The following is a 488,963-nucleotide window of genomic DNA, read 5'->3' on the forward strand; positions in this document are numbered from 1 at the left end:
CTTCTTTTTCAGAGTATGTATTGCCTTTTTTTTGGCTCTTTATATCCTATTTTTTCTTATTCTGTATTTTCCTCTACAGATTTCAAATTTATACATTTTATTTCTATTCTTTAGTTACTATGTTTGAAAATTTTATTTTTCATGCTTGATAAAGTCTAAAGTTATTTGGTATTTTAACCACACCCCCATCCCCCACCCTACAACCTCAAAAGATGCATGGACTTTAGCACAGTTTAATTCCAGTCACTCACTCCTGGATTCATAATGATTCCTCTTGGCTCTCTTGTGATGCTTCTTGGCTCTCTTAACGATTCTGTGTTTTCCACCGCAGATATATGGGAATTTCTGTATCTCTGTTAATGCACACACCAGCATGGGGGATTAGGTTGTTCTATCTGGACCCCCTCTCTGCTAAAATATTTCCTAGCTACATTACTCCATGTTGAGCAAGAGTTCCCTATGGTATGGTGTCCTCTAAATATTCCAAATGGGAATTAATATATGAGGCTTTTCTGTATTCAGAATTCCTCTTAAGTGTCTAGGCTTTCTAATACACTGTCATCAATTTATCCATTCTCTACAGGGTATAATGAGAGTCTATGGGACTCAGAAGGTGGCAGATATTTTTTATTGTGGGAAAGATAACTGAGAATAAAGCTATCATGCAGATATTTGCAGAGATAAAAGTAATGCAGATATTGACTGGAGCCTTGATCAAACTATGCTTGAAAGCCACTCTACCACTAGTTACACGAGCCAATAATTTCCCTTCGCAGTGGAAGTCAGCTTGAGTTTTTTCAGGTGTTTCTGTGGGTTTCACCAGATCCAGCAAGGAAATTAGAATTACTGTTAATGGATGTTAAAACCAGTCAGAAGTATCCAAAGTTATATAATTTGTTAAACAACCATATAGATATATTTTGTATTATATTTATCCTTCCATTCTTCCTTTGGTAGGAAAATTATCTCATTAATTCTTATATGAAAGGACTTAAAATTAGCAAACTTTTTTTGCAAACACATGGATTCCATTCTTGGACTTGAGGAGCATTTGACGAACAGGCTGGGGAGGCCTTGAGTAGTCTGGAGCCAGCTCGAAGCAGAGCAGAGTTAATGCCACTGCCACTTTACACCCAATTATGGCAAAATGCTGCCCAATGCAGTTCCTGGGGATACCCAGAAAGAAAAAATGGCATCTCATGAATTTATATATGGTTAGGAACATAAGCCAGTCTTTTTATATATGACAACTTTTGTAGGAAAACAAGATCCATTTTTTTTTCTGTCATCCATGCTGGATTACAGGGTCGTGCCATGATGCCCAGCTAATATTTTTGTATTTTTGGTAGAGACAGGGTTTTACCATGTTGGCCAGGCTGGTCTCGAACTCCTGATCTCAAGTAATCTGCCTACCTTGGCCTCCCAAAGTGCTGGGATTACAGGTAAGAGCCACCACTCCCAGCCAAGATCCATGTTTTAAACAAATTCCAATGTGGCAGAATCCAGCAAATGTCTTATTTTAAGTTAAGTAAGCCCCGATCAGAAAGTCCATTAATGTCAAGACCTGCAAACTGTGTCTCTATTATTTTTGGGCCCATCTTACAAGTAAGTGGTAGTGAGTTCTATCAACATTTGATTCTGCAGGGTCCACGTAACTTGAAAACCTTCCTTATATCATGATAAGGAAAAGCTACTTCTTACTATTATTTAGAGGCTGTGCAGTTGAAGCCTTAGGCATAAGAACAATAACCTGGCATACTCAGTGGATTGTGTTGTCATTTGGTAAATCGGGTGTCTCTCATACCAAACCAAAGGGAAACTTGGACTTCAGAACAACATTGCTCTCTGTAGGAACAAGAGCTGGAGGTGCCAATGTTGCCTTGTTCCTATAACAAGGTGGCATTCCCAACGCTTGTCCATTGCAAGTTTAAGTGTAGTCTTTGGGCCTGTCATGAGGATGGCCTTCATCAATTCACGCCCATATGCCAAGGACCAGAGTTGTTCTTTGTAACATTAACCAGTCCCTTTGGGGGCTCAAAAGGGTACCATCTGAGTGCACTGGTCACAAGAGAAGACAAGTCAGGTAAAATGATGGGGAGCAACAGCAGTGTCAGCTAACTGAAGGCCTGAAGGGAAGAAGCACTTGTCAGGTAAGCACTATTACACATTTCCATCAAGTTCACCAGCTTGAGTCTTTACCTTAATCCAGCTGAGAATGGTATGAAGGCATAGGGATGCATTTTTTCAGAACTTTCCCTGGAGAATCTCAAGGGGTTAAAGACCTGTAATGAGAGTGAAGATCCCAGTCCTAATCCCTCCAGCCCACCCCCACAAAAAGCAAAAACAAAAACAAAACCCTAGATATTGTTAACAGAATTCCAAAGCTAACTTTAGGAACTTACAATATCTGGATACTACAAGTCCTGCTTGATGTTCCCCAAAAGCCTACCACTGAAAATATATCCCAAGAAAGCAGAGGCTATATAACCTAGTGATAGATTAAACAGGCCCCGATAGTAAGAAGCAGCCCCAAATCATCCAGACAATCTGACTTGAGCAAATAGTGACTTCATTATTTTCCCTTCACAGTAAACACGTGCCTCTGTCATATAAAAACGGGCAAATAATCAAATTATTATCTTTTCTATTTGTCTTGGTTTCCAAATGGACTGAGCCAGTGACTTGGGCAAAGAAGAAAGGGGTGGCAATTCACAAGCTGAAGTCACAAGCTGAAGTTGTTCAGCTTCTGCCCGAGCGTCTCTGTGAGAGGCTGCCGATTAGTATCTCCTGGGCTGTGGGGTTGGTCTGAGCGCTGGTTTGCAGCCCAGGAGTGTGCTTGTTCTCTCCCAGGCCCCCTCTCCCTTTCACTCTCAGGTTAGTACTGAGTGTGAAGGAGAGTGATATTCCTAGAGACTAACTTCAAATATGCTCAAATCTTAAAAAAAGCAAAGAGTTCATAATCTTGCTACTTTAATTATGACCAGTAACAAGTGATTTGCAATACACTTCACAAGTCTGTGACTAGATTGACTACAGACATGAACAAAAGCAGAGAGCAAGGTGGTTAAACAGTGCAGTGTCAGTTGACTAATCACACCCCTCTACTTCCCAGGGGATGGTATGCTTCTCTTGACAAGGCATCGTCATGGAACACTGGTGATGATTATAAATGCAAATGTATTTTTCTCTTAAAAGCATAGGGATTTTGTTCTGTTTTGTTCTTTTCTAAATGACGGATGGTTATCCTAACTGCCCCCTCAACTGTGAAGATGCTTCTTTTCCCTCTTGGTGCTATCTTAGATGCCACTGGGTGCAGTTGGGACAATCATACCTGAGGGTTTTCCCAGAAATAGGGGTTGTGGTGAAGAGCCCAAATATTGATAAACACAGTTATTCCTGAGTAAACAGAATAAAAAGCAGATAAGTGCATGAGCAAAGATTCCTTCACATCTATTCATAGATTTCATAACCAAGGAAAGAATTCTACAATCATAATATCCTCAACCATTTAAGAAGCATCTATTATGATGACACTTAAATGGGTGCTGTGGAGATCAGTGAGATCTATTCTAGCCTTGAAGGAGCTCACAGTCCATTGGAAGAGACAAGCAATTGCAACACATGGTAATAAGTCAGAAGGAAGCCTGGGATGCTTGGGGAATTGAGTGGGGGGAACCTCATGTATAGAGCCTTTGGATGTATGCAGGAGAAAAGGCCCAGGAGAGGCATGCTGAGCTGAGTATCATGAAATCAGTTGGGGAAAACCAGGTAAAGAAAAGAAGATTTGAAGGAGACCCTGGGGGAGGTTCCAAGATGGCCAAATAGGAACAGCTCCAGTTACAGCTCCCAGCATGAGTGACGCAGAAGACCGGTGATTTCTGCATTTCCAACTGAGGTACCAGGTTCATCTCTCTGGGGGCTTGTCGGACAGTGGGTGCAGGACAGAGAGGGCAGCCCACGGAAGGTGAACTGAAGCAGGGCGAGGCATCGCCTCACCCGGGAAGTGCAAGGGGTCAGGGAATTCCCTTTCCTAGCCAAGGGAAGCCATGACAGACAGCACCTGGAAAATCGGGTCACTCCCACCCTAATACTGCACTTTTCTAACAGTCTTAGCAAACGGCACACGAGGAGATTATATCCCGCACCTGGCTCAGAGGGTCCCACGCCCACGAAGCCTCGCTCACTGCTAGCACAGCAGCCTGAGATTGAACTGCAAGGCAGCAGGCAGGCTGGGGGAGGGGTGTTCGCCATTGCTGAGGCTTCAGTAGGTAAACAAAGCATCCAGGAAGCTCAAACTGGGTGGAGCCCACCGCAGCTCAAGGAGGCCTGCCTGCCTCTGTAGACTCCACCTCTGGGGGCAGGGCATAGCTGAACAAAAGGTAGCAGAAACTTCTGCAGACTTAAATGTCCCTGTCTGACAGCTTTGAAGAGAGCAGTGGTTCTCCCAGCATGGAGTTTGAGATCTGAGAACGGACAGACTGCCTCCTCAAGTGGGTCTCTGACCCCCAAGTAGCCTAACTGGGAGGCACCTCCCAGTAGGGGCTGACTGACACCTCATATGGCCAGGTGCCCCTCTGAGATGAAGCTTCCAGAGGATTGATCAGACAGCATTTGTTGTACTGCAGTATTTGCTGTTCTGCAATATTTGCCCTTCTGCAATATTCGCTGTTCTGCAACCTCCGCTGTTGATAGCCAGGCAAACAGGGTCTGGAGTGGACCTCCAGCAAACACCAACAGACCTGCAGCTGAGGGTCCTGACTGTTAGAAGGAAAACTAACAAACAGAAAGGACATCCATACCAAAACCTCATCTGTACATCACCATCATCAAAGACCAAAGGTAGATAAAACCACAAAGATGGGGAGAAACCAGAGCAGAAAAGCTGAAAATTCTAAAAATCAGAATGCCTCTTCTCCTCCAAAGGAATGCAGCTCCTCGCCAGCAATGGAACAAAGCTGGACAGAGAATGACTTTGATGAGTTGAGAGAAGAAGGCTTCAGATGATTGGTAATAACAAACTTCTCCGAGCTAAAGGAGGATGTTCGAACCCATCGCAAAGAAGCTAAAAATCTTGAAAAAAGATTAGATGAATGGCTAACTAGAATAAACAGCATAGAGAAGACCTTAAATGACCTGATGGAGCTGAAAACCATAGCACGAGAACTACGTGATGCATGCACAAGTTTCAGTAGCTGATTTGATCAACTGGAAGAAAGGGTATCAGTGATTGAAGATCAAATGAATGAAATGAAGCAAGAAGAGAAGTTTAGAGAAAAATGAGTAAAAAGAAATGAACAAAGCCTCCAAGAAATATGGGACTATGTGAAAAGACCAAATCTACGTCTGATTGGTGTACCTGAAAGTGATGGGGAGAATGGAACCAAGTTGGAAAACACTCTGCAGGATATTATCCAGGAGAACTTCCCCAACCTAGCAAGGCAGGCCAACATTCAAATTCAAAAAATACAGAGAACGCAACAAAGATACTCATTGAGAAGAGCAACCCCAAGACAAATAATTGTCAGATTCACCAAAGTTGAAATGAAGGAAAAATTGTTAAAGGCAGCCAGAGAGAAAAGTCGGGTTACCCACAAAGGGAAGCCCATCAGACTAACAGTGGATCTCTTGGCAGAAACCCTACAAGCCAGGAGAGAGTGGGGACCCAATATTTAACATTCTTAAAGAAAATAATTTTCTTCTTTTTTTAATTATACTTTAATTTTTAGGGTACAGAATTTCATATCCAGCCAAACTAAGCTTCATAAGTGAAGGAGAAATAAAATCGTTTACAGACAAGCAAATAATGAGAGATTTTATCACCACCAGGCCTGCCTTACAAGAGCTCCTGAAGGAAGCACTAAACATGGAAAGGCCACTGCAAAAACATGCCACATTGTAAAAAACATTGATGCTAGGAAGAAACTGCATAAACTAACGAGCAAAATAACCAGCTAACATCATCATGACAGGATCAAATTCACACATAATAATATTAACCTTAGATGGAAATTGGCTAAATGCTCCAATTAAAAGACACAGACTGGCAAATTGGATAAAGAGTCAAGACTCATCACTGTGCTGTATTCAGGAGACCCATCTCATGTGCAGAGACACACATAGGCTCAAAATAAAGGGATGGAGAAAGATCTACCAAGCAAATGGAAAACGAAAAAAAGCAGGGGTTGCAATCCTAGTCTCTGAAAAAACAGACTTTAAACCAACAAAGATCAGAAGAGACAAAGAAGGTCATTACATAATGATAGAGGGATCAATGCAACAAGAAGAGGTAACTATCCTAAATATTTATGCACCCAATACAGGAGGACCCAGATTCATAAAGCAAGTCCTTAGAGACCTACAAAGAGACTTAGACTCCCACACAATAATAATGGGAGAGTTTAACATCCCACTGTCAACATTAGACAGATCGATGAAACAGAAAGTTAACAAGGATATCCAGGAATTGAACTCAGCTCTGCACCAAGCGGACCTAATAGATATCTACAGAACTCTCCACTCCAAATCAACAGAATATACATTCTTCTCAGCACCACATCGCACTTATTCCAAGATTGAACACATGGTTGGAAGTAAAGCACTACTCAGCAAATGTAAAAGAACAGAAATTATAACAAACTGTCTCTCAGACCACAGTGCAATCAAACTAGAACTCAGGATTAAGAAACTCACTCAAAACCACTCAACTGCATGGAAACTGAACAACCTGCTGCTGAACGACTACTGGGTACATAACAAAATGAAGGCAGAAATAAAGATGTTGTTTGAAACCAATGAGAACAAAGACACAACATACCAGAATCTCTGGTACACATTTAAAGCAGTGTGTAGAGGAAAATTTATAGCACTAAATGCCCACAAGAGAAAGCAGCAAAGATCTAAAATTGACACCGTAACATCACAATTAAAAGAACTAGAGAAGCAAGAGCAAACACATTCAAAAGCCAGCAGAAGGCAAGAAGTAACTAAGATCAGAGCAGAACTGAAGGAGACAGAGACACAAAAAACCCTTCAAAAAATCAATGAATCCCAGAGCTGGTTTTTTGAAAAGATCAACAAAACTGATAGACGACTAGCAAGACTAGCAAAGAAGAAAAGAGAGAATAATCAAATAGGTCCAATAAAAAATGATAAAGGGGTTATCACCACCGATCCCACAGAAATACAAACTACCATCAGAGAATACTATAAACACCTCTACGCAAATAAACTTGAAAATGTAGAAGAAATTGATAAATTCCTGGACACATACACCCTCCCAAGAATAAAAGAAGTTGAATCCCTGAATAGACCAATAACAGGCTCTGAAATTGAGACAATAATTAATAGCCGACCAACCAAAGAAAGTCCAGGACCAGACGGATTCACAGCCGAATGCTACCAGAGGTACAAAGAGGAGCTGGTACCATTCCTTCTGAAACTATTCCGATCAATAGAAAAAGAGAGAATCCTCCCTAACTCATTTTATGAGGCCAGCATCATCCTGATACCAAAGACTGGCAGAGACACAACAAAAAAGGAGAATTTTAGACCAATATCCCTGATGAATATCGATGCAAAAATCCTCAATAAAATACTGGCAAATGGAATCCAGCAGCACATCAAAAAGCTTATCCACCATGATCAAGTGGGCTTCATCCCTTGGATGCAAGGCTTGTTCAACATATGTAAATCAATAAATGTAATCCATCATATAAACAGAACCAAAGACAAAAACCACAGGATTATCTCAATAGATGCAGAAAAGGCCTTCAACAAATTTCAACAGCGCTTCATGCTAAAAACTCTCAATAAATTCGGTATTGATGGGATGTATCTCAAAATAATAAGAGCTATTTATGACAAACCCACAGCCAATATCATACTGAATGGGCAAAAACTGGAAGCATTCCCTTTGAAAACTGGCACAAGACAGAGGGATGCCCTCTCTTACCACCCCTATTCAACATAGTGTTGGAAGTTCTGGCCAGGGAAATCAGGCAGGAGAAAGAAATAAAGGGTATTCAATTAGGAAAAGAGGAAGTCAAATTGTCCCTGTTTGCAGATGACATGATTGTATATTTAGAAAACCCCATCATCTCCGCCCAAAATCTCCTTAAGCTAATAAGCAACTGCAGCAAAGTCTCAGGATAAAAAATCAATGTGCAAAAATCACAAGCATTCTTATACACCAATAACAGACAAACAGAGAGCCAAATCATGAGTGAACTCCCATTCAAAATTGCTTCAGAGAGAATAAAATACCTAGGAATCCAACTTACAAGGGATGTGAAGGACCTCTTCAAGGAGAACTACAAACCATTGCTCAACGAAATAAAAGAACACACAAACAAATGGAAGAACATTCCATGCTCATGAGTAGGAAGAATCAATATCGTGAAAATGGCCATACTGCCCAAGGTAATTTATAGATTCAATGCCATCCCCATCAAGCTACCAATGACTTTCTTCACAGAATTGGAAAGAACTACTTTAAATTTCATATGGAACCAAAAAAGAGCCTACATTGCCAAGACAATCCCAAGCAAAAAGAACAAAGCTGGCCAGGTGCAGTGGCTCATGCCTGTAATCCCAGCACTTTGGGAGGCTGAGGTGGGTGGATCACGACATCAGGAGATCGAGACCATCCTGGCTAACACAGAGAAGCCCTGTCTCTACTAAAAATACAAAAAATTAGCCAGGTGTGGTGGTGGGCACCTGTAGTCCCAGCTACTTGGGAGGCTGAGGCAGGAGAATGTGGTGAACCCAGGAGGAGGAGCTTGCAGTGAGCCAAGATCATGCCACTGCACTCCAGCCTGGGCGACAGTGCAAGAATGTGTCTCAAAAAAAAAAAAAAAAAAAAAAAGAACAAAGCTGGAGGCATCATGCTACCTGACTTCAAACTATACTACAAGGCTACAGTAACCAAAACAGCATGGTACTGGTACCAAAACAGAGATATAGACCAATGGAACAGAACAGAGCCCTCAGAAATAATACCATACATCTACAACCATCTGATCCTGACAAAAACAAGAAATAGGGAAAGCATTCCCTATTTAATAAATGGTGCTGGGAAAACTGGCTAGCCACATGTAGAAAGCTGAAACTGGATCCCTTCCTTACACCTTATACAAAAATTATTTCAAGATGGATTAAAGACTCAAATGTTAGACCTGAAACCATAAAAACCCTAGAAGAAAACCTAGGCAATACCATTCAAGACATAGGCATGGGCAAGGACTTCATGACTAAAACACCAAAAGCAATGGCAACACAAGCCAAAATTGACAAATGGGATCTAATTAAACTAAAGAGCTTCTGCACAGCAAAAGAAACTACCATCAGAGTGAACAGGCAACCTACAGAATGGGAGAAAATTTGTGCAATCTACTCATCTGACAAAGGGCTAGTATCCAGAATCTACAAAGAACTTAAACAAATTTATAATAAAAAATCAAACAACCCCATCAAAAAGTGGGTGAAGGATATGAACAGACACTTCTCAAAAGAAGACATTTATGCAGCCAACAGACACATGAAAAAATGCTCATCGTCACTGGCCATCAGAGAAATGCAAATCAAAACCACAATGAGATACCATCTCACACCAGTTAGAATGGCGATCATTAAAAAGTCAGGAAACAACAGGTGCTGGAGAGGAGGTGGAGAAATAGGAACACTTTTACACTGTTGGTGGGACTGTAAACTAGTTCAACCGTTGTGGAAGACAGTGTGGCGATTCCTCAAGGATCTAGAACTAGAAATACCATTTGACCCATCCATCCCCTTACTGGGTATATACCCAAAGGATTATAAATCATGCTGCTATAAAGACACATGCACATGCATGTTTACTGTGGCACTATTCACAATAGCAAAGACTTGGAACCAACCCAAATGTCCAACAATGATAGACTGGATTAAGAAAATGTGGCACATATACACCATAGAATACTATGCAGCCATAAAAAAGGATGAGTTCATGTCCTTTGTAGGGACATGGATGAAGCTGGAAGCCATCATTCTCAGCAAACTATCGCAAGGACAGAAAACCAGACACCGCATGTTCTCACTCGTTGTGGGAATTGAACAATGAGACCACTTGGACACAGGATGGGGAACATCACACCCTGGGGCCTGTTGTGGGGTGGGGGCAGCGGGGAGGGATAGCATTAGGAGATATACCTAATGTTAAATGACGAGTTAATGGGTGCAGCACAACATGGCACATGTATACATATGTAACTAACCTGCACGTTTTGCACATGTACTCTAGAACTTAAAGTTAATTTAAAAAAAGCAAAAAAAAAAAAAAAAAAAAAAAGGAAAACAAGATTCAGAAAGGAATTTGAGGCAGATAAAAAAGCATGAAGCCAAGCTTTAATACTTGAGAAAGCATTACAAATTTGGGTGACTGGGTGGTTGTATAACAGGATTCAGGGAGCAAAGTGTCCTTAGTTGAGCCTGGGGAGGTTGGCTGGGCTTGTACCCTAAAATGGCAAAGAGGTCATGCTAAGGATTTTAGGTTTAAACCAATATGGATCACCAAGAAATTTAAGCAGAGAGTGAGAGTATTATATTTTAGGTTTTGTTTTTGTTTTACCTTTTCTAGTCAGCTACTTGGGAGATTTTATTATACTTTGGAGCCATAGAACAATATGGGATATAGTGCCAATATGGCACTGAAGTAATAGTTTATCATGTTATGGAATATCCATTGATCAGGGTGGAGATGATATGGGTTTCTCATGAAATCTATACATATAATAAATTATATTAATGGATTCCTAATATTGAACAATCTTTGCAGTTTTGGAATATGACCTACTTACTTGGCCATGATACACTATTTTATTTTGTCTTTTTGTAGAGATGGGGTCTTGTTGTGTTGCCCAGACTCAAGCAATCCTCCCACCTTGGCCTCACAAAGTGTTTGGATTACAGGCATGAGTCACCTGCCCAGCCAATATATTTATTTTGATGAGCTATTGGATTATGTTTACTAATATTTTATTTAAAATTTTTGTATTTATATACATTAGTGATTTTTATCTAAAGATACTTTTGTGCAATTTTTAGTAGGTTTGTTATCAGTGTGATACTTCCTTAAATAACTTTCTAAGTTTTTATTTTTCTATGCTCTGGACAACTTATTACTGGGATTATTTGGTCTTTAAAGGTTTGAAAAAGTTTCTGAAAAACTGCATGGGCCTGGTTCCTTTTCAGGGGCTCTACAATTTTTCTCTAGTCCTGTGAAAATTGGCATGCTTAGACTATTTATCTCTACCAGTATCAATTTTAGTAAATTATGTATTATACAATTATCTAGTTTTTTTCCTGGTTTTTCAAGTCTCTGTGCATACACTTGTGTAATATTAGTTCGTGGTGTGTCTCTTTGTTGACCAGCCCCTCCCCCACTGGCTATTGTGTTTTTTGACTAGTTTTGCAACCGTTCTGCTTTCCATACCATTACCTTTTGCTTTCGCCTTTGTTAATTCACCTGTTTCCTTTTAGTTTACTCTTTTATTCTTTCCCCAACTGATTTATTTCCAGTTGTTTTCGACATCAGTGTTTAATTTAATTCTTTTATTAATAAAAATATTTCGCATTTACTATTATAGCTTCTCTTCTGAATGCTGCTTTAGTGGCAGACCATTAATTCTCATATGTAGAGTTTTCAGGGTCATGATTTGATTTTGTAATTTTGCTTTAGCCCAAGAGTTTTTAATGGATAAAACAAAAAACTCCAGATGAATGAAACTTTTTGAAAAATTTTTGTTGCTAATTTCCATTTTTATTGTCTTCATTTAAAGAATGCTATTTTGTAATGTTTCTCTTTTAGTAACTTTTTAAATTGTGGTCTAGTATACCGTCAACTTTAAGGAATGTTGCTGGTGTACTTAAAAGGAAAGTTCTCTATTAGTGGGGAAAAAGTTTAATATTGTACGCATAAAGTCTATCTTATTAATTATATTGTTTAGATAGTCTGTGTACTTTGATTTGTGTACGTCTTTGAAAGGCAGTTAAAATCTATTAGTAGGGTGCCTCTGTCTGTTTTCCTTTTCATTTCCTATAGTTTGCTTTAAAAAATTGCAGGGCCAGGTGTGGTGGCACGCCTGTAATCCCAGCACTTTGAAAGGCCAAGGCAGATGGATCATGAGGTCAGGAGATCAAGACCATCGTGGCTAACATGGTGAAACCCTGTCTCTACTAAAAATACAAAAAACTAGCCAGGCATGGTGGCACGCGCCTGTAGTCCCAGCTACTCGGGAGGTGGAGACAGGAGAATCGCTTGAACCTGGGAGGTGGAGTTTGCAGGGAGCAGAGATTGCACCATTGCACTCCAGCCTGGGTGACAGAGCGAGACTCCATCTAAAAAAAAAAAAAAATTACAGATGTGTAACTTGATATATAGGTATTCATAGCTGTCTTATGTTCATGATGAACTGTGGCTTTTAACATTATGAAGACTAATTTTGAAGTTCACCAATCCTGTTATGACCAGCTAGCTAACTGACTGAGGTAAAGACCTAATTTGGGTTAGAATGGCAACTGGGACACCATAACAGTGCTGCATCCACACAGCAAAGATCACTTTCAAAAAACAAATGGCCAGGTCACCGTTAACGAATTCTTCCTAAGTGATTAATCCACATATTGCTAGCTAATCAAGGACATTCAAGAAATTTGCTTTCTTAACATGGGTCAGAGATTTTGAAGTTTAGAGCTTCAAAAACCCAATGTTATTTAACTCTCCCAAGCCTCAATCATAGGGTCTAACTTCTATGGTTGGATTAGGTTTATATCCTGGCAGTACACATTCTTTCATTTTTCAATTTTTGGTTCCAGAAGCCTTGTTCTCTTTTAAACGGTTTCTGGAAGTCTCACCAAGATCATCAGAACAGACTGCCCACTGAAGTTCAGTAGTAGCTAATACCTAAGAAGTATGATTCACAGGCTCATCAATTATTAGCTCCTTTGGGTGAGTCTCAACTCATGGTCAATGAAAAAAATTTTTTTGAGATAAGGTCTCGCTATGTTGCCCAGGCTGGAGGGAAGTGGTGTGATTATAGTTTGCTGCAGCCTCAAACTCCTGGGCTAAAGTGATCCTCCCACCTCAGCCTCCTGAGTAGCTGGGATTACAGGCACATGCCAGTGTCCTCAGATGAGATATTTTTGATTTCCTAAGTCTGTTACTGTCTTTCTTAGGAGTTTCTGCTTGCTCTAGCTTACAGCCAGTGTCTAGTTGATTGCCATGGATCTCTCCCATGAGTGGCACAAAACCCATTGTGTTTTGCTCTATTTAGTGATTGTGAATTATTTAGGAGATTTCATAGAACACCCATTTTTTTGGGCCATGTCCCTCTCCACTGAGGCTTACTGGACCATCAGATTCATGGCACACACTAGGCCATTGATAGGTCTGTTATTGGCTATTGAGGGAATCTGTTTTGTTTTTGTTTTTGTTTTTCTGGCATGGGTTTTATTAATCCAGAGAATCACACTGACACCTTATGAGCATATTCATTATAATAAAAAAGCATGCACATTATCTAACAAAATTACATATTTAAACCAAGAATACGTCAGAAAAAGACACAATTTGAAAAACATCCTATTTTATTGAGGTTTTAAATCTCCATGGAGCCTTAGGGCAAAAAGAAAATAAAATTCATAACTTTTGGTGGTTTGTCATCTTTTTTCTTTTTGCCATGTAGAAAATCTGAAAACACCTCAATGACTCTAACTCAATGTCAGTGAAGATTCCCTGGAAAAAAACTTACGAAAGGCAGATTAATGACTGCCTGCAACTGATCTGATTTTATCTTCTTCCTCTCCCTAAATCTGTCTTCCTAACTCCAGTTTCTTTGTTCCACAAATCTAGGTAATTCTGAGCAAGGCTCAAAATATCTCTTAAGATTAGTGAAAAGGGATCTGCATTGTCCAGAAAAAAATGACTGCTCTCCCAGGAATCTGTGTTATCATTTGGGTCACAATCTGTTAGCAGAGTGGACATCCCCTTTTCTCTGCCAGAATAAAGAGTCTTTAATTGTACCCTAGGCTCTAAATTAAAAGTTAACTTTTAAAAGATAAAATATAATTTTTAGGATTGACTATTTCTTTTAGGTGATTAATATACACTTTTCCTGAAGTAGCTCAGCCTTACTGAGCTTATTAAGACCACAATTTCTAAACCTTTTCTATGGGATTAAAAAGTAGAGCCACCCTCTACTCTCTGCAAGTCTTTCTGCAGCCACCCCCTCATTGCCTTTTAAAACTGGGAATTTCTCTTCTTGTTTAATTTGGCAGCCCAATCCTACCTTCTTTTTTAATTTCATAAATTCATTAAAATCTCTCTCTCTCTTTTTGTTTGTTAAATACTTTCCTTCCATTCTTTTCACTTTTATGGGATTATTTCTTTTTGCATTTCAGTGTATGTGTATAAGTAGGATCTTAGGAGGGACAAGTGGCAACAGAATCACCCAAGTGGCTTTCTTGAGTTGGAACTTAGAATTTACCTAGACTTATGATTTATCTTTTATAAGTAGATTGGTTTGTAGATAGCTAAGTATGGAAATATAAAAACTAGGGGACTCTGGCAGATGAAGATTGACAAAGGCAATAGCTGAGACCATGGAAGCAAGGTTGTTGAGAAGGAAATAGCTGATATTCTAGGACTTGGATACTGTCTGGGTAAGGAAGATGGTGGAGGTGTGAGGATGACTTCTATCTTTCTCACTTAAAATTACTCACAGACAGTGGTGCCATTCATTAATGTAGCAATCCAGGAGGAGGAATAGGTTTAGGGGAAGGAGGTAGATGACATGCTTTCTTTTGGACATTTTGCACATCATAGTACGCTCAGAACAAAGCAAAGTGCCTAGAGCAGATGTTTACTAGGCAATTGTTGGGCCAACAAATGAAGAGAAGGGCACACATAATGTAGTAGGTCTTTTGCCAAGAGTGAATGGGGCCATGGCACAGGCACAGGTAGAGAGTGATGAAAATGTGTAAGTGATATTGTGAGGTGTGGGAGAGAAAGCAGGCATCATAAACATGTTTCTTTTTAGAAATAAACAGGATTTTTGGGTAATACAGGGGAAGAGGTGGGTCTGGCGGATATGAGGCATCCATTTGCACATGCTTTGTTGTGCTATAGCTGTATTCAAGGGCCCATTAGCAGGGCAGAGAAAGCGTATAGAGGAATTTAATGCTGGTTGAATTACTGATGAGTGACAGTAGAGAAAGGGAAAATATTCAAGGAAGTTGATGGCATTGCCAAAGGGGAAGTTGGAGTGATGAATCCAGGCATCCAAGCCTGGGGTGAAGAAAGTGAAGTTGTGGAGTGCCTGTGTGTATGAGAGGGGCAGGAAGGAAAGCAGGGTAACAGGAAATGAGACAGATGAGCACGTGAGGTCCAGTGAAGGCCTGAAAGCTCTGTGTGTGGCAAGAAGGTGTGGCGGAAAGGAATGTAAAGTGAGGTGAAGGCAACTCTGCGTGTGCACTTCCTGTCCCTTCATTGTAGCTTGAGGGAGATTAAGGTGCAGCCCTTGAAGGCACTTGGAGGAAAGGGCAGAGACTGCAGGAGACCAGAGATGACGTATAAGTCGCCTAAAACTGAGTCAGCCGGGTGGAGCCAGCTCTTCCACCAACATCCATGCAGATCTCAACAGAATTGTCTGAAGCCCAGAAAGTTACCCGCAGCAGCCGCAAAAGCCACAAGATCAGGAAAGTGAAAGGAACATGAAACAGAAAGGACCTGAATGGGAAAAATTAGAAGGCATGCTGATTCTCACATTTTCAACATGTAGCTTTTGTATGGGTCGGGGGATTTTAAGACTCTGGATTACAGGGCTTAGGTGATCTAGAATGGAAGCAGAGAAAATAATTTTCTTGTGTTGGAAGGCAGCAATAAATCATCATTTTATTGATATTGAAAAAAACCAGAGATTATTGACAGGATTTAAGTATTATTGAAATGCAAGGTTAAGGGAAAAGGTAGTAAAAGTTGACTCTGAGCTGTCTTGTTTGAACAACTAGGTGCGTGGAACATTATGTGCATAGATGCAATATTATGTAGGTAATAAATATTACAATAAATACTATGTGAAAAATAACACTGAATTAAAAAGAGGAAACTTCTTTAGATACTAGATGATTGCAAAGATCCCCATGATAGCAAAGATCTTTCTCTGGAGAGATCCCAGAGAAAGCTTAAGTTGTTGCTGTAGTGTAGTAGTTAAGAGCACACTCTAGAGTCCCATTTCTTGGGTTCAAGTCCTAGTTCTACCATTTACCAGAGATGAAGTTTTACCTTTTTGTCCCTGTTTGCTAAAATGTGCATAACACTAGTATTTCCACAGCAGAACTGGGGGGCAGGAGGATGGGTGGATAAAATGAGTTAACACATGCAAAACATATGGAACAATTCTCAGCTCCTAGTAAGTGCTAAATAATTTTTTCCTTTTGTTGTTACAATAGTAAAGTTGATTTTGTAGGAAACAAATATTTAATTGCTATTGGGCAACTATGGTAGCACAGTAGCAATTAAATATTGCTACATTTAATTAGACTACTACAAATGCCCAATCAAATCCAGTATTTGAAAGATGGTTAAATTGGAGGAAGGTGTAGAAACACACCTCAACATAGGTCAAAGATAAATTCTGGCTCATTCCTTTATATCTCTAATGTCATCTTTCAATCCATCTTGCATCCCACCAATGTATTAATCTTTCTAAAAAATAACTATAATCGTGCTACCCAGCTTAGATGTCTTAAATCTGCTGCTTGATTGAGAAAGGCTGAACACAAAGGTTGGCCTTCAGAAAACTATGATCTGGCTACATCATGGCTCCAGGTATAGTCCCACAACTTCCCTCTGTGAATCCTGGAGTCTGGTGGATTACAGCAATTGCTCCAGTGACATGCCCTGCTGGTGTGCCTGAGGGAAGGGAGAAGGCAGGCTGCCTGCTGCTTTGTGTCTGCTCTTCTCTCTGCCAACAATGCGCCTCTCTCATCTTTGCTGATATAAATCTAGTCCTTTAAGGTTCAGCATTAAAGCCATGATGCTTCATGAAGGCCTCCTCACCCACTCCTCAGTCCATATGGCAGGATTCTGTACCTTTGCACCTGCATAATCCTGTGCCTGTTTAGATAGTCCTGAGAGCTCTCTCCTCTTTCTCCCTCTCTGGGAAATAAGAATGGCCCTAGGTTCCACAGAGTCTAAGGATAAATAACTGTTAAAGACATGAGTGTGTTAAGACATTTCAATCCAAACATAGCTGCATTGTTAAAAAAAAAAAAAGTTGTTTTAAGACCTGCAGGTAAGGAGCGTCCATCTGGAAAGGTAATGGGTTTGTCGAGTAACCGGGATATGTTTACTACCGGTGCGTAGAGGCGGAGGCATTCCTTGATGCACATTGTGGCGTAAGGCATCTGGCTCAGGTGTTCCCTGGGTACAAGCACAGGAGGAAAGGAAAAGGAGGAGTAGTCACTTTGGCATTGCACTGAAAGCCCAGCTTTTCCCCATTTTTGTAACTGAGAATGATTTTGTTCTTTACCCAAAGGAGGACTTCAGATGTATCAAGTATGTCTTAGGAAAAGCTAAATTTTAACATGAACCACTTTTCACATGTAACTGTAAGCTTTTTTTTCGCCGAAGATATAGGGCTCTTATCCTGAGACATACCTATTCCAGGGCTCCTGTGACCAATATCACACATCTGTGAAAATTTGGATAGACATGTGGGCTGTATTTATATCTAGAGTGCTTCTTTTATGAAAATATAAGTATTTCTGATAGTACTGTAGTAGGAATACAGACTACCTTCTTCACTAAGAGAGTTGAAAAAACTCAGGGAACTTTAAAAAATATTCTTAAAAGCATCAATGAGATAACTCATTTGTTAGGAGACCATAAAGAGGATTGGAGGATTGGAGATCACAGAAGTGGGCAGATAATGGCTGATGCTTCTGTTGCGAACCAGAAGTGGAGCAGTGGGCAAGGAGACATGAGTCAGAATCAAGGGCTCAACACATGTGGGGACTGTGGGAAGCCACCTTCAGCTCTGGGCTGGGCCTGCAAAGGAATGCACCTGGAAACAGGTATAGGAAAGGCAAAATAAATGCAAAGAAGTAGAGGAAAAAATAGTTTAGGGAAGAGTAGGAATCAATGAGATAGGCAAAAGCAAAAAGTCAACAAGGTCAGCAATGCTAGATATTGGTTCATTGAAAAGATGAATAAAATTGGTCATTTTTGGGTGAGAATGTTAGAGAAAAAAGACACAACTATCCAAATTGAACAAAAAGGTAACAAGTTTTGTTTCTAGTGATGGTGGACTAAGTAATTCAGTTCATATCTCCTGCTATGACAACCAGAAAATTTGGACCACACACACACAAAAACACACATAGTGTACTTGAACACATCAGAAAGCTAGTAATATAATATAGAGATGTTGGTTCAGGAGAGAATGAAGATTGAAGATTCATGGATTTGATCCTGAGATTTAGAAATGCTTTTCTGCTGGGGGCTTGCCGATTGCAGAAGAGTGAGCTAAGAGACTCAGAAGTGTTTTGGGTAGCCTCCTGTGGCTATGTGGACAAAGATCAGATTGCAGGCCCTCTGGGGGAAGGTGCCTGAAGAATCTAGCTGCTTTGAGTTGGGAGTTCAAAGTTGGCATTCTAGTTAAAAGAGTAAACTGGAGCTACGAAAAGTCACCGTATCAATGGCACAGCTTTTAACGGTCCAAATATTTGAATTAAGAGGATTCTGAATTGCATGATTACAGACACCTGGCATAAAGAAATGTAAATCCTCTCTGGAAGAAGCTTACATCAGCCTTAGTTTACAAGGAATTTGGTAAAAAACTTGTCTGGTACAAAGTAAAAATTTTCCAGGTAAAAAATGAGCCTGGATGACTTGAAAAACAAAACAAACAAAACAACAATCCAGCAGATACAACATAATAAAATAATATCCACAGGAGTTTCAAATATTGGAATCATGAGAATTTTAAAATAGTTTTTCTTACTCAGTACAAGGAGATAAAATTTCAGCAGGTAAAATTTAAAAATTGTAAAAAAATAAAATAAATAAAATAGGGAGGGGGCTCTAAGATGGCTGACTAGAGGCATCTGGTACTCACCTCTTCCACAGACAGGAAGCAACATAGCAAGTAGATAATGACACTTTGAATAGATGATCTAAGGGAGAACACTGGAATTCAACAGAGAAGCGATGGAAAGCACCAAAAGCAAGGAAGGAGAGGAAAGTGAGGCAGCCTGTTTGGCGGGGATCAACTGGGAGTCTGGAGAAGCTCCTTAATATGGGAAAAGAATAAGTGAGAGCCCTCCAGTGATCCACATTCCCACCACGGACTCCTACAATACTAGCTATGGAAGAGCCCACTAACCTTTGCAGGCCCTGAGACTGACATAAGGAGCTGCCTAGAGATTGCATGAAGACATTACTCCAGAGAGAGAGCTCACACTGGGTCCCACAAACCCCTGAGTCCTCAGCAGCTGCAGTGTGGCATCATCTGGAGAGTTCAGCCCCCATCAGACTGTGTCTTGCCTTGGGGTTCAACAGCCTCTACATCTCCACATCCCTGAAGCCCCAGTGACATTCCCCAACAGCTGCTGCTGCTGTTGCTGCTGGGGCCAAGGTGGGAGCCACTGCCAGTGACCCTATCACCCCCAGCAGAGGGGTGGGCACACATTTTCATGCACCCTGCGGACAAATTCCACTGCCTGTAACTGTAGCTGCTGTGGGCTGCTGCAAGGGCCAAGGTGCTAGCAAAGCATGAGTCACCCCACCCCCAGCCCCCAAAAGCCTTTTGCTTATGGCTGCTCCAAATAAAAGCAGCCCCTCCCTCTCCAGTAGCAGGGCCATAGCACAGCTGCTGCCATTCTCATCTGAGCATTCTGCTAGCAGCCTGGGGACCACCCTCTCCCTGCCTACCATAGCCAGCACCTGCATATACTACTGGGGGGTCTGAGGGCAGATCTGCTCAGGCTGGCTCCACTCCTCCCAGTACCTGAGCATGCTGTCTAGGGTCCTAGAGACTGCCCTGCCCAGTCCATCACTGGCACCTGAGACCTTCTCTTGGGGTCTGAGGTTGGGCTCACTCAATCTGCTGCTACCACCACAGCTGGCACCCACCCGCATGTGCCAACTGCAGGCCTGGGGACTGGCCTACTCAGCCCATCACAGCCACCACCAATACCAGTGTGGACTGCTTAGGACCCAGAGGGTTGTCCCACATGCCTGATGCCCAGGGGCTCAAGAACTCACCCATCCACCTGGCCCACCACTGCTATTTCCAACGCTCAGGCAAGCCACCTGGAAACCAAAGAATTGGCCTGCCTGGAGCAGCCAACACTGGTGCTAGTATACATCACCCTGGTGCCCAAGAACAGGCATACTCAGCCCACTGCAGCCACTGCTGGGACCCGAAGACTGGCCCATGTAGTATCCCAGTTCCTAGCAAAGCTTCACCACACTTTTCACTAAGCACATCCTAAGCCACTGAGAAAATCACAGACAACAATGATGCTGTTTACAGTTGAAGAAATCATACAGTGATTACACTACTGCACACACCCAGAATCAAAGCCAAAGCATCCTACCCAATGAACACTACACATACATTTTCAGGAAGAGTCCTCCCCTATGAAAGCAAATTCAAAAAATTAGAAGAAGCAACTGTTACACAAGATGCACAAATACCAATGTAAGAACAGAGGAAACATGAAAAGCAAGGAAAGAACACAGTAATTCTCTAGCAACAGATCCCAATCAAAAATAAATTTACAAAATACTGGAAAAAGAATTCAAAATATTGACCCTAAAGAAGCATGGTGAGGCCGGGCGTGGTGCCTCACGCCTGTAATCCCAGCATTTTGGGAGGCAGAGGCAGGCATATCACCTGAGGTCAGGAGTTCGAGACCAGCCTGGCCAACATGGTGAAACCCTGTCTCTACTAAAAATAAAAAAATTAGCCGGATGTGGTGGCATGTGGCTGTATTCCCAGCTACTCGAAAGTCTGAAGAAGGAGAATCGCTTGAACCCGGGAAGTGAGAATGCAATGAGCGGAGATCACACCATTGCCACCATTGCATTCCAGCATGGGCAACAAGGGCAAAACTCCATCTAATAAATAAATACAGCAAGCATGGTAAGATATAAGAGAATGCTGAAAAACACTACAAAGAAGTCAGACAAGAAATTCAGGATATGAGTGAGAAATCCATCAAAGAGACAGATATAAAAAAAGATGGCTCACACCTGTAACCTCAGCACTTTGAGAGGCTGAGGCAGAAAGATTGTTTGAGGCCAGGAGTTCAAGACCAGCTTGGACAACATTGTGAGATCCTATCTGTATTTAAAAAAATTAACCAGGCATGGTGGCACATGCCTGTAATCCCAGATACTTGGAAGGCTGAAACAGAAAGATTGCTTGAGCCCAGGAGTTTGAGGCTGCAGTGAGCTATGATCATGCCACTACACTCCAGCCTGGGTAACAGAGTGAGACTCTGTCTCTTAAAAAACAAGCAAACAAACAAAAACAAACAGAGATTCTGAAACTGAAAAATTCATTGAATGAAATAAAAAATACATTTGGAAGCTCCAACAATCAGACTAGATCAAGCAGACTCAGACCTTGATGATGGGTCTTTTGAAATAACTCAGAAAAATTAAATAAAAAAGGATAAAAAAGAATGAGCAGAGCCTATGTGACATATAAGACACCATAAAATCATCAAATATTCAAATTTTTTGTGTCCCAGAAGGTGAAGAGAAAACAAAAAGGTTAGAAAACCCTTTAATAAAATAATAGGTGACAACTTCATAAGTCTAGCAAGAGATTTACACATCCGCATACTGGAGGCTTAAAAATTCCCAAATAGATACAATTCAAAAGGTCTTCTCTATAGCATATTATGGTCAAACTGTCAAAAGACAAAGATGAAGAGAAAATGCTAAAAACAGCAAGAGAACAGTGTCAAGTCACCAGTCATTTATAAAGGAACCTCCATTAGGCTAACAGCAGATTTCTCAGCAGAAACCTTATAGGCCAGGATAGAATGGGATGATACATTCAAAGTGCTGAAACAAAACAATGGTTAGTCAAGGATACTATTCCCAGCAAAGTTATCCTTCATAAATGAAGGAGAAACAAGCAAAAGCTGAGGGAATTCATCACCACTGGGCTCAACCTACGAAAAATGCTCAAGGGCGTCCTACACCCAGAAGTAAAAGAGTGATAATTGCCATAGTGAAAATACTAGAAAATATAAAGATCACTGGTAAAACTAACACACAAACAAGACAGAGAAAAAGCTCAAATGTTACCACTACAGAATACAACCTAACCACAATGATAAACAATGAAAGAAAAGAACAAAGTATATACAAAACAACCAGAAATCAATTAATAAAATGGCAGCAATATGCCATCACATATCAGTAATAACTTGGAATGTAATTAAATTTTCCACTTAAAAGATATATACTGGCTGAATGGATTAAAAAACATGACCCAACTATATGCTGTATACAAGAAGCTCATCTCACCTGTAAAGACACATATAGACTGAAAGTAAAGGAATGGGAAAAGATAGTCCATGCAAACAGAAACCAAAAATGAGTAGGAGGAGCTATGTTTATATCAGAGAAAAAGTAAAAAATTATAAAAAAAGACATAGAAAGTCATTATATAATGATAAAAGGATCAGTTTAGCAAGAGGTTATAACAATCTAAACATGTATGCATCCAACATTGGAGGACCCAGATATATAAAGCAAATATTGTTAGAACTAAAGAGATACACTTTAATACAATAACAGTTGGAGACTTCAGCACCCAACTCTCAGCTTTAGACAGGCCATCTAGACAAATTTGGATGGTCTAGATGGATTTAAATTGCACATTGGACTAAATGGACCTCCCAGACATTTACAGAATATTTTGTCCAAAAGCTACAGATTACATATTTTTCTTATCAGCACATGGAATATTTTCCAGGATAGACTATATGTGAGGACACTAAACAAGTCTGAAAACATTTTTTAAAAATTAAAATCATATGAAGTGTCTTCCCAGACCACAAAGGACTAAAATTAGAAATCAATAATAAGAGGAACTTTGGAAACTGTACAAATACATGGAAATTAAACAGCATTCTCCTGAACAGCAAATGAGTCAAGAAAGAAATTATGAAGGAAATAAAAAAAAGTCTCGAATCAAATGAAAGTTGAAACACAACTTACCAAAACCTATGACATACAGCAAAAGCAGTGCTAAGATGGAAATTATAGTAATAAGTGCCTACAGCAAAAACCTAGAAAGATTTCAAATAAGCAATCTAATGAGGCACCTCTAGGAACTAGAAAAACAAGAACAAACTAAACCCCAAATCAGTAGAAGGAAAGAAATATAAAGATCAGAGCAGAACTAAATGAAGTAGAGGCTAAAAGAACAATGCAAGGATCAACAAAATGAAAGTTGGTTTTTGAAAAGATAAGTAAAATCAACAAACCACTGTTAGACTAACAAAGAGAAAAAGAGAGAAGATCCAAATAAAATCAAATGAAAAAGAAGACGTTCAACTGATACCACAGAAATACAAAAGGTCACTAGAGACTGTTATGAACAACTATACACTAACAAACTAGAAAACCTAGAAGAAATGGGTAAATTCCTGGAAACATTCAACCTACCCAGATTGAACTGGAAAGAAATAGAAAATCTGAACAGACCAATATGAGTAGTGAGATTGAATCAGTAACAAAAAGTCTTCCAACAAAGAAAATTCCAGAACTGGATGGTTGTTCTTAAAAGCATTATTTATACAGTAGTCCCCACTTATCCGTGAGGGATACGTTCCAAAACCCCCAGTGGATGCCTGAAACCATGGATAGTACTGAACTTTGTATATACTGTTTTTTCATATACTTTGAGGCCATTATTAAGTAAAATAAGAGTTACTTGAACACAAGCACTGTGATACCAAGACAACTGATTTGATAACCAACACCAACCGTGACCAACTGGCAGGTAGCATATACAGTGTGGATACGCTGGACAAAGAAATGCTTCACATCCTTGATGGGACAGAGGGAGATGGCAGGAGATTTCATCATGTTACTCAGAATGGCATCAATTTAAAACTTATAAATTGTTTGTTTATGACATTTTTCATTTAATATTTTTGGACCACGGTTGACAGTGGATACTGAAATCATGGAAAGTGAAACCACAGATAAGAAGGAGCCATTGTAATAGCAAAACCAAAACAAAACCTGAGAATAGCCTAAATGTTCATCAACACTAGAATGGATATAGGATTCATGATTTATACATAATGGAATTCCATAGTGGAATGAAAATGACCGAAAAGAAGCTCCTCTAAAAAATGAGTGAATCCTGTGCAAAAGAAGTCAAACAAAAGAATGTATGATTTTATTCATATGTACTTCAAACAGAAGATAAACTAGACTCTAGTATTTAAAGTTGCATGCTTAGGCAACAAACTATAAACAAAAACAAAGAATGAATGTTATTAAAGTCAGGAAAACATTTACATCTTGGAGAAATAGAAGGGGTTTGTGATGGGAAGGCAGGCACGAGGTTTTTAGCAGTGCTGGTAACGTGCAATTTTTCTTTTAAACCAGGATTGCAACTATATGGCGTTTGTTAGACAACATTTTAAGCTGTACATCTGTTCTTTGTACTTTTTGAATGTGTTCTATGTTTCACCACTTTAAAAGTTTTTAAGACATGATCAGTTTGGTTTTATTAACACCATGAAATACCCAGCAGCTCAAGGTTAATCATCATTGTGGGGTGGCAGTGTTTAAGGTTCAGAGATGGTGATAAGGAAGAGGGGTGTGAATTCTCTTTCATGTCAAGTGACTGAACATCTTACTTGGGCAATCTAAGGTGGTAAAAGCTGGAGTCCTAAGAAGTCCATTTACATCTTGGAGAAAGAGGGGTTTGTTATATTCCTGCCTTCCGTGACATAAAAAAGGTAGGCAGACTATTCCTTCCGCAATTGTACCAGTGCCTGAAGTGAGGAAAGTTATAAAATAGGGCATACTGGCCGGCGCGGTGGCTCACGCCTGTAATCCTGGCACTTTGGGAGGCCGAGACGGGCGGATCACGAGGTCAGGAGATCGAGACCATCCTGGCTAACACGGTGAAACCCCATCTCTACTAAAAATACAAAAAATTAGCTGGGCATGGTGGCGGGCGCCTGTAGTGCCAGCTACTCCGGAGGCTGAGGCAGGAGAATGGCGTGAACCCGGGAGGCGGAGCTTGCAGTGAGCCGAGATCACACCACTGCACTCCAGCCTGGGCGACAGAGCGAGACTCCGTCTCAAAAAAAAAAAAAAAGGGCATACTGAATACTGTGTGATTGACACAATGTTTTTCCACATAAAAACTAGTGATAATCTTTAAATAACATAGGACTCTAGCCTGTATCTTTACCCTTCCAAATGCATACAGACTATCCCAATGCACAGTAACTCACTGATACCGGAAGAGAGAAATAATCAAATGTATAAGGGGAAAATTCAGGATGAAATAGGAATACAGATCTTACCAGGTAATAGAAGACCCATCCCCTAGGAGTTCCCTGATTTCATCTCAGCATCTCTGCTGATGCTCAGGGTACTTTGCCAAGCAGTAAAAGATCCAGGAGATAGCAGTAGTTGTGGTGTCATGTCCTGCAAACATGAACGTTTTCACTTCAGCTTGGAGATCTGCTTCAGAGAAGTCTTTGGTGTTTTCACTCTAAAAAATACAGTGATGATATTTATGCAAAGCTGGCTATGGATTGTTATATTTTTCAATTGTAGCAATGATAATACAAAAATATTAATGTTTCAAAATTCAAAATTAATACAACTAATTTGGCATATATTTTTCTATTTTACTTTTTTTCAAACCTTAACAGAACACCAGGTGATGTAAAAAGAAATGACTCAACAGAATTCAACTGGGCAGAATAAATCGAGAGTCCTATGGACATTCATATTTTTTGATTTATTAATTCTACTTAAAGGAATAAACTCTAAGAAAATGTTTAACAATTGCACAAGAGATTTATGTACGAGAATGTTTAATACCATAGTCAAAAGAAGGAAAGACCATAAGTGGCCAAAAATAGGGAAAGGTAAAAATAAGTTATGGACCATCCATAAAATGGGACATTATGTAGTAACTAAAATTATGTCTTTGAATAACTTCTTAATGATAAGGGGGAAGCTCATGATTTAATATTAGGTGAAAAGAGCGGCATTAGAAATGTATTACATATGTATATGTGAGATAATAGTAATTTAAAAATATACAAGTTGAATAGACAAAATATTGAAGGAAAATGATAGTATTACCAAATGGGATTGCAGGCAGTTTTAATTTCCTTTACTGTCTATTTAATTTTGTTTAACAATTAATGTGTACTATTTTTCCACCAACAACAGGCAAGCTAAGAGCCAAATCATGAATGAACTACCATTCACAACTGCCACAAAAGAATAGAATATCTAGGAATACATCTAACAATGGAAGTGAAGGACCTTTTTGAGAAGAACTACAAACCACTGCTCAGAGAAATCTGAGAGGACACAAACAAGTGGGAAAGCATTCCATGCTCATGGATAGGAAGAATCAATATCATGAAAATGGCCATGTTGCTCAAAGCAATTTATGGATTCAATGCTGTTCCCATTAAACTACTATTGAGATTCTTCATAGAATTAGAAAAAACTTTTAAAATTCATATGGGGCTGGGTGCAGTGGCTCATGCCTGTAATCCCAACACTTTGGAAGGCCAAGGTGGGAGGATCACTTGAGTTCAGGGGTTCAAGACCAGCATGGCCAACATGGTGATACCTCATCTCTACTGAAAATACAAAAATTAGCTGGGCATGATGGCTGGCATCTGTAATCCCAGCTACTCAGGAGGCTGAGACATGAGAATCGCTTGAACCCGGGAGGTGGAGGTTGCAGTGAGCCAGGAGCACACCACTGCACTCCAGCCTGGGTGACAGAGTGAGAGTCAGACTCTCAGACTCAAAAAAAAAAAAAAAAAACAAAACACTCACATGGAACCCAAAAAGAGCCTGAGTAGCCAAGACAATCCTAAGAAAACAAACAAACAAACAAACCAAAGCTGGAGGCCTCTTCAAATTATTCCACAAGACTACAGTAACTAAAAAAGCATGGTACTGGTACAAGAACAGACACAGAGACCAATGGAACAGAATAGGGAACCCACAAATAAGACTGCACACCTACAATCATCTGATCTTCAGCCAAGTCAACAATAACAAGCAATGGAAAAAGGATTCCCTATTTAATAAACCATGCTGGGAGAACTGGGTAGTCATATGGAAAAAATGGAAACTTCCTTACATTATGTGCAAAAATCAACTCAAGATGGATTAAAGAACCCAAAACTATGAAAACTCCAGACAAAAATCTAGGCAATACCATTCAGGACATAGGACACCGGGGCCTGTTGTGAGGTGGGGGGAGTGGGGAGGGATAGCATTAGGAGATATACCTAATGTTAAATGACGAGTTACTGGGTGCAGCACACCAACATGGCACATGTATACATATGTAACTAACCTGCACGTTGTGCACATGTACCCTAAAACTTAAAGTATAATAATAAAAAAATTAAAAAAAAAAGACGCCAAAAGCAATTGCAACAAAAGCAGAAATTGACAAATGGGATCTAATTAAACTAAAGAGCTTCTCTGCACAACAAAAGAAACTATTATCAGCATGAATAGACAACCTACAGAATAGGAGAAAATTTTTGCAATCTATCCATTTGACAAAGGCCTAATATCCAGCATCTACAAGGAATTTAAATTTACAAGAAAAACAACTCCATTAAAAAGGAGGCAAAGGACATGGATAAATATTTCTCAAAGGAAGACATACATGTGGCCAAAAAACACATGAAAAAGCTCAACATCAGTAATCATTAGAGAAATGCAAATCAATACCACAGTGAGATACCATCTCATGCCAGTCAGAATGGCTGCTATTAAAAATTCAAAAAACAACAGATGCTGGGGAAATTGTGGAGAAGAAGGAACACTTTTACACTGCTGATGGGAGTGTAAATTAGTTCAACTCTTGTGGAAGACAGTGTGGTGATTCCTCAAAGACCTAGAGGCAGGAATACCATTTGATCCAATGATCCCATTACTGGGTATATACCCAAAGGAATACAAATCATTTTATTATAAAGATACATGCACACGTATGTTCACTGCAGCACTATTCACAATAGCAAAGACATGGAATCAACTTAAATGCCCATCAATAATAGATGGGATAAAGAAAATGTGGTACATATACACCATGGAATACTATGCAGACATAAAAAGGAATGAGATCGTGTCGTTTGCAGGGACATGGATGGAGCTAGAAGCCATTATCCTCAGAAAACTAACACAGGAACAGAAAACCAAATACCACATATTCTCACTTACAAGTGGGAGCTGAATGATGAGAACACATGGACACGTGGTGCGGGAACAGCACACCTGGAGCCTGTTGGGGGATGGGGGCTGGGAGGAGGGAGAGCATCAAGAATAGGTAATGAGGCCATGCATGGTGGCTCACGCCTGTAATCCCAGCACTTTGGGATGCTGAGGTGGGCAGATCATTTGAGATCAGGAGTTCTAGACCAGCCTGGCCAACATGGCAAAACCCGTCTCTATTAAAAAAAAAGAAAAAATCAGCCAGGCGTGGTGGCACATGTCTGTAGTCCCTGCTACTAGGGAGGCTGAGGCAGGAGAATCGCTTGAACCCGGAAGGCGGAGTTTGCAGTGAGCCAAGATTGCACCACTGTACTTCAGCCTCAGCGACAGAGTGAGGCTCTGTTAAAATACAAAAAAAAAAAAGAATAGCGAATGAGTGCTGGGCTTAATATCTAGATGATGGGATGATCTGTGCAGCAAACCACTATGGCACACGTTTACCTATGTAACAAACCTGCACATCCTGCACATGTACCCCTGAACTTAAGAGTTGGAAATCAAAAAGAAAAAAGATATTAACTCAAAATGAAAACAATGAGTACTATTTTTCTAATCAGAAAATGTTATTTTATTTTTTACTATTATTTTTAGAGTCGATGTCATCCCCTGTCACACAGACTGGAGTGCAGTGGCATGATTAGCTTTGAATTCCTGTTCAAGTGATCCTCCCACCTCAGCCTCCAGAGTAGCTAGGGCTACAGGCAGTGCTGCCACACCTGGATAATTTTTAAATTTTTGTAGAGATGGGGTCTTACTATGTTGCCCAGGCTTGTCTCAAACTCCTGGCCTCAAGTGATCCTCCTGCCTCTGTCTCCTGAGTCGCTGGATTACAGGTATGAGCCACCAGGCTCAGCAGAAAATTAAATGTGTGTGTGTGTGTGTGTTTTTAACAAGTCATTAGTTCCTGGCAATTCTATTTCACTTCCAAATCCACCTCATTTTGCAGTGCCCTGTTCTTAGTAGTCCTGGTTTAGGAAGAGTCGTGTTTCACATGATCAAGGTAGCCAACACAATGAAAGTTGAGTTCACAGAGTATTTATTTATTTTGGTCCCTCACAGAGTATCTATTTATTTTTGGTCCCTCACAGAGTATTTATTTATTTTTCTTCCCTCAAATAATTCAGCACAATTAAATTCAGCAAATATTTATTGAACACTTGGAGATGATGATGGAAAATTATGTTCACGTAGTGCCATCTAGTACAATGGAAATGGCATGGGATTTGGACTGAACCAGAATTGTCTTAAATCCTGGCTTTGTTAGTTTTAGGTATGTCATCTTGAGCAGTTCACTTCACTTTTTGAGCCACAATTTCTCTTCCTTACATAAAGATATTTATAAATACCCCACAGGTTGTTATAATAAAGGTTGAAGGTGCTTGGCACATAAGCAAAAATTATGAATAAATATGTATTAAAATATATAATAACTACAAAATAAAATAAAAATATTGTTTTTCTCACCACATGTCAGGATCTTTACACATATAATCTAATTTTATCCTTACAGGATTGCTAGCCTGGTGTGCAACAATAGTTGTCATATATTGAGTGACTGTCAATTGCCAAGTCCTTCACTTTTCTCATGAACATCACATGGACACCTCATGAGCCAGTCACCAAGCACTGTGCTAATCACTAGGGAAACAGGAATAAAATATGATCCTAGTCTTCTAGGATGGGGTTTTTCAAACTTTAATTGCAAATGAAACACCGAGGGATATGTTGAAATGAAGATTCTAACCCACTAGGTCTGAGGTAGGGCCTAAGATTCTGCATTTCTAACAAGCTCCCAGGTTTTACCAATGCTGCTGGTCTATAGACCACATGTTGAGGAAGAAGGTTTCAGCAGCTTGTGGGCTTGGAAAAAGACAGACAAGTGCCCAGATAATTAAAATGTGACACTGGAGGCATGAGGGAAAGCCCTGGGAGGACAAGGAGGCAAATCTTCACAAGGGAAGTTCAATATGCATCAGTTATCATATAAGTAAGTTTTTCTAATTTATTTATTTGATATTTTAATTTTACTTATTTATTTTTTGAGACAGAGTCTTGCTCTACCACCTCCCAGGTTCAAATGACTCTCCCACCTCAGCCTCCCGAGTAGCTGGGACTACAGGCATGCACCACCATGCCCAGCTAATTTTTGTGTTTTTTGTAGAGACCAGGTTTCACTATGTTGGCCAGGCTTGTCTCAAACTCCTGACCTCAAGTGATCTGCCCGCCTTGGCCTCCCAAAATGCTGGATTACAGGTGCTAGTCACTGTGCCCGGCCTATTTCTTTATTATTTAATTATTGAGTTGCATGTGTTCAGAAGTTTAGAAGACTTACTTTGGCACTCAAAAGTATGTCCAGAAAATCCTGGCGTCTTTTCTGAGTAGTATCTTGTTTTAGCTTATCCTTAAGAGACTCCTTCCGGTCCTGGATTACTTTCTCTAGATGGAAAAATTATGATCTTTGTTATTATCAAGGTTACTGGAAAGTCAATCAAAGCCAAATGTAGTTCTGAGAAGCTGGTGCTTTATGGGGACCCCCTGGCACCCCCCCCATGTTTCTGAGTTGGTAAGGGACAGTACCACCAGCTGTCTTTTTTTTTTAAATGGTCCCATCCCTGACCTACAGGTACTTCACCCTTTAGCCACAATTTCTCTTCCTTCAAGTAAGAATGTTGAAATGTATCACACCGAGTTGTTGTAAAGGTTGGAGGTGTTTGACATATATGCTTAGAGGTGCTTGGTACATAAATTTAATTCAAAGGTTGTAAAATTTGTTTGTGATGTAGGGTACTGTTACCAATCGCTGAGCTTAATTTGTACAACCTAGGCTTTGGTTTTAAAGAAAAAGATGAGATGTCATATCTCATGGTAGAGACTGGTGCTCAAAATGAGTGGTGGAGGAATACTGAAAATATTCCCTTTGAGAACTGGAACAAGACAAGGAAGCCTACTCTCACCACTCCTATTTAACATAATACTGGGAATGCTAGCCACAGCAATCAGGCAAGAGAAAGAAATAAAAAGCATCCAAATAGGAAAATAAGAAATCAAACTATCTCTCCTTGCGGATGATAAATTCTATGCCTGGAAAACCCTGAAGACTCTGCCAAAAGGCTCCTGGAACTGATAAATGACTAGTGGAAATAGAAATTCTCTCCATAACACACATTGTTAGTTCTCTACAGTACATTGCAGCTTTCCAACTTTTCCTTTTTGTGCCTTTTCTACTGGAAACTAGGCTCTAAGCTACTTCTGTGAACAGGAAAGTTCTGCCTTTAGCAGTTAGGAGTAAAATGTCTTCCATAGCCAAATTTTAGTCTCCATATTGTCCCATCAGCATGAAAATAGCCCCTCAGTTCCTATGTTCTTTTAAGACATCCAATCTGTTTCCTACTAAAATGGTACTTAGTAAGGGGATTCTAAGTTTGGAAGTTAACTGGAACCATTTTTCTAAGGTAAATGCTTTAGCATGGGCCATAATAGCAGGCAATTTGGCACATTGCCTCCATTAAAGGAGGCTTGCCCAAAAATGACACAGTCTCTCATATTTTGGGGAGCCGGGCAGATCACACAGGTTTAGGAAGTGAAAAGAGGAATGACACAAGGTGGATAAGCTAAGGTTGTGTGGGTAAAGCATCACTTAGTTCATCTGGTTCCATAGCTTGGAGGACCACGCCTTCGACCATAGGTGGCATAGTTAACAGGGTGCTGGGACCCAAGAACCAGGGAGAGAAAACAGCCAGAAGGATGCTCCCCTGTCTTGTCCTTCACCCTGGGTCATATGGAAAGGAAGGAGACTAAAAGAACTCTCACATCTTTTTCTAGATGGGTAACAGATTATCTTCAGCTTGCACCCCTCTGGAGTGCACTCTGAAACACTGGAACTTCTTTAACCTCAGGACTTCAAAAAGAAAAGCAACTCATTTTCTTTTGCACAAGTGCATGGCATTTTTACTAAACCCTTGCAAACATCGTAAGATCAACCCAACTCTTTTAACAATCATATCAGGCAGGCCCAAAAAAGAATAGTTCCCCCAAATTAGAGAAGTAACCTCCAGGGAAACCATCTGAGGATTCCCCTTATTTGGGGCCCCTTCAAGTTCCCTTCTCATTATAGGACCTTAGGCAAATAAATGGAGACTTAGGCCAGTTTTCTAATGACCCTGATAGGTATTTAGAGGCTTTCCAAAATTTAACTCAGGTATTTCACCTGCCATGGAGGGATGTTATGCTGTTCCTAAACCAGACCCTCACAGCAGCTAAAAAGCAGGCAGCTCTGCAAGCAACAGAAAATGTTGGAGATGAGCAATATATCTCCTATAATACACCAAAAGGGAAGAAAGCAGATAGGGAAAGTAAAGAAATAGCAAAAACACCATTCCCAATTGGGAGAGAGGCAATTCTGGTAAAGACCCCTAATTGCAACCCCAATAACTCAGAAGATAAATGGAAAAGGAAGCACTTTTTAATATGCATTTTAGAAGGCCTATGGAAAACCAGGACCAACCCTCTCAATTACTCTAAACTGTCTATAATAGACCAGAAGCCAGATAAGAATTCCGTAGCCTTTACAGAAAGGCTGAGAGAGGCTGTACTAGAACCCCAATATTAGAAGGAAAGTACAGAAGCAAGCTATAGGACCAGATAGCACCTTAGAGAACCTCCTGAAGGTGGCCACTTTGGTCTTTTATAATAGGGACCAGGGGGAGGCCCAAAAGAAAGAGAAAAAGCTCAGGAGAAGGAGAGAGACGGTAGCACCAACTTTGCAGGCTTGCAAAGTCCAGGATCCCCAAGTTGCATCCGCTAGTTTCTATCGGTGTGGCATTTTAAGAAGGAGTGCCCAGGCAGCAAGACAAAGCCAGCGTGACCCTGTCCAGCCTGTGGCACAGATCACTGGACATGGAAGTGCCCCCAGAGGTGGAGGTCACTGGGTTCAGGACCACTCTCACAGATGGTCCAGCAGGACTGATGGGTCCTGGGACTCAAATGCCGACTCCAGTGGCTCAAACTGCTAGTACAGCACGGGAGCCCTGGGTGATTCTGGAAATTAAAGGAAGGAAAGCGGACCTCCTTCTGAACATTAGAGCCAGTCTCCTTTCTCCCCTTTAACTCCAGGCCTCCCCTCTTCCCATAGCACGACCAGAAGGGGCATATCAGGAAAAACTCTGATCCAATATTTTTCTCAACCTTAGTTGCAGTTAGAACTTATTGTTTACACGTGTTTCCAAACCATCGTCATAACAGCTCTACTAGCAAAAAAAGCCTCCAGGTTAACCCTAGGAAATAATTTAACTGTTTACACTCCACATGATGTGGCATTATCACTGTCCTGTAGGGGGAGCTCTTAGTTAACAAACAGCCAGTAAAGCAAGAAGTACATAAGGCAGGATAAGCAGTAGTCACTCTAAATAATGTCTCTCCCCAGGCACAAGCACTTAATTGACTGAGCTAATAGCACTTACAAGAGCACTTGAATTAAGCAAGGAAAGGTAGCTAACATTTATACCTACTCCAAGTACGCTCTCTTAGCTCTCCATGCTCATGCTGCCATTTAAAAGGAAAACCGCCAATGGACCTCCTATAAAATATCACCACAAAATTAGCAGGTTATTATCCTCAGTTTTTCTTCCATGAGCAATAGGAGGGATGCATTGCAGGGGACATCAAAAGGGAACAAATAAGATAGCCGAAGAAAATAGGTTAGCTGATCAGGCAGCTAAATCAAAGGCAAGGAAGCCTCAGGGCATCAACATGCTTCAAGCCCCTTCTAATTTAGGAAGGCTTCATAAGAGAAATTAAACCCCAGTATTCCCCTGCAGAAATAAAATAGGCCACTTCTCAAGGGCATACTTTTCAGTTCTCAGGATGGTTACAGTCAGGATGGCAAACTCTATTTGCCAGCCTCCAGCCAATGGAAAGTCCTTAAAATCCTTTGCCAAGCTTTTCACTTGGAAAAGGACAAAAACTTATCAATGTGCTCAGAGATTGTTTCAGGCAGGAAACCTCTAAATTGGTTAAGCATGTAAACTCTCTAGCTCACTTCCAATAGACGATAACACAACTAACAAGAACCCAATCCCAAGAAATAGAAACACCTTTATTTAACCCAGGAAATTTGGTATTGGTGAAAACTCTCAGCTCTTTCTCCTTCCCTAAGTCAAGCTGGAAAAGGCCCTACACTGTTCTTCTTTCAACCCCCTCAGCAGTAAAAGTTACAGGAATCAACTCCTGGATACATCACACTCAAGTCAAAGCCTGAAGAGCTGAGGGAGCAACCCCTGACAGCTCAGAGGAATGTCTCCATATCAATGTGAAGAAACAGAGGATCTTAAGCTGAAAATCATAAAAGATAAGTAACTGAGTGACGGCTACTTATCTTACTCAGTCCCTCTCCTACCTCACCAGATACTTTTCACTATTTCTAACCTTTCCTCTCAAAGATCATCACCAGATACTAAAACTTCTTTTTAACACATATTTGCAGGGAGATTTTAATTATTCATAGAATCGCATTTGTAATTTTGTAAATCCCCAAAGGGAAATGTTATGTAAACTTTTCAAAGGAAATTATTTACTATGCCACTCTTGTGGGAATTGTTATAGTCATGCTACTATTTGCAAAAGAAGTATACACTGTAGCACCCACAATGTGGAACTCTGGTTGTAAAATTCTAATTGCTGTAATATCTTGCCTAATTATTATCCTTATAACAGGATTAATAATTGCAGGAAAGATTTAGTCAAGGTTGTTTTGCTTATGGCAGGAGTAATAGTTATGGACAAGAAACAAGTATGAAAATTTTACTATCATTAAGTTTAATAGGACTTTTTACTGAAGGTTCATAATATAATCCATTTTAAGCTATGAAGAGAAGGTTATAAAGAAGAAGATTTTATAAAAGAAAGGATTTTGTATGGTAAATACTTGTCCTAAAAAAGATGACTGGTTGTTTAAAGGAAGAATGTTTAGGACATGTCAGAAAGTTTAAGTGTGTTGTAAGAGGGTCTATGAAAGTCAGAAAAAATTAATAATTAAAGAAAAGGAATTGTGAGATTAACGCTAAAGTTGTTTTAGCATCAATATCATATTTCTCCCAATCATATTGCAAGTTATAAAAATGGCCTAAGCCTGAACTTATTCTCTAAGCAAACCTAACTGCTGTGAAGGGGCATTGGACGACAATTCCTTCTTGCTACTGCCTGCTGAAAAGGGGCGTTGTGTGGGAGAAAGGCAGTTGGGCCTCCTCCTGAGGTTGATCTAAGGGTTCTCAAAAAAATAGCTTGTTCATGTGTGGTTCTGCCTGCAGCACTGTTTGGAGTTTGATTGCTTCTAGGTGAAAAGAGATAAATTTTACAAGAAGGTTTAAAATATAGGGTTAGAATATATGAGTATTAAGAGTATCACTGTTAATGGGGATCCTATAGGCCATAACAGAGTTTGATACCTGTTACACCAATGGATTGCAATATTGGTTTGCCTCCATTAGGTGTCGCTGTGCATTACCAGAAACATTAACATAAAAGTAACATTTTTCTTAAGAAAAGCATACATTTCCCCCTTGACTTGTCATTAGAGAATAACTTCCACAATGTGGAATTCTGGTTGTAAAATTCTAATTGCTGTAATATTTTGCCTAATTATTATCCGTATCCTGCACATCCTGCACATATACCTCGGAACTTAAAAAAAATTATTAAAAAAACCCATCACAACAATATTTAAAAATATGAGAAGTAGTAAATAGAGGTTCAAATGGTGTAAGATCCTTGCATTTTCAGGGAAGTATAATGTAATTACATATGTTAGATTCTAATAAATAAAGACTACATGTTGTAATTTCTAGCATACCCATGAAAACTAAACTTATGATCTAAAACAGAAAAAATAATAATATAAAATGATCCAGCAATTAATAAAAGAAGGGATAAAAATCGGTTAAATAGAAAACAAATAGTTACACGGCATGTTGAAATCCAAATATTCTAGTGATTACATTAAATATAAGTGGTTTAAATGCTCTAACCAAAGCACAAAGATTTTCAGACTACATAAACAAAATCTAAATAAATGCTGCATATGAGAAATAAACCTTGGCTGAGCACAGTGGCTCACGCCTGTAATCCTAGCACTTTGGGAGGCTGACGCAGGCAAATTGCTTGAGCTCAGGAGTTCGAAACCAGCCTGCACAAAATGGTGAAACCCTGCCTCTAGTAAAAAAAAAATACAATATTTAGCCGGGTGTGGTGGCACACACCTGTAGTCCCAGCTGCTTGGGGGGCTGAGGCAGGAGGATCACTTGAACCCAGGAGGTTGAATCTGCAGTGAGCTGAGATAGTGCCACCACACTGCAGCCTGGGTGATAAGGTGAGACCCTGTCTCAAAACAAAACAAAAACAAAAAACAAAAAAAAATTGGAGAATCAAATAGACACATTTGAAGAATCAAATAGACGAAAAAAAAATGATAAAGGGATGTCACCACCAATCCCACAGAAATACAAACTACCATCAGAGAATACTATAAACACCTCTAAGCAAATAAACTAGTAAATCTAGAAGAAATGGATAAATTACTGGACGCATACACCCTCCCAAGACTAAACCAGGAAGAAGTTGAATCTCTGAATAGACCAATGACAGGCTCTGAAATTGAGGCAATAATTAATAGCCTACCAACCAAAAAAAGTACAGGACCAGATGGATTCACAGCCAAATTCTACCAGAGGGACAAGGAGGAGCTGGTACCATTCCTTCTGAAACTATTCCAATCGATAGAAAAAGAGGGAATCCTCCCTAACTCATTTTATGAGGCCAGCATCATCCTGATACCAAAGCCTGGCAGAGACACAACAAAAAAAGAGAATTTTAGACCAATATTCCTGATGAACATTGATGCAAAATTCCTTAATAAAATACTGGCAAACCAAATCCAGCAGCACATCAAAAAGCTTATCCACCATGATCAAGTGGGCTTCATCCCTGGGATGCAAGGCTGGTTCAACATATGCAAATCAATCAACGTAATCCAGCATATAAACAGAACCAAAGACAAAAACCACATGATTTTCTCAATAGATGTAGAAAAGGCCTTTGACAAAATTCAACAGCCCTTCATGCTAAAAACTCTCAATAAATTAGGTATTGATGGGATGTATCTCAGAATAATAAGAGCTATTTATGACAAACCCACAGCCAATATCATACTGAATGGGCAAAACCTGGAAGCATTCCACTTGAAAACTGGCACAAGACAGGGATGCCCTCTCTCACCACTCCTATTCAATGTAGTGTTGGAAGTTCTGGCCAGGGCAATCAGGCAGGAGAAAGAAATAAAGGGCATTCAATTAGGAAAAGAGGATGTCACACTGTCCCAGTTTGCAGACGACGTTATTGTATATTTAGAAAACCCCATTGTGTCAGCCCAAAATCTCCTTAAGCTGATAAGCAACTTCAGCAAAGTCTCAGGATACAAAATCAATGTGCAAAAATCACAAGCATTCTTATACACCAATAACAGACAAACAGAGAGCAAATCATGAGTGAACTCCCATTCACAATTGCTTCAAAGAGAATAAAATACCTAGGAATCCAACTTACAAGGGATGTGAAGGACCTCTTAAAGGGGAACTATAAACCACTGCTCAATGAAATAAGAGGACACAAACAAATGGAAGAATATTCCATGCTCATGGGTAGGAAGAATCAATATCGTGAAAATGGCCATACTGCCCAAGGTAATTTATAGATTCAATGCCATCCCCATCAAGCTACCAATGACTTTCTTCACAGAATTGGAAAAAACTACTTTAAAGTTCATATAGAGCCAAAAAAGAGCCCTCATTGCCAAGTCAATCGTAAGCCAAAAGAACAAAGCTGGAAGCATCACGCTACCTGACTTCAAACTATACTACAAGGCTACAGTAACCAAAACAGCATGGTACTGGTACCAAAACAGAGATATAGACCAATGGAACAGAACAGAGCCCTCAGAAATAATACCACACATGTACACCCATCTGATATTTGACAAACCTGACAAAAAAATAAATGGGGAAAGGATTCCCTATTTAATAAATGGTGCTGGGAAAACTGGCTAGCCATATGTATAAAGCTGAAACTGGATCCCTTCCTTACACCTTATACAAAAATTAATTCAAGATGGATTAAAGACTTAAATGTTAGACATAAAACCATAAAAACCCTAGAAGAAAACCTAGGCAATACCATTCAGGACATAGGCACGGGCAAGGACTTCATGTCTAAAACACCAAAAGCAATGGCAACAAAAGCCAAAATTGACAAATGGGATCTTATTAAACTAAAGAGCTTCTGCACAGCAAAAGAAACTACCATCAGAGTGAACAGACAACCTACAGAATGGGAGAAAATTTTTGCAATCTCCTCATCTGACAAAGGGCTAATATCCAGAATCTACAATGAACTCAAACAAATTTACCAGAAAAAAACAAACAGCCCCATCAAACAGTGGGTGAAGGATATGAACAGACACTTCTCAAAAGAAGACATTTATGCAGCCAACAGACACATGAAAAAATGCTCATCATCACTGGCCATCAGAGAAATGCAAATCAAAACCACAATGAGATACCATCTCACACCAGTTAGAATGGCAATCATTAAAAAGTCAGGAAACAACAGGTGCTGGAGAGGATGTGGAGAAATAGGAACACTTTTACACTGTTGTTGGGACTGCAAACTAGTTCATCCATTGTGGAAGACAGTGTGGCGATTCCTCAAGGATCTAGAACTAGAAATACCATTTGACCCAGCCATCCCATTACTGGGTATATACCCAAAGGATTATAAATCATGCTGCTGTAAAGATATATGCACACGTGTGTTTACTGTGGCACTTTTCACAGTAGCAAAGACTTGGAACCAAGCCAAATGTTCAACAATGATAGACTGGATTAAGAAAATGTGGCACGTCTACACCATGGAATACTATGCAGCCATAAAAAAGGATGAGTTCATGTCCTTTGTAGTGACATGGATGAAGCTGGAAGCCATCATTCTCAGCAAACTATCACAAGGACAAAAAACCAGACACCACATGGTCTCACTCATAGGTGGGAATTGAACAATGAGAACACTTGGACACAGGAAGGGGAACATCACACACTGGGGCCTGTTGTGGGGTGGGGGGAGGGGTGTGGGATAGCATTAGGAGATATACCTAACGTAAATGACAAGTTAATGGGTGCAACACATCAATATGGCACATGTATACATATGTAACCTGCACGTTGTGCACATGTATCCTAGAACTTAAAGTATAATAATAAAAAAAAGGAAAAGAAAAAGAAAAAAATACATAAACCGCAAATATAAGGGCACAGAAATGGAAATAAAAGAGTATGGAATAATATACTATCAAAATACTAACCAATGGAAAGCAGAGGTTATCATACTAGTATCAGATAGAGTAGATCTTAAGACTAGAAGCATTATTAGAGAAAAAGAGGCCAATTTTATCAAGATAAAATGATAAATCAGAAATATATTCCAATTGTAAATGGCTATTGTCATAGGTAGACCTATGGTCCCTCAAAGTTATCTATGTCCTAAGTCCCCAAAAACCCATGCAAAAGGAATCCTCAGTGGTGTGCTGTGTTGTTTGATGAACTGTGCATAGTAGGCAGTACCCACTCATGTTCAGTACTTGCTCAGATGTCCTGCTCTGTCTTCCTACAGAAATGTACTTCCTTTCACTTTTACTTTTCTTCACATCTGAAGCTGCTCCATAAGAAATGAAGCAAAATAGACAGATGTTTTGCTTATTGTATTAGTTCTAACTCCAAACATTAAAATGCAGCTATATATAGTCAATAATATAATACCCTCTACATAGCATTTATGTAGCACATTCATTTAAGAGGTACAAATTAGCATTTCTGAATGATGACCATGCCATATGTCCATAGTAGAAGCAGCCATAACCAGAGTCAATGTCTCAGACAATGAGATGTCTCATAGTGGACTCTGGCCATGTAAATCCCAGGACTAACCTGTGAACTGATGAAGTTCTTGGTTAAATTTAGAAAAGATTTGGCCTTGAGAGCTGAATTTGAAAACCAGGTCGTTGTGATGTAGAAAATTGTTCATGCGCTGGTTGGAGATTTTGCTAAGGTTGAACACTGCTTTCAGGTATGAGTCCAGGGTACTGGAATAGGGAAGATGGAACAACATGTTAGTGGGTGACACAGTTATTGGCAAACAATTACCTTCCTTTTACCACTGACCTGTCCAACTGGATGCTGCCCTGGTGGCTGAAGGCACACTTCATGATGCTGTCCAGGGTCATCAGGGAGACATGTTGAAAGAGCTCCAGACGTGAGTTTTGGGCAATGTGTTCCTCCCATTTGTTCTGGGGCAGGGGATGAATATCATGATCATACACATGCCCATCTTTTCCCAATTTCTAAGTTATTTTATGTCCCTTTTAGAGTTTGCTGGGGTTTGAAAATATAAAGTGTACAAAATGAATTTGCCTTATTATGACAACCATATAAAATAAAACACCTTGTCAGTACTGAAAATGATACTGTGCCTTAGATGCTATTTGTGACTTTGTAAGGGTGGGGAAATAGCTATTTTTCCCTCTTTTTCAAGTTTCATTAGTACAATTTATATGACTTTTATCATGGAAAAACTAAGCTGACAAAACATGGAATAAAAAATAAATAAGAATTCAAAAACATCTGTAGAGAGCATAAATAAACAGAGGTTTTTGATTCTAGGAAAAGATCCCTAAAAATATTTAGTACTTGACAAGTTTTTTCCCAGATCCATTGAGAATTTAGAAAGGAATTAGAGATAGTTCTTGTTCTCAAAGAGTTTGCAGTTAAGAGTCAAGACAGAAAACCCTCAACTATATATTAGAATTCAGATGTATTTACCCCCTTGGACATACCTGCCAATATCCCAGAAAATTTCACTTTGTCAAAAGCCAAATGTTTATTGAGACGAAGTTCTCCATTTCAATATAAATATTTATACACTGTTAAGCTGTTATTAACTCTGTAATGTGAATTAATTAATTAATTCAATTTGAAAGCTTTTTTCCAAACATGTTACTAAAATCAGATGTTCTGAAAGATTGCAACTGTCATGGAGCCAAGAAGAGTAGAGAAAGAGCATGAGGTAGGTGATAATGGGGGTGGTGTCTGTTTGGATGTGGGTAAGGGCATTGCAAGGAGAGGCAGTGGTTGGAGCAGGCTGAAGGGGGCATCATCAGGAAGGAGCCTTAGACTCGAAGAGAGGTGCATCAGTTCAGGGTGTGCTCTTCCAACTCAAGGAGGCTTGAGTTTGAACTCAACTCTTCCCCTAATCTGCCTTATGATCATGTATTTTTAGTAGAGATGGGGTTTGGCCATGTTGGCCAGGCTGGTCTTGAACTCCTGGGCTCAAGCCATCCGCCCACCTTGGCCTCCCAAAGTGCTGGGATTACAGGCATGAGCCACTGCACCTGGCCTGCCTTGTGACTTTAAACAAACTGCTTAATCTCTGCATCTCAATATCCTTACTAGCAAAATGGAGATAATACAGCAAAATTGTAAGACTGTAGTAGTATAAAAGGATATAATAAGCTTGATGCATAGTAAGTGCTTAAAAAGTATTTGCAGTCGCTATATTTATATGTTTTGCTTTGATTTTTATTTTGGAATGGGACATGGGCATGGTGACGAGGGTCATAAAGGATAACAACATGGCACACTGGAAAATATGGGGCCAGTATGAATCCAAGCTGACGTGTTCAGGGGAACCCATGTCTCTGAGCCCCTGTATCATTAAGAAGTCTTTGTGACTAGGATTGAGATCCTGTGTATAGAATTGCTTTACTCCATGCCTGGGATCTTAGAAACTTAGTCTTTGAGTTGTCGCAATCACCTCATTCAGGACCCCTGAAACAGACCTTAGGTGTGCTCAAAACCACCTCGCATGTCTTTGCCATCCAAACTCCAAGAGGACAGGTGTGGATACATACAACTGTGTCTTCTCTATGGGTTCTAGATTGTCTTGTGACATCTCTGCACCCTCTTCTGCCTCAGCCAAAGCTAAAGCTCCCTTTTCTCCTTGACCACAAGGCCATCTTTTCTCTGAGTCCCCATCTCTAGAAATCCTCCCCATTCTCCAAGACTCAGCTCGTGTCACCTTTCTTAGGAAGTCTTTCCTGACTCGACCTCCTGAACATGATACATTTCTCTATGTTGGCATGGCTACTCCTGTGGGTGTCTTTGCTCTTCTGCCTTGTGTTCTCCAAATGTAGTGAGTCTACTGGACTCACTCACTCATTCATTCAGCTACTTCTCATTGAGCACCTACCCTGAGTCCATCCCTGTGAGAAGTGTTGGGTATACAAGACAGGGTCCTTGCCCTGATGATGATGGTCATGGTCTAAACATCAAATAACCCCATATAAACTGCTGTGATCATGGTTCTGAGGGAACACAGAGTCTCCCACACCATACGGCTGGCAGCACCTCACTTCAGAGGCCAGGTACGAATGCTCTCTTCTCCTCTTACCAGCATCATCCGAACACTCTTAGACATCATGGTGATGAATATTTTCAGAATGCTGATGTTGAAGCCAGGTTTCACAATCTGGCGGTGCTTTTTCCATTTAGAACCATCCAGGGTCACAAGTCCTCGACCTTATGAAATGAGAGGGGCAACTGTTTCTATCACAGGCCAGGTAAGTGAAGAAAGACTAGGTAGGCAGCGAGCAATTCCCTATCTATGACACTGGAGAAAAGCTAGAGTGGACAGAGCTTTGAAAGAGTGAATGAGCAGGAGTAGACCTAACCCTTTGGGAATTAAGTCCAAATCAGAAAATTTGTTTATACAATGAACTCAAAAAAAGGTCCATCCTATCCTATTTGATGGTCAGATTCATCAGCCTCTTGATAAGAGTTCAAATTTAGGGTGGGTGAGAATTGCCCGAGGTGCTTGCTAGAGGCAGATTCCTTAGCTTAATCCTTCAGAGCCAATAATTCCTAGATGTTGAAGTAGAATCAAGGACTTTTGAGTTATGACAAGGGTCCCAGCTAGTTCAGGTCCACACTTTGAGAAATACTGCCTTAGACTGGCACAAAGTTCCAGACTGAAGCAGAGGTGCTGCTTTCTTTCCATCACTTTTGTGCTTCTCTTCAGGCTGAGGATCAATGATGGAGGACTAAAGGGGCTTTTCTTTATCATTCCTGCTGGACAAGTGGGTTTGAGGTCTCCACTGAGTTCATAAAAGACTTAGTTTATGAGAGTGGATTCTTTCAAAGGGATCCTCAAGAGCAAGATTTTCCAGGGGCAATTAGATTGTGGAAAACTGATAATGAAATTTGTGGTGAATAATATTTTAAATTCTCTGTAAGGTGGGAAATCTAAGGAGAGGGAGAGAAGGTGCCCATGCACGTTTGATCCAGGGATCTGGGGCTACTACCCAGATCCTGAATCTTCTGGTGTGAACTTGCTTAGCTGCACAGGCAGGTTGCCCAGAAAAGGGAGGGGAAGTGTGGAGGGAAAAGGAGAGAGAATGATCTTAAGCAACTTTCACAATGGCAACCTCTTCCAGGGCACCATTCTCAGTAAGGTCCATGTTAGCAGGCTGAGGGACTCTCCTTCTCTTTCCATGATCCTCAAGTGGGGACTACCTGGGATAGTGACATCAGTTGGTGTGAGGAGGAGAGCATACAACCCCCCGGGCCCCTTCTTATTCCTCCACCCCTACCCCTAGTTACACCAGAAATAAAGGACCAGTCCCAAACAGGTAGAATAAGAGGAGAAGCTATGAAAGACAAGGCAAGATTGAGCTCAGGTTTCTGAAGCAAAAGCGAGTGTAGGTTGTGGTAAGGTGAGGGAGACAGGAGCATTTCGTGTCTATCAGGAAAGTAATTTCTCCCCCGACCTCCACCTCCACCAGGCTCAGATGAGAAAGGATCAGACACACATACTGATATGGTTTGGCTCTGTGCCTCCACCTGAATCTTATGTCAAATTGTAATCCTCAGTGTTGGAGGAGAGGCCTGGTGGAAGGTGACTGAGTCATGGGGGTGGATTTTCCCCTTACTGTTCTTGTGATAGAATTCTCCCTAGATCTGCTTGTTTAAAAATGTGTAACACTCCACCCCTACTCCTGGTGGCCACGTGAAGGTGTGCCTGCTTTTCCTTTTCCTTCCACCACAACTGTAAGTTTCCTGCAGCCTCCCAAGAAGCAGAACCCTGTACAGCCAATAGAACCATGAGTTGGTTAAACCTCTTTTCATTATAAGTTACCCAGTCTCAGGTATGTCTTTATAGCAGAATGAGAATGGACTAATACACATACCAACCCAGGATTCAAGGATTTTGTGGCTAACAGCACTTTTGGGATCTGTAAAACAGAACAAAGGAGGCAAAAGATGGCATTAAGTGAAAATCACGAGTTAAAATGAGAGGAAATTTTTGTATGTTTCCATATTCCTTGTGGGTAACACAAATAGCTAGTGTGCAAGGTGGTTGGAGGCTAGTTCTTCAGTACCGAGAGTCCCAGGGAAGCCACAGAATTAGAATGAGAACTTGTTTATTCTTTCTCCACAGCACTTGGTGCTACGAGGTCAATAGCAGTGGAAAACAGAGCATAATTTCCTTTGTATAATTTTCAGAGTATAATTTTCTTTCAACATAAGTTGAAAAAATACATTTGTTTTTGTTGGGGAACTCTGACAACATTTTAAAGCTCCAGTTCCTTTTCACATAGACATGTACAGCTAGACACAGGAACATGACTTTGAGATAAATTGTAGATTTTACCCTTGTTGGATTTGTTTGAGAAAGATGTATATAAATGAATCAGAAGAAAAGATAAGGGACATAACCTAGGTTTTACAGTTTTGGGAAAACAAGAATTAGTGTCCTTTATTCATTCCATCAACATCTTTATGTGGGATAAAGACAGGGAAATAAAAATGGGGGAGAAAACATATGAACATCTAGGAAAAGAGAGGATTGTTAACATGAGATTCACTTTCTGCAGAAGTCCAGGTGAAATGAACCTATAAAATACCTTGAGTTCTGAGGGTAAGAAGATATCTTATGGCATTCACTCTCTCAGTCCCTAGTGTATTCTCTCTCTCTCTCTCTCTCCCTCTGTCCATAGACTTCAATATAAAACCACTGCCCTCTAGACATTTCCCTTTGTGTACCACACAGACACCTCAGGACCCCAGCAAATCCAAACCTGATCTATCCCTTCACTACCAGATAGCCTCCTCTTCCTCTATCCACTTAAAGGCACAAGTGTATTCCCTATTTTCCCTACCAAAAGTTGGGACTCCTTCTTAACTAATTCCACTTTCTCATCCTCCTAATCTACTTGTTGGAAGATAATTCTGGCATTTCTTCAGAAATGGGTAAAAGAGATTGATAGAATTGTTAAGGATGTTTCCAAAACTATTTTGGAAAGAATGTATGTATGTCTACATTTAAGCCTAATAAGCGTGAGCCTTTCTACTCTAGACATTCCAGGGTCCTAAAAAATAATGTCTAAGAGTGACATCAGCAAAAATGGTGGATTAGGAACTGTCCAGGGCCATCCCTTCCCAAAGCAAAAACAAAAATTATCTGGCAAAAACTGTTATAGTCAACTTTAGCAGATTTCTGGAAGACAGTTAATTGTTTACAGCAACCAGGTGCACACTTAATCAGAAGAAAGGCCACTGAAAAAGGATAGAAAAGATTGGTGGCATTGCAATTTAGCTTTGCCCCACATCCCTCTCCAGTACCATGGCAATCTTGAAGATGGCAGCCTGCATTCTCAGTGGGTTCTGATTCCTGGATCCTAGAGAAAGCAGAGTGGTCCTTGTTCTCAAGGAATTTTGTTTGTTTTGACTTCTGTGTGGGTTTTCTGAAGGAGAGGGGCTTTCCTATGTTTTACCTAACTCAGAATTCTCTCAGGGCAGGGAAGTGTTCCTCAAAAACATTGAGAGGCAAAAGAACTAGCACTGATTCCTGGGACAAAAAAGAACAATTGAGGCAATAATAAACACACCAAAATCTAGAAGGAAAAGCTGGGAATGAGAATTTTGTTTTGGAATCAATGCTTTAAAAAGTTCTCACATATAACAGGGAACCTACACATACCCAGGGTAGGATGCATGGTTGGAAAAGACCTGATAAGACCACAGGCTTTCAACTTTGACTAGTCCTTACACAAAGTGCAAGAAGAAAGAGAAAGCTAAGGCAAACTTGTAAATGCCCTGATTAAATATTAGAGGTGTGCCCCAACCCAGAACCAACCAGGAAAGACCTGGAGAGTATTTTTATTTTCTTTCCTACCTTTTTTTCTTTTATTCCTTTTTTTCTTACATAACATTTAAAATGTTCAGTTTTAAACAAAAAAATTACAAATCATGTAAAAGAAACAAGGAAGTATGGCCTATGCACAGGAAAAAGAAATGAAAAGAAAATGTTATTGAGGAAGCATAGACGTTGGACTTACTAGACAACTTTAAATCAACTGTCTTCAATATGCTCAAAGACCTACAATAAACCATGGCCAAAGATGAAACAAAACCAAAATACTCATGTATGAACAAATAGAGAATATTAACAAAGACATATAAGTTGTAAACAGAAACAAATAAAGTTCTAGAACTGGAGTATACAGTAACTGAAATAAAAAGTTCCTAAGGTTTCAACAGTTGATTTGAGCAGGCAGAGAAAAAATTATCAAAGTTGGAGTTAGGTCAATTGAGATTCTTGAATCTGAGGAGCAGAAATAGGAAACAGAATGAAAAAATGAATGGTCCTAAGAGACCTGTGAGACACCATCAAGCATACTAACATATGCATAATTGGAGTCCCAGAAGAGCAAAGAGAGAAAACTAAGTTGAAGAAATAATGGTTAAAAATTTCCAATAGGTTTAAGGTATTAATTTTAATCCCATGTTAATCACTATGAAAATAACTGAAAATATACAGAAAAGGAAATGAGAAGAGTAACATAAAAATGTTACCATACCAAAAACCAAAAATCAATTAAACACCAAAGTAGGCAGTAATGGAGGAAGTGAGGAACATAAAATATATATGACAGGCTGAGCACAGTGGGTCACACCTGTAGTCTCAGCACTTTGGGAGACTGAGGGGGAAGCATTGTTCGAAGCCAGGAGTTTGAGACCAGCCTGGACAACATAGTGAGACCCTTGTCTATACAAAAGAAAAAATTAGCCAGGCATAGTGGTGCAGGCCTATAGTTACAACTGCTCAGGAGGCTGAAGTGGGAGGATTACTTGGGCCCAGGAGCTAGAGGATGCAGTGAGCTATGATGACACCACTGGACCCTACCCTAGGTGACAGAGCAAGACCCTGTCTCTAAAAAAAAAAAAAAAAAAGACATATAAAAAACAAACAGTGAAATGTTAGAAATAAGTCCTTCCTTATCAGTAATTATTTTAAATGTAAATGGATTAAACTTCAATTAAAAGGCAGAGACTGGCAGAATGGACTAAAAAAATGGGATCCATTAATATGCTGCTTACAAGAGACTCACTTTAGATCTGAAGAAACAAAGAGGTTAAAAGTAAAAGGGTAGAAAAGGTATTCTATGCAAACAGTAAGGAAAAGAGAGCTGGGTGATTATCAGTTAACTATACTTTAAAATATTGTGACACAAAGAAAGACATTATATATTGTTAAGGGGTCAATCCATCAAGAAGATATAACAGTTATAATATATAAATATATACCTAACAATAGAACCCCACAGTATATGAGGCAAAAGCTGACAGCTTTGAAGGGAGAAATAGACAGTTCTAAAATTATAATTGGAGAATTCACTACATCCCTTTCAATAATGGACAGAACAATGATACAAAAAATTAATAAGGAAATAGAGAACTTGAACAACACTATAATTATGCCAAACAGACATGTTCTAAAAGCTCCACCTAACAACAGCAGATTACATGTTCTTCTCAAGTACACATGGGTCATTCTTTAGCATAGATCATATGGTAAGTCACAAAAAGAGTCTCAATAAATTTAAAAAGATTGAAATCATACAAAAATACCTCTCCATAGAATAAAACTAGAAATCAATATCAGAAGTAAAACGGGAAAATTCACAAAACATGAATATTAAACAAGACATTCTTAAACAACCAAAGGGACAAGGAATAAATCATAAAAGACATTAGAAAATATTTTGAGGCAAATGAAAATGAAAACAACTTACCCAATGTTATGGGATTCAGCAAAAGCAGTGCTTAATGAGATTTTTATAGCTTAAATGTCTTCATTAAAAAATAAATTCCTTAAATCAATAACCTAACTGTACACTTTAATGAACTGGAAAAAGAAGGGCAAATGAAACCCAAAGCTACTGAAGGAAGGAAATGATAAAGATTAGAGCTGAGGTAAATAAAATAAAAACAGGAAAAACAATAGAAAAAAATTAACAAACAAAAAGTTATTTCTTTGAGAAGATTAACAAAATTGACAAAACTTTAATTAGATGAACTATGAAGAAAAGTGAGAAGAATCAAGTTACTACAATCAGAAGTGAAAGTGGGAACGTTACTATCAACTTATTATTACAGATAATAAAAGGATTATAAGAGGACACTATGGACTACTCCCTTGGACTCCGTGGTGGTCTGTTAGTGGGAGATCCTTGTTGCTGTCCCTTCACCTCCTTCAGCCTTGCAGAACCTTACAGGTCCCTGTCATAGGTGAGTGCATCTCCATGTTGGCTAGGCTGATGTCCAGATTGGCAGTTCCTGCTAGGATCTCTACTGCCTGGAACATGGCCTCTAGCCTGATGGCAAGGCCAAGAGACAAGACTAGTGTGGGAGGAAATAACTCCTTCAATACCTTCTTCAGTGAGACAGGTGCTGCCAACCATGTGACTAGGTCAGTATTTGTAGATGTTGAACCCAGGGTCATTGACAAAGTTCACACTGGCACCTACTTCCAGCTCTTCCACCCTGGGCAGCTCATCACAAGCAAGGAAGATGCTGCCTATAACTATACTTGAGGGCACTTTTGCATAGGAAAGGGGATTATATTGACCTCATCTTGGACTGAATTTGCAAGCTGGTTGACTAGTGCACAGGTCTTCAGAACTTCTTGGTTTTTTACTGCTTTGGTGAGGGGACTTGTTCTGGGTTCACTTCTCTGCTGGTGGAATGTTCTTTCTGTTGATTATGGCAAGAAGTCCAAGTTGGAGTTCTCCGCATACCCAACCCCCCATATTTCCACAGCTATAGTTGTATAGCTCTATCTTCATCTCCCATACCACCCTGTAGCACTCTGATTGTGCCTTCATGGTAGACAATGAGGCCATCTATGACATCTGTGGAGAAACCTCAATATTGAATGCCCAACCTATACTAGCCTTAACTGCCTTATTAGCCAGATTGTGTCCTCCATCATTGCTTCCCTCAGATTTGATGGAGCCCTGAAAGTTAATCTGACAGAAGTCTAGACCAAAATGGTGCCCTGTCTCTGCATCCACTTCCCTCTGGCCACATATTCCCCCACCATCTCTGCTGAGAAAGCCTATCACGAACAGCTTGTTGTAGCAGAGATCACCAGTGCTTGCTTTTAGCCAGCCAACCAGATAGTGAAATGTGACTCTTGCCATGGTAAATACATGGCTTGCTGCCTGTTGTACCATGGGGACATGGTCCCCAAAGATGTCAATGCTGCCATCACCACCATCAAGACCAAGCCTACCATCCAGTTTGTGGATTGGCATCCCATTGGCTTTAAGGTTGGTATTAATTACCAGCCCCCCAGTGAGGTACCTGGTGGAGACCTGGTCAAGGTATAGAGACCTGTGTACATGCTGAGCAACACCACAGCAGTTGCTGAGGCCTGGGCTTGCCTGGACCACAAGTTTGACCTGATGTATGATAAGCCTGCCAAAGCTGGAGAACTCATACACCTTGATTTGAAACTTACTGCAAAGCTATAGTCACCAAAACAATGTGGTACTGCCATTAAGTGTAGATATCAGAGTCCAAAAATAAACCCATACATCTGTTGTCAATTCATTTTCAACAAGGATGCAAATACCATTCAATGGGGAGAATGGTCTCTTCAAGAAATGGTGCTGGGAAAACTAAATACCTGTGGGCACAATAATTAAGTGTACCTTTATCTCACTCTATATACAAAAATTAACTAAAAATGTACCAAAGGGGGAAAAAAAACAATGAAATCACATCATTGCAGCAACATGGATGCAGGTGCAGGACATTATCCTAAGTGAATTAATGTAGGAACAGAAAACCAGATACTTCATGATCTCACTTTTAAGTAGGAGTTAAACATTCAGTACTCATGGACATAAAGATGGCAACAATAGACACTCTGGACTACTGGGGTGGGGGAGGAAGGAAAGGGGGCAAGGATTGAAAAACTAATTGTTGGGTACTGTGCTCAGCACCTGGGTGATGGCATCATTTATACCCCAAACTTCACAGTATCATGCAGTATACCCAGGTAAGAAGCCTGCACATGTACCTCTTAATCTAAAATAAAAGATAAATAAATAAATAAACAAATGCCCCTACTTTAGGCTTCTTTTACCCAAAAAAAGGACTAAAGACCTATGTATAAGAGTCAAAACTATAAAACTCTTAGAAGAAAAAATAGGGGAGGGTCTTCATGAATTTGGACTGGGCAATGGTTTCTTAAAAATGATAGTAAAAGCACAGGCCACAAAAGGAAAAATAAATAAGTTAGATTTCATAAAAATGAAAAGCTTTTGTGTATCAAGGGCCACTAAAAGGGTTAAAAGACAAACCACAAAATAATAGAAAATGTTCGCAGATCATATATCTGATAAAAAAACTTGTGTACTATATATATTTAAAAACTATTACAACTGAACAATAAAAAGACAGCCCAATTAATCACGGGCAAAGGACTTGAATAGACATCTCCAAAGATAAACAATGGGCCAGCAAACAAATAAGATGATATTCAGCATCAATGGGCAAACAATAAGATGATATTCAGTCATTAGGGAAATGCAAATTAAAATAAAATTTGTCTTGGCCTGGTGCGTTGGCTCATGCCTGTAATCTCAGCACTTTGGGAGGCTGAGGCGGGTGGATTACTTGTCAGTAGTTTGAGACCAGCCTGGCCAACATGGTGAAACCCCATCTCTACTAAAAATACAAAATTAGTCAGGTTTGGTAGTGCACGCCTGTAGTCCCAGCTACCTGGGAGACTGAGGCAGGAGAATCACTTGAACCCAGGAGGCACAGGTTGCTTTTAGTGGCCCTTGACACACAAAAGCTTTTCATTTTTATGAAATCAGCATTATGCATAATGGCCAAAAGTTGAAACAATTCAAAGGTCTATTAACAGATGAATGCATAAACAAAATGTGGTATATTCATACAGTAGAATATAATTCATGAAAAGAAACAATGCTACAAAATGTATGAATCTTGAAAACATTATGCTAAGTGAAAAAAGCAAAATGCAAAGGGTCACATATTGTGTGATTCCATTTATATGAAAAATCCAGAATAAGTAAATTCATAGAGACAAAAATGCAGATTAGTAGTTGCCAGTGACTGGGGCAAGGGAGGAATGGGGAATAACTGCTTAAAATGGGTATGAGGTTTCTGTCTGGACTGATGAAAAATTCTGGAACTAGACAGAGATGATAGGTGGATAGCACTGTGAATATACTTAGTGTCCCTGAATTGGATCTTTAAAACGGTTAAATGGCAAACCTTATGTGTATTTTGTCACACACATAAAAGTCAATGCCTATTTCTAGGGGTGAGGAAGAGCATTTTTGGCAATAGCCCCTATATATGGTCAGGATCTTGTCGTGTCTGAATTCCTCAAATGTAACACAGACCCTGGTGTGCACAGTACTAACCTGAGTTCCTCTGCATTGCCCCTATAGGACTTAGGGAGATAGTGGGGCCGATGTTAATGTGAAGCTCATGATACCTATTATGCCATGAGTAATAAACAGTCTAAATCCATTCAGGCCTGCTGGCTTTTTGCTGACTGAATTTATGAATGTGCAGTGAACCAGCTAAGTAGCTTAGGGACTGCTTGACAGCTTGATACCCCCATGTCAAAAATATTGGTACATTCATTAGTATCTCTTGAATTCATACAATTATTTCCACCTCCACCCCTCTACCTTTGTCCAGGCCTCCATCATCTGTCCTTTGGACAGTGCAGCAGGATAAGGTGGATTCCTGGTCTCCAGCCTTGATTCCCTCCAGCCATTCATCATACAGCTGTCTGAGTGATGTTTCAAAACACACAGATATTCACAGTACTTCTCTCCTTTGATGCTCACCATTACTCAGCCTACAAAGTTCTGAATGACTGGGCCCATGTCTACCAGCCTCTTCTCTTGCTTTGTCTCCTTCTCCATATCTGGGACAATTTGGCCATCAAAAAAGATGATGATAATGAAATTCAATACACTGATTTCTTAACAATCCATGAATCCTTACTGGTATGCAGAAAGAGAAACAGAGGGACAGAAAGTGAGACAGTGAGAGAAAGGCAGATGGGGGTGGGGAGAGGAGGAAAGTTCCTCATTATAGATAGGGAAAGCTGAAAAATGGAGAAGAAATAGAAAATCCCTATTTTTTTAACCTCTATTAACTCAGATAAAACTTATGCATAAAAAGTTGTTTGGCTCTGGCTATCTATCTATCTATCTATCTATCATCCATCCATCTATGAGCAAATGCAGACTTTATACCATATAAAAAATTAACACTAAATGAATCAAAGAACTGAATGTGAGAGCTACAACTTAAAACTCTTAGAAGAAAACATAAGGAAAACTTCATGACATAGGAGTTGGCAATAATTTTTTGGATATGATGCCAAAAGCACAGGCAGTGAAAGAAAAAATAGATAAACTGGACTTGATAAAATAAAAAACTTTTGCTCACCAAAGAACACTATCAACAGAGTAAAAAAGACACCAACAGAATGGGAGAAGATATTTACAAATCATATATCTGATAAGGATTAATATCCAGAAGATATAAAGAACTACTGCAACTCAACAACAAAAGAAACCAAAGAACCAATTGAAAAAGGTGCAGCAAACTTGAATAGACATTTCCCCGAAGTTGATATATAAGTGGCCAGTAAGCATATGAAAAGATGTTCAACATAATTAATCATTAGAGAAATGCAAATAAAAACCACCATAAGATACCATTTCACATCCATTAGGATAGCTATTATTAGTATTAGTTTAAATAATACAACATATTTTTTATTATTTTTTTTTCTTGAGACGAAGTCTTGCTCTGTCACCCAGGCTGGAGTGCAGTGGTACTATCTCAGCTCATTGCAACCTCTGCCTCTCAGGTTCAAGCAATTCTCCTCCCTCAGCCTCCCAAGTAGTTGGGACTACAGGCATGTGTCACCACGCCTGGCTAATTTTTGTATTTTTTTTAGTAGAGACGGGGTTTCACCATGTTGGCCAGGCTGGTCTTGAATTCCTGACCTCAAGTAATCTGCCTGACTTGGCCTCCCAAAGTACTAGGATTACAGGCTTGAGCCACTGCATCTGGTCTATTTTTTTTTAAATAGAGATGGGATTTTTTCATGTTGCTCAGGTCTTAAACTCCAGGGCTCAAGTGATCTGCCTGCCTTGGCCTCCCAAAGTGCTGGGATTACAGGTGTGAGCCATTGTAGCTATTATTATTATTTTTTAAATCCCCAGAAAATAACAAATGTTGGTGAGAACGTGAAGAAATTGGAACCCTTGTGCATTGCTGGTGGGTATGTGAAATGGTGCAGCCACTGTGGAAAATGCTATCACAGTTCTTCAAAAAATTATATATAGAATTATCATGTGACTCAGTAATTCCACTTTTTGGTATCAACTTGAAATAATTGAAAGGACCCAAACAGATATTTGTACATGCATGTTCATGACAGCATTATTCACAAAAGCCAACTGATAGAAGTTATCCAAGTGTCCATTGTCAGAGGAATGGATAAACAAAATGTGGTACATACATACAATGGAAATTCAGCCTTAAAAAGAAAGGACGTTTTGATATATACTACAACATGGATGAACCTTGAGGACATTATGCTACATGAAATAAGCCAGTTACAAAAGGACAATATTGTATGGTTCTACTTATGGAGGTACCTAGAATAGGGAAATTTAAAAAGACAGAAAGTAGAATGGTTGTTGCCTGAGGCTGGGGGGAGGGGAAAATGGGGAGTTAGAGTTTAATGTGTACAGAGTTCCAGTTTGGGAAGATGAAAAAGTTCTGAAGATGGATGGCGGTGATAGTTGCACAACAATGTAAATGTATTTAATGCCATTAAACTGTATACTTAAAAGTGATTTAAAATGGTAAATTTTTAGGTTATGTATATTTTACCACAATAAAATGAATGTAATTAAAAGAAAAGCACATATGGGAATATGATATCAATTAATGACACTAGAGAAGGGTACAATGGGTGTTCAAAATTTCTCTTGTAGGGTTGAAAATTTTCAAAATAAAAAGCTGGGGATAAGATGATTTGGGTGGGTCTGGCCAGAAATAATAAGAGCAGGATTCTCAGCTCTCCTTTTTTGGCCACTGTGCTTCTGCAGTGGGACTCAAAAAGAAGTACTAATGTGTGGCAGATAAATAACTTAACATCCCATACTCTGTATATTATTCTGCTCTTTTCTCATGTAACTGTACAGTTATCACACTTCAAGGCATAAAATTATCCTTTTCTCTGAGGAGGAGACAATTTTAGGCACCAGCAGGGAATACAAACCAAAGGAAAAGAAAACAAAACAGTAAGAGAAAAAAAGCAAGAGAGGGAGAGAAATTCTTGGCTTCTCTGGGAAGGAGCTAAGGTTGTGAGTTGAAGACAATGGGGACTGAAGAAAATATGAACAGGAAGGATGGCTTTCCCTGTATGGCCTGCCCAGATGCCCTTACAACCAACCACAAAAAAAGAAAAACAGCCAAAAACTAAGGCTCCCTCCTCAAGGGAGTGAACACACTGAAGAGAGAATTTGTAGATAAAGAAGAGAAAATAACTCCAAAGGAGAAACAATCACTTTCCTCTTTCATCCCTTTTGGGCAAAGGTCCAAAGGTGAGAGCAGAGCATAAAGGGGAGCAGAGTAAAGTTTGAAACTGGATAGCCAGACATTTCTTGCACCATTACCAGGAAGAAAGCTGAGATGGTGATTCTGGCAGAGTGCCCTGTGAAATGAGAGAGCCACAGGCTGCTTGAAATTTTGCAGAAGCACCAAGAGTGGTATGGAGGCATTTTATAACTGAGTAACTCATGTAGGTAGCTGGGAGAGTGAGGCGAAGGCCAGCCTTATATGCCAACAGGCAGTTGAGGAAAGCCCAGTGGGGGAATCCTACACACATCTTGCCACAGCCAAGAAGCAGCTCTGCAATTCCACGGAATTCCGACACTAGGGACCAGATGGAGAACTGGTGTCCACTTGCCAGAGCCTCCACCTGGCACTGGCCATTCCCAGAGGACAGGCATGATTAGTAGGCAAAGCATCTATGGGGAACACTCATCTCTGTGCAGCACTGGCGTTAAGCCAATTGTAAGCAAACCACCACTGCATGCCCAACCCACTGTATGTTCACAGTGGTGGTAAGTGGTAGTCCTGGGGGTCTGAGGTAAGTAAATGTGATGGAAGCATCAGAAAAAATTTGTCATGTAGGGAGAGAAGATTGCTTGGAAATGGATCAGAGAATCCTCTACAACAACCCTCAATAGAGTCCTGACTATGATGTTGAGGAGGACATGGAATCTTCCCTTCAACCTATCAAATGTTGGATTTCCCTTAAAAATGCTTCAACCTGTCCTTCCCTAGTGCCACAGACACCCTGAGACCCTCTTTTTTGCTGCTGTGTACTGTGAGCCCCTCTTGGTTTTTACCTTGTCTTTTCAGGAGAATCTTGACATAGTCTGGGTCATGGATATTGAAGAACATCGTAAAGGGTCCAACCCACAAGGGAACGGCACATGGGTATTTTTCCATCAGCTCAGGATACACCTCAAACTCTTTTACTGGGTAAGACTGTCATAAGATAAGTCATGACTGGTTAGTAAAGGTTGTCATCCCAGGAGGATCCCTTTCCCTCAGATGGACCATGTGCTAAATTGAGGGTCTGTGGACACCACCCCATCAGACAGGTTCACATCTGCTGACGGCAAGTTTTCTTCTCCATGTGACTCCGGCACCTCCACGGAATCTTCCTGGCCCAGGGCAAGTGCTCAGGACCTGTTGCTGAGCGATTGGTCTTCTCACTCCAGCGTCAACTTTGGACATTTAAGTTCAAATCCCAGTTCTGACACTTTTAAATTATCTACGTCATTAGGGCCATGATTTCCTCACAGAAATATATATTAGGAAAACCAAATATATTTCACAAAGCTGCCATGAAAATTAAGTGAGATTATAAACATAAAATTCCTGGCACAAGGTAAACCGTTAGTAACCACTGATTCCCTACCTCATCTTTGCTCTGGATATACCCGCTCATGCTTTATCTGTCTCCAAAGCAGCGAAGTCTCACATGCCTTTTTTTTTTTTTTTTTTTTTTTTGAGGTGGAGTCTTGCTCTGTCTCCCAGGCTGGAGTGCAGTGGTGCTATCTTGGCTCACTGCAAGCTCCACCTCCTGGGTTCACACCATTCTCCTGTCTCAGCCTCCCGAGTAGCTGGGACTACAGGTGCCCGCCACCACACCCGACTAATTTTTTGTATTTTTAGTAGAGACGGGGTTTCACCATGTTAGCCAGGATGGTGTTGATCTCCTGACCTCATGATCTGCCTGTTTCAGCCTCCCAAAGTGCTGGGATTACAGGCGTGAGCCACCATGCCTGGCCTCTCACATGCCTTTTACTCCTTTGTGGTTGCTGCTCATCTTTCAACTTTCCTTTCTAATTTGTCAAATGTTTTCCTATTTCCAGCTTCATTAGAAGCTGTAGCATCTTTGCATATTTCCTGTTAACAATTGGCTTGGTCTATTTCTCTGTAGAACACCCAGAGTCCTGAAAGTAGTAAAGACCTTGGCCTTGAAGCAGGAGACCAGGGTTCAAGTTTCATTTCTGTCATTTATGAGATGGGTAGCACAGGAAAGTTGCATCTCTATTTTAGGCTTCAGTTTTCTTACCTGTAAAATAGGAATAACAATATGTTTCCTCCCCTATCATAGAATTTTTGTAAATATCAAATGAGATTGGTGTGAAAGCATTTTGCATATTACATAATGCCCCACCAATATGTGCTGTTTTTTTTAATACCTCATCTTTCTGTTCCTTAACCTCCCCAACTAATTTTCCCCTCTTACCTCCTTGTGGCCATAGAACCAGTGCGCAGGGGGTGCAGGAAACAGGTGCATGGCTCTGATCGTCCATCTCCTCCTCTGGTACAACCTGATTACCTGAAACAGCAGCAGAGACATGCAGAGGAGGATCAGCAGCAAGAAGGGGTGAGCCATGAGTTCCTGAAGCCAGGAGGGCTCCATTCTTCTCAGAGGTCCTGAGCTCTGGAAAGCCTGAGAGAACTGGGCCAGGGAGAATGCAGGTCTCTCATAAACCCAAAGGAGATGCCCCCTGGGCAACACTGGGCTTTCAAAATACCATATTAAGAGAGGGTACATAAGGAAGAGGAAGCTAATTAAGTCTGCAGGGTGAAAACTGCTGAGATGTTGCCCAGCAGTTCCAGATTCCAGAAGAACTAGATTTTCAGATAGGAGCCATGTGCATGACAGCTCATACCTGTTGCGGGAAGTCAGGGACCCTGAACAGAGGGACTGGCTGGAGCTGAGGCAGAAGAACATAAATTGTGGAGATTTCATGGATATTTATCAGTTCCCAAAATTAATACTTTTATAATTTCTTATGCCTGTCTTTACTGCAGTCTCTGAACATAAATTGTGAAGATTTCATGGACATTTATCACTTCCCCAATTAATACTCTTATAATTTCTTATGCTTGTCTTTAACCTCTTAATCCTGTTATCTTCATAAGCTGAGAATGTACATCACCTCAGGACCCTCTGATGATTGTGTTAACTGTACAAATTGTACAACATGTGTGTTTGAACAATATGAAATCAGTGCATCCTGAAAAAGAACAGAATAATGGCGATTTTCAGGGAACAAGGGAAGATAGCCCTAAGGTCTGACTGCCTGTGGGGTTGGGCAGAATAGAGCCATATTTTTCTTCTTGCAGAGAGCCTATAGATGGACATGTGAGTAGGAGAAATATCACTGAATTCTTTTCCCAGCAAGGAATATTAATAATTGATAACCCTGGGGAAGGAATGCATTCCTGGGGGTAGGTCTATAAACGACCACTCTGGGAGGGTCTGCCTTATGCAGTTGAGATAAGGACTGAAATATGCCCTGGTCTCCTGCAGTACCCTCAGGCTTATAGGATTGGGGAATTCCAGCCTGGTAAATTCTAGTCAGACTGGTTGTCTGCTCTCGAATCTTGTTTCTTGTTAAGATGTTTATCAAGACAATGTGTGCACAGTGGGACATAGGCCCTCATCAGTAATTCTAATTTTGCCTTGCCTTGTGACCTTTATTGCCCTTTGAAGCATGTGATCTTTGTGACTTACTCCCTGTTGGTACACCCCCTCCCCTTTTAAAATCCCTAATGAAAACTTGCTGGTTTTGTGGCTTGGGGTCACCATCATGGTCCTACCAATATGTGATGACGCTGCCGGAGGCCCAGCTGTAAAATTTCTCTCTTTGTACTCTTTCTCTTTATTTCTCAGACTGGCCAACACTTAGGGAAAATAGAAAGAACCTACATTGAAATACTGGGGGCTGGTTCCCCTGATATCTAGTGTGCCAACATGGTTTTTCTTTTTCCTAAGTGCATGTGGGAACCCGATTCCCTTTGGTAGGTGCAGAGAAACGTTCGTTGGTTCAGTCCACAGAAACACTTGTTCGGCTCCGTGATGATTGATGAGTCTGTCTGTGTATTGTCTGGGTTAACTATGGGTCACACGGAGTCTAAACATTATGCTTATCTCTGCTATATTAAACTCCTGTTAAAACAGGAGGGGGTTCAAGTGTCCATGGAAAATATGGTCACTCCATTCAGGGCAGTGGAAGAACACTGTCCTTGGTTTCCTGAAAAAGGAATCTTAGATGTACAACTATGGGATCATGTTGGTGCAACATTCCAGGAACTGATCCCCACAGGGGGTTATGTTCTCATCCCTGTGTGGGGTGAATGGGCCTTGGCATGTGCTGTCCTAATGACATACCTATCCCATTACCCCCTGCAGTTACCACAATTTTCTGAATCTTGTGACTCTCTATCTGTTCCTCAGCCTTCCTCTCCTGCATGGCCTTCGTTATCTGATCAGCCTCTCCCTTTGCCTACTCCTTCCCCACCTGATGATGTTGAGAATTCAATATCTAACTCCAGTGACTTTGGCTTAAGGTCACTCCCTGATGATCTTATTTTTTTTCATGAAGAGCTGGTACTTGTAGCTCCCGTGGCCCCAACTCAGACAGCCTGGGACCATATATATGCTAATTCTTCCCTCTTCAAAACTTTGCAGCCTTTGTCTCCAGAGCAACCTAATGGCTCTGGAACCAAACTAAAGTTTACCTATAATTCTGCAGGCCCTCCCCCATATGCTTCAGCCCCTCACCCTCCTGTTGTTTTGGTTTCTCAACTGGTCACTTTGCCATCCACTCAGCCTACTTCTCTGTACCCTTCTTCACACATGGATGCCAGTAATCACCAGTGTACTTCTGCTTCTTCTGCTCCCCCAATGCTCCTTTCTCATGCTCTCATTCCAGCCCGACCTCCTCAACCTTAGTTTCCCTTATCTACACATGCTTTTCCTGTCACTTCTATGCCAACCCCATCTCAGGTGCCTACTCTTGAAACTTCCATGCAATGCTTATTATGCCAAAACAAAGAAACAAGTGGATTAGATGTGTGGGCTTATCCAGTCACGCTAGATCCTCCTAATGCTCAAGGCATCCAAATGCATCATGCACTGCTCAATCTTACCTTTTTAAAAGAATTCAAGGATGCTTGTACTCAGTATGGTCCTACTTCTCCATATGTTAAATTGGTATTTTGTACTGAGGTCGTTTTGCTTCCTTTAGACTGGTACCTTTTGGCAAAAGCCATTCTAACCCCATCTCAGCATTTACAATTCCATACCTGGTGGTCAGAGGAGGCCTGTCTGGAGGCTCAGCTAAATCAGGCTGATGTCATTCTAATTACTCAGGCTCAGCTCACAGGCTCCCATAATTTCTCTGATACTTATGCCCAATTAGGCTTTGATTCTCTTACCATGGAACAAATAACAAAGGTGTATATGAGCGCTTGGGATAAATTACACTCCCCAGGCCAAGTTCCTGTTTCTTTTACTACTGTTAAACAAGATCACAGTGAATTATACCCTGATTTTTTAGCTAAATTACAAGATGCTGTTGAAAAATCTGTCTCTGATGAGTATGCTCAAGGTATTCTCCTTCCTATGTTAGCTTTTGAGAATATAAATCATGAGTGTAAAATGGCCATGTGTTCCATCCAATGACAAAATTTACCTGATCATGAGGTGTTGCCTGCATATATTAAAGCTTATGAAAGCACTGGATCAGAGACCCACAAAGCTATTCTGTGGGCACGGGCCGTGAAGGACAGCAATCAAATTGGCTCCACTGATTCTTTTCTTGGAGCCTGCTATAATTGCAGTCAACTTGGTCATACTTGAAAAAATTGCACTGTTAAAAACTTAAAAGTGGCCAAGCCAGTTCAACAAACAAGGCCAAATGCTGCTGCTACTGTTTGCCCACGTTGTCACAAAGGTAAACATTGGGCAAGTACTTGCCACTCTAAGTATGATATAGATGGAAACCCCGTGCCACAGAACCAAGGAAATGGGAAGTGGGGCCAGTCCCAGGCCCCAATATCAAATGGGACACCTCAGACTCAGACCAGCATTGAGTTTCCACTTCAAGTGGTCCTAACGCAGCCCCCAGCACAAACAAATTTACCTACAACCAACCCAAATGGGTCCCAGCCTCTTCTTCTGTCTCAGTACAATGTTTGCCCACCTCCACAATAGGGGGCAGGGTGGTTGATCTCTGTAGTACCATTCCTCTAAATTTACTACTGAATTCTTTGCCTTTAATTGTCCCCATGGGGGATCACTGGCCCTTTACCTCAAGGTTCAGTGGGCTTGGTGTTAGGTAGGGCATCCACCTCTGCTAAAGGAATCATCATTCATACTGGTCTCATTAATTCTGATTCCCTTGATGAGATTAAACTCATCATGTCCACCAAAGTTCCTGTTTCCATTCTGGCTGGTGAGTCAATTGCTCAATTCCTTTTACTACTTAATATATTTTTAAACAAAGGAGATAAGACACATGGCCCTGGGATGGGCTCTGGTGGTGAAAAAGCCGCTTATTGGATTAATGTAATTTCTAAACAATGGCCCACCTGCACCATACACATTCAAGGAAAAAAGTTTGAGGGCCTCGTAGATACTGGGGCTGATGTTTCTATTATTTCCTCTAATTTATGGCCTTCCTCCTGGCTTAAACATCCCACTAACATAGACTAGTAGGTGTTGGAAAAGCTGATGAAGTTTACCAGAGCACATTTATCTTGCCTTGCACTGGCCCTGATGGTCAGAAGGGTAAAATTCAGTCTTATATCATGCCAATCCCCATTAATCTTTGGGGTAGAGATTTGCTGGCACAATGGGGGGCTGAAATTAATACTCCACATAACTCTTAGAGTGCTCCAAGTCAACATATTCTACCTAATTCTTTGCCTTAAACTCCCAAATCAATACCTGGGAACTTGAAACATTCATAACGTGGAGAAGAGGATATGCTTGTGTTTCACCAGGAGATATCAATCCCTTGTCTGGGTGCCCACTAGGAAACTTAAACTTCGTGTGAATACTGACAACGAAAATCACAGGGAAAAGACATCCACAACAGAGACCGCCCTCAGACGTGGTGAGATCTGTGCCAACTCCTCAGAAGCTGATACACCAAATCATAATGGGTCTGGTTCAATCCTCCCTGATGGCAACAGAGACCCCTCTAACTAATCCCACTTCTCCTAATTACCTTTCTTTTTCTCCTCACAAACCTAAAAATCTCACCATTTCTATTAGCCTGAAAATAACATCCCTCTGTTCTTCTCTTCCTCCTTCAGCACTGCATCTTGCTTACAATAGGTTTTATTTAATAATTCTCCTCCTTATATGTTCTGTCTCACCAGTTTCCCCTCACGCTGATTTACCTGCTACACAAAATTATTCTTATTGGGCTTATGTGCCTTCTCCTCCACTTATTCGACCTCTCACCTGGATGGATGCTCCTGTGGAAATCTATACTAACGATAGTGTGTGGATGCCTGGAGCTACAGATGACCACTGCCCCGCTCAACCAGGAGAAGAAGGCACTGCCTTTAATGTTACTATGGGTTATAAATACCCCCTTCTGTGCTTCAGACATGCACCTGGTTGTATCCATCTAGAAACTCAAGTCTGGGCTGCTTATCTTCTGGAGAGATCAGGTACAGAGGAACTGGGACATTTGGTCTCCAGCCTCTCCCTTTCTCCTTTAAGACAAATGAAAGGGGGAGGAGTAATGGGAGATACCCCATACTTTCAATATAAACCTGCATTAAAACCATGCCCTAAAAATTTTGAGGGCCCATCTAAAACTTTAATTTGGGATGATTGTGTTAACTCACAATGCAGTAATATTAAAAAATGACTCATATGGTTTAATAATAGACTGGGCACCAAAGGGCTATTTACAAAACAATTGCTCCTGTGGTGGAAGGGAATGACTGGAGGCTAGTTACTTTATTTCTTATTGGGAGAATGAGAATCAACATTCTACTTTGCATAGGAGGTTCAGCTCATTCTTTCCCTTAAAATGGGAAGATAAAGGGATTACCCTCCCCGCCGCCCGAGGCCTCATATGATATTCCCCATTCTGAGCCCAGAACACCCAGAACTTTGGAAATTGGCTATTGCCATGTCCAGACTGTGAGTATGGGAAGGGGAAACTTTTCTGTCTGTTGTCCCTGCTACTGTCCCTTTCCCTCAGTATCAACATAAATTCAGACATTCTGCTTTGCTTACCTCCAACCTGATTATTCCCATACAGAGTTGTGTTAAGCCTCCTTACATGCTGTTAGTGGGAAATATCAAATTTTGGATGAACAATCAAACTGTCCAATGCACCAATTGTCATTTATACACTTGTGTTAACTCCTGTTTTGACTCCAGGAAAAGTGTAATGTTGGTTTAAGCTCAAGAAGAAATCTGGATTCTGGTAACTTTGTCCAGACCTTAGGAATCCTCCCCCTCAGTACATTTAATTAATGAAGTGTTACAGCTAATTCTAAAAAGATCCAAGAGATTTGTTTTCACTTTAATTGCTGTGATCATGGGCCTATTTACAGTCACTGCACTGGCCACCACTGCTGGAATGGCATTACATCAATCTGTTCAAATGGCTCATTATGTTAATGATTGGCAAGCCAATTCCACCTAAATTCTAAACAAGGCATTGATCAAAAATTGGCTAATCAAGTTAATGATTTAAGACAGTCTGTTATTTGGCTTGGAGATCAGGTAGTGAGTCTTGAACATTGCATGCAAATGCAGTGTGATTGGAATACTTCCGATTTCTGTTATCACCCCATATTCCTACAATGAGGCTCATCATTCATGGGAAATGTTCAAAGGACACCTTCTGGGTGGGGAAGATAATTTATCTTTGGACATAACTAAATTAAAGAAACAAATTTTTGAAGCCTCTCAAGCTCATTTATCCATTGTGTTTGGAGCTGAGGCATTAGATCAGGTGGCAGAAAGTCTTTCTAGACTAAACCCCATGACTTGGATTAAGTCTACTGGGGGCTCCACTGTAGTAAATTTTGGAATTATGTTTCTCTGCTTAATTGGCTTGTTTTTAGTGTGCCAGACCAGTCAAAGAATCCTGCATCAAAATTGAGAGAACAAACAAGACTTCACCATCATGGCACATTTATATAAAAAGAAAGGGAGAGATGTTGTGGGAAGTCAGGGAACCCGAATGGAGGGACTGGCTGGAGCCAAGGCAGAAGAACATAAATTGTGAAGACTTCATGGACATTAATCAGTTCCCAAAATTAATACTTTTATAATTTCTTACGCCTGTCTTTACTGCAATCTCTGAACATAAATTGTGAAGATTTCATGGACATTTATCACTTCCCCAATCAATACTCTTATAATTTCTTATGCCTGTCTTTACTTTAATCTCTTAACCCCATTATCTTCATAAGCTAAGAATATACATCATCTCAGGACCCTGTGATGATTGCATTAACTGTACAAATTGTAAAACGTGTGTTTGAAAAATATGAAATCAGTGCACCCTGAAAAAGAACAGAATAATGGTGATTTTCAGGGAACAAGGAAGATAACCACAAGGTCTGACTGCCTGCAGGGTCAGGCAGAATAGAGCCATATTCTTCTTCTTGCAGAGAGCCTATAGACAGATGTGTGAGTAGGAGAAATATCACTGAATTCTTTTCCCAGCAAGGAATATTAATAATTGATAACCCTGGGGAAGGAATGCATTCCTGGGGGTAGGTCTATAAACGACCACTCTGGGAGGGTCTGCCTTATGCAGTTGAGATAAGGACTGAAATATGCCCTGGTCTCCTGCAGTACCCTCAGGCTTATAGGATTGGGGAATTCCAGCCTGGTAAATTCTAGTCAGACTGGTTGTCTGCTCTCGAACCCTGTTTCCTGTTAAGATGTTTATCAAGACAATGTGTGCACAGTGGGACATAGGCCCTCATCAGTAATTCTAATTTTGCCTTGCCTTGTGACCTTTATTGCCCTTTGAAGCATGTGATCTTTGTGACTTACTCCCTGTTCGTACACCCCCTCCCCTTTTAAAATCCCTAATGAAAACTTGCTGGTTTTGTGGCTTGGGGTCGCCATCACGTTCCTACCAATATGTGATGACACTGCTGGAGGCCCAGCTGTAAAATGTCCCTCTTTGTATTCTTTCTCTTTATTTCTCAGACCAGCTGACTCTTAGGGAAAATAGAAAGAACCTACATTGAAATATTGGGGGCTGGTGCCCTGATACCCATATGAAAGCTTTGCTGCACTGCTGTGCCCTTCCAGAGTCTAAAAGCTCCCATCTAGTCATCCTTTGTAGCACCTCTATATATTCTTGTAAAAAAATCTCCCTCTCTCATTCTCTGTTCTTTTTTGTTTACATTTCTGGTAGAATTTATCTGTTTAGAGAAGTTTCAGGTTCACAGAAAAATTAAGCAGAAAGTTCAGGGAGTTCCCATATATCACCCCTCCCTTCCAGCTTCCTGATTATCAACATCCTCCACCCGAGTATAACACTTGTTACATTTAATGAACCTGCAATGACACATCATTGTCACCCAAAATCTGTAGTTTACATTATGGATCACTCTTTGGTGTTTTACATTCTATGGGTTTTGTCAAATGTATAATGACATGTATCCACCATTGTGATACCATATTGTTTCCCTTTCCTAAGAAATCCTCCTGCTCTGACTATTAATGTCTTTCTTCCTCCATCCCCTGGCAACCGCTGATCTTTGTACTGTCTCCATAGTTTTGCCTTTTCTAGAATGTCATATAATTTGAATCATATAGTGTGCAGCTTTCTCACATTGGCTTCTAGAAATGTCTTTTGAGCAAGCATGAAGGGCCAGCTTGGGGGGGTTGAGAAAAGGGCATCTTAAGCTTAAAAGGTCTTTAAAAATTAAAAGGCTGGGGAAAATGTTTCTATTTATCTTGGGGAAAAAAATCTATCAAAAAACCATCAAAGAATTTCTATTGGCCACCACATGTGGTGGCTCACACCTGTAATCTTAGCACTTTGGGAGGGTGAGTCAGGAGGATTGCCTGAGCAACATGGCAAGACTTTGTCTCTACAAAAAAGAAAATATATTAGCTGGGCACGTTGGCACATACCTGTGGCCCCAGCTCATTCAGAGGCGGAGGTGGCAGGCTTACTTGAGCCTAGGAGATTGAGGCTTCAGTGAGCTATGTTTGTGCCACTGCACTCCAGCCAGGGCCACAGAGGGAGACCTTGTCTCAAAACAAAACAAAACAAAACAAAACAAAACAACAACAACAACAAAAATTTATATGAAAGAGAAGGCACATACAATTACTACATGTCAACTAAAAAGAAAAAACTAAAGAGGCCGGTCATGGTGTCTCACACCTGTAATCCCAGCACTTTGGGAGGCCGAGGCCAGCAGATCACCTGAGGTTGGGAGTTCAAGACCAGCCTGACTAACATGGAGAAACCCCTTCTCTACTAAAAATAAAATACAAAATTAGGTGGGCGTGGTGGCTTATGCCTGTAATCCCAGCTACTTGGGAGGCTGAGGCAGGAGAATTGCTTGAACCTGGGAGGTGGAGGTTGTGGTGAGCCGAGTTCACATCATTGCCCTCCAGCCTGGGCAACAAGAGCAAAATTCCATCTCAAAAAAAAAATGTAAAGAAAAAAAGAGAAAAGGTACAGTCCCAGGACAGAGTAATCCTGAGGAAAAGCCCTGGTCTTGAAGTCAGAAACTTCAGGCTCTTATGTTTATATTCAGAATGCAACAGAGTATTCTAATGTCTTCCTGAGGTTGTTGGAATGGGAGACTTTTACACCATCTTTAACAATGTACTTGCATGTGTGTCTGACCTGTGTCTTAAAGGGTAAGAACTGATCTTTTCAAACAAGACCAAAAGTGTCCTTTTTGTTTTTAAAAAGGAAATATTATTCTTTTTGGATTAGATAAATGTTACTTGGGAATTATAAACAATTGCTAAAAATATAGAAAAAGCATGAAAAATTAAAAATCACCTAGAACATCTATTACCTTATTCACACTTCCATGAACCTGAGTGGCAGTGCTTTGTTAAATTTTACACCCTAGGTGTTTTAGTGGCCCCTAATATGTAATGCTTAGAGTTTTTACCATTCAAAATAGAGGGAAAATATCCCCTAATTAGCATTTTTTGCAGATTGTCTGATATTCAGGAAGATTTCTGATATTAAGCAGAAAGTACTTGTGATATTTTGATGTGGGATAGAGCATAATATTTTTCTGTTGCTCCCGTTCAAGTGAAGGGGATTTTCCTGTACTTTTGGGAGGAATTTACTATGCAGGGGACTGGGATTTTGCCGGGATAGTTTTACCTAGCTTCAGGGCTCAAAGACTCTCTCTTCTTTTGTAACTCAGGACTTTTCAAAATTATGGCCTCGTAGTGATTTTTGAAATCACTTCCTGTCTCCTCCTTTCTCACTATTACAGGACTCATATACTTCCTTCACTCCTCTTCCTTTTTGGATTCTATTGCTCACAATTCTTCCCAATGTGGGACTCTGTCCTGGAAAGGAAATTTTACTGATTAGTTTTCAGGGTTCTTAGGCCCAAGAGAACCTTATAATCACTAATCTTTCCCCTCCCACTTGTCATCCACCTTTGTTGAGTTGTCCGTAGCTCTTTTTTCTTTCTATCCTAGTTGCTCTGCTTGCTTTTGTGAAGGGATCAGGATTTTAAAAAAGTATACTTTAAATGCATCATCCCATGTGTTTTTGTCCTCTATGGTTTCTGATGAGAAACTAGTTATTAATCTCAACGAGGATTCCTTGTGATGCAGGGCAGGTGAGCTTCAAAGTGGAGCTTAGCTTACTAGGGTTCCTGGCTTTGCCCAGGAAATAATTCAAATGCAGGCCAGAGGCAGAAGAAAACAGTTTTACTGAAGAGGCAGTGTTATAATTCTGGCAGTGTTACAGCTCTATGACTGCTCCTGCAGAGCAGGGCTATACCATACTACACCATACGCAGAGAGTAGCAGCTCAGGGCAGTTTTGCAGTCATATTTATACCCACTTTTAATTGCATGCAGATTAAGGAGTGGTTATGCAGAAATTTCTAGGGAAAGAGTAGTAACTTTTGGGTCATTGGGTTATTACTATAGAATTGGGCAGTAGTTCCTGGGTGTTGCCATGGCAATGGTAAATTGTTGTGGCACACTGGTGGGTGTGTCTGATTGAAAGCTGTTTTCTTCCCAGCCCTGATTTAGCTAGTCCTCAATCTGGTCTGGTGTCTGATCCTCACCTCCTACCTCGCTTGTATGTGACAAATCACTTCTTTCTTGTTGCTTGCAAGATTGTATGTGACAAATCACTTCTTTCTTGTTGCTTGCAAGATTATTTCTTTTAACAGTTTAATTGTAATATGTCTTGCTGTAGGTATCTGAGTTCATCCTCCTTGGATGTCATTGAGCTTCTTGGACACTGAATTTCTTAGATCTGTAGATTTGTGTCTTTCCTCAAATTTGGGAAGTTTTCATTCATTATTTCTTTAAATATTTTTCCATCCTTCCCCCTAACCCTCTTCTCATACTGGGACTTCTGTAATGCATATATTGCTATGCTTGGTGGCATCCAATGAGACAAGTATTCCTTACATATGTGATCACTGATGTGTCTGTTTCTTTATCTCTGTAGTAAGCCAGTGACTTGAAAAAAATTTCCTTAAATATCTGGATAAAAAAATTAAAAAAAAAGAGAAATAAAAGAAAAAGGATTATTTCTTTAAATTCTTTTAAAGGTGCCATCTTGGTGGCAGGTGCCACCAGGGAAGCCATTCCTGCCTGAGGGTGTTGAAACAATATGAAGCTTCTGTGCCAGTCCTTCAGTGAGCTACTAGACAGATCAAAACACACAATTCCAGTTTTTGGCAGACAACGTCCTTATTGCCAAGCCTGCACAAGTAAGCCATAACAGAAATGTGGATCATCATCCTCATGACTACCATGGGACATGGGAATAAGAGATGACAGATGCTATGCAAAATGCCAAAATTTACCAGCCTAATTTTTCATTAAACATTCCCCTGTTTGCTATAAGTGTTTGGTTAGATTCCAGAGTTATAAAATAATTGATTTTGATGGTTTTTTGGTAGGTGAATAGTTGCTTTGATGGAAGGAGTGATTCTTGGAAATTCCTACTCTACCATTTTCCATGAGGTCATGAAAACTTTATGCTAAGGAGAACAAAATTGGACAATATTGTATCATTTCATTTATATGAAAAAAATCCAGAAGGTAAATCCATACACACTGTAAAAAAATTTGTGGTTGCTGGAATTTGGGGGAGGAGGGAATGGGAAGACAGGAATAGAGGGTGTTTTTTGAGGGTGATGAAAAAAATTAAAACTACAGAGGTGGTGGTCGCACAACATTGTGAATGCATGAAGTGCCACTGAAATGTACACTTAAAAATGTAATTGTATATTATGATAATTTCATTTCACTTAAAAAAAACGATGTTGCTATCTTGCAAAATAGAACCTAGTTGGCAGTTACTTGTTTCCAGCATTTTGGTGACATCATTCCATTGTCTTCTAGCTAATACTGTTTCTATTGACATGTCTGTTAGTCCTTTATTGGTCTTTTAAAATAAATTTCTTATTTTTTCTTTGGATACTCTCATTCTGTAGATTGTCTGTTTACTCTGTTGTTAGCTTCTTTTGCTGTGCAGAAGGTCTTTAGTTTAATTAGGTCCTATTTGTCAAGTTTTACTTTTGTTGAGATTGCTTTTGGCATCTTCATCATAAAATATTTGCCTGTTTCTATGTCCAGGATGGTATTGCCTAGGTTGTCTTCCAGGGTTTTTGTAGTTTTGGGTTTTTACATTTCAGTCTTTAATCCATTTTGAGTTGATTTTTGTATATGATATAAGGATCTTATGCATGTTTTATGTGATATATGCAATCTTCCACATATGGCTAGCCAGTTATCCCAGCACTATTTATTGACTGGGAAGTCTTTTTCCAATTGCTGTTTTTTGTCAGCTTTGTGGAATATTAGGTGATTTTAGGTGTGCAGCCTTATTTCTGGGTTCTCTATTCTGTTCCATTCATCTATGTGTCTGTTTTTGTACCAGCACCATGCTGTTTTGGTTTTTGTAGCCTTGTAGCATAGTTTGAAATTGGGTAACATGATGTTTTTAGCTTTGCTCTTTTTACTTAGAATTGTGTTGGCTATTCAGGCTCTTTTTTGGTTCCATTTGAATTTTAAAATAGTTTTTTCTAGTTTTGTGAAGAATGTCTTTGGTTGTTTGATAGGAAAAGCATTAAATCTGCAGATTGCTTTGGACAGTATGGGTGTTATAATGATATTGATTCTTCCTATCCATGAGCGATGAATGTTATTCCATTTGTTTGTGTCATCTCTGATTTCTTTGAGCAGTATGTTATAATTCTCATTGTAGATATCTTTCACTTCCCTGGTTAACTGTATTCCTAGGTATTTTATTCTTTTTGCGGTAATTGTAAATGGACTGGGTTCCTGATTTGGCTTTTGGCTTGGCACTTGTTGGTGTATAGGAACACTAGTGATTTTTGTATGTTTATTTTGTATTCTGAAACTTTACTGACATTGTTTATCAGCTGAAGGAATTTTTGGCAGAAACTATGGGAATTTCTAGACATGGAATCATGTTGTATGCAAACAGGAATAGTTTGACTTCCTCTCTTCTTATTTGGATGCTGTATTAGTCAGGGTTCTCTAGAGGGACAGAATTAATAGGATAGATGTATACATAAAGGGGAGTTTATTAAGGAGTATTGACCCACATGATCACAGGATGAGGTCTCACAATATGCCGTCTGCAAGTAGAGGCACAAGGAAGCTAGTCTGAGTACCAAAGCTGAAGAACTTGGAGTCCAGTGTTTGAGGGCAGGAAGTGTCCCACCCAGAAGAAAGATGTAGGCTGGGAGGCTAAGCCAATCAAGTCTTTTTCACATTCTTCTGCCTGCTTTTATTCTGACCATGCTTGCAGCTGATTAGATTCTGCCCACCCAGATTGAGAATGGGTCTGCCTTTCCCAGTCCACTGACTCAAATTTTAATCTTCTTTGGCAACGCCCTCACAGACACACCCAGGAACAATACTTTGCATCCTTCAATCCAATCAAGTTGACACTCAGTGTTAATCATCACAGATGCCTTTTATTTCTTAAAAAACCTTTTTTTTATTTCAATAGGTTTTTTGGGGGAATAGGTGGTGTTTGGTTATGTGAATAAATTCTTTAGTGGTGATTTCTGAGATTTTGGTGCACCCACGACCCAGGTACTGTGCACTGTACTCAATGTGTAGTCTTTTATCCTTTCACCCCCCATCCTTTCCCCCAAGTCCCCAAAGTCCAATGTATCATTATTGTGCCTTTTTGCATCCTCATAGCTCAGCTCCCAACATAAGTGAGAACATATGATGTTTGATTTTCCATTCCTGAGTTCCTTCACTTAGAATAATAGTCTCCAATTCCATCCAGGTTGCTGCAAGTGCCATTATTTTGTTCCTTCTATGGCTGAATAGTATTCCATAGTGTGTGTGTGTGTGTGTGTGTGTGTGTGTGTGTGTGTGTGTGTATATAATCTATCCTATTAATATATGTGTGTGTGTATATATATATATCACATGGTATATATACACACACATACACTATATATACACATATATATGTATATATCACATGGTATATGCATACACACACACACAAACACCACATTTTCTTTATCCACTTGTTGACTGATGGGCATTTGGCTGATTCCATATTTTTGCAATTGCAAATTATACTGCTATAAACAGACATGTGCAAGTATCTTTTTTGTATCATGACTTCTTTTCCTCTGGGTAGATACTTAGTAGCAGTATTGTGGGATCAAACAGTAGATCTACTGTTAGTTCTTTAAGGAATCTCCACATTGTTTTCCATAGTGGTTGCGCTAGCTTACATTCCTGCCAACAGTGCAAAAGTGTTCCCTTTTCACCACATCCACACCAACATTTATTATTTTTGATTTTTTTGATTATGTTCATTCTTGCAGGAGTGAGATTGTATGGCATTGTGCACTTGATTTGCATTTCCCTGATAATTAGTGATGTTGAGTATTTTTCCATATGCTTGTTGACCATTTGTATATCTTCTTTTGAGAACTGTCTATTCATTCCTTATATCCCTTTTTGATGGGATTTTTTTTCCTGCTGGTTTGTTTTAGTTATTTGTAGATTCTGGATATTAGTCCTTTGTTGGATATATATAGATTGTGAAGATATTCTCTCACTTTGTGGATTGTCTGTTAACTCTGTTGATTATTTCTTTTGCTGTGCAGAATCTTTTTAGTTTAATTAAATCCCACCTATTTGTCTTTTTGTTGCATTTGCTTTTGGGTTCTTGGTCATAAAGTCGTTGCCTAAGCCAATGTCTGGAAGGGTTTTTCTGATGTTATCTTCTAGAATCTTTACGGTTTCAGGTCTTGGATTTAAGTCTTTGATCCATCTTGAGTTGATTTTTGTTTAAGGTGAGAGATGAGGATCCAGTTTCATTCTTTTACATGTGGCTTGCCGATTATCCCAGCATCATTTGTAGAATAGGGTATCCTTTTCCCACTTTATGTTTTTGTTTGCTTTGTTGAAGATCAGTTGGCTGTAAGCATTTGGGTTTTTTTCTGGGTTCTTTATTCTATTCCATTAGTCTATGTGCCTATTTTTATACCAGTACCTGGTGTTTTGGTGACTACACCCTTATAGTATAGTATAGTTTGAAGTTGGTAATGTGATGCCTCTAGATTTGTTCTTTTTGCTTAGTCTTGCTTTGGCTATGTGGGGCCTTTTTTGGTTCCATATGAATTTTAGGGTTATTTTTCTAGTTCTGTGAAGAATGGTGGTGGTATTTTGATGGGAATCACATTGAATTTGTAGGTTGCTTTTGGCAGTATGGTCACTTTTGCAACATTGATTCTACCCATCCATGAACATGGGATGTGTTTCCATTTATTGTGTCATCTATTATTTCATTCAGTAGTCTTTTGTAATTTTCCTTATAGTTGTCTTTCACATCCTTGGATAGGTGTATTTCTAAGGTTTTTTTTTTTTCTATTTTGAAAGGGGTTGAGTTCTTGATTTGATTCTCAGCTTGGTTGCTGCTGGTGTACAGCAGAGCTACTTATTTGTGTATATTAATTTTGCATCCTGAAACTTTGCTGAATTTAATTACCAGTTCTAGGAGCTTTTTGGATGAGTCTTTAGGGCTTTCTAGGTATACGATCATATCATCAGCAAACAGTGACAGTTTGACCTCCTTTTTACGGATCTGAATGCCCTTTATTTCTTCCTCTTGTCTGATTGCTCTGGCTAGGACTTCCAGTACTATGTTGAATACAAGAGGTGAAAGTGGGCATCCTTCTCTTGTTCCAGTTCTCAAGGAGAATGCTTTCTACTTTTTCCCTTTCAGTATAATGTTGGCTGTGGGTTTGTTGTATGTGGCTTTTATTACCTTAAGGTATGCCAATTTTGTTGATGAGAGTTTTAATCATAAAGGGATGCTGGATTTTGTCAAATGCTTTTTCTGCAGCTGTTGAGATGATCATGTGATTTTGTTTTTAATTCTGTTTATGTGGTGTATCACATTTATTGACTTGGGTATGTTAAGCCACCCCTGCATCCCACTTGATTATGGTGGATTATCTTTTTGATATGCTGTTGGATTCAGTTCACTAGTATTTGATTGAGGATTTTTGCATCTATGTTCATCAAAAATGTTGGTCTGTAGTTTTCTTTTTTCTTATGTCATTCCCTGGTTTTGGTATTAGGATGATATTGGCTTCACAGAGTGATTTAGGGAGGATGCTCTCTTTCTCTATCTTATGGAATAATGTATATAGAATTGGTACCACTTCTGTGAATGTGTGATAGAATTCAACTGTGAATCCATCTGGTCCTGGACTTTTTTTTTTGTTGGCATTAAAAAGACTTAGAATTTCAATCTCGCTGCTTGTTATTGGTCTGTTCAGAGATTCTATATCTTCCTGGTTTAACCTAGGAGGGTGGCATATTTTCAGAAATTTATCCATCTCCTCTAGGTTTTCTAGTTTATACCTGTAAAGGCGTTCATGGAAGTCTTGAATAATCTTTTGTATTTCACTGGTATCAGCTGTAATAGCTTCCGTTTCATTTCTAATTGAGCTTATTTGGATCTTCTCTCTTGTTTTCTTGGTTAATCTCGCTAATAGTTCATCAATTTTATTTATCTCTTCAAAGAACTAGGTTTTTCATTTCATTTATTTTTTGTATTTTTTTTGTTTCAATTTCATTTAGTTCTGCGCTGATCTTTGTTATTTCTTTTCTTCTGCTGGGTTTGAGTTTTGATTATTCTTTCTCCAGTTGTGTGAAGTGTGACCTTAGATTGTCCATTTTTGCTCTTCCGACTTTTTGATGTAGACATTTAATACTATAAACTTTCCTCTTAGCACTGCTTTTGCTGTATCTTAGGGGTTTGATAGGTTGTGTCACTATTATTGTTCAGTTTAAAGAGATTTTAAATTTCCCACTTGATTTCATTGTTGACCCCAAAATTATTCAGGAGTAGGTAGTGATTATTTTTGCTCTTCTAGGTCTAGCCACCCAGCGGAGCTACGAGGCTCTAGGCTGCTACTGGAGAGTGTCTGTAAAGAATCTTATGACATGATCCATCTTCAGGTTTCTTAGCTGTGGATACCAGTGCCTGCTCCAGTGGAGGTGGCAGGGGGGTGAAGTGGACTCTGTGAGGGTCCTTGGTTGTGTTTTTGTTTAGTGCACTGGTTTTGTTTTGGTTGGCCTTCAGCCATGAAATGGAACTTTCAAGAGTGCATAAGCTGTGGTCCTATAGGGAGGAAGCAAACTTGCCTTAGAGACACCTGGTTATCTATTCAGATTTTTCAGGTGGTGGGCAGGGCCATAGTGCTCCCAAGTGATTATGACCTTTGTCTTTGGCTACCAGGGTGGGTAGAGAAAGACCACAAGGTGGGGTCAGGGTAGGCATGTTTAAGCTCAGCCTTTCCTTGGGTGGGGCTTGCTGCAGCTGTTGTGGGGGATGAGGGTGTAGTTCCCAGTCCAGTGGAGCTATATTCCCAGAGGTATTATGGCTGTCTCTGGTAAGTCATACAGGTCACCAGGGAAGTGGGGGAAAGCTGGTAGTCAGAGGGCTCATCCTGTTTCCACACAGCCTGTAGTCCTAAAGGCCAGTCTCACTCCTACTGTGCCCTCCCCAACTGCAGTGAGTCTATTTCCAGGCAGCCAGTGACCAGGGCTGAGAACTTGCTCCAGACCACGAGCCTCCTCATTGAGAAAGGAAGCAGAATCACAGTTTTTGGCTTCTCAGGGAGCCTGCAGCAGTAATCCAGTTACTTCAAAGGTCTGTAGATTCTCTTAGCTTTCCCGGTATGTTCATGCAGTGGTTCTTGGAGTAAAAGTTCACGATGTGAGTCTTCACACACTGTTCTGTCCAAGTGGGAGCTGCAAGCTAGTTCTGCCTGCTATCTGTCATCTTCAAACTATGTCTTCCTCTTGCCTGATTGCTTTGGCCAGGACTTCCAATACTATGTTGAATAGGAGTGGTGACAGAGGGCATCCTTGTCTTGTGCTGGTTTTCAAGGGGAATGCTTCCATCTTTTCCTCATTCATTATGATGTTAATATGGGTTTGTCATAGATGGCTCTTATTATTTTGAGGTGTGTTCCTCAATACATAGTTTATTTAGAGTTTTTAACATGAAGTGATGTCCAATTTTATCAAAATCCTTTTCTGCATCTATTGAGATAATCAAGTGACTTTTATACTTAGTTCTCCTTATGTGATGATCCGCATTTATTGATTTGTGTATGTTGAACCAACCTTGCACCCTAGGGATGAAGCCTACTTGAGCATCATGGATTAGGTTTTCGATGTGCTGCTGAATTTGGTTTGCAAGTATTTTGTTGAGGATTTTTGCATCAATGTTCATCAAGAATATTGGTCTGAAGTTTTCTTTTTTTGTTGTGTCTCTGCCAGGTTTTGGCATCAGGATGATGCTGGTCTCATAGAATGAGCTAGAGCAGAGTCCCTCCTCCTCAATTATTTGGAATAGTTTCAGTAGGAATGCTACCAGTTCTTCTTTGTACATCTGGTAGAATATGGCTATGAATTAATCTGGTTCTGGGCTTTCTTGCGTTGGTAGGCTATTTATTACTGATTTAATTTTGAAGCTTATTATTGGTCTGTTTAGGGATTTGACTTCTTCTTCGTTCAGTCTAGGGAGGGTGTATGTGTTCAGAAATTTATTCTGCTCTTCCATATTTTCTAGTTTTTGTACATAGAGGTGTTCATCCTACTTTCTGATGGTTATTTTTATTTCTGTGGGGTCAGTGGTAGCATCCTCTTTGTTATTTCTAATTGTGTCTATTTGGATCTTCTCCCTTTTCTTCTCTATTAGTGTAGCTAATGCCCTATCTATATTATTAATTTTTTCAGAAAGCAAACATTGAATAGTTTTCCACTAAAAAAAAATTAACTGAGTCCTAGGATCCTATGGGACAATATCAAATAATCTGATATACATGTAATTGAAGTCTCCAAAAGAGAAGAGAGTAATACTGAAGCAGAATATATATATATATATATATATACACACACACACACGTGTAGTTTTTTTCTTAAGAAGTAATGGCTAAATGTTTCACAAAAATGTGATAAAAATATAACAATGAGTTATAGTTCAAGAAACTCAGTAAATATAAATACAACCACACTCAGTAACTATATAGTCAAAGTGCAGAAAACAAAAGATTAAAAATTTTTAAAGTAGAAAAATGAAAACACATGAAATTTAAGAGAATAAATGTAAAAATATTACTGACTTTTTTTTAGTATACTTTAAGTTCTGGGATAAATATGCAGAACTTGCAGGTTTGTTACGTAGGTATTGCTGGTTTGCTGCACCCATCAACCCGTCATCTACATTCGGTATTTCTCCTAATGCTATCCCTCCCCTAGCCACCCACTTCCAGTTCCAGTGTGTGATGTTTCCCTCCTGTGTTTATGTATTCTCATTGTTAAACTCCCACTTATTAATGAGAATGTGCGGCGTTTGGTTTTCTCTTCTTGTGTTAGTTTGCTGAGAATGATGGTTTCCAGCTTCATCCATGTCCCTGCAAAGGACATAAACTCTTCCTTTTTTATGGCTGGATAGTATTCCAGGTGTATATGTGCCACATTTTCTTTATCCAGTCTATCATTGATGGGCATGTGGGTTGGTTCCAAGTTTTTGCTATTGTGAACAGTGCCACAATAAACATATGTGTGCATGTGTCTTTATAGTAGAATGATTTATAATCCTTTGGGTATATGCCCAGTAATGGGATTGCTGGGTCAAATTTTATTTCTGGTTCTAGATAATTGAGGAATCGCCACACTGTCTTCCACAATGGTTGAACTAATTTACAGTCCCACCAACAGTGTAAAAGCATTCCTATTTCTCCACATCCTCTCCAGCATCTGTTGTTTCCTGACTTTTTAATGATCGCCATTCTAACTGGCATGAGATGGTATCTCGTTTTGGTTTTGATTTGCATTTATCTAATGATCAGTGATAGTGAGCTTTTTTTCCTATGTTTGTTGGCTGCATAATGTCTTCTTTTGAGAAGTGTCTGTTCATATCCTTCACCAACTTTTTGATGGGGTTTTTTTTTTCTTGTGAATTTAAGTCCCTCGTAGATTCTGGATATTAGACCTTTGTTAGATGGATAGATTGCAAAAATTTTCTCCCATTCTGTAGGTTGCCTGTTCTTTCTGATGATAGTTTCTTTTGCTGAGCAGAAGATCTTTAGTTTAATTAGATCCCATTTATCAATTTTGGCTTTTGTTGAAATTGCTTTTGGTGTTTTAGTCATGAAGACTTTGTCCATGCTGATGTCTTGAATGATATTGCCTAGGTTTTCTTCTAGGGTTTTTATAGTTTTAGGTTTTATGTTTAAGTCTTTAATCCATCTCGAGTTAATTTTTGTATACAGTGTAAGGGAGGGGTCCAGTTTCAGTTTTCTGCATATGGCTAGCCAGTTTTCCCAGCATCATTTATTAAATAGGGAATCCCTTCCCCCTTGCTTGTTTTTGTCAAGTTTGTCAAAGATCAGGTGGTTGTAGATGTGTGGTGTTATTTCTGAGGTCTCTGTTCTGTTTCCTTGGTCTATCTCTCTGTTTTGGTACCAGTACCATGTTGTTTTGTTTACTGTAGCCTTGTAGTATAGTTTGAAGTAAGGTAGCATGATGTCTCCAGCTTTGTTCTTTTTGCTTATGATTTTATTGGCTATACATGAACTTTTTTGGTTCCATATGAAATTTAATGTAGGTTTTTCTAATTCTGTGAAGAAAGTCAATGGTAGCTTGATGGGAATAGCATTGAATCTATAAATTACTTTGGGCAGTATGGCCATTTTTACTATATTGATTCTTCCTATCTATGAGCATGGAATTTTTTTCCAATTGTTTGTGTCCTCTTTTATTTCGTTAAGCAGTGGTTTGTAGTTCTCCTTGAAGAGGTCCTTCACGTCCCTCGTAAATTGTATTCCTAGGTATTTTATTTTCTTTGTAGGAATTATGAATGGGAGTTTATTTATGATTTGGCTCTCTGCTTGTCTATTATTGGTGTATAGGAATACTTGTGACTTTTGCACATTGATTTTGTGTCCTGGGACTTTGCTGAAGTTGTTTATCAGCTTAAGGAGTTTTTGGGCTGAGACAATGGAATTTTCTAAATATACAATGATGTCATCTGCAAACAGAGACAATTTGACTTCCTCTCTTCCTAATTGAATACACTTTATTTCTTTCTCGTGCCTGATTGCCCTGGCCAGAACTTCCAATACTATGTTGAATAGGAGTGGTGAGAGAGGGCATCTTTGTCTTGTACTAGTTTTCAAAGGGAATGCTTCCAGCTTTTGCCCATTCAGTATGATATTTGCTATGGGTTTGTCATAAATAGCTCATATTATTTTGAGATATGTTCCATCAATGCCTAGTTTATTGAGATGTTTTAGCATGAAGGGGTGTTGAATTTTACCAAAGGCCTTTTCTGCATCTATTGAGATAATCATATGGTTTTTGTCATTGGTTCTGTTTGTGTGATGGATTACATTTATTCATTTGCATATGTTGAACTAGCCCCTCATCCCAGGGATGAAGCCGACTTGATTGTGGTGGATAAGCTTTTTGATGTACTGCTGGATTCAGTTTGTCAGTATTTTATTGAGGATTTTTACATAAATGTTCATCAGGAATAATTGTTCTGAAATTTTTTTTGTTATTGTTGTGTCTCTGCCAGGTTTTGGAATCAGGATGATGCTGGCCTCATAAAATGAGATAAGTATGAGTCCCTGTTTTTCTGTTGTTTGGGATAGTTTCATAAGGAGTGGTAGCAGCTCTGCTTTGTACCTCTGGTAGAATTTGGCTGTGAATCCATCTGGTCCTGGGCTTTTTTTAGTCTGGCTATGTTCTATCTATTTAGTTGATCTTTTCAAAAAACCAGCTCCTGGATTCATTGATTTTTTTGAAGGGTTTTTCATGTCTCTATCCCCTTCAGGTCTACTCTGATCTTAGTTATTTCTTGTCTTCTGCTAGCTTTTGAATTTGTTTGCTCTTGCTTCTCTAGGTCTTTTAATTGTGCTGTTAGGGTGTTGATTTTAGATCTTTCTTGCTTTATCTAGTGGGCATTTAGTGCTATCCATTTCCCTCTAGATACTGCTTTAGCTGTGTACCAGAGATTCTGGTACATTGTCTCTTTGTTCTTATTGGTTTTAAAGAACTTAGTTACTTCTGCCTTAATTTCATTATTTACCCAGTAAATTTTTCTCCAATCATTCAGGAGCAGGTTGTTCACTTTCCATATAGTTGTGTGGTTTTGAGTGAGTTTCTTAACCCTGAGTTCTAATTTGATTGCACTGTGGTCTGAGAGGCTGTTTGTTATTATTTCCATTCTTTTGCATTTGCTGAGGAATGTTTTACTTCCAATTATGTGGTCAATTTTAGAATAAGTGCTATGTGGTGCTGAGCAGAAAGTATATTCTATTGATTTGGGGTGGAGAGTTTTGTAGATATCTATTAGGTCCACTTGGTCCAGAGCTGAGTTCAAGTCCTGAATATCCTTGTTAATTTTCTGTCTCATTGATATGTCTAATATTGACAGTGGGGTGTTAAAATCTCTCACTATTATTGTGTGGGGGTCTAAGTCTCTTTGTAGGTCTCCAAGAATTTGTTTTATGAATCTGGGTGCTCCTGTATTGGGTGCATGTATATTTAGGATAGTTAGCTCTTTTCATTGCATTGATCCCTTTGCCATTATGTAATGTCCTTCTTTGTCTTTTTTTTAATCTTTGTCGGCTTAAAGTCTGTTTTATGAGAGACTAGGATTGCAACCCCTGCTTTTTTTTTGCTTTCCATTTATTTAGTAAATATTCCTCCATCCCTTTATTTTGAGCCTTTATGTTTCTTTGGACGTGAGATGGGTCTCCTGAATACAGCATACTGATGGGTCTTGACTCTTTATCCAATTTGCCAGTCTGTGTCCTTTAATTGGGGCATTTCGTCCATTTTCATTTAAGGTTAATATTGTTATGTGTCAATTTGATCCTGTCATTATGATACTAGCTGGTTATTCTGCACTTTAGTTGATGCATTATTTTCATAGTGTCATTGGTCTTTATATTTTGGTGTATTTTTGCAGTGGCTGGTACCGGTTTTCTCCTTTCCATAGTTAGTGCTTCCTTCAGGAGCTCTTGTAAGGTAGGCCTGGTGGTGACAAAATCCCTCAGCATTTGCTTGTTTGTAAAGGATTTGATTTCTCCTTCACTTATGAAGCTTAGTTTGGCTGGATATAAAATTCTGGGTTGAAAATTCTTTTCTTTAAGAATGTTGAATATTGGTCCCCACTCTCTTCTGGCTTGTAGGGTTTCTGTAGAGAGATCCACTGTTAGTCTGATGGGCTTTCCTTTGTAGGTAACCTGGCTTTTCTCTCTGGCTGTCCTTAACATTTTTTCCTTCATTTCAACTTTGGAAATCTGATGATTATATGTCTTGGGGTAGCTCTTCTCGAGGAGTATCTTTGTGGTGTTCTCTGTATTTCCTGAATTTGAATGTTGGCCTGTCTTGCTAGGTTGGGGAAGTTCTCCTGGATAATATCCTGAAGTGCATTTTCCAGCTTGGGTCTATTCTCCCCAACAGTTTCAGGGACCCTAATCAATCATAGGTTTGTTCTTTTCACATAGTCCCATATTTCTTGGAGGCTTTGTTTTTTCCTTTCCATCTTTTTTCTCCAATCTTGTCTTCATACTTTATTTCATTAAGATGATCTTCAATCTCTGCTATCCTTCCTTTCGATTGATTCATTCAGCTACTGATACTTGTATATGCTTCACAAAGTGATTTTGGTGTGTTTTTCAACTCCATCAGGTCATTTTTATTCTTCTCTAAACTGGTTATTCTAGTTAGCAGTTCTTGTAACCCTTTTTCAAGATTCTTAGCCTCCTTGCATTGGGTTAGAACATGCTCTGTTAGTTCAGAGGAGTTTGCTATTACCCACCTTCTGAAGCCTACTTCTGTCAATCCATCAAATTCATTCGCTGTCCAGTTTTGTGTTCTTGCTGGAGAGGAGTTGTGATCATTTGGGGGAGAAGAGGCATTCTGGTTTTTTGAATTTTTGGCATTTTTGCACTGGTTTTTCCTCATCTTCGTGGATTTATCTAACTTTGATCTTTGAGTCTGATGACCTTTGGATGGGGTTTCCGTGTGAAGGTTGTTTTTGTTGATGTTGATGTTATTGCTTTCTGTTTGTTAGTTTTTCTTCTAACAGGCCCCTTTTCTGTAGGTCTGCTGCAGTTTGTTAGCAGTCCACTCTGGACTCTATCTGCCTGAGTATCACCAGTGGAGGCTGCAGAACAGCAAAGATTGCTGCCTGCTTCTTCCTCTGGAAGCTTCATCCCAGAGGATGAAGCTGGCATCTACCAGATGCCAGTCGGAGCTCTCCTGTATGAGGTGTCAGTCAACCCCTGTTGGGAGGTCTCTGGCAGTCAGGAGGCATGGGGATCAGGGACCCACTTGAGGAGGCAGTCCCTTAGCAGAGCTCAAGCACTGTGTTGGTAGAACCCTGCTTGTCAGGATCCACCGCTGTCTTCAGAGCCAGCAGGCAGGAAAGTTTAAGTCTGCTGAAGCTATGCCCACAGTGAGATGGGAATTTTATCTATAAGCCCCTGGCTGGGGTTGCTTCCTTTCTTTCAGAGATGTCCTGCCCAGTGAGGAGGACTCTAGAGAGGCAGACTGGCCACAGCCGCTTTGTCTCACTGTGTTGAGTTTTGCCCAGTCCAAACTTTCAGGTCATTTTAGCACTGTCAGGGGAAAACTGCCTACTCAAGCCTCAGTAATGGCAGACGCCCCTCCCCCAACCAAGCTCAATCGTCCCAGGTTGACTTCAGACTGCTGCGCTATCAGTGAAAATTTCAAGCCAGTTGTTCTTAGCTTGCTGGGCCTTGTGGGAATGGAACCCACTGAGCGAGACCACTTCGTTCCCTGGCTTCAGCCCCCTTTCCAGGGGAGTGAATGATTCTGTCTCACTGGGGTTCCAGGCACCACTAGGGTATGAAAAAAAAACCTCCTGCAGCTAGCATAGTGTCTGCCTGAACAGCTGCACAGTTTTGTGCTTGAAACCCAGGGGCCTGGTGGTGTAGGCACATGAGGGGATCTCCTGGTCTGCAGATTGCAAAGCCATGAGAAAAGTGTAGTATTTGGGCTGGATAGCACAGTCCCTCATGGCTTCCCTTGGTTGGGAAATGGAGGCCCCCCACTCCTTGCATTTCCCCGGTGAGGTTGTGCCCCACCCTGCTTCTGCTCACCCTCTGTGGCCTGCACTGACTGCCTAACCAGTCCCAAAGAGATGAACAGTCTACCTCAATTGGAAATGCAGAAATCACCCACCTTCTGTGTCGGTCTTGCTGGGAGCTGCAGACCAGAGCTGTTCCTATTTGGCCACCTTGGCAGTAGATCCTACAGTGTTTTACAACCATCATCACTACCTATTTCCAAAAGGTTTTCATCACTCTAAAGAAACTCTGTAATCATTATATGATAACTCTGCCTTCTCCCAGTCCTTGTTATTCTCTACTACTTTGTCTAATCTATGGATTTGCCTAATCTACTACTTAAGAGTGGAATCACATGATATTTTTCCTTTTATGTCTGTCAAATTTTATTTAGCATGCTGTTATCACTATCATTCCTGCTGTAGTGTGTATCAGAACTTCATTCTTTTTACGACTGAATAATATTCCATTGTCTGTATACCACATTTTGTGAACCCATTCATCTGTTGATGGACACTTGGGCTCTTCAACCTGGTAACTACTATGAATAATGTTGCTGTGAACATTGGTTTACAAGGATCTGTTCAAATCCCTGCTTTCAAATCCATTGGGTATATATACATCCAAAAGTGGAATTACTGGGTCCCATGGAAATTGTGATTTTATTTTTCTGAGGAACCACAAATTGTTTTGCAAATTGACCACGCCAATTTACATTCACCAGTAATTCATAAGAGTTTCAATTTCTCCATATTCTGTCCAATATTTCATATTTTCCATTAAAAAATAATTATAGCCTTTCTAAAGGATATGAAGTGGTATCTCACTGTGGTTTTGATTTGCATTTCCCCAATGACTAATGAAGTTGAGCATCTTTCCAGGTGCACTTATGGATCACTTGCATATCTTCTTTGCAGAAGTTTCTATTGAAGTCCTTTGAATTTTTGAATGGGATTGTAGTATTTTGTTGTTGTGTGTTGGAGTCCTTTACATGTTCTCATTTGATTTGTGAATATATTCTGCCATTCTGTGGGCTATCTTTCAATCCTTCTATCCATTTTTTTTTTAGTTTGTATATCATGTATGTAAAACTTCAACATCATTCTTTTACATAGAGATATTCAGGTTCTCCCTCCTTGTGCACCTTCCCTATCTCTTTGATCACTCTGAGGTCTCCACCTCTCCAATTGCAATGAGACTTTCACTTATATGATTCCCTTCCCCTCATCTTTTCAACCAGGTATTAGGGGTAGTAATGGGAGTGAGTGCACACTGTCCTGTGGTCTTTGAGTATGGCCAACATGAGCCCTTGTAAATCCCCTGATGCCAGGTGACTGGCTGGCCATCCTGTCCATGAGGTTCCCAGGTCACTCTCCTTTCCCAGTGTTTCCATCTCCCTCCACTCCTGGCTGATTACCGACTGTCCAGCCCTCCCCTTTCCTGCCTGTTCTCAGAGCAGGGCTGAATTAATCCAATGACCGGGGAACTCAGGGGACTTGGAGGGAGGTCCTAGTTGCAGGCACAAACTAGAAGAGAAGCTCTTTCAGGGTAACAGAATGAGCTTTCAGACCTCAGGCAGAGGAATTCCTCTCTATGGCATCCAAGGTCCTGGGCTAGGAATGGGCAACAGGTGAGAGGAACACCTGGGTTCAGATTTAGGAAGAGAAGCAAGGTCTGCATTGAGAGAGGCTGGGACAATCAGTGACACTATCCCAGGGGTAGTACATGGGGCCTGGGTGCTGGAACAGGGCCCAGGGTCAGCACTACCAGCACCCAGGCAGTCACCAAGTGTGGACAGGGTTGAGGATGCCCCTACCCCATCAGGGTGGCCAGCCAGAGAGGCAGACGACAACCAAGAAGTTGTGCTGTTGGGAAGGAGCTGCTTGGGGTCTGACAGCCTCTTCCACCAGCCAGACCCATTTGCCTACCTGGGCTCCTCCCACCCCTGACTGGACAGCTGCCCACTCCATGAGCTTCCAGAGAAGCCTGCAGGTTCCGTATGTGAGGAAGGTTGACAGGTACCTGGTGACGTTGCTAGGCTGGGGTCTCTTTCTACACCTCACTGGGGCTGTGGATAGCTGAATTTACAAGATCCTCATGACAGACCAGGCCTTTGAGGCTTTCTTGCTCAGCTCAGTGCAGCCTCACTATAGCTGGGATGTGGGATGTTCCCAACCAAACTCCTGAAGCCTTGATCCCCAACACAGTAGTGTTGGGAGGTGGGTCCTAGTGGGAGATATTTAGATCGTGGAGACAGATCCTTTATGAAGAGATTAGTGCCCCCTTCCACCTCACAGGCTTGAGTTTTAGCTGTATCTGGAATGGACAGGTTTCCAAGACATCGGGATCAAAACAGAGTCTTGCTTCCTTGGTCTCTCTCCTGCTTCCTCTGTCACCATGCAATCTCAGCATATGCCACTCCCCTTTTGCTTTCTGCCATGTGTGGAAGCTGCATGAGGCCTTCATCTGATTTAGCTGCCAAAACTTAAACTTTTCAGCCACCAGATCATGAGCAAAATAAACTTCTTTTCTAGATCAATTACCCAGCCTTGGGTATTCAGTTACAGTAACACAAAACACAGCAAGGCAGGCCCTTAGCTCAGCCTTGCTGTGATTCATCTTGAATCTAAATCTTGAATGGAATGGAGGCCTGGAGTCTTTTCCCTACAGGTGTGAGCTTCTCCCTCTGATCTCCTAGATAAATATCGTTTGTCTAAACTCAGCTACCATGGGAGCCTCAGGAGCTGGAGAGGGTGTGGGCACCAGGGGAGACATGGTATGAGGCTGTGTGCAGGGGGATGGATCAAACCAGGCCCTGCTAGGGTTCTGGCACAATTGGGCACACCTCATCTCCATTTTCCCTCTTCAGTAGGGATTTATCTCCCTGCCTTAGTGTCTCCTCTTCTAACCCTATCACCTTCCATGTGAAGCTGGACAAAGCATGCAAGCTTGTGAACCTTATTCTAGAGAAGAGGGAAGATAGAGGGATTGTCTGGCTGACAATCACGTATGTAGGTAGGTAGCATACAGGAGAGATTTAGATGGACACATTGGATGACAATCCGGTAGGGGCTGTGCTAGGATGAACAATGGGTCTCCATGTTGTCCACATCCTAATTCATGAAACCTGTGATTGTGGGACTGCATATGTCACAATGGACTTTTGAGTAAGTAACGGATCTTGAGGTGGTGACATTATCCTTGATTATCTTAATAAGCTTGATGTAACTAACCACAAGGGTCCTTATAAGAGGGAAAGAGATGTGAAGACAGTCACAGAGAGAGAGATTTGAAGATGCCATTGGCTTTAAAGAGGAAGGAGGGGACCGTACCAAGGAATGCAAAAAAGGCAGCTCTGGAGCTGAAAAGCCAAGGGGCAGGGCTCTCCCTGAAACCTTCTGGGGGTGGGGGTCTGGCCCTCTCCAGAACTTGTTTTAATTCAGTGAAACCCATATATCTGACTTTGACCTCCATAACTGTAAGAGAATAAAAGTCGTTATTTAAAATCACTGAGATTGTGATAGTTTATTACAGCAGTAATAGGAAACTAATATAGGAACAGACAAGCAGGCAGGAAGAAGGAGACAGGTGTATGGGCAGACAGTCTGGAGGGCAGGCAGGAGTTTGGGAGGTGGGTGGAGATTCAGGGATGTTGGGGTGTTCAGACCCAACACCAGGTCGTGGGGGTGACAAAGTCCGGCAGAGTCAAAGCAGTGAGAAAAGACAGTTTGAGAGAGAAAGTGGGTCCAGGGCGCCAAAGCTAAGGATGGAGGCTGTGAAGGCCCCGAGCTCTGGAAGTGCAGATTATTTATTGGTGATCAAACAAAGAAACAGGTGGTGAGAATGTGGGGGTCGAAAGGGCATGTTGCATTAAGCACATGATTTACAGCTGTGACGGTTTAGCATCTGCTCTGCTACTTGAGATAATGGAGAGCAGGTTCTTTTAACTCAAGATACAATTGATCCTGGGAGAGCAAGGAGCGAGGAGGCAGCAAGTTCAGACACATTCCAGAGCCACGAGCCCTGGATTCTATCCAAGCCACGAGGGGTTTTATGCCCCGGGCTTAGATTATGGTGCGTCAGGGTAGCCTTCCACCCTTCAGCACAGAGCTTGGTGTTCCAAAGGCCACAAGGGGTTTTAGACCCTGGATCCTGGACATGATCCAAGACTCTTTTACATTATGTCAGACATGCAAGCTCGGCCTCAGCTTCTCCCAACACTCAGCTTTTCTCCCAACAAGAGATACAGGTGGGTAGGAGACAGGTAGACAAGCAGGTAGGGAGCCTGGAGAAAGGTGAGAGAGAGAAGGGCAGGCAGACTGGGGGACAGCAGGCAGGTGGGAAGAAGGGAAGGTGGGCAGACAGAAAACAGGATATGGGCAGACAGGAAGGGGACAGAAGCGGGGGTCAGGAAGACAGGACGGCAGGTGGAGGCCCTCAAAGCTGGTCCTTGTCTTCACAAGGGTTAGGGAGCCTCCTGAGACGCAGGTGGATTCCATTTTTGGATTTCAACACAAGTCGTGCAATGGGGATGGGGATCCTGGTGGGATCAGGCAGCAGCTCAAAGCGGAGCAGGGTCAGGGCCGTGGCCACCTTCAGCTCGTTCATGGCAAATTGTTTCCCGATGCAGTTCCTGGGCCAGGTGGAGATAATGAATTGAGAAGTGTCCTCAGGCCCCATTCTGATCTGAGCAGGTTTTGGCCCCTGACCCCAGCCCTGAGCTGGACATTCAGTGCCCAACCTCATGTGTCCAGCCCCTGCACACATACAGCCCATGGACACTTCTACCCCGTCCTGGCTTCACACTATCCCAATCCTTGGACAGAGCCGTCTTCCTGGGCTAGCTCCTAACTCCTACCCTCTACCTCTGCTCTCAGCAGCCTGAAACCCTCTATCAAGACAAGGCCAGGGCTCTAAGGCACAGAGTCTAATCACATGAATAGATAAAGAGTTAATCAATGGTTTGTTCACTCCTCCACAAACATTTCTTGTTCTCCAGTGTGGAGGTCAGTTCAGGTCCTGTAGGGTGAGGGTGGGCCACACTCTCAGGTGCTTCCCATGTAGTGGGACACACAGGGACCTGAATCCTCATAGGGGCCCCGATGGGTGTATTAAGGGAGTCAGAAGGGCAGTGGGAGGCTTCCTGGAGGAGAACTGGGTGGGTGATCCTCAGTGTTGCCCCACCTGCCTCCCACCCCAGGGTCCGGGCTCCTGTCTAACCTCACTCCTCCATCCACCAGCCCCTGTAGCCTTCTAATTCTACTCCAGAAACATCCTTCCTTGCCCTTCCTCAGTATTCTTGCCTGGACTTTATGGTTTTCTGCTTCCCCTCCCAGCACACTGAAGCCACAGCCCAGCTCAGACCCTCCCACGCTCTTCATCACAGGTGGGACAGCATCCCAATGCCTCAGCTGGCAGATAAGCCCTCCATGGGCTCTTGCCTCACCCACATTTTACCTGTCCAGCCCACGTCCTGGCCCTGTTCATGTGGAGATGGCTCAGAATGTCCTCCCTCCACCTCTGCCTGCCACATCCTCAAGGCTAAAGTCAGATCCCAGCTGCCTCTCACTCCCTGCCAGCTGGGCCTCTCCCTCCCAGGCCCCCAGGTAGCATTCACGATTTATCCATGAACACTCACAGTCCAGTGCCAAGGACAGCACCAGGGACAGGGACACTCAACACGCCACTCAGTGAGTGAATGAGTGAAAGGATGGTTGATGGAACGATGTGTGTCTGGAGCACAGGATATATTTCTGTACAACACATTTTTGTACTTTTTATCTCTGTTTTCTCATCATGCTGCATAGGACTTGACCCAGAGAGGTAGCTTAAGAAATACTTCTATATTTGAATGATGTTAAGTTTTAAAATGAATAAAATATAATGAAATACACTGAGAGTAAATATTAATTCTGAGCTAGAAATGGACCTTAGGAATGCTCTCCAGTTCTCTAGTGGCAGCGACATGATTTGCAGGCAATGTTTAGGAGGACTTTCTCATGCTGGGATAGACAGACCAGTGCTGGAGAAGGAGTTTCAGGAGGAAGCTTTTTCTTAAAGCCTGTTCTGTGTAAGTGGACTCACCGTTTCAAAAAGTCACATAATTATTTCTTTGAACAAACTTTGTTTCTACTAAGAATTTATATCGTTTTTGCCTGTGTGTATGTCACAGGACGATTCCTGATGCCACAATGATCTCCACCGCAACCATTCTGGAGTTTTCCTCTCCAGCTCAAAAGCAATTTCAAGTGTGTTTTATATTTCACATACCAGGAGGCTTCAAATGTTGTGCGTTATATGATAATTATTGGGCTTTTCTCTCCAAGACAGTGTACTGTTCACATTTTTATGTTTTTGGCCAATATTGTGCTAAGTGGATTACAGGACTATGGTATAAAGATCTCAAGGCATGTACAGAATTTGTCAAACGGGAAAATAGATGTAAATATGTGAACACTATATAATGCAGTAAAAATTTCATTGGGCAAGACAGAAGAATGTATGATATGACACACACTGTTGTAAAACTTTCTTCAAAGGGCTACCTTAACCTCTCCCTTATATGACTTGAAAGGTAGGACTTGCAGGTCATCTGTATTATAAACAGATGCAAAGACTTCAATGATTCATCTCTACGACAGACTAGTGAATTAAATAGGGAAGGTAGTGTGCTGCATTGAGGATGTGTGGGGGGAGAGAAATCTACAGTTTACTATTCCTGACAACTGAGAAAAGCAAACAGCTGAAGTTGAATTTACTGGAGAATATCTAATTTTGAGAATTCATATCCTTAAAGTGAGGAAAATACATGAATATACTGAAGTTTGGAACATGCACTGACAGTGAATTCAGGCTGCCCATTTGAAGAAGCAGAGGGAGCAAAGTCTCCATGGGGTGCTCTGAATGCCACCTTCCTTTTGTACACAGAGACGCCCACACCAGGTGCCTGACTTTCCCACAAATACCAACATTTAAGAGCACACCTGAAGATGCCACATATGAACATCAGGCTCACAAAGATCAGAGGGTTGACCAGAGACTTCCCTCATTCCTCTATTCGAATTACCACACAGGACGTCTCACCTTGATCCTCCTGAGAAGGGCAGGAAAGCGTGGCTGTGTTGAGCAGAACCCGGTGCAAAACGGAAAGGGTCAAACACCTGCAGAGAGAGCACCAGAGCCAGGATAGTTAAGGATCCAGCACCTACTTGCCACCCATGGGGGACAGGACTCCCAGAGGTGGAAGCAGGAGAAGGTATTGGTCTTGAGGGATCACCTCATTTCCTCCTCTCAAGGACCACATACCTCTGGGTTGGGCCACACTTTTGGGTTGTGGTGAAGGCCATAAATGGAGAGGAGGACCATGATACCTGTGGTGCAGGTTGGAAACAGAGAGAAGACCAATCATTTGCATGGGGTGGCCTGGTACTTCAGCCAGCAGGCACAAAAGAAGGCCCAAAAAGCCTACTTTCCACAAATTTTCACTTTGACTGGGATGATTCTGCCATTATGCAGGTGGGTTAGGCTTAACAAAGCATGTGAGTTCAGATGATGAATAGACAACCATTTATGCAGGAATGAGAAGCAAGAAAGAATCAGAGCATTACTCTTTAGAGTAAGTCCAGTGACATTTCACATTCATCAAATATCCTCCAAGGGTCATTGGAGAATATACATGAACTCACTCAGTACAACAACGCTCCAAGTAAGACATTCTTTTGCTCTCAGTTTTCAGGGGAGATACCTGAATCTCAGAGAGACCAATTGTCTTGTCTATGTTCACACAACTAGGTTATGGCAGGACTGGGACCAGAACCCAGGGAGTTGCACCTTGGTGTCCCCAGATCTGGTCATCACTTTCTCTCTGCCATCAACCTGAGGGTTCCTCAGAGACTGGACAACAGCTGACCCAGGAAATGAAATTCCTGATAAGCCTCTTTTGCACTGACCCCATGAGGAAAGAAACACATCCCTCTCTGCCCTTGTCTGATTCTCTTTCCAGCCCTGCACATCTCAGGGAATAGAATTTTACAGTTACTGACCCAAGGCCACATTCAGAGATTAACATTTATTTCTTGAACTTTTGGTGGGTTCAAGCTCTCAGCCAGACTTTTCAAATTCTTTATCCCAAGTACAAAGTATGTTTTTGATTTTTTTAGAACAAAAGGGAGACCCAGAGATGTGCAGAATTCTGATGCACACATGGATTTCTCACCCTCCACACGTCCCTGTGGAGAGTTTAGGTGAGAGGGTGGGGGAACTTCATACCTTTGGGCAAGGAGCGCCCATCAGGGAAGGTGACGGGAGTGCTGAGCTCTCTGCCAATGCCTGGCACCGGTGGGTAGAGCCTCAGTGCCTCCTTAATGCACATGGTGGTGTAGGGCATCTGGTCCAGGTGGTTCCTGAAACAATTCCATCCTGAACACCAGCAAGGCCTGGGCAGACCAGGGGCCCCTGTGGAGAAGGCAGGGAACCCCATCTTTTGAGCCCTCACTCACCAGGTGATGGAGGCTCCATCACCCAGGAGGCTGTGGATCTCCTCCCGGCACCTCTCCTGATGCTTGGGGTGTGTGGCCAGAGCATAGAGGATCCAGGAGATCCCACTGGCTGTGGTGTCGTGGCCCTCAAACATGAACGTGTCCACCTCAGCACGGAGGTCCTTGTCTGACAAGATGCTCCCATTCTCCATCTGGGAAGACCGTGGTGAAAATGCAGGGCTTGTCTCTTGCTATGTACTTCTGGGCAAAGACTCAGGCCTCTCCTACACATACTCACTTTGGCCAAGAGGAGGATATCCAGAAAATCCAAATGCCTCTTCCTCTTGATCTTCTCCAGCTCCCCCTCCTTCTGTAGTTGAGCCTTCCTCAGTTGGATCACTTGGTCTGTACCAGAACAATGGTTACCAGGCAGAGCTGAGACCGTCAGCAGCCCCCAGGAGGCCTAGCTGCCCAACTGCCCCAGTGTGGGTGCCTGGTAGATCTCAGCATGAATGTGAGTGTGGGTGCAGGGTCAGGGGTGGAAGCTCTAGTACTGTGTGAGGCAGGGCACCCCTCCCGCCAGTGGCACAGTTCATGGAGGCTCCTCTTGAATGCTGTTTGGACAGGGTCTCATTCAGTTATCTCCATGTGGGGACATTGATAAACCAAGGCACAGAATCTGGCCCCTCACATCTCAGCTCCCAGCCCCTGAGCAAGGGAATTCCCCAGGCTGAGTGTGTTCTGCGTTCTGCAGGGTTACTAGGGGCCTTCTCTGGCTGAGGAGTCAGGGCAAGTTCTTTCGCTGTGCCTGGGAAAGGCTGGGAGACAAGAGGAAAAGACAGAACCTGTGTGCTGATGGGCCAGCTGGCAGGCGCGGTGTGTCCAGCGGCCAGCAGAGGTCAGGCTGTAGATGGTGTCATTCTGGTGAAAGGCATTCCTCACACGGGAAAAAACCAGGTTGTTCAGGTCACTAATGGCCTGTATGTAGGACTGAGAATTCCTGAGGGAGAGTATGAAGAAGGGACTGCAGTAGGGGTGGGCCCATTACCCGGAAGTAGAATGGGGTCTGAGAGGAGGCAGCCTCGGATAATGGGGACAAGCAGCCTTGAGGCAATGTTTCTTCTATCTTACAGCCCTATTATCCTTTGGCCTTTATCAGATGGTATGAACATCCAGGGTCCACCTGTGCTAGGAATTAGGCATCTGTTCCTGAGACTTTGTTTGGTCTGGACTGGAATTAGAGTTTGGTCAGGGACTGACTCTTCCTTTGTGTGGCGGTGAGCCTTCACGCTGCCCCACCTGCCCCTCAGGTATGTGCACTCCACTTGATAAGAACAAGGGCCCTGCAGCTGGAGGGTTGTCACTGACCTGTCCACCTGGATGCTGCCCTGATGGCTGAAGGCACACTTCATGATGGTGTCCAGGGTCATCAAGGAGACGTGCTGAAAGACCTCCAGAGGGGAATCCTGGCCAAGGAGCTCTTCCCATTTGTCCTGTGGTGGGAGGGGGCATGGACCTTCTTAATCTCCAAGAAGTGCTTTGCTAATAAGGCCTGGCTTTTTCATGTACCTGCAGATATCCTGTTTTTTCCTGTAGCATGCAGATATCTTGGTTGGGATTCCTCACTTTACAGAGCAGATGCATTGTAGAAACTGAGACTGTAAAGCCAGTGTTGGTAAACTGACGCCTAATTCTCACACACTTTTAATACAACATTCAACAGATCCTCTCACAATAGCATGGATTAAGTATTGAATTTTGAGATTCAGTTAGGACATATGGTTGTGAAAATTGTATTGCTATTGTTGTTCTGGGATAAATAATGGGGGACTCTTCAGTGTTCTGAGAGCTGAGCTAGTTCTGAGGGACTAGTAGGAAAGTTTCAGTGCCAAAGATAGCTTGAGGGGCCGGAATGGGCACTCTGTTGTAGAGAAAACAGGGACTTCAATTCTTTTCCATTCATCAAAATGTGCTGGGCACAGTTGGGTGAGAAATCAGAGTCCTGACTGGAGATGATGCTATCTATGGAAGGTATTGCTCTGAGAACATAGACCTGGTGTTCATTTCCTTCCCAGGGTGGCTTAAATCCATGCAGAAACCCGGGGCCCCAGGCCAGAGCCTGGGTGGGTGACATCTTGGCCTGTCCATGCTGCCACTGAAGCTGCCATTGCCCAGGCCAGCCAGCATAGGAAGTCCTACTGTCCAGCAAGATTGCATACTCCTCCAGTCCCTTGTGCTGAAGGTTCCAAAGTGGGAGGAGAAGGGCCTTGCATTCACCATGAATCTCTATTCCTATGGTGGGGAACAAAGCGTGGATATGACCTGATGCCTGGGTGTTCTCCTACCTTATACAACTCTGGGGAACCCTCTACTCTCACAGCAATGACCTGAGAGTGTTGTTCCATGTGTCTATGTCTATGTCTGCCTGTGGGACACAGGGTTGAGAGTGGAGTTGGTGAGAGTGTGTGCTGTGAGTGGGTGTGGGGAGAGGAGAGAGACATGGACTCACCAGCATCACTCGTACAGAGTCTGCCATGAGCCCCACATAGGGCTTCAGGATGTCATAGTGGAAGGCTGGGGTCAGCATCCGTCGATGCTGGAACCATGTCTGCCCATTCAACAGGAGCAAGCCGTACCCTAAGAGAGACATGAATGTGTGTTTGTGTGTGTGTGTGTGTGTGTGTGTGTGTCAGGGGCTGCAAGGAGCTAGGGATGACTGGTGACAATTTGGGAGGGAGAAAGGTGGCTTCTCAAGGGGAGAACTATCCAGAAGAAGCCACGTCATGGGCAAATGCAGGAAAAGGAGGTATATTTCAGGCATGTGAATATTCTGATTGAGCTGCTACATGCATGTGATTATGACAGCTGTGAGATAAAAGTTGAAAAGGGTTGTGGGCAGATGTAAAATAAATGTGAGGCCAAGGATGTCTGGAGAGAACTGAGACATGAAATAGAAGAAGCTGAGCCTCAGGAAGGTTTGTACCAGCATTAGGAAGGGGTGAGGGTCTTGTTAGAAGAAGGAAGTGAGGCTTGATTTGGGGATAAGGTCATGATAGTGGTGGCCTCTAATCTGTTGTTCTCTGTGAGCCAAATAAATAACTCAAACCTGACTAGGGAGTGGGCTGCAGTCCTAGTTTGCACACATACCAATCCATGGAGCCAGGAATCTGTAGGAACCATGGGATTTCGGGTCTGAAAGGCAAGAAAGGGCTTTATAGGAAACTAGGAGTTACTAAGAAGGCAGTCTTAGAGGCTGCATCAATTCTTGGTGTCTGTCAGTTGGCAGTTTGACCCATGTCACCTCCCACTTGACTCCCATCCACTTCTATTTCTGTCCTGAAGGTCAGTGTGGGCTCAGGAAGACAGACTCAGTGTTCCAGCAGGAAAACATCCAGAGGGTTAGGAAGGTGAATTGGTGAGAAACATAGGCTAGGTCTTCAATGACAATGAATAACATAGAGCCATGGGTTTTTCTACATTGATGATTTCCTAGTCACCTCCTGACCAAGACAGGCAACAATTAGAGCTTTGAAACCCAGGTCAATGTGGGTATGAAATTTGTTTTACAGATCTGGGACAATTTACATTTCAGAAAACCTCAATTTTCTTAATAGAGAAATAGAAAAAAGAATAGAAAATTCAGCCCCACATATTGTTTTAAACATTCGGAGTTCAGTAACTATTTTTGACTATAGCCTGGGCATGGTGGGCTTGGTGGATGCGTGGGAGAGGTTTCAGATATTGATGTTTGAACAGCCACTCTCTTCTGGAATTTTACAGACCCAGGAGCATGTGTCAAGAGGGAAGACACATTGCAGTTGGGATGGGGGTTCGATCTCACCTGATCTCCCCAGAATCACCTTCATATAGTCAGGGTCATAGAGCTGGACACGAACTTTGCCTCCCCATAGCCAATGAGGACAGGCACTTGGGAATGTCTCCACCCATTTCTGAATCCGTTGTAGCTCCTGGTCCTGTTGGAGCTGTCAACAAGGGTAGACAGATGAACACTTTCATTTACTTCTAGTCTTTGCAGCAGGAGTGAAGGGCAGGACAACTACAGGAGCCATGTAGCGCAGGTTAGGGATTTAGATCTGTTTCTGATGACCTGAGCTGTGATCCAGATTCTTGCTCTCTCCCCAGGACTTGACCTTAGGCCAAGCGCTATGAGCCCTCGCTCAATGCTGCCAGCAGAAATTTAAGTCAGCCATTGTCTTCATGTTGTGTAACATCTCTGGAAGTCATAAATACAACAATTTCCATGGGCAATGTGTATAACTCATATTAGTTGATAAGTAGATTTGTAAAATCATTTAGTATATCTAGAGAATAAAATGAATTAATGTAAACATTTTAAATTACACAATGCCTTTATATAATCATACTTGTTATATTTTCAATATTATCCCAGCATATACGGTAAATATTTGTTAAGATAAAATAGCATTTGGGATGTGTATTGGTAAGCAAAAAAAGATTAACTATAAAATTGTGTGCATAATAGTATTCTACATGTTGAATATGTACAGATTTATGGGATGGAGTCTGAGTATATGCATATGGTGCTGGTGTTGGACAATAATTTTGAGATTTGGGTTTCTTATTCTCATTTTCACTTATCAACGAATTATGAGCTCCCTGCTGCCTGCAGTCATCTTTCTAAACTCTTCGATGTGGATCACAAAGCCCTTGGCTTTCTGGCTTCAACTTCTCTTTTCTTGCCTCCAGCCCTGCTGGCAATTCCACCATCACCCGTTTGTTTCAGCTCCAATGCCGATGCCACCACTGCTGCTGAATCGCACACCAGCTACACCTGCTCACTCTTCTGGGCCCTGGCACTTGCTCTTTTCTCTACCTTGAATGCCCTTCCCCTCTGCCACAGAGCAGCCACCTCTCCTCAGCTTTCAAGACTCAGCTTTGCTTTAATCTCATCTGGAACCCTCAAAGACATTGGGTCCTAGTGATGTTCCATGTAGCCAACTCTTCTTTATTTCAACTGCTTCTAGTAAATCAAAGCAACTGTCTACCACATAGGTATCGAATATCTGCCCATCTCCTTCTGATAATCATATTGTCCAGCTCTGAGGCAGCTTGCCCTACTGTGGGGTAGGCTCCTTCATTCAGCCCATGCTTACTGCACACATACTATGTGCCCAGTGTGGCTCAGGCACTGCGTTAGGATACAGCTGTGGTCCTTATCTGTGTGGAATTTTCAGTCTAGTTGGGGGGTAAGAAAGATTAGAGGCTGTGCAGTAGGGGATAATGGACATGATATGGAATGAAGGACAAGCATCTGGGGAAGCTTTGAAGAGGGACCTAACTCAGAACTGAACATTAGAAAGCTCTTCCTCACTCACTGAGTCATCATTTACTGAGGGACTATTGGGTTACAAACATAAATCAGAGATGGTCTCTCCCAGAAGAATCCCACACTTATGACACTGCAGAACAATAACTGAGTCAAGTTAACACTGCTCTGGCCTCTTGAGAAGGATAGCTCATGGAAAAAAGAGTCAGCCCTTCACTACTGGGAGACCCAGGAGGCCTTCTTGAAGGAGGTAGCTTGGTGCTGGGCCTTGACAGATAGATATGCGTGAGAAGATAATTCCAGGTAGCAAGCATAGTGTGATCAGAGACCTAAAGGTTGAAATGCAGAGGCAGGTAGTGAGGTAGTGAGTAACATATGGTAAAAGAGGAGAATGGGAAAGAAGGCAGAGTGGTATTGGGACCAGTCCATATAGGGTTAGAACTTTGGCAGGTCCCCACATTTGTTCTGCTCTGCTGAGAACTATGTTGCCTCCTTTGCTGAGAAACAATAGGCCTCAGTTCCCTGCAACCCCTATCTCTACTTAAGTGTGTTCAATTCATAGCACCTTGGTGAGTCCCTCTCCATGCAGCCGTTTACCTGCTCTGTTCCTACCCGCCCCCCTCCCCTTGTAGGGATAGCAGTGCACAGGGGATGGGCTGTGTCCCTCCTCAGCCCTCTTGCTGCTCCTTTCTCTTCTTCCTCTGTTCCTCTACACCTGGTGTGTCCAATCTTTTGGCTTTCCTAGGCCACATTGGAAGAAAAATAATTGTCTTGAGCCATGCATAAAATACACTAACACTAATGATAGCTGATGAACTCAAAAAAATTGCAAAATAATCTCATAACGTTTTAAGAAAGTTTACGAATTTGTGTTGGGCCACATTCAAAGCCATCCTGAGCTACATGCAGCCCCATGGGGCGTGGGTTGGACAAGCTTGCTCTACACACCTGAGCTGATCATCAAGCTGTGCCAGGATTTTGCTGATTGCCGGGGCACAGGAAGGGGATGACATGCTCACCGCCAGGGAGCTCACAGTCCGGGTGTGTGGGAGGAGAGCCAGGAGGTCAACACACCCTGTTCAATGTGCAACTCAAACACCAGTCTCCTCACCTGGAGAACATTGTGCAGGCTGCCCCCCTCATGTGTACCCATAATTGTCAGGTTTTCAGATCCTAAATCACCTGTTGTGGAAATTCCGTGAGTCTTGGGGAAACTTACTTAGCCAGTTGGTCCCCTATACCAGCAGATCTCTGCCTCAGATATCCACCCCAGCAGAGTGAGCTCCTTTCCTGCAGTCTGACACCTTCTCAAATTCCTGCCTGTATTCTTCACAGACCATAAACTCCTCATGGCATGGATTCCTCAGATGGGTGTCTGTGCTCCCTGGCAAACACAGGGCCAGGCAGAGTGATGGCATTGAGTGACTGGGCAGAGAGCATCTAGAAGCCTTGTTCTTTGATGAAAGCCAAGGCTTATGGGGTAATCAGTCTGGAGACAATCAGGCATTGCCCTCCACATGCAGGACTGCCAAGACACACTTGATATCTGCAGAAGGAGGGCACGGGTGATAGAGCTGAGGACCAGCAGGATGGGCTTCATGGGAGAAGTGAGCTCCTCATGACTGGGAAAAGCTGAGACCAGAGAGGTAGGCTGGGTGTTCCTTTGAGTCCTCACATTTGTTACAAAACAAGGCTTTGCTCTATGGATTTTGTGACCAGGGTCTCAGAGCCCCATCCCTCTTTGCCCTCCCACTCCCCCATTGAGTTCCTCCCTACCTCCTGGATGTGCCCGAAGAGCCAGTGGGAGGGAGGGCACGGGAACTGCTGGAGGGCTTTGAGCAGCCACTGCCTGTGCAGGTAGAGCTGAACTGCCTTGATCAGCAGCAGAAGCAGAATGAGCAGGGAGGCCGCTTGGAGGATTCCAGAGACATCACCCAGGAGTCTGCTGGGGCTCAGCACAGAGACACTCATGGTGCAGCACCTGCTGGATCTCTGAGTGCCCCTACCTCTCTCTGACCACCCCCGTCCCCCTGTGCTCAAATCCAGGGAGGATTGTCCCGCCCACTTGTGGGGAGAGTGAAGGAGGAGGGCAGAACTTGGACCTCAGAGTTCAGAATCAATTGACTATGGATGATCCACCTAGGGCAACAGTGGGAGAAAAGCTTCATCAGCTGTCTACCACATTCCCCTGTCCATGTACCTCACAAATATTTAATGAGCATTTACTGTGTGCCAGGCAGTATGCTAGGTGTGTGGGCACCGCTGCGAGGAAAACAGACTTGAATGCTGACCTCAAGGAATTTGCATTCTGCTTTACTACATTGCAATAATGTTCATTCAGTAGCACTTTTTTTTTGTTATGTGTTCAAAGAAAATTCTCAACATGATATGTACATTTAAACTTAACATTAACCAAGCCCTGAATCATTACTTTTGTCTTATTGCAAATCTAATTTTATTTACCATAAAAACCACTTCCATCTATATATTGAGTGAAGAGTGGGAATTATGTCTTTCTAGTAACTGGATGATGATATGGACAAACAGATGCTAATATAGCAGCTGTTCAAGTACTTTATTTTATTCCATTGGGGAAACTGGTCTCATAATATGCATAGCATGATTTTTTTTCTCAATTCATATACATGACAATTTAAAAAAATTCTACATCATGTTAGGTATGACTTTTTCCCCTATTGATAGGTCTACCTTTTCTACCAGAGTAAGTCCTAGAGCAATTTTAGTCCTACTTCAGTCTAGTACTATAGTCACAGCAGGAGCCTGTTTACCAATTCTCTTTCACCCTACAATAGTATGTAATTACACAATCAGAACTTTGCACTCTGTTTAGGAGTCCTGACCAAGGACAATCTGTACTAAACAGAAATTAATATTTAAAAAATGATTGCTTTGCCAACCTCAAGTAAAGTAGGTTAAATAGCAACTGTTGCTATGAATTAACCCTCCCTGGCATTTTTACATGCATATCTGTGCATGAGCATTCTTTTTTTCCTCTTTTTATAATTTCAACTTTTATTTTAGATTCAGGTACGTATGCAGGTTTTTTACACTGGTGTATTGTGTGATGCTGAGGGTTTGGATACAAATGATTCTGCCACTCAGGTAGTGAGTATGGTATATATTAGTCAAATTTCCAATGCTTACTCATATCTGTACCTACCCCTTTAGTAGTCCCCAGTGTCTATTGTTCCCATATTTATGTCCATAAGTATCCAAAATGTAGTTCCCACTTATAAGTGAGAACATGCGGTATTTGGTTTTCTGTTGCTGTGTTAATTTGCTTAGGATTATTGCCTCCCAATTCATCCATGTTGCTGCAAAGAACATGATTTCTTTATTTTTTTATAGCTGTCTAGTATTCCACTGTGTATATGTATCACATTTTCTTTATCCAGTCCACCATTGATGGGCACCAAGGTTGATGCCATGTCTTTGCTATTGCGAATAGTGCTGTGATGAATGTATGAGTAGAGGTGTCTTTTTGGTAGAGCAACTTATTTTCTTTTTGATATATAGCTAATATTGGGATTGCTGGGTCAAATAGTAGTTCTATTTTAAGTTCTTTGAGAAATCTCCAAACTGCTTTCCACAGTGGCGGAACTAATTTACATTTCCACAAACAATGTATACACATTATGTTTTTTTTCTGCAGCTTAGCCAGCATATGTTGCTTTGAAACTTTTTAATAATAGCCATTCTGACTTGTGTGAGATGTGGTTTTGATTCACATTTCTCATTAGTGATGTTGAGCATTTTTAAAAATATTTTTTGGCTGCTCATATGTCTTCTTTAGAGAAGTGTCTGTGTCTTTAATGGGGTTGTTTGTTTTTCGCTTGTATTGGAAGTTCTGGCCAGGTAAGAGAAAGAAGTAAAGGGTATTCAAATAGGAAGAGAGGAAGTCAAATTGTCTCTGTTTGCAGATGACATGACTGTATATTTAGAAAACCCCATCATCTCAGTCCAAAATCTCCCTAAGCTGATAAGCAACTTCAGCAAAGTCTCAGGATACAAAATCAATGTGCAAAAATCACAAGCATTCCTACACACCAATAATAGAGAAACAGAAAGCCAAATCATGAGTGAACTCCCATTCACAATTGCTACAAAGAAAATAAAATACCTAGGAATACTGCTTACAAGGGATGTGAAGGACCTCTACAAGGAGAACTACAAGCCACTGCTCAACAAAATGAAAGAGGACACAAAGAAATGGAAAAAAATTCCATGCTCATGGATAGGAAGAAACAATATAGTAAAAATGGCCGTACTGCCCAAAGTAATTTATAGATTCAATGCTATTCCCATCAAGCTACCATTGACTTTCTTCACAGAATTAGAAAAAACTACTTTAAATTTCATATGGAATAAAAAAAGAGCCCCCATTGCCAAGGCAATCCTAAGCAGAAAGAACAAAGCTGGAGGCATCATGCTACCTGACTTCAAACTACACTACAAGGCTACAGTACCCAAAACAGCATGGTGCTGGTACCAAAACAGATATACAGACCAATGGAACAGAACAGAGGCCTCAGAAATAACACCACTTATCTACAATTATCTGATCTTTGATAAACCTGACAAAAACAAGCAATGGGGAAAGGGTTCCCTATTTAATATATGGTGTTGGGAAAACTGGCTAGCCATATGCAGAAAACTGAAACTGGACCCTTCCTTAAACCTTACACAAAAATTATTTCAAGATGGATTAAAAACTTAAACTTAAGATGTAAAACCATAAAAAGCCTGGAAGAAAACCTAGGCAATACCATTCAGGACATAGGCAGGGGCAAGGACTTCATGTCCAAAACGTCAAAAGCAATGGCAACAAAAGCCAAAGTTGACAAATGGAATCTGATTAAGCTAAAGAGTTTCTGCAGAGCAAAAGAAACTATCATCAGAGTGAAAAGGCAACCTACAGAATGGGAGAAAATTTTTGCGATCTATCCATCTGACAAAGGGCTAATATCGAGAATCTACAAAGAACCTAAACAAATTCACAAGAAAAAAACAACCCCATCAAAAAGTGGGCAAAGGATATGCACAGACACTTCTCAAAAGAAGACATTTATGCAGCCAAAAAAACAGCAAAAAAAGCTCATCATCACTGGTCATTAGAGAAATGCAAACCAAAACCGCAATGAGATACCATCTCATGCCAGTTAGAATGGCAATCATTAAAAAGTCAGGAAACCACAGATGCTGGAGAGGATGTGGAGAAATAGGAATGCTTTTACACTGTTGGTGGGAGTGCAAATTAATTCAACCATTGTGGAAGGCAGTGTGGCAATTCCTCGAAGGTCTAGAACCAGAAATACCATTTGACCCAGCAATCCCATTACTGGGTATATACCCAAAGGATTATAAATCATTCTACTATAAAGACACATGCACATGTATGTTCATTGCAGCACTGTTCACAATAGAAGACTTGGAGCCAACCCAAATGCCCATCAATGATAGATTAGATAAAGAAACTGTGGCACGTATACACCATGGAACACTATACAGCCATAAAAGAGGATGAGGTCATGTCCTTTGCAGGGACATGGATGAAGCTGGAAACCATCATTCTCAGCAAACTAACACAAGAACAGAAAACCAAACACCACTTGTTCTCACTCATAAGTGGGAGTGGAACAATGAGAACACATGGACACAGGGAGGGGAACATCACACACAGGGACCTATCTGGCATGGGGGGTTAGGGGAGGGATAGCATTAGGAGAAATACCTAATGTAGATGACGGGTTGATGGGTGCAGCAAACCACCATGGCACATGTATACCAATGTAACAAACCTGCACTTTCTGCACATGTATCTCCGAACTTGAAGTATAATAAAAAAATGAATTGTTTAATTTCTTTAGGGATTCTGGATATTAGACCTTTGTCAGATGCATAGTTTATGAATATTTTCTTCCATTCTGTAGGTTGTCTGTTTACTTTGCTCAAGTTTCTTTTGCTGTACAGAAGCAGTTTAATTAAGTCCCACTTGTGAATTTTTACTTTTTTGCAATTGCTTTTGAGGACTTAGTTATAAATTCTTTCTCAAGGCTGATGTAAATCATCATGTTTCCTAGGTTTTCATCTAGGATTCTTATAGTTTCAGGTCTTACATTTAAACCTTTAATCGATCTTGTCTTTTTTTTTTTTTTTTTTTGATGTTGGCTCACTGCAAGCTCAGCCTCCCAGGTTCATGCCATTCTCCTGCCTCACCCTCCTGAGTAGCTGGGACTACAGGTGCCCACCACCACGCCCAGCTAATTTTTTGTATTTTTAGTAGAGATGGGGTTTCACCATATTAGCCAGGATGGTCTCGACCTTCTAACCTCGTGATCTGCCCACCTCGGCCTCCCAAAGTGCTGGGATTACAAGCGTGAGCCACCGTGCCCGGCCCCTTTAATCCATCTTAACTTAATTGTTATATGGTGAAAAGTCAGGGTCCAGTTGCATTCTTTTGCATATGGTCACCCAGTTTTCCCAGTACTATTTATTGTATAGGGAGTCCTTTTCCCATTGCTTATTTTTGTCAACATTGTTGAGGATCAGATGGCTGTAGGTGCATGGCTTTATTTCTTTTTTTCTCTTTTTGTAAAATATTATTTGTTAAATTTTTGATTCAGAGGGTACATGTGCAGGTTTGTTACATGAGTATATCGCATGATGCTGAAGTTTGGGCTCCTAGCCCAGGTAGTGAACACAGTACCTAATAGGTAGCTTTTCCATCCTTTCCCCCTCCCTCCATCACATCCCTTTTTGGAGTCCTCAGTGTCTGCCATTCCCATCTTTGTGTCTATGTGTATCCAATGTTTAGGTCCCAGTTATAAGTGATAACATGCAGTATTTGGCTTTCTGTTACTGTGTTAATCGGCTTAGGGTAATGGCTTCCAGCTGTATCCATGTTGCTGAAGAGGACATGATTTCATTCTTTTTTTTTTATATTATACGTTAAGTTCTAGGATACATGTGCACAACTCGCAGGTGTGTTACATATGTATACATGTGCCATGTTGGAGTGCTTCACCCATTAACTCATCATTTACATTAAGTATATCTCCTAATGCTATCCCACCACCCTCCCCCCACCCCACAACAGGCCGATGCGTGTGCCCCTACCTTTCCTACTGATCCATACCTCCTGGGTCCTGACTACGACTTTCCTGAAAGTGTAGCCCCAAAATCCTCCTTACTTCTGAATCGACTTCCTCTGATCCCTGCCTCCTAGATACTAATGCTTCAGGCTTTCACTTCCTCTCCCAAGTATTAGAGCAGGTTGTATCTCCAAAGGGATCTAAGGAAGCTCTATGCTGCATCCTCAGGCCCCTAGGCTATGAACCCAGGGAGTCTTATACCTGGTGTCCCTCCCAATTTAGGCATACAGCTCTCCACATGGGCAGTTATGTGGGACCCGTTCCCCACCACCCTTGCCAGGGCCTTAGAACTGATAACCTAGTACTTTAACAACTGGAATTGGGTCTACAACAACATACTAGATCAGGATGAAAGCAAATTGAGTAAATAAAAGGGAGGCACATATTCCTATAGTGGCAAATGGGGGCAACCAGCGAACATCCTTCCACTGTGTTTCCAAAATCCATCTACAAAGACAGAAAGGAGAAAGAGAAGGAGAAAGATAGAAGTAGTAAAGAAAAAACAGTGTACCCTATTTCTTTAAAAGCCACGGTAAATTTAAAACCTATAATTGATAATTTAAGGTTTTCTCTGTGACCCTGTAACACTCCAATACCACTTTGTTGTCAGTGTAAACAAGGGAATAGCCCAAAAGCACTGAGGCCACTGACAACCAGTGGCCTTCCTATCAAAAATCCTTAACCCAGAAACCTGCAGATGGCCCACATGCATTCAATATTTTGTGGCAACTGCTTTCCTAACAGAAGGAAGTAGAAAATTAGCCTTTAGAGGAAACCTCATTGTGACCACCTCACCAGTTCAGAACTATCCTAAGTCAAAAAAGCAAAAAGGGTAGGTTGCTAACTCAAAAATCTTAAAGTATGGGGCTATTCTGTTAGAAAAAATAGTTTCACATTAACCACTGAAAATTCCCTTCCCCCAGCAGATTTCCTGACGGGGGATTTAAATCTTAATTACCATACGAAGGTCCAACCAGACCTAGGAGGAACTCCCTTCAGGACAGGACAATAGATGGTTCCTCCCAGGTGATTGAGAAAAAAACACAATGGGTATTCAGTAATTGAAGGAAACTCCTGTAGAAGCAGAGTTAAGAAAATTGCCTAATAACTGGTCTGCTCAAACATGTGAGCTGTTTGCACTCAGCCAAGCCTTAAAGTACTTACAAAATCAAAAAACTCTATCTCAATCCGACTCAAAAGGTTACCCACACCCTCTCTGAAATGAATTTGCATAAGAGAGAACTGTTGCTTGTAGGAATGCATCTTGATGGGGCATCTGGGTTATTAGGAAATACTCAGGAACCCAGCCCAGCTCTAGAACTCATGCCTGAGCACAATGGCAATGTCGGGCACACTGGTAAAGGACCACTAGAATCCAGCAGCCTGGACCCCTTTCTTTGTGGTCAAGAAAGGTGGGAAAACAGGTGCAGGACTGCTACATCCACCAACTTTCTGGTATTTTTTTTTTTCACAATAGCCCTAGAAAACTAAAATGGGTGGGATAACAATCACTTCTCTCAATATCTTGATCTCCTGACCTCGTGATCCACCCACCTTGGCCTCCCAAAGTGCTGGGATTACAGGCACTTCTCTGAATATCTCATAGAATTATACACTTATTCACTCATTTATTTATTCAAAAACAAAGGTTTTTTTTTAACCTCACCTTTTAGTAGCTAAAGAAAGAAAAATAAATTATTGTGTTAAAACATTATAGAGGGTGTACTGAAGCAATAAATCATGGGCTTGGGCCATTCAGAGACAGAGAAAATAAATAAGTAAAGAGGTCTTTAAGGACGAAGAGGAGTTTACCAGTTGGTAAATACTAGAAAAAGGAAAAAGCACTGGCAGATTCATGGAGATCATACATGAAAGAGCAGAAATGGGATGAGCTCCTCTTCAAATTACCACTCCTCTCACTTTTTTCATAATTATCTCCACAAGGTCATACCAAAGGTCATCAATTCAGAACATAAATCAAAGTAGATTTCAGAAAGAATTCCTTGGAAGTCAGCTCTCCCGGGGGCCCGATTTCCTCCTGCTCCCTAATCCATCTAAACTCTTATGCCCAACACCTTCCTCCTTAGCCCCACTCATGGCAGGTGACTCATTCCAGAACCCAGAGAATCAGAGTTCTTTTCTTTCTGCCTCAAATCCTGGGCTCCTATCCAAACCAAAGAGTAGGGACATGTAACTATTTACACTTCAATCCACCCAACCTCCCCTAGTTCTGTGACTACTTTCCACCATCCATCACTCCCTCCCTAACCCCGACTGGGGACTCTTGGACCCTGACTCTTTCCCTACTTGGATCAGCACCTGTTTTTCTCCCATAGCATGAGCAACAGTAGCTCTGAAGTCAGAGATTTTAGCTTTGAATTCTCGTTGTGCTTTTTTTTTTTCCCCTCCCTAGATTCTCAATTTCTTTAGAATTGGGCTCAAAATGTGGTAATGGCCAACATTTAGTGAGCATTTGTTATGTTCTGGCCATGCAGCCAAAACTTTACATGCTTTCTTTGCAAAAACTCTGCAAAAGAGATTTTTAAAAAAATCTTCATATTATAGGTGGGAAAGCTAAGGTGCAATCAGGGTAGCTCCCTGTCCAGAATCCCCAGTTGGTAAGAGGTACAGCCAGGATTGTAACCCAGGCAGTCAGGCTCCAGAGACTTTCCTGTTAACCATTCATTTAAATGAGGTCATGATTAAGTTGAGCCTCCAGTCCAGATGGCACCCCGTAAACTTTCCAGGGAGCATTTCATGTTTGCTATGTTTTATTCAGTATTTTCAAATAGCAAGAAGATGTGTCAGATTATGAACTCCCCATATTGGCATAAATGCAAGTCTCATTATCCAGGGCAGCTCCTGTGAGAAACTGAATGGCAACCATGGGGCTAGGTGTAGCATAGTCATTGAAAGCGATGTTTATGGAGAATGTTTAATGATATGAGTAAAGCATATGGGAAAGTGATAAAAGCAGAATATAGAGCCATCTGTAGAGTATGAATGTAACTCTTAGAAAAGTGTGCTTGTGATTGTCAAGACTTATTAACAAGTATATATCTATCCCACTTATTTATTTATTTATGTATTTATTTATTTATTTATTGAGACAGAGCCTTGCTCTGTCACCCCAACTGGAGTGCAGTGGCACGATCTCAGCTCACTGAAACCTCAGCCTCCTTGGTTAGAGTGATTCTCCTGCATCAGGCTCCTGAGTAGCTGGGATTACAGGCACCCACCACCATGCCTGGCTAATTTTTATACTTTTAGTAGTGACAGGGTTTCATCATGTTGGCCAGGCTGTTCTCAAACTCCTGACCTCAGGCGATCCACCCACCTTGGCCTCCCAAAGTGCTGGGATTACAGGTGTGAGACACTAAGCCTGGCCTATCCCATTTATTTACTACTCAGATGCCTCCACAAAAACTCCTGAAAGGTGGTAACTCAGCTGCTGTGTCCTTTGCTTCCCATTGCATGAAGCAGATGACTGTGTCTGTTGATGATGCCCAAGAAATACCTACTGATTGAATCAATGAGGGACAGCTGGAATAAGCAAAACTTTGAACTGGTTATATCACCATCCTGAAGAGACTCAGTTCAGTTTTGAATGCCACATTGTAAAAATGAAACTGACATTTTTGTTGCTGAATATTTCCTGATTCAGTGTTTAGGCAAGCCAAGGCAGAGGAGGGAACACCAAGATGTCCCTTGGTGGCTTCTTTTTTTTTTTTTTTTGAGACGGAGTCTCGCTCTGTCGCCCAGGCTGGAGTGCAGTGGCGGGATCTCGGCTCACTGCAAGCTCCACCTCCCGGGTTCACGCCATTCTCCTGCCTCAGCCTCCCAAGTAGCTGGGACTACAGGTGCCCGCCACTACGCCCGGCTAATTTTTTGTATTTTTTAGTAGAGACGGGGTTTCACCGTTTTAGCCGAATGGTCTCGATCTCCTGACCTCGTGATCCGCCCGCCTCGGCCTCCCAAAGTGCTGGGATTACAGGCGTGAGCCACCGCGCCCGGCCCCTTGGTGGCTTCTTGAAGCAGTTACTCCTGTGGGTAGATCAGCCCAGGGACTTGATTTCTGGGTTTTGATAAAGGTGAGTTTGATGCTGATGTAACTTTACATTTCTTGTACAGAAATATGTTTAGTTTTAGCTGAGGACCTTCGGTATCATCACTTCCTTCCTGGAATGAGAGGCAGAGGTGATTCTGAGAAAGGGAGGTTTTCTTACCTCAGTACCTTGCACAGTGCCAGCATGCCATTAAGCCTCAAAATGTCTCTTCTGTATTTGCTGAGTGCTTAACCTTTGCTAAGCAAAATCACAGCTACTCCTTAATTTACTAGGTGTCATTAACATTAACCTTATTTTACAGACAGGTGAACCAAGGCCCAGAGATGTTAAGTGACTTTCAGATTACAAAGCATGTGAGTGTGAGTGTCAGGATCATCATTTCAAATTCCTAACTTCAGTTTTGCTAATATCTGAGTATCCTTAGGATAATACTTCCTAGGTGCTGGGCATGGAGCAAAGTGTTTTTAGCCATTATCCTTCTTCATTCTTATCATACCCTGATATAGGGCACATGTCACCCTCTGTGTGATCTCCTCAACCTCTTCTCAGGTGACTGTCTCACCATGGGGCAGCTCCTAAAATACATCATGATCTTTCCCACCCCAGAGCCTTTGTGCTTGCTGTCCCTCCCACATTGAATGTTCCTCCCTTGTGCTTCACACAGCCAGAGTCTCACCATCCTTCAAGTTTCACCTTAAGTCTTGTCTATAACAAGAGGCCTTCCAAGATCACCTGTTTAAGCATGTCCTTCCCTTTAGTGTCTCTCATAGCACTGTCTTTATTCTCAGCACTCATTGCTGTCTGTGATTATTTTACTAAATTGTCTGTCTATTATCTGTACTTCCCATAGAATGAAAGGGCAGAATGATTTCGGTCTCTGTTCTCTGAGATGTCTGGAAGAGAGCCCTGCACATGTAGGTCCTCAATGAAAATGTTTTAAACAGAATAAAGGCCATTTATGAAAAACCTGTGGCTAGCAAACTGATTGGGGGAAAAGCTGAAAGTGTGTCCTTTAAGAACCACAACAAGACAAGGATGCTGTATCTCACCATTCATATTCAACATAGTATTGGAAGCACTTGCTAGAGCAATTATGCAAAAGTAGAAATAAGGGACAGCTAAATTAGAAAGGAAGAAGTGAAATTGTCCTTGTTTACAGAGGACATAATATTATATACTGAAAAAACCTGGCAACCCCCTTTGGGTCCCCTCCCATTTTATGGGAGCTCTGTTTTCACTCTATTAAATCTTGCAACTGCACACTCTTCTGGTCTATGTTTGTTATGGCTTGAGCTGAGCTATCGCTTGCCATTCACCACGTCTGTTTTCCCGCAGACCTGCCACTGACTTCCATCCCTCCAGATCCAGCAGGGTGTCAGTGGCACTCCTGATCCAGCAAGGCACCCATTGCCACTCCCAAGTGGGCTAAAGGCTGGCCATTGTTCCTGCACAGTTAAGGGCCCAGGTTCATCCTAATCAAGCTGAATACTAGTCGCTGGGTTCCTCGGTTCTCTTCCATGTCCCATGGCTTCTGATAGAGCTATAACACTCACTACATGGCCCAATATTCCATTCCTTGGAATCTGTGAAGCCAAGAACCCCAGGTCAGAGAAAAAGAGGCTTGTCACCATCTTGGAAGTGGCCCACCATCATCTTGGGAGCTCTAAGAACAAGGACCACCCCCCAATAACATTTTGGCCACCACGAAGGCACGTCCAAAGTGGTGAGTAATATTGGACCACTTTCTCTTGCTACTCTGTCCTATCCTTCCTTAGAATTGGAGGAAAATACCAGGTGCCTGTCAGCTGGTTAAAAACGATTAGTGTGGCCACTGGACTTAAGACTCAGGTGTGAGGCTGTCTGGGAAAGGGCTTTCTAACAACCCCAGCCTTTTATGGGTTGGGAGTGTTGGTCTGCCTGGAACCAGCTTCTGCTTTCAATATTCCTGGGGAAGTCAAGGGTGGACTAGAGGCAGAAAGCTGACGTCCCAAACTGCTGGCATTAGCCAGTTGAGATCATGGCACAGCCAGAAGTCTCTACTCAGCATTCACTCATGCATACGCCCCTACCTTTCCTTCTGACCCATACCTCCTGGGTCCTGACCATGACTTTCTTGAAAGTGTAGCCCCAAAATTCTCCTTACTTCTGAATTGACTTCCTTTGATCCCTGCCTCCTAGATACTAATGCTTCAGGCTTTCACTTCCTCTCCCAAGTATTAGAACAGGTTGTATCTCCAAAGGGATCTAAGGAAGCTCTATGCTGCATCCTCAGGCCCCTAGGCTATGAACCCAGGGAGTCTTGTCCCCGGTGTCCCTCCCAATTTAGGCATACAGCTCTCCACATGGGCAGTTATGTGGGACCCGTTCCCCACCACCCTTGCCAGGGCCTTAGAACTGATAACCTAGTACTCTAACAACTGGAATTGGGTCTACAACAACATACTAGATCAAGATGAAAGCAAATTGAGTAAATAAAAGGGAGGCACATATTCCTATAGTGGCAAATGGGGGCAACCAGCGAACATCCTTCCATTCTGTTTCCAAAATGCATCTACAAAGACAGAAAGGAGAAAGAAAGAGAGAAAGAGAAAGATAGAAGTAGTAAAGAAAAAACAGTGTACCCTGTTTCTTTAAAAGCCAGGGTTAATTTAAAACCTATAATTGATGATTTAAGGTTTTCTCCATGACCCTATAACACTCCAATACCACTTTGTTGTCATTGTAAACAAGGGCATAGCCCAAAAGCACTGAGGCCACTGACAACCAGTGGCCTTCCTATCAAAAATCCTTAACCCAGGAACCTGCCAATGGCCCAGATGCATTCAATCTTTTGCGGCAACTACTTTCCTAACAGAAGAAAGTAGAAAATTAGCCTTTAGAGGAAACCTCATTGTGAGCCCACCTCACCAGTTCAGAACTATCCTAAGTTAAAAAAGCAAAAAGGGTAGGTTACTAACTCAAAAATCTGAAAGTATGGAGCTATTCTGTTAAAAAATGATAATTTAACATTAACCACTGAAAATTCCCTTCCCCCAGCAGATTTTCTGACAGGGGATTTAAATCTTAATTACCATACAAAGGTTCAACCACACCTAGGAGGAACTCCCTTCAGGACAGGACAACAGATGGTTCCTCCCAGGTGATTGAGAAAAAAACACAATGGGTATTCAATAATTGAAGGAAACTCCTGTAGATGCAGAGTTAAGAAAATTGCCTAATAACTGGTCTCCTCAAACGTGTGAGCTGTTTGCACTCAGCCAAGCCTTAAAGTACTTACAGAATCAAAAAGCTCTATCTCAATCCTGACTCAAAGTTTACCCGCATCCTCTCTGAAATGAATTTGCATAAGAGAGAACTGTTGCTTGTAGGAATGCATCTTGATGGGGCATCTGGGTTATTAGGAAATACTCAGGAACCCAGTGCAACTCTAGAACTCACCCCTGAGTGCAATGGCAATGTCAGGCATGCTGGTAAAGGACCACTAGAATCCAGCAGCCTGGACCCCTTTCTTTGTGGTCAAGAAAGGTGGGAAAACTGGTTCAGGACTGCCCCATTGGTGAACGTAACTAATCCAATAAGCAGAGGTCCACTGGTGGCTATGCACCCTAGAAAGGAACTCATCTCTGAGTGCAACAGCAGTGTTGGATATGCTGGTAAAGGACCTCTAGAACCCAGCAGCCCCATCCCCTTTCTTAGTGGTCAGGAAAGGCAGGAAAATAGGTGGAGGACTGCTACATCATTGAAAGTAACTAATCTGAAAAGCAGAGGTCCTTGAGTGGTTACGCACCTGAAAGGAATAAGCATTAGCTCCATAGAGGATGCTCTAGGTCTAATGCTCATCAGAAAATGACTAAGAGTGCTGGCATCCCTATGTTTTATTTTCAAATGGGAAACATTTCCCCCAAGGCAAAAATGCCCCTAAGATGTATTCTGGACAATTATGCCCAGTCAGAGTGTACATACCTTTTTCCCTGTCAGACTTGAAGCAAATTAAAATAGACCTAGGTAAATTCTCAGCTAAGACTGATAGATATTTTGATGTTTTACAAGTGTTAGGACGATCCTTTCATCTGACATGGAGAGATATAATGTTACTGCTAGATCAGACACTAACCCCAAATAAGAGAATTGCCGCCATAACTGCAGCCTGAGAGTTTGGTCATCTCTTGTATCTCAGTCAGGTCAATGATAGGATGACAACAGAGGAAAGAGAACAATTCCCCACAGGCCTGCATGCAGTTCCCCGTGTAGACACTCACTGGGACACAGAATCGGATCATGGAGATTGGTGCCACAGATATTTGCTAACTTGGGTGATACAAGGACTAAGGAAAAGTAGGAGATAGCCCATAAATTATTCAATTATGTCCACTGTAACACAGAGAAAGGAAGAAAATCCTACTGCCTTTCTGCAGAAACTAAGGGAGGCATTGAGGAAGCATACCTCTCTGTCACCTGACTCTATTGAAGGCTAACTAATCTTAAAGGATAAGTTTATCACTCAGTCAGCTGCAGACATTAGAAAAAAACTTCAAAAGTCCGCCTTAGGCCCAGAGCAAAACTTAGTTACTGGGTTCATAGCCCCATGACCCATGGCTTCTAATAGAGCTATTAGAACTATTGAACTTGGCAACCTTGTTTTTTTTATAATAGAGATCAGGAGGAGCAGGCACAATGGGAGAAACAAGAGAAGAAAAAGGCCACGGCTTTAGTCATGGCCCTCAGGCAAGCAGACTTTGGAGGCTCTGGAACACAGAAAGCTGGGCAAATTGAATGCCTAATAGGGCTTGCTTCCAGTGTGGTCTACAAGGACACTTTAAAAAAGATTGCCTGAATAGAAATAAGCCACCACCTCGTCCATGCCCCTTATGTCAAGGGAATCACTGGAAGGCCCACTGTCCCAGGAGATGAAGGTCCTCTGAGTCAGAAGCCACTAACCAGGTGATCCAGCAGAAGGACTGAGGATGCCCAGGGTAAGCACCAGCCCATGCCATCACCCTCACAGTGCCTCGGGTATGCTTGATCATTGAGGGCCAGGGGGTTAACTGTCTCCTGGACACTGGTGCAGCCTTCTCAGTCTTACTCTCCTGTCCTAGACAACTGTCCTCCAGATCTGTCACTATCCAAGGGGTCCTAGGACAGCCAATCACTAGATACTTCTCCCAGCCACTAAGTTGTGACTGGAGACATTTACTCTTTTGACATGCTTTTCTAGTTATGCCTGAAAGCCCCACTTCCTTGTTAGGAGGAGACATTCTAGCAAAAGCAGGGGCCATTATACACCTGAACATAGGAGAAGGAACACTCATTTGTTGTCCCCTGCTTGAGGAAGGAATTAATCCTGAAGTCTGGGCAACAGAAGGACAATATGGATGAGCAAAGAATGCCTGCCCTGTTCAAGTTAAACTAAAGGATTCCACCTCCTTTCCCTACCAAAGGCAGTACCCCCTTAGACCCGAGGCCTAGCAAGGGCTCCAAAGGATTGTTAAGGACCTAAAAGCCCAAGGCCTAGTAAAAACATGCAATAGCCACTGCAGTACTCCAATTTTAGGAGTACAGAAACCCAACGGGCAGTGGAGGCTAGTGCAAGATCTCAGGATTATCAATGAGGCCGTTGTCCCTCTACACCCAGCTGTACCTAACCCTTATACTCTGCTTTCCCAAATACCAGAGGAAGCAGAGTGGTTTACAGTCCTGGACCTTAAGGATGTCTTTTTCTGCATCCCTGTACATCCTGACTCTCAATTCTTGTTTGCCTTTGAAGATCCTTCAAACCCAACATCTCAACTCACCTGGATTGTTTTACCCCAAGGGTTCAGGGATAGCCCCCATCTATTTGGCCAGGCACTAGCTCAAGACTTGAGCCAGTTCTCATACCTGGACACTCCTCTCCTTCAGCACATGGATGATTTACTTTTAGCTGCCCTTTCAGAAACCTTGTGCCATCAAGCCACCCAAGCATTCTTTAATTTCCTCTCCACCTGTGCTATAAGGTTTCCAAACAAAAGGATCAGCTCTGCTCACAGTAGGTTAAATACTTAGTGCTAAAATTATCCAAAGGCACCAGGGCCCTCAGTGAGGAACATATCCAGCCTATCCTGGCTTTTCCTCATCCCAAAACCGTAAAGCAACTAAGAGCGTTCCTTGGCATAACAGGCTTCTGCTGAATATAGATTCCCTGGTACAGCAAAATAGCCAGATCATTATATACACTAATTAAGGAAACTCAGAAAGGCAATACCCATTTAGTAAGATGGACACCTGAAGCAGAAGTGACTTTCCAGGCCCTAAAGAAGGCCCTAACCTAAGCTCCAGTGTTAAGCTTGCCAACGTGGCAAGACTTTTCTTTATATGTCACAGAAAAAACAGGAATAGCTCTAGGAGTCCTTACACAGGTCTGACGGACCAGCTTGCAACCTGTGACATACCTGAGTAAGGAAATTGATGTAGTGGCAAAGGGTTGGCCTCATCGTTTATGGGTAGTGGCAGCAGTAGCAGTATTAGTATCTGAAGCAGTTAAAATGATACAGGGAAGAGATCTTACTGTGTGAACATCTCAAGATGTGAATGGCATACTCACTGCTAAAGGAGACTTGTGGATGTCAGACAACCATTTGCTTAAATATCAGCATCTATTACTTGAAGGGCCAGTGCTGCGACTGCGCCCTTGTGCAACTCTTAATCCAGCCACATTTCTTCCAGACAATGAAGAAAAAATAAAACATAACTGTCAACAAGTAACTGCTCAAACCTACACCACTCAAGGGGACCTTCTAGAGGTTCCCTTGACTGATCATGATCTCAACTTGTATGCTGATGGAAATTCCTTTGTAGAAAAAGGACTTTGAAAAGTGGGGTATGCAGTGGTCAGTGATAATGGAATACTTGAAAATAATCCCCTCACTCCAGGAAGAAGCGCTTAGCTGGAAGAACGAATAGCTCTCACTCAGGCAATAGAATTAGGAGAAGGAAAAAGGGTAAATATATATACAGACTCTAAGTATGCTTAGCTAGTCCTCCATGCCCACACAGCAATATGGAGAGAAAGGAAATTCCTGACTTCCAAAGGAACACCCATCAAACATCAGGAAGCCATCAGGAGATTATTATCGGCTGTACAGAAACCTAAAGAGGTGGCAATCTTATGCTGCCGGGGTCATCAGAAAGGAAAAGAAAGGGAAATAGAAGGGAACTGCCAAACGGATATCAAAGCCAAAATAGCTGCAAGGTAGGACCCTCCATTAGAAATACTTATAGAAGGACCCCTAGTATGGGGTAATCCCCTCTGGGAAACCAAGCCCCAGTACTCAGCAGGAGAAATAGAATGGGGAAACTCATGAGGACATAGTTTCCTCTCCTCAGGATGGCTAGGCACCAAAGAAGGAAAAATACTTTTGCCTGCAGCTAACCAATGGAAATGACTTAAAACCCTTCACCAAACCTTTCATTTAGGCATTGATAGTACCCATCAGCAGGCCAAATTATTATCTACTGGACCAGACCTTTTCAAAACTTTCGAGCAGATAGTCAGGGCCTGTAAAATGTGCCAAAGAAATAATCCCCTGCACTGCAGGCCATACATTTCAATCCCTGTATCTTTAACCTCCTTGTTAAGTTTATCTCTTCCAGAATCAAAGCTGTAAAACTACAAATCATTCTTCAAATGGAGCCCCAGATGCAGTCCATGACTAAGATCTACTGTGGACCCCTGGACTGGCCTGCTAGCTCATGCTAGCACCCCTACTGACATTGACAGCACCCCTCCTGAGGAAATCTCAACTGCATGACCCCTACTATGCCCCAGTTCAGCAGGAAGCAGTTAGAATGGTCATCGGCCAACCTCCCCAACAGCACTTGGGTTTTCCTGTTGAGAAAGGGGACTGAGAGACAGGACTAGCTGGATTTCCTAGGCTGACTAAGAATCCCTAAGCCTAGCTGGGAAGGTGACCACATCCACCTTTAAACACGGGGCTTGCAACTTAGCTCACACCCAACCAATTGGGCAGTAAAGAGAGCTCACTAAAATGCTAATTAGGCTAAAACAGGAGGCAAAGAAGTAGCCAATCATCTATTGCCTGAGAGCACAGCAGGAGGGACAATGATCAGGATATAAACCCAGTATTCGAGCTGGCAATGGCAATCCCCTTTGGGTCCCCTCCCATTTTATGGGAGCTCTGTTTTCACTCTATTAAATCTTGCAACTGCAAAAAGAAAAAAAAAAAGAGAGAAAAAGAAAAAAAAGAGAAAAAACCCAAATGCTCTACCAAAAAACAAAAAACCTGTTACAACCAATAAACAAATTCAGTGAAGTTGCACAATACAAATCAAAATACAAAACCTGTAGCATTTATATACACGAATCATAAACTAGTTGAAAATAAAACTAAGAAAGGAATCCCGTTTAAAATAGTTACAAAATATACCTAAAAATAAATTTAACCAAGGAGGTGAAAAATATGTATACTGAGAACTATAGAACATTGATAAAAGAAATTAAAGAAGACACATATAAAAATGGAAAGGCACCCCATGTTCATGAACTTGAACAATTAATATTGTTAAAATAAGCATACTGCACAAAGCAATATACAGGGTCAATACAATCCTTATCAAAATACCAGCGACATTCTTCACAGAAATAGAAAAAAATTCAAACATTCATAGAGAACCACAAAAGACCCCAATAGTCAAAGCAATGCTGAGAAAAAGAATAAAACTGGAGGCATCACGCTACCAGACTTCAAAATATATACAAAGCTATAATAACCAAAACAGAATAGTCCTGGGATAAAAAAGACGTAGAACAATGCAAGAGAATAGAGAACACAGAAATTAATTTACATATCCATTGTCAGCTGATTTTTGACAAAGGTGCCAAGAATAGTCATTGGGAAAGTACAGTCTCTTTAATAAACAGTGCTGGGAAAACTGGATATCCATAAGTAGCTGAATGAAACTAGACCCCTATTTCTCACCCCTATTTCTCATGCAAGAACCAACTCAAAATGGATTAATGACATAAATTTAAGACCCTGAAACCATAAAACTACTAGAATAAAATGGGGGGAAAATGCTTCAGGACATTGGTCTGGGAAAAAATTTTATGAATAACACCTCAAAAGCAATGGCAACCAAAGGAAAAATGAACAAATGAGATTATATCAAACTAAGAAGTTTCTGCATATCAAGGAAAATAATCAATAAAGTGAAAAGATAGCCAGGAGAAAAGATTTGCAAACTACTAATCAGACAGCAGATTAATATCCACAGTATACAAGAAACTCAAACATCTCAACTCAGAAAAAAATCTGATTAAAAATGAGCAAATGATCTGAACAGATATTTCTCAAAAGAGGACATACAAATGGTCAACAGGTGTATGAACATAATGCTCAACATCACTAATCATCAAGGAAATGTAAATCAAAAGCACAATGATATATCATATCCCAGTTAGGATGATTGTTATCAAAAAGACAAAATGGCAACAACAACAAAAACAACACTAGGAAGAATGCCAAAAAAGGAAACTCATATACACTGTTGGTGGGAATGTACAGTAGTACAACCACTGGAGAATGACATGGAGGTTTCTCAAAAACCTACAAAGAGAACTCACACGTGATCCAGCAATTTTCCTGCTGGGTATTTATCAAAAGGAAAGAAAAGGAAGGAACATCAGTGTACTGAAAGGATATCTGTACCTTCATGTTTATTGCAGCATGATTCACAAGAATCAACATGTGAAATCAACCCAGTGTTCAACAACAGATGACTGGATGAAGAAAATGTAATATATACACACAATGGACTACTGTTTAGCCATAAAAAAATAAAATGCTGTCATTGATGGCAACATGGAAAGAACTGGATGACATTATATTAATTGAAATAAGTCAGGAAAAGAAACTGCATGTTGTCACCCTTATGCAGAGGCTAAAAATAGTTGATGTCATAGTTGTAAAAGGTTAGTAGAGTCTGCAGAGGTTAGTAGAGTCTGGGAAGGGAGGTGTAGTGAGAGATTTTTTTAAAGGACACAAAATTATAGCTAGATAGGAGGAATAAGTTTTCATGGGTATAGCACTGTAGGATGACTATAGCTAACAACAATATATGTTTTCAAATAGAAGAGAGCATATTGAGTGTTCCTAACACAAAGAAATGACAAATGTTTGAGATGATGGCTATGCTAATTGCCAATGGTCGCTATACACTGTATGTATGAAAACATCAAAAAATACCTCTAAATATGTACAATGATTATGTGTCAATTTGAAAAATATTTTTTAAATGTGTTGAATGATACAAGGGTGGAATAGAGATAATTTCTCTATTGCACAACAAGCAACTATTACTTTTATAAAGAAAATGCTTTAATGTGGACAAGAAAGTGCTTTCTGGCTGCAGTGCAGTAGAGAGTTGGTGGCAGGTGTGAGGTGGAAGCAAGTTGGCTAGTTTGGAGGTTGTTGAGCTAACCCCAGTGTAAGAAGAGGGTGGCTTGGACTTAGAACAGTGGGTGTGAGGCTGGAGTGGGCACTGAAACCAGAGATGTTTAGGAGAGGGAGGTACAGGAGTGGGAGGGAAGCTCCCACAGACTGCCTGGGCAGTCTCCTCCCCTGCCCTCCCAGAGACTTCGGGCTTTAGTGGTGATACTGGATTCCTAAGTGGCCTTGGCCTTCTGTTATTTCAGATCCAGCAGATGGGGAGACTGAACAAAGTGGTATCCTGGGCCCACCAGTTTTTCTACACTCACCCACTCTGGTTTGAACCGTTCACTGGCTTCCAGAACATTTGAGCCCAACTATGTCAAAGCTGTGTGTAGCCACAGGGGTGAGGTGTTCTTGGGAGAGCTGCTCTTCCTGAGAACAAAGGGCTCAGGCTATGATGTGGGGAGGAGGCCTGGACCTGTGTCCTATGCCTGGGCAGCTGAAGTTCCCACCCTGCTTATCAAGGTGCCTCCTCTGGGAACCCCCTAGTCTCTATTTGACCCAACCAACTTCTTCACTTGCAGAACCTCAAGCCCTAATATGTATGACTTCTTCCTCCAGTGGATTGGTGAGTAAGCACCTGCCTTTCTTGCCTTGCCCACCCCAGACCCTTGGTGCTGGATGACCTCTGCCCTGCCCTACTTAGTTGGTTATCCCATCAAACAGACAACCTGGCCTCTTTGTGCCTGTCTTAGGTTCAGTTGCTTTTTGGGGAGTCAGAGAAGGGGAGAGGAGAGCTTCTGGCTGGCTGGCAGGGGACATGGACCCAGGCACTTTCTCTTGCCAGGTTGTCTTCTACCCTGGATAGGCATCTTTCCCACTGGTCATGTTTCTCTGCTAAATCCCTGATTAAGACACATTTTGGTCCAAAGACTGGTACTAAAGAGACTGAATCTGAAGTATGAGCTTTCTTTTTTCTGTCTTTCTTTCTTTCTTTTTTGTTTTTCAAGATGGAGTTTCACTCTTTTTTTCTCAGGCTGGAGTGCAATGGCCTGATAGCTCACTGCAGCCTCCGCCTCCCGGGTTCGAGTGATTCTCCTGCCTCAGCCTCCCAAGTAGCTGGGATTACAGGTGCACACTGCCACGCCTGGCTAATTTTTCATATTTTTAGTAGAGAAGGGGTTTCACCATGTTGGTCAGGCTGGTCTCAAACTCCTGACCTCAAGGGATCTGCCCACCTCGGTCTCCCAAAGTGTTGGGATTACAGGAGTGAGCCACCTTGCCTGGCCAAGTATGAGTTTTCTGAATTGATTCTGGGTTTCCTGGAATTTGTTCCCTAATCTGACTAGTTAAAAAGTAACCAATTACTGTTTTCAGTGGTAAAGAGAACACTGGTAGTCCATGGCAAAGAAGTTAAAAACGTTGAAAAAAGATTAGACGAATGGCTAACTAGAATAACCAATTTGATTGCACTGTGGTCTGAGAGATAGTTTGTTATAATTTCTGTTCTTCTACATTTGCTGAGGAGTGCTTTACTTCCAACTATGTGGTCAATTTTGGAATAAGTGCAGTGTCGTTCTGAGAAGAATGTATATTCTGTTGATTTGGGGTGGAGAGTTCTGTAGATATGTATTAGGTCTGCTTGGTGCAGAGATGAATTCAATTCTTGGATATCGGTTGTTAACTTTCTGTCTCATTGATCTGTCTAATGTTGACAGTGGGGTGTTAAAGTCTCCCATTATTATTGTGTGGGAGTCTAAGTCTCTTTGTAGGTCTCTAAGGACTTACTTTATGAATCTGGGTGCTCCTATATTGGGTGCATATATATTTAGGATAGTTAGCTCTTCTTGTTGAATTGATCCCTTTACCATTATATAATGGCCTTCTTTGTCTCTTTTGATCTTTGTTGGTTTAAAGTCTGTTTTATTAGAGACTAGAATTGCAACCCCTGCCTTTTTTTTGTTTTCCATTTGTTTGGTAGATCTTCCTCCATCCCTTTATTTTGAGCCTATGTGTGTCTCCACATGTGGGATGGGTTTCCTGAATACAGCACACTGATGGGTCTTGACTCTTTATCCAATTTGCCAGTCTGTGTCTTTTAGTTGGAGCATTTAGCCCATTTACATTTAAGGTTAATATTGTTATGTGTGAATTTGATCCTGTCATTATGATGTTAGCTGGTTATTTTGCTCATTAGTTGATGCAGTTTCTTCCTAGCATTGATGGTCTTTACAATCTGGCATGTTTTTGCGGTGGCTGGTACTGGTTGTTCCTTTCCATCTTTAGTGCTTCCTTCAGGAGCTCTTGTAAGGCAGGCCTGGTGGTGACAAAATCTCTCAGCATTTGCTTGTCTGTAAAGTATTTTATTTCTCCTTCACTTAGTTTGGCTGGATATGAAATTCTGGGTGGAAAATTCTTTTCTTTAAAAATGTTGAATATTGGCCTCCACTCTCTTCTGGCTTGTAGAGTTTGTGCCGAGAGATCAGCTGTTAGTCTGATGGGCTTCCCTTTGTGGGTGACCTGACCTTTCTCTCTGGCTGTCCTTAACATTTTTTCCTTCATTTCAACTTCAGTGAATCTGACAATTATGTGTCTTGGAGTTGCTCTTCTTGACGAGTATCTTTGTGGCATTCTTTTTATTTCCTGAATCTGAATGTTGGCCTGCCTTGCTAGATTGGGAAGTTCTCCTGGATAATATCCTGAAGAGTGTTTTCCAACTTGGTTCCATTCTCCCCGTCACTTTCAGGTACACCAATCAGACATAGATTTGGTCTCTTCACATAGTCCCATATTTCTTGGAGGCTTTGTTCATTTCTTTTTATTCTTTTTTCTCTAAACTTCTCTTCTCACTTCATTTCATTCATTTGATCTTCCATCACTGATACCCTTTCTTCCAGTTGATTGAATCGGCTACTGAGGCTTATGCATTCATCACGTAGTTCTCGTGCCATGGTTTTCAGCTCCATCAGGTCCTTTAAGGACTTCTCTACATTGGTTATTCTAGTTATCCATTCGTCTAATCTTTTTTCAAGGTTTTTTACTTCTTTGCCATGGGTTCAAACTTCCTCCTTTAGCTCAGATAAGTTTGATCGTCTGAAGCCTTCTCTCAATGCATCAAAGTCATTCTCCGTCCATCTTTGTTCTGTTGCTGGTGAGAAGCTGCGTTCCTTTGGAGGAAGAGAGGCGCTCGATTTTTAGAGTTTCCAGTTTTTCTGCTCTGTTTTATCCCCTTCTTTGTGGTTTTATCTACCTTTGGACTTTGATGATGGTGACGTACAGGTGGGGTTTTGGTGTGGATGTCCTTTCTGTTTGTTAGTTTTCCTTCTAACAGTCAGGACCCTCAGCTGCAGGTCTGCTGGTGTTTGCTGGAGGTCCACTCCAGACCCTGTTTGCCTGGGTATCAGCAGTGGAGGCTGCAGAACAGTGAATATTGGTGAACAGCAGATGTTGCTGCCTGATCATTCCTCTGGAAATTTTGTCTCAGAGGGGTACCTGACCATGTGAGGTGTCAGTCTGCCCCTACTGGGGGTGCCTCCCAGTTAGGCTACTTGGGGGTCAGGGACCCACTTGAGGTGGCAGTCTGTCTGTTCTCAGATCTCCAGCTGCATGCTGGGAGAACCACTACTCTCTTCAAAGATGCCAGACAGGGACATTTAAGTCTGCAGAGGTTTCTGCTGCCTTTTGTTTGGCTATGCCCTGCCCCCAGTGGTGGAGTCTACAGAGGTAGGCAGGACTCCTTGAGCTGCAGTGGGCTTCACCCAGTTCGAGCTTCCCGGCCGCTTTGTTTACCTACTCAAGCCTCGGCAATGGTGGGCGCTCCTCCCCTAGCCTCACTGCCGCCTTGCAGTTTGATCTCAGACTGCTGTGCTAGCAATGAGTGAGGCACCTTGGGTGTAGGACCCTCCAAGCCAGGCACAGGATATAGTCTCCTGGTGTGCCATTTGCTAAGACCATCAGAAAAGTGCAGTATTAGGGTGGGAGTGACCCAATTTTCCAGGTGCCATCTGTCACCCCTTTCCTTGGCTAGGAAAGGGAATTCCCTGACCCCTTGCACTTCCCGGGTGAGGCGATGCCTCGCCCTGAATTGGCTCATGCTCGGTGTGCTGCACCCACTGTGCTGCACCTACTTTCCTGCACCCACTGTCTGACAATACCCAGTGAGATGAACCCAGTACCTCAGTTGGAAATGCAGAAATTATCCATCTTCTGCATTGCTCACGCTGGGAGCTGTAGACTGGAGCTGATCCTATTCAGCCATCTTGGAACTGCCCCCACTCTTTTTTGTTGATGTTGTTGTTGTTTCCTGTTTTTTGTTTTTCTTTTAACTCTCAGGCCACTCTACTGTAGGGCTGCTGCAGTTTGCTGGCAGTGCACTGCAGACCTTTGTTGCTTCGGTGGGATACCTGGAGGTATCACATGTGAAGGCTGTGAAACAGCAAAGATGGAGGCCAGCTCCTTCCTCTGGAAGCTCTGTCCCAGCGGGGTACTGAGTTGTTGCTGGCCTGAATGCACCTGGAAACCCCTGTTGGGAGGTCTCACTCAGTCAGAAGAGCAGGATCAGGGACCAGCTTAAAGAAGCAGTCTGGCTTCTTTTTAGTACAGCAGGTGTGCTGCATTGCAGCAGGGGTCCTTCCTCATCTGGACCATTTGTATTCTCTATAGCTGGCAGGCTGGAATGTCTGAGTTGGCCAAACCATGGAGATGATGGCCACGCCTCCCCTCAGGAGCTCCATCCTGGGAGAGACCAGAGCCCTATCCATAGAACCCTGGCTGGAGTGATGGAAGCCCCCACAGGGAGATCTCACTCAGTGAGAAGGAATGGATCAGGGTCCTGCTTAAAGAAGCAGTCTGACCACAATCTGGCAAGGCAGCTGTGCTGCTTTGTGGGAGATCCTTCCTTGTCTGGACCATTTGTATTCTCCAAAGCCGGCAGACTGGAACAGCTGAGTCTACCAAACTGCAAAAATGGCTGCCACTCCTCCCACTAAAAACTCAACACTTTTCAGGCAGATTCCAGGCTGCTGCTGTTGGTTGGCTAGAATTCCAAACCAGTGGGTTTTAACCTGTGAGATGCCATGGAAATGGGGCCCACAGAATGACAGTGCTTGGCTCGCCGGATTCAGCCCTCTTCCTAGGGATATGTATGGTTGGATTTTCTGCCTTGCCAAGGATCCCAGGGCTGGATTATGTAAAACTCCTGGGTTGCTGTGTGGGCCTGAGTTGCTGCTCTGCTGAGACTCCACACAGCTCTGTGTATCTGACCCAAGGCCCTAGTGGCTTGGGCTCACTAGAGGATCTCCTGGTCCATGGGTTTTAAAGATCCATGGGAGAAGTGTGGTTTCCTGGGTGGGGTCGTACAATCAGTCACTGCTTCTCTTGGCTGGGGGTTGGGGTTTCTTTGGCTCTGTGCCACTTCTGGGTGGGCCATTGCCTTCCTCTTTCTTTTCTTCATTCTCCATGGGCTGAATTGTTTGCCTAGTCAGTCCCAAGGCAAGAACCTGGATATTTCAGTTGTAGGCACTGAATTCACTCGCCCCTTTTCATTTCTCTTCATGAGTGCCATGGACTGCAGCTGCTTATAATCAGCCATCTTGGACAAAATCCCATTCACAATTAACATTAGATATATTAATAATAGTTAACTTTAATATTCTCTTTAGAGAATCACTGTATTTAAGTTACAGAATATTAAAGAGAAGGGTGAATGTCATTCAATGACTTTGCATTGCCTTTGTGAGGGAAAGGTTAATGTACTTCCAATTGTGTATAGGAGAGTTAGCAAAAGTATGACTTTGTCATAGTTTTTACTGGCAGATTAAGTAGACCCTAAGGGGATGTGTATAGATGCCAAATTGACAAGGTATGAAATGTGTTGTTTAATTTTACATGTTAACTTGGACAGGCTGTAATACCCAGTTATTCAATTAAATGCTATTCCAGATGTTGTGAAGAGATTTTGTGGTTGTAGTTAACATCTACAATCAGTTGACTTCAAGAAAAAGAGATAACTCTTGATAATTTATGTAGACTTAATTCAATCACTAATAGGCCTGTAGAGCAAAGCTCTAGGAGCTGAAAAAGTGGAAGAAAAGAGATTCTCCCTAGAGCCCCTCAACACCTTGGATTTGGAGCAAGAAAATCCAATTCAAATGTGAGACCTCCAGACATTTAAGACTATAAATTTCTGCTGTTTTAAGGCACTGACGTTGTGGTAGTTAATTACAGCACCAATAGGAAACTCATACAAAAGCAGAAAAGCAGGCAGAAGGAATAAGAAAGAAATGGGGGCAGACAGGCTGGAGGGCAGGCAGGAGATTGGTTGCTGGATGGACAGTCTGTGATGCAGGTAGGCAGGAGAGAGGTAGAGCAGCAGATACAGAGCCTAGGGAAAGGTGAGAGAAAGAAGGGCAGACAACATGGAGTACAGAAGGGAGGATAGCAGGTAGATGGGAAGAAGGCAGGTGGGCCGATAGAAAGCAGGATGTGGGCAGACAGGCAGGAGACAGGAGCAGGGGTGAGGAAGACAGGGTGGCAGGTGGAGGCCCTCAGAGCTGGTCCTTGTCCCCACAATGGTTAGGGACCCTCCTGAGATGCAGGTGGATTCCACTTTTGAACTTCAGCAAAATTCATGGTATGCCGACCGGGATCCTGGTGGGATCAGGCAGCAGCTCAAAGCGGAGCAGGGTCAGGGCCATGGCCACCTTTAGCTCATTCATGGCAAATTTTTTCCCAATGCAGGTCCTGAGCCAGGCAGACAGTGAATTGATAAGAGGCCTCAGTCCCCATTATGAGCTGGAAATTCATGAATGGTTAAAGGGTTAATCAATGGTTTGTTCACTCTTCCACAGTGTGTGGTTCTGCAGTGTGGAAGCCAAGTTCAGGTCACTGTAGGGTGAGGGTGGGCCACACTCTCAGGTTTTCCCCATGTAGAGGGATGCCCAGGGACTAGGATCCTTAGGAAGGGGCCCAGATGGGTGGGCAGGGGAGTCAGAAGGGCACTAGAAATTTTTCTGAAGGGGCACTTTGTGGATGGATGGTCCTCAGCTGCTGCCTCACTTGCTTCCCAGTCTAGGGGCCAGGCTTCTGCCTCCCCTTACTCCTTCATTACCCATGCCTGTAGCCTTATAATTCTACTCCAGAAATGTCCCTCCTTGTTGTCCAACAATCTTCTTGCCTGGACTCTCTGGCGTCCCTGCTTCCCCTTTCTCCACACTGAAGCCACATCCCAGCTTAGACCCTCCCATGCTCTTCATCACAGCTGGGCAGCATCCTAATGCCCCAGCTGTCAGCCAGCCCTCCATGGACTGTTGCCTCGCCCACCTCTTACCTGTGCAGCCCATGTCCTTGTCCCATACATGTAGAGATGGCTGAGAACATTCTCCTTCCACCACTGCCTGTAACATCCTCAAGGCTATGGCCAGGGACCTGCCTCTCACCTTCTGCTGGCTGTGCCTCTCCCTCCCCAGTACCCCAAGGCAGCTTTTTCCCTTATCCATGAACAGTCACAGTCCAGTGCCTAGGATAGCACCATGAACACTCAACGAGGCACTCAGTGATTGAGTGAGTGAGTGAGTGAGTGAGTGAAAGGATGGATGAGGGAGCAATGTTTGTCTGAAGCACAGGATGTGTTTCTATATAACACGTTTTGTCCTTGACTGTACTTAGAGGCAAGAGCAGTGCCTTGTATCTTTGTTTTCCCATCATGGTGTATGGGACTTTACCCTCAGACACAGGCTTAATAGATACTGTTATATTTAAATGACATTACTTGGGTTTTGAAAATGAATGAAATAGAATGGAATACAGTGAGAGTCAGTATTAGTTCTGAGCTCGAATTTGTGCTGCTGAATACTCTTGGTATGGTTTCGCTGTTGGTCCCCTCCAAATCTCATGTTGAAATGTGATTCCATTTTGGAGATGGGTTGGGTGGGAGTTGATTGGATCATGGGGGCAGATCCCTCATTATGGTTTAGCACTATACCACTGGTGATCAGTGAGTGAGTGCTCAGTTTGTTCACAGGAGATCTGGTTCTTTAAAAGAGTCTGGGACTTCCCTGCACCCGCTCTCTTGCTCCTGTTCCCACCACGTGACATGCTGGCTCCCCTTCGCCTTTGCCGTGAGTGAAAACTTACTGAGGCCCTCACCAGAAGCAAATGCTGGCACTTCATGTCTTGTACATCCTGATGAACCATGAGTAAAATAAATATCTTTTCTTTATAAATTACCCTGTCTCAGATAATCCTTTATAGCAATGCAAGAGTGGTCTAATGGAACTCGTCCTGTCCTCTAGTGGCAGCAAACCAATTGGCAGCCAATATTTTGGAGGAAGTACTCATCCTGGGATAAACCAATGCTGAGAAAGGACTTTCTGGAAGAACAATTTGCTTAAAACCTGTTCTGGGAAAGTGAATTCATCATTGGAAGGATTCTCATAAATTACTTTTTCTAAAAAACTTATTTCTACTATTTACATTGTTTTTGGCATTCATATTTCTCAGGACGATTCCTGCAGTCTTTGAAGATTTCCACAGAAGCAATTATAGAGTGTACCTGTCCAGTTCAACAGCTATATTATGTGTCTTCTGTATTTCACATACGAGGAGCATTTAAAGGCTATGTAGCATATCCTAAAAAGGCCTTTCCCCACAGTCAGTTTATTGTCATTTTTATGTTTTTGCTAATGATGTGCTAAGTGAAATATAGGACTATGGTACAGAGATTCTACTGGGTGTACAGAACTTGCCAAATGGAAATGGAGATGTAATTATATGAACATTACTATGTAGTGAAAATTTTGTTGGGCAAGATAACCAAGTGTGTGAGACAACACACATCGGTTAAAACTTTTTGCAAAGGACTTTGTTAACCTTTCATTTGTATGACTCCAAAAGTAAGACTAGCAAGGTGTCTGAATTCTAAACATAGGCAAAGACTTCAATGATTCAACTCTATGTAGACTGGTGAATTAAGTCAAAAGGTGGTGTGCTGCATTGGGAGTATGTGAGGAGAGAGAGAAATCAACTCCTTAATATTTTTGAAAATTGAGAAAAACAAACACCTGAAGTTGAATTTATTATGTACTATCTAATTCTGACAAGTCATATTTCTAAAGTGAAGAAAACACTAGGATACAGTGAAATTTGGAAGACCCACTGACAGTAAATGCTGGCTGGCCATTGGGAAACAGGAGAAGGAGCAATGACTCCATGGTGTTCTCTGAAATGCCACCTTTCTTTAGTGCAAGAGACATTTACACAAGGTCGTTTTCTTACAAACACCAACATTCAAGGACAAAACTGAAGATGCCACGTATGAACATAGGGGCCCAGAGACTCTGCCTCCTTCCCTACTCCCATTACCATACAGGAAGACTCACCTTGATCCTATTGAGAATGTTACAATATTGAGTCTATGTTAAAGAAAAATTTTGCTTGCTTGAGGATAATTGCTGCTTTAAGTTTATAGACTAATCATTAAAAACAGCCTCAGAAAAGCCAGACCTGCAACAGTGGTAAAAGAGAAATGTGCTGTGCAGGAATTCTGGGAACAAGTTGACCAGCTGTTTTAACCACCAGATAATAGTCTTGTGGCACCTGCAGAAGGTCATAAGATGCTAACCAAGACAGCAACAATTAAGTGCCTCCCTGAGATTGCACACGCAGCTGCTGCACAAGAATGCTTTGACTATTACTTACAGTTTTCCTAATTTTCCTTAAAAACCCCTGGTGTGAAGGCACAACTCAGAGAGGTGGTTTTTTAATTCTTTCTTTTTTGAAATTTTGTTGTCCATTATATGTTTTTTAAAAATTCTTATTTTAGGTTCAGGGGTACATGTGCAGGTTTGTTAGATAGGTAAATTGCATGTCACAGGGGTTTGCTGTACAGATTATTTTGTCACCCAGATAAAAAGCATTGTATTCAATAGGTAATTTTTGATCCTTAACCCCCTCCCACTCTCCACCCTCAAGTAGGCCATGGTATCCATTCCCTTCTTTGTGTCCATGTGTACTCGATGTTTAGCTCCCACTTATAAGTGAGAACACGTGGTGTTTGGTTTTCTGTTCCTGTGTTCTCTTAGGATAACGGCCTCCTGCTCCATCCATGTTGCTGCAAGGGAAATGATCTCATTCTTTTTATGGCTGCACAGTATTCCATGGTGTATGTGTACCACATTTTCTTTATTGAGTCCACTGTTGATGGGCATTTAGTTTGATTGTATGCCTTTGCCATTGTTAACAGTGCTGTGATGAACATATGCGTGCATGTGTCTTTATGATAGAATGGTTTATATTTCTTTGGGTATATACCAGTAATGGGATAGCTGGGTCAAATGGCAGTTCTATTTTAAGTTCTTTGAGAAGTCTCCAGATTGCTTTCCACAGTGGTTTAACTAATGTACATTCCCACCAGCACCATATAAGCATTGCCTTTTCTCTGCAAACTTGCCACCATCTGTTGTTTTTTTGATATTTTTGAAAATAGCCATTCTGACTTGTGTGAGATGATCTCTCATTGAGGTTTTGATTTGCATTTCTCTAATAGTTAGTGATATTGAGTATTTTTTCATTTTCTTGGCCACATGTATATCTTCTTTTGAGAAGTGTCTGTTCAAATCCTTTGCTGATTTTTTAATGGGGTTGGTTTTTTTGTTTTGTTTTGTTTTTTGGCTTGTTAATTTAAGCTTGCTATAGATTCTGGATATTAGACCTCTGTCAAATGCATACCTTGCAAATATTTTCTCCTATTCTGTAGACTGTCCATGTACTCTGTTGATAATTTCTTTTGCTGTGCAGAAGCTTTTTAGTTTAATTAGATCCCATTTGTCAATTTTTGTTTTTGTTGCAATTGCTTTTAGAGTCTTCATCATAAATTATTTGCCAGGGCCTATGGCCAAAATGGTATTATATTCTAGGTTTTCTTCCAGAGTTTTTATAGTTTCATATCTTACATTTATATATTTAATCCACCTTGAGTTGAGTTTTGTATATGATGAAAAACAGGGGTCCAGTTTAAATCTTCTACACATGGCTAGCCAGTTGTCTCAGCACTATCTATTGAATAGAGGGTCCTTTTCCCCATTGCTTGTTTTGGTTGGCTTTGTCGAAGATCACATGGTTGTAGGTGTGAGGCTTTATTACTCACTTATCTATTCTGTTCCATTGGTCTATGTTTCTGCTTTTGTGTCAGTACAATGCTGTTTTAGTTACTGTAGCTTTGCAGTATATTTTAAAGTCAGGTAGTGTGATGCCTCCAGCTTGTTCTTTTTGCTTAGGATATCTTTGGCTACTGGGCTCTTTTGTGGTTCCAAATGAATTTTAGAGTGGTTGTTTCTAATTGTGAAAAAATGTTGTTAGTAGTTTGATAGGAATAGCATTGAATCTGTAAATTGCTTTGGGCAGTATGACCATTTTAACGATATTGATTCTCCATATCCATGAGCTTGGAATGTTTTCCTATTTGTTTGAGTCATCTGTGATTCTTTCAGTAGTGTTTTATAATTCTTCTTGTACAGACCTTTTACCTCCCTGATTAGCTGTATTCCTAGGTATTTTATTCTTTTTGTGGCTATTGTGAATGGGATTGCATTTCTGAGTTGGCTCTCAGCTTGGATGCTGCTGGTGTGTAGAAATGCTAGTGATTTTTATAGAATGATTTTGTATCCTGAAACTTTGCTGAAGTTTCTGAGATCTAGGAGCCTTTGGACAGAGAGTATGGAATTTTCTAGGTATAGAATCATATAATCTGTGAAGAGAGATAGCTTGACTTCTTTTCCAATTTGGATGCCTTTTTATTTTTATTATTTTGTCTGGTTGTTCTGGCTAGGATTTCCAGTATTATGTTGAATAGGTGTGTTGAGAGTGGGCATCCTTGTTTGGTTCTGATTCTCAAGGGAAATGCTTCCAGCTTTTCCCCATTTAGTATGATGCTGACTGTGGGTTTGTCCATATATAGCTCTTATTTTTTTAGGTATGTACCTTTGATATCTAGTCTGTTGAGGGTTTAACATGAAGGAATGTTGAGTTTTATTGACAACCTTTTCTACATCTATTGAGATGATCATGTGTTTTTAAAAATTTCTGTGTATGTGATGAATCACATTTAATGGTTTGTATGTATTGAACCACTCTTGCAGCCCAGGACCAAAGCCTACTCGATAGTGATATATTAGCTTTTGGATGTGCTGCTGGATTCAGTTTGCTAATATTTTTTTGAGAATTTTTGCTTCTGTGTTCCTCAGGGGTATTGGCCTGATGTTTTCTTTTTTCAAAGTTTCTCTTCCAGATTTTGGTATCAGAATGATGCTGGCCTCGTAGAATGAGTTAGGGAGGAGTCCCTCCCTTTTCTATTTTTTGGAATAGCTTCAATAGGATTGGTACCAGCTCTTCTTTATACCTCTGGTAGAATTCAGCTGTGAATATGTCTGGTCTAGAGCTTTTTCTGGTTGGTAGATATTTTATTACTGATTCAATTTAATACCTTGATATTATTTTGTTCAGTGTAAATTTGTTCATGGTTCAATCTTGGGAGGTGGTGTGTTTCCAGGAATTTATCCATTTATTCTAGGTTTTCTAGTTTGTGTGCATAGATGTGTTCATAGTAGTCTCAGGGTTTTTGTTATTTCTGTGGGGTTGGTGGTAACGTCCTCTGTCATTTCTGATTGTGTTTATTTGGATCATCTTCCTTTTTTCTATATTAATCTAGCTGGTGGTCAGTCAATCTTATAAATTCTTTCAGAGAACTAAATTTTGTTTTCATTGATCTTTTCTGTGTTTTTTTCTCACCTCCATTTCATTTGGCTCTCTGATTTTTGTTATTATTTTTTTCTGCTAGCTTTCAAATTGGTTTGCTTTTGTTTTTCAAGTTTCTCTAGGTGTTATGTTAGGTTGGTAATTTCAGATCTTTTAACTTTTTCATGTGAGTGATTAGTGCCATAAACTTTTCTCTCAACAGTGCTTTAGCTGTGTCCCAGAGATTCTCATATGTTGTATTTTTGTTTTCATTAGCTTCAAACAATTTTTTGATTTCTGTCTTAATTCATTGTTTACCCAAATGTTATTCAGAAGCAGAGTGTTTAATTTCCATGTAATTGTATGGTTTTGAGAGTTTTTTTGGTATTCACTTCTATTTTTCTTGCATTGTGGTCTGAGAATGTGCTTGGTATCACTTTGGTGTGTATGTTTTTTCTTTAATTTGTTGAGAATTGCTTTATGACCAAGCGTAGGGTCCATTTTAGAGTATGTGCTGTGTGCAGAGGAGAAGAATGTATGTTCTGTTTTTGTTAGGTGGAGTGTTCTGTAGATGTCTGTAAAGCTCATTTGGTCAAGTGTCAAGTTTAAGAGCTAAATACCTTTGTTAGTATTCTGCCTCAATGATCTGTCCAATATCGGCAGTGGGGTGTTGAAGTATCCCACCATTACTGTGTGTTTATTTAAGTCTCTTCATAAGTCTCTAAGGTCTTATTTTATTTATATATATAGGTGCTCTAGTGTTGGGTGCATGTATATTGAGGATAGTTAAATCTTCTTGTTGAATTGAACATTTTATCATTGTGTAATGCCTTTCTTTGTCTTTTTTAATCATTGTTGGTTTAATATCTGTTTCATTTGAAATAAGAATAGCAACTCCTGTTCTTTTTTGTTTTCTATTTTCTTGGTAGATCTTTCTCCATCCCTTTTCTTTGAGCCTATGGATGTCCTTGCATGTGAGATGGGTCTCTTGAAGATGACATACAGTTGAGTCTTGCTTTTTAAATTTTTTTAAATAAAAATTGCCACTCTGTGCTTTTTAAAATTTTTAATATTTATGGGTAGATAGTAAGGGTATATATATATGAGGTATACAAGATGTTTTGATCTAAGCATGTAGTGCATAATAAGTACATCATGGAGAATGAGGTATTTATCCCCTCAAGCATTTATCCTTTGTATCATAAAAATCCAGTTACATCATTTTAGGTATTTTTAAGTGTATGATTGAGTTATTATTGCCTGCAGTCATCCTCTTATGCTCTCACTTTTAAGTGGGGTATTTAGCCTGTTTACGTTCAAGGTTAATATTGATATGTGCCTTTGATCCTGTCATCATGTTGTTAGCTGGTTGTTATGTACACTTGTTATGTATTTTATAGTGTTGTGGTCTATGTATTGAAGTGTGTTTCTGTAGTGGCTGGCAATGGTCTTTCATTTCCATGTTTAGCACCCCCCTGGGACCTTTTGTAAGGCAGTTCTGGTGGTAATGAATTCCCTAAGTGCTTACTTTCCTGAGAAGGATTTTATTTCTCTTTTGCTTATGAAGCTTAGTTTGGCTGGATATGAAATTCTTGGTTGGGATTTCTTTTCTTTAAGGGTGCTAAATATACACCCCAATCTCCTCTGGTTTGTAGATTTTCTCCTGAAATGTCTACTCTTAGCCTGATTAGGTTCCCTTGGAGGATGACCTGCCCCTTCTTTCTAGCTGCATTTCATATGTTTTCTTTTGTGTTGACCGTGGACAACCTGATGACTTATGTGTCTTGGGGATGGCCATCTTATATAGTATCTTGCAGGGATTCTCTGAATTTCTTGTATTTGCATGGCAACCTCTCTAGTGAGGCTTGGGAAATTTTTGTGAACAATATTCTCAAATAAGTTTTCCAAGTTGCTGTTCTCTCTCCCTGTCTTTCATGCATGTTGGTGAGTCATGGACTTGGGCTCTTTACATAATCCTATATCTCTCTAATTTTGTTCATCAAAAAAATTTTTTTTCTTTATTTTTATTTGAGTTAATTCTAAGAACTGGTCTTTGAGCTCTGAGATTCTTTCCTCAGCTTGGTCTATTCTGCTGTTGATAATTCCAATTGTGGGATCCATTCCAAGATGGCTAAATAGTAACAGCTCTGGTCTGCAGCTTCTCGTGTGATCGATGCAGAAGATGGGTGATTTCTGCATTTCCAGCTGAGGTACCTGGTTCATCTCATTGGGACTGGTTGGACAGTGGATGCAGCCCATGGAGGGCAAGCCAAAGAAGGGTGGGGCATCACCTCACCTGGGAAGTGCAAGGGGTCTGGGGATTTCCTTTTCCTAGCCAAGGGAAGCCGTGACAGGCTGTACCAGGAAAATTGGGACACTGCCACCTAAATACTGCACTTTTCCAAAGATCTTAGCAAAAGGCATATCAGGAGATTATATCCCACGCCTGGATCCGTGGGTCCCATGCCCATGGAGCCTTGCTCACTGCTAGCACAGCAGTCCGAGATTGAAGTGCTAGGTGGCAGCCTGGCTGAGGGAGGGGCATCCACCATTGCTGAGGCTTGAGTAGGTAAACAAAGCAGCAGGGAATCTCGAACTAGGTGGAGCCCACCGCAGCTCAATGAGGCCTGCCTGCCTCTGTAGACTCCACCTCTGTAGGCATGGCATCGCTGAACAAAAGGTAGCAGAAACTTCTGCAGACTTAAACATCCCTGTCTGACAGCTCTGAAGAGAGCAATGGTTCTCCCAGCATGGTGTTTGAGCTCTGAGAATGAACAGACTGCCTCCTCAAGTGGGTCCCTGACCCCACTGTAGCCTAACTGGGAGACATCTCCCACTAGGGGCCAACACACACCTCATACAGCTGGGTGCCCCTCTGAGATGAAGCTTTCAGAGGAAGGATCAGGCAGCAATATTTGCTGTTCTGCAATATTTGCTGCTCTGCAGCCTCTGCTGGTGATACCCAGGCAAACAGTGTTGGGAGTGGACCTCCAGCAAACTCCAACAGACCAGCAGCTGAGGGACCTGACTGTTAGAAGGAAAACTGACAGACAGAAAAGAATTGCATCAACATCAACAAAAAGGACACCCACACCAAAACCCCATCTGTAGGTCACCATCATCAAAGGCCAAAGGTAGATAAAACCACAAAGATGGGGAGAAACCAGAGCAGGAAAGCTAAAAATTCTAAAAACCAGGGCACCTCTTCTCCTCCAAAGGATCACAGCTCCTCACTAGTAATGGAACAAAGCTGGACAGAGAATGACTTTGATGAGTTGGCAGAAGTAGGTTTCAGAAGGTCAGTAATAACAAACTTCTCTGAGCTAAAGGAGGATGTTCAAACCCATCACAAGGAAGCAAAAAGCCTTGAAAAGAGATTAGATGAATGGCTAACTAGAATAAACAGTGTAGAGCAGACTTTAAATCACCCAATGGAGCTGAAAACCATGGCACGAGAACTATGTGATACATGCACAAGCTTCAGTAGACAATTCGATCAAGTGGAGGAAAGGGTATCAGTGATTGAAGATCAAATTATTGAAATGAAGTAAGAAGAGAAGTTTAGAGAAAAAGGAGTAAAAAGAAATGAACAAAGCCTCCAAGAAATATGGGACTATGTGAAAAGATCAAATCTACATCAGATTGGTGTACTCGAAAGTGACCGAGAGAATGGAGCCAAGTTGGAAAACACTCTTCAGGATATTATGTAGGAGAACTTCCCCAACCTAGCAAGGTAGGCCAACATCCAAATTCAGGAAATACAGAGACCAACAAAAAGATACTCCACGACAAGAGCACCCCCAAGACACATAATTGTCAGATTCACCAAGGTTGAAATGAGGGAAAAAATGTTAAGACAGCCAGAGAGAACGGTCGGGTTACCAATAAAGGGAAGCCCATCAGACTAACAGCTGATCTCTCGGCACAAACTCTACAAGCCAGGAAAGAGTGGGGGTCAATATTCAACATTCTTAAAAAAAAGAATTTTCAACCCAGAATTTCATATCCAGCCAAACTAAGCTTCATAAGAGAAGGAGAAATAAAATACTTTACAGACAAGCAAATGCTGAGAGATTTTGTCACCACCAGGACTGCCTTACAAGAGCTCCTGAAGGAAGCACTAAAGATGGAAAGGAACAACCAGTACCAGCCACTGCAAAAACATGCCAGATTGTAAAGACCATCAATGCTAGGAAGAAACTGCATCAACTAATGAGCAAAATAACCAGCTAACATCATAATGACAGGATCAAATTCATGCATAACAATATTAACCTTAAATGTAAATGGGCTAAATGCTCCAATTAAAAGACACAGACTGGCAAATTGGATAAAGAGTCAAGACCCATCAGTGTGCTGTATTGAGGAGACCCATCTCATGTGCAGCAACACACAAAGGCTCAAAATAAAGGGATGGAGGAAGTTCTGCCAAGCAAATGGAAAGCAAAAAAAAGGCAGGGGTTGCAATCCTAGTCTCTGAAAAAACAGACTTCAAACCAACAAAGATCAAAAGATACAAAGAAGACCATTACAACAATGGTAAAGGGATCAATTCAACAAGAAGAGCTAACTATTCTAAACATATATGCACCCAATACAGGAGCACCCAGATTCATAAAGCAAGTCCTTAGAGACCTACAAAGAGACTTAGACTCCCACACAATAATGGGAGACTTTAACACCCCACTGTCAATATTAGATGTATCAATGAGACAGAAGGTTAACAAGGATATCCAGGACTTAAACTCAGCTCTGCACCACGCAGACCTAATAGACATCTACAGAACTCTCCACCCCAAATCAATAGAATATACATTCTTCTCAGGACCACATCATATTTATTCCAAAATTGACCACATAGTTGGAAGTGAAGCACCCCTTAGCAAATGTAAAAGAACAGAAATTACCACAAATTGTCTCTCAGACCACAGTGCAATCAAATTAGAGCTCAGGATTAAGAAACTCACTCAAAACTGCACAACTACATGGAAATTGAACAACCTGTTCCTGAATGACTACTGGGTACATAACGAAATGAAGGCAGAAATAAAGATGTTCTTTGAAACCAGTGAGAACAAAGACACAACATACCAGAATCTCTGGGACACATTTAAAGGAGGGTGTAGAGGGAAATTTATAGCACTAAATGCCCACAAGAGAAACCAGGAAAGATCTAAAATCAATCTCCTAACATCACAATTAAAAGAACTAGAGAAGCAAGAGCAAACACATTCAAAAGCTAGCAGAAGGCAAGAAATAACTAAGATCAGAGCAGAACTGAAGGAGATAGAGACACAAAAACCCCTTCAAAAAATCAAGGAATCCAGGAGCTGGTTTTTTGAAAAGATCAACAAAATTGATAGACCACTAGCAAGACTAATAAAGAAGAAAAGAGAGAAGAATCAAATAGACGCAATAAAAAATGATAAAGGGGATATCACCGCTGATCCCACAGAAATACAAACTACCGTCAGAGAATACTATACACATCTCTATGCAAATAAATTACAAAACCTAGAAGACATGGATAAATTCCTGGAGACATACACCCTCCCACGACTAAACCAGAAAGAAGTTGAATCACTGAATAGACCCATAACAGGTTCTGAAATTGAGGCAATAATTACTGGCCTACCAACCAAAAAGAGTCCACAACCAGACAGATTCACAGCCGAATTCTACCAGAGGTACAAAGAGGAGCTGGTACTGTTCCTTCTGAAACTATTCCAATCAATACAAAAAAGAGGGAATCCTCCCTAACTGATTTTATGAGGCCAGCATCATCCTGATACCAAAGCCTGGCAGAGACACAATAAAAAAAGAGAATTTTAGACCAACATCCCTGATGAACATCGATGCGAAAATCCTCAATAATATACTGGCAAACCGAATCCAGCAGCACATCAAAAAGCTTATCCACCAAGATGAAGTTGGCTTCATTCCTGGAATGCAAGGCTGGTTGAACATATGCAAATCAATAAACTTAATCCATCACATAAACAGAACCAATGACAAAAACCACATGATTATCTCAATAGATGCAGAAAAGGCCTTCAACAAAATTCAAGAACTCTTCATGCTAAAAACTCTCAATAAATTAGGTATTGATGGAACATATCTCAAAATAATAAGAGCTATTTATGACAAACCCACAGCCAATATCATACTGAATGGGCAAAACTGGAAGCATTCCCTTTGAAAACTGGCACAAGACAGGGGTGCCCTCTCTCACCACCCCTATTCAACATAGTGTTGGAAGTTCTGGCCAGGACCATCAGGCAAGAGAAAAAAAGAAAGTGTATTCAGTTAGGAAAAGATGAAGTCAAATTGTCCCTGTTTGCAGTTGACATGATTTTATATTTAGAAAACACCATCATCTCAGCCCAAAATTTCCTTAAGCTGATAAGTAACTTCAGCAAAGTCTCAGGATACAAAATCAATGTGCAAAAATCACAAGCATTCTTATACACCAATAACAGACAAACAGAGAGGCAAATCATGAATGAACTCCCATTCACAATTGCTACAAAGAGAATAAAATACCTAGGAATCCAACTTACAAGGGATGTGAAGGACCTCTTCAAGGAGAACTACAAACCACTGCTCAATGAAATAAAAGAGGACACAAACAAATGGAAGAGCATTCCATGCTCATGGATAGGAAAAATCAATATCGTGAAAATGGCCATACTGCCCAAGGTGTAATTTATAGATTCAATGCCATCCCCATCAAGCTACCAATGACTTTCTTCACAGAATTAGAAAAAGCTACTTTAAAGTTCATATGGAACCAAAAAAGAGCCCATATTGCCAAGACAATACTTAGCAAAAAGAACAAAGCTGGAGACATCATACTACCTGACTTCAAACTATACTACAAGGCTACAGTAAACAAAACAGCATGGTACTGGTACCAAAACAGAGATATAGATCAATGGAACAGAACAGAGGCCTCAGAAATAACACCACACATCTACACCATCTGATCTTTGCCAAACCTGACAAAAGCAAGAAATGGGGAAAGGATTCCCTATTTAAAAATAAATGGTGCTGGGAAAACTGCCTAGCCATATGTAGAAAGCTGAAACTGGATCCCTTCCTTGCACCTTATACAAAATTTAATTCAAGATGGATTAAAGACTTAAATATTAGACCTAAAACCATAAAAACCTTAGAAGAAAACCTAGGCAATACCATTCAGAACATAGGCACGGGTAAGGACTTCATGACTAAAACACCAAAAGCAATGGCAACAGAAGCCAAAATTGACAAATGGGATCTAATTAAACTAAAGAGCTTCTGCACAGCAAAAGAAACTACCATCAGAGTGAACAGGCCACCTACAGAATGGGAGAAAATTTTTGCAATCTACCCATCTAACAAGGGCTAATATCCAGAATCTACAAAGAACATAAACAAATTTACAAGAAAAAAATCAGACACTCCATCAAAAAGTGGGCAAAGGATATGAACAGACACTTCTCAAAAGAAGACATTTATGCAGCCAAAAGACACATGAAAAAAAGCTCATCATCACTGGTCATCAGAGAAATGCAAATCAAAACCACAATGAGATACCATCTCACACCAGTTAGAATGGCGATCATTAAAAAGTCAGGAAACAACAGGTGCTGGAGAGGATGTGGAGAAATAGGAACACTTTTACACTGTTGGTGGGAGTGTAAACTAGTTCAACCATTGTGAAAGACAGTGTGGTGATTCCTCAAGGATCTAGAACTAGAAATACCATTTGACCCAGCCATCTCATTACTGGGTATATACCCAAAGGATTATAAATCATGCTACTATAAAGACACATGCACATGTATGTTTATTGCGGCACTATTCACAGTAGCAAAGACTTGGAACCAACACAAATGTCCATCAGTGATAGACTGGATTAAGAAAATGTGGCATATATACACCATGGAATACTATGCAGCTTTAAACAAGGATAAGTTAATGTCCTTTGTATGGACATAGATGAAGCTGGCAACCATCATTCTGCGCAAACTATCACAAGGACAGAAAACCAAACACCACTTGTTCTCACTCATAGGTGGGAATTGAACTATGAGAACACTTGGACACAGGGTGGGGAACATCACACACCAGGGCCTGTCATAGATGGGGAGATGGGGGAGGGATAGCATTAGGAGAAATACCTAATGTAAATGACAAGTTACTGGGTGCAGCAAATCAACATGGCACATGTATACATATGTAACAAACCTGAACTTTGTGCACATGTACCCTAGAACTTAAAATATAATAAAAAAAGAAAAAAATCCATTTGTGTAATAATAAAATTATTGTACTATGTTTTTTCAGCTCTATTAGCTCAGTTTGGTTCTTTCTTAAAATGCCTATTTTATCTTTCATCTCTTGAATCATTTTACTGAATTCCTTTGATTCCTTGGAATGAGTTTCAACTTTCTCCTGAATCTCGATATTTGATAACATCCAGGTTTTGAATTCCGTGTCTGTCATCTCAGCCATTTCTTTCTGTCATCTCAGCCATTTCTTTCTAGTTAAGAACCATTGCTGGGGAGTTAGCATGGTCATTTGGATGTAGCGAGACACTCTGGCTTCTAGAATTGCCAGAGTTCTTGCGTTGGTTCTTTCTCATCTTGTGTGGGCTGATGTTCTTTTAACTGTGGAGTAGTGTAGTCAATTGGCTTTGTTTCTGGATGTTTTCAGAGGGCTGAGGCTTTGGGCAGGCTTTTTATTTGTGGCAGGATTCTTGTCCTTGATTTCACAGGGAGTTATATTAAGAAAGTATATTTGGTGTTGAAGTTAGGGCTGCGTTCCAGTAATGACACTTAAGCATAATGGCCAGTAGGTAGGCTCTTGCTCAGCCATGTGGCTCCTATATATTTCCTCACATCTGCAGCTGTGCTCCTTCTCAGTGCTCTGAGCATGTGGGCTTCTGTCCCACTCAGGTGCTGGCTGTAGATCTCAGCTTGGCACTCCTGGGCTGCACACTACAATCCTGGAGTGAGCTCAGGCTTTTTGTTACCTCCCCATCTTGGGGACAGCAGTGATGGGGACGTTGGCAGTGGCAATGGCAAAGGACTTTTAACTGGTCTCTGGGGCTTCATCCTACAGAATTGCATAGCTGCTGCCAATCAGAATGATCAGCCCAAGGTGGGGTGGTTGTGTTGCAGGTCCAAGCCTGGGGGCCCTGCCTGGGGACACGTGGTGGGGTGGGGAGCTTGTGGGAAAGGCCGTCTGGCCTTTTCTCTATAGGGTGGCTATGGTGTGCTGGAAGTGCAAGTAAAGCACTCAGGCTCTTTGTTCCTTCCCCAGCCTGGTGGCAGCAAGGGTGGGTATTGCTGCAGTGGCAGAGGGCATGTCTGTTGCCTCTGGCAACTCCACCACAGAGAGACATAGAGCCGGTGCCTATGGAAGCATTCAGCAGGGGATGGGGTGGCTGCATTGTGGATGCTAGCCAAGGCCATATCTGGTGAAGAGCAGGGAATTGGGAGCTCACAGGGAAGAGAGACTGGGCTCCTTTTCATCTAGCCATTGTGCCATGTTAGAGTTGCCAGCAAAATGATCAGGGTCTTTGTTTCTTTCCCAGCCAGAGGACAGCAAGGGCAGTTCCACTGCAGCTGCAATGGCAGAGAGCCTGTGGATTGTCTCTGGGATTTCCTCCCTACAGAAATGCAGAGCCGCCACTGACTGAAGTGCTCAGGTGGGGGCAGGGCGGCTGTGCTGGAGACCCAGGTCGGGAAAACCTGCCCAGTGATGAGTAGCAGAGGCAGGGACGTGCATGGAAAACAGTCTGGGCACATTTCTGTAAGGCAGTTGCAGTGTTCTCAAGGCCCGTGATAGTCCTTAGGCTTCTTGCTTCCTCCCAGCCTGAGGGCAGTAGAGGTGGGAGCTACAGCAGTGGCAAAAATGGTGGGCATGTCCATTACCTCTGGGAGCTCCAGCCCAGATAATACAGAGCTGCCACTGGTCCGAGTGCTGTGGTGGGGAGTGGGGTGGCTTCACTGGGGTCCCAGGTCAGTGGGCTTTATTTGGCAAGGTATAGTGGATGCTATGCCTGCAGTCTGTTCACCCCTCAGCATCATTGGTACAGCCCCTATCCTGAGGGCATGCAAGAGAGCCAGGCCTCCCTTGTTGGCAGAGCTACAGCAGCTGGTGCAGGAGTGCTCAGGAGTACAAGGCCCTTGGGGCTCCATGTGGGCCTGAGCAGCAGCTCTGCCGAGCAGCTCTGGTGTCAGTCTGGAGGCCCAGGGGAGAGAAAGTTGGTGGGGGAGGGCGGGGAGGGTGTGTGGAATTTCCTGAGCCCAGGTTTGCAAACGTCTAAGGCAGAAATGTGAGTCCTGGGGGCTCTTGCTCACTCACTGTTTCCCCAGTGGGGAGTCTCCCTTGCACCAATCCCCAGTGAGCAGTTGTCTTGTCTCACTCTTCTCTCTGTGGGTTGCATTTCTTCTTGATGAATCCCAATGTGTCCTCTGGGATGATCCCACTGAAGAACTAGTGTTTAACTCCTCCCTGCTCTGCCTTTAAAAAAAAAAAAAAAAAAAAAAAAACCAGGAGAGGCTGGCAAGATGACTGAATAGGAAGAGCTCTGTCCTGCAGCTCCCTGGGAGATCAATGCAGAATGTGGGTGGTTTCTGCATTTCCAACTGAGATACCTGGCTCATCTCACTGGGACTAGTTAGACAGTGGGTGCAGCCCACAGAAGGCAAGCTGAAGCAGGATGGGGTGTCATCTCACCTGGGAAGCGCAAGGGGTCAGGGAACTCCCTCCCCTAGCCAAGGGAAGCCATGGGGGGCTGTGCCTTGAGGAACAGTGCATTCCAGCCCAGATACTACGCTTTTCCCACGGTCTTCGCAACCTACAGACCAGGAGATTCCCTGGGGTGCCTATGCCACCAGGACCCTGGGTTTCAAGCACAAAAGTGGGTGGACATTTGGACAGACATGAAGATAGCTGCAGGAGTTTTTTTCATACCCCAGTGATGCCTGAAATGCCAGTGAGACAGAATTGTTCACTCCCCTGGAAAGGGGGCTAAAGCCAGAGAGCCAAGTGGTCTAGGTCAGTGGATCCCACCCCCACGGAGCCCAGCAAGCTGAGATCCACTGACTTGAAATTCTCGCTGCCAGCACAGGAGTCTGAGGTCAACCTGGGATGCTCAAGCTTGGTGGGGAGAGGCGTATCTGCCATTACTAAGGCTTGAGTAGGTGGTTTTCCCCTCACAGTGTAAACTAAGCAGCAGGGAAGTTCCAACTGGGCAGAGCCCTCCACAGCTCAGCAAAGCCACTGTAGCCAGACTGCCTCTCTAGATTCCTCCTCTTTGGCCAGGGCATCTCTGAAAAAAAGGCAGCAGCCTGTAGTCCCAGCTACTCGGGAAGCTGAGGCAGGAGAATGGCATAAACCTGGGAGGCAGAGCTTGCAGTGAGCCGAGATCATGCCACTGCACTCCAGCCTGGGTGACAGAGCAAGAGTCTATCTCAAAAAAAATAAATAGATAAAAAAGGCAGCAGCCCCAGTAAGGGGCTTATAGGTAAAACCCCCATCTCCCTGGGAGAAAGCACCTGGGGGAAGGGGTGGCTGTGGGCACAGCTTCAGCAGACATAAACGTCCCTGCCTCCTGGCTCTGAAGAGAGCAGTGGATCTCCCAGCACAGCGTTCGAGCTCTGCTAAGGGTTAGACTGCCTCCTCAACTGGGTCCCTGATCCCCATGTCTCCTGATTGGGAGACATCTCCCAGCAGAGGCTGACAGACACTTCATACAGGAGAGCTCCGGCTGGCATCTGGTGGGTGCCCCTCTGGGATGAAGCTTCCAGAGGAAGAAACAGGGCCATCAATCTTTGCTGTTCTGCAGCCCCCACTGGTGATACCCAGGCAAACAGGGTCTGGAGTGGACCCCCAGCAAACTCCAGCAGACCTGCAGCAGAGACGCTTTACTGTTAGAAGGAAAACAAATAAACAGAAAGGAAGAGCATCAACATCAAAAAGGATGTTGTCCACACAGAAACTCCATCCGAAGATCACCAACATCAAAGACTAAAGGTAGATAAGTCCATGAAGATAGGGAGAAACCAGCACAAAAAGGCTGGAAATTCCAAAAATCAGAATGCCTCTTCCCCTCCAAATGATCACAACTCCTCACCAGCAAGGGAACAAAACTGGATGGAGAATGAGCTTGATGAATTGAGAGAAGCAGGCTTCAGGAGGTGGGTAATAACAAACTCCTCCGAGCTAAAGGAGCTTGTTCTAACCCAATGCAAGAAAGTCAAGAACCTTGAAAAAAGGTTAGATGAATTGCTAACTAGAATAACCAGTTTAGAGAAGAATGTAAATGACCTGATGGAGCTGAAAAACAGCAAAAGAACTTCATGAAGCATATACAAGTATCAATAGTTGAATCAATCAAATGAAAGAAAAGATATCAGAGACTGAAGATCAATCTCTTAAAAATCTCTTAATGAAATAAAGCGTGAAGACAAGATTAGAGAAAAAAGAATGAAAAGAAATGAGCAAAGTGTCCAAGAGATATCAGACTATGTGAAAAGACCAAACCTATGTTTGATTGGTGTACCTGAAAGTGACAGAGAGAATGGAACCCAGCTGGAAAACACTCTTCAGGATATTATCCAGGAGAACTTCCCCAACCTAGCAAGACAGGCTAACATTAAAATTCAGAAAAAACAGAGAACACCACAAAGATACTCCTCGAGAAGAGCACCCCCAAGACATATAATTGTCAGACTCACCAAGGTTGAAATGAAGGAAAAAATGTTAAGGGCAGCTAGAGAGAAAGGTCGGGTTACCCACAAAGGGAAACCCAACAGACTAACAGTGGATCTCTCTGCAGAAATCCTACAAGCTAGAAGAAAGTGGGGGCCAATATTCAACATTCTTAAAGAAAAGAATTTCTTTTCTTTCATCTCCAACCAAGCTAAGCTTCATAAGTGAAGGAGAAATAAAATTATTTACAGACAAGCAAATGCTGAGAGATTTTGTCACCACCAGGCCTGCCTGACAAGAGCTCCTAAAGGAAGCACTAAACATGGAAAAAAAAACCAGTACCAGCCACTGCAAAAATATACCAAATTGTAAAGACAATTGATACTATGAAGAAACTGCATCAACTAATGAGCAAAATAACCAGCTAGCATCATAATGAAAAGATCAAATTCACACTAACAATATTAATCTTAAATGTAAATGGGCTAAATGCCCAATCAAAAGACACAGACTGGCAAATTGGATAAAGAGTCAAGATCCATTGGTGTGCTGTATTCAGGAGACCCATCATACATGCAAAGACACACGTAGGCTCAAAATAAATAAAGGGATGGAGGAATATTTACCAAGCAAATGGAAAGAAAAAATAAAAAGCAGGGGTCACAATCCTAGTCTCTGATAAAACAGACTTTAAACCAACAAAGATCAAAAGATACAAAGAAAGGCATTACATAATGGCAAAGGGATCAATGCATTAAGAAGAGTTAACTATCCTAAATATATATGCACCCAATACAGGAGCACCCAGATTCATAAAGCAAGTTCTTAGAGACCTATAAAGAGACTTAGACTCCCATACAATAATAGTGAGAGACTTTAACACCCCACCATCAATATTAGACAGATCAACTAGACAGAAAATTAGCAAGGATATTCAGGACTTGAACTCAGCTCTGCACCAAGCAGACCTAATAGACATCGACAGAACTCTCCACTCCAAATCAGCAGAATATACATTCTTCTCAGCACCACATTGCACTTATTCTAAAATTGACCACATAATTGGAAATAAAACACTCCTCAGCAAATGCAAAAGAACAGAAATCATAACAAACAGTCTCTCAGACCACAGTGCAATCAAATTAGACCTCAGGATTAAGAATCTCACTCAAAACCACATAACTACATGGAAATTGAAAAAACTGCTCCTGAATGACTACTGGGTACATAACAAAATTGAGGCAGAAACAAAAAAGCTCTTTCAAACCAAGGAGAACAAACACAAAACATACCAGAATCACTGGGACACAGCTAAAGCAATGTTCAGAGGGAAATTTATAGCACTAAATGCCCACAAGAGAAAGTAGAAAAGATCTAAAATTGACACTCTAACTTCACAATTAAAAGAACTAGAGAAGCAAGAGCAAACATACTCAAAAGCTAGCAGAAGGCAAGAAATAACTAAGATCAGAGCAGAACTGAAGGAGATAAGAGACATAAAAAACCCCTTCAAAAATTGATGAATCCAGGAGCTGGGTTTTTGAAAAGATCAACAAAATATGTAGACCACTAGCCAGACTAATAAAGAAGAAAAGAGAGAAGAATCAAATAGATGCAATAAAAAATGATAAAGGAGATATCACCACTGATCCCACAGAAATACAAACTACCATCAGAAAGTACTATAAACACCTCTACACAAATAAACTAGAAAATATAGAAAAAATAGATAAATTCCTGGACACATACCCCCTCCCAAGTCTAAACCAGGAAGAAGTCAAATACCTGAATGGACCAATAACAGGTTCTGAAATTGAGGCAGTAATTAATAGCCTACCAATAAAAAAAGTCCAGGACAAGATGGATTCACAGCCAAATTCTACCAGAGGTACAAACAGGAATGGTACCATTCCTTCTGAAACTATTGCAAGCAATAGAAAAAGAGAGACTCCTTGCTAAGTCTTTTTATGAGGCCAGTATCATCGTAATACCAAAACCTGGCAGAGACATAACAAAAAAAGAAAATTTCAGGCCAATATCCCTGAGGAACATCGATGGGAAAATCCTCAATAAAATACTGGCAAACCGAATCCAGCAGCACATCAAAAAGCTTATCCACCATGATCAATTTGGCTTCCTCCCTGAGATGCAAGGTTGGTTTAACATATGCAAATCAATAAATATAATGCATCACATAAACAGAACCAATGACAGAAACCGCATGATTATTTATCTCAATAGATTATCTCAACAGATGCAGAAAAAGGCCTTCAATAAAATTTGACACCCCTTCATGCTAAAAACTCTCAGTAAACTAGGTATTAATGGAACATATCTCAAAATAAGAGCTGTTTATGACAAATCCACGCCAATATCATACTAAACGGGCAAAAGCTGGAAGCATTCCCTTGGAAAACAGGCACAAGACAAGGATGCCCTCTCTCACCACTCCTATTCAACATAGTATTGGCAGTTCTGGCCAGAGCAATCATGCAAAAGAAAGAAATAAAAGGTATTCAAGCAGGAAGAGAGGAAGTCAAATTGTCTCTGTTTGCAGATGACATGATTGTATATTTAGAAAACCCCATCATCTCAGTCCAAAATCTCCTTAAGCTGATAAGAAACTTCAGCAAAGTCTCAGGATACAAAATCAAAGTGCAAAAATCACAAGCATTCCTACACAACAATAATCGACAAACAGAGAGCCAAATCATGAGTGAACACACATTCACAATTGCCACAGAGAGAATAAAATACCTAGGAATACCAATTTACAAGGGATGTGAAGGACCTCTTCAAGGAGAACTACAAACCACTGCTCAACAAAATAAGAGACAACACAAACAAATGGAAGAACATTCCATACTCATGGATAGGAAGAATCAATATCATGAAAATGGACATACTGCCCAAAGTAATTTATAGATTCAATACTATCCCCATCAAGCTACCATTGACTTTCTTCACAGAATTAGAAAAAGCTACTTTAAATTTCATATGGAACCAAAAAAGAGCCCACATAGACAAGACAATCATAAGCAAAAAGAGCAAAGCTGGAGGCATCACACTATTTGACTTCAAACTGTACTACAAGGCTACAGTAACCAAAACAGCATAGTACTGGTACCAAAACAGATATATAGACCAATGGAACAGAATAGAGACCTCAGAAATAACACCACATATCTACAACCCATCTGATCTTTGACAAACCTGACAAAAACAAGAAATGGGGAAAGGATTCCCTTAATAAATGGTGCTGGGAAAACTGGCTAGCCATATGCAGAAAGCTGAAACTGGATCCCTTCCTTACACTTTATACAAAAATTAATGCAAGATGGATTAAAGACTTAAATGTAAAACCCCAAACCATAAAAACTCTAGAAGAAAACCTAGGCAATAGCTTTCAGGATATAGGCATGGGCAAAGGCCTCATGACTAAAACACCAAAAGCAATGGCAACAAAAGCCAAAAGTGACAAATGGAATCTAGTTAAACTAAAGAGCTTCTGCACAGCAAAAGAAACTATCATCAGAGTGAACAAGCATCCTACAGAATGGGAGAAAATTTTTGCAATCTGTCCATCTGACAAAGGGCCAATATCCAGAATCTACAAAGAACATAAACAAATTTACAAGAAAAAAACAAACAACCCCACCAAAAAGTGGGTGAAGGATATGAACAGACATTTGTCAAAAGAAGACATTTATGCAGCCAACAAACATATGAAAAAAAGCTCATCATCAGTGGCCCTTAGAGAAATGCAAATCAAAACCACAATGAGATACCATCTCAAGCCAGTTAGAATGGCGATCATTAAAAAGGCAGGAAGCAACAGATACTGGAGACGATGCAGAGAAATAGGAACGCTTTTACATTGTTGATGGGACTGTAAATTAGTTCAACCATTGTGGAAGACAATGTGGTGATTCCTCAGGGATCTAGAACTAGAAATACCATTTGACCCAGCAATCCGATTACTGGGTATATACCCAAAGGATTATAAATCATTCTACTATAAAGACACATGCACATGTATGTTTATTGTGGCACTGTTCACAATAGCAAAGACTTAGGACCAACCCAAATGCCCATCAATGATAGACTGGATAAAGAAGATGTGGCACATATATACCATGGAATACTATGCAGCCATAAAAAAGGATGAGTTCATGTCCTTCCCAGGGACATGGATGAAGCTGGAAACCATCTTCCTCAGCAAACTAACACAAGAACAGAAAACCAAACATCGCATGTTCTCACTCATAAGTGGGAGTTGAACAATGAGAACACATGGACACAGGGAGGGGAACATCACACACTGGGGCCTGTTGGGGGCGGGGGGTTAGGAGAGGGATAGCATTAGGAGAAATACCTAATGTAGATGATGGGTTGATGGGTGCAGCAAACCACCACGGCACATGTATACCTATGTAACAAACCTGCACGTTCTGCACATGTATCCCAGAACTTAAAAAAAAAAAAAAAGAGTCAGGAGAGGCATCCCGTTAGTGGATCTGCTAATTGCACCTCAATCAGCACTGGATTCACAGAAATGTTCCCCCTCTTGCTCCCAGAAGCAACCTTCCAGACTGCTTTTAATGCGTTCTCTCAAGGTTCAAAGAAGCCCTACACTTCAAAGAAGGCCTCATTTCTGTTAACTTATTGCCACCTACTGGCCTACGTTAAATTTTATCAAGAAACGAGAGCCTGGATTTTAATGACCAGTTGACATCATGGATTTGTAGTTTTCCAGGGAGGCTTAGCAGGGCTGTCACAAGGGGCCTCATTAATTCTCCACAGTAAGCCCCAGACGGCTGAATATTTAGCTTGTTCTTACAGGCTTTTCAAAGGGAATTCCACGCTTACCTCCCCTAGCTCATTCCTACAACTTAGCATCTCTCACTGGGCAGAAGTCCTATCCCAGAGCTAATCCCAGTTCCTCCTGCTGCAGTTAAAGCACCCTTGTTTGATTATCATCCATGGAGCTGTATACACTTAGTGGCCATCATCTGACCTCTGTATTTTCTACCTCAGAAGCCTCCACTGGGAGGGGTAGGTGAAAATCCACTTAAGGCAGAGGACACAGATGCGTTCCAAGAGGCTTGGGCTTCCCCCATGTGAGGGCCAAAGCAAGCGCAGAGCAAACTTAAAGCAGCCTCGGGAGTGACAGGAGGACAAGCCTGTTGGAAAGGAATACGCTGGCCGGCGACTCGGAGGGCACACCTCTCAGCACATTAGAGGCATTGTGATGCGTGGGAAGGAGGAGGCTTTGGAGTCTTATAGATCTGATTCTCCTCTGCAAAATAGAGACAATAATCTTAATCTTAATAAAGAGTTGGGAAAATGAAATGAGCTGGCTTTACAAAGTGCCTGGTATGAAACAGATCCCACTCAACAGACGTTATCATCCGCTCCTCTCCCCACTCCCAGGACTGTCATTAAGAAAACTCAATTCAGGCCAGGCATGGTGGCTAACGCTTGTAGTCCCAGCACTTTGGGAAGCCATGGTGGGCAGATCACCTGAGATCAGAAGTTCAAGATCAGCCTGGTCAACATGGTGAAACCCTGTCTCTACTAAAAATTTTTTAAAAAATTAAATTAGCTGAGTGCGAAGGCACACGCCTGTAATCTCAGCTACTTGGGAGGCTGAGGCACGAGAATCACTTGAACCCGGGAGGCAGAGGTTGAAGAATATAAAAATAGACACTTTAACCAATTTAAATTGTACAGTTCAATGGCTTTAATGAAATTCATGATGATTTAGAAACCTCATTACTACCTATTTCCAAAACATTTTCTTCACTCCAACAGAAACTCTGTAACCATTAAGCAATACTTCCCCAGTCTGACTTCCCCCAGTCCCTGGTTATTTCTAATCAACTTTCTGGATCTATGAATTTGCCTATTCCTCTACCTATAAGCGGACTTATTACAGTATTTGTCTTTTTATGTCTGGCTATTTTCACTTAGCATACTGTTCTCAAGGTCATTCCTGCTGTTGTATGAATCAGAACTTCACTCCTGTTTGTGATGAAATAATATTGTATGTATATAGGACATTCTGTGTACCCATTTGTCTGTTAATGGACACTTGAGTTCTTTCAATCTTACATCTGTTGTGAATAATGGTGCCATGAACATTGGCTCACAAGTATCTGTTCAAATCCCTGTTTTCAATTCTTTTGGTTATATAGCCAGGTGTGAATTTCTGGATCCTATGGCACTTGTGATTTTCTTTTTCAGGAACCACAGATCTGTTTTCCAAATTGATATGCCAATTTATATTCACCAGCAATTTGTAAGAGTTCCAATTTTCCCACATTCTGTTAAATATTTGTGATTTTCCACTAAAAATAATTATAGACTTCCTTTTTTTATTACACTTTAAGTTTTAGGGTACATGTGCACAACGTGCAGGTTAGTTACATATGCATACATGTGCCATGTTGGTGTGCTGCACCCATTAACTCGTCATTTAACATTGGGTATATCTCCAAATGCTATCCCTCCCCCCTCCCCCCACCCCACAACAGGTCCCGGTGTGTGATGTTCCCCTTCCTGTGTCCATGTGTTCTCATTGTTCAATTCCCACCTATGAGTGAGAACATGCGGTGTTTGGTTTTTTGTCCTTGTGATAGTTTGCTGAGAATGATGGTTTCCAGCTTCATCCATGTCCCTACAAAGGACATGAACTCATCCTTTTTTATGGCTGCATAGTATTCCATGGTGTAGATGTGCCACATTTTCTTAATCCAGTCTATCATTGTTGGACATTTAGGTTGGTTCCAAGTCTTTGCTATTATGAATAGTGCCACAATAAACATACATATGCATGTGTCTTTATAGCAGCATGATTTATAATCCTTTGGGTATATACCCAGTAATGGGATGGCTGCGTCAAATGGTATTTCTAGTTCTAGATCCCTGAGGAATCACCACACTGACTTACACAATGGTTGAAATAGTTTACAGTCCCACCAACAGTGTAAAAGTGTTCCTAGTTCTCCACATCCTTTCCAGCACCTGTTGTTTCCTGACTTTTTAATGATTGCCATTCTAACTGGTGTGAGATGGTATCTCATTGCGGTTTTGATTTGCATTTCTCTGATGGCCAGTGATGAGCATTTTTTCGTGTGTCTTTTGGCTGCATAAATGTCTTCTTTTGAGAAGTGTCTGTTCATATCCTTTGCCCACTTTTTGATGGGGTTGTTTGTTTTTTTCTTGTAAATTTGTTTGAGTTCTTTGTAGATTCTGGATATTAGCCCTTTGTCAGATGAGTAGATTGCAAAAATTTTCTCCCATTCTCTAGGTGGCCTATTCACTCTGATGGTAGTTTCTTTTGCTGTGCAGAAGCTCTTTAGTTTAATTAGATCCCATTTGTCAATTTTGGCTTTTGTTGCCATTGCTTTTCGTGTTTTAGACATGAAGTCCTTGCCCATGCCTATGTCCTGAATGGTATTGCCTAGGTTTTCTTCTGGGGTTTTTATGGTTTCAGGTCTAACATTTAAGTCTTTAATCCACCTTGAATTAATTTTTGTATCAGGTGTAAGGAAGGGATCCAGTTTCAGCTTTCTACATATGGCTAGCCAGTTTTCCCAGCACCATTTATTAAATAGGGAATCCTTTCCCCATTTCTTGTTTTTGTCAGGTTTGTCAAAGATCAGATGGTTGTAGATGTATGGTATTATTTCTGAGGGCTCTATTCTGTTCCATTGGTCTATATATCTGTTTTGGTACCAGTACCATGCTGTTTTGATTACTGTAGCCTTGTAGTATACTTTATGCCCACCATTCCCTTAGTGCTGGCAGTGCCTGTGCAGTTAGGGCTGGGCTGCCTTCAATAGTAACAGAAGCAGGCTCAGCAGTGAGGCTCCTTGGAGGAGCCCTGAGACACCATCTGGGAGTCTGTTGGGGTTCAGCACAGAGACACTCATGCCGCAGCACCTGCTGGATCACTGAGTGCCCCTGTCAGTCCCTGACTGCCCCTGACTATCCCTGACCACCTCTGACAAGTCCTGTGAGATCCCCTGTCTACTTGTGGGGAAGGTAAAGTGGGAAGGAAGATCTTGGACCCCAGTGTCCAGAATTGATTGATTGTGCAGGATCCACCTGGGGAAATAGCAAGAGGAAAGCTTCGTGAGCTGTCCATAGTAATGGCCATGCACACACCCACATTCCCCTGTCCATATCACTCAAAAATATTCAACAAACACCTACTATGTGCCAGGCAGTATGCCAGATGGGGGGCACAGCTGTATAGAAACAGAAATGAACTGTGACTTTAGGAATTTATAGTCTAATTTACTGAATGTTCAAAACATGTGGCTGCTTTTATTATTACCTGGATTTCAGTAATGAGAAAATGATTACAGAGGAGTAGAAACTTCTGTTAAAAATAAAACACCCACTGAGAGTCAAAGATGGATTAGACTCTTTCTCTACTCCAATACTCCCTGTCCCAGGTGCCTCTGAAATATTACCTGGGGCTGGCCCTGTCCACCCTTCAGTCATCGCCCAAGGTGATGGTGCTGGTGGATGGAGCACTGGACTTGGACTCAGGAGCCTCAAGCCTCAGGCTCACTATATATGTTGATAGAAACTTAAAGTCTCTGAGCCTCAATTTTTTCTGTTGTAAGGTGGGAGCATAATCTTTATGCTACGTACCTAATAGATTTAAGTCATTCTTTCATTCAGCAAATGTTTCTTGAGCTCATAATTTAGAGGCTAAAGGCAGAAAACTAAAACTGTTCAATAAAATATCATAAGGCTTTACTAGGGAAGTGAAATATCCATCCAGGAAAGGAAAAATCTAAAAAGGAAGAATGAGGTCTTGAAGAGTAATAGGAGTTAACCGGGTAGAGAGTCCTAGGTAGAGGGACAAGCACCGAGAAAATCATGGAGATCACAGATAGAGGAGCAAGGGATGGGACATTTTATCTTCAAGTTCTGCACTCTCACTTTTTTCATGATTTATTTTCTCTAAGATCAAATTCAATGTCCAGAGTTCAGAGAGTAAGACACAACAGATATTTCTTGAAAAATTCCTCGGAAGTTTTAGAAGCCAGCTCTCACTGGGATCACAAGTTTCCTCCTGACCTGCTCTTTCACCCACCTTAAGTCTTACTCCCATCACTTTCCCCTTTGTGCCCCTGCCTTGTGACAAGAAATTCATTATAAAACTCATAGGGCCAGAGTTCTTTTCATTCTCCTCTAAGTCCTGGATGCCATCCAAAACCAACGGCAGAAGGCCATGCAACAACGTACACCCCATTTCAGCTGCCTTTCGTTTAGTTCTGTTGCTCCTTTTCCTCACTACATCATCCGGACACTGACACTTTTCATGCTGGGCTCAGCACCTGGTTTTTATTCACCCCCTGAGATACAGCAGCAGAAAGAGGTGTAGAGTCATAGTGCCTGTCTGTGAAACCTGGTTTTGGCTGTTTCTGTCTTTGGGTACTCATTTCTTAAAACAGTTGAGTTCATAATGTGGTAATATACAACATGTAGCGGGCACTGGCTATGTTCTAGGCATTGAACAAACAACTTTACATACTTTCTATCACAACAACTCTACGAAACTGTTTCTTAAAAAGAAATCTGATATTGTACATATAGAAACTAAGGCATGAAGAGGGTAGCTGCAACACTAGTGTCCCCCTGTTGGTAAGAGGTACAGCCAGGATTCTAACCCAGGCAGTCTGGCTCAGGAGACTTTGCTGTTCACCATCCATGTAAAGGAGATAATGATTAGGTTGAGCATCCAGGCCAGGTGGCAGCTCCTAAACATTCCAGGTGACATTTCATGTTTGCCATGTTTCTTCCAGTGTTTCCAAGTAGCAGGATGAGGTGTCAGGTTATCAACTACACATATTGACATAAATGCAAGCAAGCCTCTCTATTCGGGGTGGTTTCTGTGTGAAAGTGAATGGCAAAACTTGGGGCTAGGAGTAACATAGTCATTGAAAATGATGTTTATGGAGAATGTTTAATGATATGAATAAGAGTATAACAAAGTAATAAAAGCAGAATATAGAACTGTATGTAGAGTATGAGCTTCCATCTTAGAAAATTGTCCTTGTGATTGTCAAGGTTTATCAACAACTAAATATCTTTCCAATTCATTTGTTACCCAGACACTTCCACCAGAAACTCTTGGAAGGTGGTAACTCAGCATCTATGTCTTTTGCTTCCCATGGTATGAAGCAGAGGCCTGTGCCTGTTTATGATGCCCAAGGAATACCTGCTGATTGGACAAACGAGGGAGAGTAGGAATGAGTCAGATTTTGGATGGGTTACATCACCATCCTGAAGAGACTCAGATCAGTTTTGGGTGCCACACTGTAAAAAGGAACTTGGTATTTTTGTTGCTGAAAGCTTCCTTGTTCAGCGTTTAGGCAAAACAAAGGCTGAGGGAGGCAGTTGATCCCCGTGGTGGCACTTTGAAGCAGTTTCTCCTGTGGGTAGATGAGCCCAGGCACTTGTTTTCTGGGGTTTGATAAAGTTGAGTTTGATGCTGATGCAATCTTACATATCTTGTTTATGTCTACTCCTTTACAAAAACTGAATAGCCCATGCAGAAGTATTTTTTTTGTAAATGTTAAAGTGATTTATTTACTAAGGAATTCATCTTTTTCCTGTGGAGTTTATTCAAAAGATATTTTAAAATTATAGATTCAGGAGGTACATGTACATGTTTGTTACATGGATATATTGTGTAACACCGGGGTTTGGACTTCTACTGAACCTATCACCAAGATAGTGAACATAGTACCCAATAGGTAGCTTTTCAACCCTTGCCCTCCTTGCTTTATCCCACTTTTGGAGCCTCCAGTGTCTATTGTTTCCATCTTTATGTTCATGTGTATCCACTGTTTAGCTCCCACTTACAAGTAATAACATGCATGCAGTATTTGATTTTCTGTCTGGGGAATTATTTCATTTAGGATAATGGCCTCCAGCTGCATCCATTTTGCTGTGAAGAACATGATTTCATTCTTTTTATGGCGTATATATACTGCATTTTCTTTATCCAGTCCACTGTTGATGGACTCTTAGGTTGATTCAATGCCTTTACTATTGTGAAGAGTGCTGCCGTAAACATACATGTGTCTTTTCGAGAAAATGATTTCTTTTCCTTTGGATAGATACCTAGCAGCGGGATTGTTGCGTTTAATGGTAGTTCTATTTCTAGTTCTTTGAGAAATTTCTATAATGTTTCCCATAGGGTTGGACTAATTTACATTACCTCTAACAGTGGATAAGTGTTCCCTTTTCTACGTATCTTTGCCAACATTTGATATTTTTAGACTCTGTGATATGGCCATTCTGACCAGCTTGAGATAGTATCTCTGTGGTTTTAATTTGCATTCCTCTGGTGATTATTGATGTTGAGCATTTTTTCATATTTTTGCTGGCCACTTTTATGTCCTTTTGAGAAGGGTCTGTTCATGTTCTTTGTCCATTTATCATTTTTTTTATTTTTGAAAGGAGGTGTTTTTTATTAAAAATAAGGAGCTAATACAGTTTTGATTTAGTATTATGCATAAAGTGAAGATTAGTGGTTTATTAGGTTTTTTTGTTTGTTTTTTGTAGGTTTTTCTGTTTGTTTGTTTTTTAGAAACCTAGTCTTGTTCTGTCATCCAGGTCACCCAGACTGGAGTGCAATGGTGTGATCATAGCTCACTGCAGCCTCGACATCCTGGACTCGAGTGATCCTCCTGCTCTAGCTTCCCAAGTAGCTGGAACTACAGGCGTGCACCATCACACCTGCTTAATTTTTTACTTTTTGTAGAGACAGGGTCTCCCTGTGTTGCCTAGGCTGGTCTCAAATTCCTGATTTGCCCATTTGTAAATAGAGTTATTAGTTTTTTCTTTTTGAGCTTTTTAAGTTTCCTATAGATTCTAAAAATTAGTCCTTTTTCACATGCATAGTTTGCAAATATTTTCTCCCCTCCTGTAGGTTGTCTGTTTACTCTGTTGATTTTTTCTTTTGCTGTGGAGAAGATCTTTAGTTTTATTAAGTCCAGTTTGTTTATTTCTGTTTTGGTTGCATTTGCTTATGAGATCTTAGTCATAAATTCTTTGTATTGGCCAGAAGAGTATTTCCTAAGTTTTCTTCTAGGATTTTTATACTTTCATGTCTCATATTTAAATCTTTAATCCATCTTGAGTGAATTTTTGTATATGGTGAGAAGTAGGAGTCCAGTTTTATTTTGTATATAGCTAGCCAGTTTTCCCAGTATCATTTATTGAATTGGGTATTCTTTCCCCATTATTTATTTTTGGTGCCTTTCTTGAAGATCTGGTTTGTATAGGTATGTGGCTTTATTTCTAGGCTCTCTATTCTGTCCCATTGATCTATGTGTCTATTTTTGTACAAGTACCATGTTGATTTGGTTACTATAGCCTTGTAGTAGAATTTTAAATTAGGTAATTTGATGCCTTGGGCTTGCTTTCTTTGTGTGTGTGTGTGTGTGTGTGTGTGTGTGTGTGTGTGTGTTTTGGTGCTGAGAACACTTTAGCTATTTGGCTTCTTTTTTCAGCTCCATATGAATTTTGGAGATTGTTTCAGTAAATTCAATACCAGCTCTTCTCTGTTCACCTGGTAGTATTTGGCTGTAACCCATCTGGCCCCAGACTTTTCTTGATAGGTAGACTTTTTATTACTGATTCAATTTTGTAACTTATAATTGACATATTCAAAATTTCAATGTCTTCCTGGTTCAATCTTGGGATTTTGTGTTTCCAGGAGTTTTCCCACTTCCACTAGGCTTTCTAGTTTGTGTGTATTGAGATGTTTATAGTAGTCGCTGAGGATCTTTTTTATTTCTGTGTTATCAGTTGTAATGTTACCTTTGTTATTTCTGATTGTTCTTATTTCAATCTCCTCTCTTTTTTTCTTTGTTCATCTACCTAGTGGTCTATCAACTTTGTTTATGGTTTCAAATAACCAACTTTTCACATTGGTCCTTTGTATGATTTTTTGGTCTCGATTTTATTTAGTTCTGCTCTGATCTTTGTTATTTCTTTTCTTCTAGTTGCTTTGGGTTTGTTATTGTTTTTATAGTTCCTTAGGTGTGGCATTAGGTTGTTAATTTGAGATCTTTTTATATTTTTGATGTAGGCATTTAGAGCTGAATACTATGAATACATTCTGCAATTTGTGGGCTGTCTTTTAACTCTTTTTCTTTTTTTTTTTTAACTTGTACATGGTATAGGAAAGGGTCCATCTTCAATCACATATGGATATCCAGTTTTACCCCCTCCTTGTCCACCATCCCTATCTCTTTGGTGACAAGGGACTTGCCTTGTCTCAGATGAGAATTTGGAGCTGGACTTTTGAGTTAATGCTAGAATGAGTTAAGACTTTGTGGGATGATTGGGAAGGCATGATTGGTTTTGAAATGTGAGAAGGACATGAGATTTGAGAGGGGCCGGGGTGGAATGATGTGGTTTGGCTCTGTACCCCTACTCAAATCTCATCTTGAATTGTAATCCCCATGTGTCAAGGAGGGACCTGGTGGGAGGTGATCGGATCATGGAGGTGGTTTCCTCCATGCTGTTCTCATGATAATGAGGGGAGTTCTCACAAGATCTGATGATTTTAGAGGTGTTTGGCAATTCCCTTTCATGCTCTGTCCCTCACCTACTACCATGTAAGGTGCGCTTTGACTCTCCTTTGCCTTCCACCATGATTTTATGTTTCCTGAGGCCTCCCTAGTCATGCAGAACTGTGAGTCAATGAAACCTTCTTTTGTTATAAACAACTCAGTGTCAGGTAGTATCTTTTTAGCAGTGTGAAAACAGATAAATACAAGCGGCCAGTAATGCAAGAAAGGCAGCTCTAGAGGTGAAAGGCCTATGGGATGGACTCTCCTCTATGCTTTCTGGGGGGTTTGGCCCGGCCCACAACTTGTTTTCACTCATAGAAACCCATTTCCAACTTTGACCTCCAGAACTATAAGAGAATAAAAAGATATTATTTTAAATCACTGAGGTTGTGGTAGTTTATTATAGTGGCAATAAGAAACCTCTACGGATACAGACAAGCAGGCAGAAGAAAGAAGACAGATATAGGGGCAGACAAGCTGGAGGGCAGGCAGAAATTGGGAGTTGGGTGGGGATTCAGGGATGCAGTTGGGTAGGAGACAGGTAGAGAAGCAGGTAGGGAGCCTGGAGAAAGGTGAGGGAGAGAATTGCAGACAGACTGGGGTACAGAAGGCAGGACAACATACAGGTGGGAAGAAGGCAGGTGGGTGGATAGAAAGAAGGATATAGGCAAACAAGCAGGGAACAGAAAGAAAGGATGGCATGTAGAGGACTTCAGATCTGGTTCTTGTCCTCACAAGTATTAGGGAGCCTCTTAACATGCAGGTGTATCCCATTGTTGAATTTCAACACCATTTGTGGTAAGAGGATAGGGATACTGGCAGGATCAGAAAACAGCTTAAAGTTGAGTAGGGTCAGGGCCACCTTAAGCTCGTTCATGGCAAATTGTTTCCCGATGCAGTTCCTGAGCCAGGCAGAGACAATGAATTGAGATGTGGTTTCAGGCCCCATTTTGTACTGGACAGGCTCTGGCCTGTAAGCTCCAGTCTGAAGCTGAGTATTCAGGGTCCACCTTCATTTATCCAAGCCTTGGTTCACACTTTCCCCTGACCTTGGACAGAACCTACCAGTCTTGCTCTTAATTCCTACCTCTGCTCTCAGCAGGCCTGAACCACTCTGTCAGGACAGGGCCTGGGCTCTAAGGCACAGAGTCTAATCACATGGATGGATAAAGAGTTAATCAATGGTTTGTTCACTCTTCCACAAACATTTCTGGTTCCCTAGTGTGGAGGCCAGTTCAGGTCACTGTAGGGTGAGGATGGGCCATAATCAGGCGTTCCCTTTATAGGGAGACCGACAGGCACCCAGATCCTCAGAGCTGGGCCAAGGCGGGTATGGGCAGCGGAGTCAGAAGGGCTTTGGGGAGGCTTCCTAGAGGGGCAGTGGGTGGGTGGTCCTCAGCTGTTGCCCCACCTGCCTCCCACTCCAGGGTCTAAGCTCCTGCCTTGCCCTTACGCCTCGGTCCAATAGCACCTGTAGCTTTCTAATTCTACTTCAGAAGTTTTTCTTCTTTGTCATCCCTCAGTCTTCTTGCCTGGACTTTCTGGATCCCTGCTTCTCCTTCCTCCACACTGAAGCCACAGTCCAGCTCAGACCCTCCCACGCTCTTCATCACAGCGGGGACAGCGTCCCAATACCTCATCTGGCAGCCAAACCCTCCATGGCCTGTTGCCTCACCCACTTCTTACCTGTCCAACCCATGTCCTAACCCTCTTCATGTGGAGATGGCTGAGAACATCCTCCCTCCACCTCTGCCTTCTGCATCGTCAAGGCTAAGGCCAGGGCCCAGCTTCCTCTCGCCCTCTATTGGCTGTGCCTCTCCCTCTCTAAACATCCAGGCAGCGTTCGTGATTTATCCACTGACAGTTATAATTGAGTGCCTAGGACAGTGCCAGGGACAGGGACACTCAATGAGCCATTCATTTAGTGACCGAGTGAGTGAAAGAACGGATAAGGGAGCAATGTGTCTGGAGCATAGGATGTATTTCTGTACAACACATTTTTGTCCTTGACTATGAACTCTTCAAGGCAGGGTCAGTACCTGTTATCTCTCTTTTCCCATCACACTGCACAGGACTTGACCCACAGAGGTAGGCTTAATAAACACTTTTATATTTGAATGAAGTTGCTTAGGTTTTGAAAAATGAATAAAATCGAATGGAATACAGTGAGAATAATTCTTAGTTCTGAGCTAGAAATTGAGCTTAGGGATGCTCTCCTGTCCTCTAGTGGCAGTGACATGATTGGCAGCCAATGCTTAGGAGGAAGTTCTCATCCTGGGATAAACCAATGCCTAAAAATTACTGTCTGTAAGAACAATTTGCTTGAAGCCTGTCCTGTGAAATTGGAGTCATCATTAGGGAATTTACAGAATTACTTATTTAGAAAAACCTTGTTTCTACTGTTTACATCCTTTTTTGCATTTGTACTTCAAAGGACCATTCCTGCAGCCTTTGAGAATTTCTAAAGCATCCATTTTGGAGTGTATGTGTCCAGCTGAATAGCTCATTCAAATGTGTTTTATGTTTTACACAACAGGATCCTTCAAATGCTATGTGTTATATGCTAAAAAGGGAGTTTTCCTCAAACACGGTTTATTGTCCTCATTTTGGTGTTTCTGCCAATATTGTGATATGTGGACTATTGGACTATGCTATAGAGATCCCACTGCATCTAAACAATTTTGTCAAATTAAAAAGTAGTTATAAATATGTGAATATTATAATGCAGTGGACATTTGTTTGGCAAGACAGATCCAGAGGCATGTACACAAGAGGGAAGAGCTGCTACAGCTGGAGTGTGGTTTCTCTCTCACTTGATCTCCCTAGAATCACCTCCATCTTGTCAGGGTCATATAATAGGAAGTGAACTTTGCGCCCCCCACAGCAAGTGAGAACAGGATCACAGAAATCTCTCTTTGGGTAGATTCAGAAATCTACCCATTTCTGAAATTGTTTTAGCTCCTGGTCTGTTGGTTTCTCTGTCACCAAGAGAAACACAGATCAATGAAAACTTTCATTTAGTTCTCATCATTGGATTGGAGTAAAGGGCAATTGATCACAGGGAGATCATTCTGAATCAATCAGCAGAAGTTAGAAATTTGGAACTGTTTCTGTGGACCTGGAAAGTGATCCAGGCTCCTGCTGTCTCCCGGCACTTAACTTGAGCCAGAAATTGTCCCCATATTGGGTGAACTGTATGGCTCAGAGGAGCTACCGGTGTCAGAAACCACAGGTCCCTGCAATTTCCATCTCCTCTTAATTGTTGGATTAGGCCATTCTTGAATTACCATAAATACCTGAGGCTAAGAGTAATTTATTTTTAAAAAATATTTAATTGGCTCATGATTCTGCAGGCTGTACAAGCATGATGCCGGCAACTGCTCAGCTTCTGGAAAGACCTAAGGGGGTTTTTACTCATGTCATAAGGCAAAGTGGGAGCAGGCACATCACAGGGCAAAGCCAGGAGCAAGAGAGAGAGTAGGGTGGGGAGGTGCCACACTTTACAACAACCAGGTCTCACAAGAACTTACTCACTATTGTGAGGACAGCACCAAGCCGTGAAGGATCTGCCCCCATAACCCAAACACCTCCCGCCAGGACCCACCTCCAACAATAGGATATTTCAACATGAGATTTGAGCAGAGATAAATATCCAAACTATATCATTCTACCCTTCCCTCTCCACCGTCCCCGCCAAAAAATCTCAGATCCTTCTCACGTTACAAAATACAATCATGCCTTCACAACAGGTAGCTAACAGTCTCAACTTGAGCCAAGAAAATGGGGTCTGGAGACAGAGAACATAAGGCTAATTCATGCTGGCTTCCTAGAACTAAATCAAATGGAAACACTTCAGCTATGCTAGGAAATATCTTCTCCATTTACATAGGGTGTACACCTAGTAAATGTCTTTGTAACTTTATCCTCTTCATTTACATAGGGTGTATACCAAGCAACCAATGGAAACCTGTAAAGGGTATTTAAACCCCAGAAAATTCTGTAACGGGGCTCTTGAGCCCCTGTGCTCGGGGCCGCTCCCATCTTGTGGAGCGTACTTTCATTTTCAATAGAGCTTTGCTTTTGTTGCTTCATTCTTTCCTTGCTTTGTGTGTTTTGTCCAATTCTTTGTTCAAGACACCAAGAACCTAGACACCCTCCACCAGTAACATATTCTAGTGAGCCAGCCAGGAGGTAAGCCCAAAGTTTGGGATTTATTTTTCACCTTTTCCTTTCTGCTTCATACAAAGGAATCTCTCCCTCTCTCTCTCTTTTCCTTTCCAACTCAGGACCCTTGGTGGGCAGCACCTAAACCCAGAGGCAACTGCAGATGTCTGGCCATGGCCAGTGAAATTAAGAGGTTTCCATGTGGAGGTGCCTAGCTGCAACTGCCTGTTAGCTTAAAGGACCTGAGTCTTTTTGCCTTTTTTTTTTAATTTATTTATTTCTTTTTCTGTCTTTCAGCTGCTGTTTCTAGTAGCTCCTTGGAAATTGAGGCCACCTGGCTGCAGCCACTCTTTTGTGTTGCCTGAAAGCCAAGGAGTAAAGGCAGATAATTGCCCTGGCTGGAAGGAGGAAGGACTCTTTTCTATCTTTTCCAGTTGTGGTCCCTTATCCCTACATGTGGTGCAGCTCAGCGCAAATGTGCACATGTTTCAGATTATTTAAACTTTGTTTTCTTATGCTAAATTCTTCCCTTACCCTACTTGACTGGCTAAGGACAAAAGAAACCCACCCAGCCTCCAGTTCCTATATCACTAGTGGAATGGGAAGCCACAAATTATAAGGTGGCTAGAAGTTGAGGCCTTCATCCAGGGACAAAAGGAAAGCTCATGGTAGGCCATCACCTCTGGAGGGAAAACATGTAATTGGCACCAGTGTCCACCTAAGGTCAGAGACATCTGATACTCTAAGATTGGACCTCAAAGGGGGATGCCCTGAGGAATCCTCTGGACCTCAACCTCTCCAAAGGGGATGCACTCAGAAGAGGTTCTGAGGTCTAGTACTAAGCAGTCCTTAGAATTTTCTCTTGGAGTTGCAATACTGTTTGGCCTCAATATTGCTTGGAATCTAGAGTTTACCATTGAATGGGAAAGTGGGATGGTGTTGCATGTATCCAGACTTAGGTGCTGCTGTCCCAAGCAGGGGGCTTGGTTAATGTGTGATGCTCTCCTTTGGTGATGTTTGGCCCCAGTGCTCTTTGGAGTCTGGGGGTTTGGCCTTTAAAAATCAAACTGCCATGGAGACTGCTTTACCCAAAATTTTGGATCACAGTCTTTATTGGATTATCTATTGGGGCAAAGTAAAGCCGGTGAGCTTTATTGCTATCTCATGGCTAGCATTCCAAGCTATTGGATCTTCATTTATATGTGTGTATACAAGTCTAGATGTGTTTATTTGTATGTACACTTATTGTTATATGTTGTGACTAGCAAATTGGCTTATAAGTAAAAGAGTGGTCATATATTAAATGATTAAGTGTAAGCAATTTTCAAGTTCAGGTAACTTAAGTATAACTTTACTAAAAAAGCTGGCTTTAAAATTATCGGTGGAACAAAACCAGAAATGCCTTCAGAATTGTCAGCATACATTTTGTCTGAATTTTATATTTGTCTTTGCTAGACATTTTGAGATGTCAGTGTTTGGCATAGAAAGTTATAAAACTATAAGCCCAGTCAAAACAAAATGATTTGACTTGTGTGCCTTTTTTGACAAATGAGAGTAATTTAATGTTAGCTAAATCTCCTGAGTTATTGGCAAAAATACCTATGTATTTAACTTTGAGACATGTACTTAGGTTTAGGTGAGCACCTGATGTTCACTGGCTATTAGAAACATGGTTAACAAGGGAATCACTAACTTTAAAATGATAGTGTCTAATATCTCAGTTTACAGAAGTAATCTAGATAAACTGTTAAAAGTGAAAGAATCGAGTCCAGTGAATGGGGTAAATGTTTTACATAAACTTTTTGTGTAAATTAAAATCTTAAAATTATTTTTGATCCTCATTTAATATCTGGGTCATTTCCAATGAAGAAAGGTTTGTGATATAAGGAAATATGGTTCTAAAAACTGTGGAATTGTTCTTATCTATAAGTGCCCACATCTGATAGTTCAGGATTTCTTGCTTTTTGGGATTTCACTAAAGTTTTAGGTTACCAAGCATAAGAATTCTAGTAGACACATAATTCTGTATACAAAATGTCCCAGAAAGCGTTATGTTATTAGTGAGAAAAAGAATAACTTTGTCTGATTCAGAAGTTATCTAAGAGAGGTGGAGCCAAGATGGCCGAATAGGAACAGCTCCAGTCTACAGCTCCCAGTGTGAGTGATGCAGAAGATGGGTGATTTCTGCATTTTCAACTGAGGTACCGGGTTCATCTCACTGGGGAGTGTCAGAGAGTGGGTTCAGGACAGTGGATGCAACACACTGAGCATGAGCCAAAGCAGGGTGAGTCATCGCGTCACCCAGGAAGTGCAAGGGGTCAGGGAATTCCCTTTCATAGTCAAAGAAAGGGGTGACAGACGGCACCTGGAAAATTGGGTCACACACACCCTAATACTGTGCTTTTCCAATGGTCTTAGCAAACGGCACACCAGGAGATTATATCCTGCGACTGGCTTGGAGGGTCCTATGCTCACGGAGCCTCGCTCATTGCTAGCACAGCAGTCAGATCAAACTGCAAGGCGGCAGCGAGGCTGGGGGAGGGCACCCAAAACTGCCGAGGCTTGAGTAGGTAAACAAAGCGGCTGGGAAGCTCAAACTGGGTGGAGCCCACCACAGCTCAAGGAGACCTGCCTGCCTCTGTAGACTCCACCACTGGGGCAGGGCATAGCCAAACAAAAGGCAGCAGAAACCTCTGCAGACTTAAATGTCCCTGTCTGACAGCTTTGAAGAGAGTAGTAGTTCTCCCAGCACGCAGCTGGAGATCTGAGAACAGACAGACTGCCTCCTCAGGTGGGTCCCTAAACCCCGAGTAGCCTAACTGGGAGGCACCCTCCAGTAGGGGCAGACTGACACCTCACACGGCCAGGTACTCCTCTGAGACAAAATTTCCAGGCAAACGATCCGGCAGCAACATTTGCTGTTCACCAACATCCGCTGTTCTGCAGCCACCGCTGCTGATACCCAGGCAAACAGGGTCTGGAGTGGACCTCCAGCAAACACCAACAGACCTGCAGCTGAGGGTCCTGACTGTTAGAAGGAAAACCAACAAACAGAAAGGACATCCACATCAAAACCCCATCTGTACGTCACCATGATCAAAGACCAAAGGTAGATAAAACCACAAAGATGGGGAAAAAACAAAGCAGCAAAACTGGAAACTCTAAAAATCAGAGTGCCTCTCCTCTTCCAAAGGAACACAGCTCCTCACCAGCAATGGAACAAAGCTGGACGGAGAATGACTTTGACGAGTTGAGAGAAGAAGGCTTCAGATGATCAAACTACTCCAAGCTAAAGGAGGAAGTTCAAACCCATGGCAAAGAAGTTAAAAACCTTGAAAAAAAATTAGACGAATGGCTAACTAGAATAACCCAATGCAGGGAAGTCCTTAAAGGACCTGACGGAGCCGAAAACCATGGCACGAGAACTACGTGATGAATGCACAAGCCTCAGTAGCCAATTCGATCAACTGGAAGAAAGGGTATCAGTGATGGAACATCAAATGAATGAAATGAAGTGAGAAGTTTAGAGAAAAAAGAATAAAAAGAAATGAACAAAGCCTCCAAGAAATATGGGACTATGTGAAAAGACTGAATCTATGTATGATTGGTGTACCTGAAAGTGATGGGGAGAAGGGAACCAAGTTGGAAAACACTCTTCAGGATATTATCCAGGAGAACTTCCCCAATCTAGCAAGGCAGGCCAACATTCAGATTCAGGAAATACAGAGAATGCCACAAAGATACTCCTCGAGAAGAGCAACTCCAAGACACATAATTGTCAGATTCACCAAAGTTGCAATGAAGGAAAAAAGGTTAAGGGCAGCCAGAGAGAAAGGTCGGGTTACCCACAAAGGGAAGCCCATCAGACTAACAGCTGATCTCTCGGCACAAACTCTACAAGCCAGAAGAGAGTGGGGGCCAATATTCAACATTCTTAAAGAAAAGAATTTTCAACCCAGAATTTCATATCCAGCCAAACTAAACTTCATAAGTGAAGGAGAAATAAAATACTTTACAGACAAGCAAATGCTGAGAGATTTTGTCACCAGCAGGCCTGCCTTACAAGAGCTCCTGAAGGAAGCACTAAACATGGAAAGGAACAACCAGTACCAGCCACTGCAAAAACATGCCACATTGTAAAGACCATCAAGGGCAGGAAAAAACTGCATCAACTAATGAGCAAAATAAACAGCTAACATCATAATGACAGGATCAAATTCACACATAACAATATTAACCTTAAATGTAAATGGGCTAAATGCTCCAATTAAAAGACACAGACTGGCAAATTGGATAAAGAGTCAAGACCCATCAGTGTGCTGTATTCAGGAAACCCATCTCATGTGCAGAGACACACATAGGCTCAAAATAAAGGGATGGAGGAAGATCTACCAAACAAATGGAAACAAAAAGGCAGGGGTTGCAATCCTAGTCTCTGATAAAACAGACTTTAAACCAACAAAAATCAAAAGACACAAAGAAGGCCATTACATAATGGTAAAGGGATCAATACAACAAGAAGAGCTAACTATCCTAAATATATATGCACTCAATACAGGAGCACCCAGATTCATAAAGCAAGTCCTTAGAGACCTACAAAGAGACTTAGACTCCCACACAATAATGGGAGACTTTAACACCCCACTGTGAACATTAGACAGATCAACGAAACAGAAAGTTAACAAGGATATCCAGGAATTGAACTCAGCTCTGCACCAAGTGGATCTAATAGACATCTACAGAACTCTCCACCCAAGATCAACAGAATATACATTCTTTTCAGCACCACACCACACCTATTCCAAAATTGACCACATAGTTGGCAGTAAAGCACTCCTCAAAAAGAACAGAAATTATAACAAACTGTCTCTCAGACCACAGTGCAATCAAACTAGAACTCAGGATTAAGAAACTCACTCAAAACCGCTCAACTACATGGAAACTGAACAACCTGCTCCTGAATGACTACCTGGTACATAAAGAAATGAAGGCAGAAATAAAGATGTTCTTTGAAACCAACGAGACCAAAGACACAACATACCAGAATTTATGGGACACATTCAAAGCAGTGTGTAGAGGGAAATTTATAGCAATAAATGCTCACAAAAGAAAGCAGGAAAGATCTAAAATTGACACCCTAACATCACAATTAAAAGAACTAGAGAAGCAAGAACAAACACGTTCAAAAGCTAGCAGAAGGCAAGAAATAACTAAGATCAGAGCAGAACTGAAGGAAATAGAGACACAAAAAACCCTTCAAAAAATCAATGAATCCCAGAGCTGGTTTTTTGAAAAGATCAACAAAATTGATAGACCACTAGCAAGACTAATAAAGAAGAAAAGAGAGAAGAATCAAATAGATGCAATAAAAAGTGATAAAGGGGATATCACCACCTATCCCACAGAAATACAAACTACCATCAGGGAATACTATAAACACTTCTATGCAAATAAACTAGAAGATCTAGAAGCAATGGATAAATTCCTCGACACATACACCTTCCCAAGAATAAACCAGGAAGAAGGTGAATGTCTGAATAGACCAATAACAGGCTCTGAAATTGAGGCAATAATTAATAACTTACCAAACAAAAAAAGTCCAGCACCAGATGGATTCACAGCCGAATTCTAGCAGAGGTACAAGGAGGAGCTGGTACCATTCCTTCTGAAACTCTTCCAATCAATAGAGAAAGAGGGAATCCTCCCTAACTCATTTTATGAGGCCAGCATCATCCTGATACCAAAGCCTGGCAGAGACACAACAAAAAAAGAGAATTTTAGACCAATATCCCTGATGAACATCGATGCAAAAATCCTCAATAAAATACTAGCAAACCGAATCCAGCAGCACATCAAAAAGCTTATCCACAGTGATCAAGTGGGCTTCAACCCTGGTATGCAAGGCTGGTTCAACATACGCAAATCAATAAATGTAATCCAGCATATAAACAGAACCAACAACAAAAACCACATAATTATCTCAATAAATGCAGAAAAGGCCTTTGACAAAATTCAACAACCTTCATGCTAAAAACTCTCAATAAATTAGGTATGGATAAGACATATCTCAAAATAATAAGAGCTATCTATGACAAACCCACAGCCAATATCATACTGAATGGGCAAAAACTGGAAGCACTCCCTTTGAAAACTGGCACAAGACAGGGATGCCCTCTCTCACCACTCCTATTCAACATAGTGTTGGAAGTTCTGGCCAGGGCAATCAGGCAGGAGAAGGAAATAAAGGGCATTCAATTAGGAAAAGAGAAAGTCAAATTGTCCCTGTTTGCAGATGACATGATTGTATATCTAGAAAACCCCATCGTCTCAGCCCAAAATCTCCTTAAGCTGATAGGCAACTTCAGCAAAGTCTCAGGATACAAAATCAATGTGCAAAAATCACAAGCATTCTTATACACCAATAACAGACAGAGAGCCAAATCATCAGTGATCTCCCATTCACAATTGCTTCAAAGAGAATGAAATACCTAGGAATCCAACTTACAAGGGACGTGAAGGACCTCTTCAAGGAGAACTACAAACCACTGTTCAATGAAATAAAAGAGGATACAAACAAATGGACTAACATTCCATGCTCACGGGTAGGAAGAATCAATATCGTGAAAATGGCTATACTGCCCATGGTAATTTATAGATTCAATGCCATCCCCATCAAGCTACCAATGACTTTCTTCACAGAATTAGAAAATACTACTTTAAAGTTCATAGAGAACCAAAAAACAGCCCGCATTGCCAAGACAACCCTAAGCCAAAAGAACAAAGCTGGAGGCATAATGCTATCTGACTTCAAGCTATACTACAAGGCTACAGTAACCAAAACAGCATGGTACTGGTACCAAAACAGAGATATAGACCAATGGAACAGAACAGAGCCCTCAGAAATAATACCACACATCTACATCCATCTGATCTTTGACAAACCTGACAAAAACAAGAAATGGGGAAAGGATTCCCTATTTAATAAATGGTGCTGGGAAAACTGGCTAGCCATATGTAGAAAGCTGAAACTGGATCTCTTCCTTACACTTTATACAAAAATTAATTCAAGATGGATTAAAGACTTAAATGTTAGACCTAAAACCATAAAAACCCTAGAAGAAAACCTAGGCAATACCATTCAGAACATAGGTATGGGCAAGGACTTTATGACTAAAACACCAAAAGCAATGGCAACAAAAGCCAAAATTGACAAATGTGATCTAATTAAACTAAAGAGTTTCTGCACAGCAAAAGAAACTACCATCAGACTGAACAGGCAACCTACAGAATGGGAAAAAATTTTTACAATCTACCCATCTGGCAAATGGCTAATATCCAGAATCTACAAAGAACTTAAATAAATTTACAAGAAAAAATCAAACAACCCCATCAAAAAGTGGACAAAGGATACGAACAGACACTTCTCAAAAGAAGACATTTATGCAGCCAAAAGACACATGAAAAGATGCTCATCATCACTGGCCATCGGAGAAATGCAAATCAAAACCACAATGAGATACCATCTCACACCAGTTAGAATGGCGATCATTAAAAAGTCAGGAAACAACAGGTGCTGGAGAGGAGGTGGAGAAATAGGAACACTTTTACACTGTTGGTGGGACTGTAAACTAGTTCAATCATTGTGGAAGACAGTGTGGCGATTCCTCAAGGATCTAGAACTAGAAATACCATTTGACCCTGCTATCCCATTACTGGGTATATACCCAAAGGATTATAAATCACGCTGCTATAAAGACACATGCACATGTATGCTTATTGTGGCACTATTCACAATAGCAAAGACTTGGAACCAACACAAATGTCCAACAATGATAGACTGGATTAAGAAAATGTGGCACATATACACCATTGAATACTAAGCAGCCATAAAAAAGATGAGTTCATGTCCTTTGTAGGGACACGGATGAAGCTGGAAACCAGTATTCTCAGCAAACTATCACAAGGACAGAAAACCAAACACTGTATGTTCTCGCTTATAGGTGGGAATTGAACAATGAGAACACTTGGACACAGGGTGGGGAACATCGCACACCAGGGCCTGTCATGGGGTGAGGGGAGTGGGGAGGGATAGTATTAGGAGAAATACCTAAGGTAAATGACGAGTTAATGGGTGCAGCACACCAACATGGCACATGTATACGTACGTAACAAACCTGCACGTTGTGCACATGTACACTAGAACTTAAAGTATAATAATAAAAAAAACTATCGATATTCAAAGAAAGAAAAAACCAGACTGAAAAAAAAAAGGTCTGGCATAGATGTGAAGTAATACACATGCCAGTCCCTTTGCAACAGCTCCCAAGAGCCCACTGATCCAGGGACCAAGGTTTTTTAGCTTATTTGTCCTTATTTGTGAAATGAGGCTTATACTGCCCTGTATTTCACAGAGTGGTCTGGAGGACTGAAAGATAAAAGATATGTAAAAGTGACATATTAGGTAAGCTCTTATAGTTTCCACTTCCTGGTACTTGGGAGTGAGTTTTTAAAAAATTACAAGTCTAAGAGTCAGTTTGCCCAAAGTTGCATTGTCTCTAACAAAAAATAAAGTCCTTTACTTAGTCTTCCTACTTATTTCTATACATTTAAACATTTTTTTTCCTACGTTTTGTTGTTGTTGTTTTTCTGTATCAGCACATAAATAAGTAGTTACCAGCTTTCAGCTTCACTCTAGGGGAAAGGTCACCATACCGTTTTCTCGATGGTAGGCTGTTGTGGCTGGTTCATTCCGAGTTTGTTGGTGGTGGTGTTTGCTTTTAAAGTGAAAGCAAGTTTATTGGGAAGGTAAAGGAATAAAGAATGGCTACTCAATAGGCAAAGCAGCCCCAAGAGCTGCTGGTTGCCATAAATTTTGGCAAATTTATGACTCACTATATATGTCTGCGTAATGTCAAAAAGTGGTAGGGGAGAGGTCTTAGGATGCATTGGAGGCACAGTGTGATACAGAAGACAGACTTTGGGAGCCACATATGACCAAGGTCAAGTTATTTCGTTTCTCAGGCTTCAACTTGCTCATTTGTAAAGCGGAAATAGTGAGGCCTACTTGGGACAACAGAGATAGCACATGTAAGATTCCTGGCACATAGTAAGAGTTCAGTGTTATTTGATATTATTATTATTCCAGATAAGAGTCTAACTTGGCAGAAGCTGATGTGTCAGTTACACCATAAGTTACATTACTTATGTGATGTTCAAACAATATTATTATTTTTGAAATACACCCAAGTTGGACAAATATGAGAATTGCTTAAGGCATTTGACTTACTATTGAGTAAGTTAATTGTTTAACTTATTATCCAAAATAGCAATTTATTTAATTTGATGTTAAGCAAATAAACTCTTTCATCAGATGGGGAAGGTGAAGTTTAAATGACTTTAGTTGACCTCAATATACTCTTTTTTTTTTTTTTTTTTTTTGAGATGGAGTCTTGCTCTGTCACCCAGGCTGGAATGCAGTGGCATGATCTCAGTTCACTGCAATCTATGCCTCCTGGGTTCAAGCAATTCTCCTGCCTCAGCCTCCCAAGTAGCTGGGATTACAGCTGGGATTACAGGTATCCACCACCATGTCTGGCTAATTTTTTTATTTTTAGTAGAGATAGTGTTTCGCCAAGTTGGCCAGGCTGGTCTCAAACTCCTGACCTCAGGTGATCTGCCCACCTCGGCCTCCGAAAGTGCTGGGATTACAGGTGTGAGCCACCCCACCTGGCCCTCAATGTACTTTTAAATTTAATAATTTTGAGTTGGCCCATTTATATTTAATAAGGAAAACAGATACTGGATATTGACATTGTAAAATTAAATAATAGTAGTATTCAAAACTGTCTATGACTGGAAATATTTAATGGGATTTTATACAATTTGCATTTTGTGTTATACTGTGTTGTGGTTTAAAGTACTATAAAATGTGAAACTCTACATCTGCCCCAACCTTTTCTTCCTCCTACCTTCAAGGCCAGTGACTGCACTAGGAATCCCAACCTCACTTACTAGGAATTGGGGGTGAGGTTGGGGTAGGAAATAGAGAGAGGAGGAGAAACCTTAACCTTCTTTCACTCTCAAATCCCTGAGATCCCCATCCAGAAACATTCCAACTCTCCTTTCACAGTCAAACTCTTCAAAGTGGTTGACACTTCTCCATACCTCCTTACTGCCCTCCTAATTTCTTCTCAACCCACTTTATTTTGATTTCTGTTTCTATCATTTCAACATCTCTTCCCAAGTTTACAACTGACTTCCATGATATGAATTCCAATAAACACATTTTAAACTTTGTTTTGTAACTCATCATTCATCTTTCATTTCAAGTGTCTCAGCCTCTTTCTTTGTATCTCACACTGGATGATCCTGGTTTCCTTCACACTTCTCTGCTTGCCTCTTTTCCATCTCCTCTGGAGGTTCTCACATCTCCACCAAACATTTTAAAAACTGGGTGGAGAAGTATGAGCCTTCACAGGAGATGAAACAGAGTAACACTGTTGGATACATTTAAGATTTCACTGCCCTGTCCTTCAAAGGAACTGGAAACATCAGCACAGGTCGTATAGCCCACAGGTCACATGGAGAAAGGAAAAGTGACCTTGGAATTCTCAGTCTGGAGAGAAGGAGGTTAGGGGTAGTCTTTTTTGTTTTTTGGTTTTTCTTTTGGACTTCATTTCCCTATCTGTAAGATAGGACTAGATCCAGATAACCCATATGGGTCTGTGCAGTTGTAGCATGAATCCGTTTTACCATAACACTGCTTTCCATATCTATCTGTCTTCTCCACCAGATTGTGTGTTGGCCTACCTTTGATACAGTTTTGTATCCTGGTATTTCCCAGCATTGGCAGAGGGACAGTGCAGAACAGTGAGAGTAGGAACTGGTTCTATGCTTCCTTACTGAAACTTTCCATTGTCTTACCTCCAGGATGTTGACTGGAGAAAATGATGGAACCATGTGCTAGTGGCCTTTTGCATGGAACTTACTATGTAAATTCTACTGGTTCCTAAGTCTTTTAACAGCTTGCTCGTCAATGCCCCCAGCAATAACCATAGCAGCTGCTCCGAATCCCTGCCCCTGCCGTGGCAGAAGATGCCTCAGGATTCTCTAAAAAAAACTCAGGTTATCCAGCATTAGAGATACAATCTGCCTGTTTCCTCCTCCCATTCTTTCTCTTATGCTTATGTGCTTGTCTTCCCAGTTTAACCCCTTCAAAACCAAAACTACTGTGTTAATTAGGGACAGAATGAAGTGATCACTTCCCAACCTTGATGCATCCATAAAAATATCTAGGACTACTCAGGAGGCTGAGGTGGGAGGATCACTTGAGCCCAAGAGGTTGAGGCTTCAATAAACTGTGGTAGCACCACTGTACTCCAGCCTGGGTGACACAACAAGACTGTCTAAAAAAATGGCTAGGACTGGCTATCTATGAAGTTTCTGTACCTCGCCCCTTCTGGCTCATCCATTCTATTCAATGCCCCATTCATCCCCTTCAGCCTCCCCGGCCACGTGTTTTCTCTCTTACTGCCCCTCTCTTAGAATCTTCTATCCTTCCTATTAGTGCCACCTCCGTGAGGAAAAACCAACAGACTCCCTGTCTTGAGAATAATCATCATTTTATTTTACTCATCTTCTATTTATCTACCTTCCCACCCTCTAGCTTCTACTTATTCTCTTAATAGAAAAAATTCTTGACCTGGGATATCTCCATTTCTTCATTGTCCACTTGCTTTGTAGGTCATTGCTCTAAATTTCTCACCCTGCTGTTTCTTAAAACTCCCTGACCCCTGGTATGTCTCCTTAGTTCAAGTGAAATAAATGTTTATAAAACATTTATTGTGTGCCCAGCTCAAAGACGGGCTCCAGGCAGAATTCAAGAAATTAAAAAAAAAAAGTTTAAACCATCATGGTGTTTTAAAGCCTAATTAGGAAGATAAGCTGAACATGCAAAGAGATACAGAAGGAAGCTGTACAGGATTTTTTTTAATTCTTTTTTTTTTAATTTTTTTTTTGAGATGGAGTCTTGCTCTGTTGCCCAGGCTGCAGTGCAGTGGCGCTATCTTGGCTCCCCACAAGCTCCACCTCCCAGGTTCACGCCATTCTCCTGTCTCAGCCTCCCAAGTAGCTGGGACTACAGGGGCCCACCACCACGCCCAGTTGATTTTTTGTATTTTTAGTAGAGACGGGGTTTCACCATGTTAGCCAGGATGGTCTCGATCTCCTGACCTCGTGATCCACCTGCCTCAGCCTCCCAAAGTGCTGGGATTACAGGTGTGAACCTCTGGCCACATAGTATGTGTATATATCTATGGGGTACATGAGATGTTTTGACACAAGGCATGCAATGCATAATAATCACATTGGATAAATTGGATTTATTATTTGTGTTACAAATAATCCAATTATACCCTTTTGTTATTTTTTAAAGTACAATTAAATTGTTATTGACTACAATCACCCTGTTATGCTATTAAATACTAGGTCTTATTCGTTCTTCCTATTTTTTTGTTCCTCCACACCCCCAACTGGTAATTATCCTTCTATTCTCTATCTCCATGAGTTCCATTGTTTTGATTGTTGGATCCCACAAGTGAGAACATGTGATGTTTGTCTTTCTGTGCCTGATTTATTTCACTTAACATAATGACCTCCAGTTCTATCCATATTGTTGCAAATGACAGGATCTCATTCTTTTTTATGGCTGAATAGTACTCCATTGTGTATTTACACCACATTTTCTTTATCCATTCATCTGTTGATGGACACTTAGGTTGCTTCCAAATTCTGGCTATTGCAAACAGTGCTGCAACAAACATGGGAGTGCAGATATCTCTTTGATATACTGATTTCCTTTCTTTGTGGTATATATCCTGCAGTGGGATTGCTGGATCATATGGTAGCTCTATTTTTAGTTTTTTGAGGAATCTCCAAACCATTCTCCTAGAATTTCTGATTGTGGAATGAATGACAAATGAAAACAGGGATGAAATATCAAATGAGAGGCATAAAAACCAAGGCTTTAATTGTTCATGAAATAGATTCCTGTAGGCTGGTGGTTAAAGAAATATTTGAGAAACAAATTTTTTTTGAGGAACACTTTGACAAGAGCAAAAGACACATAGGGCAGGGGGTGGAGATGGGGGTGGGATTGGGGAAGATAGATTCTTCTTGCCTTTTCTATCTCAGTGAAGAGAAACTATGAAAGGAAAATATGCTGGGCCCCCAAATCACTAAGCTAAAGGGAAAATTCAAGCTGTGAACTGTTTAGGGCAAACCTGCCTCCCATTCTATTCAATGTCGTCCCTCTGCTCAGTGAGATAAATGCATATCTAATTGCCCCCTTTGGAGAGGCTAATCAGAAACTCAAAAGAATGCAACCATTTGTTTCTCACCTACCTGTGACCTAGAAGCCCCCTCCCTCTGGCAAGTTGTCCCACCTTTCCAGAGTGAACCAATGTTCATTTTTAGATACGTTGATTGATGTCTCTCTCATGTCTCACTAAAATGTATAAAACCAAGCTGTGCTCTGACAACCTTGGGCACATGTCATCAGTGCCTCCTGAGGCTGTGTCATGGGTGCGCATCCTCAACCTTGGCAAAATAAACTTTCTAAATTAACTGAGAGCTGTCTCAAATTTTGGGGGTTCACATAACATAGGGATTGTCCTAGACTTTCCCACTATGCCTACATCCAGTCACCAACTCCCATCAAAAACACACCCCAATATCTCCCCCATTCATTCTTGCTTGCCTGTACCACTGTTCCTGGACCAAACTGAGGGTCAGGCTGCTTATTCTTGTGACCCAATAATGAGATGAAGATGAACTGGGGAGGAAGAGAGTTTTTATTTCTGTAACTGGTTACAGGGAGAAGGCCTAGGAAATATCACCAGACAAACTCAGAATTACAAAGATTTTTCAGAGCTTATGGACCTTCTATAAAACTCTTGGTGGGCTTTTGTTACGTTCCAGCCTTTGTTTAAGAGTACTGGCTCTATCAGTTTTTAATATGTAACTTAACCATTCAGTCAGTGCTGAAACAGTTGTTACAGAAGCCTATGTTAGTGAGACCTGACCTGCCACAATCTCCACTGTCAATTTCTGCATGATTTCTGTCATGCTTGTATATTTAGTCATCATGAGAATTTTAGTGAGATGGGGTGTAGTGATCTTTCTGGCTACATCCTGATGAGAGGGAGTCACCATTATGGGGCACCGAATGCAGCGCTGGAGTGGAAGAGGTTGACCTGTTCCCAGTAGTACTCTCTGTTTCAGGGGCTTAGAGGCAACACCTGCTGAAACATAACAATATGTAACAGCAGCACATATAAATAGGTTGCTGCTGTTTTCTTCTGAAGTTTAAGTTGTCTAGTCTTCAGTTTGCAGGGCTTTAATAAAGCATGGTTTAGGTTTCAGTGAGTTCCAATTAGGAAAAACGGGGAAAAAAGAAAAAAATTGAAAACATTATCTTGGAGACTTGTAGCCAGAAAAATCAGAATTCAATCCAAACTGTAGAAAATACAAGCCGCTGACCATTGAAAACAGCTCCATCCCAGTGGCTCCTGGCTGCCTCACCAAATTTGTTCAGACCAAACCGAGGGTCAGGCTGCTTATTCTTGCAGCCCAATAATGAGATGCAGATGAACTGGGGAGGAAGAGAGCTTTTATTTCTGTAACTGGTTACAGGAAGAAAGCCTGGAGAATATCACCAAACTCAAAATTACAAAGTTTTTTCAGAGATTATATACCTTCTAAGCTATATGTCTATGTGTAAGTGTGCACTCATCTAAAGACATATGTGATTAACTTCTTTTAATCTATAACTAAGAGCTGAGTCCTGAAGACCTTCCTCTGGAGCCTCAGTAAATTTACTTAATCTAAATGGGCCCAGGTGCTGCGGTGATTACCCTTATCTTGTCTCCTGCTAAATCATGGAGGTTTGTGGAGTTCCTTCAGACCCCCAATAAACTTGTTTGTGGAGGTCTGGGGAGTTTCTTCAGATTCCCAATAAAACTTGTTTAATCCTAAACGGGTCCTGATAAGAATTCCTTCATTATCTTGTCATGCTTCAAAGCCCAGGAAAGGCCTAGGCAAAACTCTTGCTGGACTTTTGTTACATTCCAGCCTTTGTATAAGGGCACTGGCTCTATCAATTTCTAATATTTAACTTAACCATTCAGCCAATGCTGAAACAGTTGTTATGGAGGCCTGTATTAGTGAGACCTGGCCTGCCACACCACTGCAACACCCCAGTCTGGGCCACCATCATATCTTATCTGAATATTGCAATAGCATCAGAACTGATCTCCCTAGTTCTAGTCTTACCACTACCTTCCCCATCCCAATTTATTCTCATAAATGTTAAGGTCTCAGGACCTAGAGTTAGACTGTCTGACACCATTTTTTACTCTCTGATGTCCTTGGACAAATTGCATAATCTGTGCCTCAGTTTTCATACAGGTATGAAATAATGGTAACATCTACCTTGATTATTATGAGGAAGAAATAACTGAGTACATATAAATCACTTTAGAATTGTACTTGGCACTTAGTGAGGATACAAAAACTATTTAGCTGTCCTTATTATATTTCAAGTAGCTTTCAGAATAATCTACTACTTAACTATGTCATTTTCCACCTTAAATCTTTTCAGTGGATTCCCATGGCCTTAAGTAAAGCCTGAATTTCTTAACTGGGCCTACCAAGCTCTCATGGTCTGACTTTCACCCTATAGGTGGTCTTAGCACCCATCCTTCTCTCTGAGACTTGAAGCTCTAGCCATGCTAAAGAGCTCCCACAGTCCAGTTAGCTCAGGCCATTTTATGCTCTGTTCATGCACTTTTCCACCATGTAGAATGCCCTTTCCTACTTCGTCCACATAGAAGACACATTCTGACATTTTAAGACACAGCTCCACTACACCCTAAGCCACATGAAGGCAGGGCCATGTTGATTTTGTTCAAGGCCACATCTCCAGTGCTCAGGGCAATACATGGCACATGATCACTTCTCAATAAATATTCACTCAGTAAGTGAATGAATGGATAAAAGCATCTCCTCAGCTACAAAACTTTTTTCACATTTTCTTCTCACCTGCATCCCCACTAGCCTGGACGGATTTCATTACTGGCTCCTTTGTCTGGCAAGGATATCAGCATCACTTTCTGTGATAGCTACCTTAAAAGTACTTAAGCGACCCTTGTCTCCCCAGTGCATTGAGCTCCCAGCATGTGCCCAGCACAGGGGCCTGGGACACAGTAAATGTTCAACCCATGTTTACTAACTGAGCACATGAGCAAATCAGAGAGCAGTGAATCTCTGGAATCCCACATTGGTGGGCTGCAATGCTATCCTGGGATACAGCTCCACAAAATTCTAGACTTTTATCCCCATGGTTCCATGTTCTTAAAATTCATTTATTATTAAGTAATAATAGACTTCCACATCTTAATGGATCAAAAATATAGATTGCCATACTGAATTATTATAATTTCGGTCAAAGGTTAGTTACCTTGCACTGCCCTGTTTGTAGACAAATGTATGCTTTTCTTTGGGCTGTGTGTAGGATTGAAGCAGCTACTCATTGGCCTTCATTTCTTGTCTCTTGTGTCTGAGATGGAAGGAGCCATCAGATGAGCATTGGGAGAGGCACAGGCCTCCTTCTGGGAGTCTCATGGGGCTTATTTCCATCTAGAGGCACCACTATCCAGGTTGATGGGATTTTTTTTGGTATCTCCAATTCCCTGTACTGTAGCCAAGAAAATTCAATTCAGTAGATATTTGTGCAGGAATGCCAAAAAAAAAAAAAAAAAAAAAAAAAAGGAAGGAGGCGCTGCTCTGTTTTTGGCCTCCAGAATCATATTTTTGAGTTGTAGCAAGTATCAAAAGCCAGTCTTTGGCCAGAATAAATAATTTTCTAAATTCCTTTCTCTCCCATTAGCCTGCCCTGTTGGAGTAGATTACAGAACTTTATTCTCCACCAGGGATAGCAAAAACACAAGCAATAACATAAGGATATTTTCTACCACATGAAATGGAGGTTGTGGGGAAAACCCACCTCTTGCAGCCTGGTGGACTGAGGCAAAAAGTGGCAGAGGTCGGGTGGTCAAGAGAGTATCTAATTATCCCCCTCTAGGCTAAAATCCTGGGATTGGGGTTTAGATAGAGTGAAAGGAAAGTTGAGAGCACAGGGGATTTTACCTTGCATCTTTTTTTGGAGAAACCAGAGTGAAAATGGCAGTGAAGCAGAGAAGGCCTGAACTTCAAGCCTCTTCAACACCTTCCAGCCTCTCTTAGGCTCCTAAATATAGTGCAAAAAGTTCCAGAGTTCCTTTGTTACCCATGAAAGCACATGGAACGGTGCTGGACAGGGGCAACTGGCCCTGGAGCAGAGGAGTAACTGCATAGAACTGTCCAAGCCTCAGAGGGAGTCACACCACCAGCAAGAACCTGGGTGGGAGTAGGTGAGCCAAGGGGTTCCCAGGCTCTGACCCTGCCAAGAGAACTCATTAGAAGGTCACCAACCACACATACTATTCCTCGGTCTCATGAAGAACCCAGGGACCGGACCAGGCAAGATATCACAAAGCTGAAGTTTCAGCTCTGGGGCAGAGCATGGATCTGAGGTCTTTGGCCCTACCACCATGCGATCATATGAGGGCCATCATACAACCATCATGATTTGGGGGAGGAATAGGGCATAGAGGAATCATATGAAAAGCTGAAATGCCATGAGTTACCCAGAAGAAGCTGTGTAAGCCAGAGGATTCTGAGACCCTGTCAAATAACAACATCTAGTTGAAGGTTGGAGTTAGGTAGGAGGTAGGGAAGTCTGGGAAAGAAGGAGCTGAAACACTTGCTGTGTGTGGCTTAATGGAACATGCAAGGGGCCAGGACGAACTTGGTCCAGATGAAGTCACCACCCCTGGGGCCTGTCTTTTTTTTTTTTTTTTTTTTTTTTTTGAGACGGAGTCTCACTCTGTCACCAGGCTGGAGTGCAGTGGCGCGATCTCGGCTCACTGCAATCTTTGCCTCTCGGGTTCAAGCGATTCTCCTGCCTCAGCCTCCTGAGTAGCTGGGATTACAGGCGCGCGCCACCACGCCCAGCTAATTTTAGTACTGTTAGTAGAGATGGGGTTTCACCATCTTGGCCAGGATGGTCTTGATCCCTTGACCTCGTGATCCGCCCGCCTCGGCCTCCCAAATTGCTGGGATTACAGGCGTGAGCCACCGCGCCCGGCCCCCTGGAGCCTGTCTTAATCACTTACCCGCCAAATAAAATCTGGCTCCAGAGAGTGGAGCGTAGGCTTAAGGAATTGGGGGCGGAAGGGCGGGGAAGGTGGGGGAGGGACAGTGATAGGGAGAACAGGGAATTGTAGCAGAAATTGGGTTTATTGTTCAGAGCTGTCAATGAACACTTAACATATGCCTGTCTTAGCCTAAATCAATGAATAAATGAATGAATAAATAAATGAATGAAATGTGGGCAATGCCTATAAAGATTGCTGGGACAGGGAGGTGGGGGGAGACACCAGCTTGGGAAGTCAGGCTTGTTAGATCCTAGTTCACCACCTGATACGTTACAAATACTAAAACCATCACTTTCAAATTATTTTTACTACATTTTCCTGTTATCTGTACTCGAGTTTATTTATGTTTCTGGCATCTAGAGTCAGCCCTTCATGGGCATGAGACCCAAGCAGCCACACGAGGCTCTGAACCCAGAAGAGCATATGCTCGGTTTAATGGTCTGTCATCTTAGAATTGTTAATAAAGTTTTTATCCCGCATTTTCATTTTGCACTGAGATTCATAAATTATATAGCAGGCCCTGACTGTACCTGTATAGTGGAATTACTATATGATGGTACGCTACTGTGCATATCTTCCCCGTTCAGTGTTCAGTGCCCTCGTATCGGCAGCTTGAACTAGCTCATGGTACACGCTGGGAATCAGGGTGGGAATCAGTTGTAAACCATTTACCGGAACACCACTAGGCAGGCCACAGGATAAAGGAATAATGATGGTACACCTCCCCCTACCTCTACCACCTGGGAATTTTGGTAGAATGCCAGAATGGAAAAGAAAATCTCTTGCATAGCCATTTATAATTTGTGATAAGGAAGAAAAACAATGACCTCAGCTTTAGCATTATTTTACAATATAAATTCAGATCCCGTGACTGAAAACTGTTGGACTTAAAAGAGGACGCTCCAGGAGCGCAAAAGCAGTTGGGCCGAACGAAGCGTGCGCGCTTTGGTAACCGGCTAGAAATCCCGCACGCGCGCCTGCCTCCTCTCCCCAGGCCTGAGCTGCCCCTCCCACTGCCTTTCCTTCTTCCCGCGAGTCAGAAGCTTCGCGAGGGCCCAGAGAGGCGGTGGGGTGGGCGACCCTACGCCAGCTCCGGGCGGGAGAAAGCCCACCCTCTCCCGCGCCCCAGGAAACCGCCGGCGTTCGGCGCTGCGCAGAGCCATGGAATTCTCCTGGCTGGAGACGCGCTGGGCGCGGCCCTTTTACCTGGCGTTCGTGTTCTGCCTGGCCCTGGGGCTGCTGCAGGCCATTAAGCTGTACCTGCGGAGGCAGCGGCTGCTGCGGGACCTGCGCCCCTTCCCAGCGCCCCCCACCCACTGGTTCCTTGGGCACCAGAAGGTAGATGGGAGGGAGGAGGGAGGAAGGAGGAGGGAGGGGCGGAGGAGGATGCGGCAGAGGAGCCCAGCCGGCAGAGAGACGCAGCTTTCTTCCATCCCTGGGGACCCTCCGGCTTGCACTGGCCTTTCCAGCCCGGCCTGTGGCTCTTAGCATCATTTTTCCTTGCTCTGGAGAATTGCTTTCCCGCAGCCCCACAGGGAAAGGTCACAAAAGAGGAAGCTTTGGGGGCTGGGAGAGAGCTATTTAAAGAACCTGAATATGGAAAAAGAAAGCGAGCTGTAACTCAAGTCTGTCTCTCATTGCTTCACCAAGCCTTCCACATGTGTTGCTTTAAAAATAGCATGTTATTCTAAATAACTTATTAGTTGCAGAAAATATGCAAAATCTATCCCAATCGTTGGCACCCTTAGTCCATTTTAACAAGAGAAAATTTTCTTTTCCTAAGATTCTTGTGAAGTAAGGAGCAGCCCCAGCCAGCCACTCGAGAAATACTGATTGATGGAAATTTGTAAAGGGAGACTGTTAGCTTTTGGTCTCTCCCGTTTTTTAAATCCACTCCCACCCCTAATTAAGGTTTTTATTCATTCAACCGACTCTGAGTGGCAATTGTGTGATAGGTACTAAGATTACAAAGAGAAGCTAAGTCCCTCCCCTGCACCACCCAAGTCAGGTGCAGACTTAGGCCACAGAGAGAAAATGAAAATTTAAGGCAATGGGTGCTTTACTAGAGGCCTAGAGACAAGGGAATATCTGTCGGAGGAAAGTATACATCTCCGCCTAGAGAAGGAAGGAAAGTCTGTGAAGGGCTGAGCAGAGTCTTAAAGGATGGTTGGGTGGTGTGGGGAAGGCATTCCAGCAGAGCTACTACACGATCCTTTGGTTTCCCCACTTTCTAGTCTTTCTTATATAAAGCAACCACTTTCAACTCTTTTATCGGTTTCTTCTGGTATTTAAATACTTATTTGTAAAATAGTATTACCATATTGCATCTATTAATTTAATAAGTTTAGACATCTGCTGTGGTTTAGATATGGTTTGTTCGTCCCCACCAAGCCTCATGTTGAAATTTGATTCCCAATGTTGGAGGTGGGATCTGATGGGAGATCTTTGGGTCATTGGGATGGATCCCTCATGAATGTCTTGGTGCAGCTGTCTCCTTCATAAGTTCTCACTCTCTTAGTCCCTCTTCAACCCCCAGAACTGATTGTTGAAAAGAGCCTGCCACCTCCTCCCCTCTCTCTTCCTGTCTCTCACCATGTGGTCTCTGCACACAACTGCTCCTGTTCACTTCCACTATGAGTGGAAGCCGTCTGAGATCCTCCGCAGATGCAGATGCCAATGCCATGCTTCTTGTACAGCCTGCAGAATTGTAACCCAAATAATCCTCTTTGTGAATGACCCAGCCTCAGGTATTCCTTTACAGCAACACAAATGTACTAAGACAACATCCACCTATGAACTTCTTTATGACAGGCAATCACTTACACTTCATATTCCACTGTCCCAGTAACTATATAGTATTGTATTTTTTAAATAGAAAAACTTCTATTTGTATTATTTTTATTATGCAAATGTTATTTACTGCTGATCTAAATGGTCCTCTTTCATTTTATTTCTTTTCTCATAGAACTTTTCCCCACCCCCACAGTATTGTTAACTTCTTCCTTTTCTAATCTGCTTCATTTTTCAATATTTGTCACTATTTTTTTCCAAATCCTCTAATAGATCTGTCAAACACATCTAAATAATATTTCCAAATATGCAAACATGCCAAATCTGTTCGTTTTTTTGGAGATATTTTTGCCACAGACCTCTCCTCCTGTTCCAGTCTGGACTGGTTGTTCTTTAAGCTTGGTATGCAGATATTGTTCTAGGACTCCCCATTGATGCTATCCTGTGTTATGTATCTCTACTGTCTCATGAATACTATGTCGTCTGTTGTTTTAATTGAATTGTTTTGGCATCCTTGTCAAAAATCAATTGACCATAAATGTCAAGGTCTATTTCTGAGTCTTCAATTCTAATCCATTGATCTATATGTCTATCCTAACTCATGGACACAGAGAGTAGAAGGATGGTTACCAAAGGCTGGGAAGGATAGAGGGGAGCTGGGGGAGGAGGTAGGGAAGGTTAATGGGTACAAAAAAAATAGAAAGAATGAATAACACCTACTATTTGATAGCATAGCAGGGTGGCTATAGTCAATAATAACTGTACACTTTTAAATAAAGAGTGTAATAGGATTGTTTGCAACTCAATGGATAAATGCTTGAGGGGATGGGTACCCCATTCTTCATGATGTGCCTATTTCACATTGCATGCCTGTATCAAAAACATCTCATTTACTCCATAAATATATACACCTACTATGTATCCACAAATATTAAAAATTATAAATAAATAAATTATATAGCTATCCTTATGCTAGTACCACACTGCCTTACTGTTGCTTTGTAGTAAGCTTTGAAATCAGGAAGTATGAGTCCCCCGCACTTTGGTATTTTCCAAGATTATTTTGGCTGTTTGGAATCCTTGAGTTTCTATACAAATTTTAGACTCAGCCTATCAATTTCTACAAGGAAACCAGCTAGGGTTCTGCTTGGGATTGCACTGAATCTGTAGATCAGTTTGGGGATTATTGCCATCTTAAGAATATTAGGTCTTCTGATCCATGAACACAGAAAGCCTTTCCGTTTAGTTAGGTCATCTTTAATTTTTTTTGTTGTTTTTTTTTGTTTTTTGAGACAGAGTCCTGCTCTGTCGCCCAGGCTGGAGTGCAGTGACGCAATCTCGGCTCACTGCAACCTCCGCCTCTCGGATTCAAGCGATTCTCCTGCCTCAGCCTCCCAAGCAGCTGGGACTACAGGCACATGCCACCACACCAACTAATTTTTGTATTTTCAGTAGAGACGGGGTTTCACCATATTGGCCAGGCTAGTCTCGAACTCCTGACCTCGTGATCCACCCGCCTCACCCTCCCAAAGTGCTGGGATTACAGGCGTGAGCCACCACTCCCGGCTTTCTTTAATTTTTTTTAACGATGTTTTTGTATTTTTCAAAGTATACATCTTGCATTTCTTTTGTTAAATTTATTTGTTTTGTTCTTTTTAATTTCATTTCAGACTATTTATTGCATTCATAGTGTTTTAGAGTCCACATTCCCTCTTGACTGTCACTAAGTTTTTTTTTTTCTGTTTTTGAGAGGTTTCTATCAGAATTTTGCAGATCAGAGATGACGGACATGTCAAACTGTCTAATATTACCAACCCTCCCCATTTATCAGATCAGGATCCTTTTGGTGATTCACCATGCAGGGAAATCTAGTATCTAAGGCTCAAAAGGTGATACTGTTTTACATAGGCAGTAACATTTTATTGCTACATAATAACTACATATTTATGGAGTACCTGTGATATTTTGATACGTGCATACAATGTGCAGTGATCAAATCAGGGTGTTTAGGGTATTCATCACTTCTAACATTTATTATTTATTTGTGTTTGGAACATTTCAAGTCTCTTCAAGCTCTTCAGAAATATTCAATACATTATTGTTAACAGTGCTATTGAACACTGGAACTTATTCCTTCTATCTAAAGACAGTAACATTTTAAGTATAGTCATAAGGTTACAGAAGGATAAAGTGTGTATAGGGAAAATTCCCTACAAGATAAGAATTTCATTCCTTACTCTTAGTAATACAGGTCTTCAAACATGCCAAGGATATTCCTCCCTTGGAGCTTTGAACATGCACGTCTGTGGTTATATTGCTCTCCCTGCAAATTATTCCTAAAAGAGGCTTGCCCTGACCATTCAGACTAAAATAGCACCTCTAGTACTCTCTATCTCCAACCCTATTATTATTATCTTGGCCCTTATCACTCTCTGACACTATACTGTATACTCTTTTGCTTGTTCATTTATTATCCACCACTAACTACAATATAAAATCTGTGAGAGGTAGGATCTTTGTTTGCCACTATAAACCTAGTGCATGGTACAGTTCCTGGTGCATAATAGGTGCTCAATAAATCCTTTGTTGAATGCATAAATATATTAGGTGCTGAGAAAATTTATTTATTCAAAGATCAATTTACTGCATAGAATAGGCCAGGTGGTTTGACATTTATTCAATAGCCAACATATGGGACCTAGGATGTACATATGCAAGTGTGTGTGTGTATGTGTGTGTGCATCTGCATGTGTACTTGGATGTACTGCAGAGAACATCTATGTAGCTAAGTAGTATAAAGCACTTGGGCTCCAGAGTTAAACTGGAGTTTGAATCCTCATTAGTGGTTGCCAGCTGTACACACTTGGGCAGATCATTTAACCTAGTCTGTAGGGCTCAATTTCCTCATCTCTAAAGTAGGGATTGTAATCATATCTACTTCATAGGGTTCTTGATGTAAATATTAAATAACATAGAACATGGAAAGCATTTAGCAGCACCTAGTTCATAGCAGTGCTTGATAAATGTTCGCTGTTGCTATTTGGGGGCACTATGCATTTTCTGAACATTTCTGAACAATGTTTACTAAATATATGTAGTACCCGTTTTCAAGTGTATTTAGATGCTTCTCTGGGGATGAAGAAATATAAATTAAATATAGTACAGTATTCACAACAGTTTTCTGTCCTTTTTGTCTAGTCAGGAGTTACAAAAAGTATAATGAAATACTTTCATATGGCTGGGGTGTTTATGAAAATTTTTTACCTAAACAAACAATTGTCATATTAGTTTACAATATTCATGAGGGCAAAGGCCTTGTCTTCCTTATATTTCTCTGTATCTCTACCACCTGGTACGTGTGATAGACAATAAATACTTGTGTGTTTATTGTTTGTAAATGAATAAATGAAAAAATATTCACATTGTTGAAAACCACTACTCTGGATAGTCAGTGGGTGCTTATCACTGGCTTGATTATGGCAACATTAACAAAAAAGTGCAGTATTTTAGAAACTAGGTTTCAAGACTCTCAACCTTTCAGTGGCCTTGAACTATCCAGAGAACACTTTATGGGTTAAAATTGCTAAATGATAACAGAGAAAAATGGGAGCCAGAGTTGTCCACCTCTCCAGAGGATGAGAGCAAACAATCCTGCAGCAGATACCGTGTGATTGGTCACACGAGGAAAAATCTGGCAGCCTTAAGATTACTTTGCAGCGGGGGACTCCCACCATCATGCTCAAGTGTGTAGATGGGCACACCAAAACACACACATGCAGGTGCCCTCCACTTTACACAAGAAGCAAATGTAAATGAATCTTGTTTTCAGTGATTTAGAGAAACAATTTAAGTGAGCCATTACTCATCTGCTTCTAAAAGCAAAAACTCCTTCTCTGGTGGTAGTATTTGCACTCTCATTTGTAAATGTTGGAAGCTGAAAGTTTTGTATTTGAGTTTGCTTTAAGATTCACACATCTGTGTAAATGGACCTTCTGTTGTTGGGGGGAGAATTTGGATTTTCTTTATAGATAGAGTTGGCAATTTTTTAGAGAGAAGCATTTACTGCTAAGTCATGAGAAATAATCACTGGTGCATAATTAGAGAGAGGAACAGGAAGAAGAAATGGTGAGCTGGATGTAGGGTCATGCCCCATTTAGTAACTGTTAGTTTCCCACATAGGAAATACTTCTTTTTAGCTTCCAGATCCCACTCCAATCTGAGTGTGTGATGTTGGCAAGTGAGGCAGAGAGTGTGACTCGGCTCACCCTCTATTGGGACAAGAGTTCACAGTAAATGTCATTCAACAGTGACTTGGTCTGGGGGTACAGGATATATTAATATTGAGAAGATAAATACACTAACTTTGTTTAGAGAATTATCCCCCAAGCTTAGAAGTCCCAAAGAAAGCATGTTATGTCACTTCCAGAAAAGTCTCAGGCTCCTCTGCTTGTGTGACCTTATCAGGTCCTGAACTCAGCTTGTGTCTATAAGAGGGGACAGGTCCAGCTTGGCTGGCTAATTACTTTTACTTTTTTCACTGCAGTTTATTCAGGATGATAACATGGAGAAGCTTGAGGAAATTATTGAAAAATACCCTCGTGCCTTCCCTTTCTGGATTGGGCCCTTTCAGGCATTTTTCTGTATCTATGACCCAGACTATGCAAAGACACTTCTGAGCAGAACAGGTAAGAAGAGGGGGAAAGCTCTGGGACCTATTCCTCCTAGAAGTGAAATGCATAAAACCCATAGGCAAGATTCCAAAGCAAAGATTGGTTTGGGGCCTTTAAGAGACACAGCAGCAAGTATGGGGAGGTGACAGGTTTCCTACCAATACTGAAGGGGATTCCCATATCCTCCCCAGTCCCTTGTCTTGTTCAGGTATGCATGGGCACGTTGAAGTCGGTATAACTTAAAGCCTAGCTGGCATTACCAGACTTGCCAGGCAAGGCTTCCCTTGGCCTCTGTGGGTTTTATGACTTCAGTGTCAGCAACACTTCCCACTCCTACCCCTGGTCTCGAGCATAAGTCTCAAGAGGGTGGGAAATCAGCAGTAACTCTACCTCTGCTGGTTCAGTATGAAAGCCTGAATGCTAGATCATTAATTTACCCATCAGACCTCTTGATAGTGATCCAAATTTTAGCTTTCCTCTCCACATATTTCTCAACTATGTCCCCTTTTCAGGTATGAGTCATCTACTTCCCCACCCAATCCTTTTTTAAGGCTTTCATTGTGGATTATTTCATAGCATAATACTAAAATGTCCAGTTTTTGCCCTGTCAACTTTGTAAAAGGAAGGTTTTTATATTCCAGTCTTCCCTGTGCATTGTATCCACCACTCCTAATAAAACCTAATGAAAGAAAGAGCCTTGCCCTGACTATCTCCATGTTTCCAGTCCCCCTGCTCTGATTTGTGTCATGAGACTTATGCTCGAGACCAGGGGTAGGAGTGGGAAGTGTTGCTGACACTGAAGTCATAAAACCCACAGAGGCCAAGGGAAGCCTTGCCTGGCAAGTCTGGTAATGCCAGCTAGTCATGTTCACCTGTTAAGGACAAGAACAGTAGAACACCTCCACTTTGGGGTTCACAAAAACACCAAGAGGCATTGACACCTCAATACATGGTGTCTACTGACCTCTGCTCTGATCGTTAATTTTCCTTCTGTAAAGGATATATGTTGTCCCAACTACGGTTATGGAAACTTTGCAACCCTCAGGCAAACTCTGTTCTTGTTGGAGGAAGTGTAAACAAGGGAATAATCAGGGTTTCTGTACTTGTCTGCCTCATAGGGCTTGCTGTTCTCTGAAACTGAGCCAAGACTAACACAAGTCTTTCCCCAGGCTGCCAAAGGCAGCAGGAAGTAAGCCCTGGGCTCTCTTTTTCTCACTTTTTGTGGTTGGTGCAGAAATGCAGAAAACCGTCACCAACTTGAACTGATAATGAATGCTCCCTCTAATGATGTCTTTTGTTTCCTCTGCTTGACTCTGCAGATCCCAAGTCCCAGTACCTGCAGAAATTCTCACCTCCACTTCTTGGTATGTATGTGCAAATGAGAGGTATAACCCACTCTCATTCAAAGTCCCCTTTCCATAGTAGAGCATGCCAAAGAAACTGAAATCTGAATTCAAAAGCACAAAGAGTGCAAGGTAGAGCTATACTGAACGTTATCTAGGGGAAAGATTGAAGGGGAGCTCTAAGGTCAACACACCACCACTTCCCAGAAAGCTTCTTCATCCGTTTCTCTCCCACAAAGTCTTATTCTCAAGGCAGCAGATACATGAATCTGTCCCCTCTCTCTTTAAAACTACAGCCTTGGCCAGGCACAGTGACTCATGCATGTAATCCCAGCACTTTGGGAGGCCAAGGTGGGAGGATCACTTGAGGTCAAGATTTCAAGACCAGCTGGGCCAACATGGTGAAATCCCATCTCTACTAAAAATACAAAAATTAGCCAGGCATGGTAGCATGTAGGCCTGTAGTCCCACTACTTGGGAGGCTGAGACATGAGAATCGCTTGAACCTAGGAGGTGGAGGTTGCCGTGAGCTCAGATTGTGCCACTGCACTCCAGACTAGGTGACAGAGCAAAACTCTGTCCGCAGCCCCCAACAACAAAAAAAAAACTACCCAAACTGCAGTCTCACCATCCCTATTCTTGTTTTCTTTATCCTTCTCTCGTTTTCTTGGATGTTTTCCTTTCTTTTTGGAGTTCCTTTATTTCCACATGCGAGTCAGTAAAATTTTGCTCTAGAGTTTGGCAATATTCTGTCAGCAGATAAACTAAGCTCTTTAATTACATAATTGGTATTTATGTTAAACAAGACATGAATGAAAGAAAAGAATATAGGCTTGTATTAGGAACCACTTAAATTTGAATCTTGCCCCCTCCTGCATTGACTAGTTAAATATGATCTTGGGGAAGTCATTTAATCTCTCCCTATCTCAGTTTCCTCATCTTTGACAATAAGGATGAGACTCACATTGCTGGGCTGTTATGAGGATTAAATGAAATACATATTTTTAGCACTACATGTAATGGCCACCATTGTATGAGTGACAGATCATGCATCATGAGCCTGGAATGTTGTAAGCATTCAATGAATGGTATCAATTATGTATTAATAAACTTTAAAGTCCTTTTAAAGCCAAATCCTAATGACCAGTCTGGCAATAGAAGATTGTGAAGCATTAGCCTTGGTAAGTATTTCCACATAGTATCATTCATAGACCTGGGCTCAAGGAGGAAATATCAGGGGACAGAGTGGACACTCTTGTCTCTTTCCTTGTGAATTTATGTTCATCATATAGTTTATGGATTGGTTTGGAGTGGAAAGGAATTCACTTGCTCTGTTACTAGTGTGAGCTAGGGAGTAGGTTGGCTACCTTATGTATTCACTTTCAGTTAACCTCCACAGCAACACAGGGAAAAAGGTATTTAGTATCATAGTTCATTATTGAGAAAAGTAAACCTCAGGAAGATTGAGTCACTTATTCAGTTACTACATAGGTAGTAACTGGTGATTTCAGGATTAGCGTGCTAATCTTATAAGGCTTTGAAATTTATTAGACTTTGAAACTGTTTCTCACAATATTAAATACATCCATCCCAGAGGTAAGCTTCTAAATTCACCTTCATCTATTAAATTGCATTGCACATTAATACGAGTACTACTTTGATACTCCACTGTTGCATGACTGCCTGTGGGTCATGGTTACTCCACGCTGCCTGTGTTCCTCATCTATCCTTCATCTCATCTAATTAAATGGCATAAGGTTTTCTGCCTTTTATTTCTCAAGGAAAAGGACTAGCGGCTCTAGACGGACCCAAGTGGTTCCAGCATCGTCGCCTACTAACTCCTGGATTCCATTTTAACATCCTGAAAGCATACATTGAGGTGATGGCTCATTCTGTGAAAATGATGCTGGTAAGTAAAGGGGGAAAGTGCTCTGTGCATTGCGAAATGCTCCCAGCAATGGACAGTATTAGGTATGTGTTTTGTGGGCCATGAAAATAAAAAATCAGTTTCTAAAAATTTAACCAATGTACACGTACTTATTGAACAATAGGTGTCTGTAAAAAATTTGTTATGTTCTTTGAGTGATAATATTAATAAAAAGATCTGGTCCTCTGTCTTAGATATATTTTGAGATTTTATGGCAGCAAACCAAGTACCAAATGGTGATAGTTAGATAGTAAGTGCTGTAGATGTGTTTCATGGAGGGCGGGTCTGTACAAACCTACCCCAAAGTCTGAGGAAACTGAGAGGCTGAAGAAAAAGGCTGACAGTTTCTTAAAAAGAAACATTCAATAGAGGCTTTCAAACAAAAACCATGGCTGTTTCACACAGTTGTGAGACAAGATGGTGGATCCCTGTGCCATTACCCTCCAGACCCAGGAATTATAGACCATGGGGAGGGGCATACATGCTTCAGAGGAAATTATTAATAGTAAGAACTTGCCCTAAGGGCAAGATTTATGGTAAGTACATGCTCTTACACAAGGAACAATAGATAAACTGGAAATCTCAGAGCATTCCTGGAACTAGAGTTAATTGGAAGTCAAGATGGCAGATTAGCTTCCAGTATGGAGTTGCGTTAACTTCACAAGGTGACAGGTAAGGATGGCAGGAGCAGCTATAACAGCTTCAGATTCAGAGGAAACTCAAATTTGCCATGAAACATAAGCTGGACTTGAATATGTAGGTAATATGGATGAGAGTATTCGAGGCAGAGTGAGGGAGCATGAACAAAGGTTTGGAGATTGGCATGGACTTGCCCAGTGGCTATAAAGGACCAAGCAAAAGAGAATGTGTGTATTAAAGTTGCAGATGTGAATTTCCTCTTGTAGATAGTGGAGGATCATTAGGCCCTGACCTACACCTTTCAAAGGGGCTGAAGAACATTCCTGTGAGTGGTCTCTGATTTATAAACGAGTTCTATTCCAAAACTCTATTTGTACAATGGCTTCAATTTTTAAATCATATTTATTTTGAAATAAGACAAGTAATTCACTAATACACTTTCATCATAGACACCTCAAACACCACAAACAAAGACAAAGTTTTCCTCTCACTTCATGTGCAAACCCATCCCTGTTCCCATACAAACCTCTGTTACCAGCTCAATGATTGGGTTCTCAGCCAAACTCACAGAAGCAGTTTGAACCCGAAGTCAGCCAGGACTGTGGTAAAAACATCAGTGTGAGTTCTCAAGGCAGAGACCCAGAGACTGTGCAGTGCAAGCTAGTGAGAGAGAAGAGCATCCTTTTGTGACTCTAGTGCTGTTCAGGTGCAGCACAGTTTCAGATCCTCCAGTGACTGCACTGGAGTTGCATTAGAGTTTTCTCTCTATTTCTCGGAGCGCTTCCTCCCCTCCTCATTTCTCAGCCACATATTTCTCCGGGATTTTTCTCACACTTCCTTCCTCTGCTGCATCATTCCAGAGTTTTTCAAGCTTGGAAGCCTCCCTCCTGTTCTCATTTCTTCTACATTCACCATTTGTTCTTAGTAAAACTTACGTAATTGAGAAAAAGGCTCTTTGACTAAACAATTTGCACTTAGGAAAAAGTTTTTAAAATTCTCTTTGCCTTTGTGGTTGCCAAGTCTCTGAAATTTTAAAAGTTCAGGTTGACCGATAGGTCTTAAGCTAGGGGCTAGGTGCTTAAGACCTATCGGTCGACCTGAACTTTTAAAATTTCAATTTATTTTAATTTTTACACAAAGTATGCTTATTATACAAATACATTTTCAACCAGGGACCTTGTGACAGTTTAAAAATGTCAGGCAAAGCATTTCAAGCAGTATAAGTAGGTCTCTTTGTGGGGAAGTTAAGCCAGGTCAGGCTTTGCTGGGGGCAGCTCCCTGCAGCAGCTCCTCTCCACACTTGCTCTGTTTCTCACTTTTGAATCCAAACGTTTTTGAAAATGTTCTGAGTTTATTTTAAATGTGGCTATGGTGGTTGAGAGCAGTGGCAGGGTACCTAGCAAGTTTGGAATTGAAGTTGGAGGAAGCCCTGGGGTAAACCCCTTGTAATTATGGGTCTTGTGTCAATGATTGCTTTAATGGAACTCTGGTCTGTTTGAAAGCAGAGTTATGGTAATAATTGAAAAGCCGCAGATCTTTAACTCAGCCATTTACCATATATGCAGTTTTCTCCATGCTCCTTCTCACTCCGCTGGGTGTATTTTTCCCTTCCTCGTGCCCTGTGTAAGCACATGGCTTATTTACTCATGTGATCTTTGGTTCCTGCTGGGTCAGGGTTGTCTCCATTAGATCATAAAAACAGGGCCAGGCAGGAGCCTTCAAATGAAGGCAATTTGGTCATGGTGGTGGTGATGATGTTGGTCTTGACCTCCTGTGCCAGGATAAGTGGGAGAAGATTTGCAGCACTCAGGACACAAGCGTGGAGGTCTATGAGCACATCAACTCGATGTCTCTGGATATAATCATGAAATGCGCTTTCAGCAAGGAGACCAACTGCCAGACAAACAGGTCAGTGGTGGGAGAGCAAAAAAGATATTTCTTCACATTTTCTAAGTTGTTTATTAACACATTATCCCAACTTTCTCTTCTAGCACCCATGATCCTTATGCAAAAGCCATATTTGAACTCAGCAAAATCATATTTCACCGCTTGTACAGTTTGTTGTATCACAGTGACATAATTTTCAAACTCAGCCCTCAGGGCTACCGCTTCCAGAAGTTAAGCCGAGTGTTGAATCAGTACACAGGTATTTGTTGGGTTTGGGTTGCCCACGTCCATACGCTGCCATGATTGTACTGTGTCTGTCTAGAGGGATAAACCTTAATATGACAAGAGAAAGAATCTTTGTTATTAATGGAGCTTTTATATAGACACTGCTCCAAAGAAATTTGACTTGAGTCCTTTATAAGACTTTGCTTCAACCATAGCAGTATTATCAGAATTTTTATATATATATATATACACTATTTTTATTATGGACAATTATTATTAATACAAATATAAGTAGGCACTTAAGAGTTCCAGACATACATGGAATATGGCTTTTTGCACAGCGATTGCAGTAATAATAATGACAAGCTAAAAACATTCATGCAACATAGGAATGGAGAGTGGAACAGAGTAAACATGGACATGCACCCGAAAGAATATTGATTCAAAAACAGTTTTAGCAAGCATAAACACAAAAGTTGAAATAGATTAAGCTTTTTAAGCAATTCAACATTACTTGTCATGAATGCCATAATGGAGAATACTTATCAAGCAGTGAATTAATCCTTCATCAGCTTCACCACTTACTAGCAGTTACTAGTAAGTTACTTACTGCTTTGTTTCAGTGTCATCTATAAAATGGAGATTAAAAAAGAACCTATCTCATACATTTGTTGTTACGATGAGTGGGTTAATATATATAAAGCATTTAGGACAGTGCCTGGCACTGAATAGATGTTAAATGTAAAGTATAGTTATGTCAAATGTCTTTGCTTCCAGGAATTTTGCAAGACACACCAACATATGCACACTTACACATACATATATGCATACATGCACATAGATATTATAAAGAGGACACTCAGAGAAGCAGGTTATAAACAATTTAAGGCATAAATGGGCATTATAAATAGCAGCAGTTCCCAAGTCTTTCTGCATCATTGCACACACAGAAAATGTTAATGTTTTTGTGCTTCATTGGAGTAAACAGGAATGGATTTGGGGGAAGCTATACAGAACTTTGTAAAAAAAAATCTTTACTTTTTAAATATTATACAATTATGATGAAAAAGCAAAATGCAAAGTGTTAGGGAAAATATTAAATGTTAAATTTATTCAAAACTTAAAACCTTTTCAATTTTTTTTTTTTTTTTTTTTTGAGATGGAGTCTCTATCACTCAGGCTGGAGCGCAGTGGTGTGATCTCAGCTCACTACAACCTCCACCTCCCAGGTTCAGGCAATTCTCCTACCTCAGCCTTCTGAGTAGCTGGGATTACAGGCACTGCCACCACACCTGGCTAATTTTTTTAAATTGTTTATTTTTATTTAGTCAAATATATCAATATTTTATTTTATTGCATCTGGATTTTTAGTAATCACAAAAAGCCATTCTCTATTCCAGGGTTTCTCAACCCTCAGCACTAATGGCTTCTTAGATTAGATAAGTCCTTGTTGTCAAGATGTGTGCATTGTAGGATGTTTAGCTACATCCCTGACATCTACCCACTCGATGTAGTAGAGCTCTGATAGTTATAGCAACCATAAATAACTCCAGACATTATTGAATGTTCCCAGGGCCCCCAGTTGAGAACCACTGCCCTGTACCCAGGTTGTAGAGAAAATTATTTATGTTTTCTTGTAGTACTTGTATAATTTCATTATTTTCATATTTAAATCAGAGATCTAAACTCCATTTAGAATTTATTCCTATATATGGTGTGAGGTATTGATCTAATTTTTCCAAATGTTTATCCAGTTGTCCCATCACCATTATTTAAAAGTTTATCTTTTCAAGTGATTTGAGATAACCATCACATTCTAAACGGATACATGTACTGGTATCTGTTTTGGATAAGAGTATATTTGGATGTTCTCGTGTATTCCATTGATCTATCTACCAATGTACCAGAATCACACTGTTTTAATTAAGGAGATTTTGTGGCTTTTTTCAACATTAATAGACCTTATTTTTAGAAAAGTTTTAGGTTTGCAGAAAAATTCAGCAGAAAGTACAGAGAGTTCTCATATTACCCATGTAACAAACCTGTACATGTACCCCTGTATCTAAAATAAAAGTTGAAATTTTTTAAATAGTAAATAAATATTACCTCTGTTCCATATTTTTGTTTTGTTTTTTTTCTCTCAGCTCCTTCAATTATAAATATATTGGCATTTCTTTGCCTGTCTTCTATTTCATTCCATTTTATTTAATAACTTTTCCGTGAAGATAAAATATTAGACTGAGGAAGAAAAGAATAATTGGTCACTTGCATCTAAACTTGAAATCATCTTAATTTTATTGCCCACATACTGATGGAAACTATGTTTTTTATTTGTGTTGTTTATCTTTGGAGCTTTAATCAAAAGTCCCTTTGATGAGAAAATAAACCATCTGTGAAAATTAGATCTATTTAAACGTCTGGAAATCAGGCAAGATTTGAAGCTATTCACTAACCATGGCTTGCTTTATAATTTATTTGACTTTGCCATCACTTTGGTAATTGGAAACTATTTTTCTACCCAGATACAATAATCCAGGAAAGAAAGAAATCCCTCCAGGCTGGGGTAAAGCAGGATAACACTCCGAAGAGGAAGTACCAGGATTTTCTGGATATTGTCCTTTCTGCCAAGGTAAATCTTCTAAATTTCTAAGCCTGCTCAAGTGACCAGTTAATTATGTAAGTAGGTGGGTAAGTGGGAATGGGATGGGGAGACAAGAATAAAACCGATTGACTAAATTTAACTGTACTTTGAATTGATGAGCAGCTTCATGCAATTTGAGACAAAGAGAGAATTCTGCAACTGTGTCGCTAGAGGAGGGTTAGTAAAGACTAAACGAACGATTTGACAAGATTTGAGGATTGTCATATGGATACATGGATTTTAGGGCATCATGAAAAAATGGTCACATGGATAAACGTAAAAATTATGATGATAAGGTCCTGGGAAATCTGGGAGTTTGAAGAGAATTTCTAGGGCCTGTTGATTGAGGGCCCTTTGTGCAAGGCCTGCTTTTCTTATCTAACCTTGGTTCTCCTTTATGCTTTGGGCAGAATATGGTTTATACCACATATTTGTTGAACTGAATTAAAATTTAAACCCCTATTTAAAGCTCTGATTTTTCCCCTCAAATCATTATTGTGGTTGTATCTCCAAACATTTATAAACTGGCATTTTATTTAAAATATTTGTATTGTACTTTCTAGGATGAAAGTGGTAGCAGCTTCTCAGATATTGATGTACACTCTGAAGTGAGCACATTCCTGTTGGCAGGACATGACACCTTGGCAGCAAGCATCTCCTGGATCCTTTACTGCCTGGCTCTGAACCCTGAGCATCAAGAGAGATGCCGGGAGGAGGTCAGGGGCATCCTGGGGGATGGGTCTTCTATCACTTGGTAAGATCTGCACCCCTAAATTTTCCTGCTAGTTTTCCCCCTGAGATTTTGCTTTATTTTTTGCGCTGGTACCTTAGTGACCCTAGTGCCTCAGGATATGTGTAGGTGAAACAGAAGAAGTAGGCTACTTTTCTGTTCTTTCTAAAGAGAGCTCCAAATTATTCTCTTGTCTTTCAGGAAAAAAAAAAAAAGTTTATTTATCCATAAATTGTCTGTCATTGGTTTTCTAATCAATGGTGTGTGAAATGTCTTATTTCTTTATTTCACCTTGGCTCTGATGCATTGGAAATGAGGACTTGATCCCTGGGCTGGCACTTAGAACTTAAACAATAGGGTCCAAGTGGAGCTCCTCTTCTGAGAGAGCTGAATGATTAGCTGCATTATTTAAGGCTCATTTTAGACATCTCCCAGCCGCTTGTCACCAATTTTATTCCTCAGGATTGATTTTAGACTTCAGACATAATATTCGATGATATATACTATAGTTAAGTTTAGCAAATATGGACTGAGGACATTTTAAATACTGAGACTTTTTTTATGACTACAATTTATTGTGGGCCCTGTCTTCGGTGAGCTAATGGTCTAATACAGGAGACAGGAGACAGACCTCCAAATTGCAGTGTAGCATAATGAGGGCAATGATAGAGATATGTGCTGGCTAACACAAAGACATAGAAGACAGGTACCTACCCTGGCATGGGAGCTCAAGGAGACTTCCTTGACATTTACGCTGACTGCAGGATAAGTAGGAGTTAGCCAGGTGGAAACTGTCATCTCTATCTTGCTAGACTTTAAGCATATACTGCTGTTAATAAAGCCCAGGTTATGCTGTTTGCAAAGATAAAATGTGTTCCTGACATAATCTGGTCAAAGGGACAGAAAGACAGAAATGCTAAGGACAATTCAGCAGCATGACCAGATAAAAAACACCATATTTCATATGCAAAAGTCAACTCAATTGAAACATTTGTAAAACCAAATTTGACATTATAAAAGTATATCAGAGATCTCATTTTATAAGGAAATAGAAGCCCTTTCCTACCATAAACTAAAGATTTAATCTATATAGCACAAAATACAATGTTGAGTAATCATTTTTAATTTATTTTTTAACTGACAAAAATTGTGCATATACATGTTATATATATATGTATGTGTGTATATATATATGATGTACAACATGATATTTTGATATATGTATACACTGTGGAATGACTAAATCTATCAATGGACATGTTCATTAACTCATACTTATCATTTTTTTGTGGTAAGGACATTTAAAATCTACCCTCTTAGCAATTTTCAAGTATACAAATTGTTAGTAACTCCAATCACATATTGTACAATGCATCTCCTAAACTTATGCCTCCTGTCTGACTGAAATTTTGTATCCTTTGACTAACATCCCTGTAATCCCCCATTCTCCCACAGCCCCTGGTAACCACTGTTCTACTCTCTGCTTCTTTGAGTTTAATGTTTTAGATTTCCACATGTGAGATCATGTGGAATTTGTCTTTCTGTGCCTGGCTTATTTCACTTAGCATAATGTCATCCAAATTCATCTCTGTTGTCATAAATGACAAGATATTTGTCTTTTCTATGGCTAATTGTTAGTCCATTGTTTATATATATACCATGTTTTCTTTATCCATTTATCCAGTGATGGACACTTAAGTTGATTTCTATATCTGGGCTATTGTGAATAATGCTGCAATGAACATGGGAATGTAGATGTCTCTTCAATGCACTGATTTCATTTCGTTTGGTTGTATATCCAGAAGTGGAATTGCTGCATCATATGGTAGTTCTATTTTTAATTTTTTGAGGAAACTCCGTACAATTTTCCATATGGCTGTACTAATTTACATTCCAACCAAAAGTGTATAAGGGTTCTGTTTTCTCCACATCCTCACCAACATTTGTCTTTTTGGTAATAACCATTCTAATGAGCATGAGGTGATGTCTCATTATGGTTTTAATTTACGTTTCCCTGATGATTAGTGATGTTGAGCATTGTTTTAAATACCTGCTGGCCATTCATGTCTTCTTTGTAGGAATGTTATTTTAGGTTTTTCTCATTTTTAAATCTAGTTATTTGTTTTCTTGCTTTTGAATTGTGTGAGTTCCTCATATATTTTGAATATTAACCCCTTATCAGATGTATCATTTGCAGACATGTTCTCCCATCCTTTAAGTTGTCTCTTCACTATGTTGATTGTTTCCTTTGTTGTGCAGAAGCTTTTTAGTTTGCTGCAAAACCATTTATCTATTTTTTCTTCTGTTGACTATACTTCCAGAGTTGTATCCAAAAAATCATTGCCAAGAATAATATCAAGAAGCTTTTCTCTATGTTTTTTTCTAGTAGTTTTATAGTTTCAGGTCATATGTTTAAATCTTTAATCCATTTTTAGTTGATTTTTGTATATGGAGTGAGATAAAGGTCCACTTTTATTCTTCTACTAGTGCATATCCAGTTTTCTCAACACCATTTATTGAAGATACTGCCCTTTCACCACTGTATGTTACTGGAACCTTTGTAGATCAGTTGACAATAAATGTGTGGGTGTATTTCTGGACTCTTTATCCTGTTTTATTAGTTTATATGTCTCTTTTTTTAGAAGCTCTATGCTGTTTTGGTGACTAGAGCTCTGTAGTCAATTTCAGATCAGGTAGTATGATGCCTCCAGCTTTGCTCTTTTTGCTCAAAATTGCTTTGGCTATTTGAGTTTTTTTATTCCATACGAATTTTAGGGCTTTTTTTTTTTTTCGATTACTGTGAATAATGCCATTGGAATTTTGATGGAGATTGCATTGAATCTTTGGGTAGTATGGATATTTTAACAGTATTAATGCTTCCAATTAATGAACACAGGGTATTTTGCAATTTGTGTTTTCTTCAATTTCTTTCACCAGTGTTTTTTTCTTAATTTAATTGTTTTATTTCCATAGGGTTTGGGTAACAGGTGGTGTTTGGTTATGAGTAAGTTCTTTAGTGGTGATTTGTGAGATTTTGATGCACCCATCACCTAAGCAGTATACACTGTACCCAATTTGTAGTCTTGTATCCCTCACCTCCCTCCCACCATTTCCCCCAAGTCCCCAAAGTCCATTGTATCATTCTTATGCCTTTGCATCCTCATAGCTTAGCTCCCACTTATGAGTGAGAACATATAATGTTTGGTTCTCCATTTCTGAGTTACTTCATTTAGAATATTGGTCTCCAATTCCATCCAGATTGCTGCGAATGCCTTTATTTTGTTCCTTTTCATGGCTGAGTAGTATTCCATAGTATATACATCCCACAATTTCTTTATCCATTCTTGATTGATGGGCATTTGGACTGGTTCCATGTCTTTACAATTGCGAATTGTGCTGCTACAAACATGCAGGTGCAAGTGTCTTTTTCATATAATGACTTCTCTTCCTCTGGGTAGATACCCTGTAGTGGGATTGCTGGATCAAATGGTAGTTCTACTTTTAGTTCTTTAAGGAATCTCCACACTGTTTTCCATAGTGGTTGTACTAGTTTACATTCCCACCAACAGTGTAGAAGTGTTCCCTGTTCACTGTATCCACACCATCATCTATTATTATTTGATTTTTTGATTATGGCCATTCTTGCAGGAGTAAGGTGGTATTGCACTGTGGTTTTGATTTGCATTTCCCTGATCATTAGTGATGTTGAGCATTTTTTCATATATTTGTTGGCCATTTGTACATCTTCTTTTGAGAATTGTCTATTCATGTCCTTTGTCCATTTTTTGATGGGATTATTTGTTTTTTTCTTGCTAATTTGAGTTCCCTGTAGATTCTGGATATTAGACCTTTGTTGGATGTGTAGGTTGTGAAGATTTTCTCCCACTCTTTGGGTTGTCTGTTTACTCTGCTGATTATTTCTTTTGCTGTGCAGAAACTTTTTAGTTTAATTAAGTCCCACCTATTTATCTTTTCGTTGTTGTTGTTTTTTGGGGTTGTTTTGTTTTGGCTTGGTTTTGCATCTGCTTTTGGGTTCTTGGTCATGAAGTCTTTGCCTAAGCCAATATCTAGAAGGGTTTTTCTGATGTTCTAGAATTTTTATGGTTCAGGTCTTAGATTTAAGTCCTTGATCCATCTTGAGTTGATTTTTGTATAAGGTGAGAGATGAGGATCCAGTTTCATGCTTCTACATGTGGCTTGCCAATTATCCCAGTACAATTTGTTGAATAGGGTTAATATTTAAAGCTTTATATATTTAGGTGTTCCTATTTTGGGTACATATTTATTTACAACTATCATATCCTCCTGATGGATTGACCCCTTTCTCATTATATAATGGTCTTCTTGTCTCTTTTTACAGTTTTTGTCTTAAAGCCTAATTTGTCTGATAAAAGTTCAGCTACCTTTGCTCTCTTTTGGTTTCTATTTGCATGGAATATTTTTTTCCAACCCTTCGCATTCACTCTATGTGTGTTCTTAAAGATGAAATGAGATGCTGTAGGGGCATATGCTTGGGTCTTGTTTTATTCATTCATTCAGCCACCCTTTTGATTAGAGAATTTAATTCATTTGTATTCAAGGTAATTATTGACAGACAAGGACTTACTACTGCCATTTTGTTAATTGTTTTCTTGATGTTTTATAGATCTTTTGTTCCTTTCATCCTCTCTTACTCTTTTCCTTTGTGATTAGGTGCTTTTCTCTAGTGGTGTACTTTGATTTTTACTTTTTATCTTTTGTTGCTCTACTATAGGTTTTTGCTTTGTGGTTACCATGAGGGTTACATAAAGCATAGTTATAAAAGGCTATTTTAAACTGATAACAGCTTAACTTTCAACACTTAAAAAAACTATACACTTTTACTCTACCAACTGCCCTCCATTTTATGTCTTTGATGTCATAATTTACCTAGTTTTGGAGATGTGTCCCCTTATTGTGTATCCCTTAACAAATTATTGTAGCAACAGTCATTTTTAATAGTTTTGGCTTTTAACTTTATACTAGAGATAGAATTAATTAACATACCACCACTACATTATTAGGGTATTCTAAATTGACTATGTATTTACCTTTATCAGTGAGATTTTTGTTTTCAATTTTCATGTTGTTAATTAGTATTCTTTCATTTCAACTTGGAGAATTCACATTAGCATTTTTTGTAAGATGGGTCTAGTAGTGGTGAACACCCTCAACTTTTGTTTATCTGGAGATGTCTTTACCTCTGCTTCATTTTGAAATATAACTTTTGTTCCATGATTGAAATGGACAAAATTGTTTTTTTAATTATGCAAAGTGCCAGGGTAAGCAGAATTACTCTTTTTTTTTTTTTCTGAGACCGAGTTTCACTCTTGTTGCCCAGGCTGGAGTGCAGTGGCGCAATCTCTCAGCTTACCGCAACCTCTGCCTCCCAGGTTCAAGCGATTCTTCTGCCTCAGCCTTCCTGAGTAGCTGGGATTACAGGCATGCACCACCATGCTCGGCTAATTTTGCATTTTTAGTAGAGACGGGGTTTCTCCATGTTGGTCAGGCTGGTCTTGAACACCCGACCTCAGATGATCCGCCCACCTAGGCCTCCCAAAGTGCTGGGATTGCAGGTGTGAGCCACTGCGCCTGGCCAGAATTACTCTTATTTATCCTGAGCTTGAGGAAGAAAGAATTCAAAATTAAAATTTCACATTACCTAATGGCCAAAGCCTGCATTCAAAATAAGTAATCAGAAAAACATATAAAAACACAATAAGATAAACAGACTAAATATATGCAGTCATTTTATGGAACCAATCTGACTAGATTGGATGCAGACTAGGTAGGATGCAAATTTAAAAAAAACTTTATTCTTCTTCCACTTATAAACTTTAAACCTGCTTTGTGGAGCAAGTTCTTTTTATCTCTGGGGAAAGATCCTGAGTAAGTCTCATAGAGTTCTCATTCATTTAAATCACAAGAACAATCTTAGGTCAGTAATTAAACTATCTGGCCCAGTGTAATACTGAAACTTTCAAATACTTATCCACTTGAGCTCTTCTTTCCATCCCAGCTTGGTACTTCTTTGGTCCTAGAAGCCAGCAGTGGTTTATCATCGACTTATTCTTACTGACTAGCTCCCCAATACCCAGTAGCTGCTGTTTCTGGGCCCTCCAGGAATGGTTTTAGGAGGAAAGGGGATAAGGAGTAAAGGGCTGGTACTATTGTGATCATGCCAAAGGGCTTGGTGGATATTCCATGCTTCCCTTTCTCTCAAGAGGAAACTCCCTTTCTTGGAGACTCTCTCACTAGAACTTTCCAGAGGTGATTCAGGGGACAAGAGAATAATTGTCCTTAGGCAGACTCTTTTTCAAGCTGGTCCCAGAGCTTTCCCTCTTGCCAGTTAATTGGTTTAAGGACACAGTTGCACATCCTTGCCTTGCCTCTGCTGCTGTCCTCTGCCTTTCTGTCTGTTCTGAGTTATAGCCTTTCACATCAGTCCTGTACTCCCCAAACTCCAAGGAGCACAAGTCAGATCATCTAAGTGATCCTCTTGAAGCCTCTTGTTTAAGATGGGGGAAGCACCCTTCCTTTTCCATGGCACTCTGGCATTCCAACAACACTTTAAATAATTTTTTCTCTCAAAATTCTTAAGCCTCTCCTCTTTAATCCTTCGCCATTTTTATGTATTATTACTTTATATGATGAGCTAAGAGTTACAAAACTGGTTTTTAGAAATCTCCTTAGCAAATGTTTTACTGCTAGTTTAGCAGCTCACTTTATAATAAGGATATATGATATATTTCTTTGGTTCCTCTGCCTCTGGGACCTCAGCTCATCCTGAGGCAGAGAGTCCCATTTTAACATTCTGTTACATAAACCAGTGGCAAAATGGCTTTAACCTGAGGGTAATAATTACCAGGAACAAACAGAAAACAGAAAAAAAGTAAACTGGTTATGATATCTGAGTCCCTTCCCTCCCTCATCCTCACAGGGACCAGCTGGGTGAGATGTCGTACACCACAATGTGCATCAAGGAGACGTGCCGATTGATTCCTGCAGTCCCGTCCATTTCCAGAGATCTCAGCAAGCCACTTACCTTCCCAGATGGATGCACATTGCCTGCAGGTCTTTACATTCTTTTCCTAAGCAGTTCTTAGAGGCTATGGGATCCTGGAGACCACAGTGACAAAGATTAGTGAGTCTCTTAGCACTTGGAGAAGTCAAAAGATAATGCTAACATGTGACTTAGGTTTTATCACCTATGAGGAGCTCAGAGGATAATGCTTTGGTCAGACATGAATTTCAATGACTTTCCCAAAGGCACATAGCCAGTTGCAGCAAAGCTAAGCCCAGAATCCATGTCTCTGGAATCCCAGCCCAGGGTCTCTTCCATTGTGGGACATCATTTCTAAGATAATCTTTGTTTGGCTGAGTTTGAGACCGAGCTGAAACTTCATGGAAAATAGCACCAGCATCTTTATCTGAAAGACCAAGGGGGATCTTTGGCCTCATCATCATAATATCACCCTTATAAATATACAACATTTAATAGTTAATATAGAGCCTTCAGACCCATTATCTCATTTTTCCCCTTGGAATCCAATGTTAACAGACGCTTATACAATGATTTACAGTTCACTGAACACTTTTAAGTACTTTCAATGTGGCCCAAAATCCAGAGGCAGCCCCAATGTGTAGATGACATTAACTGATGTGAGCAGAGCTAGAACTTGTGCGGAGACCCTGAGTCTGGAGCCTAGAGTTCTTCGGAACAACACAGGTTTCTGAGCAGGGCTTATAGGAAGCAGAGGGGTCATGTGAGACATATTATCTGATTCAATGTTCTATTAATTCATGTCTTAGGAAGCAAGCCAACAGGATTGCTTCTGGCAAACACCTACAGCCTGTTACTGTAACTTTGCTGACAGACCCAGAATTAATTTCTGGAAGCTAGAATTATTTCTGGAAACCAAATAACCCTCACATTCTCTCTCCTTTGTTTTGTACTCTGTTTCTCCCCAAACCACATGGATATTTGCCAAAATTCTCCACTTTCCATATGTGAATAGCACCAATGGAAATTTGTCATGGGATCTGCATGACAGAATCACAGTTCTGTGTGTGTGTGTGTGCGTTTTCCTCTCAAGACAGAGTCTTGCTATGTAGCCCAGGCTGGAGTACAGTGGCGTAATCTCGGCTCACTGCAACCTCTGCCTCCCAGGTTTAAGCAGTTCTCCTGCCTCAGCCTCCCGAGTAGCTGGGATTACAGGTGCACACCACGCCTGGCAAATTTTTGTATTTTTATTAGAGATGGGGTTTCACCATGTTGGCCAGGCTAGTCTCAAGCTCCTGATCTCGAGACCAGCCCTCCTCAGCCTCCCAAAGCGCTGGGACTACAGCCATGAGCCACTGCACCCAGCCAGTTCTGTGCTTTTATACCTAAATTGTCTCCAGGAGTGCTTAATAGTCCATTAATAGGTATTTAGGCCAGGCACAGTGGCTGACGCATATAATCCCAATATTTTGTGACACCAAGGTGGGAAGACTGCTTGAAGTTAGGAGTCTGAGACTAGCCTGGGCAACATAGGGAGACCCTGTCTTTACAAAAAAAAAAAAAGAGAGAGATAGCCAGGCATGGTGTTGCATGCTTGTATTCCTGCCTACTTGGGGGACTGAGGCAGGAGGATCACTTGAGCTCAGAAGTTCAAGGTTACCGTGAGCAATGTTCACGCCACTGCTCTCCAGCCTGATTGACAGGCCAGACCCTGACTCTAAACAAAAACAAAAAACAAATATTTAAGTAATTTCCAAACATAGCAGAAAATATAAGCATGGTTTATCACTTTGATATGACACCAACAGCTACTTAAGATAGAATCATGAATTCAGTAAATTGTTGTGTGGAAAGCTAAGGTGCCAACCCAAGCCGCATCTTCTTAGGTGCTCCTCACTGGTGTCATCAGCTACAGCAGGCAGAGCATTGCCAGGAGCTAGCTCTTCCCTTCAAGAACAAAAGTCTTGTTTAAGAGCACAGTAGCCCACAACTTGCTCTTTCTCCTGCAGTCTCTTTTATTTCCCTCCTTTCTTAGGGATCACCGTGGTTCTTAGTATTTGGGGTCTTCACCACAACCCTGCTGTCTGGAAAAACCCAAAGGTATGATTCTCTCTTGTACATAAATACTTCCAAGAACTAATGCTGTGCAAGTCACTTTTTGGTAGCTAAGCACAGAAGTGGCTATATAATTAAGGGAAATGACACAAATTAAACAAAAATAAACATAAAAGCCAAAAGAAATGTAAAACTATTCTATGTTCTTGAAACACTCTTGACGTGTATCAGTGATTTCTTTCATGTAAGCCACTAAGGTTTAAGATCTATTACTTGTAACAGGAAGCTGGAGTATATGTCTCTGTAATAATTGGCCACATCATCATTTTGACTTGATTTCTAAGTGGATGCACATCCATTTCTAAGTGGATGTATCTCCATAGTGAAAATAATACCACTTGCCATAGTATTTTTGTTTGCCTGGGTATCAGACAAATCAGCTGTGAAGCTGCAAGGTCTGCAGGTCTGAAGGTACACTGCCCAGTGTAGTAGCCACGGGCCACATACGGCTACTGAGCACATGACATGTGGCCAGTTGGAATTGAGTTGTGCTGTAAGTTTAAAATACGTGCTGGATTTTGAAGACATAGTACCCTAAAAAAATGTGAAACATTTCCTTTTAGTAATTATTTATATTGATTACAGGTTGGAATGGTAATTTTTGGTTAAATAAACTCTATTAAGATTAACTTCACCTTTTAAAAATGTGACCACCAGAACATTTTAAATTACACATGTAGATCACATTATATTTCTATTGATCGGTGCTAGGTGGTAGGTGAAGAAATGTGTTCATGTTGTTTGGGGGATGGTGTTGGGGTTGTCCTCTCATTTCAGGTCTTTGACCCCTTGAGGTTCTCTCAGGAGAATTCTGATCAGAGACACCCCTATGCCTACTTACCATTCTCAGCTGGATCAAGGTGAGAACAATTTGAAGTTGCTGAAAGTACCCAAAGATGTTTACTTGAGAGTAGTTTATTCCTTTCAGCTCCTCAGCTCTATACATTCTTCCAGGGAACCGTAGATCTTGGTGCCTATTTGAGCCCCAAAGGATCAGTTAGTTTTACAAAGGACAATCGTATTCTCTGTCACATCCTTTTTGGCCATGCCTCAAAAGCAGTCCCACAATGTAAGCTACTGCTCATAGGCTCAATGCAGTCCACCTTCAAAGCAAGAGAAATAATTTCATGAGTAACTCCAACTGCCGCCTTGTTATAGGGAAGGCATCATGTTGGAGCCTCCCAGCTCAAATTCTCACAGTGAACAATTTAAGTCTAAAGTTCAAAAGTTTCAATGGCATTTGGTGGAAAAATATCACTTTACTGTGTACTTCAGACTTATTGTACTAGTATTTTACTATAGTCAGAAGAAACATCATTTTTTCAAGTATCACTTTCTTTCCCTCTTGTCTTCAGGAACTGCATTGGGCAGGAGTTTGCCATGATTGAGTTAAAGGTAACCATTGCCTTGATTCTGCTCCACTTCAGAGTGACTCCAGACCCCACCAGGCCTCTTACTTTCCCCAACCATTTTATCCTCAAGCCCAAGAATGGGATGTATTTGCACCTGAAGAAACTCTCTGAATGTTAGATCTCAGGGTACAATGATTAAACGTACTTTGTTTTTCGAAGTTAAATTTACAGCTAATGATCCAAGCAGATAGAAAGGGATCAATGTATGGTGGGAGGATTGGAGGTTGGTGGGATAGGGGTCTCTGTGAAGAGATCCAAAATCATTTCTAGGTACACAGTGTGTCAGCTAGATCTGTTTCTATATAACTTTGGGAGATTTTCAGATCTTTTCTGTTAAACTTTCACTACTATTAATGCTGTATACACCAATAGACTTTCATATATTTTCTGTTGTTTTTAAAATAGTTTTCAGAATTATGCAAGTAATAAGTGCATGTATGCTCACTGTCAAAAATTCCCAACACTAGAAAATCATGTAGAATAAAAATTTTAAATCTCACTTCACTTAGCCGACATTCCATGCCCTGACCAATCCTACTGCTTTTCCTAAAAACAGAATAATTTGGTGTGCATTCTTTCAGACTTTTTCCTATACATTTTATATGTAGAAATGTAGCAATGTATTTGTATAGATGTGATCATTCCTATATTGTTATTGATTTTTTTCACTTAATAAAAATTCACCTTATTCCTTATCATTGCTTTATGGTATTCTGTAATATGAATGTACTATAATTTATTTAACTATTTTCCTTATTGGGCATTTAAGTTATTTCTAGTTTTAAAAACATGCTTGTCAATGGCAACAAAAGCCAAAATTGACAAATGGGATCTAATTAAACTAAAGAGCTTCTGCACAGCAAAACAAACTACCATCACACTGAATGGGCAGCCTACAGAATGGGAGAAAATTTTTGCAACCTACTCATCTGACAAAGGCCTAATATCCAGAATCTACAATGAACTCAAACAAATGTACAAGAAAAAAACAACCCCATCAAAAAGTGGGTGAAGGATATGAACAGACACTTCTCAAAAGAAGACATTTACGCAGCCAAAAGACACATGAAAAAATGCCTATCGTCACTGGCCATCAGAGAAATGCAAATCAAAACCACAATGAGATACCATCTCACACCAGTTAGAATGGCAATCATTAAAAAGTCAGGAAACAACAGGTGCTGGAGAGGATGTGGAGAAATAGGAAGACTTTTACACTGTTGGTGGCAGGAGAATCACTTGAACCCGGGAGGGGGAGGTTGCAGTGAGCCGAGGTGGCGCCACTGCACTCCAGCCTGGGCGACAGAGCGAGACTCCATCTCAAAAAAAAAAAAAAGGACACCAAACTTCTCAATCTTAATGTTGTCATCTATGTGGTATCTTCCATAATCTCTCTCAGACAGAGTCATCTTTTGCTGATATGATCTTACAGTATTTTTTGTTTATACCATTATAATCTCATTAATTGCAGCAACACAAATGACAAAAGACAACTGATTTCTCCCCTTGGATGACCTAATTTGCTTTCACTCTTCCATCATCACTTATAACATGATGATTCTCAAATTCATCTACCTAAAATCTATATATAAAAAAATCCCTCCCTTGAATTCCAGATCCTTGGAGACAAACACCCACGTCTAAAACCAAATTTGTTTAACACTGGACCAGTCGTCCTGTGTGACTTTCCATTTTGTCACTATTTTGTCAGCTGGTATACCAATATCCACCCAGTTAAACAATATTTCCTTGTTTTTTTCTGGTACAAACCCAAATAAATTACAAACATCAATAAAAGTAAAATTCTAAAATAACTCACTTTCTCTATATATCTCCTTCTTGCTGGAAAAATGGGTTAGGTTAGTTCTTTAAAAGCATGCATGATAAATTGTACTGAATACAATATTCAGGTCTGGACATACTAGGTATAATTTTCTGTGTCTCTGGGGTCTTACCTATTTGGGGTCAAAATAAACAAGTTTATTAAGCTTATTAATATTCAATTTCATTATCTTCTTTAACAATTATGTTCCCTGGTAGTTTCATTGCCAATAATTTATTTGTCAGGTTGCCAGGTGCTTCTAAACTTCTGTGTATTTTTTCATATCCAATTTTACTTTAAATATTTTTAGAAAAGAGGTCTGTTAAATTTCCTAATAATTATTATATTATTGTTTTTTCACTGACATTTTGTGAATTGAAAACCCTTAAAAATATGAAATCATTTTTTCGAAATATGTGCCACAGACAATTTTGTTAAATAAGAAGACAGAAACAGGGCATTATCAAGAGATAAATATTCAATATACCTTATATTTCTGTCACACATTTTTATACCAACTGTGCCAAAAATTGTATATCATATAAATGATAACAAGTTCACAAAGGCATTCCTTTATCCCTTAACTCTCAAATTAGAAACTTTCATAGGTAGGAAGTAGGGGAAGCATATATTCCCTTTGAAAGGTGCAAGAAAATGTCATTGGCATTCACCATGGTACTCTTCAAGCTTAAAAAAAATGGACTGCAAAACATTTACAAACATAGCATATTTATTGGGTACCTTTATGTTTACATAAATATTGAAGATATCTCACATACCTCTTTCAATCAGATTATCTCACTGACATTTATTGACCACTTTCTATGGGGAAAACAAATTGTGTTTGCCCTAGAAATCTTCTTTGGAACTCAGTTCTTGAATAAAAATGTTCTCCTAAATAAATAAACAAACAAATAAATAAATAAAAAATAAAATAAAAAAATGCCTGTTGGCCATTTATGTTTATCTTTGTTTTGTTTTCTGTGATTTGTCTGTACACTGTTTATGCTTGTTTTTCTATGGAATTCTCTATTTCTTTTTTTTATTTTATTATTACACTTTAAGTTTTAGGGTACATGTGCACAATGTGCAGGTTTGTTACATATGTATACATGTGCCATGTTGGTGTGCTGCACCCATTAACTCATCATTTAGCATTAGGTATATCTCCTAATGCTATCCCTCCCCCATCCCCCACCCCACAACAGTCCCCAGTGTGTGATGTTCCCCTTCCTGTGTCCACGTGTTCTCATTGTTCAATTCCCACCTATGAGTGAGAACATGCGGTGTTTGGTTTTTTGTCCTTGTGATAGTTTGCTGAGAATGATGGTTTCCAGCTTCATCCATGTCCCTACAAAGGACATGAACTCATCCTTTTTTATGGCTGCATAGTATTCCATGGTGTATATGTGCCACATTTTCTTAATCCAGTCTATCATTGTTGGACATTTGGATTGGTTCCAAGTCTTTGCTATTGTGAATAGTGCCATAATAAACATACGTGTGCATGTGTCTTTATAGCAGCATGATTTATAATCCTTTGGGTATATACCCAGTAATGGGATGGCTGTGTCAAATGGTATTTCTAGTTCTAGATCCCTGAGGAATCGCCACACTGACTTCCACAATGGTTGAACTAGTTTACCCTCCCACCAACAGTGTAAAAGTGTTCTTATTTCTCCACATCCTCTCCAGCACCTGTTGTTTCCTGACTTTTTAATGATCGCCATTCTAACTGGTATGAGATAGTATCTCATTGTGGTTTTGATTTGCATTTCTCTGATGGCCAGTGATGATGAGCATTTTTTCATGTGTCTTTTGGCTGCATAAATGTCCTCTTTTGAGAAGTCTCTGCTCATATCCTTCGCCCACTTTTTGATGGGGTTGTTTGTTTTTTTCTTGTAAATTTGTTTGAGTTCATTGTAGATTCTGGATATTAGGCCTTTGTCAGATGAGTAGGTTGCAAAAATTTTCTCCCATTCTGTAGGTTGCCCATTCAGTGTGATGGTAGTTTGTTTTGCTGTGCAGAAGCTCTTTCGTTTAATTAGATCCCATTTGTCAATTTTGGCTTTTGTTGCCATTGCTTTTGGTTTTTTAGACATGAAGTCCTTGCCCATGCTTATGTCCTGAATGGCATTGCCTAGGTTTTCTTCTAGGGTTTTTATGGTTTTAGGTCTAACATGTAAGTCTTTAATCCATCTTGAATTAATTTTTGTATAAGGTGTAAGGAAGGGATCCAGTTTCAGCTTTCTACATATGGCTAGCCAGTTTTCCCAGCACCGTTTATTAAATAGGGAATTGTTTCCCCATTTCTTGTTTTTGTCAGGTTTGTCAAAGATCAGATAGTTGTAGATATGCAGCATTATTTCTGAGGGCTCTGTTCTGTTCCATTGATCTATATCTCTGTTTTGGTACCAGTACCATGCTGTTTTGGTTACTGTAGCCTTGTAGTATAGTCTGAAGTCAGGTAGCATGATGCCTCCAGCTTTGTTCTTTTGGCTTAGGATTGACTTGGCAATGAGGGCTCTTTTTTGGTTCCATATGAACTTTAAAGTAGTTTTTTCCAATTCTGTGAAGAAAGTCATTGGTAGCTTGATGGGGATGGCATTGAATCTATAAATTACCTTGGGCAGTATGGCCATTTTCATGATATTGATTCTTCCTACCCATGAGCATGGAATGTTCTTCCATTTGTTTGTATCCTCTTTTATTTCATTGAGCAGCGGTTTGTAGTTCTCCTTGAAGAGGTCCTTCACATCCCTTGTAAGTTGGATTCCTAGGTATTTTATTCTCTTTGAAGCAATTGTGAATGGGAATTCACTCATGATTTGGCTCTCTGTTTGTCTGTTATTGGTGTATAAGAATGCTTGTGATTTTTGCACATTGATTTTGTATCCTGAGACTTTGCTGAAGTTGTTTATCAGCTTAAGGAGATTTTGGGCTGAGACGATGGGGTTTTCTCAATATACAGTCATGTCATCTGCAAACAGGGACAATTTGACTTCCTCTTTTCCTAATTGAATGCCCTTTATTTCCTTCTCCTGCCGGATTGCCCTGGCCAGAACTTCCAACACTATGTTGAATAGGAGTGGTGAGAGAGGGCATCCCTGTCTTGTGCCAGTTTTCAAAGGGAATGCTTCCAGTTTTTGTCCATTCTGTAGGATATTGGCTGTGGGTTTGTCATAGATAGCTCTTACTATTTTGAGATACATCCCATCAATACCTAATTTATTTAGAGTTTTTAGCATGAAGGTTGTTGAATTTTGTCAAAGGCCTTTTCTGCATCTGTTGACATAATCATGTGGTTTTTGTCTTTGGTTCTGTTTATATGCTGGATTATGTTTATTGATTTTCATATGTTGAACCAGCCTTTCATCCCAGTGATGAAGCCCACTTGATCATGGTGGATAAGCTTTTTGATATGTTGCTGGATTCGGCTTGCCAGTATTTTATTGAGAATTTTTGCATTGATGATCATTAAGGATATTGGTTTAAAATTCTCTTTTTTTGTTGTGTCTCTGCCAGGCTTTGATATCAGGATGATGCTGGCCTCATAAAATGAGTTAGGGAGGATTCCCTCTTTTTCTGTCGATTGGAATGATTTCAGAAGGAATGGTACCAGCTCCTCCTTATACCTCTGCTAGAATTCGGCTGTGAATCCATCTGGTCCTGGACTTTTTTTGGTTGGTAAGCTATTAATTATTGCCTCAATTTCAGAGCCTGTTACTGGTCTATTCAGAGATTCAACTTCTTCCTGGTTTAGTCTTGGGAGGGTGTATGTGTCGAGGAATTTATCCATTTCTTCTAGATTTTCTAGTTTATTTGTGTAGAGGTGTTTATAGTATTTTCTGATGGTAGTTTCTATTTCTGTGGGATCGGTGGTGATATCCCCTTTATCATTTTTTATTGCGTCTATTTGATTCTTCTCTCTTTTCTTCTTTATTAGTCTTGCTAGCGGTCTATCAATTTTGTTGATCTTTTCAGAAAGCCAGCTCCTGGATTCATTGATTTTTTGAAGGGTTTTTTATGTCTCTATTTCCTTCAGTTCTGCTCTGATCTTAGTTGTTTCTTGCCTTCTGCTAGCTTTTGAATGTGTTTGCTCTTGCTTCTCTAGTTCTTTTAATTGTGATGTTAGGGTGTCAATTTTATATCTTTCCTGCTTTCTCTTGTGGGCATTTATTGCTATAAATTTCCCTCTACACACTGCTTTGAATGTGTCCCATACATTCTGGTATGTTGTGTCTTTGTTCTCGTTGGTTTCAAAAAACATCTTTATTTCTGCCTTCATTTCTTTATGTACCCAGTAGTCATTCAGGAGCAGATTGTTCAGTTTCCATGTAGTTGAGTGGTTTTGAGTGAGTTTCTTGATCCTGAGTTCTAGTTTGATTGCAGTGTGGTCTGAGAGACAGTTTGTTATAATTTCTGTTCTTTTACATTTGCTGAGGAGTGCTTTACTTCCAACTATGTGGTCAATTTTGGAACAGGTGTGGTGTGGTGCTGAAAAGAATGTATATTCTGTTGATTTGGGGTGGAGAGTTCTGTAGATGTCTATTAGGTCCGCTTGGTGCAGAGCTGAGTTCAATTCCTGGATATCCTTGTTAACTTTCTGTCTCATTGATCTGTCTAATGTTGACAGTGGGGTGTTAAATTCTCCCATTATTATTGTGTGGGAGTCTAAGTCTCTTCGTAGGTCACTAAGGACTTGCTTTATGAATCTGGGTGCTCCTGTATTGGGTGCATGTATATTTCAGATAGTTAGCTCTTCTTGTTGAATTGATCCCTTTACCATTATGTAATGGCCTTCTTTGTCTCTTTTGATTTTTGTTGGTTTAAAGTCTGTTTTATCAGAGACTAGGATTGCAACTCCTGCCTTTTTTTTGTTTTCCATTTGCTTGGTAGATCTTCCTCCATCCCTTTATTTTGAGCCTATGTGTGTCTCTGCACATGAGATGGGACTCCTGAATACAGCACACTGATGTCTTGACTCTTTATCCAATTTGCCAGTCTGTGTCTTTTAATTGGAGCATTTAGCCCATTTACATTTAAGGTTAATATTGTTATGTGTGAATTTGATCCTGTCATTATGATGTTAGCTGATTATTTTGCTCATTAGTTGATGCAGTTTCTTCCTAGCTTCGATGGTCTTTACAATTTGGCATGTTTTTGCAGTAGCTGGTGCCAGTTGTTCCTTTCCATGTTTAGTGCTTCCTTCAGGAGCTCTTTTAGGGCAGGTCTGGTGGTGACAAAATTTCTCAGCATTTGCTTGTCTGTAAAGTATTTTATTTCTCCTTCTCTTATGAAGCTTAATTTGGCTGGATATGAAATTCTGGGTTGAAAATCCTTTTCTTTAAGAATGTTGAATATTGGCCCCCACTCTCTTCTGGCTTGTAGAGTTTCTGCCGAGGGATCAGCTGTTAGTCTGATGGGCTTCCCTTTGTTACTTCTTAAGAAAAAAAAATATATATATATATATATATATATATATATATATATATATATGTATATTCTGCTTCAATATTACTCTCTTCTCTTTTGGAGACTTCAACTACATGTATGTCAGATTATTTGATATTGTCCCACAGGATCCTAGGACTTGGTTAATTTTTTTTTTTTTTAGCTTTTTTCATTTTTTTTTTTTAGATTGCATATCTTCCAATTATATGCCTTTAAAGTCACTGAATTTTTCTTTTGCTCATCCAGTGAGTTTCTAAATTTCAGATATTGGACTTTTCATTACTATACTTCTAAGTTTTAGACTTTTCATTTGATTTTTTCTTGTAGTTTCTATTTAACTGCTGAGATTTCCTGTCTATTCACTCATTAAGATTATATTTTCCTTTAAGTCTTTTTAAAAATCATTTGTAAATATTTATAATCACTGAAAATCTTTGTCTGCTTAGCCTTATGCTTGGACCAGCTCCAGATTGGTTTATATTAACAACTTTATTTTTCTTGACTATGGGTCATTTTTTCCTGTTTCTTTGTATGGCTAGTGGGTTTTAATTGAATACTGGACATGGTGAATAATATAAAGACTTTGGATTCTAGTTTTCTGAAGAGTGTTAATTCTTATCTTAGGAGGCAGTTCAACTACTGGTTGATCACCATGAACTTCTGCAACTTTGGTTTTACATTTTGCTTGTGCAAATTCTTTTTTAAAAAAACTATTTATCAAAAAAAACTTTACTTGGTTCTGAATCAAATTAACTTACTGTGTGAGATCACATATCTGTGCCATCAAAAGCTTTTCATCTCCTGAATCAGGGCATCATATTTTCTCTCTATGAAATAAATTAGGTCAAAGCATTTCATTTCCTCTAAATATTTTGGCTTCTACTACAAAGTTGTTTTCACAGTTGAATAAAATTTTGTGAATTTGCAGATAATTATTTTTATTATAATTATAATTTTTCACTTTTAAAATGGTGTCCTTGCTCCAATAAAGACCTTCAGGCTGAGGTAGTTTGCTGGTATGATTCCAGGCTCAGAAACATTTTCTGGTTCCCCTACACTCTGGCTAAGCTGAGTGTTGCACTTAGGACATCCTCGATCACCACCTCACTTTGTGAGTGTTTTTCAATTAGTTCTTAGAATTGTATTTTATAAATTTGAGGTGCTAAGTATCCCCTGCATGGCATGCTTTCCTGCTTTTACTGCTTATTCAGTGCCATCCCAGAGGACCTACGGGCAATCCTTGACCCTAACACAATCCTCATTCTGTTTCCAGAGCACTGCAATGTGGACTCGCATTTCTTCTCTCTCCTTATCTTTCTCTCTTTCATACACCACACCTGTAAACACATGTATATTCCTGACTACTACCAATATTTTTGCCCTGCACCAGAACCACATAAGTGGTTCCAGTATGTAGTGCTCTTTCTTGTCCCTACTCTACTCAGACCTATGTAGAGTCCTTTCTATAGTAATAGACTAGCACTCTTTACCTCCACAACCCTGGCAGGGACAGGCAGAGACAGGGGCCTATGAATATTATTTAACTATTTTTTGGTAGCAATATCATTATTTATCTTTCATGACAAGTAGATTCACTGTGGTGTTCTAATTTTTGTAGTTATTTATTTGAATACAGATATACATCTTAATAGTATGTATTTGCCCAACTTATAAAAGCCAGTGAAGGATAAAGGCTAATATAATACAATATAAATTAAATCATGAGAAATATTTACAAATTAATCTAAACTTTAAATAGAACAATTTGCAAGTATACATTTTTGAAACATTGCCTGAGATTCATAAGAACAAAGTAATCAAAGATACTAGCATATTTTGGCCAATAAATTTTATTAACAATTTTATACTTACATAATATTTTTATATGTCCCAATGCCTTCATAATTAATTCTGAGACATTTTTGCCTAAACCCTGAGGTTAACATTTTACATAAAGCAAAATAAGTTGCAGCTATAGAAGGTTACCATACAAATAGCCAGATAATTAAATGAAAAACAAACTTCATTTTGTGTTCTGTGGTTGAATATATAATCAAGGTAAAATGAAACACAAAGTTACTTTCTTTGTATCCTGAAGTCACTTAGAGCCTATCCAAATTTGGAAGATAGTTTTATAAAATCTAAATGGGAGATCAGCCATTCATTTCCAGTTGGACCCATGTGAAAACAATAATTTGCAACAGGCTGGCCAATAATTTCCTGACTCTGCCCATGTAATCTCCTGGAATTTGGCTACGTAAATATCATGTCTGGTTTTGGCATACCTGCTGTACTTCTCAATTTTCATGTCTAAACATCACCTGCTTGCATGTAGGAAAACCCAAAAGGCTTTCTCATACTGTGTATGAGAAGAACCTGATGAAAGAACATTTAATTTCCCTAATTTAGGTAGCAAAGAAGGCTGGGCTGTTTCCTAAGCATCCCCTGGGACGGAGGCTGATGGTCCCCTATGGGGCACTTTGTTTTAAGCAAGCATTTATCTGATCATGCACCTTCAGCCTGACTGTGAGTTTTAGAAAATTCTGCTCCCACCCTTTTCTCCTCTCCCCAAGACTTTTACTTGCTCATTATGTGAAGTCCAGGGCACTCTGCAAACATAAATATGAAATCACTCTTTTCTCCTTGAAAATTTATTTCATGAACCAATATTAAGTATGGCCAAGTTATGCTTGCATCATGTATTGGGAAATATCCTAGTTTTGTCTTGGATTCATTTAATAGATTTATTTATCTGATAAGCAGAAATTCATTTACATTTTTAAATATTTGTTAGACAAATTCACTTCATTTCTATGATCCCTTTCCAATGTTTGCTCAAAACTTCTTGTAAAATACTTTTCATATACTTTTTAAAAAATTAATAGATTATTGAATGTAAATGGGCTAAATGTCCCACTTAAAAGGCAGAGTGGCAAGCTGGATAAAAGAGCAAGACCCAATGGTATGCTGTCTTCAAAACACCCATCTCAAACATAATGAGACTCATAGGTTCAAGATAAAGGGATGGAGGAAAATCTACCGAGCAAATGGACATTAAAATAAAAGCAGGGACTGCAATCCTAATTTCAGACAAAACAGACTTTAAACTAACAAAGATCAAAAAAGATAAAGAAGGGCATTACATCAAGGTAAAGGGTTCTATTTAAGACCTAGCTATCCTAAATATATATTCATCTAATACAGGAGCACCTGGATTCATAAAGCAAGTTCTTAGAGACTACAAAGAGACTTAGACTCACACACAATAATAGTGGCAGACTTCAACCCTCCACTGTCAGTATTAGACAGATTATCAAGGCAGAAAATTCACAAAAATATTCAGAACCTGAACTCAACAGGACTAAATAGATCTGATAGACCTCTACAGGACTCTCTATCCCAAAACAGCAGAATATATATTCTTCTCATTGCCACATGACACATACTTTTAAATCAGCCACATAATAGAACATAAAACAATTCTCAGCAAATGCAAAAGAACCAAAATCATACCAAACACACTGTCAGAGCACAGTGCAATAAAAATAGAAGTCAAGATTAAAGCAATCATTCAAAACCATATAATTACATAGAAATTAAACAACAGGCTCCTGAATGACTTCTGAGTAAACAATGAAGTTAAGGAAGAAATCAAGTTCTTTGAAACTAATAAGAACAAAGGTAGAACATACCAGAATCTCTGGGACAGAACTAACAGTGTTAAGAGGGAAGTTCATAGCATTAAATGCCCACATCAAAAAGGTAAAAAGATCTCAAATTACCAATCTAATACCACAACTGAAAGAATTACGGAAGGAAGAGCAAATCAACTCCAAAGCTAGCAGAAGACAAGAAATAACCAAAATCAGAGCTGAGCTGAAAGAAATCAAAACACAGAAAACTATTCAATGTTTGCTTTCTGAAAAACATAATAAGATATATAGGGCATTAGCCACACTAATAAAGAAGAAAAGAGAGAAGATCCAAATAGACACAATTAGAAATAACAAAGAGGATGCTACCACTGACCCCACAGAAATAAAAATAACCATCAGAAACTACTATGAACACCTCTATGCACACAAACTAGAAAATCTAGAAGAGCAGAATAAATTTCTGGACACATACACCTTCCCTAGACTGAACCAGGAAGAAATCAAATCCCTAAACCGACCGATAATGAGCTTCAAAATTGAATGAGTAATAAATAGTCTACCATCCCAAAGAAGCCCAGAACCAGATTAATTCATAGCCATATTCTACCAGATGTACAAAGAAGAACTGGTAGCATTCCTACTGAAACTATTCCAAATAATTGAGAAGGAGGGACTCTGCTCTAGCTCATTCTATAAGACCAGCATCATCCTGGTACCAAAACCTGGCAGAGACACAACAAAAAAAGAAAACTTCAGACCAATATTCTTGATGAACATTGATGCAAAAATCTTCAACAAAATACTTGCAAACCAATTTCAGCAGCACATCAAAAATCTAATCCATGATGCTCAAGTAGGCTTCATCCCTAGGGTGCAAGGTTTGTTCAACATACACAAATCAATAAATGCGGATCATCACATAAGGAGAACTAAGTATAAAAGTCACTTGATTATCTCAATAGATGCAGAAAAGGATTTTGATAAAATTGGACATCACTTCATGTTAAAAACTCTAAATAAACTATGTATTGAGGAACATTCCTCAAAATAATAAGAGCCATCTATGACAAACCCATATTAGCATCATAATGAATGGGGAAAAGATGGAAGCATTCCCCTTGAAAACCAGCACAAGACAAGGATGCCCTCTGTCACCACTCCTATTCAACATAGTATTGGAAGTCCTGGCCAAAGCAATCAGGCAAGAGGAAGACATAGTTTGAAGATGACAGATAGCAGGCAGAACTAGCTTGCAGCTCCCACTTGGACAGAACAGTGTGTGAAGACTCACATCATGAACTTTTACTCCAAGAACCACTGCAGGAACATACCGGGAAAGCTAAGAGAATCTACAGACCTTTGAAGTAACTGGATTACTGCTGCAGGCTCCCTGAGAAGCCAAAAACTGTGATTCTGCTTCCTTTCTCAATGAGGAGGCTCGTGGTCTGGAGCAAGTTCTCAGCCCTGGTCACTGGCTGCCTGGAAATAGACTCATTGCAGCTGGGGAGGGCACAGTAGGAGTGAGACTGGCCTTTAGGTCTCCAGGCTGTGTGGGAGCAGGGTGAGCCCTCTGACTACCGGCTTTCCCCCACTTCCCTGGTGACCTGTATGACTTATCAGAGACAGCCATAATACCCCTGGGAATATAGCTCCATTGGACTGGGAACTACACCCCCATCCCCCACAACAGCTGCAGCAAGCCCCGCCCAAGGAAAGGCTGAGTTTAAACATGCCTACCCTGACCCCACCTTGTGGTCTTTCTCTACCCACCCTGGTAGCCAAAGACGAAGGTCATAATCACTTGGGAGCACTATGGCCCTGCCCACCACCTGAGAAACCTGAATACATAACCAGGTGTCTCTACAGCAAGTTTGCATCTTTCCTATAGGACCACAGCTGATGCACTCTTGAAAGTTCCATTTCCTGGCTGGAGGCCAACCAACACAAAACCAGTGCACTAACAAAAACAAAACCAAGGACCCTCACAGAGTCCACCTCACCCCTCTGCTACCTCCACTGGAGCAGGCACTGGTATCCATGGCTAAGAGACCTGAAGATGGATCACATCATAGGACTCTTTACAGACACTCCCCAGTAGCAGCCTAGAGCCTCGTAGCTCTGCTGGGTGGCTAGACCCAGAAGAGCAAAAATAATCACTACAGTTTGGCTCTCAGGAAGCCCCACTCCTAGGGGAAGGGGGAGAACATCACATCAAGGGAGCACCCCTTGGGACAAAATAATCTGAACAGCAGCCCTTGAATCCCAGATCTTCCCTCTGACATAGTCTATCAAAATAAGAAGGAACCAGAAAAAAACAATTCTGGTAATATGACAAAACAAGGTTTTTTCACACCCCCAAGAGATCATATCAGCTTACCAGCAATGGATCCAAACTAAGACAAAATCTCTGAATTGCCAGAAAAAGTATTCAGAAGGTTGATTATTAAGCTAATCAAGGAGGCACCAGAGAAAGGTGAAGTCCAACTTAAAGAAATCAAAAACATGATACAGGATATGAAAGGAAAATTCTTCAGTGAAATAGATTGCACAAATAAAAAACAATCACAACTTCTGGAAACTGAACACACACTTACAGAAATGCAAAATACACTGGAAAGTCTCAGCAATAAAATCAAACAAGCAGAAGCAAGGCCTTAACAGCTCAAAGACAAGTCTTTCAAATTAACCCTACCCATCAAAGACAAAGCAAAATAATTTTTAAAAATAAACAAAGCCTCCAAAAATTTGGGACTACGTTATATGTCCAAAACTAAGAATAATTGGTGTTCCCAAGGAAAAAGAGAAATCTAAAATTTGGAAAACATATTTGAGGGAATAATCAAGAAAAACTTCCCTGGCCTTGCTGGAGATCTAGACATCCCAATAAAAGAAGCTCAAAGAACACCTGGGAAATTCATCACAAAAAGTTCATCACCTAGGCACATAGCCATCAGGTTATCTGAAGTCAAGATGAAGGAAAGAATCTTAAGAACTGTGAGGCAAAAGTGTCAGGTAACCTGTCAAGAAAAACCTATCAGATTAACAGCAGATTTCTCAGCAGAAACCCTACAAGTTAGAAGGGATTTGGGTCCTTTTTTTTTTTTTTTTTTTTGAGATAGAGTCTCACTCTGTTGCCCACACTGGAGTGCAGTGGCGCGATCCCAGCTCACTGCAACCTCTGCCTCCTGGGTTCAAGTGATTCTCCTGCCTCAGCCTCCTGAGTAGCTGGGACTACAGGGCACACCACCACACGCCTGGCTAATTTTTCTATTTTTAGTAGAGATGGGGTTTCACCATGTTGGCCAGGATGGTCTCGATCTCCTGACCTCGTGATCCACCCACCTCAGCTTCCCAAAGTGCTGGGATTACAGACGGAGCCACAGTGCCCAGCCTAGGGTCCTATTTTTAGCCTCCTTAAACAAAACAATGGTCAGCCAAGAATTTTGTATCCAGTGAAACTAACCTTCATCAATGAAGGAAAGATAGTCTTTTCCAGACAAACAAATGCTGAGAGAATTCACTACTACCAAGCCAGCACTAAAAGAACTGCTCAAAGCTCTAAATCTTGAAACAAATTCTCAAAATACACAAAAATAGAACCTCCTTAAAGCATAAATCTCACAGGATCTACATAACAAAAACTCAATTAAAAAAAAACAAGGTTATTCAGGCAACAAATAGCATGATGAGTAGACTAGTACCTCACATATCAATACTAATATTGAGTGTAAATGGCCCAAATGCTCTACTTAAAAGAAACAGAACAGCAGAATGGATAAGAAATTACCAACCAAATTTCTGCTGTCTTCAGGAGACTCACCTAACACATAAGGACTGACATGAACTTAAGGTAAGTGGAAAAAGATATTCTATGCAAATGGACACCAAAAGTGAGCAGGAGTAGCTGTTCTTATACCAGACATAACAACTTTAAAGCAACAGCAGTTTAAAAAGACAAAAAGGGACATTATATAATGATAAAAGGATTAGTCCAACAGAAAAATACTGCAATTCTAAATATATATGCACCTAACACTGAAACGCCCAAATTTATAAAACAATTACTATGCGATAAACAACAACACAATAATAGTGGGGGACTTTAATACTCCATGGACAGCACTAGACCGGTCATCAAGACAGAAAATCAACACAGAAACAATGGACCTAAACTATACCCTACAACAAATGGACTTAACAGATATTAACGAACATTCTACCCAACAATTGCAGAATATACATTCTATTCATCTGTACATAGAACATTCTCCAAGATAAACCATATGATAGGCCACAAAACAAGTCTCAGTAAATTTAAGAAAATCAAAATTATATCAAGTACTCTCTCAAACCACAATGGAAAAAAAATTGGAAGTCAACTCCAAAAGGAACCCTCAAAATCATGAAAATACATGGAAAATAAATAACCTACTCCTGAATAATTTTGGGGTCAACAATGAAATCAAGATGGAAATTTAAAAATTCTTTAAACTGAACAATAATAGTGACACAACCTATCAAAAACCCTAAGATACAGCAAAAGCAGTGCTAGGAGGAAAGTTTATAGCATCAAATGCCTATATCAAAAAGTCTGAAAGAGCAAAAATAGACAATCTAAGGTCACACCTCACAGAACTGGAGAAAGAACAATCAAAACTCAAACCCAGCAGAAGAAAAGAAATAACAAAGATCAGGGCAGAACTAAATGAAATTGAAACAAAAAAAATACAAAAAATAAATGAAATGAAAAACCTGGTTCTTTGAAGAGATAAATAAAATTGATGAACCATTAGTGAGATTAACGAAGTAAACAAGAGAGAAGATCCAAATAAACTCAATTAGAAATGAAACAGGAGCTATTACAAACTGATACCAGAGAAATACAAAAGATTATTCAAGACTTCCATGAATGCCTTTATATGCATAAACTAGAAAACCTAGAGGAGATGGATAAATTCCTGAAAATATACCACCCTCCTAGGTTAAACCAGGAAGATATAGAATCGCCGAACAGACCAATAACAAGCAGTGAGATTGAAATTGTAATTTTTTTTAATACCAACAAAAAAAAAGTCCAGGACCAGATGGATTTACAGTTGAATTCTATCACACATTCAAAGAAGAAGTGGTACCAATTCTATAGACACTATTCCACAAGATAGAGAAAGAGAGCATCCTCCCTAAATCACTCTGTGAAGCCAGTATCATCCTAATACCGAAACCAGGGAATGACATAACAAAAAAAGAAAACTACAGACCAACATCTTTGATGAACATAGATGCAAAAATCCTCAATCAAATACTAGTGAACTGAATCCAACAGCATATCAAAAAGATAATCCACCATAATCAAGTGGGATGCAGGGATGATTTAACATACCCAAGTCAATAAATGTGATACACCACATAAACAGAATTAAAAACAAAACCACATGATCATCTCAATAGCTGCAGAAAAAGCATTTAACAAAATCCAGCATCCCTTTATGATTAAAACTCTCATCAACAAAACTGGCACACCTTAAGGTAATAAAAGCCACATAACAATAAACCCACAGCCAACATTATACTGAAAGGGGAAAAGTAGAAAGCATTCTCCTTGAGAACTGGAACAAGAGAAGGATGCCCACTTTCACCACTTCTATTCAACATAGTACTGGAAGTCCTAGCCAGAGCAATCAGACAAAAGGAAGAAATAAAGGGCATTCAAATTGGTAAAAAGGAGGTCAAACTGTCACTGTTTGCTGATGATATGATCGTATACCTAGAAAAGCCTAAAGACTCATCCAAAAAGCTCCTACAGGATGCAAAATTAATATACACAAATAAGTAGCTCTGCTGTACACCAGCAGCAACCAAGCTGAGAATCAAATCAAGAACTCAACCCCTTTCAAAATAGAAAAAAAAAAAACTTAGGTATATACCTAAGATTTTGGGTGACGATAATGTGTCATTGTAGGTTCATTAAATGTAACAAGTGTTATACTCTGGTGGAGGATTTTGATAATCAGGGAAGCTGGAAGGGAGGGGTGATATATGGGAACTCCCTGAACTTTCTGCTTAATTTTTCTGTGAACTTGAAACTTCTCTAGAAAGATAAATTCTATCAGAAACATAAACAAAAAAGAACAGAGAATGAGAGTGGGGGAGATTTTTTACAAGAATGTATAGAGGTGTGACAAAGGATGACTAGATGGGAACTTTTAGATTCTGGAAGGGGACAGCAGTGCAGCAAAGCTTTCATATGGGTGTGAGCTGTCATGCACATGGCTCCTATCTGAAAATCTTGTTCTTCTAGAATCCAGGTCTGCTGGCCAACATCTCAGCAGTTTTCACCCTGCAGACTTAATTAGGCTTCCTCTTCCTTATGTCCCCTCCCTGAATATGGCATTTTGAAAGCCCAGTGTTGCCCAGGGGGCATCTCCTTTGTGTTTATGAGAGACCTGCATTCTCCCTGGCTCAGTTCTCTCAGGCTCTCCAGAGCTCAGGACCTCTGAGAAGAATGGAGCCCTCCTGGCTTCAGGAACTCATGGCTCACCCCTTCTTGCTGCTGATCCTCCTCTGCATGTCTCTGCTGCTGTTTCAGGTAATCAGGTTGTACCAGAGGAGGAGATGGATGATCAGAGCCCTGCACCTGTTTCCTGCACCCCCTGCCCACTGGTTCTATGGCCACAAGGAGGTAAGAGGAGAAAATTAGTTGGGGAGGTTAAGGGACAGAAAGATGAGGTATTAAAAAAAAACAGCACAGACTGGTGGGGCATTATGTAATATGCAAAATGCTTTCACACCAATCTCATTGTGATTTTTACAAAAATTCTATGATATGGGGAGGAAAGATATTGTTATTCCTGTTTTACAGATAAGAAAACTGAAGCCTAAAATAGAAATGCAACTTTCCTGTGCTACCCACCTCATAAATGACAGAAATGAAACTTGAACCCTGGTCTTCTGATTCAAGGCCAAGGTCTTTACTATTCTCAGGACTCTGGGTGTTCTAGAGAGAAATAGACCAAGCCAATTGTTAACAGGAACTATACCAAGATGCTACAGCTTCTAATGAAGCTGGAAATAGGAAAACATTTAGCAAATTAGAAAGGAAAGTTGAAAGATGAGCAGCAACCAAAAGGAGTAAAAGGCATGTGAGACTTCGCTGCTTTGGAGGCAGATAAAGCATGAGTGGGTATATCCAGAGCAAAGATGAGGTAGGGCATCAGTGGTTACTAACGGTTTACCTTGTGCCAGGAATTTTATGTTTATAATTTCACTTAATTTTCATGGCAGCTTTGTAAAATATATTTGGTCTTCCTATTATACACGTGAGGAAATCATGGCCCTGATGACCTAGATAATGAATAAGTGTCAGATTGGGATTTGAACTTAAATCTCCAAAGTTGACGCTGGAGTGAGAAGACCAATCGCTCAGCAACAGGTCCTGAGCACTTGCCCAGGGCCACGAAGATTCTGTGGAGGTGCTGGAGACACATGGAGAAGAAAACTTGCCTTCAACAGATGTGAACCTGTCTGATGGGGTGGTGTCCACAGATCCTCAACTTAGCACATGGTCCATCCGAGGGAAAGGGGTCCTCCTGGGGTGACAACCTTTACTAACCAGTCATGACTTATCTTATGACAGTTTTACCCAGTAAAGGAGTTTGAGGTGTATCATAAGCTGATGGAAAAATACCCATGTGCTGTTCCCTTGTGGGTTGGACCCTTTACGATGTTCTTCAGTGTCCATGACCCAGACTATGCCAAGATTCTCCTGAAAAGACAAGGTAAAAACCAAGAGGGGCTCACAGTACAGAGCAGCAACAAAGAGGGTCTCAGGGTGTCTGTGGCACTAGGGAAGGACAGGTTGAAGCATTTTTAAGGGAAATCCATCATTTGATATGTTGAAGGGAAGATTCCATGTCCTCCTCAACATCATAGTCAGGACTCTATTGAGGGCTGTTGTAGAGGATTCTCTGATCCATTTTCAAGCAATCTTCTCTCCCTACATGGCAAATTTTTTCTGATGCTTCCATCACATTTACTTACCTCAGACCCCCAGGACTACCACTTACCATCACTGTGAACATACAGTGGGTTGGGCATGCAGTGGTGGTTTGCTTACAATTGGCTTAACGCCAGTGCTGCACAGAGATGAGTGTTCCCCATAGATGCTTTGCCCACTAATGTTGCCTGTCCTCTGGGAATGGCCAGTGCCAGGTTGGAGGCTCTGGCAAGTGGACACCAGTTCTCCATCTGGTCCCTAGTGTGGGAATTCCGTGGAATTGCAGAGCTGCTTCTTGGCCGTGGCAAGATGTGTGTAGGATTCCCCCACTGGGCTTTCCTCAACTGCCTGTTGGCATATAAGGCTGGCCTTCGCCTCACTCTCCCAGCTACCTACATGAGTCATTCAGTTATAAAATGCCTCCATACCACTCTTGGTGCTTCTGCAAAATTTCAAGCAGCCTGTGGCTCTCTCATTTCACAGGGCACTCTGCCAGAATCACCATCTCAGCTTTCTTCCTGGTAATGGTGCAAGAAATGTCTGGCTATCCAGTTTCAAACTTTACTCTGCTCCCCTTTATGCTCTGCTCTCACCTTTGGACCTTTGCCCAAAAGGGATGAAAGAGGAAAGTGATTGTTTCTCCTTTGGAGTTATTTTCTCTTCTTTATCTACAAATTCTCTCTTCAGTGTGTTCACTCCCTTGAGAAGGGAGGCTTAGTTTCTGGCTGTTTTTCTTTTTTTGTGGTTGGTTGTAAGGGCATCTGGGCAGGCCATACAGGGAAAGCCATCCTTCCTGTTCATATTTTCTTCAGTCCCCATTGTCTTCAACTCACAACCTTAGCTCCTTCCCAGAGAAGCCAAGAATTTCTCTCCCTCTCTTGCTTTTTTTCTCTTACTGTTTTGTTTTCTTTTCCTTTGGTTTGTATTCCCTGCTGGTGCCTAAAATTGTCTCCTCCTCAGAGAAAAGGATAATTTTATGCCTTGAAGTGTGATAACTGTACAGTTACATGAGAAAAGAGCAGAATAATATACAGAGTATGGGATGTTAAGTTATTTATCTGCCACACATTAGTACTTCTTTTTGAGTCCCACTGCAGAAGCACGGTGGCCAAAAAAGGAGAGCTGAGAATCCTGCTCTTATTATTTCTGGCCAGACCCACCCAAATCATCTTATCCCCAGCTTTTTATTTTGAAAATTTTCAACCCTACAAGAGAAATTTTGAACACCCATTGTACCCTTCTCTAGTGTCATTAATTGATATCATATTCCCATATGTGCTTTTCTTTTAATTACATTCATTTTATTGTGGTAAAATATACATAAACTAAAAATTTACCATTTTAAATCACTTTTAAGTATACAATTTAATGGCATTAAATACATTTACATTGTTGTGCAACTATCACCGCCATCCATCTTCAGAACTTTTTCATCTTCCCAAACTGGAACTCTGTACACATTAAACTCTAACTCCCCATTTTCCCCTCCCCCCAGCCTCAGGCAACAACCATTCTACTTTCTGTCTTTTTAAATTTCCCTATTCTAGGTACCTCCATAAGTAGAACCATACAATATTGTCCTTTTGTAACTGGCTTATTTCATGTAGCATAATGTCCTCAAGGTTCATCCATGTTGTAGTATATATCAAAACGTCCTTTCTTTTTAAGGCTGAATTTCCATTGTATGTATGTACCACATTTTGTTTATCCATTCCTCTGACAATGGACACTTGGATAACTTCTATCAGTTGGCTTTTGTGAATAATGCTGTCATGAACATGCATGTACAAATATCTGTTTGGGTCCTTTCAATTATTTCAAGTTGATACCAAAAAGTGGAATTACTGAGTCACATGATAATTCTATATATAATTTTTTGAAGAACTGTGATAGCATTTTCCACAGTGGCTGCACCATTTCACATACCCACCAGCAATGCACAAGGGTTCCAATTTCTTCACGTTCTCACCAACATTTGTTATTTTCTGGGGATTTAAAAAATAATAATAATAGCTACAATGGCTCACACCTGTAATCCCAGCACTTTGGGAGGCCAAGGCAGGCAGATCACTTGAGCCCTGGAGTTTAAGACCTGAGCAACATGAAAAAATCCCATCTCTATTTAAAAAAAAATAGACCAGATGCAGTGGCTCAAGCCTATAATCCTAGTACTTTGGGAGGCCAAGTCAGGCAGATTACTTGAGGTCAGGAATTCAAGACCAGCCTGGCCAACATGGTGAAACCCCGTCTCTACTAAAAAAAATACAAAAATTAGCCAGGCGTGGTGACACATGCCTGTAGTCCCAACTACTTGGGAGGCTGAGGGAGGAGAATTGCTTGAACCTGAGAGGCAGAGGTTGCAATGAGCTGAGATAGTACCACTGCACTCCAGCCTGGGTGACAGAGCAAGACTTCGTCTCAAGAAAAAAAAATAATAAAAAATATGTTGTATTATTTAAACTAATACTAATAATAGCTATCCTAATGGATGTGAAATGGTATCTTATGGTGGTTTTTATTTGCATTTCTCTAATGATTAATTATGTTGAACATCTTTTCATATGCTTACTGGCCACTTATATATCAACTTCGGGGAAATGTCTATTCAAGTTTGCTGCACCTTTTTCAATTGGTTCTTTGGTTTCTTTTGTTGTTGAGTTGCAGTAGTTCTTTATATCTTCTGGATATTAATCCTTATCAGATATATGATTTGTAAATATCTTCTCCCATTCTGTTGGTGTCTTTTTTACTCTGTTGATAGTGTTCTTTGGTGAGCAAAAGTTTTTTATTTTATCAAGTCCAGTTTATCTATTTTTTCTTTCACTGCCTGTGCTTTTGGCATCATATCCAAAAAATTATTGCCAACTCCTATGTCATGAAGTTTTCCTTATGTTTTCTTCTAAGAGTTTTAAGTTGTAGCTCTCACATTCAGTTCTTTGATTCATTTAGTGTTAATTTTTTATATGGTATAAAGTCTGCATTTGCTCATAGATGGATGGATGATAGATAGATAGATAGATAGATAGCCAGAGCCAAACAACTTTTTATGCATAAGTTTTATCTGAGTTAATAGAGGTTAAAAAAATAGGGATTTTCTATTTCTTCTCCATTTTTCAGCTTTCCCTATCTATAATGAGGAACTTTCCTCCTCTCCCCACCCCCATCTGCCTTTCTCTCACTGTCTCACTTTCTGTCCCTCTGTTTCTCTTTCTGCATACCAGTAAGGATTCATGGATTGTTAAGAAATCAGTGTATTGAATTTCATTATCATCATCTTTTTTGATGGCCAAATTGTCCCAGATATGGAGAAGGAGACAAAGCAAGAGAAGAGGCTGGTAGACATGGGCCCAGTCATTCAGAACTTTGTAGGCTGAGTAATGGTGAGCATCAAAGGAGAGAAGTACTGTGAATATCTGTGTGTTTTGAAACATCACTCAGACAGCTGTATGATGAATGGCTGGAGGGAATCAAGGCTGGAGACCAGGAATCCACCTTATCCTGCTGCACTGTCCAAAGGACAGATGATGGAGGCCTGGACAAAGGTAGAGGGGTGGAGGTGGAAATAATTGTATGAATTCAAGAGATACTAATGAATGTACCAATATTTTTGACATGGGGGTATCAAGCTGTCAAGCAGTCCCTAAGCTACTTAGCTGGTTCACTGCACATTCATAAATTCAGTCAGCAAAAAGCCAGTGGGCCTGAATGGATTTAGACTGTTTATTACTCATGGCATAATAGGTATCATGAGCTTCACATTAACATCGGCCCCACTATCTCCCTAAGTCCTATAGGGGCAATGGAGAGGAACTCAGGTTAGTACTGTGCACACCAGGGTCTGTGTTACATTTGAGGAATTCAGACACTACAAGATCCTGACCATATATAGGGGCTATTGCCAAAAATGCTCTTCCTCACCCCTAGAAATAGGCATTGTCTTTTATGTGTGTGTGGCAAAATACACATAAGGTTTGCCATTTAACCGTTTTAAAGATCCAATTCAGGGACACTAAGTATATTCACAGTGCTATCCACCTATCATCTCTGTCTAGTTCCAGAATTTTTCATCAGTCCAGACAGAAACCTCATACCAATTTTAAGCAGTTATTCCCCATTCCTCCCTTGCCCCAGTCACTGGCAACTACTAATCTGCATTTTTGTCTCTATGAATTTACTTATTCTGGATTTTTCATATAAATGGAATCACACAATATGTGACCCTTTGCATTTTGCTTTTTTCACTTAGCATAATGTTTTCAAGATTCATACATTTTGTAGCATTGTTTCTTTTCATGAATTATATTCTACTGTATGAATATACCACATTTTGTTTATGCATTCATCTGTTAATAGACCTTTGAATTGTTTCAACTTTTGGCCATTATGCATAATGCTGATTTCATAAAAATGAAAAGCTTTTGTGTGTCAAGGGCCACTAAAAGCAACCTGTGCCTCCTGGGTTCAAGTGATTCTCCTGCCTCAGTCTCCCAGGTAGCTGGGACTACAGGCGTGCACTACCAAACCTGACTAATTTTGTATTTTTAGTAGAGATGGGGTTTCACCATGTTGGCCAGGCTGGTCTCAAACTACTGACAAGTAATCCACCCGCCTCAGCCTCCCAAAGTGCTGAGATTACAGGCATGAGCCAACGCACCAGGCCAAGACCAATTTTATTTTAATTTGCATTTCCCTAATGACTGAATATCATCTTATTGTTTGCCCATTGATGCTGAATATCATCTTATTTGTTTGCTGGCCCATTGTTTATCTTTGGAGATGTCTATTCAAGTCCTTTGCCCGTGATTAATTGGGCTGTCTTTTTATTGTTCAGTTGTAATAGTTTTTAAATATATATAGTACACAAGTTTTTTTATCAGATATATGATTTGCAAACATTTTCTATTATTTTGTGGTTTGTCTTTTAACCCTTTTAGTGGCCCTTGATACACAAAAGCTTTTCATTTTTATGAAATCTAACTTATTTATTTTTCCTTTTGTGGCCTGTGCTTTTACTATCATTTTTAAGAAACCATTGCCCAGTCCAAATTCATGAAGACCCTCCCCTATTTTTTCTTCTAAGAGTTTTATAGTTTTGACTCTTATACATAGGTCTTTAGTCCTTTTTTTGGGTGAAAGAAGCCTAAAGTAGGGGCATTTGTTTATTTATTTATTTATCTTTTATTTTAGATTAAGAGGTACATGTGCAGGCTTCTTACCTGGGTATACTGCATGATACTGTGAAGTTTGGGGTATAAATGATGCCATCACCCAGGTGCTGAGCACAGTACCCAACAATTAGTTTTTCAATCCTTGCCCCCTTTCCTTCCTCCCCCACCCCAGTAGTCCAGAGTGTCTATTGTTGCCATCTTTATGTCCATGAGTACTGAATGTTTAACTCCTACTTAAAAGTGAGATCATGAAGTATCTGGTTTTCTGTTCCTACATTAATTCACTTAGGATAATGTCCTGCACCTGCATCCATGTTGCTGCAATGATGTGATTTCATTGTTTTTTTCCCCCTTTGGTACATTTTTAGTTAATTTTTGTATATAGAGTGAGATAAAGGTACACTTAATTATTGTGCCCACAGGTATTTAGTTTTCCCAGCACCATTTCTTGAAGAGACCATTCTCCCCATTGAATGGTATTTGCATCCTTGTTGAAAATGAATTGACAACAGATGTATGGGTTTATTTTTGGACTCTGATATCTACACTTAATGGCAGTACCACATTGTTTTGGTGACTATAGCTTTGCAGTAAGTTTGAAATCAAGGTGTATGAGTTCTCCAGCTTTGGCAGGCTTATCATACATCAGGTCAAACTTGTGGTCCAGGCAAGCCCAGGCCTCAGCAACTGCTGTGGTGTTGCTCAGCATGCACACAGGTCTCTATACCTTGACCAGGTCTCCACCAGGTACCTCACTGGGGGGCTGGTAATTAATACCAACCTTAAAGCCAATGGGATGCCAATCCACAAACTGGATGGTAGGCTTGATCTTGATGGTGGTGATGGCAGCATTGACATCTTTGGGGACCATGTCCCCATGGTACAACAGGCAGCAAGCCATGTATTTACCATGGCAAGAGTCACATTTCACTATCTGGTTGGCTGGCTAAAAGCAAGCACTGGTGATCTCTGCTACAACAAGCTGTTCGTGATAGGCTTTCTCAGCAGAGATGGTGGGGGAATATGTGGCCAGAGGGAAGTGGATGCAGAGACAGGGCACCATTTTGGTCTAGACTTCTGTCAGATTAACTTTCAGGGCTCCATCAAATCTGAGGGAAGCAATGATGGAGGACACAATCTGGCTAATAAGGCAGTTAAGGCTAGTATAGGTTGGGCATTCAATATTGAGGTTTCTCCACAGATGTCATAGATGGCCTCATTGTCTACCATGAAGGCACAATCAGAGTGCTACAGGGTGGTATGGGAGATGAAGATAGAGCTATACAACTATAGCTGTGGAAATATGGGGGGTTGGGTATGCGGAGAACTCCAACTTGGACTTCTTGCCATAATCAACAGAAAGAACATTCCACCAGCAGAGAAGTGAACCCAGAACAAGTCCCCTCACCAAAGCAGTAAAAAACCAAGAAGTTCTGAAGACCTGTGCACTAGTCAACCAGCTTGCAAATTCAGTCCAAGATGAGGTCAATATAATCCCCTTTCCTATGCAAAAGTGCCCTCAAGTATAGTTATAGGCAGCATCTTCCTTGCTTGTGATGAGCTGCCCAGGGTGGAAGAGCTGGAAGTAGGTGCCAGTGTGAACTTTGTCAATGACCCTGGGTTCAACATCTACAAACACTGACCTAGTCACATGGTTGGCAGCACCTGTCTCACTGAAGAAGGTATTGAAGGAGTTATTTCCTCCCACACTAGTCTTGTCTCTTGGCCTTGCCATCAGGCTAGAGGCCATGTTCCAGGCAGTAGAGATCCTAGCAGGAACTGCCAATCTGGACATCAGCCTAGCCAACATGGAGATGCACTCACCTATGACAGGGACCTGTAAGGTTCTGCAAGGCTGAAGGAGGTGAAGGGACAGCAACAAGGATCTCCCACTAACAGACCACCATGGAGTCCAAGGGAGTAGTCCATAGTGTCCTCTTATAATCCTTTTATTATCTGTAATAATAAGTTGATAGTAACGTTCCCACTTTCACTTCTGATTGTAGTAACTTGATTCTTCTCACTTTTCTTCATAGTTCATCTAATTAAAGTTTTGTCAATTTTGTTAATCTTCTCAAAGAAATAACTTTTTGTTTGTTAATTTTTTTCTATTGTTTTTCCTGCTTTTATTTTATTTACCTCAGCTCTAATCTTTATCATTTCCTTCCTTCAGTAGCTTTGGGTTTCATTTGCCCTTCTTTTTCCAGTTCATTAAAGTGTACAGTTAGGTTATTGATTTAAGGAATTTATTTTTTAATGAAGACATTTAAGCTATAAAAATCTCATTAAGCACTGCTTTTGCTGAATCCCATAACATTGGGTAAGTTGTTTTCATTTTCATTTGCCTCAAAATATTTTCTAATGTCTTTTATGATTTATTCCTTGTCCCTTTGGTTGTTTAAGAATGTCTTGTTGGCCGGGCATGGTGGCTCACGCCTGTAATCCCAGCACTTTGGGAGGCCGAGGCGGGTGGATCATGAGGTCAGGAGATCGAGACCATCCTGGCTAACACAGTGAAACCCCGTCTCTACTAAAAATACAAAAAATTAGCCGGGAGCGGTGGCGGGCTCCTGTAGTCCCAGCTACTTGAGAGGCTGAGGCAGGAGAATGGCGTGAACCCAGGAGGCGGACCTTGCAGTGAGCCGAGATCGCGCCCCTGCACTCCAGCCTGGGCGACAGAGCCAGACGCTGTCTCAAAAAAAAAAAAAAAAAAGAATGTCTTGTTTAATATTCATGTTTTGTGAATTTTCCCGTTTTACTTCTGATATTGATTTCTAGTTTTATTCTATGGAGAGGTATTTTTGTATGATTTCAATCTTTTTAAATTTATTGAGACTTTTTTTGTGACTTACCATATGATCTATGCTAAAGAATGACCCATGTGTACTTGAGAAGAACATGTAATCTGCTGTTGTTAGGTGGAGCTTTTAGAACATGTCTGTTTGGCATAATTATAGTGTTGTTCAAGTTCTCTATTTCCTTATTAATTTTTTGTATCATTGTTCTGTCCATTATTGAAAGGGATGTAGTGAATTCTCCAATTATAATTTTAGAACTGTCTATTTCTCCCTTCAATGCTGTCAGCTTTTGCCTCATATACTGTGGGGTTCTATTGTTAGGTATATATTTATATATTATAACTGTTATATCTTCTTGATGGATTGACCCCTTAACAATATATAATGTCTTTCTTTGTGTCACAATATTTTAAGGTATAGTTAACTGATAATCACCCAGCTCTCTTTTCCTTACTGTTTGCATAGAATACCTTTTCTACCCTTTTACTTTTAACCTCTTTGTTTCTTCAGATCTAAAGTGAGTCTCTTGTAAGCAGCATATTAATGGGTCCCATTTTTTTACTCCATTCTGCCAGTCTCTGCCTTTTAATTGAAGTTTAATCCATTTACATTTAAAATAATTACTGATAAGGAAGGACTTATTTCTAACATTTCACTGTTTGTTTTTTATATGTCTTATTTTTTTTTTTTAGAGACAGGGTCTTGCTCTGTCACCTAGGGTAGGGTGCAGTGGTGTCATCATAGCTCACTGCATCCTCTAGCTCCTGGGCCCAAGTAATCCTCCCACTTCAGCCTCCTGAGCAGTTGGAACTACAGGCCTGCACCACTATGCCTGGCTAATTTTTTCTTTTGTATAGACAAGGGTCTCACTATGTTGTCCAGGCTGGTCTCAAACTGCTGGCTTCAAACAGTGCTTCCCCCTCAGTCTCCCAAAATGCTGAGACTACAGGTGTGACCCACTGTGCTCAGCCTGTCATATATATTTTATGTTCCTCACTTCCTCCATTACTGCCTACTTTGGTGTTTAATTGATTTTTGGTTTTTGGTATGGTAACATTTTTATGTTACTCTTCTCATTTCCTTTTCTGTATATTTTCAGTTATTTTCATAGTGATTAACGTGAGATTAAAATTAATATCTTAAAGCTATTGGAAATTTTCAACCATTATTTCTTCAACTTAGTTTTCCCTCTTTGCTCTTCTGGGACTCCAATTATGCATATGTTAGTATGCTTGATGGTGTCTCACAGGTCTCTTAGGACCATTTACTTTTTCATTCTGTTTTCTATTTCTGCCCCTCAGATTCAACAATCTCAATTGACCTATCTCCAACTTTGATAATTTTTTCTCTGCCTGCTCAAATCAACTGTTGAAACCTTATGAACTTTTTATTTCAGTTACTGTATACTCCAGTTCTAGAACTTTATTTGTTTCTGTTTACAACTTATATGTCTTTGTTAATATTCTCTATTTGTTCATACATGAGTATTTTGGTTTTGTTTCATCTTTGGCCATGGTTTATTGTAGGTCTTTGAGCATATTGAAGACAGTTGATTTAAAGTTGTCTAGTAAGTCCAACGTCTATGCTTCCTCAATAACATTTTCTTTTCATTTCTTTTTCCTGTGCATAGGCCATACTTCCTTGTTTCTTTTACATGATTTGTAATTTTTTTGTTTAAAACTGAACATTTTAAATGTTATGTAAGAAAAAAAGGAATAAAAGAAAAAAAGGTAGGAAAGAAAATAAAAATACTCTCCAGGTCTTTCCTGGTTGGTTCTGGGTTGGGGCACACCTCTAATATTTAATTGGGGCATTTACAAGTTTGCCTTAGCTTTCTCTTTCTTCTTGCACTTTGTGTAAGGACTAGTCAAAGTTGAAAGCCTGTGGTCTTATCAGGTCTTTTCCAACCATGCATCCTACCCTGGGTATGTGTAGGTTCCCTGTTATATGTGAGAACTTTTTAAAGCATTGATTCCAAAACAAAATTCTCATTCCCAGCTTTTCCTTCTAGTTTTTGGTGTGTTTATTATTGCCTCAATTGTTCTTTTTTGTCCCAGGAATCAGTGCTAGTTCTTTTGCCTCTCAATGTTTTTGAGGAACACTTCCCTGCCCTGAGAGAATTCTGAGTTAGGTAAAACATAGGAAAGCCCTTGTCCTTCAGAAAACCCACACAGAAGTCAAAACAAACAAAATTCCTTGAGAACAAGGACCATTCTGCTTTCTCTAGGATCCAGGAAACAGAACCCACTGAGAATGCAGGCTGCCATCTTCAAGATTGCCATGGTACTGGAGAGGGATGTGGGGCAAGGCTAAATTGCAATGCCACCAATCTTTTCTATCCTTTTTCAGTGGTCTTTTTTCTGATTAAGTGTGCACCTGGTTGCTGTAAACAATTAACTGTCTTCCAGAAATCTGCTAAAGTTGACTATAACAGTTTTTGCCAGATAATTTTTGTTTTTGCTTTGGGAAGGGATGGCCCTGGACAGTTCCTAATCCACCATTTTTCCTGATGTCACTCTTAGACATTATTTTTTAGGACCCTGGAATGTCTAGAGTAGAAAGGCTCACACTTATTAGCCTTAAATGTAGACATACATACATTCTTTCCAAAATAGTTTTGGAAACATCCTTAACAATTCTATCAATCTCTTTTACCCATTTCTGAAGAAATGCCAGAATTATCTTCCAACAAGTAGATTAGGAGGATGAGAAAGTGGAATTAGTTAAGAAGGGGTCCCAACTTTTGGTAGGGAAAATAGGGAATACACTTGTGCCTTTAAGTGGATAGAGGAAGAGGAGGCTATCTGGTAGTGAAGGGATAGATCAGGTTTGGATTTGCTGGGGTCCTGAGGTGTCTGTGTGGTACACAAAGGGAAATGTCTAGAGGGCAGTGGTTTTATATTGAAGTCTATGGACAGAGGGAGAGAGAGAGAGAGAGAGAGAATACACTAGGGACTGAGAGAGTGAATGCCATAAGATATCTTCTTACCCTTAGAACTCAAGGTATTTTATAGGTTCATTTCACCTGGACTTTTGCAGAAAGTGAATCTCATGTTAACAATCCTCTCTTTTCCTAGATGTTCATATGTTTTCTCCCCCATTTTTATTTCCCTGTCTTTATCCCACATAAAGATGTTGATGGAATGAATAAAGGACATTAATTCTTGTTTTCCCAAAACTGTAAAACCAAGGTTATGTCCCTTATCTTTTCTTCTGATTCATTTATATACATCTTTCTCAAACAAATCCAACAAGGGTAAAATCTACAATTTATCTCAAAGTCATGTTCCTGTGTCTAGCTGTACATGTCTATGTGAAAAGGAACTGGAGCTTTAAAATGTTGTCAGAGTTCCCCAACAAAAACAAATGTATTTTTTCAACTTATGTTGAAAGAAAATTATACTCTGAAAATTATACAAAGGAAATTATGCTCTGTTTTCCACTGCTATTGACCTCGTAGCACCAAGTGCTGTGGAGAAAGAATAAACAAGTTCTCATTCTAATTCTGTGGCTTCCCTGGGACTCTCGGTACTGAAGAACTAGCCTCCAACCACCTTGCACACTAGCTATTTGTGTTACCCACAAGGAATATGGAAACATACAAAAATTTCCTCTCATTTTAACTCGTGATTTTCACTTAATGCCATCTTTTGCCTCCTTTGTTCTGTTTTACAGATCCCAAAAGTGCTGTTAGCCACAAAATCCTTGAATCCTGGGTTGGTATGTGTATTAGTCCATTCTCATTCTGCTATAAAGACATACCTGAGACTGGGTAACTTATAATGAAAAGAGGTTTAACCAACTCATGGTTCTATTGGCTGTACAGGGTTCTGCTTCTTGGGAGGCTGCAGGAAACTTACAGTTGTGGTGGAAGGAAAAGGAAAAGCAGGCACACCTTCACGTGGCCACCAGGAGTAGGGGTGGAGTGTTACACATTTTTAAACAAGCAGATCTAGGGAGAATTCTATCACAAGAACAGTAAGGGGAAAATCCACCCCCATGACTCAGTCACCTTCCACCAGGCCTCTCCTCCAACACTGAGGATTACAATTTGACATAAGATTCAGGTGGAGGCACAGAGCCAAACCATATCAGTATGTGTGTCTGATCCTTTCTCATCTGAGCCTGGTGGAGGTGGAGGTCGGGGGAGAAATTACTTTCCTGATAGACACGAAATGCTCCTGTCTCCCTCACCTTACCACAACCTACACTCGCTTTTGCTTCAGAAACCTGAGCTCAATCTTGCCTTGTCTTTCATAGCTTCTCCTCTTATTCTACCTGTTTGGGACTGGTCCTTTATTTCTGGTGTAACTAGGGGTAGGGGTGGAGGAATAAGAAGGGGCCCGGGGGGTTGTATGCTCTCCTCCTCACACCAACTGATGTCACTATCCCAGGTAGTCCCCACTTGAGGATCATGGAAAGAGAAGGAGAGTCCCTCAGCCTGCTAACATGGACCTTACTGAGAATGGTGCCCTGGAAGAGGTTGCCATTGTGAAAGTTGCTTAAGATCATTCTCTCTCCTTTTCCCTCCACACTTCCCCTCCCTTTTCTGGGCAACCTGCCTGTGCAGCTAAGCAAGTTCACACCAGAAGATTCAGGATCTGGGTAGTAGCCCCAGATCCCTGGATCAAACGTGCATGGGCACCTTCTCTCCCTCTCCTTAGATTTCCCACCATACAGAGAATTTAAAATATTATTCACCACAAATTTCATTATCAGTTTTCCACAATCTAATTGCCCCTGGAAAATCTTGCTCTTGAGGATCCCTTTGAAAGAATCCACTCTCATAAACTAAGTCTTTTATGAACTCAGTGGAGACCTCAAACCCACTTACCAGCAGGAATGATAAAGAAAAGCCCCTTTAGTCCTCCATCATTGATCCTCAGCCTGAAGAGAAGCACAAAAGTGATGGAAAGAAAGCAGCACCTCTGCTTCAGTCTGGAACTTTGTGCCAGTCTAAGGCAGTATTTCTCAAAGTGTGGACCTGAACTAGCTGGGACCCTTGTCATAACTCAAAAGTCCTTGATTCTACTTCAACACCTAGGAATTATTGGCTCTGAAGGATTAAGCCAAGGAATCTGCCTCTAGCAAGCACCTCGGGCAATTCTCACCCACCCTAAATTTGAACTCTTATCAAGAGGCTGATGAATCTGACCATCAAATAGGATAGGATGGACCTTTTTTTGAGTTCATTGTATAAACAAATTTTCTGATTTGGACTTAATTCCCAAAGGATTAGGTCTACTCCTGCTCATTCACTCTTTCAAAGCTCTGTCCACTCTAACTTTTCTCCAGTGTCATAGATAGGGAATTGCTCACTGCGTGCCTAGTCTTTCTTCACTTACCTGGCCTCTGATAGAAACAGTTGCCCCTCTCATTTCATAAGGTCGAGGACTTGTGACCCTGGATGGTTCTAAATGGAAAAAGCACCGCCAGATTGTGAAACCTGGCTTCAACATCAGCATTCTGAAAATATTCATCACCATGATGTCTGAGAGTGTTCGGATGATGCTGGTAAGAGGAGAAGAGAGCATTCGTACCTGGCCTCTGAAGTGAGGTGCTGCCAGCCATATGGTGTGGGAGACTCTGAGTTCCCTCAGAACCATGTTCACAGCAGTTTATATGGGGTTATTTGATGTTTAGACCATGACCATCATCATCAGGGCAAGGACCCTGTCTTGTATACCCAACACTTCTCACAGGGATGGACTCAGGGTAGGTGCTCAATGAGAAGTAGCTGAATGAATGAGTGAGTGAGTCCAGTAGACTCACTACATTTGGAGAACACAAGGCAGAAGAGCAAAGACACCCATAGGAGTAGCCATGCCAACATAGAGAAATGTATCATGTTCAGGAGGTCGAGTCAGGAAACACTTCCTAAGAAAGGTGACACGAGCTGAGTCTTGGAGAATGGGGAGGATTTCTAGAGATGGGGACTCAGAGAAAAGATGGCCTTGTGGTCAAGGAGAAAAGGGAGCTTTAGCTTTGGCTGAGGCAGAAGAGGGTGCAGAGATGTCACAAGACAATCTAAAACCCATAGAGAAGACACAATTGTGTGTCTCCACACCTGTCCTCTTGGAGTTTGGATGGCAAAGACATGCGAGGTGGTTTTGAGCACACCTAAGGTCCGTTTCAGGGGTCCTGAATGAGGTGATTGCGACAACTCAAAGACTAAGTTTCTAAGATCCCAGGCATGGAGTAAAGCAATTCTATACACAGGATCTCAATCCTAGTCACAAAGACTTCTTAATGATACAGGGGCTCAGAGACATGGGTTCCCCTAAACACGTCAGCTTGGATTCATACTGGCCCCATATTTTCCAGTGTGCCATGTTGTTATCCTTTATGACCCTCGTCACCATGCCCACGTCCCACTCCAAAATAAAAATCAAAGCAAAACATATAAATATAGTGACTGCAAATACTTTTTAAGCACTTACTATGCATCAGGCTTATTATATCCTTTTATACTACTACAGTCTTACAATTTTGCTGTATTATCTCCATTTTGCTAGTAAGGATATTGAGATGCAGAGATTAAGCAGTTTGTTCAAGGTCACAAGGCAGGCCAGGTGCAGTGGCTCATGCCTGTAATCCCAGCACTTTGGGAGGCCAAGGTGGGTGGATGGCTTGAGCCCAGGAGTTCAAGACCAGCCTGGCCAACATGGCCAAACCCCATCTCTACTAAAAATACATGATCATAAGGCAGATTAGAGGAAGAGTTGAGTTCAAACTCAAGCTTCCTTGAGTTGGAAGAGCACACCCTGAACTGATGCACCTCTCTTCGAGTCTAAGGCTCCTTCCTGATGATGCCCCCTTCAGCCTGCTCCAACCACTGCCTCTCCTTGCAATGCCCTTACCCACATCCAAACAGACACCACCCCCATTATCACCTACCTATTGCTCTTTCTCTACTCTTCTTGGCTCCATGACAGTTGCAATCTTTCAGAACATCTGATTTTAGTAACGTGTTTGGAAAAAAGCTTTCAAATTGAATTAATTAATTAATTCACATTACAGAGTTAATAACAGCTTAACAGTGTATAAATATTTATATTGAAATGGAGAACTTCGTCTCAATAAACATTTGGCTTTTGACAAAGTGAAATTTTCTGGGATATTGGCAGGTATGTCCAAGGGGGTAAATAACATCTGAATTCTAATATATAGTTGAGGGTTTTCTGTCTTGACTCTTAACTGCAAACTCTTTGAGAATAAGAACTATCTCTAATTCCTCTCTAAATTCTCAATGGATCTGGGAAAAAACTTGTCAAGTACTAAATATTTTTAGGGATCTTTTCCTAGAATCAAAAACCTCTGTTTATTTATGCTCTCTACAGATGTTTTTGAATTCTTATTTATTTTTTATTCCATGTTTTGTCAGCTTAGTTTTTCCATGATAAAAGTCATATAAATTGTACTAATGAAACTTGAAAAAGAGGGAAAAATAGCTATTTCCCCACCCTTACAAAGTCACAAATAGCATCTAAGGCACAGTATCATTTTCAGTACTGACAAGGTGTTTCATTTTATATGGTTGTCATAATAAGGCAAATTCATTTTGTACGCTTTATATTTTCAAACCCAGCAAGCTCTAAAAGGGACATAAAATAACTTAGAAATTGGGAAAGATGGGCATGTGTATGATCATGATATTCATCCCCTGCCCCAGAACAAATGGGAGGAACACATTGCCCAAAACTCACGTCTGGAGCTCTTTCAACATGTCTCCCTGATGACCCTGGACAGCATCATGAAGTGTGCCTTCAGCCACCAGGGCAGCATCCAGTTGGACAGGTCAGTGACAAAAGGAAGGTAATTGTTTGCCAATAACTGTGTCACCCACTAACATGTTGTTCCATCTTCCCTATTCCAGTACCCTGGACTCATACCTGAAAGCAGTGTTCAACCTTAGCAAAATCTCCAACCAGCGCATGAACAATTTTCTACATCACAACGACCTGGTTTTCAAATTCAGCTCTCAAGGCCAAATCTTTTCTAAATTTAACCAAGAACTTCATCAGTTCACAGGTTAGTCCTGGGATTTACATGGCCAGAGTCCACTATGAGACATCTCATTGTCTGAGACATTGACTCTGGTTATGGCTGCTTCTACTATGGACATATGGCATGGTCATCATTCAGAAATGCTAATTTGTACCTCTTAAATGAATGTGCTACATAAATGCTATGTAGAGGGTATTATATTATTGACTATATATAGCTGTATTTTAATGTTTGGTGTTAGAACTAATACAATAAGCAAAACATCTGTCTATTTTGCTTCATTTCTTATGGAGCAGCTTCAGATGTGAAGAAAAGTAAAAGTGAAAGGAAGTACATTTCTGTAGGAAGACAGAGCAGGACATCTGAGCAAGTACTGAACATGAGTGGGTACTGCCTACTATGCACAGTTCATCAAACAACACAGCACACCACTGAGTATTCCTTTTGCATGGGTTTTTGGGGACTTAGGACATAGATAACTTTGAGGGACCATAAATCTACCTATGACAATAGCCATTTACAATTGGAATATATTTCTGATTTATCATTTTATCTTGATAAAATTGGCCTCTTTTTCTCTAATAATGCTTCTAGTCTTAAGATCTACTCTATCTGCTACTAGTATGATAACCTCTGCTTTCCTTTGGTTAGTATTTTGATAGTATATTATTCCATACTCTTTTTTTTCCATTTCTGTGCCCTTATATTTGCGGTTTATGTCTTTTTTTCTTTTTCTTTTCCTTTTTTTTATTATTATACTTTAAGTTCTAGGATACATGTGCACAACGTGCAGGTTTGTTACATATGTATACATGTGCCATATTGATGTGTTGCACCCATTAACTTGTCATTTACCTTAGGTATATCTCCTAATGCTATCCCACCCCCCTCCCCCCACCCCACAACAGGCCCCAGTGTGTGATGTTCCCCTTCCTGTGTCCAAGTGTTCTCATTGTTCAATTCCCACCTATGAGTGAGAACATGCGGTGTCTGGTTTTTTGTCCTTGTGATAGTTTGCTGAGAATGATGGCTTCCAGCTTCATCCATGTCCCTACAAAGGACATGAACTCATCCTTTTTTATGGCTGCATAGTATTCCATGGTGTATATGTGCCACATTTTCTTAATCCAGTCTATCATTGTTGGACATTTGGCTTGGTTCCAAGTCTTTGCTATTGTGAAAAGTGCCACAGTAAACACACGTGTGCATGTGTCTTTATAGCAGCATGATTTATAATCCTTTGGGTATATACCCAGTAATGGGATGGCTGGGTCAAATGGTATTTCTACTTCTAGATCCTTGAGGAATCGCCACACTGTCTTCCACAATGGATGAACTAGTTTACAGTCCCACCAACAGTGTAAAAGTGTTCCTATTTCTCCACATCCTCTCCAGCACCTGTTGTTTCCTGACTTTTTAATGATCGCCTTTCTAACTGGTGTGAGATGGTATCTCATTGTGGTTTTGATTTGCATTTCTCTGATGGCCAGTGATGATGAGCATTTTTTCATGTGTCTGTTGGCTGCACAAATGTCTTCTTTTGAGAAGTGTCTGTTCATATCCTTTGCCCACTTTTTGATGGGGTTGTTTGTTTTTTTCTTGTAAATTTGTTTGAGTTCTTTGTAGATTCTGGATATTAGCCCTTTGTCAGATGAGGAGATTGCAAAAATTTTCTCCCATCTGTAGGCTGTCTGTTCACTCTGATGGTAGTTTCTTTTGCTGTGCAGAAGCTCTTTAGTTTAATAAGATCCCATTTGTCAATTTTGGTTTCTGTTGCCATTGCTTTTGGTGTTTTAGACATGAAGTCCTTGCCCATGCCTATGTCCTGAATGGTATTGCCTAGGTTTTCTTCTAGGGTTTTTATGGTTTTATGTCTAACATTTAAATCTTTAATCCATCTTGAATTAATTTTTGTATAAGGTGTAAGGAAGGGATCCAGTTTCAGCTTTCTACATATGGCTAGCCAGTTTTCCCAGCACCATTTATTAAATAGGGAATCCTTTCCTCATTTCATGTTTTTGTCAGGTTTGTCAAATATCAGATGGGTGTACATGTGTGGTATTATTTCTGAGGGCTCTGTTCTGTTCCATTGGTCTATATCTCTGTTTTGGTACCAGTATCATGCTGTTTTGGTTACTGTAGCCTTGTAGTATAGTTTGAAGTCAGGTAGTGTGATGCTTCCAGGTTTGTTCTTTTGGCTTACAATTGACTTGGCAATGAGGGCTCTTTTTTGGTTCCATATGAACTTTAAAGTAGTTTTTTTCCAATTCTGTGAAGAAAGTCATTGGTAGCTTGATGGGGATGGCATTGAATGTATAAATTACCTTGGGCAGTATGGCCATTTTCACGATATTGATTCTTCCTACCCATGAGCATGGAATGTTCTTCCATTTGTTTGTATCCTCTTTTATTTCATTGAGCAGTAGTTTATAGTTCTCCTTGAAGAGGTCCTTCACATCCCTTGTAAGTTGGATTCCTAGGTATTTTATTCTCTTTGAAGCAATTGTAAATGGGAGTTCACTCATGATTTGCTCTCTGTTTGTCTGTTATTGGTGTATAAGAATGCTTGTGATTTTTGCACATTGATTTTGTATCCTGAGACTTTGCTGAAGTTGCTTATCAGCTTAAGGAGATTTTGGGCTGACACAATGGGGTTTTCTAAATATACAATAACGTCATCTGCAAACAGGGACAATGTGACATCCTCTTTCCCTAATTGAATGCCCTTTATTTCTTTCTCTTGCCTGATTGCCCTGGCCAGAACTTCCAACACTACATTGAATAGGAGTGGTGAGAGAGGGCATCCCTGTCTTGTGCCAGTTTTCAAATGTAATGCTTCCAGGTTTTGCCCATTCAGTATGATATTAGCTGTGGGTTTGTCATAAATAGCTCTTATTATTTTGAGATACATCCCATCAATACCTAATTTATTGAGAGATTTTAGCATGAAGGGCTGTTGAATTTTGTCAAAGGCCTTTTCTGCATCTATTGGGAAAATCATGTGGTTTTTGTCTTTGGTTCTCTTTATATGCTGGATTACGTTGATTGATTTGCGTATGTTGAACCAGCCTTGCATCCCAGGGATGAAGCCCACTTGATCATGGTGGATAAGCTTTTTGATGTGCTGCTGGATTCCGTTTGCCAGTATTTTATTAAGGATTTTTGCATCAATGTTCATCAGGGATATTGGTCTAAAATTCTCTTTTTTTGTTGTGTCTCTGCCAGGCTTTGGTATCAGGATGATGCTGGCCTCATAAAATGAGTTAGGGAGGATTCCCTCTTTTTCTATCGATTGGAATAGTTTCAGAAGGAATGGTACCAGCTCCTCCTTGTCCCTCTGGTAGAATTTGGCTGTGAATCCATCTGGTCCTGTACTTTTTTTGGTTGGTAGGCTATTAATTATTGCCTCAATTTCAGAGCCTGTTATTGGTCTATTCAGAGATTCAACTTCTTCCTGGTTTAGTCTTGGGAGGGTGTATGCGTCCAGTAATTTATCCATTTCTTCTAGATTTACTAGTTTATTTGCTTAGAGGCGTTTATAGTATTCTCTGATAGTAGTTTGTATTTCTGTGGGATTGGTGGTGACATCCCTTTATCATTTTTTTTTCGTCTATTTGATTCTTCAAATGTGTCTATTTGATTCTCCAATTTTTTTTTGTTTTTTGTTTTTGTTTTGTTTTGAGACAGGGTCTCACCTTATCACCCAGGCTGCAGTGTGGTGGCACTATCTCAGCTCACTGCAGATTCAACCTCCTGGGTTCAAGTGATCCTCCTGCCTCAGCCCCCCAAGCAGCTGGGACTACAGGTGTGTGCCACCACACCCGGCTAAATATTGTATTTTTTTTTTACTAGAGGCAGGGTTTCACCATTTTGTGCAGGCTGGTTTCGAACTCCTGAGCTCAAGCAATTTGCCTGCGTCAGCCTCCCAAAGTGCTAGGATTACAGGCGTGAGCCACTGTGCTCAGCCAAGGTTTATTTCTCATATGCAGCATTTATTTAGATTTTGCTTATGTAGTCTGAAAATATTTGTGCTTTGGTTAGAGCATTTAAACCACTTATATTTAATGTAATCACTAGAATATTTGGATTTCAACATGCCGTGTAACTATTTGTTTTCTATTTAACCGATTTTTATCCCTTCTTTTATTAATTGCTGGATCATTTTATATTATTATTTTTTCTGTTTTAGATCATAAGTTTAGTTTTCATGGGTATGCTAGAAATTACAACATGTAGTCTTTATTTATTAGAATCTAACATATGTAATTACATTAAATACTTCCCTGAAAATGCAAGGATCTTACACCATTTGAACCTCTATTTACTACTTCTCATATTTTTAAATATTGTTGTGATGGGTTTTTTTAATAATTTTTTTTTAAGTTCCGAGGTATATGTGCAGGATGTGCAGGATACGGATAATAATTAGGCAAAATATTACAGCAATTAGAATTTTACAACCAGAATTCCACATTGTGGAAGTTATTCTCTAATGACAAGTCAAGGGGGAAATGTATGCTTTTCTTAAGAAAAATGTTACTTTTATGTTAATGTTTCTGGTAATGCACAGCGACACCTAATGGACGCAAACCAATATTGCAATCCATTGGTGTAACAGGTATCAAACTCTGTTATGGCCTATAGTTATCCCCATTAACAGTGATACTCTTAATACTCATATTCTAACCCTATATTTTAAACCTTCTTGTAAAATTTATCTCTTTTCACCTAGAAGCAATCAAACTCCAAACAGTGCTGCAGGCAGAACCACACATGAACAAGCTATTTTTTTGAGAACCCTTAGATCAACCTCAGGAGGAGGCCCAACTGCCTTTCTCCCACACAACGCCCCTTTTCAGCAGGCAGTAGCAAGAAAGAATTGTCGTCCAATGCCCCTTCACAGCAGTTAGGTTTGCTTAGAGAATAAGTTCAGGCTTAGGCCATTTTTATAACTTGCAATATGATTGGGAGAAATATGATATTGGATGCTAAAACAACTTTAGTGTTAATCTCACAATTCCTTTCCTTTAATTATTAATTTTTTCTGACTTTCATAGACCCTCTTACAACATACTTAAAATTTCTGACATGTCCTAAACATTCTTCCTTTAAACAACCAGTCATCTTTTTTAGGACAAGTATTTACCATACAAAATCCTTTCTTTTATAAAATCTTCTTCTTTATAACCTTCTCTTCATAGCTTAAAGTGGATTATATTATGAACCTTCAGTAAAAAGTCCTATTAAACTTAATGATAGTAAAATTTTCATACTTGTTTCTTATCCATAACTATTACTCCTGCCATAAGCAAAACAACCTTGACTAAATCTTTCCTGCAATTATTAATCCTGTTATAAGGATAATAATTAGGCAAGATATTACAGCAATTAGAATTTTATAACCAGAGTTCCACATTGTGGGTGCTACAGTGTATACTTCTTTTGCAAATAGTAGCATGACTATAACAATTCCCACAAGAGTGGCATAGTAAATAATTTCCTTTGAAAAGTTTACATAACATTTCCCTTTGGGGATTTACAAAGTTACAAATGCGATTCTACGAATAATTAAAATCTCCCTGCAAATATGCGTTAAAAAGAGGTTTTAGTATCTGGTGATGATCTTTGAGAGGAAAGGTTAGAAATAGTGAAAAGTATCTGGTGAGGTAGGAGAGGGACTGAGTAAGATAAGTAGCCGTCACTCAGTTACTTATCTTTCATGATTTTCAGCTTAAGATCCTCTGTTTCTTCACATTGATATGGAGACATTCCTCTGAGCTGTCAGGGGTTGCTCCCTCAGCTCTTCAGGCTTTGACTTGAGTGTGATGTATCCAGGAGTTGATTCCTGTAACTTTTACTGCTGAGGGGGTTGAAAGAAGAACAGTGTAGGGCCTTTTCCAGCTTGACTTAGGGAAGGAGAAAGAGCTGAGAGTTTTCACCAATACCAAATTTCCTGGGTTAAATAAAGGTGTTTCTATTTCTTGGGATTGGGTTCTTGTTAGTTGTGTTATCGTCTATTGGAAGTGAGCTAGAGAGTTTACATGCTTAACCAATTTAGAGGTTTCCTGCCTGAAACAATCTCTGAGCACATTGATAAGTTTTTGTCCTTTTCCAAGTGAAAAGCTTGGCAAAGGATTTTAAGGACTTTCCATTGGCTGGAGGCTGGCAAATAGAGTTTGCCATCCTGACTGTAACCATCCTGAGAACTGAAAAGTATGCCCTTGAGAAGTGGCCTATTTTATTTCTGCAGGGGAATACTGGGATTTAATTTCTCTTATGACGCCTTCCTAAATTAGAAGGGGCTTGAAGCATGTTGATGCCCTGAGGCTTCCTTGCCTTTGATTTAGCTGCCTGATCAGCTAACCTATTTTCTTCGGCTATCTTATTTGTTCCCTTTTGATGTCCCCTACAATGCATCCCTCCTATTGCTCATGGAAGAAAAACTGAGGATAATAACCTGCTAATTTTGTGGTGATATTTTATAGGAGGTCCATTGGCGGTTTTCCTTTTAAATGGCAGCATGAGCATGGAGAGCTAAGAGAGCATACTTGGAGTAGGTATAAATGTTAGCTACCTTTCCTTGCTTAATTCAAGTGCTCTTGTAAGAGCTATTAGCTCCGTCAATTAAGTGCTTGTGCCTGGGGAGAGACATTATTTAGAGTGACTACTGCTTATCCTGCCTTATGTACTTCTTGCTTTACTGGCTGTTTGTTAACTAAGAGCTCCCCCTACAGGACAGTGATAATGCCACATCATGTGGAGTGTAAACAGTTAAATTATTTCCTAGGGTTAACCTGGAGGCTTTTTTTTGCTAGTAGAGCTGTTATGACGATGGTTTGGAAACACGTGTAAACAATAAGTTCTAACTGCAACTAAGGTTGAGAAAAATATTGGATCAGAGTTTTTCCTGATATGCCCCTTCCGGTCCTGCTGTGGGAAGAGGGGAGGCCTGGAGTTAAAGGGGAGAAAGGAGACTGGCTCTAATGTTCAGAAGGAGGTCCGCTTTCCTTCCTTTAATTTCCAGAATCACCCAGGGCTCCCGTGCTGTAATAGCAGTTTGAGCCACTGGAGTCGGCATTTGAGTCTCAGGACCCATCAGTCCTGCTGGACCATCTGTGAGAGTGGTCCTGAACCCAGTGACCTCCACCTCTGGGGGCACTTCCATCTCCAGTGATCTGTGCCACAGGCTGGACAGGGTCACGCTGGCTTTGTCTTGCTGCCTGGGCACTCCTTCTTAAAATGCCACACCGATAGAAACTAGCGGATGCAACTTGGGGATCCTGGACTTTGCAAGCCTGCAAAGTTGTTGCTACCGTCTCTCTCCTTCTCCTGAGCTTTTTCTCTTCTTTTGGGCCTCCCCCTGGTCCCTATTATAAAAGACCAAAGTGGCCACATTCAGGAGGTTCTCTAAGGTGCTATCTGGTCCTATAGCTTGCTTCTGTACTTTCCTTCTAATATTGGGGTTCTAGTACAGCCTCTCTCAGCCTTTCTGTAAAGGCTACGGAATTCTTATCTGGCTTCTGGTCTCTTACAGACAGTTTAGAGTAATTGAGAGGGTTGGTCCTGGTTTTCCATAGGCCTTCTAAAATGCATATTAAAAAGTGCTTCCTTTTCCATTTATCTTCTGAGTTATTGGGGTTGCAATTAGGGGTCTTTACCAGAATTGCCTCTCTCCCAATTGGGAATGGTGTTTTTGCTATTTCTTCACTTTCCCTATCTGCTTTCTTCCCTTTTGGTGTATTATAGGAGATATATTGCTCATCTCCAACATTTTCTGTTGCTTGCAGAGCTGCCTGATTTTTAGCTGCTGTGAGGGTCTGGTTTAGGAACAGCATAACATCCCTCCATGGCAGGTGAAATACCTGAGTTAAATTTTGGAAAGCCTCTAAATACCTATCAGGGTCATTAGAAAACTGGCCTAAGTCTCCATTTATTTGCCTAAGGTCCTATAATGAGAAGGGAACTTGAAGGGGCCCCAAATAAGGGGAATCCTCAGATGGTTTCCCTGGAGGTTACTTCTCTAATTTGGGGGAACTATTCTTTTTTGGGCCTGCCTGATATGATTGTTAAAAGAGTTGGGTTGATCTTACGATGTTTGCAAGGGTTTAGTAAAAATGCCATGCACTTGTGCAAAAGAAAATGAGTTGCTTTTCTTTTTGAAGTCCTGAGGTTAAAGAAGTTCCAGTGTTTCAGAGTGCACTCCAGAGGGGTGCAAGCTGAAGATAATCTGTTACCCATCTAGAAAAAGATGTGAGAGTTCTTTTAGTCTCCTTCCTTTCCATATGACCCAGGGTGAAGGACAAGACAGGGGAGCATCCTTCTGGCTGTTTTCTCTCCCTGGTTCTTGGGTCCCAGCACCCTGTTAAATATGCCACCTATGGTCGAAGGCGTGGTCCTCCAAGCTATGGAACCAGATGAACTAAGTGATGCTTTACCCACACAACCTTAGCTTATCCACCTTGTGTCATTCCTCTTTTCACTTCCTAAACCTGTGTAATCTGCCCGGCTCCCCAAAATATGAGAGACTGTGTCATTTTTGGGCAAGCCTCCTTTAATGGAGGCAATGTGCCAAATTGCCTGCTATTATGGCCCATGCTAAAGCATTTACCTTAGAAAAATGGTTCCGGTTAACTTCCAAACTTAGAATCCCCTTACTAAGTACCATTTTAGTAGGAAACAGATTGGATGTCTTAAAAGAACATAGGAACTGAGGGGCTATTTTCATGCTGATGGGACAATATGGAGACTAAAATTTGGCTATGGAAGACATTTTACTCCTAACTGCTAAAGGCAGAACTTTCCTGTTCACAGAAGTAGCTTAGAGCCTAGTTTCCAGTAGAAAAGGCACAAAAAGGAAACGTTGGAAAGCCACAACGTACTGCAGAGAACCAACAATGTGTGTTATGGAGAGAATTTCTGTTTCCACTAGTCATTTATCAGTTCCAGGAGCCTTTTGGCAGAGTCTTCAGGGTTTTCCAGGCATAGAACTTTGTCATCTACAAAGAGAGAAAGTTTGATTTCTTATTTTCCTATTTGGATGCTTTTTATTTCTTTCTCTTGCCTGATTGCTGTGGCTAGCATTCCCAGTACTATGTTAAATAGGAGTGGTGAGAGTAGGCTTCCTTGTCTTGTTCCAGTTCTCAAGGGGAATATTTTCAGTATTCCTCTGCCACTCAATTTGAGCACCAGTCTCTACCATGAGATATGACATCTCATCTTTTTCTTTAAAACCAAAGCCTAGGTTGTACAAATTAAGCTCAGCGATTGGTAACAGTACCCTACATCACAAACAAATTTTACAACCTTTGAATTAAATTTATGTACCAAGCACCTCTAAGCATATATGTCAAACACCTCCAACCTTTACAACAACCCTGTGTGATACATTTAAACATCCTTATTTGAAGGAAGAGAAATTGTGGCTAAAAGGTGGGATGGGACGATTTTTTTAAAAAGACAGCTAGTGGTACTGTCCCTTACCAACTCAGGAACATTGGGTGGGGGGCAGCCAGGGGCTACCGATAAAGCACCAGCTTCTCAGAACTACATTTGGCTTTGATTGACTTTCCAGTAACCTTGATAATAACAAAGATCATAATTTTTCCATCTAGAGAAAGTAATCCAGGACCGGAAGGAGTCTCTTAAGGATAAGCTAAAACAAGATACTACTCAGAAAAGGCGCTGGGATTTTCTGGACATACTTTTGAGTGCCAAAGTAAGTCTTCTAAACTTCTGAACACATTCGACTCAATAATTAAATAATAAAGAAATAGGCCGGGCACAGTGACTAGCACCTGTAATCCAGCATTTTGGGAGGCCAAGGCGGGCAGATCACTTGAGGTCAGGAGTTTGAGACAAGCCTGGCCAACATAGTGAAACCTGGTCTCTACAAAAAACACAAAAATTAGCTGGGCATGGTGGTGCATGCTTGTAGTCCCAGCTACTTGGGAGGCTGAGGTGGGAGAGTCGTTTGAACCCAGGAGGTGGTAGAGCATGACTCTGTCTCAAAAAATAAATAAATAAGTAAAATTAAAATAACAAATAAATAAATTAGAAAAACTTACTTATATGATAACTGATACATATTGAACTTCCCTTGTGAAGATTTTCCTGCTTGTCCTCCCAGGGCTTTCCCTCATGCCTCCAGTGTCACATTTTAATTATCTGGGCACTTGTCTGTCTTTTTCCAAGCCCACAAGCTGCTGAAACCTTCTTCCTCGACATGTGGTCTATAGACCAGCAGCATTGGTAAAACCTGGGAGCTTGTTAGAAATGCAGAATCTTAGGCCCTACCTCAGACCTAGTGGGTTAGAATCTTCATTTCAACATATCCCTCGGTGTTTCATTTGCAATTAAAGTTTGAAAAACCCCATCCTAGAAGACTAGGATCATATTTTATTCCTGTTTCCCTAGTGATTAGCACAGTGCTTGGTGACTGTCTCATGAGGTGTCCACGTGATGTTCATGAGAAAAGTGAAGGACTTGGCAATCAACAGTCACTCAATATATGACAACTATTGTTGCACACCAGGCTAGCAATCCTGTAAGGATAAAATTAGATTATATGTGTAAAGATACTGACATGTGGTGAGAAAAACAATATTTTTATTTTATTTTGTAGTTATTTTATATTTTAATACATATTTATTCATAATTTTTGCTTATGTGCCAAGCATCTTCAACCTTTATTATAACAACCTGTGGGGTATTTATAAATATCTTTATGTAAGGAAGAGAAATTGTGGCTCAAAAAGTGAAGTGAACTGCTCAAGATGACATACCTAAAACTAACAAAGCCAGGATTTAAGACAATTCTGGTTTGGTCCAAATCTCATGCCATTTCCGTTGTACCAAATGGCACCATGTGAACATAATTTTCCATCATCATCTCCAAGTGTTCAATAAATATTTGCTGAATTTAATTGTGCTGAATTATTTGAGGGAACAAAAATAAACAAATACTCTGTGAGGGACCAAAAATAAATAGATACTCTGTGAGGGACCAAAATAAATAAATACTCTGTGAACTCAACTTTCATTGTGTTGGCTACCTTGATCATGTGAAACACGACTCTTCCTAAACCAGGACTACTAAGAACAGGGCACTGCAAAATGAGGTGGATTTGGAAGTGAAATAGAATTCCCAGGAACTAATGACTTGTTAAAAAAAAATTTAATTTTCTGCTGAGCATGGTGGCTCATACCTGTAATCCAGCGACTCAGAAGACAGAGGCAGGAGGATCACTTAAGGCCAGGAGTCTGAGACAAGCCTGGGCAACATAGCAAGACCCCAACTCTATAAAAAATTTAAAAATTATCCAGGTGTGGCAGCACTGCCTGTAGCCCTAGCTACTCTGGAGACTGAGGTGGGAGGATCACTTGAACAGGAATTCAAAGCTAATCATGCCACTGCACTCCAGACTGTGTGACAGAGCAAGATATCGACTCTAAAAATAATAGTAAAAAATAAAATAACATTTGCTGATTAGAAAAATAGTACACACTGTTTTTATTTTGAGTTAATACCTTTTTTCTTTTTGATTTCCAACTCTTAAGTTCAGGGGTACATGTGGAGGATGTGCAGGTTTGTTACATAGGTAAACATGTGCCATAGTGGTTTGCTGCACAGATCATCCCATCATCTAGATATTATGCCCAGCATTCATTTGCTCTTCTTTTTTTTTTTTTTTTTTTAATGGAGCCTCACTCTGTCGCCCAGGCTGGAGTGCAGTGGCGCGATCTTGGCTCACTGCAAACTCCACCTCCCAGGTTCAAACGATTCTCCTGCCTCAGCCTCCCAAGTTGCAGGGACTACGGGCATTGCCACCATGCCTGGCTAATATTTTTGTATTTTTAATAGAGACGGGGTTTCACCATATTGGCCAGGCTGGTCTCAAACTCCTGACCTCAAATGATCTGCCCGCCTCAGCCTCCCAAAATGCTAGGATTACAGGCGTGAGCCACTGTGCCTGGCCTCATTAGCTATTCTTGATGCTCTCCCTCCTCCCAGCCCCCACCCTCCAACAGGCCCCAGGTGTATTGTTCCCGCACCACGTGTCCATGTGTTCTCATCATTCAGCTCCCACTTATAAGTGAGAACATGTGGTATTTGGTTTTCTGTTCCTGTGTTAGTTTTCTGAGGATAATGGCTTCTAGCTCCATCCATGTCCCTGCAAACGACATGATCTCATTCCTTTTTATGTCTGCATAGTATTCCATGGTGTATATGTACCACATTTTCTTTATCCCATCTATTATTGACGGGCATTTAAGTTGATTCCATGTCTTTGCTATTGTGAATAGTGCTGCAGTGAACATACATGTGCATGTATCTTTATAATAGAATGATTTGTATTCCTTTGGGTATATACCCAGTAATGGCATCGTTGGGTCAAATGCTATTGCTTTTGACATCTTTGTCATGAAGTCTTTGCCCATGCCTATGTCCTGAATGGTATTGCCTAGATTTTTGTCTGGGGTTTTTATAGTTTTGGGTTTTACATTTAAGTCTTTAATCCATCTTGAGGTGATTTTTGCACATAATGTAAAGAAGTTTCCATTTTTTCCATATGACTAGCCAGTTCTCCCAGCATGGTTTATTAAATAGGGAATCCTTTTTCCATTGCTTGTTATTGTTGACTTGGCTGAAGATCAGATGATTGTAGGTGTGCAGTTTTATTTCTGGGTTCCCTATTCTGTTCCATTGGTCTCTGTGTCTGTTCTTGTACCAGTACCATGCTTTTTTAGTTACTGTAGTCTTGTGGTATAATTTGGAGAGGCCTCCAGCTTTGGTTTGTTTGTTTGTTTGTTTGTTTGTTTTCTTAGGATTGTCTTGGCTATTCAGGCTCTTTTTCAGTTCCATATGATTTTTTTTTTTTTTTTTGAGACTGACTCTCTGTCACCCAGGCTGGAGTGCAGTGGTGTGCTCCTGGCTCACTGCAACCTCCACCTCCCAGGTTCAAGTGATTCTCATGTCTCAGTCTCCCGAGTAGCTGGGATTACAGATGCCAACCATCATGCCCAGCTAATTTTTGTATTTTCAGTGGAGATGGGGGTTTCACCATGTTGGCCAGGCTGGTCTTGAACCCCTGAACTCAAGTGATCCTCCCAACTCGGCCTTCCAAAGTGCTGGGATTACAAGCGTGAGCCGCTGCACCCAGCCCCATATGAATTTTAAAAGTTTTTTCTAATTCTATGAAGAATCTCAATAGTAGTTTAATGGGAACAGCATTGAATCTATAAATCGCTTTGGGCAATATGGCCATTTTCATGATATTGATTCTTCCTATCCATGAGCATGGAATGCTTTCCCACTTGTTTGTGTCATCCCAGATTTCTCTGAGCAGTGGTTTGTAGTTCTTCTCGAAAAGGTCCTTCACTTCCCCTGTTAGATGTATTCCTACATATTTTATTCTTTTGTGGCAGTTGTGAATGGTAGTTCATTCATGATTTGGCTCTTGGATTACCTGTTGTTGGTGGAAAAATAGTACATATTAATTGTTAAACAAAATTAAATAGACACTAAAGAAAACTAAAACTGCCTGCAATCCCATTTGGTAATACTACTATTTTCCTTCAATATTTTGTCTATTCAACTTGTATATTTTAAAATTACTATTAACTCACATATTCATATGTAATACATTTCTAATACTGCTCTTTTCACCTAATAATAAATCATGAGCTTTCCCTTTATCATTAAGAAGTTATTCAAAGACATAATTTTAGTTACTACATAGTGTCCCATTTTATGGATGGTCCATAATTTATTTTACCTTTCCCTATTTTTGGCCACTTGCGGTCTTTCCTTCTTTTGACTATGGTATTAAACATTCTTGTACATAATAAACATTTTCTTAGAGTTTATTCCCTTAAGTAAAATTAATAAATCATAAAATATGAACGTCCATAGGACTCTCAATTTATTCTGCCCAGTTGAATTCTGTTGAGTCATTTCTTTCTACATTGCCTGGTGTTCTGTTAAGGTTTGAAAAAAGTAAAATAGAAAAATATATGCCAAATTAGTTGTATTAATTTTGAATTTTACAACATTAATCTTTTTGTATTATCATTGCTACAATTGAAAAAGATAACAATCCATAGCCAGCTTTGGATAAAGATCATCACTGTATTTTTTAGAGCGAAAACACCAAAGATTTCTCTGAAGCAGATCTCCAGGCTGAAGTGAAAACGTTCATGTTTGCAGGACATGACACCACATCCAGTGCTATCTCCTGGATCCTTTACTGCTTGGCAAAGTACCCTGAGCATCAGCAGAGATGCCGAGATGAAATCAGGGAACTCCTAGGGGATGGGTCTTCTATTACCTGGTAAGACCTGTATTCCTATTTCATCCTGAATTTTCCCCTTATACATTTGATTATTTCTCTCTTCCGGTATCAGTAAGTTATTGTGCATTGAGATAGTCTGTATGCATTTGGAAAGGTAAGGGTGTAGGCTAGAGTCCTACGTTATTTAAAGATTATCACTAGTTTTTATATAGAAAAACACTGTGTCAATCAGACAGTATTCAGTACACCCTATTTTATTACTTTCCTCACTTCAGGCAATAGTACAACTGCGGAAAGAATAGTCTGCCTACCTTTTTTATGTCACGGAAGGCAGGAATATAACAAACCCCTCTTTCTCCAAGATGTAAATGGACTTCTTAGGACTCCAGCTTTTACCACCTTAGATTGCCCAAGTAAGATGTTCAATCACTTGACATGAAAGAGAATTCACACCCCTCTTCCTTATCACCATCTCTGAACCTTAAACACTGCCACCCCACAATGATGATTAACCTTGAGCTGCTGGGTATTTCATGGTGTTAATAAAACCAAACTGATCATGTTTTAAAAACTTTAAAATGGTGAAACATAGAACACATTCAAAAAGTACAGGGAACAGATGTATAGCTTAAAATGTTGTCTAACAAACAGCCATATAGTTGCAACCCTGGTTTAAAAGAAAAATTGCTCATTACCAGCACTGCTAAAAACCTCGTGCCTGCCTTCCCATCACAAACCCCTTCTATTTCTCCAAGATGTAAATGTTTTCCTGACTTTAATAACATTCATTCTTTGTTTTTGTTTATAGTTTGTTGCCTAAGCTTGCAACTTTAAATACTAGAGTCTAGTTTATCTTCTGTTTGAAGTACATATGAATAAAATCATACATTCTTTTGTTTGGCTTCTTTTGCACAGGATTCACTCATTTTTTAGAGGAGCTTCTTTTCGGTCATTTTCATTCCTCTATGGAATTCCGTTATGTATAAATCATGAATCCTATATCCATTCTAGTGTTGATGAACATTTAGGCTATTCTCAGGTTTTGTTTTGGTTTTGCTATTACAATAGCGCCCTCTTGTCTGTGATTTCACTTTCCATGATTTCACTATCCACAGTCAACAGCAGTCCAAAAATATTAAATGAAAAATGCCATAAACAACAATTTATAAGTTTTAAATTGATGCCATTCTGAGTAGCATGATGAAATCTCCTGCCATCTCCCTCTGTCCCATCCAGGATGTGAAGCATTTCTTTGTCCAGCATATCCACACTGTATATGCTACCTGCCAGTTGGTCACGGTTGGTGTTGGTTATCAAATCAGTTGTCATGGTATCACAGTGCTTGTGTTCAAGTAACTCTTATTTTACTTAATAACGGCCTCAAAGCACAAAAAGCATCTATGCTGGTGTAGTGTTATAAACTGTTCTATTTTATTATTAGTTATTGTTATTAATCTCTTACTGTGCCTAATTTATACATTAAACTTTATCATAAGAATTTATGTATATGAAAAAACAGTATATACAAAGTTCAGTACTATCCATGGTTTCAGGCATCCACTGGGGGTTTTGGAACGTATCCCTCACAGATAAGTGGGGACTACTGTATAAATAATGCTTTTAAGAACAACCATCCAGTCCTGGAATTTTCTTTTTTGGAAGACTTTTTGTTAGCGATTCAATCTCACTACTCATACTGGTCTGTTCAGGTTTTCTATTTCTTCCCAGTTCAGTCTGGGTAGGTTGAACGTTTCCAGGAATTTATCCATTTCTTCTAGGTTTTCTAGTTTGTTAGTGTGCAGTTGTTCATAATAGTCTCTAGTGACCTTTTGTACTTCTGTGGTATCAGTTGAATGTCTTCTTTTTCATTTCTGGTTTTATTTGGATCTTCTCTCTTTTTCTCTTCATTAGTCTAACAGTGGTTTATTGATTTTACTTATCTTTCAAAAACCAACTTTCATTTTATTGATCCTTGCATTGTTCTTTTAACCTCTGTTTCATTTAGTTCTGCTCTGATCTTTGTTATTTCTTTCCTTCTACTAATTTGGGGTTTGGCTTGTTCCTGTTTTTCTACTTCCTAGAGGTGCCTCATTAGATTGCTTATTTGAAATCTTTCTAGGTTTTTGCTGTAGGCACTTATTACTATAATTTCCATCTTAGCACTGCTTTTACTGTATGTCATAGGTTTTGGTATGTTGTGTTTCAACTTTCATTTGTTTCAAGAAATTTTTTTATTTCCTCTTTAATTTCTTTCTTGACCCAATTGTTGTTCAGGAGAATGTTGTTGAATTTCCATGTATTTGTACAGTTTCTAGAGTTCCTCTTATTATTGATTTCTAATTTTAGTCCTTTGTGGTCTAAGAAGACAATTCATATGATTTTAATTTTTTAAAAATGTGTTGAGACTTTTGTGTCCTAACATACAGTCTATACTGGAAAATATTCCATGTGCTGATAAGAAAAATATGTATTCTTCACCTATTGGACAAAATATTCTGTAAATGTCTGGGAGGTACATTTAGTCCAACGTGCAATTTAAATCCAATGTTTCTTTATAAATTAATAAATTTATAAAGAAATTTGTCTAGATGACTCGAATAAAGCTGAGAGTAGGGGGCTGACGTCTCCAACGATTATGGTATGAAAGTGTATCTCTTTAGATCTAACAATATTTGCTTTATATATCTGGGTCCTCCAATGTTGGATGCATACATGTTTAGACTGTTATAGCCTCTTGCTAAACTGATCCCTTTATCATTATATAATAACTTTCTATGTCTTTTTTACTACTTTTTACTTTTTCTCTGATATAAACATAGCTCCTCCTACTCATTTTTGGTTTCTGTTTGCATGGACTATCTTTTTCCATTGCTTTACTTTCAGTCTATATGTGTCTTTACAGGTGAGATGAGCTTCTTGTATACAGCATATAGTTGGGTCATGTTTTTCAATCCATTCAGCCAATGTATACCTTTTAAGTGGAAATTTTAATTCCATTACATTCAAGGTTATTACTGATATGTGATGGCATATTCCTGTCATTTTATTAATTGATTTCTGGTTGTTTTGTATATACTTTGTTCTTTTCTTTCTCCCATCATTTAGCATTGTGGTTAGGTTGTATTCTGTAGTGGTACCATTTGAGCTTTTTCTCTGTCTTGTTTGTGTGTTAGTTCTACCAGTGGTTTTTATATCTTCAAGTATTTTCATTATGGCAGTTATCATTCTGTTACTTCTGGGTATAGGACTCCCTTGAGCATTTCTCATAGGTTAAGGCCAGTGGTGATGAATTCCCTCAGCTTCTGCTTGTTTCTCCTTCATTTATGAAAGATAACTTTGCTGGGAATAGTATCCTTGACTAACCATTGTTTTCTTTCAGCACTTCAAATGTATCATCCCATTCTCTCCTGGCCTGAAAGGCTTCTGCTGAGAAATCTACTGTTAGCCTAATGGAGGTTTCTTTATAAGTGACTAGTGACTAGACACTGTTCTCTTGTTGTTTTTAGCATTTTCTCTTCATCTTTGACTTTTGACAGTTTGACTGTAATACGCTGTAGAGAAGACCTTTTGAATTGTATCTATTTGGGGATTTTTAAGCCTCCAGTATGTGGACGTGTAAATCTCTTATTAGACTTATGAAGTTGTTGTCTATTATTTTATTAAATGGGTTTTCTAACCCTTTTGTTTCCTCTTCACCTTCTGGGACACCAAAAATTTGAATATTTGATCATTTGATGGTGTCTTATATGTCACATAGGCTCTGCTCATTCTTTTTTATTCTTTTTTTAAAAAAATTGTATAACTGGGTTATTTCAAAAGACCTGTCATCAAGGTCTGAGATTCTTTCTTCTGCTTGATCTACTCTAATTGTTGAAGCTTTCAAATGTATTTTGTATTTCATTCAATAAATTTTTCAGCTCCAGAATCTCTGTTCAGTTCCTTTTTTTTTTAAGAGAGAGAGTCTCACTCTGTTACCCAGGCTGGAGTGTAGTGGCATGATCATAGCTCACTGCAGCCTCAAACTCCTGGGCTCAAGCAGTCTTCCTGTTTCAGCCTTCCAAGTAGCTGGGATTACAGGCATGTGCCACCATGCCTGGCTAATTTTTTTTTTTAATAGAGATAGGATCTCACAATGTTGTCCAAGCTGGTCTTGAACTCCTGGCCTCAAGCCATCTTACTGCCTCAGCCTCTCAAAGTGCTGAGGTTACAGGTGTGAGCCATCTTTTTCTATGATATCTATCTCTTTGGTGGATTTCTCACTCATATCCTGAATTTCTTGTCTGACTTCTTTTTAGTGTTTTTCTGCATTCTCTTGTATCTCACCTTCTTCTTTTTTTTTTCTTTTTTTTCTTTTTTTTTTTTTTTTTAGACAGAGTTTTGCTCTTGTTGCCCATGCTGGAGTGCAATGGCACGATCTTGGCTCACTGCATTCTCCACCTCCCGGGTTCAAGCAATTCTCCTGCCTCAGACATTTGAGTAGCTGGGATTACAGGCACATGCCACCACAACCAGCTAAGTTTTTTTATTTTTAGTAGAGATAGGGTTTCACCATGTTGGCCAGGCTGGCCTCAAACTCTTGACCTCAGGTTATCCTCCTGCCTCTGCCTCCCAAAGTGCTGGGATTACAGACATGAGGCACCACACCCAGCCTCAATATTTTGCTTCTTTAGTGTCAATATTTTGAATTCTTTTCCCAGGATTTTGTAAATTTCTTTTTGATTGGGATATGTTGCTGGAAAATTATTGTGTTGTTTTGGAGGTGTCATAGTTCCTTGCTTTTCATGTTTCCTGTGTTCTTACATTGGTATTTGTGCATCTTGTGTAACAGTTGCTTTTTCCAATTTTTTGAATTTGCTTTCATAGGGGAGGACTTTTCCTGAAAATGTATGCATAGTGTTCATTGGGTAGGATGCTTTGGCTTTGATTCTGGGCATGTGCAGTAGTGTAATCGCTGTATGATTTCTTCAACTATAAACAGCATCATTTTTGTCTGTGATTTACTCAGTGGCTTAGCATGTGGTTGTTAGTGGAAGCTGTGGTGAAGTTTTGTTGGGGAATGGGATACATGGGCCAGTCTTCGGGTCCCAGCAGTGGCTACAGTAGGCTGAGCATGCCCGTTCTTGGGCACCAAGGTGATGTATACTAGCACCAGTGTTAGCTACTCCAGGCAGACCAACTCTTTCCAGGTGGCTTGCCTGGGTTCTGGAAATGGCAGTGGTGGGTCAGGTAGGTGGGTGAGCTCTTGCGCACCTAGGCATCAGGCATGTCGGACAACCTGCTTGATACTAAGCAGTCCACGCTGGTATTGGTGGTGGCGGTGATGGGCTGAGCAGGCCAGTCCCCAGCCCGCAGTTGACACATGTGGGTGGATACCAGCTGTGGTGGTAGCAGCAGATTGAGTGAGCCCAACCTCAGACCCCAGGAGAAGTGCTCAGGTGCCAATGATAGACTGGGCAGGGCAGTCTCTAGGGCCCTAGACAGCATGCTCAGGTACTGGGAGGAGTGGAGCCAGCCTGAGCAGATCTGCCCTCAGACCCCCTAGTAGTGTATGCAGGTGCTGGCTATGGTAGGCAGGGACAGGGTGATCCCCAGGCTGCTACAAGAATGCTCAGATGAGAATGGCAGCAGCTGAGCTATGGCCCTGCTACTGGAGAGGGAGGGGCTGGGGCTGCTTTTTTTTTTGAGGCGGAGTTTTGCTCTTGTTGCCCAGGCTGGAGTGCAATGGCACGATCTAGGCTCACCACAAGGGAGGCGCTGCTTTCATTTGGAGCAGCCATAAGCAAAAGGCTTTTGTGGGATGAGGGTGACTCATGATTTGCTAGCACCTTGGCCCTTGCAGCTACAGTTACAGGCAGTGGAATTTGTCCTCAGGGTGCATGAAAATGTGTGCCCACCCCTCTGCTGGGGGTGATAGGGTCACTGGCAGTGGCTCCCACCTTGGCACCAGCAGCAGCAGCCACAGCAGCTGTGGTGGGGAATGTCACTGGGGCTTCAGGGATGTGGAGATGTAGAGGCTGTTGAACCCCAAGGCAAGACACAGTCTGATGGAGGCTGAGCTCTCCAGATGATGCCACACTGCAGCTGCTGAGGACTCAGGGGTTTGTGGGACCCAGTGTGAGCTCTCTCTCTGGAGTAATGTCTTCATGCAATCTCCAGCCGGCTCCTTATGTTAGTCTCAGGGCCTGCAAAGGTTAGTGGGCTCTTCCATAGCTAGTATTGTAGGAGTCCGTGGTGGGAACGTGGATCACTGGAGGGCTCTCACTTATTCTTTTCCCAAATTAAAGAGCTTCTCCAGACTCCCAGTTGATCCCCGCCAAACAGGCTGCCTCACTTCCCTCTCCTTCCTTGCTTTTGGTGCTTTCCATCACTTCTCTGTTGAATTCCAGCGTTCTCCCTTAGATGATCTATTTGAAGTGTAATTATCTACTTGCTATGTTGGTTCCTGTCTGTGGAAGAGGCGAGTACCAGATGCCGCTAGTCAGCCATCTTAGAGCCACATCCCTATTTTATATTTTTTTACAATTCTAAAGAGGCAGAAATACTTATTCATTCATAGAAGAGGCACTCTGGATATAAATACAGTCCATGTCTCTACCAAATTTTCACAGATGTGTGATACTGGTCACAGGAGCCCTGGAATAAGTATGTCTCAGGATAAGAGCCCTATATCTGCGGGGGGGGGAGAATCACTTACAGTTACATGTGAAAAGTGGTAAGTGTTAACATTTAGCTTTTCCTAAGACATACTTGATACATCTGAAGTCCTCCTTTGGGTAAAGAACAAAATCATTCTCAGTTACAAAAATGGAGAAAAGCTGGGCTTTCAGTGCAATGCCTAAGTGACTACTCCTCCTTTTCCTTTCCTCCTGTGCTTCTACCCAGGGAACACCTGAGCCAGATGCCTTACACCACGATGTGCATCAAGGAATGCCTCCGCCTCTACGCACCGGTAGTAAACATATCCCGGTTACTCGACAAACCCATCACCTTTCCAGATGGACGCTCCTTACCTGCAGGTCTTAAAACTTTTTTTTTTTTTTTTAACAATGCAGCTGTGCTGGATTGAAATGTCTTAACATACTCATGTCTTTAACAGTTATTTATCCTTAGACTCTGTGGAACCTAGGGCCATTCTTATTTCCCAGAGAGGGAGAAAGAGGATAGAGCTCTCAGGACTATCCAAACAGGCACAGGATTATCAAGGTGCAAAGGTACAGAATCCTGCCATATGGACTGAGGGTTGGGTGAGGGGGCCTTCGTGAAGCATCACGGCTTTAATGCTGAAACTTAAAGGACTAGATTTATATCAGCAAAGATGAGAGAGGCAGTACTGTGGGCAGAGAGAAGAGCAGACACAAAGCAGCAGGCAGCCTGCCTTCTCCCTTCCCTCACGCACACCGGCAGGGCATGTCACTGGAGCAATTGCTGTAATCCACAGACTCCAGGATTCACAGAGGGAAATTGTGGGACTATACCTGGAGCCATGATGTAGCCAGATCATAGAGTTTTCTGAAGGCCAACCTTTGTGTTCAGTCTTTCTCAATCAAGCAGCAGACAGATTTAAGACGTCTAAGCTGGGTGGCATGATTATAGTTATTTTTTAGAAAGATTAATACATTGGTGGAATGCAAGATGGATTGAAAGGCAACATTAGAGACATAAAGGAATGAGCCAGAATTTATCTTTGACCTATGTCGAGATGTGTTTCTACAACTTCCTCCAATTTAACCGTCTTTCAAATATTGGATTTGATTGGGCAATCTAATTAAATGTAGCAATATTTAATTGCTACTGTGCTACCATAGTTGCCCAATAGCAATTAAATATTTGTTTCCTACAAAATCAACTTTACTATTGTAATAACAAAAACAAAAACTATTTAGTACTTACTAGGGACTAAGCATTGTTCCATATGTTTTGCATGTGTTAACTCATTTTATCCACCCATCCTCCTGCCCCCCAGTTCTGCTGTGGAAATACTAGTGTTATGCACATTTTAGACAAACAGGAACAAAAAGGTAAAACTTCATCTCTGGTAAATGGTGGAACTAGGACTTGAACCCAAGTAGTGGGACTCTAGAGTCTGCGCTCGTAACTACTACACTAAAGCAACAACTTAAGCTTTCTCTGGGATCTCTCCAGAGAAAGATCTTTGCTATCATGGGGATCTTTGCAATCATCTAGTATCTAAAGAAGTTTCCTCTTTTTAATTCAGTGTTATTTTTCACATGGTATTTATTGTAATATTTATTACCTACATAATATTGCATCCATACACATAATATTCCGCCCACCTAGTTGCTCCAACAAAACAGCTCAGAGTCAACTTTTACTACCTTTTCCCTTAATCTTGCATTTCAATAATACCTAAATCCTGTCAATAAGCTCTGGTTTTTTTCAACATCAATAAAATGATGATTTATTGCTGCCTTCCAACACAAGAAAATTATTTTCTCTACTTCCATTCTAGATCACCTAAGCCCTGTAATCCACAGAATCTTAAAATCCCCCGACCCATACAAAAGCTACATGTTGAAAATGTGAGAATCAGCATGCCTTCTAATTTTTCCCATTCAGGTCCTTTCTGTTTCATGTTCCTTTCACTTTCCTGATCTTGTGGCTTTTGCAGCTGCTGCGGGTAACTTTCTGGGCTTCAGACAATGCTGTTGAGATCCGCATGGATGTTGGTGGAAGAGCTGGCTCCACCCGGCTGACTCAGTTTTAGGCTACTTATACGTCATCTCTGGTCTCCTGCAGTCTCTGCCCTTTCCTCCAAGTGCCTTCAAGGGCTGCACCTTAATCTCCCTCAAGCTACAATGAAGGGACAGGAAGTGCACACGCAGAGTTGCCTTCACCTCACTTTACATTCCTTTCCGCCACACCTTCTTGCCCTCCAGAGCTTTCAGGCCTTCACTGCACCTCACGTGCTCATCTGTCTCATTTCCTGTTACCCTGCTTTCCTTCCTGCCCCTCTCATACACACAGGCACTCCACAACTTCACTTTCTTCACCCCAGGCTTGGATGCCTGGATTCATCACTCCAACTTCCCCTTTGGCAATGCCGTCAACTTCCTTGAATATTTTCCCTTTCTCTACTGTCACTCATCAGTAATTCAACCAGCATTAAATTCCTCTATACGCTTTCTCTGCCCTGCTAATGGGCCCTTGAATGCAGCTATAGCACAACAAAGCATGTGCAAATGGATGCCTCATATCCGCCAGACCCACCTCTTCCCCTGTATTACCCAGAAATCCTGTTTATTTCTAAAAAGAAACATGTTTATGATGCCTGCTTTCTCTCCCACACCTCACAGTATCACTTACACATTGTCATCACTCTCTACCTGTGCCTGTGCCATGGTCCCATTCACTCTTGGCAAAAGACCTACTACATTATGTGTGCCCTTCTCTTCATTTGCTGGCCCAACAAGTGCATATTAAACATTTGCTCTAGGCACTTTGCTTTGTTCTGAGCATACTATGATGTGCAAAATGTCCAAAAGAAAGCATGTCATCTACCTCCTTCCCCTAAACCTATTCCTCCTCCTGGATTGCTACATTAATGAATGGCACCACTGTCTGTGAGTAATTTTAAGTGAGAAAGATAGAAGTCATCCTCACACCTCCACCATCTTCCTTACCCAGACAGTATCCAAGTCCTAGAATATCAGCTATTTCCTTCTCAACAACCTTGCTTCCATGGTCTCAGTTATTGCCTTTGTCAATCTTCAAATGCCAGAGTCCCCTAAGTTTTATATTTCCATACTTAGGTATCTACAAACCAATCTACTTATAAAAGATAAATCATAAGTCTAGGTAAATTCTAAGTTCCAACTCAAGAAAGCCACTTGGGTGATTCTGTTGCCACTTGTCCCTCCTAAGATCCTACTTATACACATACACTGAAATGCAAAAAGAAATAATCCCATAAAAGTGAAAAGAATGGAAGGAAGGTATTTAACAAACAAAAAGAGAGAGAGAGATTTTAATGAATTTATGAAATTAAAAAAGAAGGTAGGATTGGGCTGCCAAATTAAACAAGAAGAGAAATTCCCAGTTTTAAAAGGCAATGAGAGGGTGGCTGCAGAAAGACTTGCAGAGAGTAGAGGGTGGCTCTACTTTTTAATCCCATAGAAAAGGTTTAGAAATTGTGGTCTTAATAAGCTTAGTAAGGCTGAGCTACTTTAGGAAAAGTGTATATTAATCACCTAAAAGAAATAGTCAATCCTAAAAATTATATTTTATCTTTTAAAAGTTAACTTTTAATTTAGAGCCTAGGGTACAATTAAAGACTCTTTATTCTGGCAGAGAAAAGGGGATGTCCACTCTGCTGACAGATTGTGACTCAAATGATACACAGATTCCTGGGAGAGCAGTCATTTTTTCTGGACAATGCAGATCCCTTTTCACTAATCTTATTAAGAGATATTTTGAGCCTTGCTCAGAATTACCTAGATTTGTGGAACAAAGAAATTGGAGTTAGGAAGACAGATTTAGAGAGAGGATGAAGATAAAATCAGATCAGTTGCAGGCAGTCATTAATCTGCTTTTCATAAGTTTTTTTCCAGGGAATCTTCACTGACATTGAGTTAGAGTCATTGAGGTGTTTTCAGATTTTCTACATGGCCAAAAAAAAAAAAAAAGATGACAAACCACCAAAAGTTATGAATTCTATTTCCTTTTTGCCCTAAGGCTCCATGGAGATTTAAGACCTCAATAAAGTAGGAAATTTTCAAATTATGTCTTTTTCTGACGTATTCTTGGTTTAAATATGTAATTTTGTTAGATAATGTGCATGCTTTTTTATTATAATGAATATGCTCATAAGGTGTCAGTGTGATTCTCTGGATTAATAAAACCCATGCCAGAAAAACAAAAACAACAGATTCCCTCAATAGCCAATAACAGACCTATCAATGGCCTAGTATGTGCCATGAATCTGATGGTCCAGTAAGCCTCAGTGGAGAGGGACATGGCCCAAAAAAATGGGTGTTCCATGAAATCCCCTAAATAATTCACAATCACTAAATAGAACAAAACACAATGGGTTTTGTGCCACTCATGGGAGAGATCCATGGCAATCAACTAGACACTGGCTGTAAGCTAGAGCAAGCAGAAACTCCTAAGAAAGACAATAACAGACTTAGGAAATCAAAAATATCTCATCTGAGGACACTGGCATGTGCCTGTAATCCCAGCTACTCAGGAGGCTGAGGTGGGAGGATCACTTTAGCCTGGGAGTTTGAGGCTGCAGCAAACTATAATCACACCACTTCCCTCCAGCCTGGGCAACATAGTGAGACCTTGTCTCAAAAAAATTTTTTCATTGACCATGATTTGAGACTCACCCAAAGGAGCTAATAATTGATGAGCCTGTGAATCATACTTCTTAGGTATTAGCTACTACTGAACTTCAATGGGCAGTCTGTTCTGATGATCTTGGTGAGACTTCCAGAAACCATTTAAAAGAGAACAAGGCTTCTGGAACCAAAAATTGAAAAATGAAAGAATGTGTACTGCCAGGATATAAACCTAATCCAACCATAGAGGTTAGACCCTATGATTGAGGCTTGGGAGAGTTAAATAACATTGGGTTTTTGAAGCTCTAAACTTCAAAATCTCTGACCCATGTTAAGAAAGCAAATTTCTTGAATGTCCTTGATTAGCTAGCAATATGTGGATTAATCACTTAGGAAGAATTCGTTAACGGTGACCTGGCCATTTGTTTTTTGAAAGTGATCTTTGCTGTGTGGATGCAGCACTGTTATGGTGTTCCAGTTGCCATTCTAACCCAAATTAGGTCTTTACCTCAGTCAGTAAGCTAGCTGGCCATGTCAGGATTGGTGAAGTTCAAAAATTAGTCTTCATAATGTTAAAAGCCACAATTCATCATGAACATAAGACAGCTATTGATACCTACCTATGTATCAAGTTACACATCTGCAATTTTTTTTTTTTGATGGAGTCTTGCTCTGTTGCCCAGGCTGGAGTGCAATGGTGCAATCTCTGCTCCCTGCAAACTCTGCCTCCCAGATTCAAGCAATTCTCCTGCCTCCACCTCCCAAGTAGCTGGAACTACAGGCGCATGTCACCACGCCTGGCTAATTTTTTGTATTTTTAGTGGAGACGGGGTTTCACCGTGTTAGCCACGATGGTCTCAGTCTCCTGACCTTGTGATCCACCCGCCTGGGCCTTTCAAAGTGCTGGGACTACAGGGGTGAGCCACTGTGCCCAGCCCTGCAATTTTTTAAAGCAAACTATAGGAAATGAAAAGGAAAACAGTCAAAGGCACCCTACTAACAGATTTTAACTGCCTTTCAAAGACCTACGCAAACCAAACAAATAAAGTATACAGACGATCTAAACAATGTAATTAATAAGATAGACTTTATGCGTACAATATTAAACTTTTTCCCCACTAATAGAGGACAGACTTTCCTTTTAAGTACACCAGCAACATTGCTTAAAGTTGACTGTATACTAGACCACAATAAAAAAACTTAATTACTAAAAGAGAAACATTACAAAATAGTGTTCTTTAAATGAAGACAATAAAAATGGAAATTAGCAACAAAAATTTTTCAAAAAGTTTCATTCATCTGGAGTTTTTTGTTTAATCCATTAAAAACTCTTGGGCTAAAGCAAAATTACAAAATCAAATCATGACCCTGAAAACTCTACATATGAGAATTAATGGTTTGCCACTAAAGCAGCATTCATTCAGAAGAGAAGCTATAATAGTAAATGCGAAATATTTTTATTAATAAAAGAATTAAATTAAACATTGACGTCGAAAACAACTGGAAATAAATCAGTTGGGGAAAGAATAAAAGAGTAAACTAAAAGGAAACAGGTGAATTAACAAAGGCGAAAGCAAAAGGTAATGGTATGGAAAGCAGAACGGTTGCAAAACTAGTCAAAAAACACAATAGCCAGTGGGGGAGGGGCTGGTCAACAAAGAGACACACCACGAACTAATATTACACAAGTGTATGCACAGAGACTTGAAAAACCAGGAAAAAAACTAGATAATTGTATAATACATAATTTACTAAAACTGATGCTGGTAGAGATAAATAGTCTAAGCATGCCAATTTTCACAGGACTAGAGAAAAATTGTAGAGCCCCTGAAAAGGAACCAGACCTATGCAGTTTTTCACAAATTTTTTCAAACCTGTAAAGACCATATAATCCCAGTAATACTTAAAGTTGTCCAGAGCATAGAAAAATAAAAACTTAGAAAGTTATTTAAGGAAGTATCACATTGATAACAAACCTACTAAAAATTGAACAAAAATATATTTAGATAAAAATCACTTATGTATATAAGTACAAAAATTTTAAATAAAATATTAGTACACATAATCCAATAGCTCATTGAAATAAATGTATTGGCTGGGCAGGTGGCTCATGCCTGTAATCCGAACACTTTGTGAGGTCAAGGTGGGAGGATCGCTTGAGTCTGGGCAACACAAGACCCCATCTCTACAAAAAGATAAAATAAAATAAAACAGTGCATCATGGCCAAGTAAGTAGGTCATATTCCAAAACTGAAAAGATTGTTCAATATTAGGAATCCATTAATATAATTTATTACATTTATAGGTTTCAGGAGAAACCCATATCATCTCCACCCTGATCAATGGATATTCCATAACATGATAAAATATTACTTCAGTGCCATATTGGCACTATATCCCATATGGTTCTATGGCTCCAAAGTATAATACAATCTCCCAAGTAGCTGACTAGGAAAGGAAAAAAAAAAAAGACAATACTCTCACTCTCTGCTTAAACTTCTCAGTGATCCATAATGGTTTCAACCTAAAATCCTTAGCATGACCTCTTTCCCATTTTAAGGTACAAGCCCAGCCAACCTCCACAGGCTGATCTATGGACACTTTGCTCCCTGAATCCTGTTATACAACCTCCCAGTCACCCAAATTTCTCATGCTTTCTCAAGTATTAAAGCTTGGCTTCATGCTTTTTTATCTGCCTCAAATTCCTTTCTGAACATTCTTCTCTTTACCTGGTTTTCCCCTACCGATTTCATTATACTCAGCTCAGCATGCCTCGCCTGGGCCTTTTCTCTTGCATACATCCAAAGGCTCTATACATGAGGTTCCCCTCTCAATTCCCCAAGCATCCTAGGCTTCCTTCTGACTTATTACCATGTGTTGCAATTGCCTGTCTCTTCCAATGGACTGTGAGCTCCTTGAAGGCTAGAGTAGATCTCACTGATCTTCACAGCACCCATTTAAGTGTCATCATAACAGACGCTTCTTAAATGGTTAACGAAATTATGATTGTAGAATTCTTTCCTTGGTTATGAAATCTATGAATAGATGTGAAAGAATCTTTGCTCGTATTTTATTGAGGATCACAAGCATTCTTATACACCAATAACAGGCAAACAGAGAGCCAAATCATGAGCGAACTCCCATTCACAATTGCTTCAAGGAGAATAAAATATCTAGGAATCCAACTTACAAGGGATGTGAAGGACCTCTTCAAGGAGAACTACAAACCGCTGCTCAATGAAATAAAAGAGGATACAAACAAATGGAAGAACATTCCATGCTCCTGGGTAGGAAGAATCAATATCGTGAAAATGGCCATACTGCCCAAGGTAATTTATAGTTTCAATGCCATCCCTATCAAGCTACCAATGACTTTCTTCACAGAATTGGAAAAAACTACTTTAAAGTTCATATGGCACCAAAAAAGAGTCCGCATCGCCAAGTCAATCCTAAGCCAAAAGAACAAAGCTGGAGGCATCATGCTACCTGACTTCAAACTATACTACAAGGCTACAGTAACCAAAACAGCATGGTACTGGTACCAAAACAGAGATATAGATCAATGGAACAGAACAGAGCCCTCAGAAATAATGCCGCATATCTACAACTATCTGATCTTTGACAACCTGACAAAAACAAGAAATGGGGAAACGATTCCCTTTTTAATAAATGGTGCTAGGAAAGCTGGCTAGCCATATGCAGAAAGCTGAAACTGGATCCCTTCCTTACACCTTATACAAAAATTAATTCAAGATGGATTAAAGACTTAAATGTTAGACCTAAAACCATAAAAACCCTAGAAGAAAACCTAGGCAATACCATTCAGGACATAGGCATGGGCAAGGACTTCATGTCTAAAACACCAAAAGCAATGGCAACAAAAGCCAAAATTGACAAATGGGATCTTATTAAACTAAAGAGCTTCTGCACAGCAAAAGAAATTACCATCAGAGTGAACAGGCAACCTACAGAATGGGAGAAAATTTTTGCAATCTCCTCATCTGACAAAGGGCTAACATCCAGAATCTACAATGAACTCAAACAAATTTACAAGAAAAAAACAAACAACCCCATCAACAAGAAGGTGAAGGATATGAACAGACACTTCTCAAAAGAAGACATTTATGCAGCCAACAGACACATGAAAAAATGCTCATCATCACTGGCCATCAGAGAAATGCAAATCAAAACCACAATGAGATACCATCTCACACCAGTTAGAAAGGCGATCATTAAAAAGTCAGGAAACAACAGGTGCTGGAGAGGATGTGGAGAAATAGGGACACTTTTACACTGTTGGTGGGACTGTAAACTAGTTCAACCATTGTGGAAGTCAGTGTGGCGATTTCTCAGGGATCTAGAACTAGAAATACCATTTGACCCAGCCATCCCATTACTAGGTATATACCCAAAGGATTATAAATCGTGCCGCTATAAAGACACATGCACACGTATGTTTATTGTGGCACTATTCACAATAGCAAAGACTTGGAACCAACCCAAATGTCCAACAATGATAGACTGGATTAAGAAAATGTGGCTCATATACACTATGGAATACTATGCAGCCATAAAAAATGATGAGTTCATGTCCTTTGTAGGGACACGGATGAAGCTGGAAACCATCATTCTCAGCAAACTATCGCAAGGACAAAAAACCAAACGCCGCATGTTCTCACTCATAGGTGGGAATTGAGCAGTGAGAACACATTGACACAGGAAGGGGAACATCACACACCAGAGCCTGTTGTGGGGTGGAGGGAGGGGGGATGGATAGCATTAGGAGATATACCTAATGTTAAATGACGAGTTAATGGGTGCAGCACACCAACATGGCACATGTATACATATGTAACAAACCTTCATGTTGTGCATATGTACCCTAAAACTTAAAGTATAATTTTAAAAAAAAAGTAAAAGAGAAAAAAAAAAAGACAGAATCTTCGCTCATGCACTTACCTGCTTTTTCTTCTGTTTACTCAGGAATAACTGTGTTTATCAATATTTGGGCTCTTCACCACAACCCCTATTTCTGGGAAGACCCTCAGGTATGATTGTCCCAACTGCACCCAGTGGCATCTAAGATAGCACCAAGAGGGAAGAGAAGCATCTTCACAGTTGAGAGAGCAGTTAGGATAACGATCTGTCATTTAGAAAAGAACAAAACAGAACAAAAACCCTATGCTTTTAAGAGAAAACTACATTTGCATTTATAATCATCACCAGAGTTCCATGATGATGCCTTATCAACAGAAGCATATCATCCCCTGGGAAGTAGAGGGGTGTGATTAGTCAACTGACACTGCACTGTTTAACCACCTTGCTCTCTGCTTTCATTCATGTCTGTAGTCAATCTAGTCACAGACTTGTGAAGTGTATTGCAAATCTCTTGTTACTGGTCATAATTAAAGTAGCAAGATTATGGACTCTTTGCTTTTTTTAAGATTTGAGCATATTTGAAGTTAGTCTCTAGGAATATCACTCTCCTTCACACTCAGTGCTAACCTGAGAGTGAAAGGGAGAGGGGGCCTGGGAGAGAACAAGCACACTCCTGGGCTGCAAACCAGCGCTCAGACCAACCCCACAGCCCAGGAGATACTAATCGGCAGCCTCTCACAGAGACTTTCGGGCAGAAGCTGAACAACTTCAGCTTGTGACTTCAGCTTGTGAATTGCCACCCCTTTTTTCTTTGCCCAAGTCACTGGCTCAGTCCATTTGGAAACCAAGACAAATAGAAAAGATAATAATTTGATGCTTTGCCCATTTTTATATGACAGAGGCACGGGTTTACTGTGAAGGGAAAATAATGAAGTCACTATTTGCTCAAGTCAGATTGTCTGGATGATTTGCTGCTGCTTCTTACTATCGGGGCCTGTTTAATCTATCACTAGGTTATATAGCCTCTGCTTTCTTGGGATATATTTTCAGTGGTAGGCTTTTGGGGAACATCAAGCAGGACTTGTAGTCTCCAGACATTGTAAGTTCCTAAAATTAGCTTTGGAATTCTGTTAACAATATCTATGGATTTCGTTTTTGTTTTTGTTTTTGTTTTTTGTGGGGGTGGGCTGGAGGGATTAGGACTGGGATCTTCACTCTCATTACAGGTCTTTAACCCCTTGAGATTCTCCAGGGAAAATTCTGAAAAAATACATCCCTATGCCTTCATACCATTCTCAGCTGGATTAAGGTAAAGACTCAAGCTGGTGAACTTGATGGAAATGTGTAATAGTGCTTACCTGACAAGTGCTTCTTCCCTTCAGGCCCTCAGTTAGCTGACACTGCTGTTGCTCCCCATTATTTTACCTGGCTTGTCTTCTCTTGTGACCAGTGCATTTAGTTGGTACCCTTTTGAGCCCCCAAAGGGACCGGTTAATGTTACAAAGAACAACTCTGGTCCTTGGCATATGGGTGTGAATTGATGAAGGCCATCCTCATGACAGGCCCAAAGACTACACTTAAACTTGCAATGGACAAGCATTGGGAATGCCATCTTGTTATAGGAACAAGGCAACATTGGCACCTCCCAGCTCTTGTTCCTACAGAGAGCAATGTTGTTCTAAAGTCCAAGTTTCCCTTTGGTTTGGTATGAGAGACACCCGATTTACCAAATGACAACACAATCCACTGAGTATGCCAGGTTATTGTTCTTATGCCTAAGGCTTCAACTGCACAGCCTCTAAATAATAGTAAGAAGTAGCTTTTCCTTATCATGATATAAGGAAGGTTTTCAAGTTACGTGGACCTTGCAGAATCAAATGTTGATAGAACTCACTACCACTTATTTGTAAGATGGGCCCCAAAATAATAGAGCCACAGTTTGCAGGTCTTGACATTAATGGACTTTCTGATCGGGGCTTACTTAACTTAAAATAAAACATTTGCTGGATTCTGCCACATTGGAATTTGTTTAAAACATGGATCTTGGCTGGGTGCGGTGGCTCTTACCTGTAATCCCAGCACTTTCGGAGGCCAAGGTAGGCGGATTACTTGAGATCAGGAATTTGAGACCAGCCTGGCCAACATGGTAAAACCCTGTCTCTACCAAAAATACAAAAATATTAGCTGGGCATCATGGTGAGCACCTGTAATCCAGCAGGATGACAGAAAAAAAAATGGATCTTGTTTCCCTACAAAAGTCGTCATATATAAAAAGATTGGCGTATGTTGTTAATAATATATAAATTCATTAGATGCCATGTTTTCTTTCTTGGTATCCCCAGGAACTGCATTGGGCAGCATTTTGCCATAATTGAGTGTAAAGTGGCAGTGGCATTAACTCTGCTCCGCTTCAAGCTGGCTCCAGACCACTCAAGGCCTCCCCAGCCTGTTCGTCAAGTTGTCCTCAAGTCCAAGAATGGAATCCATGTGTTTGCAAAAAAAGTTTGCTAATTTTAAGTCCTTTCGTATAAGAATTAATGAGACAATTTTCCTACCAAAGGAAGAACAAAAGGATAAATATAATACAAAATATATGTATATGGTTGTTTGACAAATTATATAACTTAGGATACTTCTGACTGGTTTTGACATCCATTAACAGTAATTTTAATTTCTTTGCTGTATCTGGTGAAACCCACAAAAACACCTGAAAAAACTCAAGCTGACTTCCACTGCGAAGGGAAATTATTGGTTTGTGTAACTAGTGGTAGAGTGGCTTTCAAGCATAGTTTGATCAAAACTCCACTCAGTATCTGCATTACTTTTATCTCTGCAAATATCTGCATGATAGCTTTATTCTCAGTTATCTTTCCCCATAATAAAAAATATCTGCCACCTTCTGAGTCCCATAGTCTCTCATTATACCCTGTAGGGAATGGATAAATTGATGACAATGTATTAGAAAGCCTAGACACTTAAGAGGAATTCCAAATACAGAAAAGTCTGATATATGAATTCCCATTTGGAATATTTAGAGGAATTCCGAATACAGAAAAGTCTGATATATGAATTCCCATTTGGAATATTTAGAGGATACCATGCAGTACGGAACTCTTGCTCAACATGGAGTAACATGACTATGGAATGTTTCAGCAGAGACGGGGTCCAGATAGAACAACCTAATCCCCCATGCTGGTGTGTGCTATAATAGAGATACAGAAATTCCCATATATCTGCAGTGGAAAACACAGAATCATTAAGAGAGCCAAGAAGCATCACAAGAGAGCCAAGAGGAATCATTAATCCAGGAGTGAGTGACTGAAATTAAACTGTGCTAAAGTCCATGCATCTTTTGAGGTTGTAGGGTGGGCAGTGGGGGAGTGGTTAAAATACCAAATAACTTTAGACTTTATCAAGCATGAAAAATAAAATTCTCAAACATAGTAACTAAAGAATAGAAGTAAAATGTATAAATTTGAAATCTGTAGAGGAAAATACAGAATAAGAAAAAATAGGATATAAAGAGCCAAAAAAAAAAAAAAGGCCAAAACATACTCCCAAAAAGAAGGGGGAAAAGAAGCATAGAAAAGGAACCACAAAGTAAAATAGTAGAAACATATGCAAATACATCAATAATTAATGAGTAGAAGATAATCAATGGATAGAAGAACTCACAAGTTAGGACGCAGAGGTTGTCAGATTGGACTTTTTAAATTCCAGACATTACTAAAACGTAAGACTATGAAATTACTGAAAGTAAAAAGGTGGTAAATATATGCCAGAAAAATACTAATGGAATCAGAGTAACTATATTAGTATTAGATAAAATAGATGAAATAAAAACAAAACATTATCAGTGATAGTCACTATGTGTGATTCACTATATAAACAGAATTAAAAACAAAAACCATATAATCATCTCAGTAGACGCAGAAAACGCTTTTGATAAAATCTAACATCTCTTCATGATAAAAAAACCCTCAACAAACTAGACATTGAAGAAATGTACCTCGAATTAATAAGAGCCATCTATGACAAACCCACAGCCAACATCATACTGAATGGGCAAAAGTGAGAAGCATTCCCCTTGAGAACTGGAACAAGACAAGATGCCCACTATCACCACTCTTATTCAACATAGCACTGGAAGTCCTAGCCAGAACAATCAGGCAACAGAAAAAAATAAAAGGCATCAAAACAGGAAAAGAGGTCAAACTATCTCTCTTCATGGATGATATGATTCTATACCTTAAAAACCCTAAAGACTCTGCCAAAAGGCCCTTGGAACTGATAAATGACTTCAGTAAAGTTTTGGGATACCAAATCAATGGCCAAAAATCAGTAGCATTGCTATATACCAATACATCCAAGCTGAGATCGAAATCAAGAACACAGTCCCTATACCATAGCTACAAAAAGAATAAAATACCTAGGAATATATCTAACCAATTAGCTGAAAGGTCTCTACAAGGCGAACTACAAAATGCTGCTGAAAGAAATCAGAGATAACACAAACAAGTGGGAAAATATTTCATGCTCATGAATTGGTAGCATCAAAATTGTTAAAATGACCATACTTCCCAAAGCAATCTACAGATTCAATGCTATTCCTATCAAGCCAGCAATGTCCTTTTTCACAGAACTAGGAAAAAAAAGAGCCTGAATAATCAAAGCAATCCTAAGCAAAAAGAACAAAGCCAGAGGCATCACATTACCCACTTCAAACTACACTACAAGGCTACAGTAGCCAAAATAGCATGGTACTGGTACAAAATAAACACATATACCAATGGAACAGAATAGAGAGCCCAGAAATAAAGCCATACACCTGCAACCTTCTGATCTTCAACAAGCTTGACAAAATAAGCAATGGGGAAAAAGACTCTGTATCCATTAAATTGTGCTGGGATAACTGGCTATCTATATGCTGAAGAATGAAACTGGACCCCATCTATATGCTGAAGAATGAAACTGGTCCCTTTATACAAAAATTAACTCAAGAGGGATTAAAGACTTAAATGTAAGACCTCAAACTATAACAATTCTAGAAGAAAACCTAGGAAATAACCTTCTCCATTTCAGCCCTGGCAAAGAATTTATGGCTAAGTCCCCAAAAGCAATTGTGACAAAAACAAAAATTGATAAGTAGGACCTAAGCAAACTAAAGAAAGAGCTTCTGCACAGCAAGAGAAACTACCAAGAGAGTAAACAGACAACCTGCAGAATGAGAGAAAATATTTGCAAACCATGCATCCGACAGAGGTCTAATATCCAGAATCTATAAGGAGTTTAAACAAATCAAGAAGCAAAAAGCAAAGAACTCCATGAAAAAGTGGACATGCATGTCTTTTTTTCTAAAGAAGAAAGAAGACACACATGTGGCCAACAAGCATATAAAAAAAAAGCTCAATACACTGATCATCAGAGAAATGCAAATCAAAACCACAGTAAGATACCATCTCACACCAGTCAGAATGGCTTTTGTTAAAAAGTCAAAAAATAACAGATGTTGGTGAGGCTGTGGAGAAAAAGGGACACTTCTACACTGTTGGTAGGAATGTAAATTAGTTCAGCCACTGTGGAGAGCAGTTTGGAGATTTCTCAAAGAACTAAGAGCTGAACTACCATTGGACCCAGCTATCCCATTACTGGGTATATACCCAAAGGAAAATAAATCGTTCTACCAAAAGGACACATGCACCCAATGTTCATCATCATGCTATTCACAATAGCAAAAGCATGGCATCAATGCAGATGCCCATCAATGGTGGATTGGACAAAGAAAATGTGGCACATATACCCAATGGAATACTATGCAGCCATAAAAAAGAACAAAATCATGTCCTTTGCAGCAACATGGATCTAGCTGGAGGCCATTATTCTAAGCTAAGTAACACATAAACAGAAAACCAAATATGACATGTTCTTACTTATAAGTGGGAGCTAAATATTAGACATATGGACACATGGACATAAAAATGAGAAATAGACACTGGGGACTATTAGAAGGGATAGAGAGAGAGTGACACAAGGGCTGAAAAACTACCTATTGGCTACTATGTTCACTACGTGGGTGACAGGTTCTATCATACCACAAACCTGAGCATCACACAATATGCCCAAGTAACAAACATGTACTACACTACAAGGCTACAGTAGCCAAAACAGCATGGTACTGGTACAAAAGTAGACACGTAGACCAATGGAACAAAATAGAGAGCCCAGAAATAAATGCATACACCTACAACCCTCTTTAATTTGACACCAAATAAAAGTGGACCCACAGGAAGAAATAAAGACCATCAGATGCATACATACACGCATATAAACGTGTGTATGTATATATACATATACATAGAATATCTTTTAAATCTTATTTTCTTAATTTCATTAAACAATATATGACTTTAAAGAAAAAATCAAACTGTATTGTTGGGCTTATTATATATGTTTATATATAATATAATATGTAATACTTATATATTATATAAATATATTATGTATATTTATATATAATATATTATGTATATTTATATAATATATTATGTATATTTATATATAATATGATATATTATATTGTGATATTTTATATATAATATAATAGTATATTTATATATAATATAATATATTATATTATATATAAAATATCACCAATAATAGTAAGGATATGAAAAAGGGGAAATGGAAATATACTTTTGCAAGGTTGCTATATTTTACCTGAAATAATTTAACATAAACTTAAAGAAGGTTTAAAACCAGTTAAACTGCATATTGTAATCCCTAAAGCAACCACTAAAAAGTAATCCAAAGAGAGAGAACTAATAAATCAGCTGACACATTAAAATGAAATATTGAATAATACTTGATTAATACAAATAATGGCATGAAAGGATAAATAGGGAAATATATAATAACCAGATGAGACGAACAGAAAAAAATAGCAAAATGGCAGACTTGAATTCAACCACATCAATAATTACATTAAAGATTACTAGACTAACCACTCCAATCAAAGAAAGAGACTGATGAACTGGATTTTTTAAAAAGCAGGGACTGACAGCCTGTGTGTTATACTGAAGAGATGAACTTCAAATAGAAAGACAAAAATAGCTTTAAAATAAAAACAATAGAGAAAGCTATGTTATGCAAACAGTGCGCAAAAGAAATATGGAGTAGCTATACTATTATCAGACAAAATTAACTACCGATAAAGAATATTATCAGAGACAAGGAGGAACACTTCATGATAACAGAGGATCAATGCATCAGGTAGATTATGTGCTTCATAACAGAGCTTCAAATTACATGCAGCAAAACTTTCAGAAATAAGGAAATAAATACACAAATTCAAACTCACAGATGGAGAATTTAGCAAGTCTTTAGAAATCGATATACAACTAACAAAAATATAGTAAGAATACTGAATATCTGAATAACACTACCAATCACCTTAGTCTAATTGACGTTTATAGAACATTAAACACAACTGTAGAATACAAATTCTTTTATTTTTTTATTTTTTTATTTTATTTTATTATTATGCTTTAAGTTTTAGGGTAAATGTGCACAATGTGCAGGTTAGTTACATATGTATACAAGTGCTATGTGGGTGTGCTGCACCCATTAACTTGTCATTTAGCATTAGGTATATCTCCTAAAGCTATCCCTCCCCCCTCCACCCACCCCACAACAGGCCCTGGTGTGTGATGTTCCCCTTCCTGTGTCCATGTGTTCTCATTGTTTAATTCCCACTTATGAGTGAGAACATGCAGGGTTTGGTTTTTTGTTCTTGCAATAGTTTACTGAGAATGATGATTTCCAATTTCATCCATGTCCCTACAAAGGACATGAACTCATCATTTTTTTATGGCTGCATAGTATTCCATGGTGTATATGAGCCACATTTTCTTAATCCAGTCTATCATTGTTGGACATTTGGGTTGGTTCCAAGTCTTTGCTATTGTGAATAGTGCCGCAATAAATATACGTGTGCATGTGTCTTTATAGCAGCATGATTTATAGTCCTTTGGGTATATACCCAGTAATGGGATGGCTGGGTCAAATGGTATTTCTAGTTCTAGATCCCTGAGGAATCGCCACACTGACTTCCACAATGGTTGAACTAGTTTACAGACCCACCAACAGTGTAAAAGTGTTCCTGTTTCTCCACATCCTTTCCAGCACCTTTGTTTCCTGACTTTTTAATGATCACCATTCTAACTGGTGTGAGATGGTATCTCATTGTGGTTTTGATTTACATTTCTCTGATAGCCAGTGCTGGTAAGCATTTTTTCATGTGTTTTTTGGCTGCATAAATGTCTTCTTTTGAGAAGTGTCTGTTCATGTCCTGCGCCCACTTTTTGATGGAGTTGTTTGTTTTTTTCTTGCAAATTTGTTTGAGTTCATTGTAGATTCTGGAGGTTAGCCCTTTGTCAGATGAGTAGGTTGCAAAAATTTTCTCCCATTTTGTAGGTTGCCTGTTCACTCTGATGGTAGTTTCTTTTGCTGTGCAGAAGCTCTTTAGTTTAATTAGACCCCATTGGTCAATTTTGGCTTTTGTTGCCATTGCTTTTGGTGTTTTAGACATAAAGTCTTTGCCCATGCCTATGTCCTGAATGGTAATGCCTAGGTTTTCTTCTAGGGTTTTTATGGTTTTAGGTCTAATGTTTAAATCTTTAATCCATCTTGAATTAATTTTTGTATAAAGTGTAAGGAAGGGATCCAGTTTCGCTTTCTACATATGACTACCCAGTTTTCCCAGCACCATTTATTAAATAGGGAATCCTTTCCCCATTGCTTGTTTTTCTCAGGTTTGTCAAAGATCAGATAGTTATAGATATGCAGCGTTATTTCTGAGGGCTCCATTCTGTTCCATTGATCTGTATCTCTGTTTTGGTACCAGTACCATGCTGTTTTGGTTACTGTAGTCTTGTAGTATAGTTTGAAGTCAGGTACCATGATGCCTCCAGCTTTGTTCTTCTGGCTTAGGATTGACTTGGCGATGTGCACTCTTTTTTGGTGCCATAAGAACTTTAAAGTAGTTTTTTCCAATTCTGTGAAGAAAGTCATTGGTAGCTTGATGAGGATGGCATTGAATCTATAAATTACCTTGGGCAGTATGGCCATTTTCACGATATTGATTTTTCCTACCCATGAGCATGGAATGTTCTTCCATTTGTTTGTATCCTCTTTTATTTCATTGAGCAGTGGTTTGTATTTCTCCTTGAAGAGGTCCTTCACATCCCTTGTAAGTTGGATTCCTAGGTATTTTATTCTCTTTGAAGCAATTGTGAATGGGAGTTCACTCATGATTTGGCTCTCTGTTTGTCTGTTATTGGTGTATAAGAATGCTTGTGATTTTTGCACATTGATTTTGTATCCTGAGACTTTGCTGAAGTTGCTTATCAGCTTAAGGAGATTTTGGGCTGAGAGGATGGGTTTTTCTAGATATACAATCATGTCATCTGCAAACAGACACAATTTGACTTCCTCTTTTCCTAATTGAATACCCTTTATTTCCTTCTCCTGCCTAATTGCCCTGGCCAGAACTTCCCTCTCTCACCACTCCTACACATTCTTTTCAAATGCACATGGAACATTGATCAAAATATGCTGATCTTTAAAAAAAACAGATTTCAAAGGGTTGAAATTTTTAACTGTTACCTGAGAAGCCCAGAAACAAATTAAAAAGCAGTAAAAACAAGATATCTGGAAGAGCTTAAAATATGTGAAAATTTTATATATTTTTGGATAAATAATTGATATTTATTAATTGATATTGAGATAATTGGCTAACTAATCACTTGAGGAAAAATAAGTTTCATTTCCCACCTATTTGTATGTAGATAAATAAGCAAATAAATTCCAGCGGAAATGGTTTTAAACTTACGTTTTTATGTATTGAACACCCTGGTACACATTTGCTTTTTTTTTTCTTTTTTAATTCTACTGGAAGTTTTAGGGTACATGTGCACAACGTGCAGGTTTGTTACATATGTATACCCGTGCCATGTTGGTGTGCTGCCTCTCTCACCACTCCTATTCAACATACTGTTGGAAGTTCTGGCCAGGGCAATCAGGCAGGAGAAAGAAATAAAGGGTATTCAATTAGGAAAAGAGGAAGTCGAATTGTCCCTGTTTGCAGATGACATGATTGTATACCAAGAAAACCCCATCATCTCAGCCCAAAATCTCCTTAAGCTGATAGGCAACTTCAGCAAAGTCTCAGGATACAAAATCAATGTGCAAAAATCACAAGCATTCTTATACACCAATAACAGACAAACAGAGAGCCAAATCATGAGTGAACTCCTATTCACAATTGCTTCAAAGAGAATAAAATACCTAGGAATCCATCTTACAAGGGATGTGAAGGACCTCTTTAAGGAGAACTACAAACCACTGCTCAATGAAATAAAAGAGGATACAAACAAATGGAAGAACATTCCATGCTCATGGGTAGGAAGAATCAATATCGTGAAAATGGCCATACTGCCCAAGGTAATTTATACGTTCAATGACATCCCCATCAATCTACCCATGACTTTCTTCACAGAATTGGAAAAAACTACTTTAAAGTTCATATGGAACCAAAAAACAGCCCACATTGCCAAGTCAATCCTAAGCCAAAAGAACAAACCTGGATGCATCACGCTACCTGACTTCAAACTATACTACAAGGCTACAGTAACCAAAACAGCATTGTACTGGTAACAAAACAGAGATATAGACCAATGGAAGAGAACACAGCCCTCAGAAATAATGCTGCATATCTACAACTATGTGATGTTTGACAAACCTGACAAAAACAACAAATGGGGAAAGGATTCCCTATTTAATAAATGGTGCTGGGAAAACTGGCTAACCACATGTAGAAAGCTGAATCTGGATCCCTTCCTTACACCTTATACAAAAATTAATTCAAGATGGAATAAAGACTTAAATGATAGACCTAAAACCATAAAAACCCTAGAAGAAAACCTAGGCAATACCATTCAGGACATAGGCATGGGCAAGGACTTCATGTCTAAAACACCAAAAGCAATGGCAACAAAAGCCAAAATTGACAAATGGGATCTTATTAAACTAAAGAGCTTCTGTACAGCAAAAGAAATTACCATCAGACTGAACAGGCAACCTACAAAATGGGAGAAAATTTTTGCAATCTACTCATCTGACAAAGTGCTAATATCCAGAATCTACAAAGAACTCAAACAAATTTACAAGAAAAAACAAACAACCCCATCAAAAAGTGGGCAAGGATATGAACAGACACTTCTCACAAGAAGACATTTATGCAGCCAAAAGACACATGAAAAAATGCTCATCATCACTGGCCATTAGAGAAATGCAAATCAAAACCACAATGAGATACCATCTCACACCAGTCAGAATGGCAATCATTAAAAAGTCAGGAAACAACAGGTGCTGGAGAGGATGTGGAGAAATAGGAACACTTTTACACTGTTGGTGGGACTGTAAACTAGTTCAACCATTGTGGAAGTCAGTGTGGTGATTCCTCAGGAATCTAGAACTAGAAATACCATTTGACCCAGCCATCCCATTACTGGGTATATACACAAAGGATTATAAAACATGCTGCTATAAAGACACATATACACATATGTTTATTGTGGCACTATTCACAATAGCAAAGACTTAGAACCAACCCAAATGTCCAACAATGATAGACTGGATTAAGAAAATGTGGCACATATACACCATGGAATACTATGCAGCCATAAAAAAGGATGAGTTCATGTCCTTTGTGGGTACATAGATGAAGCTGAAAACCATCATTCTCAGCAAACTATCACAAGGACAAAAAACCAAACACAGCATGTTATCACTCATAGGTGGGAATTGAACAATGAGAACACATGGACACAGGAAGGGGAACATCACACACCAGCGCCTGTTGTGGGGTGGCGGGAGCAGGGAGGGATAGCATTAGGAGATGTACCTAATGTTAAAAGACGAGTTAATGGGGGCAGCACACCAACATGGCACATGTAAACATATGTAACTAACCTGCACGTTGTGACCATGTACCCTAAAACTTAAAGTATAATTTAAAAAAACCCACAAATCAAATCCCTGAGCTGATCTACCCACAGGAGTAACTGCTTCAAGATGCCACCAAGGGGCATCTTGGTGTTCCTTCCTCTGCCTTGGCTTGCCTAAACACCGAATCAGGAAATATCCAGCAACCAATATAGCAGTTTCATTTTTACAATGTGGCATTCAAAACTGAACTGAGTCTCTTCAGGATGGTGATATAACCAGTTCAAAGTTTTGCTTTATCCAGCTGTCACTCATGGATTCAATCAGTAGGTATTTCTTGGGCATCATCAACAGACACAGTCATCTGCATCATGCGATGGAAGCAAAGGACATAGCAGCTGAGTTACCACCTTTCAGGAGTTTTTATGGAGGTATCTGAGTAGTAAATAAATGGGATAGGCCAAGCTCAGTATCTCGCACCCGTAATCCCAGCACTTTGGGAGGCCAAGGTGGGTGGATTGCCGGAGGACAGGACTTTGAGAACAGCCTGGCCAAAATGGTGAAACCCTGTCACTACTAAAAATACAAGAATTAGCCAGGCATGGTGGTGGGTGCCTGTAATCCCAGCTACTCAGGAGGCTGAGGCAGGAGAATCACTCTAACCTAGGAGGCTGAGGTTTCAGTGAGCTGAGATTATGTCACTGCACTCCAGCCAGGTCGAGAGAGCAAGGCTCTGTCTCAATAAATAAATGAATAAATAAATAAGTGGGATAGATGTATACTTTTTAATAAGTCTTCAAAATCACAAGCACACTTTTCTAAGAGTTACATTCATACTCTACATATGGCTCTATGTTCTACTTTTATCACTTTCCCACATGCTTTACTCATATCATTAAACATTCTCCATAAACATCGCTTTCAATGACTATGCTACACCTAGCCCCATGATTGCCATTCAGTTTCTCACAGGAGCTGCCCTGGATAGTGAGACTTGCATTTATGCCAATATGGGGAGTTCATAATCTGACACATCTTCCTGCAATTTGAAAATAATGAATCAAACATAGCAAACATGAAATGACCTCTGGAAGGTTTAGGGGCTGCCATCTAGACTGGAGGCTCAACTTAATCATGACCTTGTTTAAATGAATGGTTAACAGCAAAGTCTCTGGAGCCTGACTGCCTGGACTACAATCCTGGCTGTACCTCTTACCAACTGGGGGATTCTGGACAGGGAACTACCCTGTTTGCGCCTTAGCTTTCCCACCTATAATATGAAGATTTTTTTAAAAATCTCTTTTGTAGAGTTTTTCTGGAGAAAGCATGTAAAGTTTTGGCTTCATGGCCAGAACATAACAAGTGCTCACTAAATGTTGGCCATTACCACATTTTGAGCCCAACTCTAAAGAAATTGAGAATCTAGGGAGGGGAAAAAAAAAGCACAGTGAGAATTCAAAGCCAAAATCTCTGACTTCAGAGCTACTGTTGCCCATGCTATGGGAGAAAAACAGGTGCTGATCCAAGTAGGGAAAGAGTCAGGGTCCAAGAGTCCCCAGTCGGGGTTAGGGAGGCAGTGATGGCTGGTGGAAAGTAGCCACAGAACTGGGGGAGGTTGGGTGGAATGAAGTGTAAATAGTTACATGTCCCTACTCTTTGGTTTGGATAGGAGCCCAGGATTTGAGGCAGAAAGAAAAGAACTCTGACTCTCTGGGTTCTCGAATGTGTCACCTGCCATGAGTGGGGCAAAGGAGGAAGGTGTTGGGCATAAGAGTTTAGATGGATTAGGGAGCAGGAGGAAATGGGGCCCCTGGGAGAGCTGACTTCCATGGAATTCTTTTGGAAATCTATTGATTTATGTTCTGAATTGATGACCTTTGGTATGACCTTGTGGAGATAATTATGAAAAAAGTGAGAGGAGTGGTAATTTGAAGAGGAGCTGGTCCCATTTCTGCTCTTTCATGTATGATCTCCATGAATCTGCCAGTGCTTTTTCCTTTTTCTAGTATTTACCAACTGGTAAACTCCTCTTCGTCCTTAAAGACCTCTTTACTTATTTATCTTCTCTGTCTCTGAATGGCCCAAGCCCACAATTTATTCCTTCAGTACACCCTCTATAATGTTTTAACACAATAATTTATTTTCCTTCCTTTAGCTACTAAACGGTGAGGTTAAAAAAACCTTTGTTTTTGAATAAATAAATGAGTGAATAAGTGAATAATTCTATGAGATATTCAGAGAAGTGCCTGTAATCGCAGCACTTCGGGAGGCCGAGGTGGGTGGATCACGAGGTCAGGAGATCAAGATATTCAAAGAAATGATTGTAATCCCCCCCATTTTAGTTTTCTATGGCTATTGTGAAAAAAAATAATACCAGAAAGTTGGTGGATGTAGCAGTCCTGCACCTGTTTTCCCACCTTTCTTGACCACAAAGAAAGGGGTCCAGGCTGCTGGATTCTAGTGGACCTTTACCAGTGTGCCCGACATTGCGTTTGTGCTCAGAGGTGAGTCCCAGAGCTGGGCTGGGTTCCCGAGTACTTCCTATTAACCCAGGTGCCCCATCAAGATGCATTCCTACAAGCAACAGTTCTCTCTTATGCAAATTCATTTCAGAGAGGGTGTGGGTAACCTATTGAGTCAGAATTGAGACAGAGTTTTTTGATTCTGTAAGTACTTTAAGGCTTGGCTGAGTGCAAACAGCTTGCATGTTTGAGCAGACCAGTTATTAGGCAATTTTCTTAACTCTGCTTCTACAGGACTTTCCCTCAATTATTGAATACCCATTGTGTTTTTTTCTCAATCACCTGGGAGGAACCATCTATTGTCTTGTCCTGAAGGGAGTTCCTCCTAGATCTGGTTGGGCCTTTGTATGGTAATTAAGATTTAAATCCCCTGTTAGGAAATCTGCTGGGGTAAGGGAATTTTCAATGGTTAATGTTAAATTATCTTTTTCTAACAGAATAGCCCCATACTTTGAGATTTTTGAGTTAGCAACCTACCCTTTTTGCTTTTTTAACTTAGGATAGTTCTGAACTGGTGAGGTGGGCTCACAATGAGGTTTCCTCTAGAGGCTAATTTTCTACTTCCTTCTGTTAGCAAAGCAGTCGCTGCAACTGATGAATGCATTTCGGCCATCTGCAGGTTCCTGGGTTAAGGATTTTTGATAAGAAGGCTACTGGTTGTCAGTGGCCTCAGTGCTTTTGGGCTATGCCCTTGTTTACACGGACAACAAAGTGGTATTGGAGTGTTATAGGGTCACAGAGAAAACTTCCAATTATCAATTATAGGTTTTAAATTTACCCTGGCTTTTAAAGAAATAGGATATACTGTTTTTTCTTTACTACTTCTATCTTTCTCTTTCTCTCTTTCTTTCTCCTTTCTGTCTTTGTAGATGCATTTTGGAAACACAGTGGAAGGATGTTCGCTCATTGCCCTCATTTGCCACTATATGAATATGCGCCTCCCTTTTATTTACTCAATTTGTTTTCATCCTGATCTATTATGTTGTTGTAGACCCTGTTTCAGTTGTTAAAATACTAGGTTATCAGTTCTAAGACCCTGGTAAGGGTTGTGGGGAACGGGTCCCACATAACTGCCCATGTGGAGAGCTGTATGCCTAAATTGGGAGGGACACCAGGGACAAGACTCCCTGGGTTTATAGCCTAGGGGCCTGAGGATGCAGCATAGAGCTTCCTTAGATCCCTTTGGAGATACAACCTGCTCTAATACTTGGGAGAGGAAGTGAAAGCCTGAAGCATTAGTGTCTAGGAGGTAGGGATCAGAGGAAGTCGATTCAGAAGTTAGGAGAATTTTGGGGCTACACTTTCAAGAAAGTCATGGTCAGGACCCAGGAGGTATGAGTCAGAAGGAAAGGTAGGGTCACACACATTGGCCTGTTGTGGGGTGGGGGGAGGGTGGTGGGATAGCATTAGGAGATATACCTAATGTAAATGAGGAGTTAATGGGTAGAGCACTCCAACATGGCACATGTATACATATGTAACAAACCTGCACGTTGTGCACATGTATCCTAGAACTTAACATATAATATAAAAAAAGGAATGAAATCATGTCCTCTGCAGCAACGTGGATACAGCTGGAAGCCATTACCCTAAGCCGATTAACACAGTAACAGAAAACTAAATACCGCATGTTATCACTTATAACTGGGACCTAAACATTGGATACACACAGACACAAAGATGGGAATGGTAGACACTGAGGACTCCAAAAAGGGATGGGATGGAGGGAGGGGGAAAGGATGGAAAAGCTACCTATTAGGTACTGTGTTCACTACCTTGGTCAAACTTTAGCATCATGTGATATACTCATGTAACAAACCTGCACATGTACCCTCTGAATCAACATTTTAACACATAAAATTTTAAAAAAAGAGAAAAAAAAAGAAATAAAGCCATGCACCTACAGCCATCTGATCCTCAACAAAGTCAACAAAAATAAGCAATGGGAAAAGGACTCCCTATACAATAAATTGTACTGGGAAAACTGGGTGACCATATGCAAAAGAATGCAACTGGACCCTGACTTTTCACCATATAAAAATTAACTTAAGATGGATTAAAGGGGCTGGGCACGATGGCTCATGCTTGCAATCCCAGCACTTTGGGAAGCCGAGGAGGACAGATAGCGAGGTCAGGAGATCGAGACCATCCTGGCTAATATGGTGAAACCCCGTCTCTACTAAAAATACAAAAAATTAGCTGGGCATGGTGGTGGGCGCCTGTAGTCCCAGCTACTCAGGAGGGTGAGGCAGGAGAATGGCATGAACCCAGGAGGCTGAGCTTGCAGTGAGCCAAGATCGAAAAAAAAAAAAATGATGGATTAAAGGTTTAAATGTAAGACCTGAAACTATAAGAATCCTAGATGAAAACCTAGGAAACATGATGATTTACATCAGCCTTGAGAAAGAATTTATAACTAAGTTCTCAAAAGCAATTGCAAAAAAGTAAAAATTCACAAGTGGGACTTAATTAAAGTGCTTCTGCACAGCAAAAGAAACTATAAACAAAGTAAACAGACAACCTACAGAATGGGAGAAAATATTCGCAAACTATGCATCTGACAAAGGTCTAATATCCAGAATCCCTAAAGAAATTAAACAATTCATTTTTTTATTATACTTTAAGTTCTGAGATACATGTGCAGAACGTGCAGGTTTGTTACATTGGTATAGATGTGCCATGGTGGTTTGCTGCACCCATCAACCTGTCATCTACATTAGGTATTTCTCCTAATGCTATCCTTCCCCTAACCCACCATCCCAGACAGGTCCCCATGTGTGATGTTCCCCTCCCTGTGTCCATGTGTTCTCATTGTTCCACTCCCACTTATGAGTGAGAACATGTGGTGTTTGGTTTTCTGTTCTTGTGTTAGTTTGCTGAGAATGATGGTTTCCAGCTTCATCCATGTCCCTGCAAAGGACGTGACGTCATCCTTTTTTATGGCTGTATAGTGTTCCATGGTGTATATGTGCCACATTTTCTTTTTCCAATCTATCATTGATGGGCATTTGGGTTGGCTCCAAATCTCTTCTATTGTGAACAGTGCCACAATGAACATACGTGTGCATGTGTCTTTATAGTAGAATGATTTATAATCCCTTGGGTATATACCCAGTAATGGGATTGCTGGGTCAAATGGTATTTCTGGTTCTAGATCCTTGAGGAATTGCCACACTGCCTTCCACAATGGTTGAATTAATTTGCACTCCCTCCAACAGTGTAAAAGTATAGGGAAAAGAAAGAGAGATCAGACTGTTACTGTGGCTATGTAGAAAGGAAAGACATAAGAGACTCCATTTTGAAAAAGACCTGTACTTTAAACAATTGCTTTGCTGAGATGTTGTTAATTTGTAGCTTTGCCCCAACCACTTTGCCCCAGCCACTTTGACCCAACCTGGAGCTCATAAAAACATGTGCTGTATGAAATTAAGGTTTAAGGGATCTAAGGCTGTGTAGGACGTGCCTTGTTAAAAAAATGTTTACAAGCAGTATACTTGGTAAAAGTCATCACCAGTCTCTAGTCTCAACAAACCAGGGGCACAATGCACTGCGGAAAGCCACAGGGACCTCTGCCCTTGAAAGCTGGGTATTGCCCAAGGTTTCTCCCTATGTGACAGTCTGAAATATGGCCTCGTGGGATGAGAAAGACCTGACTGTCCCCCAGCCCAACACCCGTAAAGAGTCTGTGCTGAGGTGGATTAGTAAAAGAGGAAAGCCTCTTGCAGTTGAGATAGAGGAAAGCCACTGTCTCCTGCCTGCCCCGGGAACTGAATGTCTTGGTATAAAACCCGATTGTACATTTGTTCAATTCTGAGATAGGAGAAAAACCGCCCTATGGTGGGAGGCGAGACATGTTTGCAGTAATGCTGCCTTATTATTCTTTATTCCGCTGAGATGTTTGGGTGGAGAGAAACATAAATCTGGCCTACGTGCACATCCAAGCATAGTACCTTCCCTTGAACTTAATTATGATATAGATTGTTTTGCTCACATGTTTTTTGCTGACCTTCTCCTTATTATCACCCTGCTCTCCTACTACATTCCTTTTTGCTGAAATATTGAAAATAATAATCAATAAAAACTGAGGGAACTCAGAGACTGGTGCTTGTGCAGGTCCTTGGTGTGCTGAGTGCCGGTCTCCTGGGCCCACTGTTGTTTCTCTATACTTTGCCTCTGTGTCTTATTTCTTTTCTCAGTCTCTTGTCCCACCCGACTAGAAATACCCACAGGTGTGGAGGGGCAGGCCACCCCTTCATAAAAGCATTCCTATTTCTCCACATCCTCTCCAGCATCTGTGGTTTCCAGACTTTTTAATGATTGCCATTTTAACTGGCATGAGATGGTATCTCATTGCGGTTTTGATTTGCATTTCTCTAATGACCAGTGATGATGAGCTTTTTTTGCTCTGTTTTTTGGCTACATAAATGTCTTCTTTTGAGAAGTGTCGTTTCATATCCTTTGCACACTTTTTGATGGGGTTGTTTTTTTCTTGTGAATTTTGTTTCGGTTCTTTGTAGATTCGCGATATTAGCCCTTTGTCAGATGGATAGATCGCAAAAATTTTCTCCCATTCTGTAGGTTGCCTGCTCACTCTGATGACAGTTTCTTTTGCTCTGCAGAAGTTCTTTAGTTTAATTAGATTCCATTTGTCAATTTTGGCTTTTGTTGCCATTGCTTTTGATGTTTTGGACATGAAGTCCTTGCCCATGCTTATGTTCTGAATGGTATTGCTGAGGTTTTCTTCCAGGCTTTTTATGGTTTTACATCTTAAGTTTTTAATCCATCTTGAGTTAATTTTTGTATAAGGTGTAAGGAAGGGGTTCCAGTTTCAGTTTTCTGCATATGGCTAGCCAGTTTTCCCAGCACCATATATTAAATAGGAAATCCTTTCCCCATTGCTTGTTTTTGTCAGGTTTGTCAAAGATCAGATAATTGTAGATATGTGGTGTTATTTCCGAGGCCTCTGTTCTGTTTCTTTGGTCTGTATATCTGTTTTGGTACCAGTACCATGCTGTTTTGGTTACTGTAGACTTGTAGTATAGTTTGAAGTCACGTAGCATGATGCCTCCAGCTTTGTTCTTTTGGCTTAGGATTGTCTTGGCAATGCGGGCTCTTTTTTGTTCCATATGAAATTTAAAGAAGTTTTTCTAATTCTGTGAAGAAAGTCAATGGTACCTTGATGGGAATAGCACTGAATCTATAAATTATTTTGGGCAGTATGGCCATTTTTACTATATTGATTCTTCCTATCCATGAGCATGGAATTTTTTTCCATTTGTTTGTGTCCTCTTTTATTTTGTTGAGCAGTGTTTTGTAGTTCTCCTTGTAGAGGTCCTTCGCATCCCTTGTAAGTGGTATTCCTAGGTATTTTATTTTCTTTGTAGCAATTGTGAGTGGGAGTTCACTCATGATTTGGCTTCTGTTTGTCTCTTATTGGTGTGTAGGAATGCTTGTAATTTTTGCATGTTGATTTTGTATCATGAGACTTTGCTGAAGTTGCTTATCAGCTTAAGGAGATTTTGGACTGAGACGATGGGGTTTTCTAAATATACAATCATGTCATCTGCAAACAGGGACAATTTGACTTCTGTTTTCCTATTTGAATACCCTTTATTTCTTTCTCTTACCTGTCCAGAACTTCCAATACAAGCAAAAAACAAACAACCCCATTAAAGACACAGACACTTCTCTAAAGAAGACATATGAGCAGCCAACAAATATTGAAAAAAATGCTCGACATCACTAATCAACAGAAATGTGAATGAAAACCACATCTCACACAAGTCAGAATGGCTATTATTAAAAAGTTTCAAAGCAACGTATGCTGGCTAAGCTGCAGAAAAAAAAAAATCATGTGTATACATTGTTTGTGGAAATGTAAATTAGTTCCGCCACTGTGGAAAGCAGTTTGGAGATTTCTCAAAGAACTTAAAATAGAAGTACTATTTGACCCAGCAATCCCAATGTTAGCTATCTATCCAAAAGAAAATAAGTTGCTCTACCAAAAAGACACCTCTACTCATACATTCATCACAGCACTATTCGCAATAGCAAAGACATGGCATCAACCTTGGTGCCCATCAATGGTGGACTGGATAAAGAAAATGTGATACATATACACAGTGGAATACTAGGCAGCTGTAAAAAAAAAATAATGAAATCATGTTCTTTGCAGCAAATGGATGAATTGGGAGGCAATAATCCTAAGCAAATTAACACAGCAACAGAAAACCAAATACCACATGTTCTCACTTATAAGTGGGAACTACATGTTGGATACTTATGGACATAAATATGGGAATGATAGACACTGGGGACTACTAGAGGGGTAGGTACAGATATGAGTAACCATTGGAAATTTGACTAATATATACCATACTCACTACCTGAGTGGCAGAATCATTTGTATCCAAACCTTCAGCATCACACAATATACCAGTGTAAAAAACCTGCATACGTACCTGAATCTAAAATAAAAGTTGAAATTATAAAAAGAGGAACAAAAACAATGCTCATGCACAGATATGCATGTAAAAATGCCAGGGAGGGTTAATTCATAGCAATAGTTACTATTTAACCTACTTTACTTGAGGTTGACAAAGAAATCATTTTTTAAATATTAATTTCTGTTTAGTACAGATTGTCCTTAGTCAGGGCTCCTAAACAGACTGCAAAGTTCTGATTGTATAATTACATACTATTGTAGGATGAAAGAGAATTGGTAAACAGGCTCCTGCTGTGGCTATAGTACTAGACTGAAGTAGGACTAAAATTGCTCTAGGACTTTCTCTGGTAGAGAAGGTAGACCTATCAATGGGGGAAAAAGTCATAACTAACATGATGTAGAATTTTTTTAAATTGTCATGTATATGAATTGAGAAAAAAATCATGCTATGGATATTATGAGACCAGTCTCCCCAATGGAATAAAATAAAGTACTTGAACAGCTGCCATGTTAGCATCTGTTTGTCCATATCATCATCCAGTTAATAGAAAGACATAATTCCCACTCCTCACTCAATATATAGATGGAAGTGGTTTTTATGGTAAATAAAATTAGATTGCAATAAGACAAAAGTAATGATTCAGGGCTTGGTTAATGTTAAGTTTAAATATACATATCATGTTGAGAATTTTCTTTGAACACATAACAAAAAAAAAGTGCTACTGAATGAACATTATTGCAATGTAGTAAAGCAGAATGCAAATTCCTTGAGGTCAGCATTCAAGTCTGTTTTCCTCGCAGCGGTGCCCACACCCCTAGCATACTGCCTGGCACACAGTAAATGCTCATTAAATATTTGTGAGGTACATGGACAGGGGAATGTGGTAGACAGCTGATGAAGCTGTTCTCCCACTGTTCCCCTAGGTGGATCATCCAAAGTCAATCGATTCTGAACTCTGAGGTCCAAGTTCTGCCCTCCCCCTTCACTCTCCCCACAAGTGGGCGGGACAATCCTCCCATGACTTAAGCACAGGTGGACAGGGGTGGTCAGAGAGAGGAAGGGGCACTCAGAGATCCAGCAGGTGCTGCACCATGAGTGTCTCTGTCCTGAGCCCCAGCAGACGCCTGGGTGGTGTCTCCGGGATCCTCCAAGTGACCTCCCTGCTCATTCTGCTTCTGCTGCTGATCAAGGCAGCTCAGCTCTACCTGCATAGGCAGTGGCTGCTCAAAGCCCTCCAGCAGTTCCCGTGCCCTCCCTCCCACTGGCTCTTCGGGCACATCCAGGAGGTAGGGAGGAACTCAGTGGGGGAGTGGGAGGGCAAGGAGGGATGCGGCTCTGAGACCCTGGTCACAAAATCCATAGAGCAAAGCCTTGTTTTGTAACAAACGTGAGGCCTCATAGGAACACCCAGCCTACCTCTCTGGTTTCAGCTTGTCCCAGTCATGAGGAGCTCACTCCTCCCATGAAGCCCATCCTGCTGGTCCTCAGCTCTATCACACATGCCCTCCTTCTGCAGATATCAAGTGTGTCTTGGCAGTCCTGCACATGGAGGGCAATGCCTGATTGTCTCCAGACTGATTACCCCATAAGCCTTGGCTTTTCTCAAAGAACAAGGCTTCTAGATGCTCCCTGTCCAGTCACTCAATGCCATTGTCTCTGCCTGGCCCTGCATTTGCCTGGGAGCACAGACACCCATCTGAGGACTCTGTGCCATGAGGAGTTCATGGTCTGTGAAGAATACAGGCAGGAATTTGAGAAGGTGTCAGACTGCAGGAAAAGAGCTCACTCTGCTGGGGTGGATATCTGAGGCAGAGATCTGCTGGTGTAGGGGACCAACTGGCTAAGTAAGTTTCCCCAAGGCTCACGGAATTTCCACAACAGGTGATTTAGGACCTGAAAACCTGACAATTGTGGGTACACATGAAGGGGGCAGCCTGCACAATGTCCTCCAAGTGAGGAGACTGGTGTTTGAGTTGCACATTGAACAGGGTGTATTGACCTCCTGGCTCTCCTCCCACGCACCCAGACTGTGAGCTCCCTGGAGGTGAGCATGTCATCCCCTTCCTGTGCCCCGGCAATCAGCAAAATCCTGGCACAGCTTGATGGTCAGCTCAGGTGAATAGAGCAAGCTTGTCCAACCCATGCCCCATGGGGCTGCATGTAGCTCAGGATGGCTTTGAATGTGGCCCGACACAAATTCGTAAACTTTCTTAAAACATTATGAGATTATTTTGCAATTTTTTTGAGCTCATCAGCTATCATTAGTGTTCGTGTATTTTATGCACGGCCCAAGATAATTATTTTTCTTCCAATGTGGCCTAGGAAAGCCAAAAGATTGGACACACCAGGTGTAGAGGAACAGAGGAAGAAGAGAAAGGAGCAGCAAGAGGGCTGAGGAGGGACACAGCCCATCCCCTGTGCACTGCTATCCCTGCATGGGGAGAGGGGCGGGTAGGAACAGAGCAAGGTAAACGGCTGCATGGAGAGGGACTCACCAAGGTGCTATGAATTGAACACACTTAAGTAGAGATAGGGGTTGCAGGGAGCTGAGGCCTATTGTTTCTCAGCAAAGGAGGCAACATAGTTCTCAGCAGAGCAGAACCAATGTGGGGACCTGACAAAGTTCTAGCCCTATATGGACTGGTCCCAATACCACTCCACCTTCTTTCCCATTCTCCTCTTTTACCATATGTTACTCACTACCTCACTACCTGCCTCTGCATTTCAACCTCTAGGCCTCTGATCACAATGTGCTTGCTACCTGGAATTATTTTCTCACTCATATCTATCGGTCAAGGCCCAGCACCAAGCTACCTTCTTCAAGAAGGCCTCCTGGGTCTCCCAGAAGTGAAGGGCCGACTCTTTTTTCTATGGGCTATCCTCAAGAGGCCAGAGCAGTGTTAACTTGACTTAGTTACTGTTCTGCAGTGTCATAAGTGTGGGATTCTTCTGGGAGAGACCATCTCTGATTTATGTTTGTAACCTAATAGTCCCTCAGTAAATGATGACTCAGTGAGTGAGGAAGAGCTTTCTAATGTTCAGTTCTGAGTTAGGTCCCTCTTCAAAGCTTCCCCAGATGCTTGTCCTTCATTCCATCTCATGTCCATTATCCCCTACTGCACAGCCTCTAATCTTCCTTACCCCCCAACTAGACTGAAAATTCCACACAGATAAGGACCACAGCTGTGTCCTAACGCAGTGCCTGAGCCACACTGGGCACATAGTATGTGTGCAGTAAGCATGGGCTGAATGAAGGAGCCTACCCCACAGTAGGGCAAGCTGCCTCAGAGCTGGACAATATGATTATCAGAAGGAGGTGGGCAGACATTAGATACTTATGTGGTAGACAGTTGCTTTGAGTTACTAGAAGCAGTTGAAATAAAGAAGAGTTGGCTACATGGAACATCACTAGGACCCAATGTCTTTGAGGGTTCCAGATGAGATTAAAGCAAAGCTGAGTCTTGAAAGCTGAGGAGAGGTGGCTGCTCTGTGGCAGATGGAAGGGCATTCAAGGTAGAGAAAAGAGCAAGTGCCAGGGCCCAGAAGAGTGAGCAGGTGTAGCTGGTGTGTGAATCAGCAGCAGTGGTGGCATCGGCGTTGGAGCTGAAACAAACGGGTGATGGTGGAATTGCCAGCAGGGCTGGAGGCAAGAAAAGAGAAGTTGAAGCCAGAAAGCCAAGGGCTTTGTGATCCACATCGAAGAGTTTAGAAAGATGACTGCAGGCAGCAGGGAGCTCATAATTCATTGATAAGTGAAAATGAGAATAAGAAACCCAAATCTCAAAATTATAGTCCAACACCAGCACCATATGCATATACTCAGACTCCATCCCATAAATCTGTACATATTCAACATGTAGAATACTATTATGCACACAATTTTATAGTTAATCTTTTTTTGCTTAGCCATACACATCCCAAATGCTATTTTATCTCAACAAATATTTACCATATATTCTGGGACAATATTGAAAATATAACAAGTATGATTATATAAAATTATTGTGTAATTTAAAATGTTCACATTAATTCATTTTATTCTCTAGATATACCAAATGATTTTACAAATCTGCTCATCAAGTAATACGAGTTATGCACATTGCCCAAGGAAATTGTTGTATTTATGACTTCCAGAGATGTTACACAACATGAAGACAATGGCTGACTTAAATTTCTGCTGGCAGCATTGAGTGAGGGCTCATAGCGCTTGGCCTAAGGTCAAGTCCTGGGGAGATACAAAGAATCTGGATCACAGCTCAGGTCATCAGAAACAGATCTAAATCCCTAACCCGTGCTACATGGCTCCTGTAGTTGTCCTGCCCTTCACTCCTGCTGCAAAGACTAGAAGTAAATGAAAGTGTTCATCTGTCTACCCTCGTTGACAGTTCCAACACGACCAGGAGCTACAACGGATTCAGGAACGGGTGAAGACATTCCCAAGTGCCTGTCCTTATTGGATATGGGGAGGCAAAGTTCGTGTCCAGCTCTATGACCCTGACTATATGAAGGTGATTCTGGGGAGATCAGGTGAGATCGAACCCCCATCCCAACTGCAATTTCTCTTCCCTCTTGACACATGCCCCTGGGTCTGTAAAATTCCAGAAGAGAGTGGCTGTTCAAACATCAATATCTGAAACCTCTCCCACGCATCCACCAAGCCCACCATGCCCAGGCTGTAGTCAAAAATATTTACTGAATACTGAATGTTTAAAACAATATGTGGGGCTGAATTTTCTATTCTTTTTTCTATTTCTCTATTAAGAAAATTGAGGTTTTCTGAAACGTAAATTGCCCCAGATCTGTAAAACAAATTTCATACCCACATTGACTTGGGTTTCGAAGCTCTAATTGTTGCCTGTCCTGGTCAGGAGGTGACTAGGAAAACATCAATGTAGAAAAACCCATGGCTCTGTATTATTCATTGTCATTGAAGACCTAGCCTATGTATCTCACCAATTCACCTTCCTAGCCCTCTGGGTGTTTTCCTGCTGGAACACTGAGTCTGTCTTCCTGAGCCCACATTGACCTTCAGGACAGAAATAGAAGTGGATGGGAGTCAAGTGGGAGGTGACATGGGTCAAACTGCCAACTGACAGACACCAAGAACTGATGCTGCCTCTGAGACTGCCTTCTTAGTAACTCCTAGTTTCCTATAAAGCCCTTTCTTACTTTTCAGACCCGAAATCCCATGGATCCTACAAATTCCTGGCTCCACGGATTGGTATGTGTGCAAACTAGGACTGCAGCCCACTCCCTAGTTAGGTTTGAGTTATTTATTTGGCTCACAGAGAACAACAGATTAGAGGCCACCACTATCATGACCTCATCCCCAAATCAAGCCTCATTTCCCTCTTCTAACAAGACCCTCACCCCTTCCTAATGCTGGTGCAAACCTTCCTGAGGCTCAGCTTCTTCCATTTCATGTCTCAGTTCTCTCCAGACATCCTTGGCTTCACATTTATTTTACATCTGCCCACAACCCTTTTCAACCTTTATCTCACAGCTGTCATAATCACATGGATGTAGCAGCTCAATTAGAAAATTCACATGCCTGAAATATACCTCCTTTTCCTGCATTTGCCCATGATGTGGCTTCTTCTGGATAGTTCTTCCCCCAGGAAGCCACCTTTCTCCCTCCCAAATTGTCACCAGTCATCCCTAGGTCCGTGCAGCCTCTGATACACACACATACACATATTCGTGTCTACCTTAGGGTACGGCTTGCTCCTGTTGAATGGGCAGACATGGTTCCAGCATCGACGGATGCTGACCCCAGCCTTCCACAATGACATCCTGAAGCCATACGTGGGGCTCATGGCAGACTCTGTACGAGTGATGCTGGTGAGTCCATGTCTCTCTCCTCTCCCCACACCCACTCACAGCACACACTCTCACCAACTCCACTCTCAACCCTGTGTCCCACAGGCAGCCATAGACATAGACACATGGAACAACACTCTCAGGTCATTGCTGTGAGAGTAGAGGGTTCCCCAGAGTTGTATAAGGTAGGAGAACACCCAGGCATCAGGTCATATCCACACTTTGTTCCCCACCATAGGAATAGAGATTCATGGTGAACACAAGGCCCTTCTCCTCCCACTTTGGAACCTCAGCACAAGGGACTGGAGGCATATGCAATCTTGTTGGACAGTAGGACTTCCTATGCTGGCTGGCCTGGGCAATGGCAGCTTCAGTGGCAGCATGGACAGGCCAAGATGTCACCCACCCAGGCTCTGGCCTGGGGCCCCAGGTTTCTGCATGGATTTAAGCCACCCTGGGAAGGAAATGAACACCAGGTCTATGTTCTCAGAGCAATACCTTCCATAGATAGCATCATCTCCAGTCAGGACTCTGATTTCTCACCCAACTGTGCCCAGCACATTTTGATGAATGGAAAAGAATTGAAGTCCCTGTTTTCTCTACAACACAGTGCCCATACTAGCCCCTTAAGCTATCTTTGGCACTGAAACTTTCTGCCCTAAAGTTGGTGTCCTACTAGTCCCTCAGAACTAGCTCAGCTCTCAGAACACTGAAGAGTCCCCCATTATTTATCCCAGAACAACAATAACAACAAAATTTTCACAAGCATATGTCCTAACTGAATCTCAAAATTCAATACTTAATCCATGCTATTGTGAGAGGATCTGTTGAATGTTGTATTAAAAGTGTGTGAGAATTAGGTGTCAGTTTACCAACACTGGCTTTACAGTCCCAGTTTCTACAATGCATCTGCTCTGTAAAGTGAAGAATCCCAACCAAGATATCTGCAAGCTACAGGAAAAAACAAGATATCTGCAGGTACATGAAAAAGCCAGGCCTTATTAGCAAAGCACTTCTTGGAGATTAAGAAGGTCCATGCCCCCTCCCACCACAGGACAAATGGGAAGAGCTCCTTGGCCAGGATTCCCCTCTGGAGGTCTTTCAGCACGTCTCCTTGATGACCCTGGACACCATCATGAAGAGTGCCTTCAGCCATCAGGGCAGCATCCAGGTGGACAGGTCAGTGACAACCCTCCAGCTGCAGGGCCCTTGTTCTTATCAAGTGGAGTGCACATACCTGAGGGGCAGGTGGGGCAGCGTGAAGGCTCACCGCCACACAAAGGAAGAGTCAGTCCCTGACCAAACTCTAATTCCTGTCCAGACCAAACAAAGTCTCAGGAACAGATGCCTAATTCCTAGCACAGGTGGACCCTGGATGTTCATACCATCTGATAAAGGCCAAAGGATAATAGGGCTGTAAGATAGAAGAAACATTGCCTCAAGGCTGCTTGTCCCCATTATCCGAGGCTGCCTCCTCTCAGACCCCATTCTACTTCCGGGTAATGGGCCCACCCCTACTGCGGTCTCTTCTTCATACTCTCCCTCAGGAATTCTCAGTCCTACATCCAGGCCATTAGTGACCTGAACAGCCTGGTTTTTTGCTGTATGAGGAATGCCTTTCATGAGAATGACACCATCTACAGCCTGACCTCTGCTGGCCGCTGGACACACCGCGCCTGCCAGCTGGCCCATCAGCACACAGGTTCTGTCTCTTCCTCTTGTCTCCCAGCCTTTCCCAGGCACAGTGAAAGTACCTGCCCTGACTCCTCAGGCAGAGAAGGTCCCTAGTAATCCTGCAGAAGCCAGAACACACTCAGCCTGGGGAATTCCCTTGCTCAGGGGCTGGGAGCCAAGATGTGAGGGGCCGGATTCTGTGCCTTGGTTTATCAATGTCCCCACATGGAGATAACTGAATGAGACCCTGTCCAAACAGCATTCAAGAGGAGCCTCCATGAACTGTGCCACTGGTGGGAGGGGTGCCCTGCCTCACACAGTACTAGAGCTTCCACCCCTGACCCTGCACCCACACTCACATTCATGCTGAGATCTACCAGGCACCCACACTGGGGCAGTTGGGCAGCTAGGCCTCCTGGGGGCTGCTGACGGTCTCAGCTCTGCCTGGTAACCATTGTTCTGGTACAGACCAAGTGATCCAACTGAGGAAGGCTCAACTACAGAAGGAGGGGGAGCTGGAGAAGATCAAGAGGAAGAGGCACTTGGATTTTCTGGACATCCTCCTCTTGGCCAAAGTGAGTATGTGTAGGAGAGGCCTGAGTCTTTGCCCAGAAGTACATAGCAAGAGACAAGCCCTGCACTTTCACCACGGTCTTCCCAGATGGAGAATGGGAGCATCTTGTCAGACAAGGACCTCCGTGCTGAGGTGGACACGTTCATGTTTGAGGGCCACGACACCACAGCCAGTGGGATCTCCTGGATCCTCTATGCTCTGGCCACACACCCCAAGCATCAGGAGAGGTGCCGGGAGGAGATCCATGGCCTCCTGGGTGATGGAGCCTCCATCACCTGGTGAGTGAGGGCTCAAAAGATGGGGTTCCCTGCCTTCTCCACAGGGGCCCCTGGTCTGCCCAGGCCTTGCTGGTGTTCAGGATGGAATTGTTTCAGGAACCACCTGGACCAGATGCCCTACACCACCATGTGCATTAAGGAGGCACTGAGGCTCTACCCACCGGTGCCAGGCATTGGAAGAGAGCTCAGCACTCCCGTCACCTTCCCTGATGGGCGCTCCTTGCCCAAAGGTATGAAGTTTCCCCACCCTCTCACCCAAAGTCTCCACGGGGACGTGTGGAGGGTGAGAAATCCATGTGTGCTTCAGAGTTCTGCACATCTCTGGGTCTCCCTTTTGTTCTAAAAACATCAAAAACATACTTTGTATTTAGGATGAATTTGAAAAGTCTGGCCGAGAGCTTGAACCCACCGAAAGTTCAAGAAATAAATGTTAATCTCTGAATGTGGCCTTGGGTCAGTAACTGTAAAATCCTATTCCTTGAGATGTGCAGGGCTGGAAAGAGAATCAGACAAGGGCAGAGAGGGATGTGTTTCTTTCCTCATGGGGTCAGTGCAAAAGAGGCTTATCAGGAATCTCATTTCCTGGGTCAGCTGTTGTCCAGTCTCTGAGGAACCCTCAGGTTGATGGCAGAGAGCAGCCAATGACCAGATCTGGGGCCACCAAGCCTCAACTCCCCCAGTTCTGGTCCCAGTCCTGCTATAACCTAGTTGTGTGAACACAGACAAGACAATTGGTCTCTCTGATACTCAGGTATCTCCCCTGAAAACTGAGAGCAAAAGAATGTCTTCCTTGGAGCATTGTTGTATTGAGTGAGTTCATGTATATTCTCCAATGACCCTTGGAGAATATTTGATGAATGTGAAATGTCACTGGACTTACTCTAAAGAGTAATGCTCTGATTCTTTTTTGCTTCTCATTCCTGCATAAATGGTTGTCTATTCATCATCTGAACTCACATGCTTTGTCAAGCCTAACCCACCTGCATAATGGCAGAATCATCCTAGTCAAAGTGACAATTTATAGAAAGTAGGTGTTTTGGGCCTTCTTTTGCCCCTGCAGGCTGAAGTACCAGGCCACCCCATGCAAATGATCGGTCTTCTCTCTCTTTCCAACCTGCACCACAGGTATCATGGTCCTCCTCTCCATTTATGGCCTTCACCACAACCCAAAAGTGTGGCCCAACCTAGAGGTATGTGGTCCTTGAGAGGAGGAAATGGGGTGATCTCTCAAGACCAATACCTTCTCCTGCTTCCACCTCTGGGAGTACTGTACCCTCATGGGTGGCAAGTAGGTGCTGGATCCTTAACTATCCTGGCTCTGGTGCTCTCTCTGCAGGTGTTTGACCCTTCCCGTTTTGCACCGGGTTCTGCTCAACACAGCCACGCTTTCCTGCCCTTCTCAGGAGGATCAAGGTGAGACGTCCTGTGTGGTAATTGGAATAGAGAAATGAGGGAAGTCTCTGGTCAACCCTCTGATCTTTGTGAGCCCGATGTTCATATGTGGCATCTTCAGGTGTGCTCTTAAATATTGGTATTTGTGGGAAAGTCAGGCACCTGGTGTGGGCGTCTCTGTGTACAAAAGGAAGGTGGCATTCAGAGCACCCCATGGAGACTTTGCTCCCTCTGCTTCTTCAAATGGGCAGCCTGAATTCACTGTCAGTGCATGTTCCAAACTTCAGTATATTCATGTATTTTCCTCACTTTAAGGATATGAATTCTCAAAATTAGATATTCTCCAGTAAATTCAACTTCAGCTGTTTGCTTTTCTCAGTTGTCAGGAATAGTAAACTGTAGATTTCTCTCTCCCCACACATCCTCAATGCAGCACACTACCTTCCCTATTTAATTCACTAGTCTGTCGTAGAGATGAATCATTGAAATCTTTGCATCTGTTTATAATACAGATGACCTGCAAGTCCTACCTTTCAAGCCATATAAGGGAGAGGTTAAGGTAGCCCTTTGAAGAAAGTTTTACAACAGTGTGTGTCATATCATACATTTTTCTGTCTTGCCCAATGACATTTTTACTTCATTATATAGTGTTCACATATTTACATCTATTTCCCCATTTGGCAAATTCTGTACATGCCTTGAGATCTTTATACCATAGTCCTGTAATCCACTTAGCACAATATTGGCCAAAAACATAAAAATGTGAACAGTACACTGTCTTGGAGAGAAAAGCCCAATAATTATCATATAACGCACAACATTTGAAGCCTCCTGGTATGTGAAATATAAAACACACTTGAAATAGCTATTGAGCTGGAGAGGAAAACTCCAGAATGGCTGCGGTGGAAATCATCGTGGCATCAGGAATCGTCCTGTGACATACACACAGGCAAAAATGATAAAAATTCTTAGTAGAAACAAAGTTTGTTCAAAGAAATAATTATGTGACTTCTTCAAATGGTGAGTCCACTTACATGGAACAGGAAAGCTTCCTCCTGAAACTCCTTCTCCAGCACTGGTCTGTCTATCCCAGCATGAGGAAGTCCTTGTAAACATTGCCTGCAAATCATGTCGCTGCCACTAGAGAACCGGAGAGCATTCCTAAGCTCCATTTCTAGCTCAGAACTAATATTTTACTCTCAGTGTATTTCATTCTATTTTATTCATTTTAAAACTTAAATAACATCATTCAAATATTAAAGTATTTCTTAAGCTACCTCTCTGGGTCAAGTCCTATGCAGCATGATGAGAAAACAGAGATAAAAGGTACAAAAATGTGTTGTACAGAAATATATCCTGTGCTCCAGACACACATCGTTCCATCAACCATTCTTTCACTCATTCACTCACTGAGTGGCTTGTTGAGTGTCCCTGTCCCTGGTGCTGTCCGTGGCACTGGACTGTGAGTGTTCATGGACAAATCACGAATGCTACCTGGGGGCCTGGGAGGAAGAGGCCCAGCTGGCAGGGAGTGAGAGGCAGCTGGGCTGTGACTTTAGCCTTGAGGATGTGGCAGGCAGAGGTGGAGGGAGGACATTCTCAGCCATCTCCACATGAACAGGGCTAGGATGTGGGCTGGACAGGTAAAATGTGGGTGAGGCAAGAGCCCACGGAGGGCTTGTCTGCCGGCTGAGGCATTGGGATGCTGTCCCACCTGTGATGAAGAGCGTGGGAGGGTCTGAGCTGGGCTGTGGCTTCAGTGTGCAGGGAGGGGAAGCAGAAATCCAGAAAGTCCAAGTGACAAGACTGAGGAAGGACAAGGATGGACGTTTCTGGAGTAGAGTTAGAAGGCTACAGGGGCTGGTGGATGGAGGAGTGAGGTTAGACAGGAGCCCGGACCCTGGGGTGGGAGGCAGGTGGGGCAACACTGAGGATCACCCACCCAGTTCTCCTCCAGGAAGCCTCCCACTGCCCTTCTGACTCCCTTAATACACCCATCGGGGACCCCCTATGAGGATTCAGGTCCCTGTGTGTCCCACTACGTGGGAAGCACCTGAGAGTGTGGCCCACCCTCACCCTACAGGACCTGAACTGACCTCCGCACTGGAGAACAAGAAATGTTTGTGGAGGAGTGAACAAACCATTGATTAACTCTTTATTTATTCATGTGATTAGACTCTGTGCCTTAGAGCCCTGGCCCTGTCTTGATAGAGGGTTTCAGGCTGCTGAGAGCAGAGGTAGAAGGTAGGAGTTAGGAGTTAGCCCAGGAAGACGGCTCTGTCCAAGGTTTGGGACAGTGTGAAGCCAGGATGGGGTAGAAGTGTCCGTGGGCTGTAAGTGTGCAGGGGCTGGACACATGAGGTTGGGCACTGAATGTCCAGCTCAGGGCTGGGGTCAGGGGCCAAAACCTGCTCAGATCAGAATGGGGCCTGAGGACACGTCTCAATTCATTGTCTCCGCCTGGCCCAGGAACTGCATCGGGAAACAATTTGCCATGAACCAGCTGAAGGTGGCCAGGGCCCTGACCCTGCTCCGCTTTGAGCTGCTGCCTGATCCCACCAGGATCCCCATCCCCATGGCACGACTTGTGTTGAAATCCAAAAATGGAATCCACCTGCGTCTCAGGAGGCTCCCTAACCCTTGTGAAGACAAGGACCAGCTTTGAGGGCCTCCACCTGCCATCCTGTCTTCCTGACCCCCACTCCTATCTCCTGCCTGTCTGCCTCTGTCCTGCTTTCTGTCTGCCCACCTTCCCTTCTTCCCACCTGCCTGCTGTCCCCCAGTCTGCCTGCCCTTCTCTCTCTCACCTTTCTCCAAGCTCCCTACCTGCTTGTCTACCTGTCTCCTACCCACCTGTATATCTTGTTGGGAGAAAAGCTGAGTGTTGGGAGAAGCTGAGGCCGAGCTTGCATGTCTGACATAATGTAAAAGAGTCTTGAATCATGTCCAGGATCCAGGGTCTAAAACCCCTTGTGGCCTTTGGAACACCAAGCTCTGTGCTGAAGGGTGGAAGGCTACCCTGACGCACCATAATCTAAGCCCGGGGCATAAAACCCCTCGTGGCTTGGATAGAATCCAGGGCTCGTGGCTCTGGAATGTGTCTGGACTTGCTGGCTCCTCGCTCCTTGCTCTCCCAGGATCAATTGTATCTTGAGTTAAAAGAACCTGCTCTCCATTATCTCAAGTAACAGAGCAGATGCTAAACCGTCACAGCTGTAAATCATGTGCTTAATGCAACATGCCCTTTCGACCCACCCCCCATTCTCACCACCTGTTTCTTTGTTTGATCACCAATAAATAATCTGCACTTCCAGAGCTCGGGGCCTTCACAGCCTCCATACTTAGCTTTGGCGCCCTGGACCCACTTTCTCTCTCAAACTGTCTTTTCTCATTCCTTTGACTCTGCCGGACTTTGTCACCCCCACAACCTGGTGTTGGGTCCGATAACCCCAACATCCCTGAATCTCCACCCACCTCCCAAACTCCTGCCTGCCCTCCAGACTGTCTGCCCATACACCTGTCTCCTTCTTCCTGCCTGCTTGTCTGTTCCTATATTAGTTTCCTATTGCTGCTGTAATAAACTATCACAATCTCAGTGATTTTAAATAACAGCTTTTTATTCTCTTACAGTTCTGGAGGTCAAAGTCAGATATGGGTTTCACTGGATGAAAACAAGTTCTGGACAGGGCCAAACCCCCACCCCTAGAAGATTTCAGGGAGAGCCCTTGGCTTTTCAGCTCCAGAGCTGCCTTTTTTTGCATTCCTGGTACTGTCCCCTCCTTCCTCTTTAAAGCCAATGGCATCTTCAAATCTCTCTCTCTGTGACTGTCTTCACATCTCTTTCCCTCTTATAAGGACCCTTGTGGTTAGTTACATCAAGCTTATTAAGATAATCAAAGATAATGTCACCACCTCAAGATCCGTTACTTACTCAAAAGTCCATTGTGACATATGCAGTCCCACAATCACAGGTTTCATGAATTAGGATGTGGACAACATGGAGACCCCATTGTTCATCCTGGCACAGCCCCTACCTGATTGTCATCTGATGTGTCCATCTAAATCTCTCCTGTATGCTACCTACCTATGTACATGATTGTCAGCCAGACAATCCCTCTATCTTCCCTCCTCTCTAGAATAAGGTTCACAAGCTTGCATGCTTTGTCTAGCTTCACATGGAAGGTGATAGGGTTAGAAGAGGAGACACTAAGGCAGGGAGATAAATCCCTACTGAAGAGGGAAAACGGAGATGAGGTGTGCCCATTGGTGCCAGAACCCTAGCAGGGCCTGATTTGATCCATCCCCCTGCACACAGCCTCATACCATGTCTCCCCTGGTGCCCACACCCTCTCCAGCTCCTGGGGCTCCCATGGTAGCTGAGTTTAGACAAACGATATTTATCTAGGAGATCAGAGGGAGAAGCTCACACCTGTAGGGAAAAGACTCCAGGCCTCCATTCCATTCAAGATTTAGATTCAAGATGAATCACAGCAAGGCTGAGCTAAGAGCCTGTCTTGCTGTGTTTTGTGTTACTGTAACCGAATACCCAAGGCTGGGTAATTGATCTAGAAAAGAGGTTTATTTGTCTCATGATCTGGTGGCTGAAAAGTTTAAGTTTTGGCAGCTCAATCCGATGAAGGCCTCATGCAGCTTCCACTCATGGCAGAAAGCAAAAAGGGAGTGGCATATGCTGAGATTGCATGGTGACAGAGGAAGCAGGAGAGAGACTAAGGAAGCAAGACTCTGTTTTGATCCCGATGTCTTGGAAACCTGTCCATTCCAGATACAGCTAAAACTCAAGCCTGTGAGGTGGAAGGGGTCACTAATCTCTTCATAAAGGATCTGTCTCCACGATCTAAATATCTCCCACTAGGACCCACCTCCCAACACTACTGTGTTGGGGATCAAGGCTTCAGGAGTTTGGTTGGGAACATCCCACATCCCAGCTATAGTGAGGCTGCACTGAGCTGAGCAGGAAAGCCTCAAAGGCCTGGTCTGTCATGAGGACCTTGTAAACTCAGCTCTCCACAGTCCCAGTGAGGTGCAGAAAGAGACCCCAGCCTAGCAACGTCACCAGGTACCTGTCAACTTCCTTCATATATGGAACCTGCAGGCTTCTCAGGAAGCTCATGGAGTGGGCAGCTGTCCAGTCAGGGGTGGGAGGAGCCCAGGTAGGCAAATGGGTCTGGCTGGTGGAAGAGGCTGTTAGACCCCAAGCAGCTCCTTCCCAACAGCACTTCTTGGGAACCAACTTCTTGGTTGTCCTCTGCCTCTCTGGCTGGCCACCCTGATGGGGCAGGGGCATCCTCAACCCTGTCCACACTTGGTGACTGCCTGGGTGCTGGTACTGCTGACCCTGGGCCCTGTTCCAGCACCCGGGCCCCATGTACTACCCCTGGGATAGTGTCACTGATTGTCCCAGCCTCTCTTAATGCAGACCTTGCTTCTCTTCCTAAATCTGAACCCAAATGTTCCTCCCACCAATTGCCCACTCCTAGCCCAGGACCTTGGATGCCATAGAGAGAATTTCCTCTGCCTGAGGTCTGAAAGCTCATTCTGTTACTCTGAAAGGGCTTCTCTTCTAGTTTTTGCCTGCAACTAGGACCTCCCTCCAAGTCCCCTGAGTTCCCCGGTCATTGGATTAATTCAGTCCTGCTCTGAGAATGGGCAGGAAAGGGGAGGGCTGGACAGTCGGTGGTCAGCCAGGAGTGGAGGGAGATGGAAAAACTCGGAGAGGAGAGTGACCTGGGAACATCATGGACAGGATGGCCAGCCAGTCCCCTGGCATCAGGGGATTTACAAGGGCTCATGTTGGCCATGCTCAAAGACCACAGGACAGTGGGCACTCACTCCCATTACTACCCCTAATACCTGGTTGAAAAGAGGAAGAGGAAGCGAATCAAGTAAGTGAAAGTCTCATTGCAATTGGAGAGGTGGAGACCTCAGAGTGATCAATGAGATAGGGAAGATGCACAAGGAGGGGGAATCTGAATATCTCTATGTAAAAGAATGATGTTGAACTTTTACATACACGATATACAAAGTAAAAAAAAAATGGATAGAAGGGTTGAAAGATAGCCCACAGAATGGCAGAATATATTCACAAATCAAATGAGAACATGTAAAGGACTCCAACACAAAACAACAAAATACTACAATCCCATTCAAAAATTCAAAGGACTTCAACAGAAACTACTGCAAAGAAGATATGCAAGTGATCCATAAGCGCACCTGGAAAGATGCTCAACTTCATTAGTCATTGGGGAAATGCAAATCAAAACCACAGTGAGATACCACTTCATATCCTTTAGAAAGGCTATAATTATTTTTTAATGGAAAATATGAAATGTTGGACAGAATATGGAGAAATTGAAACTCTTATGAATTGCTGGTGAATGTAAATTGGCATAGCCTATTTGCAAAACCAATTTGTGGTTCCTCAGAAAAATAAAATCACAATTTCCATGGGACCCAGTAATTCCACTTTTGGATGTATACCCAATGGATTTGAAAGCAAGGATTTGAACAGATCCTTGTAAACCAAAGTTCACAGCAACACTATTCACAGTAGTCATCAGGTTGAAGAGCCCAAGTGTCCATCAACAGATGAATGGGTTCACAAAATGTGGTATACAGATAATGGAGTATTATTCAGTCATAAAAAGAATGAAGTTCTGATACACACTACAGCAGGAATGACAGTGATAACAGTATGCTAAGTAAAATTTGACAGACATAAAAGGAAAAATATCATATGATTCTACTCATAAGTGGCAAATTCATAGATTAGACAAAGTAGTAGAGAATAACAAGGACTTGGAGAAGGCAGAGTTATCATTAAATGATTACAGAGTTTCTTTAGAGTGATGAAAACCTTTTGGAAATAGGTAGTGATGATGGTTGTAAAACGCTGTAGGATCTGCTGCCAAGATGGCCAAATAGGAGCAGCTCCAGTCTGCAGCTCCCAGAAAGACCAACGCAGAAGGTGGGTGATTTCTGCATTTCCAATTGAGGTAACCTGTTCATCAGTTTGGGACTGGTTAGGCAGTCAGTGCAGGCCACAGAGGGTGAGCAGAAGCAGGGTGGGGCACAGCCTCACCGGGGAAATGCAAGGACTGGGGGCCTCCCTTTCCCAACCAAGGGAAGCCATGAGGGACTGCGCTATCCAGCCCAAATACTACATTTTTCCCACGGTTTTGCAATCTGCAGACCAGGAGATTCCCTCATGTGCCTACACCACCAGGCCTCTGGGTTTCAAGCACAAAACTGTGTAGCTGTTCAGGCAGACACTATGCTAGCTGCAGGAGGTTTTTCTTCATACCCTAGTGGTACCTGGAACCCCAATGAGACAGAATTGTTCACTCCCCTGGAAAGGGGGCTGAAGCCAGGGAACAAAGTGGTCTCGCTCAGTGGGTTCCATTCCCACAAGGCCCAGCAAGCTAAGAACCACTGGCTTGAAATTTTCACTGATAGCGCAGCAGTCTGAAGTCAACCTGGGACGATTGAGCTTGGTTGGGGGAGGGGCGTCTGCCATTACTGAGGCTTGAGTAGGCAGTTTTCCCCTGACAGTGCTAAAATGGCCTGAGAGTTCGGACTGGGCAAAACTCAACACAGTGAGACAAAGCGGCTGTGGCCAGTCTGCCTCTGTAGAGTCCTCTTCACTGGGCAGGACATCTCTGAAAGAAAGGCAGCAACTCCAGCCAGGAGCTTATAGATAAAATTCCCATCTCACTGTGGGCATAGCTTCAGCAGACTTAAACGTTCCTGCCTGCCAGCTCTGAAGACAGCAGTGGATCCTGACAAGCAGGGTTCTACCAACACAGTGCTTGAGCTCTGCTAAGGGACTGCCTCCTCAAGTGGGTCCCTGATCCCCATGCCTCCTGACTGCCAGAGACCTCCCAACAGGGGTTGACTGACACCTCATACAGGAGAGCTCCGACTGGCATCTGGCGGATGCCAGCTTCATCCTCTGGGATGAAGCTTCCAGAGGAAGGAGCAGGCAGCAATCTTTGCTGTTCTGCACCCTCCACTGATGATACTCAGGCAAATAGGGTCCAGAGTGGACTGCCAACAAACTGCAGCAGACCTACAGAAAAGGGGCCTGACTGTTAGAAGAAAAATGAACAAACAGAAAGCAATAACATCAACATCAACAAAAACAACCTTCACAGAGAAACCCCATCCAAAGATCATCAGACTCAAAGATCAAAGGCAGATAAATCCATGAAGATGAGGAAAAACCAGTGCAAAAATGCCGAAAATTCATAGAACCAGAATGCCTCTTCTCCTCCAAATGATCACAACTCCTCTCCAGCAAGAACACAAAACTGATAGATTGACAGAAGGAGCCTTCAGAAGGTGGGTAATAACAAACTCCTCTGAACTAACAGAGCATGTTCTAACCCAATGCAAGGAAGCCAAGAACCTTGAAAAAGGGTTACAGGAACTGCTAAGTAGAATAACCAGTTAAGAGAAGAACATAAATGACCGATGGAGCTGAAAAACACACCACAAGCACTTTGTGAAGCATATTCAAGTATCAGTAGCCAAATGAATCAAGCAAAAGAAATCAGAGATTGGAGATCAACTTAATGAAATAAAGCATGAAGACAAGATTAGAGAAAAAATATGGAAAAGGAACAAAGCCTCCAAGAAATATGAGACTATGTGAAAAGACCAAATCTAGGTTGATTAGGGTCTCTGAAACTGATGGGGAGCATAGAGCCAAGCTGAAACACACACTTCAGGATATTATCCAGGAGAACTTCCCCAACCTAGCAAGACAGGCCAACATTCAAATTCAGGAAATACGGAGAACACCACAAAGATACTCCTAGTGAAGAGCCACCCCAAAACACATAATAATCAGATTTCCAAGGTTGAAACGAAGGAAAAAATGTTAAGGGCAGCCAGAGATAAAAGCCAGGTTACCTACAAAGGGAAGCCCATCAGACTAACAATGGATCTCTCTACAGAAATCCTACAAGCCAGAAGAGAGTGGGGACCAATACTCAACATTCTTAAAGAAGAGAATTTTCAACCCAGAATTTTATATCCAGCCAAACTAAGCTTCATAATTGAAGGAGAAATAAAATCCTTTCCAGACAAGCAAATGCTGAGGGATTTTGTCACCACCAGGCCTGGCTTACAAGAGCTCCTGAAGGAAGCAAAATTATGGAAGGAAAAAAACAAGTACCAGCCACTGCAAAAACACACCAAAATATAAAGACCAATGACACTATGAAGATAACGCATCAATTAAAGTGCAAAATAACCAGCTAGTATCATGATGACAGGATCAAATTCACATGTAATAATATTAACCTTAAATGAAAATGGGCTAAATGCCCCAATTAAAAGACACAGACTGGCAAATTGGATAACGAGTCAAGACCCATCAGTGTGCTGTATTAAATAGACCCATCTTACGTTCAAAGACATATAAAGGCTCAAAATAAAGGGATGGAGGAATATTTACCAAGCAAATGGAAAGCAAAAAGAAAAAAAAAGCAGGGTTGCAATCCTAGTCTCTGATAAAACAGGCTTTAAGCCAACAAAGATTACAAAAAAAAAAAGACAAAGAAGGACATTACATAATGGCAAAGGGATCAATGCAACGAAAAGAGCTAACTATCCTAAATATACATGCACCCAATACAGGAGCACCGAGATTCATAAAACAAGTTCTTAGAGACCCACAAAGAGACTTAGACTCCCGCACAATAATAGTGAGAGATTTTAACACCCCACTGTCAATATTAGACATATCAATGAGACAGAAAATTAACAAGGATATTCAAGACTTGAACTCAGCTCTGTACCAAGTGGACCTAATAGATATCTACAGAACTCTCCACCCCAAATCAACAGAATATACATTCTGCTCAGCACCACATAACACTTATTTTAAAACTGACCACATAATTGGAAATAAAACACACCTCAGCAAATGCAGAAGAGTGGAAATAATAAAAAACAGCCTCTCAGACCAGAGTACAATCAAATTAGAACTCAGGATTAAGAAACTCACTCAAAACCACACAACTATATGGAAAGTGAACAACCTGCTCCTGAATGACTACTGGGTAAATAACAAAATTAAGGCAGAAGTAACTAAGTTCTTTAAAACCAATAAGAACAAAGAGACAATGTACCAGAATCTCTGGGACACAGCTAAAGCAATGTCTAGAGGGAAGTGTATAGCACTAAATGCCCACTAAATAAAGCAAGAAAGATCTAAAATCGACACCTTAACATCACAATTAAAAGAGCTACAGAAGCAAGAGCAAACAAATTCAAAAGCTAGCAGAAGACAACAAATAACTAAGATCAGAGCAGACCTGAAGGGGATAGAGACATTAAAAAACCCTTCAAAAAATCAATGAATCCAGGAGCTGGTTTTTGAAAAGATTAACTAAATAGACCACTAGCCAGATTAAAAATAGCCCAGGACCAGATGGATTCACAGCCAAATTCTACCAGAGGTACAAAGCAGAGCTGCTACCACTCCTTATGAAAGCATTCCAAACAACAGAAAAACAGGGACTCACCCTTAACTCATTTTATGAGGCCAGCATCATCCTGATTCCAAAACCTGGCAGAGATACAACAATAACAAAAAAATTTCAGAACAATTATTCCTGATGAACATTTATGTAAAAATCCTCAATAAAATACTGACAAACTGAATCCAGCAGTACATCAAAAAGCTTATCCACCACAATCAAGTTGGCTTCATTCCTGGGATGAAAGGTGGGTTCAACATATGCAAATCAATAAATGTAATCCATCACATAAACAGAACCAATGACAAAAACTATATGATTATCTCAATAGATGCAGAAAAGGCCTTTGATAAAATTCAACACCCCTTCATGCTAAAACATCTCAATAAACTAGGCATTGATGGAACATATCTCAATTTAATATGAGCTATTTATGACAAACCCATAGCCAATATCATACTGAATGGGCAAAAGCTGGAAGCATTCCCTTTGAAAACTGGCACAAGACTACCATCAGAGTGAACAGGCAACCTACAAAATGGTAGAAAATTTTCGCAAGCTACTCATCTGACAAAGGGCTAATATCCAGAATCTACAATGAACCCAAACAAATTTAAAAGAAAAAAACAAACAACCCCATCAAAAAGTGGGCGAAGGATATGAACAGACACTTCTCAAAAGAAGACATTTATGCAGCCAACAGACACATGAAAAAATGCTCATCATCACTGGCCATCAGAGAAATGCAAATCAAAACCACAATGAGATACCATCTCACACCAGTTAGAATGGCAATCATTAAAAAGTCAGGAAACAACAGGTGTTGGAGAAGATGTGGAGAAATAGGAACACTTTTACACTGTTGGTGGGTCTGTAAACTAGTTCAACCATTGTGGAAGTCAGTGTGGTGATTCCTCAGGGATCTAGAACTAGAAATACCATTTGACCCAGCCATCCCATTACTGGGTATATACACAAAGGACTATAAATCATGCTGCTATAAAGACACATGCACAAGTATGTTTATTGCAGCACTATTCACAATAGCAAAGACTTGGAACCAACCCAAATGTCCAACAATGATAGACTGGATTAAGAAAATGTGGCACATATACATCATGGAATACTATGCAGCCATAAAAAATGATGAGTTCATGTCCTTTGTAGGGACATGGATGAAATTGGAAATCATCATTCTCAGTAAACTATCTCAAGGACAAAAAACCAAACACTGCATGTTCTCACTCATAGATGTGAATTGAACAATGAGAACACATGGACACAGGAAGGGGAACATCACACTCTGGGGACTGTTGTGGGGTTGGGGGAGGGGGGAGGGATAGCATTAGAAGATATAGCTAATGCTAAATGACGAGTTAATGGGTACAGCACACCAGCATGGCACATGTATACATATGTAACCGGCACATTGTGCACATGTACCCTAAAACTTAAAGTATAATAATAATAATAATAATAATAATAATAACAAAATAATAATTAAATAAAATTAAATTAATTAATGAAATATTTTTTAAAAAAAGAAAACTGGCACAAGACAAAGATGCCCTCTCTCACCACTCCTATTCCACATAGTATTGGAAATTCTGGCCAGGGCAATCAGGCAAGAGAAAGAAATAAAGCGTATTCAATTAGGAAGAGAGGAAGTCAAATTGTCTCTGTTTGCAGATGACATCCTTGTACATTTAGAAAACCCCATCGTCCCAGCCCAAAAACTCCTTAAGCTGATAAACAACTTCAGCAAAGTCTCAGGATACAAAATCAATGTGCAAAAATCACAAGTATTCCCATACACCAATAATAAACAAGCAGAGACAAAACATAAATGAACTCCCATTCATTATTGCTACAAAGAAAATAAAATACCTAGGAATATAATTTACGAGGGACATGAAGGACCTCTTCAAGGAGAACTACAAACCACTGCTCCACAAAATAAAAGAGGACACAAACAAATGGAAAAAAATTCCCTGCTCAAAATTCCATGCTCATGGATAAGAAGAATCAATATAGTAAAAATGGCCATACTGCCCAAAGTAATTGATAAATTCAATGTTCTTCCCATCAAGCTACCATTGACTTTCTTCACAGAATTAGAAAAAGCTACTTTAAATTTCATGTGGAACAAAAAAGGCCCAGTATAGCCAAGACAATCCTAAGCAAAAAGAACAAAGCTGGAGACATCACCCTATCTTACTGCAAGCTATACTACAAGGGTACAGTAACCAAAACACCATGGTACTGGTACCAAAACAGAGATATAGACCAATGGAACAGAACAGAGACCTCAAAAATAACACCACACATCTACAACCATCTGATTTTCGACAAACTTGACAAAAACAAGCAATGGAGCGAGGATTCCCTATTTAATAAATGGTGTTAGGAAAACTGGCTAGACATATGCAGAAAACTGAAACTGGACCCCTTCCTTACACTGTATACAAAAATTAACTCAAGATGGATTAAAGACTTAAATATAAAACCTAAAACTATAAAAACTCTAGAAGAAAACACAGGCAATATCATTCCAGACATAGGCATGGGCAAAGACTTCATGACTAAAACACAAAAAGCAATTTCAACAAAAGCCAAAATTGATAAATGGGATCTAATTAAACTAAAGAGCTTCTGCTCAGCAAAAGAAACTATCGTCAGAATGAACAGGCAACCTACAGAATGGGAGAAAATTTTTGCAATCTATCCATCTGACAAAGGTCTAATATCCAGAATCTATGAGGAACTTAAATTCACAAGAAAAAAACAACCCCATCAAAAAGTTGGCGAAGGATATGAACAGACACTTCTCAAAAGAAGACATTTATGCAGCCAACAAACATAGGGAAAAAAGCTCACTCTCACTGGTCATTAGAGAAATGCAAATCAAAACCACAATGAGATACCATCTCAAGGCAATTAGAATGGCGATCACTAAAAAGTCAGGAAACAACAGATGCTAGAGAGGATGTGGAGAAATAGGAATGCTCTTACACTGTTGGTGGGAGTGTAAATTAGTTCAACCATTGTGAAAAACAGTGTGGTGATTCCTCAATGATCTAGAACCAGAAATACCATTGGACCCAGCAATCCCATTACTGGGTATATATCCAAAGGATTATAAATCATTCTACTATTAAGACACAAGCACACATATGTTTATTGCAGCACTATTCACAATAGCAAAGACTTGGAACCAACCCAAATGCCCATCAATGATAGACTGGATAAAGAAAATGTGGCACATATACACCATGGAATACTATGCAGCCATAAAAGATGATGAGTTCATGTCCTTTGCAGGGACATGGATGAAACTGGAAACCATCATCCTCAGCAAACTAACACAGGAACAGAAAACCAAACACTGCATGTTCTCACTTATAAGTGGGAGTTGAACAATGAGAACACATGGACACAGGGAAGGGAACATCACACATCAGGGACTGTCATGGTGTGGGGGAAAAGGGGAGGGAGAGCATTAGGACAAATACCTAATGCATGCTGGGCTTGGAACCTAGACGACTGGTTGATAGGTGCAGCAAACCACTATGGCACATGTGTACCTATGTAGCAAACTTGCACATTCAACACATGTATCCCAGAACTTAAAGTAAAAGAAAAGAAAGAAAGAAAAAGAAAAGAGATTCTACAAAAATTCATCAAATATTTTTAGATATTTCTATAGTTAGAACCCAACTAGAATTGATCCCTCTCTCCTTGGGTTTATATTTTCTATGTACCTCTCTAAACTAAGTTCTCAAAATTCAAATGAGCTAAAATAAAAGGAGGGAAATTGTGAATGTAATTAATGCCATTGAACTGTACAATTAAAATGGGTTAGAGTGTCCAATTGTAGGTTCCGTATGCTATGCTAATTTTTAAAAAGTAACATAACACTAAGATCACTGAATTTTAAGTGTTAGATTTTCTGGTGTGCAAATTATATTTTATGAAAGCCTGTTTTTTTTTTTAACAAAAGTGATCTATATGGGCTATTCAGTTTTAGTAGAAGAGTAAAGGTAAATAAGATATGTAAAATTGCATCAACATTAAACTCAACTTTATCAAAGCCCAGGAAAGAAGTGCCTGGACTGATCTACCCACAGGAGTAACTGCTTCAAGCTGCCACCATGGGAATAGACTGCTCCTCCTCTGCCTTTCTTGGCCTAAACCCTGAACCAGGAAACATCCAGCAACAAAACATGGATTTGCTTTTTACAATGTGGCACCCAAAACTGAACTGAGTCTCTTCAAAATGATGATGTAACCACTCCAAAGTCTGACTCATTCCCACTCTCACTCATTGATCCAATCAGTGGGTATTTATTGGGCATCATCAACTGGCACAGTCCTCTGCTTCATGCCATGGGAAGCAAAGGACATAGCAGCTGAGATACCACCTTCCAGGAGTCTTTGCTGGAGATGTCTAAGTAGCAAATGAATGGGAAAAATATGTTTTAATAAATCTTGACAATCACAAGTACACTTTTCTAAGAGTTATACTTTTACATAGTTTTATATTCTCCTTTATACTTTCTTATACACTTTATTCATATCATTAAACATTCTCCATAATGTTCATTATCTTCAATGACTGTGCTACTCCTAGTCCCACAGTTTGCCATTCACTTTCTCACAAGAGCTGCCCTGGATAGTGAGACTTCCATGTATGCCAATATGTGCAGTTCATAATCTGACACATCTCCTGTTGTTTGGAAACACGGAATAAAACACAGCAAACACGAAATGCCCCCTCGAAAGTTTAGGGGCTGCCATCTGGACTGGAGGCTCAACCTAATCATTACCTCCTTTACATGAATGATTAACAGCAAAGTCTCTGGAGCCTGACTGTCTGGGTTACAATCCCAGCCACAGCTCTTACCAACTGGGGGATCCTAGACAGTTAGCTACCCTCTTTATGCCTTAGGTTTTCTCACCCACTGTAGGCACATTTTTTAAGAATCCCTTTTGTAGGGTTGTTGTGAAAGAAACCATGTAAAGTTTTTGCCTGGTGGACAGAATACAGTAAGTTCTCACTAAATGTTGGCTATTACCACATTACACACCCAACTCTAAAGAAGAAATTGGGGTCTCAGGGAGGGAAAGCAAAACTCACAACTAGAATTTAAAACCAAACTGTCTGACTTCTAAGCTCTTCTCACTACTGTTCTTCATACTATGCGTGAAATACAGGTGCTGACTCAAGGCGGGAAAGAGTCAAGGTTCAAAAGTCCCTGGTTGGGGACTGGGGAGGCAGAGATGGGTGGTGGAATGTAACCAGAGAACTGGTGAAGGTTGGGGGGAATGTAGTGTTAAGTGGTTACATGTCCCTACCCTTTGGCTTAGATAGTAGCCCAGTATTTCAGGCCTGAAGAAAAGAACGCTGACCCTCTGTGTTCTGTAATGAATCACCTGTCATGAGGTGGGGCAAAGGAGGAGGGTGTTGGGAGTAAAAGTTTAGATGGATTCGGGAGCAGTAGGAAATGGGACCCCTTGGAGAGCTGACTTCCATGGAATCTCCCTCATAAATATTTTGGTTTAGTTTCTGAATTGGTGCCCTTGGCTATGACCTTGGGTAAATAACCATGAAAAAACTACAAGTAGTGATTATTCCAGTATGAACTTGTCCCATTTCTACTCTTTCGCATATGATCTTCATGGATTTGCCAGTGCTATTTCCTTTTACTAGTATTTGCCAACTGTTAAACTTCTCTTCATCCTTAAAGACCCCATTGTTTGTTCATTTTCTTCTTTGCTGGGTGGCCCAAGCCCACCATTTATTCCTTCAGTGCATAGTTTATAAGGTTTTAGCGTAAAAATTTATTTTTCTGCCTTGAGCAACTGAACTGTGACATTGAAAATATTTCATTTTGAATAAATAAATGAATAGATAAGTGAAGAATTATGAGATATTAACAGCAGTGATTGTTATCCTACCTATTTTAGTTTCCTTAGGCTATTGTAATGAATTACCAGAAACCTGGTGGCTAAAAACAATAGAAATTTATTATCTCATAGTTCTGGCGGCCAGAATCTGAAATCAGAATTACTAACCAAAAGCAGGTAAAAGCAGGGCCACGCTCTCTCTGGAATCTCCAAGGCAAATTCATTTCCTTCCACTTATGGCTCCTGGTGGCTGCTGGCATTCCTTGCTTTGTGGCCACATCACTCTTTCTTCAAAGTCAACATCTTCAAATGTCTCTCTGCTCTGTCTCCATATGGCCTTCACCCACATGTATGTCAAGTCTTCCTCTGCCTCCCTCTTATAAGGGGATGCAAATGATTTCATTCAGGGCTCACCTTGATAATCCAGATTAATCTCCCAATCTCAAAATCCTCAATATAATCACATCCTCCACGATCATTTTTTTTAAAAAGATAACATAGAAAAGTTTCAGGAGTTAGAACCTGACATCTTTGGGGATCACTACTCAGGCTTCCACAGTCTGCCTTCTGTTTCCCAAAGACTCACATCCAGACCACATGCAAATATACTCATCCCTTCCCAACAACCCAAAAGCCTCACTTCTTTATAGCATCAACTCATGACCAAAATCTCATCTAAATATCATGAGCTCAAAAGTATCAATTTTATTTTCTAAGTCATCTAGTGTAGGTATATGTGAGGCTCTGGGTATAAGGCATCCTTGGATAAAATCTCTCTAAAAATCTGGAGCTGTGAAATCTAATTATATCTAATATCTAATTATCTAATAAGATATAATATATAATAATATCCATTTATAGAATATCTAATTATTCTATAAATCAATATAAGCTTTTTCATCCATGCTTCTCACTTCCCTCTGAGCCCTCATGAGAAGCATTTTAATGTCCATATATCTACTAATACTGTGTTTAAGGCAGTCTATGCTTTTCCTATCATGCATTTCAAAAATCTTCCAATCTCTATGTATTCTTCAATTCCAAAGCCAATTCTACATTTGTGAGTATTTATTACAGCACACCTCACCTCTACTACCAAAATCCTAGGGCTTCTGTCACAAATTAACACAAATGTGGTGATTTAAAATGACAGAGCCAGTTGCAATGGCATGAGCCTGTAGTCCCAGCTACTCTAACAGTGGAAATGGAAGGATTGTTTGAGCCCAGAAGTTTGAGACTAGCCTCAGCAACTTAAAGAAGACCCTGTCTTAAAAAAAAAAAAAAAAAAAAAAGAAGAAGAAGGAGAGAGAGAGAGAGAAAGAGAGAGAGAGAGAGAAAAAAAAAGAAAGAGAGAGACAAAATGAAAGAAGAAAAAAAACAGCAGAAATTTATTCTGTCACTGTTCTGGAGACCTGAAGTCCAAAATCACTAGTTTGGCTTAAATCACAGTGTCAGTGGGGCTGTGTTCCCTGCAGAGCTCTAGGGGAGAATCCATTCCCTGCCTCCTCCAGCCACTGCTGGCTGCCAGCATTCCGTGGGTTATGGCTGCATCCCTCCAATCTTCAAGGTCAGCATCTTCAAATCTCTCCCTGCTCCATCTTTGCATGGCCTTCCCTGTGTGTGTCGTATCTCCTTCTACATTTAGTGCTCACCTTGATAATCCAGCATAATCTCCCCATGTTGATTCTTAACATCATCACCTCTGCTAAGACTCTTCCAAAAAAAGATATCATTTACAGGTTCTATAGATTAGAACTTGATATCTTTCAAGGTCATTATCCAGCATATTATAGTCTTCCTACTGATCCTTGAAGATGGCCCTCCCCCACCAAAATGTGTTTGCCTTATCCCAACATTCCAAAAGCCTCAACCCATTACAGCATCAGCTCAAGTGTAAAATCTTGTCCAACTACCATTAGCTTAAAACTAGCTTAAAACTCATTTTCATGTTTGTAGTGGAATAGTTCATGATACAATGAAGATTGAAATGTGACATACGTAGGGCTAAGTTAAGTGGTAGTAAAGTCTTTGATAGGAAATGAAGGCATTGGCCATAATAAAATACTGGGTATGAAGTTCATACTCATAGAAATAAAATAGTAAGCAGTAAAGTCTTAATAATAAAAGTTATTGTCTAAATTTCTGGAATATGGTTCCTAAAAATAAAATTAATGTAGGAGTATTTATCATGATGATATTTAGCATACTCAGCAAAGAATAGGCAAATGGTCCTGCTGCATATTTAACATTAAAGCCTGACACAAGTTATCATTCTCCTTCAGTTAGGATGAATGAAGCACTCCAGTTCTTTCCTTCCTTCCTTTCTCCTTTCCTTTCTTTCTCTCTCTCTCCCTTTGTTTTCTCTTTTTTTTTTTTTTTGGAGTTTCACTTTTGTTGCCCAGGCTGGAGTGCAATGGCATGATCTCAGCTCACTGCAACCTCCAACTCCCGGGTTCAAGTGATTCTCCTCCCTCAGCCTCCTGAGTAGCTGTAATTACAGGCACCTGCCACCACACCTGGCTAATTTTTGTATTTTTTGTAGAGATAGGGTCTCACCATGTTGGCCAGGCTGGTCTTGAACTCCCAAACTCAAGTGATCCACCCGCCTCAGCCACCCAAAGTGCTGGGATTACAGGTGTGAGCCACTGTGCCCAGCCCCAGTTTTTTGTTGTTGTTGTTTTGTTTGTTTGTTTTTGTTTGAGATGGAGCCTCACTCTGTCTCCCAGGCTGGAGTGCAGTGGCGCGATCTCAGCTCACTGCAACCTCCACTTCCTGGGTTCAAGTGATTCTCCTGCCTCAGCCTCCTGAGTAGCTGGGATTACAAGCATGCGCCACCATGCCCAGCTAACTTTTTGCATTTTTAGTAGAGATGGGTTTCACCATGTTAGCCAGGATGGTCTCGATCTCCTGACCTCGTGTTCTGCCCATCTCGGCCTCAAAAAGTGCTGAGATTACAGGCGTGAGCCATAGCGCCCAGTCCAGTTGTTTCTTGTAAATGTTAATCTTTTTAAATTTAAAGTTTAAGTTCTGTGATGGTAAGTGGCCATGATGGGAAAATTAATCATAAATACCCTTAGTTAATTATAAGAGTAGAGAGTGTAAATGATCCACTTATTCATATAACTGATTGTAACGTAATTACTAAACTTCCTTCGAATGAAATTGTGCTGCTGCTCCTCATGTGTATACTTAAGAAGGCATGTTTTGAACTTGAAGTTCATCCTGAACTTAGCATGGAGTATAAAGCTAGGCTTGAAACTGATAAAATAAATAATGTCCCCAAGTTTATAATAATTAATGGATATGGCATAGATAAGGGAATTCATATTTTTAATGTTAAGGTAAGAGATTGAATTCATGCAAAGATAAATATTAATATAGAGGTGGAGCCAAGATGGCCAAATAGGAACAGCTCCAGTCTACAGCTCCCAGCGTGAGTGATGCAGAAGACGGGTGATTTCTGCATTTCCAACTGAGGTATCACGTTCATCTCACTGGGGAGTGTCTGAAAGTGGGTGCAGGACAGTGGGTGCAGCGCACCAAGTGTGAGCCGAAGCAGGGCGAGGCATCGCCTCACCCGGGAAGCGCAAGGGATCAGGGAATTCCCTTTCCTAGTCAAAGAAAGGGGTGACCAGATGGCACCTGGAAAACCGGGTCACTCCCATCCTAATACTGCGCTTTTCCAATGGTCTTAGCAAACGGCACAACAGGAGATTATATCCTGCGCCTGGCTCGGAGGGTCCTACACCCACAGAGCCTTGCTCATTGCTAGCACAGCAGTCTGAGATCAAGCTGCAAGGCAGCAGTGAGGCTGGGGGAGGGGCGCCCACCGTTGCCGAGGCTTGAGTAGGTAAACAAAGCAGCCGGGAAGCTCCAACTAGGTGGAGCCCACTGCAGCTCAAGGAGGTCTGCCTGCCTCTGTAGACTCCACCTCTAGGGGGAGGACATAGCCAAACAAAAGGCAGCAGAATCCTCTGCAGACTTAAATGTCCCTGTCTGACAGCTTTGAAGAGAGTAGTGGTTCTCCCAGCACGCAGCTGGAGATCTGAGAATGGACCCTCTTCAAGTGGGTCCCTGACCCCCAAGTAGCCTAACTGGTAGGCACCCCCAAGTAGGGGCAAACTGACACCTCACATGGCCAGGTAATCCTCTGAGACAAAACTTCCAGAGGAATGATCATGCAGCAACATTTGCTGCTCACCAATATCTGCTGTTCTGCAGCCTCCACTGCTGATATCCAGGCAAACAGGCTCTGGAGTGGACCTCCAGCAAACTCCAACAGACTTGCAGCTGAGGGTCCTGACTGTTAGAAGGAAAACTAACAAACAGAAAGGACATCCACACCAAAACCCCATCTGTACGTCACCATCATCAAAGACCAAAGGTAGATAAAACCAAAAGATGCGGAAAAACCAGAGCAGCAAAACTGGAAACTCTAAAAATCAGAGCACCTCTCCTCCTCCAAAGGAACGCAGCTCCTCACTAGCAATGGAACAAAGCTGGATGGAGAATGACTTTGATGAGTTGAGAGAAGAAGGCTACAGATGATGAAACTACTCCGAGCTAAAGGAAGAAGTTCGAACCCATGGCAAAGAAGTTAAAAACCTTGAAAAAAATTAGATGAATGGCTAACTAGAATAACCAATGAGAGAAGTCCTTAAAGGACCTGATGGAGCTGAAAACCAAGGCACAAGAACTACATGACGAATGCACAAGCCTCAGTAGCCAATTCAATCAACTGGAAGAAAGGGTATCAGTGATGGAAGATCAAATTAATGAAATGAAATGACGAGAGAAGTTTAGAGAAAAAAGAATAAAAAGAAACAAAAAAAGCCTCCAAGAAATATGGGACTCTGTGAAAAGACCAAATCTACGTCTGATTGGTGTACCTGAAAGTGACGGGGAGAATGGAACCAAGTTGGAAAACATTCTGCAGGATATTATCCAGGAGAACTTCCCCAATCTAGCAAAGCAGGCCAACATTCAAATTCAGGAAATACAGAGAATGCCACAAAGATACTCCTCGAGAAGAGCAACTCCAAGACACATAATTGTCAGATTCACTAAAGTTGAAATGAAGGAAAAAATGTTAATGGCAGCCAGAGAGAAAGGTCAGGTTACCCACAAAGGGAAGCCCATCAGACTAACAGCTGATCTCTTGGCAGTAACTCTACAAGCCAGAAGAGAGTGGGGGCCAATATTCAACATTCTTAAAGAAAAGAATTTTCAACCCAGAATTTCATATCCAGCCAAACTAAGCTTCATAAGTGAAGGAGAAATAAAATACTTTACAGACAAGCAAATGCTGAGAGATTTTGTCACCACCAGGCCTCACCTAAAAGAGCTCCTGAAGGAAGCACTAAACATGGAAAGGAACAACCGGTACCAGCCACTGCAAAAACATGCCAATTTGTAAAGACCATCGAGGCTAGGAAGAAACTGCATCAACTAACAAGCAAAATAACCAGCTAACATCATAATGACAGGATCAAATTCACACATAACAATATTAACCTTAAATGTAATGGGCTAAATGTCCCAATTAAAAGACACAGACTGTCAAATTGGATAAAGAGTCAAGACCCATCAGTGTGCTGTATTCAGGAAACCCATCTCACGTGCAGAGACACACATAGGTTCAAAATAAAGGGATGGAGGAAGATCTACCAAGCAAATGGAAAGCAAAAAAATGCAGGGGTCGCAATCCTAGTCTCTGATAAAACAGACTTTAAACCAACAAAGATCAAAAGAGACAAAGAAGGCCATTACATAATGGTAAAGGGATCAATTCAACAAGAAGAACTAACTATCCTAAATATATATGCACCCAATACAGGAGCACCCAGATTCATAAAGCAAGTCCTTAGAGACCTACAAAGAGACTTAGATTCCCACACAATAATAATGGGAGACTTTAACACCCCACTGTCAACATTAGACACATCAACGAGACAGAAAGTTAATGAGGATATCCAGGATTGAACTCAGCTCTGCACCAAGTGGTTCTAATAGACATCTACAGAACTCTCCACCCCAAATCAACAGAATATACATTCTTCACAGCACCACACCACACTTATTCCAAAATTGACCACATAGTTGGAAGTAAAGCACTCCTCAGCAAATGTAAAAGAACAGAAATTATAACAAACTGTCTCTCAGACCACAGTGCAATCAAACTAGAACTCAGAATTAAGAAACTCATTCAAAACCGCTCAGCTACATGGAAACTGAACAACCTGCTCCTGAATGACTACTGGGTACATAACGAAATGAAGGCAGAAATAAAGATGTTCTTTGAAACCAACGAGAACAAAGACACAACATATCGGAATCTCTGGGACACATTCAAAGCAGTGTGTAGAGGGAAATTTATAGCAATAAATGCCCACAAGAGAAAGCAGGAAAGATCTAAAATTGACACCCTAACATCACAATTAAAAGAACTAGAGAAGCAAGAGCAAACACATTCAAAAGCTAGCAGAAGGCAAGAAATAACTAAGATCAGAGCAGAACTGAAGGAAATAGAGATACAAAAAAACCCTTCAAAAAATCAATGAATCCAGGAGCTGGTTTCTTGAAAAGATCAACAAAATTGATAGACCGCTAGCAAGACTAATAAAGAAGAAAAGAGAGAAAAATCAAATAGACGCAATAAAAAATGATAAAGGGGATATCACCACCGATCCCACAGAAATACAAACTACCATCAGAGAATACTATAAACACCCCTATGAAAATAAACTAGAAAATCTAGAAGAAATGGGTAAATTCCTGGACACATACACCCACCCAAGACTAAACCATGAAGAAGCTGAATCTCTGAATAGACCAATAACAGGCTCTGAAATTGAGGCAATAATTAATAGCTTACCAACCAAAAAAAGTCCAAGACCAGATGGATTCACAGCCAAATTCTACCAGAGGTACAAGGAGGAGCTGGTACCATTCCTTCTGAAACTATTCCAATCGATAGAAAAAGAGGGAATCCTCCCTAACTCATTTTATGAGGCCAGCATCATCCTGATACTAAAGCCTGGCAGAGACACAACAAAAAAAAGAGAATTTTAGACCAATATCCCTGATGAACATCGATGCAAAAATCCTCAATAAAATACTGGCAAACAGAATCTAGCAGCACATCAAAAAGCTTATCCACCATGATCAAGTGGGCTTCATCCCTGGGATGCAAGGATGGTTCAACATACGCAAATCAATAAACATAATCCAGCATATAAACAGAACCAACGACAAAACCATATGATTATCTCAATAGATGCAGAAAAGGCCTTTGACAAAATTCAACAACGCTTCATGCTAAAACCTCTCAATAAATTAGGTATTGATGGGACGTATCTCAAAATATTAAAAGCTGTTTATGACAAACCCACAGCCAATATCATACTGAATGGGCAAAACCTGGAAGCATTCCCTTTGAAAACTGGCACAAGACAGGGATGCCCTCTCTCAGCACTCCTATTTAACATAGTGTTGGAAGTTCTGGCCAGGGCAATCAGGCAGGAGAAGGAAATAAAGGGTATTCAATTAGGAAAAGAGGATGTCAAATTGTCCCTGTTTGCAGATGACATGACTGTATATTGAGAAAACCCCATCGTCTCAGCCCAAAATCTCCTTAAGCTAATAGGCAACTTCAGCAAAGTCTCAGGATACAAAATCAATGTGCGAAAATCACAAGCATTCTTGTACACCAATAACAGACAAACAGAGAGCCAAATCATGAGTGAACTCCCATTCACAATTGCTTCAAAGAGAATAAAATACCTAGGAATCCAAATTACAAGGGATGTGAAGGACCTCTTCAAGGGGAACTACAAACCACTGCTCAATGAAATAAAAGAGGATACAAACAAATGGAAGAATATTCCATGCTCATGGGTAGGAAGAATCAATATCGTGAAAATGGCCATACTGCCCAAGGTAATTTATAGATTCAATACCATCCCCATCAAGCTACCAATGACTTTCTTCACAGAATTGGAAAAAACTACTTTAAAGTTCATATGGAACCAAAAAACAGCCCACATTGCCAAGTCAATCCTAAGCCAAAAGAATAAAGCTGGAGGCATCATGCTACCTGACTTCAAACTATACTACAAGGCTGTAATAACCAAAACAGCATGGTACTGGTACCAAAACAGAGATATAGACCAATGGAACAGAACAGAGCCCTCAGAAATAATGCCACATATCTACAACCATCTGATCTTTGACAAACCTGACAAAAACAAGAAATGGGGAAAGGATTCCCTATTTAATAAATGGTGCTGGGAAAACTGGCTAGCCATATGTAGAAAGCTGAAACTGGATCCCTTCCTTACACCTTATACAAAAATTAATTCAAGATGGATTAAAGACTTAAACGTTAGACCTAAAACCATAAAAACCCTAAAAGAAAACCTAGGCAATACCATTCAGGACATAGGCATGGGCAAGGACTTCAATGTCTAAAACACCAAAAGCAATGGCAACAAAAGCCAAAATTGACAAATGGGATCTTATTAAATGAAAGAGCTTCTGCACAGCAAAAGAAACTACCATCAGAGTGAAAAGGCAACCTACAAAATGGGAGAAAATTTTTGCAATCTACTCATCTGACAAAGTGCTATATCCAGAATCTACAATGAACTCAAACAAATTTACAAGAAAAAAACAAACAACCCCATCAAAAAGTGGGCAAAGGATATGAACAGACACTTCTCAAAAGAAGACATTTAGGCAGCCAACAGACACATGAAAAAATGCTCATCATCCCTGGCCATCAGAGAAATGCAATTCAAAAGCACAATGAGATACCATCTCACACCAGTTAGAATGGCAATCATTAAAAAGTCAGGAAACAACAGGTGCTGGAGAGGATGTGGAGAAATAGGAACACTTTTACACTGTTGGTGGGACTGTAAACTAGTTCATCCATTGTGGAAGACAGTGTGGTGATTCCTCAAGGATCTAGAAGTAGAAATACCATTTGACCCAGCCATCCCATTACTGGGTATATACCCAAAGGATTATAAATCATGCTGCTATAAAGACACATGCACACGTATGTTTATTGCAGCACTATTCACAATAGCAAAGACTTGGAACCAACCCAAATGTCCAACAATGATAGACTGGATTAAGAAAATGTGGCACATATACACCAGGGAATACTATGCAGCCATAAAAAAGGATGAGTTCATGTCCTTTGTAGGAACACGGATGAAGCTGGAAACCATCATTCTCAGCAAACTATCACAAGGACAAAAAACCAAACACCGCATGTTCTCACTCATAGGTGGGAATTGAACAGTGAGAACACATGGACACAGGAAGGGGAACATCACACACCGGGGCCTGTTGTGGGGTGGGGGGAGGGGGGAGGGATAGCATTAGGAGATATACCTAATGTTAAATGACGAGTTAATGGGTGCAGCACACGAACATGGCACATGTATACGTATGTAACTAACCTGCACGTTGTGCACATGTACCCTAAAACTTAAACTATAATAAAAAATATATGTATATATATATAAATAAATTAAAAATAAAATAAAAATTACAGAATTCCCATTTCACTCTTTTTATAGATGGAACTCTTTGATGAGATGCTCCATCTTTCTCTCTATTTTCTAAAACATATTAATCATGGCTATTTTAATATTTCTGTCTGAATACTCAATATCTGTTTCTCCTATGGGATTATTTCTGTTGTCTGCTTTGGTTTTTCTTTGGCTTTTGGTGAATGGGTCATCATGCCTACTGATTTCTTATTAAATGCTGAGCATTGTGTGTGAGAGATCATAGAGACTCTGGTTGGTGTTACCTTTAGCTAAAGAGGGTCAAGTTATCTTCTGGCAGTCACACAGAATACTGTCAGAGCCCCACAGTGTGGTCCATAGGACGTAGGCAGTTTGGACACAGGATTTCCTTTTGATGTTTGCAAATTGCTTTGCTTTACAGTAGTTGTAATTATACTGTACATTTATTTTGTTCAATTTCTCTCTATGTCACAGCCCAAACAAGCACTAAAAGGCACCCATAGAGGTTGGAGTTTCAGGCATATGTAAGGAAAAGGGCCAGTAGACACTGATGAGCATTTTTGTGATGTGATTTTCATCTCTTTCCAGGACAAATGGAAGAAGACCATTGCTGATGCACATCTGAAATCTTCTGAACACATTTCCCAGTGACCCCGAACACTATTATGAAGTATACCTTCAGTCACAAGGTAGTCATTCAGGCTGCTCTCACAAAATACCACAGAATGGATCACTTATAAGCAACAGAAATGTAGTACTCACAGTTCTGGAGGCTGGACATCTGAGATGAGGGTGCAGCATGGTCAGGTGCTGGTGAGGGCTCTCTTCAGCATAGTATTCACAGTTCTGGAGGCTGAACGTCTAAGATGAGGGTGCAGCATGGTCAGGTTGGTCAGGTGCTGATGAGGGCTCTCTTCAGCATAGTACTCACAGTTCTGGAGGCTGGATGTCTGAAATTAGGGTGCAGCGTGGTCAGGTGCTGGTGAGGGCTCTCTTCGGGGCTGCAGACTGCTGTCCTCTCGCTGTGTCCTCACACGGCAGAAAGAGAGCAAGAGAGCTTGCTGGGGTCCCTTTTATAAGGGCACTAATCTCATTCATGAGGGCTCCATCCTCATGACCTAATTTTTTCCAAAAGGCCCCACCTTCTAATAACATCACACTGGGGGCTAAGATTTAAACACATGAATTTGAGGGGGACACATACATTCAGTCTATAACACCAGGGCAGTGCCCAAGTGAACAGGTTATGAGTAAAGGACAAGAAGTAAACTCATTCGCCACCAGTCATTTCATCCGTTAGTATGCTGCTCCACCTCTTCTCTTCCGGAACCCTTAGACTCCTGCCCAGAAGTGGTGTCTAACATTACCAAACTCATCCACCCTTGCCAGAATACTTTCCTGCATCACAACGACCTGGTTTACAAATTCAGCCATCAGAGCTTCCATTTTAATAAAGATTGCCAGGTCGCCATGACCACACAGTTTTGTCTTGGGCTTTGCATTGCCTGAGACCTCTATAAAACAACCAACTGCCTAAGACACAAACCCTGGTGATGGGTGCTTTCACTGTGGTGGTTGGACAAAATACGGCATAGAGATAGTCCTCAAGAAATGAATGGTAGCTGAACTTGAGGCAGGGCAAGGCCAGTTCTAGCATCCCGAACACCTGACTTCTAGCCAGGGTTCTATCTGCCCTCACATCTCCCCAAGGATCCATCAATGGCCACTCCACTCAGACCCCCAGCCTGGGCAGACTCCCCTCTATGCACTGGTAATGGGGGAGTTCCTGGTCCAGTATTGATCTTCTCATCAGTTTTCACATTCAGTCCATAACACCAGGGCAGTGCCCAACTGAACAGGTAAAGGACAAAAAGTAAACTTCACATTCATGGGACGATCAATGCTGAACCAGTAACTATATAAGTTCTGCCATCTTGTGGCTGTTCAAGATATTGCAAGCAGGCCGGGCGCGGTGGTTCACATCTGTAATCCCAGCATTTTGGGAGGCCAAGGGGGGGCGGATCACAAGGTCAGGAGTTCCAGACCAGCCTGGCCAACACAGTGAAACCCCATCTCTACTAAAAATACAAAAATTAGCCGGGCATAGTGCCGTGCGCCTGTAATCCCAGCTACTCGGGAAGCTGAGGCAGGAGAATTGCTTGAACCCGGGAGGCGGAGGTTGCGGTGAGCAGAGATCGCACCACTGCACTCCAGCCTGGGTGACAGAGAAAGACTTCATCTCAAAAAAAAAAAAAAAAAAAAGATATTGCAACCAATACAGAGAACAGGAACTGGTATTACATATGGAGAAAGCAATAAACTTTGGGAACAAGTTTTTGGAAAGTGTTCAGCCTCTGTTAGTCCACCATCACCCCCACGCCCCTCCACACACACTGTTTACACTGTGGTGGAATTGATTAAGTGTAGATGGATTCAACCCTTAAGGAAAACAATAGAAAGCATGTACCTTACAAGAGCCTCGGAAATGCTCATATTCTTTGATAGAGTGATTGGATCTTCATCTCCTGAGAGTCGGTCCTATAAAAAATAGTCATTGCTTCAGGACATTGATGTAAGTGGCACAAGGACCAGGGTCAAGCAGGCAAAGACAGAGGCAGAGACTAGAGATCCATGAGGAGTGGCCAGAAACAAGTGCCCTTACCCCCAGCCCAAGCCAGGACAGGAACTGGACTAGAGTAAAAGAGGACCAGGAGCACAGCCAGCCAGGATGCTTGGTAGGGGTTCAGGGAAGGGGGAGGCTGAGCCTATGCTTTCCAGGCAGATGGGAGCCATCTGGGCTCAGCTGAACCATCAGCCAAGCCTGGGCTCACCCAGCCCAGCTGGGTTGCAAACTAAATCTAGACTCTAACCAAATTGCAGACTCTTTCTAGACCCTACCCTACCAAGTAAAGAATGACCTTTGAGAAGAGGTAAAACTATGTTTAAGACCCTCAGCTGGGTGAGGTAACAGGGGTGAACATAGAGTGGACAATGGCTAGTGGGCAATGGGAATGGGCAATGATTGACAGGCAGCTGGCTGTGCACGGCAACCATGGGTCTAAAGCATGCTAGGTCTTATGCTAGGGCTTTACATTGGATGGTCACCACAGATAAAAGGAGATCCTGAGACCCGGGGAGGCTAAGTGATGTAAGCAGCTGAGCTAGTATTGACTAACCCACATTCATTCATTCAGCAAACACTGAGTACTTGTTCAATGCAGGCACTATGCCAGTTTTCGTGGGGACATCCCGTCCTCCAAGAGCTGAGGGTGAGATGTAGTAAAAGATGTCAGGGAGACGCCCCGAAGACGGTGAGGCTAGCAGAAGGAAAAACATGAACAACACGGGCATGGAGATGTGTGGTGAGGGAGGGGAGGGGAGGCAGAAGTTCCAGCAGTAGTGTTGGCAGCACTGGAAAGGGAGAAGGAGGTGGAGTCATCTAGTGGCTGCTCGAGATATTGCAGGCAAGGAAAGGAAAATCACGATGGCTGTCATTCACTGAGCATACTGCATGCTTTCTTTACATCCATTTACTCTTCACCACAACCTCATAAGATGGGCCTCATTTTATCCCTAATTTGCATATTCAGTCCCTGATATACCCTCGTTGGGGTACATCCCACTAATATAAAATTGGCAGGATGGGATTTGCTCAGGGAAATTTGGCTTCAAGCTCATGCACATAGCCACTAGGCTACACCTGCCTTGAGTTTAGATTCCTCTCGCAGATGTGAATGGCTGTATTCCAGCAGGAAAGGTCTCCCTAGCTGCAGTGTAGAGGAAAACTTGGGGGTAAAAATAAAAACAAGGGAGCAGGCAGCTGCAAACATCAGGCAAGATCGAGGCTTGAACCTGGAGGGAGATGTGTTGGAAAGAACCTGGAGGGAGATATGTTGGAAAGTGAAACTCAGGGACTGAGGGAGAGGGGGATTCTGGGTGACTCCCCTATCTCTGGTCTGGGTGAATGGATGCCACTTACAGGAACAGAGGACTCAGGTTGGTGAAAGATCAAGAATTCCATTTTGGACCTGAGGTACCTGTGGAGCTGTGCAGGAGGGAGTGGAGCTGAAGGCGCTGATCTAGAAGTTGATACTTTACTGGAAGCAGTGTAACTGAGTGCAAGGGATAAGGTCTCCATGTCAACACATAGCTCTCGGAGACCTCCTATATTCCAGGACACTTGCACATTGCAATAAAGAGGTGTATGTGGTCTTTGCCTCACAAAGTTCAGAGTTCACAATCTTGTTCAGAGAGATGGGCGGCATGACCAGGGTGAGCCTGCAGGCTCACAGAAGCTTGATGAGCTGAGGGCAGGTGGTCAGGAACAGCTTCCCAGATAAAATGGTGATCATCCTATTATACTGAGAGCGGAAGAATCAGATAGACCATCTTACCTTTCAACAGGGAGCCGGACAATAGTGTTTTTGGTGACAACAGTCTCAGCAGAGTGTTGGGGAGAGCGACAAGGCTATAGGTGCTGAGTAGTGAGTGGGAAGGATGGAGGTGGACACAGCAAATGCCACCACTCCTCTTAGATGCTTGACAGGGTCCCTCCCCACTTTCCCACATGCATGTTTCCAAATGGACTGCATGCTCTGCAAAGGCAAACACTGTTGGCTTCTTTATCTCCCCATTTCACACACACACACACACACACACACACACACACACACACACACACCCCAAAGAGAACCCTATGCTGGGGTAGAATTTGCAATAGATTTAAAGTCAAAAGGCCAGGGTTCAATGCCACTAGCTGGCTATGTGACCTTGGGCAAATCACTTTTCTCTCTCTGAGTCTGCATTTTTTTCCTCTAAAACTTGGGCTCAGTTGTAATCACCTGGTAGGATCATTGTGAGGCTCCAATCAGAAAGTGTCTTACACATCATACAGTAGCCCTCAGATTCAATGTAGAAAACAGCACCAGCAAATGTAAATTAGTACAACCATTGTGGAAGACAGTGTGGTGATTCCTCAAAGACCTAGAACCAGAAATAGCATTTGACCTAGCAATCCCATTGCTGGGTGTGTACCCAAAGGAATAAATCATTATATTATAAAGATACATGTGGCTGGGTGTGGTTGCTCATGCCTGTAATCCCAGCACTTTGGGAAGCTCAGGAGGGTGGATCATCTGAGGATAGGAGTTCGAGACCAGCCTGAACAACATGGTAAAACCCCGTCTCTACTAAAAATACAAAAAAACAAAAAAATTAGCCGGGTGTGGTGGCAGGCACCTGTAGTCCCAGCTACTCGGGAGGCTGAGGCACGAGAATTGCTTGAACCCGGGAGGAGGAGGTTGCAGTGAGCAGAGATTGCACCATTGCACTCCAGCCTGGGTGAGGGAGTAAGACTCCATCTCAAAAAAAATAAAAAAATAATGATACATGCAAGCATATGTTCATTGCAGCACTATTCACAGTAGCAAAGACATGGAATCAACCCAAATGCCCATAAATGATAGACTAGATAAGGAAAATATGGTACATATATACCATGGAATACTATGCAGACATAAAAAGGAATGAGATCATGTACTTTGCAGGGACATGGATGGAGCTGGAGGCCATTATCCTCAGCAAAGTAACACAGGAACAGAAAACCAAACACTGCATACTCTCACTTAAAAGTGGGATCTTTTAAGTGAACAAAAAAGAGGGGAACAACATACAGTGGGGCCTGTTGGGGCAGGGGTGGGGAGAGCATCAGGATAAATAGCTAATGCATGCTGGGCTTAATATCTAGGTGATGGGTTGACAGTTGCAGCAAACCACCATGTTTTTACCTATGTAACAAACCTGTACATCCTGCACATGTAGCCTGGAACTTAAAATAAAATTAAATTAAAATTAAAAAGAAAACAGCACCACCACCATCAAGGAAAGCCTGTTCCCAACCTCCAATTCCAGCTCACTAGCTCAGCCTGTCTCATTCCCCTTTTTCTCTCTCCCCTCTCCTCCCTGCCCCTTTCCTCACTTTGCCCCCACCTGTCCTCACCATCCCACCCCATACCTCCAAGCTCACAGCTAGAACTGACCAAAGGCCCAGTTATTTATTTACAAAGTCCATGTCCAGAACTGTACCAGCCTCAGCGGTGTGGAATAAACTGGTGTGGCCAGGTCCATTGTGCTGATGCCTCAAGAGATCCAGGCTGGTACAGATGGGTCTGGCACATTCTGTACCTGCCAGCCAAGCAGAGCATCCAGCTTACTTCTCACTCGACTCCTTACATAACGCTCGTCGGGTACTCTCCATTCCTTGGGCTTAAATTCCATAGTGTAATATTAGTAAACCAGGCTAAATGATCCTAAGGATCTTGCTAGCTCTGACGCACCGTGATCTTGCATCCAATTCAGTTCACTCTGTAATAAATAATCATAATAACAATAGTAATTTTCCAAATAGCTAACAGTTATTGTGTACTGTATGCTAAGCACTATTCTATGTATTTCATGTGAATGTTTAACATTCATAACACCACTTATCATGTAGACATCATTTACTGCCCTAATTTACAGTGAACTGGAGCTCCGAGAGTCACGTTGATTTAACCACAGTCCCAGGCTACCAAGTGTCCAAGCTGTGCTGCTTCCAAGCTGCCTGACCCAGACCTGAGCTCTTAACCTCTCAATGGGCATCCAGGTCGAAAGCAGAATCTCTGGCTCAAGTGCCGACTGCCCAGCTGTTTCAGAACTCCACCATGCACCCAACTGCTCCTCCAGGACTTCCCTACGGATGTGTTGCAGGCTCTGAAACGTCACACATCCACGCCGCATCCTCATCCCACACATGCTCCTGCTTGTCCCTGGCATCTGCCATTCTCAGTGCCATTCACTAGCCTATATGATGCCTTCGAATCAGAGGAAGTTACCTCTCCCTCCAGGGATACGGGCCCACACCTGGTCTCAGGGACCCTTTAGTGGAGGCACAGTCTATATAGCCCAGAGCAGTGCCCCTGATGCCATCGTCTTCCAATTTGCTCAGAGCAGACACTGGGATTCATCCTTAATATCTCTCTCTTCTCTCTCTCTCTCTCTCTCTCTCTCTCGCGGAGGCCCCACTGCCCTTGCATTCCACAGGAAGTCCCAGTTGCTGGCATGACCTGAGAGGTTCCTGGGACCACGCCATGGAAATGCGTCCGGTCCCAGTGTGACGGGGAAGAGCCGCGCCTGAAGCTCAACTTCCGAGGCTCTCATCAATCTACGCTTCCTTTGGAGCGTGCAGCCACCAGGTGGCAGCCGAGGCCACGGGCAGACAGAAAAGCTCCCGAAACTGAAGGACTGCCAGGCAGCAGAGTTCCGGAGGGCTCCCAGGACCTTCAACCAGAAAGAGACAGAGCATATGCGCATATGTATGTCTGAGCCCGTGCACGGAGGAGGAGTATGAACAGACACCGCGGGACAGATGGCTGGAGTTTAGTCCCTTCCTTCGGGGCTCTTCACCACTCCTTGGGCTTCCCTTCTCCTGTCCAGCCCTGTCCTGGGTGCACAGAGAGGGAAGTCACTCCATTCCTGCCCTTGAGGAGCTCCCAGACCCAGGGCAGGAGCAGGATGCAGACAAGTAGACAGCACCCTGGGGTGGGTGGAGTGAGTGGGGCAGGTGGGGCGGGTGCAAAGAGAGGGAGGAGCAGGGGCTGAAGTTGCCCGGAGGAAGTGCTGAACCCAGGAGTGGGGAAAGGAGCATCTGGGAAGAAATGGCATCTACGCTGATCATGGAGGGCTTTCTGGCAAGTCTCAGGAGCAATAATAACACGGATGTCATCTCTGTTTCCTCCCAGCAGCCCTGCAAGGAATGTACTATAGAGCCAATTTTACCGGCAAAGGAATGGAAGATCTGAAAGGCTAGGCGATCCCACAAGCATCGAGGAGCAGGCTGGAATTTGAACCAATCGGCATGATTCCCAAGCTCAAGCTTTTGGCCACCCCTGCACTGCCAGGGACAAAAAAAAAAAAAAAAAAAAACCCTGGGAGGAGAGCCAAGCTAGGGAGTCAAGACCCTCCAGCCAGGTCTGGATGGGAGGCAGGTGCCTCCACCCTGGTCCCAGAGCAAGTTCTGCTGGCTTCAGCCACCTGACTTCCCTGTGAAGGTGGGTAGAGGCCAGAGCAGACTGTGTGTGATTCTGGCCCCAGCCCCAGCACCTCTACCCCCACCTTTACTACCCCTAGGCTGCGGGAAGAGGCTTTGCCCAGCAATAGTCCTGATCTAATGGATCCTTGAAGCACAATAAACAGATAGTATTTCTGCATGTGTCACTCTGAGTATGACGGCAGTAATCTTGAAACTCCCCTTGACCACCTGGCACTCTGGAGACGGAACTCCACAGCCTGTTTTCAAAGCCAACTCCTGGCTGGAAGTTCCTCTTCAAGTCTAAATGAAGTAAGCAGTGCTGCAGTCTTCCCTCAACTGTGCAGTTGCTGGGTGGAGGCTTTTCTTTTCTGCCTGAGTTTGGGTATAACCTATAATGTAACCCTATGAAACTTACATGTTTTAGGTGGGAGAGGGGAAAACAAGGTGCAAGCCCTGTTCCAGGAAGAGCAAAAATGTCCTCAACAGTAAGAGGACATTCTGGGCTGAGAGCCAGGGCTTGAGGCAGCCTGCAATCCTGGCAGATAGCTGGTGGAAGGGACCACAGAGAGATGATACCACACACAGAAGTGAGACCAATGAGATCGTGGGAACTGCCCGGCCAAGGGTTGACATCAAGGAAGCTTAGGAGGCAGGGGACAGCTGGGAAGGGGACAACCAAGAGAACCAGCTGGAAACTGAAAAGGGATGCAAGAGAGAAAGAGGAGGTGGGCACTGAGCTCAGGTGGAGGAGGAGAAAGGCAAACAGGAGAGAGAGAGGCAGAGGATGAGACAAAAACAGAGGTGGAGAGACTGAGAAACAGGGAGACAGAGATGGATGGAGGCTGGGAGAGACAAAGAGGAGACAGGCCTGGGCAGGAGAGGTCCTACGTGGGGAGAAAAGGTTGGGAAGAGAGCAGGAAAGAGAGAAGGAGCACAGGTGTCTGGAGGTTCCCACCAGGCCCAGCCCACCCCTCCTGCAGGCTGGGTCTCTCCCTTGTCTGCCAATCACGAAGCTCAGGATCCCCTCCCTCAGGGCTGGGGGTGGAGAGCTCGCCTCCAGCCCCGCCCTAGTCCAGAGGCTCCCCCTCCCCAGGCCCTGGGAGGCTGCCCCTGGGACTGGCTGTGCAGCGATAGATGGTGGGGGCCCAGCTGGTGCGTTATCAGCCTTCTCCAGGAGCGCGCCTGAGCCACTCCGTGGCTGCCAGTCTGAGATTAGGCCCCCGGAGGGTCATTAAGCGCCACCCTGGCCCGGGCCCAGCCTCCTTTCCCTCCCCGATCTGGCCAGGCTGGCAGGTGGGAATGAGCGATAAGGATTGGGGGTCTCAGCAGTTCTGGGGCCAGCAGCTCCCTGCTCCCAGCACTCCCCTCTGGATCAGGGCAGGAACATGGGGTGAGGGTGAAGGGCTGTAAGGTCAGTGCCGGCCCAGCCCCTGCAGGAGCCCCTAGGGTTCCCACTCTCCTAGATCTGCCCATATTGAGCAAGACAGAATGAGAAGGGGGCCAAGGAGGCTCTTGGAGAGGCCTCAGACAGCTGCTGGGGAGCAAGGTGAGCCCAGGCAGAAGCAGGCTTCTCCTGGCAAAACCTCACAGGTGTGAGGGGCTGGGATTCACTTGCTGCAGGGAGACAGGGATGGTGGCTCTGCCTTCTGGCCCTGGCAGGCTGGTGGAGTGACCTGACTCGAACCCACTCCCACCCCCCAGGGACAACTGAGGGCAGAGCTGGGAGGAAATGTGGCCTCGTGCAAGGAGAATCGGATCCGGCAGTCAGAAGCTTCCCACCAGGAGACAGGAAAGGAAGAGGGGACTGTTTGTGCCTTAGCAGAGGCCTGACCCTCTAGGAACCTCTGTCTCTCCTTCAGTGAGTGGAGAAGCTGGGCTGGCTGCTGGCCTGGCTTTGCCCTCTGGTCTAATCAAGGAAGACTTCCCAGAAGAGGAGGAACCTTGGTTGGGTCAAGAAAAAACAATGCGCAGAGTTTAAACTGGCAGAGGTGGGGTGAAAAGGCATGAGTCACAGGCAGCCACGTAAGCAAAAGCCTAGAGTAGAAATCACAAGCCACAGTTCATTAAGCCGAAGCCCAGAGAGGGGAGGTGACTTGTCTCAAGACACGCAGAAAAGCAAGGATAGGCCTGGAGCAAAGCCGCTGCTCCCCGACCCACAGGCCTCTTCCCTCTGCTGCAGGCTGCATCCTAAACCCAATGAGGTGAGAAGAGATGATTCCCATTTAAGATGAGTCTTCCCCAGTGGTACTTGGTGAAGCCTTGGAATAGCAAAACAATGGCCATAACATAAAGCAAGGGGGCTGTGACAGGTTGAGACAAGTGGCAGAGGGAGACCTTTGGGACAAGGTGGATGGCCTCCTACCTTCTGGCCCCACTTCTCTGGATCTGGGAATTATCCTGGATGAGTCTCTCAGGTTATCACCCTGGACAGAGACAGAAGCTGTTCGCATAAGGCCAACAGTCACAGAGGTGAGGGGCCTCCAGGTTCAGCCAGCCAGGCAAGGCATGCCTCCCCTCTCCCCTGCTCCTACTAGGACCCAGTTTCCTGATCCTCCCTTCCCAACCCTGACTCCCACCCCAGGACTGGGCATTGGGAGGGCAGGCATAGGCAAGGACTGGGCTCTCCTCCAGCTCTGCCGTGAGACTGGCCAAATCTTCCACGGAGAGAAAGCTCAGCTCAGAGAGGACAACAGCTTTCCCAAGTTCACACACAAGTTGCCAGAGGACCCAGGACTCAGATCTGGGCTTCCTGAGTCTCAACCCAAGACTGCTTCCTGACACTTCCTATGCCAAAGCCCAGCACGGAGGGGCTACTGGAGGGAGACAGAGCTAGATCTGTGTGAACCCACTGTGACACCTCCAGCACAGAGGCAGAGGGTGAGCGGCGCTGAGCAAGGAAAAGCCCAGAGTCTCAGGGATGAAGGATGTTTGGGGGCGGGGATTTCCAAGAGGGGCGCTACCTGGAGCAAGGGTAGAGTGGGTGAGCTCTCTGGCCCATGGGCCTCTGACATCCTCTTCCTTCCCTACATACAGGAAACTGATCAGCACTAGGGGAACCTAGCTCATATTAGGGTCTGCTCTGCCCTGCCCTGGGAAGCCTTGCCTGGCTGCTCTGGTTGAAGAAAGGGTTTGGCCTGAGGGGACAAAAACCAGCCCATTGGCAGAAATGGGCTCACCTGTCCTGGTCTCCCTGCCTCCCAGTTCTCCCAGGTGTCATCAGACACTCCCATTTGAGGGTGCTTCACTCTCAAACACCAGAAAGGCACCAACCCTCTCTTACCCTCACCCTGGCCACACACTCTCAGCCCCTCCCCAGCCTGGGCCCCCTCGGTCCCAGCTGCCCTGTGGGCACAGGGGCTTCCTGCATAATCCCCCAAAGCCACTACAACAGAGTCGGAAGGTGACTGTCATGATTCAGAAAGCAAGATGGGGACTCACTGGAAGCCTGAGGGGCTGTTGCTGAGCCTCAGCCCCAGAAATACAAAAAGTCTTTATTTCACAGAAATTAGGGCCATTTCCATAGTTATGGGGAAGGACGTGTGAGCAGGATGGGAGGTGCTCAGCTGACTGTCCTCTCCAGAAGGCTCTTCTGAGCTGAGCAGGAGACCCCAGGGCCACAGCCGAGCCCCAACCTAGACACGGTCTGAGCTCCAACCTTGGCTGGCTATACTTCAAGGGCGGGTAGGGCCGGCATGGGGCTGGAGGGAGTCAGCCCACTATTGCAGATTCCACACAAAGAAGGAGGGGGCTTGGGTGGTAGCACTGGACATCCATCCCATGTGCCTGGGAGTCTTGGGGTTGGAGCCACAGAGAAGGTTACATCGGGGTGCTGCGGACCTTGCCTTCCTCCTCGGGCACATTCTCATAGGCATTCTCATGCTCACTGGACCTGAAAGAAGAAGGCATGGGCCTGATGGGTCATCGCTCCTCCCATTCTATCCCCTTCTCCCTGCCCCTTCCTGCACTTGTGACAGTAATAGCTTCCAGAATAAACACTTGACTCCCAGAAGGGGATTGTCCTGACCACATCTGGGCTTATGCATCCGAGACTGGAGGCCTCTCAGCATCCCCTCCCTGACACCTATCTCCCTCCTCCTGTGGACTGCTGCACCACTGGGTCCTACTGAGCCCATCCCCCACCGAGCCCATCCCCCACTGACACCATGCTCCACTAAACCCATCCCCCACTGAGCTCCATCCCCAACTGAGTCCATCCCCACTGAACCAATTCCCCCATTAAACCCATCCCCCACTGAGTCCATACCCTGCTGAGTCCATCCCCCACTGAGCCCATGCCCCACTGAGGCTGAGTCCATCCCCCACTGAACCCATCCCCCACTGAACCCATCCCCCACTGAATCCATCCCCCACTGAGCTCCATCCCCCACTGAGCTCCATCCCCCACTGAGTCCATACCCCACTGAGTCCATACCCCACTGAGTCCACACCCCAGTGAACCCATCCCCCACTGAGTCCATACCCCAGTGAACCCATCCCCCACTGAGCTGCATCCTCTACTGAGCCTTCCCCTCACTGAGTCCCTCACTCATTTGTTCCTTCCTCCATTGAACCCTTTGTCCCCATTGTACCCACTGCCCTATGAGTCCCCTCCCCTACGCTGAACCCTACCCTACCAAGTCTCCGTCCCCTTCTGCAGCCCTCGCCCCACACAGGGGCTGCATTTTCCCCACAGAGCCCTGCAATCCTCACAAAGCCCCCATTGCCTCACTAGCTTTTGCCCACATGAGTCTCCGTCCTCCCCAGCCACCTCCCCCCAGCAGCACCTGTCTTGAGATTCTCCTTAGGCCCTGGGAGCACAGACCGGGCAGCCCTGCCCTGCACCTCACCTGAAACTGGCCGCCATCGAAGAGTACCTTCCATCTGTTCCCACCAGGACTCCATCTGCCTTGTTTCCGACGGTCAGGATCATGTGTGCAGGCTCCCTGGGGATGGGATTCATCAGTGGGGCTCCTCAGTGGGGCCCCCCTCGTCCAAGCAGACCCTATTCTGGGTCCTGGTTCTCACAAGCCCGAAGGCTAGCAACTGCCCTTCCCAGAGCTGTGTGCAACAGGGCATGTCAGCCGCGGCTACTGGCCCCACCCATGGGGTCTCTCACTTTCTCCCCACTCCATAGTGGGGGGCCAAATATTTGCAAAAGATTTATCCTGAGTCCAAAGCCTCTCTCTGTCCCAGACGCCCTCAGTTCAGCCTCCACAGCAGGCCCTGCAGGATGCAGTGTCTGCCCCAAATTTCCCCAGCTCGTGCCTTGGGCAGTGGGCACAGATGTGGTTGGTGGCCCTTCAGGCAGAGCTGGGGCAGGTGGAGAAAGTCTATCTGAAGGGCATTCAACAACAACCTTCTCGTCTCTTACTCAAGTTTAAACCCCCTGCAGTGTGGGCTCTCCCTGAAGCCTCCCAGAAGCTGCTCTCATGAGGGTTACAGGGACCCGAACACCTGCTCATTTCCTTAGACATCCCACAGGCACCCCAGACTTAATATGTCTCCAATTAAACTTAGCAGTTGCCCCTATGTCTGCTCATCCTCCTGTGTTCTGGGCCTCGGTGAGTGATCCGCCATGAGAAACTTAGATGCCATTCCTGCCTTCCTCCCCTCGAGTCCGCTGCTGTCTGTGACGACCAACTCCCAGGGTGCCCACCTCCTAGACAGCGCTCAGACTCGTCTCTTCACTTCATCCTCTCTGCCACCGCTACAGTCCAGACCCCCTCCTGACCTCATGCCCACCCCCTCACCACTCTCCAGGCCTGCAGACTGGAGACTCTTCCACCGCTGCCGTGCATCTGCCACGAGGCAGCCAGAGTCATTCTGCTAAGGCCGTGTCTCATCCCGAAACTGGCTTAAAAACTTGCCACTGGAGGCAGGGCATGGTGGCTCACACCTGTAATCCCAGCACTTTGAGAGGCTGAGGCAGGCGGATCACGAGGTTGGGAGTTGGAGACCAGCCTGGCCAACAGAGTGAAACCTGTCTCTACTAAAAATACAAAAATTAGCCAGGCGTGGTGTCAGGCACCTGTAATCCCAGCTACTCGGGAGGCTGGGGCAGGAGAACCGCTTGAACCCGGGAGGCAGAAGTTGCAGTGAGCCGAGATAGAGCCATTGCACTCCAGCCTGGGCAACAAGAGCAAAACTCCATCTCCAAAAAAAAAGAAAAAAAAAAAAAACTTGTCACTGGATTCCTGCTCACTTAGGTAAAGTCCAAAGCTCAGGTCATTGGTGTGCAAGAGCCTGGTTGGCCTGGGCCTGCCCACCTCACCAGCCTCATCTCAGGTGTCTCCATCCCTGTCTCCACCCACTGAGCCACTGGGGTTTCCTCAGCAACCCTGCATGGGGCTAGCACTCAAGCCACCAGGCCACCTTTGTGAGATCTGGGAAGAAATGCCCCTGGGAACAGAGGCAGCCTTGCCTGAGGGTCCTGACCTGGTGAGTGCAGAGTGAGCTGGATTTCAGCCCACCTGCCCTTCACCTGTGTGTGTCTGTCCCCAGCAGCCCTGGTGCCGTGCCCCTAACTCAGGACCTGGGTGTACCCTTCCCTCAACTGCAGCGCTCTTCCCACGCCACTCTATCCTGGTAGTGACTCCTCCTCGTTAGTCAGGTTTCGGGATAAATGTGCAATGGGGAAGCCTTCTCTGGCCACCCCGGACCAGGTCAGGCCCTGCAGTGTCCTCTGCGCTCTCCCTCAGCAGCAACTCTTGAACTTCTGACAGCTCACTCCAGTCTGAGCCTGTGAGGGCAGGAGGTGTGTCTGTCCCATGCCCTCTCTGTACCACAGCTGACCCACCCAAAGGAGGGACCGCACCTTCTAGAGGTCCTTACAGCCCCCATCACAGGCTGGGCCGCTATCCTGGCTCTGCGGAAACACCAAGACTCCAAGAAGCGAAGCCGTTTCCCCAAAACTCACAGGGAGTGGGCACCAGAGCTGTGGGGCCCACAGTGCCCAGGTCTGGGAGCCAGCAAGCCTAGGCTCTCATTCCCTCATCCCGACTGTCACCAACCCACCCCATGACCTTGAGCCTCAGTTTCCCTTCCCTTGAGCCTCAGGGGGAGGATTGGACACAGGGTTTCTGAGGCCCTTCTCACTGCTACTAGAGCAAGAGCAGTGGTCCTGGGCCCACCCTGCCTGCTCAGGGACCCTTGGGCAGCACTCACGGCTCCTCCTGGCACCAGAAGTGGTTGACTGCAAAGGCGATTGCAACGAGGACCAGGAACACGGCCACCGCGATAAGGCCCTGCATCCAGGGCTGAAGGTTCCCCAGGCCTAACAAAGGGAGAGGGGCTGTAGCAGACGGGGCCACAGTGGGGCTGCATGTGCAGGAGAGCGAGGGGCCTCACTCTTCAAGGACCCCACCTATGCTGAAGGCCCTCAGCCAGCTGCCAGGAGCAAGGAGACATTGTGGGGAGGCAGGGGTGGGATACAGCCCATCTGACCCACTTATGCATCTTAAGCTCCACCGAGCTTAGGAAAAGGAGGGAGCTGGAGGAACAACAGAGGCTCAGAGAGAAGGGAGTTGGAAGGAGTGAGAAGCCAAGGAGGGAAGAGCCTCAGTGCTGTATCTAGGCAGCCCAGAGCCTCTTTCCCTCCCGCAGGTGGGTCACATGCAGCCCCAGGGACCAAAGGGCAGCCCCCTGGACAGCCGGCCTAGGCCTTGCAGCTGGGAGTGGCTCCCAGAAGGCTGAGGAGGACCCACAGCTGACAAGACTGGTCTGGGATCTAGAAGATCCTGTTCTGTAGCAAGACGTTTCTCTGATGGTAGGAAGGGTATGAGAGTGGGAGACTCTCAGGGCTGCTCAGCTGGGGAGATCTGGGGTGCCTGGGGTACCCAGAGAGAGGAGTGGACCAGGACATCTTTAGAAGGGCAGAATGGAGGGGTGAACTCTACTCTGGGTCTTGGGGACCAGGAAAGAAGCCTCAAAACCTGAGCTCCTTTTGATTCCCCCAGCTGGGTGCCCAGGGACTAGGGCCAGAGATTAGGTTGAGGCCCCAACCTGCACCCTTCTCTACTTTTTTTATTTTTTAATAGAGACAGGGTCTTACTACGTTGCCCAGGCTGGTCTCAAACTCCTGGGCTCAGGCGAGCCTCTGGCCTTGGCCTCCCAAAGTGCTGGGATTACAGGCATGAGCTACTGCACCAGGTCCCTTCTCTGCTTTTTGACCCTTGACACCAACACAGTCCCTCAAGATTTTCCTGAAGTCCCTGCCTTCAGGCCTCTGCTTCCCCAAAGGACTTTCCTCTTCCCCAGCATCACTGCACTCCATGAGCCTGCAGGAGCTCAGCCTTGTAGAGAAAAGACCCTCAGCGGGGAGAAGTCCCAGGACAAAACACAGGTCAGCAGGGGGCTTCAGAGGGGTCCTGCCTCCAGGCCAGAATATACCTGCATCCCTATATTTTGAGGGACCCAAGCTGGACATGAGAAAACCTTCCTCTGGCTCACTCCTGCTCAAATGTCCTCCTTTGAGTCTACCAAAAGCTCTCCTGCTGCAGTGGAGGCCTGACCTCTTCTCCGAGCCTGGCAAATATTGGGAAGGAGGAAGGAGGCTAGGAACTCTCTGGCCTGTAGTGAGGTCAGACCTCACTTATCTCCAGGGGAAGCAGAAGACACACAGTGTGATTACCCTCAGTTCCACACCTGCCAAAAAGCAGTATTTGGGAGTCATTGTTTCCCTAGGGGTTCAGACTGCTCCCTCAGGTCAGTGGTTGCTCAAGCATGGGGAGTTAGGGCTCAACCCTTGGAGGCCCCTCCCTGTTTCCTCCTAGACCCTGCAGCCAATTCTCTCCAGTCACCCCAGGGACCACAGTCCCTGCTCCTCCTCCCATGCACATACAGCAAGGGGCAGTGTCTGGGGCAGGAGAAAGGTGGTCTGAACCCTGTCCTTTCTTGCCGTGCTCTGTGACTCAACCTCTCTGGTCTGCAGTTCCCCAGAGGGCTTCCAAGACCTGGGAGACAGAGTTGAAGCAGACACACATAAGAGCTCGGGGTGGGGGTGGGAGGGGAGCTCTGAAAGCATCTTTGCCAGTCCCCTCTGGACCAAGTCCCACCTGCAGAGTCCCCAGACTTTGGCTGCAGATGCAGCCTGACAGTGTAGAATGAAAGCCAGACCTTGGGTTAGTTACTTCACCAGGTGCAAAGCCCTTCTTCACCTCTGACCTGGCAGCAGCCCTGGGAGGTGGGCAGGGTGGGGTTTATTGTTCTCATTTTATAGGTGAGAAAACTGAGTCTCAGGAAGGGGCAGTGATTTGCTCAAGGTCACACATCCATTCAGGCAGAGCAGGACGAAGAGGTCAGATATTTGGGGGAGTCACACTGGGCACTGTTCTCTATCCAAGCCCAAGAGGCCGAGACAAAGCCCAAGTCTTTGAGGGGTGGCTTGGGCCCCACTCTCACCCTACTTGTACCCCCGGGTCCCCTGTACTCAGGACCCAGCCATCCCTTGGGCAATGCCTGCTCTTGGGGCTTGGGCCTCAAATCCTGTTCCTCCCTGAGATCCTAGAACCAACTGCTGCCAGTTTTCACTCGTTGAAAACAAGTGACAGGCAGAGACTTGGTTCAGAGGTCTCTGCCTTGGGACATTCTTTCAGCTAGCGCAGTCCCTGCTCCCCCTCCAAACTGTAAGTATCAAGGCCCTGGGGAGGGGAGCCAGAACACCACCTGTCCACCCCTGGGTCTCCCGTGCCCAGCCCTCTCCTCCTGAGCTACCTTGCTGACAGCTGGCAGGTGGCACTGCCGTGAGCAGGCCCAGAATGAGGAGGCTGAGGGCCGACATGGCTGCAGCAGCTCCTAGCCTTGCTTCTGGCCGCCGGTGTCTGGGCTCCTGGAGCTGCTGTGGAGTCTATTGGTGTCCGCCTGAAATCAACCTGGGCTCAGTCTGGCCCTGGAGGAGAGGAGCTAGGAAGGAGGAAGGCGAGGGAGGGAGGAGACACGAAGACGGGCGTCGGAGAGAACGTGCCCTCCCTCCCATGGTAATGAGCTGCCAGACCTGGCCTCCCCTGGCTGGTGCCCAGCTCACTTGGGCTGGCATTCGAGGTCATCTTCCAGGGGCCAGCTAAGGAGGTGGGTATGAGGAACAAGCAGATGTGGGAGAGTCCCAGCCTCACCTCCATGCCCTGAGCTCCCTTTTCCTGGCAGTGGGGCTGGATTCTAGGGAAAGGGGTGACACACAGTCGCTCCTGCCTTGACTGAGCCCAGTGGGCGGGGCTTCTTGGAAGGCTGACAGTGGGATTAAGAAATGTCCTGGCTGGCTCAGGAGCCTGGGGAAAACCCCAGAAGCCCAGAGAAGGCTCAAAGCTGCCAGACTCCGCCGAGAGCCTGGCCTATTTCCTGTTCTCCCCACCACCTGCCCCTGCCCCGCCAAGCTAAACTCTGGGACTCTAATGCTGGGACACACTACGGCTTCAGTGCCTTCCACGCCCTGGCCCAGCCCAGTAGCTTCCTAAATCCACCCCCTTCTGCAAAGATCTCAATAGAGGGCCTGAAGGTCCCAGTCCCCAGCTTTCACAGCCCATGCCCAGGCCCTGACCCAGCACAGCTAACCTAGTCCCAGTTCGGTTCTTCCTCTTGGCCCCAGATGTGGTCCCTGGAAACCGGGCAGGGCCTCAAAACAAGATACAGCCTTGGTCAGAGGCTTCAACACCCAACTTCAGATCCATCTCCACCCATGGCAGAGGAGAAAATGGGCAAACACAGCCTGCTGTGGGGGACAAAGGACGGACACCCCAGATGGCAAGGTGCGATCTGGGGCCCTGAAGCCCTGGGCCCGTCACCCTCATAGCCAAAAGCAGCATTGAGGAAGGCACACCTAGCCCCTGGAACAGGGAGGCCCTGGAGCCAGAGCCCTCGGAAGAGGCAAAAGCCTCCCCAGGATCACGTGGTGTCCACCTGGCCCTCCAGCTCAGGGAATGAGAATGGCCAGAGTTCCTGTGCAAGCCCCTGACCAAGGGTCATGCTGGTCTCCTTGCCCCACCCCCCACCCCAGAAGTATGGGAAGCTGAGATGCTGACTCCCTAGAAAGGAGCGGGCCAACTGGAACAAAGTCTCATCAGAGATGGAAGGTCCCCAGGAGCCAGCACCTGAGCTGAAGGCACCTCCACAGCCTCTCTTCCCTGAAGCCACCAAACTCCTATTCATCAGGCCTCCTGGGCAACCCTTCCTATGGCAGGTTGATTCTGCCTTCCTGCTCCAGCGGGAGCACTCAGACATCATGCCTCAGGCCTGCTTCCTGTGTGTGTGTGTGTGTGTGTGTGTGTGTGTGTGTGTGTGTGTGTGTGTGGTGTGTGTGGGTGTGTGTGTGTGTGTTCACATGCGTGTGCAGTCGGGCCCATTGCCATCCAAAGATGGAGTGTCTCAAGGTGATCTGGGAGAACTTTGCTTGGAGTTGAGTGATGCCTCCCAAACATGTATATCCTGGCCTCCCTCCCACACCCAACTTGGTGTCCTCAGAATCTTCTAACACAGACTGGAGTAAGCACTGTGCATGTTAATGAACAGCCAGAGAATCACTGATTGGAATGTAAGGAATGGGGCTGAATTTAACAAACATCTACTGGTGCCTTCTCCAAGAATTTTAGGGAGGAGAGTCACATGGTTAGTTTTGCGTTTGGGAAAACACCTCTCCATGCAGTGTGGAGAGTGAAAGGGGCATGCAAAGGCTGGAGAAGAGAAATCCAGGGATCTGCTACAGTGGCCACAACACCAGTGCCTGGACCTGGGCAGGAAGTGCCCATGGGAACAGATCTGAGCCCTGTTGAGGAGGTAGAGAAGCCGGGGTGTGGCTGCTGGAACACAGTGCCAAGCTGGGAGAATGGGTACAGGCAGGAGGCAGGGCTTCAGGTGACTCCCAGGTTTCTGGCGTAGGCAGCTGGGTAGATGCTAGTGCCTCAGTAGGGGCCAGAGCAAGTTTGGGGGGTTGGAGGATTAATGAGCTATAGATTTTGAGGTATTATGCTTGCAGTGCCTGTGGACTTTCCAGAGGGAGACATCTGGAAGGCTGCAAAATCCCTGCATCTGGAGTGGAACATCTGGGAGCCGTCTGCAGCACAGGGATGGTAACTGAGGCCTGGGAGCTCATGGTCTCCCCAGTGTGTGTAGCGGGGGTAGGGGTGTTGAGGGGAGAGCACAGAAAGAAGGAGACACGCCCCCAACACACAAAGGTCTTTCAAAGGAAGAAGGGGCAGGAGGAAACAGGAGGAAGCAACCCCAGGAAAGTGGGGTATCCCAGGAGCCAAGCAAGGACAGACTTAAGGAGGGTGGGGGGGTCACAGCTGTGCCACCCCCTCCAACCAGTGCCCTCAGCACTCAAGTCCCAGGTTCTGCCTTCCCCACCCCAGTATCCTCCACTTCCCTGAAAAACCCAGGGAAAGGAAAGGATCCCCTGGGCTATGCTTTGGGAGTGGTGGGGGAAGGGGATGAACAGGAAGGACACCAGGTGATCAACAGGAGGAAAACATACCTCCTGGGTCAAAGTCCCAAGCTTTAGAGCAAAACAAGTTGTTCCAGAAAAGAGGGAGCATGGGTGGACACTTGGCTTTGAGGCTGGTCCCTCCTCCCTGGAGGTCTTCACACGGGTGGAGGGTCATCTCCCCAGCTGTATGGACACAGCCCTGATCCCCATGGTAACAAGGTGGGCCCCCCTACTGGTCTGGCTGGGGCCCAGGGTCTGGACTAAGGTCTCAGCAGCCCCACAGGGCTGCACCGTGTGTCCTGAGCAGCTGTTCCATCGACGTTCAGTTCCTCCTTCCTGTTCCAGCCCAGCTGTCACGCAAAACCATCAGGCCCCTTAGACAAGCCCTCCATCCAGCCAGACCTTATGCGATTGCCCTTCAGAAAAGCCAAAGTGGGCCTGGACTGTTTCCAGCAGTCTCCTTCCTCCCAACCCCATCTTGTCAGCCATTCCACTCACTGCCAGCAGGTGGCAGTGTCTAGCTCCAATACCAGACTGGGCGTGCAGGGAGCCAGTTTGCTGCTGAAGATTCTGCAACTTCCCCTCCCTCCAGCCCCCACTTTTGCCCTCCTCCAGGGGTGGTCTGAAGAAAGGGACGGTGGACATTGACATGTAAATAGTCTGGGAACAGCATACAGGGAGTGCTCAGGGCTCTGACATAGGGCAGCGTGGTGGACTACATTGCTAAGGAAGGCATCCTGGAGGAGGTAATGCAGGCAAAGTTAGCCAGAGTGTTGTACTCGGCAGACAGTCTGGGGAGAGGAATCCAGGCAAAGAGCTTAGCCTGAGAAAAAGTACAGAGAACATTCAAGAAGGGTGTTTAGAACACAAATATAAAAGCTTTCTTTTTTTCCCTCTCAGTGTCTCTCTCTGTCACCCAGGCTGGAGTGCAGTGGTTCAATCTTGGCTCACTGCAACCTCCGCCTCCTGGGTTCAAGCGATTCTCTTGCCTCAGCCTCCTGAGTAGCTGGGATCACAGGCGCCCACCACCACACCAAGCTAATTTTTGTATTTTCAGTAGAGACGAGGTTTCACTATGTTGGCCAGGGTGGCCTCAAACTCCTGACCTGAAGTGATCAGCCCGCCTCGGCCTCCCAAAGTGCTGGGATAACAGGCGTGAGCCACCGCGCCCAGCTCTTTACTAATTCTTATAATACTTCATCTTGTTAATATCATTGCTGTAAGCCAGAGAGCTCCTGGAGACCTTGTTTTATTCTTTCAAACGTATCTTGCTTAAACCCTTTTATGGCATTCATCAGCCCTTAAAATAATATGCAAACTTCTTTGCATGGGTTTGAGGGCACAGGCAATCTTCCTTACCCACCACTCCAGCTTGGTCTGGCCCCGGAGCCTCCTGTCACTTCCTAACAAAAGCCAAGCTCTTTCCCACATCAGAGACTTCTCTCCACTTGCTCTTTTCTCTGCCTGGAACACTCTTCCACTCCTATTTGCCCAGCAAACTGATCTTCCTTTACATCCCTTTCTTCAAGAATACTTCTTTACTTCCCTTCTCTCCCATCTGAAGTCACTCCCTTCTATGAGTCTCCTTTGCTCATCTCCTCACAGCCATGATCACAAGTTGCAATTACACACTGATTTGTATGTTTACTCATTTAATAACTGTCTCCATGGAGGGAAGGTATCATGTCTATCTCTCCCTCAGCAGCCAGTACTGAGCACAGTGCCTGAGTACACACTCGACACACATTTTATGAAATTAAATGTCAGTATATGCAGTGCCTACCACTGGCCTAACAAAGAGCAGAAGCTCAGAGAAAGGTTGTTCAATGAATAAAACATTTTAGCTGTAGTTGAGTCCTTGTCTCTCTCCACTCTCTATCTGTGGGGCAAGGACTGTGTCTGATTCATCTCTGTATGTGAAGGAGAAGACAAGGCAACCATTCCTCTGACAGTTAGAGCTGTTCAGCCTGATATGAGGGTGTCCTGGAGGGTGAGCTCTCCTTCCCTAGACATGTAAGAGCAGAGGCCATGGACCAGGTCACCCAATGAGGTGTCTGCAAAAGGGGTTTGTCTTAGTCTCTTTGTACCACTTTAATAAAAATACCCTAGACTGGGTAATTTATAAAGAACAGAAATTTACTTTCTGACAGTTCTGGAGGCTGGGAAGTCCCAGATCAGGGCACTAGCAGGCTTGGCATCTGGTGAGAGCTGCCCTCTGCTTCCAAGATGACACATCTTGCTGTGCCCTTACACGGTGGGAGGGATGGAAAGGTGAAAGGGGCAAGGACACTCCCTTCAACCCCGTTTTTGAGAACACTAATCCATTCACGGGGGTGAAGCCCTCCTGACTTAACCCCTTTCCAAGAGGTCCCAGCCCTCAATATCACCACCTTGGGGTTTAAGGATTTTTTTGTTTTTTTTTGTTTTCTTCGAGACGGAGTTTTTGCTCTCATTGTCCAGGCTGAAGTGCAGTGGCACAATCTCAGCTCACTGCAACCTCCCCCTCCTGGGTTCAAGTGATTCTCCTACCTCAGCCTCCTGAGTAGCTGGGATTACAGGCCCCCGCCACCATGCCCAGCTAATTGGGGTTTAAGTTTTAACATATGAATTTTAGAGGGACATATACTGAAACTGTAGCAGGGTTGTAGCCCTTCCAGGTCTGGAGCCTATGATCCTGTGATTCCGTTAACAGAATATGATAGCTTTTCATATTTTGATAAGGTCCCAAGGAAGCAGGCTGGTTAGGACTGTGGTGAGCCCCTCTCCTCTCAGACTTAAGAATTCATTCACCTGGCTCCCCTTCATGTAACACTCCCTTCCCAGAGGGCTGTGGACAGAACTCTAGCTCATGAACATGGACAGGGAAACATTATATCTGTATTTCACTAACCTCTAACTTAAATTTACCACTTTCGGCCAGATGTGGTGGCTCACACCTGTAATCCCAGCACTTTGAGAGGCCGAGGCGGGTGGATCACCTGAGATCAGGAGTTCGAGACCAACCTGGCCAACGTGGTGAAACCATGTGTCTACTAAAAATACAAAAATTAGCCAGGCATGGTGGTGGGCGCCTGTAGTCCCAGCTACTGGGGAGGCTGAGACAGGAGAATCACCTGAACCCAGGAGGCAGAAGTTGCAGTGAGCCAAGATCACACTATTGCACTCCAGCCTGGGCACAAGAGCGAAACTCCATCTCAAAAAAAAATAAATAAAAATAAATAAAATTTACCATTTTCTTCCGTAGGATGAAGGCAACAAACCACAGACTGTCTGTGATATTTTCATATCACCATATAATTATTGCAGATATCTAGATATATCTTATACTCACCACTGTAGAAGTACAATAGTCATTGGACCTTCCACAAGATCTTGTTGTTGAATACATTATAAATGGACACATAAATCACTATATTACAAACTTATATTTTTAGTATTTTGATAAGTACATTTCAATATAACTGACTTCCTTTGCAATGCTATGCATTTTATTTTATGCACTTAAAAACATTATTGTGAGAGGCCGGGCACGGTGGCTCACATCTGTAATCACAGTACTTTTGGAGGCGGAGGCGGGCAGATCATCTGAGGTCAGGAGTCTGAGACCAGCCTGGGCAACGTGGCGAAACCCCATCTCTACTAAAAATAACAAAAATTAGCCAGGAGTGGTGGCATGTGCCTATAGTCCCAGCTACTCAGGAGGCTGAGGCAGAAGAATTGCTTGAACCTGGAAGGCAGAGGTTACAGTGAGCTGAGATCGTGCCATTGCACTCCGGCCTGGGTGACAGAGTGAGACTCGGTCTCAGAAATATATTAATTAATTAATTTAATTTATCAATAAATAAAAATATTACTGTGAGAAGGGGTCCTTAGGCTTCATCAGACTGCCCAAGGGTTCCATGGCACAAAGAGAGTTAAGTCCTGGCTCACCGGGAGCCTAGGGCATATCTGCTCAAAACAATGCCATGTGATCTTAAGGTCAGACCTGGAGAAAGATTGGCAGCTCTCTGGACAGAGGCTTTCTGGAGCACAGAGCTAGGCTCTATGATCAGATTGAATGGGTGCTAACGCCCACAGGGTCTCCAGTGTCTGGGAGCTGGAAGGGGCAGAAAGCACCAGCCCAGAGCCAGTCAAGCCAAGGAATGCACTGGCTGTGACTCCTGGGTCCTAGGCGACCCCATTGGGCTGAGGAGATTTATGGCCAGGACCCCACAGTGGGGGAAGATCAATCAACCCATCCTGCTGCCCACTCATCCAGCCAAGAAATTCAAGGGCTGGCCCCATGCCAGAAGCCCGGCCTGCCAGCAGAGGTCCCAAAGCCAAATCTTACCCTACTGGTTCCAAGCACATCCTTTCCCTACCCAGGGCTCCAGGCCAGCAGTGGAAGCAAGCTGGGAGTACTGGGTTCTAGAATCACAATCTCTTCAAGCCTGAAAGCTCATTCTAAATGATGTAATCTTGCTCCTTATTTTTCAGCTGGGGAAACTGTGACCCAGAAATGGACAGTCATCAACTAAAAGTCACAGAGCAAGTCAATGGGAGAGATGGGGCTAAACTCCAGGAGTCCCTATGTCCAGCCCAGGGTTCAGTCCCTCTGTCAAGCACCTGCTATTGGTCAGTTTCTCAAATAACATCCTAGCTTTCTTTCATTCATTCACTCAACACATGTTTAGTGGCTACTATGGGACTGGAAATACAGTAGCCCTTATCTGAGATGCTTGGGACCAGAAGTGTTTCAGATTTTTTATTTTTTCTGATTTTGGAATATTTGTACACACATAGTGAAATATCTTGGGGATGGGACCCAAGTCTGAGCATGAAATTCATTTGTTTCCTATACACCTTATACACATAGCCTAAAGGTAATTTTTAGAATATTTTAACTAATTTTGTATGTGAAACAAAGTTTTGACTGTGTGGTTTCTTTTGTTTGTTTTTGTTTGTTTATTTGTTTTTTTGAGTCAGAGTTTCACTCTTTTTGCCCAGGCTGGAGTGCAATGGCGCAATCGTGGCTCAACGCAACCTCTGCCTCCCGGGTTCAAGCAATTCTCCTGCCTTAGCCTCTTGAGTAGCTGGGATCAGGCGCACAGGCGTGCACCACCACGCCTGGCTAATTTTGTATTTTTAGTACAGACGGGGTTTCTCCATGTTGGTCAGGCTGGTCCAACCTCCGGTGATCCATCTGCCTTGGCCTCCCAAAGTGCTGGGATTATAGGTGTGAGCCACCGCACCCGGTCTTGACTGTGTTTTGTCTATGACCCATCACATGAGATCACATGTGAAATTTTCCACTGGTGGCATCATGCTGATGCTCAAAAAGTTTCAGATTGAGAAGCATTTCGGATTTCAGATTTTTGGATTAGGGATGCCCAACCTGTAGAGAATAAGATCAAGATTACATTATACAGTTTTGTAATTACAGTTGCAGTAAATGTTTCAAAGGGAAGGTACAGTTGCTAAAAGTAAATAAAAGAGTTTGCCATCTAGTCTAGGAAGTCAGGAAAAGGTAGTATGAAATCTAAGATTCATTCATTGAACAAGTAATTATTGAGAGCCTCCTGTGGACCAGGCACTGTTCAAGATGCTAGGGATACAGGAATGAACAAAACAAAGCCCCTGCCTTTATAGAAATGACATTCTAGAGGGGTCAGCCAGGAAACAGACAGATAAAACAGTTCCAATGACAATATGGAAAAGTTCAGGATCAGGAAAATGGTGGGGGGGGGCTACAAGAAGAGGGTGTGCTATTTTATACAGATTCTCAGGGAAGGCGCCTCTAAGAAGTGACATTTGAGCCAAGAGTTGAAAGTGAGGAAGTAAGATGTTCAGCGGTGGATGGGGGAAGACCCCAGGCAAGGAGACAGGCAAGTGCAAAGGCCCTGAGGAAGGAGGCTGGAGGGAGTCAGTGTGGCTGAAGGGAGTGCAGGGAGAGCGGAGGAGATGAGGTTGGAAAGCAAGGGTGTGGCCCCCTCATCTGGCGTGTTGTGAGTGGTTGTAAGGACTCTGGCTTTTACTCCAATGAGACCAAAGAGCTACTGGAGGGATCTGAGCACAGGAGACATGATTTGACTGCCATGTGGAGAAGAGACAGTGGGAGAAAGAAGAGAGAACAGGGAGGCCGGCAAGGAGCCTTCCACAGTGCTCCAGGTGAGAGGCGAGGACAACTCAAGGCAACTGGGATCTGGAGCAGCTGTGGAGCTGAGGATCCGTGCTCTGAGTCTAGATGTATTTTGCGGGTAAACCCAACCTGGTCTGGAATGTGAGAGGAAGAGAGAAGCCAAGAATGGTTCTGAGGTTTTTAGTCTGCTCAGCTGGAGCAGACTGAGATGGAGAAGATTGCAGGAGGAGGAGGCTTTTTTTCTGAAGGAGGGGCAGGATTCACGAGTTTGGTTTGGAGAAAGGAATGTGAGTCTGGAGGTCAGAACTGAGGTCCAGGCTGGAGACGTACATTTGGGACATGTGGGTGCAGCCGTGGAGGCACTCCTCTAGGACCTAGAGAGAGAAAATCTGCAACAACTGGGGTTGGGGAGTGGTGTAGAAGAGAGCACCTCCAGGTTGGGAGGAGCAGGGAGGGAAAGTCACACCACACAATGAGCTGATGGGAGATGGGCCTGGCTGGAGAGCAGAGGGTGGTCAGGAAAGAGGTCTCGAGAGCCTTGCAGGACCTAAGAGATGCGGTCATCATCACCTTAGAGATAATACAGATAATACAGGTTTTAGGCAAAGATGCGATGTGGGAAAGTCTTGCATTTTGGCAAGCTCTCTCCAACTGCAGCTGGAAGAATGGTCCGAACAGGGAAGTGGGCAGTGAGCAGGCTGTGGAAGGGATCCAGGAGAAGGATGGTGATGGCTTGGGTTAAAACAGTGCACAGAGAGAATTGGAGGATGGAAGAGCAATTTAAGGGGTACAAGTGGCAGGATAAGCTAGCTGCATAGACGCAGAAGTGAGATATTCAAAAGAGTACAATCAAGGAGGTGCCTCGTCTTCTGATTCAGACAGTGCTTGAAACTTGGTGCTATTTTTTTTCTTTTCTTTTCTTTTTTTTTTTTTTTTTGAGAAGAAATATCTTGCTTGTCCCCCAGGCTGGAGTGCAGTGGTGCAATCTCGGCTCACTGCAACCTCCGCCTCCTGGGTTCAAGCAATTCTCCTGCCTCAGCCTCCTGAGTAGCTGGGATTACAGGCACCTGCCACCACGCCTGGCTAATTTTTGTATTTTTAGTAGAGATGGGGTTTCACCATGTTGGCCAGGCTGGTCTCGAACTCCTGACCTCAGGTGATCCACCTGGCTTGGCCTCCCAAAGTGCTGGGATTACAGGAGTGAGCCACCGCACCTGGCCGGTGCTATTTTTTAAACTAGAGGAAACTAGAAGAGCAGCAAGCTGGGATTGAGGAGAGGGCATGTGGTTATTCATTTAACACACCTTTCGTAGGTGTCTTCCTGTGCCAAGCACTGTTCTAAAGTACCATAGCTCCACAGCCGTGCCAAAGGGAGCTCACAGGTTAGTGGGTGCAGTGAGCAAAGAGCAATGCGCCGATGACGATGAGTCCCAGTGTGGACAGGCTGTTTGCAGCACCCGGAGGACATCTCAGGACGCAGCTCCATGTTTTGGTCTGGCATTCCTGGGAGGGATCTGTGCTGGGAATAGAGGCTTGGAATTCAACAGCTTATGGATGGTGACTGAGGCCTCCGGCAGGGATGACACGGTCCAGGATAGGGGGATGAGAAGCTGGGCTAACACCCGCCCTAAGCAACACCTGCTTAAATGGATGGGGAGGGGGTATCTATCTGAACTGAGGAGTAAATAAAGAAGCAATATACATTGTCTTCTAGACCACTTAGGGTAAGACTACAAGCATTGGCCACACCTCACATTTCAGGGCATGTGGAGTCATGGAACTGATTTCATTCAACATTTTAATTAACTAAAACTGTTTTCTTCCCTTGTTACTAATTTTGCCTTTAGTCTGTTAAATACTTGGAGGAGCTGAAATTTCCAGCCTGAAGAGTAGCAGTCTCAGAGGCCTCTGTCTCCAGATATCTGCAGGGCTGCACCAGATCAGAGAGAGAAACTGTGCTCTGTGCCCTCTGAGCATGGAGCTGAGGATGATGAAAAGAGTCACTGGGAGGCTGGATTTGGTTCAGTGAGAGAAAGCTGTCTAGTGATGACAGAGATGACCCTGAAAGGTGGTGAGCTTCCCATTCCCAGAGGTATGTGAATAGAAACCTTGAGCTTCCAGAAGGAGGTGGGCAGTGAGAGGTGTTGCAGGCATGTTTTGCCAGCCACACATTGGACACCCCTTGCTCAGTCAAGAAGCCACATCCAAACCCTCGGACCCTTTCACACTTGGAGCTTTTGTTTGAAAGGTCAGACTTCAACCCTCAAAATGAAGATGACTTTAAAAAGCTGGAGATGGACCAAAAAGTAAACAAAATGCAATTATAATTTCATAGATGGAAAGTAAAACAAATTTTTTTAAAAAGAAGAAGGAAATAAAATAATACATAAATGGGTGATCTGGGCTGATTCTGTGATTTTTTTCTTCTCTTTCTGTTCTTTCCAGAGTTTCTATAATAAAGATTATTTAGTTGAGGGGAGGGACAAATTTGTAGTTTCCAACTAAACAAAATAAGTGTGCATTAAAAGACAAAATCAAGTCATTTTTCGGATTTTTACTAATGCCTTTAAATAGCCCAAAAGTTGAACCAGAGGCCCACTTTGCCAGAGAATCTGTCCACAGCCAGGCAGGGCTGCTAGGGCCCAGTCTGCCTGCTTTCTGTAATTGGAGGCTTCCCCTCCCACATTCTTCCGCAGAGGCTTCCACGTGCCAGCACACACACAGGAGACAGCTGTGGTCCTGCCTCCAGCACAGTGTGGCGAGAGAAGCATGTAACTTCTTGAAGGAATGCCCACTATGTGCCAGGCACTGTGCAAGGTACTTTGGATTCATAACCCATTTATTCCCCACAATATAAGGTGAGTGCTATATCCCCATTTTACTGATAAGAACACGGAGGTTCAAAGGAATTAAGCTCAGAAAGCAGAATTTTAACCCAACTTTATTTGATTCCAAAGCAGAAATTGAAATTTTAACCCGTCTATTTGTTTCCAAAACTCTTAAGCATTATATTATACTATCTCCTCACATTTAAAATAATTGCTATTAAACAGTGAGCGCTGTGAAGGAGGCATATAATCTGAATGCCAGGAAAGGAGTCATTAAGTTCTTTTGGGAGAGGGGAAAACCAGGGAAAGCTTCCAGGAAGAGGTGACACTTGAACTGAGCTTTGAAAGATGATTAAGAATTTATCAGAACATAGCATATAACCTGACAGAGCAGATAGATGTTCAGTAATTTTTAATTAAATCAACTAATAAAGATAGTAACATTTACAGATGAAATAATATGAAGTTTGAGATTTGCTTCATAATAAGCCATTGTGGGGAGAGGGAGCATGGAGACAGATAGAAGTATAGGCAAAACAAGATTACTCACATGTTGACAATTGCTGAAACTGGATTCATGCCATTTATTATTCTCTACTTTAATATATGTTTGAAAATGTCCATAATAAAAAATTTAAGACAATTTTAAAAGATGCTTAGTGTTGGCCGGGCGTGGTGGCTCAGGCCTGTAATCCCAGTACTTGAGAGGCCAAGTCAGGTGTATCACCTGAGGTCAGGAGTTTGAGACCAGCCTGGCCAATACAATGAAACCCCATCTCTACTAAAAATACAAAAACTAACCGGGGAGGTGGCATGCGTCTGTAATCCCAGCTACTCAGGAGGCTGAGGCAGGAGGATGGCTTGAACCTAGGAGGCAAAGGTTGTGAGCCGAGATCACACCACTGCACTCCAGCCTAGGCAACGGAGGGAGACTCCGTCTCAAAAAATAAAAATAAAAATAAATGCTGAGTGTTCACTCTAACTATACTTTGACCTCTTTCAAAAATACTTGAAAGCTAAAGGTAAGTATCTTGAAAACCAAAAAACAAAAAAAAAAAACAGGAAGGGAGGGGGAAGGGAGGAAGGGAAGGAAAGGAGGAGGGAGGTGGGATGGAGGAGCACAAAAGAAGAAATTGTATCAATAAGGCAATCCCATTTATAATAGCTACAAAAAATAAAATAAAATACCTAGAAATAAATTTAAGGAAGTAAAAGACCTCTACAAGGTCAACTACAAAATACTCATCAAAGAAATTGAAGAGGACACAAACAAATGGAAAGACATCTTATGCTCATGGATTGGAAGAATTAATATTGTTAAAATGACAATAGTAATTGAAAGTAATTTATACATTCAATGCAATCCCTATCAAAATACCAAGATATTTTTCACAGAAATAAAAAAAATCTAAAATTCATATGGGACCAAAAAAGAGCCCAAACAGCCAAAGCAATCCTAAGCAAAAAGAACAAAGCTGGAGACATTACACTACTTGGCTTTAAAATATATTACAAAGCTATAGCAACCAAAACTGTGTGGTATTGGTATAAAAATACGTACATAGACCAATGGAACAGAACAGAGAAACCAGAAATAAATTCATATATTTATAGTCACCTGATTTTCAACAAGGATGCCAGGAACCTACATTGGGAAAAGGATACCCTCTTCAATAAATGGTGCTGGGGAAATTGGACATCTATATTCAGAAGAATGAGATTGTACTCCTATCTCTCACCATATACAAAAATCAACTCACGATGGATTAAAGACTGAAATGTAAGGCCTAGAACTGCAAAAGTACTGGAAGAAAACATAGGAGAAACACTTCAGGTTGATCGATCTAGGCAAAGACTTTATGGCTAAGATCCCAAAAGAACAGGCAATTAAAACAAAAATAGGTAAATGGGACTATATTAAACTTGAAAGCTTATCCACAGAAAAAAAAGAGTGAAGAGACAACCTACAGAATGGGAGAAAATATTTGCAAACTAGTCATTTAACAAGGAACTATATCCAGAATATACAAGAAACTCAGGAGCAAAACAAGAAACAATATCATTAAAAAGTGGGCAAAGGATCTGAATAGACATTTCTCAAAAGAAGATATACTAACGGCCAACAGGCATATGAAAGAACGTTCAACATCACTAATCATCAAGGAAATGCAAATCAAAACCACAATGAGATATCATCTTACCCCAGTTAGAATGACTATTATCAAAAAGACAGAAAATAACAGATGCTGGCAAGGATGCAGAGAAAAGAGAACTCTTATACACTATTGGTGAGAACATAAATTAGAACAGTGTTTATGGAAAACAGTATGGAGATTTCTCAAAAAACTAAAAACAGAACTACCATATCATCCAGGGAGCCCACTATTGGGTGTTTATCCAAAGGGAAAAAAATCAGTATTTCAAAGAAATACATGCATCCTCGTGTTTACTGCAGCACTATTCACAATAGCAAAGACATGGAATCAACTTGTGTCCATCAATGAAAGAACGGATAAAGAAAATATGGTGAATATACACAATGGAATACTATTCATCCATAAAAAAGGGTGAAATCCTGTCATATGCAGGAACATAAATGGAACTGGAGGTCATTATGTTAAGTAAAATAAGCCAGATACAGGAAAACAGATATTTCATGTTCTTATTCATATTTGGAAACTTAAAAAAATTGATCTTATGCAGGTAAAGTAGAGTGATAGTTACCAGAGGCTGAGAAAGGTGTGTGGGATGAAGAGAGGTTGGTTAATGGGTACAAACATCCAGTGAGATAGAAGGAATAAGTTCTACTGTTCAATAGCAGAATAGGGTGACTACAGCTAACAACGGTGTATTGCATATTTCAAAATAGCAGCCGGGCATGGTTGTTCAAGCCTGTAATCCCAGCACTTCCTAGCACCTTGAACCCCTGTCTTCCCCATTATCCAGCACTCCACACCTCCCCACTCTTCTCCTCCTTCTCTGGTTGCTCCTTCTGTCTCCTCCAGCTGTTTCTCTCCCCTTGCCCAGCTTTGAGATGCTGCATTCCTCAGAAATCTTGTTCCACTTCTCATTCCACACCCTCTTGGTGGGTGAATCCCATGATGTAAATTACCACCTCTATGTTGATAACTTCCAAATCTATATTTACAGGCTTGGTATTTCTGCAGAGTTTCAAGTCTGCATATCCAACTATGTTGTCAACATCTCCACTTGATTTCACAGACATCTCAAGCTCAGCATACCCAGAGTGAATTTACTCTTTCCCCTAAGCCTGCTCCTCTCCTTGTACCCCCTGTCGTTCTATGCTCCTCAGTAAATGGAACCACCATATAACTGGTTGTTCAAATTAGAAAAATTGACACCATCCTTGGGAGGCCGGGGCTGGTGGATCACCTGAGGTCAGGAGTTCGAGACCAACCTGGCCAACATGGTGAAACTCCATCTCTACTAAAAATACAAAAATTAGCTGAACGTGGTGGTGGGCACCTGTAATCCCAGCAACTTGGGAGGCTGAGGAGGAGAATCACTTGAATCTGGGGGGTGGAGGTTGCAGTGAGCCAAGATCGTGCCGTTGCACCCCAGCCTGGGCAACAAGAGCCAAACTCTGATTCAAAAAAAAAAAAATAGCTAGAAAAGAGGATTTGAAATGCTCCCAACACAAAGAAATGACAAATACTCGAGGTGATGGATGTCCTAAATACCCTGCCTTGGTCATTATACATCCTATGCATGTAACAAAAATCACATGTACCCCATAAATATGTACAAATATTATGTATCAATAAAAATAAAATAAAAAAGAAGAAATTACAATAGTATATATGGGTTACAGAGCTTGAGTTTTGAAATGGGACACATATAAGTTGGGATCCGGTTCTGCTTTTTCCTCGTGGTGTGACTTTAGTGAGTCCCTTGCCCCCTTGGGTTTTAGTTTATCCATCTAAATAATGGGGGTGATAATAGCACCCTCCTCTTGGGTTTGTTGGGGGAGTGAGGTGAGAAGGTGCTAGAAAGCACTTGGCATAGTGCTCACTGAGCACTATGACCCAGCCCTGTCTGCATTATACACCATCCAAATGCAGATCTCTCCCAAAGTTACATTTCCAACCCAGACCACTCCACTGACAGGGTCTCAAACGTAAGATGTCCTGAACTGAGCTCCTGAGCTCACCCCACTGAAAACCAGCTCCTCCCACAGCCTTCCTGCTTAGTATGCGGTGTTCTGGCCCTCCAGCGATTCAGAGGAAGGATCTCATAGTTGATTTTGACGTTCCCCTCTGACGCTTTCCACACTGGATCCATCAGTAGATCCTCTTGGCTCTTTCTAAATATATCTAGACTTCTATAATAATACTTATTACCACCTCCATTGCTGCAACATCCAAGCCCCTTATCGCTCATTAGCCTTATCACAATAGTGTCCTAACTGATCTCCCCAATTTTGCTATGCTCCATTCTGTCTGCTCTCACCATGACAGCCAGAGAGATTCTTTCGAAAATTTAGTCCCTTGCCTATTCAATATCCTCTGATGGGGCCAGGCGCAGTGGCTCACACCTATAATCCCAGCACTCTGAGAGGCCGAGGCTGGAGGACTGCTTGAGCTCTGGAGTTCGAGACCAGCCTGGGCAACATAGTGAGACCTCATCTCTACTAAAAACCAAAGGCATGGTGGCGCCTGCCTGTGGTTCCAGCTACTCAGTGGGCTGAGGTAGGAGGATTGCCTGAGCCTGGGAGATCAAGGCTGCAGTGAGCTATAATTACACCAGTGCACTCCAACCTGAGCAACAGAGAGGGACCCTGTCTCAAAAATAAATAAATAAATATAAATAAAAGAATAATAAAACAAATCCTCCAATGTTATTGCATCCCACCCAAAGTAAAAGCCAAAGTCCCTATGTGGACTAGAGGCTCCATGTGGTACCTCTCCAACCCATCTCTCACTCCTCTCCTCCTCATTCCAGCCATTCCTGCTTCCTTGCTGCCCTGAACCAGTCCATGCCAGGCACACTGCAGCCTCAGGGCCCTTGCACTAGCTGTTCCCCTCCATTACACTCTTTCCCCAAATATCTGCATGGCTTATTGCCTCATCTCCTTCAGGTCTTGACTCCGGTGACCCCTATTCTGCGAGACCCTCTTGCTTACTTCCAAAAAAGGCCCTCCCTTCATTGAAAACCCCCTAAAACACACACACACACACACACACACACACACACACACACACACACTCACTATTCCCTTTCCCAGCTTCATTCTTCTCTTTGGCATTTATCCCCATCCAATCCACTAATTATTTAACTTATTTTTCTTATTTATCATCTGTCTCTCCACTAAGAATATAAACTTCACCAAAGAAAATGTTTCTTTTTCATTGCTCTATTCTGGTCATTGCTTTAAGAACAGGACCTGGGAATACAAAAAATTAGCCAGGCGTGGTGGCGGGCGCCTGTAGTCCCAGCTACTCGGGAGGCTGAGGCAGCAGAATGGTGTGAACCCGGGAGGCGGGGCTTGCAGTGAGCCGAGATCGCGCCACTGCACTCCAGCCTGGGTGACAGAGCGAGACTCAGTCTCAAAAAAAAAAAAAAAAAAAAAAAAAAGAACAGGACCTGGCATGTGTGATGTGCTCAACACATATTGATTTTAAAAGTGACATGCCAAGGGGCTACATTGGAGCATTGAAGCCCCCTTCAATCACACAAGCAGGTGCCTACCTCTCCTGCAACTTTCCTGCAAAATCAGGATGCCAGTGCATGATGCAAACCCTTTCCGACTAGAGATGGAGCCGGGAAAGATGCAAGCTCTGGGCTGGAGGGTCAGCGAGGACACTCTGTGCAGAGGCTTTGGCCTTGTGTACCATGGACCTCTGGGGCAGTGTGGTGGAGTCTATGATCCCCTTAAAAATTAATGCCTTAAACACATAAAATAAAATACATAGAATAATGAAAATCAAAGGCATTGAAATACAATTGTCAAGATATTTTAAATTTTTATGATGTAATTATATGTGTGCCTCCTTACTCATGGATTAAATGAAAAGATCTAGCAACAAGTCTAATACCAACCATAATTTCAAAATAATGATTGGGAACAATATTTCAAGGTAATCTATCATCTGGGATGTAATTTCTGTTGGTAACGAAAGTCGCAGACACTCTTTGCTAGTGCTGTGATTTGCTGCCTACATTAACAATGGAAGGAAAAGCTATGTTTCAGTCACAGGGTGATGAAAATAAAGATGTAACATTTTTCCCATTTAGGTTTATGTCCCGTTGAGTTTTCTCCTTGGAGTTCTTGGGTGTCCCTGGACTCACCTTGGAGATGCCCTGCTCTAGAAGAGATCTGGAGCTGATGCTGGGGGTGCTAAGTCACTCACCACCCTGCGTGGCCCTGTACAAGTCACATCCCTCCCCATCTGTACAATGAATCATTACAAACTTTAATGATTCATTTGTGCTCGCCCACCCTGGAGTCTGATGAGTAAATATTCACTAAGCACCTCCTGTGGGTGAGCCCCACACACACTGGGCAGGATGGGACCATTAGCGACCAACCAGTGACACATTGCCCCAGGACTGAGCAGCTCATGAACAAACAGGGCGATGAGGCCAGGACTCGAATGTAGGGGATGGTGAGTAGCACCTAGACACAGCTCAGGGACTCTGTGCATTCAGAAATAGGAGAGGCCCCAGTTCCCGGGGTGGAGGGAAGCAGCAGTTGCAGCATCTGAGACTGAGTCTGACCCAAAACCTGCTCCTGGCGTGGGAGTCTACAGAAAGGGCATCTCAGGTGTGGCAAAGGCTCAGAGCTGGAAAGTCAGAAAGGATGCACTGGATCCCTTGGGGAGCTCGAGGGCCCTTCAGGGAGAAGAGGATGGAGCAGTGTTGTCACTCTGGTCTTGACTCAGTGCGGTTTTTTTGGACGCTCCCTGGAAAGCACAGGGATGGGCACGGGACCAGGCTTGCTTCCCTTCCCTCCCCAGTCCCTGTCCACGCCCCTCAGAGCACTGGGAGCCATCAAAGGGAGTGATTGAAGGCTAATCACAGCCACTTGGGTCTGAGGAGGGACCTGTCTCTCTCTCTGAGGACCCTCCAGCAAGGACAAGTGCAGGACAAAAGCCGTGCCTCCCTGCCTCATTAGCATCACACAGCCTGCCAGCCGGGCTCCCTTCCTCGCCTCTGCAGCCCGGCAACTGGACCAGCCAGCCGGGCTCTGGCTGAGCCCCAACCCAGCAGATGTGGACCCTAAAGGGGCCCATGGCCAACAGCCTCCCACCTCCCCTCAAAAAAACAAGCCAGGCAACCACCGCCTGTCCTGCCTGCCCCACCCCGTGTAGGCCTCTCCTTGTATTGTGGCCAGAAGCTGCTGCAGTGGCCAAAAACCCAAAGGACGCTGGAGACACATAGAATCCCTGAATGTCGGTGCTTAGGGTGATGGAAACTGAGATCTTAGAGATCCCAACTTTTACCTGCTACTAGGCTCGCTGAGCAGAATCTTACAATCTGAGGGTGTTGGCGCTGAGTTTACACTGCTGCTTTAGAATATGCTGTTGCCAAACAATAGAATGGCAGCCTCTTGGAGTGCCAGCCGCCCAGGACTTTGAGTCTTGAGCAGGGCTAGGCAGGTAGTGCATCAGAACTGTGAGGTCCCAGGCGATCCTGGGAAAGATTGGCTGGGGACTTGGGGCTGGGAGTGCTTGTGTGGGTCTGGATCCCACCTATTCAGGGGTAATGGAGGGGGGCGTGAGAGTGATGGGGAAGCCTGATAGCCCATTGAACACAGTGGCTCCCAGGGGATTGCTGGAGAGAGGGGCGGAGTGCAGAGAGTAGGAGCCTCAGCCAGCCCGTGTGGGAACTGCCAGAGGGCAGAAGGCGCAGCCCCCTCTGAGATCCCACAGAGCCTGGGACACAGGAACACCACAGGTCCCAAGCCGCAGAGGGTTAGCTGGGAAGAGCTGAGGACTCTGGGCTCCTGCGGCTCAGCTGGCTGAGCTGTCACCAGGCATAGGGTGGGAAAGGGTTTTCCAACTTGGTCCCGTAGCTCTACTCGGTCTTGGAAAGGCAGGGGTCTTGGGGACTCTTGTCATGGGATGGCAAGGGTGTGGGAGCCAGGCAGGGGCAGGTGATGTTATCATCAGACCACCATCTGCATAAGTGAGACTGGGTCAGGAGACATTGTGTCTCCCCTAAATCAGGGAACTCATGAAATAATGCAGAGCCAAACTACCCCTCCCCCTGTATATGGGGCCCTCCCCTGATTTCCCCTCAGAGAAGTCCTGTCCTAATAGCCTGGAACTGTGCAGTGCCTGTCTATAGTGATCATGGCAGTATTCAAGGGCTCACCTGATGTAGGGTACGGGTACTGGTTCTCCAAACAGTCCAGAATGGAATCTCAGTTAGGCTTCTCTCTTAGCCACTTGACCTTGGGCAAATCACTTCTGTGACCTCAGTATTCCTCATCTGTAAAATGGGAGTAACTGTCCCCTCTACCCTGGATTCTAGGGAGGGAACAGCAGGACAACAGAAATGAAAGCACAGCCCTTGGACATAAACAGCACAAGGCTTAGAGCAGGTGAGGCTAAACTTTGGTGACTCACATCCTCTTTCTGAGCTTCCCAGGTCTGGGATGTGGAGGCCCCCGGCCTCCTTCTACCAACACTTGCTCTTTACAGAGGATTTGCATAAAGTCTTTTTACTCTGACACATCAGAGACTCAGCTCTGCTCTTCTCTGGGGACTGGCATCGTAATAGGAATGAAGTAGGATGGTGGAATGGGTGGAGAGGTTGGGGAAGTGTGCTGGGAAAAGAAAGAGCTGACTGAGGCTTGGCTGCAGGAGGATTCCAGGCTCTCCTGAGCTCCGGGCCTTCAAGTCCTAGGACCATAGCACCGCAGTCTTGCTTTTCTCAAACATATCCTGCTGTCTGACTCTGTGGAAGCAGGAAGACAAACTTTCCTGCCTCTCTCTAAGCAGCCTCGCTGTGCCATGCTGTGAGGGCCTGCAGCTCTCTGACTCCTCGGTGGTCTCCCTGCCTTCAGTCTGGCCTTTCCACATTAACTAACCAGAGAGTCCCTAAAACACAGATCTGATGTCTTCCTACCTGCTCACAACCCTCTATGACTTCCCATTGCCTTTGCAGCATTCAAGGCCCTGAGACCTCATCAGCCCCAACACTCTCCACCGCAGGTGCCTTACCAGCTGCCCAGGCTGCAGCTTCCAAAGCACAGCCCACTCTTTCCCAAGGCTGTACCTCTGTCCTGCTGTTCCTGCTACCCTGAATGCCATTCCTCTCTTTGCATACCTGACAAATTCCTATTCATCCTTCAAGAACCAACTTCTTCTGGAAGCCTTGCTTGACCCCCAAGTGAGTCAGACTCCTGCCCTGGCTGACTTCTAGGGCAGCACTCCACATGCCTGCAACTACCTGATTGGCCTGCATTCCTAGAACTGCCCGGTTCAGCAAAGATGACAGTAAGTGTACAATGACTTAATGAATTAGAGAGGCTAAAACTGCGTTGTCCAGCATGGCAACCACTAGCCACACATGGCCCTTTACATTCAGAATAATTCAACTTAAAATTAATGTTGTTGGCCAGGTACGGTGGCTCACATCTGTAATCCCAGCACTTTGGGAGGCTAAGTCAGGCAGATCACGAGGTCAGGAGTTCGAGACCAGCCTGGCCAACATGGTGAAACCCCCACTCTAATAAAAATACAAAAATTAGCTGAGTGTGGTGGCAGGCACCTGAAGCTACTTGGGAGGCTGGGGCAGGAGAACTGCTTGAAACTGGAAGGCAGAGGTTGCAGTGAGCTGACATCGCACCACTGCACTCCAGCCGGGGGAAAAGAGCAAAACTCTGTCTCAAATAAATAAATAAATCATTGTGTTAAATGAATAAAAATGCAATGAGCTGCACTAGTTGCACTGCAAGTGCTCAAGAGCCACATATAGTTAGTGGCTATAATATTGGACAGGACAGACACAGGACATTTCCATCATCACAAAAAGTTCTATTGGACAGTGCTGACCTAAGAGTGGTGATAGAACACCAGCAGATCTAGGTTCTAGCTTCAGCTTAGTTCCTGGTTCCTACTTTGCCTCTCTGAGACTTTCCTCATCTGTGCAGCCCATCCCACATGCTGTGCAAGGCCAAGCATAGACAGTACCTGACAAGGACATTCCACTGATTCCATCATCCCACTGCTTTGGATCAGACACACGTGGACTTGGGGAAGCAGATGGGCAGGCGGCACCTGGCTGCCTAGAGGTGAGGGACCCACCCTCAGGCTCCAGCAGCTCAGAATAACCCAGGGTCCAAAGCTAACCCAGTGAGTCTCCTAGGAAGGCAGGCTCTGCAGAGAGCACGGCCAGTGTGCATCTCTCCATAGGCTTGAACAGGCCAGAGTGGGCCTGATGATCCCAAACTCATCTCTTCTGAACCCAGAGGGAGACCCAGGCAGAGCCTAGGGGAAGAGGCAGCTGCAGGGGCTGGTCCAAAGGGGAGGGGAGGAGTGGAGAGTCAGAAACGCGCTATCAGCACTGCCCGTCCTCCCCACTTCCTCTCTTCGAACGGATCACATCCTGTTATTGTGTGGAAAGAAAAGGCCGGGAGCTGGGGAGGGAGGCAGAGCTCGGACCAAGCAAGTGGGGAGAGGTAGGAAGAGAAAGGAGGAGCCAGAGGAACAGGACAGTGGGCAGCAGGGAGCTCCACCAGCTCCGCCCTGAGCCAGGTGGCCTGGGCAGGAGTAGGGGACCCAGGAGGGAGGATGAGCATCCATGGGGCGGCCTGCATCCCCCATTGAGAGATGCTGGGGCCCAGGACAGAAAATGGCACTCCCTCCTGGAGGCTTTCCCCAAGCCTCTTCCTCAGGCTCCTTCAATTTAGCTAATGTTCACCCTGGTCTCTACTGCCAGAGCAGGATCTCCCGTGGCTACCAGGCCTCTCTCACACAGCACTTGCCTCCAGGGTGGAAGGGCTCTGTATCCATTCCCTTCACCCCACTTCCACCCAGCCTGTGAACCCCTGCAGACAGGGCCAGGGCAGTCCCTTGCTGGCTCCCCTGCACTGCTCAGCAGGAATTCCTGTTGCTGTGAATGATTAAGTTTCCCACATCTTCCTCTTCTTTCTGTCTTCTGCCATTCCCAAGCATACCCCCTATCCAAATCCCATTTCCACGAATAATAACGGCTGTTTTCTATAAAACATAAGCACTTCACATCCATTATTTTGAAATCCCATGACAGCTCTGCAAGATGGGTGTTAATATCTTCATTTAACCAATGAAGAAACTGAACCTCAGAGAGGTAAAGTGATTTACCCAAAGTCACACAGCTGGAACTTAAACCCAGTGGTCTGACTCCAAAGATCAGCCTCTTTCTGTTGGCCCAGTTGCCCTTCCCATTCACTGCCTTCTGTGCCCTGGCCTCTCTCTTCTTGAACTGATACCAAATTGACTGCCCTGACTGTCCACTGGGCTTGTCCTCAAGTCGGGCCCACTGCTTGAGGCAAGCTGTCCAGCGCCCACACTGATTGCTCATAGTCCTAGCAGATTGCTGGGGCAGGCTGAGCTGCTGTGTCCCTGCACAGCACAGGCCTATTTGCTCTAAGGACACCAACTACCTGTTGACTATTTTGTCTTCCTTTCCTGAGAGGTAGTGAGCACTGGCTCTGGACTCAGATCTGACTCCAATCCTAGGTAACCTTAGTCAAGCTGCTTCCCCTCTAGGCCTCATTTCCTCCTCCCCACAATGGAGAGGATGACTTGGGTGACCCAGACTTACTCCCTACCTTACTCTGACTCACAGTTGCAGAGCCTCTGTTGCTGGACACCATGCCCAACACCATGGCCTGTGTCCCCATGGGCTGGTCAGTGGTACTTTACTCGTTCGCAAGGGCAGTGCGGCCAGAGGGGGAACACTGGCTTCTAGGGAACAGTTAGTTGTTTTGCACATAGGGAAGGAGGTAGCGGGCAGGCATGAGGAGGCTGGGCTGCCATGAGCAGACCAAATCAACAGCCTCCCAATCTTCCTATCTCCCCACCTCACCCCACCCAGCTCCAGTATGATAACCAGGCAACTGCGGCCCAGCCCAAGAAAGCCCACACTTGTCCTCCCTCTGCCCACAGCAACAAAAGCAGTGCAAGGGCAGAGCTGTACATCTGCCCCTGACTAGCTCAGGACCATGGCTACAGCAGAAGGCACTGGAGCTGCATCTCTGTAACAATGATTCTGCCTCCCACCCATCTCCACTCTTTCATTCCATGCCGGCCTCAAAACTGAGATTCTACACAGGGGAACCTTCTCATTCGGCAAATGCTGAAAGGAACCTGTGCCAGGTCTATCATAGGGTGCTGGAGGCGAAGAGATAGATCGCACGTGATATTGCCTCAAGGAGCTCATGTTTTAGTGGGAAAGCAGACAAGGAAAGGAAGGCCCGTGGGGGGCACCAAGGAGGCAGTTGACCCCATAGAGTAGTCAGGACAGTTTGCTGGATGTTGAGGACAAGTTAACCAAATGAAAGGAGGGCAGAAAGAGAGGATGGGTAGATTGTCCTGGGAAAAAGAAACAAAAGGTGCAAAAACTGGAAGGTCATTAAAAAAAATAAAATAATGTGATCTGGAATAGAAAGGATGGTACAATCGGAGCAAAGAGAATAAAAAAGTGGTGAGGGTTGAGGCTGACCGGGTCAGCAGGGCCATTTCAGGCAAGGCCCCAGTTGCAGCTCTTTTCCCTGGAGGACAGAAGGGCCCCCAGTGCCTCAGGGACTGAGCTGTCCTGGGAGGTGGGAAGTCTGGTCCTCCCCTGCCGATCACTATGGGATGTGTGGCCCTGGAAAGACTCTTTTCCTCTCTGGCCCTGTCTCCTCTTCTGGAGACATGTACACTAGCCCACATGGCCCCCCAGGGTCAGGCCAACCTGGACATTCTATCACCTCATCGTTTCTGCCTTGCTGGCCGCAGAGTTCACGGGCCCTTCCAGACCTCAGCGTGGAATGCCTTGCCCTCTCCTGGGAAAAATCCTTCTGGAAATGGTGCTCCTCTCTTCCCATTCTTTAGTCCAGGACAGTGAGGCTTCTGCCTCTATCCCTCCCCTGGTGTCACTGTCATCCAAGTCATCAGTGACCTCCATATTGCTAAATCCAATCAACACTTGCAGGCCTTTCTTGCCTGACCACTCAGCTGCGCTGGACTTGCCTAACCACTTCCCTCACCCTTTTCCTCTGAAACGCCACAGTCTCTAAAACAGCACACTCTCTGTTTTTCTCCTTCCTCTCTGATTGCTCTTTCTCATTTCTCTCCCTCAAGCCCTTAACCACAGGTCCCTTCCTCATACTGCTCCTCTCACCTGTGAGCACAGACCAGGCCAACACCACCACTGCTGAGATCCACAGCCAGCTCACCCCACGGCTAAATCTCACCATCCTATCATCCCAGGTACCTCCTTGTCCTGTGCCAGGGAGAGGCACACCTGGGAGCTTCCAAAAACCAAGGAGCTTCTCTACAGGGCAGAGCATGGTCCCCAAGGACTACCCTGCCTCTGCCCTCCTATCTGTGGTTGGAAGCACCCTGAGGACAAGAGCAGCCAAGTCAGAGCCTAGCAAGATGAACAAGGCTCACCCCAAAAAAGCCAGAGTTATCTGTGAGGTCCTTGAACTCACCTCTTGGCACAACTTTTTTCTTAATACTAATCACTTTGTAACTTACTACAGAATCAACATATTTATTACAGTTGTGTGTGTCTGTGTGTTTACCGTCTCCCCTGCTAGAAGTTAAGCTCCACCAGAACAAGAACAGGGATCTTTGTTTTATTCAGTGTGGGATCCCCGGTACGTAGAACAATACCAGGCCCATACTAGATGCTCAATAAATATTTGTTAAATGAAACAGGGTGCCAGTTCCACATGCTGTAGTCCTAACTACTCAAGGGACTGAGACAAAAACCTTCTGGTTTTTGCACCTTTTGTTTCTTTTTCACCTTGATGGCCCTTGAACTCCTGAGCTCAGTTCAAGATCAGCCTGGGCAAAGGCTAGAAGAAGCAAGATCCCATATCTTGAAAAAATATATAAATAAATGAAAGAAAGAAAGGAAGGCATGATACTTCATTAGAAGTGCCTGCATGACCTACTGAAATCCCTGAGGATCAAATGGTCCACATGCAGTGGCTTCCCCCAGACCCAGGTGCTGTGCCCTTTGTTTTATTTTTGGAAAAGAATAAGGGTTGTATCATCTAAACCACATTTCCATTCCTGAGCCTCCAGGGAAGTCCTCCCAGATGATATGGAGCCTGCCACAGAGCCTCCACTCTCGACTTCCATTACCTTCAGACTTCATCTCTGAGTCCCCAATCCTTAAGAGCCAGGCATAAGAGCTGCAGCCGCCGCTGCAGCCGTTGAGTCATCAGGGAACCTGGGGCCCTCCTATGGTATGGCCTTAATCTGTCCTGAACCTAGGATACATACAACTGTCCCAGCCATGGAAGCTCACCCCAACACAAAGAGGGGATGTCTGCTGAGGCTTCCTGAGATACAAGCATGGGTGCATGAAGCCAAGGGGACAGGCCCCCTCTATGAGGCCTGTGGAGAGAAAGAATGGAAACCCTGGGGAGGAAGGCTGTCTCCTCCCCACCAGGCCTGCCTTCAGGGTTGAGGGTGGAATCCCACTTCCTAAGACTACAGCTGAGTCTTGGAGGCTCCCCATGTCAGGAGAAACAGGTTCTTGCCATGACTTTTCTTTCAATATCCCGTCTCAGGCCTAGGGGTGCAATGCAAGCACAGAGTCCTAAGGCCCCTTTGTAAAACTTTTATTTAGAAATCTTCCCGATACATCCTCACATATATATACACATCATCACCACATGGGTTTTTTTTGCTAAAGAGTCACACACCCACAGTGTTGGCCTCTGGGCTGTACAAAGGTCAAGGTACCTGGAGCGGTTACTCCTCTTCTGCAGAAAAATGCAGAGACCAACGCAATTCATCACATACAGTACAACGTTGACGGAAAGTGCTGGGCCCGCCCACAGAAACAATGCACTATGTACACGGGCAGGGGGCAAGTCTTCAGCAGAGGGTCACGTACCATCGAAATCACAAGTACGGCCAGACCCACCCCCAAAAGGCCGAAATAGTTGTCGGCTGACTACAGATGCTGTGCCCTTTGTTTTATTTTGGAAAAGAATAAAGGTTGTACCATCTTGTCATCTGCCATAACAAATAAAAGAATATGAATTTGTCTTAAAAGATGTGATTCCCTTCAGTGGTTATGGTCATCTTTGTTCTCAAAATGTTGTTTTGTTTTGTTTTACCTTTATGTTCTTTCCCCTTTGTACAGATGCTATTCTTGGAATGTTGCCAGTTTTTCATGGGTAACAAGGAAGGAGAGGAAGGATAAGGTCATGGGGTACAGAGGGTGAAAATAAAAATTACAGATCTTCTTTAGTTCTTACAAAGACCTAAAGACTTGCCCTTTCCTACCAGGCTTGTTTTGGGTAGTTGCATTACATTTTACACAGTCTGCCAGTGTTCCCATATCTCTTTTCCATTCTTATTACTGTCCCTGGCCTTGGAACAAGATAGAAATTAAGACAATCTGGGCTGGGTGCAATGGCTGACACCTGTGATCCCAGTGCTTCTGGAGGCAAAGGCAGGAGAATTGCCTGAAGCCAGGACTTCAAGACCAGCCTGGGCAATATAGCAAGACTCCATCTCTACCAAAAAAAAAAAAAAGTAAAAATTAGCCAGGTGTGGTGGCTCACACCTGTGGTCCTCCCTACTCGGGAGGCTGAGGTGAGAGGATTGCTTGAGCCCAGAGTTCAAGGCTGCAGACAGCAATGATGGCACCACTGTACTCCAGCCTGAGTGACAGAACAAGACACCGTCTCTCACACACACACACACACACACACAAATAGATAATCTGGAGAAATGAGGACAATCTCAATAACTCAGGCCAAAGCGGTTTACAATCTAAATTACCCAAATGCTGGGCAGTCAGGCACACCGGCCTACTGCCTAGGTCGTGGACTCAGGCTGCGAAACCCCACTGCAGGATTGAGATTGAGGGAAAAGAAAAAGTTCTTTACGTTCTCAAAACTGTCTACTTTCATGATCCCATTCAGTCCACACCATAGCCCTAGGAGATAGGCCAAGCCAGAGTCACATGGCAAGTCTGAAAGAAGAGGGAGCCAGAAGTTTGAGTTCTTAATAAAATATGTGATCCATCTCATAAAACCCATCCACCCATCCATACTGTGGCTACTTCTCATTCCTAACTCAAGCGAATCCACGGTGAAGCAAACAGCCTTAGATCCTACAGCAATGACTCTATCTTTAGACAGATGGGGCTCCTCACAGGATCTTCCAAACGTTGGAAAGGAACCAACCCTAATTTTCACCAAAACATGATCTGGGGAGCCTGAAATTGAATGGAGAGCCTGAGTGCTACAAAGGTGAACAATGTTGCCCCAAGCTCGAGAATTGGACCTTACTTAAAAGGAAGGGGAAAGGAGCAGACATATTCTCTGTCTGTACATGGCTGAATTAGGGCCCCATCATGGTGAGGACAAGCCACTAGGCTGAAGCCCAAACTATAAGGGGGGGCTTTCCAGACAGCCACAGTGATGAGTTCTTGCATGGCAGGACAGGGCCACAGGCTATCTCTCCTCTGACCTCGAAGGCAGAGCCTAGAGGGAGAGGGCTAGGGTGACTTAAGGGTACAATGACAGACATACAGGACTTCTGTGCAATTTGTCCCATGGGCTTAGATGCAGGTCACAGACAGGCCTCACCTTAAGAAAACCACATCCCACCATCTGGATTGACACAGGAAATCAATGAAGGGGCAGTGGTTCATTCTACAAAAGGATTCTTCACTTTACAAAAGGACTTGCAGTGGTTATTTCTTTAAAAGATGAAGGATAAGGATGTGATTTACAAAAATTTCATGTACAACTTTCAGAGGGGAGCACTTCTATTGCATTAAACCAACCTCCCAGACGCACCCTTGATGACCAAAAGCTGCACAACTGAGGGGTGTTTAAGGTTCTGCTAAGTGAATGTGCATATGTTTGGGTCTTAGCCAGGGCCTGGTCTCTGATTGGATTTCCCATACCCTAGAAGTGAGGCTGGATCCTGGTCCTATTGAGCGCTAAAGATTCCACCAATAACTGAAGTCAAGCAAAAATTCCAAATGCAAAGCATTCATAGGACAGGTTTTGTGCTCAATTCGGAACATAGACCAGACCATCAGCAAACAGACATCTTACAGCAAAGAAATCCCTCTAAGCATCCAGGAGAATGCACAGATGGGGCTGCGCATCTACTCAGCACCAGCGTACGCCCATCAGCACACTGGCATTCACTCGCCAGCATGAACAGTGATGTCGAGGAGTTGAAGCCCACATGCCCAAAATATCTCTTGCTCCATATCACTCTACTATCATTGTCCCTTTCTCTGCCTTCACACAAAGCCCGACAGGGCTTTCTCAGGGCTGCAGACATTGTCTCCACAGCCACAGGCTTAGGAAGGCAAGTCTCATTGGGGAGAAAGCAGAACTTTGATCCCCAGGGCAAGAAGTAAGGGCGACTGGGTTTCCTGACCCTCCGGCCCAGCTCATCTAGAGCAGACTGTCCACTGATCATCTTCTTCAACCAGGCCCTGAAGAAGGCACCTCGAGGCTTGTGACTCTGCAGCATCTGGCAAGCTGGATGGATCAACATAGGCCTGGGTGAAGATGGGGCTCACGAAATGGGCAGCTATTGGGTACCTATAAATATGGACAGAAGTGGCCACACAGGCCACCCCAGCCAGCTTGGGAGGGGCTAAAGGCAAGGCAGAGACTGCTGGATGCCTCAGATGAGAGCTGACAACCCCAGGTCTTAGGAAAGACAGGGATCCCAAACTCCAGGCCAAAAGCAGTGACAACTCCAGCCTCTTACTTGGGAAGGATTTGGGACTGAGGGAAGAGGGAAGACCGTGCCGTCTTCACAAAAAGTACCTACCACTTTGCTCCATTTTTCTGATCTCCTACTGGTACAGGAAACAGAAAAGCCAGCCCCAGGGTCAGTAAAGGCTTCCCAAAGTTCAGACATCCAGGAAAGTTCAAGTCCACCGCCTTGCTTCAGAGCCGCCCAATTCTCACCCCACCTGCCCTGAAGCCCACCATCCCAGCAGCCTAAGAACGCCCTCCTGGCTGATCCTGGTGGCCCAGACCCATCACCGAGGGCCGGCTCCATCGGCGGCAGGCAGCATGGCAGGATGGAGGCTGCGGGCCGTGTGCTTGGGCGCGGGCTCCTCCGTGTAGCTGTCCGGGCTGGCTGCCCCATCCAGGGAGCTGCCGCAGCTGGAGTTGGGGGAAAGCACGTCTTGCAGGAGGTCATCTGGGGGCGCGCCGCCCCCTCCCCCACCTCCACCCCCACCAGCCCCCACCACAGGGTCCTTGCCAGTCTTGGCCCGCTGGGTGCCCTCCTCCTCCTGGTCATTGAGCAGCTTGGCCAAGAAGTTGATATACTTCATGGCCAGGCGGAGGATCTCATTCTTGCTGAGCTTCTTGTCCGGGGGATGTGTGGGGATCAGCTTGCGGAGCTCGGCAAAGGCCCCGTTCACATTCTGCTGCCGCCATCGCTCCCGGCTGTTGGTGAAGATACGCCGCACAACTTTGGTGTGGGGACCTGGAGATTAGGAGGACAAGAGTTAGGAGAATGGGCTTGAGATTCCTTCCCCAAAGGCATCTCCATACATTGGGAAACTTGGGAAGCCTAGAATGCCTACTTTCCTTTTACTTAGAAAACATCCACCCTTCAAATTCAAGTTCCTGTGCTTCCTCATCTATGGGAACTTCCTCAACCCCTCCAGACAGATGTAACCAACCACCACGATACCGCAATCCCTGGAGTTCCATCACTCTTGATCATTACTTATGTTTCTGTGCTTGTCTCCCTCCCTGGGCTGTGATATATTTGAGGACAGGGACCGTATGTTATTCATTCATCCATTCACTTGTGCCAAGAGGCCTTACAGCTATGTCTAAGGAGACAGACTCCATTCCTATTTGACTACCCCTACCTAAATGAATGACTCTGGGCAAGTGACATAAAAACTTGTGAAGTGCCTTGGCTTCATCACCTGCAAAATGGAGGTAATACTACTAAGTCATGAGTTGTTACATGGGTCTAGTACCTAACACAGGTAAAGAACTTAAGACAATGCCTGCCTCAGCTTAGCAGTCAATAAATGTTAGCTATTATTATCCATGTATCAGTTTTTTGCTAACAACCAGGCACTGTGCTAGGCACTGAGGAATAATGGTGAACTAAATTGAGTGCCTGCCCTCATGGAGCTTACATGTTAATGGGGAAACGAATATTAAAAAACAAACAAACCAGGGCTGAATTGTAATGAAAAGAAGCTCCATGTTTAGCTCCAGTGGCTGGGAAGGCTTGTCTGAGGCTGTGAAGAAACAGCCAGGCACAAGAAGGGGAGAGGAAGAAGAGTATCCAAGCCAAGGGAATGCACAGGCCCTGCACTAGACAAGGCCTGAAGCCAGGCTGGCTGGAGTCCTGTGCACAAGATCAGAGTAGGCAGGGTCCAGACTCCACAGGGCCTTGCAGTAAGGCGGGGGGACTTTATCCTAAGGGTGATGGAAAGCACAGAGTAGGGGCTTAGAAAATGTCTGCTAACTGACCCATCATGGTGGCAGGTGGGGAATGGAGGGGAGAGCAGAGATCGATGCAGAAGGGCTCTCATACCCAGGAGAGAAGTGAAGACACAGCTATGCACAGCCATGGCCTATAGCTCTAGGCAGGCTTCTGAAGGCTGCCTCAGTCTCCTCATGTCTACAATCCACTGACTATGGCTTGGCCCAATAGTCACTAACATTCCATGTATAAAGACTTATGGAGCAGTGGCAGATACCAGCACACATGTCTAGGGCACTTATGGTGTGCAAAGCACTGTGCTGTGTTCAAGACTCACTGGGGATTTGTAAAGCCAGGGGAAGACAGTGAAGGGTCCTACTAGTGCTCTTGAACTTCTGGGCTGAGGAGACTGCTTCTCTCCCTAACATCGAGGCACAAGCCAGGGTCACATAGTCCAGGAAGCTCTGAGCACTGAAGGAACTGCCAGTCCTAGGATATTTATTTTCCCTCTTCTAGTAACCCCTGGAACCAGACCTCAGAGTGTGAAAACCGAGGTAGAGGAGAAGAGCTAAGACCTCACCTAAGTCCCACTGCCCATTTTATAGCTAAGGAGACTGAGGCTGGGATGGAAGCAGACCTCACCTCAGTGGTCAGTCTGTGAATCAGCTCATCCATGCCACACTTACTGCCTGATCATCTCTTTCTCTCTCCTACACGCACACAGGCATGCACATGCATGTGTGGGTGTTCACACACACACACTTTTAATGGGAAGGATCACCATCCCCTGCCCATGGTACCTCTGAAGCTGCCTTTCCAAACCATAGCAGGCCCTAGCCCAGCTGACTGTTTGCCAAAGGCCAGACCCAGCCTGGGAAAAACACAGCACAACTGCAGGGCAGTTCTACCCTGGGCGGCCTCTGAGGAAATTACTTGCTGCTTTCAGGCCTCCAGGCCAGACAGAGAGCATCCCTCAGCAGTGACATAGGGAGGACAGTCCCTCCACCATGGCTAATGCTGGTGATCTTGAGGGAGCTCCTAGTTGGGGAGGGGGTACTTATGACTGCTGTCACAGCTGGAGCTAGACTACATCCAGAAGGGGAGATGGTGGGGAAGTGGTCAGGACTTATTCCAAAGCTTAAGACCAGTGTTATGAGGGTGGTCCAGGACTTAGCTGTGTGACCCAGGACTTAGCTGTGTGACCTTGATCAAGCTGGGTAACCTCTCTCAGCCTCAATTTCCTTATCTGTGAGATGTAAACAATAATATTGCCCTCATGAGCTTGTGGTAAGGAATAAACAGAAATCAAGCACACATAGTCCATGGCACATAGTAGGTGTCCAATACATGGTAGTAGCAATTCAGCAACAGGAATCCACATCAAGTCCTAACTCTAGATCTTGCATTAGTTCTACTTCTATGGACTCTTTTTGGGTTCAATCTCTAATTTCAGTGTCCCCTAGACACATCCTGCACACTCATACCCTACCCTTCGCCTACATGTCTGCCTATTCCTCTCTGGTTTTATTCCAGAGAACCACCCCCTCTCCTCACCTTCCTCTTTCCTGAGTCTGTCTACCCCTCCTGGTGTCCTCTGCCTCTCTCTGGCCAGCACTGAGTAGGTGCTCGGTAAATATTGCCAACACTTATGGATAATGACTGCCCTACACTCCTGCACACCCCACAAACCCTCGCCCCTATGCTCTGCCTCTTCTGCCTATTGTAGAAAATGCCTCATCCCTGGGGAACTTCAGGGCTGGTCCTGTCTTCTTCCTGTTTGGTACACCCACCTCTCTTAGACTAGAGAACTCCTCTCTAATCTAGCAGAAGGCACCCCTGCCTCTCAGCCCTGCACACCTGTGCCCCAGGCTGCTTGGGTCTTTTGAAGTCTTTTCTGTTGTGCAGATCCCAGCCCCGCTCCTCTCCAGAACACCACAGAGGGCTCCACTCCAGAGGCTCCAGCTCCATACTCATATTCCTCCCACCAGTTTGGAGCATAAATCCCAGCCTTGCTCTGAGGCCTTGGGCAGCCTTCCTACAGGAGCCCCAGGCCACAGCCAAGCTGAAGTTCTGGGGGCATCTGGGTCTGGCTCAAAGTCCCTCAGCTCTGAAGTGCCTGCTCTCCTACCCCTGGTGCTGGGACCAATCTACTATACAAGGTCAACCTTGGAAAGATGGCGAGGGTCTTCCAAATCTCCCATTTGTCCAAACCACCCCTGCAAGTTCAGGGAATATTCAAGTACCTCAAAGGAGCAGTGCCAAGGCCCTTCTCGGGGAATCCAGGGGGCAAGGTAGAATCCATGATGTCAGGAAGGGAACTCCAGGTCTAAGCCCAGAATGTGTTAACGGGAGACAAGGGGAGCCTACTGTGTAGGGACCTCGGAGAAAACCCTTGATGACTCCATTGCAGGGAGGAAGCAGACTCCAGACTCTAAGGAAGACTTGGGAGGAAGTGCAGGGAATCCCTGAGGGTCAGTGCCTAGAATGGGGGATCGGGGGACACTGTGTGATTCTGCGCCCACTTGGGATCCTTGCCAAAGTGTAGGAATGGAGCCCGGACTGGGGACTGGAACTAACTCCAAAGGTTTGGGAACTAACTCCAGAGGTTTGGGCTAAGCGCCATTATGTGTCTCTCTCCCATGCCTCCTCTTTGCAGGACTGTGAGTGTGGTCCTGCTAGCCCCATCCAGGACTTTACTTAGCCCTAGCTCAGCTGCAGGGTGAAGGGCTTCGGCAGTTTGGGTTTGGAAAGTGGCCCGCCCATCTTTGTGAGATACCTACGGAGTAGTCCCAGATGTTCCCTCCTCCAGAGGGCTCTAACCAGCGTGAGGGGCAGGTACAACGGTGGGGTGGGGCAGACTCACCATCAGTAATCTCCATCTCATAGGGGGAAGGTCTCCTCTTCACTCGATTGTTGGTGGTGAACATAGGGAAGGCATCCGGCTCCCCAAAGAACCCGCTGTGGGAGGGAACGGGCAGATCACAAGATCCCATGTTGAGGGGAGGGGAGAAAGAGCTTCCTTAGGGATCCTCCCCACATGTCTTGAGCCCCCCACCTCTGGGCAACCCTGGTCCCTTCACACTTGAGCTGGGAATAGGCACACACAGACACACACACACACATACACACGGAATGCCCTCACTCTGTCTGTCATAAAACAAGCAAAGGGAGGAAAAGACACCTAACCACACATCCCTCCACACAAACACAGGCACATATGCAGAAGCAGAGGTGAATAACACATGGAATAAACACAAAAATGAACACACACACACACACACACACACACTTCACAGATAGAAACACTCTCCATTCTCCCGCCCCAGAAACAAGCACATAATCCACACACACCTCCACTCCCAAACACATGCCCACTCAGGCAAATGTAACCTTCACACCTGATGGTGTGCATCTTGGTCACCACAAAGGGGCACACTGTCCCCTCTCCCCACCTCACCCCACCCATAAGGGGCTGTAGATACACAACAGACAGGAAACCCTGACTCCCCTCAGCTGAAATGCTCCGCCTAGCTCTCTGCCCTCACCCACCCTAAGCTCCCCATAGCTCTGTCTCGGGTGCCCGCCAGGTTCATTGACTGCCCCACACTCTATCCCTGCCCCATCTGCCGGTTTCTATTCCAACCCTATGGCTTCTCTCCCTCATCATCACAGTAGCGCCAGCAGGGAAACGGATGCCCTGACACCAACCGGAGTACAGGCTGGGGCCAGAGACCACGGCTAGGAGCAGAGGGGCTGGGAGTGGAGGGACAGGTCAGTCCTCAGGCGGGCCCTCCAGCAGAGATTCGGGGGAGGGTGCCTCTGCCACCACCCTCAGATCCTTATCTCTTGCCTGTCCAGCTAGCGCTGAGTTTCCGAATGAATTTCACACCACAAACATCTACCTCTGCTCACAGCAAAGCACATGCAGGCACACTCTTTCCTGGTACCCACGCTCAGGGGACTCCTTCCTCTCCGTCCCCCACGACACCACCACCAAGCACACCAGCCACATGCCTGCACCCGCGAAGGTGTCCACGTCCTCCTCTCGGCTTCCACACAGCCATGCACCCCGCAGCCACACGCACACTCTCTCTCACAGAAGGCCCCTCCCTCACTGGCACTCACTCGGGGGCTCCAGCTTGAGGCTCTAGAGCCACTGGGTTTAAAACGACCTCCTCTCCCTGCGCTCCACCCGCTCGGCCCCCAGGGCAGGCCGCCGCCGATGTGTAGAAGGAAACCCCGGTGGGGGTGGTCGCCCTGCCCACCCGCCCAGCCCCTGGCCCCTGGCCCCTGGCCCCTGACCTGCCGAGAGAGGCCAGCGGCTGGCTGAGGCTGTAGAGCAGCGCGCGGCCGGGGGCGGCGGGGGCAGCCAGCGCGGGAGGACTCAGCTGCACCATGCGGCCGTCGCCGGGCAGCTCCGCTGTAACCGAGGCGGGCGCGGGGGCCGGGGCGGGCCCGGGAGGTCTGCACAGCTCGGTGGTGGGCACCCGATGGCGCGCTTCGGCCGTCGCCGCGTCGCGGCCCTTTAAGTCTCTCGCGGCGCCGCCCCCACCGGCAGGGCCGCCCCCCGGGCCTCCGCGCGCGCCCAGTTCGATGACTGGGGGCTCCGCTGCGGCCGCGCGGCTCGTCTCCTTGGCGACGCCGTTCAGCAGGACCAGGTGCGGGGGGGCCATGCTGGCCTCGGCCGCGTCCCGTCCCTCTAGCTGGGGGTCACTGCGAGCCGCCTCGCTCGGCGGCCGCTCGGTCATCCTGTGGGCAGACAGACAGACAAGCGGATGCCCGCTCTGACGACCGCCCCTGACCCACCGACGTGGGCTGGGGTAAAGGGGAGAAGGGCAGAGAGAGGAACTCACGCACCGAGACGTGAGAAGAGGCAGACAAAGTTAGCGCCACGTGGGGCTAGGGCGGGAGGCCGGTTGGGGCTAGGGTGGGAGGGAAAGAGGGTCTCTGGATTGGGAGAAGGGAGGGGTGCCTGGGAGACACAGAGACTGAGGGCCAAAAGGACAGAGATGGAGGAAGACGACAGAGACACCGGAAGAAAAGGAATACAGCCAGCGACAGAAACACAGAAGGGGAAATCAGGAGGAAGGAAATGTACAAGGAGGCAAGAAAGAGATTACTCTGTCCCCTTTCTCAGGCCTAAAGGGAAGAGGAGGGAACAAATTCCGGATCGTGCTCTTTGGTTTTAGCGGGGAATCTGTCAGGCAGGGGTTCGTTGCTTTAGGAACCTCCCTTGGCCTCTCAGCAATATTCCCAGCCCACCTACAGGCACACACCCAGAAACCCGGTGCGGATGGAAGTAGGGAATTAGAAAGTGGAGGCTACGGGGACTGGGATCCACTCCGCCAGAGCTGGCAGAGAATAATCCCGAGGAACCAGCTCCCTCCACACACACACACACACACATTCGCCCCCGCTGGGGAGTGAGGGAGTGTCTGTCTACACTGAGCAAATCCACTGTGAGTCCTCTGCCCGCCCAGCGGATCTTTACTCCCACTCAGACAGAGATGAGAGGTCGCCAAGGGAAGAAGATGGTGCTGGCCCAACCTCCCTGCACAGTCCACCTCGTTCTGCTCAGCTGGACTCTGAAGTGAGGTCGAGTCTCAAAGAGAGGCCTGGCTGAGGTAGAATGGAGCTGGGCATTTGAAGGGTTCCCTGAGGCCAGTGGGGTCTGGACTCCCATCCAAGAGCAGGACAGGATGTCATGAGGCCCTTGAACTCTTCCAGCCCCCCTCACCGCCATCTCCTGCCTTGGTGTTCTTTGGGAAATGGGAGGAATACCTCCTTTATGCATTTGAAAGTGCTGTGCAAACGTTCAAGTAAACATTATTAACAAGGAGAATGGGCCAGTGAGAAAACTGCCTGGCCGAATGTCAAGTCACTCACAGCCTATCTGTGAGAGAGCCAGACCAGAGCAATAATCTCACTTTGCTCAACCCTCCTGTATTCCCAGAGCAGTGAAACCACCTTGTGACCCCACAAGCATACTCCGAGATGACCACAGCCACTCTACTTCCCACAGGTGTGCTGGGGCTCTTCCATCACCTGGCTTCATCCAGATAGAGCTGGGCACCAGCAAGAACCAAAACAGAAAAATCAGGAGACTCAAGGGCCAGAGTTTGTGAGTTGTGAGTTGTACATATATGATCAACACCACATAAGTTGTTTAAAATAAGCTTTCTGCTCTCTGAATTATATAATTGGGTATTTAAAAGAAGAAAACAAATACAAAAAAACAATTTACCCCCATGCAGAGTCCATCTAAATCATACATAGCAGCCATTGAGCTCCCATACTGCCACTGCAATGCTCTGGACAGGAGTCATCCTAGGAACCATCCCTCCCACCCCAGAAGGGAGAATGGATCATCTGCAGCCTCCTCTGGAGCTTGGCTCAATTGCCACTAGACACCCAGGATGACAGAGAGTCAAGATTCAGACTGCTGTACACCTTCTTTGGGAATGCCAGCCCCCCAGGTCTGGCACAGAAACCACAAAATTCCCTAAGTCCTGGTGTATACAAGCTGTAAAGGCAGTAGGTCCCTGACACTTCATTGGAAGTGAGTTTATGATTTTGGTGGAGACAATAGGTCTCTATCCATAGAATGCAACCACCAAGACACCAAGGCCACTGGAAATGCACCAGAAGTATATCAGCCAGGTCCTCTTGCTCCCAGCAGCAGCGAAATGTGCCAGAAATATACCAACCCCTGGGAAACATACAAGCTTCAAGGTATTGGTTCCCTACCTCACTGCTCTCCGTCCTGACACACCGGTGTGAGCCCAGTGATCCATGCTTAAGCCCCAGCTTCTAACCGAGTGACAGTGTGCACTGCAGTTGCAGACTGAGCTCAAGCTCTGTTATGACACATTTTTACCCTCCAATTAATTCTTAGGCTCCTGCTCTAGCGGTGGATTCCTGAGAGGCAATGGGAGTACATATTCCAGATGAATTGACCCTGGCCACAAATGTCCTCTCCAGACACCTATAAATATCCCATCGCCAAGGTTCCTTGTAAGAAATATATGATTGGATCCCAGGATCTGTGGAGGACCTCTCCCGGCTCCTCCCCACATTTTAGGAAAATCCTGCCGGTTTAGGATTACCAGCCAGAGGTCCATGCCCCAAAGAAGCCACTCACAAACACTGATGGTTGTTGGCGACTAAGCTGCATCACTTGATTTGGATTACAGAAAGGAACGCCCGAGAGATTTTGTTTGTTTTTATTTGGGGAGAATGAAGGAGGAGGGAGATTTTAGACTGAATCGTTCTAGAGTATTTGACGACTACAGCTCCTCTCTCTTTGTACTACGGAGACCCTGCTTATAGCCCCCAACAGGAAATCCTCATCTGCAGTTGCCAGACAGCCAGAATATTTCCACCTGTGCCAGAACAAGACAGAAGACCCCAGGAGATTCTTCCTGGGGACAGGTCTCAAGCAGACCCAATCCCCCATACAGAGAATTTCTTAGATGAAAACAGCCTCAGGCCCTTAGACCCAGCCTCTGGTCTCTCTTCTGGGCCCACACCAGCACAACACCCTGGAGAAGCCCCAAGCCTGCACAAGTACCAAACCCACCAGGGAACAGCACCACCATCCTCGCCTCTACCGGAGAAGAGGGGTGTTCCTGCCTCCCCACCCTAGGCCTCAGGCCTGGGATCAGGGCCCACTCGAGCTGGGACTGCACTAGCCAGGAAGGCTGCCGCCTTCCTCCTGCGGGAGCTCCAGGCACAGTCTGTACCACCCGGATACAGCCGCCCCAAAGTTACCGGCCTTGGGAAACGTCCACAGAACCGGGACCAATGGGAAAGGCCTGGACGACTAAGTCCAACTAGCTGGTTTTACCCTGGGTGGAAAAGGGAAAAAGCCGCTGAATGCCACAGAGGCAGCTACAGCAGTCAGATCCCGATTCCAAGCTCTGGCTGGTCCTCCCCTCCCCCCACCCCCAATCTGAGAATGGGCTCTCCTCTGTCCTGAGCCTTCCTCACCCCAGGCCGGAACACAAGGCCTTCCTAGACACCGTTTCCACCGGCACCATTCCCCTGAAAACTCACCTGGGGCATATTTAGAGAGACCGGCCCCTCTGAATAGGATCTCCACTCCGCCGGAAAGGGGCGGAAGCCGAGGAAGAGGATGCACACCCGGGTCTTTGCTTTCCCCCTTTTTCGCTGAGAGGCCTGCAGTTACGCTGCGGTGTGGTCCTGGGCGATCTGCCGCGCCCAAAGCGAGTTTCCAGGAAAGATAGGGGTGGAGAGAAAGAGGCAGGGCAAGAGGGAGGGAGAGAGAGAAATGGGGGTCAATGGCTGGGAATTACCTCCTGTCCCCGACCAACCAGTCCAGGGAATCGCAAACAGCTTTCCGCCCCCAACCTGCAGGTGTTTGGAGCCTTTCCTCTACCCCCTCCTCCCCCCACCCGCCTTAAAAAACCCTATACATGACCAATCAGGAATAGCTATTTAGTCCAACAGCAACAACAACCCCTCCCGACAGGCTGTCTGGAACATTTTCGAACCCTCCAACTGGGATCGGTCTGGTTCAGTGTTTGTTTTCTAAGCAGGGAGGTGTCTACGCGGTTGCCTCCTCAGCCAGGTCTCCGGCTGCCGCTACACCGCGAAGGGATAGTCCCGGGCCTGGATGGGCGGAGGTCCGTGTTGGGAAAGGCGAATAGTCTTCAGACTCTGGTCGGTGGGACAGAACCTTGAAGTCCCCCCCACCTCATTCTCTCTCTGACCCCCATCCACCCACCTCCAGCCCAAAGCGAAACCAGAACCCAATTCCAGGGGCTGTACTTTCCTACAGAAATGGAGTTGGGAAGGGGGCTTGGAGAGAGATATCTGATCTGTTCAGGTCCTTTCTCGTCTCCCTACTGATTAAGAGAAAGAAGAAAGAGAGAGGAAGAGAGAGACAGAAAAAGAAAAGGAAATAAAGACCAACAAAGGGGGAAAGAAAGAAACAAAGGGGAAAAGTCCCCCACCTTCCCCTCCACCACCCCTACGAAATGATTTTCGATTTTTCGGGGTTTAGACAGAGTAAGGGAGAATTCTAATGATTTGTTACAGCAATAAACAAGGTAAAAGGAAAGGAGGTAAAAACAAACCCGACACTACTTTCAAGGATGTAGCAGGATTGAGCTTGCTTTTATTTTTTCCTAGTGGATTTTGTTTAATTTGTTTTGCCTAAATCGTCAGGCTTATGATCACACATCGAAGTCTTGGATTAACTGCGAAGGCCTCCTTCTATTTGCCGCGGCTTTGGTGGACATATAGGAATAATTCTTCCCTGGATTGCAATACAATGCGGAAGATTTTCTTTCTCCTCTTCTAATCCAAAAGAGGGGAGGGGAGGAAAGAAGAGGGGAATCCATCCATTCCCGGCGTGTTCGCGGGGGGTTAATGTTGCGTGTTCGCTGGGGGTTAATGTTTGCCTTATGACCAAGTCTCTGTGTCCGTGCCTCTCTCCATTTTCTCTTCCTACCTCAAACCCAGCAACTTAGAAAACGGCTGTAGCGGAAAAAAACCCGCTGCTTTGTTCTCCCGCCAAAGGAGCCAAAAGGGACAAACTGCTGCGCTCTGGGATGATTATTTTAATTAAAATAGATGTTAATGATGACGATTGTGATGGTGATGGCATTAGCAATTACAATAATTGACAAAACAAAATTCTTTCAACCCGAGCTAGGGCCCCACTAACCCGGTCCCTCCCAGAGCCCGGATTCGGCCTCGGTCTCGGATGCGACGGGTATCAGACCCAAGCGGCAACGTCGCTCACCCGAAGAGGGGGCGGGAAAATCTTCCCAGGAGGTGATCCCGAATGTCCCCACCCGAGGCTCGAGGCCTGGTGAATGTGCCCATTGTCCTTTCGGGGCCTCTCCCTTGGAGCCCGGCGGCCGCACCCACGAAACTGACCAGAAATGGATGAAGCCGGAGTGCAGCGGGAACCGAAGCCCGCAGCTACCGGCTCGAAGGCGCCGGCCTCGGCGAGCGCTGCTCAGCTTCAAGCCTGGAGGAGCCTCCCACTCACCAACGAACCCCTCAAACACCTAGGCACAGGCGGGCCTCCGGGCAGAGCAGCCGCCGACCGGGCGCTGTCCGCCCACCCAAGCCAACAACTGGCTCCCGAATACATCATAATTTGGAATAAAATGTGAAATCCCGCTCCCCGCCCCCATGCCGCCGCCCCCACCAGCGCCTCGATCTCTCGCTCGCCCTCCCCCCACTCCCGCCCCCAGCGATTTGCAAACGCACCTCTAAAGGACACAGGCACACAGGCATACAACTCAGTGCGGACAGGACCACACAGGGTCCAGCCCCACAGAAGGGCAGCAAACAAACACCACCTAGCACTGCCCCAGAAGCCGACTTGGTCAGCCCCGCACACTGCCCAACAGGACACAACGAAATCAGTCAAACGCAGCGGCTCACGGACACACAATCCAGCACAGTCGGGATCACACACGCCCGACATAACGACGACACCACCCAAACACAGTCGCAGGGGCCACACACCCCCACACACAGAATCAGATCCCTGCTGAGAACACCAACGGAGCACAATCGTACGCAACGAAGAAAACGCAGAAGGGCCTCGAAGGGTCCACATCTACACACCCCAACCGCGCAGGCACACCACACTCGGACACAGAGCCTGTCGCCAAGAAGACCACACTTAGAAGCAGCCAACGCCGCCCACAGTTCTCATGAACGCACTCTCACAATCCCACCGCATGCACACAACCACGAAGAAGAAATGAAAACCAACCACAGCCTCGCGCATTTCTGTATATTGCGTAAGGAAAAGGGGGAAGGAAGGAAGAGAGTCTCCGAGGCGGGAGGGGCGGCGGCAGCCGGGGCGGGGGCGTCCGTGGAAAATGCCCCCCCACCGCCCCCCCCGGCCATCGAAAGGAACCGAGGGAAAGGGAGCGAAGACCTCTTTTGCGGACGTGGGGAAAAAGAGGAGGAAATTGATGAAGAATTCGGTGGGAGGCCGCGGGTTGCTTTTCCCCTAGAAAAAGGCCAGAATGCTCACGTTTTTCCGCTACGGGGGTACGCGTGTGGCCATTTTGAGGCCCGGTCCTGAGCGGCGGCGGCCCGGCCCCTCCCGCGGCCCCCGCTCCCCCGCCCGCCCCGCGCCCGCCCGGCCCCTCCACCGACGCGCTGTAATCCCACTCACGTTCCAGGCCTCGTTAGCATGGGCCGAGGCGCGCCGGGGCCGTGTGCGCCGCAGAGATAAGGCACTGCCGCGGGTCCGCCCGCCCCCGATAAGCGCCTCGGCCATTATGGGCCAAATGATTCATTTTAATTTGGCAATTTCACCGGAGGGAGTGGGGACTGGTTGAGCGGCGCTAGGACCGGCTCCGGAACGCGCTGCGGGGAGCGTTGGACGCGCTGTCTAGGACCCAGCAGATCCAGCCCCCATCTCTAATCCCAAGGCCTCTCAGGAACCCCAGCTTCCCACAACCTCAGTCCCTTAACCTTTCAGACACCTTTCTTCAGCGACTCTCACCCCAGCACTCTGTCCCTACCTCTGAAGACCACCATGATACCAAAATCGTCACCTCCCAGGGCTTCTTTCTTATTCTTCCTCCAGTGTCCCAGACACCCAGATTTCAATGGGCAGTCTCCCTATCCCAGAAAGCTCCCCAGCCCTTCCCTACCTCTTCACCCCCTTCTAAAATAGAGCCGGTAACTCAAATCCATGGGCTCTACGGCGGCCTGGCAGAACCCCTGTCAATAGGGACATAAAATGCCTATTCTGCTAGGTTTCAGGCTGAGCCCAGAGCCCAGGAACACTGCTCCCCACATGGTATTTAAAAAAAAAAAAAAAGTTTAATCTAGCGACTGTAACACTATTCTAGGCATTCTGCAAATACTAATCTACTCTTCACAAACAGTCCTGAGAAGCTGGATCCTTAATTTACAGAAGAGAAAACTGAGGCACAGAAAGTCAAAGTAACTTTTCGAATGATACATAGCTAGTGCTTGGTGGAGTCTGCCTTGGAAGGAAATTTGACACGGAGTCTTCTCTGCGGCTCAGCTGATGAAGAGGGGCAGCCAAAACCTAGCCAGGGAAAGGGACCTGGGCTCAACTCATTGCAGAGACCAGGGTCTTTACTGTGGGGTAGAAATCTGAGTTCAGTGCCAGCTGGATGATGCGCTCAGCCCACGGAGGGTCTCTGGGTTCATTCTTTCATGGTGGAGTGGAAAGAACACATGTTCGAATTTTAGTCACTGATCTCTGAACCTCAGTTTTCTCATTTGTAAAATGGGGAGATAATGTCGACGTCACAAAGTTATGAGAACTAACTTATATGACCTTTAAAAGGTGGTGGTGAGGATAATAATGTATGGAACGTCACTCAGTCCACAGCCCAGGAAAACATCATATGCACTTGCATGGGAGTTCTGGTTATCATCATAGAGAAAGAAATTAAGACACAGAGAGATGTGACTTAGCCAAAACTTACAGTAACCCAAAGGAAAAGCCAGGACCCAAACTTTGGTGTCCAATTCCCAGTCCACAACTCTACTTTCCATGCCAGGCTGATTTGTCCTTCTAGTGTCTCTGCTTTTGAGCTTTTTTTGGAGCCTGAGAACTGGGGGAAAACCCCTACTCTGGTAACAAACTGAGTCCCAGTCAAAGACTGAGCAGAGAGCATGGCCCCAGTCTGGGATCTGGCTTCTCCTTGGTCATCAGGTTGACCCTCTGAGAAGATACAGTTAATTCAGTGCCGCCTGTCCCCTCTGTTCCTCCTGTGCTCTCTGAAGGAAGTCAGGCTGTCATGGGGATACAGATAACTCTCACAGAATCCCACATCCTAAGAAAAAGTCTAGTTCCCCCCTACCATAAGGCCTTTGCTTGGCTCCATCACTTATTAGAAAATGAGAGTCATATAATTCTGAGTCTGAAACACAACTCTGCCATTCCTGGGCTGTGGGACCCTTAGAGAAGTGATTTCATGTCTCTGAGCCACTGTAAAAACAGGCTAGCCATTCCCATATGGGAGAGCCCAGGTGGGGACTGCTTCTCTGAGAAAATGAGGCCTGGACTGAGATCTAAGAGTGAAATTTGGGGGTGCGAAGAAGGGGGGTGGGGAGAAGCATCAGTATCCAGAACCTTCCAGGTGGGCTGAGGAAACAGCTGGACCAAGGGCTAGAACAGAAGGGTGGTAGGTTCGTGAAAAGAATAGAAAAGTGTCCAGTATGGCTGGAGCATGCTTGTGGACAAGTTAAAAGATTTTTTGACATTTTTTTGTTTGTTTGGTTTGAAGGTGGGGGTGGTACCTTGTATAGAATAAGATTTGCATTTCTAGAAAGTTCTTTGGATGAAGTGTGGAGGGGGAAGGACTCTGGGAGGCCAGTTGTGGAGCCAATGCAGTGGTTAGGGGAAGCGGATTAGAGCTTGGACCACTGTGCTGGCAGAAGAGATGACAAGAGGCAAGTGAAGATGACATGTATTTGGGGTATAAAACTGGGTTTATAATAATTGGATTTGGGCCAGGCATGGTGGCTCATGCCTCTAATCCCAGCACTTTGGGAGGCCCAGGCAGGCGGGTCACGAGGTCAAGAGATCGAGACCATCCTGGCCAACATGATGAAACCCTGTCTCCACTAAAAATACAAAAATTAGCTGGGTGTGGCAGCGCACGCCTGTAGTCTCAGCTACTCAGGAGGCTGAGGCAGGAGAATCACCTGAACCCAGGAGGCAGAGGTTGCAGTGAGCCGAGATCGCGACACTGCACTCCAGCCTGGCGACAGAGCGAGACTCTGTCTCAAACAAACAAACAAAAAAAGAATTGGGTTTGGGGGGATGAGGGAGAGGAAGGAATCCAGGAAAACCCCTGGGTTTCTGGCTGTCCTGCAGAGCTAGTGGTGGTTATTCCTGGAGATGGGGAACCTGGAGGCTGAGGGGACATGGGGAGGGCTTATATATTTGGTTTTGAACTCCTTAAGTTTAGATGCCTTTGAGACACCTGCAGACTGTTGGATTATTTTACAGGGCATTAAATGTCCCCAGCCAGCACCTCCAAGGAAAGTGTCCTTTCCTGTGGTGAAGGAATATGGACAGGTGGAAAGGCGTTTCTCAGCCCTGTGGCAGAGGGTGTGCCCAGGCCTCTGTCTGTGGAGCGAGGAGGTGACGTTCACCAACCCTCCAATTCCACACATTTGTTCTCTGCCAAGCTCCAGATTCTGACAGTCAGGCAGCCACTCCCGACCTCATCCACCAAAGCCCTGCCAGGGGCTGGGGTCTCATGACGTCTACATCTGCCCCCTCCCCTGTTTCCGATGGTCAGTGGAAAAACGGAAGCTGTGCGCTAAGCGGGGCGCTGCCTGAAATAGCATCTGGTGCCTGTCGGTCAGCGAGTTGTCCGAGCGTCCACGAGAGAGTGACAGGCCGGGGCCAGCCAGGAAATGCCACCCCTCCTCCACCCGCCCCAAACGGAGGCCCCAGTCGGGCAGGAAACCCGGAGCGCCTGGGGTGGGGGTGGCGAGGAGGGAGGGGAGGTTGAGACCCAGACTGGTAAGTCTGGAGTCTGGAACTGGGGCAGCAAGAGCAGGGGACAAGAACAGGCTAGCTAGGCTCTGGCCCTGAGGCCGTTGTTCCCCACCACCAAAGGTTGGGTTCTCCCTAAACCCCAAAGCCAAGCCTCTTACCATTTTTCAAGTGTTTCTGCCTGCCCTCTCTGAGTACTGGACTATCTCTGAGCTTCTCCCCCGAGCTTCTTCTCCGGAAAGATGCCATGCATGCACTCTGATGAGCAGCCGAGTTTATTTTTAACAAATCTACACTGCAGTTACTGTGTGACAAGTACTGTCCTAGGCACTTTGTAAGTATTAATTCAGTTAATCCTTGCAAGAACCTAATGAAGTAGGGACTACTCCATTTTGTAGGTAGCACAGAGAGGTTGAGCAACTTGCAGAGAACACCCAGCAGGTAAGTGGTGGAGGCAAAATTCACACCTAGGGCAGTCTGGCTTCAGGCCACAGTGCTTCGAAAGCAGCAAAGCAAGCACAATGGTCAGGCAGACCTGAGCTCCTATCCCTGCTCCCCTAGTTGCCAGCTGTATGATACCAGGCAAATTACTTAATCTCTGAGGTTCACTTTCCTTATTTGCAGAAGAGAGGTGCTCATTTTCCATACATAATACTGTTTATATAAGGATTATTTTTAATGAGGAAAATTTCAATTTGAGGAAATGTCATTATTTCCCTCTTCCACTTTCAAAGGACTATTCTCTCCATTTTTGCCTCTGTCTCTTGCCCTGGAAGAACCCCTACCCCATCAGTAAGCAGGCCTCAAGAATTCCGAGCTTGGGAGTCACGTCTGTGCTTCCAAACCCCAACGCTGCTGTCAGAATTCTCAGGGATGGAAGGAACTTCACTCTCAGTGGCTCTCAAAGTGGATGGTCAGCATCACCGAGGAACCTGTTAGAAAAGCAAATTCTCAGGCCTCACCCCAGGCCTACTACTACTACTCTGAGGGTGAGGCCCAGCAATTTGTTTTCACAAGCCTTCCTGATGATTTCTGACACACACACAAAATTTGAGAACCACTTCTCTAGTTTACAACCCCCATCTGTAGCAAAGGCCAAAGTAAAATTGTGTTAAGAAAACACCGTGCTTTTTTTTTTTTTTGAGACAGAGTTTCACTCTGTCTCCCAGGCTGGAATACAATGGTGTGATCTCGGCTCACTGCAACCTCTGCCTCCTGGGTTCAAGCAATTCTCCTGCCTCAGCCTCCTGAGTAGCTGGGACTACAGGTGCATGCCGCCACACCCAGCTAATTTTTTTTTTTTTTTTTTTTTGAGACAGAGTCTCCCTCTGTCACCCAGGCTGGAGTGCAATGGCACAATTTTGGCTCACCACAACCTCTGCCTCATGAGTTCAAGCAATTCTTGTGCCTCAGCCTCCCAAGAAGCTGGGACTACAGGCATGCATCACCACGCCCAGCTAATTACTTATATTTTTAGTAGAGACAGGGTTTTACCATGTTGGCCAGGCTGGTCTCGAACTCCTGACTTCAGGTGATCCGCCCGCCTTGGCCTTCCAAAGTGCTGGGATTACAGGCATGAGCCACCACACCCGGCCTTTTTTGTATTTTTAATAGAGATGAAGTTTCACCATGTTAGCCAGGCTGGTCTCAAACTCCTGACCTCAGGTGATCTGCCGATCTCAGCCTCCCAAAGTGCTGGGATTACAGGCATGAGCCACCGCCCCCGGCCTGTGCTTTTTAATGTTTCAAAGCCATTTCCCTTTCCCTAACCCATGCGGAAGACCAAAGCATACAGAAGACCGAAGTTGCTTTCCAGACTTACAGAAGAGATAGTGTCTAAACTTAACTGTCCTCATGAGCAGAGAACCCCAATAGCTCTGCCATCAATGATTTTATTCCCAGAGCTGTTAGAAAAGGACAGAACATGTGCATAGCCACCAGTTCTCTGGCTAGCAAATAGTCGTTGATGCTCACTGAGACAGAGTCCTGGCCCAGGAGTACACATTAATACATGTGGACAAGACTCCTGGGCCCCTGAAGGGGACTCTATGTCCTGGGCACTGCCATGTGTGCCTGCACTGCTTCCTGCTTCTGCCGCTGTTCTGTCTCTTGATCCTCCACTATAACCTGCCGGGCTGCTTGTGTGATCCCCACTTTAAAAATGAGGAAACAGGCTCATCTCACCCAGTCACTCACTTGGTATACATCCAAGTCAGCTTAGCCCCGGTGTCTTCTCCATTCCTGCTGGCTAGAATGAACTATGTGTTACTTTGGGAGAACTGTTTCAAAATCTTGAACACTTTGGATAGCATTGTGATATCCCCCGGTTTAAATCCTTTGACCTTAAAGAAGATAAATAGCCAAACTTATCATGAAAAGATTCTTCAACTTGTATTAAGGAAACAGAAATTAAAACCACAATGAGATGCCATGACACATCCACTAAAATGATTAAAATTTAAAAGACTGACAATACCAAGTATTGCTGAGGATGTGAAGGAGCAACTGGAGTTCTCCAGCAACATTGTTGAAGGAAATGCAAAAATTACTCAGCCACTTTGGAGAACTCTTTCGCAGTTCCTATGAATGTGCAGTTTATAAACACCCATTTACTGAGACAGCTGAAAAATATATATCCACAAGAACACCTGTACATTAACAGTGATAGAACCCTTATTTGTAAAGCAAAAAACAACAATTCAACTATCCATCAACAGGTGAATGGTAAACAAATTGTGGTACATTCATGTAATAGAACATTACTCAGCAATAAAAAAGAAACAAATTACTGACAAATGCCAGAATATAGACCTCTCAACAACAGGCTCAGTGAAAGAGGCCAGACACAAAAGACTATTTAGCATATGATTCCATTTATATGAAACTCTAGAAAAAGCAAAAATTTTTTTTTTTTTTTTTTTTTGAGACAGAGTTTCACTCTTATCACCCAGGCTGGAGTGCAATGGCGCCATCTGGGCTCACGGCAACCTCCGCCTCCTGGGTTCAAGCGATTCTCCTGCCTCAGCCTCCCAAGTAGCTGGGATTATAGGTGCCTGTCACCACTCCCAGCTAATTTTTGTATTTTTAGTAGACACGGAGTTTCACCATGTTGACCTCAGATGATCCGCCCGCGTCAGCCTCCCAAAGTGCTGGGATTACAGGCATGAACCACTGTGCCCGGCCGGCAAAGCTAATTTCTAATGGCAAAGCTCAGATCAGGGGTGATGGAAGAGGACATATGACTGCAAAGAGGCACAGGGAACTTTCTGCATAAAGGAAATATTCTATATCTTGATTGTGGTGGTGGTTATATGAGTGTATGCATTTGTCAAAACTCAACAAACTGTACACTAAAATGAGTACATCTTATAGTATGTAAATTATGCCTCAAAAAATTGACTATAAACGTTCTTTGTGGCCCCACATCAATCTTATGTTGTCCAGGAAACCTTTTCTGATCAATACTGTCCTCAGCTGCATTTATATCTCCTCCTCTCACCACTTGCTCTCCTGATTAGCATACCCTGGAGCCCTCCGTTACAGTCTAACTCATGCTGCTCAGGGCCAGGCACACAGGGCACAAAAAAGGATCTGTAGACAAGGGAGGAACTGAATTAATGGTATTTGAAAAAGTGACAGAGACATCTGCCAGGAAGTAGGGTTACGTCTTTCTGTGACCCTCAGTTTATCTGTAATAGGAATGGGGTGGGGCAACCACAGGATCTCTCTCTCCCTTTTATCTCTTATCATCTCTTTCACTCTGCTTCTCATCATGCCATCTCTATTTTAAGCGCATGTGCATTCTCTCTGTCTCTAAGTCTGCTCCTCTTTCCTACCCCGGCCCTGTCTCTCCATCTCTGTCTTTAATCTGCCTCTCATCATTGCCTCCTTCCTCTTTTTTGGTCTCTGTTCAGGCTGTCAATAAGAGCTCCAGCTGTGCACAGGTACCCCATAGAAGCAAGGCATGCCGATTCTCTTGCCACATTCCCGACAGGCTGGACCTGTTAGAAAGGCATAAGCTGGTCTATCAGCTATATGGGACTGGGGAGAAGGGGAAATGAAAAGAAGGGTAGAAAGGGAAGGGGAGAGATTTGGAAAGTCACCGTTCAGGAGACACACACGCCTGGTACACTGGATGCAGGGGATTCGGCCTGCTGGACTCTGGCAGAAGCTCTGAGTTCCCAAGAAAAGCTGTGGCCCTCTCCTCCACACGGCCCAGCCCGTGTGCCCAGTCCAGAACCCATGCCACAGGACACAGCCTATAGCTGATTAAGAGCACATGGTTGACTTTCACGCCACCCTGGACTAGAATGCCTCTTCAACAACTTAGCAGCTGATAACCCTAAGCAAGTTACATCACTTCTGTGTGCCTCAGTTTCCTCATCTCTAAAATAGAGGTAAAAATAACACATGAGGCCAGGCACGGTGACTCACGCCTGTAATCCCAACACTTTGGGAGGCCGAGGCAGGTGGATTACCTGAGGTCAGGTGTTTGAGACCAGCCTGACCAACATGGTGTAACCCCGTCTCTACTAAAAATAAAAAAAATTAGCCGGGCATGATGGCGTGCTCCTGTAATCCCAGCTACTCAGGAGGCTGAGGCAGGAGAATCCCTTGAACCCTGGAGGTGGAGGTTGCAGTGAGAAGGAGAGGCAGGAGAATCCCTTGAACCCCACCTCCCGGGTTCAAGCGGTTCTCCTGCCTCAGCCTTCTGAGTAGCTGAGATTACAGGCACCTGCCACCACGCCGGACTAATTTTTGTATTTTTAGTAGATGGGGTTTCACCATGTTGGCCAGGCTGGTCTTGAACACCTAACCTCAAGTGATCTACCTGCCTCGGCTTCCCAAAGTGTTGTAGCCTCATTCATTCATTTTATTCCACAGTTACTAAGTATCAATTTTTTTTTTTTTTTGAGACAGAGTCTCACTCTGTCACCCAGGCTGGAGTGAAGTAGTGCGATCTCGGCTCACTGCAACCTGTGAGGAGGGCAGTCATTCACTCTCTCTGGAACTCAGTTTCATAGTCTGTACAGTGGGCATGGCCCTTGCTTCTTTGTTTATTTTAAACAAACACTTTCTGAGCAGTAGTGCTGGGCCCTGTGCTGGCTGCTGGGGATGTGAGGGGACCCAAGAATCCATTTGCACTGCCTCAGGAGACTAAGGTGTGTGCCTGCTAGAGGCTTACAAAAATTGAGAGGAATAGAATAAAATTTTGTACATAAGCTCAGTCCTTTGGTGGCACACAGGTGGGCATCTTGCTTCTCCTGGGTTATTCCCACATTGTCTTTTTTTTTTTTTTTGAGGCGGGGTCTCGCTCTGTCGCCCAGGCTGAAGAGCAGTGGTGTGATCTCAGCTCACTGCAAGCTCCCCTTCCCGGGTTCATGCCATTCTCCTGCCTCAGCCTCCCGAGTAGCTGGGACTACAGGCGCCCGCCACCACACCCAGCTAATTTTTGTATTTTTAGTAGAGACGGGGTTTCGCCGTGTTAGCCAGGATGGTCTCAATCTCCTGACCTTGTGATCCGCCCGACTTGGCCTCCCAAAGTACTGGGATTACAGGCATGAGCCACCACGCCCGGCTCCCACATTGTCTTGTTTCCCCACACCCTTGGGGAATTGGGCCCTGCTGAACTGGGTGGCAGGAGGAGGGGGAAGGGTGAACACCACGTGAACCTCCTCAAGGCAGAGAGAGCCAAGGAGTTAGGTTGCCCTGGGACTCGCAGCGGAGCTGAAGGTCCTTCCTCTACTCCTGTGTCCCTTCCTCCAGCTCCTTCTCCTGTGTCCCTTAAACATGCCCACAACATGGTGCCAACCACACTTATCTTGGTGTCTGTGTACCCCACCAAGACTCTCAAAAACTGGGACCACATCCGTGGTTTGTCTATACCCCAGCATATCATGGAGGCAGAGTAGGAGCAAATATATGTATGTTTTAAAAATAAGAGGAGCAGAGACAGAGCTGGAGAAAGAAATTGAGAGAAAGGGAAATCACCCAGCAGGAACCTGGGCCATGAACTTGAAGGAAGCGGAACTGGCTAGCCCTCCTGGTCCTAGAAACCAGCCACAGGGAAATGTGAAAGTACATCCTGTATGTCCTTGTGAGGAGAGATAAATATTTCCATGACTGCATGAGCTGTGAGTCCCAGCCCCTTCCTGGGACAGCCCAGGAAATGCAGGCCTTAATGGGGGTTTGGGGATGGGTAGACTCTCCCTATCTCCACAGATGGTCTCTGTGCTGGGTTGGGAGGTGAGGGCAAGCAGAGGTCTTGGAGAGTCACAGCACAGGCCCCTCGTGTTTTTGGGGGTTTGGAGCAAGTCACTCACAGGAGTGACTCAGCTATAAAACATGAACCTGCTCCCCTTCCAACCAGCATCTAAGACCCAGTATCACTTTATCAAGGTAGGAACATCGGTTTTAGGGAACTGAAGCACATGCTTATTTCAACCTGCTGCTCCCAAGGGATAAGGAGGAGAAAAAGAAGGAGAACCTAGGCTCTGAAGCCACACAGGCCAGAGTTCAAATCCTGACTTCACCACTTAATTCACCTGTGTGGCCTTGGGCATGTCACTTTACGCTTGAGTCTCCATTTCCTCACAGGGATAATCCTAATCTGATGTTCAGGTTAAGAGCATGGGATCTGGGCCGGGTGTGGGGGCCCACACCTGTAATCCTAGCACTTTGGGAGTCTGAGGTGGGCAGATCACTTGAACCCAGTAGTTCAAGACCAATCTGGGCAACATGGTGAAACACCATCTCTACCAAAAAGAAGGGCATGAGATCTGGAACCAGACTGCCAAGATTTGAATCAGTATATTGGCTGTGTGAACTTGGGCCACATTACTTAATCTCTCTATTCCTATTTCCAGCCTACTAAATGGGAGATTAGAATAGTATCGACTTCATACAGTTGTAAGGAATAAATGAGTTAACAAATGTAACAGACTTAAGACATAGCAGGTGTGTTCAGTAAAGGTTAAGTATTGTTATTACTGCACCAAATTGTGATGATTAGATGAAGGAATATGTGTAATAATGCTTTCCTTTAAACCCTACTGATCCCCAATGCGGCAAGCAAATAGTATTGGTTCCATAGCAGACAGTTTCTGGTCTTTAAAAAGATCTCTAAGAATAGTTTCATTTTCCTTCCCTCAATCTCATTCTTATTCCACTATCCTGAACCAGGAGTTTGTCACTTATTGCAGGTCTTTTCTTCTGATTTGTCCCATTTCTTGGTAATTCTGAGTACTTCTGAGTGTCTGCATGTGAAGCTGCATATTTGCTTCCACTTACCTGGAAGGGCTATTTTGAGGTCTAAATGAGATACTGAGTAGGACTCTGATCAGTGTTAGATGAATATGATTCTGCACATATGAGTCCGAGCATGCACACATGCACACCTACAACACTAGGATCTAACAGCACCTTCTTTTTCTTCGTTATGCTCCTCAGAGTCTAGCACATCGCCCATGACATAGCAGGAGCATTCAGCAGATCTTTTCCGTGTAGCTCTTCCTTGGACAAGAGGATCACACACAGTCCCTGTTCTTGAGGAGCTCCCAAGCTGGTTGTAATGAATTCTGAGAGGACAAGACAAGGACCAGAGAAAGCGCTATGGAACTTCTTTTCTTTTCTTCTCTTTTCTTTTTTTTTTCTTTTCTTTTCTTTTCTGCAGCCTTGATCTCCTGCAGTCAAGTGCCTCAGTCTCCTGAGTAGCTGGGACTACAGGTGCACATGGCATCATACTCAGCTAATTATTTTATTTTTATTTTTTTGTAGAGACAGAGCCTCCCTATGGTGCCCAGGATGGTCTCAAACTCCTGGGCTCAAGTGATCCTCCCTCTCAAAATGTTGGGATTATAATGCATGAGCCACCGTGCTTGGCCTGCTATGAAGTCTCTAAGAAGGATAATATCACTTCCACATGAGGATTCCAGGAAGATTCTTTTAGGATGGGAGGGGAGGCAGAGGTTTTCGGGGGTCCACAGGACTTTGAACCTGTAGAGAGTTTGGAGGCAAAGGGAGTAATGTAAGCAAAGGTAAGAAGGCTGAAGAGTGTCTGCGTGCATGGGGGCTGCCTTCCTTTTCTGTCCTTTGTGGTATGTCCAGGCGAACAGAGAGGCCTGGGTTTGATTGCTCAGTACCTAACTTTCTGACTCACATGCCACGGCATATGGTAGTAAAACCTGGAAGGCTAGAGTCCTGAATTCCAGCCCCAGCTCTTGCTTACAACATTGTGTGAACTTGAGCAGGTCCCATCTCTTCTTTGGACCCCAGGGTCCTCACGCATAGGAGGACTAAGTGATTGCTTAAAGCCCTCAAGCTCTCACACTCTTGGATACCTGATGTCATCTTTCCGTTGTGTTTGTGATCAGCCCCTCCCTCACCCCTTTGTGGCCCCAGACCTCCCATGAAGAGGCAGGACACAGAGCTCTCCCCAAATCCATCCTTTTCCTGGAGTTCAGCCTCTGACCAGGAAGTGGGAAAACAGGATTTCCTCTGAGGATGTTCTCTGTGACCCAGACAGTTCCGGTTTGGGGAGTGGGGAGGAAGAGATAGGGAGCATCATCCAGGCTTCCAAACCTTAAAGCACCTTTTCATGGGCTTTATGTTTTGAGCTCCTTAGAAACGGAATGCGTAATTCAGAGCTGAAGAAAGATATGTTGGTACTTTGAACAGATAGTACTTAACACTGTTGTGGGGAATGACAGAATTTCCTTTTAAATTATGAAATATGTTAAACACTGTATTAAATAAAAAGTAAGGAAATATCACTTCTGCCTGTGGAAATCCTTCAAAATCTTTCAAAGCCCAACTCCAGTGCTCTCTCTTGCAGGAAGCCTTTCTCTCCTCTGGATTTTCAAACAACTGCTCACATACGATTTCCACACCATCATTTCATACAATCACAGCATATCAGAGAAACTCAGGGCTAACCCCTTCACCTCAAAAACTGAGAAACTAAAAGCCAGTGACTTGTCCAATGTCACAGAGTTTGGGACAGAGCAACAACAGGAAGCCAATTTTTGCTGACTCCTAATTTGGTGTTCTATCTACTTGTGTGTCTTTTCTTTCCTATCTTTGGTTCCCTTCCCCAAATCCCCTCTTCCAAATGCTATACCTATTCATAGCTCCTTGCTTTTGCAGAAGTGGTTCCCTCCATCAGAAATATCCCCGGCTCCTCTTTTCTTTCCTATTACTCCTGATTCTGGGAAAATGTCACCGCCTCTGTAGAATATTCTGAAAATAACCTCCCATCTTCTCTTATATTCTCACGTTGTGTTGTTTCATTATAAGCACTTATCTAATGGTACTGCTAATGTTTGCGTGTCTCTCCCTCATTAGACTGAGTTCCTAGAGGGCACATTTTATTCATCATCTTACGCTCAGCTTCTAGCTCGGTGTCCAGCAGGATCAACATTATTTATCTGTTGAATGACTAGGTGCAAAAACGATACTGGTGCGTAGAGGAAAGGTGGAGGGAGTGGCTGCATTGGGCTAGATGCTGTGGAGGGACACTAGGCTGGTGTCCTGCTTGTTAACTATAAGTGTATGATTTTAGCCCAGTTATACTTTGGTTCTGTCTCATCATTGGTAAAAAGGGATCAATTTTGCCTGCCATACATATTTCAGTAGGGTTTTGTTGTGAGAATTCTATGTGAAAAATATGTGGAAAAGCACTTTGCAAAGTGTGAAGGAGTCTGCAAACGTCAGACATTATCAGGAAATTTATATTGCTGGTATAAGGGCCCCTCAGTTAATCTAGGAGGCTAGGGAAGGTTCTGCCTTCAGGAGCAATGCCTAGAAAACAAGGGCACAGAAGGAACTTTTTATTCCTCCAATTTCCCAGAGCCCTTATAGTACAGACTCAGTACTAGTTTATCACATTGTAAAATCAATGGAAGTGAACACTTTAACATTAACAGAGCTGGGGTTGCCTGCTTCAGAACATATGAGTAAAAAATGATTGCTTCTGGTCTTGGCTAAAGGGCAAGAGATTCCTTCCTGAAGAAAAGGAAAGTGGGGCAGCTTGGAGGAGAGCACAGTATTTAAAGACAGCATTGGCTGTAGTATTTGAAATAATTTATTCAGCTCAAGATCTATTTCTTGCAGAAAGCTCTCCCTGAATTCCTCAGGCCGGAGAGGTTATATTTCTCAATGGCTTAGTAAGACCTTGAGCTCTAGAGTTATACTTAAACTTGAATCTCTGGTAGCAACTTACATGGGTAAATTACTTACCTGAGGCTCTTCCCTCAACTATGAAGATAACAATCACTGTCTTAGTCTGTTTTTATTGCCTATAACAGAAATATCTGAAACTGAGTAATTTATAAAAAGAAATTCATTCTTACAGTTACAGAGGCTGAGAAGTTCAAAGTTGAGGGGCTGCATTTTGTGAGGGCCTTCTTGCTGTCAGGGACTCTGCAGAATCCTGAGGTGGCACAGGGCATCCAAGGTGAGGGGTCTGAGCATGCTAGCTCAGGTCTCTCTACCTTTTCTTTTTCTTTTTTTTTTTGTGAGATGGGGTCTCACTCTGTTGCCAGGCTGCAGTGCAGTGGCGCAATCTCGACTCACTGCAACCTTCGCCTCCCAGGTTCAAGCGATTCTCCTGCCTCAGCTTCCCGAGTTGCTGGGACTACAGACACGCACAACCACGCCCATTCACCATGTTGGCCAGGATGGTTTCTAACTCTTAACCTCGTGATCCGCCCGCCTCAGCCTCCCAAAGTGCTGGGATTACAGGCATGAGCCACCGCGCCTGGCCTCCCTTTTCTTATAAAGCCACCAGTCTCATTCCCATGATAAACCATTAATCCATGAATCTATGAATGGATTAACCCATTTAAGAGGGCAGAATCCTCATGACCCAATCAGCTCTTAAGGGCCCCACATCTCAACACTGCCACATTGAAGATTAAGTTTCAACATGAGGTTTGGAGGGGACAGATATTCAAACCATAGCTATCACCAACTGGTGTCAGCCAGGAGTCTTAAATGAACTAATGCATGTGAAGTGCTCTGCACAGTGCCCTGTGAGCACACAGTAAGTCTTAAAAAGATGGACATGATCACCAATACATTGTTTTGGCTCCTTAGAGTCTAGATCATTCATGTTGGCTTTTCATCATACTCTCATAACTCTTGTGACTATTTCCTGGGTGTATCTGTTTTCTGTAGAATCTTTACAGCTGGCAAAGGCAAGGATACTGTTTAACATGTCTACATCCACTTCTGTGGGGCTTAGCACAGGGCAGGATAAAGCAGAGGACAAAAGTGGAGCATGGAGTAGTTATTGATTTAAACTAACCGGCAAGGGGCTTAGAGGTTGAGTGAGGAGACTTTTGGCGAAGTGGGGTAAGAGTGGTTGCCAACTGGCCAGGACTCGGACTAACAGGTTTGTTTCCCAGAAGTTAGGTAATATAAGTTCCATCATTTTCCTATTCCATTTGAAGTAGCATCCATGTTATCTTATAAACAGTATGCTGCAGGACTGGAGGAAAGAAATTCAGAGATATGTCACTTGATAGGCAAGTATCTCCAAAGTATTTTTTTCTTTTTTGAGATGGAGTCTCACTCTGTTGCCCAGGCGCGTGCAGTGGCGCGATCTCGATTCACCATAACCTCTGCCTCCCAGGTTCAAGTGATTCTCCTGCCTCAGCCTCCCGAGTAGCTGGGACTACAGGGGAGTGGCATCACGCCCAACTAATTTTTGTATTTTTAGTAGAGGTGGGGTTTCACCATGTTGGCCAGGCTGGTCTCGAACTCCTGACCTCGGGTGATCCGCCCACCTCGGCTAACCAAAGTATTGGGATTACAGGCGTGAGCCACCGCGCCCGACCTAAAATTTTAAAATCCAATTTTCCCAGTACTAATGCTTTCTCTAAAGATGCCTAAAAGCTATCATAGCAACTAATTTGCCAAATAACTTGTACTAGGCCATTTTTGCATTGCTCTAAAGAAACATCTGAGACTGGGTAATTTATAAAGAAAGGAGGTTTGCGGTGGTGGCAGGGGTGCGGGTTAGGCACCACACACTTTTTAAGCTTTTAAATGACTAGATCTTACCTGAACTCACTATCTTGAAGATAACACCAAACCATGAGGGACTTGTCCCTGTGACCCAAACACCTCCCACCAGGCCCCACCTCCAGCATTAGGGATTACAATTCAACATGAGATTTGGTGGGAACAAACATCCAAACTCTATCAACCTTCTCATTGTAAAACACCTTCCAGAGTAGGCTTCGGTAATGGTTCCTCTTCTCTTGGCACATGTTTAGTAGAAAGAGACATTGTTTTGTTGAATTAATCTGCAGTCTAAATTCAGGCTCCAAAACTGCTTAGACATTTTAATTAGATGTGGCCTTGGCCAGGTGCGGTGGCTCATGCCTGTAATCCCAGCACTTTGGGAGGTCAAGGTGGGTGGATCACCTGAGGTCAGGAGTTCGAGACCAGCCTGGCCAACATAGTGAAACCCCCGTCTCTACTAAAAATACAAAAATTAGCTGGGTGTGGGGCCACGCCCCTGTAGTCCCAGCTACTCGGGAGGCTGAAGCAGGAGAATCACTTGAACCCCAGGAGGTGGAGGTCGCAGTGAGCCAAGATCGCACCACTGCATTCCAGCCAGGGCGAAAAAGTAACTCTGTCTCAAAAAAAAAAAAAAAAAAAATTAAATGTGGCCTTAAATTGGATGTGGTAATTAGACTTTGCCTAAAAAGCTTAGGTTCCATTTTTACTATTAAGATAGCTTCGTTTGGTATAAACATTACAGGGCTCCCAGTGATAAAGGTACTTGATGAGGCTGTCAGTTAATTCACTGTTTCTTCAATAGTGTGCAATATAAATCGTATCTACACTCGTTGAGTGAAACTGAGGGCTAAACAGAACACACTTGAAGTGGCACTGACAATTCCATTACGTAAACTTACTCCAATAAAACATGTAAGTGAATTTTTATGCTATTTATTAAAATAACTAAAGTCTCAAACAATGTGCATGGAAACACAGGGCAAGACATCACCACTGCCACTTACATGTCTTAATTTTAACTTGAAAGAGCAATGATGTAGGGAAAGATGCACTAACTGGTCCATGGCTCCAGTGGGGAAGAGTAGGGAGCCACCATGTTACTACACTTGGGCTTGCTACTGTAAAGTGATATCAGGTTTTCTCAGAAAGCCACAGCTGGGTTGAAAATGGATCCAAAGTCCATTTATTTCCAGTTTACATATCAACTTTGATATGAAGCAACAACATCTCAATTTAACTTCATCAGAAAAGCCTTATCTTTCAACTCAATGAGGACTCTTTAATTTATATTCAAATGTAACAATTTAAGACCTTTTAAAAAGGTTGTGGGGGATGTGCCAGGAAAGAACTGATACACTCATCGACTTGGATGTATCTTAGGACATCATGCCAAGTGAAAACAGCAAATTTCAAAAAGGTACACACTATATGATTCCATTTATATAAAAGATTCTCAAAAGGCCAAAATTCTAGTGGTGGAGAACAAATCACTGGCTGCTGGGGGTTAGGGTTGGAGAGACCGTGTGTTTTAAAAGGGTAGCACTAGGGAGTTTGTGGTGATGGAATAGTTCTGTATGCTGACTATGGTAGTAGTTATGTGATTCTATAAAAGATAAAATTTCAGCCAGGCAGTGGCTCACGCCTATAACCAGCACTTCGGGAGGCCGAGGTGGGCAGATCACGAGGTCAGGAGTTTGAGGCCAGACTGGCCAACATGGTGAAACTCTGTCTCTACTAAAAATACAAAAATTAGCCAGGTGTGGTGGCATGCACCTGTAGTTCCAGCTACTTGGGAGGCTGAGGCAGGAGAATCACTAGAATCCGGGAAGCAGAGGTTGCAGTGAGCCAAGGTCGCACCACTGCACTCCAGCCTGGGCAACAGAGCAAGACTCCGTCTCAAAAGATAAAATTTCATGGCTGGGAGCGGTGGCCCATGCCTGTAATCCCAGAACTTTGGGAGGCAGAGTGGGCAGATTACTTGAGATCAGGAGTTTGAGACCAGCCTGGCCAACAAGGTGAAACCCCATCTCTACTGAAACTATAAAAATTAGCCAGGCGTGGTGGTGTATGCCTGTAATCCAAGCTACTCGGGAGGCTGAGGCACAAGAATCACTTGAACCCAGGAGATAGAAGATGCTGTGAGCCAAGATCACGCCACTGTACTCCATCCTGGGCAACAGAGCAAGACTCCATCTCGAAGAAGAAAAAAAAGATAAAATTTCATAAAGCTATATACCAAAAAGTAAATAAATGAGTGCATGTAAACACTTGTGAAACCTGATAGGTCTGTGGTTCAGTTATTAGCATTATAGCCAATGTCAATTGCTTGGTTTTGCTCATTTACTATGCTTATGTAAGATATTATCACTGGAGGACACTGGAAGAAGGGTATACGGGAACTCTCTGTATTATTTTTGTAATTTGGGGGCAGTCTAAGAGTTTTTTAAAAAGTGGAGAATAAACTATAACAGACAACAAAGGAAAATAGTCAATCTAGACATTTTATTAAGTTCTATTAAAAAATATTAAGACATCTGAAAAACTCAGAAAGTTTATAAAACACACTCATACTCAATAATTTTCTTATTCTTTGATAGCCAGTGTGACATGTTGAAGATGTTACACCAAAACCAACCCACCATACTGCAAAAAGCTGTATCTCGAGTTTAATCAACATGCATCCTAATTAAGGGGAAATACACTCTTGTATAAAAGAGTGTAAGTTTTTATTAAGTTGTTTTTAAAAATAACTTTTCCCTTAAACTTAGGAAGGGTTGATTTCGCTAATTTACCCAACACCATGATAACTTATGTTCTTTTAATGATATAGGATAAATGCAGAGATGCAACATGCTGGAACTTCTTAAAATATACAGTATAGCTGGGCGCAGTGGCTCACGCCTGTAATCCCAGCACTTTAGGAGGCCGAGGCGGGCGGATCACCTGAGGTCGGGAGTTTGAGACCAGCCTGACCAACATGGAGAAACCAGTCTCTACTAAAAATACAAAATTAGCCAGGCGTTGTGGCACATGCCTGTAATCCCAGCTACCTGGGAAGATGAAGCAGGAAAATCGCTTGAACCCAGGAGGCAGAGGTTGCAGTGATCTGAGATCCTGCCATTGCACTCCAGCCTGGGCTACAAGAGCAAAACTCCGTCTCAAAAAAAAAAGTACAGTATAAAAGAGCAGTTGAGACTTAGAGCTGGATAGTATCTGTCTACTACTTAAACTTGTAGGAATAACTGATCTCAGGGCTTTTCTTAAAGGTTTCAGTGATGTTGAACAGCTCTATTTGAACAATGAGAACTTAGTCCTATCACCAGCCAGCCATCTCACAGAAGTCACTCTTCCCAATTGGCTGCTACCAAGAAACAGTGACTCCAGAATGATCAGGAGCCTTGTGGTAGGCTCCTGTTTTCCCTAAGTATCTTCAGGAGACACCCTGTCCCTGTATTAAAAGGGCAGGGAGTTAAAAGGTTAAAATAATTTTGGTAACTGTCTGAGACGTTTTACATCTAAGAAGGTGCCTACTGAATTCATGCTATTCATCTGCTTTAGCGTTTCAGAAGGTTGCAAACTTTCAGGAAAAATTGTAATGTCCCCTTCATTTTCTTTCTCAGGATGTTGAGTGAACTCTGCTTTCCCGGTTCGAAGGTTCACTGCAGGACTTGGTTTAAGGTTCTTTACTAAGAAAGCTGGCTTTTCAGTCAACTGCTGTTTTGCTTTTGTCTGCAAAACTTCATTTGTAATATTTCTCAATACTGGCGTATCTGCGTTGGTCCCCACAGATTCACAGTTAGAACAATTAATTATTTCATGGTCATTCTTAGAAGGCTCTTTCTGACCACCAAGCTGTTCAGGTATGGACCTAAGGTTCTGATTCAATAAATATTCACTCTTGCTATCTGCATTGTCGGGAGGTTCCTCTTCATCTTCACTATTGTCACTGCTTTGTAGGAGTCCATATCTCTTCATATATTTTTTGGTTGCAAATGACATGTTGTTTGGTGAAATTAAACTAAGCCCCACTGTGCTTCTGTCTGTATTAATATGGAGAAGGCTGAATGGGTCACAATTATTTTGGTTCGATCGAGTGACAGACAGTTGTGACAGCTGATTTTCATTTAAATATTTCAGAGCTATAGCATTTGCCTCCATGCTCAAATCCACACCATTGGGGCTTAAGCCGCTCATGCCAACATTAGCAAATGACATGCAGTTTAATCCAGAGATCACTGCTTCTGGGCTGATGCATGCCAACACACTGAAAGACACAAAGTAGTAAGCCATCATTTACCATATTCTAAGTAATACATAGTTCTCAATGTGTTCCATTCTATACAAGCAACAAAAGATCTTCAGCTTTAAGTTCATGGTCCTTTTATCTAACTACTCAGACATCTAAGTCTTGATGATCCAGATACACAAAGGATACATATGGGCTGGGTATAGTGGCCCAAGCCTCCAATCCCAGCAGATTGGGGCACTGAGGTGGGAGGATTGCTTGAAGCCAGGAGTTCAAGATCAGCCTAGGCAATATAGCAAGATCTTGTCTCTACAAAAAAATTTAAAAATTGGCCAGGCATGGTGGTGCACATTTATAGTCCCAACTACTCAAGAGGCTGAGGCAGGAGGATTGCTTGAGCTCAAGAGTTCAAAGTTACAGTGAGCCATGATCGTGCCACTGCACTCCAGCCTGGGCAACAGAACAAGACCCTGTCTCTTAAAAAAGAAAAAATAAAGAAAAAATAAAAAAAGGGATACAAATAATAGCCTAGAAGGTAATCCATGATTTACAGGTTTAAAGTGGAATACAAATTAATTTTCCTAAATCTGTATATCAGTCATGGTTTTAAGAACAAATACAAGGCCCCAAATGTAAAAGTCATCAACATAGCTATGAGTCATTTAATTTACGACTATTAGCCCAAACAGCACAAGAGATCAGCTAATGTTTAATGTAAAGTAAAACATAAAAATAAAATCAAACACAAAACACATTTGATTATATAACAGTACAAGCTTTAGTAAGTAGCTCAGAAAATTAAATTGTTCATAGTTGAAGAGATTCCATTTGCAATTAATAAAAAACATCAACCAGTCTCTGGATATGGGCTTATACACACACACACACACACACACACACACACACACACACACACACACGAATACTTTTTTCATTAGTTATAATCTTCAACTTACTTTGATTAGTGTTAAGTCAACTGACTTACCTTTTCCTTAATATCACATATATAATAAATAGCTGCTAATTTTTTTTTTTGGAGACAGGGTCTTGCTCTGTTGCCCAGTCTAGAGTACAGTGGCAACTGCATGTCATTTGCTAATGTTGGCACAATTACAGACTCAGGCTGCTCTCAAACTCCTGAGGTAAAGCGAGCCTCCCTCCTCGAATTCCCAAAAGTGTTGGGATTACAGGCGTGAGCCACTGTACCCAGCCTGCTAATTACTGAGTCGTTATATATGCCAGGTACTCTATTAATGCTTTACATGCATTATTCATATACATTCCTTACAGTAACCTTTGTCAGGGAGGTATTCTCTATGGAATATTTCTATCTTATTCTCCATTTCAACATCTTACATTCCCTTTCCCCTACTTTTTTGTTTTCTTTTTAGCACTTACCGCGGTCTATACATTGAATACACACATCTACATATTCAATCAATGCTCGATTCTTATTTATTGTCTAGCACCCTCATGAAAGCCAATAAGGACAGAGTTTTGTCTGTTCTCCTGGCCCCCACTGCAGTATCCTCGATGCCTGGACACACATAGTAGGCACTCAGTAAGTACTTGTTGAATGAATAAAAGTAGTAGGTACTATTGTTATATTTACTCTCAGTTGAGAAAACTGAGGAATAGAGATTTGAGCTATTTTTTCCAAGCTAAATAGTACATAGCAAGCTGAGATAATCCATGACTGCCTTACTCTCTGGGGCTCTGCAACCACTCTTTTACTGTACTATATTCAGTAACTTGGATTTTTTCTATCAGAGTCCTTTGTGCACTATTTGTTGTGGTGAACATTATATTCTAGTCAAATATGCTATGGCTTTCTACATCATCCCATGAAGAAATTCAGCTGTTTTATATGTGCTAGCCACTGCTTGCATTCACAGACCCACAAAAATCAAACAACCATTATATATTTTCATTCTTATAAGCACCTGAAATTCGCAAAAAACTATTTCCAACCACTAATAATCCCTGAAACCAGGCCAGGCATGGTGGCTCCCGCCTGTAATCCCAGCACTTTGGGAGGCCGAGGTGAGCAGATCACCTGAGGTCAGGAGTTTGAGACCAACCTGGCCAACATGGCAAAACCCCGTCTCTACTAAAAATACAAAAAAATTAGCTGGGCGTGGTGGCGGGTGCCTGTAATCCCAGCTACTCTGTAGGCTGAGACAGGAGAATCGGTTAAACACAGGAGGCGGAGGTTGCAGTGAGCCGAGATTGCGTCACTGCATTCCAGCCTAGGTGACAGAGTGAGACTCTGTCTCAAAAAAAAAAAAAAAAAAAAAAAAAAAAAAATTCTCTGAAACCAGTGATGCCATCACCAAACAATGGAACAGTGTGCTCACTAATGCTGGTCTTTACAACCTTGAAATTCTCCCTTAATCTTCTTGGCATTTAATGCTTTGAAGACTATTTTAATAAGATGAAAGAGATACTACTAATTTATCCAGACATTATTCTTTTATTCATAGTGACAATACTTTTGGAAGTCTTTTTCTACTTTGCCTATTTCCTCAGTCTATAGATAATGTTAATGTAAATAATTTGATAAAAGCAAAGAAAAACTACTAATTCAAAATGTTAAATATTTAAAGAAAGCAGGTCTAATTTGGGTTTTTTTTTTGTTTTTTTTGAGACAAGGTCTCACTCTGCCACTAAGGCTGGAGTGCAGTGGCGCAATCATGGCTCACCATGGCATCGACCTCCCAGACTCAAGTGACCCTCCTACCTCAGCCTCCCAAGTAGCTGGGACTACAGGTGCATGCCACCATGCCCAGCTAATCAAAAATTTTTCTTTTTGTAAAGATGGGGTCTCACTATGTTGTTCAGGCTGGTCTTGAACTCCTGAGCTCCAGTGATCCTCCCATCTTGGCCTCCCAAAGTGCTGGGATAACAGGCATGAGACACCATGCCCAGCCTCTTAATTTTAACTAGGGCTTCTTTTATAGAATGGTTAAAAGATCCATAAAGTAGTCAATATCAGTTTAGAAGGCTATTCAAGTTTCAATGCCTAACACAAGCTAGCCAATTTCAATTTGGAGGGTGGGCTAGGGGCAATGAGATATCATTACTTTAATAGCAAAACAAATCAAGACAGGCACAGTGGTATGCACACCTGTAGTCCTAGCTTCTCAGGAGCCTGAGGCAGGAGGATTGCTTAAGCCCAGGCATTCAAGGGGCCACCCTAGGCAAAATAGAGACCACATCACTAAAAAAAAAATCAATAATACTCAGAAACCAAAGCATATAAACACTAGGGTAATTAAGACGAAAAGCAAAAAGGAACCCATTCCACTAATCAAATCCTAAAAGCCTGAGCACAAATATATGCCTATGTTAAAATCTCATTAGATGTGCAGCCACAAGGAATGATGAAAGTCCATGAATAAATTTGAGTTAGCCACATGTCAACAATTTATGGGAAGCTCTAAAATTATTCCAACTCAGATGACAATCAAGACCCCCATCTCTACAAATAAAAATAAGCTGGGTGTGCTGCTGCACACCTGTAGTCCCAGCTACTCAGGAAGCTAAAGTGGGAGGATCACTTGAGCCCAGGAGATTGAGGCTGCAGTTGAGCCATGATTGTGCCACTGCACTGCAGCCTGGGCAACAGAGCGAGACCCTGTCTCTCAAAAAAAAAAAAAAAAAAGTCAACTTTGATTCATGATCCTATTTGAATCCAGATTAGTTATCTACTACTTATCCTACACAGTTTTTCAACTACTAAGCAGATAGCCAGGAAGCAAGGTAAAGAAGCAACTAGAGAGACTACTTGAGACAGGTTTTGAATTCAAAAAGTCACTCCAATTGGGAATATGTAGAGGTTGCTTCCAGACCTCGAACCCACAATCTCCATTTCCTGCACAATTTCTAGGTTTGTCTGGCACCCTTTTTCCCTGCCTTCCTGCCTTTAGACTCTCTTAATCTCTGCGGCATTCTATTAACAGGAAAATAGAAAGCAGGTCTTCCTTCCCCTGCCTTAGCCACTCTTCTGGCGGAATGATGTGCTCCTGGAGTCCAGAACTGGAACATGAAATGAGTTTTCACATAGACACAATGATAAAAGACGGCTGATTTACAGAGCTAGAGGAACAGCATGGATTATAAGGATTAGTTTCCTAGAATATTCAACCTATAATCTGTAACACTGTTTCTATAGAAAAATGTGTCTTACATTCTAAACAACGGCCTTATAAACTTTTAGTATACCAGTTATATTATACCTACACATGTTAAAAAGTTAACAATATAAGATTATAAATACTGACAGTAAATACTACAAAGACACTAAAAATGAACCTTCACTGTAAGCGTCGGTGATGACCTGAGTAGGAGGAATGTCGTTCATTCAGCAAATGACTCATTGAAGGCCCACTAAGTTAGTGGTAGAGGCAATGAGGATTTAGAACTATATAAAATCTTCGCTGGAGCAGTGGCTCATGCCTGCAATCCCAGCACTTTGGGAGGCCGAGACTGGCAGATCACAAGGTCAGGAGTTTGAGACTAGCCTGGCCAATATAGTGAAACCCCGTCTCTACTAAAAACACAAAACTTAGCTGGGCGTGGTGGTGCGCACCTGTAGTCCCAGCTACTCAGGAGGCGGAGGCAGAAGAATTGCTTGAACCTGGGGGGCGGAGGTTGCAGTGAGCCAAGATCATGCCACTACACTCCAGCCTGGGCGACAGAGCGAGACTCCATCTCAAAAAAAAAAAAAAAAAAATCTTGCTGAAAATGTGTCATAAGTACATGCTACAATTTACTGAGAACGAGGTATTTTAAGAGTACAAAACATCGGCCAGGCACGGTGGCTCACGCCTGTAATCCCAGCACTTTGGGAGGCCGAGGCAGGTGGATCATCTGAGGTTGGGAGTTCGAGACCAGCCTGACTAACATGGAGAAACCCTGTCTCTACTAAAAGTACAAAATTAGCCGGGCATGGTGGCGCATGCCTGTAATCCCAGCTACTCAGGAAGGCTGAGGCAGGAGAAATCACTTGAAGCCGGGAGGTGAAGGTTATGGTGAGCCCAGATCATGCCACTGCACTCCAGCCTGGGCAATAAGAGTACAAAACATCAATACACTCTGAGAGGTCCAGGAAACTGACCAAAGAGGTGACATTTGAGTTCAGCTTTGAAGGATAAGGATTTTGGCAAGCAGAAAGGTAAAAAAAAAGAGCACCTCAGATAAAAGTAACATCAAGGAATCTTGCAAATGCCAATGGCAAGTAGGCTGGAACTTGGTAGAGAATGGTAGGACATTATACTAAAAAACTAAGTTTAAGTCAAACTGAAACAATGCGAATTAATCAGGTAGGCCTCAGATAGGCTGGGAGGATATTCCAGACGGAGCCTAAGATAACAGGGAAACTAAATTTAACTCTTATGTTGGAGAAACTATTGCAGTACAGTTTCCTATTTAATCAAAATGACATAGAGATGATGGCACACGCCTGTGGTCCCAGCTACTCAAAAAGCTGAGGCAGGAGGATTGGCTTCAGCCCAGGAGTTTGAGGTTACATAAATTATGATTGTACCATCATACTCCAGCCTGGGTGACAGGCCTGGGTGACAGAGCAAGATCCTATTTTTAAAAACTAAAAAAAAGTTTTAAATATACAGATATTGCATCAATAATAAAATATAACTTTCAAAACTTTAAGATATTTTTGGTCTTAATTAGTACAGATCTTTAAAAGGGGCCATTTTGATGTAGATCAATTACAACACAGTATGAAATACTCCTAAAGTTAGCTACCTTTCTTTTTTCCTTTCCTTTATAAATTAAGTTAGCTACCTTTCCTATGTGATTCCATGGCATTCCCTATCCTTCCATTTCATAGCAGGCATAAAAGATATTGACTATCTGTGTCTTCCCCACTGAACTGTAAACTCTATGAGAACAAAGATGTCTTTCTTTATCAGGTTATCTTGTGTATTACGATATCTCTTATAGGCTGGCTCATAGAAACTCAGTAAGTATTTGTTGAAGTGAATGTATTGGTGAAATGGTAGCTGGCACACATGTATATGTGTAGCTGGTAATAATACTTACTCTTTCAGAAAGCAACTTAGCAACAGCTTTAAAATTTTTGTATCATTTTACCTTAGTCTTTCCATTTCCGAGATTCTATTCTAAGGAAATAATCCTAAAACTGAAAAGCAATATTTGCAAAAGATCATCACAGCAACATTAAAATAGTAAGAAACCACAACTAACGTGACAAGTTGGTTCTCAGTTCTGACAAGAGGGGAAGGGTTAGGATACATAGCCTCTATCTTGCAACATGGATAAAAAACTCAAAAATGCTAGCCTCACTCTTTTACACTATTGGTAGGAATATAAACTGGTACAACTATTTGATGAGCAATGGTAGCATCTACTAAGACTTTGAATGCACATACTCTTTGATCCTGCCTATCTAGGAATTTATCCTACAAAGATACTTGTACCTGTAGAATGATGTTCACTTAGGATTGCTTGAAATAACAAATAAGAGATTTGGCCTAAAGGTCCATTAATAGAGCACTGGGGTTCAATATATTCTAGTACAAGGGTACAAAAGAATATTATGCAGCTGTTTAAATACAAGAGAAAGAACTGTATATCCCTATAAGGAAAAGTATCCAAGATATTATAATATCATGTTTAAAACAAAAACAAAAAAACAGGCCAGGTGCAGTGGCTCACGGCTGTAATCCTAGCACTTTGGGAGGCCAAGGTGGGAAGATTGCTTGAGTCTAAGAGTTTGTCTGAGACCAGACTGGGCAACATAGCAAGACACCATCTCTGCAAAAAATAAAAAATTAGCTAAGTACTGGTGCAAGCCTGTAGTGCCAGCTACTCAAAAGGCTGAGATGGGAGGCTCACTTGAGTCCAGGAGGTTGAGGCTGCAGTGAGCTGTGATCATGCCACTGCACTCCAGCCTGGGTGACAGAGCGAGACTGTCTCAAAATTAAAACAACAGCAACAACAACAAAAAATCAAATCACAAAGCTTATCACATACACATATACTTGAACATGCATGGAACATTTCTAGAATACAAAAGAAATGGTTAAGAGAAGTAACTTTGCTTTTTTTTTTTTTTGAGACAGTCTTGCTTTGCTATCCAAGCTGGAGTGCAGTGGCGCAATCTCGGCTCACTGCAAGCTCTGCCTCCTGGGTTCACGCCATTCTCGTGCCTCAGCCTCCTGAGTAGCTGGGACTACAGGCGCCCACCACCACGCTCAGCTAATTTTTTGTATTTTTAGTAGAGACGGGGTTTCACCGTGTTAGCCAGAATGGTCTTGATCTCCTGACCTCGTGATCCGCCCACCTCGGCTTCCCAAAGTGCTGGGATTACAGGTGTGAGGTACCGCGCCCGGCCTTTTTTTTTTTTTTTTTTTTGACTGAGTCTTGCTCTGTCGTCCAGGCTAGATAGAGTGCAGTGGCGCTATCTCGGCTCACTGCGACCTCTGCCTCCCCGGGTTCAGGCAATTCTCTTGCCTCAGCCTCCCAAGTAGCTGAGATTACAGGCGCCCGCCACCGCACCCATCTAATTTTTGTATTTTTAGTAGAGACGGGGTTTCACCATCTTGGCCAGGCTGGTCTCGAACTCCTGACCTCATGATTCACCTGCCTCAGCCCTGCAAAGTGCTGGGATTACAGGCGTGAGCCACCGCGCCCGGCCTAAGAGAAGTAACTTTGGAAGAGTCAGGCAGGAATGTGGGGAGTTGTGGCTTTTGCATTTTATCTTACACTCTCTTCTGTATTGTTTTTTAAAACCATGAATTTTTATTACTTTTTAAATTAGAAAACAAAAAATAATTAACAGAAAATATGCCAGCCTTAATAATATAATCTCCAGACTTTATTTTCTTTTTAATAAGTTATGTGCTGAGGTCATCTTTGGTAGAAAGGAATCTGAACAGAAGGACATGACCAGTTGGGCACATTCCCAGAAAAAAGAAATATTTTTGCTTTTTAGATGGCACGACTGTGTAACTGTACATCCAGTAGCTGGAACAGACCTTATCACCTCCAGAAAGACTTTTCAGATGCTACCAAGCAAAACTCCTTTCTCTTTCCTCAAGACTCCTAAAGTATTTTGTTGGCCTATCCAGCCAGGAGTCATCCCACAATATCTCTCAAATTACTTATGTATGTAACCCTCTCTCCCACTAAAATGAAGAATCTCTTATTCATCATGCATATGGTAGGCCCTGAATAAATCGTGAATCAACTCAATTGAGGCACAAACGTAACTTTTCTGATGAGATTGCCACAATACATCTAAAATTTATTCATCTAGCCAATGATGGGCAAAAATAAATAAAAATTTTTAAAAAATAAAATTTATTCACTCTTTAAAACAAAATTTTAAAAGTTACCTGGCGTGATCCACGTTATGTGCATTTTTCTTCACTTTAGTGGGAGAATCAATTTTTACTCCAAGGCTTCTTAGTTGCTTAAGAGTTGCATTAAGGACACAATCTTTGTCCACCAGTCTTGAATGATGTGTTTTTTTCTTTGTATGGTAAACGTTTTGGGTTCTGGTGCATTCATGACTGATAATTACTGCTTTGGTAGACGGCTGCTCAGTTTCCTTGGAGGAACTATTTAATAGGTGGTTTACTTGACCCTGACAAAAAGAAAAAAAATTTTTTTGAAAAATCACTATTAACAATGTTAGGGCTGGGTGTGGTGGTTCACACCTATAATCCCAGCACTTTGGGAAGCCAAGGCAGGAAGATCGCTTGAGCCCAGGAGTTTAAGACCCTGGGCAACACAGCGAGATCCTGTCTCTACAAAAAACTAAAAATTAGCTGGGCACGGTGGCACACGCCTGTAGTTCCAGCTACTTAGGAGGCTGAAGTAGGAGGACCACTTGAGCCACGAGGCTGAGGCTGCAGTTAGCCGTGATTGTGCCACTATATCCTGCGTGACAAAGTGAGACTCTGTCTCTAAAAAAATTAAAATTAAAAAAAAGTTAAAAAACAATTTTACAGTAAGACCTTAATGATACAACAAGGCCAGGGAAAATCAGTATCTTGTCAAATTCCACAAAGTATCAAGTAGGCAGGTATTATGGTATTATTTGCAGGTATTATGAAGTTTTTATAGAAGCACATCCTAATGAACAATTTCATCAGACCCTAGAGAAAACAGAATGCTTGTTCAGACTTCATTCACTTAAAAACCAACATAAGCTGGGCGTGGTGGCTCACACCTGTAATCCCAGCACTTTGGGAGGCCAAGGTGGGCGGATCACTTTAGGTCAGGAGTTCAAGACCAGCCTAGCCAACATGGTGAAACCCTGTCTCTAATAAAAATACAAAAATTAGCCGGGTGTGGTGGCACGTACCTGTGGTCCCGGCTATTTGGGAGGCTGAGGCATGAGAATCACTTGAACCCAGAAGGCCCAGGTTGCAGAGAGCTGAGATGGCGCCACTGTACTCCAGCCTGGGTGACAGAGTGAGACTCTGTCTAAAAAAAATAAATAAATAAAATAGAAAATAAACAAATAAAAATAAAAACCAACGTATTTAAAAATCATTTGAGTACAGGCGTGTGGCTCAAACCTGTAATCCCAGCACTTTGGGAGGCCAAGGCGGGCAGATCACTTGAGGCCAGGAGTTCAAGACCAGCCTGGCTAACATGGTGAAACCCCATCTCTGCTAAAAATACAAAAATTAGCCGGGTGTGGTGGCGTGCACCTGTGGTCCCAGCTACTTGAAAGGCTGATGCAGGAGAATCACTTGAACCTGGGAGGCAGAAGCTGCAGTAAGCTGAGATCATGTCACTGCATTCCAGCCTGGGCAACAGAAACACAGTGAGACTCTGTCTCAAAAAAAAAAAAAAAAATTAGCCAGGCATGGTGGCAGGTGCCTGTAGTCCCAGCTACTTGGAAGGCTGAGGCACAAGAATCGCTTGAACCTGGGAGGCAGAGGTTACAGTGAGCTGAGATCATGTCACTGCACTCTAGCCTGGGTGACAGAGACTCTGTCTCAAAAAAAAAAAAAAAAATCTTTTGAGTAATTCTCCAAGTATTTTCGAGGACTTATGCTAAATTTTTTATAAACAAGTTTTAAATAATGCTTTCGTTTGCAAAGTGATAATGTTTCAGTTATAAATTAGGCCTTTATGATGTTCACAGAGTTAGGCTCCTTTTCTTCTCACTTTCTCAAAGTAAGAATGACCTGTGATACTATTTCTGCATATTTCATTCCCTGAGCATACAAGCTGCTAGCACCAGCCTAGGACCTAGCAAGCAAATAACAAATATGTGTTCATTGATGAATACATAGGGCCCTGTGAAGTATGTTGCCTTCTCGCAAATGGACAAATCAAATGTTCTACAATTTGGATGAAAGTGACAGTCAGGGTTTCTCTATCCTTTAAGTCCCAGATCACATTTTAAGTTTTATAATACTAGTTCCTCCAACCAGAATTACCCCTTTATTCTGTGTTCTCTTTGCTTTACACTACTACTCCTCAACAGCCTGTCTTATAATTGTTACTAGTCTGCATGTGCTGTTGTTTCCCCTAGGCTCTCAAGGGCACAGAGTGTCATATTCACCTTTATATTATCGATTTCACTTAGCCTACTGTCTTAGACTAAGCTAAGTATTTAATAAACATTGGCTTACCTGAACTAAAATCAGTAAATGTTATCATAAATATCCCACTACTTTCCAATTTTCAAATTTCCGAGAAACTCTTGCTTATTTTCTAATACTAATTTTGGTTTGAATTAGGCATAATATCAATATTTATACTTTAAAAATAAAGCTGTGTTTTTCTAAGTACTTAAGTATGTTTATGGTAAATTAGTGAATTTAAGTTATAATTTATGAAAAGCTAAAAGAAAAATTACATTGTTAATTAGACAAAAAATCTTTTTATCTTAAGGTCTCAATCAGTTTAAACCTAGGAAAAGCTTAACTAGTATATCCTATACTAAATAACCTTCTCAAAAAGATGAAATGCTCTACATTTTCTTACCAATAAATCCTGGTAAATTTTCTGGTTATCTGATGGTTGATGAAGCAAGGGTTGCATTACATGCTCAATTTTTGGTTCCTCTGATGTTTCAGAATTGTTACTGGCACCCCCTGTTGGTCCAGTCTGTAAACACATGCTTACACTTTCTGCCAGCTGGCCACTTGGAAAGAACACAGGTACATCAGGTTCTTTTCTCACAACTAGAGAAGAGCTGCTGGGAAGGATATATAATGTGTTAGTCATTGAGGTACCTTTAACATATAATTGAAATGTAGTAACTTTAGAAAAAAGGGTTAAGACTCAAGCAGCACCTGGTTGTATTTTTAGCTCTTAGTGATGATGCTACATAAACACCCCATCTTAGCCAGGTGCAGTGGCTCATGCCTGTAATCTGTGTTTTGGGAGAGCAAGGCAAGAGAAGTTTGAGGTAAGAAGTTCAAGATCAGACTGGGGAATATATCGAGACCCCATCTCCACAAAAAATTTGTTTTAATTAGCTGGGTGTGACACCATGCACCTGTAATCCTAGCTGCTCAGGAGGCTGAGCAAGAGGATCACTTAGCCCAGGAATTCGAGGCTGCAGTGAGCTATGATTGTACCACTGCACTCAGCCTAGGCATCAGAGCAAGACCCTATTTCTATAAGAAACAAAAACGAAAACACCTCGTTTTAACAGGCTGCATATAAACTAAACCATGGTACCTTTTAACTTGTGTTACTTATATTTAAGACAACTTTCTTTGAAGCCTGGAAAACAAGCTGTTGATTTCTCCTGAACTTGATGGCAATGGAAATTTTTAGAGCATTTAAATATTTTAGGTATGTTATTTGTTCATTCCAAGTTTTTTTTTTTTTTTTTTTTTTTTTTGAGACAGAGTCTCACCATGTCACCCAGGCTGGAATGTAGTGGCGTCATCTCGGCTGACTGTAACCTCTGCCTTCTGGGTTCAAGCGATTCTCCTGCCTCAGCCTCCTGAGTAGCTGGGATTACAGGCATGCACCACCATGCTCAGCTAGTTTCTGTATTTTTAGTAGAGATGGGGTTTCACCATGTTGGCCAGGCTGGTCTCGAACTCCTGACCTCAGGTGATCTGCCTGCCTCAGCCTCCCCAAGTGCTGGGATTACAGGCGTGAGCCACTGCACCTGGCCTCAAGGATTTAAAAATATCTGTCTTGGTGTCTAACCTAGGAAGCAAAAACTAAAACTGAAAAAGAACAAACCCAAATCATTAAAGATTACAAGGGTCCTTAATAAAATAACACCAAGAGCTAGATAGCTCCTTTCACCACGTGAGGACACAAGGAAGAGGCATCAACTATGAACCAGGAAATGGGTCCTCACAAAACATTACATCTGCTGGCGCCTCAATCTTGGAGTTTCCAGTCCTCAGAACAATGAGAAACAAATTTCTGTTGTTTATAAGCCAAAATAAATAAATAAATGTCTACACTCTTTAGGGGGAAGAAAAAGGAATAAATAAAAATGTCAAATCTCAACAAAAGATTTAAGATTAAATAAAAAATTTTAAAATGCTTCTAATATGCCAAGTATTATTAGGTATGCCCAAAGCACAGCTTCTAAAGAAAAATATGGATCATTTTAAAAGAAAGTCTCTATAAATACTACATACCACTACTCACTGCTGGGAAAAAGTAATCAATAACCAATGAAGCTGCAAGGCAAATAAATTTATCTTTCACAGACTACTTCAACATCAGAAACACTGGTCCAACAAGACATCTAAGGGGGACTGGAAGCCCTGGAGTTGCGTGTCATCTATGAATACTCAGCAGTGGGAACCAGAGCACGAATCAGACCAAAAGTGCGAGAAGGATCCCAGAGAAGCACCAAAACCATCATAGACAACACTGGAGAAAGTATTTAATCCAAATCAACAACCCAAATCAATGCTGAGCAAAGATTAGATTTACATCTAGTTATGTGTTGGGATCGACAGAGTTAATTAATTGCTCTGAAAAAGCAATTAACTTCATTCTATCAATTAACTCAGATCTGTTTCTAAAGTTAAAAAAAAAAAAAAAAAGCCAAAACAAGGGCATGGTGGCTCACATCTTTAATCCCAGCACTTTGGGAGGCCGAGACAAGCAGATCACTTGAGGTCAGGAGTTCGAGACCAGCCTGGCCAACACGGTGAAACACCGTCTTCACTAAAAATACAAAAATTAGCTGGGTGTGGTGGCGTACACTTGTAATCCCAGCTACTTGAGAGGCTGAGGCAGAAGGATCTCCGGAACCCAGGAGGTGGAGGTTGCAGTGAACCAAGATCACACCACTGCACTCCAGCCTGAGCAACAGAGCAACACTCCATCTCCCAAAAAAAAAAAAAAAAAAAAAAACACAAGATTGGATATTTTTTAAAATTCCAATCTGAAAACCCCCATTATTCTAGAAAGTAGTCTGCAGTTTACAGAGTTAAGGAGAATAAATAAAGATCCCATGGTTTGCTCCTCTTTGTCCTCAGTTTCTATAATTATTCTAAATAAACTGCAGACCTACTTTGGGGCTCACCCCATGGGGAACCAGACACTGGGTCAAACTGTAGTTTTTTTTAATTACTTTTTTTGAAACAGAGTTGGCCGGGCATGGTGACTCACACCTGTAATCCCAGCACTTTGGGAGGCTGAGGCGGGCAGATCATCTGAGGTCAGGAGTTGGAGACCAGCCTGGCCAACATGGAGAAACCCCGTCTCTACTAAAAATACAAAACTTAGCCGGGCATAGTGGCAAGTGCCTGTAATCCTAGCTACTTGGCAGGCTGAGGCAGGAGAACTGCTTGTACCCGGGAGGCGGAGGGTGCAGTGAGCTGAGCTGAGATTGCGCCACTGCACTCCAACCTGGATGACAGAGCAAGACTGTCTCAAAAAAAAAAAAAAAAAAAAAAAGAAACAGTCTCTCTCTGTCACCCAGGCTGGAGTGCAGTGGCGTGATCACAGCTCACTGCAGACTCAACTTCCCAGGCTCCAGCAATCCTCCCACCTTAGCCTCCCGAACAGCTGGGACCAAGGGCTAATTTCTGTAATTTTGGTAGAGACAGGGTTTCGCCATGTTACCCAGGCTGGTCTCAAATACCTTAGCACAAGCAATCGGTTCACTTTGGCCTCCCAAAGTGCTAAGATTACAGGCATGAGCCACCAAGCCCAGCAAATTCTAAAAATATGGAAATTACTATGATCCTTACCCTGCAGGAACTCAATCTAACATACACAAAAGAGCTTTTCTGTATACTGTGGCACACACAATGAGTGCTTAATTTTATCATATGATTAAAACATATACTATACTAAAAGGAGATGTTTCTCTGTAGTTTTCTGAAGGGACATGTTTATTGTCTTAACCATTATTGTAATCACAATGATTTAAAATGTCAAATATCACAAGGCTTATTAATTTCTAAAAAGTAATCCACTGCCTGCCCCATGTCACCTTACCAGTTCACCTTTTTTTATTTTTAGAAATGGAGTCTCACTCTGTTATTGAAGCCAGAGTACAATGGCACTTATCATAGATCACTGCAACCTCAAACTTCTGGTCTCAAGCGATCCTCCTGTTTCAGCCTCCTGAGTAGGTGGAACTACTACAGGCACATACCACCACACCCAGCTAAGTTAAAATATTTTTTTATAGAGACAGGGTCTCACTATTTTGCCTAGCCTGGTCTTGAATTTCAAATTAACCTCTTTAAACTGTTTCATGTGCTATTATCCTGGGATGTTTTATACCTACATTTTTCTTTTACCTTCAAAATTTATCCTACACCTGATCCCTTCCACGAATTCCACAAGTCCAAGACATCTTCATCTCACTTGGTCTTTAGTTTATTAATCAGTTAGTATCTTAACTTCCACTCTTAACATCCTTCAGTTCTCCACGAAACAATTAGAATGGTCTTCAAAAAATGAAAATCAGATCATAACACTCCATTATCTAAAATCCTCCACTAGCTTTAATGAGCATGCAATAAATTAAAAAATCTTTTCTATATCCTACAAAGCCCCATATAACTTGGCTCCTGCCTGTATCTCAGACTTCATTTCCTATACTCTCCCTCTCAATCACTATGTCCAGCCACACTGGCTTTCATGCTTTTTTCTGTAACTTTTAAACCCACACTTGCCATTACACTTGCTTTTTCCTCCACTTGGAATACTCATCCCCAGATATTATCATGACTGGCTCCTTCTCATCATTCAGGTCACTACTCAAATGTCACCCCCTCACAGAGATGGTTTCCTTTACCACTCTACTTAATATAACACCTTGTTCCCAGGTTACCATCCCAGTTACACTCCACTTGATCACTCTAGTTTACTTTTTCAGAGCAGTTGTCACTATCTGAAACTATGTTATTTGCTGCTCATGTGGTTAAATTCCATAAAGTTAGGAGCTTTGCCTAACCTAGTATTTGATATTTAGTGTCTAGTTTTGTGGTAGCACGTACCAGAAACTCAAATATTTGCTGAGTTTGTTTCCAAATTTGCTGAGGATATAAATTACTTTAGGCCAGGTGCAGTGGCTCATACCAGTAATCCCAACAATTTGAAAGGCCGAGGCAGGTGGCTAACCTGAGGTCAGGAGTTCAAGACCACCCTGGCTAACATGGCAAAACCCTGTCTCTACTAAAAACACAAAAATTAGCCAGGTGTGGTGGCCCGTGCCTGTAGTCCCAGCTACTTGGGAGGCTGAGGTTGCAGTGAGCCAAGATCACGCCACCGTACTCCAGCCAGGGCGACAGAGCGAGTATCTAAAAAAAAAAAAAAAAAAAAAAATTTACTTTAGAATCCGTTTTTTGTTTTGTTTTGTTTTGAGACTTAGTCTTGCTCTGTCACCCAGGCTGGAATGCAGTGGCGCAATCTCGGCTCACTGCAACCTCCACCTCCCAGGTTCAGGCAATTCTCCTGCCTCAGCCTCCCAAGTACCTGGGACTACATGTGTGCACCACCGTGCCCAGTTACAGGTAAGAGTCACTGAGCCTAGCCTACGATCCTTATTTAATGGAAAATTTCATAATGAAAAATTTCAAACATGAGAGAATTATTTTACAAATCACCATATACAATCAGTTTCAAAAATTACCAAATAGCCAATCTTATTTCATTTATACTCCTAGCCATTTCATTCTCCCACAGAATTAATTTGAAGCAAATCTCAGATAACATTTCATATATAAATATTAAGGTTCTATCACTCAAAAATAGACTCTTTTATATATAATGGCAATACGGAGAATCTTTAGAAATCTCGCCATCTCACAGTGGCTCATGCCTATAATCCCAGCACTTTGGAAGGCTGAGGCAGGCGGATCACCTCAGGTGAGGAGTTCCAGATCAGCCTGGCCAACATGGGAAGCCCCATCTCTACTAAAAATACAAAAATTAGCTGGGCGTGGTGGCGCACGCCTGTAATCCCAGCTGCTTGGGAGGCTGAGGCTCAAGAATGCCTTGAACCTGGGAGGCAGAGGTTGCAGTGAGCCAAGACAGTGCCATTGCACTCCAGCCTGGGTGAAAAAGCGAGACTCTTGTCTCAAAAAATAAATACATAAAATAAAATAGGCTGGGCACAGTGGCTCATGCCTGTAATTCCAGCACTTTAGGAGGTCAAGGTGGGTGGATCACCTGAGGTCAGGAGTTCACGACCAGCCTGGCCAACACGGCGAAACCCCATCTCTAAAAAAAATACAAACAAAATTAGCCCAGCATGGTGGCAGGTGTCTGTAATCCCAGCTACTCAGGAGGCTGAGGCAGGAGAATCACTTGAACCCAGGAGGCAGGGATTGCAGTGAGTCAAGATCGCACCATTGCACTCTAGACTGAGCAACAAGAGAGAAACTCCATCTCATAAATAAATAAATAAATAAATAAATAAATAAATTAAATAAAAGAAATTTCTCCGCCAGGTGTGGTGGCTCACGCCTGTAATCCCAGCACTTTGGGAGGCCGAGGCAGGCAGATCACGAGGTCAGGAGATCGAGGCCATCCTGGCTAACATGGTGAAACCCCATCTCTACTAAAAATACAAACACGGAATTAGCCGGGCATGGTGGCAGGAGCCTGTAGTCCCAGCTACACGGGAGGCAGGAGAATGGCGTGAACCCGGGAGGTGGAGATTGCAGTGAGCCGAGATTGCACCACTGCACTCCAGCCTGGGCAACAGAGCGGGACTCCGTCAAAAAAAAAAAAAAAAAAATTTCTCCATCTGTATCTGGAACCTAATATTATCAGATCCTCTAGGGTGAGGCCTGAGCTTGTGTATTTTTGAAGTTTTCTTCCGATTTCTGATTCATCCAGACTGTTAATATAGCCAAAGACTGACATCTGGAAATGGTTCTAGAAGGCTCAGAGTTGTCAGTTACATAGAAATCATATCAAGTAAAGACATAAAAGAAAATACCAGTTAGAAAATATATCATTTCTGAGTTAGAAGACTTTAAAGAAATTAGAATTAAAAACAAAAAAAAACCTGAACAGAACAGCAACTGTAATGAATAATAATACATTGTATATTTCAAAATTGCTAATAGTAGACTTCAAATGTTTTTACCACAGAAAAAGTTAAGTATGTGAAGTGATAGATTTGTTGGTCTGATTTAATCATTCCATACTGTAAACATGCATCTAAACATTGTGCCCCACAAATATATACAATTATTATTTGTCTATCAAAAAAAATTTTTTTTGAAAGTAGGATGAAAGACTAAATCAAAGAGACCTTACTTGGATACAGAAAGTGGCTGGTTAAATTCTTCTTCCACAGCAATGTTGCTCTCTTCAAAACTGGGAATATCAACTGCTTTTAATGAAGATGCACTACCTGGAAGACTTGTGACTTCATTATTAATATCGACAGAAAAATTCATGTCCTCACTGGAAATTTTGGTATCATCTTGCTTCATTTGAGAGTCAGGCTCTTGATCCTCACCTGCTGCATTCCAAAACAAGCTAGCACCTGGAGGTTAAATAATTTAAGATACTGAAACAAACATTCAACTTTAAAAATAATACTCTGCCAAACCTTTGTTAAGAATAGCCATATTGGCTGGGTGCAATGGCTCACGCCTATAATCCCAACACTTTGAGAGGCAGAGGCGGGAGGATCACTTGAGCTCAGGAGTTCGAGACCAGCCTGGGCAACATGGAGAAATCCTGTCTCTACAAAAAAAATACAAAAAAATTAGCCAGGTGTGGTGGTGTGCCTGTAGTCCCATCTACTCAGGAGGCAGAGGTGTAAGATCACTTGAGCCCAGGAGGTCGATGCTGCAATGAGCTGTGATTGTGCTACTGCATTCCAGCCTGGGCAACTCTGGCTCAAAAAAAAAAAAAAATATATATATATATACACACACACACACACACACACACACACACACACACACAATTACTTAGAACTAAGTTTTTAGATTATATTTCCTCAGAAATGCCAGGAAGAGGTAGGTGGAAGACAGAAAGACAAAACACTAGGGGACGGGTCGGGTGGAAGGGCACATTCTGGGTTCTGCTTTTTCAAGAAGGGTGGCTCTGAAATGATTTGCTTTACATATTAAGATTCTGAATATGATCCGTGGGATGGGGTGTGTATGTTGAAAACTGCTGCTCTGAATAATATGAGATAATATATAAAATACAAATCCCTAGGTTCTCTGGTTTTGACACTTAAATGCAATATTTAAAAGACTACATTGGTGATGCATCAGACATCTGTAATATCTGTAATATCAGGCAGGTATTAAAAAAAATCAAGTGTTTCCCAATCTTTTTTTTTTTTTTTTTTTTTTTTTAAGACAGGGTGTCACTTTGTTGCTCAGGCTGGAGTGCAGTGACACAATCACAGCTCACTGCAGCCTCAACGTCCCTGGGCTCAGGTGATCCTCCCACCTCAGCTTCCCGAGTAGCTGGGACTGCAGGTGTGCGCCACCATATGTGGCTAATTTTTGTATTTTTTTTAAAGATGGGGCTTCATCATTTTGACCAGGCTGGTCTCGAACTCCTAGCATCAGGCAATCCACCTGCCTTGACCTCCCAAAGTGCAAACATTATAGGCATGAGCCACTGCGCCCAGCCAATTTCTCAATCTTTATGAAGCACTTACACCTATCTTCAGAGCTATTTGCATGTAATATTGTTTACTTACTCTTTCTTTAAATTAACTCTTTTTTTACTGAGCCTCATTATTTCTCTAAAATCACAGATTTGATATGCTTATTGTATTTATACCTATGAGTATTGGAAAAGATATATTTACAAAATATAAATATTAATCTGTATAACACCCTAAATCATCTTTTGTACCACGAGCCATAGGCATTCTATAATTTGGGGAATATTGCTAATACATAATGGTTTAAACAGATGGTTAAAACCAAAAAGTAGCCTGGGCACAGTGGCTCATGCCTGTAATACAATCCCAGCCCTTTGGGAGGCTGAGGTGGGTGGATCATGCGGTCAGGAGTTGGAGACCAGCCTGACCAACATAGTGAAACCCCATCTCTACTAAAAATACAAAAATTAGCCAGGTGTGGTGGCAGGCGCTTGTAGTCCCAGCTACTCAGGAAAATCACTTGAACCCAGGAGGCGGAGGTTGCAGTGAGCCGAGACTATGCCATTGCACTCCAGCCTGTGTGACGGAGTGAGACTCCGTCTCAAAAAAAAAAAAAAAAAAAAGTAAATCATAGTCAAAATGGTTTCTACTCTGAGGATATACTTGGGTGATTTTATGAAAATAAATTAATACAAACAAGACTGGCTGGACGCGGTGGCTCACGCCTGTAATCCCAACACTTTGGGAGGCTGAGACAGGAGGATTGCTTGAACCTAGGATGGTGGAGGTTGCAGTGAGCTGAGAGTGCACCACACTGCACTCTAGCTTGGGCAACACAGCGAGACTCCATTTCAAAAAAAAAAACAAAAAACAAAAAAAAAACCAGAATTGGGTCCAGCCTAGAAAAGTAGCAAAATCAAACACTTTATCATGTTATGCAGTTTGCAGGTGTAGTTTTATTTCACAAAGACTAAAATCACACAAAAACTTAAGTCATACTCTCATCACCTTGGTTTTGGTCCTACTGCACCATGCACCAATTTGAACATAAAATTCAAAAACCAGATATGAAAAGCATTTTTAACAATTTCCTTACAAATTAAAAAAAAACTGAAATTACCTGTGCTCACAGCAATGCTTACACCTTTTCTCATGTGCAAGCCAGGGGAAGACTGTGCTTCCACAGAAACCAACTCCATTTGTCTTCCAGCTTGCACTGTGTCTTCAACAGCAGTTGTCTTAGGGGAACAGGGCATCAGAGACTGTGCTTCCAACAAACGCTGAATCTGTATCAATTAAAAACATACTTTAAACTGACAGGGAAGTAATCAACAAAACTGGCAGCAGTTTAATAATGAATTACAAAGCGCCCTAATTATAAGAAACTGACTTTTAAGTCTATTTTCTCAAATTTCAACTAGACCATACCATGAAACTTATTCAATATAGAAAGCCATTATCACTAGTTATTAAGAAGCACTTTAAGTATACTATTTTTTTTTTTTTTTGAGACAAGGTCTTGCTCTGTCACCCAGGCTGTCACCCAGCCGTGGTGCAATCATGGCTTATTGCAGCCTCAACCTCCTGGGCTCAATCGATCCTCCCACCTCAGCCTCCTGGGGTGGCTGGGATGACAGCCATGCACCACCATGCCTGGTTAATTTTCACATGTTTTGTAGAGATGGGGTTTTGCCATGTTGCCCAGGCTGTTCTCAAACTCCTGGGCTCAAGCAATCTGCCCACCTCAGCCTTTAAGTATACATTTAAAAGCAATACATAAAGGTGTTTAGCTTAGTATTCGTAAGTTGATACTCATGTAAAAAAGTGTGAATGGTTAATACTTCAAACTAACATTATATTCCTATTTCACTTATAAATCAAAAGTTAGATTGGAGGTATACTCTGACTCTCTGACTCCATATACCAAATACTGAACATATCACACAAGATTATTATAAAGGTAAATCAGAATTGCCCATGTTTGCCCATGTTGAAATTGGATATATTAATAACAATGGCTAACAGTTACTGAGCGCCTGTTGTTTGCAAGACCCTATTACTATAGGCTTTTATGTATAATTTTTACAGCAATCCTCTGAAGACTATATTACAATTAAACATTTTTTTTACAAGTAAGAAAACCTGCGGCAAGGAAAAAGTTAAGTTACTTGTATAGGACATATAACTAACAAGTAGCAAATCTGAAAGCTGAGGTTCAAACACCAAAAGCCTCCCCTCTTCCATTTTAAATTGAGATATAATTCATGTACCATGAAATTAGCTGCTTTAAAGTGTACAATTCAGTGGTTTTTGGTATACTCACAAAGTGTGCAATAATCACCACTATCTGATTCCAGAACATTTTCATCAAACCCCCAAAACTCTGTACCCATTAGCAGCCACACCCTATTGCCCTTCTCCGGAGCCCCTGACGGTCTAACATGATTTCTATCTCTGAATTTGCCTATTCTGGACATTTCATATAAACAGTACCATACTGTGGCCTTGTATCTGGCTTCTTTCACTTGGCATAATGTTTTGAAGGTTCAACCATGTTGCAGCATTTACTAATACTTTATTGCTTCTGATTGCTGAATAACATTCCCTTGTATGGATATATCACATTGTGCTTTTCCACTCATCAGCTGACAGACATTTAGGTTGTTTTCACTTTGGGCTATTAGGAATAATGCTACTTGGACATTTACATACAGCTTTTTGTGTGGACATATTTTTTTCACTTCTCTTGGGTATGTAACTAGGAGTGGAAGAGCCTCCCTTTGTAAACACTATGATTTTCTGCTTCTCTACAAATGGTACTACTGTGCTCAATATAATTTTAGTGGATTAACCTTATTAATATAGGAAAATAAGTATCATCAATCAATTATTAAGGTCAGTAGAAATATAAACTGCGCTAATAGTATAAAATGGCATGTGTATTTATAGTGGTTTGGAGTACAGCTTTGGTATCATGTGGCTATAAGTTTAAATCCTACCCTGCTACCTTTTGGAAAAGTTACTTAACCACTATGAGCTTCAATATCACCTAAAACTAAGGTTGTTAAAAGAGATAAATAAAACAGTTGTAATTTGTTGCGTACTTCCTCTAGCCAGGTCCCATACTAAGTAAGCACTTTACACACACACACACACTCATTTAATCTTTAAATCTACATATAATACTGATCATTTCTCCCATTTTATAGGTGAGAAAAGTGAAGTGTAGAGAAATCACATAGGAAATGTACAGTAAAAGACATTACACACACTCAGGTCCTAAAATTGATCACTCAGTGTTTTTAAAACATTAATCACTAGAATTCTATAGTGCATTTTAACATTTGAAACAGCTAATATTCTTTCTTTCTCAGAACTTTTCTTTTTTTTCTTTGAGACAGAGCCTCGCTCTGTCGCCCAGGCTGGAGTGCAGTGGCGTATCTCAGCTCACTGCAAGCTCCGCCTCCCGGGTCCACGCCATTCTCCTGCCTCAGCCTCCCGAGTAGCTGGGACTACGCCAGGCTAATTTTTTGTATTTTTTTTAGTAGAGACGGAGTTTCACTATGTTAGCCAGGATGGTCTCGATCTCTTGACCTCGTGATCCACCCACCTCAGCCTCCCAAAGTGCTGGGATTACAGGCGTGAGCCACCACACCCAGCCTCTTTCTCAGAACTTTTAGGGATCATTTGGCAGGACTTCAGTGTTATTTTTTAAAGTTCCTCTCCTCAAGCTGCATCTTCTCCATTAAAAAAAAAAAAGCCATTAAAGTTGGAATATTGAAATATAAAGCTGTGGGTGATTAAATCAAATGGTAACTAGTGGTGGGGGGCAGGCAGATATGTGGAGCAGACTATAGTTCAGAAATAGATGCAAACATATGATACTTTCATTATACAATAAAAAATGCATCTCTTGCTGGGTGCAGTGGCTCACACCTGAAATCCCAGCACTTTGGGAGGCCGAGGCAGGTGGATCACCTGAGGTCAGGAGTTCAAGACCAGCCTAGCCAACATGGTAAAACCCTGTCTCTACTAAAACCACAAAAATTAGCCGGGCATGGTGGCACACGGCTGCAATCCCAGCTACTCAGGTGATAAAGGCAGGAGAATCACTTGCACCTGGAAGGCAGAGGTTGCAGTGAGCTGAGCCAGTGCCCTCCAGCCTGGGTTACAGAGCAAGACTCTGTCTCATCAACAACAACAACAACAACAAAAAGCATCTCTAAATCATTCGTAAAAAGATATGTATTTATTAAATAAATATGTGAGTCCAGTCATCTGATTTAAAAAAAAAAACTTACTTAAATAAAAAAGAAGCAACAAATATAATCCTGAAGGGAGAGGGAGAATTTTTTAAAAAGATTTTTTTTTTGCTGGGCGCGGTGGCTCACTCCTGTAATCCCAGCACTTTGGGAGGCTGAGGCGGGCGGATCACAAGGTCAGGAGATCAAGACCATCCTGGCTAACATGGTAAAACCCCGTCTCTACTAAAAATACAAAAAATTAGCCCGGCTTGGTGGCCAACGCCTGTAGTCCCAGCTACTCAGGAGGCTGAGGCAGGAGAATGGTGTGAACCCGGGAGGCAGAGCTTGCAGTGAGCTGAGATCGCGCCACTGCACTCCAGCCTGGGTGACACAGTGAGACTCCATCTCAATAAATAAATAAATAAATAAGATTTTTTTTTTTTAAGACAGGATCTTACTCTGTCGCCTAGGCCAGAGTACAGTGGCACGGTCTTGGCTCACTGCAGCCTCAGCTTCCTAGGCTGAAGCAATCCTCCTGCTTCAGTCTCCCAAGGAGCTGGGATTACAGGTGCGCAACACTATGGCCAGTTATTTCTTTTTTATTTTTTGTAGAGATGGAGTCTCACTATGTTGCCCTGGCTGGTCTCATATTCCTGGGCTCAAGTGATCCAACCACCTTGGCCTCCCAAAATGCTGGGATTACAGGCATGAGCCAGTGGGCCCAGCCAAGAATAAATTTTTTATAATCTTGAAAGGAAGAAGGCTTTTCTAAACATAAAACCCAGAAAGAGAATGACTCATACTTTTTTTTTTTTCTTTTTGAGACAGAGTCTAGCTCTGTCGCCCAGGCTGGAGTGCAGTGGTGTGATCTTGGCTCACTGCAATTTCCGCCTCTGAGGTTCAAGCGATTCTCATGCCTCAGCCTCCTAAGTAGCGGGATTACAGGCGCCCACTACCACGCCCAGGTAATTTTTGTATTTTTAGTAGAGACGGGATTTCACCATGTTGGCCAGGCTGGTCTCAAACTCCTGACCTCAGGTGATCCAGCCGCCTAGGTCTCCCAAAGTGCTGGGACTACAGGTGTGAGCCACCGCACCTGGTCTACATTATTTAACTGTATCTAAACTGGAATATTCTGTACAAAACAAATGGTTAAAATGCAAAACACTTAAGACTAACTGTAAGAAATACCACACGCATATGCATATACATATACATATATATATATATGAATGATAAAGGACCAATTTCCTTCATATACAATGAGCTCTTATAAATAATAATCAATTACATATGTTAATATAATGTAAATTAAAACAACTTCTAGGCCAGGCATGGTGGCTCACACCTGTAATCCTAGCACTCTGGGAGGCCGAGGCAGGTGGATCACCTGAGGTCAGGAGTTCGAGATCAGCCTGGCCAACATGGTGAAACCCCTGTCTCTACTAAAAATACAAAAATTAACCAGGTGTGGTGGTGGGTGCCTATAATCCCAGCTACTTGGGAAGCTGAGGCAGGAGAATTGCTTCAACCCCGGGGGGCAGATAGAGGTTGCAGTGAGCCCAGATCATGCCATTTCACTCTAGCCTGGGTGAAAGAGTAAAACTCTGCCTAAAAAAAAAAAAAAAAAAAAAAAAAAACCATCTTCTAAGACTGGTAATAATTTAAGTTTGCCTAATGTTGGACATGTAGATGTGGAAAAATGGTTTGGGGATACTAAATTGGTATAATCTGGCATCATTCATCTCATCTAGAAAAATAAATAAATAAATAGATATAGCCTTTCCAGCAGCCATTTTCACTCATTCAAGTAACAAACTATGTATTAAGCAACGATTACACATCAAGTACTATTCAAGGTGCTAAGAAAACAGTGATGAATGTGAGCTCCTTCCCTGGAGCTTTCTATCACAAATAGAACAAAAAAACGTGATTAAGGGCCTGAATGATGAGAAGGAAATAGCCATTAGAAGGGTCCAAGGAGGAATATTTCAGGCAAAGGGAACCAAAAGCTGAAGAACCTAAAGTATAAACATGTTTTGGCATTTTTAAAGTACAAAAAGTTAAAGAAAAAAGCACTACAGCTGAAGTGTAGTGAACACAGAAGACAGTGATAAGAGATGAGTTTGCAGAGAAAGACAAGCCAAGTCATAAAGGGCTTTAAGGGCCAAGGTAAAGCATTTGGATTTTATTCTAATTGCAATGGAAATCCACTGGAGGATTTTAAGCAAGAGTGCTACAATCTGACCTGGGCTTTAAAGATGGTGTGGGGAAAACAAACAAACAACGACGGTATGGTGTTTCCAAGTATAGGAAACATGAGGGGATAGTACTGGATGGAAGTGGTATGTAAGGGTGTCATCAGTGGTTTGAATTAGGTTGGTAGCAGGAAAGATAGTAAAGAGTAGTTAAGTTCAGTATATATCTACAAAGCAGAGCCTGGGTTTGTGACTCCTGAGAATTTTGCCTGAGTGACGAGATGAGAGGTGATACCATTAACTAAGATAATAATAGTGAAATAATAGTAATAGTTAACATATACTGAGCACTAACTATATGTCAGCAATATTCTACACCTTTATCTAGTAACTCATTCAGATCCTTAGAACTCCATACAACTTTGCCATACATGTGAACAACTGAAAAAAAAATTAAAACAAAAAACAAAAGAACTCCATACAACTTATGTATATCCCTATTTTGTATGTGAGAAAACTGAAGTCAATGAGGTAAGGTAACTTGTCCATGATCTTGTAACCTACAGTACCCACAAACTAGATCAGAATCCAAGGAGTCTGGTACCACAGCCCACTCTCTTAACCCTTACACCAAAATGAGATTTGCAATACTAGAACAGGAACAAATTTGGGTATCTTTGAACATTTAAAATGTTTATTCCATTTGGCTTCACAGTTTTACTTCTAGGAATCTATAGTATAGAGATACTTGCACATAGGTAGTAAGATGCAAATATAGGAATGTTCACTGCTGCATTGTTTGCAATAGCAGAAGCTTTAAATGGTTGAAATAATCAATAGGAGAACAATTAGAAAATTTGTTGTCTATCATTATGATAGAAACCCATGCAGGGTAAGGGAGTTCTATATATACTTATATAAAAAATGTATAAGATACTTTTTAAAAAGTGGTACCTAAAAATTTAAGTTCATATATATATAAGGAAAATACTATATGTATTTACACACAGAAGCATTTTTTTGTATATTTCATATTTTCTAAATATAATGATTCAGATAGTCTAGACCACGGCCTGTGATCTATAATATTATATTTTAAGTATACAAATTCCAAGTAACTAAGATTTCTAAATAGTATAATGGGTCCTTTTAGCCTCTAATTAGTCTTCTTTAGAACAAGACAGGAAATAAGTGAGAAATAATTATTTTCAATGTAAAAATATTTAGGTATATTCAAATTTTTGCTAAGTGTTTATAATGTTAAAATCCAATTTATATTTTACATTATGTGGGAGTGGTGACTCACACCTATAATCCCAGCACTCTGGGAGGTCAAAGCAGAAAGATCACTTGAGCTGAGGAGTTCAAGACCAGTCTGGGCAATATAGGAAGACCTTTTCTCTAAAAAAAAAAGTAAAAATTTTAAAAAAAACTATACTTTACAATTTCAAAGAATTTACCTAGGTTTAAAAAAACAGCAGAGCTAAATTTTTCTCAGGTGTTCCTATCCAAAGCGTTTTCACTGATTTGAAAAATGTCATTGTCTTTTTTCTGATAAAATGCAAACACTATAACTCCAATTTTATAAAACAAAGATTTTTTAAAAAATCATATGTATGGCCGGGCGCGGAGGCTCACGCCTGTAATCCCAACACTTTGGGAGGCCGAGGTGGGAGGATCACAAGGTCAGGAGATCGAGACCATCCTGGCTAACATAGTGAAACTCCGTCTCTACTAAAAAAATACAAAAAATTAGCCGGGCATAGTCCCAGCTACTCCGGCGGCTGAGGCAGGAGAATGGCGTGAACCCGGGAGGCGGAGCTTGCAGTGAGCCGAGATCGTGGCACTGCACTCCAGCCTGGGCGACAGAGAAATACTCCGTCTCAAAAAAAAAAAAAAAAAATCATACGTATATATGCACATTACACATATATTTGCATAGTTATAGGATCATGAAAAATATTTAAAACTACATTTCAGGTTGTTCCCATTGGTGCTGGGGAGAAAGAGAGGAACACTGTTTTGGGGTAGGTATGTGGAGGAAGGACGTCAGTGAGGAAAGAAGAAAAAAGACAACACTTACACACTAAACACTGCGCAAGGATATAATTAAGACAAAGAACTCCGTCGAGACTATGCTGGCCAACATGGCGAAACCCCGTCTCTACTAAAAATACAAAAACTAGCCAGGCATGGTGGCGCGTGCCTGTAATCCCAGCTCCTAGCAGGGCTGAGGCAGGAAGATCACTTGAACTTGGGAGGCGGAGGTTGCAGTGAGCCAAGATCATGCCCCTGCACTCCAGCCTGCGCAACAGAAGAGACTCCGTCTCAAAAAAAAAAAAAAAAAACAACAAAAAACTAAGAACTCTGCAACAGAGGTTCTGAAAAAAGGGAACATTTCAGAAAACAAGAAGTAGAATAAGTCCAGTATAGATATGCAGAAAGGCTCTAACTATATAGATAGGCATTATATAGGGCTGACAAACTAGAGATGAAGTATAAGCCACTGTCCAGACTTTATATTTAGCTGTATATAAAGGCTTAGTTAATTATAACAGACTTTTCATTAGAGGCAAAAAATAAAAATACAATTCTATTGTAGGTTAGGATATGCATAAGATGGTTCTACTACTAACTAGCAACGTGGCATTGGGTTAAATTATTCTCTCTAATCCTCATTTTACTTACCTGTAAAACAAGAGGGCCTAGAATTCAGTTTCCAAGGTCCCTCCTAATTCTGACATTCTATACTTCTATAAAACATCATTACTGAGGAGAGGTGCCAGTTTTTAAGAAATCTTAATACCAAGAAATTAATAGAACTAGGAAAGCACCAAGCAAACCTGTGCCTGAAGTAGTCTTAGCTGTCTGTCTTGTTCTGTGAGGAACCGATATGCATCTGGAGATAGTCCCATCATTCCATTATCTGACTCAGTCTTGGGTGTGTGCATGCACACTGTGCAAGGCTGTGGGTTACATAAGTCCATATGTGAAGGCGGTCTTGCCACAGGCGATGGTTCAATATTGCTGTGGGGAGAACAACTGCCCATATCTCCCTGAGGTCTCAAGGCTATAGGACTACTTGAAGAACAGAATGCATTACAGTACAGGGCTGGACATCCACTTGGGTGAAATAATGAATGCTTTTGAAGGGCTTCAGACTGGACATCTTGAATGGATCCAACTGTGTTTGCTCCTTGCCAAGAATTTAGCGGACTATATTGAATATGACTATGATGCTGACAACACCTGCAAACGTTTGTGGAACAGTAAGATGGCAGTGGGGGAGTAGGTATCTGAAGTTCCATTGGTCTTCCTGAATTATGGGGTGAAAAAACAAAATCGTGTGGTTGGGACTGCGGGGCAAGAGAAGACTGCCTAGAATTAAGTGTGGAGGGTCTTATAGGATACTCTTCGTTTTGTACATTTCCAGCAGAAACTGTTTGGAGCTTTTCAAATATATCATGAGATGGCCCATTATGAGAAGATGGTTTAATACTGTTCCTGGTATGGGGGTTCCCTTTCTTATAGGCAGGTGGCTGTCTTACTTTGCAGTGTCTCAAAAGAGCTGGTTTATCCTGGTTTAACTGATTTGGTATTCCTCTCAAGGAAGGCTCTCCAGCTTCAACTTCTGGACTGTGTTTCTCATCATAAAGCTGGGGTTGCAATGGCTTCAAGTGTTCCAAGTGGTTAATCAAAGGAGGATTTTCATTATTCACCATTTCCAATGGAGTAGGCAGAGGGTTTGATTCTATGAAATTGCCATCCAACACAAGTGAAAGTTCAGGAACTGATGGTTGGATCTTAGAAATCTACAAATAAGAAAGAAATAGAAAAAAAAAGTATTTTTTTGGAGAAACTGTATACTTTACTTTCCTCAGACCAGTATTTCCCAAATTATATCTAATTACATATTAACAAGTGTTCATTCTTTATTTAGACCATCAGTTAATTTTTTCTGGGCATGTTTTATGTGCTAAGCACTAGGAATGCAATTGTAAGCTAAATAAACAAGGTCCTTGCCCTAAAAGAATAAAACTAAACACTTCCCAAACTTATTTAATAATGGAACTCTTTTTATTAAAACACTAACACTGCTAAGATCACAGAACACAATATGAGAAACTGTTTTATATAACTTTTTAAATCCTCTCTGCAAAAAATAAAATTGTCACAAGCAGAATGTTTTCACAGATCTAGTAGCAAATGTTTATGTACCTTAAATAGTAAAATCTTCCAATAAATGTTTCAAAATATTTCTCCACTAAGAAGTCACTCACTGTTATTCCTTCTATTGATATCAACTAAGAGGTGGAAAGCAAAAAAGAGTAAACAAAATACTCGCTGTGATGAATTTGGTTATAATTTGATATTAGCTTTAAAAAATCCTTCCCATTCCTTTTTCTTCTAAAATAAGAATTAAACAATTCTAAAATGACCCACAGGTTGGTAGCAATAAAAAAATTATGACAAGAATTTTAGCAATTAACCTCTGAAAGCAAGTATAATGTTTTCTCAGAATATAGTGATAAAAACCAATGTCAAGCTCTAGTGATAGTATATAATGTTGAGTCTATATGGTTATTAAAAGTACCAGATTCTAAAACCAAACCTCCTGAAATAGAATCCCAGCTTTACTACTTACTAGTTGTGTGTCTTGGGTAGGTAACTTAACCAATCTATGTCTCAGTTTACTCTAGGAATAACCATACATGCTTATTACATAGATATTACACATATGTATATATCATTACATATAATATGAATTATTATATATAACTGTGAAATACTTATATCTCTATATATAGATATAACCATAGAGATAGAAATAGCTAGATATATCTAAGAATGATACTTAGGTTTCAGGTAGTATTATTTAGTGTTTTAACCATGAAGAGACTTAGGTCTCTAACCACAAAAGTGAATGCATTTTAAAATCAGTGATACCTTCTGACTCACTGGATGAGGACTAGGAATTGGTCTTGGAGAAAAATCTTCATCTTCAACACCAGAGTCGTGATCATGTATTGGCATCTTCCCAGAAGATAACTTTTGGGAAGACCTAAAGAATAGAAGGGGAGACCAGAAAAGCCTTTGGTAATCCAGTGTTTTCTTTCTTCTAGAAATTGAATAAAGTCCTTTAATAAGTTGCAGTAGTACTCAGATCATTTAATTTAGTATCTGACAACCACAAATTATTTTATTTTTCAGGCCAGTGTTAGTTGACCAGGGAAGCTGGACCAGCCAGCCTTAATAAACTACCCTATTTACCTGATGATAGCAAGTTTAACCTTGTATTGTTAATGTCACAATAAATCAAGTCACTGGGCACCCTCTAGTTGATCACTTCGATAAATATAGAAACAAGTAAGACTTAGTACTTGCTGTCAAAAAATTTATAATCTAGTATTAAAGGTTATTAAACACACTATATTACAAACCCTCTGTATTAAAAAGGAAAACCAAATAAGGAATTATATTTTCCTATGTACTTATATCTATGATGGGAAAATACTTTGAAAAATCAAAGTACTACCCTCCCATTTAGTCAGGAATACTCATTGTATCACAGATGGCATGCCCAGCAAAACAGAAAATTTCTGAGTGCTGGTACCAAGTTTTAAAAGCTGAAATTAGTGTTTAAGACTAAAGATTTGGAATACTATATGCATCAGGCTTTTTTACATCCTACACTAGACAAAGTCTCAATAGGATGCATTAGGGAAAAGAAAAGCCAGAATGAAAGCTAACAGCGCTCAGGATTAATGGGATCCCTAAAAAAGCACCCTGCATTCTGTTTCATGCAAGTTGAATCCTCCCTAGCAGGAAGAACAAAAGAAACTCCAAGGCAGGTTTGAAAATCAAACAGCAGAAGAGACCTTTTGCCCTAAACCCTGATTGTCTGAAGAGGTAGACCTTCACAGAGTTCTTTCTGTACAAGGTATTACAATGAAGCAATCAGAATGTCTGCATGATTATGTTTAAGCAGAAATGGGTCTTCAGTCCCACAAAGCTCTTCTCCAACACCCAAGGCAGCTTGAGATACATAATGATATTCCAAAGCGCTCAGTGCAGCATGGACAGGAAACAAGAGAGCCAGTGGCCTGAACAGGGTCAAAAGTTGCAGCAGGAACTTGCACAAATCTGACAAAGACCAGATGCAAATGAAAACACCTCAGCAGATTGTAGCACAGATGGATGAGAATCACGTCACCCCATATCACCAGTACTGGCATACCATTAGTCCCCTCTACATTACATATAACCCCAGAGAAAAGGGAATAAAGAAACCTTGAATTAGGTGAAATTTGGTGTCTATAATTCAGTAGAACAAATAGGGGCTTAAAATAGATATTAAGTTCAATTACTAACTTTTTTAAGTTACATTCTTTTGTATACCTGAGTTGTGGCATGGAATTAATATCTGTTTTGTACTTAAGATGAATATACACACAAAACCGTTGACACTGAGCAATAAAACCCATTTCTTAGCTTTTTTTTTTGCGGGGGGGTGGGGGGTGGATAGAGTCTCCCTCTGTCGCCCAGGCTGGAGTACAGTAGCATGACTTCAGTTCACAGCAACCTCCGCCTCCAAGGTTCAAGTGATTCTTGAGCCTCAGCGTCCGAGGAGCTCAGACTACAGGCATGTGCCAGCACGCCCAGCTAATTTTTATATTTTTAGTAGACACAGGGTTTCACCATGTTGGTCAGGCTGGTCTTGAACTCCTGACCTCAGGTGATCCACCCACCTCTGCCTCCCGAAGCACTGGGATTACAAGTGTGAGCCACTGTGCCTGGCCTCATTTCTTAGCTTTTTTAGTACCCAAGGGAAAAAAGGAAAAACTTCAGGTTGTATAGTTATAACAACAGTACTTTAGGAGAGACAAACATTTTGATAACATTTAAAATGACTGTTCCTCATTAAAGCTTAGGCCAGAATGGAAAATAAACAAGGTTTTTTAACATCACTTTTTTTGAAGCCGGGTTTCACTCTATTACTTAGGCTAGAGTGCAGTTGGCATAGCATGATCATGGCTCCCCAACTCGACTTCTTGGGCCCAAGTGATCCTCCTACCTCAGCCTTCTGAGTAGCTTTTAATAACAATCTTAAAGAAATTGCTATTGTCTCCTTAGTTTGGCTATTTCTTCCATAAATATTCAATAAAATGTTGAATAAGGTCTTAAAATTTAAGACAGTAAAGATGTTCCTGGCTGGGTGAGGTGACACAAGCCTGTAATCCCAGCACTTTGGGAGGCCAAGGTGGGTGGATCATTTGAGGTCAGGAGTTCGAGGCCAGCCTGGCCAACATGGTGAAACCCCATCTCTACTAAAAATACAAAAATTAGCCGGGCGTGGTGATGCACACCTGTAATCCCAGCTACTTGGGAGGCTGAAGCAGGAGAATTCCTTGAACCTGCGAAGTGGAGGTTGCAGTGAGCTGAGATCACACCACTGTACTCCAGCCTGGGTGACAGAGTGAGACCCTATCTCAAAAAAAAAAAAAGATAAAGACTGACTTCCTGGAGGGAAAAGGAATTCTGCCAGCAGGCTGCCTTTGGACTCAAATTGCAATTCTTCCCTGGGTGTCCAGCCTACCAGCCTACCTGTAGACATTTTTTGTCTTTTTTTTTTTTTTTTTCTTTGAGACAGGGTCTCATTTTATCACCCAGGCTGCAGTGCAGTGCCACGAACATGGCTCACTGAAGCCTTGACCTCCTGGGCAAGTGATCCTCCCACCTCAGCCCTGCAAGTAGCTGGGACTATAGGCATGTGCCACCACAACCAGCTAAATTCTGTACTTCTTTTCTGTTTTTGTAGAGGCAGGGTTTCGCCACATTGCCCAGGCTGGTCTCGAACTCCTGAGCTCAAGCAATCCTCCCGCCTCAGCCTTCCAAAGTACTGGAATTAAAGGGATGAGCCACTGTGCTCAGCCTCTACCTGTAGACTTTGGATTTGCCAAACCTTCACAAACACAGAAGCCAATTCCTTAAAACAAATATCTCTACATACACACATCTTGTTGTTTCTGTTAATCTGGAGAACCCTAATACAAGATAATATCTTTTTTATTTTTTTTGAGATGGAGTCTCACTGTATCACCCAGGATGGAGTGTAGTGGCATGATCTCGGCTCACTACAACCTGTGCCTCTTGGGTTCAAGTGATTCTCTTGCTTCAGCCTCCTGAGTAGCTGGGATTACAGGCATGCACCACCAGGCCCGGCTAATTCTTGTATTTTTAGTAAAGACGGGGTTTCACCACGTTGGCCAGGCTGGTCTCCAAGTCCCGAGACTCAGGTGATCTGCCTGCTTCTGCCTCCCAAAGTGCTGGGATTACAGGCGTGAGCCACCGGGCCTGGCCGAGAATATCTTCTTTACCACAAAAGGTAGAATATGCTGACCCAAGAAGTCACAAGACTTTATTTAATTAATATTCTTCAAGTGTGTTTTAGAAGTTTTAAAACAATTTTTTTTTTTTAGGTAGGAGTTTGTTTTGAGACAGGGTCTTACTCTGTTGCCCAGGCTGAAGTGCAGTGGCGCAATCTCAGCTCACTGCAACCTCTGCCTCCCGGGTTCAAGCGATTCTCCCACTTCAGCGTACCGAGTAGCTGGGATTACAGGCACGCTCCAGTGCGTCCGGCTAATTTTTGTATTTTTAGTTGAGACGGGGTTTCACCATGTTGGCCAGGCTGGTCTCAAACTCCTGACCTCAACTGATCCGCCCGCCTCAGCCTCCCAAAGTGCTAGGATTACAGGCGTGAGCCACTGCACCCAGCAAGAGATGCATTTTTTATTGTATAATGAAAGTATCATATGTTTGCATCTATTTCTGAACTATAGTCTGCTCCACATATCTGCCTGCCCCCCACCACTAGTTACCGTTTGATTTAATCACCCACAGCTTTATATTTCAATATTCCAACTTCAATGGCTTTTTTTTTTAAATGGAGAAGATGCAGCTTGAGGAGAGGAACTTTAAAAAATAACACTGAAGACCTGCCAAATGATCCCTAAAAGTTCTGAGAAAGAGGCCGGGTGTGGTGGCTCACGCCTGTAATCCCAGCACTTTGGGAGGCTGAGGTGGGTGGATCACGAGGTCAAGAGATCGAGACCATCCTGGCTAACATAGTGAAACTCCGTCTCTACTAAAAAAAATACAAAAAATTAGCCTGGCGTAGTCCCAGCTACTCGGGAGGCTGAGGCAGGAGAATGGCGTGGACCCGGGAGGCGGAGCTTGCAGTGAGCTGAGATACGCCACTGCACTCCAGCCTGGGCGACAGAGCGAGGCTCTGTCTCAAAGAAAAAAAAGAAAAGTTCTGAGAAAGAAAGAATATTAGCTGTTTCAAATGTTAAAATGCACTATAGAATTCTAGTGATTAATGTTTTAAAAACACTGGGTGATCAATTTCAGGACCTGAGTGTGTGTAATGTCTTTTACTGTACATTTCCTATGTGATTTCTCTACACTTCACTTTTCTCACCTATAAAATGGGAGAAATGACCAGTATTATATGTAGATTTAAGGATGTTGGCCAGGCTGGTCTCAAACTCCTGACCTCAAGTGATCTGCTCGCCTTGGACTCCCAAAGTGCTGGGATTATAGGCGTGAGCCATCACACTCCAGCTAGTAGTTAATTTTATAGTAGTTTATCTGATAGGTCCAGATTTAAAACTATAAGGAAGGGTTGGGGACGATGGTTCACACACGTGATCCCAGCACTTTGGGAGGCCAAGGCAGAAGGATCACTTGAGGCTAGGAGCTCGAGACCAACCTGGCCAATACAGCGAGACCCCACCTTTAATTTAAATATTAAAATAAGAAACTTATAAGGAAGGGAAGAACAAATAGAAAGCACTAAACAAAACAGGGAGCAGATTCTTGCTAAGCAAGATAATTTTTTGACAAATACTTTTGTATTTTTCCTGTATAATACATCAACCCAAATGAAAACCATATTAGAGTTGCCACTTCATTAAAATTACTATCCAACTTCCTAGTGAATATGAAGGAATGCATTTAAAACAAAGACATTTATGGTACATAAGATTTAAAAAATCATTTCATCAGAAATAATTTAGTTATTTTACTCACCAAAAACTAATAAATATAATTTTTAAAAAAACACACACATAATAACAAAAAGATCTTTTACCTCTTAATTGAAAAATTCTTGGAAGCCTTACTGAAAAACTCTGTTTCTGCATTTTGGCTTTCAGCGCTCAGTTCACAACGGATTGGATTTTTGTCAGGAGGTTCAACATTCTGAAATGAAGTAGGTCATATTTTGAGATCTGACTTAAATAAGAACACCAGAGAATTCTATTTAGATGAAAAGTAGCTCTGAAACACTAGATGATGGAGTGGCAGACTTCTGATTTCTGTAACCCTCTTTTGTAAACTGTCCAGTTCCCTGCTACATAAGTGAAAAAGTTAATCACTTGTGTTATAATCACAGATTCAGTGAATATAACTATGAAATGAGAATACCATCTAAAGAATAAAATGACAAATATGTCTCTAAAACAGAAATATTAGATCTCAGTTAAAATGATAGGTATAAAATACAAAAACTTTATAGCTTACATAACCTATAAAATATAAAATGTATATAATATATAATATAAAGGTATTTTATATATAACATATATGTAATATAATGTATATATTATAATATTAAAATATATATTTATATAAAATATATAGATGTATAACATATACATGATCTCAAAGAAGGTACTAAATACGATCTGAGTGGACACGTGGTTATTTAAAAGTATTCAATATTTTTCTAATAAAGAATGTACTTTTATTAGTCTGAGACCTAAAATAACCAATAATTTTATTGAAAAGTAGCATTTGAATATTTTCATATAATGACACCTAGTTTCAAAGATCTACTTCCTCTTTTTTTTTTTGAGACAGAGTTTCCTTCTTGTTGCCCAGGCTAGAGTGCAGCGGCACGATCTCAGTTCACTGCAACCTCTACCTCCCAGGTTCAAGTGATTCTCCTGCCTCAGTCTCCCAAGTAGCTAGGATTACAGGCACCTGGCACTATGCCTGGCTAATTTTTGTATTTTTAGTAGAGACAGAGTTTCACCATGTTGGCCAGGCTGGTCTCAAACTCCTGACCTCAGGTGATCCGCCCACCTCGGCCTCCCAAAGTGCTGGGATTCGAGGTGTGAGCCGCCACGCCTGGCCTAAAGATCTACTTTTTCTATGATCATCATCTAGTTGTGTTTCTAGGTATTTTATTAGATGATATAGTAACAATCTATTCTGATTCCTTAGATACATAATATAAATAATGGCCTTTAAGTATAAAAAACCATTTCTTATTCCCACACATTTTAAAAATAATACAGTCATGGTCAGGTGCAGTGGCTCACACCTATAATCCCAGCACTTTGGGAGGCTTAGGCAGGTGGATCACCTAAGGTCAGGAGTTCGAGACCAGCATGGCCAACATGGTGAAACTCCCTCTCTAATGAAAATACAAAAAAAAAAAAAAAAAAAAATAGCCAGGTGTGATGGTGGGCTCCTGTAATCCCAGCTATTCTGGAGGTTGAGGCAGGAGAATCACTTGAACCTGGGAGGCAGAGGTTGCAGTGAGCCGAGATCACGCCACTGCACTCCAGCCTGGGCAACTGAGTGAGATTCCATCTCAAAAAAAAAAAAAAAAAAAAAAAAACATCAGGACAAAGAAAAGTACTGAGATCCCACAAAGTTAACCTTCACAAGTATAAAATGATATATGAACAACTGATATATTCTTCAAAGATTTTAGAAAAACATGGGCAAGTTATTCTGTGAGTAACCTCTGGTTCTCTATTGTAATTTGGTTGAAGATATGATCTCAGATTTACTAAAAAAATTTAACCATAAATGAATAAAGTTAATATTTAATAAGATTATTTATAAGTAAACAAAGCATAATAGTTTGGATTACTATTTTAAAGGGTAAAAGCTGTTGGGTTTAAACTGCCAAAGTGCAAAACCCTAAACAGTCACTAATGTACTAGACAATGAAATCACTTACTTTGAAAAGATGTAATGTTTCCTTACTGGTTAGCAACTGAAACCGAAAGTCAGGTATCTTGCCATCACAAGGGAAGCATTCATAAAACTCAGGTTCCTTATGTGTCATAGAATAGAGAACTATGATGAAATTTCCAGATTCTGAAAAAACCCTGCACAAAAAAAGTCATTTAATTAAAATTTAATGAGGATAACATGATGACACTCAAATAACTTCATGTGAGTCTCCCAATCTAGTTAACAAAATGACTAAAAGGTGCAATTTTTGTTCAAAAACTGGGGTCCACCACTTAGGAAGGCAAAAGGTGGGAGGATCGCTTGAGGCCAGGAGTTTGAGACCAGCCTTGTCAACATAGTGAGACCCTTCCTCTCTACAAAACAAAATTTTATTTTATTCAGGAGGCTGAGGCAGGAGAATGGCGTGAACCCGGGAGGCGGAGCTTGTAATGAGCCAAGATCGCGCCACTGCACTCCAGCCTGGGCGACAGAGCAAGACTCCGTCTCCAAAAAAAAAAAAAAAAAAAAGGAATAAGAGAGCAATTCAAAATTAATTTTACTGAGGATTTACTGTCAATATGAACTTAAAGCATGATCAGTAATTGATAATAAAACATAATTGTACTAAATCATAGCAAAGGATCTAAAACTAACATTTAATTTCTGCTATCTAAATATAACTAATTATCTTGAAAAGTTAAAACAAAATGTTAAAAGTAGAACTCCAAAAGCATCTGAAGAAAATACAAGTGATTTTTTTACTTCAGTAAATACACCTGGAGTGGGTGAATCTTTTCTAAACACGATATGAAAAAGATTAATAAATATGACTAAAAAACAGTAAGTCTGTTTGGGAAAAATATTGTTAAACTTAAATGACAATCTGGGGGGAAAACCGTTACTATATATCATCAATATGTGTTTCTCTATGTATTTTACATTATATATATAGAGAGAGAGCTTGCTAGCACAAGCAATATGAAAAGATGCACAGGCCGGGCGCAGTGGCTCACGCCTGTAATCCCAGCACTTCGGGAGGCCGAGGCAGGCGGATCACGAGGCCAGGAGATCGAGACCATCCTGGCTACCACAGTGAAACCCTGTCTACTAAAAATACAAAACATCAGCCAGGCATGGTGGCGGGCACCTGTAGTCCCAGCTACTCGGGAGGCTGAGGCAGGAGAATGGCGTGAACCCGGGAGGTGGAGCTTGCAGTGAGCCGAGATCGCGCCACAGCACTCCAGCCCGGGCAACAGAGCAAGACTCCGTCTCAAAAAAAAAAAAAAAGAAAAGATACACAATCTAAGAGAAAAATGGCTAAAGACATGACTAGGCAGTTCCTGGAAGATGAGGTTATAAATCATTGGAAAAGTTTATTTTTCATCTATCAGGTTAGCAGAGGTCAAAAGTTTAACAACAGCCCTCCACTCACCTCTCTGAGCTCATCTCCAGCTACTCTCCCCTTCCTTCACTCCTCTCTAGCTACAGTGGCCTCTTTGCTGCTCCTTGAAGATGTAACGTGTTGTTTCACCCAGAGCCCTTACACTTAACACATCCTTTGCCTAGGACAGTGCCCCAGACAGCCACAAGGCTTACTTCCTCACCTTAAGTCGGCCTCCCTGACCACCTATTTAAATTGCAACTCTTGGCCGGGTGCAGTGGCTCACGCCTGTAATCGCAGCACTTTGGGAGGCCAAGGCAGGCAGATCACCTGAGGTCAGGAGTTCGAGATCAGCCTGACCAACATGGAGAAACCCTGTCTCTACTGAAAAAATACAAAATTAGCCGGGCATGGTGGCACATGCCTGTAATCCCAGCTACTCAGGAGGCTGAGGCAGGAGAAACGCTTGAACCCAGGAGGTGGAGGTTTCTGTGAGCTGAGATTGAGCCATTGCACTCCAGCCTGGGCGACAGAGCAAGACTCCATCTCAAAAAAAATAAGTAAAATAAAATAAATAAATAAAAATTTAAAAATTAAAAATTAAATAAATAAATAAATAAACGGCAACTCTTTACTTGCCACTATCATTCAGACACACAACATCCTCCTCTCAGGCTTTATTTTTCTCCACAGTACTCATCGCCTTTTAACATACTATTTATTTTATTTATTCTGTTTATTGCCTGTCTCTGCAGGACTATTTTATTTTTTATTTATTTATTTATTTTTTGTTGCCCAGGCTGGAGTGTAGTGGTGCGATCTCAGCTCACTGTAACCTCTGCCTCCTGGGTGCAAGTGATTCTCCTGCCTCAACCTCCCGAGCAGCTGGGATTACCGGCATGCTCTACCACACCGGGCTAATTTTTGCATTTTTAGTAGAGATGGGGTTTCACCATGTTGGCCAAGCTGGTCTCTAATTCCTGGCCTCAAGTGATCCACCCGCCTTGGCCTCCCAAAGTGTTGGGATTACAGATGTGAGCCACCATGCCTGGCCTATTTTATTTTTTTAAGACAGGGTCTGTATTGTTCAGGCTGGAGTACAGTGGCACAATCATGGCTTACTGCAGCCTGAACTCCTGGGCTCAAGCGATCTTCCCATATCAGTCTCCTGCTGGGACTACAGGCATGTGTCATTACACCCAGCTAACTTGTTTTTTGTTTTTTTTTTTTGTTAGAGACAGAGTCTTGCTATGGTACCCAGGCTGGTCTGGAACTCCTGGCCTCAAGCGATCCTCCTGCCTCAGCCTCCCAAAGTCCCAAAGTGCTGGGATTACAGACATAAGACACCATGCCTGGTCTGGGGACCTTTATTTTGTTTACTCTGATCCCCAGTACTGTGAACATAATAGATATAATAGGTGCTCAATAAATAAATAAATAAATATTTCTTTCACAGTGTTAGTGCAGGTAGAGAAAAAGGCACTCTCGTGTACTGCTGGAAAAATTATAAATTGGTGCAGTCTTTTTGAAGGGCAATTTGGCAATATCTACCAAATTTTAAATTACATACTCTTTGGCCTAGAAAAAAACACTTTTAGAAACTTATCCTACAAATATACTAGCATATGCACACAAAGATGTATGCATAAAATGTTCAGTCTACCACTATCTGCAAGACAAAAGGGCCAGTTTTTAAAATACAGTATGTATTATAAACTCTTCAGTTGTAAAATATGTATATTAAATCTGTATATGCCAAGAGGTAATGATCTCCAAGGTATAATTTATACAGAAAAAAGCAACATAAAGAAAAGAAAGGATGCTATGGTTTAATTTTTACAGGCCAGGAAAAGGTGATACTTGTCTATGTTGAGTATTGAAATATTGACTATTTCAGGAAGGAAGCACAAGATATCACTTTACAGTGATTGCCTCTGAGAATGGGGTCTAGGGAAATGGGGAGGAAGAGAGATCTACTTTTATTGTAGATATTTACATATGTCAATTTATTACTATGTGCTTGTACTGCCTTTTCAATATAGTTTAAGTCCTTTACAGCCACCCAAGGTAGATAAAAATAGACCTTCTCATTTAATAGATAAAGAAGGTGAGAGACAAATACTGACAAAGATGTCACCTTCTTTATCTATTAAATGAGTTGAGGTTAAAAGTAAAGTTTCCCTAACTATTAATTCCAATGTTTAGGCTTCAGTTTCAGGAAGAAATTAAAAATCTTGTCTCAAGTATTTCTTTGTGTATTAGTAGTAACACTGTGTAACTTAATAAAACATCTGTAAGGTAACAAATCCAAACTCATTTGCAGTCATTTCACTGAAAGTTAACCTCCTTAATTATTAAATAGGATGCTACAGTAGACAATCTCCACAGTTTTTTTCCACCCCCAAAAGGTTTGTGTTCTGTGGTTAGGCAAGTGAATTCCTTGGTATTTCCAGGTATACTGCAACCTCATCTTTTTTTAATCTGGTTTTATTCTCATTTAATATAAGGTTTGTTTTTTCTTAATGTACGTGTTTATTTATAAGTATTGTAAAAGGTTACGGCATTACATGAATTTTAAATGGGACCATAAACTATGAATGGGGGAAAGGATCGAAATAAAGTACTACAGAATAAAATATCACTTGCCTTTCTTGAACAGAAGAATTGAATATGTATCGCAAACAGCAAGCCCATACCTGAGGACTATAGATATGTGTAATTCCAGACAGCCAACTAAAAGAAAAAGATAGAAATTAAAAACCATAGTCACTTACATATATAGCATAATTTACATTCTTCCTAAGATAACAAAGTAGACGTATGGCTTTTATCAGCCATACATTAAAAAGCCTTAGTAATAAGAAATCTAAAAACGTGCTGATAATTAAAAGGAAGAATATATAGACATTTGTATATATATAACTATATTGATATATATAGACAGACATATAGATATATATCGAGAGAGAGAGAGAGAAAGAGAGCAAGCACGCGTATCTCTGTCCTCTTTTACCTGAGATGTGGGAAAGAAAATGGTTAACAGAGATGAAAGCAGTATACTAGAATGAATTAGCTTGGACTGGAAAGAATGGGCTAAGGTAGTACAGACTAATTTGCAGCCTAAAACTACTTCACAGAGTTGCTGAGGATTAAATGCTGTAATATATACAGGTAGTCAGAAAGAGAGAAGGCTCTTAATATTTACTTAAGCATCAACAATCCATTGCCTATATTAGGACTGTAGCAAACTATAAGTAGATTTCATGGTCCAGAGAACATTCATGCATTCTCATTCACTTTGCATGTGCCATTCCCTTACATGGGTTCCCTTCCCCAACAATCTTCCCTTCTACTATCTAAACAATTGAAAGTCTAGCTCAAGTTTGTCTTCTCTAGGAAAATGCTCCCTATCATATCTTTCTTACAAATACTAAGTGTTCACTTTCCATACTGGTCACTTTATAGTAAATCATATACTTTATTTTTCTGTGTATGAATATTTGAATGTTTTATCACCTCACTTTGATTTTAAATTCTTTAAGAAGCTTTAAACCTCAACACATTATCAAGCATAACACTGTATATAATAAGTACTCAATACTGAATGAATATAAATTTCTAAATATTCTGTCTAAATATCATTAACTCAGATGGCTTGAGCCCAGGAGTTCCAGACCAGCCTGGGCAACATGGCGAAAGCCCGCCTCTACAAAATATACAAAACCTAGCCAGGCGTGATGGCCGGTGCCTGTAGTCCTAGCTATTCAGGAGGCTGAGGTGGGAGGATCACCTGAACCCCAGAGATTGAGGCTGCAGTGAGCCATGATTGTGCCACTGCACTCCAGCCTGTGTGACAAAGTGAGACCCTGTCTCAAAACATGTATACATATATAAAAAAAAGTAAACACATAAATATCATTAATTACTACTCTAAAGAGAAGGCCATTAACACTAAAGGAGATTTCTGCAAGATTGACTGACAGTGGATTTTAAATGGTATTATTATGAGCCCTGAGTTCTTTAGGGTGACTTAAGGATGAGTGGTAGTGAGAGAATACTGAAGAAACAGGGCTCTAAGCCTTCACCTTCAACCAGGAGAATTCAACTTATATTTTTTATTTTTTTTTGAGAAGGAGTTTCACTCTTGTTGCCCAAGCTGGAGTGCAATGGCGCAATCTCAGCTCACTGCAACCTCCACCTCCTGGGCTCAAGTGATTCTCCTGCCTCAGCCTGCCAAGTAGCTGGGATTACAGGCACGCACCACCATGCCTGGCTAATTTTTTGTATTTTTAGTAGAAATGGGGTTTCACCATGTTATCCAGGCTGGCCTTGAACTCCTGACCTCGAACTCCTGACCTCAGGTGATCCGCCCACCTCAGCCTCCAAAAGTGCTGGGATTACAGGCGTGAGCCACTGCGCCTGGCCATAGAATTAAGCTTTTATCTGTTTTATATGTTAGAGTTCTTCCTAATATTGGACAAAATCTGGCTGAGCATGATGGTTCACACCTGTAATCCAAGCACTTTGGGAGGCTGAGGCGGGTAAATCACTTGAGGCCACGGGTTCGAGACGAGCCTGGCCAACATGGTAAAACCCCGTCTCTACTAAAAAAGCAAAAATTAGCCAGGCATGGTGATGCACGCCTGTAATCCCAGCTACTTAGGAGGCTGAAGCACGAGAATCACTTGAACCTGGGGGATGGAGATTGCAGTGAGCCGAGATCTCTCCACTGCACTCCAGTCTGGGCACAGAGCAAGACTCCATCTCAAAAAAAAGATTGGGTAAAATCTTATTTTAGCTGATTCTACTAGTAAAATAAGAAAACCTGACAACCACTTATCTTTGTGGCTTTATAAAATGATCTAAATATTTATAGTACAACTGAGTCACATGCTTATCATATACATTTGAACATTTGGCTGATAAGGTTTTCATAAATAATGTAATACTTACATTCCCACCAATGGTAGAGAATAAACCTTGGGATCAGATTCCAACAAAAGTAACAATTTGCGTGTTTCATCCATGGTAAGATATCTAAACAGAAGACATTCATGTGAAAATAACTGAAATTATGTACTTTTTACCTAAAAGACATAATCTAAATGCTGAAGCATACTTTAGAAAGGGGAGATAATTCAAATGAACGTTGTCTTGCACACACAAAAGAAACAGAAACTTTTTACTGACTCAGTAAAAAGACTCTGGTAAGAGGAAGAGATTAAAGAGATTTAATACCTTAAAACTTCCATCTATCAATTAAAAGACATTGAAGATTATACACCTTTTTTAAAAGTTTTGCTCTATAACTTTACTTACAATTTACTTTAATCAAGAGTGTTAACATTAAGGTAGGCAGTTTCAGAACCAAATAGGTTTCCTTGGAAGAACTGAATTCCCTATCACTAGAAAATGTTCATGCATCCAAGTGATTTGACAAGACTGCAACAGATGTGACTTCTAAGTGAAGGAGACTGAATTAGGAGAAGTATGATCAACCTTCCATGTGCCATATTCCTCCAACCACTGTCAAAGGACTTTGGAACCATCATAAAACACAAAAGCTCACTCTTTCCTAAAAGGACATTATACTATATTTATATTTTATTATATTTATTATTGACAGCAAGTTATAAGAATACAAAAAACCAAAGTAGAATTGTTAATTTTATTGTTATGTCTTTCTTCAAAAACAATGCCATTAGTGGGTCAGGCATGGTGGCTCACGCTTACTGTAATCCCAGCACTTTGGGAGGCCGAGGTGGGCAAATCACTTGAGGTGAGGAGTTCGAGACCAGCATGGCCAACATGGCAAAACCCCATCTCTACTGAATATACAAAAAAAAAAATTAGCCAGGCATTGTGGCACACGCCTGTAATCCCAGCTACTCGGGAGGCTGAGGCAGGAGAATGAATCACTTGAACCCAGGAAGCAGAGGTTGCAGTGAGCCGAGATTGCACCACTGCACTTCAGCCTGGGCAACAGAGTGAGACTCCGTCTCAAAAACAGAAAACAAAAACAATGCCATTAGTGATATAAAGCCTTGGCAGTACCACTGATGATATATTTTATTGCTCTAATAACACTAAAACACAAAGACAATACATTTGTCAGGTCTTGTGACAAGAATATTAAGCCTGAGTTGGCGTAAGATTTACAAATCAACAATGACACAGCTGCTTTAAAAGTTCTCCCTCATGTCTTGCCCATCTGATAAATTTCTACTCCTTAAAAGAATTAGTTCAGGCTGGCTGGGCCCAGTGGCTCATGCCTGTAATTCCAACACTTTGGAAGGCTGAGATGGGTGCATCATGAGGTCAGGAGTTCAAGACAAGCCTGGCCAAGATGGTGAAACCCCATCTCTACTAAAAATACAAAAATTAGCCAGGCATGGTGACGGGCGCCTGTAATCCCAGCTACTTGGGAGGCTGAGGCAGGAGAATCACTTGAACCCAGGAGGTGGAGGTTGCTGCAGTGAGCTGAGATCGTGCCACTGCACTCCAGCCTGGCAACAGAGCAAGACTCCATCTCAAAAAAAAAAAAAGAATTAGTTCAGGCTTTCCATGATTTCCCCAGGCATTTTGGACATCCCTCCCCCTACTTTCCCAGCACTGTATATAAACCTCCATTATAACACATCATGTTTACATGTCAACATATTCAATAGATAGTAAGTATAGTTTTTAATCTATTTATTTCCAATGTCTAACATAATGCCTATGCCATAATGGGCCCTAGTAAATATTAGGGTATATAAAGGGCAAATGTCAAATTTTTTTTTAATGATGGGGTCTCACTACATTGTCCTAGCTGGAGAGCAGTGGCTATTCACAGGCACTATTGTAGCTTACTGCAGCCTTGAAATCCTAAGCTCAAGCCACCCTCCTGCCTCACTCTCCCAAGCAGCTGGGATTACAGGTGTGTGTCAATGTACCTGGCATGGCAAATGTCACCAATTTAATAGACGATTCTAGATAGGAAGTGGCAAGGAGAATAGGTGATTGACAGAATACTGAACATCCTGGTTATTACCAGCATGCCCGCCCAGCAGTCACAGATGGATAATTCCAAGAAAGGTAAATTCATGCTATACAAGTAAATGGGGATGGGTACTAAAGAAAACAAATTAATTTTTTTGTTAATTTAAACAAAAAATCCCATGCTCCACTTGAGAAGTACTTTATTAATTAAGAGGATTAAATGTTTCATTTAATTCAAACAATTTTTGCTCACTTTTGACCACTCCATGATTTTGGAATATACCAATTTTTCCTTTGGGCCACTCCAATCAGAAAGCACAGCTCTGGTCAGAATCTGGTTCTGAAGAGGTATTTTTAGAGAATAAGACTTGGAATTGAGTGTACTTTGGCAAACATTTTTAGATTGAATGGCCTAACAGGAACTAGGGTGGAGTCACTGGGAAAGGAAACCAGAAGTGTAATACTTGGAGCAGTCTCTGGTCAAACTTTAAAGTAGAGTAGTTATATTGTCTAACCTAGTTTTATAAATAATAGATAAAGAAAATAGATGAAGATTCAGGGAAGCAGCCTTGCTGAAGATTAGAAAGCATGCATTTTGGCTTACATTTCCTAAGAAATTAAGAGTGGAGATAGGAAGCTGGAGAGGATTCTACTCCAGCTCTGTGAGGAAACTCCACCCTCAAGTAGTTGGCAATTTGGTAAGCAAGAGTACTGTAACTTTTTATTTAATTATCTCCTTTCTCTATCTGCAATGCTCATTATTCACAGTTAAAACCACATACTATAAATGAATTCTCTAGCCTCCCTTGGGTTCATAATTAGGTTATAGTTAAGAAAAAAAAAAGGCCTAAAACCTAAATAAAATACAAAGAATAATACAGAATATACAATATAGAACACAATTTCCTCTTACATTTTCAAATAATAAATTATCAACCAATTTGTTTTTTTTTGTTTTTTGGTTTTTTTGAGACAGAGTCTCGCTCTGCCGCCCACACTGAAGTGCAATGGTGTGATCTCAGCTCACTGCAACCTCTGCCTCCCAGGTTCAAGCGATTCTCCTGCCTCAACCTCCTGAGTAGCTGGGATTACAGGCACGTGCCACCATGCCCAGCTTTTTTGTTTGTTTGTTATTTTTAGTAGAGATGGAGTTTCACCATGTTGGTGAGGCTAGTCTTGAACTCCTGACCTCGTGATCCACCCGCCTCGGCCTCCAATTTTAATATAATTTTTACCACCACTTTTTTTTTTTTTTTAGAACTGAGGTCTCTGGGGCTGGGCATGGTAGCTCACCCCTGTAATCTCAGCACTTTGGGAGGCTGAGGCAGGAGGATCACCTGAAGTCTGGAGTTGAAGTCCAGCCTGGCCAACATGGTGAAACCTCATCTCTATTAAAAATACAAAAATTAGCCGGTGTAGTGGCATGCACCTGTAATCACAGCTACTCAGGAGGCTGAAGTGGGAGGATCACTTGAACCAGGGAGGTGGAGGTTACAGTGAGCCAAGATCCCACCACTGCACTCCAGTCTGGGTGACAGAACAAGACACCATCTCAAAAAAAGAACTGAGTTATCCAGACATTATACTTTATGGCCACTCAGTTTTGTCTTTTTTTTTTTTTTGAAACGGAGTCTCTGTTGCCCAGGCTAGAGTGCTGTGGTGCGATCTCAGCTCATTGCAACCTCCACCTCCCAGGTTCAAGTGATCCTCCTGCCTCAACCTCCCGAGTAACTGGGACTACAGGCATGCACCACCACGCTCAGCTAATTTTTATATTTTTAGTAGAGATGGGGTTTCACCATGTTGGCCAGACTGATCTGCAACTCCTGACCTCAGGTGATCTGCCCGCCTAGGCCTCCCAAAGTACTGGGATTACAGGTGTGAGCCACTGCGCCAGGCCCTACCACCAATTTTTTGTAGGTGGTGGCACAACTTAAAGAAAATTTCATATTCAACGAAAATAAACCATTTCATTTTTTACTTTCCCTGGTTATTAACCAAGCCACCATATCTCTGGCATATAAATTGACTGGACAATTCTTTCACATTACATGGACATTCTGAAAATATACTAATGCAACTAACATTTAGATTAATGTATCTTTTACTTACCCATATTTATAAGTCCCTTGAACTTGAGAAATATTCAGATTACTGCTCAAGTTTCTTGCCAGAGCTGTTGGAATAATGGGGATGGGCTTCACAGGTGTGCATTTAAAGTTATTTGCTAGAGTTACTGCTGCCCAATGCAAGTCAAATTCCACACTGTCCAAACTCTCCCTGGAAGTGATATGAACTCTTAGGGAAAGCAGCTTACCACAGTCCAAGGAATCTTTGCTACATATATGGCACTGTAGAGCCTGAGAAATCAATATTAAATAATTATTTTAAAACTTTGAAATGTGCCCATATCGCCAAAGTTTATTTTATACTGATACATATACATATATAATATCTTGCACAAATAAAATTAAATGAGTTCTGATTTACAGCATTTCAGTTCTCGTTTATTCCATGTGACCAAAAGATTATGTGAATAATTATATCAAAGCAAGTAAGATTTACTGTCCCAAGCTCCACTACACATTTTCAATGTAGATATCCCAGCAGCACTTCAGTCTTATTGGGGAGTCACCCCCAATAAATATTTACCACATGGGAAAAAATGGACATAAAATAATTTTTTTTTTTTTGAGAAGGAGTCTCGTTCTTTTTGCCCAGGCTGGAGTGCAGTGGTGCGATCTCAGCTCACCACAAACTCCACCTCCCGGTTCAAGCGATTCTCCTGCCTCAACCTCCCAAGTAGCTGGGATTACAGGTGTGTGCCACCACACCCAGCTAATTTTTTATATTTTTAGTAGAGACAAGGTTTCACCATGTTGGCCAGGCTGGTCTTGAACTCCTCCTGATCAGCCCACCTCAGCCTCTCAAAGTGCTGGGATTACAGGCGTAAGCCACCGTGCCTGGCCTCATAAAATAATTCCGATTGAGCCTCAGAGAATCTAAAGTCCATTCCTCTTTGATTCCTTTCTTGTTACCACAAATTGTCAAGTTAGTTCTCCCTCTGTATTTGCCCATGCCCACTGTGTCCTTCCTAGTTTCACTGCTACCATTGTACTATAGGTTAATACATCCCTCTATAATACACACCTGCCCAACTTCTACAATGGCTACTCTAACTTCGGTCAGCCTACCCTATCAGATTAACTATTTCTGATTTGACAGTGTTTTCTTTTTTCAAGAACCTTCAATTTCTACATGGCCCATATGACAAAGTTCAAATTCATCAGGCTGGCAGACAAGGCTCTTCTTTCTTGAGACAGGGTCTTGCTCCCACCAAGGCTGGAGTGCAGTGGTGTGATCACGGCTCAACCTCCCGGGCTCAAGCAATCCACCTGCCTCAGCTTCCCGAAGTGTTGGGATTAAAGACAGGAGCCACCATGCCCAGCCAAGCCTCTCTATAATCTGACCAAATTAATACTCCAGTCTGACTGCCCACAAATTCAGCAAAAATGTATACTCTAAACACTACCCTAAGTACATCTTGAACTTTCTTATCTCGGTTACACTGCTTCTTCTGAAAGGCTACTCATATCGCTTACCTAGAGTTTTTGCCCTCACAAACACATTTAGTTGGATTTTAGGTTCACAATAATTCAACCAAATTATTGTAAATCATTCTCAAATATGGTTTTACTAAAATACAGCATACTAAACATAGTTTGATTCTTGTGTTGAATTAACTATCAAGTTGTCAATGAATCGCACCTTTAAAGCTGAACTGAAGTCATCTACACTGTGAACTATCATTTCTCTTGAACAAAGTTCTTGAGTATGAACTTTGCATGGAATCAAAAAGTCCCCAGGAAGAGAAGCAGTAGGGGTTATTTCTAGGCATTCAGGTACTTCTCGACCAGGATCAAAGCGATCTACTGTCAATGTTACACCTTCTTCATCTGTAGAACAAAAATAACAGCTATTATACAGCATACTAATTAAAAACATAAAATCAACCAAGCAAGACTACATTATAGCAAAGCACTTTGTTCATACCAATAGTACACTAAACTCTTAAATACTAAACTAAACTCTTACAGTAAACTAAACTCTTATAAGCGTATACTAAAGTCTTACTTGCTTATATATATTGATCCATCTGACCAGACAGTGAACTCTGTAATTAATAGTTTTACTCATCTTCATATCCTTGGTACACAGCAAAGAAAATTAGCGCAAAGCAAATACAATAGTTGGCCGAATCAATAAATTCTATTGCAGTCATACAAGTAATTTAAAAAAATGTTTTCTTGTACTGATGGAGTCTTACTATGTTATGCAAGCTGGTCTTAAACTCCTAGGTTCAAGTGATCCTCCCACTCCAGCCTCCCAACGTGCTGGGATTACAGGCGTGAGCACTGGTCCATTTTTAAAAGTGTATTACCTTCGTCTGCTGTCAGAGAACCAAGTAAAAAGCATGACGAATTTTTTTTATTCTGCTTAGCATGACGATAAGCAAGTCGGATGGTCTTCTCAGTCACCACAAGCTTTGGATTTCTGAAAAACAACAAGTCTTTTATGAATATGGTAGACCTCATATCTTAAAAAAACCTCCTGCCATAAAATGCTGTCTAAATTATAACACACATTTTTAAAAATGTACAGAAAGATCATTGTCAGGAAATCCCAGGGTCAAAGGCAGGGGATACGGAGGGCCACTTGGAAACTAGAATGGCAATAAACAGACACTGAAACTATAGTTGTTCTCCAGGCATTTTGTTAACTTTATGAACCTCAGCAGGTAGGTCTCCTGTTTTTGTAAGTAAATTTTGATTGAAACAGTCACATCTGTTTCTTTACATACTGTGTATGGGCTTCAGATATAATCAGCATTACAGTAGTGCCCCCTTATCTCTGGGAGACATGTTCCAGACCCCCAGTGGATGTCTGAAACCACAGATAGTAACAAATCCTATATATACTATGTTTCTTCCTATACATACGTATCTATGATAAAGTTTAATTTATAAATTAGGCACAGTAAATGATTAACAACAATAATTAATAGTAGCATAATTTTAACAGTATACTGTAAAAAAGTTGTGTGAATATGGTCTGTCTCTCAAAATACCTTATTGTATTATACTGTGGGTAACTGAAACCATGGAAAGTGAAACCATGCATAAAGGGGGGAAACTACTGTATTGAATACAAAATATAGTATGATTTAAATGCTTTAAAAAATGTAAAAGGAAAACCAAAATATAAGCCAGGAATAAGATACTACGAAAAAAGACCAGGCAAATTTGAATAAAAAAGCCATACAGAACTTAAAGAAATAAAAAATATAATTTGCAAAAATTCAATAAGTTATATAATTAACTGGGGATAGGTACACAAATGTGTATTGTTATTCTATTAACTATGCATATATACTATAAGTATCCTCTCATATATATGGTACACCGCCACGTTTTAAAAAACCTAAATGAGGGCCAGGCGTGGTGGCACATGCCTGTAATCCCAGCACTTTGGGAGGATGAGGCAGGTGGATCACCTGAGGTCAGGAGTTCGTGACCAGCCTGACTAACATGGTGAAACCCCATCTCTACCAAATACAAAAAAATTAGCCAGGCGTGGTGGCACATGTCTGTAATTCGAGCTACTTGGGAGGCTGAGACAGGAGAATCGCTTGTACATGGGAGGCGGAGGTTGCAGTGAGCCAACATCACGCCACTGCACTCCAGCCTGGACAACAACAGCAAAACTCCTCTCAAAAAAAACAACCAAACTTAAATGAATAGGTTAGATGGCAGCTAAGCACAGCTAAAGAGAAAATAAGCAGACTTGAAAAACAAAGGAAACTACTCAAAATGTACAGAAAGACAACAATAAAAAAAATAAAAACAGGACTAACCATTATTTAGTTGAACTTCCATAAGACTCTCCCTATTTTTGTCAATGGTACCACCCTTCTCTGCCAACTAGTGTTGAACCCGAATACTTTCTTTCTTGTATCTTTCCTTCAGTTCCTCTATTCAGTCAATCATCAAATACTACAAATTATTTATTCAAAACACCTTGTTTCATTCTTTCCTCTTGATCTGAATACTGCTACATTGCTCTAAGTCCTTATAATGTATAATAGATGCCATTTATGAAATACTTTCTATTCCAGGCACTGTGACAATTGCTTTACAGAGTCTTATTTAACCCCTACAAGAGAACTGTGAAACTGGTATTATTATAGTCATTTTATAAATAAGGAAACTGATCCTTGGCTACTTTACTGAGGTTGCATAAATAAGTACTAGAATCAGGATTTGATTCCCTAGGCAGTCTGCTCCAATTATTGCACCGTTTTTTTTTCCTTATTTTGTTTTTTTTTTTACTTTTTATTTTAATTTTTTATTGAGACAAGGTCTCACTTTGTTGCCCAGGCTGGTTTCAAACTCCTGACTTCAAGCAATCCTCCTGCCTCAACCTCCCAAAGTGCTGGGGTTACAGGTGTGAGCCACTGCACCCAGCCCAGTTATAGCACCTTAAACCATTACAATATACACCTGTGTGATTACAGAAAAGCATCTTGAAGCTAGGCTGACTCAAGGCTCTCCCCGCCATAATCTATCCTTCTTAGAATACTACTTTTAACAAGTAACTCTTATGTACAAAACCTCAATAGATCTATTTTCTATTACTTTACACCTAAACTTTCTTGTCTGTCAAGGTCCTAGATGTAACTACAAGATTTTATATTCCTTCTAATCTGATCCACTCAAAAATTGGTTCAAGCTTCTCAACGTTCCACAAAGACACCATGCTGACATAATAAAAAACACTTTCAGTTTTTACTATATTTCACCTCTTTTGAATTCCTACAATATGCAGAATTTGCAGAAAACTGGGAAGATAAGATTATCTCTCAAAAGTACAAGGAACAGATGTTAAGAAGCAGAAGGAAAATTTTGCCTGAGGGGAGATTCTAAAAGAAAAGTAAAGAAAAATGAATAATTGGTCATAGTAATCAACTTTGCCTTATACATCTTTGTATTACTCTTGTTTATACTGGCTTGATTTGAAAAAAAGAAACATGTTATACCTGTAGTAACTGAGATGTAAGTAGATGAAATCTCCAGTTGGCGTTGGGTTCCAAAGTGCACATTTTGATGGAGGAAAGTGGAAAGGTACCATCCTGCTTGAAGGAAACCTTTTGAAAAAACAATGTAAAATTAAAGCACAAGGAATAGCAAACTTGGTAGACATTTGGTAGGAAACAACTAACTATCTTTAAGGTGATGGTATTTTCAGACTACTTTTGTAATTTTCAAAGAGTTTATATATATATATTTTTTTTGAGACAAAGTCTCACTCCATCACCCAGGCTGGAGTGCAGTGGCGTGATCTCAGCTCACTGCAACCTCTGCCTCCTGGGTTCAAGCAATTCCCCTGCCTGAGCTTCCTGAGTAGCTGAGATTACAGGAGTGCACCACCACACCCGGCTACTTTTTGTATTTTTAGTAGAGACGGGGTTTCGCCATGTGGGCAAGCTGGTCTCGAACTCCTGACCTCAAGTCATCCACCTGCCTCGGCCTCCCAAAGTGCTAGGATTACAGGCATTAGCCACTGTGCCTGGCCAAAAAATACTTTTTTATTTTTTGAGACGGATTCTCACTCTGTCGCCCAGGCTGGAGTACTGTGGTGCAATCTCAGCTTACTGCAACCTCCGCCTTCCAGGTTGAAGCGATTCTCCAGCCTTAGCCTCCCAAGTAGCTGGGACTACAGGCACATACCACCATGCCTGGCTAATTTTTTGTATTTTTAGTAGAGACAGGGTTTCACTGTTAATCAGGATGGTCCTGATCTGCTGACCTCATGATCAGCCTGCCTCAGCCTCCCAAAGTGCTGGGATTACAGGCGTGAGCCACCACGCCTGGCCTTTTTTTTTTTTTTTTTTTTTTTTTCAGACGGAGTCTTACCCTGTTGCCCAGGCTGGAGTGCAATGGCGTGATCTCAGCTCACTGCAACCTCCGCCTCTGGGTTCAAGTGATCCTCCCACCTCAGCCTCCCGAGTAGCTAGGATTACAGGCGCCTGCCACCACACGCAGGTAATTTTTTGTATCTTTAGTAGAGACGGGGTTTCACCATGTTGGCCAAGCTGGTCTCAAACTCCTGACGTCATGATCTACCCGCCTCAGCCTCCCAAAGTGCTGGGATTACAGGCGTAAGCCACCGCGCCCGGCCCAAAAAATATTTTTTAAAAAAGAAAATTCACTTGTAACTCTACTACCAGGAGAATAGGCACTCAAAATTTGGCTTATTTGTCCTTTTTTATCTATGCATATGTAAATTTATGTATACACAAGCTTTTAAAAAAAGAACAAGACAATCCTACAAAATCCCTTTTAAGTAACAGAAAAATGAGTATAAATCATACATTTACATTTAAATTTAAACTAAAATCTTTCTTTTCTTTCCTTTTTTTTTTTTTTTTTTAAAGAGCAGGGCCTTGCTCTGTTGCCCAAGCTGGAATGCAGGGGCTCAATCATACCTCACTGCAGCCTTAAACTCCTGGGCTCAAGGGAGCCTCTCAAGCAGCTAAGACCACAAATGTGCACCACCACGTGAGATTTACTTTTGTAATTTTTGTAGACACAGGGTCCTGCTATGTTTCCCAGGCTGGTCTTGAACTCATGGTTTTAAGCAATCTTCCCACCTTGGCCTCCCAAAGCACTGGGATTATAGGCATGAGCCATGGCTCCTGGCCTAAAATCTGTCTTTCTGAACTGATTTCCAGATAATTGTTAGATAATACCCAACAGTTATGAAAAGCAAAAAAACTTAATAAATTCTTAATTATTTTCCAGTGTTTCCAAATTTGGTATTCTGGAATACCAAAATACAGCACAAGTTTAATTATTGAAGCGTCAAAAGGACATAATTATAAATAATTCCTCAACAAAGATGCCAGGGGCAGTGTAAAGCAAGGTTGTGATATTAAATCATATAGGGTACCATCAAAAACTTTTCATTTTACATGAGTGTATAACACGAGAAAACCACAATAAGAAAAAGACCACTAATGGGGCCAGGCCTGGTGGCTCACACCTATGTCAGCACTTTGGGAGGCCAAGGCAGGTGGATCACTTGAGGCCTGCAGTTCGAGACCAGCCTGGCCAACATGGTGAAACCCCATCTCCACTAGAAATACAAAATTAGCCAGGTGTGGTGCCACGCGCCTCTGGTCCCAGCTAGTTCAGAGGCTGAGGCACGAGAATCACTTGAACCCAGGGGGAAGAGGTTTCAGTGAGCCAAGATCACGCCACCCCACTACAGCTTGGGTGACAAGAGCAAAACTCCATCTCAAAAAACAAAAAACAAAAAATTAGCTGGACATGGTGGCACACGCCTGTAATCCCAGTTACTCAGGAGGCTGAGGCATGAGAATTGCTTGAATCAGTTGAGGTTGCAGTGAGCTGAGACCGCACCACTGCACTCCAGCCTGAGTGACAGAGTGAGACTCTGTCTTGTTGCGGGAAGTCAGGGACCCCAAATGGAGGGACCGGCCGAAGCCATGACTGAAGGACGTGGATTGTGAAGATTTTATGGACATTTATTAGTTCCCCAAATTAATACTTTTGTAATTTCTTATGCCTGTCTTTACTGCAATCTCTAAACATAAATTGTAAAGATTTCATGGACACTTATCACTTCCCCAATCAATACCCTTGTGATTTCCTATGCCTGTCTTTGCTTTAATCTCTTAATCCTGTCAGCCGAGAAGGATGTATATCGTCTCAGGACCCTGTAATAATTGCGTTAACTACACAAATTGTACAGCATGTGTGTTTGAGCAATATGAAATGTGGGCACCTGAAAAAAGAACAGGATAACAGCAATTGTTCAGGGAATAAGAGAGATAACCTTAAACTCTGACCGCCGGTGAGCCAGGCAGAACAGAGCCATATTTCTCTTCTTTCAAAAGCAAATGGGAGAAATATCACTGAATTCTTTTTCTCAGCATGGAATGTCCCTGAGAAAGAAAATGCGCACCTAGGGGTAGGTCTCTGAACTGGCCCCCCCGGGGCGTACCTGTCTCTTATGGTCGAGATTGCAGAGGTGAAATAAACTCCAGTCTCCCATAGCGCTCCCAGGCTTATTAGGAAGAGGAAATTCCCACCTAATAAATTGTAGTCAGACCGGTTGATCTGAAAACCCTGTCTCCTGATAAGATGTTATCAATGACAGTGGTGCCCAAAACCTCATTAGCAATTTTAATTTCGCCTCAGTCCTGTGGTCCTGTGATCTCGCCCTGCCTCCACTTGCCTTGTGATATTCTATTACCCTGTTAAGTACTTGATGTCTGTCACCCACACCTATTCGCACACTCCCTCCCCTTTTGAAACTCCCTAATAAAAACTTGCTGGTTTTTGTGGCTTGTGGGGCATCACGAATCCTACCAACGTGTGATGTCTCCCCCGGAAGCCCAGCTTTAAAATTTCTCTCTTTTGTACTCTGTCCTTTTATTTCTCAAGGCAGCGGACGCTTAGGAAAACAGAAAAGAACCTACGTGATTATCGGGGCAGGTCCCCCGATACTGTCTCAAAAAACAAAAAAAAAGAAAAAAGAAAAAGAAAATGGAAAAAAAAAAGAATAAATTCCTGTCATTTGCAACAACATGGTTAGAACTGGAGATCACCATGTTAAGTGAAATAAGCCAGGAGCAGAAATACAAACTTCACGTTTTCGCTTATTTGTGGGATCTAAAAATCAAAACAATGGAACTCATGGACACAGAGAGTAGAAGGATGGTTACCAGAGGCTGGGAAGAGTAGTAGGGGTTGGGTGAGAGGTAGACACAGTTAATGGGTTTAAAAAAAAAAAACCAGAAAGAATGATTAAGACCTATTATTTGATAGCACAGCAGGGTGACTATAGTCAATAACAACTTAAAAGTAATAAATAATAACATTTAAAAATAATTAGGCTGGGCACAGTGGCTCACACCTATAATCCTAGCACTTTGGGAGGCTGAGGTGGGCAGATCACTTGAGGTCAGGATTTCAAGACCAGCCTGGCCAACATGGTGAAACCCCGTCTCTACTAAAAATACAAGTTAGCTGGGCATGGTGGCGCACGCCTGTAATCCCAGCTACTCGAGTGGCTGAGACACGAGAATCACTTGAACCCAGGAAGCAAAGATTGCAGTGAGCCGAGATGGCGCCACTGCCCTCCAGCATAAGTGACAAAGTGAGACTCTGTCTCCAAAAAAAAAAAAAAATAATAATAATTAAAAGTGTACAGTTGGATTGTCTCTAACACAAAAGATAAATGCTTAAGGGGATGGATACCCTATTTCCCATATGTGATTATTACACATTGCATGCCTTATAAAAATATGTCATATACCCCATAAATACATACACCATGTACCCACAAAAATTTAAATTTTTTTAATTAAAAACAGAATACACTGAACTTGTTACACAACTGTACCCTTCTAAGAATAGAAGACAAAATTTTTCTGTCAACATGGGGTTTCCCCATGTTGCCCAGGCTGATTTTGAACTCCTGAGCTCAAGCGATCTGCCCACCTCAGCCTCCCAAAGTGCTAGGATTACAGGCATAAGCCACCTTGCCCACCGACAAATTTTCAAATAAGAGATGGCAGGGGGGTAGAACACAAGGGCCAAAATTAAAGCAAAAGGAATACGATAGCCTCCTTGGGTCATGTTTCCCACTATCTTCATCAAGAACATCTGGCACAAAGAAAGACATTACAGAGAATAAAGGCGACCCATGAATGCAATTCTGGTTTGGAAGAAAAAAAAATTCACATGTCAGCATTAACTGTCGTTCCCTAGGGGAAAAAAGAGCAATAAATGATCCAAAGAGCCAAATAATACAAGCTGATTTGCCCAGTCCCCATAGTAACAGACTGAGAAAAATGGAAGACAGGTGGCAAGCTCCTACTTCACTTGACAAAGGCTTAGGAACATCTGAGGAAACTTGGTATACCTAATGTGAAATTATTCCCATCAAGGAATCAGTATTTGTAAGAGGGAAGGAACCCAACCAATTTCCCACTTGTCTAGAAAGTAAACAAACACCGATATAATTTTTAGCCTCCTAAGTTCAGGTACTATTTCCCATCAATAAAGATCTATATTACGAAAATAATTGAAGGAGGGACGGAACTAGTATTTACTGAGTGCCTATTACATACTAGACCCTTTAGTTTAGTAATCTTATTCAACCCCACACAATAATCTTCTGTGAGACAGAGATTACCATCCTCATTTTACAGATGAAGAACTGAGGCTTAGTTAATTAACTTGATCACGGTCACCCACCTAACAAGTGGTAGAGCTAGGATATGAACCCAGAATTTCCTGATTCTAAAGATTATATTCTTTTTTCTCTTCCAACCTACCTTCCCAAGTTATGTGAAAAGCTGTAAGACAAATATTTGTAAATATACTTCTATACCTGGTATTCATCTGGGGCCGTGCAAAAGGATATATAGGCTCCATGATGTCTGGTGAATGATTTCTTTAATTCCAAATCCTCAGTATCCTAAAGAATTAAAGAGAATATTACTAATGAATGATAAAAACAAAGAAGAAAAATATGATTTAACCACATATTAAAATTACAGGCAAAATTAGATTACTTATATGAAGTGTGACTATAGATTAATAAGATTAAATGCTTGTAGATTCTGCCAATCATTTTCATACGTTAGAGTCATTCTGCCAATAAATTACTGTTAATATTTATTCTAGGCAGCAAAATCTACCAATATATCTATCCCTTAAGGAAAGCTCGGATTCTGCCCCAAAACCTTTGTATCAACTTAGTGAGCTCGGTAAGGCAGGTAGTATCAAATGTATGAGATTTTGACCAAAAACCTTACAACCCTCATAAAACCATGAAGCAGCAGAAAAAAATGATTTGGGCTAGATATTTATTTGGGGCCTATAATGAAGTCATTAAAGAATCTTCATTGGAAAAAAAACAGTACTGCATGCATTCCCACAAACTGACTTGTGTCAGTGAAAAATCAGTGTTCTTTTTTTTTGAGATGGAGTCTTGTTCTGTTGCTAGGCTGGAGTGCAGCAGTGCGATCTCAGCTCACTGCACCTCCGCCTCCTGGGTTCAAGCGATTCTCCTGCCTCAGCCTCCTGAGTAGCTGAGACTGCAGGTGCGCACCACCATGCCCAGCTAATTTTTGTATTTTTAGTAGAGACGGGGTTTCACCATGTTGGCCAGGATGGTCTCAATCTCTTGACCTCGTGATCCGCCCACCTTGGCCTCCCAAAGTGCTAGGATTACAGGTGTGAGCCACCATGCCCAGCCCAGTATTCTTTTTTAACTCCACATGCTCTCTCTGGGTACTATCCTCCACTCCCATTGCTTCTACACCTACTTATCTATAGCAAACCTTTAGCTCCACCTCTCTTCTGAGTTTCAAATCCATTTTCTTTTCTTTTTTTCTTTTTTTTTTTTTTTTGAAACAGGGTCTCACTCTGTAGCCCAGGCTGAAGTAGTACAGTGGTGCAATCTCAGCTCACTGCAACCTCCACCACCTGAGCTCAGGTGATCCTCCCACCTCAGCCTCCTGAATAGCTGGGACCACAGGCATTCACCACTGCACCCGGCTAATTTTTTTGGATTTTTTGTAGAGATGGGGTTTCATCACGTTGCCCAGGCTGGTCTCGAACTCTTGGATTAAAGCAATCCATCAGCCTTTGCCTCAAAAAGTGCTGGGATTACAGGCATGAGCCACCATGCCCAGATGTTTCAAATCCATATTTCTAACTGCCCACTGGACAGTTCCATCTAAGTATTATTGAAGCTAAACACAGACCTCGTAGTCCTTTCTTTAGAGTTCAGTATGTCCTATATTCTTTCAAGCCTTAGAGTTCCTTAGGTCCTGCACATTCTGTATCAATTCTAGGAAAAAGAAACTGTCTAAGGCCAGGTGTGGGAGCTCATTCCTGTAATCCCACCACTTTGGGAGGCCGAGGTGGGTGGATCACCTGAGGTGAGGAGTTCGAGACCAGCCGGGTCAACATGGTGAAACCCCGTCTCTACTAAAAATACAAAAATTAGCTGGGCATGGTGGTGCACACCTGTAATCCCAGCTAGTCAGGAGGCTGGGACAGGAGAATCACTTGAACCTGGGAGGGGAGGTTGCAGTGAGCTGATATCATCCCACTGCACTCCAGCCTGGGCAAGAGAATGAGCCTCTGTCTCACTCTGTGTGAAGCAAGATAAAGGAGAAAAGGATTATTAATCCAGATGCAGAGATTATTTAGAAGAGACTTTTTAGATAAAGTCAGAGGCTGAAAATCCTATTGAAAATGCTCTTATACCTTGTTCAAGACAGAGAAAAACGTGCTTCTAATAAAATTGACTAGGCCGGACACGGTAGCTCACGCCTGTAATCCCAGCACTTTGGGAGGCCGAGGTGGGTGGATCACGAGGTCAGGAGATCGAGACCATCCTGGCTAACACGATGAAACCCCGTCTCTACTAAAAATACAAAAAATTAGTGGGGTGTGGTGGCGGGCACCTGTAGTGAACCCGGGAGGCGGAGCTTGCAGCGAGTGGAGATTTCGTCACTGCCCTCCAGCCTGGGCAACAGAGCGAGACTCCGTCTCAAAAAAAAAAAAAGGTGACTAAACAGTCCTTCTTAGAAATATCTGGACTTAAAAGGTTTAATGCAGCTTCCACAGAATGCAGGCTTTAAATCCTAAAACCCTTCCTTAGTACTTGGTTGTCATGGATAACAGTATTCACATGGATAACTGTAACTCTACAAAGTATAAAAAGTGCCAATTTTTTCTTCATTAAACAGAAGTGTCTTAAAATGCGCTATTTGTGTTTTATTCCTTTATTCATTTGGGTGAAAAGATGGATAATGTTGATTTCTTATTTTAAAACAATATACATAAGGTACTTTCATTCTGTCAGTGTTGTACAAGCCACTAAAGGTAATAAAACTAAAACCACACAACATCTACACCTAGCAAAACATATTCTCAGGTAAAGTCATTATCGTGTACAATAGAAACGTTCAAATCATCCTCACCCCTTCTTCCATATAAATTATCTTTCCATACCCACCACCTTAGTTGCTAACTTCATCAACTCACCAGACTTATGGAAAAGTCCCCATAATGCTGCTAGAAGAGTGTTTCCATATAAATCTGATCAAATTATTCTCCTGCTTTAAAAGTCAATGGCTCATGTCAGGGGCGGTGGCTCACGCTTGTAATCCCAGCATTTTGGGAGGCCGAGGCGGGTGGATCACCTGAAGTCAGGATTTCCAGACCAGCCCGACCAACATGGTGAAACCCCGTCTCTACTAAAAATACAAAAATCAGCCGAGCGTGGTGGCGTTTGCCTGTAATCCCAGCTACTAGGGAGGCTGAGGCAGGAGAATCGCTTGAACCCGGGGGACGGAGGTTGCAGTGAGCCGAGATCACTCCACTTCACTCCAGCCTGGGCCAAAGAGTGAAACTGCGTCTCAAAAATAAACATAAAAATAAATTTTTTTTAAAAAGCCGATGGCTCTTCTTTACATACAGAATAAAGGATCTTCACAATCCAGCCCCACTCTATTATTCCAACCTTAACCCCCCCATCCACTCATCCTACATTCCAGTCAAACTGAACTACTTGCAGTGCCCCGGTTTCAATATCTGCACAGGATGCCTCCCTTAACTTGGAATGCCCTAGTAAACCCCCGCCATCCCTCACAATCCAACTCGAATGTCACTTCCTCTGTGAAACCTTCTCCCAGACACCGTGGCGATGGTACTATACTGTCTGTACTCACACGCATAGCATTCTCGCACTTTGCTGTTTACACTTTACTTCCAGTAGTCCATGAACTTCAAACATTAACTGATCCCTTACTACGTAGCAGAGTGTGAGCCAGAAATTGTGAGGAATGCAAGAGCGAGCATTCAAGGTTTCAGTCCTCAAGAAATTCCCACCGTAAAAACAACTTTAAATGGCACGTTATCGACTGCAAACCTCTTTCACATACCTTAGCTCAGATGATACCCAAGGATTTCATGGACTGCTTAATTTCTCCCACTAGCTCCCCTTCTCGTCATCTGCTCCAGGCTCCTGGAGGGCGGAACCCACTACAGGGCTTTGAATGTTACCCACCAACCTTCCCAGGGCCCCGCTGCCGCCTCTCAAGGGGAAACCAGGAGCACAAAGCTCCACTTACCGCAACTTCCGCGGAGCTGAGGTCTGTTTGCAGGGTAGGAGCGGGAGCCGGCTCCAAGGAGCGCCACCGCCGACTCCGGCCCCGCCTCTGGGACGTTGGGGTCGCGGGAACTGAGGCGGCAAACACAAGCTCGCGAAACTGAAGGCCGCGCCACGCCTGCTGACTGGTCAGAAACCTCGCCAGTCAGGGAGCGGGGGTGGTGCTAGAGAGCCGCGCACGGTCGCCGTTACGTATTGGTGTGCCGACCAATCAGCGCCCCGCACTGGTTCCGCGCTCGACCAATCCCAAGTCTTCTTGGAGAACTGCGGGCGCCACCGGCGCTCCAGGATCAAGGATCCGAGGATTTAAACCTTTCATTTCGTCAACGGTTAAGTTCCGGGGCGGGGTAGGCTTTCCGCAAGCGCAATGGAAAGCCCAGCTAGGTAGACGGAGGAGCGAGTGGCAGATGAAGCCGGAAGTGCTCTATAAGATGATCATTGGTCGGCGACTGGAAGCGGACACCCGAAGAACAGTTTCCAAACTCTTTACCTGAAAGCACAAAAGACAAGAAAGTTAGAGTTATTCCAGTTTCTTACTTTTTAATTTTTATTCTAAAATGTACATTTTTAATTTTTCCTTTTTGTGATCACTTATCCTCAACTTCTAGATTTCTTCCAGTTTCTTTCCTAGGAAGCCATCTGTTTTAGTGACATAATTTTTTTTTTTTTTGAGGTGGAATCTCACTCCGTCGCCCAAGCTGGAGTGCGATGACGCGATATCGGCTCACCGCAACCTCGCCTCCCGAGTTCAAGCGATTCTCCTGTCTCAGCTTCCCAATTAGCTGGTATTACAGGCGTCCACCACCCACCACCACGCCCGGCTAATTTTTTTTTTTTTTGAAACGGAGTCTCGCTCTGTCGCCCAGGCTGGAGTGCAGTGGCGCGATCTCGGCTCACTGCAAGCTCCGCCTCCTGGGTTCATGCCAGTCTCCTGCCTCAGCCTCCCGAGTAGCTGGAACTACAGGCGCCCACCACGCCCGGCTAATTTTTTGTATTTTTAGTAGAGACGGGGTTTCACCGTGTTAGCCAGGATGGTCTCGATCTCCTGACCTCGTGATCCGTCCACCTCGGCCTCCCAAAGTGCTGGGATTACAGGCGTGAGCCACTGCGCCCGGCCTAATTTTTGTATTTTTTAGTAGAGACGGGGTTTCACCACGTTGGCTAGGCTGGTCTCGAACTCTTGACCTCAGGTGATCTACCCGCCTCGGCCTCCCAAAGTGCTGGGATTACAGGCGTGAGCCACCACTCTGGGCCAAAATTTGTATTTATTAATTGATTGATTGATTGATTGATTGAGACAGGGTCTTGCTCTGTCGCCCAGGCTGGAGTGCTGTGACGCTATCTCGGCTCACTGCAACTCACTGCACACTGCCTTCCAGGTTCAAGCAATTCTCCTGCCTCAGCCTCCGGAGTAGCTGGGGTTACAGACAAGCACCACCACGGCCGGCTAGTTTTTGTATTTTTAGTAGAGACCAGGTTTCACCATGTTGGGCACTGGGCTGATCTGGAACTCCTGACCTCAAGTGATCTGCCCACCTCGGCCTCCGAAACTGCTGGGATTACAGAAGTGAGCCACCGCCCCCAGCAAAGTAACATAAAAATTTTAAATTCCTGTTGAGTAGAAGAAAAGAATGTGACTTAAATTTATAAACCATATATGCCTATCTCTACAACTAGCATTGATATTATATATAGTATTGATATTTTATGTATTTATATACAGTCAGCCCTCTATCAGTGGGTTCCATATTCACAGATTCAGCCAACCGCAAATGGAAATATTCGGAGGGGAAAAAAACAAAATAACAACAATAAAAATAATACAAATCCAGTCTGGGCAACATGGCAAAACCCCATCTCTACAAAAAATACAAAAAAATTGCCAGGCATGGTGTCATGTGCCTGTAGTCCTACTACTTGGGAGGCTGAGGTGGGAGGACGGCTTGAGCCGGGGAGGCAGAGGTTGCAGTGAACTGAGATTGTGCCATTGCACTCCAGACTGGGTGACAGATCAAGACCCTGCCTCAAAAATAATAATACAAATAAGACACACATGTTGGGTGCGGTAGCTCCTGCCTGTAATCCCAACACTTTGCAAGGCCGAGATGGGAGGATCGCTTGAGGCCAAGAGTTCAAGACCAGCCTGGGCAATATAGCAGCACCCTGTCTCTACAGAAAATTTAAGAATTAGTGGGGTGTGGTAGTACAGGCCTGTAGCCCTAGCTACTGGGAAGGCTTAGGTGGGAGGATTGCTTGAGCCCAGGAGTTTGAGGCTGCAGTGAGCTATGATTGTACCACTGCACTCCAGCCTGGATGACAGAGCAAGACCCTATCTCTCAAATAATTTAATTTAAAACTATAACCAATTTGACCGGGTATGGTGGCTCATGACTGTAATCCCAGCACTTTGGGAGGCCGAGGCGGGTGGATCACCTGAGGTCAGGAATTCAAGACCAGCCTGACCAACATGGAGAAACCCCGTCTCTACTAAAAATACAAAATTAGCCAGGTGTGGTGGCACATGCCTGTAATCCCAGCTACTAGGGAGACTGAGGCAGGAGAATCGCTTGAACCCGGGAGGTGTAGGTTGCGGTGAGCCCCGAGATCACGCTATTGCACTCCAACATGGGTGACAAGAGTGAAACTCCATCTCAAAAAAAAAAACAAAAACCTATAACTACTTTTTACATAGCATGTACACTGTATTAGGTATTATACAATGTGTTAGGTATTATACAATTAGTTATTATGAGTAGTCTAGAGATGATTTTTTTTTTTTTGAGACAGGGTCTCACTCTGTCACCACAGACTCAACTTCTGGCTGAAGTGATCCTCCACTTCAGCCTCCCTAGAAACTGAGACTACAGGCATATGCCACCATCCCCAATTAATTTTTGTTTTAAGATGATTTAAAGTATAAGGATGACTGTACATTGGTTATATGCAAATACTATGCCATTTTATATAAAAGACTTGAGTATCTGTGGGCCAAATTTGGTATCCCTGGGGTTCCTGGAACCAATCCCCCATGGATACAGAGGGAAGACTGTTTATATGGTATTAATATTCCTTTGATAATTTGTAATTATTTCCACAGCTAATGTGGTAATAGTGCTTTCTCCACCAGTATCTGATATTATTCTCCTAAAAGCCAAAGTAGAGAAGTGTTATCCCTATTTAACAAGAGATGAAATGTGTTAAGATCCCACAGCTAGTTAGTGCAGAGACAGGATTTGAAATGTCACTTATTTTCCTCAACACTCCACTTTTGTTAGTTTCCTGAGCAATATGGAAATATCTTAAAGTCCGAGCTGTATTTGTAGGCTGCTCTGGTCAGAATAAGCAGCTACCCTTTTAAGAGAGTGAAAACACTATTCTGAAAAATGTATCAAACTAGCAAAGAAATATGTGCTCTAAGACCAGGTGTGGTGGCTCACGCCTGTAATCCCAGCACTTTGGGAGGCTGAAGTGGGTGGATCACCTGAGGTCAGGAGTTCAAGAACAGCCTGACCAACATGGTGAAACACCATCTCTACTAAAAATACAAAAATTAGCTGGGCGTAGTGGTGGACGCCTGTAATCCCGACTACTAGGGAGGCTGAGGCAGGAGAATCACTTGAATTTGGGAGGCAGAGGTTGCAGTGAGCTGAAATCACAACACTGCACTCCAGCCTGGGCAACAGAGTGAGACTACATCTCCAGAAAAAACAAAAAAGAAAGAAAGATGTGCTCTGTAGAGCATCATTCTCTGCTTTCCTGAAAAAATTCTTGGCATCTAGGGTACAAATTTTAAGGGGAATGATGGTCAGTTCCTGAGCTCTAGTGTGAGAACAGGAAGGGCCTCAGACAGCCATGCATGTCTGACAAACTGTTGGCCAGCCCAATAAGGAGCTCCAGAGCAAAGATTGCCCATTACAGGAGTCCCACATTAGGCAGAAATGGCTAGGCCCTAGAATTCTTGCTGTGCCTAGTCATTGCCTGAGGCTTCCAAGAAAGAACAAGCACCAAAGCTAAGGCAGATTCCAAAGGAGGCTGTCAGGCAACTGCAGTCTTTGCAGCTGACTGGAAAGTTCTTTCTGGAAAGAGATCTAAGTCATTGAGATCACTGACACATCTCAATGACGGCCATTGGTTACATGAAGTGCAAAGGCCCTGAGTTACATGGGAAGCCTTTGGAAAATTTTTTTTTTTTTGAAACAGAGTCTCACTCTGGTGCCGGGCCTGAAGTACAGTGGTGTGATCTCAGCTCACTGCAACCTACGACTCCTGGGTTCAAGTGATGAACCCTGCCTCAGCCTCCGAGTAGCTGGGATTACAGGCACCCGCCATTACGTCCAGCTCATTTTTTGTATTTTTAGTAGAGACAGGGTTTCACCATGTTGGCCAGGCTGGTTTCGAACTTCTGACCTCGTGATTCATCTGCCTCAGTCTCCCAAAGTGTTGGGATTACAGGCGTGAGCCACCACCCCCAGCCTGGAAGATTTTATATACAGGACTGACATAATCTGATTTTAGGTTTTTGTTTGTTTTGTTTTGTTTTGTTTTTTGAGATGGAGTCTCGCTCTGTTGCCCAGGCTGGAGTGCAGTGGCGCCATCTAGGCTCACTGCAACCTCCGCCTCCCAGATTCAAGCATTTCTTGTGCCTCAGGCTCCCGAGCAGCTGGGAATACAGGCCCCTGCCATCACGCCCAGCTAATTTTTGTATTTTTGGTAGGGACGGATTTTCACCATATAGGCCCTGCTGGTCTCAAACTCCTGATCTCAGGCAACCCTCCCTCCTCGGCCTCCCAAAGTGCTAGGATTACAGGCGTGAGCCACTGCGCCTGGGTGAGGCTATGATTTTAGGTTTTAAAAGGACCATTGATTGCTATATTGAGAATAGACTGTTTGGGGCAAGGGCAGAGATGCAAGGGGACCAGTTAAAAAACTGCTGCAATAACTTAGAAGAGAGATTGATGGTAGCTTGGACCAGAATGGTAGCAATGGAGGTGGTGAGAGGTTATTGTATTCTGGATATATTTTGAAGGAATAATCAATACTATTTGATTCCAGATTGAATTTAGCATGTAAAAGAAAGGAACGCTGTGTCAGCTTCTCATGATTTATGATTTTCTTTAAAACTACTTTGATATTAGAAAGAGAAATGTAGTATGAGTTAGATAAAAAGGAAGGGGTGAGCCTAACACATAACCCCCCACTCCTTAGGTGTGGGCTGCACATAATGACATTTCTTCTAAGTGTATAGTATTGGGTTGGGGGAGAAAGGCAGAGGGAGGAAAGTGACTTTACAATGGGAAAACCTGACAAACACTACTTCAGGTGGGTCATCAAGCCAACCTCAATAGTTATGCTGATAGTAGGTACACTTCTGTTTCCTTTTTTTGTTTTTTAGAGACAGTGCCTTGCTGTTGCCCAGGCTGGAGTGCAGTGGCACAATCATAGCTCACTGCAACCTCAACCTCCTGGTCTCAAATGATCCTCCTACCTCAGCCTCCAAGTAGCTGAGACGACAGGAGGGTGCCACCATGCCCAACTTTCTTTTTTTCCTTCAGTAGCAAGTATTCTGTCTATATTGTCCAGTCTGGTATTGAACTCCTAGCCTCAAGTACTGGGCCTCCAAAGTGCTCGGATTCCCAAAGTGCTGGGATTGCAGGCGTGAGCCACAGCACCCAGACTACTATGCACACTTGATATGATGTGATTAAAATGGCACTTTAGGCTGGGCACGGTGGCTCATGCATGTAATCCCAGCACTTTGGGAGGCCGAGGCAGGCGGATCACCTGAGGTCGGGAGTTTGAGATCAGCCGGACCAACATGGAGAAACCCCGTCTCTACTAAAAATACAAAAAATTAGCCAGGCGTGGTGGCACATGCCTATAATTCCAGCTACTCGGGAGGCTGAGGCAGGAGAATTGCTTGAACCCGGGAGACGGAGGTTGTGGTGAGTCGAGATCATGCCATTGCACTCCAGCCTGGGCAACAAGAGCGAAACTCCGTCTCAAAAAAAAAAAAAAAGGCACTTTAGGCCAGAGGCGGTGACTCACGCCTGTAATCCCAGCACCTGGGGAGGCTGAGGTAGGTGGATTACTTGAGGTCAGGAGTTCGAGACCAGCCTGGCTAACGAGGAAACCCTGTCTCTACCAAAAAATATAAAAATTAGCCGGGTGTGGTGGCATGCGCCTGTAGTCCCAGCTACTCAGGAGGCTGAGGTGGAAGAATCGGTTGAACCCGGGAGGCAGATGTTGCAGTGAGGTGAGATCATACCACTGCACTCCAGCCTGGGCGACAGAGTGAGATTCCGTCACAAGAAAAAAGCAAGGGGCACTTTATCTCTGTGGTCTTCCTCCCATTAACCTATAACCTTGTATTATTCTGAGAAAGACAGACAAATTCCAATAGTGAGGAATCCTGTAAAATGCCTGACCTGTACTCCTCAAAACTGTTAAACTCATCAAAAACAAGGAAATCCTGAGAAACTGCCAGAGTCAAGAGAAGCTTAAAGAGATATGATAACTAAATGTAATGTGATACCGTGGATGGGATCACGGACCGAAAAAAACCTCATTAGGTAAAAACTAAGAAAGTCTAAATATAGACTTTAGTTAATTATAATGTACCAATATTTGTTCATTAACTGTAACAAATGTACCTACCATACTAATATAAGATGTTAATAATATGAAAAACTGGGTGTAGGGTATGGAACTTCTGTACCATGTTCTCAATTTTTCTATAAATATAAAACTTCTAAAAAAAATAAAGTATTGTCTGGTACACTCGCTTGCGCCTGCAGTCCCAACACTTTGGGAGGCTGAGGTGGGTGGATTGCCTGAGCCCAGAAGATCAAGGCCAGCCTGGGAAACATAGTGAGACCCCATCTCTATTCATTATAAAATATAATTTTTAAAAACAAACAAAAATCCTTCCAGTAAGAGACAATAGCCAAAAAAAAAGTGTTTTAGAGGCAAATTTTTTTTTTGAAACGGAATCTTGCTCTGTTGCCCAGGCTGAAGTGCAGTGGCTGGACCTCAGCTCACTGCAACCTCCACTTCCTAGGTTCAAGCAATTCTCCCTGCCTCAGCCTCCCAAGTAGCTGGGATTACAGGTGCCTGCCACCACACCTGGCTAATTTTTGTATTTTCAGTAGAGACGGGGTTTCAGGATGTTGGCCAGGCTGGTCTTGAACTCCTGACCTCAGGTGATCCGCCCACCTCGGCCTCCCAAAGTGCTGGGATTACAGGTGTGAGCCACCGTGCCTGACTGAGGCAAATTCTTAGGATTAAAAAAATTAAAGAGTCTATTACAAAGAAAAAAGGAAAGTACAAGGTGAGAGCTGAGGCATGTGCTAATCTTTAGAACAACTAAAATAGCATGTCTTCCTTTTTGCTTAGTAATAACTCAAATACCAATGAGAGTTCAATTAAACATTTTATTAACACTGGACTTTTTTTTTATGGAGTCTCGCTCTGTCTCCCAGGCTGGAATGCAGTGGCATGATCTCGGTTCAAGCAATTCTCCCTGCCTCAGCCTCCCAAGTAGCTGGGATTATAGGCAACCGACACCACTCCCAGCTAATTTTTGAATTTTTAGTAGAGACAGGGTTTCACCATTTTGGCCAGGCTGGTCTCGAACTTCTGACCTTGTGATCCGCCTGCTTCGGCCTCCCAAAGTGCTGGGATTACAGGCGTGAGCCACCATGCCTGGCCTACCACTGGACTTCTAAGCAGGATATACACTTAACACTATGCATAAATACTTTTTGACTGAAATGAAAAGTAATTATTGACTTCATTTTAGGATAGGAATGATTCAGCATTATATTTAGGAGAGCTTGGAAGTGACTAAAGAGCTTATTTCCCCAGATGTTTTCTTTTTTTTTTTGAATTATAATGCAATAATCAATAGCTTTGGGGATCTGACCCCAATTCTGCCATTTAATTTCTCTGAGATTGATTTTCCTCATTTGCATATTGTACATTATCATAAAAAAGAGTTAATGCATAATGAGTGTGAAAGTTAAAGGGGCCACCCATATATTATTATTAGTCTAGGTGTACTGGCAGTTGACATTATTAATAAATGAGCAACACATTGCCCTGTGTTCAAAGAGATTAAGGGAACTGATTTGTTAAATTAGAAAGAGAATAAGGGCTGGGCGCAGTGACTCACATCTGTAATTCCAGCACTTTGGGAGGCCAAGGTGCACATATCACCTGAGGTCAGGAGTTTGAGACCAGGCTGACCAACATGGTGAAACCCTGTCTCCACTAAATATACAAAAAAATTAGCCAGGCATGGTGGCAGACGCCTGTACTCCCAGCTATTCGGGAGGCTGAGGCAGGAGAATCTCTTGAACCCGGGAGGGGAGGTTGCAGTGAGCCGAGATCGCGCCACTGCAGTCCAGCCTGGGTGACAGAGCGAGACTCCGTCTCAAAAAAAAAAAAAAAAAAAAATTAGCCAGGCGTGGTGGCGCACGCCTGTAGTCCCAGCTACTCGGGAGGCTGAGGCAAAAGAATCGCTTGAACCTGGGAGGCCAAGGTTGCAGTAAGCCGAGATTGCGCCACTGCACTCCAGCCTGGCGACAGAGCGAGACTCCATCTCAAACAAAAAGAAAGAGAATTAAGTTTAATGGAATAAAATCTACAAATGCTATACCAAGGACCTACTATACACTAAGCTTTAGTGCTAGCTGGTATGGGGAGTTGAAAGGACATGATAAGCATAGAACAGGGAAGGCACAATTTTATAGGCTGTGTAATAAGAGGTAATTACCCAAAGCAAATATGAATAATTGTTAGATGACAGGCCAGTTTAAATAGACTGAAGAGATACCATGCTAGTCTTTGATCTCTGTTTATATATATTTATGTGTCATTTCTTTTTTTTTCTCTTTTTTTTTTTTTTTTTTGAGATGGAGTCTTGCTCTGTCACCCAGGCTGGAATGCAATGGCGCCACCTCGGCTCACTGCAACGTTCGCCTCCCGGGTTCAAGCAATTCTCCTGCCTCAGCCTCCTGAGTAACTGGAATTACAGGCACCCACCACCATGCCCAGTTAATTTTTGTATTTTCAGTAGAGACGGGGTTTCACCATGTTGGTCAGGCTGGTCTCAAACTCCTGACCTCAGGTGACCCACCCACCTCGGCCTCCCGAAGTGCTGGGATTACAGGCGTGAGCCACACCGCACCTGGCCATTCATGTGTCATTTCAAGACACTGTGGAATTGCTATTACTTTTGGCCCTTACAGAGAAAAGCTACTGGTTTTATTTTTTAAATTTCCAAGTTCTTTAGTTTGCTTCACAGATAACCATTTCCAGTTTGTCATTTTTTTAAAAGTATGAATTTGTTGCATAAACAATGTTATAACAAGAAAAAAATTGTAAAAGGAAAAATTCATCCAGAATTCTATATTCTAACTGCTGTAGACTGAATATTTGTGTTCCCCACAAAATTCATATGTTGAAGTCCTAACCTCTAATATGATAGTAAGTAGCTGGAGCCTTTGGGAGGTGATTAGGTCATGATGGCAGAGCCTTCATGAATGGGATTAGTACCTTATAAAAGAAACCTCCAGAGAGCTCCCTTGCTCCTTTCTGCCCTGTGAAGTCACACGGAGAAAATGGCTGTTTATGAACCAAGATAGCAGGCCCTCACTAGATACCAAATCTGCCAGCTCCTTGATCTCTAACTTCCTATCTTTGAGAGCTGTGAAAAATAAATTTCTGCTGTTTATAAGCTACCTGTTTATGGTATTCTGTTATAGCAACCCAAAGACATCAATTGTTTTTCCTTATTCCTTTTCAGTCCCTGTCCACATGACATGGTCTTTATGATTAGACTAAGTAAATGTTCAGTGCTATAAACCCTGATGGTGCCTGCTAACAGACTGGCTATGGGGATTAAAGAGCTATTGTTATCACCAGGAACAGGGAAGTTGGAATCTGTTATTTCTCCTCTTCCTGGTTCTGTTACTTATTACTGTACTAAGTTTCTCCAAACACCCAACTTTCCCTTTCTCAATTTACACTTCTAAGCTAAATTGTACTACTGATTTTTAAAAACAACTACAGCTTTGCTTTTAAGACACATATTTTTATTTTATTTATGTCTTTTTTTTTAAAAAAAAAGATGGGGTCTCTCTCTGTCACCCAGGTGGGAGTGCAGTGGCACGATCTCAGCTCACTGCAGCTTCAACTTCCTGGGCTCAAGTGATCCTCCCACTTCAGCCCCCTCTCCGTCCCAAGTAGCTGGGACTACAGGCGTGCACCACCACACCAGGCTAATTTTTGTATTTTTTTGTAGAGATGGGGTTTCACCATGTTGCCCAAGGTGGTCTCAAACTCCTGAGCTCAGGAGATCTACCTGCCTTGGCCTCCCAAGGAGTGCTGGGATTACAGGCGTGAGCCACTGCACCCGGCCTTAAGAAACATATTTTTAAAGAAGATTGCTAATCTGTCAATTTATGCCAAATTCCTTTTAGACACTTAAAAATCTTAGAAGAGGCAACAATTACAATTTATGTCTCAAGTCATGTTGACTTATTTTACTTATTTTTTAAAGTTTGGATTATTTGGAATGAATACAATGATCAAATATCACATACTGGTAAATTCTCTAAAAGTATTTGCTAAACTGAGCTAATGTACCATCATCCTGATTTTGCAGACAAAGAAATTGCAGGTATAACCAACCTACCTAAGCTTGTAAAGTTAGCAAAGATGCTGTAAATTCAGCTAAAGACAGTCAGTCTCCCTTCACTGGTCTGCCTGCAGTTCTGCAGTATGAAGCTAAGCTCAGCTGACAAAGTCACTCCCAGGAGAGCAGTCATATTGTCTGCTGCCAGATTTGTCACATCACATTTTTTTTTTTTTGAGATGGGCTGGGCGTGGTGGCTCAGAGATGGAGTCTCACTTTGTCACCCAGGCTAGAGTGCAGTGGCATGATCTCATCTCACTGCAACCTCCACCTCCCGGGTTCAAGCGATTCTCCTGCCTCAGCCTCCCAAGTGGCTGAGATTACAGGTGTGTACCACCACTGCCAGTTAATGTTTGTATTTTTAGTAGAGATGGGGTTTCACCATGTTGGCCAGGCTGGTCTCGAACTCCTGACCTCAGGTGATCCACCCACCTCGGCCTCCCAAAGTGATGTGATGTGGGCCAGACGTGGTGGCTCACACCTGTAATCCCAGCACTGGGAGGCCGAGGTGGGCGGATCACCTGAAGTCAGGAGTTTGGGACCAGCCTGGCCAACATGGTAAAACCCCATCTCTACTAAAACACAAAAAATTAGCTGGGTGTGGTGGTGTGACCTGTAGCCCCAGCTACTGGGGAGGCTGAGGCAGGAGAATTGTTTGAACCCGGGAGACGGAGGTTACAGTGAGCCGAGATTGTGCCATTGTATTCCAGCCTAGGTGACAGAGCGAGACTGTGTCTCCAAAAAAAAAAAAAAAATACTATGTTTCCCTGAACTAATGTTCAGAATCTTTGAGAACAGGTCCTTTGATAAAGCCTCACAACAATAACCAAGCAAATCTGAGTAGCAGGGACCTTCATTTTAGAAACTCTATTAAGTATCAGGTTATGCAATGTACTAAGCATCACTCCAGGAAATAGATTACAATATAATAGACAGCTATGAAGGCCTGAAGACAAAGCATGCACCTGCTTGCTTAAGAGAGTGAATCATGTAACAATAACACACGGTCATGCTCTTAGTTCAATGCTGTACAAAGAGTAATCAGACAGAGTCCCTTCCTTCATAGAGCTCTAAATCTAGTGTGGAGATACCCATAACAACATAGGCCTACAACAGAAATAACAAGGGACGTGATGGGGGAGGGTAGAAGCACAAAAGAGGTACACCTAACCCAGTCTTGGGAGGTTGTTTTTTTTTTTTTTTTTTTTGAGACGGAGTTTCGCTCTTGTTGCCCAGGCTGGAGTGCAACGGCGTGTGCCTGTAATCTCAGCTACTTAGGAAGCTGAGGCAGGAGAATTGCTTGAACCCAGGGGGCGGAGGTTGCAGTGAGCCGAGATCGTGCCACTATACTCCAGTCTGGGCGACAGAGCCAGATTCTGTCTCAATCAATCAATTTTTCAAAAGAGATGGGGTCTCACCATCTTGCCCAGGCTTGTCTTGAACACCTGAGCTCAAGTGATCCTCCTGCCTTGGCCTCCTAAAGTACTGGGATTACAGACATGAGCCACCATGCCCAACTTTTTTTCTTTTCTTTTTTTTTTTGAGACAAGGTCTCACTCTGTCATCCACGCTGGAGTGGCATGATCACTGCTCACTGCAGCCTCAACCTCCCGGGCTCAAGCAATCCTCCTGCCTCAGCTTCCTGAGTAGCTGGGATCACATCTGTCTAATTTTTCTAATTTTTTCTAAAGACAGGGTCTCACTAGATTGCCCAGGCTCAAGCTGAATTCTGAAACATGAATATAACATAGGCAGCAAAGGGGAGTAGTCAAGTCTGGGAAAATGAAAGTATGGGAACAGATATCTATCTCTAAGAGGCAATTATGATAAATAGGATTGATGAATGGTGACAAAGCTTATTTCCTAATCCCCTACAAAGGGTGCTAGGAACATAGATATACCCTGGGAATAGTATGCAGGTACTGAATGTATGTGAAAAGACCTAATGTACTCAATGATAAACATCTATGGGTAAGGGTGGGTTTTAAGGATAGCTCTTGCTATACATCTTTCTGAGATCAGTCTTCTGGTCTGTAACATAACATATTTTGACGGGATTTTTGTGAGTATGGAACTTTTCATGGAGTCAGTGTTGTATAGAAATGCACATTTTAAAGTCATACATGCTGAATTTGAATTTGACTTTGTCATCTATTGCCTTGTGGGGTTTTTTTGTTGTTGATTTTTTTTTTTTGAGACGGAGTTCCACTCTTGTTGCCCACGCTGAAGTGTCATGGCGCGATCTTGGCTCACCGCAACCTCCATCTCCCAGGTTCAGGCGATTCTCCTGCCTTAGCCTCCCGAGTCGCTGGGATTACAGGCGCCCGCCACCACACCCGGCTAATTTTGTATTTTTAGTAGAGACAGGGTTTCTCCAAGTTGGTCAGGCTGGTCTCAAACTCCCGACCTCAGGTGATCCACCTGCCTCAGCCTCCCAAAGTGCTGGGATTACAGGCGTGTGGTGAGCCACCGCGCCTGGCATTGCCTTGTGGTCCTGGCTCTATGTAAAACGATAGTACTAACTTCACAGCATTATGAGAATTTCATAGGCAAGGCAAGGCTGATATTTAACTAATACCCAACTGGAAAGGCTGTATTGGTGATTAAAATATTGAAACACGCGGGGCGCGGCGGCTCACGTCTGAAATCCTAGCACTTTAGGAGGCTGAGCTGGGTGGATCACTTGAGCCCAGGAGTTTGAGACCAGCCTGGGTAACATGGCAAAATCCTGTCTCTACAAAGAATAGAAAAATAAGCGAGGCATGGTGGTGCATACCTGTAGTCCCAGCTACTCAGGAGGTCGAGGCTAAAGTGAGCTGTGATGCGCCACTACACTCTAGCCTGGGCAGCAGAGTTAGACCTCGTTTCAAAAATAAAGAAACAACAAAAATATTGAAACATTTACATATGAGTTGGCATATGGCTACTTCCCTAAGCACTTCCAGTGTCCTCCAACTCTCCCCTGGGACACACTGGACCTCCCCACAATCTAGCAATTAGAAGATATCTGAGGCCAGGTGCGATGGCTCACACCTGTAATCCCAGCACTTTGTGAGGCCGAGGAGGGCAGATCACCTGAGGTCAGGAGTTCAAGACCAGCCTGACCAACATGGCAAAACCCTGTCTCTACTAAAAATGCAAAGTCAGCCGGGCGTGGTGGCGCATGCCTGTAATCCCAGCTACTCAGGAGGCTGAGGCAGGAGAATTGCTTGAACCCAGGAGGTGGAGGTTGCAGTGAGCCGAGATTGCACATTATACTCTAGCCTGGGCAACAAGAGTGAAAGTATGTCTCAAACAAACAAACAAACAAAAAGACAGCACAGAAATCTTTACAGGTATTCTGATAGATTTATTTTAAAAGTTGGAATATTATCCAAAAAATGCCTGGCACATAGTAGACATTTTTTTTTTTTTTTTTGAGACGGAGTCTCGCTCTGTCACCCAGGCTGGAGTGCAATGGTGTGATCTCGGCTCACTGCAACTCCGCCTCCCAGGTTCAAGTGATTCTCCTGCCTCAGCCTCCTGAGCAGCTGGGATTATAGGCACCTGCCACAATGCCCAGCTAATTTGTATTTTAGTAGAGATGGGGTTTCATCATGTTGGCCAGGCTGGTCTCGAACTCCTGAGCTCAGGTGATCCACCCATCTTGGCCTCCCAAAGTGTTGGGATTACAGGCGTGAGCCACCATAGTATACATTTAATAGATATTAATCAAATTTATTTAGCCTATAGATTCAATCTATGGATATAGTTAGGAAATGCCCCTTTACTGGGTGACATCCACTTATTCTATATATATTTATTGGGACATACTATTATTGCATATCTGGTGGCTTACCCCTAGGTGTAATTCAATGCTTCTCTGCCACCTCCAAGGAGCACTAATATATGGCTAAGACAAAATGGATTCCTTGGAGACAAATTAGGATCAAGATGCTAAGTGGTAGACCTTTCACTGTGGACAAGCAATAGGATTGAATTTTCAAGCATCAGTGTAGTATTGTGTCTTTTATTAATTCCATGTACTCGGCTTGGCCCCATGTGACTGCCAGTGTGATCAAATAGGCCCAAAGCTACTTGGAGATCCTAACTTCCTTGGCTTATTTCTCTTTTTGAGTGTTCCTGTTGATCTGGTCTAGCTTGCCAGGGAGGAGTCTAAGAGAGGGAAGGTCATCTAGGCCTCCCTTGATTATACAAGAGAGTTTTCTCTAAGCTCTATAAGATCCATCTCAGCTTACTAAATCTAAGGTTCCACAGAGGGCTTTTGGACCCTGTAGAAACTTTAAAACATGGCACCAAAATTCCTGACACTCCTCTTGAGAAGTAGGGCCTATGTACCCTCTCCTTGAATCTGGGCTCTGTGTGTGGTTGACTGAAAGAATATGGTGAAAGAAGAGTTGCTGTGGCAGTTTCTAAACCGAGGTTTTAAAAACTGGCAGTTTCTACTCCCCATCTCCTGGAATGTTTACTCTTGAAGAGTAACATTTAGCCATCATGCTGTAAAAAGAAACCTAAGCAACTCATGGTAAACTCCATGGTCTTTAGGGAAAGAGCGTTTCCACAATGTTAGGGAGAGCCAAGAAAAATTTAAATAGTGTATTTTCCAGCTTCCCGTCTCTACACCAAAATTAAGTATTGACACTCACAAGAGGAAAAAAGTTATCCTCTGTCAGCCATGTGAATGAGCCTTCTTGGATATGGATCCTCCAGCCCTCAGCTGAGCTGCCCCAGCTGATGCCATGTGGGATGAAGATTAGCTGTCCCCACTGAGCCCAGCCCAATTTTCAGGTAATAGGCAAAATAAATGTTTCTTGTTTTGGCTGGACGCCGTGGCTCACGCCTGTAATCCCAGCACTTTGGGAGGCTGAGGCGGGCGGATCACTTGAGGTCAGGAGTTTGAGACCAGCCTGGCCAACATGGTGAAACCCCATCTCTACTAAAAATACAAAAATTAGCCGGGCATGGTGGCGGGTGCCTGTAATCCCAGCTACCCAGGAGGCTGAGGCAGGAGAATCGCTTGAACCTGGGAGGCAGAGGTTGCAGTGAGCTGAGATGGTGCCACTGCACTCCAGCCCAGGCGACAGAGCAAGACTCCATCTCAACAACAACAACAACAAAAGGCAGGGCTTGGTGGCTTATGCCTGTGATCTCAGCACTTTGTGAGGCCGAGGCGGGCGGATGACCTGAGGTCGGGAGTTCGAGACCAGCCTGACCAACATGGAGAAACCCCGTCACTACTAAAAATACAAAAAAATTAGCCAGGCGTGGTGGTGCATGCCTGTAATCCCAGCTACTTGGGAGGCCGAGGCAGGAGAATCGCTTGAACCCGGGAGGCAGAGGTTGTGGTGAGCTGAGATTGTGCCATTGCACTCCAGCCTGGGCAACAAGAGTGAAACTCTGTCTCAAAAAAAAAGAATGTTTCTTGTTTTAAGTCATTGATTTGGGAATGGCTGTTTTGTAGCAATAGATAACTGGAACAGACTCAAAGGGCCAACTAGTCATAAAGTGTTTTTTTGCCTCACCTTGTCATTCCTGGAAATGACTCCCTGGAAAACCCTTCGCAGAGATGGGTGTCTGGGTTTCAGTTTTTAGAAATCTTTCCACATTAATATTTTCCTTAGTTGCCTAACATAACTGGCAGAAGGAGACAGGCAAGGAACAGGACATTAAGTACTCAACCAACTGTGGTCATAATTATCCAGAAAGTTTTTTTCTCTGTGAAAAAAAAATCACCACATATTGCTTTAAGTAGGTTTACTAGGAAGTTTCAGACCCAAACCCCTGTGTGGAATCCTTAGTTCTGGTGTTCTATCATGGAAACAACAAAGACTGTCTTTTTGTCTCTAGCCCAAGGCCTTCACTAAAAGTATGCCAATAGCTTCCTAGCCCTTTTTCTCACAGACACCATATCCTTAAGATCTTTTAACTCTAATTGTGTGAACAAAGGAAAAGAAGACACATTTGTTTTGATATGGCCTTTTTCATACTCCTGCTACCCATTCCCAATATGACCAATTGTCCTTGTTCTTGGCTGCCCATGTCCTAGCTCCTCCTCCCCAGAAGCTGAAGGGTTTGGAGCCTTCTTTTTTTTGAGACAGAGTCTTGCTCTGTCGCCAGGCTGGAGTGCAGTGGTGCGATCTCAGCTCACTGCAACCTCCACCTCCTGGGTTCAAGCAATTCTCCTGCCTCAGCCTCCCAAGTAGCTGGGATTACAGGCATGCACCACCACATCCAGCTAATTTTGTATTTTTAGTAGAACTGGGGTTTCACCGTGTTAGCCAAGCTGGTTTCCAACCTCAGGTGATCTGCCCACCTTGGCCTCGCAAAGTGCTGGGATTACATGCATGAGCCGCTGCGCCCGGCCGTGTTTTTTTATGTGAAAATTCACATATCTAAACGTGGGTCCCTGTTTTTGTATAGCCTTCAAGCTCAAAATAATGTTCACATTTTAAAATGGATTTTAAAAATAAAAATAAATAATATTTTGGGACACATGCAAATTATATAAATTCAAATTTCAGTATCC

General features: G+C 42.4%; 7 protein-coding genes, 3 long non-coding RNA genes and 8 pseudogenes across 94 annotated transcripts, besides 21 other annotated features; 5 read left to right on the forward strand and 13 right to left on the reverse strand.

Moving 5' to 3' along the window:
- Positions 1 to 762: 762 nt before the first annotated feature.
- CYP4Z2P (cytochrome P450 family 4 subfamily Z member 2, pseudogene) lies at positions 763 to 58,143 on the reverse strand (annotated as a pseudogene). The gene is made up of 12 exons (NR_002788.2): positions 57,926 to 58,143; positions 56,511 to 56,652; positions 44,919 to 44,963; positions 43,124 to 43,251; positions 40,840 to 40,964; positions 40,606 to 40,760; positions 30,912 to 31,015; positions 25,615 to 25,805; positions 17,322 to 17,455; positions 3,332 to 3,396; positions 2,200 to 2,282; positions 763 to 846 (listed from the first exon to the last, which is right to left on the reverse strand). The product of NR_002788.2 is annotated as a cytochrome P450 family 4 subfamily Z member 2, pseudogene (transcript).
- Positions 19,251 to 19,857: an enhancer, noted in NCBI's record as "H3K27ac-H3K4me1 hESC enhancer chr1:47327255-47327861 (GRCh37/hg19 assembly coordinates)". NCBI's record gives its function as "activates a minimal SCP1, AML or CMV promoter by ChIP-STARR-seq in naive H9 embryonic stem cells {active_cell/tissue: H9 hESC(naive)}" and the evidence as "EXISTENCE:reporter gene assay evidence [ECO:0000049][PMID:30033119]".
- On the forward strand, positions 49,297 to 50,498 carry TUBAP8 (tubulin alpha pseudogene 8; annotated as a pseudogene).
- Positions 86,856 to 99,144, reverse strand: CYP4A11 (cytochrome P450 family 4 subfamily A member 11). 12 transcript variants are annotated; one of them, NM_001319155.2, is made up of 12 exons: positions 98,907 to 99,144; positions 95,664 to 95,805; positions 94,970 to 95,014; positions 94,332 to 94,459; positions 93,191 to 93,315; positions 92,668 to 92,726; positions 92,121 to 92,227; positions 91,844 to 92,034; positions 91,614 to 91,747; positions 90,651 to 90,715; positions 90,429 to 90,505; positions 86,856 to 87,978 (listed from the first exon to the last, which is right to left on the reverse strand). In NM_001319155.2, the coding sequence occupies exons 1-12, from the start codon at positions 99,099 to 99,101 to the stop codon at positions 87,783 to 87,785; spliced, it is 1,464 nt and encodes a 487-aa protein (NP_001306084.1). In that variant the 5' UTR covers positions 99,102 to 99,144; the 3' UTR covers positions 86,856 to 87,782. The 12 variants fall into 12 exon arrangements, 5 of the variants coding, with proteins under 5 accessions (NP_001306084.1, NP_000769.2, XP_016855954.1 ...); NM_000778.4 differs by having other exon boundaries at positions 92,668 to 92,822; XM_017000465.2 differs by lacking the exon at positions 98,907 to 99,144 and adding an exon at positions 98,350 to 98,484 and having other exon boundaries at positions 92,668 to 92,822.
- On the forward strand, positions 119,032 to 213,100 carry CYP4X1 (cytochrome P450 family 4 subfamily X member 1). 5 transcript variants are annotated; one of them, XM_017000973.3, is made up of 13 exons: positions 181,337 to 181,662; positions 187,658 to 187,799; positions 189,104 to 189,148; positions 190,909 to 191,036; positions 193,474 to 193,601; positions 193,685 to 193,839; positions 196,328 to 196,434; positions 197,010 to 197,200; positions 204,135 to 204,268; positions 206,233 to 206,297; positions 207,090 to 207,172; positions 207,668 to 207,707; positions 213,072 to 213,100. In XM_017000973.3, exons 1-13 carry the CDS (start codon positions 181,486 to 181,488, stop codon positions 213,087 to 213,089), a joined length of 1,413 nt encoding a protein of 470 aa, XP_016856462.1. In that variant the 5' UTR covers positions 181,337 to 181,485; the 3' UTR covers positions 213,090 to 213,100. The 5 variants fall into 5 exon arrangements, with proteins under 5 accessions (NP_001307218.1, NP_001307219.1, XP_016856462.1 ...); NM_001320289.2 differs by lacking the exons at positions 181,337 to 181,662; positions 213,072 to 213,100 and adding an exon at positions 119,032 to 119,424 and having other exon boundaries at positions 207,668 to 208,419; NM_001320290.2 differs by lacking the exons at positions 181,337 to 181,662; positions 213,072 to 213,100 and adding an exon at positions 161,854 to 162,037 and having other exon boundaries at positions 207,668 to 208,419.
- On the reverse strand, positions 125,149 to 125,534 carry CYP4A26P (cytochrome P450 family 4 subfamily A member 26, pseudogene; annotated as a pseudogene).
- Positions 126,188 to 126,379: a silencer, noted in NCBI's record as "fragment chr1:47434192-47434383 (GRCh37/hg19 assembly coordinates)". NCBI's record gives its function as "represses an EF-1alpha promoter that drives an FKBP-Casp9 reporter gene in an ReSE screen in K562 erythroleukemia cells {active_cell/tissue: K562}" and the evidence as "EXISTENCE:reporter gene assay evidence [ECO:0000049][PMID:32094911]".
- Positions 141,025 to 141,832: an enhancer, noted in NCBI's record as "H3K27ac-H3K4me1 hESC enhancer chr1:47449029-47449836 (GRCh37/hg19 assembly coordinates)". NCBI's record gives its function as "activates a minimal SCP1, AML or CMV promoter by ChIP-STARR-seq in naive and primed H9 embryonic stem cells {active_cell/tissue: H9 hESC(naive and primed)}" and the evidence as "EXISTENCE:reporter gene assay evidence [ECO:0000049][PMID:30033119]".
- Positions 152,060 to 152,170, reverse strand: CYP4A43P (cytochrome P450 family 4 subfamily A member 43, pseudogene; annotated as a pseudogene).
- Positions 158,566 to 158,755, reverse strand: CYP4A27P (cytochrome P450 family 4 subfamily A member 27, pseudogene; annotated as a pseudogene).
- CYP4A44P (cytochrome P450 family 4 subfamily A member 44, pseudogene) lies at positions 160,663 to 160,816 on the reverse strand (annotated as a pseudogene).
- LOC124904172 (uncharacterized) lies at positions 176,662 to 179,931 on the reverse strand. The gene is made up of 2 exons (XR_007066062.1): positions 179,216 to 179,931; positions 176,662 to 178,763 (listed from the first exon to the last, which is right to left on the reverse strand). It is a non-coding gene; the product is annotated as an uncharacterized LOC124904172 (long non-coding RNA).
- Positions 181,631 to 182,131: an enhancer, noted in NCBI's record as "H3K4me1 hESC enhancer chr1:47489635-47490135 (GRCh37/hg19 assembly coordinates)". NCBI's record gives its function as "activates a minimal SCP1, AML or CMV promoter by ChIP-STARR-seq in naive H9 embryonic stem cells {active_cell/tissue: H9 hESC(naive)}" and the evidence as "EXISTENCE:reporter gene assay evidence [ECO:0000049][PMID:30033119]".
- On the forward strand, positions 213,193 to 275,986 carry CYP4Z1 (cytochrome P450 family 4 subfamily Z member 1). Of its 2 annotated transcripts, XM_024453856.2 has the most exons (13): positions 213,193 to 213,233; positions 225,243 to 225,335; positions 226,290 to 226,431; positions 238,291 to 238,335; positions 240,002 to 240,129; positions 242,288 to 242,412; positions 242,492 to 242,646; positions 252,234 to 252,337; positions 256,762 to 256,952; positions 263,796 to 263,929; positions 273,197 to 273,261; positions 274,318 to 274,400; positions 275,434 to 275,986. In XM_024453856.2, the coding sequence occupies exons 2-13, from the start codon at positions 225,273 to 225,275 to the stop codon at positions 275,600 to 275,602; spliced, it is 1,404 nt and encodes a 467-aa protein (XP_024309624.1). In that variant the 5' UTR covers positions 213,193 to 213,233; positions 225,243 to 225,272; the 3' UTR covers positions 275,603 to 275,986. The 2 variants fall into 2 exon arrangements, with proteins under 2 accessions (XP_024309624.1, NP_835235.1); NM_178134.3 differs by lacking the exon at positions 213,193 to 213,233 and having other exon boundaries at positions 224,899 to 225,335.
- Positions 232,446 to 233,647, reverse strand: TUBAP9 (tubulin alpha pseudogene 9; annotated as a pseudogene).
- Positions 253,208 to 337,291, reverse strand: CYP4A22-AS1 (CYP4A22 antisense RNA 1). Of its 2 annotated transcripts, none has more exons than NR_189276.1 (6): positions 336,858 to 337,291; positions 335,839 to 336,117; positions 334,596 to 334,737; positions 332,222 to 332,292; positions 330,517 to 330,704; positions 253,208 to 256,088 (listed from the first exon to the last, which is right to left on the reverse strand). It is a non-coding gene; the product is annotated as a CYP4A22 antisense RNA 1 (long non-coding RNA). The 2 variants fall into 2 exon arrangements; NR_199717.1 differs by having other exon boundaries at positions 335,793 to 336,117.
- Positions 261,782 to 262,502: an enhancer, noted in NCBI's record as "H3K4me1 hESC enhancer chr1:47569786-47570506 (GRCh37/hg19 assembly coordinates)". NCBI's record gives its function as "activates a minimal SCP1, AML or CMV promoter by ChIP-STARR-seq in primed H9 embryonic stem cells {active_cell/tissue: H9 hESC(primed)}" and the evidence as "EXISTENCE:reporter gene assay evidence [ECO:0000049][PMID:30033119]".
- Positions 265,509 to 266,118: an enhancer, noted in NCBI's record as "NANOG-H3K4me1 hESC enhancer chr1:47573513-47574122 (GRCh37/hg19 assembly coordinates)". NCBI's record gives its function as "activates a minimal SCP1, AML or CMV promoter by ChIP-STARR-seq in naive H9 embryonic stem cells {active_cell/tissue: H9 hESC(naive)}" and the evidence as "EXISTENCE:reporter gene assay evidence [ECO:0000049][PMID:30033119]".
- Positions 270,677 to 271,219: an enhancer, noted in NCBI's record as "OCT4-NANOG hESC enhancer chr1:47578681-47579223 (GRCh37/hg19 assembly coordinates)". NCBI's record gives its function as "activates a minimal SCP1, AML or CMV promoter by ChIP-STARR-seq in primed H9 embryonic stem cells {active_cell/tissue: H9 hESC(primed)}" and the evidence as "EXISTENCE:reporter gene assay evidence [ECO:0000049][PMID:30033119]".
- Positions 295,109 to 307,395, forward strand: CYP4A22 (cytochrome P450 family 4 subfamily A member 22). 5 transcript variants are annotated; one of them, NM_001010969.4, is made up of 12 exons: positions 295,109 to 295,348; positions 298,448 to 298,589; positions 299,239 to 299,283; positions 299,776 to 299,903; positions 300,937 to 301,061; positions 301,430 to 301,584; positions 302,025 to 302,131; positions 302,218 to 302,408; positions 302,505 to 302,638; positions 303,534 to 303,598; positions 303,745 to 303,821; positions 306,270 to 307,395. In NM_001010969.4, exons 1-12 carry the CDS (start codon positions 295,154 to 295,156, stop codon positions 306,463 to 306,465), a joined length of 1,560 nt encoding a protein of 519 aa, NP_001010969.2. In that variant the 5' UTR covers positions 295,109 to 295,153; the 3' UTR covers positions 306,466 to 307,395. The 5 variants fall into 5 exon arrangements, with proteins under 5 accessions (NP_001010969.2, NP_001424386.1, NP_001295031.1 ...); NM_001437457.1 differs by lacking the exons at positions 301,430 to 301,584; positions 302,218 to 302,408 and having other exon boundaries at positions 302,453 to 302,638; NM_001308102.2 differs by lacking the exons at positions 301,430 to 301,584; positions 302,218 to 302,408; positions 306,270 to 307,395 and having other exon boundaries at positions 302,453 to 302,638; positions 303,745 to 305,150.
- On the reverse strand, positions 322,160 to 323,540 carry MTND1P34 (MT-ND1 pseudogene 34; annotated as a pseudogene).
- Positions 331,545 to 331,839: a silencer, noted in NCBI's record as "tiled region #13342; HepG2 Repressive non-DNase unmatched - State 12:CtcfO". NCBI's record gives its function as "represses a minimal TATA promoter and a strong SV40 promoter by Sharpr-MPRA in HepG2 cells {active_cell/tissue: HepG2}" and the evidence as "EXISTENCE:reporter gene assay evidence [ECO:0000049][PMID:27701403]".
- Positions 336,789 to 337,290: an enhancer, noted in NCBI's record as "H3K4me1 hESC enhancer chr1:47644793-47645294 (GRCh37/hg19 assembly coordinates)". NCBI's record gives its function as "activates a minimal SCP1, AML or CMV promoter by ChIP-STARR-seq in primed H9 embryonic stem cells {active_cell/tissue: H9 hESC(primed)}" and the evidence as "EXISTENCE:reporter gene assay evidence [ECO:0000049][PMID:30033119]".
- Positions 336,918 to 338,007, forward strand: LINC00853 (long intergenic non-protein coding RNA 853). The gene is made up of 2 exons (NR_047498.1): positions 336,918 to 337,106; positions 337,536 to 338,007. It is a non-coding gene; the product is annotated as a long intergenic non-protein coding RNA 853 (long non-coding RNA).
- Positions 338,916 to 339,060: an enhancer, noted in NCBI's record as "145 bp enhancer 229 fragment used in the MPRA reporter construct; PK_construct_4263". NCBI's record gives its function as "activates an SV40 promoter by MPRA in K562 cells {active_cell/tissue: K562}" and the evidence as "EXISTENCE:reporter gene assay evidence [ECO:0000049][PMID:23512712]".
- Positions 338,979 to 338,996: a transcriptional cis regulatory region, noted in NCBI's record as "GATA motif; enhancer activity is reduced when this motif is scrambled". NCBI's record gives its function as "necessary for full MPRA enhancer 229 activity {active_cell/tissue: K562}" and the evidence as "EXISTENCE:site-directed mutagenesis evidence [ECO:0005528][PMID:23512712]".
- On the reverse strand, positions 341,250 to 347,704 carry PDZK1IP1 (PDZK1 interacting protein 1). Its single transcript, NM_005764.4, has 4 exons — positions 347,534 to 347,704; positions 344,987 to 345,095; positions 342,670 to 342,765; positions 341,250 to 341,711 (listed from the first exon to the last, which is right to left on the reverse strand). Exons 1-4 carry the CDS (start codon positions 347,598 to 347,600, stop codon positions 341,639 to 341,641), a joined length of 345 nt encoding a protein of 114 aa, NP_005755.1. The 5' UTR covers positions 347,601 to 347,704; the 3' UTR covers positions 341,250 to 341,638.
- Positions 347,985 to 348,279: a silencer, noted in NCBI's record as "tiled region #12212; K562 Repressive DNase matched - State 5:Enh". NCBI's record gives its function as "represses a minimal TATA promoter and a strong SV40 promoter by Sharpr-MPRA in K562 cells {active_cell/tissue: K562}" and the evidence as "EXISTENCE:reporter gene assay evidence [ECO:0000049][PMID:27701403]".
- Positions 349,109 to 350,058: an enhancer, noted in NCBI's record as "H3K4me1 hESC enhancer chr1:47657113-47658062 (GRCh37/hg19 assembly coordinates)". NCBI's record gives its function as "activates a minimal SCP1, AML or CMV promoter by ChIP-STARR-seq in naive H9 embryonic stem cells {active_cell/tissue: H9 hESC(naive)}" and the evidence as "EXISTENCE:reporter gene assay evidence [ECO:0000049][PMID:30033119]".
- Positions 365,788 to 366,374: an enhancer, noted in NCBI's record as "NANOG-H3K4me1 hESC enhancer chr1:47673792-47674378 (GRCh37/hg19 assembly coordinates)". NCBI's record gives its function as "activates a minimal SCP1, AML or CMV promoter by ChIP-STARR-seq in primed H9 embryonic stem cells {active_cell/tissue: H9 hESC(primed)}" and the evidence as "EXISTENCE:reporter gene assay evidence [ECO:0000049][PMID:30033119]".
- On the reverse strand, positions 373,958 to 390,003 carry TAL1 (TAL bHLH transcription factor 1, erythroid differentiation factor). Of its 10 annotated transcripts, none has more exons than NM_003189.5 (6): positions 389,835 to 390,003; positions 387,322 to 387,439; positions 386,864 to 387,019; positions 383,111 to 383,557; positions 381,672 to 381,766; positions 373,958 to 377,842 (listed from the first exon to the last, which is right to left on the reverse strand). In NM_003189.5, the coding sequence occupies exons 4-6, from the start codon at positions 383,554 to 383,556 to the stop codon at positions 377,388 to 377,390; spliced, it is 996 nt and encodes a 331-aa protein (NP_003180.1). In that variant the 5' UTR covers position 383,557; positions 386,864 to 387,019; positions 387,322 to 387,439; positions 389,835 to 390,003; the 3' UTR covers positions 373,958 to 377,387. The 10 variants fall into 10 exon arrangements, with proteins under 10 accessions (NP_003180.1, NP_001277333.1, NP_001277334.1 ...); NM_001290404.1 differs by lacking the exons at positions 387,322 to 387,439; positions 389,835 to 390,003 and adding exons at positions 388,578 to 388,709; positions 389,516 to 389,557; NM_001290405.1 differs by lacking the exons at positions 387,322 to 387,439; positions 389,835 to 390,003 and adding an exon at positions 389,516 to 389,557.
- Positions 385,999 to 386,960: an enhancer, noted in NCBI's record as "H3K4me1 hESC enhancer chr1:47694003-47694964 (GRCh37/hg19 assembly coordinates)". NCBI's record gives its function as "activates a minimal SCP1, AML or CMV promoter by ChIP-STARR-seq in primed H9 embryonic stem cells {active_cell/tissue: H9 hESC(primed)}" and the evidence as "EXISTENCE:reporter gene assay evidence [ECO:0000049][PMID:30033119]".
- Positions 386,961 to 387,922: an enhancer, noted in NCBI's record as "H3K4me1 hESC enhancer chr1:47694965-47695926 (GRCh37/hg19 assembly coordinates)". NCBI's record gives its function as "activates a minimal SCP1, AML or CMV promoter by ChIP-STARR-seq in primed H9 embryonic stem cells {active_cell/tissue: H9 hESC(primed)}" and the evidence as "EXISTENCE:reporter gene assay evidence [ECO:0000049][PMID:30033119]".
- Positions 388,115 to 389,088: an enhancer, noted in NCBI's record as "NANOG-H3K4me1 hESC enhancer chr1:47696119-47697092 (GRCh37/hg19 assembly coordinates)". NCBI's record gives its function as "activates a minimal SCP1, AML or CMV promoter by ChIP-STARR-seq in naive H9 embryonic stem cells {active_cell/tissue: H9 hESC(naive)}" and the evidence as "EXISTENCE:reporter gene assay evidence [ECO:0000049][PMID:30033119]".
- Positions 389,089 to 390,062: an enhancer, noted in NCBI's record as "H3K4me1 hESC enhancer chr1:47697093-47698066 (GRCh37/hg19 assembly coordinates)". NCBI's record gives its function as "activates a minimal SCP1, AML or CMV promoter by ChIP-STARR-seq in naive H9 embryonic stem cells {active_cell/tissue: H9 hESC(naive)}" and the evidence as "EXISTENCE:reporter gene assay evidence [ECO:0000049][PMID:30033119]".
- On the reverse strand, positions 407,807 to 472,564 carry STIL (STIL centriolar assembly protein). Of its 54 annotated transcripts, XM_047428368.1 has the most exons (20): positions 472,470 to 472,564; positions 471,704 to 472,231; positions 471,515 to 471,614; positions 467,944 to 468,030; positions 462,557 to 462,664; positions 459,902 to 460,014; positions 459,229 to 459,416; positions 457,778 to 457,820; positions 457,573 to 457,636; positions 453,433 to 453,516; positions 451,126 to 451,212; positions 447,103 to 447,253; positions 445,219 to 445,328; positions 440,013 to 440,127; positions 437,909 to 438,877; positions 429,744 to 429,909; positions 427,303 to 427,534; positions 420,571 to 420,784; positions 417,957 to 418,207; positions 407,807 to 409,590 (listed from the first exon to the last, which is right to left on the reverse strand). In XM_047428368.1, the coding sequence occupies exons 4-20, from the start codon at positions 467,985 to 467,987 to the stop codon at positions 408,804 to 408,806; spliced, it is 3,726 nt and encodes a 1,241-aa protein (XP_047284324.1). In that variant the 5' UTR covers positions 467,988 to 468,030; positions 471,515 to 471,614; positions 471,704 to 472,231; positions 472,470 to 472,564; the 3' UTR covers positions 407,807 to 408,803. The 54 variants fall into 54 exon arrangements, with proteins under 54 accessions (XP_047284324.1, NP_001364346.1, XP_047284394.1 ...); NM_001377417.1 differs by lacking the exon at positions 471,515 to 471,614; XM_047428438.1 differs by lacking the exons at positions 417,957 to 418,207; positions 471,515 to 471,614 and adding an exon at positions 470,616 to 470,689 and having other exon boundaries at positions 420,571 to 420,781.
- Positions 464,173 to 464,738: an enhancer, noted in NCBI's record as "H3K27ac-H3K4me1 hESC enhancer chr1:47772177-47772742 (GRCh37/hg19 assembly coordinates)". NCBI's record gives its function as "activates a minimal SCP1, AML or CMV promoter by ChIP-STARR-seq in naive H9 embryonic stem cells {active_cell/tissue: H9 hESC(naive)}" and the evidence as "EXISTENCE:reporter gene assay evidence [ECO:0000049][PMID:30033119]".
- Positions 471,825 to 472,554: an enhancer, noted in NCBI's record as "OCT4-NANOG-H3K27ac-H3K4me1 hESC enhancer chr1:47779829-47780558 (GRCh37/hg19 assembly coordinates)". NCBI's record gives its function as "activates a minimal SCP1, AML or CMV promoter by ChIP-STARR-seq in naive H9 embryonic stem cells {active_cell/tissue: H9 hESC(naive)}" and the evidence as "EXISTENCE:reporter gene assay evidence [ECO:0000049][PMID:30033119]".
- Positions 471,872 to 471,921: a silencer, noted in NCBI's record as "silent region_853". NCBI's record gives its function as "represses an Ori minimal core promoter by ATAC-STARR-seq in GM12878 lymphoblastoid cells {active_cell/tissue: GM12878}" and the evidence as "EXISTENCE:reporter gene assay evidence [ECO:0000049][PMID:35858748]".

The sequence above is a fragment of the Homo sapiens genome, chromosome 1 (assembly GCF_000001405.40).
Source record: "Homo sapiens chromosome 1, GRCh38.p14 Primary Assembly".
NCBI classification, from domain to species: domain Eukaryota; kingdom Metazoa; phylum Chordata; class Mammalia; order Primates; family Hominidae; genus Homo; species Homo sapiens.

What these genes read in the sequence shown, in the direction of transcription:
- CYP4Z1 (NM_178134.3), top strand. Translation starts at nt 225,159, where the DNA reads ATGGAGCCCTCCTGGCTTCAGGAACTCATGGCTCACCCCTTCTTGCTG. An exon ending in AATCCTTGAATCCTGGGTTG is followed by an intron (nt 238,336 to 240,001) that starts GTATGTGTATTA and finishes TCATTTCATAAG; the next exon opens with GTCGAGGACTTGTGACCCTG. An exon ending in ACATACTTTTGAGTGCCAAA is followed by an intron (nt 252,338 to 256,761) that starts GTAAGTCTTCTA and finishes TGTATTTTTTAG; the next exon opens with AGCGAAAACACCAAAGATTT.
- CYP4A11 (NM_000778.4), bottom strand. Translation starts at nt 99,101, where the DNA reads ATGAGTGTCTCTGTGCTGAGCCCCAGCAGACTCCTGGGTGATGTCTCT. An exon ending in GATGGAGCCTCCATCACCTG is followed by an intron (nt 91,748 to 91,843) that starts GTGAGTGAGGGC and finishes GAATTGTTTCAG; the next exon opens with GAACCACCTGGACCAGATGC. An exon ending in TGGGCGCTCCTTGCCCAAAG is followed by an intron (nt 90,716 to 91,613) that starts GTATGAAGTTCC and finishes CCTGCACCACAG; the next exon opens with GTATCATGGTCCTCCTCTCC.
- STIL (XM_047428312.1), bottom strand. Translation starts at nt 467,987, where the DNA reads ATGGAGCCTATATATCCTTTTGCACGGCCCCAGATGAATACCAG. An exon ending in ACTTCAGTTCAGCTTTAAAG is followed by an intron (nt 457,821 to 459,228) that starts GTGCGATTCATT and finishes TTGATTTCTCAG; the next exon opens with GCTCTACAGTGCCATATATG. An exon ending in AAGCATTGCTGTGAGCACAG is followed by an intron (nt 427,535 to 429,743) that starts GTAATTTCAGTT and finishes TTTAACCTCCAG; the next exon opens with GTGCTAGCTTGTTTTGGAAT.
- CYP4X1 (NM_178033.2), top strand. Translation starts at nt 181,486, where the DNA reads ATGGAATTCTCCTGGCTGGAGACGCGCTGGGCGCGGCCCTTTTACCTG. An exon ending in AGTGTTGAATCAGTACACAG is followed by an intron (nt 193,840 to 196,327) that starts GTATTTGTTGGG and finishes TTTTCTACCCAG; the next exon opens with ATACAATAATCCAGGAAAGA. An exon ending in ATATTGTCCTTTCTGCCAAG is followed by an intron (nt 196,435 to 197,009) that starts GTAAATCTTCTA and finishes TGTACTTTCTAG; the next exon opens with GATGAAAGTGGTAGCAGCTT.
- PDZK1IP1 (NM_005764.4), bottom strand. Translation starts at nt 347,600, where the DNA reads ATGTCGGCCCTCAGCCTCCTCATTCTGGGCCTGCTCACGGCAGTGCCA. An exon ending in ACCTGCCAGCTGTCAGCAAG is followed by an intron (nt 345,096 to 347,533) that starts GTAGCTCAGGAG and finishes TCCCTTTGTTAG; the next exon opens with GCCTGGGGAACCTTCAGCCC. An exon ending in TTCTGGTGCCAGGAGGAGCC is followed by an intron (nt 342,766 to 344,986) that starts GTGAGTGCTGCC and finishes TCCCATCCCCAG; the next exon opens with GGAGCCTGCACACATGATCC.
- CYP4A22 (NM_001010969.4), top strand. Translation starts at nt 295,154, where the DNA reads ATGAGTGTCTCTGTCCTGAGCCCCAGCAGACGCCTGGGTGGTGTCTCC. An exon ending in GCTGGCCCATCAGCACACAG is followed by an intron (nt 301,585 to 302,024) that starts GTTCTGTCTCTT and finishes GTTCTGGTACAG; the next exon opens with ACCAAGTGATCCAACTGAGG. An exon ending in ACATCCTCCTCTTGGCCAAA is followed by an intron (nt 302,132 to 302,217) that starts GTGAGTATGTGT and finishes CGGTCTTCCCAG; the next exon opens with ATGGAGAATGGGAGCATCTT.
- TAL1 (XM_047429046.1), bottom strand. Translation starts at nt 383,556, where the DNA reads ATGACCGAGCGGCCGCCGAGCGAGGCGGCTCGCAGTGACCCCCAGCTA. An exon ending in CCTCAAGCTGGAGCCCCCGA is followed by an intron (nt 381,767 to 382,933) that starts GTGAGTGCCAGT and finishes TCCCTCCCACAG; the next exon opens with CGGGTTCTTTGGGGAGCCGG. An exon ending in TGAGATGGAGATTACTGATG is followed by an intron (nt 377,843 to 381,671) that starts GTGAGTCTGCCC and finishes CCTAATCTCCAG; the next exon opens with GTCCCCACACCAAAGTTGTG.